The following is a 576,716-nucleotide window of genomic DNA, read 5'->3' as shown; positions in this document are numbered from 1 at the left end:
CCATCTCAACCACAAATCTTATGCATCTGAACTTTATTTTAGCTTTCAAACAAATCTTTTGCATTTGAACTGATTTAGGTTCATAAGGGTCACTGTAGAATTTTCACATGTTCTTATTTACATAAAATCAGCATTTTGTAGCAGCATTTTACAGATTTTTGAAAACAAAAAACTGATTCTTCTTGGGTTTGTCAGTAAACAGGTTTGTATTCTTAATCAGCTGCCTCACAGGGATTTATTATTCTTACAACAGTGACTAATGAGATGTGTTCTGGGCTTTGATGCTAGCCTTAATCATAGTGAGGGACACTATTACTAAGCAACAGAACCATGGGGATGCCTGTTATTATTTTCAAAGGACTGAATAATTCTAGTAAAAAAATAAAGTCTTCATATCATGTCTGCGCTAAAGAAGTAATTCTGGCTTTATCTGTAGGCCAAGCATTAAAACATGAAATTTCGATAACTTGTTGTTTTCTAATAATAACTGAAAATATGAGATAATTTAATTAACTGAAACTGATATTCAACATCTTGGGGTTAGATTGTTTTCTATAATAGAATATTTTAATAGTAGCCTATGAGTAACTTTAGTTTTTCTTATGTATAAAACATGTTTATTGCTTAGAGAGGCCTGTATTGTACTGAGATGTTAACTTAACTCTGTACATGGTTTTCCAAAGTGATTTTCAAGGAAACACAAAATGGTTAATCAGCCAAGGATCTTTATTTAAAGATAGGTATGTGAAGAATTAGTGTCTAAAACAAGTCATATCCATTTTAGACAATTTGAGAAAATGTATTGGAAAAAAACTGTAGACAGACATGAAATGAAAAAAGTAGGTAGATTCTGAGAAAAAGTTACTTTTGTGATGGTTCTTTGTCAAAATGCTATATATCAGTTTTAATTTCTTCATACAATGCACCACATCTACTAATATGGTTGTGAAAACTACCTCAAAATAAGGTGGCTGAATTTAAATGTGAATAATTATTCTGGTCAGGCAAAATATTATTGAAAGCAATAGGATTATCCATTTTGTGTAATGCACGAATGTAATGCATGTCTATTTTCTTCTGGAAAGATGCTGGCCCTATAAAAGAAAACAGAATTAACATAATACATATTGCTACCAAACTCTGGCACAGCAGATTACTGAACTTGGTTCTCAAAACTCAATGCTCATCACTGTGTATATATTTAATGCTAGGGTCACACCTGTGGTGTTGCTAGACCCTATTTAGGGGGGCCTGTATTATCTCTCAGCCCCCCTAAAAATAATACAACAAAAGAATACAAGAATGAAGAAGTAACTCTGCAAAACAGTGTCAGCAACCCCCTGAACCCACCTCGTGGCTCTGACACAGGAAAAAACACCGTCAGCCCCCACCAACCCCCTTCCCCCACCCGGTCTTACACCGGAAATACGACCTGTTATTAGAACGGTGTGCAGCTCACACTTAACGACCTTCTTTCACCAAATGCATGTATTTTGCAGCGTGAAGGAGTGCACACTACATAATAGTTTTAAGTACAGAAGGTCACACACTACACAACTGATCTGTAATCCTTTGTCATGGGATTTCTGACACAGCCTCGAAACTACCCAACTCACAGAAATGTGTGTGATCCATCCACAGAAAAGTAAACAACCAAAAAAAAGTGTTAAGAAAAGAGAATGTGGATGAAGACATGGCTAGGCAGGGCAATAACCTGTATACTCTGCTCTGAGAGCTGGAGGTGATTAACACACAGGCTATATCCATCCCACAATATGATTATTGCATTGTAGGTATCGATATTTTGTGCAGACCTGGGTCAGTTACAGATACTAATTGTTATTTGTATTTGAAAATATAACTTTCCCTGTATTAGCGTATTTTTAAATAACCTGCCACAAAACAATAATTGTTATTTGAAGTATTTTTAAGAAATACTTATGAAAATCAAATAGTCTTGTCAAGTTTATTCTTCCCTTTTCAATCAGCTCAACTCTCATTGGCTGCTGCCGGTCTCCCTGTGATGCTGATCACGTCACCCTACATGACCCATGCTGATCGAGTGGTAAATATTAAACGCTTAACAAAATCATAGGGGCTCCAATTAGCTTACAATTTCTACAGAGGGCAAGCGATTGCATCGCAGACCCTCTCACACTACATGTTCATCGGTAGTGGGAGCGTGCCCTGACCAAGCTGCTCGTCATCATGATCAGTGCAGATTTGTTGGGAGGGCCAGATTGGGCTGGAAATCGTGTAGTTTAACCTTAGCTTTAGCCATCCCAGCACACAGAGACACAGCCTCTTTTGCCTGAGCCTCAGGTTCACAAGCGAACTCGCAGCTCAACCTTGACCTCTTTTTCAGATATCTTTTATCTTTCAAGTTGAGAATAACAGTAAAAGGGGACTATGAGATACTGAGTACCCAAGCTGTCACAAGGGAGGACATCCGAGAGTGCCCAGGGAGACCACATCTGTGGCTTACAACCTATATGGATGTGAGGTCTCTATCAGGGCACAGGGCAAGGAGCCAGCTGAGGTCATGCTCAACTGGGAAAAATACAAAGCAAGAATCTGGGCCTGACCCAAGACAGGAGACAACTGATGGGATTCAGAAATGGGGAAGCCAACATTGGCTCAATGGGAGCAAGTAAATTTGTCCCCGTCAGTTCACCCCACGACAATTTGTCCCTGCGACAATTCGCACCCACAACAATTTTGCATGTAGCAAGGACATTGCTGTTATAATGGGGGATTTCAATTTCCCAAACATAGACTGTGAAAGCCCAGTTGGGACTACAGTTGGTAGATGACTGCTTTCTAACTCAATTTGTCAGGGCACTGTGGAAGAAACTTCAATCAGGTTGGAATGTTCGTTGCAATGCCTTTATTACACGCAGCGTGGAGAACAACAGTGAATCAAGTAGATTCCAGAGTTGCTCTGACTCCATACAAAAAGTCAGAGGCTTTTATACACACATAATTAACAAGCTATAATTAACAAGTCATTACTATGTTATCTTAAAAGGTAACTAAGCAGAATATATATCATTATAGGACAGAGTTCATAGGTCAATACATGGATTAGGGAGCAGACACTTAAATCATACTGTTTGACATTGTCTCCAAGATGCTCATCGTAAATAACAAACAGAGGTCAAACTACCTTCTGGCCTGACCTTTTAGCTTGACCTTATCTTTCTTAAGTATACATGAAGTAAAACTTACAAAAGTATCTTAGAAAATTAACAAGATATGGCAAATATTCCAAATTAGTATTTTACAGAGGTGTTTACAAAAGAAAAACCGATAACATGCCACAGGTTTAGTCAAACTCCTGTCAAACAAAGACAGATCAGGATAAATGAAGAGGAGATGCTAACTACCAGAATTTAAAACAAATAAATCATCTGGGCCAGATGGTATATTTTGAAAAGTATTTAAAGAAATTAGGGAAATTATTAATTGGTCACTAACTAAAATATTCCAATTGACAATTAGAACAGGGGATGTGCCTACTGATTGGAAAACTGCAAACGTCATACCTATCCACAAAGGAACAAAACTGAAACAGGAAATTACAGACCAATCAGTCTCACCTGCATTACTAGTAACATTTTAGAAAAAAAATATTAGACAGAAAATAGAGGAGCATCTTGATGAAAACCATATTCTTGGTGATAATCAATACGGGTTTAGATAATAATGTCTTACTAATTTATTCAAACATTCAGTTGTAGCTGTAGATCACGTGAAAGCATATGATATGATATACTTAGATTACTGTTGTGAGGTTGTTAGTAGGGTTTCACAGTATTGTGCTTTTTCTAATCTATATTCATGATCTCTGGGGTAGAGAGCAAACTTGTCAAATTTGCAGATGATCCTAAAACAGGTGGCTCCGTAGATGCCATCTCGGCAACACAGGTTATTCAAAGGGACTTATATTCAGCTGAGGGCTCACACTTGGCAGATGAAATTCAATGTGGACAAGTGCAAGGTATTACATACAGGTAATAAAAATGTCCAGTATCATTACACTATGGAGGAATAGAACTAGAAGATGTAATGCATGAGAAAGACATAGGAGTTGTGGTCTCATCACTTTCCTGATCCAAACAATGTGAGGAAGCAATAAAAAATGCAAACAAAATGCTATGGTATATTGTCAAAATTGTAGAATTTGTAGAATCTCCTCTATCACAACTAACAGCTTTGAATTCCATGCAGTGGAACTCACCTCTCCCTCTCACCTCTTCCTTCTAGTTCTCTACCGCCCTCCTGGTCCACTCACCTCCTTCCTGGATGAACTTGACTTCCTTCTCTCCTCCCACCCTTCACTGTCCTCACCTACAAACCTCCTGGGAGACTTCAACATCCACCTCTCCAACCCCTCCCACTCTGCTGGATTTCTTCCCCTCCTCCACTCTTAACTTCTCTCTCTTCCCATCTCCCCCCACTCACAGGGCAGGTCGCCAGCTAGATCTCATCTTCTCTAGAGGCTGCTCCCCTCCGTCACTCTTCATGACACCCCTGGACATCTCAGACCACCACTTCATCCCTTTCTACCTTTCTCGAGCTTCCATTTCTTCATTCTCACCTCTTTTGGACTCTGAACTTTCCTCTCTCCTCCTAGGTCACAAACCCACAATGTGTGCACTGGACCCTCTCCCCACTCCTCCAAGTGACTGCTCCTGATCTACTCCCCTTCATCTCTTCCCTGCTCAACTCCTCCCTCCTTTCTGGATGTTTCCCCTCTGCTTTTAAACAAGCTGCTATCATCCCACTCCTCAAGAAACCAACCCTTTGATTTAGACTTAATATCTTGTCTGCACTTATCAGCTTTTTCATTCTAGGATGTAAGACCTTAGATATACAGTAAACAATATCTCATATACACTTGCGTAAATTGTGAATTTGTAAAATGTATTATGCCTTGAATTGCACTGTATTATTGCACTTTGTATTGTATATTTTGTAAGTTGCCCTGGACAAGGGCACTTTCAAATAAATAAATAAATAAATAATAATAGAATTTTGTAGCACTTATGATAAGACTGTACAATGCACTAGTTAGACCTCATCTAGAATACTGTGTACAGTTCTGGGCACCACACTTCAAGAAAGAAATTGCTGCTCTAGAGGCAGTTCCAGGTTTGAAGGGAATAACATACTTGGAGAGACAGAGTGAACTGAACCTTTTCACCCTGGAACAGAGAAGACTACATGGGGACTTGATTCAAGTCATGATAGGCATTGACCACATCAAACCAGAGGAGCTCTTCCAGATCTGCAGGGACACTAGGACCCGGGGACAAGAATGGAAATTGTCATTCAAGACAGAAAACAGGAAACACTTCTTCACACAAAGAGTTGTTACAAACTCCTCAGTGATTTGGTTGAAGCTGACAATTTGGGAACATTTAAAAATAGACAGGATAGGATCCTTGGATCACTTAGTTATTAATGGACACCAAATGAGCACAATGGGTCAAATGGTCTCCTCTCATTTGCAAACATTATTACGTTTCTTACCTGTGCTCGTGGTTTATGTCCTGGTATCCTCATCAGATTTGTGTGGGGAAAGGTGGATTGTAGTTCTCCACTCCTCAATAATATCTGGGGTGGCGAAGTCTGTGATTTGGTCCATGTTACTGACCACCCATGACATGTAGTTACTATTTATGTTGGTATCTTCTAGTAGGGAGGGACTTGTGACTTATATTTAGTCCAGTGTTTGTGTACACATATATAGTCCAATCCATGGCTCCTTAAAAAAAGGGTGCTGTTTGAATCAAGTTAGTGAAGCTGGAGACATTAGAGGGGGCTGGGGCTCTTTACAATAGAGATTGAGATTTCTGTAGCAGTTTCAGAAGATAATTCCATAGAAGATAACGCTGTCACCACCATGGTCGACAGTTGAGATGGTGTTGACTGGGTGATGTGCTGGGTTGGGATTCTGTCAAATATAATTGTTTGAATTTGTCTCATCTGACTTCAAAACCCTCTGAAATGTCTGCAGAATCGTTTTCATGCTTTGTCACAAACCCCATACAAGATTTAAGATGGCCCACTGGCATCCCAAATCAGTTTCCTGCTTGCCCGGCTGCTCAGTTAGAGAGGGCAGCCTTATCAAGGTATTGGCCGAGTGGTATGAAGCACATTCCACTTCTAAATTATGCTCTTCAGTGTATTCAGAGATTTTACATTTTACAGAGACCAAGACTAATTTCATATTTATGCCGTTCAGAATCTTCAAATTTTCTTATTTCTTATTTGCTTTCACATCTGTAATGCTTATAAATGCAGGATTGAGCAGAGGCAAGAAATAACCCACTATAATGTATGGTTATCATTAAGCAGAACCATACATTATAAAATTAATATTTAATATTTTCACCAAAATACTGGAGCTACAGGCAACAATGTAAAATGAGCTGCTTGCGCTTATAGAATGTGAAGCTCTTACCAAAGCTGATATTCACAGTATTTCCGTTCTGACTTTTACATACTGGTAAAGGAGATTATTAAAGTGAACAACGTTATACTAATACGAAAATGCAGCTTAAGTATACGGGTTGGATCCCAAACCAGTGGATTTAGAAAAACATGAAATGACAGGAATGCAAAGGCAGGTCTGACAAACAGCTAACATAATTTGAACAGTAAAGAACCAGGAAGAATATGGGAGTCCTTCAAAATTCCTCATAACTCAAATACAAAATGGCACCCTACTGTTTTCCAAGCAAAAAACATACACCTCCTAGATGCAGTGAGTGTTCTTCCACTTACATTACCTAAAGGTATAATAAAAGGGTAAGAGAACAAAAGTTTATTTTATTACTTAGAAAGCTATAATACAAAGCTACAGTACAGTGGTGATAAGAACATCTGAGCCAGGAAATTACAGACCAATCAGTCTCACTGCATCACTTGTAAAATGCTGGAAAAAATGATTAGACGGAAAATAGAGGAGCATCTTATTGAAAACCATATTCTTGGAGATAGTCAACATGGGTTTAGACGAGGCAGATCATGTCTTACTAATTTATTAGAATTTTTTGAACATGCAACTGCAGTTGTAGATCACGTGAAAGCATATATGATATGATATACTTAGATTTCCAAAAAGCTTTTGATAAGGTTCCACACCAAAGACTGATCCTGAAATTGGAAGCTGTAGGCATTCAGGGTAATGGGTAGGGTTATTGCATGTAAGTAGATGGATTATGAACTGGTTGATGTATAGGAAGTAGAGGGTGTCGATTAGAGGAGTTGCTTCTAACTGGAGTGAGGTTGTTAGTGGAGTTCCACAGGGATCAGTACTAGGGCCTTTGCTTTTTCTAATCTATATTAATGATCTGGACTCTGGGATAGTTAGCAAACTTGTCAAATTTGCAGATGATACTAAATAGGTGGCTCAGCAGATACAATCTTGGCAGCACAGGCTATTCAAAGAGACTTAGATAATATTCAGTTGTGGGCCGACACAAAAATGTCCACTATAATGAAACTATGGGAGGTACAGATCTAGATGAAGTAACGCATGAGAAAGACCTAGGAGTCTGTGGACTCCTCACTTTCTCCATCCAAGCAATGTGGGGAAGCAATAAAAAAGGCAAACAGAATGCTAGGGTATACTGTCAAATGTGTAGAATTTAGAACAAGGGAACTGAACCTTTTCAGCCTGGAACAGAGGAGACTACGTGGGGACTTGATCCAATCATGAAAGGCATCGACCACATCAAACCAGAGGAGCTTTTCCAGATCAGCAGGGACACACGCACCCGGGGACACAAATGGAAATTGGGCTACAAGGCATTCAAAACGGAAAACAGGAGACACTTCTTTACACAGAGAGTAGTCACAATCTGGAATAAAGTTTGAAAGTTTGGGAATATTTAAAAATAGACTGGATAGGATCCTTGGAACACTTAAGATATTAATGGACACCAAACGAGCACGATGGGTCGAATGGCCTCCTCTCGTTTGTAAACTTTCTTATGTTCTTATGTTCTTAAGCATCTGTGGGAAGTGCTGGACAAACAAGTCCGATCCACGGAGGCCCCACCTACCAACTTACAGAACTTAAAGAATCTGCTGCTAACGTCTTGGTGCCAGATACCACAGCACACCTTCAGAGGTCTAGTGGAGTCCATGCCACGATGGGTCAGTGCTGTTTTGGTGGCAAAAGAGGGACCTACACAATATTAGGCAGGTGGTCATAATGTTATGGCTGATCGGTGTAGAATAAAACAAAAATGTAAATTTTACCCAAACACATACATATAAATAGTAAAACCAGAGAAACTGATAATTTTTATTTTTTCCCAGAGCTGTATATTGCTGTATTTTGTTTTCTTAATCTGTTCAGAAGAACCACAATAAAATCTGACTTAAATGACCAGCAATGGATTAAAACACAGCATATCACAAAAGAACAGGAGACAAAAAGGTCAAGCTTAACCCTCAGAGTACTCAGGCTGACAGCGACTGCTCTAGGCGTCAGGACTACAGCGCTCTCACAGAAATTACACCGCTTGGTATAGTGCCGCAAATTACTTCATTTTTCATAAATCTAATGATCATATGAAATCTATACACAAGAAATGTAAGACATTGAAGTTTTTCATTCTTTCTATAATTAATTAGTTTATTTTTTGAGTGAATACAGAAATGTGTATAAGCCAAGAAACCAAAGTTATACAGACACCATTTTTATTCTAAAAACTTTGTTTTCAAAATTAACCCGGCTTTTAAACATTTAAAAATATATACACAAATCCCTAGAATGTTCTTTTTAAAATACAACAAAACACAGTTTTGCAAGGAGCGCACCTGTCTAGAAGGTCGTCAGAACTACATGGCAACACAAAAACAAAACTACTGAAATATAATAGCATTTTCAAATGTGATGGTTATTACTGTAGTTATTACTAACAATAATAATATCAATAATATATGTACATTGCTTATTATGCATGCGGTGCAGATGTGTTCTTTGTTCTTTGCCGAGAAATCAGGTAGTCGGGTTTGCCATTGTTGACTACATCTCGGACTACTACATCTGTGTATTTCTTAATCTGAGCGTTTTTTGTGCGTGTAAATTCTATAATTTGTGTTGAAACTGGGATTCTGTCATTTAGGATGACCAGCTGAAATAAACTAGAAACGTCTTAATCTGTACCTTCAACCCATTTACATTCTTGTGATAAACTTCTGCCTTCTCCAAATCACTGTCATAACTGTCTACAATACTGAGCAATGTGCACAAATAAAAGTATTAATCGGTCTGAGAAGCAGTAAAATGTTCAAAACATTCCTCATTTGAGTTCCTTAAAAGTGCTCTCATTTAGTAAGCACTTTCAGTGTGCCGCCATTTTTCCCATCTCGTCTACAAGACATACAACTAATAATTAACTTAACTAGTTAAAAAAAAAAAAAAAAAGTTTGTTTTAAAAGCTTTTTGATTGGTTAATACTCACAACAAACCTCTCTGCTATTTGTTAAGACAGTTCGTTGCTATGTAGAATTGTCCAATAATAACCTTTTTAAGGCTAAAGTGTGGGCGTAAGAGTTTGGGCTGAAAAATCGGCCCTCTACTCCTCTAGCAACACGATCAGCATGGGACGAAAATTGGCCCTGTAGTCCTCTGAGGGTTAATAAACACCAAAATAAACAAAACCTTTTTGAACACAAGACTTAAAAGTAAAGGAACACCTATGTAAACTATTGTATATAGGTCTATTTATTTAAGTTTTATATTTAGGCTTTACAATTCATCAGTCAGAGAGGTCTTCCTGGATCTCAAGACAAGTTCTTTTACTTCAGGGGTCAGCCTTAGGAGCTCCTTCTGAACAGCCTCTGCTTCATCCTTCTCGGCACCTCCTCCCTCCATGTGGCTAGTCTTCTTACTCTGGCCCACTAGCTGTTTCACAACCAGGCCCTGATATTTGGACAGCAGCTTGTGGTGATCCTAGAGAGCATGAAACAATGACAAAACTATTTCTTATTGGTATCACTTTTTATAGAATTATGAATATGCCTACAACACTCTGGGATCCACAACTTACTCAAACTGTTTATCACAAATTCACTGTCAGCATTTTTAACTGGATAACCTCCACGTAATCAATTACAAAAAGTGTCTGCTAAATAAATTAATCACACTGTATCGTGTGTGGCAATTAATTATTATGGGATTCCTTTAAAAAAAAAAAAAATGAAACTTGTACCGACAGCGCTGTCAATGGATCTGGTAGTGGTTGTATTAACCACACATTTTTCAAGTTAGTGATTTATTTCTGCAGGGTAAATCTAAGAAACATCTGCCTGTCATTTGTCAAATTCACGCTGGTTTCACGGGCAGTTGGATGTCACTGGGCTGGGGCATACAACTCTGATGCATGTGCTCTCAGTGCCTTGTGTTTACATTGTCATCCAGAAAACTGTCTATAGTAGCATTACCGTATTGCATGTAGTATATCTGTCCTACCTCTGGAAAAGCTGACATATGACCTTCATCAGAAATTATAAATATTTTAGTAAATATGGTCTCTGTGGACATATATTGCAAGTATAATTTAATTGTTATGGTTTGTAACGTATAATTGTGTGTATACTTCTACTAATGGTATTCCCCTCACCATATCATATTTGTGTAAACTGGATTAACCCTGCTCTGGTACCATGAAAAAAGTTACATTGACAGTACCATTGGGGTGGGGTCACAGAGACCCCATGGTACCACAGCAGGGTTAAATGGTCTGATTAGGATCCATATTGTATTGTTTATTTCTATGTGGATGATGTGCTGTACCTCAGAGATTTTAGCACTCAGAGCAGCAATAATCTGAGGCACACATCGACCAGGTGCATGAAGCATGCAATGAGTAGATAACTGAAACAGCAAAACACTGGTCAGATGCAAAACCAGGGCAGGATCCTCCGTCACTTTCAGATGTTCTGTGAGAGCCTGTCGGTGCTGGAACACAGCTTGTCTAAACCAAAAAACAAAACAAAAAAAAAAGTTAGTGTATGGTTAAAATAATTATTATCATCATTTAGCCTGAACTGTTATTATGACAGTTCACTATTTGTAATTATAGTGATTCCTATCTGTTCAATAGTAACAATTAGCTTATCTGCATTCCTTAAGGTAAAACAAGTTATTTTATTTTAAATATTGACATGTTACATGTTGTATGATGACTGTGATCATGTTTGCAAATCTGAATGCCTAAAATGCATTTACCCTTAAAGGAGAGTTCAAAAGTCAAGTTCAATGTCATCCATGGACAGAGCCTATATGCCCAGAGTGGCAAGCAGAGCTGTATAGGTTGGTACACCAAGTGAGCAAATATCTGCATCTGCATTGTCTGAATTTATTTACACTTTAGAAAACCTGACAATTTAAAAAGTTCAGAAAGTTGGCAAAAGCAAACTGTAGATTCTGAAAAACAAAGTACAATTGTGCATACTTTTTCACTGTAGTTTGATAACCACTAACTTTTTTCTGAAACATTCAGTGCCACACAATGTATAGTAATATACTACCAGTTTTAGTTATTTTACAAAATATAAAAGCAGTATATATCAAATAATGCATTGGGATTTTAAAAGGATAAAAAAAAAATTAAATGCACTGTAGCAATACTGCATCATTTAAAGGATTTATTCAATGTATGATGCTGCACTTATTCTTTAATGTTGTTACATGATTTGGAAAGGTGTTACACTATATACGATTATGATTGATCTTATTTGAATGAGGATTAAAGATTCTCATTGTCCAAAATAGAAAGGGACATATTCCAAAAATGATTGAGCTAGTGAAGTGCTATTACTATTGCTTTGTTATACATGTAAAATGTACAATAATCTGTGAGCAAAGATGTAACCTGCGTATTTATAAACTTTTTTGGTAAGAATTTTCTTGGTGACTTGCTTCATTCAGCTTTATATTCTGCAGTAGATGTTCCATTAGCAGACTGGAGCTCACATGTTCTCCAGACCACAGAGGGATGGGAGGGGAGGTTCAAGGTGGGGAGAGGTTAGCAGTGGATGCAGGTGGCGGGAGGGTGGCTTTTTAAAATTATTTTGTATTGTGGATTGCGGTTTGTTTTGTCATCATGTTTGCTTATTAACGACCTTTGAGCCTTTGACTTGCCAATCACTGAAAACTTGTACCAATGCTGCCCGAAGGGGCCCTGTCTCTCCTACTCACAATAGCAGCCTGCCATTTCTTCGTCATGAAGGGTAATGGCTATCTTTCTTTTTCAGGGAACCATCCAGTGAGCCAGTCATTGTTTAGTCACTGCCCGTCCTCTGGCAGACAAAAAGTTGGTCGGAGTTGCAAAGCGCGCAGTCCTTTACATAGAACACACCAAGGCCCTGACTGGACAGTGTGTGAAATCTGCGTTTCTCATCTGTATGGAGGGGGGTGGAATGACTCCAGGACGATAGGTTGATTAATGTGAAAAGCTGACAACCTTGGGTTAGAAGGCCAGTTTCATCCTCAGTGTAACCCTGTCATTGCTTCCAGAGAAGTTCAGACAGGCTTTAAATCAACAGACAAGGCATCACAGTTTCTCCTACTGAAGGAAAAGGAAGGAAACCTTAAGTGAGAGAAAGCTTCCTTTCAGGAACTGGGTTGCCAGGAAGTGGGCTCCTGAGGAGACAGTGTCAATCTTATCATGGCATGCTGAGATAGCGGCCAGATAAACCTTGGATGCATGAGTGGATGCATATTTACCTTCCTCCAGCACCTGCTACAGGAAGCACAGTATGGTCGTCATGGGGCATGACACCATATCCACGTTTCAGGCTGGGCACCAGTTCTGGAAGGCTGACCACTTATATTGAGCTCTGGTAGAAGGGGCTCTGGCCAACTGGAGTGTCTCCATAACCCTGCCTGGCAGTCCCATTGACATTAGACGGAGCCTTCAGGGGCCAGACCCACAACTGCAGTTGTGCTGGGTTGGGGTACCACAGGAGTCCATCTGCTCGACTCAGCAAGTCCCTCCTGGGTTGTCCACTGAGCATCTGCGCTAGTGCTGCAAACCATAACTGTCTCGGCCACCAGGGGGTGATCAGGAGGACTTGAACTCCTTCCTGGTGAATCCTTTCCAGTGTCAGTGGAAGAAGTGGTAGTGGGAGGAAAGTGCATAGGAATTCCTGAGGCCATGGGCGAGCAAAGGCATCCATACCCAGGGGACCCCCTCCTGGTTTCAGTGAGAACCACAGGGTGCACTGAATTGTTTACTGATTATCGAAAAGGTCAACCTGAGCTCGTCCCAGTCTTTCCCAGATCTGCTTTTCCATTTAAGGATTCAATCTCCATTCAGAGCTGTCCAGTCCTCCACGAGAGAGGAGGTCCTCCGCTGTGTTGGACATACCTGGGTGGTGTATTGCCCTGATCGATCAGAGATTGTCCCAGGCCCACAGGAGAAGTTTGCATGCCGCAAGATGCAGTCCGGGTGAGCACATGCCCCTTTGGCGATTGATGCAAGCCATCACTGTCATGAACTAAGACATGCTTGTTCAACAGGATGTGCTGGAAGTGGCCCAGTGCCACTGACACTGCTTGCAGCTCTTGTGCATTGATGTGGGCAGTTGCAGAGACCACTCCATGTGCTCTGTACTCCGATCCCATTCCAGACTGCACCCCAGCTGGAGTTGGAGGAGTCTGTAGTGACAACTTCCATTCTGTGAGGGCAGCGGATGAGGTATCCAACGCGTAAATTGCCGTCATTCTGCTACCAATCCAGTGTCCTCCTGCATGCTTGAGTCATGGTCAGTCAGCAGTGCCTGGGTGCAGCACATAGGCATTTTCCCAGTGTTGTAACTAACACATCCTCATGAGTCTGAGGGGAAGGATTTTCGAGGCGAACACCACTGATTGTGTGGGTTCAAGAGAGCTCTGCTCTGTGTGAACTGAAAGACCCAGTATACTCACGTGTTGTATGACATCTGTCATGTGATCCTCCGCAAATTAGCCGATGTCCAGGTAGTTCATATTTCTGATCCCCTTTGACCTGATGGGGGCCATACACTTTGAAAACGTGCGGTGCACCAGCACGAGGCCAAACAGGAGCACACAGAATTCATACATAAGAAACAAAGTTTACAATCAAGAGGAGGCCATTCAACCCATCATGCTCGTTTGGTGATCCAAGGAAACTTTCCAGTCTGATTTAAATGTTCCCAAATTTTCAGCTTCAACCACATCGCTGGACAGTTTGTTCCAGATTGTGACAACTCTGTGTGATACGCTTGGTCCTGGAAGGCAAAGCATAGATATTTCCTGTGCACTGGGAGGATGGGTACGTGGAAGTAGACATCCCTGAGGTCGATCGACGTGAACACGTCACCCGATCAGACGGACTGGAGGATACGCTGTGCAGTCAGCATGCAGCTTAATTTCTTTAGAAACATGTGGAGACTCCTCAGATCGAGTATAGGCCTAAAGGTGAGGAACCTTTTTCCTATCAAGGGCCATTGAAACACAAATGTATTCACGGGCCACAACCTTAATTAATACACCTACATCAAAACATTAATACAGATGAAACTTACATTCTTATGCAAGAACAAATCACTTTTTTCTAAAAGCACACACTGCAGTCAAAACAAATAACTATATAGCCTACAATAAGCAAAAAGCTCAAAAATGGCATACAAAAAGATAATGAAAAAAGTGTAAACGTAAATATTGGAATATGCTCAAAAGCTATATTTTATAGTTAAAAAAGAACTGCATTTATATTGTATTTATCAAATCATAATTGTACACTAAAGTAAACATTTTCAACACGGTGTAAACTCTGTTTTCAACATACAAAGCTACAGGTGAATAAAATCAGTGTATTTCAATAAACTATTTACTATATATTTAGCCTGCATACCGGACAGCTCAGTACAGTCTTACAGTTTTACACAGGACACATTTCTGCACTTTCCCTGCATGAGCTCGTACCTCACACTGCATTTTGACAGCTCTCTCCAGGGGAACTCTTTTACTCCACGAATATATAGCATTGCAAAAAATGCTCCTCCGCTGATAATGTCCGTGAATCATTATTTTGCATGCGATGTTCCTGCGTTATTGCACTCTGTACTATGTGCAGTAGCAATCACGAATTGATCAGTAGAGTAAAAGCACTCGTTGCCATTTGGACCTGGTGTTTCACTCGCAATGTTTTCACAACACTGGCACAAACCCACATATCATCATTGTCATTCCCAGTATCACTGATGACCCTGAATCAGTCATGTTCATATACACGGCATGTCCAAAATGAGATCTCTTCAATCTCCGTTTCCAATCCATGTTTATTTGCGGGGTAATCACTCCACTCAGTTTCCACTCAATCTGACTACAGTTGTAAGAAAACACCTGTACAATGCGTGTGTTTTTCAAGACAGGTAGAGATCGTCACTTGAGCGCCAGACTGACTCTATTGTAAAGGGCAGGCAGGATTATGGTTTATATTTGAGTTATTATGTATTGTAATGACTGGTGAAAATAACCTGATTTTGGCTATTCTAGGTAAATACGTTTATAACTTATTTATTTTCGTGTTTATGCAGTTAAAACGCAGTAGAGATGTTTAATACATAAGCTCGGCGCTTCTAGTGTTAAGTGTATGTCACAGAAATTATTTTTTTCAAATGGACTCTAGGGCCGGAGCAATCAGCCTCAGGTGCCGTATACGGCCCGGATGCTGGACATTCCCCACCCCTGGTCTAAACCCTCCGTCCTTCTTTGGCACTCAGACGTACCCCGAGTACAACATCTACCGGGAGTTCTCTCATTCCACCAGTCGTATAGCTCGTTTTCCCACATTATTGTGATATCCTGAGCCAGAGTTCTTGCACTTTCACTCTTTCTGCCACTGGGCTAGGTGTCCCAGGTACAGTACCAGGATGGACTGGGTGTTTGCCACCTTAACTGTAGAAGTCTCATGACTTTTATGTAGAATAGAGTCGGTAGTGCAGCACTGTTTGTTCGGGCAGGGGGGATCCTTGCCCAGTAGTGTATTGGCCTGAACCAATCTGGCCACTGAGTATCCAATGGGGGAAGGGTACAAGGCCCTCTCTTCTGCGCCTGCTGTAGCGCACATCACTTCTGCCTAAAGAGACGTTGTGTGTCCGGAGGCAGGACTTACCCATGAGGATTGCACCACATCAACAAAGTCCTCAAAAAGTGGCAGGCCTCGGTTGCCTTTGCCGGCCTTTCCCGCATTACCGGGGGACCAGGGAATATTCACTGCCTCCATTGCCCTGTGCATCAGCTTCCCGAATTTGGCGCTGGGACCCAGAAAGGACTCTGCCATGGAACCTACCTCCTCCAAGTCCGCAGCAAACAGAAGGAGCTCCGAAATGTCGAAGTGAGATATAAGAGAGTATCTCCTCCTGTAAGGGCAGTGGCGGGGGGTGCGGTGATGGAGGGACGTCCTGTCGGCCCTGTGTCAATTCACTCTCTGCCCAGATGGTGTCGAGAATTTGGCGCTGGGTGGCCATAGCTACTGCCATCTCTCCCATTTGATGCAGAAGTGTTGTTTTGAACTCATTCTCCTCCTCCCTCGTCTGAGGGGGTTGAGTCTCCTGTCTCCTCCTAGAGGGAGACCGGCGTGGTAGTGTACGCCGTGGGGGGTGGGGGTGCGTAGCGAGGGAAGGCGTGGGGAGTGTGCACTGGAGGGGGGGCATCCTTGTCTTGGCGGTGGAGACACTGGTTTTGCTGGGGGTCGTCGTCTGGCGGAACTGGCAGATGAGTGTACTGACCCTCTGCCTCCGAGGCCGCCTGCTGACACCCTGGAGAAGGCTGGGGAGGAATTCCCCACCCTCCTGCGTCTGGTTGCAGATGTAAAAACAGCGCAGTAGCTGCACCCCCCTTCACCTCTAAGAGCCTGGAGAGCATGGTCACCACCCAGGCACTTATGTCATGCCTGAAGGGAGCTTTGCTTCACTGGGCGTGCAGTGGTGGAAGGGTCCTTTTTGCCTCATTCTGGGATTTAATTCCTAGGAGAAGATTTTCTCCACAGAAGAGCTTAAATCCTGAGGTAGGATTGCTTCTCCCAGCTCCTAACAAAAGACCATGAGAGAGTCTGTGTGCAGGTTCATGTCCACCTCCGGGGGAGGGTTGGACATCGATATTGAAGCATCAACATTGAGGGGATGTAGTGTTTGTCCTGCAACGGGAACTGCTAGGCCAAGAGACACTCTCCCAAGAAATACAGCAGCCGCTGACCTCCAACACACACTCAAATAATCTGAAAAGATGGTACAGAGAGGTTATTTACACAGTAGACCTCTGCAGAGGAGCCAAAACTAGCTCTATGTGCGAGACTACTACTGCACAAAACGTACCTCCGTGGAGAGGAAAGAAAAGGTTTGCCTCAGGCAATAATCCAGCTCTCCTGCAAAGCAGCACAGGTCTGATTCATGGCAGTAAAAGAAATGGCAGGCTGCTACTGTGAGGAGGTGACACTTCACGGGGACGGGACTCCTCCTCCCAGCAGGGTCCCTATTTGGGCAGCTTTGGTACAAGTTTTCAGTGATTGGCAGGTCAGAAAGGCTCTTCCCATTCGTTAATGGCTGGCTTTCGATTTGAAAGGGAACGTAGTTACAACAAAAAATAAATATATATATTCTTTACAAAAAGTGCCTTTTAGCCCCTGTATAAACTTTTACATTTTAAATGAACAAAATATATTGGTTGGGTGACTAAACTACATAATGTGTTATTGTGTGCAATGGGCGAATAGAGTCTGTAGACATGATGCATACAGCAGCAGAAGAACGTGTAGTGTTTTTACAAGAGTAGGCAAGCACAGAGCACAGTAATAGAGAGAACCTGCAACACTAATGACTTGGTTCCACTGGCTTAAGCGTCTGTGCCGTGCCATGCCGTGCCAGACGCTTCTGTCCGTCCTCAGACTTACTTATCAGACGTCCTTAACCAGGGCAAGTTACAGTTGAAAAAAAATAAACAGGTTTCACAATGAATCATCCAGCTACAATATAGCAGGTTTTGAACTAAAGTATGCACGTCTCAGTCATGGCGTTTATGGACGCATTTATTAAACCTGTCCTTAATGTTTTAGAGGGAAACCCACATCTGCTGTATTTATTTATTCATTAATTTAACTTGTAAATGGACACACGTTAACTTCATCGTGTTCGCCTTCATTACGGACTGTCTCTGCGGATTTTCCTGCACAACATTCACAAAACCACAGCCTGAAACACCGTCCAGCTGTTCATACAATATTAATAAAATCGGCTGCTACCGATCTGATTATTATTATCCTTCAGTTTATTTTTAACTAATCACGGCACTGCACTGGTCCTATGAAATCCAAGTTTTTAATACACTCGGATATTAACTATAAGCAATTGTTTCTGTACGTGGATTTCACTCACATGCTGTTAATAAAACTGCAATTTCTTCGTGATCGCACACGGCACTTGAGATTATATCTTCCGACACAATGTATCTGATCTCTTCCCTGTCTGTCTGCAAGTCAAGCGCACACCTCTCTTCTGAAAGCGAATCATGTCCTCAGTGGGTGGGACGGACGCTTACGGACACGTCTAGCACCAGATTGTTAACCGTCCACAAAACACGTATCCAGACGCTTAGCCAGTGGAAACACCTGTTTAAGCGTCCGGGGCCGTCCGCCAGTGGAAACGGGCCATAAGACATTGCACTCGTATAAAACACCAGAACCAGTAACTGTACTGTGAGTCTCTCCAAGTCTGTCCAATCAGAGCTCTCAAGCTGTTGACCAATGACGCTGACCTATAAGGCTAGGACACGCCCCTAGCAGAACCGGGCCGTGGTTTTGGCATAACTACATTAGAAAACAAAGGACGCTCCCGAGTGCTGTCACTGCCTTCCGCTATGTTTTCACACAAAACAAAACCCACGGTGCATGCTGCGCCTGCGTCAGACTTTACTGCGTGGTTTTCAAACCGCAGTAATCAAACACTTTTAATGATAATTAAAATTTGAAATGGTAATACCAACCGTCATGAATTTCACCGTGGTTTATCGTGAGACCAGTCGGTAACCGTTTCATCCCTATGTTACAGGCCATCAATTGTTTTTTTTTGGGGCAATATTCCAAGACACAATTCCGATCAAATAAATGGATAGAATTGTAACTATGGTGCTGACAGTACCCTATCCTTAGTTATTGAAAGAAGAAAAACTGAGAAGCAACAATGCACATTTGGGGACCCCCAGTTTAAATGTAGTAATAAAATAACATTTAAATAGCACTGAAATAATGTAGTTTAATAACAAATGGCAATATTGCCTTTGCTCTTCAAGAAAGGTCACCAAGAAAGGGATACATGACCAATAGTAACCATGGTACTTCTTGCACTCTGTTAGTTATTCTGTAAAAACATTTGGTACATGGAAACATTACAAATTGCTTCATGGATGAACCTATATCTTCCTTGCAGACTGAACAGGGTGCCACTGAAAACTCAGGAGCGAATCAGCGCAATTTGTTTTTACATTTTCAGGAATGGTACCTTAGTAATTTAAGGTAGATTCTTAGAATATAAATGTTATTTATTTTTCTACACATAATTGACTCTTTAACAGAACATGCTGCATCAGATATGAAGCAGCAGTCCAATGTGTGCTCCTTTATAGAGGAAATATGGACATCTGGGAAGGGTGCATCTCTTGCCTAATAAATCAATTTGTTTCTCTCAATAGCATTTTCTGGGCTCAGATCACAGTCTTACTGTAGCAGAACAGAGAACTCATATCACCTTTCCTTCTTCTTATCTCCTTTTTTAAGCATGATTCCACAGACCTCTGCTGCTGACTCCAAGGTAGTTAGAAAATCTTCTATGCTCTATTAAATGGGAAACAAAACAAAATACCATAAGTTTATTTGGCCTTTTTCAAATTAAAACATTTTAAATATTATGATGTACATCTAGCAATGACAGTTGGAACTATTCATGTTACAAATACATAAGTTAATTCAGAAAAGTCATGTTTCATGGATTAATTTAAATGTATTCCTTCACTAATGATTTTGAGCATTCTAGAGCCTTACCTATCTTAACCTATCTGGGCAACATAAAAGAGAAGCCTTATAAAATGTAAGTCTTTACAGAAAATGTAGTGCCAGTTATCTGACCTTCAATATTCATCCTTACTGACCCTTCATTTTGTGAAATTGATCCACCAAAATAGTTTTATTTTCTTATGGTAACTTCTACAATGACATAAAATTGTTGCAAAATTAGACCTAGCTCAATCTCTAATGGAGGGGATTGAATGCAAAAGGGCTCTGCATTTAGCAAATATTTTTTTAACTTTATTTTGGCACCAAGCCGATATAGCCTCCTTAGTAAGCCACACATTGAGCAAACATTTACAAACAAAACTGTGAACAATACTTCAATAATCTTAATTAGTAATGGTATTACAATGAATAAGCATTAGCAAGTTGAACAGCATAATATATATGGATAGCATTAATATAACCATGCTTTTTTATTAATGCATTGTATTCATTGCTATTATACACTTAAACAGTACAAAATATACATACAACGTAAACAAATATTTTCTCGTCTTTACATTTAGAGAACAAAGTTTAAAAGATTGCTTAAGCAACACACAATACTTCATAGTTCTTTAATATGGAGAACATTAGTCGCTTTAAGATCAGCAGAACAAGCAAAAACATTAAGAACCTTACTTTTCCATTCAGAGAATTATGAAGCTTCAATAGAGGACTTTTGGTTTCTTCTGGCAGTCTCCCTAAAATCTTTACTCTGATCTGAAGAAAAACATTCAAATGATTTGAGTTTTGTGTGCCAGAAACTGCAGAAATATTAATGTAGAAAACAACACATTTTTTTTCCTAATAAGAAACTGGATTTTCCAACCTCATTACTTATGGAGCTGTGATTTTCAACAGCCATCATTAAATCTGCTGCCACACAATTAAAGAGTAGGTTGGTCATATCCGTGCACAGAGTCTTCAGCACATGCTTAGCGATATTTGACTGGGTGTCATCTGAAAATAAAATTACAAATTACAGAAATGTAACTTTCAATGTTCTCGATAATGTAATGTATAGAGCACTATGATATTATGGAGACAGAAAAGAAACCTTACGCAGAACAGTAATACAACCAATTGAGTTCACGGTAATTTTGAAATTACCATTTCACTCATTCATATTTTTCACCATATTACATTAAAACAACAAATCATAATGGGTTTTACTGGGTAGTTTTTTCAAGAAATAGTGTTTAACCCTCAGAGCACTAAGCTCACAGTGACCGCACTAGGTGTCCTGACTACAGCACTGTCACACAAATCACAACGCTTGGTATAGCATCACAAATTACTTAACTTTACATAAATAAATATAATGATCCTATGAAACCTATATAAACACAAGAAATGCAAGACATTTAAGCTTTTCATTCTTTCTATTATTTGTTTATTTTTTGAATGAATAGAGAAATGTGCATTAGCAGACAATGTTTTTATCAAAAAAAACTGTTGTTTTCAAAATTAACCAGGATAATAAACACTTAAAATAAGTATATCTATCTATTAATATTGTTGTCATCATTATTAGAAGTAGAATTGAATCATAACAATATACATTGCTTACTTTGCATTTATTGTAATCGTGTTTGTTCTTTCTCCTTTGCAGAGAAATTGGCTGTTCGAATTTACTGTGCTGAATACATCTCAGACTATTATCTATTACTTAATCTTAGAAGTAAATCGGCCCTGTAATCCTGTAGTGACAAGATAGAGGGCTGAAAATCAGCCCTGTTGTCCTCTGAGGGTTAAGAAATTCAACATCTTCTTGTAGGTTGCAAAATACATAACTTTCTTATGTTGATAACACATAATTGAGAAATCAAAATTCACAATCTGCAAAACAGTCAGCAGATTCACAAAAAATAAATAAATAGGGGCTTAGTCTCTCTCCATTTGATACTTTACTTACAAATCGCTGAAAAAACACTTTTAAATCATGCGTTTTAATGTTCCCTCAAAAATTTGATCACAAAACTATAGAAATAATAGTTTACAAAAAGCTATTAAATAGGCTACATTTTTTTCACTAGTTTCTTTAAAATGCCAAATCACACTCAAACCACAAATCTGGTAATACAATTTGCCACCATTACAAGAATTTTGCAACCTGGATGTGGTTTAAACACAAATTCATGGAAATCAGCTGAAAGAAAAACAATAAAATTGAAATAGCCACTAAGACTTAAAATGCTACTGTAGCCTTTCATGCTTTCTTAAGGGAGTAACTGACCTCAGGCAATTTGTTTATAATGTTCAACAAAGCAAAAAAAAAAAAAGTTAAATCATAAACAAGTATTGTTTTATACAGTACATTTTCACTCTCGCACACCTCCAGAGAAAATGTACCCTTAATGAAAAGACTGGTACCTGAGAATAGCTTTGTTCCTTTTTCAAAAAGCCTAATATTGTTGTAGAGGATGTTTATTTCTTCCTGAAGATCCTTTACACTCTGCTTCCTGCTAATTCCAGAGGTTGCACTTGTAGAAGACATGAAAACTGTATGCATTACATCCTGGTACATTTTGGTCAGTGGTCTAGAAAAGTAGGAAATCATATGAATAAACAATTTTTTTGCTTTGTTTATTTCTAATTATATAAGTATATGGTACAACCTATAATGTTTGTGAAAGATAAAGGCCTGAAATTAAAGATGCATGAGTTTATTCAAGAAAAATAAATGAAATTAAGAATTAGCCTGTTTTTCGAGAAATGCATAAGAATGTAACTGAGCAAAGTTGCCACATACCCATGCCGGTTCATGCTTTTTTTTTGTGATGCTCTAACAAGAAATAACAAATCTAAGAATACAGACATTATATATAGTACATCCGGAAAGTATTCATAGCGCTTCACTTTTTCCACATTTTGTTATGTTACAGCCTTATTCCAAAATGGATTAAATTAATTATTTTCCTCAAAATTCTACAAACAACGTGAAAGAAGTTCGTTTGAAATCTTTGCAAATGTATTAAAAAAAAAAAAAAAAAAACACATTTACATACAGTGAGGGGAAAAAGTATTTGATACCCTGCTGATTTTGTACATTTGCCCACTGACAAAGAAATGATCAGTCTATAATTTTAATGGTAGGTGTATTTTAACAGTGAGAGACAGAATAGCAACAAAAAAATCCAGAAAAACGCATTTCAAAAAAGTTATAAATTGATTTGCATGTTAATGAGGGAAATTGGTATTTGATCCCCTATCAATCCGCAAGATTTCTGGCTCCCTTAAAGGGAGTGCTCCTAATCTCAGCTCGTTACCTGTATAAAAGACACCTGTCCACAGAAGCAATCAATCAATCAGATTCCAAACTCTCCACCATGGCCAAGACCAAAGAGCTGTTCAAGGATGTCAGGGACAAGATTGTAGACCTACACAAGGCTGAAATGGGCTACAAGACCATCGCCAAGCAGCTTGGTGAGAAGGTGACAACAGTTGGTGCGATTATTCGCAAATGGAAGAAACACTAAATAACTGTCAGTCTCCCTCAGTCTGGAGCTCAATGCAAGATCTCACCTCGTGGAGTTTCAATGATCATGAGAACGGTGAGGAATCAGCCCAGAACTACACGGGAGGATCTTGTTAATGATCTCAAGGCAGCTGGGACCATAGTCACCAAAAAAACAATTGGTAACACACTACGCCGTGAAGGACTGAAATCCTGCAGCGCCCGCAAGGCCCCCCTGCTCAAGAAAGCACATGTACAGGCCCGTCTGAAGTTTGCCAACATCTGAATGATTCAGAGGAAAACTGGGTGAAAGTGTTGTGGTCAGATGATGCCAAAGAGCTTAATTTTGGTCTCAACTCAACTCGCCGTGTTTGGAGGAGGAGGAATGACCCCAAGAACACCATCCCCACCGTCAAACATGGAGGTGGAAACATTATGCTTTGGGGGTGTTTTTCTGCTAAGGGGACAGGCCAACTGCACCGCATCAAAGGGACCCGAGAACCTCCTTCCCTCAGCCAGGGCACTGAAAATGGGTCGTGGATGGGTATTCCAGCATGACAATGACCCAAAACACACAGCCAAGGCAACAAAGGAGTGGCTCAAGAAGAAGCACATTAAGGTCCTGGAGTGGCCTAGCCAGTCTCCAGACCTTAATCCCATAGAAAATCTGTGGAGGGAGCTGAAGGTTCGAGTTGCCAAACGTCAGCCTCGAAACCTTAATGACTTGGAGAGGATCTGCAAAGAGGAGTGGGACAAAATCCCTCCCGAGATTTGTGCAAACCTGGTGGCCAACTACAAGAAATGTCTGACCTCTGTGATTGCCAACAAGGGTTTTGCCACCAAGTACGTAAGTCGAAAGGGTCAAATACTTATATCACTCATTAACATGCAAATCAATTTATAACTTTTTTGAAATGCGTTTTTCTGGATTTTTTGGTTGTTATTCTGTCTCTCACTGTTAAAATACACCTACCATTAAAATTATAGACTGATCAGTTCTTTGTCAGTGGGCAAATGTACAAAATCAGCAGGGGATCAAATACATTTTTGTGCATATATAATGCTCAGCCTCACAATTTACATGGGAAAAAAAACCTTCAAACCCAAACCAAATCCCAGCAGTGCACAAGGACACTCTACTGCCAATTGGCTCTTTCCAATGTGCTCACTCAGTGACCCGTCCTGCTATAGCTGTAAAGGCTTTTCCGGTAGTAGTAAGCTATTTGGATGCTACCAAGATCTTTTCAATTGAAATATATTTAAAGTTCCTGGAAACTTTACTCTTTTACATTTGTATATTTCATAAGAAGTGCAAAGTTATGTATGAAACAAATGAAGTATTTTTGTATTATACATGTTTTAGGTTCTTGAAAAATGCTCAATACATACTAACCCAAGTAAATGTTCTGAAAGCTCAGAGATCATTTCTTCTGGACAGTCACAGGTATGCTTTTGTAAAACAGCCTCAATTTCTTCTTGAGACATGAATGGCACTTCCTTTTGTTTGTTACAATCTTGAAAAGAAACACAAAACATCCATATTTTATCTTCCAAATATATTGCCATCTGACGTATCAATACACTTTAGTCAACAATTATTCCAATTGTAAGACATTCTCAGTCTGCGTGAGATTTGATGCTTTCTTTCCAAAAGAACAGTGTTAAACAAGACACTGGCTAGCAGTGGCGTATGTTGTTCAACTACAATTGGTAGGAGAAAAACAATTATCTTGATTTTCATCTTCTTCAATTACTGTTGAAAAGTAATGAATGTCATACACACAGAATAATGCACTGCAAAAGCACTGATATGTACATGGTTAAAAATATCTTCAAAATTTCACATAAGCATGCAAGAAAAACTGCTGCGTCAGTACAGATATTAACAAATTCATATTCACATACTGTGAGTTGAAGTCTCCTCATCACTGTCCTCATCCTTCTTGCATTTCTTCTTGGTTTTGCGTATTCTGATCTCTCTTGAATTTCCCCCTCCACCACCTTTGACACTTCCAGAACCCTCTAGTGAAAAACAAGACAATAATCTAACCTCTGGAAACAACACAGGACAGGATAAACAATTATTAAAGAGGATTAAAGAGTAAACAGTTTATTATCCTCAAAGTCAGATTCTGAACAGTTAAGTGGATCACACAACTTGGGATTTTCTAGTCAATTACATACACTTTAAAGAAATATAAGACACTAAAGATGGTAAACTGCATGAAAATAACCAAAAAAAAGTGTTCCTTGAAATCTGCGTTTCCCCTAATTTATGTAATTCGAATAGCAGAAATAGTCAGAAGTCAGAAATATAAATGTAATATACAATTTATCTATATGTATTGATAAATCGTATTTATTTATTTAACAGGAAAAATGCAAGTGTGCAGTTTTTTCCCTCTCAAATGTAAAAATGTAATATTTTAATACTAATACTGCCCTTAGCAACATGTTTTACACAGAATGGCATTTATTCTTACCTGTATCTCCAAATAAAATCCTGAAAAAATAATCCTACATCAACTGTTGTCCAGAAGCTGTGTGAATTGCACACAAGAGGTCACTGAACTCCAGAAGTCAAATTTATTTGCTATTTATTATTGAACATTACAATATTATAATAGTTATTACTATACATATTTAAAAATCTATTACAATTATAACAATAGTAATAATATATTCCTGCCAGGTTTGTTTCAAAAGGCAGGTCCAAAGCAACTGCTGTTAAACCAGACAAAATGTGTCTAACAGCAGTTGCTCTTGACCTGCCTTTTGTACTGCATAGCAGAGGGATATAGCTAGGAAATGTGCCATTGAAACCAACTAAGATGGCAGTTAAAGAAAGTTCAATAAAAACATTATTGTTAAAAGAGTAGTATGTGAGCTTTTCCATACATTACATAACCCTTAGGCTATAATTCTCTCCTCATCAGGAAAGGCATCTCTTCAATTCAATGGTTCAATAAAGGACTCGAAAGGAATGTATTATCATAACTATTATAATTATTCATAATAGTAATATTCAATAATAAAGAGTAAATAAAGTTGTTTGGTCTTAAATAGGATTAATGCACTGTACTGGGTATGTTCTTTATAGGACAGGTGCTACTATTGTTAGAACTACACTGTATATGTAAATCACTGTTTTTAACTTTTCTGTAATATTCAGTGTGGTGATGGCACTGAGCTGTAGAGAGCAGTCAAGTATAAGCCCATAAGAGAAGCTTGTAATTCAGATGATTGAGCGTCAGTGACTGCAACCCTGCTTGCACAGACATACACAGTTGTCACACAGATGGTGTCCATCCAAATAAGAATATCTGTTCTGAAGGACCGGTAAGAAGTGCTGGACCCAGGAACACAATCCTGGCGTTCCAAAGTGTTGATATGAAGACCCCTCTGTGGCTCCATCCACATGCTGCAGACTCCTCTCCCATTCCAGACAACCCCCACACCTTTGTTAGAGCTGTCTATCATGAAAAGCCAAAGGGGGACCAAAATGGCATGCATGCATTTGGAAAAAGTGTGAGGAGCAAGCAACAGGCTGAATGCAAGAACACTTTCCTGTTGTAAGCAAACTGGATATACTTCCTATATGATGGAGTTATCAGGATTTGGAAATAAGCATCCTTCAGATCCATCATTTTGAACCAACTTCCTGGTCTGATAGACTGGACAATGGTGACTTGCTTAAACCTGCTGTTTCCTTATATAAAGAGATCACTGGGGAACCGGGTCCTCAGGACATGTAAGACTGGGGCCTGTCTTCTCTATCCAGACCTTCTATGTCTGATGCCTGCACCAACAGCACATACTCCAACCAGTGGGCAGAGTGCTCACTCTCCTCCAGGGGGAGGTGAGGGGCTGCTGTATGAGGCACAGCCTCCTGCACGGTCATAGACAGGACAACCACAGAGCGCCCTAGTGTCGAGGTGCACTGAGCACCGGAAGTGCATACACCGAATGATGATACCAAGCTTGGTATCAGGGGAGGCCGTAAACACAGGCCTAGCTCAAGGTCTTGATTCTGGAGATGAAAGGATTAGAGCAGAGGAAAAAGAAGGCCAAACAGAGAAATGTATAGGAGCTGTGAGGTTGGGAAGAGCCCTCAACCCGGTGTTGTTATTACTGGAGTCTGGGGATTCGGGCCTAATGGGTGAAAACTTGAGGTGGATCCGTTTAGTTGTGGGCTTGTTTTACATATTCTGATCCTGGTGCCCCTGCTAAGGATCTCAAACTTGGTCGAAAATGGACATTGTAGCATGATAAAACAAGCATCCAAAGATCTAGAAAGAAATGGTTAAGTGAATCAATACCCATGAATGGCCAATCACAATCTCCAGACCGAAATCTGATAGAACATTTGTGGTTTGAAGTCAAAAAGTAATTCACAAGGGAAAACCAAGAAATCTGAGGGAGCTGGATAAAGTTTGCCAATGGTCAAAAATGTCTCCTGAGAAATTAAGTAAAGAAGTGTCTCCTGTTTTCCGTCTTGAATGCCTTGAAGCCCAATTTCCATTTGTGTCCCCGGGTCCGTGTGTCCATGCTGATCTGGAAAACCTCCTCTGGTTCGATGTGGTCGATGCCTTTCATGAATCTTGAATCAAGTCCCCATGTAGTCTCTTCTGTTCCAGGGTGAAAAGGTTCAGTTCCCTCAGTCTCTCCGAGTAGGACACTGCCTTCAAACCTGGAATAAGTCTGGTTGCTCTCCTCTGAACTGCCTCTACAGCAGCGATATCTTTCTTGAAGTGTGGAGCCCAGAACTGTACACAGTAGTCCAGATGAGGTCTAACTAGCACATTGTACAGTCTTAACATTACTTTCCTTGTTTTAAATTCTATACTTTTGACAATATACCCTAACACTCCTAGATCTCTCATGCGTTACTTAATCTAGTTCCATTCCTCCCATAGTGTAATTATAGTGGACATTTTTGTTACCTTCATGTAATACCTTGCACTTGTCCACATTGAATTTCATCTGCCAGGTGTCGGCCCACAATTGAATATTATCCAAGTCCCTTTGAATAGCCTGTGCTGCCGAGATTGTATCTGCTGAGCCACCTATTTTAGTATCATCGGCAAATTTGAAAAGTTTGCTAACTATCCCAGAGTCCAGATCATTAATATAGATTAGAAAAAGCACAGGCCCTAGTACTGATCCCTGTGGAACTCCACTAACAACCTCACTCCAGTTAGAAGCAACTCCTCTAATCGACACCCTCTGTTTCCTATATATCAACCAGTTCATAATCCATCTACTTACATTACCCTGAATGCCTACAGCTTCCAATTTGAGGATCAGTCTTTGGTGTGGAACCTCATCAAAAGCTTTTTGAAAACCTAAGTATATCATATCATATGCTTTCACATGATCTACAGCTGCAGTTACATGTTCAAAAAACTCCAATAAATTAGTAAGAAATGATCTGCCTCATCTAAACCCATGTTGACTATCTTCAAGAATATGGTTTTCATTAAGATGCTCCTCTATTTTCTGTCTAATCATTTTTTCCAATGCAAGTGAGAATAATTGGTCTGTAATTTCCAGGATGCATAAACTACTAATAACAGGGATGTTCCCATCCCCATATTTTTTGCATACTTGCATTTCTTCTGTTGAATCATATTTTTGTTACAATTTATATTAATACATTTGAAGGCCACTGTAAACTTTGGAAAAATTAATGATGTTCTTGTTGTTCAAATTAAGTTTGTGCTATATAGTCATTATTATTGTCAAGTAATTTGTGATAAATGCACTCAAAAACAAAAAAGATAAAATACAAACACCTCCATCTGGTGCCATGTAATAAGGAGATTGTATCTAAAAAATTAAAGAAACGTACCCCTTTTAACTGTGGGAGAGATATTTAGTCAAGTGTGAATTGAGTGTACAATAAAATGCAAGGAAAAAAGGGAACAAAACAAACTATACGATGACGAGTAACACCTGCTGCTTTTTTCTTCCTCTCATCCCTCTTTTCCTTTTTAGAAGAAGCAGAAGCAGCATTTTCAATTACAACAGAGGCTTGCTTTAGGTCATCTTCAGTAATCAGAAAAACAGGATTATTCTTGATTTCCTGGAAAAGAGCAATGTTTAGATTAGTGAACTGAATAAATGTATCCATCAAGCCTTAAACATTTAAAAGGCTTAACACTGACCAACATGAGATTATTTCTATTCCCTGTTGCTTGGAATTAAGAAACCATTAACAGGCAAATAATGATGGATGCCAAAAGTAATTAAATCACAATGGAAAATCTATCAAACTACTAGAGACACATTACTAATGAGGCTACAGTTAAAAGATTAAGAGGGATTATGATTGTCAGCTTCATATAGATGTATTCAGGGAAATTAGACACTCAACTTTTTATGTTTTTACAATGATGCGTCTCTCTCCCTTTAATGAAAGGGAACTTTGTCTCTATTTGATAGATACAACATCTGCATCCAAACATTGTTTAAAAATGCCTCCTTTCTCCATCAAAGGTGTTAAAATAACTTGCATCTCATGTACAATTGATTAGAGTTACAGTGAATGCTTAAAACAGCAGTCTATGACAGATGCAAGAAAGAATTACTGCAGTATTTCTGTAAATATTTACCTGTTCAGCCTTGGTATGCATGGCCTGCTCAAACAGAGCAATGCAGTTACATATGAACTTCTCACTGACTATAATTGTGCTACTGAAGATCCGAGCAGATGACTGCACATTGGTGGTTCTCATGACTTCATTTATCAAAATTCCAATGTCCTCAAAAGACAGACAGCTTGGCAAGATTGGCTGCAGATTAGATCAAACAAAAGCAAAAATACATAAATAAATAAATTATGTCTTCAATTACAAAAAATACAGAATGTACATACAGTTAGGTCCATAAATATTTGGACAGTAACAATTGTCATGCTCTGTACATCACCGCAATGGATTTGAAAGGAAACAATCAAGATGTGCTTTAAGTGAAGACTTTAATCTTTTATTGTATCCAAATTGGGTGAACGGTGTTGGAATTACACCCATTTTTATATGTGGTCCCCCCAATTTTAGGGTCTCAAAAGTAATTGGACAAACTAACGTAATCATGAATTGCATTGTGAGTTTCAATATTTGGTTGCAAATCCTTTGCAGTCAATGACTGCCTGAAGTCTGGAACCCCTAGATATCACCAGATGCTGGGTTTCTTCCCTAGTGATGCTCTGCCAGGCCTGTACTGCAGCTGTCTATAGTTCCTGCTTGTTCGTGGGGCGTTTTGCCTTCAGTTTTGCCTTAGAAATCAAAACAAACCAATCAGTGAAACCTCACTTTCTCCATCCAAACAATGTGGGGAAGCAGTAAAAAAGGCAAACTGAATGTTTGGGTATATTGTCAAAAGTGTAGAATTTAAAACAAGGGAAAAAATGTTAAGACTGTACAATGTGCTAGTTAGACCTCATCTGGAATACTGTGTACAGTTCTGGGCAACACACTTCAAGAAGGATATCGCTGCTGTAGAGGCAGTTCAGAGGAGAGCAACCAGACTTATTCCAGATCTGAAGGGAATGTCCTACTTGGAGAGACTGAGGGAACTGAACCTTTTCACCCTGGAACAGAGGAGACTATGTGGGGACTTGATCCAAGTCTTTGAAATCATGAAAGGCATCGACAAGAGGAGCTTTTCCAGATCAGCAGGGACACATGCACCAGGGGACACAAATGGAAACTGTGCTTCAAGGCATTCAAAACGGAAAACAGGAGACACTTCTTCACACACAGAGAGTAGTCACAATCTGGAACAAACTCCCCAGATAGAAGCTGAAAACTTGGGAACATTTAAAGTCAGACTGGATAGGATCCTTGGATCACTCCATTATTAATGGACAGAAAATGAGCACGATGGGTCGAATGGCCTCCTCTCGTTTGTAAACTTTCTTATGTTCTTATGTTCAGAGAGATGGCAAAAACCTTAGGTGTGGCCAAATTAACTTTTTGGTATATTCTTAAAAAGAACAAACACACTGGTGAGCTCAGAAACACCAAAAGGCTCGGAAGACCACGGAAAACAACTGTGGTGGATGACAGAAGAATTATTTCCCCGAAATGAAGAAAACAGTTGGCCTCCAGGAGGTAGGTGTATCAGTGTCAAAGTCAACAATCAAGAGATTGGTCAAATGGCCTCCTCTCGTTCGTAAACTTTCTTATGTTCTTATGTTCACCAGAGTTTACCACAAGATGTAAACAGGAAGACAAGATTTGAGTTTGCCAAAAAAACAATCAAGAACCCTGTACAGTTCTGGAACAACATCCTGTGGACAGATGAGACAAAGATCATCTTGTACCAGAGTGATGGGAAGTGAAGAGTATGGAGAAGGGAAGGAACTGCTCATGATCCGAAGCATACCACCTCATCTGTGAAGCATGTTATGGCATGGGCATGTATGGCTGCCAAAGGGAACTGGTTCCCTTATTTATTGATGTGACTGCTGACAAAAGTAACAGGATGAATTCTGAAGTGTTTAGGGCTATATTATCTGCTCAGATTCAGCCAAATGCTTCAAAACTCATTGGACGGTGCTTCACAGTGCAGATGGACAATGACTGCGAAAGCAACCCAAGACTTTTTTTAAGGTGAAGAAGTGGAATGTTCTGCAATGGCCAATTAATCACCTGACCTGAATCCAATTGACCATGTATTTCACTTGCTGAAGGCAAAACGCCCCAAGAACAAGCAGGAACTATAGATAGCTGCAGTACAGGCCTGGCAGAGCATCACCAGGGGAGAAACCCAGCATCTGGCGATGGCTATGGGTTCCAGACTTCAAGCAATAATTGACTGCAAAGGACTTGCAAACAAGTACTGAAACTCACAATGTAATTCATGATTATATTAGTTTGTCCAATTACTTTTGAGACCCTAAAAGTGGGGGGACTACATATAAAAATGGTTGTTATTCCTACACCATTCACCCAATCTGGATGCAACTACCCTCAAATAAAAGACGAAAGTCTACAATTAAAGCACATCATGATTGTTTGACAATTTGTATGACAATTGTCACTGTCCAAATATTTATGGACCTAACTGTATATGAAAATATTCAACAATAAATTGTTTGGTTGAAATTACAAATACATCCTTCAATTTGAATGTACTATGTGACAAACAAGTAACATAAGACTATGTAGACTATATGACTATGAATGCATTTACTTGCACATCTGTCCAAGTAGCTGAGTTCACTGCCTCTTCAATAGAAGCCTCTAGTTGATCAATTATACCCTGCCCAACACAGGCAGCCCTCAAGAATAAGAGCTTGCTTGACTTGTATCGCTTTTTTATGTAGTTGATTGGATCAGGAATTCCAAGTCTTGTCAAGGCATCAAATTCTGAAAGAGAAAAATGTATATTTTCACATTTTAGAATGACGGGATTAATGATTGTGTAATAACTCTGCAATAAGAAGTTGGACAATTAATTGTTTGAAGTAGGACCAGACTCTACTTTCCACACAACCTCCCAAGCAACTTCGGCAGACATTTTATTAATATTATTAATTTCTTAGCAGACGTCCTTATCCAGGGTGAAAAATAAAAGCATTATAAAAGTGCAAGAGTCTAGAATTACAGATCAAAACATAGTACAAATGAAGTTCAAAATTCATAAGTGCATAAGAAAATGTACAGTTAATATACAGTCCTACATCCTAGATTTGTGAGCTAACAATTGCAGACAAGATGTGAAGTCATAGTTAATATCTCAGGGGAAGGGGACATAAATATGAGTACTAGCAAAAAAAAAAAAAAAAAAAGCAAGTTGTATGATGAAAATAGATATTAAGTGCAATTTAACAGGAGAGCTGAGCCCCACAGGGGAATAACAGCTAAGTTACAGGTACAGTCTAAATAGGTACGTCTTGAGCAATTGCCGGAAGGTGGTCAGGGCTGTCCTGATTTCATTGGGAAGGTTGTTCCACCACTAAGGGGCCAGAGATGAAAAGGAGCGGCTCTGAAGGAAGGGGAGTGGAGAGGAGGCGGCAAAGCTATTCTTCTGGCACCGAAAGACGAGAGAGAGGTCTGGAGGGGATGTACGGGGAGGTCAGGGTCTGAAGGTAGCTTGGTACAGTCTCGAGAGCCAGTGGAGGGAGCGTAGTGTGTGCGAATCAGGGCAGAGAGACTACCATAAGAAATGAGAGGGGGCCATTTGACCCATCGTGCTCGTTTGGTGTCCATTAATAACTAAGAGATCCAAGGATACTCTCCAGTCTGTTTTAAAGTGCTCCCAAATTTTCAGCTTCAAACACATTGCTGGGTAGTTTGTTCCAGATTGTGACAACTCTCTGTGTGAAGAAGTGTCTCCTGTTTTCCATCTTGAATGCCTTGAATCCCAATTTCCATGTATGTTCTTGGGTCCGTGTGTCCCTGCTGATCTGGAAAAGCTCCTCTGGTTTGATGTGGTCGATGCCTTTCATGATTTTGAAGACTTGAATCAAGTCCACACATAGTCTCCTCTGTTCCAAGATGAATAGGTTAAGTTCCCTCAGTCCCCAGACGAGCAGCAGAGTTGTGGGTGACCTGGAGTGGATTGGTGTGGAGTAGTTGCAGGCAGGACAGCCAGGAGGGAGTTGCAGTAGTCCAGGTAGGACTACTTTTCATTTTGACTGGACAACTTGTATATTTGGTCATGAAGTGATTATTTAAAAAATCTAAAATTAAAGTGGAGAGAGGCTGTCGTCAAGCATTCAGAAGAGTTACAACAGTAGACAGAAGTACTATGGACATTTAGTGACAAATCTTATAAAATCTTTTCAGGAAGTAGCTATACAAGAGATAGAGGAGCAACTAGGGCTCCACTATCTCAATATTTGTATAAGTTTGGACGATGCTTGATCTCTCGATATTTCTTGCTTTTCTCAAAACAAGTTACAAACTAAAACCAAGACATAATTCATAAGTCTTTCTTTAACCATTAACAGACAGGCAGAGATTAGAAAGTTTAACACATGGTTGAAATCTTGGTGTAGGGAAGAGGGTTTTAGATTTATGGAGCATTGGTCTTTCTTCTGGGATAGATGGGATCTGCACAAACTATCTAAACAGAAGGGGGGTTAATGCATTGGGAGAGCGTATGTGCAGAGTAATTGAGAATCTTTTAAACTAGGGACCAGAATGGCAGGGAGTGCTGACAATGGGAGATGTTCCACTAAGGAAAGAAAACAAAGGGAAACTGCTAGTAGGAAAGTCCTGAAATGTCTGTACCTCAGTGCCAGGAGTATAAACAGGGGTGTAAAGTAACGAAGTACAAATACTTAGTTCCTGTACTTAAGTACATTTTTCGAATATTTGTACTTTACATAAGTATTTATTTTTGGTGGCTACTTTTACTCCACTTCATTTATGAACAAAATAATGTACTTTTTACTCCACTACATTTCCCACAGATGACTCCATTACAGTTATTACTCACTTCCAGTAGGTCATTAATTTGAATATTAAACCGGCTATATGATTCAATCTGCAATTCCATAGCACAATTCATACGTCAGTCACACATTTTATCATTTTGGGGAAACAACGTATTTTGATTGGCCTTCACACAGTAGAAAGGCGGGGTCAATTTGACCATTTAGGTTTGCTTTTAAACTAGTATACCCACAATGAAAAAAAAAAAGTTTCACCACACAGCTGCATGAAAAAAAAAATGTAACGTTAATAATGGGTATGCAAAATGAATAGTTTAGCAGTGCTCACAATTGCATGGAAAAACTGTGATGTGCCGGTGAGTTTGACGAGTTATGGGAGAAACAGAAGGACACAGACACCCGCTCAAATACACAGCAGAGAGAAGTGAGTATTGATCTGAAAGCGCATGTGTACCTGCGTCGGAGCTGCAGGGCACCGATAAGTCCTGTAGTGTACAGTATTGTTTGCTTTCCGTGATTGGAAATGCATTGTATTGGATGGGAAGGTGTTACTTTGGTAATTAGCAGCTGTTTTGTGTTGCATTAGATCCATGGGTATTGTGCATGTAGCTGTGTAGCATTGTCATATCATTTTGTTCGAGCCGGTTATGAATTGTCCATGTTGTAAAGCGGTGCAGTAACCTGTATTCTCTTGTCAGGTATAGCTCAAGTCTCACACACTGCCCCTAAAATCTTAAGCATTTGTCCCAAACATTTTTGTGCCCACCCCCCCTCTGGCTCCTGCTTTTGCCAGCAGCATCTGTCAACGCATTTTTTTTATGTGACAAATCTCACGTATTGCTATTTTGAAAACGTTTTGAGAACAGTGAGTTTGCTAAGAAAACTCAAAATAGGCCATTATATATGAATCCCCCAATGTTACCCTTTTGTTAATATTGAATACAAATGAAAGTAATTTCCAGATATGTGCCTAAATAACATTTATTTTTGTTGGATGTAGTTTTCTTCAAGATAAAATTGAGGAACCATAAAAATAAAATACCTTGATAATTTATGGAAAATCACATGTTGGATTAAAACATCAAATTAATCTCTTGTGTACCTTCTTCATAAGGCTCACACACAAACACATGCATTCACTTTATTACTAAAAACTATTTACTTTTACTTTTGGTACTTGAGTAGCTACTTTTTTACTTTTACTCAAGTACTGTTTGAATGGGAGACTTTTACTGGAGTAAGTTTTTCATAGAATATTGTTACTTTTACTCAAGTATGATTTCTGATGTGTTCCAACTACAGAGAGATAACACTCTTCATCCTCCTTCACACTGCCAAATACGCATGACTAAGTATTAGAATATAATAATACAATATTCGATCTTCACTATAAAACTATGCCCACCCCCCCATTAAGATTAATTGCACACGTACGTTGCTCTCAAAGATACAGGTTTAAAAACTGCTCTCAGGTTATTCATTTCAATCCAGGCGTTGTCACATTTATCTAATCAAATTTTGAAGTAAATCAACCAACTACAGTGGAACTCGTTTGCTCTTATTTGCAGTACTGTATTAACATGGCGAACCTGAAGAGCTAAAGACTAAAACAAAATCCTAACCAAGTAATGTAGAACATACAGTCTGCATGGTAAAGTGTACAGTATGGAGTTTATTGCTGTATACATGTATTAAATGTTATTGTTTTGGTGTTTGGGGTTGTTTTGTTTCTATACAGTAATTCATGAATTACAATTACTTTTTTTTATGATTATTGTGCAGTACGAGTGCAGTGCATTGTATTGCTTAGTGCTTGCTCGCATATTGTTTTGCTGAAGTCTGTCAGATTTGCAAATGTGTGTGTGGTACAGTAAGTTTTGAAAATGAACTTGCAAAACATCCAGTAAAGCCGTTTTATGCAAATACTACGATGTGTAAATTAACAATATAGGCTACGTACTATTCAGTACAGGGGCGTTACATTTTCATTCACAGTACTGTATATTACGTTTAATTTATTTAACAAACCGTATTTAATGCTGTACATATAAAATACGGTTTTGTGTAGCACTATAATTGCAATGCAATAAACACTAGCTGGCTGTTATATTCTCATAAAATCCACATAAACAACAGCCTAATAATACTCAGATCACATTATATAAATGAAAGCTTTTATTTTATTTTTGGTAATATTATATGGAAAATGGTCTTAAAGGCATTCAAGACACAAAACAGAAGACACTTCTTCACACAGAGAGGCGTCACAATCTGGAACAAACTCCCCAGTGATGTGGTTGAAGCTGAAAATTTGGGAACATTTAAAAACAGACTGGATAGTATCCTTGGATCACTTAGTTATTAATGGACACCAAACAAACATGATGGGGTGAATGGCCTCCTCTCGATTGCACACTTTCTTATGCTCTTATGATAGTAGAAATCGTATAAGCAATCGCTTTTTTGCATTTGCATACGAAGAAAACCAAACAAGGTTTTTCCAAATTGGCGCATGAACATAGAGGCTGAAAATCACCCGATCAGGTTTCAACTCTGCTCCCCGTCCCCTATGCGATTAAGTATGAATCTATAAAATTTGGAAAAGCTCATATTATTTGGTAATGTGCTTCACATAAAATGACCCCCAGTGTTTCTCAAACACAGTATGTATTTTTCTTAATATTACAAATCTTATCATCCGGGTTTGCATATTTAGAATATATATAGCGAAGTAAAACAGTGAAGTGGTGCCATATAGATTTGGGAATATAATTTAGTGAGGTACAAACTGGGTTTAGTGTATTCATTTATAGGCAAAATTATAATTGTGTATTTTGAAATGCAGATTGAATTTACACAGTGATGTTAAAAACAAAAACCGATACACTTTCAAAAACACTGACAAATTGAAAAGATTGAGATTTGTCTTAAGTGCCATAGCAGGTTCGTGTGGGGAGGCTGCTTTCAATTTGATTAATAATAATAATAATAATAATAATATGCACAAAACATAATAAACCTTTGATTACGCATTGTTGTTGATAATAAAATGTGGTTTTGAAATAAACAAACTTTCCTTACCAGACTTGTGCTTACAAAAACTTTATTTTATATAGCGTATTCTTTATTTTCTCACAGAAGAAGAAATCATTGTATATTATAATACTTTTACAATATTAATTTAAAATGTGCTGCAAACATATTGCAATTCTTCTGGCAATAGATAATCAGTTTTAACAAGACACAAAGATTAAAGTTGATAATAATAAATACATACATGTATATAAGCTTTATTTATTGATTTTCACTGTATTGTATACATCAGTATTTTGTTGCAATACTAACAACACTACGAATCCATTTTAAAGTCCTGTGACATTTGCATGGAGCGGCTGCGTGGAGCTGCGTTTTGGTGTCGTTTCTCGCCAAATGCTGGATTCGCACCATTTGACAATGTTTTGGGGTGTAGTTCACACAAATCGATAATAATGTATCAACTATACGATCCAACCGTGAGACAAGGGTCTTGTACTACGTTATATATGGTGGTTAATTATATTCTTTCTTTTATTAAGTTTTAAAACGTCGTGTTAATGACACTAAGTAAAGAAAATCCAAGATGGTGGCGGGGATGAAAAAAAAGTGACGTATTTGGTGCTTAAAAGGCATTTTAGTGAGGGGTAAAAGCTCAGTTGAATTTTTTGTTTTTTTATGTACATGTCTAAGTTAGTACAAAATCTTACCTGATTTAAAATTTTAAAACGCGTTTGACATCCCTACTTCGGACAAGGCTTGCGATTTACATGTAAATTTACCTTCCCATCCTCACCTATGGTCATGAACGTTGGGTAATGACCGAAAGGACGAGATTTCGGGTGCAATCGGCGGAAATTAGGTTTCTCCGCAGGGTTGCTGGACTCACCCTTTGGGATAGGGTGAGGGTGAGGAGCTCAGTAACCCCGGAGAGCCTCAGAGCAGAGTCGCTACTTCTCCAGATTGAGAGGAGCCAGTTGAGGTGGTTCGGGCACCTGGTAAGGATGCCCCCTGGGAGGCTGCCTGTGAGACCCTGAGGCCGACCCAGGGCATGCTGGAGGGATTATATCTAACGACTGGCTGGGAACGGATAAACACAGTTTAGGAGAGACAGGCAAAAATCGAAGAGTGGATTGGGGTAGCATTATATGTGAAAAATGACATTGAGGCAGAATAACTCATATTAGATCCCAGTAATGGAACAGAATCTTTGTGGGTGAAACTTTTGGACAAGAGATGTGGAGGATTAGTGGTAGGAGTGTGTTACAGACTACCCAACTCAGATATTCAGCAACATGTTGCATTGTACAGTGTAATCAGGACTGCATGTAGCAAGGATGTGGCTGTTATAATGGGGGATTTCAATTTCCCAAACATAAACTGGGAAAGCTCATCTGGGACTACAGCAGCAGAAATAGAAATGGTTGAGATGGTAAATGACTGCTTTCTAACTTATTTGTCAGGGAACCAACCAGGGACTTGATATTTTAAAATGACCAAGATGTCCAAGTATCAGAGGGACACTAGTTAGAGAACCAATGGCAAATTGTGATCACAATATGGTTAGCTTTGAGGCATTCTTTCAAAAAACAAGGACAAGTCTAAAACAATGGCCTACAATTTAAGAAAAGCAAATCTTGAAGGCACTTAGAAGAGGTACTCTGGAGCACACTGGATACAGATTCAGCTGAAAATGGATGGTTATATTTTAAGAATATACCACTTGAGGCTCAGGAGCAATTTGTACCAAAACTTTGCAAATTGAGGACCAAAAAACATTGGCCAAAATGGTTTAATACAGGTATGCAAAAAAATAAAGAGAAAGAAAATGTATAGCACATTAGAGGTCTTCACAGGTCCAAAAATGTGTGCCCGAACCCGAAGAGACCCGTAAATGTGCTATCCGGACCCGACCCAGACCCGTCTATTATGTGAAAGTTTGGACCCGGACCCGTGCAGAACCGAGAAATGCCATAAATGTTCTACCGGAACTGACTCGGACCCGTCTATTATTTGAAATCTGGACCTGGCCGGGACACACAGACTCGATTGAACCTGATTGTGAAAATAAAACTTTGTGTGTCTTACCTAATGTTAGTAGCTTCTCTCCTGTACCTGACTGTGAAGCATACAGTCCATCCTCCGTGCCAAGAAAGTTGCTAAAATAACATCCATGTTGCTCCTCTTGCCGATTGAAAGCGCATGTATAATCCACTCATTATTTCAGCTTCAAAAGTCCACTTGCTGTCACAGATGACAAATGCGACTTTACAGCTTTGCATTTTTTTTTTTGTATCTCGCATAATACGATAACTTCCACCGTTTGCCCTTTTGAAATATAATAACGACTGCTGGTTCAGTGCCAGGCCACTGACGTTGCATTACTAATGTGCTGTCATTGTGCTCTGAGACGCATCTGCCATAGATTTTAGATACAAAGTGAACAAACTCCAACCACGACATCTCAAAAATTGCGCCGACGCCAATAGTGCACGTCGGTTTATGTCACCTGTCAAACACTGATATGGCGGAATAAGTCCCGCCTTCTAAATAAAAGAGCCAATCGTCAATTGGAAAAGTCATCGCGTCACTTGGGTATTACACACAATGTTAAACAGACCCGGGACCCGAAGTACAAGAATGGGACCCGACCCGGACCCGGCTGACCGTTTAAAATATGGACCCGAACCCGTACAGGTCCTGGGTTGGTTCGGGTGGATCCATGAAGACCTCTATAGCACATACAAAAGGGATGGAGACTAAACAAAATACATAGAATATGTTGAGCTGCAAAGAGATCTTAAGAAAGGGATCAGGAAAGCAAAGAGGGAAATAGAAAGAAACATAGCTCTTGGAGCTAAAACTAATGCAAAGAGCTTTTTTCAGTACTACATCAGCAAGAGGTCAATAAAGGAGGAAGTGAAATGGATAAAGGGCAAAAATGGAAGTATCTTGGAAAATGAACAAGATGTGGCAAATGTTATAAATGAGTATTTCACAGAGGTTTTTACAAAAGAAAAAAGGGAAAACATGCCACAGGTTAACAATCAGTCCAGTCACATCCTAAGAGAGATCAGGATAAATGAGGAGGAGGTACTAAAGGGACAAGCAGAATTAAAAACAAACAAATCACCTGGGTCAGATGGTATATTTCCAACAGGAATTTAAGAAATGAGGGACATTATTTATAGGCCGCTAACTCAAATATTCCAAATGACACTTAGAACAGGGGATGACTGGAAGACAGCAAATGTCATACCAATCCACAAGAAAGGGGACAAAACTGAGCAAGGAAATTACAGACCAATTAGTCTCACCTACATGACTTGTAAAATGTTGGAAAAAATGATTAGATAGAAAATAAAGGAGCATCTGAATGAAAACCATATTCTTGGAGATAGTCAACATGGGTTTAGACGAGGCAGATCATGTTTTACTAACCTATTAATAGTTCTTTGAACATGCAACTGCAGCTGTAGATCATGTGAAAGCATATATGATATGATATACTTAGATTTCCAAAAAGCTTTTGATAAGGTTCCACACCAAAGACTGATCCTCAAATTGGAAGCTGTAGGCATTCAGGGTAATGTAAGTAGATGGATTATGAACTGGTTGATGTATAGTAAACAGAGGGTGTCGATTAGAGGAGTTGCTTCTAACTGGAGTGAGGTTGTTAGTGGAGTTCAACAAGGATCAGTACTAGGGCCTTCGCTTTTTCTAATGTATATTAATCTGGACTCAGGGATAGTTAGCAAACTTGTCAAATCTGCAGATTAATTTAGAACAAGGGAAATAATGTTAAGACTGTACAATGCACTCATCTGGAATACTGTGTACAGTTCTGGGCTCCACACTTCAAGAAAGATATCGCTGCTCTAGAGGCAGTTCATATTCCAGGTTTTAAGATGATGTCCTACTCGGAGAGACTGAAAGAACTGAACCTTTTCAGCTTGGAACAAGAGGAGACTACGTGGGAACTTGATCCAAGTCTTCAAAGTCATGAAAGGCATGGACCACATCAAAGAGGAGATTTTCCAGATCAGCAGGGACATACGGACCCGGGGACACAAATGGAAATTAGGCTACAAGGCATTCAAGACGCAAAACAGGAGACACTTCTTCACACAGAGAGTAGTCACAATCTGGAACAAACTCCCCAGCGATGTGATTGAAGCTGAAAATTTGGGAACATTTAAAAATAGACTGGAGAGGATCCTTGGATTACTTAGTTATTATTGGACACCAAAAGAGCACGATGGGTCGAATGGCTTCCTCTCATTTGTAAACTTTCTTATGTTCTTCATCTTCCTTTAAGAGTATCATGGGAAAAGAATAGTAATAATTACATAATTAAATAGTACAAAAATAATGTATTTACCTAAATACCCATTCTGTTTCAAAAAGGCATCGATCCAGTTGTTCTGTGTTTTGGAGTAGATATCAGGAATGTACACAGCCTTGTCCTGCCTTCCACCAACAATTGTCCCTTTCAGCCGCCCACTGCTCACAAGCTCTTCTAAAACAGCTGAAGAGAAAAACAAAATAAGCAGTTTAAAAAAACATACATACATATATATATATATACATACATACATATACATATATATACATACATACATACATATACACATACAGTGAGGGGAAAAAAGTATTTGATCCCCTGCTGATTTTGTACGTTTGCCCACTGACAAAGAAATGATCAGTCTATAATTTTAATGGTAGGTGTATTTTAGCAGTGAGAGACAGAATAAAAACAAAAAAATCCAGAAAAATGCATTTCAAAAAAGTTATAAATTGATTTGCATGTTAATGAGGGAAATAAGTATTTGATCCCCTATCAATCAGCAAGATTTCTGGCTCCCAGGTGTCTTTTATACAGGTAACGAGCTGAGATTAGGAGCACTCTCTTAAAGGGAGTGCTCCTAATCTCAGCTCGTTACCTGTATAAAAGACACTTGTCCACAGAAGCAATCAATCAATCAGATTCCAAACTCTCCACCATGACCAAGACCAAAGAGCTGTCCAAGGATGTCAGGGACAAGATTGTAGACCTACACAAGGCTGGAATGGGCTACAAGACCATCGCCAAGCAGCTTGGTGAGAAGGTGACAACAGTTGGTGCGATTATTCACAAATGGAAGAAACACAAAATAACTGTCAGTCTCCCTCGGTCTGGGGCTCCATGCAAGATCTCACCTCGTGGAGTTTCAATGATCATGAGAACGGTGAGGAATCAGCCCAGAACTACACGGGAGGATCTTGTTAATGATCTCAAGGTAGCTGGGATCATAGTCACCAAGAAAACAATTGGTAACACACTATGCCGTGAAGGACTGAAATCCTGCAGCGCCCGCAAGGTCCCCCTGCTCAAGAAAGCACATGTACAGGCCCGTCTGAAGTTTGCCAATGAACATCTGAATGATTCAGAGGAGAACTGGGTGAAAGTGTTGTGGTCAGATGAGACCAAAATCGAGCTCTTTGACATCAACTCAACTCGCCATGTTTGGAGGAGGAGGAATGACCCCAAGAACACCATCCCCACCGTCAAACATGGAGGTGGAAACATTATGCTTTGGGGGTGTTTTTCTGCTAAGGGGACAGGACAACTGCACCGCATCAAAGGGACGAAGGACGGGGCCATATACCGTCAAATCTTGGGTGAGAACCTCCTTCCCTCAGCCAGGGCATTGAAAATGGGTCGTGGAAGGGGGTTCCAGCATGACAATGACCCAAAACACACAGCCAAGGCAACAAAGGAGTGGCTCAAGAAGAAGCACATTAAGGTCCTGGAGTGGCCTAGCCAGTCTCCAGACCTTAATCCCATAGAAAATCTGTGGAGGAAGCTGAAGGTTCCAGTTGCCAAACGTCAGCCTTGAAACCTTAATGACTTGGAGAGGATCTGCAAAGAGGAGTGGGACATAATCCCTCCTGAGATGTGTGCAAACCTGGTGGCCAACTACAAGAAACGTCTGACCTCTGTGATTGCCAACAAGGGTTTTGCCACCAAGTACTAAGTCGAAGGGGTCAAATACTTATTTCCCTCATTAACATGCAAATCAATTTATAACTTTTTTGAAATGCATTTTTCTGGATTTTTTTTGTTGTTATTCTGTCTCTCACTGCTAAAATACACCTACCATTAAAATTATAGACTGATCATTTCTTTGTCAGTGGGCAAACGTACAAAATCAGCAGGGGATCAAATACTTTTTCCCCCCACTGTACATACATACATACATACATACATATACATATATACACATACATACATATACATACATATATACATATATATATATATACATACATACATACATATATACATATATATAATACACTCACCTAAAGGATTATTAGGAACACCTGATTAATTTCTCATTAATGCAATTATCTAACCAACAAATCACATGGCAGTTGCTTCAATGCATTTAGGGGTGTGGTCCTGGTCAAGACAATCTCCTGAACTCCAAACTGAATGTCTGAATGGGAAAGAAAGGTGATTTAAGCAACCGAGGTATGCAGCAAAGCATTTGTGAAGCCACAACACGTACAACCTTGAGGCGGATGGGCTACAACAGCAGAAGACCCCACCGGGTACCACTCATCTCCACTACAAATAGGAAAAAGAGGCTACAATTTGCATAAGCTCATATATATGTATATGTATATATATATATGTATATATATGTATATGTATGTATATATACACTCCCGAACAGAAATCGAGACTCATCAGACCAGCCAACATTTTTCCAGTCTTCAACTGTCCAATTTTGGTGAGCTTGTGCAAATTGTAGCCTCTTTCTCCTATTTGTAGTGGAGATGAGTGGTACCCGGTGGGGTCTTCTGCTGTTGTAGCCCATCCGCCTCAAGGTTGTAGGTGTTGTGGCTTCACAAATGCTTTGCTGCATACCTCGGTTGTAACGAGTGGTTATTTCAGTCAAAGTTGCTCTTCTATCAGCTTGAATCAGTCGGCCCATTCTCCTCTGACCTCTAGCATCAAGAAGGCATTTTCGCCCACAGGACTGCCGCATACTGGATGTTTTTCCCTTTTCACACCATTCTTTGTAAACCCTAGAAATGGTTGTGCGTGAAAATCCCAGTAACTGAGCAGATTGTGAAATACTCAGACCGGCCCGTCTGGCACCAACAACCATGCCACGCTCAAAATTGCTTAAATCACCTTTCTTTCCCATTCAGACATTCAGTTTGGAGTTCAGGAGATTGTCTTGACCAGGACCACACCCCTAAATGCATTGAAGCAACTGCCATGTGATTGGTTGGTTAGATAATTGCATTAATGAGAAATTGAACAGGTGTTCCTAATAATCCTTTAGGTGAGTGTATGTGTGCGCGTGTAATTAATATATATATAAAAAAAATTCATTCAATAACGATAATTATCACGATATCAATCATATAATGCTTAAAAGGTGGATATCTGCTTCAGACTCAATGCCTGAACAAACCAAAGGCTTTAATATTTCTTATTTATTGTCAGAAGTAGAATTCACAAATAACATTTTAACTCCACTTTTTTTAAAGCTGTAAACCCTTATGAACAAGAAAGTTATGAACAAGAAATAAATATATAAAAATAGTGCAAGTCAATATGTATTATAACTGTTAGCCTAATGGCACATCACAGTTGAAGTTGGGGTAGTTGTTGTCTTACAAGTTACAAGCAAGAAAGACTACAGTCTCTGGCTTTAAAGCTGCCCTATGGCAGGTCACTATGTTGCCATCTGTGCTAAAAACACGCTGTGAGGGGGAGCTGGTCACAGGAATGCACTGGTAGCACTTTGCCAAGTGGCCGACTTTGGGAAAGGTTTTTTGGTGGATCTTCCACCAGTCCAGTGGATTGGTTTCACTGCCAGCATCAGGAGATTGAAGGTAGCAGCTGAGTTCCTTTTCTACCAGCTGGATTTCAGCAAGACCTGTGGTGGTGGAGCTCGGCTTTTTGAAAAAACTGCCCAGTGACTTTCTCTTTTTAGCTGGCAGTTGTGGTGAAACAGCAGCAACGTCTCCCTGTGCTGGGCTTCAGTTATCATGTCCCTCATTGACCATTTCTGATGTTCTTCTTGTCACTGGACAAGACTTGTGAAATGGCTTTCTCCTGCTCCAGTAATCTTTGCACCATCTTTTGACATGATCCCCACCTGGTAGGCAACTCTGTCACCAACTTGTGCTGGGGTAGGTTGTATTCTTTTTGACAGGTCTCTCCTTTTTCCATGAACAGGAAAAGGCACCTACCACTTTCTTATACATTCCAATTGCTCGATCCACTAGTTGGTCTCTACCCACTCTCTAAGAGAAATCAAGAGATTTAAATAAAATGTTAAATGACAATAATCCCTTTAGTCATGCCCAATATGTAATATTTAACTTAATCAGTTGATGTTTCCAGCCAGAGAGCACATACCTGGGGTCAATGAAATTGATAAGCCTCTTGAAACTTTCCTTTTCGACTGTACTAATTGGTAGCATGTCTTTAGCAATGCAATGCATAATAGCATTCGTGATGTCCATGTCTTTTCGATGTTTGCCTGTAGGGCATAAAAGCCGTCAGTGTTGACTGCTTCAGGGCAATATCCGTAGATTGGCTGGTGCTTGACGGGCATTGTTCCAGAGAGCGATTTTGCTTCAGATGGTGAAAAAGGTTTGTCGTATTACCAGACTTGTAGCCACCTGTCTACGGCACAATTTGCACCGAACATTGCTCTGCCCTTTGTCGGACTTCAAAAAGCCAAACCACTTCCAAATAACTGAAACAGTTGAACCCTTTTTTCAATAATTTATTCGTTGAAAGCTGCTCCTTCTCCATGGCTATGTTTTCGCCTACATCACTCATTTTTCGTTCTTATGTTCTTATATCCTACCCGATTGGTGCTTTTGAAGAACCTTATTCCGGATTTGCAGTGAATGTTCCTTTGTCTTCATGATGTAGTTTTTGTTAGGAATTGTACTGACCAACTGTGGGACCTCCCAGAGACAGGTGTATTTAGCCTGAAATCATATGACACCTTAATTGAACAGAGGTGGACTACATTCCAACTAATTACGTGACTTCACCACAGCTCAAATCAGGTGTGTCATGGCAAAGGGGGTGATTACTTATGCATTCAATTATTTTCTGTTTTGTATTTGTAATTAATTTATAAACAATGTGCAGATTATATTTTTCACTTTGACATTATGGACATTTTCTGTGTTGGTCAGTGAAAAAACTCCATTAAATCCATTCCAATTTCATGTTGTAACACAATGAAATGTGGAAAAGTCCAATGGAGTGAATACTATAGAGAGTCACTGTATGTACCCCCAAGGACTTTTGGACATTGTGTAGTGTTACAATCTGGAACTTAAATTGATTGCATTTAAGTTTAACTTTTGTTTCACAATAAACAAAACAAAAATTGTACCTTCAAGGTGTTGTGTATGTGGTGTTAATCAAAGGTAGAAAATAAAAAAAAAATCTATTTTAATTCCAGATTGTAACATAACAATGTGAAAAATGCAATCCACTGTATGCATTGATATTGTATCAGTCAGTGAGATCTTGTCCTCGATTGGTACAACCATCTGGCTCATGGAGTACATATAGCAAAGAACACACCTGTGTGAGAGAACACCATTTCAGATTTAAGTCAAATATGTCACAATTATTAACTATTGTACTAATAAATTAAAATGGAATTAAAAAAAATGTACTCACAGTATACAAGATGTTCCTGAAATCCATATAAGGTAATTAAATTATTCACTGGGGTTGGCCTAAGTAGAATAAAAACAAACAATATAAAGCACATACCAATGATTTGCTCCTCATTGTCCATGCAATGTTCCACATTAAGATGATGCAGGAATAATTTCAGTTTACATTAAACATTTTTTATAAACAAATTATAAAATGGAAGTACCTTATACAAATATGTAGAAAAAAAACATGGAAACATCTAAATATAATTAAGACATAACATACATGTTAGATTGGTTGTCAAAGAAAACAAAAGCAAAGGTTAATTAAACTGACTCAAAAAAGTGATATGATAAAGGTGAAACATATTACTAAAAGAGTCATTTCACCTTGTACGTACCGAGTGATAGCACTGAACAGCCCACATATACGTGCCTTGTGACGAGACACAAATGTCTGAGTATAAATCACACCCCTGTCATACTGATCCATCTGGCCTTTGATGATTCTCCCAATACGCTGAGATAACACCTACAATTGAAATAATCATTGAAAAATTTAAGCAAATGTGTAATGTAAATATTTACAATGTTGTTTAGTAAAGACCTCTAGTTAACTGAATTGTTTTTTAAAATGTTAAAAAATACAGGTAAAAAAAAAAAAAAAAAAAATCTACCAAGTGTAAGTTACAGTTAAACCAGAAAAATGTACCAAGTTAATTGTTGGACAAAAGACAGATCTCAATACAGAAAAGTATGAATTATACATTATATTTTAAAATCTCTACAAAACCTCATGAATTACAACAAAAGGTTTAGAAACCATCACAAGTCCACATCAAGTAGTCTTGAATCCCTTTTAGTCAGCAAACACACTTGAGAATATTATTTACACTGTAATTGTAAATGATTGAAAAAAATACACCATCCACATCATAAACATTTTGCCATTCAGAATATTAAGAATAAAAATGATGATAAATATTCGTGTACTTGACTCAAATTAAAAATGTATTAGCATTTTAACACATGGCTGGTGCACTGATCCATCTGTTTGTAGTAATAATAATAATCAGGGTTCGTAGAGCTTTTCAAAAGTCAAATTCAAGCACATTCAAGGTACAGTCAAAGCTTTTCCAGTACCTCGCAGCTATGGTAGATTACCACAGTAGATTACATGTTTTTGTGCTGTAACACCCAACATGTTTCAGTGCTCCAGACTAACTTTTTTTTACTAGGAGCACTGTAGCCCCTAACTGAAAATTTTAGGGGCACAGGCAGAAAATTTAGGGGCACACACCTTAAATCGACCTGCAACGCAATTTTTCACATTTTCCCCATTTTAACTGTATTACTGATAAATGCGTTGATAATAAATAAAACTACAATGTGCTGTTTTATTTTAGTTCACAGTCACATTTTAATGTGCTTAACAAATGCACATTCAGAAATGTAAACAAAGTATTATTACTTTCATTACAGTGCAAAAACCACTGTAGGATTAACTTTTACGCTGTTCTTTTTCAACAATTCAATGTGACCCTTGAATTTGCTGAATGGTAGTTCCTGCTTAGCTATGAAATAGGCCGTGTTGAATTTCCATACCATTTCAGCCTCATCAGATGACTGACGGGTAGCTTCCTGCCTGCGAAATGCTACTAGAAGTGGCGATGCCGTTTCATTTGTGTATCTGTCTCTGCATATTTTGTTATGTGCTGCTGTTGTGCTTCATTAAGGTGTTGTGTTTAAACTGTGCAGTGCCAGTTGCCTCGGCAAACTTGGTTTTCCCCGCATGTTGTGAACCACATCTAGTGCGGTAGATACAGTAAATGGTGTTGGTATCTTTGCTAAATCAAAGACATGTAAACTCCCATATAGTCATTCCTGTCGGAAACAGTTAGCGCTTTTCCACCAACAGCAGCCGGTGCTCGGCCTGGGAACCAGCTGAGCTTTTTGTGAACCGGCACGCTTTTCCACCGGTTTTGGAACCGAACGCTAATGTCACTGGATGTGGGCGTTCCCAATCACGGCAACCATAATCAGCACCGAGGCAGACTGTCTTTGAAACCCTATTTAACCATCAAAATTAAACTCATTGAGCGTCTACACACAGCACAGATGCATTGTAAAAACTAAACAAAAAACGCAAGATCACATGTAGACCACCAGAAACGAAAATACAACTATACGAATATCCTAAGATAACTCAGCCTTTTATTTGTATTTATTTTTATTGATGCATTAAGGGATTTACTATTTCAGACACAAAAATGAGCTCGGAGACTCGCCATCAATCCTGACATGACATGAGGAGATGGCAGCCAAATAAACTTTAAGCATGGACGGGGACTTGCCCTGGTGCAACAGTTCCTGCAGAAATTGCAGAATGACACATATATGGCAATTAACTGGATCATGAGAATTCTCCCGACACCAATTTTGAAAAGTTCACCAGCGGTAGGAGTACTGTGACCTCGTAGAGGGACCTCTCGGCGACTGAATAGGCCCGTGTTGGGATGCCACAGTGTGCCCTGCACCTGAGACAGCAAGTCCGCCCACAGAGGAAGCTTGCCAAGGCTCTCCTTCCAAGAGGGAGATCAGGTCCGTAAACCACAGTCTGCAGGGCCAGACTGCGCTACCAGCAGAACTGTCACTCGTTCCTGATTGATCGTCTCCAGAACTACTGGAAGAAGAGGGAACAGTGGAAACATGTAGAGGAGACGGCACGGCCATGTGTGGGCTAGCGCGTCGATCCCCAGGGTCCCCGATTGGTCTCTGACGGGGGAACCATAGTGGACAATGTGTGGACTGCGCCGATGAGAAGAGGTCCACCTCTTCCCTGTCGGAGATGTGGGAGGTGGGTTGCTCTATGGACGCAGCCTCACCTGCACTCCATCAGAAGCAGATGATGCACTAGACCAGGGTTGGAGAACCTTTTTGGCTGGAGTGCTCAGTCTGGTTTGTATACTTTGCTAAGTGCCAAAGGGTGCCAATGATAAATTCACTAGCTCGATCATTTTTGGAATATGTGCCTTTTTATTTTTGACAATGAGAATCTTTGATCCTCATTCAAATTAAATCAATCTTAATTGTCTATAGTAGAACACCATGCCAAATCATGTCACAACATTAAAGAATAAAGTGCATCATACAATGAATACATTTAAATTTTGCAGTATTGCTACAGTGCAGTAAAATGCATGAATCACATTTCATCATGCATTAAGTTTGATGATTATAATGCTAAAGTACATTGAAAAACCCCATTCAAATGTTGTGACAATGTAAATTACGTTGCTACCACGTTGCTAACATTTTATGTTAGTTGGGGTGCCTCTCTCAAGCTACACCTGTTTACTTATTATTATACATTTTATTTATAACACGCTCTTATACCCACGTGCTACATTCAAGCAAGAGTCAAACCAGACAGTAAAAAGACACATACAGCAATACAGCAGTACAGTATATACAGACAAAGTCAACAAACAGTCAAGCAAGAAAACAAACAGGATAAAGTGGAGCAAGCAATAAAAAAATAAATAAACAGAGATCATTAAAAAAAAAAAAATATATATATATCTTAACTAAAATTAAGGTGATTTTTAAGAAAGTTCTTTGAACTATCACATGTAGGGGCACTTCTCACAGCCTCTGGAAGTGTTGCACAGACGTGGCACAGTGCTGCAGAAGGCTTGGAGTATATTGTGTTGTTGACTCGTTCTCCCCAGCAGGCGGACGCGTACCTGTGGATGTAACGAACAAGCTCTGCCAAGCTGGTTGTTTACTTTTTTTTTTTTTAACTTTATTTAATTTTATTTTTACTACACCTATATTTGTAAGGGGAGTTACTGTTTGTTAGTTACCGTCTTCGCGCAGTTTGGACTATATAGTGACACAGTTTCTGTAACCAGAAACGTCTGCATTGTATATATACTATTGTAGAGAGAGATTGTACAGTGTTGTTGTGCACTTAGCTTCACCCTTTCTGCAATCAAAACAGGCAGTTACGTAGAGTTTAGCATTCCAGACATTCCAAGCACTTAGTTTGGCCAACACTGTACCAGGGCGTGACTTACAGGCTCTGGACAAAGCAGTGTAATCCAACAAAACTCAGGTGTGCTCTCTCCTAATTAGATATAGGTGGGCTATTTAACAGCCCCCCAGGACCTCCACGCCAGCAGCCTCAGTGTCCCCCTTCTGAAGGGCCACGCTTACAAAGGACAGGGACAGGCTGACTTAATCTCCACCTTTGCCTCCCACCACTCTCTGGATGTCCTTGATCTCACGGAGACATGGATCTCCCCTGAGAACTCAAACACCCCTGCCGCCCTATCTTCTCCGTTTATCTTTTCCCACTCCCCTCGTCTTACCGGGCAGGGAGGAGGAACAGGACTGCTCCTCTCCTCTTCTCTGTCCCCCCCTTTCTCTCCTCTATCACGACTAACAGCTTACTCAAGACATATCTTTTCAGACAATAGTTGTAATATTAGTCTTTTACTCTCCTGTAAGATAGCACTTTACAACATTTGATCATGCTTCTTGCATTACTAGTACTTATATTATTGATTTCCCCTTTGCTTCCTTTCCCGTAGCCCTGGACTGTGACCTAACATCTTGACCGCACTTAGCTTTTACTTTCCAGGCTGTAAGACCTCATTTATTGTATTGTGTAAATTGGAATTTGTACAATGCATTATCCTTTGAATTGCTTTGTATTATGTAAATTTGAATTTGTAATGTTTGATGCCTTGTATCGAAAAGTATTCTTGCACTTTGTATTACGCTTAAGTTTTGTAAGTCATCCTGGATAAGGTAAGGCAAAATATACTTATATATATAATAATAGGTTTTGAATTCCATGCAGTAGAACTCAACTCTGCCTCTCACCTCTTCAGTCTAGTTCTCTACTACTTTCCTGGTTCACTCACCTCCTTTCTGGATGAACTCTACTTCCTTCTCACCTCCCTTCCCTCACTGTCCTCACCTACCATCCTGGGAGACTTCAACATCCACCTCTCCAACCCCTCCCACTCTGCCAGATTTCTGTCCCTCCTCCACTAACTTCTCGCCCTGTCTCCCCCCACTCACAGGGCAGGCCACCAGCTAGATTTCATCTCTAAAGGCGGCTCCCCTACAACGCTCTCCTCGACACTGCCTCCTCCTTCTCCTCCAAGATCACAGGCATCCACAAGCTCTTCAACAGTCCCCCTTCTCCTCTCCCATCCCACCCAGGTCTCCAACCGATCAAGCTTCCTTTTCTTCATTGTCACCTCTTTCAGACTCTGAACTTTCCTCTATCCTCCTAGGTCACAAACCCACAACGTGTGCCCTTGACCCTCTGCCCACTCACCTCCTCCAAGCAACTGCTCCTGATCTACTCCCCTTCATCTCCTCCCTCCTCACTCCTCTCTAGTTGTATTCCCTCTGCTTTTAAACAAACTGCTGTCATCCCACTCCTCAGGAAACCTACCCTTGACACTACCTCTCCTCAGAACTACCGCTGTCTCCCTACTCCCCCTTCCTCTCAAAGACCCTCGAGCGTGCATTTCTTTCTCATCTCTCACTTCTTGATCCTCTGCAATCCGGCTTATGCACAGCTTACTCCACAGAGACTGCTCTCCTGGCAGTCACCGACTCCCTCATCTGTGCTCAGACGGCCTCCCTCGTCAGTCCACATTCTCCTTGATCTCTCTGCAGCATTTGACACTGTCGATCACTCCATCCTCCTCTCCTGCCTCAGTGACCTTGGAATCTCTAGGACTGTTCTCACCTGGTTCTCCTCCTACCTAAACGACCGGACCTACCAAGTCACATGGCAAGGTTCCTAATACACGCCCCCACCTCTCCTCACAGGCGTACCCCAAGGCTCCGTCCTGGGCCCCCTCCTGTTCTCTCTCTCTACACTCACTACCTGGACCCCCTCATCGCATACCATGGTTTCTCCTACCATTTTTAAGCAGATGATGCCAAGGTCCTGTCATTTCCCTCCTCTGACAATCTCATCCACTCTCACACCCCCTTTTGCTTGTCTGCCATCTCTGCCTGGATGCACTCACCACCTCAAGCTCAACCTCTCCAAATCTGATCTCCTCTTCCCCCCCTAGCTCAGTTTTGTCCCCTTTCTTGTGGATTGGTATGACATTTGCGGTCTTCCAGTCAGTTGGCACATCCTCTTTTCTAAGTGTCATTTGGAATATTTGAGTTAGCGGCCTATACATACATTTCCCTCATTTCTTTAAGTACTGTTGGAAATATACCATCTGGCCCAGGTGATGTGTTTGTTTTTAATTCTGGTAGTCACTTTAGTACCTCCTCCTCATTTATCCTGATCTCTCAGGATTTGCCTGGACTGATTGTTAACCTGTGGCATGTCATCTGTCTTTTCTTTTGTAAAAACCTCTGTGAAATACTCATTTAGAACATTTGCTACATCTTGCTCGTTTTCCAAGATACTTCCATTTTTGCCCTTTATCTGTTTCACTTCCTCCCTTATTGTCCTCCTGCGGTTGTAGTATTGAAAAAAGCTCTTTGCATTAGTTTTAACTCCAAGAGCTATGTTTCTTTCTATTTCCCTCTTTGCTTTCCTGATCCCTTTCTTAAGATCTCTTTGCAGCTCAACATATTCTATGTATTTTGTTTAATCTCCGTCCCTTTTGTATGCGCTATACAACATTTTCTTCCTCTTCATATTTTTTTGCATACCTCTATTATACCATTTTGGCCACTGTTTTTTGGTCCTCAATTTGCCAAGTTTTGGTACAAATTTCTCCTGAGCCTCAAGTAGTATATTCTTAAAATATAACCATCCATTTTCAATTGAATCTGTATCCAGTGTGCTCCAGTCTACCTCTTCTAAGTACCGCCTCATACCTTCAAGGTTTGCTTTTCTGAAATTGTAGACCATTGTTTTAGTTTTTAGTTTTTTTGAAAGAATGCCTCAAAGCTAACCATGTTGTGATCACAATTTGCCATTGGTTCACTAACTAGTGTCCCTCTGACACTATCTTGGTCATTTGAAAATATCAAGTCAATGCATGCACTCTCCCTAGTTGGTTCCCTGACAAATTGAGTAAGAAAGCAGTCATTTACCATCTCAACCATTTCTATTTTCTGCTTCTGTAATCCCAACCAGGCTTTCCCAGTCTATGTTTGGGAAATTGAAATCCCCCATTATAACAGCCACATCCTTGTTACATGCAGTCCTGATTACACTGTACAATGCAACATCTTGCTCAATATCTGAGTTGGGTGGTCTGTAACACACTCCTACCACTAATCCTCCATATCTCTTGTCCAAAAGTTTCACCCAACAAAGATTCTGTTCCATTACTGGGATCTAATTTCAGGACTTTCCCACTAGCGGGTTCCCTTTGTTTTCTTTCCTTAGAGGAACATCTCCCATTGTCAGAGATCCCTGCCCCCCTGGTCCCTAGTTTCAATGATTCTCAATTTCTCTGCCCATACACTCTCCCAATGCATTAACCCCCCTTCTGTTTAGATATAGTCTGGTCCGGTCCCATCTATCCCAGAAGAAAGACCAATACTCCAGAAACCTAAACCCCTCTTCCCTACACCAAGATTTCAACCATGTGTTAAACTATCTAATCTCTGCCCGTCTCCCTGGCCTGGCACATGGTTCCTGGAAGTATTTTGGAGAAAAATACTATGGAGGTTCTGCGCTTTAGTTTTGGTTTTAGTTACTGGCTTTGGCCAGTAGCCCGTTTACTAGAATAGGGAGATCTGCAACCTGAGCACCAGGCAGGCAAGATACCATGCAGGTCTCCTTATCACTAGAGCACACTGTGTGATCTACACCTCTAAGAATTGAGTCTCCTACTATAACTACCTCCCTGTTCTGGGGGGGAGTGGGCACCATTGTGCCCAACTGCAATCCCATCACCCTCTGAGCTGTCATTGTCCTACTCGGTGTCCAGAAGTTGGAACCTGTTGGGCAATTCTAGCTCTTGGGGTGTCTCTAGGGGTTGTGCACGCCCTGTTCTGCGGTTACGACCTACTGTAACCCAGCAGTTCTCTACGCTGTCCTGCTCTGAGGTCTCAACTCTCCTAGGTTTTGGCATGCACACCATCTCTCTCATGGGCTGATTCACCAATTCTTCTATATCCCAAATACAGCGCAGATCAACAAGCTGAGCCTCAAGATCACGAACCTTGATCTCTAGGATTTCAACCTGTCGACAACGTTCACAAATGAAACCTTCTTGGATGAGTTCATCCAGGAAGGCAATCATTCTGCAAACCTGACACTGTAGTGGCCACATGCTTTTAAATGTTTGTTTTTAAAAAAGTCCCTTGGTTCCTGTTGCCTAGTCAACTGCTTAACTTTTGTGACTGAGAAACCGCAGCTCTAAGTAGCTTTTGTCTACCTAACCACAATTCAAACCTAACTGGCCACAGCTGGCTCCTCCTGCAACAGAATTCCTGCTAGTCCTAGACAAAATCTCCCTTCTACAACCTGTTTACTTTCACCAACTCAGCAGCTGAACTGAATTTACTTAAATTTAGACAAACTACAGACAATGCTAACTTAAATTTAGGCAAACTTAAAACAAGATTAGCAATGCGAAGACTGGTCTGAAACTAGTCATACAACAAGATGACTGCCTCTCACCTGTACTTTCCTGCGTCTCTCTGTGGATTAATTCTGTTCTTTCCCTTAGCTCTTAACTCTGACTTAACATCTTGTCTGCACTTACCAGCGTTTATAATCTAGGATGCAAGACCTTATATACAGCTCTGGAAAAAATTAAGAGAGCACTGCAAAATTATCAGTTTCTCTGGTTTTACCATTTATAGGTATGTGTTTGGGTAAAATTAACATTTGTTTTATTACATAAACTACTGACAACATTTCTCCAAAATTCGAAATAAAATATTGTAATTTAAAGCATTTATTTGCAGAAAATGACAACTGGTCAAAATGACAAAAAATAAAAGTGTTGTCAGACCTCGAATAATGCAAAGAAGATCAGTTCATATTCATTTTTAAACACAATACTAATGTTTTAACTTAGGAAGAGTTCAGAAGTCAATATTTGGTGGAATAACCCTGATTTCCAATCATGGTGTGATTTAATCTCGCTCCTTCCCTGGGGGGGAGCTAACCATTGTGACGGAGGACTGCCGATCCTACCTTTTGTTTGTCCGGAGCACCCGGTTTGTTTTGGTTTTTGTGAGATACAGTTTTGCCTTAGTTACCCTTTTTGTGTTTTTTTTCCCCTTGAACTGTGAGCTAACCACAATAAAGCCCGGACACCGCCGGATCCCGAGACTCTCTCCCTCCGCTTATTGTGTCCAGCTGTTACACACGGCTTTCATATGCGTCTTGGCATGCTCTCCACCAGTCTTTCACATTGCTGTTGGGTGACTTTATGCCACTCCTGGCGCACAAATTCAAGCAGCTCGGCTTTGTTTAAAGGCTTGCGACCATCCATCTTCCTCTTGATCACATTGCAGAGGTTTTCAATGGGGTTCAGGTCTGGAGATTGGGCTGGCCATGACAGGGTCTTGATCTGGTGGTCCTCCATCCACACTTTGATTGACCTGGCTGTGTGGCATGGAGCATTGACCTGCTGGAAAAAACAATCCTCAGAGTTGGGGAACATTGTCAGAGCAGAAGGAAGCAAGTTTTCTTCAAGGACAACCTTGTATGTGGCTTGATGCATCCTTCACGAAGACAAATCTGCCCGATTCCAGCCTTGCTGAAGCACCCCCATATCATCACTGATCTTCCACCAAATTTCACAGTGGGTGCGAGACACTGTGGCTTGTAGGCCTCTCCATGTCTCCATCTAACCATTAGACAAGCAGGTGTTGGGCAAAGCTGAAAACTGGACTCCTCAGAGAAGATGACCATACTCCAGTCCTCTACGGTCCAATCCTTATGGACTTTTGCAAACCTCAGCCTGGCTCTTCTTTGCTTCTCATTGATGAAAGGCTTTTTTATAGCTTTGCAAGACTTTAGCCCTGTCACTAGGACCCCGTTTCAAACCATCCTCGGCGTGCACTTCACTCCAGCTACCGTTTGCCATTCTTTTTGTAGGTCACTTGATGTCATCCTACGGTTGTTGAGTGACATTCGAATGAGTTGGCGGTCATCCCGGTCAGTGGAGAGTCATTTTCACCCTCTGCCTGTCTGTAGGTTTGTTGTCCCCAATATCTGCTGCTTGACCTTGTTCTTATGAACCACCATCTTTGAAATTTTAAGGATGGAAGCAACCCAACGCTCACTGTATCCCTCTGCCAGTAAAGCCGGAATTTACTACTTATTTTCCTCACTCAAAACTTTTCATTTCAACTATTTTGGCATGATCAATAGTTTTTTTTTTTATTCCAATTAAATTTTAGGTACTACTAGCACTGTTTTTGCCATCTAGCTGGTCCTATTGCAAGAGGATAGGGATGACCACAGCAGTGGGTTTTATACTTTTCCTCATTAAATAAGATTTGGTTCAGGTGATCACCATTCAGTAGAATGAGGTGTGCCTGTCTTGGAATTCTGGATTTTTTTCCAGAGCTGTATTGTTTACAGTATATCTGGTATACACTTGTGTAAATTCTAAATGTGTAAAATGTATTAATCCTTGAACTGCACTGTATTATTGCACTTTGTATTGCTCTTATATTTTGTAAGTTGCCCTGGACAAGGGCGACAACTTTGACAGATGTTTGTACTTGTGTTAATCACTGAAAATGTAAGGGCCGGTTCTGTAGATATTCACTGCTGGATGTGACATGGCATTAAGCTTTGTGGCCACCACACCATGTCATCGTTGGTGACAAAACTGTCATTTATTATTGTACCAAGTTTGGTGAGTTTTTGAAAATGGCTTATTTGTGGGGTCAAATTTCAAGCGTATATAAATAAGTATATTTTGCATAAGTGCACAGTCATTTGCTTGCGGCTGCCATGTTTTTGTACGCAGTCACTTGCCTCTTGCAGATTTGATAGATAGTAGTATCTATGTAAGATATGCAAAGTTTCAGGGCACTGGGCTTTAGAGTTCTGGAGCAGTAGCCGTTTTAATATTCGCACGCAGACACAGGTTAAATCCAACATTGCGGCTTAACCATGTATCACACAAACTTAATTCTCTGGTTGTATGTAAAGGCATAAAGATATATGCAGAGTTTCATGTGTGTATTGTATTGTATTCCAGTGCACCGGAAATGTGTAACATGTCTGGCACATACCTTTTTTTCATTGTTCCACAGTACCCATTTTTACACTGGGGCAACTCGCCTTTAACAACCTTGGTAGTACTTGGTACTAGTGTCATGCATGATAATTTGTGGCACAGTGAGTATTAGCGGTCTGGAGTAGAAGGCACAATAGTTTGGACCTTGGGAACCCCTGGTTTCAAGAAGATTTTCATAAGAATTACAAACTAATATGAAAACACAATATGGCTACTCAACCATGTGACCAACCCATGAAAGATATAAAAGTAGTTTTGGTTCTTAGTTGCAGTTGTTAAAATATCAGATGAAATTTCACGAGTGTAACTTATCGTTCCACTGAACTTTGATTGTCCCACGGCAGCCATGTTTTTAATTGGAGCAAACCATCTTGTAGAAACAATCATGGAAAATGTCAGGACAGACGGCCTTACAGTCCCGAAGAAGTGTCCAGAAGTTTAATCAACTTACACAATATGGCCACCAAACTGTGTGACTGATCAACTTCCCATTAAGAAGCCTTAAAGTAGGTCATAAGGTGATAATATACAATTGAAATGTATAGTGCAAACCATTTAAAGATGTTATCAAAGATTCAACATAAGATGCAACATAGCCACCACACTATGTAACCAAAGCTGAAATTCACCTCATACAAATATATCATGGCCTTTTTCATGTCCCAATTTGATAGTTTTTGAATAACACATTATTTTTGTGTGTGGTGAAATTCCATGCAAAATATGCATATTTCACAGATGTGCAATATCATTGGCTCGTGTTGGCCATGTTTTCCTACACAGATATGATAGCCTTACCAGCATCACATATGCAAAATTTCAACACACTGGAGCCCTAAAGTATTGGAGAAGTTAACAAACTCACATGCAGAAATGCATAATCTAATTTGGTAGCTAAACCACAAACTTCAGCTTCACTTTCTTGGTGCAGGTTCAAGTGGTGGCTTAACTTATTTGTGAAGTTTCATTAGTCTACTGTATTCTAATGTGCAGAAAATGTGTAACGTATGTGACATGGTGCCCTGGACAAGGGCGTCTGCTAAGAAATAAATAATATGCAACAGCCAAATTTGTATTGGAGCAACTCAACTTGAACTAACTAGACAGACCTCCGATTGGTTATGCCAGTAAGCTAGCTCAGGGGTTCCCAAACCAGTCCTGGAGGATCACCTGTCCTGCTGGTTTTTGTTCCAACCAAGCTCTTGATTATATAATTGAGCCTAATATTGCAGTCTTAATTGAGCCTTAATTGTTAGTTCAATTAAGATATCAGTTGGAACAAAAACCAGCAGGACAGGGGGTCCTCCACGAAAGGAGGCACTCTAATCCTACTTCATTCACACAGACCCGTTGCCATTGCTAGCATGGTAGAAAATTCCTGGTGTCAATATGACGGCTTAGCCGTATGTCTGTCACAATCCCACACACCTTGTTAAATTTGTTTTCAAAACTCAGGCATTTCATAACTTCTGATACAGTAGAACAATTCACTGTATAAATATAAGAACATGCATTTGAAAAAAGGTTTTTTGCTGCACTGCCAAGAAACCGCAAGTCTAATGTAATGTGTGAAAACACTAGACTTTAACCAAAAACAATTGTTTTGTAAGAGCCCATACAATTTTAGTGTATTATTCTTTGGGAGGACTTAAGAAAATGTGCAGTTGTTTATCAGAAACACTGAACAGTTGCTTTCACTGTCAGAAGCCAAGTTGACATCTTCAACTTGTGATGTCACGCCCACTTCATGCATTTCAGGAGCATTCTCAATATTTTTCTGAAATACTGATTTTGGGACTCTCAAAAGTGCAAACAGACATACAAAAATTATAAACGTTATTGCTCATTATGAAATTATACTAAGTAAGAGTCCATAGCCAAAAACGTGTTTTCTATGAGGTTACAGTATTTTCCAAATTCCTGAAGCTTTTCTGTGACACACATTTGGGGTAAAGCATGAATGCACAATACAGAATTAGCTTTGTCATCTGTTGACAATGAAATCTATTTTATTTTGTTCACTCAACTCCATCCTATGTACTTCAACCTCCTTTGGCAAGTCATCCTAACAAAGGGCATGAGAAGGAGGCTGCAACTGGATATATAGCAGGAACATTTATTACCTGTGACATGTACAGTGAGGGAAAAAAAGTATTTGATCCCCTGCTGATTTTGCTGATTTGCCTACTGACAAAGAAATGATCAGTCTATAATTTTAATGGTAGGTGTATTTTAACTGTGAGAGACAGAATAACAACAAACAAATCCAGAAAAACGCATTTCAAAAAAGTTATAAATTGATTTGCATGTTAATGAGGGAAATAAGTATTTGACCCCTTCGACTTAGTACTTGGTGGCAAAACCCTTGTTGGCAATCACAGAGGTCAGACGTTTTTGATCCCCTATCAATCAGCAAGATTTCTGGCTCCCAGGTGTCCTTTATACAGGTAACGAGCTGAGATTAGGAGCACTCTCTAGTGCTCCTAATCTCAGCTCGTTACCGGTATAAAAGACACCTGTCCACAGAAGCAATCAATCAAATCAGATTCCAAACTCTCCACCATGGCCAAGACCAAAGAGCTGTCCAAGGATGTCAGGGACAAGATTGTAGACCTACACAAGGCTGGAATGGGCTACAAGACCATTGCCAAGCAGCTTGGTGAGAAGGTGACAACAGTTGGTGCGATTATTCGCAAATGGAAGAAACACAAAATAACTGTCAGTCTCCCTCGGTCTGGGGCTCCATGCAAGATCTCACCTCGTGGAGTTTCAATGATCATGAGAACGGTGAGGAATCAGCCCAGAACTACACAGGAGGATCTTGTTAATGATCTCAAGGCAGCTGGGACCATAGTCACCAAGAAAACAATTGGTAACACACTATGCCGTGAAGGACTGAAATCCTGCAGCGCCCGCAAGGTCCCCCTGCTCAAAAAAGCACATGTACAGGCCCATCTGAAGTTTGCCAATGAACATCTGAATGATTCAGAGGAGAACTGGGTGAAAGTGTTGTGGTCAAATAAGACCAAAATCGAGCTCTTTGGCATCAACTCAACTTGCAGTGTTTGGCGGAGGAGGAATGCTGCCTATGACCCCAAGAACACCATCCCCACCGTCAAACATAGAGGTGGAAACATTAAGCTTTGGGGGGTGTTTTTCTGCTAAGGGGACAGGACAACTGCACCACATCAAAGGGACGATGGATGGGGCCATGTACCATCAAATCTTGGGTGAGAACCTCCTTCCCTCAGATAGGGCATTGAAAATGGGTAGTGGATGGATATTCCAACATGACAATGACCCAAAACACACAGCCAAGGCAACAAAGGAGTGGCTCAAGAAGAAGCACATTAAGGAGTGGCCTAGCCAGTCTCCAGACCTTAATCCCATAGAAAATCTGTGGAGGGAGCTGAAGGTTCGAGTTGCCAAACGTCAGCCTCAAAACCTTAAGGACTTGGAGAGGATCTGCAAAGAGGAGTGGGACAAAATCCCTCCTGAGATGTATGCAAACCTGTTTGGCAACTACAAGAAACGTCTGACCTCTGTGATTGCCAACAAGGGTTTTGCCACCAAGTACTAAGTCGAAGGGGTCAAATACTTATTTCCCTCATTAACATGCAAATCATTTTATAACTTTTTTGAAATGCGTTTTTTTCTGGATTTTTTTGTTGTTATTCTGTCTCTCACTGTTAAAATACACCTACCATTAAAATTATAGACTGAACATTTCTTTGTCAGTAGGCAAACGTACAAATTCAGCAGGGGATCAAATACTTTATTCCCCTCACTGTAGTTAAGCCTCAGCCTGCATTAAGTTTAAGTTAGTTTAAGTTTGTTAATGGGAATTTGTTATGTCCATTATGTCCTAGATTTCGATTTATCAAATAAAAGTACTCCATATAACCTCCAAGAAATCATTGAAAAATATGTTGATATACACTGGTTCATACTAATCATTACTTACCCGATATTTTAAATTTGTCATTCTAAAATATTGCAGAATGCAGTTTGAACCCACAGTCATACACCTACTTTCAACTTGAGTTTAGCAGACTTAGAAAATGTAAATTTGTTTTAGATTTTGTTTCTCAAGTAACATTTATTTTCCACAGTAGAAATAAAGGAATACATAGATTAGAAGTTCTCCTTAAGAAAGATGTCTAAAAGCTTGTCTATGGTGTTCCTTAGGGTGTGGAATTACATATACATCCACTCCATGTGTTATAAAATATCAAATGTTGTCAATGTGTGGTTATATTTCATTAAATAAATAAATATCAACATTTGAAGAATAGATTAATGGATTTTCACTCACCTCTGTTAGGAAATCTGCAGGGAGGTCATAAGCTTTGCACAGTTCTGCAATAGTCACCTGACCAGCCTCCTGTAGTTTGTCATTTACCTCCTCCGCAAGTTGATCCAGATATTTTCTAATTCATTAGATAAGGAAGAAAATTAAACATTAAAACTAATATATTAAACTATAAAATAATTTCAGTGACTTTGTCAGTAGTGTTAGAAAATTGATTATAAAGGAATATATTCCTTGAAAATCAGGAGTACAGACTGCTACTGTAGCTTCATGTGGGCTCATTGGAACAAGTGATATTGGACATGGTTTACTTTGTGCTACAGATACTATTATTTGTATTGGGATTCATAATAATCTTAATAGTGAAAAATACTGACATATTTAAGCTTCCTACAGTATAAATCATAGCCACCTAGCATACTGGTCAATGAGCAACCAGAAGAAGACTGAGTACTCTTTCTTCTGCATGCACTGAACTTGTCAAAAACTATTTCTACACCAGTTCCACTTTGTGTAAATTTAAACTAGCTTCCAGAGGACTGCTTTAATTTTAGGCTATTAAATAATCTATAACTGTGCTTCATACTTTAACTTGCAATTTGTTTTATGAAATGCACACAGTAAAAAACCCTGTATAACTACAAGCCTATTCAATGAGGATTAGAATTGGATTTAATATATATTACGTATCCACAGTGTACTTACTCATCAATTAACTGCCCCAGGACCAGCTGAACACTTTTATCCAACTTAACTATGTCACTGGCTCTGTTCTCAATATGGACCAAATCCACATTTATGATCTAAAAAACATAAAATGGTAAAATGTCAGTATAAATAAATACAAATTGGTTTGCTTATAAAATAACAAATGTCACAGACAATCTGGAGAACCTGAATCCATGAATAACTGGATCTCTACATCTATGTAAATTCCATGTACTAGAAATGCTGGGCAACCATTCACAGAGCTACAGCTAATAGTCAGCAGAAAGAAAGGAGTGATGACTGGTATTTATAACATGTATGAATTAACAGAGAGATCAGTTATCTGTAGAGCTAGTGCAAGAAAATAAATCATTAAGATAACCTCTTCAGCCCCAGATATTCTGAGCAATCTCCCATATAGCAAATGTTTAATACTAGATGAGCCGGTAAATTTGACTGATTTGGTTATTACAATTTGAATCATCTCTGTGTTCTTAAATATACTGCGCATACCCGTTTGTGACTTTTCCTAAATATATGTATTAGACATACCTACAGCGTTTTAGCTGGATAAACTTGAAAATAAATAAGTTATAAACACATTTACCTAGAATAGCCAAAATCGGGTTATTTTGACCGGTCATTTAAATACATAACTCAAATATAACGCATAATTCTGCCTTCCCTTTACAATACAGTCAGTCTGGAGTTCAAGTGGCGATCTCTACCCGTCTACAGTCTTTCATGTGCTTGAAAAACACACGCATTGCACAGAATTACAGGTGTTTTCTTACAGCTGTACTCAAATTGAGTGGATACAGTGATTACCCGCAAATAAACATGGATTGGAAACGGAGATTGAAGAGAGCTCGTTTTGGAAATGCTGTGTATATGAACATGACTGATTCAGGGGCATCAGTGATACTGTGAATGACAGATCATTCGTGGGTTTGTGCCAGAGTTGTGAAAACATTGCGACTGAAATGCCAGGTCCTAATGGCACAGAGTGTTTTTACTCTACTGATCAATACGCGTTTGCTGCATGTAGTACAATAGCACAGGCACATTGCAAGCAAAATAATGATGCATGGACATTATCAGTGGAGGAGCATTTATTGCAATGCTATATATTCGTGGAGTAGAAGTGTTCACCTGGAGAGAACACTTGGAGAAAATGCAGTGTGAGGTACGAGCTCATGCAGGGAAAGTGGAGAAACGTGTCCTGTGTGGACTGTACTGAGCTGTCAGGTATGCAGGCTAAACATATAGTAAATAGTTTATTGAAATACAAAGCTACAGTGAATAAAAGCACTATGTTGAAAACAAAGTTTACACAGTGTTGAAATGGTTTACTTTAGTGTACAATTATGTTTTGATAAATGCAATAGTTATTTGTGAACTATAAAATATAGATTTTGAGCATTATTCCAATATTTACGTTTACAATATTTCATTCTCTTATTGTATGATGTTTTTGAGCTTTTTGCTTAATGTAGGCTATATAGTTATTTATATTCTGATTGCAGTGTGGCGTTTAGAAAAAAAGCGTTTTGATGTTATTTATAACAATAATATTAATGTTTTATGATCATATTTCAATTTAAATACTCCATTTGTTCAATGTAAATGTTGGATTTGATGTTCATGATCAAACGTCTAAGTTGTATACGATCGTTTGCTTTGATTATCATATTGCAGTTGTTAAAGAGCAATCGGTTACAATGACCGGCTTTGGCGCTGTAGGTAGTTTGAAATGTCGGCGCTTCTAGTGTTAACTAGGGGGCCAATTTTCGGCCCAAAATTCCGCCCCCTTTTAAACCTAAAAATGTTTTTTAATTGCACAAATCTGCATATCAACAAATTATTTTAGCCAATAGCAGAGATGTTCATTGAGGAATTAACCATTCAAAAAGCTTTTAAAACAGAGGTTTTGTATTGGTTAAAAAAAAAAAAAAACTCTCTTAGAGAAGATGGGAAAAGATGGCGGCGAGCTGAAAACGCACACTACATGAGATCGCTTTTAAAGGAGTCAAATGGGGGATGTTTTGAACATTATACTACTTCTGAGACAGTTAAAACTAAACAAACTTTTTAGTATTGTAAACTTTTAATTTGGCACATTGATTAGTATTGTACACAGTTTATCATGGGAATAAATGCGAGGCGGTGACAGATTCTAGTTTATTTCTGCTAAATGTCAGAATCAACCTTTTCGAAACAAATAACAGATAAACTGACAAAAGAAAGCTGGTAAGATTAATAAATAATAAGTAGTAATAGTACGAGATGCATTTCCACGCAGCATCCCCGACCAGCCGATTTCTCCGCAAAGGAGAAAGATCACATCTGCCCCGAGGCAAACACACGCGTTTACAATCAATGCAAAGTAAGCCATGTACATTTATTATTATTGTTAGTAGTAATAGTATTGTTACTATTAAATATGACTGGTAGTAAAAACGACAACAAGTAAGAAGTATTGAACAAGTATTTGTAAACATCTGCGTTTTTTTGAATTTAAAAAAGAACATTTTGGCGATTCATATGAATATCATTTTTTAAGTGATATAAACCAGGTTAATTCAGAAAACTGGGTTGTTTGAAAATAAAAATGGCGGCTGTATAAGTTTAGTTTCTTTGCCAATGCACATTTCTGTATTCATTCCAAAAATAAACTAAATTATAGAAGAATGCGTTTCTTGCGATATATAGGTTTCATATTATGATTATATGCATTTATGTAAAATTAAGTAAGTTGTTGCGCTATGTTAAGTGCGTAGAGCACCCCCTGCGGGCCTAGTACTCTGAGGGTTAAACAAACACGAAATGGGTTCTATTAATATATATGTTTTCCAATCTTGAATAACCATATTATTTATTAATATGTTGATATACAGGTAGTGAGGGAACAAAACTGAAACAACAATGTACCACCACGTGTGGCCAGTACAGTGTGTATGCCCCATGGAATTCTGCAGGAGGGATGCACCATTCTTCCACCAGCAAGTCAAACAACTTGAATCTGCTGATGGAGGTGGAAAAATGCAGTCTCAAGCATTGTCCCAGAATATCCCATACATGCTCAATTAGGTTCAGATCTTGTGACTGAAGGAAATAACATATTGATACATTAGTGTCATACAGTATCCCATTAATTTGTCATGCTCTTTTCATCGCGAACATTTCAGCACAAGCTTTTCATCACCAGCGACAATTTGTCACTAGCAATTTATCAACACCAATTTGTCACCACGGACAATAAAGTCAATACCGTATACGGCAATTTTCAAATAACTATGTAGATGGCTGTCCTGAGATCTTATTTCACAGTTGAAATTATTTTTAGGTATGTTGTGAGTATTAACCAATCTAACAGCTTTTAAAACAATTTTTTGTATTGGTTAAAAAAAAAGGTACAGATTAAAACGTTTCTAGTTTATTTCAGATGGTCAACCTAAATGTCAGAATCCCCTTTTCAACCTAAATAACAGAATTGACACAAAAGAAAGCTACTCGTGGACTCGTAGGCCATGGTAATAGCATCCACAATCCAATGCGAGAGGCGCTGCTTTTAAAGCCCCTGTCCCTGTGTCCGAGCTCCACAGGACACAGTTGATCATAATGCAAATAGCACCTGAGGGCGCGCACAGGGCAGAGCAGGTGAAGTCAACTATCCTGCTCTGAAGGGAAGGGAGGAGGATGAAAACCATGAACTCAATAGGCCTGTTGAAATGAAATGGAGACAGCACTTGCAGGAGGAATGCAGGGTTAGGTCGTAACGTGACCCTGGAGCCATCTCCCACAAAATGGACACACAATGGATGTACAGACAGGGCGTGTAACTCGCTCACACATTTTGCAGAGGTGATTGCCAGCAAAAACTGGGTCGTGACCGCCATCTTGGCACCAGGTGCTAAAAGTCCGCCAGCCGTAGAAGTACTGCTCCGACCATCTGCCTTGGACTCCATGTCCGTCCCCCACCTTGCTCGGAGACATCTGTAGTCATCACTCAGACTGGCCCCAAGGGCACACCGTGGGTCAAACTGTAAGGGCTCCGCCACCAATGGAGCACCTTCAAGCACGCCAGAGTTCTACACAGTTCTGTAGATATTTACTGCTGGATGTGACAGGGCCTTAAGCATCGTGGCCACCATGCCGTGTCACCGTTGGTGACAAAACTCGCCACAATCAAGCACAACATTGTCATTAATTATTGTACCAAGTTTGGTGAGTTTTTGAATGTCTTCTGAGATTTGTTTTGGGTTAAATATCATGCTTTTATAAATACACATTTATAAATGATGTTAAATCCATCATTGCGGCTTAACCGTGTACCCCACAAACTTCATTCTCTGGTTTTATGTCATAGGCATAATCATACGTGCAGAGTTTCATGTATTACATTACATTATCGTCATTTAGCAGACACTCTTATTCAGGGCGACTTACATTTGTACCCATTTATACAGCTGGGCATTTTCACTGGAGCAATCTAAGTGAAGTACCTTGCTCAAGGGTACAACAGCATTGCCCCACCTGGGATTTGAATCCACAACCTTCCAATCCAGAGCCATGACCACAAATCCACAGTGCTGCCTATACTATATGTATACACACTATATGTAACGTATATGTGTATATGTGACACCAAAGCCATCACAGTATATTCCTTAAATAATTTATTGAGCAGATTAAAAAAAAATAAAAAAAAATGTCCATTATAATGACTGGCTATTATACGGTTAACACTAGAAGAACTGACATTTCAAACTACCTACAAGAGGCAAAACTAGTATAATAATGATCTAATTAAACTAGCAAATTGAGTAGTGTATTTCAATGGAAATATGAAGATAAAACAAACATGATTGTTATAAATGACATTAAAGTGCTTTTCTCTCTAAGCAGGAACACTGTACAGTCAAAAGACAGATGCAACAAGCGCGATAATCACTCTTAGTGTCCACTCAATCTGACTACAGTTGTAAGAAAACATCTGTAATGCTATACAATGCGTATGTGTTTTTCAAGCACATGACAGACTGTAGACTGTAGGTGAGGTAGAGATTGTGACTTGATTTGAGTTTATGCAGCTAAAACGTCTTAGGCATATTTTATACATATATTTAGGAAAAGTCACGAAAGGGTATGCACAGTGTATTCAGGAACACAGAGTAATTCAAATTAAATTGGTCAGACTGACCAGCCCTGCGCTTCTAGTGTTAAATTATAAAGGCGAATCACACAAGATAGTACAGTATCTGCGCACAAACTGCAGGGTTACAAGCCGCAAATGGGAAAACTAAAATTTAGATTCAAACTCAATTCGTAAGAAAATATTGAAGACAAAGGAAAGATTTTCCATTTAATTTGCATGCAATGTTTTTCTTACAAGGGCAGTGAGAGTAACCCCATGTATAAGATACACGACTATGATTTGAGGAAAACTAAATGGGATGTAAGAAATACGAGACTGAAAGGAAAATGTTTCTTTAATATTTAATGAATGGCTTTTGTCAATTTAACACAGTTTTGTGTGTCTAAAATAAATTCAGGCAAAAGATGGCAATACATCAAATTTGTTTAAACTTCCTTTAATATTTAAATCATAACAATAATATTACTAATAATAAAATGTACATTGCTTAGAGTAAGAGTAATGCATTGATTGTAAATGCATGTATTCATTGTAGATGTGTTCTTACTCCATTGCTGAGAAATCAGATGAACGAGTTTTCCACATTGAATACATTTTGGACTATTACATCTGTGTATATATTTTTTGAATTTTTTTGTGTGTGCAAATTCTGTAATTTGGGTTGAAAAGGGGATTTTGACAATTTAGGTTGACCAGCTGAAATAAACTAGAAATATCTTAATTTCTACCTTCACCCCCTTGCATTTACCTTCTCATGACTTCCGGCTCCATTTTAAATTTTACTCAAGGCCCATTAATATAAAATCGTATTCAATTCCTCCTTTAATATAAATACATAATATAACGTGATCTGATATAATGCGAATTTGGACATAACTCAGTAGAGCAAAAATGGTTTTTAAAAAGTAAAACAAAGCCAAGCACATTTTACATCAGGAAGTTTACATGAACATAAAGTTTACAAAGGAGAGGAGGCCATTCAACCCATCATGCTCGTTTGGTGTCCATTAATAGTGAAGTGATCCAAGGATCCTATCCAGTCTATCATATCATATGCTTTCATGTGATCTACAGCTGCAGTTGCATGTTCAAAAAATTCTAATGAATTAGCAAGACATGATCTGCCTCGTCGGATTGGTATGACATTTGCCATGTTCCAGTCAGTTGGCAAATACCTTGTTCTAAGTGTCTTTTGGAATATCTGAGTTAGCAGCCTATAAATAATTTCCCCTAAGTACTGTTGGACTATTTAACTATGAACTTCATTGCATACAACATATTTTAGCTTTCTGAAAATTTGGGAACATTTAAAGTCAGACTTGATAGAATCCTTGGATCACTCAGTTATTAATGGACAACAAACGAGCACAATGGGTCGAATGGCCTCCTCTCGTTTTTAAACTTTCTCATGTTCTTATGTTCTTAAAACCATGGATACTCAAATGTAGCACAGCTTTCAAAAATACTTTCCATTGGTTTAGAGCAGCATTACCCAAACTTTTTGGCTTGCGCACCCCCTATACATTTGGTTCACAAACCCCCACCCCACCCCCCCTCACACATTAATATTTGTATTAACAAAGATTAATATACATAGGCTACATACTTATTTGCATTTCACTTTTCACACTTATTTGGCCATTTATATTGGTAATACCAGTAACTTTCAAATGTAGGAACCTTAATCTTAAATCGATCTACTAACTCAAATTAATGAGACTGATGAGCCTGAATCAATTTGGTAACAGAAGATACAGTAACGCCCTCTTTCCATTTCATACGATTTTACCAGTTATTTAAAATATTGAGTTTTTGTTATAAGAAATATATAATTTAATAAACTTCTGCAGTTGCCAACTTTTTAAAAATGACAAAATATAAACATGTGACACCCCAGATTACTATCTGCAAGGGAAGTGTAGGGAAGTGTAATTTTATTTTTCATCCCATACCTCTGAACTCCAGATGTTTAGCCATGGACTCTCTGACAGATGTGGTTGATGTCGAACCATGCAGTCATCGATTACATTATTATTTTTTTTAATGCATTCCCAAGCGGCTCGCCTCCGAAATATGGAAAGCCTGCTGGCCTTGTACTTGGCTCAGGTGGCGGAGTCCTCAGAGCAACATGGCGCATCACCAACCCTGCCCCCTATCTCGGAGATAGCGGCGGTGGCAGATCAGCTGGTCACGGTGATGCACCAGGGGGCAAGGTCGACAGGACAACCCTTGGCAGCCATTGTGGCGGCGCACCGCCAGCTTTGGCTGTCCCAGACACAGCGGGGTCCCTGAGACGGACAGGACTCGCCTCATGGACGCCCCTATCTCGCCAGGCTTTACTTTTGGCCCTTCTGTGGAGGGGATGCTATCGCGCACTATTCAGGAGAGGGAGCCGTCCCTGCAGCTGGCTGGAGTGTACCTAGTGGCACCTCAGGTTCAGCAACACAGGCCGTCTGGGGCAGCTCGCCGGCGGGGAGGCCCCCTGACTGTGGCTCCCAGGCCACAGGCCGGACCACAGCCCAGGTCACAGCACCACCCACCTGCCGATTTCCGCCAGCGCCTCACTGGCAGGCAGGCGCCCACCCAGGCTCGCCGCCCTAACCCTCGGTGGCCCATGGCAGCTCGTGGTAGGAGGGGACCCGGCCCGACCCCACCTCCACCACCCGAGCCCCGCACCTGAGGTGTTCCAGCAGCCTCTGGCCCACCCTTACACCCCCCAGTAACTCTCCAATTGGCAACTCTGCCAATTGGCTATATCAGTTGGCTACTCCCTGCAATTTCAGACACGTCCATCCCCTTCCAGGGCATGGTGTGGACGCAAGTGAGGGACTCGTTGCAGTGTGCGGCGCTTGAAATCGCCACTCTCCTGGAGAAGCAAGCAATCCACGAAGTCTCCCCCCCTGGGGCAGCACGAGGGATTTTATTCCCCATACTTCCTTGTGCCCACGAAAGATGGCGGTTTCCGCCCCATCTTGGATCTGAGGCGCCTGAACTGCCACCTCAAGGTGCTGCGCTTCGAAGATGCTCAACCTGCGTACCATGTCCCAGGCCATCAAGCCCGGTGACTGGTTCACCACAGTGAATTTCAAAGATGCTTACATTCACATCCCCATTGCGCAGGCGCACATGAAGTTTCTCCACTTCGCCTTCAAGGGCCGAGCATTCGAGTTTGCTGTTCTCCCCTTCGGCCTGTTGCAAGCGCCATGCACTTTTTCCAAGTGAATGGACGTCGTGTTAGCCCCCAGGTTCGGATACACACGGACCTGATTTTAGGCCGCCTCTCCAAATTGGGCCTTCGGGTCAATCGAGAGAAGAAACGCCTGACACCAACGCAGCAGGCACAGTTCCTCGGACTGCGCCTCGATTCCGTTGCCATGCTCGCCACCCTGGCACCAGAGAGAGTTGCCTCAATACACACGTGTCTCTTCCTCTTCCAACTGAGAGCTCGTGTCAGGGTGTCCCTTTGCCAGAGGCTGCTGGGCCTCCTAGAGGCTGCATCACAGACCCTCCCCCTCGGTCTCCTCCAGTTGAGGCCATTGCAGTGGTGGTTCAGGTCTCTCAGGATGCACCCTCGCCGCAATCGAGCACGCCGAGTCACAGTGCTGGAAGGAGCTCCGTTGGTGGCGGAGCCCCCACAATTTGACCCTCGGTGTGCCCCTGGGGCCAGTTTACCACCGAGCAGTCATGACGACAGACGCCTCCAAGCAGGGTTGGGAAGCAGTCTGCGACAGACGTGGAGTCTGAGGCAGGTGGACAGAGCCAGCACAGGCCCTCCATATCAACACTTGATTGCCCGCGCCAGACATTGTGCAAGTAGATTACAGCTTCGCTCCTAGCTGCACTAATAAAATCAGTCGGCCTTGCTCTTGTAAGCGGAGGGCATAAGAGTTAACCTCTGTAGCCCCGCTTTGTATATGCTGATTGCAGACAGTTCCCAGTAAAGCGTGACTACGGTCTTCGCTCCTGGACGGCTCAGGTGCGGCCCTACGGGGCCCCTTAGGTTACTGTGTGGAAGACTGGGTCAGAGCATTTCCAAAACTGCAGCTCTTGTGGGGTGTTCCCGGTCTGCAGTGGTCAGTACATATCAAAAGTGGTAGGAAGGAAAAGCGGTGAACCGGTGACAAGGTCATGGGTGGCCAAGGCTCACTGATGCACGTGGGGAGCGAAGGCTGGCCCATGTGGTCCGATCCAACAGACAAGCTACTGTAGCTCAAATTGCTGAAAAAGTGAATGCTGGTTCTGATAAAAAGGTGTCAGAACACACAGTGCATCGCAGTTTGTTGCGTATGGGTCTGCGTAGCTGCAGACCAGTCAGGGTACCCATGCTGACCCCTGTCCACTGCCGAAAGTACCTACAATGGGCACATGAGCACCAAAACTGGACCACGAAGCAATGGAAGAAGGTGGCCTGGTCTGATGAATCACGAGTTCAAGGTGTTGACGTGGCCTCCAAATTCCCCAGATCTCAATCCAATTGAGCATCTGTAGGATGTGCTGGATAAACAAGACTGATCCATGGAGGCCCCACCTCCTTACAGGACTTAAAGGATCTGCTGCTAACGTCTTGGTGCCAGATACCACAGCACACCTTCAGAGGTCTAGTGGAGTCCATGCCTCGACGGATCAGGGCTGTTTTGGTGGCAAAAGGGGGACCTACACAGTATTAGGCAGGTGGTCATAATGTTATGGCTGATCGGTGTATCGGTCGGGCCCTAGTTAGTTACAATTAATTTGACTACCCTATCTTTAGGTATTTTCTCTGTGGGATTGTATTGTATTCCAAAAAATAGAAGCTTCCATATCTCATAGATATTCAGCAGGTGGGTTTGGCTTTAGCTTCAAGATGTCATATAAAATTAATATGGACATATGGGTGGGAGAGGTACTCAGGGAGCCTTGTGTTGTAATAGTTGTTTTTAGGTTTTGTTGTTCCATTGTTAGAGTGAATTAAATGAACCCTCCAGTAGAACTGCACTGTATGAATGAATTAAGCGAACTTAAAAGTTGAATATTGCTACAGCTAATGTTTTATATTTTGGATGTTATTATTTTTATTCTAGGTTACCAAGCCAGTTTACTTTATTAGTGAAGTAATGTTTCTCGTTTCATTTTACAGAAAAGTCATCTGCAATATTTAATTAGTTTCACTCAAATTGAGCCCAAAGCATTCACTAAACAGTATTATAACATACAAACTATAGCAACATCTGAAGGCAACTGTGAGTAAACAGTACACTAACCTGTTGTAGATCCACGATGTTAACCCGACCTTTAAAAAAAAAAAAAGACATAATTAACTTAATTCAGAAAAAAAACATTATTCTATCGGTCTTCACATTAGGGCTAGCACCAAAAAGTCACCTAGTCACCTAATTACAGGTGTTGTCGACCTCACAGCTTGTAGTAGATTAGCCGGAAATGTCCATTCACACTATTTGCTAAAGTGGTGGATGTTACCTCAACATCAAAAGAAGCAAAGACTTCCGTAGTTACACGCAATCTACATCGCTGATGTGGCACACATGGCCACCACTGACATCCTGAAAGCAGCTGAAAGGCATACGTCTTTAAAAGGAAACTATATAGTGTACCACACTGCAGTGAGATTACCTATATATTTTTAAAATGCAGTCGTACAGAAGAAAATACAAGTATGCCCGTGTCTTTCTGGGTGCAGAAGGGGGGGTCCCCAGTGGAACACACAGCTGTACATATGCTGCAGACCAGTACAGCTGAGCAAAGAAGGGCATGCCAACATTATTGCTCAAGTGAACTCCATCAGCACACCACAGACTGCACATGACCTGCAGAATTCCAGCGATCCAAAGCGACCCTGATTTAGTCATTTAAAAGAAAAAGTACAATTCACACTTTGTCATAAAGTGGTCAATCAAGGTACACTGTATCCGTGCACACCACAGAGGAAAACATTGCTTTCAACCCGTCAGCTGAAAGTGGTACCGTCCAGTATGTGACACCTAAAAAAGGCAGTCTAAAGGTTTGGATTTTCAAAGTGTCCAATAAATGACATAGGCTACATAAACAGGAAGTTACAGAAAATCAACTAGCATTCGTTGTGAATAACCTAAAACACATGATCTCAGAACATTGGTGACAATGGATGATATATTACTGTAACAATCTGCACGCTTGTCCACCTTATTTACTTTTTACTTACGTTTCACACATTTGCACTTCATTTCACATCTCCTTCTCCAGTCTCCGTGTAGTGGAAAGCAGCTTTAAACTGAATGCAAGACATGCGTTTGTTTAAAATCCTCAAGATCAATATCGGCCGATAATATTGGTGCTCCGAAATATCTGCCAGGCCCTAATAAGAATACATATGAAAATGAGATTTTAACAGATTTTTTGGGGTTAAACTGGCTGCACTAACAACAAGTAATATACATGTGTTTCAAATGTGCAAATCTGTGGAACTGTAATACAGAAACACATAAAATAAATATGTTTTCGTCCCAATGGGGACAGTGGTGAAGCAAAAATGGCAGTGCAGGAAGGCTTTTCCAATTATATGCACCAAGCCCCAGAATCATTAAAAAAATGAATCATCCAGGTTGTAGCATGTGATGTGAAAGACTGGGGATGTCCGGTATCAATTTACATAAGAAACATAAGAAAGTTTACAAATGAGAGTAGGCCATTCTTTGGTGTCCATTAATAAGTGATCCAAGGATCCTATCCAGTATTTTTTTAAATGGTCCCAAACTTTCAGCTTCTACCACATTGCTGGGGAGTTTGTTACAGATTGTGACAACTCTCTGTGTGAAGAAGCGTCTCCTGTTTTCCGTTTTGAATGCCTTGTAACCCAGTTTCCGGGTATCCCTGCTGATCTGGAAAAGCTCCTCTGGTTTGATGTGGTTGATGCCCTTCTTGATTTTGAAGACTTGGATCAAGTCCCCACGTAGTCTACTCTGTTCCAAGGTGAAAAGGTTCAGTTCCCTCAGTCTCTACGAGTAGGACATTCTCTTCAGACCTGGAATAAGTCTGGTTGCTCTCCTCTGAACTGCCTCTAAAGCAGCAATATCCTTCTTGAAGTGTGGAGCCCAGAACTGTACACAGTATTCCAGATGAGGTCTAACTAGTGCATTGTACAGTCTTAACATTACTTCCCTCGTTTTAAATTCTACACTTTTGACAATATACCCTAGTATTCCGTTTGCCTTTTTTATTGCTTCCCCACACTGTTTGGATGGAGAAAGTGAGGAGTCCACATAGACTCCTAGGTCTTTCTCATGTAATACTTCATCTAGTTCTATTCCTCCCATAGTGTAATTATAGTGGACATTTTTGTTACCTGCATGTATTAACTTGCACTTGCCCACATTGAATTTCATCTGCCAGGTGTCGGCCCACAACTGAATGTTATCTAAGTCCCTCTGAATAGCCTGTGCTGCCGAGATTGTATCTGCTGAGCCACCTATTTTTGTATCATCTGAAAATTTGACAAGTTTGCTAACTATCCCACAGCTCAGATCATTAATATAGATTAGAAAAAGCAAAGGCTCTAGTACTGATCACTGTGGAACTCCACTAACAACCTCAATCCAGTTAGAAGCGACTCCTCTAATCGACACCCTCCGTTTCCTATACATCAACCAGTTCATAATCCACATCGCTTTACATTACCCTGAATGCCTACAGCTTCCAAATTGAGGATCAGCCTTTGGTGTGGAACCTTATCAAAAGCTTTCTGAAAATCTAAGTATATCATATCATATACTTTCACATGATCTACAGCTGCAGTTGCATGTTAAAAAAATTCTAATAAATTAGTAAGACATGATCTGCCTCATCTAAGCCCATGTTGACCATCTCCAAGAATATGGTTTTCATTGAGATGCTCCTCTATTTTCTGTCTAATCATTTTTTCCAGCATTTTAAAGGTGATGCAGGTGAGACTGATTGGTCTGTAATTTCCTGGCTCAGTTTTGTCCCCTTTCTTGTGGATTGGTATGACATTTGCTGTCTTCCAGTCAGTTGGCACATCCCCTGTTCTAAGTGTCATTTGGAATATTTGACTTAGCGGCCTATAAATAATTTCCCTCATTTCTTTAAGTACTGTTGGAAATATACCATCTGGCCCAGGTGATTTGTTTGTTTTTAATTCTGTTAGTCCCTTTAGTACCTCCTCCTCATTTATCATTTATCCTGATCTCTCTTAGGATTTGCCTGGACTGATTGTTAACCTGTGGCATGTTATCTGTCTTTTCTTTTGTAAAAACCTCTGTGAAATACTCATTTAGAACATTTGCTATATCTTGTTTGTTTTCCAAGACACTTCCATTTTTGCCCATTATCTGTTTCACTTCCTCCCTTATTGTCCTCTTGCTGTTGTAGTATTGAAAAAAGCTCTTTGCATTAGTTTTAGCTCCAAGAGCTGTTTCTTTCTATTTCCCTCTTTGCTTTCCTGATCCCTTTCTTAAGATCTCTTTGCAGCTCAACATATTCTATGTATTTTGTTTCGTCTCCGTCCCTTTTGTATGCACTATACAACATTTTCTTCCTCTTCATATTTTTTTGCATACCTCTATTAAACCATTTTGGCCACTGTTTCTTGGTAGTTTTGGTACAAATTTCTCCTGAGCCTCAAGTAGTATATTCTTAAAATATAACCATCCATTTTCAACTGAATCTGTATCCAATGTGCTCCAGTCTACCGCTTCTAAGTGCCGCAAAGCTAACCATGTTGTGATCACAATTTGCCATTGGTTCTCTAACTACTGTCCCTCTGACTCGATCTTGGTCATTTGAAAATACCAAGTCAATGCATGCACTCTCCCTGGTTGGGTCCCTGACAAATCGAGTTAGAAAGCAGTCATTTACCATCTCAACCATCTCTATTTCTGCCTCTGTAGTCCCAACCGGGCTTTCCCAGTCTATGGTTTGGGAAATTGAAATCGCCCATTATAACAGCCACATCCTGCAATTTTAGTTCTTCTGCCTCAATGTCATTTTTCACATATAATGCTACCCCACCTCCTCTTTGATTTTGCCTGTCTCTCCTAAACTGTGTGTATCCTTCTAACTTGTATTCATCCCCATCGTTTTCTGTAAATCATGTTTCCGTCACTCCTACAACATCATAGTCACATGCCAACACTGTGGCTTCTAAGTCCAACATCTTGTTCCTTATAGTCCTGGCATTGAGGTACAAACATTTCAGGACTTTCCTAATAGCGGGTTCCCTTTGTTTTATTTCTTTAGAGAAACATCTCCCATTGTCAGAGCTCCCTGCCCCCCTGGTCCCTAGTTTAAAGAGTCTGATACAAGATGTGCGAGTTGACAGGTCTGCTGTTATTATGCCATTTCCATACGTCTTCTAATGTATTTTTACATTGATATTTATTTAACAAAAGTCGTTGTGTTAGATAAATATTCATCAGTTGCATCAATTACAATGTATTAATTTATGGGGAAACAATCTGCCATAGAAACATGCATTTTCTGCTGCATAGCCGAGATTCTGCTGAAGAGAAACATGTCAAATAGCTTGGAATCCCTGCTGTGAGATGTCTGGGGAAGAGGGCCTGTAGGTAATAAAAACTTTTTGAAGTGGACGAGCCGAAATCCCGACACAAAGCTATGAACCCGGGCCAACCGGCATTTCCAAAAGATGGCATGGATTGACATCAGTCATAAATCAAGCCCCCTCCAATAGGACACTGGGGGCTGAAACCGAAATCCAATCTCAAGAACCAATCATCTATTGATCTGACAGGTGTATAAAGGGTAGCACACGGCATCTCTCTCTCTCTCACCCGAACCAGTAACTGCTGCCACAGCTCAAACTACAGCTCTGTTGCCAGAACCGAAACGGAACCAAATAAGTCTTTGCCGGCAACAGAAGAGTTAAACTGGGAGAAGGAGATTGAGCCGTACAAAGAATAATTTTAAAGGACTTTATTAAATAAGGAACTTTACAAACTGCGCATGCCCACCTGTACCCATCTGATCAGTGAAGTTTTACAGCTGGACAATTGACTAAGTCGACTGAATACGAAAGTGTCAGTCATTTAAATAGCTATTGAGTCTTAAGAAACTCGACCCTTGGAACCGAACAGGGCAGTGGACAGTGGAAACCCTGCTTACAAAGATTTTGTGCACACCCTTGGAGCCTTCAAACCAGTGGAAAATCTGTTTGGAAAAGACACTGTTTCGTGAAACCCCAACTTCCAGGTGCATCGACTGAGTGGAAGTTCTTGGACAAAGCCAAACCGGACTGCCTTTGTTCCAAACCACACGGACCTCGTGCCGTGTGCTGTTATCTGAGCCCGAAGCCAGAGAGGCCTCTCTGCGACGAAGTTCAGATAAGTTTAACAGTTTGGAGTTTATCATTCATGACATTTGAGAAATCACCCAACCACAGACCGTGACTCTATGAATATCTATCCATTCCAATTAAATCCTTTTAATGACGTGCAGAAACCCACAGAAGGGAGTAGCACTGAAGAGGAGTATGAAGAGCAATAATGTGTCACTATATAACACCGGTGACGATGTGCGGCATACAGATACAGATCCCCATTAGCTGCCATGTTATTGCATATGTGATTGATTAATTTGAAAAAGATGCCCATGCACACTGTCTCTACTAGCAAGTGTTATAATTCAATAGAATGCTGTGTTTTACTCAAAGACCTTGCAAGTAGAAACAATGTGTGGGAGCATGTTTTTTCTATCCAGATCCTTTTCCCTCATACACACCTGTCTAGTCTATACAGGCGTGCACTTAGCTTTTGTTATGGTGATTGACTAATTACCTGAATAAATGCTACGTTTTAACATGTTCACCACACATTTACGTACCCTTGTGCATTTTTGATGATGTTTACCTTTGACTGGTAAAAATACCAAGTGGCTGGTAAGTTTTTTCCTTCTACCAGACACAGTGGCTAGTGGCCAAAAAAGTTAATTTCATCTCCCAGGCACAGTGCTTACAAGGGTGTACAGGCTTAGGAATGAGATTTAACAGCCCACCAGGACCTCCGCACCAGCAGTCAGCGCCAGCAGCCTCAGTGCCCCCCTTCTGAAGGGCCATGCTTACAAAGGGCAGGGACTCTAGCTGTGGGACTCCAGCGAGGAGAAGACTGCAAGGAGATGCCGCACATCGTCACCAGGCAGCCATGACTATCGCTCCGATTCCAGTCCTGCTCTCTCCTTCCTCTCAGTGTGCACCTACATGCCATTGCCTCCCTAATTCCACTAACCTAATCTCCCTGCCTCTCCCCTCTTCCTCCCTCTCCTCCATTCCACTCTCTGGAGGTCTGTGGAACTGCCACTCAGCTTCCAACAAGGCCGACTTCATCTCCTCTTTTGCATCCCACCACTCTCTGGATTCCCTCGCTCTCACAGAGATATGGATCTCCCCTGAGAACTCAACCACCCCTGCTGCCCTATCCTCTCCGTTTGTCCTGTCCCATTCCCTGCGTCTTACAAGGCAGGGAGGAGGAACAGGGCTCCTGCTCTCCCCTTCTATGTCCCCCCCCTTCTCTACTCTATCACAACTAACAGCTTTGAATTCCACGCAGTGGAACTCACCTATCCCTCTCACCTCTTCCTTCTAGTTCTACCCCCTCCTTCCCCATCCCACATACTTCCGTCTCCCCCTCCACCCTTGCATCTACTGCTCTTACTCTTACCTTCCATTGACTGTTTTTCCCATCCGTCAGTTAACTGTGCTACCTCCTCTTTGTTCTCCTCCCTCACCTCCTCCCTTGATTCTGTCCTCACATCTTGTCCTGTCCATTCCTCCCTTCCTCAGCCTTTGATCTCTTCCATTCTCTGCTCAACCCGATCCAGTCTGTGCACCGCTGAACAGAAGTGAAAGAGGTCCAAACTCCCAGCTGCCCTCGAACTCTACTGCTCTCTACTGTCTACATTCTCCTCCTCACCGGTCAACCATCCCCACAAACTGTACTCCACCTTCACCTCCCCCTTTGCCCCCCTCCCCCTCCTTCCTCTCTCTCTGTTGATGCAGGGCTCACAAAATCGCTAGCCTGACGTCCCGGGGCTATAGTGTTTTCCAGGTGGGCTACCAAAATGCATCACCGGCCTGCCCGACGGGCTGTCTGAAATAGTGTGGGGGGGGTGCTGACAGCGTTTTCTCCGGTACTAGCGGGGGGAGGGGATGGAGCTCTTGTTTTAAGAGAAATACATGAATAAAAAACGAAGACCCACTTTCATGTGAATGCATCATTTTGCGTGTCAGAATGTCTGAATCCATGTGCAACAAACACACTACCATATATTCTGCTATATAAACAGCATAACATAATTAGAGCACCATTTACTTGACACACAAAACTCTGGTATTATTATTATTATATTGAATTTATTGCCACACTTTAATATGTGAATTATTCCATAGGAAAATGAACACATTTAGCATTGTCAGGCTTTTATTTGTGCTTAATGGATAAAACAGCAGAGCTGCGTGCTCGGGTTTATGTCACGACTGAGTGTGGAACGTTCGTTCTCAATGGGAGACCAAAACGAGAGTGCAGCGTTAATATCACTGTCTCTCACGATTATAACTCACTATTAAATCAATCGTACATGACCAACAATCAATTTCCCCAATGTATGTAAAAATACTTCTAGTTAAGACCTCATGTCAAACATTATCTTGTTCTCCCTTGTTTTTATGTCCATTCTACCGGTAACTTAAACACACCATGCTGATGCTCATGTGTCTGGCGTTGTGCTGCAGGAGACATTTGTATTGTATAGGAAACAGAGGGTGTCGATTAGAGGAGTCACTTCTAACTGGAGTGAGGTTGTTTGTGGAGTTCCACAGTGATCAGTACTAGGGCCTTCGCTGTTTCTAATCTATATTAATGATCTGGACTGTGGGATAGTTGGCAAACTTGTCAAATTTGCAGATGATACTAAAATAGGTGGCTCAGCAGATACAATCTTGGCAGCACAGGCTATTCAGAGGGACTTAGATAATATTCAGTTGTGGGCCGACACCTGGCAAATGAAATTCAATGTGGACAAGTGCAAGGTAATACATGCAGGTAACAAAAATGTCCACTATAATTACACTATGGGAGGTACAGATCTAGATGAAGTAATGCATGAGAAAGACCTAGGAGTCTATGTGGACTCCTCACTTTATCCATCCAAGCAATGTGGGGAAGCAATAAAAAAGGCAAACAGAATGCTAGACTTATTCCAGGTCTGAAGGGAATGTCCTACTCGTAGAGACTGAGGGAACTGAACCTTTTCAGCCTGGAACAGAGGAGACTACGTGGGGACTTGATCCAAGTCTTCAAAATCATGAAAGGCATCGACCACATCAAACCAAAGGAGCTTTTCCAGATCATCAGGGACACACGCACCCGGGGACACAAATGGAAATTGGGCTTCAAGGCATTCAAAACGGAAAGCAGGAGACACTTCTTTACACAGAGAGTAGTCACAATCTAGAACAAACTCCCCAGCGATGTGGTAGGAGCTGAAAGTTTGGGAACATTTAAAAATAGACTGGATAGGATCCTTGGATCACTTAGATATTAATGGACACCAAACGAGCACGATGGGTCGAATGGCCTCCTCTCATTTGTTAACTTTCTTATGTTCCGCCAGGCGGCACCGAAAATTTTGGTCGCTCCACTTCTTTAAGGCAAAAGTCTCCGTGAACCACTGTGATTGGACCCATACACTGCCACTTAATTTAACCCATACACTGCCACTTAATTTTTTCATGGTACCATGCACTGGTACCATGAAAAAAGTTACATTGACATTGGGGTGGGGTCACCGAGACCCCATGGTACCACAGCGGGAAAGTAGAGGGTTTCACCAAAATGGGTGTGCTGGTGCTAGATAAATGGTTCAGTAGAAATACAAATAAATCACATTCATTCCCTTTACCTCATGTTTTCAAAAGGTAAATCACTCAGCACCAAGCAGACACTTTCATGATAGATTAATAGACATTTCAGTTCAGTTAGAACCAGATGCACATTTGTATTGATGATTCTAATTTGATTATTTTAAATCTGATTGTTGATATTTGTGTTTTGAAAAAGTTTTTGATTGATGTTTGGACTCCTAACCAATTTTCTACTTTAAAAAATTTAACTTTTTTTTATTTGGGGTAGTAAAATTCATTTCGGGCTACCAAAATCTGAAGAGTGCCTGCCCGAAGGGCTACCAGAGATTTTGAAATTTTGCGAGCCCTGTGATGATATTGCCTCCTTCTTCTCCTCCAAGATCACAGACATTCGCAAGCTCTTCAACAGTCCCGCCTCCTCTCCCATCCCGCCCAAGTCTCTCACCGATCAAGCTTCCCTTTCCTTATTCTCACCTCTTTCAGACTCTGAACTTTCCTCTCTCCTCCTAGGTCACAAACCCACATGTGCCCTGAACCCTCTCCCCACTACTCTCATCTGGTTCACCTCCTAGCTCAATGACCAGACCTACCAAGTCACATGGCGAGATTCCTCATCCACCCCCCAACCTCTCCTCAGAGGAGTAACCCAAGGCTCCATCCTGGGCCCCCTCCTGTTCTCTCTACACTCACTCCCTGGGCCCCCTCATCACATCCCATAGTTTTTCTTACCATTTTTACACCTGATAATCTCATCCCCTCTGACATCTCTTCCTGTTTGTCTGCTATGCACCTGGATGCACTCACAACACCTCAAGCTCAACATCTCCAAATCTGATCTCTTCTTTTCCCTCCTCTTCCTCACCTTCTGCTGACCTCTCAATCCCAATCCCCATGGAAACTACGACACTCTCTCCCTCTTCTTCTGCTTAGAACCTAGGAGTCACCCTCGATCCTGTGCTCTCCTACACTCAACACATCACCATACTGACGCACACCTGCAGATTCTTCCTAAGCAACATATGCCGAATCCGAACCTACCTCTCCAACTACTCGACCAAGCTGCTCATCCAGGCAATGGTCCTTTCCCGCCTGCAACTCCCTCCTGGCCAGCCTGCCTGCAACTACTTCCTACACATTCTAACTCATCCAGAACTCTTTGACTCGCCTGGTATTCTCTCTGATCCGATTTGCACACGCTACTCCACTGCTCCGCTCCCAGGGCTCGAAATTAATGTTGTCCCGTAGTCGATAAAAAATATGTCTAGGACGGTTCAACACAGACTTTGGGACGATTGCGGGACGATAGGCCATAAAAATAAAAATTGCATAAACCAGTGGTACCATTCTAACATGTTTAAACACAAGGCTGATAAAACAGATCATCACATTTAGCTTAAAAGTTCATAAACTATGAACAATTACTTCACATTACAAGCACTGCAATGTGTTTGTGGGGTAGATGGCGGCACATCAGGAGAACACCATTCTCAAATGCGCACAGGATGCGAGCATTTTTTGTAATGTGATGTGAGAGATGGATAGGCCTAGGCTACTGTAGCTAACGGTAAAAACATTTGAAAGAGGAAAGATCTGAAGATACAACTAAAGGATTGTGCCTTACTGCTTCTGGACAGTCCTATAAACGTGTTGTAAACTGAATACGAAATAAATGCAGGTTTCAATGGTAAATCAGGAAGTCTTAAAAATGATCCGCATTTTTTCTATGGTCAGATTTTGGCTATGGGCTATTAAAAGCAAGCTAAGGTACAGTATGCTATGTAACACGTCCAGATTTCAAACAATGATGTCTGGCTAGACATCGTTATGTAATTGTATAATCATTCTAAAAAAAGAAAGTAATTATAATGTTGGACATAGGCATAGAAAGCATATTTCACTCTCTCCCTGCCCGTCTGCAGGCTGAGGTTGCGTTTTCCGGGAGTTGCTGTGGCATTTGAATTGTCTGTATAGTATTAAGAGAATATGGTTGTATGATCTACCTGGCCTGAAAGGAATGCACACTGTAATAAAAATATGCAACGTTAGTTTTTTTTAGTGGCAATACGACAGACAATTTTGACTTCTTCCTCACTGTCCAAATATGTGGATTGCATCATTCAGGCTAGTGGAATCTGGAGCCAGTTATACTAGCAGGATCAGAAAACAGGATCGGATCCGGGCTCACTGGATCCGGATCATGAAAAAGCGTTGTACGAAGCAGATCATGATCCGGCTCTGCTGATCCGAGTGTTTAATCCAATTATTAAGCAGCGCGGGCAGGGGTTTCCTATTGGCGTAAACCAACTCGTCAGTCTCTGGTGCTGCTGTTTGACCTTCTACGGCTCTAATGACTCAACGACAATCGTAAACCTTTCAGAAAACTACACTGTGCTGTATTGCTGAGAAGTTTATTAATTAATATGAAAAGTTGTCTGTCAAGGACATTGCCCATTGGATCCATTAAAGTACAAAACCTTTCCAGTTTCTTGCACTGGTGTGAATCTCACAAGCTACGCAACCGTTTCTTTAACTCCTCAACTACAAAAATAATTTAATATAATTTGCCAATAATCATTTGTACTTATAACGCGCTTTTCTTATACCCAATATCACTACAATGTCAAAACAAACAAGATCAAACAGGCAACACCTCAGTAGCATCTAAGAGTATTTAAAAATGTGAGTTAAGACATTTCTTAAAAAACTATGTAGTTGGTGCTTCTCAAAGCGTTGCATAGCCATGGAGCTGCTATGTTGTCTCTGTCACCTTTCGTCTTCAGTTAGCAATGGGGTGCTGGAGAAATATGAGCTTTTACATTATTTTAAAACATAATGTAAATAAAAACCTAAATTGCACACAAACTACATCTCACCATAAAGACACAACAGTAGAAACTGTATATTGTATGTTGTTTATTTGAAAGTGCAAATCTTTGTAAATAAGTCACATTTTCGTTGTTTATCTGTGCTTAACCAGACTTGTCTACATTGATAATGTTACCTAGTTGCTGAAACCTGCTGGTTGCAAAATATCTCAACGCTAAACGCAGCTTCATACGTTTTGGTAAGGCATGACTTCGCTTTGATGTAGGTGCTTAAACAGGATCATTTATGTCTGTGATGTTAAATATGCTTCATGCTGTTAATCTAAACCCCTTTCAAACGTCTTCCTCCCGAAAAATCTCTAAAGGGTCTTGCCTAAATACCTGCAGTCTGTGTGTTTGACGCCAGCGAACTAGATGAAGTACACCAATCAGCCATAACATTATGACCACTGACAGGTGAAGTGAATAACACTGATAATCTCGTTATCATGGCACCTGTCAGTGGGTGGGATATATTAGGCAGCAAGTGAACATTTTGTCCTCAAAGTTGATGTGTTAAAAGCACGAAAAATGGGCAAGCGTAAGGATCTGAGCGACTTTGATAAGGGACAAATTGTGATGGCAAGATGACTGGCTGGACAGGTCAGAGCATCTCCAAAACTGCAGCTCTTGTGGTGTGTTCCTGGTCTGCAGTGGTCAGTACCTATCAAAAGTGGTCCAAGGAAGGAAAAGCGGTGAACTGGCGTCAGGGTCATGGGCAGCCAAGGCTCACTGATGCACATGGGGAGCGAAGGCTGGCCCGTGTGGTCTGATCCAACAGACGAGCTACTGAAGCTCAAATTGCTGAAAAAGTTCATGCTGGTTCTGATAGAAAGGTGTCAGGGTGCCCATGCTGACCCCTGTCCACTGCCGAAAGCGCCTACAATGGGCACATGAGCATCAGGACTGGACCATGGAGCAATGGAAGAAGATAGCCTGGTCTGATGAATCACAAGTTCAAGGTGTTGACTTGGCCTCCAAATTCCCCACATCTCAATCCAATCGAGCATCTGTGAGATGTGCTGGACAAACAAGTCCGATCCATGGAGGCCCCACCTCGCATCTTACAGGACTTAAAGGATCTGCTGCTAACATCTTGGTGCCAGACACCACAGCACACCTTCAGACGTCTAGTGGAGTCCATGCCTTGATGGGTCAGGGCTGTTTTGGCGGCAAAAGGGGGACCTACACAATATTAGGCAGGTGATCATAATGTTATGGCAGATCGGTGTATACAGAGTTCCTTCATTTGAAAGGGAAAAGTGAAAGGGAACACACTAATAAACATTATTTTTAGTATATTGTTGTGTTATTTAATGGGGCAGAATATCTCCATGGAATATTGTTGTTTAAGTTAGAGTTCAATTAATAAATTAAATTATTAATAATGTAATGGATGTTTGTTTTTATTAAGATGCATAGTCTTTTTCTAAACAAATTTAGTTTATGTAATGTCAGCTGTCTGCGTCAGAATGTCGGCATGTCAAAATGCTAAAAAACTAGCATTTTCATTTTGGGACAGGTCAAGTTCAGTTTGGGACGGTTGAAATTGCACTTCGGGACGGTACCGGGACAGTGAGGAAAAAAAGTTAGTTGCGAGCCCTGTCCGCTCCCTCTACTGGCTCCCGATACCGGCACGCATTCAGTTCAAGACACTGACCCTCACCTACCGCTGTCACGATCAGACTGCACCCAGTTACCTGTCTATACATCCCCTGCAGAGCACTGCAGTCTTCCGGGGCCAGAAGATTAACCTTGCCTCCTCTCCACTCCCCTTCCTCCAGAGCCCGCTCCTTTTCATCCTTGGCCCCTAAGTGGTGGAATGACCTTCCCACTGAAATCAAAACAGTGGAGTCCCTGACCTCTATCCAGCAATTACTCAAGACGCATCTTTTCAGTCTGTATTTGTAATTTACTCATTCATTCTCCTGTAAGATACGTTTCGTCACACTCTTGCCTTTGCATTACTAACACTTGAATTGTTTATTTTGATTTCCCCTCTCCCTTTCCCTTTGCTCTTAACTTTGACTTAACATCTTGTCTGAACTTATCAGCTTTTACAGTCTAGGATGTAAGACCTTATATATTGTTTACTGTATTTGTTTACACTTGTGTAAATTGCAAATTTGTAAAATGATTTATGCCTTGAACTGCACCGTATTATTGCACTTTGTATTGCTCTTATATTTTGAAAGTCTCCCTGGACAATGGTGTCTGCTAAGAAATAAATAATAATACAAATTTGAAGCCTGAGCAAGAAAACAAGTTGGTGCAACTCACCTGTGATAGCACACTGAAAACACGACAAGTAATTAAATTTGTCATCTTTTTGGAAAAGTATTTTAAAAGAATATCCAGTACTAAGTAAGATTAGTGTACTGTTGTTGCTGCCATTCACAACAACCTACATGTGCGAACTGGGATTTTCGACTTTGATAAGGTTCGCATACAAGGTTAAAAACAAAAAGAAAGAAACCGACTCCACAATGCACATGACATGCAAGTAGTGCTTTCATCCTGTCACCCAGATTGGAATGAGATCATGAACAACAGGCAGGCACACCAGTCACATTAAGTACGTGAAACGTACCCCATGGACTTGTTTGTATTATTGATAGTTCATTTTACAAGTAACGTCAAAGTTTAATTTTAATTATTACTTAAAAGTCAAGCTAGTATGCATCTATTGCCCAGGCTTTATTGTGATATTATAAACACTGATCAGAATATATGATTGTTTTGGGTCGCAGGGATATATGTTTTTTTCCTCCACTGGAAATTATGGGATCAATAATCAGGAAGTGGAAGCTGCATCACACCATCCAGGAACTGCCAAGAAAAGGCTGTGCCTAAAAACTCAGCACTCAAACAAGGAGACTCGTGAGACAAGCCACAGAGAGGCTAACAATCACTTTGAAGGATCTACAGATTTCAGTGGCTGGGATTGGATTAATGGTGCACCAGTCTACCATATCAAGAGCTATGCATGACACTGGGCCATCATGCCCTGAATGTAAAAATATAATTCTCCCAAGGCTGCCAATTAAACACTGCTCTGCTCTTTCCAATCGCTGTGCTCTGAATGGCCTCTGAAGCACCAGTCACTGTAGGCACTCTGATATCTCTATTCTGAATGGTCAAAGCAGCAGCTCGAAGTCACTTGAAAAAGTACTTATTTCCACTGTAACCACTCTGACACTGACTCTGACACACACATACACACACAGAGCAAATCTGCCAAGAAGAATGGGCTAAAGTCACTCCGACACTGTGCAAAGCTGGTAAATACCTACCCCAAAAGACTTAGCCTAAAGCCGTTATTGCAGCGAAAGGTGGCTCTACCAAATATTAAATGTTAAATGTTGCTTGCACAAATATTTCCAAACATAAAACCAATGTCACCTTACAATAATTGATTTTGAAATTCAGTGTTTTCAAATGAAACATCACACAGAAGAAAATTTAATTGTACCATTTGCAATTCAGTAATATGACAGAATTGGTCAGAGGTATGAAAAATTTTGCAAGGCACTGTGTATAACATTATTATAGTATAATTCACAGTTTAATTTAAAACGTGTATGTTGTTATCCATTTATGGTCAAGCTCTGGTGACAATGTTACCCCAACACCCAGGATTTGGCTCCCAGTTTTCCTAGTAAAATAATTTATAGGCTATAATAGTAATAACAATATGTAACCAAGTAAATATTTGTGCCTGGATTAGTTCTGATGAATACATTACAGTAATCTAATTGTTTTCAAGGTTCAAGGTTATGTTAACCTTTTTTTTCACATCCCATCGCTGGCATGTAATATTGAAACTTGAACACAGTCATCAAGAAGTATTGCAATGGATTTAAGAACTTACCCCCATGTACATAAAGCTCATCTCGGATCTCCCTGTTGATTTGAGAAGGAGTAATGTACTCTTTACCATCGAGTGTGTGTACCACATCTAACTGCTTGTCTTCTATCAGCTTTGCAACAATCTCAATGCAGTTTCGTTCAGATAACCTGAAAGAAATCAGAAACAATAGTTGACAAACCACTAAAGAATAAATCAACCCCTCATCTGACTTTCAGTACTCTCCCAAGTGGGAAGATTTAAATGTATGCATCACGTTAAGCAAAACAAAAAGGGAATCATAAACAATGAAAAACAAAATGAAAAACATCCCAACAGAATCACAAACAGCACCCTGATATTGTACAATGCCTTGTGTATTTGGTAATTTTACCTCGTACATTAAATAAAGAACATGGACACTAGAGATGCTCCGATCGATCAGCCGCTGATTGGTATCGGCTGATTTCCATTTAAAATGACTCTGCCCTCGATGCTTAGTTAAAAATAGGTAGCACTAACACTATGCATATATAACTGGTTACAAAGGAGCTTAGTGTAAAGACAAATTCGGTGTCGGCCAATTCTAATGACAGGAAATCGGTGATCAGTATTGGCTGTAAAAAGCCTGATCGGAGCATCCCTAATGGACACTTAATTAAATGAATGAATGAATTAAAAGTAATGGAAGGCACTGCTCAATGTTATTAATTTAAATTTATTTTATTTAAAGTTTACTTTTACTCATTTTCATAGTTTTTTTGTATCACACTACAGTTCAAATGTAGGCCCTATTTATGCATCTGAAAGACAACCAAGGAAAAGTACTCTCAGAATTGAATCACTATCATTAGAATTTACAATATACAGTCACATAACTAATTTCTGAGAACTGTACATTTGTAATGTGATTTGAGATTGATGGTGACAGTCTAATTGATTTACTGAGGAAATGTGCCGACACCTGTCCAAAATTATCTTCAGGGCTATTTAGAAATGTGGTGTAAGATGATGGACGGTCACATCAAGTAGCCTACAGCTCATTAATAACACTCCTATCAATAACTTTTATATTTGTTATATGTATTGTGTAAGCAGTAATATAAAATATTATTATAGATTATTAAATTACACCATTATTTTGTATGGTGCGGTGTGTTTCTTTTGTGTATCCCATTTTATATAGGATAAGAAACCAATCAATTTACGAATACCACAAATAAACCAAAATCGTAATTACTTAATTGTCTAATACATTTTTAAAACTGAATTGCTTTTAAAACTTAAATGCTGTCCAATTCGACTAAATATATTACTCAGATAATGGCAATAATGTAACTTTGTCATCGCTGCAACTTGAGTTGTAATGCCGGATTTTATCTTTTGAAATAAAACTAAAGTTACATCAAAATAACAAAACATTCTAAATATACTATTCCGTACTTCTGTTTATTCGGCGTTTATTTGGTCTTCATGTCAAACTAGTTCATGTAATAGAATAGGGATTTTACATAAGATATTACCTTTGAACGGTATCTGCAAACTGTGCTCTCTGAAAATCTGCAGCCAAGCGTCTGATTTCTTCCCAGTCGGCTGCCATGATAGCAGCTTTTCGGTTATTTTGGGTATTTTTTTAATAATAATTTTCAAGTACTTGGTAAAATGTCAACCTTTTTCACTGCAGACGGACAAGAGCTTAAAGCACACGTCAACCTCAGACAACGTAGGATGGAAAGCAGATTAGTTCAAAAAGACCCTACTTTAACGCGTTTGAAAAAGGAGTATGCACTGGCTGAAATGAATTTCGGAGTTACGTAACTTGAGCACACTGTTTTGGAAGACCTGAACTGAACGGCTGAACTGCAGTAATATTAACGTATATGTCTGATGCTTACTGAAATTACTGCCGAGAACCTAACTGATAGGTTTTACTTTAATAATATATGTGTGGCTAATTCTTAGTTATAAATAGCCTAAACATAAAATACAGTTTTACGGATTGGATAATGTGTCCTGCTGAAAAAAAGTCTAAACACATTATACTGCAATCTTATTAGTATTGCACAGAACGAAGTCTAATTTGTTATGAGTAATTAATTTAATTCTAGAACACATGAATATATTTATTATGCTGTTCTTTGTTCATATTTATTCAATAGTAAAATATAAACCTGGAGGGCACTGTAAATTGCTAAAAGATATCCAAAGCTTTAAAATTAACCAATTAATATAATGTTATCACTGTTGAATTATGAGAAAAATAAAATACAGATGATGAACTATAAATAAACCAAAAAGGTTCAGTGAAAAATTATCAATATTGACCAGCTACAGCTTTTTTAAATCAGTAAAGACAAGAGACAAGAACATTAATTCAATATTTAAAATATACACTACGTGTTTGAAACAAGAAAATGTTAAACTGCGGTGAGAATACATCACAATAAAGTAGAATGACATGCTAGACAGGAATATGATTATTGAATTGGAACAGAATTAGATGAAAATGGCAGAAAATAAAGCATAAACAAAGGTGCTGATTTCAACCTTCTCAGAGTAATCTCCAGTTGCTTCTGGACTTTCTATACCTCAGAAGATGCCAAGGTGCAAAGATGTAATATTTTTTTATATTATTGATCACTTTTAAACTTTTATTTTTTAACTTAACATAATACTGATGATCACTTTTGAACAAAATAAATATGTTATTACTTCCTTTGAGTTATTTTCTTCTTCTTTTTTTTATTTCACATTTTAGAAATACTTTGAGGTGGTATGGACGTAGTCTGTGACCTCTGATTGGTTATGTCCAGGGTGGTGTAGTGGAAAGTTCATCGCCCTCATCCGCTTTGTTTTGAGATTTGGTAATTTTGAAAGTAGTTTTTTAAAGAAGGAAGAGTTTCTGATCACTGAATGTCCATTTTTTGCAGCTTTGATACACCTTTCATCTGATACACTGTGGATGAGCACAACCTGACTGTGATGTGTTGCTGTTGTTCTTAGCTGTTGTTTTTCCTGTCTCTGCCTCCAGACCGTGATCAGAACAGCTCAGGGAATCCTTCACTTCTTAGCTCCAGGGCCAGAGCGAGTTCACCAGGGTCTGGGGTAATAACCATGTTTATTTGAGTCAGTCAGTTCCCCTGAAGTAGTCAACTTTAATGTTGCATTATTCAAAGTACAAGGTAACATGTAAAATAAATGAAAAAAAACAGATACAGGTTTCACTACAAAATGGCGACTGCTCTCTTAAAGCGATACCCCCCACCTACTTTCCCAAGACTACCCCCACTCTGGATGGTAAATTAGACCTAACACCACTCCAGCACTCATACAAAGGCACAACACACAACTGGATTAACAGTTACATGGACATTAAACGTTACCCCGTATGTCTCTTAACAGTTACACTTTTTTTCTTTTTCAGTCCATAAAATCCTCCGAGCTTGTCCAGATTTTGATAAGGTTCCACACCAAAGACTGATCCTCAAATTGGAAGCTGTAGGCATTCAGGGTAATGTAAGTAGATGGATTTTGAACTGGCTGATGTATAGGAAACAGAGGGTGTCGATTAGAGGAGTTGCTTCTAACTGGAGTGAGGTTGTTAGTGGAGTTCCACAGGCATCAGTACTAGGGCCTTTGCTGTTTCTAATCTATATTAATGATCTGGACTCTGGGATAGTTAGCAAACTTGTCAAATTTGCAGATGATACTAAAATAGGTGGCTCAGCAGATACAATCTCGGCAGCACAGGCTATTGAAAGGGACTTAGATAATATTCAGTTGTGGGCCGACACCTGGTGGATGAAATTCAATGTGGACATGCAGGTAACAAAAATGTCCACTATAATTACACTATGGGAGGAATAGAACTAGATGAAGTAACGCATGAGTAAGACCTAGGAGTCTACGTGGACTCCTCACTTTCTCCTTCCAAACAATGTGGGGAAAAAATAAAGAAGGTAAACAGAATGTTAGGGTATATTGTCAAAAGTGTAGAATTTAAAACAAGGGAAGTAATGTTAAGACTGTACAATGCTCTAGTTAGTCCTCATCTGGAATACTGTGTACAGTTCTGGGCCCCACACTTCAAGAAAGATATCGCTGCTCTAGAGGAAGTTCAGAGGAGAGCAACCAGACTTATTCAAGGTCTGAAGGGAATGTCCTACTCGGAGAGACTGAGGGAACTAAACATTTTCACCCTGGAACAGAGGAGACTACATGGAGAATTGATTCAAGTCTTCAAAATCATGGAAGGCCTCGACTACATCAAACCATAGGAGCTTTTCCAAATCAGCAAGGACACATGCACCCGGGGACACAAATGGAAATTGGGCTTCAAGGCATTCAAGACAGAAAACAGGAGACATTTTTTCACACAGAGAGTTGTCACAATCTGGAACAAACTCCCCAGCAATGTGGTTGAAGCTGAACATTTGGGAACATTTAAAAATAGACTGGATAGTATCCTTGGATCACTTAGTTATTAATGGACACCAAAGGAGCCCAATGGGTCAAATGGCCTCCTCTCGTTTGTAAACTTTCTTAAGTTCTTATGTTCTAAATGTTACATTTACAGAAATACATGGCTATCTTCCCATAAAAAAAAAACAGTTCTTAAAACATAAATGGCCCATGACTCAATACATATAACATAGCAGTGTTACAAGTTACAGTCATACATACTTCAGGGTATTTTCTTTTAAAACAAGGCTCAGTAACAGTAACAACTGTCCTCCCCCTTTTTTTAACAACAGTTTGTATGCTATAGTTCAATTCAAAGTTCAAGATGCAACCCAATCACCAAACCTGTTGGGTTGTCTTTTGTCCCGTTTTGACCTCCCTGTGGGTGTCAGACCCATAGCACGGCGATTAACAGTCCATGCTTGGCCTTGTCACACTGTGCTACCCCCACTAGACTGAACTCCATCTGATGTCGCAGACCCACTCACAGGAATAGAAGAAGTGGTATCAAACGCAGGCTCTGCATCCTTCTCACTGACACTGTTTATATCATCCATGAACAGATTAGGCAGATCCAGATTGGAGTCGTGGAGGCCTGGACCTCTGCCGGTTGACACTCTTTGACGTGTGTGAACACCCAGTTGTTGTCCAGAGTCATACAAAAGTTATATGGCTTAAGTTTGTCATGGTGAACAACTTTCACCTCAGTTCTCTTACTCATTTGAATCCTGTAGACCAAGTCGTCCGGCTGACCCAGTATGAAATAAGGGCCTTCATTGGACGGCAGGAACTTCCTGACTTCATCACGCACCCACTTTGTTCCTTTAACTAGGTGCCATACGTTATAGTGTGTCCTCATGACATTCTTGTCATACTGCCGTTTGGCATGTTCCACAGACTGAACCAGGGCTTCCCTTGCGATCTGGTGAGCAAGTTCCAACCTGTCTCGTAGCTGTGCAACATACTGTGGAGGGGTTTTTGTGTGCTCATGGTTGGGTGTAAAGCCAGCCACCAGGTCGATGGGCTATGTTAATTCTCTGCCAAAGAGCATCATGTTCAGAGTGAACCACGTTGAGCTGTGTGTTGTTGCTCTATAAGGCCATCACGGTGAATGGAGTCATGAGGTCTGAGTCCCAATGACAACATTCTGCAGTGGTGGCTGGATCTTCTGCAATGTGGCATTGAATCGTTCAACTTGCTTGTCAGATTGTGGTCTGAAAGGGGTTGTGCGAGTCTTATCAATTCCTAATATTTCACACATTCTTTGGAAGACTTCAGACTTGAAGTTGGAGCCTCGATCACTGTGAAGTGTCAGTGGTGCTGCATAGCGACACACCCATTCAGCTGCCAGAACTTCAGCCACTATCATGGCCTGGTCATCGGGCAAAGGATAGGCTGCCACCCACTTTGTGAAGTAATCCTGAACCACCAAACTGTAGCAATTATAGCATTCGGTCTCATTTAAAGGACCCATGAGATCAATGGCAATCCTCTCCATAGGTGCTCCCACGTGAACAGTGCCCATAGGTGCTTGGGGCTTCCTTGAAGGCCTGGATTTAGCGGCACAGCTAGTACATGTACGACACCATAGCATGACATCCTCCCTCATTTAGTACCAAGCATCTGCTTCAAGATGTCCATCCGGAATACATGAGGTAGGAGTATCTGTGGGCAGAACACTGTGCCTTCGGTATAGTAGAAGTGCCATAAGAGAATGCCATCCTTGAGATACAGTCTCCTCCACTGGCTCCAAAAGGTGTTTGTCGCTGGCCCGAAGGGTGACACATCCACCCAGGATGGGCGTTTTCCCCCTTCTTCGAGCCATCTCCTGACAGGGAGATTTAATTCTTCAGTAGTCCATCCATGGAACAGAGCAGTGTCACTTGTGTCGGTGATGCAAATCTTCTCCAGAACCGACGTGTTACCTTCACTGTCCTGATGACCAGACTTCATGTCGAAGGCCGCTCCTGAAGCTCCAGGAAGTGTGGGCTATAGGCTTGTGTGTTCCACAACCCCCACTGAATGGAACGACATAGAAGTAGCCTCCCCAGTGTTATCAGCTATGCTGGGGCCGAGGTCTCACTGCTGAAACAGGCATTTTTCTGGGTAGGGTCTTATATGGTGCAGGGGCAAGTCTGGTGGCAAGACCTCCTGGACAGGACATCAGCATTGTCGTGGTGGCATCCTGGGCGATGAATGACCTTGAAATCATACTCTTCAGGCTTCTCAAGCCATCTCGCCAGCTGACTTTCAGGTTCCTTCATCCTTATGAGCCAGCTGTGATCGGTACGCACGCTGAAGGGTCTTCCCAGCAGATATTGATGGAAGTGTGTAGTGAACTCCACTAAATTCAGAGTGTTGATTTAGAGCCCTGTAGTCCACACACAGATGATATGTCTGGTCCTTTTTGCATACCATGAACAAATCGGTGAAGCGTAGCTGCTGTGGCTTGGAGAGGCTAGTCCAGTTTTAAGGCCTTGCTGGATCTGGTGGTCCGCATTCAGCTGCTTCTTGAATGCCATTTGCCATGGCTGCTGTTTCACAGTTGGCCCAGGCAACATCTGGATGTCATGCTGTACAAGACTACTGCCACCAAGATCAATGGATCCAGTAGAGAAGACATCTCCATAGGCACTAAGGAGTTGAGCCAGCCCACGACATCCATCTGAGCTCTCAGCATACAAGGACTGTAAGTGAGCAGGAACAGCTGGGGAGACAAGATTAATTTGTGGCAACATGGGAGAAATATCAGTAGGCAGAATGACATCTGCTGCCTGGAGGAATCCGGCTATAGCACCCTTCCTTACTTTCACTGGAGCTTTTCCTGGGTTGTAGACCCTGATGGGAATCGGGCTATTGGGCCACAACCAGTAGACGATGCTTCTCAATGAATCCTCTAGTTGGGCTCAGCATGACGTCACCTCTGACAGGCTTGCAGAAGTGTGCACAATGTTCTCTATTCTGATGACATGCACCTTTGGCCTGTTCTTAGGGTTGAAGTAAGGCACCTGTTCACCGAACAACACAATCTTCTGGCTGTCGAAATCAAGTCGTACCCGTGACTGTTCCAGGAAGGGATGACCGAGGATGGCTTTGGTGTTCTTTGCCACGTCTGCAACAACGAAGTTAACACTCACTGTGCAGGTACCAACTTGTATGAGCAGGTGAACTTCTCCAAAGACCTCAACATTTACAGGACCAATGCCCTGCAGAGACTGCACAGTCGATAGCTGCAGTGGAGGTTTAACGTCTGGGTGGATGGTGTCATAGCAATGCCAAGGCAGCACATTCCTCTGTGCCCTGCTGTACATATCTCCATGTCGTACATTTGTAGGTGGATACACATTTCGGGACCTGCACCTTTGACACTGAGAACAGCAGGTGTGTTCTGGCTTTCGGTGGAGTGGGGCGTTTCAGGGCCTGCCTGCAGCTTAACTGGCTACTTTGGTGATGGATAGCTCTGTTTCATGTGCCCAATACCTTGGCAGTTGTGGCATCTGATTTCATCCCAATTTATAATTTTTCACTCACCAGTCTTCGGTTTGTGTGGTCTGAACCTGGATGTTGGACTCTGCTCTACAGGTGCCGTCATCCGAATCTGGCCTTCATCTTCGCTGTGGTCATTGCATTTCTGTACAGTAGCTGCTCTGGCTTTCCACACTGTAGTTCACACACCAGATTGCATTAGCCGATTAACACTGGTAGCTGCTCACCGGGTGGTTTCGTACCTGTGGGTGACCTCATAGGCTTGGGCCAGAGTGCGTGGACACTCCTCCAGTAGCTTCTGCACAATGCCAGTGTCTCCCATGGCATTAGTGAACACCTCTACACCGATGGAGTCCTGCCCTTCCTCAGACTGATCTGCATACACAAGACACTTTCTCATAAATGTCATCTCTCAGTACATGCAGTGAGTCATGTGTCTGATACCAAGAGAAGAGGGAATGTGTATGAAGAGCCGGTATTAATGTTTTGTATAAACTGTATAATGTTTTATATTAATAATATGTCAGCAGAGCCAACTGTATTAATTGTCAAGCAAGCAAATGTTGTTATGTTTTACATATTATTTTTGTTATTTAAATTATGGGAAGGTAAATAGTAAGCGTACCTGAAATGCTACAATACTAAGGAGTGATCAAGACTTCGCAAAGTCTTCTGAGAATTGAGGGTTTAAATAGTGATGGACAGGGGAGAGGTAACCAGGCACAGGTGTGTGGGAAGCTAGGGAAACAAGGATGATCAAAGTGCAGTTGAATGGCAAACCAATGTGCATCTACCTCTAGTGGTGATTCTAGGAAGTTCACAGAGAGAACATCACAATTATTATGAATGTTGTACCGGGATCTATATATGGTGTATTATTTATTACACATGTTGTCCCAGGATTTATGTACAGTGTATTATATATTACACATGTTGTCACAGGATCTATACTCAGCAAAAAAGAAGCATCCCTTTTTCATGACACTGTATTTTAAATATAATTTTGTAAAAATACAAATAACTTTACAGATCTTTATTGTAAAAGGGTTTAAACAATGTTTTCCATGCATGTTCAATGAACTATGACAAATTAATTAACATGCACCTGTGGAACGGTCATTAAGACACTAACAGCTTACAGACAGTAGGCAATTAAGGTCACAGTTATAAAAACTTAGGACACTAAGGAGACTTATCTACTGACTCTGAAAACTGCAAAAGAAAGATGCCCAGGGTCCCTGCTCATCTGCGTGAACATGCCTGGAGACTGGTTTATACTTCTGCGTCTGCATCTCTGCGTACATGCGTGGGCGTCGTATGCAGGCGGTCACACAGCTGTCTGCCAACATACTTTACACGTAAGGTTGACGCGTCCATAGGGGCACATCGAACACATCGAAATCTACAGAAAACGAAACCCGATTTCAATGGTGCACCTACGATTGTATGGATGTAAATTAACACATTAACACTGTTAATGACGTGTTATTTTATTATTATTACAGAAACTACACGCACACACACATACAAATTGCATCCTGTATGTGCAGATCTCTATTGTCTTACTATAGTTGGCTAGACACTAGAACATACATACACACGTATCTGCGTATGTGAATTTCTCCTGCATATCCATTCTTACTGTATGTTACTGTATTTGAATTAGATACATATATGGCGTTTCTGCTGTTAAACTCCTCAAAATGAATGAGCTATACGTTCTTCTCCAACCGCCAGACCCGCAGTTCATTTGATAGGCTATATCCCACTGAATACTTTAATAAATATATTTGACAATATGGGCTTTGTAATCAAATTAGTAATTGTGAAAGATTTATAATCATGTTGATTGGTGAAACACGCTGTTTGCTACACATCATATATTAATAATAAATATTGATTGTATTAGATTTTCACTTGATAAAGCATCTGTCTGATTGCTCAGCGAGTTTCTAACTTTCCTTTGGAATTCAATCCTGATCACTTTGCAAACCCGGGTCTCTGGATCAAAGCCTTGATCAGTCACTGTTTGATCATGAATGCTAATTGTTCATTCCGTCCAGAGAAAGCAAAGTACATTTTACCTTTCGTCCAAAATTGCCAAGCACGAAATACGTGCGCATTTCGCAGTATAAAATGTGAATTATGTTCACGAAATGTTAATTATATTAACGAAATGTGCAGTTCGAGGGACAAAATACTCATCGTGTGGACAAATGTGTTTTGTGGATGCATTTTAAATACTTTCTTATGTCACCACATCCTTTCTCTGTGGCGGCGCCTATACAGAGACACACATCGCACACCGGTCACCCCTGCACTGCGTGATTGGCCACGACTCTTAGAATATTGCTGCTCTGCCAATCAGCGCTGGCCTGACGCAGAGATGCGCTGTTGAGATCTCGGAGGAGTGCGCGTCAGCACATCTGCGTGCCACTGCAGGCTGCGCTTAACCAGAAACCCCTGCTCTGCGTCGCTACGCAGAGACGCATACACGTACCTATGCAGAAGTATAAATCAGCCTTGAGGCATACTGCAAGGAGGCATGAGGACTGTAAATGTGGCCAGGGCAATAAATTGCAATGTCCATACTGTGAGACGCCTAAAACAGCGCTACAGGGAGACAGGAAGGACTGCTGATCATCTCCTTGCAGTGGCAGACCACGTGTAACAACAACTGCACAGGATCGGTATATCTGAATATCACACCTGCAGGACAGGTACAGGATGGCAACAACAACTGCCCGAGTTACACCAGGAATGCACAATCCCTCCATCAGTGCTCAGACTGTCCGCAATATGCTGAGAGAGGCTGGACTGAGGGCTTGTAGGCCTGTTGTAAGGCAGATCCTTACCAGACATCACCGGCAACAATGTCGCCTATGGGCACAAACCCACCTTCGCTGGATGTGATTTCCTGCAAGACAGGAATGTCAGTGTTCTGACATGGCCATCTTGACAGCACTTAGCTTTTACTTTCCAGGATGTATGACCTCACTTATTCTATTTACTTGTGTAAATTGGAATTAGTAAAATGTATTATATTTTGAATTGCTTTGTATAATGCAAATTTGAATTTGTAATGTTTGATGATTTGTACCTAACTGTATTCTTGCACTTTGTATTGCGCTTATGTTGTAAGTCGCCCTGGATAAGGGCGTCTGCCAAGAAATAAAAATAATAATAATATTGGCCAGCGAAGAGCCCGGATCTCATCTGGGACCTGTTGGATCGAAGTGTGAGGGCTAGGGCCATTCCCCCCGGAAATGTCTGGGAACTTGCAAGTGCCTTGGTGGAAGAGTGGGATAACATCTCACAGCAAGAACTGGCAAATCTGGTGCAGTCCATGAGGAGGAGATGCACTGCAGTACTTAATGCAGCTGGTGGCCACACCAGATACTGACTGTTACTTTTGATTTTGACCCCCCCCTTTGTTCAGGGACACATTATTCAATTTCTGTTAGTCACATGTCTGTGAAACTTGTTCAGTTTATGTCTTAGTTGTTGAATCTTTTTATGTTCATACAAATACTTACAAATTTGTTTCTCTTCTGAGCTCGGACTACAGCCTTTTTCTTTATTATTACTGCTTCTCTTCAGAGGTAAGCACACGGTAGGAGTCTCAATCGGAGCCAGTCTCGGTCGCTCCACTGAGAACTGCTGACCTCTGGATGCCTGTGTCGACCTCTCAGACCTCGACTTAAACATCGAGGGGGACAGTATCAGAGCTGAGAAGTTTGGCGAAGTCCATCTGCCACAAGAGCTGTCAATCTACTTAGAGGGTCTGGACGTAGATGGCCAAAAGGGGCTTTCCACAGTTGTTCCGGGTGCCAGGGCGAGCTGCCCTCGGACAATGGACATGACCTATATGTGCGCTGTCTGGGTGAGGAGCATGCCCAGAACGCACTGACGGGAGAAGGGGGCTGTTTTACACTGCTTCAAAGCTTTTCGAAGCTTCGCCCGCTGTTCTTCTGTGGGCTCCGCTCCGCACGGACCCCCGGTGAGTGTCTCTCCAAGAAGGCAACACTTGTCTTCCTCTTGAGCTTCACCAGCTCCTCGTAGGCACTCCCCCTGGAGGAGAGCGCGCTCCCCTAGGAGGTCCCCAAGAGCGAGGCGCTGCCGCTCCAGATCTGCTACATGCTCCGCTCCGTGAACTCCTCCACATCGCAGGAGACAGGATGCGGGAGGGATTGCGACTCTGATTAAGACAGTTGGGGAGCTGTCGCACAGGCTGGACTCCCAGCAACAAATGCTGAACTCTGTGGTGACGCGACTTCTGGTGGAAGAGGACGTTCACCGTCTCCCTCTGCTGCCACCACCGCTACCACCGCCAATGAAAGAAGCGCTGTCCCATGTGGCGTCACGTTCAGACATATCGGATCCTCCATCTTTCACAGAGGAGACCGAGGTTCAGTGTTGGAGCACTTTCAAGGACCGAGCATGGAGTTTAAAGCCCTGATGAGACGTGTGGCTATAGCAGTGGATGTTCCCTGGTGCCCCCAGGAAGAGGTTCCGAAAAAAACGGCTTGTGAGGTAGAAGACTGCTAAGCCTGCGGAAATCCATCCCCTCCTTGATGATTATGTGGACATTGTACAATCCACGTGGAGCCAGCTGGCATCTGCTCCTGTGACATCTAGGCAGGCGGATGCCATGTACGCAATGGTGGGGTGGAAAAGACTGGGATCTCTCCCACCGATAGGGGACTCGGTGTGTAGGCTGGTTCAGGTGAATGCCATAATAGGTAAAGAACCGCTAAACAGTTTAGCTAGCTTGTGGGACCTTGGGAGCTGTAAGTGCTTGTGTCCTTCAGTGACACCTCAATTTCAAGTCCATCGACTACAGACCCCATCATCTCTTGCTGTCTCTCCCTGTAGGGTTTCCTGAGCATTTCCGCTGCATTGCTCTTTGGGAGTTGTAGTTCTTGAAGCTAATACACATAGAAAAATACACACAGTACAAATATTAGGATGGGGGTTAGGCTACATAACTATCTACCTAACATCATCATCATCATCATCATCATAATTGCTGATCGTACTGCATGGCATAATCTCACATTTGAATATGACCCTTATTGCTAGATTGTTGAAGAAATAAGTTATACAACATAGTGGCAAAGTTGAGTGTTAGCTAAGTAGGTAACGTTTTTCCGGCAGACAACAATGTAGTGTGTAAACATGAGCCTGTTGACATTTCTCTCGTGAGGCTGAGTTGAACCAGCCCCCCCTGCACATCCCTGTCTATATATTCTGTAGAAATGTGTATCTATGTAGCCTATATACACTCACCTAAAGGATTATTAGGAACACCTGTTCAATTTCTCATTAATGCAATTATCTAACCAACCAATCACATGACAGTTGCTTCAATGCATTTAGGGGTGTGGTCCTGGTCAAGACAATCTCCTGAACTCCAAACTGAATGTCTGAATGGGAAAGAAAGGTGATTTAAGCAATTTTGAGCGTGGCATGGTTGTTGGTGCCAGACGGGCCGGTCTGAGTATTTCACAATCTGCTCAGTTACTGGGATTTTCACGCACAACCATTTCTAGGGTTTACAAAGAATGGTGTGAAAAGGGAAAAACATCCAGTATGCGGCAGTCCTGTGGGCGAAAATGCCTTGTTGATGCTAGAGGTCAGAGGAGAATGGGCCGACTGATTCAAGCTGATAGAAGAGCAACTTTGACTGAAATAACCACTCGTTACAACCGAGGTATGCAGCAAAGCATTTGTGAAGCCACAACACGTACAACCTTGAGGCGGATGGGCTACAACAGCAGAAGACCCCACCGGGTACCACTCATCTCCACTACAAATAGGAAAAAGAGGCTACAATTTGCACAAGCTCACCAAAATTGGACAGTTGAAGACGGGAAAAATGTTGCCTGGTCTGATGAGTCTCGATTTCTGTTGAGACATTCAGATGGTAGAGTCAGAATTTGGCATAAACAGAATGAGAACATGGATCCATCATGCCTTGTTACCACTGTGCAGGCTGGTGGTGGTGGTGTAATGGTGTGGGGGATGTTTTCTTGGCACACTTTAGGCCCCTTAGCATTGTTTCTGACCATGTCCATCCCTTTATGACCACCCTTTAAGGACGTTGATTTCGGGGTTCATGTGCTCGCCTAGGTAAAAGGCGGAAGTAGAGTTAAAAGGGAAAAGAGAAAGCCCATGTTGTTCTCGTGTTTTGCGAAAAGCTGTAACGATTCCTGATGAAACTCTTATCTGAGGCTAATTATTCCCAGTGTGGTGAGCAATACTTTGTTGTTATAAGTATATCGATGGTTCTAGATGTAAACAATGTAGATCGCAGATTTTAAGCAACCACGAACTTACGCAACATTACACTACTGGAGGCAATGTATTTTTAAGTACAGTCACATTTAGGCTTATTCATCGTGGATGGATCTAATAGTTATTGATAGGAATCTCTCTCATTGCCTAATTTACACATTTGTTTTGACGTTTGTGTTGACATCTTTTGTTTTATTACATGTTGAAATGTTCTTGCAATAGATGTTGCATTTGATTGGTAAACAAAGTTTAAATACGTATTTGTAATACAGAAATCTTATTAATTGATTACATTGTGTAAGATTTAAAGTTTATGAAAGATATATTTGATTATATCTGCTAGGTTAAGTAGTGGAAGACCTAACTATGTGTTATGTGAAACAATTTGGATGTTAATTTGTCCCTGATTGTTTTTTTTTTTTTTTTTACAGTTTGACCACATACACGTACATCACAGATTTTGATTAGATAAACAAGATAAACAAAACAACAAAGACCAAATTAAATTACATTGTGAGTTCTGCACAAGGGAAATAAAGACTCAAAACCGATATCTACTTATTAATGTTATCTTTATTGGTAACATTAAAGTCAAACACGAGGAATTAAGAAGACTAGTGACAACATGGACAAAGATTCAGAGACAAGTACTACTCCTGATCAACAACAACAAGGTCTCAAGCGTCAACGTGGAGGTACAAAGGCTGCAGTGACACGCTTGATGACGCAAATCACAACAGCTATGAACAGTATCCAGCCCAAAGAGGTGGAGATGAAACTTGCTGCTTTGGATGAGGCTGTTATTCAGTTTCATGAGGTTCATGATATGTACCATAAAACATTAGAAGATGATGATGACCTTGATGCTTCTAAGGGCTATCTAACATCAGTCCTGCGTGATGTTCAAGACTTGCAGCACACAGTTTCGAGCTGGCTTGAGGACTTTAAGCCATCAATGGAGGATTCAAACATAGAATCTTCAGATGCACGTAATTTCCAAGAGGAAGAGCCAATGCTTGATGAAGCTCTTAAACCTCCAATATCCTCTCTACACCAACTATCTACCCATCTTCAAGGGCTACACAAGCTCAGACAGGAAGAAAAGCAAGAGTTTAAATTACAACAGTATGCCAAAGTTTAAATGGATAGACTGAAAGGCTTACTGAAACTCAAAGAAGCTGAGTTGGAGGAAAACCGTCGAAAGGCTGAGTTAACAACAATAAATAAAGACTTTTCAACGCCTGTCTCAGGTAACCCATCCTTTAACTTTAACATCCTTTAACTGGGTTATGTTGAAGCCATGGCTATTCTGAAGATACGTTTTGGCAATCCATATGCAATATCACAAGCATGGGTTCAATTACAAAGACATTAAAGACAACAAGCAGTTGCATAGCTTCGCAGACATTCTGTGCAGCTGCTGAGACACTTTAAAGGCAATGAAGTGTGAGGAAGAGCTAAATGGTGGACGCACTTTGCTACAAATTGTGGAGAAGCTACCTGAAGACATAATAAACTATGAGATTGTCAAGTCTGGATGTTTGCCAAAGTTGGATGACATAGTCGGTCTTGTTGAATCAGAAGCTGCTAAGAGGGCAGATCCTATCTTTGGAAATCTTAGTCCTGCCAGTCGAAATTCTCCAGCAAGTTCTAAACCAAGTACTAAGTCGAGTTTCACTAAGAAAAGGCAGACATTTGCAACAGTGTCAACTACTAATGAATCTACCACATCGTCCACACCAAAGATAACATCAAGATTTAATTGTGCACTGATGGACACTTTCTGAACCAGTGTCAAGCCTTTGGGGCTTTGTCTGTACAAGAGCGTTTGACCTTTGCTCAACAAAAGAAACTCTGCCTGAACTGTTTCATGAAAGGTCATCGCAGCACAGACTGTACTCGCAATTGGGTATGCAAGGTGCTTGGATGTGGGAAAAAACACAATAGTTGGCTGCACTCTAACAGCAATGACGATAGCCGATCTACTAACAAAGCTACTGGAGATGAGCCACCTCAAGAAAGAGATGTGCTTTGCTTCCTGTGGTGGGAAGATAGTGACCCTGACAAACCACCTAAACACTACCGCATGACTGCTCACCTTTTTGGAGGTGTTTGGAGTCCAAGTGCTGCCAATTTTGCCTTGCAACGAGTGACAGAAGACAACCATGGAAACTTTTCTGATGGCACTGTGGAAACAGTGAAGCGAAATTTCTACGTCGATGATTGCCTTAAGTTGGTACCAACAGAGGAGGCCGCCATTAAACTTGCTTCCGAACTCCGCGAACTGCTCATCTGTGGAGGCTTCAAATTGACCAAGTGGTTAAGCAATTCTAAGGAAGTGATTAAATCAATACCAGCTGAGGACTGGGCAAAGTCATTGCATGAGGTCAATCTAGATCAAGAGGATTTGCCATATGAACGAACCCTGGGTGTCCTTTGGGATGCGGAAAGAGATTGCTTCACAATCGATGTCAAGGCAGTAGATAAACCTGCAACAAAGAGAAGAGTATTGAGCACTACCAGTTCCATCTATGATCCTTTAGGGTTTGCAAGCCCATTCGTGCTCAAAGCAAAGGCAATCTTTCAAGAGTTGTGCCACATGAAAGTCGACTGGGATGAGGAGGTACCGGTGGTCATAGCAGCACAGTGGTGCAGATGGTTAAGTGACTTACCTTTGCTGTCGGCACTGACAATTCCAAGATGTCTTAGACCAACACCTACTAGTTGCTTGTTAACAATCCAGCTCCACCACTTTTCTGATGCTTCGGAACTGGCTTACGGTGCTGTTTCATACGTCAGGATTAACAACACCTGCAGGCTGGTAATGTCAAAGGCCAGACTTGCACCTATCAGGGCAATTAGCATACCACGACTGGAGCTACTAGCAGCGGTAGTTGCTATGGAGCTCGACCAGCGTATCAAGCACCACTTGGAATTTCCAATCGCTGAGACTTTCTTTTGGACAGACAGTACCATCGTACTTCAGTACATCAGCAACAAGCATTGTCGTTTCCAGACCTCTAACCGCATTGCAAAAATACATGAGCGTTCAGAACTGTGCCAGTGGAGGCACGTTGACTCTGCTTCTAAACCTGCGGATGATGTCTCTCATGAAATGACTGTGGAAGAGATCTTGTCAAGTGAACGATGGGTATCTGGTCCGCGCTTTCTTCAACTTTAAGAGGAGTATTGGCCTGTTCAACCTATCATAAATGATTTGCCAGAGGAAGCAGAGATAAAATGGGCCAAAGAGGTCTATGCAGCTAGCATAAAAACAGACCAAGTGATGAAAAATGCAGTGGACAGCTTACTGGAACAATAGGCATCGGTTAAAAAGGGCTACTGTTATCTTGTTGCGTGTCAAGGCTTTGTTACGCAGGAAAACAAGTGTGCATCTTTCCGACCCCATCACTGTTGGTGAGCTCCAACAAGCAGAGTTAGCCATTTTCAGTTACGTACAAACTGCATCTTTCAAAGCCAAAACCAATTCCCTTCTCAAGCTTAAACCCTTTGAGGATGAAAACAACCAACTCCTTCGTGTAGGAGGCAGACTAACAAATGCCCCAATTCCCTTTGAGGCTAAACACCCAGTGATCCTACCTAATAATCATCACGTCACCTAGCTGATTATCAGTCACTACCATCTACGCTTGGGTCATGCAGGTCCAGAGCGAGTACTCGCAGAAATTCACCAGCGTTTCTGGATCCTGAAAGGACGTGCTGTCATTAACCGAACTCTCAAGTCATGTCTACAGTGTCGCAAGCTAAGAGCTACGCCATAAAACCAGCAAATGGCAGATTCCAGCAAATGGCAGATGCCAGAGTGACGCCAAGTGAGCCTTCATTCACTCGTGTGGGTATAGACTACTTCGGGCCTTCTTGGTTAATAAGGCACGTAATTAGCTCAAGAGGTATGGATGTTTGTTTACATGTCTCACTACAAGAACTATCCATTTGGAAGTTGCACACACACTCGATACTGACTCCTTTATAAATGCCTTACAGCGATTTATCGCTAGGAGAGGCCCACCCACTGAAATACGATCAGATGATGGGACTAATTTCGTGGGTGGATTACGAGAGCTGCAGAAAGTGATTGGAATCAGCGAAAGATTTCTGATTACCTGCTACAGAGCAATGTAGAATGGATCTTCAATCTACCTGCCGCCTCCCATATGGGTGGTGTTTGGGAGCAACAAATTTGCACCATTCGTTCCATACTGAACACTGTCCTGTCACAGCAGGCACCAGATGACGAGGGTTTGGCAACACTGTTTTGCTGCATTGAGTCTATTGTCAATGGTAGACCAATCACTAAAATCTCAGACGATCCATCAGATCCACTACCACTCACACCTAATCATCTGTTGTTACTCCGATCCGGTCCAACTCTACCTCCGGGAGCCTTCGTAAAACAAGACCTTTACCGTCACAGATGGCGCCAGGTACAATATCTGGCAGATATCTTATGGTCTAGATGGCTCAAGGAGTACTTGCCTGCACTGCAACAATGCCAAAAATGGCTGCAACCAAAGAGAAATCTTCAAGAAGGAGATCTTGTGCTTATTCTGCATGAAAACAAACCACGCAATCACTGGCCATTAGGTCTGCTTACTCAAGTCTATCCAGGTGCAGACGGACTCATGCGTACTGTGGAAGTAAAAACACAGGCAGGAGTCTTCAACCGTCCAACGGACAAAATCTGCCTCCTGGAAGCCAGTCTTGTCAGTTGAATTAGTTTTAATTGAGCTTTCCTAAGAGACATCACCCTTACATTTTTTAAATGACCTGTTGGGGTCATTGGGGCCGGGATGTTGGTTGCTGTCCCTTTAAGGACGTTGATTTCGGGGCTCATGTGCTCGCCTAGGTAAAAGGCGGAAGCAGAACTAAAAGGGAAAAGAGAAAGCCCATGCTGATCTCGTGTTTTGCGAAAAGCTGTAACGATTATGATGAAACTCTTATCTGAAGCTAATTATTCCCAGCGTGGTGAGCAATACTTTGTTGTTATAAGTATATCGATGGTTCTAGATGTAAACAATGTAGATCGCAGATTTTAAGTGACCACGAACTTAAGCAACATTACATTACTGGAGGCGATGTATTTTTAGATACAGTCATGTTTAGGCTTATTCATCGTGGACGCATCTAATAGTTATTGATAGGAATCTCTTTCGTTGACTAATTTACACATTTGTTTTGACGTTTGTGTAGACATCTGCTGTTTTATTACATGTTGAAATGTTCTTGCAAAAGATGTTGCATTTGATTGGTAAACAAAGTTTAAATACGTATTTGTAATATGGAAATCTGTATTGATTGATTACATTGTGTAAGATTTAAAGTTTATGAAAGATATATTTGATTATATCTGCTAGGTTTAAGGTGGAAGACCTAACTAAGTGTTATGTGAAACAATTTGGATGTTAATTTGTCCCTTTTGATTGTTTTTGTTTTTTTTACAGTTTGACCACATACACGTACATCACAGATTTTGATTACAATTACAAAGATAAACAAAACAACAAAGACCAACTTAAATTACATTGTGAGTTCTGCACAAGGGAAATAAAGACTCAAAACCGATATCTACTTATTAATGTTATCTTTATTGGTAACATAGACAGGAATCAAGGTCTTTAATACAGGTGTGGGGTTATGGGATCAGGCAAACAGCACAAACTGGGAAATCCAAACTACAGTGGTCAAAGAGAGAAGGCAAAAGGTCAGTAACACAGAGAGCTAAACTATAAAGAAATGCTAACTCACAAGAGAAGGCAAGTGAGGATACTGGGACAAAGGAGGGTTTAAATACCTTTAGTTAATGAGTCAGGAAACAGAAGACAGATGTGGAGGATAATGGGATAATCAGTATCAATTAACCACTAACAGGGGACACTGAAAACAAAGGGCCAGGAGAAAAAGACCAAAAGGGGAAAAAGAGTGACATCTGGCATGAACTTGGGGATGCAGGAGGCATGATAGTTTTTCCTTTGTGTAGAGTGTGTTATACAAGCCGTGTTTAAAATTGTGCTTTTCTTATACCTATAGACGACGTAGTTACAGTATGTAACGTGTATAGTATGTTATATACAACCCGTTTACAATTGTGTGCATCTACCCATAATAAACATATACGTTCCAAGAACCAGAACACGAGAACCAACCAGCGCAAATACGGTTATTATGCTCCAGTAAAACATAAGCTGTTACACAAGCATGTACGTTTAGATCATGCGTTTTCCCCCTCGTGTACAGTATGTTATATACAACCCATGTTTACAATTGTGTGCATCTACCCATAATAAACATATAAGTTCCAAGAACCAGAACACGAGAACCAACCAGTGCAAATACGGTAATTGGGCTCCAGTAAAACATAGGCTGTTCACACAAGAATAGTCATTCAGATGGTGTTTTTCCTTTTTGTAAATTGTGTTTCTATATGAGCCGTGTTTAAAATTGTGTGCATTTATTATTATTATTATTATTATTATTATTATTATTATTATTATTATTATTATTATTATTATTTCTTGGCAGACGCCCTTATCCAGGGCGACTTACAACATAAGTGCAAATATACAGTTAAGTACAAGGCATCAATCATTACAAATTCGATTCAACTAAAACACAGCAATTCAAAATAATACATTTTACAAATTCCAATTTACAATTTACACAATTACAGTAAGTGAGGTCCTACACCCTGGACGGTGAAAGCTAAGTGCTGTCAAGATGTAGGGTCACAGTCAAGGGCTACGGGAAAGGGAGCAAGGAGGAAAACAATCAAGAACGCGAGAAGCATAATAACAGTGAAGTGCTATCTAGAAGGGATAGAGGACTAATATTACAAGTACTGTCGGAAAAGATGAGTCTTGAGTAAGCGCCGGAATGAGGTCAAGGACTCTGCTGTTTTGACTTCGGTGGGCAGGTCGTTCCACCATTTAGGGGCCAGGGATGAGAAGGAGCGGGCTCTGGAGGAAGGAGAGTGGAGAGGAGGTAGAGTCTTCTGGCACTGGAGGAACACAGTGGTCTGGAGGGGATGTATGGAGAGACGAGTGACAGAAGGTAGCTTGGTGCAGTGTGGTTGAGACAGCGGTAGGTGAGGGTCAATGTCTTGAACTGAATGCGTGCCGGTATCGGGAGCCAGTGGAGGGAGCGGAGCAGCGGAGTAGCGTGTGCGAACCGTGGCAGAGAGAATACCAGACGAGCCACAGAGTTCTGGATGAACTGGAGCGGGCGGGTAGTAGATGCAGGCAGGCCGGCCAGGAGGGAGTTGCAGTAGTCCAGGCGGGAGAGGACCAGTGACTGGACGAGTAGCTGAGTCGAGTAGTCAGTGAGGAAGGGACGGATCCGACGTATGTTGCTCAGGAAGAATCTACAGGTGTGTGTCAGTGTGGTGATGTGCTGGATGTAGGAGAGCGCAGGATCGAGGGTGACTCCTAGATTTTTAGCGGAAGAAGGAGAGAGTGTGGTAGATTTCAGGGGAATTGAGATGGAGAGATCAGTAGAAGGTGAGGAGGAGGAGGGAAAGAAGAGGAGTTCAGATTCAGAGTGGATTTAACATACAAAACGGACCAAGTCCCAAAAAACAAGATCCGAGAACCAACCAGCACCAAGATCAGGCTCTAAAACAACTCAATGTCAGAACATGTACATTCAGATAATTGTTTTCCCCCTCGTGTACAGTGGTTAAGGCCCGAGAACCAGGCCTGTGTTATACCTCAATCAATCAGCACAACAATCACCCTGATTACTCACCACGCACCTGCTCCCCATCATCCAGGTCATCTGCTTCCCTATTTAAACCCCTCCCCAGATCTCACCCTTTGTGAAGTTTTGTCAGTACTTTCTACAATGCCAAGCAGTCATCTTGTGCCTTGTTATACCGTTGAATTCTTGACCTCCTGCTTGCATTTCTGATCATCCCCTGATGCCGTTTGCCTGATCGCCCACCCCTTACCTGTGACCATGACCATGTCTTGCCTTGAACCGCAACTGGGTCCCCCTGTTCCCCTGTTCCGTGGGCCATGACATAAATATAACAGGCTTTATAAATCACTTTTAGACAGTTTCTTAGACTTAATATAAACTCAGTTTATCTTATATATGTTGCTCTGTTAAATGGTAGGCTATTGTGGTATTTCTGAAAAAAAAAAAAATATATATATATATATATATATATAATATGTATATATGTATTTAAAAATATTTAATATCTCTAATATTTAATATATTACTTTAGTATTATTCAATGTTTTACTTCACATCATGGGGTTCTTTATTTCTTTATTCTTTGTCTATCTATCATATATACACTCACCTAAAGGATTATTAGGAACACCTGTTCAATTTCTCATTAATGCAATTATCTAACCAACCAATCACATGGCAGTTGCTTCAATGGCATTTAGGGGTGTGGTCCTGGTCAAGACAATCTCCTGAACTCCAAACTGAATGTCTGAATGGGAAAGAAAGGTGATTTAAGCAATTTTGAGCGTGGCATGGTTGTTGGTGCCAGACGGGCCGGTCTGAGTATTTCACAATCTGCTCAGTTACTGGGATTTTCACGCACAACCATTTCTAGGGTTTACAAAGAATGGTGTGAAAAGGGAAAAACATCCAGTATGCGGCAGTCCTGTGGGCGAAAATGCCTTGTTGATGCTAGAGGTCAGAGGAGAATGGGCCGACTGATTCAAGCTGATAGAAGAGCAACTTTGACTGAAATAACCACTCGTTACAACCGAGGTATGCAGCAAAGCATTTGTGAAGCCACAACACGTACAACCTTGAGGCGGATGGGCTACAACAGCAGAAGACCCCACCGGGTACCACTCATCTCCACTACAAATAGGAAAAAGAGGCTACAATTTGCACAAGCTCACCAAAATTGGACAGTTGAAGACTGGAAAAATGTTGCCTGGTCTGATGAGTCTCGATTTCTGTTGAGACATTCAGATGGTAGAGTCAGAATTTGGCGTAAACAGAATGAGAACATGGATCCATCATGCCTTGTTACCACTGTGCAGGCTGGTGGTGGTGGTGGTGTAATGGTGTGGGGGATGTTTTCTTGGCACACTTTAGGCCCCTTAGTGCCAATTGGGCATCGTTTAAATGCCACGGCCTACCTGAGCATTGTTTCTGACCATGTCCATCACTTTATGACCACCATGTACCCATCCTCTGATGGCTACTTCCAGCAGGATAATGCACCATGTCACAAAGGTCGAATCATTTCAAATTGGTTTCTTGAACATGACAATGAGTTCACTGTACTAAACTGGCCCCCACAGTCACCAGATCTCAACCCAATAGAGCATCTTTGGGATGTGGTGGAACGGGAGCTTCGTGCCCTGGATGTGCATCCCACAAATCTCCATCAACTGCAAGATGCTATCCTATCAATACGGGCCAACATTTCTAAAGAATGCTTTCAGCACCTTGTTGAATCAATGCCACGTAGAATTAAGGCAGTTCTGAAGGTGAAAGGGGGTCAAACACAGTATTAGTATGGTGTTCCTAATAATCCTTTAGGTGAGTGTATATATATATATATATATATATATATATATATATATATATAATAGATAAAGAATATGTATAGGCATTACTTGTATCAAGCAAATATATTTATTAACTTGATGTAAATATTGTCTATTTATATAAATACATACCATTTTGTGAAAGTGTAACTAGTTAGCTGAATGACTCAGTCAAGGGGACTACAAACTGGTGGTGAAATCTGGGGTGCTTCCTGTTTCCCTGAAGGAAGTAAACCTTTGGTCCCTAGGAGGTAATATTAGTATTCTGGCGCTAATATTTCCTGCAATATTTTACAAACGAGAGGAGGCCATTCGACCCATCGTGCTCGTTTGGTGTCCATTAATAACTAAGTGTTTCAAGGAGCCTATCCAGTCTATTTTTGAATGTTCCCACATTTTCAGCATCTACCACATTGCTGGAGAGTTTGTTCCAGATTGTGACTACTCTCTGTGTAAAGAAGCATCTCCTGTTTTCCGTTTTGAATGCCTTGTAGCCCAATTTCCATTTGTGTCCCCGGGTGCGTGTGTCCCTGCTGATCTGGAAAAGCTCCTCTGGTTTGATGTGGTCGATGACCTTCATGATTTTGAAGACTTGGATCAAGTCCCCACGTAGTCTCCTCTGTTCCAGGTTGAAAAGGTTCAGTTCCCTCATTCTCTCCGACTTGGACATTCCCTCAGACCTGGAATAAGTCTGGTTGCTCTCTTCTGAACTGCCTCTAGAGCAGCAATATCTTTCTTGTAGTGTGGTGCCCAGAACTGTACACAGTATTCCAGATGAGGTCTAACTAGTGAATTGTACAGTCTTAAAATTACTTCCCTTGTTTTAAATTCTACACTTTTGACAATATACCCTAACATCCTGTTTGCCTTTTTTATTGCTTCCCCACATTGTTTGGCTGGAGAAAGTGTGGAGTCCACATACACTCCTAGGTCTTTCTCATGCGATACTTCATCTAGTTCTGTTCCTCCCGTGGACTTTTTTGTTACCTGCGTGTATTACCTTGCACTTGTCCACACTGTATTTCATCTGCCAGGTGTCGGCCCATAACTGAATGTTATCTAAGTCCCTTTGAATAACCTGTGATACCTAAACTGTGTGTATCCTTCTAACTTGTATTCATCCCCATCGTTTTCTGTAAGCCATGTCACTCCTACAACATCATAGTCACATGCCAGCACTGTGGCTTCTATTCAGATCTAAAGCGGCCATTAATTGTGCTATTAGCAGTCCTGACTGGGAGGGACTTGTGCCATCCTGACAGCTTTGTGTCATTCAACGCAACGCATGTGTGTACCCTCCTAATTAGTTACAGGTGGGCTATTTAACAGCCCCCAGGACCGCTGCGCTAGCAACCTCCAGTACCCCACTTGGGCTACAATTCCAAAGTGCAGGGACTCTAGCTGTGGGACTCCTGTGAGGAGAAGACTGCGAGGAGACGCCGCACACCAATACCAGGCAGCCATGACAATCTCTCTGATTCCAATCCTGCTCTCTCCGCCCTCTCGGCGTGCACCTGCTCACCATTGCCTCCCTAATCCCTCTAACCTCATCTCACTGCTTCTCCCCTCCTCCTCTCTCCCCTCCATTCCACTCTCTGGAGGTCTGTAGAACTGCCACTCAGCTTCCAACAAGGCTGACTTCATCTCCGCTTTTGCCTCCCACCTCTCTCTGAATTTCCTGGCTCTCACTGAGAAATGGATCTCCCCTAAGAACTCAACCACCCCTACTGCGCTATCCTCTCTGTCCCACTCCTGGTACAGTGCTCCTGCTTTCCCCTTCTCTGCTCTTCTCTGTCCCCACCTTTCTCTCTATCACGACTAACAACTTTGAATTCCATGCAGTACTACTCACCTCTCCCTCTCACCTTTTCCTTCAAGTCCTCTACTGCCCTCCTGGTCCACTCACCTCCTTTTTGGATGAATTGGACTTCCTTCTCTCCTCCCTCCCCTCACTGTCCTCATCTACCATCCTCCTGGGAGACTTCAACATCCACCTCTCCAACCCTTCCCACTCAGCCAGATTTCTTCTCCTCCTTAACTCCTTTAACTTCTCTGTCTCTCCATCTCCCCCAACTCACAGGGCAGCTAGACAACCATCTCATCTTCTCTAGAGGATGCTTCCCTTCAACGCTCTCCATGACACCCCTGGACATCTCATAACACCACTTCATCTCCTTTTCCCTTTCTCTCCCCTTCCTCCCCACCCCACTCACTCCTTCTGTCACCTTCCACCGTAATCTCCTCTCTGTCTCCCCCCCCTGGCCTCCACTGCTCTCAGTCTCTTGCCCTCCATGGACTGTTTTTCCCATCTGTCTGTGATCAGTGCTACCTCCTCTTTGTTCTCCTCCCTCCCCTCCTCCCTTGATTCTCTCTGTCCTCTCATGTCTCGTCCTGTCCCTCCCTTCCCTCCACAGCCTTGGATCTCTTGTGTCCTCCGCTCAACCCAATCCACTCTGCGCGTCGCTGAACATAAGTGGAAGAGGTCCAAACTCCCAGCTGCCCTCGACATCTACTGCATTCTACTGTCCACATTCTCATCCTTACTCACCTCAGCCAAGAAGTTTTACTTCCAATCACTCTTTGAATCCTCTGTCAATAACCCCAACAAACTCTACTCCGCCTTCTCCTTCCTCTTCGCCTCCCCCTTCACTCCACAGAGACTGCTCTCCTGGCAGTCACTGACTCCCTCAATTAGAACATAAGAATATAAGAAAGTTTACAAACGAGAAGGGGCCATTTGACCCATCGTGCTCATTTGGTGTTCATTAATATCTAAGTGATCCAAGGATCCTATCCAGACTATTTTTAAATGTTCCCAAACTTTCAGCTTCAACCACATCGCTGGGTTGTTTATTCCAGATTGTGACTACTCTGTGTAAAGAAGTGTCTCCTGTTTTCCGTTTTGAATGCCTTGAAGCCCAATTTCCATTTGTGTCCCCGGGTGCGTGTGTCCCTGCTGATCTGGAAAAGCTCCTCTGGTTTGATGTGGTCGATGCCTTTCATGATTTTGAAGACTTGGATCAAGTCCCCACGTAGTCTCTTCTGTTCCAGGGTGAAAAGGTTCAGTTCCCTCAGTCTCTCCGAGTAGGACATTCCCTTCAGACCTGGAATAAGTCTGGTTGCTCTCCTCTGAACTGCCTCTAAAGCAGCAATATCCTTCTTGAAGTGTGGTGCCCAGAATTGTACACAGTATTCCAGATGAGGTCTAACTAGCGCATTGTACAGTCTTAACATTACTTCCCTTGTTTTAAATTCTACTCTTTTGACAATATACCCTAGCATTCTGTTTGCCTTTTTTATTGCTTCCCCACATTGCTTGGATGGAGAAAGTGAGGAATCCACATAGACTCCTAGGTCTTTCTCATGCGTTACTTCATCTAGATCTGTACCTCCCATAGTGGATATTTTTGTTACCTGCATGTATTACCTTGCACTTGTCCACATTAAATTTAATTTGCCAGGTGTCAGCCCACAACTGAATATTATCCAAGTCCCTCTGAATAGCCTGTGCTGCCAAGATTGTATCTGCTGAGCCACCTATTTTAGTATCATCTGCAAATTTGACAAGTTAGCTAACTATCCTAGAGTCCAGATCATTAATATAGATTAGAAAAAGAAAAGGCCCTAGTACTGATCCCTGTGGAACTCCACTAACAACCTCACTCCAGTTAGAAGTGACTCCTCTAATAGACACCCTCTGTTTCCTATACATCAGCCAGTTCAAAATCCATCTACTTACATTACCCTGAATGCCTACAGCTTCCAATTTGAGGATCAGTCTTTGGTGTGGAACCTTATCAAAAGCTTTTTGGAAATCTAAGTATATCATATCATATGCTTTTACGTGATCTACAGCTGCAGTTGCATGTTCAATTTTTTTAAATAAATTAGTAAGACATGATCTGCCTCGTCTAAACCCATGTTGACTATCTCCAAGAATATGGTTTTCATTGAGATGCTCCTCTATTTTCTGTCTAATCAGTTTTGTCCCCTTTCTTGTGGATTGGTATGACATTTGCTGTCTTCCAGTCAGTTGGCACATTCCCTGTTCTAAGTGTCATTTGGAAAAATCGAGTTAGCGGCCTATACATAATTTCCCTCATTTCTTTAAGTACTGTTGGAAATATCCCATCTGGCCCAGGTGATTTGTTTGTTTTTAATTCTGCTAGTCCCTTTAGTACCTCCTCCTCATTTATCCTGATCTCTCTTAGGGTTTGACTGGACTGATTGTCAACCTGTGGTATGTCATCTGTTTTTTCTTTTGTAAAAACCTCTGTGAAATACTCATTAGAATATTTGCCACATCTTGTTCGTTTTCCAAGATACCTCAATTTTTGCCCTTTATCTGTTTCACCTCCTCCTTTATTGACCGCTTGCTGTTGTAATATTGAAAATAGCGCTTTGCATTGGTTTTAGCTCCAAGAGCTATGTTTCTTTCTATTTCCCTCTTTGCTTTCCTGATCCCTTTCTTAAGATCTCTTTGCAGCTCAACATATTCTATGTATTTTGTTTCGTCACCATCCCTTTTATATGCGCTATACAACATTTTCTTCCTCTTTATAATTTTTTGCATACAGTTGGAACCTGTTGGGCAATTCAAGCTCTTGGGGTGTCTCTAGGGGTTGTGCACGCCCTTTTCTGCGGTTACGACCTACTATAACCCAGCAGTTCTCTACGCTGTCCTGCTCTAAGGTCTCAACTCTCCTAGGTTTTGGCGTGCACACCATCTCTCTCATGGGCTGATTGACCAATTCTGCTATATCCCTAATACAGCGCAGATCGACAAGCTGAGCCTCAAGATCACAAACCTTGATCTCTAGGATTTCAACCTCCCGACAACATTCACAAATGACGCCTTCTTGGATGAGTTCATCCAGGAAGGCAATCATTTTGCAAACCTGACACTGTAGTGGCCACATGCTTCTAAATTTTTTTTTTTTTTGTTTCTTTATACTTCTCTTGGTTCCTGCTGCTAGTCAACTTTTGTCAGCGAGAAACAGCACAGCTCTTTCTCAACAGCTGCTTTAAGTAGCTTTTGTCTACCTACCCCCAATTCACACCTAACTGGCCCCACCTGGCTCCTCCTGCAACAGAATTCCTGCTAGTCCTAGACAGAAACTCCCTTCTACAACCTGTTTACTTTCACCAACTCAGCAGCTGAACTGGATTGACTTCAATTTAGGCAAACTAGAGACAATGCTAATGTCAATTTAAGGCAAACTTAAAACAAAATGAGCAATGCTAAGACTATTCTGAAACTAGTCAAACAACAAGATGGCTACCTCTCACCTGTACTCTCCGGTCTCTCTCTGTGGCAACTTGTAAATACTTCTGTTTTGTGCTCGGGCGGCCTCCCTCTCCTCATCCTCCTTGATCTGTCTGCAGCATTGCTGATCACTCCATCCTCCTCTCCTGCCTCGCTGACCTTGGAATCTCTGGAACTGCTCTAGCCTTGTTCTCCTCCTACCTCAACAACCGGACCTACCAAGTGACATCAACCTCTCCTCACAGGCGTACCCCAAGGCTCTGTCCTGGGCCCCCTCTTGTTCTCTCTACACTCATCACATCCCATGGTTTCTCCTACTGTTTCTATGCTGATGATGCCCAGATCTTCCTGTCTTTTCCCTCCTCTGACACTCTCACCCCCTCTCACATCTCTTCCTGTTTGTCTGCTATCTCTGCTTGGATGCACTCGCACCACCGCAAGCTCAACCTCTCCAAATCAGATCTCTTATTTTCCCCCCACTCCTCCTCATCTTCTGCTGACCTCTCCATGTCAATCCCCTTGGAATCTATGACACACTCTCCCTCTTCCACAAAGAACCTTGGAGTCACCCTCGATCCTATGCTCTCCTAAACTCAGCACATCACCACGCTGACACGCACCTGCAGATTCTTCCTCAGCAACATACGCTGAATCCGACCCTTCCTCACCAACTACTCGACTACTCGTCCAGTCCCTGGTCCTCTCCTGCCTGGACTACTGCAACTCCCTCCTGGCTGGCCTGTCTGCAACTACCACCGCCCGTTCCAGCTCATCCAGAACTCGGTCTGCCTGGTATTCTCTCTGCCCTGATTTGCACACACTGCTCTGCTCCCTCTACTGGCTCCTGATCCCGATCAGTTCAAGACATTGACCCTTACCTACTGCTGTCTGGACCAGACTGCGCCGTGCTTCCTTCAGTGCCTCATCTCTCCGTACATCCCCTCCAGACCGCTGCGGTGGACCAGTGCCAGAAGACTAAACCTGCCTCCTCTCCACTCCCCTTCCGCCAAAGCCCGCTCTTTTTCATCCCTGGCCCCTAAGTGGTGGAACGACCTTCCCATTGAAGTCAAGACAACAGAGTCCCTGACCCCCTTCTGGCGATTACTCAAGACACATCAGTTCAGACTCTACTTGTAATATAGTAGTTTATTATTTTTAAAATTGCACTTATTCAATGTAATGATTTGACATACCCCTTGCTTGCATTACCAGTACTTGTATTGTTTATTTTGATTTCCTCTATGCCTCCTTTCCCTTAGCTCTTAATGTTACCTGCACTTTATTAGCTTTTACTATATAGGATCTAGGACTTGTATTGTTTACTGTATATTTCCTTTACAAGTGTGTAAATTGGAATTTATAAATGACATTATGCTTTGAAGTGTACTGTATTTTTGCACTTTGTACAGCTCTTATGTTTTGGAAGTCGCCCTGAATAAGGGTGTCTGCCAATAAATAAATAAATAAATAAATAAATAAATAAATAGAAATATACAAGATGGTCTCTGGCTACACCAATGTCTGTCTGCAATAATAACCTTTACATTGCAGGAGCTGAGTTGGCGAAAGAAAAATAAAATACTCACCAGTCAAAACATGATCATGGTCTGGATCGAATATAAACACAGAGCAATAATAAATGTTACCATACACTGATCAGCCATGACATTATGACCACTGACAGATGAAGTGAATAACACTGATAATCTCATTATCATGGCACCTGTCAGTGAGTGGGATATATTAGGCAGCAAGTGAATATTTTGTCCTCAAAGTTGATGTGTTAGAAGCAGGAAAAATGGGCAAGCGTAAGGATCTGAGCGACTTTGACGGGCCAAATTGTGATGGTTAGATGACTGGGTCAGAGCATCTCCAAAACTGCAGCTCTTGTGGTGTGTTCCTGGTCTGCCGTGGTCAGTACCTATCAAAAGCGGTCCAAGGAAGGAAAAGTGGTGAACTGGCAACAGGGTCATGGGTGACCAAGGCTCATTGATGCACGTGGTTAGCGAAGGCTGGCCCGTGTGGTCCGATCCAACAGACGAACTACTGTAGCTCAAATTGCTGAAAAAGTTAATGCTGGTTCTGATAGAAAGATGTCAGAACACACAGTGCATCGCAGTTTGTTGCGTATGGGGTTGCGTAGCCGCAGACCAGTCAGGGTGCCCATCCTGACCCCTTTCCACTGTCGAAAGCGCCTACAATGAGCGTCAGAACTGGACCACGGAGCGATGGAAGAAGGTGGCCTGGTCTGATGAATCACGAGTTCAAGGTGTTAATCCAATCGAGCATCTGTGGGATGTGCTGGACAAACAAGTCCGATCCATGGAGGCCCCACCTCGCAACTTACAGGACTTAAAGGATCTGCTGCTAACATCTTGGTGCCAGATACCACAGCACACCTTCAGAGGTCTAGTGGAGTCCATGCCTCGACGGGTCAGGGCTGTTTTGGCGGCAAAAGGGGGACCTACACAATATTAGGCAGGTGGTCATAATGTTATGGCTGATCGGTGTAGAATACACAAAATACTATTATTATTTATGAGGCTGCCCATAGTGTAACCGGATCTTCGTACTGAACTGAATCAGTTATATAAAAAGAACTGTAATTTTCATAACTAGTTAGTGTGGGAACATGGGGGGCGCCGTGATTGGGCGAGCCTGTCATGGGGCCAGAGAACTTAAATAGGGGCGCCCAGTTCCTGTGCGAGTAAGTTTAAGTTCCAGTTCTAGTCTGAGTTAGAGAGAGTGCAGAGTGTGAGAGGAGTGCATGTTGGAGGAGAGTTGCTCCTGCCAGCCAGCCAGCCAGCCAGCCAGCCAGCCAGCCAGTGTACTGTGTTCAATAAAAGCTCCTGTTCAGTTGAACCCTGCATCCCCTCCATTATTTACTGCATCACCGATGAAGCATCTGACTTTGTTACAATATTGTCTTGAGTAAGGTTAAAACACACGTGCAGGATTCACTTCATTCCATTCTGACTTACACATCCAATTTTCAACTTGCTCTGGTTTACTCCTGAAATAGTATGTTATACTCTGGTCTTTCTCAGTCATTCTGATCTCCCTGTAAACCACATAACAAACAGAACTGCATGCTAGAATCATTCTTAAATCAGAGGTGCACTCCCTGAATGCCTGGCTTAATGTACATAATTATTTAATGTGAGTATTCAGAGTGTCAAGACAGTCATTTCGACCATTCTGATTTATATATAATTATTAGTATTTCTTTAGCTAAAACCTTTAATCCAGGGTGACATAGAAGATAACAAACAATGTATCTGGAGGCAGACACACAGATCTGCTGTTATAATTATATATAAATCAGAATGGTCTTTGGTACAGGATTATCACAGTGAATACAGAGGAGATATTTGTATATCTTAATGTAAATTGTGGCTGTGGTATATTCCAAATGAACCATGTTGCTATGATAATATTGTATGCTTGTATGTTAATGTCTCCTTGTATGTTATTTCAATTTTCACAGGGTTAAATCTGGCCATGGAAGACCTCTGGCTGCAGTCCAGAATACAATCGATTGTCTGTTAGGATAACATTTGCAAATTCTGGTATTAAATCATCTGGTAATAATTTGTTAATTTAAAAATAATTCCAGTCCCGCCTTCAAGAAGTAAACAACCCAGTCATAACACGTCATATATGTGTCTCCTAAAGGCAAATAACCAATTAGAAGTATCATCCTGTGGCTTATTATAATATACTTCATATTTGCAAACATAATTAACTTACAGTTAGGTCCATAAATATTTGGACAGTGGCACAATTGTCATAGTTTTGGCTCTGTATGCCACCACAATGGATTTGAAAGGAAACAATAAAGATGTGCTTTATATGTAGACTTTCATCTTTAATTGGAGGGTAGTTACATCCACATTGGGTGAACGGTGTAGGAATTACACCCATTTTTATATGTGATCTCCCCAATTTTAGGGGCTCAAAAGTATTTGGACAATTGGCTGCTCAGCTGTCTCAGCTGTTCCATGGCCAGGTGTGTGTTATTCCCTCATTAGTTCAATTACAGGTAAGCAGATAAAAGGTCTAGATTTGATTTCAAGTGTGGCATTTGCATTTAGAATCTATTGCTGTTAACACTCAATATGAAATCCAAAGAGCTGCAACTGTGAGTGAAGCAAGTCATCATTTGGAATTTGTAAAATGTATTTTGAATTACTATGTTTTAGTTAAATTGAAGTTGTAATTATTGATGCCTTGTACTTAACTGTATTTTTGCACTTTGTTTTGCACTTATGTTGTAAGTCGCCCTGGATAAGGGCGTCTGCCAAGAAATAAAAATAATAGGTAATATTAGGTGTGACCAAATCAACTATTTGGTACATCCTTAAAAAGAAAGAATGCACTGGTGAGCTCAGGAACACCATAAGGCCCAGAAGACCACGGAAGACAACTGTGGTGGATGACAGAAGAATGATTTCCCTGGTGAAGAAAAACCCCTTCACAACAGTTGGCCAGATCAAGAACACCCTCCAGGAAGTAGGCGTATCTGTGTCAAAGTCAAAAATCAAGAGAAGACTTTACCACAAGATGTAAACCATTGGTAAGCCAAAAACAGGAAGACCAGAGTTTGCCAAAAAACATCTAAAGAACGCTGTACAGTTCTGGATCAACATCCTATGGACAGATGAGACAAATATCAACTTGTACCAGAATGATGGGAAGAGAAGAGAATGGAGAAGGCATACCAACTCATCTGTGAAACATGTTATGGCATGGGCATGTATGGCTGCCAAGGGAACTGTTTCCCTTGTATTTATTGATGATGTGACTGCTGACAAAAGCAGCAGGATGAATTCTGTGTTTGGGCTATATTATCTGCTCAGATTCAGCCAAATGCTTCAAAACTCATTGGATGGCGTTTCACAGTGCAGATGGACAATGACCCAAAGCATACTGCAAAAGCAACCCAATACTTTTTTAAGGTGAAGAAGTGGAATGTTCTGCAATGGCCAAGTCAATCTCCTTACCTGAATCCAAGTGTCCAATTGTCCAATTACTTTTGAGCCCCTACAATTGGGGGGACCACATATAAATATGGGTGTAATTCCTACACTGTTCACCCAATTTGGATGTAACTACCTCCGAATTAAAGATGAAAGCCTTAAAGCACATCTTGATTGTTTCCTTTCAAATCCATTTTGACGGCGTACAGAGCCAAAATGATAACAATTGTGTTACTGTCCAAATATTTATGGACCTAACTGTATATTCCTACTTTTGTTTTAAGAACCTTAGAACCACATAACTGTGGAAAGATACATTGCATGCATTGTATTGTAATGATCTGGGATTGTGTGTGTGTAGTGAAAGACCTGAGGTCTTGTCAGACATTTAAATACAATAAAAGACATATCAGCTCTACATAAATATTCAAATGTATATGAATATGTATATATTTATTTGAATGGAATATGTAAAATATTGTGTATTGTATAGATCTGTCTGTCTGTCTCTCCCTCTGTCTGTGTCTCTCTCTCTCCGCCCCCATCCACCCCCCCTGCACAGACACTTTTCTCTCTTTGTCTGGTTCCACATGCAAAAAACATGAGGAAGGGGAAGTAGAGAAGTGAGGGCTGAGCCAATCCACATGCACATCCAGGACACTGCCCTCTGCTGATTGGACATTATTCACCTTTTGTTTAGAACTGTAGTAGTACAGACGTTGAGTGAAGCTTCCCATGTGCACCCGGACTAGCTCTTTGTCTCTATGTCTCTGCAGGTTTGTGAGGATGCTGAGGCAGCGGAGCCTGGAGAACATCCACATATCGCGAGGGTGCTGGCAAGTTGACCACAGCCTGTGGAGAGGGGAGCCAGTACACCAGTGACAGGAGCTGGTCCAGAGTGAAACACCAGCATTGGGAAGCATAGGAAGAACACCTCCATCAGGAGGGCCTCCTCTGCAAGATTGATTTATTAAAGCATTTTTGTTTTTTTATAGAAGAAAAGGGACCAAATAATAATATAATTGTCCCTGTTTTTAAATGGTTTAAAGGCACTTGTAACTTTTTTTTTTTATTTTAATTTGTCTGATGCGTTAACCATTTGGAAAAGTTATAAGAATGCATTAGACTGGTTTGATTTGTTTTGGTTTTGTTAGAGACAAATTTAGTTTTTTATTTTGTTTGATGCATTCACTGTTAATTATAATAATGCATCAGCTTGATTTTTGAATGTTCTGTTGGGAAGTTAATTTGATTGAGTTATATACACTGATTGGTTTAAGTGCACTAGTTCATTTGTTTTGATCTTGATTTATTTGAAGATTTTGAAAATGAATTTTAGAATGAATTTTAAAATTAAAAAAATTATAAATAATAATAATAATAATAATTTTATAAATGAATTTTAAACAATTTTAATCATAAGTATTACAATTTGAATGTCTTTATATCTGTAAATGTAAAATACTCACAATAAAACAGTATTTTGTTTAGAACTGTATGAAATGCAAAACCTGGAAGAGAACTGTAAGAAACCTGTTTGAACATGAGAACATCCACCCGCCGGCCAGCCTAAAGACTTCTTTTCCGTTTGCACCACAACTCCTGCGCTGCCGTTTTCGTCTTTTTAAGAGGGTTTCCTCATGTAGTAACTGCAGTCTGTTTATCTGTTCTATGTGTTAGGGTAGAGGTCATTCATATTGAATGTTATTGATGTTAGTTAGTGGGAAATATGGCAGTTTCCGGGGTCATGAAAAGTGGGGCCGCCGTGATTGGGGAAGCAAAGGCATAGGGCTTCCCTCCAGGGAGAAGTAGTTCAGACGAAGAAAGAGAGTATTAGGAATAGTTTTGCTCTGTTAGCAAGCTCAAGTGCTCTGTTATAAACCTGTTGCATTTACCTTTGACTCCTTCCTATTATTTATTGTTTTGGTGGTGAATCCAAGTAGCATAAAGCTGATATCGCATAGTATACAGAATACATTTGGTTTTGTAATAACACCCATATGAATAAACAAAGCTCCCATTTTGTTCATTCATGTTCAAGAAACCAATCTGAAATGATTGGACATGGTGCATTATCCTGCTGGAAGTAGCCATCAGAGGATGGGTACATGGTGGTCATAAAGGGATGGACATGGTCAGAAACAATGCTCAGGTAGGCCGTGGCATTTAAACGATGCCCAATTGGCACTAAGGGGCCTAAAGTGTGCCAAGAAAACATCCCCCACACCATTACACCACCACCACCAGCCTGCACAGTGGTAACAAGTTCTCATTCTGTTTACGCCAAATTCTGACTCTACCATCTGAATGTCTCAACAGAAATCGAGACTCATCAGACCAGGCAACATTTTTCCAGTCTTCAACTGTCCAATTTTGGTGAGCTTGTGCAAATTGTAGCCTCTTTTTCCTATTTGTAGTGGAGATGAGTGGTACCCGGTGGGGTCTTCTGCTGTTGTAGCCCATCCGCCTCAAGGTTGTACGTGTTGTGGCTTCACAAATGCTTTGCTGCATACCTCGGTTGTAACGAGTGGTTATTTCAGTCAAAGTTGCTCTCCTATCAGCTTGAATCAGTCGGCCCATTCTCCTCTGACCTCTAGCATCAACAAGGCATTTTCACCCACAGGACTGCCGCATACTGGATGTTTTTCCCTTTTCACACCATTCTTTGTAAACCCTAGAAATGGTTGTGCGTGAAAATCCCAGTAACTGAGCAGATTGTGAAATACTCAGACCGGCCCGTCTGGCACCAACAACCATGCCACGCTCAAAATTGCTTAAATCACCTTTCTTTCCTATTCAGACATTCAGTTTGGAGTTCAGGAGATTGTCTTGACCAGGACCACACCCCTAAATGCATTGAAGCAACTGCCATGTGATTGGTTGGTTAGATAATTGCATTAATGAGAAATTGAACAGGTGTTCCTAATAATCCTTTAGGTGAGTGTATATATATATATATATATATATATATATATATATACTGATCAGCCATAACATTATGACCACCTGCCTAATATTGTCTAGGTCCCACTTTTGCCAACAAAACAGCCCTGACCCGTCGATGCATGCACTGTAAGTTGCGAGGTGGGGCCTCCATGGATCGGACTTGTTTGTCCAGCACATCCCACAGATGCTCGATTGGATTGAGATCCGGGGAATTTGTAGGCCAAGTCAACACCTTGAACTCGTGATTCATCAGACCAGGCCACCTTCTTCCATCGCTCCATGGTCCAGTTCTGACGCTCACGTGCCCATTGTAGGCACTTTCGGCAGTGGAAAGGGGTGAGGATGGGCACCCTGACTGGTCTGCGGCTACGCAACCCCATACGCAACAAACTGCGATGCACTGTGTGTTCTGACATCTTTCTATCAGAACCAGCATTAACTTTTTCAGCAATTTGAGCTACAGTAGTTCGTCTGTTGGATCGGACCACACGGGCCAGCCTTCGCTAACCACGTGCATCAATGAGCCTTGGTCACCCATGACCCTGTTGCCAGTTCACCACTTTTCCTTCCTTGGACCGCTTTTGATAGGTACTGACCACTGCAGACCAGGAACACACCACAAGAGCTGCAGTTTTGGAGATGCTCTGACCCAGTCGTCTAGCCATCACAATTTGGCCCTTGTCAAAGTCGCTCAGATCCTTACACTGCCCATTTTTTCTGCTTCTAACACATCAACTTTGAGGACAAAATATTCACTTGCTGCCTAATATATCCCACTCACTGACAGGTGCCATGATAATCAGATTATCAGTGTTATTCACTTCACCTGTCAGTGGTCATAATGTTATGGCTGATCAGTGTATATTGTACAAAAGATGTACTTTTAGTCTTTAAAACTTCAGTTTCAAGTTTAGTAAACATGATGTAAACTAAAGTGGGTCAATGAAGGACAAATAGTACAATGAAGTACATAGAAAATACTTCATAGGCTTAAACTGTAAAGTACCTTACATGATTGTACTTTAAAAGTAAACTTAAATTTTGCTATAGACATACTAAGCTCAATATATACTTAATAAGTAAAATAGTAGTAGTCCCAACAGAATTGCCACGTTTATTAGTAATGCACAAATAGTCAACTTAAAACATTTCAGGAAACTATTACTATATACTCTTTAAGTACACTAAATAAATAAGCATCTCATTATGTATTTTTTGTAAGGGAACATTGTCAAAAAAAGCATAAAATACCATTAAATATTTAAAAAATAAAAAGTGAACTTAATGTATGAATTAAAGTAAACTTAACATACTCCTTAAAAGTAAATAGTCAGTTTTAAAGGTAAACACTTTTGTAAATTGAACTGTTGACAGAACAATAAAAGTACTGAAAGTCTATAATATGAATAATAGTTCTGATTTTACTTACTTTGGCTCTGGACTATAGTCTCTAAATTGTGGGCCAACTGGAACAAGAAACTCTGTCTTAAGTCATTACTTTTTAGAATAATGAAAAATCCCCTATTTCCCAATTTAAATTTCTTGACATGACTCTTGAAACATAGATGACTATTTAACTATAATTAGTTATTGATCTAATTTGCCCTTCTTTTGAATTTCACGTTTTTGTTTAGAATCCACAACCAGTACTCAAATTTAACTCCAGCCACTGACAAAACACTGTTTCAGGTGTCATATGGAAATGCATTAGATACAGAGTGAATTCCTTATCTATAGTGTCATAAACCTTTACACTGCAATGCATTATATGTTTTTAAGAATAGATCAAACAAACAACTAATAACATTTATCTTACAGTTTAATTATTAAAGATGAAAACCTATTTCTTAGGAAGTAAGTTCCTTACTCAGAAACAACATAATAAAAAGAGATCAGTAGAGTATGAAAACCTTTTAGACCTTTTAGAGGAATCCTTTGATCCATACCTTACAAATAATCAATAACCTGGAACAAGGGAGTATGGGCAATGTTCTCTATCTTTTTTTCTTTTTTGCTCTTTCCTTTTTTTAGAAAAACAATGAAAAATAATACTGTGACAGTCTATTACAATATTTGGCAAAATACAAAGATTTGGCAAATACAAAATATATTGTTGATTCTACAACCTCATCTAATAATTTTGATTTCCTATTGCTTGAGTCTCTAAACTCTTTTTTTAATACATGGTGAATTCAGTGCAATTCTGTACATAATAAAAACTTAAAAGTAATTTCATGTTTGAGAAGCTTCCATAATGACAATTCATGAAAACACAGTAACACACTTGCAATCAGTCACCCAAACAGTTACACATTTTGACATTAATGAATTTCTGCTGAAATTCAAAACCAAAGAAACAATTTTAAAAGTGTTAACAGAATTAACGATAATCCACAACCCAGGCTTTATTCTTCTTCAAGAAATTGCCTTCTGAATTAAATTTCCACACAATAACTACGGTTTCCCACACATAGCTCTACACTTAGGCAGTCCCCTCTCTCTCCAGGATTTGCAGTTAACTGCTGCCAAGCTCATATAAACAGATCAGAATGAATGAGTACTGTCCTATTATTTTATAACTTTTAGCATCTATTATATTTATACATAGTTTGACTTATAGGTGCACATAGTCGATAGAATGGTGATGCTTGTAGTAACTGACAAATTCATTACAAACACCCCAATTAAACATTCCAACCCATGAAAGAAATCCAGATGACCATTGTTGCTTTAGTTTTAACCCATAGCCAAATATGCTTTATTTATACTTTTAAACATGAAACACATACAGTACCGGTTAAAAGTTTAAGAACACCGACATTTTTCCAGTTTTTATTGACATTTAAGCAGTTGAAGTCCAGTGAATAACCTGAAATGGTACAAAGGTAAGCCATCAAAAAAAGAAGTTAAAAAAAATAAGTGTAGGTTACCAAAAACTGAAAAATAATGTACATTTCAGAGTTATATACTGTTAATGCTTAAGAGGGTGTAGTATTTGGCAGTATTACATGCAGCTCCTGTGCACAGAAGTTAAACTGTATTCCTACAATGCGCACATGATTTGAAATCTTATTCTCTTGGCTACCAGCATGTTTCATTCTCAAACACATCCAATTTACAGTTTCCATGTCACCTACCGTCATTCAAAGCCCAGGGGGTAAACTGCGTACATTTCAATAAAAACTGGAAAAATTGAGGTGGCGAAAGACCCAGGAGGATTACACTTTTGAAAGAAAAACATAAGAAAGCCAGACTGGAATTTGCTAAAATGCATATTGACAAGCCATAATCCTTCTGGGAGAATGTCCCTTGGACAGATGAGTCAAAACTGGAGCTTTTTGGCAAGTCACATCGGCTCTAGTATGACTCTATGGATTGTGAATTGAAATATAGACTGATATTTATAACATCATTGTCAATTTATGTTTCCAAAATGTCCAAGTTATAAAAAATGCAAAATTGAATGTGAAATAATTGTATATGACAATAAGCATAAACAAATTAAACTGCCCACTACATTTGACAGAAATTTTCAGGTATCTGGCGAGAGCAGGCGCGAGAGCAGGCGCGAGAGCAGGCGCGAGAGCAGGCGCGAGAGCAGGCGCGAGAGCAGGCGCGAGAGCAGGCGCGAGAGCAGGCGCGAGAGCCCACAGTTTGGTGAAGCAGGTAGAGCAAACAACACTTTGGCAAGAGTGAGGGGTTTATAAAGGAGAGCAGAAACTAGGAAGACAAGAGCAGGACCAATGAGAACAAAGGACAGGAGCAGAAGTGCACAAGGGTGAGGAGGAATGTTAATTGATAGAATGAAAAAAGGAAAGCAGTGAAGGGAGCAGGAAAAGGCAAGGGAACATTGGCAGCCTCTAGTGGGAGAAGAGTGTCAGGGCTAGGGAACTGTGACAATAATGAAGTGAATGTGCATCTTTTCTATAAAAGATCCATGCTTTCTGATGCAAGGCCAAAGATGCATTAACACTATTTGCAACAGCCTTTGAGAATCAGATTCATGGTAGTGGCTCAAATGTACTATACTACATTGTAACCTTCAGTGTTATGTGAGTTCTTCAGTGTTGTGTTATTCTTATAAATAATGCATACTAGAAAAAATTACATTTGATCTTAATCATAAATCAACAATTAAGAATATTACTGAACTGAACAACTGATACATATTTTAATAACCAATTAATTACCAAATTATTTCTAAAATTTAATGTTGAACATTGATTGTGCTTTTGACTTTATTAATTAAATATATTATACACTCACCTAAAGGATTATTAGGAACACCTGTTCAATTTCTCTTTAATGCAATTATCTAACCAACCAATCACATGGCAGTTGCTTCAATGCATTTAGGGGTGTGGTCCTGGTCAAGACAATCTCCTGAACTCCAAACTGAATGTCTGAATGGGAAAGAAAGGTGATTTAAGCAATTTTGAGCGTGGCATGGTTGTTGGTGCCAGACGGGCCGGTCTGAGTATTTCACAATCTGCTCAGTTACTGGGATTTTCACGCACAACCATTTCTAGGGTTTACAAAGAATGGTGTGAAAAGGGAAAAACATCCAGTATGCGGCAGTCCTGTGGGCGAAAATGCCTTGTTGATGCTAGAGGTCAGAGGAGAATGGGCCGACTGATTCAAGCTGATAGAAGAGCAACTTTGACTGAAATAACCACTCGTTACAACCGAGGTATGCAGCAAAGCATTTGTGAAGCCACAACACGTACAACCTTGAGGCGGATGGGCTACAACAGCAGAAGACCCCACCGGGTACCACTCATCTCCACTACAAATAGGAAAAAGAGGCTACAGTTTGCACAAGCTCACCAAAATTGGACAGTTGAAGACTGGAAAAATGTTGCCTGGTCTGATGAGTCTCGATTTCTGTTGAGACATTCAGATGGTAGAGTCAGAATTTGGCGTAAACAGAATGAGAACATGGATCCATCATGCCTTGTTACCACTATGCAGGCTGGTGGTGGTGGTGTAATGGTGTGGGGGATGTTTTCTTGGCACACTTTAGGCCCCTTAGTGCCAATTGGGCATCGCTTAAATGCCACGGCCTACCTGAGCATTGTTTCTGACCATGTCCATCCCTTTATGACCACCATGTACCCATCCTCTGATGGCTACTTCCAGCAGGATAATGCACCATGACACAAAGGTCGAATCATTTCAAATTGGTTTCTTGAACATGACAATGAGTTCACTGTACTAAACTGGCCCCCACAGTCACCAGTTCTCAACCCAATAGAGCATCTTTGGGATGTGGTGGAACGGGAGCTTCGTGCCCTGGATGTGCATCCCACAAATCTCCATCAACTGCAAGATGCTATCCTATCAATATGGGCCAACATTTCTAAAGAACGTAGAATTAAGGCAGTTCTGAAGGTGAAAGGGGGTCAAACACAGTATTAGTATGGTGTTCCTAATAATCCTTTAGGTGAGTGTATACATATTCCCATTGCAATTTGTGTTTTAAGTTGCTTGGGTTGTCAAATATTTAAAGATTGAATTTTACAGTAATTTCACACCCTACTTGTTGCATGTCTAGTGTAAGAACGGTGTGATACCGTATTGCTCTTTGTGCTAAGATTCATAATTAGTAATTCCAGTAAAAACAGTTACATTTTATTGCCAAATTAAGGGAAAACTTTCCATTACCAATTCAAAAGAAAAAAAGATCTGCGAAATATCCCGGTATTAAAACAAGCCCCTCTCATGTCAATAATGTTTGGATTGCAGATTTAACCATCATTCTTTGAAATAAAAATCTGTAATGCTTATCAGACTAATTGCATCTGAGAGTTATAACAAGCTGCCACAGGCTCCTGTGAGTGTGCCAGAACATTAGCACCTGCCCCTTCCAGGCTATGCATTTGCTGAAATCTCACAGGATATCCTCTTTTGCTTTACATTTTTTTTTTTAAAGTGACTTCCCTGGTTAGTAGCTATTTTATTCCCTCAGAGAACCATGGTTGCATTCATAGGCCAATGTTCAATTCAACCCAATCTTTCAATTCAAAAATAGCCACCAACATGGGAAATGTACCAAAAGAGACACAAAACAGGAAAAGCATACAATCAATCTTCAGGAGATGGGTCTGGAAGGGTAGTAGCTCACACATCACCAGGAGGCATTATCCCCAAAGTCCATCTCCTGTGGCAGACAGGAAAAGGCATACAGTAGCCCTTTTGGCAAGGCATTGGCCCAAAGAGGGTTGCTGGTGTCCACTACCCTCCCTAATAGATCCCATATGCACTGCAGCAGCAGTGGGTGGAGACACCACTCGGGAGTGATATTTTCTACTTGAGAGAGGAGATTGGTTTGTCAAATAGGGAAGTTGAATTCCCTGGAGTGAGGCTAGGTGAAGGTGAGCCAAGAGCAGGAGCTTCACCATTGTACAGTACATGCCTGGTGACTGGAAGCCTGCCTGGTTATTGATGTATGCCACCACTGTTGTGTTATTGCAATGCACTTTGAGGACAGGAGGAAAGTGATTCAGAGTACTGCCTGAAACTCTAGTTGACTGATATATGGGAGAGATGTTGCGAGGTCGGTCACACATTGCATGTCTCTTTGTCATACTAGACTGCTCCCCTCATGTGTTTGGAGGCATCTGTAATAAACACATTCCTGGAGAAAACTGGCCCATCCTTACACTTGTGCACAGTGCAGACAAGCAAGCTGGAGATATGTATAATATTTTTTCTCTTTCCTGAAGCATGTGTAGTGCAAGGGAATGGAGCCAGGGAGATGAAAGAGACCCACTGAAGGATTGTACCATAGGTAAAAACCCCAGCTGTACTTTAGCCACCTTGGAGCCTTTTAAAAGACTTAAGGAAGCAGTGTAAACGAGAGAGGAAGTTGTGAAAGTTAGAGGTGGGGCTTTTTGAAATGCAAACTGAGCCAGCAGGCAGCAAAGACTTTAAATTGGTATACTGGATCACCGTGGGATGTCGTTATTGTTAACCAGGAAGAAGTGTCACATGAACTGTCGATCGTTTGTCTGATCAGCTTAAGAACTGTGTTTGTATTTGCGGGACTTGCTGCAGGTAGACATTTCATTAAGAGATGTCGGGACGTTACACATTTACCCTTGCAGTTGTCTTTTTGTCTATGTGTGCATGTTATGTCTCTATTTGAAAGTTATAATGAACTGTTGGATCATTTTGCACATTGTTTTACTTAAACATAATTATACATTGTATATTTATTGCTTGCATCCTTTTGCACAATGCGTATTTTGCATATGGTTTATTTATTGCTTGACTCCTTTTGCACAACGTGTATTTTGCACATTAATTGGTGTATGAATTATTGTATGGGGTGTTGAAGTGCAATGCATTGCAGGGTTAATGACTGTGTGCTATAGTAGTTCAAGACAGTTTGTTTCCATGAAACGTAAGAGCAGTTTTATGCTATATTGGTTGAAGTGTTAGTTGCAGCTGTGATTTTAAGAAAGCAAAGGAATATGTTAGTACACCTGTGTTGAGCAAAAGTGTAATACAAGAATGATCAATTATATGCTCTGAGAGGAGGCCTTGCAGCCCCAGTGTCAATACACTCACTTTGTCCTTCAGTTTGAAAAGGAAGAGACATGAAGGAACAGCCTCAAATGTGTGGGGCTAGACAGACTTTCACTAAGACATATTTTAGAAGAAGATCCAGTTATTTGGCCTGCTGGAGTGGTGTCATGCTCTTCTATAGGTTGACCTGCAATGCTAGATTGGAAAGATGAGATGTAACCACCTAGGATTGGGCACTCAACAGCCAAGTAATCCAAGTAACATTGAATTCTAATCCCTTGTAATACAGTCACAGGTGGTACATGACACTGACTCCCCTAAAAAACTCAACTACGCCAACCCTGTTATTAATGAGGAAGGGGAACCTCATCTCTACCCAGTCCCTGCACAAGTTTGGATGGATCTTGGGACACCCAACACAGACAGTGGTTTTATGAAGGGTATTTTATTTTTTTCCACAACCCTGCTCCATGCTCTTGGTAGGTGTTCAAGGGCACTTTGTATGTTGTGCCCCAATATTCTACCTACCTTGCCCTGGGTGAGGAGCAAAGCCTCCTTCCTCCATTGGCAGCCCGTCACTGAATCTTGTGCCGCTTCCAAAACTGTCCAGCCACTTTTTCTGTGCTCTGTCATTCAGTGCTTTTCACCCACATAAATCCCCAATCATCTCTCTAAATTGGGCTGAGGTGCATAAGTAATTCCCCATTGATATACAACACTCCAACCAGGGGTTATGTTCGACCATGCCTGGAGCTCGCTAACAGAAACAAATCATACATAATAACCATATAAGCAAAAATAAGTAAAACATATACAAAAATAAAAATAAAACAATTTAGAAAATAAATAAAATAAAATAAAAGTATTTTAGGGGGACGAGCATAGTGCAAAGGGAGTGGATGTACGGAATAGTTGTTTACACCTGCTAGTATGTGGTGTTTAGTAGCCAATTTTGGTGTTTAAAATGGGCTGACGTATTAGAGGCTGTGATGTATTAGAGGCAGTGCATGGAGCAATGCAAACATAGAATGTTTTTCCATATACCACTGACATGTCAATATTGGTGGCAAGTTTTTGGGGTGCTGGTCACTGAAGAATGCTACTTGGTTGGGAGAGCCACCTGACCTGATCATAGGACAGATTTGGACTGGGAGCTCCAGGATGATAGAGAGGAAGACTGGCTGAAGGTGCATGTCACTTGGAGATGCAAGGTTTGCTCTTGTTAGGTAGAGCACGTGGGACTGAGCACTGTGTACACTGTGTACACATCAATGTGCACTGACCACCGATTGAATTCACTAAGCACCAATGTGCACATAACAACAAGGCACCACCAAACCACAAGGGGGTGGGGAGATGTCTAATGCTGCCGAATAGAGCTGAAGGAGATTATCAACGCAGACACATATTGTACTAACAAACATGGAAGGTCCTCTGGACAATGCATCCACAATTGATGGGGATATCTAACCTAGGCTGGAGAGAGAGTCCTCTACTCCAAGATATATGTGATTCTATTTTTAGAATCAATAATAATAAAACTAATAAAAAATCACCTGAAGACAGACGCTGTAAGCTTGTAAAGGAGGGAAACAGCAGTAAAAGAGAAAGTCAGAACAGAAAAGCAATCCGGTCAGTAGGAGCAAAGGCTAATTTAAATAGACAGCAAATAGATGAAGAATGAAGATAAACAGAGATGCATAATAAGTAGTAAGAATAAATGCAATAAGTGCAAATATAGTATTTTTTCTGATTTGAAAAGCAACATATTCAAATACAGGCCTGCTGCCAGCCCACCAAAAACATATGCAAAATGTATATCAGCCTACTAGTGCAGATTATATTCTTTATGAATATTTCAGAATTACTCTCAATAAAGTGCAGTGTTTAACAGTAAACAGCACCACCACGATTTCTGACTGAAGAGCTGCCACTGTCATCCACACCACGCCCTGAAAATGGGGCAGGCAGAGGCAAAACTGGAAAGAGTATAAAAATAAGTCACCTGCAAATTCCTCCGCACACACTCCCAGGAGACTGGAAGTGTTTTGCGATCTGGTTGCCTGTGCTCCCGCTGTGTATGATTTCTGCAAATGTCCCTCATTCATCCTGCACTGCTTGGTGGAAGACATGAAATCCCACAGAGCCATGGAAAGGTGAGGAGTGGAGACCAAAGCGGCAAGAGCAGGGTCCACCACAAAAGCAGCCAGTCCCCCCTTATTAGTGCCTTGAGAGCTGGCAAAATGTTCAGCCGCCTTTATGGTAGGCAGGGCACATTTGCGCTTCACCAAAGATGCATGCTTCTGGAATATGGAATGCTACATTCAGGGTCCTCTGGCCAAGGCACTTTCAGGTATTGTGCTGCCCGACCCACCCTGGAGAGGAAATCATCCACAGTTGGGGACTCCTCTTTGAAGAGAGAGTCAATGATCGTGGGTGTTGCGGACCCAGGGTCAGGTTTTATGAAGCAGGGAACACGTAGGACCAAATAGACAGTTTTCTGAAATAAAGTAATTTAATTCAGTTTCCTATCTTAAAAAACAAAACAAATAGACAGAATGATTTTAACAAACCTATCCCTTCCCAAGAGAAAACAAAACCCCCTAAAATCAGGAAAACCAGAGCTACCCTGGTTAATTGAGAACAATGAACTCAATGGCAGAGCTCCTATACTGACCACCTACTAACTCCTAGCAGTTCTCACACTCCCTCTTTATACCCCAAGGTCTAGAACCTCCCCCAAGAACAGACCATTGATAAAATAAAAATATATCAATATCTAAAAGTATAAACACAAATACAGTACATTACCCACTCTCATGATATAAACAAATAAATTATATCTAATACCATAAAGAAAAACAAACCAACATTAGTACAATGAAAATAAAGCAAAACATTATTGCACACACCCCTTTCCTACAACCACTTGAACCCTTCCCTCATGGCCAGAGAATAAACAGTGGCTACCTTAATACAATAAATATGTTAATGGTAATATATTGCACTTCTCCATCATGGCCTCTGTAACCACCTTACCCTTCACCAACATGGCTGCCCACACACACCAACTCCCCAAACTCCAGCCCAGCTCCCCCTTTCTCTCCACAACAGGTAAGTTCATAAGTAATTGATTAATACCAACCATGCCTCTTTTTTATATTTTTTTTCCCTTTTTTAATTAATTACTACCATTTGATTACTACTATCAAATTACTACCATTAATAACATTCTTAAAAGGTGTTTTAACTACAAAACACTGCATCACACTAAACCAGCCATGAGTAGTGTGGTTGTATTGGAAATGAGTTCACTCCATCAAAGTGGGGCTAAAGCGAGACAGGTCCTCTGACATGTCTCCCGATCCGTCCCGACTCCCAATCACCCCCTGACACCACACTGGCCAAACTATTATGCTGGATCTTCATAAAGTCCATAAACTCCGCCATCTGGCCTGTTAGGGCCAAAATGGCAGATTCATCCCTGTGGGGATGGCGATGAGAATGAGAGCGGGACAGAGAGGGGACAGTGGCGTCTACAGGCATGCGGAGAGCAGCCACAGGAACATGCTGCACACACACAGAAAGCAGAGACCAGTAGAGCCCTAGCAGAATCTACACACACTCACACTAACCAACTCAAAAACCTGTAATCCATGGACTAGACTTAAGAGTGTTACTATAAGAAATGCGTAGGCCATGGCTGAAGTATAAAAGTGAAAGGGGTTGGCGGAACACTTTTAAGCACTCTGCTTTGACGTCCGGTGGTAGAGGAAGGGTGGTAGAGAAACCAGAGCACTAAATTCACTTCCAGTCCGAAGTCCATGGGATCATGAATGGATTCAAGAGATTTTAGAATAAGGAAGTCACTAAATATATATATATATATATATATATATATATATATATATATATATATATATATATATATATAGTTAATTTAGTACTAAATTAAGACAATTCCTCTCATTACATGACACTAAAATAGTGTCAAGTAGCACAAGCTATGTCTACTCTTCTACTCTATTTCTACTCTTCAATTAGTTCAAAATTCAAGGATCTTAACTAAAACAGATTTCAAAGATTGAATGCTCTATTTTCTCCTATAACCATCTCTCCTCTGTACTTAATGGTTTACTTTATTTTATACATTGTTTATGGTTTATTTATTTATTTTTGTCTATTTATAAATCTGTAAAGTGCTCTGTGGCTACCTTGCAAATGGTGCTATACAAATACAATTTAATTGATTGAAAGACACATTGTATTCAACAGAAGCAGTAGACACGTGTGAGGTGTGTTGAGGTGAGATTGTGTGCATTGAAGCTCCCTTCCTGGACTGCTGTCTGCCACAATTGCAGTTCACGGTAAATGCTATATTCATTGACAAGAAATGTTTGGTAGACTTGCTTAATGTCAGATCATGGAAGACTGGCAATAATCCTCCTGTATTCTTTAGGTGATGTGTCTAATCCTGAGTTATGTGAATGTTGTATTCAGACAAGGTAGCACAAACACTGCTCCAAATCTCATTAATCATTTCAGCATCTCCTTTCTCTTCTAAAATGCTCAGAATATCACCAGCCAGTTCAGATGCCATAACAACATTGCAATTGTGTGCTTTGTAATGCCTGACAGAGGGACAAAGTGTTGTGCAGCAGTCTTTGGATCAGTTTTGCATTCTGTGATTGCCTATTGCTTGTAACTTTCCTGGAGCTATATTGTTACCTCCTCAAGCATGGTGATCACAATTCCAAAACTTTCCAAAAAAGTAATTACACTTTCCAGTCACTGATTCCATCTAGTGGAGCAGAAAGGACACTCGCCACAGTTTTGTTCATACACATGCATAGGTTTGGGGGGGGGTGGGGGGAATGTTTCTTCCCCAATGTTAAGAGTACGTTAATTTGTCTCCACCAATAATGTATGGCTGGCTTCATAGGCATAGAGGACAGGAGGACACACGTCCCTCCCAATATTGAGAGAGTGTCAATAATTTGTCCATAGGTGTCACCCCCCGCTGCAAAGATGCACTAATCCATAGTCATTATTTACTAAATGTATGGCTGAAATCCACCCCCCGCTCAACTTCTCCCATGACTTTCCAAACATTAAAACTGTTCAGCCAGAACAAATCCAATGAAATCCTTTTTAACTGCAAGATCTATAGATGACACATATCATATCACAAGCATAACAATTGATCTGTACAACTAAAAACATCACACATTTAATCAGCAAGAAATGTAAACTGACCTGATTTGTTGCACTGATGAACAATCCATTTCCATTTTCACACAGGGTGATGAACAAATTTTGTACCTGATGACTCGCATACCTTATGTTTTTTTTGTGCACTTTTTTAAAATGTTCTGCTAACAATGTCTGTTTTCCATTCTGTGTTCTGAAAAAATGCTGCAATTCCACCAATCTCCACAAGAGCTAGGTTTTTGTCAGATACACAGCACAATTGTCTTCACTATTGCTTCAAGTGATTTGTAATTATTTTCCACTTCTTTGTATGCTCCAAATGTACCAGCAGGCACCTGACAGCCCCAAGGTGGATTGAACTGAGTTGTAAGCAGTTCTTTCTTCCTGTTGCCATCAAGCTGTTTTTGGTTGACAGCATCTGTTTGGCATAATTTTTCCCCCATTCAACTGATTCACTGTTTAACACAGCGCCAAGCAGGGGCTCAGTTGAATTTGTAGCAGATGGATTTGGTCAATTTAACCAATTCAGTGTGACTGTGGATTAGTTTGCTCTCTCACTGAAAATCATTTTGGCACATACACAACTACATCCTGTTCTTCCACACTATGTATTATGTCACCCCGCCCCCCAACATCTAGAATATGCAGCTTGCATGTTTGTGTATACCTAGCTCACATAACTAAATGCAGTGAAGCAATATACTGTGAATGTGAAACACACATATATAGCATGGAAGGATTCAGAATTAGTGTGTTGAGACACTTGCAGGGGCCTATGGTAGCTTTTAAGTGTCAGTGAGAGGAACTTCCCAGGTTCCCTTACACTGGGAGGAGAGCGGAAGTGGTTTCATATAAATTAGTTTGTCAAAATCTAACAAACAGCAATAAATCCAGTCTTTCTCAAATTCACTTTTTATAGATAATCTCAAAGCTATATCACCAATTGGCGTGCTGCACCAAGCAATAAAAACATAACATTTAGCATTCTGATAGTTGATAAATCCCATAAAACATCTTATGATATTTCCTTAACACCCTATATTGATAAAATAATACAAAACATATAATAAAAAATGCCATTAGTAATAATAATAATATATAATGTAATATTAATTTAATGTTAAAATGTTAAATTCTGATATTTAAGAAAAATAAACAATAGATAGAGTATACTTATAACTGTACATTTGTGTAGATTGAGTAATTAAAAAAATATATTTAAAATAATGTGAAAACCTTATTGGTAGTTTATAAAATATCCTTATGCAAAACAAATTTACATCTGACTGTATGGCAACCTGACCAATAGCAACACAATACAGTGTAATACTATGAAAGTAAAATAATAAAACAATTCATATCATGCTTAAGAACATTCAAAATATGAAGGAGAGGGGTGTTTCCTTGTAAATTATGATAGTTTTGTCATAATGTTTGGAGTGCATATTTTCCTTATGGTTCAAGCAGCAAACAGTTTCCTTCTGGTACAATGTAGATTCAAAGTAATAGTACAATGTTAAAGCATCATATACTACAAGTACAACAACACATACTGGAAAGACAACCATCACAATTTGCAATCTATAATCATTGCTCTAAGAATCTTTGAGCATGTATATATCTGCCTCTGCCTCCTGTCATCTCAGACTACTCTGGCAGTAAGTGCAGTGCACTGGTCTGCCCATATATTCAACCTCATTGCACGTCTGCAGTTAGGGCAGATTTTAAAAAATATAAATAGAGACATTTTTCAATACATTATACCAAATGACAAAAAGAACAATTTTAGTTAAGCTGACTCTAAAAATCTCTATTGTACTGTCAACAAAGAAATACAAATGACACATAGCTGATTCACTATTCACTACAATTCACAAAGAACCCCCCCATGAAAATATGAATGCATGCAGCCTATACATATTGCTAGACAGGAAGAGGAAGAACTTTGTGCTATATACGTTTAACTTAAAAAATATAAACACTTTGGCCAACAACATTTTCACTGTATAATTATATGTACTTTTGATTATTTGTGATATGCTTTCATGTGTACATATGGCTAATTCATAGAAAGTCAAAGCATAGGAAAAAAACATCTAGTTTTAAGCAAGTTTCCATATTATTTTGTACATATACCAAGGGTTGGAGTTTGGGGGGCATGGGGATGCCCAAACTGGATATGTTTATTAACTTATTTTCAGAAGTTTACAATTAAGATTAAGCATAAATTATTACATTTTGTGCACCCGTGATTCCTAATTTGAGGGGCAATGCAAACCAGAACGCAACTGAGCCTCCACCAGGGTTGTCAATATCCCCCCATTTCCAAACATTTCCCTCCATTTTCACAATAACCTTATTAGAGAGGAATTGCATATAGTATTGCCATACTAATGTATATGTGTCATGGTTTTCAGTCATCACCCTCTCTCTCCACTAGAGGCTGCTGTCTCCCCGTCTTTCCTTTCCCCCTCATTGTCCTTTTCTCATCTGTCAATCACCTTATTAACATTCCGGTCTCCCTTGTGCACTTCTTCACTCTTCCTCTGTTTCCATTGGCTCTGCACCTTTCTTCCCAGTTCCTGCTCCCTGTCTTAAACCCCTCACTGCCCTCACTCGGGGTGAAGTCTCGTCAAGCACCGCTCAAGCACCTGTTTCCTCCGAGCCCTGTTTCGTCCGAGCCCTACCAGTGACCTCGACCACGATTTCGCCCAGTCCTTGTTTGCTCTGTTTGCCCGATCCCACGACCCCCGCCTGTGACTTCGACCACGACTCTGCCTCGCCTTTCTTGCCCTGATCTGCCGGTACCCGACCCACGCCTACCCGACGATCCCTCGATCCATCACTGCACCTGGGTCCTCTGTTCCCGAGCCCCCGAGTCACACGTGACAATATGGGCCTTAAATGTCCCATTAATTTATATATATATATATATAATTAAATGTATAAATACATTAAATGTATATATGTTTAATGTTTAAACATTTGAAAAACTATAGTGGGGGGAAGAAAACACAAAAATCCAACAGCTCTCATATTTAAATTGCACATAGATCTTGTGGATTGATTGGAAAGTTGCTATGGATAAAAATAATAGTAAAAATGAAATAGTGATTAGTATTTGGGTGAGTTTTAACTGAAAAGAGGAGTTCACGTCGACTCCACCTTGCAGGCTGATATTGTGATATTGTGCAGGCCTATACACTCCTTTGCTACTAGAGTGAATGCAAAAAATATTTAGTAATTACTGTTTTATTTATTAAATGTCTATTGCCCTATAATTGTATATTTCTTGAATTTATGGTGATTACTATTACATATACATACAGTGGCAGAATTATTTGGTGATTCAAGAGACAAATTCTGAGGTACCTACTGTATGTGTTACAGTAAAGTTGTGCCAACATTGACAAATACTATTTGTTATGGTTAAATAACTGATTTATACAGTGTTTTAAATGAACATGATGAAATACACAAATTTCTTGCCTAGCAACTTGCACAACACACAACTGAAGAGAGCACAGACAGGTGGCTGCTTAACTACAGAACCCAATATTACTGGGACAGTCCATCATCACTGTTCGAGGGAAGGCTTAATATTTTAAAACATCATGAGAGCACTATGGGAAAATTATAAAATAAGGAAAAGAACCCTCCCCCGCCATTTTTTGCTTTAGCCCCCTGTTTGATATCCTTTCCCCTCCATGTTACCCCCCATGCACTATTTCCCCCCCAATCTGGCAACCCTGGCTTCTGCTCACCAGTCCCAACAGGTTTCATTGTAATTTCATATAGCCTAGTGATGTAACATTATGTGACATTCCTGTTTTGGATGCCGTACTTTTCAAAATCGATTGTAATACACGAGAATGAACATTAATATAAAAGTGAACTATTATGATATAAAAGTTTTAAGTTTGAGTTATACATTTGCTGGATACATCTAAAGACTTGCAAATATATATATATATATATATATATATATATTAGATGTTTGGCAATGTTCGGCATCTATCAATCTATTGGATTAATTCCTCCCCCCGAGAATTAGGAACTTGCATTAAATTTGCTTTCACATTGTTTAGATTGATTCCATATTTATATTTAGATATTTTACTTTAAAATGCTAGGTAGCAGGTAATTTAACAAACTAAGCAGGGAGAAATGTCTAAAATAATTAAACTACAAATGAAAAATGCAGAAATTGGACATTAAACAGAAATAATATGCACATTACATAAACTACTAGTAATCATCATCATCATCATCATCATCATCATCATCATCATTTTAAACAGTTAAGGTCAAATCACATTGTATTGAAGTTGAACTTGGTCCTTTCATGTTCACTGAGGATCTTACAGTTTTTCCTATGTAGAAAATACTTTAGTACAGTATGTACGAAACATTTTCATAAGGGAATGTGTCACCCCAAAAATAAATATAATTCTCTCAGCTGGGGGACGACTGAGGTTAAATATGAAAAAAACTAAACAAAAAACATACATAATCATAATCTTCATTACAAAACTGAATCTTTTTTAACAGCTCTAAACAATAAGGTATACATTCAACTTAATTTTCATTTAGTTTTTTCTAAATTAAGCAATGCACTTTTAACCACATAGTTCTGAAATAGAAAGTAGTTCATCACCATTCACATAACAATGTGGTGAGCATTAAATGGGCACAGATACTGAACTTTCAATTTATTCCATACCTTAGATGTGCCTCGAGTGCAAGGATGATATATAGAAGCAGAAACACATTTGTAAAAGGTAACGCTTTTCATGATTCTGCAGTACCTATTCTTTACAGAACTTTAGCTGTCAGTGATTTGTATACAGTAACTTTCTTCAACTAACAAATACTATTAATATTCTGTTTAAGATAGATAAATGAATACATACAAAATTAAATAAACAACTTTTTCAAGACTTTAGGTCCTGGAGTAATTCATCCACCTTGGGTTCAATACAAATCACCCAAATCTAAACTTAGGGATTGTTTTCATGAAAATGGATTCTGCAAATTCAAAAAGATTTCTAATTTTGAATTTGCGTTTTTGATGGTCTTGTTAATTTTAATATATTTTAGGAACATTTGGGCACAATAGTTGAGATAGTATACAAGCATGCCAATACTAATAAAATACAATAAAATAAATTATATAATTAAAAGACTGACATCATTGCTGTAATACAGACTAAAGGCAAGACCAGTTGACACTAGCAGATCCACTTAATTCAGTTATTGTTATGTAATGGCATGAGAATAAAAACATGCTTTATGATTATAATACTCTCTCTCACACACACACACACACACACACAAACAACTACACTATTATTAAAACTATTGTGGTAAGGTTTTATCTAACCTCATACTTACAGTGTCTCATTAAGTATAATCTTAAAAGTTCAGCTTGGTTTTTCATTGTGGTTTAAAATATTTTGTTCTCATTATTAAAACAAATATATTTAAATGATGAATTTTAGTTGGAAGTTTCTTTGACAGTTTTAAGGTCCCAGAGGAGGGTTGAAGAGAGAGAGATACTATGCAAATATTTTCATACCAAAGGTCAGACAATGTACAGTAGCATCTAAATTGCATGTTTTTAACAATTGTGTGTTATAAATTGTAGGCATTAAAATGTATAGCAACAAATACATTTGCTTTACATGCCTTCTTTTCTTTCATAGCCTTTCTCAGTGAATATCTACAGTGAGGGAAAAAGGTATTTGATCCCCTGCTGATTTTGTACGTTTGCCCACTGACAAAGAAATGATCAGTCTATAATTTTAATGGTAGGTGTATTTTAACAGTGAGAGACAGAATAACAACAAAAAAATCCAGAAAAACGCATTTCAAAAAAGTTATAAATTGATTTGCATGTTAAGGGGGAAAATAAGTATTTGACCCCTTCGACTTAGTACTTGGTGGCAAAAAACTTGTTGGCAATCACAGAGGTCAGACGTTTCTTCTAGTTGGCCACCAGGTTTGCACACATCTCAGGAGGAATGTTGTTCTACTACTCTTTGCAGATCCTCTCCAATTCATTAAGGTTTCGAGGCTGACGTTTGGCAACTCGAACCTTCAGCTCCCTCCACAGATTTTCTATGGGATTAAGGTTTGGAGACTGGCTAGGCCACTCCAGGACCTTAATGTGCTTCTTCTTGAGCCACTCCTTTGTTGCCTTGGCTGTGTGTTTGGGGTCATTGTCATGCTGGAATACCCATCCACGACCCATTTTCAATGCCCTGCCTGAGGGAAGGAGGTACTCACCCAAGATTTGACAGTACATGGCCCCGTCCATCGTCCCTTTGATGCGGTGCAGTTGTCCTGTCCCCTTAGCAGAAAAACACCTGCAAAGCATAATGTTTCCACCTCCATGTTTGACGGTGGGGATGGTGTTCTTGGGGTCATTCCTCCTCCTCCAAACACGGCGAGTTGCGTTGATGCCAAAGAGCTCGATTTTGGTCTCATCTGACCACAACACTTTCACCCAGTTCTCCTCTGAATCATTCAGATGTTGGCAAACTTCAGACGTGCCTGTACATGTGCTTTCTTGAGCAGGGGGACTTGATTTCAGTCCTTCACGGCGTAGCATGTTACCAATTGTTTTCTTGGTGACTATGGTCCCAGCTGCCTTGAGATCATTAACAAGATCCTCCCGTGTAGTACTGGGCCGTTCTCATGATCATTAAAACTCCACAAGGTGAGATCCTGCATGGAGCCCCAGACCGAGGGAGATTGACTGTTATTTTGTGTTTCTTCCATTTGTGAATAATCGCACCAACTGTTGTCACCTTCTCACCAAGCTGCTTGGCGATGGTCTTGTAGCCCATTCCAGCCTTGTGTAGGTCTACAATCTTGTCCCTGACATCCTTGGACAGCTCTTTGGTCTTGGCCATGGTGGAGAGTTTGGAATCTGATTGATTGATTGCTTCTGTGGACAGGTGTCTTTTATACAGGTAACGAGCTGAGATTAGGAGCACTCCCTTTAAGAGACACCTGGGAGCCAGAAATCTTGCTGATTGATAGGGGATCAAATACTTATTTCACTCATTAACATGCAAATCATTTTATAACTTTTTTGATATGCGTTTTTCTGGATTTTTTTGTTGTTATTCTGTCTCTCACTGTTAAAATGCACCTACCATTAAAATTATAGACTGATCATTTCTTTGTCAGTGGGCAAACGTACAAAATCAGCAGGGGATCAAATACTTTTTTCCCTCACTGTATCTGCAAATGTAGAGATAGCATATTGTAACTCATCACATGAACTAGAATATAATTACAATGTAACAGTGTACTGTGCTATTGAATTCTGAATTGCATGCTAGATGTTTTGGATTACAAACCCCCATTACAATTTACCCTGGACTGGCTGGTGAAATGCCCCCCATGTAACTAAACATTTTCTATACGTTGACAGCGTTTTTTCTCCTTTGGGTATGGTTTACACTGGACAACAGCTTAGCTGTCCCGTTTTAGACAGGAAACTTAAAAGAAAAGCTAGAACTCAAGGAAGAGTTGATAACTAGCATTGATAGGTTTTTGTCAAGGTAACACAGCTATTTGTTTGGTTAGGATTAAGTTAACATAGGAATATATTTCACAGGAGTGGTATTTTTTGCCTGCTATATATCAGTGGATATATACTTTTGAGCTTGGTTTTCTGAACCTTTTTAAGGATTCATATGTAGCAGTACACATAGTCTGAGTTCATGACAGTGACATATTCCCTTTCCTTACATAATAGAATGTACAAATTCCCTGTGTCAGGGGAATGAGCAGGGGCTCTAACCATACACTCTACACATATTTTACAAAAAGGATAGAGTTTCCAAATTAATAATGTCTAATTCTTAGATCTTAGATTTATTTCTTGGCAGACAAGAAGATACAAAGAGGCAGTCAATGGCTAACACGTTTGGCAACTATTCTTGTGTATGCTGTTGTGAGACATATTTGAGTGGAGATTAAGCTATTTGGCAATGTAACTCTTATAAGAAGTTAAGATCACAAGAAATTAGGAAGATTGTAGGGGGACTGGAGTTAGGGTTTAAAGGTAGTGAAAGTAAATATAGCAGGACAAAAACACCTTTCTCCAGTAATTTGCACTTCTAATTTAAATTCATACAGAGCAATGCATCATAGGATGTTCTTTAATTACATAGGCTACCGCTTCCATCAGAAAAGTAATAAACTGGGGACACAGAACCATTTGCTAATCTTCATTTACATACTTCTGTACAAATAGTGAGCTCCACATAATCTTCACTCATTCAAATTCTGGTAAATAAATAAATACACATCCCTGTTTTTAACAGACAATTTTTTTTTTACGGTATCCTCTTAAGATGAATAACTGGATTTAGTAGTACCAGTACATTTATTAACACGATTCAGTAAGGAATCTTTAAAACTTTATAAAGTTTTAGTATTGCATGGTCTTCTCATCTCACATACACATTAAAGTCTGTGAATCGTGGAAAAGACCTATACATTCAGCCTTTCTACAACAGTAAAATAAAACAAGGATTTTGTTAAAATATTATGTTAATGTACATAGTGAATACAATATCACATATCTTCTCAGAAAGATGCTTAATAGAAAGCTTAATTCTATAGTGTCATATTCAACCTCACATTTTGTCATCTTCCCAACTATCTGATGATTCGAAGACAGACAGGATAGAGGATAGGAATTGTGTCATATAAATTATTTCAGGCAAATCATATATTTTCAAATTTTCAGTCTATTTTCTGCAATGCAATACTTAAAAAAAAAGAATTGAATTAATATTGACATACAGAACCCCATGGGGGTATGCAAAGAGCAAGAATCAATGCTATATACATTGTGATTCGCATGTACCACCCCATGATATCATTTATATCATATTTTGAGTGTTCTGAACACTTTTTTTCCTTTCTTGTTGAACTTTGAAAAACTAAAATGAAACCGTAATACAATTCACATACTTCGATCTTTGAATGTATAAATGAAAGGTTGATTTCTTATGTTTATACATTAAAAAAAAGTACAAGCAACAACAACAAAAATACAACTTATTTTATGAAATGTATACACCACATTGCAAAAAAGCCTGTTTGTTATTAATTCAAAAAGGAGACATCCCTCATTAGAATGAATATGAACAATGTATTTACTGACAGTCTACATATAACAAATATTTGGATTGGTGGTTGCAATCTGGCCTATCGCCTTATTCGCTGTAGCCAAAAACAGGTGCTGTGCTGTCCTAGAAAAAAGCCAGGTGACATCTGAGGCCACCATCCCCACACTGTAAAAAGTGAGGGAACACAAAGAAATGACAAAATTGATTGAGATATGGGGTGCTATACTGGCAATTAAAAGATGGATTATCTTCACATTTAATGTGCACAAAACTCTAGTGCATTTTCCCTCTCCCATCTTAAATACAGTTGATGCAATGATATCAACTTCACAGTAATATCCAGAAACTTTAAATTAAATTTGCAATTGAATAACAAATATTAAACATTAGGCTTTTTGGATATTAAAACACTTAAATGTTTTAGTTGTTGCTTAATTAAACATGCATTTTTATGTCACTGATGGTGATGTTATTTGCAAAGCAGGCTTTTTCTTCTGCCAGGTGCTAAACAATATGGAGAACTTGACATTATTTTGTGGGGGTAATGGGAGGAAAATTGACAAACAGGTTCACAATGTTAATTCCAAAACCATTTCTCAAGGTTAGGAACAGTCTTGTACTCTTTGTGTCTTTTAATGTAATCACAAGCAAGACAAGCATGTTCCTCCCAAAAGTATGACTTCTTCACTGTAAAGTGCTTATGCCAGGCAAGATACTGAAGGTACATGTCCTCATTTTTGTCTAACAGCAGAAGATAATCAGCCAGCTCTTTTGGTGAGAGGAAATCATCCACATGAATAAAAGCATCTCCAGGGACGTAGTTTTCATAGTTCTCTCTTGATGGTCCAAGGACAATTGGCACTGAACCAACTGATAGTGCATTGTACAACTTTTCTGTTATATAGTCTTTGTGGATGGAGTTTTCAAATGATAGATAAAATTTACAGCTAGCAATAGTAGGAAGAAAGGTCTTATCACTTATGTATTCCCCAAAAGCCTGACCATAGGTGTGTATTTCAATATGTTTGTATAACTCATTGTAGTACTTCACTCTAGCATGTTCAGGGTTCCAGTTGCTCACAATCCAGCAGACCAATTTATTCTTGCTTGGCAGTACAAAGTCTTCAGGTAACTGGCTTGAAATAAGGGACCCATAAGGCACTTCAATGTCAGAGTCCCGTCTGTAACTTAAAGTCACATTAAAGAGGTTTTCAATACCAGGTGTTTTTGGTGAATGGGTTGGTGACTCCAGGTTCATCCACACCCATTTTTGGAATGGGGGTCGATACACTGGTGGCATGTTGACTAAATCTCTGTTGATGTCTCTATGGTGGATAAGAACTGCTTCTGATTTATTATATAAATTCCTATCCACAGTTAAATGACATCCATTGATGCTGAACAAAGAGCTACATGAATTTAGCTCAAAGGTCTGACCAAATGGCCAAAGCCAAATAAGAACAATAGTGTGATTTACATCATTCTTAGAAGAGAAGAAGTTTTTCACTTTCAGAACTGATGTTGCTGACTCAATGGGACCTGATATCCAACTACTTGTTGGCTTGACATACATAATTATAAAAGTCACAAAACAACCCAGGAAAAGGGTAGCAATTAAAAGAGGACGTAGAATTCCGTTGACAGATGCAGATGACATAATTTGTCCTATCAAAGAAACAGACACACAAATAAAATGATTTTACTGAATTCTCACTTGTTATAATACATATTTGTTGATCTAATTCAATATAAACATTTTAATGTATTAAATTATAAAAATGAAAACATCTGTAACATTTGATCATTAGCCCTAATTACATTATAATTACATATTTATTCGGCCTTTTTACTGCCACTTTGAGAAGTGTAAAGAAGGACAATAACTTTAATAATGGGTGTGGATTAGGAGCCAAACACAATTACAATTTTCTAGTGAAATAACATTGCTTTTAAAAGGCATATTAAAAATTTCAAAATGTGATTATATAAAAAGACAGTTCATGGTTACTAACTCTGAGTAGCAACAACAGGTTTTACCTGCTGTAGCACACGATTTGGGGATAACACAAAAATTGCCCCCCAGTTACCAGACTGCCTTTGAAAAGTACATATCACATTTAGATTACTAAATGTATACATTTTTTTAATGTGACATCTGATTCTCATTTAAAATAAATAAATCTACCTCCATGTGATGAAAGCAGAATTAATGGCAGTCTCCTTGTATATCTACTTACACTAACCATGTGCTCATTAGCAAGGATTCATGTAAATAAAACTCCAGAACATGATCAATCAAACTAACTGTACATACATCCATCATATCTTAAAAACTAATAACGACATAGGCCCCGATATTCAAAAGTCATGCAATTCCGGGACCCGGGAGTGGATGTGGGTGGCTGTGACCAGCACTGTCAGTGCAGTTGGGGGACATAACAGGTTGGTCACAGAGGTGAAGAATAATTGGCCTCCTGCCCTGGAATAGCAAGGCACTGGGACAGGACCCCGAGGAGCAGGCAATGGCTGCCTCTTTTGGGCCCCTCTCCATCCATATGGTGGAGGTTGGGATGGAATCAGGCAGCCAAGACCTAGGAGTGTATACATGCATTGTTGACATTCTGTATTGTACAGTATTCACCTCCCTTGGACTTTTCCACATTTAACTGTTACAACATGAAATCAGAATGGATTTAATCAGGAGTTTTTGCCACTGATCAACACTGTGTCAAATTGTTCTAAATTAATTACAAATACAAAGCAGAAAATACTTGAATGCATAAGTAATCACCCCTTCAGTCAATGTTTGGTAGAGGCACCATGGCAGCAATTACAAGCACGAGGCTATGTGGATAAGTCTCTACCAGCTTTGCATATCTGGACACAGCAATTTTTGCCCATTCTTCTGTGTAAAATTGCTCAAGCTCCATCAAGTTTGTACAACATCGCCCTTTGTACCAAAACTTAGCAAATTGAGGACCAAAAAACATTTGTACCAAAACGTAGCAAATTGAGGACCAAAAAACACTGGCCAAAATGGTTTAATAGAGGTATGCAAAAAAATATAAAGAGGAAGAAAATGTTCTATAGCGCATACAAAAGGGATGGAGACGAAACAAAATACATAGAATATGTTGAGCTGCAAAGAGATCTTAAGAAAGGGATCAGGAAAGCAAAGAGGGAAATAGAAAGAAACATAGCTCTTGGAGCTAAAACCAATGCAAAGAGCTTTTTTCAATATTACAACAGCAAGCGGTCAATAAAGGAGGAAGTGAAACAGATAAAGGGCAAAAATGGAGGTATCTTGGAAAACGAACAAGATGTGGCAAATGTTCTAAATGAGTATTTCACAGAGAAAAGAAAAGACAGATAACATGCCACAGGTTAACAATCAGTCCAGTCAAACCCTAAGAGAGATCAGGATAAATGAGGAGGAAGTACTAAAGGGACTAGCAGAATTAAAAATCAACAAATCACCTGGGCCAGATGGTATATTTCCAACAGTACTTAAAGAAATGAGGGAAATTATGTATAGGCCGCTAACTCAAATATTCCAAATGACACTTAGAACAGGGGATGTGCCAACTGACTGGAAGACAGCAAATGTCATGCCAATCCACAAGAAAGGGGACAAAACTGAGCCAGGAAATTACAGACCAATCAGTCTCACCTGCATCACTTGTAAAATGTTGGAAAAAATGATTAGACAGAAAATAGAGGAGCATCTTAATGAAAACCATATTCTTAGAGATAGTCAACATGGGTTTAGATGAGGCAGATCATGTCTTACTAATATATTAAAAAAAATTGAACATGCAACTGCAGCTGTAGATCACGTGAAAGCATATGATATGATATACTTAGATTTCCAAAAAGCTTTTGATAAGGTTCCACAACAAAGACTGATCCTCAAATTGGAAGCTGTAGGCATTCAGGGTAATGTAAGTAGATGGATTATGAACTGGTTGATGTATAGGAAACAGAGGGTGTCGATTATAGGGGGGAGCTTCTAACTGGAGTGAGGTTGTTAGTGGAGTTCCACAGGGATAGGTATTAGGGCCTTTGCTGTTTCTAATCTATATTAATGATCTGGACTCTGGGATAGTTAGCAAACTTGGCAAATTTGCAGGTGATACTAAAATAGGTGGCTCAGCAGATACAATCTTGGCAGCACTGGCTATTCAAAGGGACTTAGATAATATTCAGCTGTGGTTCGACACCTGGCAAATGAAATGCAATGTGGACAAGTGCAAGGTAATACATGCAGGTAACAAAAATGTCCACTATAATTACACTATGGGAGGTACAGATCTAGATGAAGTAACGCATGAGAAAGACCTAGGAGTCCTAGGCAAACAGAATGTTAGTGTATATTGTCAAAAGTGTAGAATTTAAAACAAGGGAAGTAATGTTAAGACTGTACAATGCGCTAGCTAGACCTCATTTGGAATACTGTGTACAGTTCTGGGCACCACACTTCAAGAAGGATATTGCTGCTCTAGGTCTGAAGGGAAAGTCCTACTCGGAGAGACTGAGGGAACTGAACGTTTTCACCCTGGAACAGAGGAGACTATGTGGGCACTTGTCCAAGTCTTCAAAATCATGAAAGGCATCGACCACATCAAACCAGAGGAGCTTTTCCAGATCAGCAGGAACACACGCACCCGGGGACACAAATGGAAATTGGGCTACAAGGCATTCAAAATGGAAAACAGGAGACACTTCTTTACACAGAGAGTAGTCACAATCAGGAATAAACTACCCAACGATGTGGTAGAAGCTGAAAGTTTGGGAACATATAGGATAGGATCCTTGGATCACTTAGATATTAATGGACACCAAATGAGCACGATGGGTCGAATGTCCTCCTCTCGTTTGTAAACTTTCTTATGTTCTTATGTTCTTAAGTTGGACAGGGACCTTTGGTGAAGAGCAATTTTCAACTCTTTCCACATATTCTCAATTGGATTGAGGTCCGGGCTTTGACTGGGCTACTCCAGGATATTGACCTTTTAGTTTTAAAGCCACTCCAGTGTGGCTTTGGCTGTATGTTTGGGGTCCTGCTGGAAGATTAATCTTCTCCCAAGTCCCAGGTCTCTTGCAGACCTCAGCAGGTTTTCTTCCAGGATTTCTCTGTATTTTGCTGATTACATTTTGCCTTCTATCTTTACAAGGTTTCCAGACTCTGACACAGAGAAGCATCCCCATAGCATGATGCTGCCACCAACCATGCTTCACGGGATATTCAATGCCTTGGAAATGTTCTTATATCCTACCCCTGATTGGTGCTTTTGAAGAACCTTATTCCAGATTTGCATTGAATGTTCTTTCATCTTCATGATGTAGTTTTTGTTAGGAATTGTACTAACCAACTGTGGGACCTCCCAGAGACAGGTGTATTTAATCTGAAATCATGTGACACACCTTAATTGAGGTGGACTCCATTCAACTAATTACGTGACTTCTAAAGACATAGTGAGTCATAGCAAACAGGATGAGCATTCAATTATTTTCTGTTTTGTATTTGTAATTAATTTAGAACAATTTGCACATTACATTTTTCACTTTGACATTATGGCCATTTTCTGTGTTGATCAGTGCCAAAAACTCCTGATTAAATCCATTCTGATTTCATGTTGTAACAGAATGAAATGTGGAAATGTCCAAGGGGTGTGAATACTTTTGAGAGACACTGTATAATATACTCTCACACAACCCACTGCAGTAGCACCACTAGACACATTAATGTTGGACACACAGCAGTAGTAATGTACATTATGTTTGATTCTGTGTATACATATTATCATGCATGTTATATGAAAAGCACTCAGTTGTATACAATGGCACGTACTAATGCATACTGATCCATATATTCCTAATGTAACAATGACTGCTGAGATGGCCTACAAACATACAGACAATTATGGGTATTGGTTAATATTTATTATTACTACATCCACAATATTGTGTTTGTACTGCAATACTACTTGTATCAGCCTCACTGTATGTGCTCTCTGCAGTAGACACAGAGAGTATTGGTGTGATAAGCCATGGTCCTAAGACCATGCACATCTCCTGTATGGAAAGAGCGCTGCCGAGTATCTGTTGTGTCTGTTCAGGACAATGGCATAGATGTGTCCAGTTGTATGCATCATAACCTCCCCCAGTACTTTGCCAGAACATGGATGATCTTGTATATTGAAGGAGTAACCCTTTCGTTTAACAAAGGCAGCTGCTATCTAGTGAGGTCATTTTGCAGCATATGACATAGATAAGTTAGCATGTCTTGGCTGAGACAATACCTGGACACATATGTATGATGAGGCCAGTACACCGGTTCAGCAAATCGGAGTTGCTGTTTCCTGGTATACAGTGCATCATTACTGTCCAAATGTTGACCACCTATCCCATTTTTATGTATGTATGTATTTATTTATTTATTTGTCATTCAGTCATATAAATACTTTTAGGATTTTTTTCTGGTGCAGCATACATAAAAACATATATAAAAACAGAGACAGTTCCATTGTTGACTGTGTGCTGGAAAGGGTTGCTGTGCATGACACATACCATCGAATAAAGCAGGAACATGCATATTGTCAGTCACTCCCCCCATATTGCACCATGCATACAATTTGTGCAGAATGGATTGTGCTACGCAAAACAAGGTTTTAAATATGGCAAATAATGCACATTGATACGTGATAGTCATTTGCAATGCACATACCCCTCTGCGTGGTGTGCAAACATTTTGAATATCTGGGCCAACTGTGGACAACATCAAGAAGCATGGGAAGATGTATGCTTGAAACAAGAAAAATAGAAAAATAAATGAATGGATGAGAACAAACCAAAATATGTGACATCAGTGATAGAGTGAATATATATATATATATATATATATATATATATATATATATATATATATATAGTGAAGTTACTTACGTGACACACTGAACTGTGTTTGAATCCAGGGGCCAAGTAAATTTGGATACTTAATTAGGAAGTACAGTAAAACACAGGATTAACCCCATGATTTAAAATGAGGATTTGGTAATAAAGAATGGCGGAAACAATAAAAAGTCTTCCATCAAATCATAATCTACTCATGTACAATAGTGATGAGCAAATACAAATATATGCCCAGAATGTTTTTTTTTTTTTGCAAATTATGGTTTTCTCACACTTTTTCCAGCATAATTGCCAATCCATTTTCATCCCCTGTAAAAGAAAACAAAACAAAACAAAAATAAGAGAGAGTAGTCACTAAATGGCCCTGGTATTTAAAATGTTAAACATTTCCATGTTTGACATGTGTATAAGGATATCTATTAAAGATCACAATGCAGCCATATTTCTTAAGGTTTTCTTCTTGTATTAAATAAAGAATACATTACACATAAAACAAATATTTCTACATTCCTGCTGTAATGGTATTTAATCAATATTTATAATAAGACTATGTTCCAAACACTTTTATAATGCCACAATGCCAAATGTACCAAATGTGTCCGTCTCCTAAGAGTCTTAGATGTTTGCGAGCACAGACTGATGTTTAATGACATTTCCATATTGAAATCTTTCTACTTCAGGAAGGCCAAGTGCTCTGGTAGCAATCGCTAAAAATAAAGACTTAATTTTTTCTTTGATGGACCTGCCTCATTCATGATTGCTGAAATGGGCAGTTTTAATTATTGATAATTATGCAGCTAGCTAGCTAACAGTATTTTGCATGGAAATTCTCATGTCACAATATCATTATGATATTGCCCAACTTGTAACTGGAATGTAATTGAAAAATATTGTGTTGCATTTGTATTGTAACCAATCATAGAAGAGGTGAAATGTAATATTTTATCATTTGTAATTATTTATGTATAAGTATGCTCAGATCAGGCTTTGTGGACCACAATAACATGAAGTGGAGTCCAGAGAAAAACTTGCAAGTTTTCAGCAGGTAGGCATACATCTGCATAATATCAAGACACCTTTCTTCCTGACCTAACACCCTGGCCTACTAAGAGCAAATTTGTCAGACAGGCAAGCCACTAAAGCCAGGTCATCTGCATATTTAATCTGGGTCAAACAATCAATGTTAGTCAATATTTAATTGTATATATAGAAAAGGACACAGGAGATAAAACAACCTTGGGGTATGCCCCTATTTTAAATCAATTCATTTGTTGTTGACCCGTTGACTTTAACACATTGTGGACATACACTTAGAAATTCCTTTATCTTAGAAATATCCGAGTGTATGAAAAGAACTTAGGTTCTGGTATACCCCGCTATGCATATGCTATAGAACAAATTTAACAAATTAAAACCATTCAAATATAGAATATTATCAATACTGAAATGTAACTGTGTACTTGCATAGATTGCATAGGTTTTTAAAAAGAAAATTCTTATGTTCTTATGTTCTAGTTATGATCCAAATTATTTAAATGTATATTTGGCTCTGTTTAATACAAATTTAGTTTTGAACTAATTGTACATGTATATGTAATAAAACACACACACACACACACACACGTCCTCCATAGTAAAATGTGTATTTCATATAGACCTAAGCACTCACAATTATATATTGTAAAATAGTATGGCCAATTACTAGATTTATGGATCATTAAAAATAGCAATCATAAAACTTTTCATAAATCACAGAAGAGTCTACATGATTTCCATTGCTTAGGTTTTTAAATCAGCTATCCAGTGAAAAAATATTAGATATTAAAGACAACAAATATGTGAAAGGAAGAGCTGACAAAGACAAAAAATATAGGCAATTGTAAAGTTAGACTGCCACTGGGCTCTTACGTCACCCATTTTCTGACCCGGATTTACAGCATACACTCCTTAACTGCAGAATGATTGCCTTCCTGGATGAACTCATCCAAAAAGATTTAATTTGTGATCAAAGTCCGTGATCTTGAGGCACCATGGTGCCAACTCTCCTCCCCAGAACAGGGAGGTAGTTATAGTAGGAATCTCAATTCTTAGAGATGTAGATCACACAGTATGTTCTAGTGATAAGGAGACCCGCATGGTATCTTGCCAGCCTGGTGCTCTCCCTAAACTAGTAAACGGGCTACTGGCCAAAGCCAGGGGGAAGGTCATGGCCATGGTCCACATTGGAACCAATGACATAGGAAAAGGTAGGACAGAGATTCTGCAAGACAAATTTAAAGAGTTAGAAAACATCCCCCACACCATTACACCACCACCACCAGCCTGCACAGTGGTAACAAGGCATGATGGATCCATGTTCTCATTCTGTTTACGCCAAATTCTGACTCTACCATCTGAATGTCTCAACAGAAATCGAGACTCATCAGACCAGGCAACATTTTTCCAGTCTTCAACTGTCCAATTTTGGTGAGCTTGTGAAAATTGTAGCCTCTTTTTCCTATTTGTAGTGGAGATGAGTGGTACCCGGTGGGGTCTTCTGCTGTTGTAGCCCATCCGCCTCAAGGTTGTATGTGTTGTGGCTTCACAAATGCTTTGCTGCATACCTCGGTTGTAACGAGTGGTTATTTCAGTCAAAGTTGCTCTTCTATCAGCTTGAATCAGTCGGCCCATTCTCCTCTGACCTCTAGCATCAACAAGGCATTTTCACCCACAGGACTGCCGCATACTGGATGTTTTTCCCTTTTCACACCATTATTTGTAAACCCTAGAAATGGTTGTGCGTGAAAATCCCAGTAACTGAGCAGATGTTGAAATACTCAGACCGGCCCGTCTGGCACCAACAACCATGCCACGCTCAAAATTGCTTAAATCACCTTTCTTTCCCATTCAGACATTCAGTTTGGAGTTCAGGAGATTGTCTTGACCAGGACCACACCCCTAAATGCATTGAAGCAACTGCCATGTGATTGGTTGGTTAGATAATTGCATTAATGAGAAATTGAACAGGTGTTCCTAATAATCCTTTAGGTGAGTGTATGTGGACTCCTCACTTTCTCCATCCAAACTGTGGGGAAGCAATAAAAAAGGCAAGCAGGATGTTAGGGTATATTGTCAAAAGTGTAGAATTTAAAACAAGGGAAGTAATGTTAAGACTGTACAATGCACTAGTTAGACCTCATCTGGAATACTGTGTACAGTTCTGGGCTTCACACTTCAAGAAAGATATCGCTGCTCCAGAGGCAGTTCAGAGGAGAGCAACCAGACCAGGTCTGAAGGGAATGTCCTACTCGGAGAGACTGAGGGAATTGAACCTTTTTACCCTGGAACTGAGAAGACTACGTGGGGACTTGATCCAAGTCTTCAAAATCATGAAAGACATCAACCACATCAAACCAGAGGAGCTTTTTGAGATCAACAGGGACACACGCACCTGGGGACACAAATGGAAATTGGGCTACCAAGCATTCAAGATGGAAAACAGGAGACACTTCTTCACACTGATAGTAGTCACATCTGGAACTAACTCCCCAGCAATGTGGTAGAAGATGAAAATTTGGGAACATTTAAAGTCAGACTGGATAGGATCCTTGGATCACTCAGTTATTAATGGACACCAAACGAACACGATGGGTCGAATGGCCTCCTCTCGTTTGTACATTTTCTTATGTTCTTATGTTCTAAGGAAGAACATGTTAGACCTAGAAGCCACAGTGCTGGTGTGTGGCTATGATGTTGTAGGAGTGACAGAAACACGGTTTACAGAATATGATGGAGATTAATACAAATTGAAAGGATACACAGTTTAGGAGAGACAGGCAAAATTGAAGAGGTGGTGGGGTAGCATTATATGTCAGAAATGACATTGTGGCAGAAGAACTCAAATTAGATCCCAGTAACGAAACAGAATCTTTGTGAGTTAAACTTTTGAATAAAAGAGGATTAGTGGTAGGAGTGTGTTACAGACCACCCAACCCAGATATTCAGAAATATGTTGCATTGTACTGCATGTAGCAATGATGTGGCTGTTATAATGGGGGACTTCAATTTCCCAAACATAGACTGAGAAAACCCAGTTGGGACTACAGAAGCAGAAATAGAAATGGTTGAGATGGTAAATGACTGCTTTCTAACTCAATTTGTCAGGGAACTAACCAGACAGAGTGCATGCATTGATTTGATGTTTTCAAATGACCAAGATCGAGTCAGAGGGACACTAGTTAGAGAACCAATGGCAAACTGCATACTTTCAAAAAACAAGGTCTACAATTTTAGAAAAGCAAACCTTGAAGGTATGAGGCAGCACTTAGAAGAGTTATACTGGAGCACACTGGATACGGATTCAGTTGAAAATGGATGGTTATATTTTAAGAATATACTACTAGAGGACCAGGAGAATTTTGTACCAAAACTTAGCAAATGGAGGACCAAAAACATGGCCAAAATAGTTGAATGGAAGTATGCAAAAAAATATCAAGAGAAAGAAAATGTTCTATAGCGCATACAAAAGGGACAAAATACAAAGAATATGTTGAGCTGCAAAGAAATCTTAAGAAAGGGATCAGGAAAGCAAAGAGGGAAATAGAAAGAAACATAGCTCTTGGAGCTAAAACTAATACAAAGAGCTTTTTTCAATACTACAACAGCAAGAGGTCAATAAAGGAAGAAGTGAAACATATAAAGGGCAAAAATGGAAGTATCTTGGAAAACTAACAAGATGTAGCAAATGTTCTAAATGAGTATTTCACAGAGGTTTTTACAAAAGAAAAATGGATAACATGCCACAGGTTAACAATCAGTCCAGTCAAATCCTAAGAGAGATCAGGATAAATGAGGAGGAGGTACTAAAGAGATTAGCAGAATTAAAAACAAACAAATCACCTGGGCCAGATGGTGTATTTCCAACAGTACTTAAAGAAAGTAGGGAAATTATTTATAAGCCGCTATCTAAAATATTCAATTTGACACTTAGAAAAGGGGATGTGCCAACTGATTGGAAACCTGCAAATGTCATACCAATCCACAAGAAAGGCCACAAAACTGAGCCAGGGAATTACAGACCAATCAGTCTCACCTGCATTAATTGTAAAATGTTGGGAAACATGATTAGACAGAAAATAGAGGAGGATCTTAATGAAAACCATATTATTGGTGATAGTCAATAGTGTGTAGATGAGGAAGATCATGTCTTACTAATTTATTAGAGTTTTATGAACATGCAACTGTAGTTGTAGATCACATGAAAGCATATTATATGATATTATTAGATTTTCAGAAAGCTTTTGACAAGGTTCCACCAAAGACTGATACTAAAATTGGAAGCTGTAGGTAGGGTAGATGGATTATGGACTGGTTTATGTATAGGAAACAGAGGGTGTCGATAACAGGAGTTGCTTCTAACTGGAATGAGGTTATTAGTGTAGTTCCACAGGGATCAGTATTAGGGTATGTGCTTTTTGTAATCTATATTAATGATCTGGACTGTGGGATAGTTAGCAAACTTTTACACGTGCACCCAGAGGCGTTGCTAGGATTTCAATACATTTGGCGCTTAGCCCAGAGTCCAAACCCAAAGTAGGGGGGTCCGGGGTAGAACAAAATTTATTTGGAATCAATGTATTAATCTGGTGCACTTTTTAATGGGTATTAATAAAAAAGGATTAACTACGATTCTGGACAAAAAAGGAAAGAAAAAGTGATCTGAATAAAATCTCCAGCCAGCAGTAACATTAGCAAGCTAGCTAGCTAGTCTTATACATTGTCAATCAGACATCAACTCTTTACTTCTAGATGAGGCAGTGGCACTATCACATCCTGACTCATCTGCTGCTACAGCTACAGGAGATAACTCGTCTTCGTCCTCCACCTCCTCTAGCCTCCTTGCCTTCATGATCCTTTTTCTTTTTGATAAAGTTTCTTATATCTGTAGCCACCCTTCAACTCAAGTCTTGCCTTATTGAATTAGCTACCACCAGATGCATGCTGCGTGCACCATTGAAAGCATTCTTTCAGGAAGTATTACTGCCTGGTATGGGAACAGCACCACACAGGACCGCAAGGCCCTACAGAGAGTGGTACGGTCTGCTGAGCACTTCCCAACCTGCAGGACATCTACACCAGGAGGTGCAGGACTAAGACTAGGAACATCATTAAAGATCCCAGCAACCTCAACAATGGCCTCTTTTCACTGTGCAGTCAGGAAAATAGTACCACAGCATCAGGCAAACACAGTTACTATCCCCAAGCCATCTGGATCCTTAATGAGGAAGCTGTCAAGGGCCCGCACCCAGCACGCTGACCACAATACACCTACAATAACACTAACAGCAATAACCCATGGACACCTTCATCAGTGTATATGTATATAGATAGTATATTATTATTATTCACTTTCTCATTTGCACATTTGTGTATTTGCACTATCCACTTGCATTACTCTATATTTATATACATGCTTGATTTTAGATTTGATTTATTATACTTTTGATCTTGTTTGTGTCTCCTTCCTTTTATATATTGTGATGGGCCCTGAACTGCCCTGGGCCCTGGACTGCCCTGGACTTCCCCAGACCCCAGGGGAGGGAAGGACCACAAGAACAGCTGACCTGCTGTTCCCTCCGCTACTAGCTCCCATCCTCCATAAAGCCAGGCAGCGTGCAACCTCCTGGCTTGGGAAGGCAAGCCTGGAGGTGGGTGTGTCGGAAAGTGCTGGAACATAAGAAAATAAGAACATAAAAAGTTTACAAACAAGAGAAGGCCATTCGACCCTTTGTGCCCATTTGGTGTCCATTAATAACTAAGTGATCCAAGGATACTATCCACTCTATTTTTAAATGTTCCCAAATGTTAAGCTTCAACCACATCACTGGGGAGTTTGTTCCAGATTGTGACAACAGTCTGTGTGAAGAAGTGGCTCCTGTTTTCCATCTTGAATGACTTGAAACCCAATTTCCATTTGTGTCCCCGGGTCCGTGTGTCGCTGCAGATCTGGAAAAGCTCCTCTGGATTGATGTGGTCAATGCACTTCATGATTCTGAGGACTTAAATCAAATCCCCCCATAGTCTTCTCTCCCAGATAGCACAGCAGCGTTGGGCCGGACGGATCATGAGTGGTCGGACTGATTTTGGAAGACGATGTTGGGCCGTCGTCTTTTTGGACCAACATCATCGTGTCTAACGTTGGCCCGATGTTCAAAACGACGACGGTCCAACGTCGGTCCAACATCAGTTGGTCCATCCGTGTTTTGACCTGCAAATGTTAATTTCCCAAAAGTATTCTTTGCTCTTATCCTGTATCCAGTGTTGCTTGTTGCTTCGCTGTCCTCGTCCTGTAGCCCTCAGTGTTTTCAGAGCCCGTTCTTGATCTTGTAGAAATATATTGCAGAAGAGAAGAACTACAATCACACTGTCAGTGCTTCGTTTTCTCTCTCCCTGAAGTATGAATGTGGGAAGCTTGACCGAGTATTTCTAAAATTACATTATCCAATACACACAGTTATTTAAAAAGCTGACATCTTATACAGGCTCAACAGAACCAAGCCTAATTAAATAATGAATTTAATATTAAATAAGAATTACAGATCCCCAGATCAAAACACAACAGTAAGACATGTAAGACATCATAAGAACATAAGAACATAAGAAAGTTTACAAATGAGAGGGGGCCATTCGACCCATCGTGCTCGTTTGGTGTTCATTAATATCTAAATGATCCAAGGATCCTATCCAGACTATTTTTAAATGTTCCCAAACTTTCAGCTTCAAACCACATCGCTGGGTAGTTTATTCCATATTGTGACTACTATCAGTGTCCCCGGGTGCGTGTGTCCCTGCTGATCTGGAAAAGCTCCTCTGGTTTGATGTGGTCGATGCCTTTCATGATTTTGAAGACTTGGATCAAGTCCCCACGTAGTCTCCTCTGTTCCAGTGTGAAAAGGTTCAGTTCCCTCAGTCTCTCTGAGTAGGACTTTCCCTTCAGACCTGGAATAAGTCTGGTTGCTCTCCTCTGAACTGCCTTTAAAGCAGCAATATCCTTCTTAAAGTGTGGTGCCCAGAACTGTACACAGTATTCCAGATGAGGTCTAAATAGTGCATTGTACAGTCTTAACATTACTTCCCTTGTTTTAAATTCTACACTTTTGACAATATACCCTAGCATTCTGTTTGCCTTTTTTATTGCTTCCCCACATTGCTTGGATGGAGAAAGTGAGGAGTCCACATAGACTCCTAGGTCTTTCTCATGCGTTACTTCATCTAGATCTGTACCTCCCATAGTGTAATTATAGTGGACATTTTTGTTACCTGCATGTATTACCTTGCACTTGTCCACATTGAATTTCATTTGCCAGGTGTCAGCCCACAACTGAATATTATCTAAGTCCCTCTGAATAGCTTGTGCTGCCAAGATTGTATCTGCTGAGCCACCTATTTTAATATCATCTGCAAATTTGATAAGTTTGCTAACTATCCCAGAGTCAAGATCATTAATATAGATTAGAAAAAGCAAAGGCCCTAGTACTGATCCCTGTGGAACTCCACTAACAACCTCAATCCAGTTAGAAGTGACTCCTCTAATCGACACCCTCTGTTTCCTATACATCAACCAGTTCATAATCCATCTACTTGCATTACCCTGAATGCCTACAGCTTCCAATTTGAGGATCAGTCTTTGGTGTGGAACCTTATCAAAAGCTTTTTGGAAATCTAAGTATATCATAACATATGCTTTCACGTGATCAACAGCTGCAGTTGCAAGTTCAAAAAATTCTAATAAATTAGTAAGACATGATCTGCCTCGTCTAAACCCATGTTTACTATCTCCAAGAATATGGTTTTCATTGAGATGCTCCTCTATTTTCTGTCTAATAATTTTTTCCAACATTTTACAGGTGATGCAGGTGAGACTGATTGGTCTGTAATTTCCTGGCTCAGTTTTGTCCCCTTTCTTGTGAATTGGTATGATATTTGTCTTCCAGTCAGTTGGCACATCCCCTGTTCTAAGTGTCATTTGGAATAATCGAGTTAGTGTCCTATAAATAATTTCCCTCATTTCTTTAAGTACTGTTGGAAATATCCCATCTGGCCCAGGTGATTTGTTTGTTTTTAATTCTGCTAGTCCATTTAGTACCTTCTCCTCATTTATCCTGATCTCTCTTAGGATTTGACTGGACTGATTGTCAACCTGTGGTATGTCATCTGTTTTTTCTTTTGTAAAAACCTCTGTGAAATACTCATTTAGAATATTTGCCACATCTTGTTCGTTTTCCAAGATACCTCCATTATTGCCCTTTATCTGTTTCACCTCCTCCTTTATTGACCGCTTGCTGTTGTAATATTGAAAAAAGCTCTTTGCATTGGTTTTTGCTCCAAGAGCTATGTTTCTTTCTATTTCCCTCTTTGCTTTCCTGATCCCTTTCTTAAGATCTCATTGCAGCTCAACGTATTCTATGTATTTTGTTTCGTCACCATCCCTTTTGTATTAAACCATTTTGACCAGTGTTTTTTGCTAAGTTTTGGTACAAATTGCTCCTGAGCCTCAAGTAGTATATTCTTAAAATATACCCATCCATTTTCAACTAACTCTGTATCCAGTGTGCTCCAGTCTCATACCTTCAAGGTTTGCTTTTCTAAAATTGTAGACCATTGTTTTAGACTTGGACCTTGTTTTTTTTAAAGAATGCCTCAAAGCTAACCATATTGTGATCACAATTTGCCATTGGTTCTCTAACTACTGTCCCCCTGACTCTATCTTGGTCATTTGAAAAGATCAAGTCAATACATGCGCTCTCTCTGGTTGGTTCCCTGACAAATTGAGTTAGAAAGCAGTCATTTACCATCTCAACCATTTCTATTTCTGCTTCTGTAGTCCCCACTGGGCTTTCCCAGTCTAAGTTTGGGAAATTGAAATCCCCTATTATAACAGCCACATCCTTGCTACGTGCAGTCCTGATTACACTGTACAATGCAGCATCTTTCTGAATATCTGAGTTTGGTGGCCTGTAACACACTCCTACCGCTAATCCTCCAGATCTCTTTTTCAAAAGTTTCACCCACAAAGATTGTCCAACCATGCCAACCATATGCCGACGTCGGTCATCCTCCACCCCCCAGACCATATTGCTGTCCGACCATGCCAACCATAATCCGATGTCGGCTATACGTCGCCCCCCCGACCATACTGCTATCCGACCATGCCAACCACATGCCGACATCAGCTATACGTCACCCCCCCAACCGCGACTGTTGTCCAACCATGCCAACCACATGCCGATGTCGGAACAATGTCCTGTACTATCTGGGCTGTTCCAGGGTGGAAAGGTTCAGTTCCCTCAGTCTCTCCGAGTAGGGCATTCCCTTCAAACCTGGAATAAGTCTGGTTGCTTTCCTCTGAACTGCCTCTAGAGCAGTGATATATTTCTTGAAGTGTAATGCCCAAAACTGTACACAGTATTCCAGATTAAGTCTAACCTACTGTATTGTACAGTCTTAACATTACTTCCCCACATTCCACATTGTTTGGATGGGGAAAGTGAGGAGTCCCATAAACTCCTAGGTCTTTCTCATGCGTGGCTTCTTCCAGTTCTATTCCTCCCATAGTGTAATTATAGTGGACATTTGTATTACCTGCATGTAATACCTTGCACTTGAATTTAATTTGCCAGATGTCAGCCCACAACTGAATATTATCTAAGTCCTTTTGAATAACCTGTGAGGCTGAGATTGATCCTTCCAATTTTATGATCAGTCTTTGGTGTGGAACCTTATCAATAGCTTTCTGAAAATCTAAGTATATCATATCAGGTGCAAATAGCTAATATATTAATGATGTGTAGAAAGTCACTATTCAACACAATTATAACTCATTGACAATGACTAATGGTACTATATTATATTCAGTATAGCCTATCGCATAAACGGCGGGTCTGGGCTGGAGGAGAAAGTATTTATAAATTATACATTTTGAGGAGTTTACAGATGTAACTCCCTATATGTATTTAATTCAAATGTTTATTGACATATAGGCCTAAGAATGTGTATGCGAGAGAAATTCACATATGCAGACATACAGTGCATCCGGAAAGTATTCACAGCGCTTCACTTTTTCCACATTTTGTTATGTTACAGCCTTATTCCGAAATTGATTAAATTCATTATTTTCCTCAAAATTCTACAAACAATACCCCATTATGACAATGTGAAAGAAGTTTGTTTGAAATCTTTGCAAATTTATTAAAAATAAATACTTTGTTGAAGCACCTTTGGCAACAATTACTGCCTCAAGTCTTTTCGAGTATGATGCTACAAGCTTGGCACACCTATTTTTGGGCAGTTTCTCCCATTCTTCTTTGCAGGACCTCTCAAGCTCCATCAGGTTGGATGGGGGGCGTTGGTGCATGGCCATTTTCAGATCTCTCCAGAGATGTTCAATTTGGTTCAAGTCTGGGCTCTGGCTGGGCCACTCTAGGACATTCACAGAGTTGTCCTGTAGCTGCTCCTTTGCTATCTTGGATGTGTGCTTAGGGTCGTTGTCCTGTTGGATGATGAACCTTCGCCCCAGTCTGAGGTCCAGAGCACTCTGGAGCAGGTTTTAATCAAGGATGTCTCTGTACATTGCTGCATTCATCTTTCCCTCCATCCTGACTAGTCTCCCAGTTCCTGCCACTGAAAAACATCCCCACAGCATGATGCTGCCACCACCACCATGCTTCACTGTAGGGATGGTATTGGCCAGGTGATGAGCAGTGCCTGGTTTCCTCCAGACATGACACTTGCCATTCAGGCCAAAGAGTTCAATCTTTGTTTCATCAAACCAGAGAATTTTGTTTCTCATGGTCTGAGAGTCCTTCAGGTGCCTTTTGGCAAACTCCAGGCGGGCTGTCATGTGCCTTTTACTCAGGAGTGGCTTCCATCTGGCCACTCTACCATACAGGCCTGATTGGTGGAGTGCTACAGAGATGGTTGTTCTTCTGGAAGGTTCTCCTCTCTCCACAGAGACACGCTGGAGGTCAGAGTGACCATCGGGTTCTTGGTCACCTCCCTGACTAAGGCCCTTCTCCCCCGATCGTTCAGTTTGGCCGGGCGGCCAGCTCTAGGAAGAGTCCTGGTGGTTCCAAACTTCTTCCATTTACGGATGATGGAGGCCACTGTGCTCATTGGGACCTTCAATGCTGCAGATTTTTTTCTGTACCCTTCCCCAGATCTGTGCCTCAATACAATCCTGTCTCAGAGGTCTACAGACATTTTCTTGGACTTCATGACTTGGTTTGTGCTCTGACATGCACTGTTAACTGTGGAACGTTATATAGACAGGTGTGTGCCTTTCCAAATCATGTCCAATCAACTGAATTCACCACAGGTGGACTCCAATCAAGTTGTAGAAACATCTCAAGGATGATCAGTGGAAACAGGATACACCTGAGCTCAATTTTGAGTGTCATGGCAAAGGTTGTGAATACTTATGTACATGTGCTTTTTTTGTTTTTTATTTTTTAATAAATTTGCAAAGATTTCAAACAAACTTCTTTCACGTTGTCATTATGGGGTATTGTTTGTAGAATTTTGAGGAAAATAATTAATTGAATCCATTTTGGAATAAGGCTGTAACTGTGGAAAAAGTGAAGCGCTGTGAATACTTTCCGGATGCACTGTTTTTACTTTTAAATTGCAAAAAAGTGGCTACGGTGGCTCTAGTGTTAAACTGTTTTTAATGTAATTGTCTGCTGCTTTTATCTGACCTACTTATTAATTGTATTCTGTTGTGTGAATAAACTGCTCTTTGGGGCGTCTTTTGTAATTACACGTCAATATTCTTCCTTTAACCGCAGGGGACCTGTGTGGGGTGGTTTCAGTATTTGTTAAATACTCTTTCCCTTATATACAACATCGTTGTGCCAAAATTAAAAAACAAAAACAATAAAAAATGAAATACATAAATAGAATATGATTCAAATAAATACTCAGATGAATAAAAAAGGAAATAAATCACAATATATATACATTTATTTATTTTGGCACGAATTACCCTCCATATTTATTTACTGAATTGAATATGTACCGACTAACTGCTGGTCTAAAAGTCTGTGTGTAATTTGTGACTGAATATGCAATTTGCTGATCAATATGCAATTGGTGATGACGCTGGTGATTAAATGTTTCTGATGAACAGTCACCAGTGATGAAAAGTGCATGACGAAAAGACGGGATCAGGGAATAAAATTACCAGCCACCCGCCAAATGCGGGTATTTAGAAAGTGGTGGGTAAATCTTTCATTCTTACCAGCCACTTTGGTCGGTAGCCAACAAGTGTACAGGAACTCAACTTGTTTTAATTTCTCATAATGTATTGGTCGATATGTTTCAAAAAGTGTTTTCGAATTATAATAGTTGCGTTAACAAAGTTCATATTCGCACAATCGGTGGAATTCTGTAGGTCTGCGCATATCTGCCGAAATCTGTGCTACAACGCGCCCCATGGCTTCCTTACAGAGAAGCACATGAGTGTATAATAATGTGCAGTGCAATTAAACTACCACGAATCAAAAGCCAAACAACATTCTGCGAAACTAGCAATGACAGAAAAGGAAAGAGGAGCAACAAACACATTATACACACACAGCCAGCTATTGCTCTTTATTCTGTATTCGCTGGAACTCGAACACACAGGTGTGTTTCCGAACGCAGTGCGGCAGTCTGAGTGTGATGTGTAGAGGAAAAGCCAATCGTTTAGTCAAGTAGACTGTATAAATTAGCTAGATAGGTCTTATACATTTTTTATTTCGCTGTTGTGACCGGAAAACATTGCCACAAGGATGGTAATGTTAAGGCATTCTCGTTGCAGCTCACATTGCTAAACTGGCAAATGAATGAACATGTATAAAAATTGAAAAAGAAAAAACATTGGTCGGTCAGTTACAGATGTAATAGCAAAATATTCCTTTATAAACAAATAGTCACAACCTTTATGGTTAATTTGAAATTGTGACAATACAATGTTGTGATAATGTCGGCAATAATAATAATACGAGAGTTGACAGGTCTGCTTTTGTTATGCCATTTCCATAATTTCCATGCATGTACAAAGATATTTATTTAACAAAGTTGTTGTGTCAGATATGCATTCATCAATTGCAACGTATTAATTTATGGGGAAACGATTTGCGATAGAGACATGCATTTTCTGCTGCATAGCGGAGATTCTGCTGAAGAGAAACGTGCGGTTTGTTTGCATCGCTTCTTTGCTGGCGTGCATGGTATTGACCAATGGAAAGGACGTTACTGTCTGTCATCATCCCTATAGATTATATTTTTTACCCAATCCACAGGACCTCGCTCAGCCCTTGCCCTCTCAGCAGATAAGGCAGGTGTCAGGTTACGCGCAGTGCAGTGGTCAGAGTGCAGATGAGAGAGAGAAATAAACTTTTACATTGTAGCTTATAAACAATGACTTTTAATGACAACATTAATTTTAATGACTTTTAAGGGCCTTAAGAAAATACTTTGAAATGTAATTACTTTTAATGACCGTGCAGAAACCAAGAGAAGGGAGTAGCAGTGAAGAGGAGTATGAAGAGCGACAGTGTGTCACCATATAACACCCCTTCTCATGTGTTAGTTTAGTGTGTTAACACTTGCAAGTAGAAATTGTGTGGGAGCATGTTTTGTCTATCCAGATCCTTTCCCCTCATACGCACCTGTCTAAGAGTCTATACAGGTGTGGGATTAGCTTTTGTTATTGTGATTGATTAATTACCTGAATAAATGTCATGTTTTAACATGTTCACCACACATTTATACACCCTCATGTATTTCTGGTGATATTTGCCTTTGGCTGGTAAAAATACCAAGTGGCTGGTAAGTTTTTTCCTTCTACCAGACACAGTGGCTAGTGGCCAAAAAAGTTAATTTTATCCCCTGGACCGGATCCCGTACTAGCTCACCTAACAGAACATTTCGCACTGTAAATGTCATTCTCTACAAGCCACATATGAAGCTGTGTTCGTGTTTATTAGTTCTGGATGTCATCTCCATCTTCATCCATAATGTAAGTAAAATAAGTGTGTTATTCAAATTGCTATAATCTTTGCTGTTAACCACTATGAAAAATTCCAGAGCAGTTGTGTCTGAAGTAGGGCTCTCAAAATTAACGCGTTAATAACTAATTAACGCAAATTCATTTTAATGGCACTAATTTTATTATTAATGCAGCGCGCATTTTGACCCGTAGCCTAGCCCGTAGTTGGAGAAATGCAGATGCAGCCATAGCGAGCTATAAGACAGGAAAGGATGCAGCAGCAAAAACAAATGGAGAAAGAAAAAGGTCTTCTGAACGGAAAATTCATATACAAAACGATGTCTGAAGTTGTCTGCATTGATTGTCGATGTGAATTAAGTTATCACCGCAGCACGTCGAGTTTAAAATATCAATTGATGGCGAAGCATACAACTGATGCAGAGAGCTCTCCTGCCCCTCGCCAAAGGCAGACCAAACTAGATCATTTGCAGCGGAGACGGATGAACAACTCCACAAGCAATAGACTCACCACAGCGATAACTAAATGGGTGGCTAAATAACTAAATGTTAACAGGCTTGTGTAAGTAAATTGCTCATTGCAAAGAAAGAGAAGTAATGGGAACCTGGTATTTCTATGTTATTTTTTTCATGTGTCTAATAGACGTGAACAAGTTCTTTGAAAAACATCTATGACCTTTGAAACATGTCTAGTCTTCATGCTCTATGTTGAGTATGGTTTCACTAATAATAACATAGATTTGCATAAAGCATCCATATTTGTCCATGCCCATGTTGATTAGAGTATTAAAAACTTGAAAAGTATTAATTTAAGGTACATTTAGAACAGATAAAAATGTGCGATTAAATTGCAATTAATCACGAGTTAACTCATGACAATCATGCGATTAATATTAAATATATTACATAAAATAATTAAATATATTAATCGATTGACAGCCCTAGTCTGAAGTAACTGAAAGACAGAGACTTTTATCGATACTTGTTTGCATAGATACAGTACACAGATCCAGTTCTGATTTGACATTATTTTAGGCAAAAGTTACAAAAGCTATACAGATTGAAGTAAAGGTGATATATTCAAGGAATCTGAGGAGTTCCATTAATTGCTTTGTGCCAGGCAGAGCTAGTTAGGTGTCGGTTGGTTGCAAAGGGGACAAAAGCTGCTGTAGAGAAACAGAAGTAGTTAGAAGTTGCCGAAGCCAGCCACAGGACAGGTGAGAGAGAGCTATCTTGTGTTTCTACTTTCAGACAGTTTTAGCATTCCTAATCTTGTTTCTAGTTTGCCTCAATTTATGTTAATTTAGTAAAGCTGCTGTGGTTTTTATAGTAAATAGGTTATTGTCCTGCTGAAATGCGATACAAAAAAAAAAAGATTTGTAGCTGACTCAAGCAGGTTCTCCTCATGGTTTTAAATCTACTTTGCACCATCCATTTCCCCCTCAATTCTGACAAGCTATCCAGAAGCATCCCTATAACATGCCACCACCAGTGGTGCTGACAGTTGTGATGGTGCTGACTGGGTGTTAGGCTTGTGCCAGATGTAATGCTTTGAATTTAGACCAAAAGTTACATTTTTGTCTCATCTGACAACAAAACCTTCTTCCTCATGTTTGCAGTTTAATTGCATTTAATTGCAAACATCACTGTAAAGTGGTGTGTGGATAGGTGGTGGACAATAGATATGTGATCTTAAAACAGTAGAGGGAACTGTTTCTAGAAAGCTGCTCATTTCTAGCCAGTTCTCTCTAGTGCCTGATTAGCTCATTTAAGACAGCTGGGCCTCATAGCAAAGATAAATTAAAAAAGATAAATAACTGTCTTTATTATTGTTTTGTTTGTTGTACAAGCGGCTTAGCCATCCCAATTTTAGCTAAGGAGAACGTGGATGTAGACAGTGCTCGTTACAAAGATAGGTTTTTATTTAAGGACATAAGAAAGTTTACAAACGAGAGGGGGCCATTCGACCCATCATGCTCGTTTGGTGTTTTTTAATATCTAAGTGATCCAAGGATCCTATCCAGACTATTTTTAAATGTTCCCAAACTTTCAGCTTCAACCACATCGCTGGGTAGTTTATTCCAGATTGTGACTACTTTCTGTGTAAAGAAGTGTCTCCTGTTTTCCGTTTTGAATGCCTTGAAGCCCAATTTCCATTTGTGTCCCCGGGTGCGTGTGTCCTTGCTGATCTGGAAAAGCTCCTCTGGTTTGATGTGGTCGATGCCTTTCATGATTTTGAAGACTTGGACAAGTGCCCACATAGTCTCCTCTGTTCCAGGGTGAAATGGTTCAGTTCCCTCAGTCTCTCCGAGTAGGACTTTCCCTTCAGACCTGGAATAAGTCTGGTTGCTCTCCTCTGAACTGCCTCTAAAGCAGCAATATCCTTCTTAAAGTGTGGTGCCCAGAACTGTACACAGTATTCCAGATGAGGTCTAACTAGTGCATTGTACAGTCTTAACATTATTTCCCTTGTTTTAAATTCTACACTTTTGACAATATACCCTAGCATTCTGTTTGCCTTTTTTATTGCTTCCCCACATTGCTTGGATGGAGAAAGTGAAGAGTCCACATAGACTCCTAGGTCTTTCTCATGCGTTACTTCATCTAGATCTGTACCTCCCATAGTGTAATTATAGTGGACATTTTTGTTACCTGCATGTATTACCTTGCACTTGTCCACATTGAATTTCATTTGCCAGGTGTCAGCCCACAACTGAATATTATCTAAGTCCCTCTGAATAGCTTGTGCTGCCAAGATTGTATCTGCTGAGCCACCTATTTTAATATCATCTGCAAATTTGATAAGTTTGCTAACTATCCCAGAGTCAAGATCATTAATATAGATTAGAAAAAGCAAAGGCCCTAGTACTGATCCCTGTGGAACTCCACTAACAACCTCAATCCAGTTAGAAGCAACTCCTCTAATCGACACCCTCTGTTTCCTATACATCAACCAGTTCATAATCCATCTACTTGCATTACCCTGAATGCCTACAGCTTCCAATTTGAGGATCAGTCTTTGGTGTGGAACCTTATCAAAAGCTTTTTGGAAATCTAAGTATATCATAACATATGCTTTCACGTGATCAACAGCTGCAGTTGCAAGTTCAAAAAATTCTAATAAATTAGTAAGACATGATCTGCCTCGTCTAAACCCATGTTTACTATCTCCAAGAATATGGTTTTCATTGAGATGCTCCTCTATTTTCTGTCTAATAATTTTTTCCAACATTTTACAGGTGATGCAGGTGAGACTGATTGGTCTGTAATTTCCTGGCTCAGTTTTGTCCCCTTTCTTGTGAATTGGTATGATATTTGTCTTCCAGTCAGTTGGCACATCCCCTGTTCTAAGTGTCATTTGGAATAATCGAGTTAGTGTCCTATAAATAATTTCCCTCATTTCTTTAAGTACTGTTGGAAATATCCCATCTGGCCCAGGTGATTTGTTTGTTTTTAATTCTGCTAGTCCATTTAGTACCTTCTCCTCATTTATCCTGATCTCTCTTAGGATTTGACTGGACTGATTGTCAACCTGTGGTATGTCATCTGTTTTTTCTTTTGTAAAAACCTCTGTGAAATACTCATTTAGAATATTTGCCACATCTTGTTCGTTTTCCAAGATACCTCCATTATTGCCCTTTATCTGTTTCACCTCCTCCTTTATTGACCGCTTGCTGTTGTAATATTGAAAAAAGCTCTTTGCATTGGTTTTTGCTCCAAGAGCTATGTTTCTTTCTATTTCCCTCTTTGCTTTCCTGAACCCTTTCTTAAGATCTCATTGCAGCTCAACGTATTCTATGTATTTTGTTTCGTCACCATCCCTTTTGTATGCGCTATACAACATTTTCTTCCTCTTTATATTTTTTTGCATACCTCTATTAAACCATTTTGACCAGTGTTTTTTGCTAAGTTTTGGTACAAATTGCTCCTGAGCCTCAAGTAGTATATTCTTAAAATATACCCATCCATTTTCAACTAACTCTGTATCCAGTGTGCTCCAATCTCATACCTTCAAGGTTTGCTTTTCTAAAATTGTAGACCATTGTTTTAGACTTGGACCTTGTTTTTTTGAAAGAATGCCTCAAAGCTAACCATATTGTGATCACAATTTGCCATTGGTTCTCTAACTACTGTCCCCCTGACTCTATCTTGGTCATTTGAAAAGATCAAGTCAATACATGTGCTCTCTCTGGTTGGTTCCCTGACAAATTGAGTTAGAAAGCAGTCATTTACCATCTCAACCATTTCTATTTCTGCTTCTGTAGTCCCCACTGGGCTTTCCCAGTCTAAGTTTGGGAAATTGAAATCCCCCATTATAACAGCCACATCCTTGCTACGTGCAGTCCTGATTACACTGTACAATGCAGCATCTTTCTGAATATCTGAGTTTGGTGGCCTGTAACACACTCCTACCGCTAATCCTCCAGATCTCTTTTTCAAAAGTTTCACCCACAAAGATTCTGTTCCGTTACTGGGATCTAATACAAGTTCTTCTGCCTCAATGTCATTTTTCACATATAATGCTACCCCACCCCCTCTTTGATTTCTCCTAAACTGTGTGTATCCTTCCAACTTGTATTCATCCCCATCATTTTCTGTAAGCCATGTTTCTGTCACTCCTACAACATCATAGTCACACGCCAGCACTTGTGGCTTCCAAGTCTAACATCTTGTTCCTTATACTCCTGGCATTGAGGTACAAACATTTCAGGACTTTCCTACTGGCAGTTTCCCTTGGTTTGCTTTCCTTAGTGGAACATCTCCCATTGTCAGAAGTTCCTGCCCCCCTGGTTCCTAGTTTAAATGATTCTCAATTTCACTGCACATACGCTCTCCCAATGCATTAGCCCCCCTTCTGTTTAGATGTAGACCGTCCGGTTTGTACAGGTCCTATCTATCCCAGAAGAAAGACCAATGCTCCATAAACCTAAACCCCTCTTCCCTACACCAAGCTTTCAACCACATGTTAAACTTTCTAATCTCTGCCCGTCTCCCTGGCCTGGCACGTGGTACCGGAAGTATTTCAGAGAAAACTACCGTGGAGGTTCTGCTCTTTAGTTTTGTTCCTAACTCTTTAAATTTGTCTTGCAGAACCTCTGTCCTACCTTTTCCTATGTCATTGGTTCCAATGTGGACCATGACCAGTGGATTCCCCCCGGCTTTGGCCAGTAGCCCATCTACTAGTTTAGGGAGATCTGCAACCTGAGCACCAGGCAGGCAAGATACCATGCGGGTCTCCTTGTCACTAGAACACACTGTGTGATCTACACCTCTAAGAATTGAGTCTCCTACTATAACTACCTCCTTCTTCTGGGGGGGAGTGGGCACCATGGTGCTCTGGTGCTCAACTGCGCCCCCATCACCCTCTGAGCTGTCACTGTCCAACTCGGTGTCCAGCAGTTGGAACCTGTTGGGCAATTCAAGCTCTTGGGGTGTCTCTAGGGGTTGTGCACGCCCTTTTTTGCGGTTACAACCTACTGTAACCCAGCAGTTCTCTACGCTGTCCTGCTCTAATGTCTCAACTCTCCTCTCCTCAACTCTCCTAGGTCCTATATCCCTAATACAACGCAGATTGACAAGCTGAGCCTCTGTGCACACCATCTCTCTCATGGGCTGATTGACCAATTCTTCTATATCCCTAATACAGCGCAGATCGACAAGCTGAGCCTCAAGATCACAAACCTTGATCTCTAGGATTTCAACCTGCCGACAACGTTCACAAATGAAGCCTTCTTGGATGAGTTCATCCAGGAAGGCAATCATTCTGCAAACCTGACACTGTAGTGGCTTCTAAACATGCTTCTAACATGCTTCTAAATGTTACTTTTTTTTTTTTCCTTTATACTTCTCTTGGTTCCTGCTGCTAGTCAACTGCCTAACTTTTGTCAGCAAGAAACAGCACAGCTCTTTCTCAACAGCTGCTTTAAGTAGCTTTTGTCTACCTACCCCCAATTCACACCTAACTGGCCCCACCTGGCTCCTCCTGCAACAGAATTCCTGCTAGTCCTAGACAGAAACTCCCTTCTACAACACGTTTACTTTCACCAACTCAGCAGCTGAACTGGATTGACTTCAATTTAGGCAAACTACAGACAATGCTAACGTCAATTTAAGGCAAACTTAAAACAAAATGAGCAATGCTAAGACTATTCTGAAACTAGTCAAACAACAAGATGGCTACCTCTCACCTGTACTCTCCTGTCTCTCTCTGTGGCAACTTGTAAATACTTCTATTTTTGTTTATTTTATTTTCATGCCTGTAAAGTCCTGAATTTTGTTTGCTTAAAACCTGGACAAATAAAAAAACTGCAAGTCTTGGTGGTGAATCATATTTAATCATATGTATTCCAGTTACATTTTCAACAAAATCCTTTAAGGGTCTTTTATAAACTCTGGTTTGAAAACTATTAATATGAAGAACAAAGTGCAGCATTTCGCTTCATTTTGCATGCACAGATTCATGCAATGATGACTAACTAGTAGGCTACACTAGGCAAGTAGCTAGAGTTGGTAGTGTGCACATCTGGCATGTGGAACCTGAGCTGAAAATGTTTTGTCACCTGACCAGTCCATTTTGCATATCAGCCCCTCACTTTCAGCTTGCTTAGTTATTAAATGCCACACATGATTTTCTTATTTCTTGAAAATATGATTTAGCATTCAGGTACCTTTTTCTATAAATGTATTTAATATTGTAAATGTATTATTTATTTATTGTGAATTTTAAACGTTAAAACACTGCTCATTTTATAGTGGGCATACAGGAAATCCTTGTGGGCATAGGGTATATGCCTGTGTATCACATAGACTGCACCACTGCATTCCACTGCTTACCATTCACCATATTCAGTTACTGAAATGTTCTGGTAACCTTCTCCTGATCTGTGCTTCTCCACCACTTTTTCCCTGACTTGTTTAGAAAACTCATTGATCTTAATGGTTGGTTTGTCATATCAATATGTGAATTGTGGGTTGAAATTAAGTATTTAACTAAGGACACTTACAGAAACATTGAAGTCAAATTACACCACTATGATTACACAGAAACATAGACCATAACACAAATTTTGTAACCTTTCAACTAAATCTTTGGCATCTGAGCTGATGTAGGGTTGCTGTAGTTAAGGAGTTAAATACTTATGTAACTGAGAATCTTCTAATTTGTTTGTCGCAACAGCATTAAAGCACCCTGCTACTACTGATCAGTGTCTCCAAAGAAATTTATACTTAAGTATCTATAAAATGTGTATTGCATATTTTTGACAAGGCATTGTTTTCCTGTTCCACATTTTCATTTTTTTACATGGCTGTTGTCAGACACACGTGTCCATTAGTATAACATATTAACAGATAAATGTATACCTAGGTTGTTTTTTATTGTGTGCTTTTTCTGTTTGTGTGTCTACCAAAAATAATTATGTAAGTTCAGTTTGAATTAAACTTGATAAACAATAATATAATAATACATGCAATAATACAAGCAATTATGAATGTGGTGGTAATACAATTTATTATTATTACTTGTAGGTGGTGCAGTCACCTTAAGCTGAAGTGTTAATGCAAAAGAAAAATCAAAATACTAAATTTAATAACTATTTACCTTGAGAACACACACAAACACTGTAACATACAATACTGTGCATTAGCCAATTCAAGGCTATCAAAGGCTATCGCTGAAGATTGACATATATACAGTTGGATCCATAAATATTTGAACAGTGACACAATTGTCACCATTTTGGCTCTGGACGCCACCACAATGGATTTGTGTAGGTCTACAATCTTGTCCCTGACATCCTTGGACAGCTCTTTGGTCTTGGCCATGGTGGAGAGTTTGGAATCTGATTGATTGATTGCTTCTGTGGACAGGTGTCTTTTATACAGGTAACGATCTGAGATTAGGAGCACTCCCTTTAAGAGAGTGCTCCTAATCTCAGCTCGTTACCTGTATAAAAGACACCTGGGAGCCAGAAATCTTGCTGATTGATAGGGGATCAAATACTTATTTCCCTCATTAACATGCAAATCAATTTATAACTTTTTTGAAATTTGTTTTTCTGGATTTTTTTGTTGTTATTCTGTCTCTCACTGTTAAAATACACCTACCATTAAAATTACAGACTGATAATTTCTTTGTCAGTGGGCAAACGTACAAAATCAGCAGGGGATCAAATACTTTTTTCCCTCACTGTATACTAAATGTGTGTGGTTAAAACCCAAAGGCAGGGTTTCTTTTCATAAGCTTTCTCCCACTAGCAAGCAATGAATGGGAAAGAAAGGTGATTTAAGCAATTTTGAGCGTGGCATGGTTGTTGGTGCCAGACGGGCCGGTCTGAGTATTTCACAATCTGCTCAGTTACTGGGATTTTCACGCACAACCATTTCTAGGGTTTACAAAGAATGGTGTGAAAAGGGAAAAACATCCAGTATGTGGCAGTCCTGTGGGCGAAAATGCCTTGTTGATGCTAGAGGTCAGAGGAGAATGGGCCGACTGATTCAAGCTGATAGAAGAGCAACTTTGACTGAAATAACCACTCGTTACAACCGAGGTATGCAGCAAAGCATTTGTGAAGCCACAACACGTACAACCTTGAGGCGGATGGGCTACAACAGCAGAAGACCCCACCGGGTACCACTCATCTCCACTACAAATAGGAAAAAGAGGCTACAATTTGCACAAGCTCACCAAAATTGGACAGTTGAAGACTGGAAAAATGTTGCCTGGTCTGATGAGTCTCGATTTCTGTTGAGACATTCAGATGGTAGAGTCAGAATTTGGCGTAAACAGAATGAGAACATGGATCCATCATGCCTTGTTACCACTGTGCAGGCTGGTGGTGGTGGTGTAATGGTGTGGGGGATGTTTTCTTGGCACACTTTAGGCCCCTTAGTGCCAATTGGGCATCGTTTAAATGCCACGGCCTACCTGAGCATTGTTTCTGACCACGTCCATCCCTTTATGACCACCATGTACCCATCCTCTGATGGCTACTTCCAGCAGGATAATGCACCATGTCACAAAGGTCGAATCATTTCAAATTGGTTTCTTGAACATGACAATGAGTTCACTGTACTAAACTGGCCCCCACAGTCACCAGATCTCAACCCAATAGAGCATCTTTGGGATGTGGTGGAACGGGAGCTTCGTGCCCTGGATGTGCATCCCACAAATCTACATCAACTGCAAGATGCTATCCCATCAATGCCACGTAGAATTAAGGCAGTTCTGAAGGCGAAAGGGGGTCAAACACAGTATTAGTATGGTGTTCCTAATAATCCTTTAGGTGAGTATATATATATATATATATATATATATATATATATATATATATATATATAGATATAGATAGATAGATAGATATCGATATATATATATATATATATATATATATATATATATATATATATAGAGAGAGAGAGAGAGAGAGAGAGAGAGAGAGAGGCATTTCCTTTACAAAGGATACTATCCTCTCAAGAGTGTATCTATAATAATAATTATAAAAACTGAAATATATATATAATCATATGTGTGTGAGAGAGAGAGAGATTAAATGTATTTTGTGTTTTAAAAATTACAAAATTCTAAATCTGAATTCCTATAATTCGTTATAAGCTTCGTTGCAAAGCAATATTATCGAGGGCGGCATTGTGCTTTGGCAACATTTAACTTGTGTTTAACTTGTGCGGTGTTGATCTGTCAATCAAATGGGGTATACATGATTTCAGTGTGTGTATCAGTACTTTTTGAACATTTCCAGCACTCGAAATATATATATAATATATATATATATATATATATATATATATATATATATATATATATATATATATATATATACTGTATATATATATATATATAGAGAGAGAGAGAGAGAGAGAGTTATATATATATATATATATATATATATATATATATATATATATATATATATATATATAGAGAGAGAGAGAGAGAGTTATTTCTCATTGTGCACTAAGCAAGGAATGTGTAACCAACATGGGACATACAGTCTTCAGTTTTATAACTCAACAAGTTGAGAGACAATTTGGTTTTTATGGGCAGGTCGATTGTGACGCGATCATCAGTCAGTGCTGCTTTCAGCTCGTTGCCATTGTTGACCCATATGGACTGAACACAATTTACATTTTGAAAACATAAACACTCCCAGATCGGATGCCCGCCGCAAACGCCGAGCTAAAACACAATACCTGCGTTTTAATCAGACAATGTCTAATATTTACATATGTCTGTCTGTGTCTGAGCTTATAAGGACAGGAAAGCTTATATGATGTTCAAACACTGAAGATCCATCAGCAATAACTGTACGAGATGTAAGATTTATAAAGCGCACTAACTGTTTATATGAAGGACCTCGAAACACACACAAATTAACAGCGTTTTTAAATAAGGGATAGCGGCTGAAGTGCATTCATCACATCTGACAAGCACAGAGCACAGTAATGTAGGGAGCCCGCAACACTCAGTGGCTGCGCTCGCGTAAAATACCAGAACCAGTGACTACTGTGAGTCTCAGGCTGAGTCTCTCCGAGTCTGTCCAATCAGAGCTCTCAAGCTGTTGACCAATGATGCGGACCCATAAGGTTAGACCACGCCCCTAGCACAAACGGGGCGTGGTTTTGGCAATGACGCTCCCGAGCGCTGTCACCCTATGGAAAGTTTTCACACAAAACAAATCCCATGGTGCATGCTGCGCCTGCGTCAGACTGTTGGTAACTTTGGTTGACGCTGGACAGTATTTACCATGTGTTTTTCAAACCGCGGTGATCAAACACGGTTTTAATGATAATTAAAATTTGAAATGGTAATACTAACCGTCTGGAATTTCACAGTGGTTTATCGTGAAACCGGTAACCGTTTTCATCCCTAGTACATGTCAATGTAAACATGAGGTATAGTATAAGGGAACCATAAGGCATGGAGAAAACAAAAATTCCCAAGGGAAACAAGAACGCTTCCAGGTGAACAGAGTCAGGATTGTGTAAATGTTAAGAATAGGCTGGCTATATTTACTATGCTACAGAAAAATGTAGGTAAACCATCTAGAGCAGGGGTGGGGAACCTTTTTCCTATCAAGGGCCATTCGAGTGTTCACAAATGTATTCACGGGCCGCAACCTTAATTAATACACCTACATCAAAACATGAATACAGATTAAACTTACATTCTAATGCAAGAACAAATCACTTTTTTCTAAACACACACACTGCAGTCAAAAAAAATAACTATATAGCCTACAATAAACAAAAAGCTCAAAAATGGCATACAATAAGATCATGAAAAAAGTGTAAATGTAAATATTGGAATAATGCTCAAAATCAATATTTTATAGTTCAAAATTAACTGCATTTATATTGCATTTATCAAAACATAATTGTACACTAAACATTTTCAACACTGTGTAAACTTTGTATTCAACAAAGCTACAGTGAATAAAATCAGTGTATTTAATAAACTATTTACTATATATTTAGCTTGCATACCTGACGGCTCAGTACAGTCCACACAGGACACGTTTCTGCACTTTCCCTGCATGAGCTCGTACCTCACACTGCATTATGACAGCCCTCTCCAGGTGAACACTTTTACTCCACGAATATATAGCATTATAATGTCCGTGAATCATTATTTTGAATGCGATGTGCCTGTGTTATTGCACTCTGTACTATGTGCAATAGCAATCGCGTATTGACCAGTAGAGTAAAAGCACTCAGTGCCATTTGGACCTGGCGTTTCACTCGCAATGTTTTCACAACACTGGCACAAACCCACGAATGATCTGTCATTCGCAGTATCACTGATGCCCCTGAATCAGTCATGTTCATATACACAGCATGTCCAAAATGAGCTCTCTTCAATCTCCGTTTCCAATCCATGTTTATTTGCGGGGTAATCACTCCACTCAGTTTCCACTCAATCTGACTACAGCTGTAAGAAAACACGTGTAATGCGATACAATGCGTGTGTTTTTCAAGCACATGTAGCGTTATGTTGGGTGTATTTGGATAAGAGCATTTGGGCTCTGAGCTGAAGCACTGATCTAAAGAAGACCTCTCCCCCCCCAAAGTTATCCGATTTCCTTAGCTCATCAGCTTGGAACTGGTTTGCATCAAAGTGACAGTTTTGGGGAGGATGGCACCGAGAAGAGGCCAAATAGTTTGGAATTCTGCTATGAGATGTCTGGAGAAAGGGGCCTGTAGGTGATAAAAACTCTTTGAAGTGGATGAGAGCCGAAATCCCGACATAGAGCTACGAACCTAGGCCAACCGGCATTTCCAAAAGATGGCATGGATTGACATCAGTCATAAATCAAGCCCCCCTCCAATAGGACACTGGGGGCTGAAACCGAAATCCAATCTCAAGAACTCAGGGACCAATCACCTGTTGATCTGACAGACTATAAGGAACAGCGGACAGTCTTTCTCTCTCTCTCTCTCACCTGAACCAGAAACTCGCTGCCACAGCTCAACCTGTAGCTCTGTTGCCAGAACCGGAACCAGAAACCAACCAAGTCTTTGCTGGCAACAGAAGAGTTAAACTGGGAGAAGGAGATTGAGCCGTACGAAGAATTCTTTTAAAGGACTTTATTAAATAAAGAACTTTACAGACTGCGCTGCCCGCCTGTGCCCACCTGATCAGTGGAGTTTTACAGCTGGACAATTGACTAAGTCGACTGTATACGAAAGTGTCAGTCATTTAAATAGCTATTTGAGTCTTAAGAAACTTGACCCTTGGAACGAACAGGGCCCTGCTTTCCTCAAAGACTTTTGTCTTCAAATAAGTACGGTGAGAGACCCTGCTTGCCAAGAAGATTTTGTGCACAACCTTGGAGCCTTCAAACCAGTGGAAAATCTGTTTGAAAACGACTCTACTTTCGCGAAACCCCAACTTCCAGGTGCATCGACTGAGTGGAAGTTCTTGGACAAAGCCGAACCGGCCTGCCTTTGTTCCAAACCACACAGACCTCGTGCCGTGTGCTGTTATCTGAGCCCGAAGCCAGAGAGGCCTCTCTGCGACGAAGTTCAGATAAGTTTAACAGTTTGGAGTTCATGATTCATGACATTTGAGAAATCAATTAGAAATGTTAATCTGTGATTCATAACTCTAGAATGTGTAATATCATTTCGTTTTCTTAAATATAAATGTGTTGCATTAAACTGTTTTGTTGATAATTTTAGAAATAAAATCTGTCAACACCGAGAAATATCTTCTCATTCCTGTTTAACTGTTTAGTCTGAAATTGACACAAGTTAATAGACATTAGATTATTGGTGGCCCTGCCTATCCTTAATCATTGAATAATAATCAGTTAAGGGAAATTGTGGTAACAAGTAATGATAGGATCTTTCTCGGCACCTAAACGTAAATGAGACTGATATATATATAACAAGAAGTTACCTGACATAAATACTAACCTGCGTAGTTATTTAATGTCTGACTAATATTACTAACGAGAGACTCACCTTCGTCTTACTAACCGGTATTGTAGTCAATGTGTTTATAACTTTTTCTGTTTAACGATTTGTGTTATCATATGCGATCCCATGGTCTTTGATTTGGTCACGGAAGTGATTTGTCTTTGATTTGTTGATCTAGAGTTGAATTTTAATTAGTTTTTCCCTTTTGTATAATTAGTGTAGTGCTACATTTAGTCTTTGTTTTGAATAAATTTGACAATTTATATCTTTGGAATTGGTGTCTGCGTCCAATTATTACAGAAATTGAGTTCTACAAGATTCCAGGATTCGTGATAAGGTGATACTATAAATTCACTTCTTTAATTGAAATTTATAAGTGTACCTTACACACATGAAAAACTGTAGACAGGTAGAGATCGCCACTTGAGCGCCAGACTGACTCTATTGTAAAGGGCAGGTAGGATTATGGGTTATATTTGAGTCATTATGTATTTTAATGACGGGTGAAAATAACCTGATTTTGGATATTCTAGGTAAATATGTTTATAACTTATTTATTTTTCGTGTTTATGCAGTTAAAACGCAGTAGAGATGTTTAGCTCGGTGCTTCTAGTGTTAACACTTCTAGTGTATGTCACAGAAATTATTTTTTTCAAATGGACTCTAGGGCCGGAGCAAACGTATACGGGCCAGAGGCCAGACGTTCCCCACCCCTGATCTAGAGCCTAGGGGGCATATTCACAAAGCTCTTAAATGACAAGTAATATAGGGTAGTTTTAATTAAATACAAAAGATACCAAACGGTACATATTTATATTACAGTTACAATAATCTTGTTTAAAAACAGAAGAACACTACTGATTGATGACACCAGGAATGATTTGCTCCAATTTGAACAATACACATTTATCTTCCACAGTACAAAAACTGTTTCCTGAAAAGGTAGCAGCAATTTGAACAAGTGCAATAAGAATTGGAAAACCAAATACGCCAATACCTTAATATATAATTTGAGCATTAATTGTATGCCACTCTTCCATACAGAACAGATCATAATAAATGTAAAATAGATTACAAAAGAACAAGCTGTCAACAATGTAGATATACTTGCCACTTATTAGTCTCACAACTGTAACATTACTTGGATCTCTAAAGACAAACAGGTTATCATAACTACTGAAAACAACAATTTCAATAACTAACTGCATATTTTACCTATGCACTTCTGTAATTTAGAAACTGTAATTTGTATTATGTCTGATTTGTATTTTTGTAAATTGCCCTGGATTAGAGCATCTGCAAATAAATAAATAAATAAATACTCTGTGCTTTTTAGGGAGGTCCTCCTCCAGTACACGGATCATCTTACATTACTATGCTTCCATCGTTTCTCCCCATCCTTTGCAGACCACATACAAAGCGGGCTAACACTTATTTTATCCCATGCCTTTTCGCTTTTTGAGTGCAATAGTGCAAGTGTTAGAAAATGTCATCCAAATTATATGTTTCTGCATTACTAGCATAGATTTACAGTTAACTGGGATTATCGCGGTTTGAGAGAAGCGTCCGCCATGTTTTTCTTCAAGTGTCGTAAATTTCCCATAATGCGTTGCGTGATTGACTAAGTAAAAAGTTGACGAAAAGTCGCAGGGGGGAATCTCACAGTGCAGCTTCTCACTGAATTACATCTACAATACCAGGACCTGCAAAGGGGAGGAGACATATTTTGCTGCCGTGGTTTCCGAAATGGGCAGTCAATGCTAGAGGCAGTGCGAACCAATCACAATGTTTGCTGCGTGCTGTAAATCAAATGCACTAATCTACACGCTGATGGAAAACTACAAACCTGCACTTCGTAGCAGTTACACATATGACTAGTAGAAAAATAAAAAATAAAACAAAGTCGCCATTGATGACAGCTGTGTAGTTGTTATTTATTTATGTATGTATGTATGTATGTATGTATGCATGTATGTATGTATGTATGTATGTATGTATGTATGTATGTATGTATGTATGTATGTATGTATGTATGTATGTATTTATTTACTGGCAGATGCCCTTATTCAGGCATTATCTTTTAGCGAGTGGATCAATGATGATGTTTTCGCTCATATATTAATAACATATCAATGTAAATCTTTTATTCACCGTCCACTTATGTGTAGCGATGCAGATGAAATACAAGCTGTGATGCACCGGCTACAAAACTTTACATCATAGTGGTTACATTTATGATTAGAAGAAACTAGCAACTAAAAAATAAGCAACCTTGTGTATTAGGCAACCATATATGCCTGTAACAATATTCCATAAATATCATCCGGATGTCTCCATATGCTTTACCTATTCATACAAATATTCATAATGGCAATTATACTGTATGTTTATGACAGCAGTGTCATTCAATGCAGTGTTCGTTTCTTAAAAGTCGCCTTCACTCCCATATATAGCCTATATCTAGAAAGAGAGATGGAAGAATTATTGAAAATCTGTGCTGACATACACTCACCTAAAGGATTATTAGGAACACCATACTAATACTGTGTTTGACCCCCTTTCGCCTTCAGACCTGCCTTAATTCTACGTGGCATTGATTCAACAAGGTGCTGAAAGCATTCTTTACAAATGTTGGCCCATATTGATAGGATAGCATCTTGCAGTTGATGGAGATTTGTGGGATGCACATCCAGGGCACGAAGCTCCCATTCCACCACATCCCAAAGATGCTCTATTGGGTTGAGTTCGGTTGACTGTGGGGGCCAGTTTAGTACAGTGAACTCATTGTCATGTTCAAGAAACCAATTTGAAATGATTCGACCTTTGTGACATGGTGCATTATCCTGCTGGAAGTAGCCATCAGAGGATGGGTACATGGTGGTCATAAAGGGATGGACGTGGTCAGAAACAATGCTCAGGTAGGCCGTGGCAATTAAACGATGCCCAATTGGCACTAAGGGGCCTAAAGTGTGCCAAGAAAACATCCCCCACACCATTACACCACCACCACCAGCCTGCACAGTGGTAACAAGGCATGATGGATCCATGTTCTCATTCTGTTTACGCCAAATTCTGACTCTACCATCTGAATGTCTCAACAGAAATCGAGACTCATCAGACCAGGCAACATTTTTCCAGTCTTCAACTGTCCAATTTTGGTGAGCTTGTGCAAATTGTAGCCTCTTTTTCCTATTTGTAGTGGAGATGAGTGGTACCCGGTGGGGTCTTCTGCTGTTGTAGCCCATCCGCCTCAAGGTTGTACGTGTTGTGGCTTCACAAATGCTTTGCTGCATACCTCGGTTGTAACGAGTGGTTATTTCAGTCAAAGTTGCTCTTCTATCAGCTTGAATCAGTCGGCCCATTCTCCTCTGACCTCTAGCATCAACAAGGCATTTTCGCCCACAGGACTGCCACATACTGGATGTTTTTCCCTTTTCACACCATTCTTTGTAAACCCTAGAAATGGTTGTGCGTGAAAATCCCAGTAACTGAGCAGATTGTGAAATACTCAGACCGGCCCGTCTGGCACCAACAACCATGCCACGCTCAAAATTGCTTAAATCATCTTTCTTTCCCATTCAGACATTCAGTTTGGAGTTCAGGAGATTGTCTTGACCAGGACCACACCCCTAAATGCATTGAAGCAACTGCCATGTGATTGGTTGGTTAGATAATTGCATTAATGAGAAATTGAACAGGTGTTCCTAATAATCCTTTAGGTTAGTGTATATGTCCGAACTTCGGTTATAAAATGTATACATTAGAATACACATTAAATCTGCAGTGAGTGGATTACTGTACGTGGTCTACGGTACATACACTGTAAGAAAGTATGCTTACACATATTTCTAGGTGATATCTGGATGTGACAACTGTGAATATTTACTTCATACTACTTCTACTCCCACAGAAGATCTGTTAAGAAGGAAGATCTGTTAAGAAGAAAACCATGTTCATGACATAAAGAGTTTTGAGAACAAACGAATGCAAGAACAGAATAAACGAATTAGTGAATTAAATAAGTAATTAACAAATAAGTAAAAACATAACCGAAATGAACACTGACACGTTGCTGAAAAAAACAATATAAAATGACATTCAATATCAACATTATTTCTCTCTAGGCAACATTTCGTTTGTATGGATTTTGGGCGCAACATCTAATTTGTTACGTGCAGTGTACACCTTTATTGCGGTTAAGCAATATGCAATTTACACTGTATACAGACAGCCGCGGAGGCATGTGAAGAAAACCTTGGACCACCACCTATGCAAACCTATGGCAAATGGTCTTTCTTTAGATTTTGTCATAACCGCAAGAGGCTTTTAGACAACTGTTGCGAGCTGTAAGAGCATTTTCAGGTTGTTTTCTTGCAGGTATTTTGTTGATTTAATATTTAAAATGAGACCACTCCCACTGTATTTTTGGGCGGGATGAAATACAACTTTATCAAGCGGCTGATAGCAAACTACAAAACTGTACATCATGGTGGTTACATAAAACATTTGAACAAAGTAACATCTAACTAGAAATTAAACTGCGACAGTACACTTTTTTAAGTAGCGGGGTGGGTCAAAGTTCTGTTTTATTCCCTCGTGCTGTGTGAGAAAAGAGCTGTGAGAAGGTCGGTTTACGGCACAAATTGTGTTTAATTTTAAACCACAAAAGTTTAGCAGCACGATATCCATTTGCAGATATGCTGCTAATTCTTCGGCGAGCAACTCGCAGTGCAAACATTTTTATTTAATCCTGACCTTAGTCTATGTTTATGCAACCAGCCCCAGATCATACATAGCCCCTAAACTACAGTGGGGTTAATCCATACAGTGGTGGGGCTCAAATCAACGTCTGAATTTCAATGTGAATACATACACAATAGAATAGCACCCTTCCCAGTAGCTAGAAATACCACGCATTTGGCTGCTATGGACTCATTTTTTCACACGCAAAATTACATCGAGAGCAACAGACGTGGACATTCACTACTACTGAGTTTAGGCAATGCTATTCATGCTGTTTCAACCCGTTCACATTGTCTGGCAAACCCAACGCATTGTACATCACGTGTCACACACACACAGTAAAGGTGCGTTCACACTGCCCGCTCGATAGCGCGACAGAGCGACTCGCTGCCATTCATTTCCAATGGACTCCCGGCGACAGGGGGCGGGGCTCTGCTCGGAGTGAAAATCTCCCTGCGACAGCGACAGTGCAGAGTTGAGCAAAATTCAACCTTATGCAAATTAGCAGCAAGCGCGCAGTGACGGAATTCGGCGACAACCAATGGGAGGCAGATGTGCTCTGCATATTGAAGTGCCTTCTGTTTTCTACTGGCTAGTGTAAAGAGCGCGCCAGCGACGAATCGACTTGCGAGTTGAACGAGCGGGCAGTGTGCACGTAGAGTAAGAGTACGGTGGCCCTCAAGTGCAAAACACAATTGAATTGCAAAATGAAACACGTAATTGCAAAAAGAAAAACACAAAAAACAAAAAGAAAAACGCAATTGCAAAACGAGAAACGCAAATGCAAAAGGAAGAACAGAAAAACAAAAAGCAGAACGCAATTACAAAAAGAAAAACACAAATGCAAACAGAGAAACACAAAAACAAAAAGCACCACACAAATGCAAAAGGAAGAACAGAAATGCAAAAAGAGAAACACAAAAACAAAAAGCACCACGCAAACGCAAAACGAGAAACACAAAAACAAAAAGATTTAGATTGCGTCATCTAGAGTCCTACCAATAGACAACATGTCCCGCCTCTTCATCACAAACCGCTGTTCTGGGCAGCGACACGCCCACAGGACTGACGCGCTGCTGTTGGTCGCGTCTCTGCTCGCTGCTCTGCGCTGGAGAAGAGCTCGGTTTCAAGTATAAGTGTTGATGCAGAACCGGAAATCAGATGCTCATGAAATTACAATTATTTTGAATGTCACTCTCGCTTCATTTATTAAAAACACAAAATACAAATAATGACTCTATTGACTGTAAACTCTTTACAGGGAAGTATAATTAGAAGTGGAGGTGCACTGTATAGAGCAACAAATGTAGTCCTGTAGGCTAATTTCATATGTCGATCAAGAGCTATATTTGTTAATACAGAATTGAAAAATACCAGCTTTGGGACCAAATCACTTTTAATATCAGAAATAAACAGTGTGTAAACAGAGAGCTTAACTCACATCCATTGCACCAATTATGTGTGTGTTCCCTGCAGTGTTTACAGTGAACACTGTCCTCATATGTATTAAATGTACACTTAAAGGAGGATAACATCACTTTCTAAGCTATGTAATATAACCTGCATCAACACTGCAAATCGAGCTCAGAGAGCAGCGAGCAGAGACACGACCAATAGCAGCGCGTCAGTCCTGTGGGCTCGTCGCTGCCCAGAACAGCGGTTTGGGATGAAGAGGCGGGACATGTTTTCTATTGGTAGGACTCTAGATGACGCAATCTAAATATTTTTGTTTTTGTGTTTCTCGTTTTGCGTTTGCGTTTTTCGTTCTGCATTTGTGTTCTTGCGTTTGCTTTTGCGTTCTGCTTTTTGTTTTTGTGTGTCTCTTTCTGCATTTGCGTGGTGCTTTATGTTTTTGTGTTTTTCATTTTGCATTTCTGTTCTTCCTTTTGCATTTGTGTGCTGCTTTTGTTTTTGGGTTTCTCTTCTTGCATTTCTGTTCTCTCCTTTTGCATTTGTGTGGTGCTTTTTGTTTTTGTGTTTCTCTGTTTGCATGTGTTTTTCTTTTTGTAATTGCGTTCTGCTTTTTGTTTTTCTGTTCTTCCTTTTGCATATGCGTTCTGCTTTTTGTTTTTGTGTTTCTCTTTTTGTAATTGCGTTTTTCTTTTTCTTTTTGTGTTTTTCTTTTTGCAATTGCGTGTTTCTTTTTGCAATTGCGTGTTTCATTTTGCAATTGTGTTTTGAACTTCAGGGCCACCGTATAAAAGAGAGACACAGACAGAGCGAGAGAGAGCTACAGTAGATAACGGAGCACAACAGGTGGCCGCTGAGGACACACAAAACGCGACAAAGTCAACAGTTTCCAAATCTACCCTATTATTTAAAATATATTCAAACTCACTTTTTACGTTTTCAGAGCACAATCCAACGATTGTTGTTGTTGCATCGATCCATAATTTTATCAATGTTACAATTTCCCAAATTACTTAACTAGCTAGCGTTACTAACGTTAACTAATTTGACTCAGATCAGTGTAATGTGTGATGCGCTGCATCACTACACTGCATGCTAACGCCCACAGTTTCACGCAGCAGTGACGCAGATGGAACTGGCTGGGGCTTATTCTGCTCGGTGATATTCATGCAGAATTGTTTTGTAAATGTTGTGATCGATGTATATTAATGTATGTGATGTCTGTAAACTTGTGTATATTGTATGTATACAATATTATTGCCCACTGCACTGTTCTATGTTTTGCAGTGGAGCCCCCTGTACTTGCTTTGGCAAAACGGGTGTAACCTTGTCATGCCAATAAAGCTCTTTTTGAATTTGAATTTGATATTCTTGGTTGTTGCATGGTGGGGCGAAGGTGGGGCTGTAGCCCAACCAAGCCATACCGCGCCGCCGCCTGTGTTAACAACACATATCCCCATACACCCATGTTGCACAATCACATGGTTTTACATTGCTCGACAGATAATACTTATTTAAAGATGATACAAATTAAGAAAATTGTTCTACATTTATGATGACGTTGACATTTGATTGATTGTGAATATAGGACATTTCATCTAGTATGGTACACTTCAATTATTTAGAAAATATTACTTTAACTTTTAAAAACAAACAAAACAGAAAACCTGAAGCAATTTGACACTTAGGTTTTATTCTCGCTAACTGATACAAAATATGTCAGTGATAAACATCAATTTCTTAACATTAGAAGAAAAAGTCTGAGCAATTACATTATTTTTTTAAATGCCCATTTCCACAGTAGAAATATCTCAGTGGTATTAGATATACTATGTGTTCTGATTTTTCAAATTATAATTGAAGAATCCATCTTCTTTCGGTAAAAACAGGCATTCCAGACTAATGCTAGGGTCACACTACACGATTTCTACGATCCGACACGATTTTGAAAATGGTGGGCAGCTCATACTTAACGACCGTTTTTCACAGAATGTATGTATTTTGCGTTGTGAAGGATTTACACACTACACGATCACTTAAGCACAGGGGGTCACACACTTTTTTGTGGGGAACTCCATCACAGATTAAAAACTCCGCAAATCTCGCAGAAACATGCGTAATCCATCCAGAGAAAACATGGACCTGGATTTATACAGGTCCGCAATTCTGCGCAGACCAATGGGATCGGCTGATTTCTGCAGATCTGTGAAGAACTGCGGAAATCTGAGCAATGATAACACGACCACAAACTCACCACTGTTGTTGTTTGCGTTCGTCTGTGCGGACTAACACAAAAGCGTAGCGAGAATAGGATATGGGTGAAGACATGGCTGGAGAGGTCAGTGCAATTGCCTGTATACTCTGCTGTGTGAACTGCAGGTGAGCAAAAGTGACAGGCTATATCCATCCCACAGTATGATCACCGCATTGTAGGTATCGATATTTTGCGCAGAGCAGGATCAATTACAGATACTAATTAGTATTTCTATTTGAAAATACAAATTTCCCTGTATTACAGTATTTTTAAATAACCTCCCCCCCCCAAAAAAAAAAAAACTAATTAATAAATACTTATGAAGATCAAATACTCGTCATATTTATTGTTTCTTTTTTCTTCTTCAATCAGCCCAACTCTCATTGGCTGCTGCAGGTCTCCATGTGACGTTGATCACGTCACCCTACACCAATCGTGCCGATTGAGTCATAAATATTAAACATGTTTAATAAAATCGTAGAGGCTCCGACTAGCTTACAATTCGATCGGAGTGCAAGTGATTCCATCGTGCACCTTCTCACACTACACGTTCATCGGTAGCAGGCACGTTTGAGTTTGAGTACCAACACAAGTTAATGTTTTCATTTCAGTTTGGACAAAACTCGATAAGCAATAATATATACAAGCAATAAATATGATCATGGTCATACAAAATGCTTCTTTTCTTTGTAGGTGGTGCAGTCAACTCTGGAGTGTTGGGACAGTTTTTATTCAAAATTATTATTATTACAAAAGACAACAATTACTTTGTGTAGATTATAAGAATGTTACTATTTAACATATATTACTGTGCTTTACATTGGTCAATTTATACAAACTAGTGTAGAAGAGTGGCATGATCAAGTCATATAAATGTTGGAATGCATTGCGATCAATGTGATCACTGCAGATTTATATTTTTCCTTTTTTGAATGTGGGATTGTTTACTTGCACAATCAATCTCTACTGCAGAATAATCTCCTCCGTTTTTGGAAATTCTTCACTGTTTTCCCACAGTCTTGGACACAGTGACATTTCATGTTGTCTATGGAAACTACTATCAGGGAATATGACCACGAAATGCTACTACTCAGTTGATTTGGTAATAATCACCAGTCAAATCCAGTCCGTTTGTAGATTTTCAGCTATCCAGGAAGTTGACACATCCCGATAAATCGAAGGAGCATACATGCTGGGTTTTGATATTGCCCATTTTTTGGTAAGTTTAAAACAAATATTAAATTAAAAAATGCTTATATGATAGAGTCAAGGTGGAAGAGTGGTATGTATCTTACTTATACACTATAACACATAAAGATGCATACAATTGTTTGGGAATTGCACTAGTAACAGTTTAAGACTCTGTCAAAAAAGAGTTGGCTAAACAAACTCAATTCTGTTTTTTTCCTAAACTGTGAGCTTTGTGAATACAGCCTCAAGAAAACAAGTCGAGCATCACGGACCTTAATCAAGAGAAAGAATCCACTGTCACAGGTCCATTGGTAGAATGGGCACACTGTCTTAGATCCACCATCCCAAGTCACCGTTGCTGTCCACCATCTTGTCTGCAGGAGGGTTGCTCAGCACCAGCAGGGGTGCAAAGCTGGGGGAATAAGGAGGATAGAGAGTGAGAAGTGTTATAGTGTAAAAAAAAAAAATCTTATGCAATAAGCGACACCCTTCACACAACCTATTCATTTATAACAGAGGTAAGGCTTGAAATGTAGACAGTTAATATCCATTGCAGAGTATGTCCTTGGAACATCAGTCATGATAGAAAGCATAGTTAATCAGCCACAACAAAGGATTAAGTCAGTGGTTCCCAAACCGGTCCTGGGGGACCCCCTACCCTGCTGGTTTTTGTTCCAACCGAGCTCTCAATGACTTAATTGAACCTTAGTTGAAGAAACAATCTGCTTAGATTTTACTTTTTAAATTGTGTAAGAAAATAGTTGTTTCTTCAATACGTTTTTTAATATAATTCTATACTTAACTTAAAACCCCTACTGTTTAAAATAATTAAATCTCTGATTTAGGAAATTATTAGTTCAATTAAGGGTTCAATTAAGTAATTGAGAGCTCGGTTGGAACAAAAACCAGCAGGGTAGGGGGTCCCCCAGGACCGGTTTGGGAACCACTGGATTAAGTGCTACTTGGACATAAAGTTTGAGACTAATGGGGCATCCTTTACATGAGTTGTTAGTTCATTCCAGTTTATGGGAACTTCTTTTACCAATCTTATGTGTTCTGTGTTTAGGGACTATAAAGAAGCCAGCATTCAATTGTGTGTATGTGTTTGTGTTAGTTTGTTTTAGTTGTTAGTTTATTAGTCTTGCAGCAGCATTTTAAACTGAAACAGAGTACAGATAGGGCTAATCTAACCTTGATGAGTTGATGAAGGCAAGTATTAATTTAAGACATATGTCAAAACTGATAGATCCTTCTGTGAATAGATGGAGAAAGCCTGCCCCTTTCCTGCTTTTTCTCAGAACCCCACAGAAGTAACTTCCTCTTTTTCTCCTTGAAGCTATATGGTTTACCAAAGCAATACCAAAGTCTAATGATTGCTTTTCATTTTCAGAGAACCAGTCTAACATTTTCTTTCAATTCTAAACACAATCATCAGTGGGAATGGTGTACCCCAGCTGTCGTGAGGTAGGGATGTATGGAGGCCAAGAAGGTGCTCACTCAATTGAGGGGGATTATGTATGACTTCAGGGAGTGCTAATATTAGTGCTAAAATGCAGGTGTGCAATATTAATATTATGCTAATGTTAATACTAACAAGACTGAACAGAGCAAGATCATGTTTTACAACTAAAGGGAGGTTTCTGATCACAATTGGAGGCCACTGTATTACAGATATAACCATCAATGGTCTAAGAAAAAGGAAAACACATACAATTATTGTAATTATTACTATAGCCCAGTAATAAGCAAACTCATTTGCTTGTATTGTATTGCTGGTATTGGCAGAACTGAGGAGTCTCATGATGTCAAGCTTCTAGAATCATGTGAAGATGTCTGACCTAGCACAGTTAGCCACAGCACAGATGTCAGACAGTGGTACCCCCCTGAAAAGTGGAGACCACTACAGCACAAAGGTGTTCCTGCTCAGAGGCTAAACCCACAGCTGGAGTAGCTTGGGGATTGGAAACCACAACTCACCTGAGACAGGAGCAAGCTCTTGACACCATGTTAGTGTTTGTGGTGTCAGTCTCTTTGAGGATGGAGCAGGCCCAGGGGAATCATCTGGGTGCCGCTGACAACAAGGCCAGCAACCAAAGACATTGTAAAACACTCTCAACCTGAATACGGAGAAGCATTTGTTGAGCAATGACTGTCTGATGTGAGGAATGCTGCAATGCATGTGAAATCCAGTTGCAGGTATAGTATGGGGTGGAAGCCACTGTCCTTCTTTGGCACCAAGTACTATGAATAGCGGCTCTCTTGGAGTGAGGCTGGGTCCATTGTGCAAATGGTACACTTCTGCAGGAGATCCAGATTGAAGGCCAGGTTTTGTAAACAGACCTTCACTATGTTTGCTACCCCACCCCTGAATCTGGGTGGGCACAGTTGAAACTGTAGGTCATAGCTATCATTAAGTGAATTGTCAATTTCCTGGCCTCTCTGTCTTGCTGCAAGCACTTATCACTGTTGGGTTGAACATGTGGCATGGAGAGATGGAGCATCTAAAAGTGCATCTTTCTCAGTCTCTGAATCCCTAGTCTAAGACAGACAGAGCTATCTACATGCAGCCATCAGGGCAGATACATTATTATCTGGGCCAGAATTGGGTCAGAGCATTCAGCTGAGAGATTTGTACTACGGTGTCAGCAAGGTAGAGCTTCTGGGTGACGTGCTCTGAAGCTCAAGCAACATGGTGATCCATAAGCACCTTCTGGTAGACACACAAAGACGGGCAATGTTGGATATCCCAGTTGCCTGGGTCATTGGTGCAGGCCTTCTGGAGATGGGCCTCAATAGTCCTGTATTGCCTATTAGAAGAGGCTTTCTGGATGGTAGCAAAGCACTGTACTTGTCAAAAATTGCTAACTGCCGGTTGGGATGTCAGAGCAGAAAGGGGGAATGGAATCTGAAAATGGGCCCCTGAATGCCAGAATTGCTTTGCCCATTGCATAAGCACTGCCTAAGGGACATCTCTTGAATGTCTGCACACAAAGCACAAGAGCTGCATCCTTGCAGATTGGCCCTTGCATGGTTAGGCCCAAGGCAAGGTTTGCAATGCTCATGGGGGTCCTCTGGGAGAAGCCTGTGGTTGCATGTGAGGTAATGGTGGAAAGGCATCTCCAAGTACTGGACAATGCCAGTATGACAGAACCTGGGTAGAAGAACCTGGGTAGAAGAACACCTAGGGAAGTGTATAAGAATATATGGACCTAACTGTATGTTGCTGTTGTATATACATGAGATAAAGCATGCTGAACAGCCTTTTCTCTGTAGTTGTGAGTCTGACGGATACTTAATTTGCTAACCTGCTCCTGCCTGAGCTTTCAGTCTTACAGCAGGCTTTCCTGCACTTACAAGCACTTACATTTTCTTTATTTTTATTTTTGAATTGAACCCTTTTTATATATATACAGAGAAAAGGCTGTTCAGCATGCTTTATGTCAATACTTCTAACTAACTAGGTGTTTCTTCCTTTTTTTGTTGTTGTTTGACTATCTTTCTGAAACAGAATATAAATGTGAAACACAACAGCAACATACAGTTAGGTCCATAAATATTTGGACAGTGACATAATTGTCATCATTTTGGCTCTGTACGCCACCACAATGGATTGGAAACAATCAAGATGTGCTTGAAATATAGACTTTCATCTTTAATTTGAGGGTAGTTACATCCAAATTGGGTGAACAGTATAGGAATTATACCCATTTTATATGTGGACCCCCAATTTTAGGGGCTCAAAAGTATTTGGACAAACTAATAAAATCATGAATTAAATTGTGAGTTTCAATACTTCAAGATTGCCTGAAGTCTAGAACCCATAGACATCACCAGATGCTGGGTTTCTTCCCAGGCCTGTACTGAATGCATGCTCAATTGGATTGAGGACAGGTGATTGACTTGGCCATTGCAGAACATTCCACTTCTTCGCTTTAAACAAGTCTTGGGTTGCTTTGGCATTATGGTTCAGGTCATTGTCCATCTGCACTGTGAAGCACCATCCTTTTTTAAGCATTTGTCTGAATCTGAGCAGATAATATAGCCCTAAACACTTCAGAATTCATCCTGCTGCTTTTGTCAGCAGTCACATCATAAATAAATACAAGGGAACCAGTTCCATTGGCAGCCATACATGCCCATGCCATAACATGCTTCACAGTTGAGGTGGTATGCTTCGGATCATGAGCAGTTCCTTCCCTTCTCCATATTCTTCTCTTCCCATCATTCTGGTACCCATCAAGTTGATCTTTGTTTCATCTGTCCATAGGATGTTGTTCCAGAACTGTACAGCGTTCTTTAGATGTTGTTTTGGCAAACTCTAATCTGGTCTTCCTGTTTTTGGGGCTTACCAATGGTTTACATCTTGTGGTAAACCATCTGTATTTACTCTGGTGAAATCTTCTCTTGATTGTTGACTTTGACACAGATATGTCTACCTCCTGGATGGTGTTCTTGATTTGGCCAACTGTTGTGAAGGGGTTTTTCTTCACCAGGGAAAAAAGTCATCCACCACAGTTATTGTCCGTGGTCTTCCGGGACATTTGGTGTTCCTGAGCTCACCAGTGCGTTCTTTCTTTTAAGAATGTACCAAATAGTTGATTTGGCCACACCTAATATTTTTGCTATCTCTCTGATTGGTTTGTTTTGATGTCTAAGGCAAAACTGAAGTCAAAACACCGCAAGAACAAGCAGGAACTAAAGACAGCTGCAGTACAGGCCTGGCAGAGCATCACCAGGAAAGAAACCCAGCATCTGGTGATGTCTATGGGTTCCAGACTTCAGGCAGTCATTGACTGCAAAGGATTTGCAACCAAGTATTAAAACTCACAATTTAATTTATGATTATGTTAGTTTGTCCAAATACTTTTGAGCCCCTAAAATTGGGGGGACCACATATAAAAATGGGTGTAATTCCTACACCGGTCACCCAATTTGGATGTAATAAAAGATGAAAGTCTACACTTAAAGCACATCTTGATTGTTTCCTTTCAAATCTACTGTGGTGGCGTACAGAGCCAAAATGATGACAATTGTGTCCAAATATTTATGGACCTAACTGTATGTGAAAACAATATGTAGCTTGCAACACAAGCTTAATAGTAATTATAAAACATAATATACTGTACCAGGGTTTCCCGGAGAAATTTGCATAGGGAAGGCAGTCTGTTACTGAATTGTCAAGCAGGGGTGGTGAGCGGATTGTAGAGCATGGGGGAATGTGCAAATAATGGATTGTCAAGCGAGAGGGTTGCAAGCAGATTGTGAAGCTGGGGAGGGGTTAGCCATAGTGAACGAAAGCAAGGGCGGAGCATCACTTTGCTTTAAATCTTATTTTTTGCCGTTCACACATTTCTTTGGCCAAGCAAGCACTGTGGGAAACCCTGTGTATAAAGACAGGTAGTAATTGTAATAAATGAAATAATTTTATACACATATATGAATATATATTATAATAATAATATGATGAACGTATCACTTATTATGCTTTCAGCCAAAAGTGAAACATACCCAGAAGTAGTAATAATGGTGGACTGAACTGCAGCCAGAGCACCGGAGCGAGTTCAAAATCTGCAAAAACACACTATATAACAAAGTATCAGGATTACTTCAGGAAGGGGCAAAAACCATCTGCCACTGCAGCATTAGTATAGGAGGTATTGGCTTATTGGCAGTATAGACTTACTGAAGATACATATACGCTCTTATGTCGCAGATCATACTCACGCAAACTTCTTCCATGAAGCTGAGAAGCACAAAGTTGCTTCTGTGGGGCTCGGAGAAGAAGAGGGTGGACTTTCTCCATCACCACACTGAAGGGGCTATTGGCCCCTATGAAATACATCTCAGGAATCCTCCCACATGTGTGACAGTTCCCACAGATGATTGCTTTTCAAATTTAAAGATAAGAACATAAGAACATAAGAAAGTTTGCAAACGAGAGGACGCCATTCGACCCATGGTGCTCGTTTGGTGTCCATTAATAACTAAGTGGTCCAAGGATCCTCAGAGGCGTCGCAAGGGGGTAGGCATCCCAGGCAATTGCCTGGGGCCCTGAGCTGGGGGGGGGGGCCCAAAGGGAAAACTCCATCAGCCCCTCCCGCTCTCACCGGCGAAAGCTCCGACCGCCACGCTCTCACTGGAGGAAATTTCATCCACACCCCCACCCCCCCGCTCTCACCGGAGAAAACACCGCCAGGAATTATTTTGCCTAGGGCCCCCACAAACTCTAGAATTCCCACTGATGATCCTATCCAGTCTACTTTTCAATGTTTCCAAATTTTCACCTTCAACCACATCACTGGGGAGTTTGTTCCAGATTGTGACAACTCTTTGATACAAGGATCAATGTGGACAAGCGCAATACCTACTTTCTGTCTAATAATTTTTTCCAACATTTTACAAGTAATGCAGGTGAGACTGATTGGTCTGTAATTTTCTGGCTCAGTTTTGTCCCCTTTCTTGTGAATTGGTATGACATTTGCCATCTTCCAGTCAGCTGGCACATCCCCTGTTCTAAGGAATATTTGAGTTAGCGGCTTATAAACAATGTCCCTCATTTCTTTAAGTACTGTAGGAAATATACCATCTGACCCAGGTGATTTGTTTGATTTTCATTCTGCTAGTCCCTTTTGTACCTCCTCCTCATTTATCCTGATCTCTCTTAGGGCTTGACTGGACTGATTGTTAACCTGTGGCATGTTATCTGTTTTTTATTTTATAAAAACCTCTGTGAAATACTAATTTAGAACATTTGCCACAACGTTCATTTTCTAAGATACTTCAATTTTTGCCCTTTATCTGTTTCACTTCTTCCTTTATTGACCTCTTGCTGTTGTAGTATTGAAAAAACCTCTTAGTTTTAGCTCCAAGAGCTATGTTTCTTTCTATTTCCCTCTTTGCTTTCCTGATCCCTTTCTTAACATCTCTTTGGAGTTCAACATATTCTGTGTATTTTGTTTCGTCTCTATCCCTTTTGCAGGCGGTAAACAACATTTTCTTTCTCTTGATATTAAACCATTTGTGCCAATGTTTTTTTGGTACAAATTTCTATGTAGAATATTCTTAAAATATAACCATCAATTTTCAACTGAATCTGTATCCAGTGTGCTCCAGTATAAGTCTTCTAAGTGCCGCCACATACCGTCAAGGTTTGCTTTTCTAAAATTCTAGACCATTGTTTTTGACTGACTTTTTTGTTTTTTGAAAATTTGCCTCAAAGCTAATTTGCCATTGGTTCTCTAACTCGTATTCCTCTGAATCAATCTTTGAAAAGTCAATGCATGCGCTCTCTCTGGTTGGTTCCATGACAAATTGCGTTAGAAAGCATTCATTTACCATCTCAACCATTTCTATTTCTGCTTCTATAGTCCCACACACAGGGCTTTCCCAGTCTGTTTGGGAAATTGAAATCCCCCATTATAACAGCCACATCCTTGCTACATGCAGTTATGATTATTCAAAAGCTTATCTGTTTTACCAATAATGGCATGTTTAAAAAAAAAAAAAAAAAAAAAACATCTGCCAGCATCTGAAAATTAAAATCCTGCATCAACATTCTGTTTTCTGTAGTGGCGGTAGACTTGAAGACTTGAATCAAGTCCCCACGTAGTCTCCTCTGTTCCAGGGTGAAAAGGTTCAGTTCCCTCAGTCTCTCCGAGTAGGACATTCCCTTCAAACCTGGAATAAATCTGATTGCTCTCCTCTGAACTCTAGAGCAGCGATATCTTTCTTGAAGTGTGGAGCCCAGAACTGCACACAGTATTCCAGATGAGCTCTAAAGAGTGCATTGTACAGTCTTAACATTACTTACCTTGTTCTAATTTCTACACTTTCGACTATACCCATAACAACTCCACTAACAACCTCACTCCAATTAGAAGCAACTCCTCCTCTGTTTCCTATACATCAACCAGTTCATAATCCATCTACTTACATTACCCTGAATGCCTACAGCTTCCAATTTGAGGATCAAGATATCATGCAGGTCTCCTTATCGCTAGAACACACTGTGTGATCTACACCTCTAAGAACCGAGTCTGCTACTATAACTACCTCGATGTTCTGGGTGGGCACCATGGTGCTCTGGTGCTCAACTGCCCTCCCATCACCCTTGGAGCCATCACTGTCCAACTCGGTGTCCAGCAGTTGGAACCTGATGGGCATTTCTAGCTCTTGGGATGTCTCTAAGGGTTGTGCAATATCTAATGTATTAAAAACATAATGGCAACATTAGGAACATGTCCTTACCTTGTTAAATTCATTTTTATTGCAAAAATATCTTCACTCTCCATCGAATTGCTAACCATCATGACTTACAGTGGGGTATTGCTGTACAATGATAGGTGTTTCAGTGCTATTGCCAGGATGCAAACAATTTAAACCATTTGTAGACATTAAATATGTCTAGAAAAGAATGCAACTGAGTAGCTACTGATTCCTCCAAGATCTTAGAAAGAAGGGAAAGGTTTAAAATTGAGCTAAAGGATAGTAGAGGCTTTACTAAAGCAATCTTAAATCAACTAGGAACAAAATATGATGACAGTAATATAATAATTATATTTAGAATGGGATAATGGACTGTAGATATACACTGCTCAAAAAAATTAAGGGAACACTTAAATCACACATCAGATCTCGATTAATGAAATATTTACTGTACATTGTGTAATTCATTGAGAACAAAATGACGTAATAACAGGCCAATGGAAACCAAAATCACCAACCGATTGAGGTCTGGATTCAAACTCACACCGAAAATCAAAGTAAACAATTTAAATCACAGGCTGTTCCAACTTGCATGAATTTCATCACGGCAACTCATAATGTGACTAGTAGTGTGTATGGCCCCCACGTGCCTGTATGCACTCCCGACAATGTCTGGGCATGCTCCTGGCAGATGGTGTCCTGGGGGATTTCCTCCCACACCTGGATCAGGGCATCAGTGAGCTCCTGGACAGTCTGTGGCGCTACTTGGCGGTGTCGGATGCACCGATACATAACGTCCCAAAGGTTCTCAATTGGATTCAGGTCTAGGAAATGTGAGGGCCAGTCAATGGCATCGATGTCTTTGTCATCCAGGAACTGCCTTCAAACTCTGGTCACATGAGCCCGGGCATTGTCCTGCACCAGGAGGAACCCAGGGCCTACTGCATCAGCGTAAGGTCTGACAATTTCACCCCGGTACCTAACGGCAGTCAGAGTACCGTTGGTTAGCACGTGGAGGTCTGTGCGACCCTCCAAGGATATGTTTCCCCAGACCATCACTGACCCACCGCCAAACCAGTAATGCTGGATGATGTTGCAGACAGCATAATGTTCACCATGGCATCTCCAGATTCTTTCACGTCTGTCACATGTGCTCAGTGTGAACCTGCTCTCATCTGTGAAGAGAACGTGGTGCCAGTGGCAGACCTGCCAATTCTGGTGTTCTCTGGCAAATGCCAATCGAGCTGCACGATGCTGGGCTGTGAGCACAGGTCCCACTAGAGGACGTCGGGCCCTCATGCCACCCTCATGGAGTCTGTTTTTGACAGCTGGTCAGAAACATGCACACCAGTAGCCCGCTGGAGGTCATTCTGTCGGGCTCTGGCAATGCTCCTCCTGTTCCTCCTCGCACAAAGGAGCAGATACCGGTCCTGCTGCTGGGTTGATGCCCTTATACGGCCCTGTCCAGCTCTCCTCGTGTAATGGCCAATCTCTTGGTATCTCCTCCATGCTCTTGAGACTGTACTGGGAGACACAGCAAACCTTCTTGTGATGGCACTTATGAATGTGCCATCCTGGAGGAGCTGGACTACCTGTACAACCTGAATTTGCTGAATGAGGTAATGCCTCATGCTACCAGTAGTGACAAGGACACTAGCAAAATGCAAAACTAGAGAAGAATCAGTCAGGAAGGATAAGGAGAGAGCACTTGTCTGTGGCTACCACCTGCAAAACCATTCCCTTTTTGGGGGTTGTCTTGCTGTTGCCTCTCCAATGCACCTGTTGTCACTTTCATTTGCACCAAAACAGGTGACATTGAATCACAATCGCTTAGGCTTCTTAACTGGACAGACTGATATCCTTGAAGTTTAATTGACTTGGTGTTGTACTGTGATGATTACGTGTTCCCTTACTTTTTTTGAGCAGTGTAGTATTGATAGAATGGGGTCTAATGCACAGGTAGTTGCTTTTTGTTTTAGTAATCTATTTATTTTTCAAGTCAACTAAAACAAAATGGCAAAATGGGCCATAAAGAAAAGGTAGTGTTAGCTGATTTAGATTATATTTATCAATATTTATCTGATTTAAAAAATAATTACTAGTAAATCTAGAAAGGATGTACATAGATGGTTCTAATTGTTGGTTAATAAGTCTAGCTACAGTATTGAAAATTTAGGGGAGTTATTATTGTGTGAATGAACTAGTTAAGTAATTCATCAGAGGATATGCCAATGCTTGCATGGGATGGTACAGCGCTATAATTTTATCCAATGGGAAAAACTTGTTATTAATTGCTCTCCAGCCACATTCTAGTTTGCAGCATTCTAATATAAGTTGTTGACTTCAGTCATTAAACCATGGGAAGATTTTGTATTTTGTTTGCTTTTGATGTTTTTAAAGGTGTGACTGTCTAGGGTCTAACTAAGGGTTGAATTATAAATATTTAACAATATATCCACAGAGCCAGGTTCAGCGAAGTCTGAAGTGGCAATGGCATAATAAAATTTAAGACAACTGTGGAGTTAAGACTTTGAATTGTAATATCTTCCTTGAATGCTAGCTGACCTAGTAGTTCGAAGAAATTCAATAGTTGTCTAAAATGTTAGGAGTTAAAGGTTATATGGTTAAGTGCTGAATGTTATATGATTATATGGTTAAGTGCTGAATGCCCCCGTAATAACTATGTCAAGTGTGTGACTGGAAATGAGTAGGACCTCTCTGAGGTGTATTTTAGTTGATAAGGTCTATTTAGGTAGGCTTCAACGAATTGTATGGTGTCCTCTGGTCTTATCCAGGTTTTGGTTAATGTGAGACCGTTGATTTTAAAGTCAACAATGAGATCACGTATAAAAACAACTTTACTAGTTGAAGAACAAACATTTAAATCTCAAGCTTGATAGGGTATGGCGCAATATTGGAAATGTTAATTTTAATCAAATTACTGGTTTTGGGACCCTACTGAACAATGTAAGTTACAATGGGCAACAGTTACTGCCTCAAAAGGATAGGTAGCTTTTTGGTCTACTGTGGTATTTACATTGTAACATCTATTATTTTTATGGTATGACCCTGTACAGTGAGCTTGGCTTGGTGTGGAGTTGTACAGACTGCAGTATAGAACTGTAGGGCTGCAGCCTTGTTGGTGCTAGGAGGAGTCATGTATTTAGACACCTATCTAGATTTCCTAATCCTCCAGTTAGGGTGGAGACCATATGTTTGAAAGAACAAGTAAATAATAATACAATTAAAAAAACAGGCATTTCCCAAAAGTTATACCAATTCATTAAAGTATTTTTCAGGTTTTTGGAGGCACACCAGTTTATCAGCCAAATATTTAGAGCAGGTAGCCACATTTTTTTGGACAAGGGCCAAGATATTTTTAGGCTTTGAGGGCTGTAGGGGTTGTGGTAAAATTAAGATCACTAATTTATTTCTCAAAAGAGCACATATTGAAATATATAAGATTTTTAAGCATTAGTGAGAAGCATGAAACTGTTGCTTTTCTGACAAAATTACACTTAGTTGAGGTTCAAAGTTAGTGTTTCCTATGATCAAAAGTGATTGCAAATGCTCATCAGATAAGGCTGTTCTGTAACTAGATTTCACATACTTCATCTTTGAAAATGTATTTTCACACAAATAGGTAGTGCCAAAGACTGAATTGAATCCACAAGCAAAGTTTTTTAAATTAACATATTGATCACTTGGAAGGCATTTATAGAACTCTATCAGTTCCCTTTCTTTGTATTTGTCCTTCAACACGTTGTTGAATTGCAGATCAATCACTTCCATTTGAAATTCAGGTGGCACATCATCAATAACACAATCAAATGGATTTTGGAAGATCCTTATTTCTGATCAAGATCAGAAAAACACTCCCTGAACTGTAGTTTCAGGTCATAAAGGATATCTTGTGCAAACCTGCATGGGAATGGGGACCCTGTTTCATGCTTGAATATTTCACAATATGGAAAGTGTGTGAAGCAACTCTTCATCATTTGGGACTCAAAAATAATTAGTTTTTGACTAAATGCTGTTACCTCGGTGCATATGTCGCAGATAAGTGCAGTTTCACCTTATAATCTAAGATTTAATTAATATAGGTGCATGGTCATGTCCACAGAAAAAGCTAATTTCCAAAGCCATTCACTGTGAGTAACGGTTGAGTACGGTTCTTTTCATTTAAGAACATTTCAATCTCAGTTCTAAGCTCAAAAACTTTCCCACAGCTAAGCCATCAAACTGTGGTGTGGTAGGGCAAGTCGGAATATTCTGTTACTATAGCCATCAGAAATTCACGGAATTGATGATGATTGAGTCCACGAGAGAGAATGAAGTTCACTGTTGAAACTACAGATTCCACGACACATGACAGATCCAGATATTTTCCACACAGTGCCTCCTGAAGAATAATACAGTGAAGAACCATAGGCTTGGAACAGCCCATGCTTTCAACAGCTTTGTAAATTTGCCCAAATAAACCTTTTCCTGTACCACACATATTTATACCATTTGTTGTAATGCACTTCAGCACTGATTTTTCAACCTCTTCAAAAAGTTCTTCAGTCACTGCAAAAGTAATATTGACTCTGAAAATAAACAACAGCAACTATGAAGTGTCGGACTCTTTGACCTTGTCTTTCAGCTGAGACACATTATTGCTTCCAATGTCCTCGACTCTATGAGCAACTGTGTTTAATAATCTTAAATAAGTCAACTTTTTCTAGGCATATCACTTACTGTACTTACCTGTGTAAATTGGAAGTTGTAAAATGTATTATATTTTGAATTGCTATGTTTAATATACATTTGAATTTGTAATGTCTGATGCCTTGTACTTAACTGTATTCTTGAACTTTGTATTGCACTTATGTTGTAAGTCTTGGCATCTGCCAAGAAATAATTTTTTTTAAATAATAATAATAATACAAAATAAAATAATAATAATAATAATAATAATAATAATATTTATTCGTCTGCTTCAATCATACATCATTTAATTAGCTCACTATTGGTATATGGTTTTCCTGGCTTGGGTAACAGGTGTGACACTCAAACTTGTTCTTGTTGCAGCTTCAGTCTCTGCTTTCTTTTTCCTAAATACAAACTGCTGTGACGATAAGTTACGTTTCAAGGTTTCAAATTTGTCTGAACATAGCTTTCCCATGAACTGAGAATAGTTTGATGAGTGCTTGGTTTTGTAATGTCTACGAAAGTTGTATTCTTTTAGCACTGCGAAATTCTTGTTGCATATTAAGCACAATGCTTTATTACCTGATTCAATTAAGAAGTATTCCAAATTCTACTGTTCTTTAAAAACATGACATTCAGTGTCCACTTTCTTCTTCTTCCCTTGGCCTGAAATACTAATTAGTAATAGCATTTAACTCAAATATAAAATAAACAGCAGCATTCACTGACTCACACACACAGAGGTACACGGGGCAGGTGTGTGAAGAAACACGCTGCTTCAGGGCACTGGGAATGATAAGGATCCTTGGATCACTTAGTTATTAATGGACACCAAACGAGCACAATGGGTCGACTGGCCTCCTCTCATTTGTAAACTTTCTTATGTTCTTATGTTCTTATGATAAGTGAGATCCCAAGGAGCAATACAGGAAGCAGTAAAACATGCTTGTCTTCAACGTATTCCATCAACTAGAAAAGTGTATCACACTTTTGCTCAATTACGTTTTATTTTTCATTTTTATATTATTAAAAATAATAGAATTATTATTACTTTATATCTCTGAGTTCTGCACTATTCAAATCCTCCCAGGGGTGGGACAAGTGTTCTATGTGAGATTACTCTTAACTCTCATAGGCTCTAAAGCTGTCACTCTTGAAAAGAAATGCCATCTTTTTTTTGGTGACGCACCAGAGGGGGGCCACATTGCATGCTCTGTTACGCGAGCACTGTCTCTCACTGGTGACTCTTGTAAAGGGCAGGCCTGCAGCTTTCGAATGATACCAAATATGGGCATTTCCATGAAAGCTAGACTGCTAATGAGTGGTGCTTTTGATTCGCCATATTGAAATGAATACATTTGTTTGGGTGGTTTGGAATGTCTTATTATTTTTATAATAACAAAAATGATTAATTATCAGACCTGCACCACCCTGGACTCTCTTCCCGCCACCCCAGGGTGGGTACCCCTGTTTAAGAAATGCTGTTTTAAAAAAAAAATCTTGCAATCCCAGAAAGGGCATTGCGCACCCTTGGTTAAGAATCCCTGGTTTAACATCTCACTAGGAAAATAATAAAGAGACAGAACTAACTTTCCTTAGGGATCCATAGTTATCCAATATGTTAAATGGTGAATGGGGGTGATTGGCGATACCATCACAATGGTAAGAAATTTAACTTACTTTAACTCCTGCCAATAATGTGAACTTTATGAGTGTTACAGAGATGGTCAAATCTGTTTGATTTCCGAATAGGGCACTGGTGTGCTATTGATTTTAGCCTGATGTTAATAGCAGCTAACTTGATACAGGAATTCTGAAGGAAATTAAGCAGGAAGCAGAACTAGTAGGATCTAAAAGGAACAAGTCTAGTCAATATTGAGTCTCTGTAATTTCTTTAAATATACAAATTCGATGCATATATTTTCTCTGCCATCTCTTTTAGCCATATAACTAAAAATGCTGCAATGCTAAACAATATTGCTGTATCAGAAAATGTAGAAATCTTATAAGCCATACATACCGATTATGTGAAGCTGTTCTCTATCTGCATTGCTCTGCTGTGCTCTGCTCTGGAGACAGTTGCATAAACATAGACTACAGATTTGTCTTACTCTATTTATAACTTAAACTAGCGATAGGCACTTGGTTTAAATTGTTGCATAAAACAGTCTTACTTAGTAAATTCTGTAATGTAATCTGGCCAATGCTTTCTTGAAGCAGTGATGTTCACATTTTACAAGAATATAATGGTGAAAAGTTAATACTTCTGGGGATATTTATTTTAACTTGCACTAAAACACTTAAAAATATGGCATAGAATAAAATAAAAAGTGAATAGCATCAACCCAGTGCATGTATCATCTGTTTAAATCTTTGGGGAGGAGTTTTTCAGATAACTGACTGAGGGAAGCAGCATTGCTGTGGAGACTATCAGTGAATGTGTAATTTTATTACAGGGACGGCAACAACCAAAACTGTCACATGAAATCAGGCAATTAGTAAAAGCTAATGCTACCAAGGTTATTCTAAGACCTAGACACCAATGTAAACTTTGAATCAACGCAAATGGCACATTACAATCCGTAACTATGGTAATTATTTTCCTTTGGATACAATTTCTTCTGCCCAGAAATAATTACTATGTGATTTAATTTGCAGTGAGCAGGAGTGGAAAGTTTTCATTTAGTCTTCTAGTTCTAAGTTAACGTCAAATTATACTATTTTATTTTATTTTATTTTGGGAGTTATTGAAAATAATTTTGGTGGCACAGTGGTTAGCTCCTTGTTTTAATTTTTGTAATAAATGGAAGTCAAAACCAACTGGCCTGGATACCAAACTGTAATAGTGAAGCTGCAAAGATCTAAATTAAAAAGTATTCTCAGATTAAATGCAACAAATCATATGAAAGCCCATGACGATTTAATTTAATTTCTATTTGTTATAGTATTGTACAGGTGGGCTTGTACAGGCTTGTACAGTATTGTACAGGCAGATAATATGATTATATATATACAGTACTGTGCAAACATTTTAGGCAGGTGTGAAAAAATGCTGTTAAAGTAAGAATGCTTTCAAAAATAGACATGTGATAGATTATATTTATCAATTAACAAAATGCAAAGTAAGTTAACAGAAGAAAAATCTACATCAAATCAATATTTTGTGTGACCACCCTTTGCCTTCAAAACAGCATCAATTCTTCTAGGTACACTTGCACAAAGCCAGGGATTTTGTAGGCATATAGTCAGGTGTATGATTAAACAATTATACCAAACAGATGCTAATGCTCATCGATTCAATCTGTAGGTTGAAACACAATCATTAATTGATACAGAAACAGCTGTGTAGGAGGAATAAAACTGGATGAGGAACAGCCAAACTTGCTGTCCAAGCTGTCCAAGCTGTCCAAGCTCTTTTGAAGAAGCACAAAGAAACGGGCAACGTTGAGGACTGTAGACGCAGTGGTCGGCCAGCAAAACTTACTGCAGCAGATGAAAGACGCATCATGCTTACATCCCTTCGCAATCAGAAGATGTCCAGCAGTGCCATCAGCTCAGAATTGGCAGAAAACAGTGGGATCCTGGTACACCCATCTACTGTCCGGAGAAGTATGGTCAGAAGTGGCCTTCATGGAATACTTGCGGCCAAAAAGCCATACCTCCGACGTGGCAACAAGGCCAAGTGACTTAACTATGCATGAAAACACAGGAACTGGGGTGCAGAAAAATGGCAGCAGGTGTTCCGGACTGATGAGTCAAAATTTGAAGTATTTGGCTGTAGCAGAATTCAGTTTGTTCGCCGAAGGGCTGGAGAGCGGTACATGAATGAGTGTCTGCAGGCAACAGTGAAGCATTGTGGAGGTTCCTTGCAAGTTTGGGGCTGCATTTCTGCAAATGGAGTTGGGGATTTGGTCCGAATTAATGGTCTCCTCAATGCTGAGAAGTACAGGCAGATACTTATCCATCATGCAATACCATCAGGGAGGCATCTGACTGGCCAAATGTATTCTGCAGAACGACAATGACCCCAAACATACAGCGAAAGGCATTAAGAACTATCTTCAGTGTAAGGAAGAAGAACAAGGAGTCCTGGAAGTGATGGTATGGCCCCCACAGAGCCCTGATCTCAACATCATTGAAGAGAGAGAAGCAATTGAGGCTGCCTAAATCAACAGAAGAACTGTGGTTAGTTCTCCAAGATGTTTGGGCCAACCTACCTGCCAAGTTCCTTCAAAAACTGTGTGCAAGTGTACCTAGAAGAATTGAAGCTGTTTTGAAGGCAAAGGGTGGTCACACCAAATATTGATTTGATGTAGATTTTTCTTCTGTTCACTCACTTTGCATTTAGTTAATTGATAAATATAATCTATTAACATGTCTATTTTTAAAAGCATTCTTACTTTACAGCATTTTTTCACACCTGCCTAAAACTTTTGCACAATACTGTATATATACACAGATCAGCCATAACATTATGACCACCTGCCTAATATTGTGTAGGTCCCCCTTTTGCCGCCAAAACAGCCCTGACCCATCGAGGCATGAACTCCACTAGACCTCTGAAGGTGTGCTGTGGTATCTGGCACCAAGATGTTAGAAGCAGATCCTTTAAGTCCTGTAAGTTGCGAGGTGGGGCCTCCATGGATTGCACTTGTTTGTCCAGCACATCCCACAGATGCTTGATTGGATTGAGATGTGGGGAATTTGGAGGCCAAGTCAATTCCTTGAACTCGTGATTCATCAGACTAGGCCACCTTCCTCCATTGCTCCGTGGTCCAGTTCTGATACTCACGTGCCCATTGTAGGTGCTTTCGGCAGTGGACAGGGGTCAGCATGGGTACCCTGACTGATCTGCGGCTACGCAGCCCAATACGCAACAAACTGCAATGCACTGTGTGTTCTGACACCTTTCTATCAGAACCAGCATTAACTTTTTTAGCAATTTGAGCTACAGTAGCTCATCTGTTGCTTCGGACGACACAGCCAGCCTTCACTCCCCACGTGCATCAATGAGCCTTGGCCGCCCATGACCCTGTCGCCGTTTCACCACTTTTCCTTCCTTGGACCACTTTTGATAGGTACTGACCACTGCAGACCAGGAACAACCCACAAGAGATGCAGTTTTGGAGATGCTCTGACCCAGTCGTCTAGCCATCACAATTTGGCCCCTTGTGAAAGTCGCTCAGATCCTTACGCTTGCCCATTTTTCCTGCTTCTAACACATCAACTTTGAGGACAAAATGTTCACTTGCTGCCTAATATATCCCACCCAATGACAGGTGCCATGATAACAAGATCACGGTTGATTTTGATGTTGAAGGCCTACCAGCACAGACGTTAAACTGGGATGATCAACAAGGAAGTCGCTGGACATTTGGTGTACTTGTGGGGAATGTGTACAGCAAAAAACTGACCAAGAACGCATTTGCTGCAAAGAGCATGAACTTATGTGCAAGGATATTCAGTCACTAGGCATAACGGGTGTTACGAACAAGCATGAGCTGGACAGTTACAAAGCTCTAAGACATCCCTAAGAGATGGAGTTCACAACATTTTCAGGGACCTGCACCAGTGGAAGAACGATCAAATCGGTAAAGTTCCACGCAGTAAACAGATGATTATTAGATTAACAACTTAGTTTAGAAATATCCAATATGGCAAATTATATTAGTAGGCTTTAACACATTCTGAATTGTGCATTCAAATGTGAATGGGAAACTAACCATAATATCGCTCAGAGTAACCTATCTGCATGGCGTTGTACTTAACCCTCAGAGGACATATTGGGTGGATCCACCCAAAATTGGGGAATCAATTACAAAATATTAATTCACAGGGAAACTATCTGTGATTGAGACATGCAGGTTTTTTATCTGCATAGCTGAGTTACTTAAAAGAAATGTGTGCAGTTTTGTTCACATCGCGTACTTCCTGGCTTTAGAAATCTAATGCGAAACTTCAGAACATGGGCATGGCCAATGGAAAGGACATTACTATGGTCTGTCATCAGCCTAAAGATTTTTTACCCAATCACAGAACGTGACTTTACGGATATCTCGGACAGCTATCCCGGCATGCATATCGTTTCCTGAAGATTCTGCCTGAGGGATGTCATGTCAATACATCATATTGACCTTTGAACTGGGTAAATAAATGGCAACATGGCAGCACACTTGAGTGTTACTTGACCTGAAAAGTTGACAAAGAAACTTATGCGTTTTGTTGTTTTTGACTACAGGTACCCTTTAAGTTGATTACATTATTTTTAATATAACATTATGACTCCTATAATTATTTGTACTATAATTACACAACCAAGGGACAGAAATAGTTAGGGTAACCAGGAGTCAAAAATGCAAGACCCAAACACAAAGAGCTTGACCAAGAATTTGAATTAAATAGATTTTTAATGAATTCCAAATTAAAATGTATTTCTCTTATGGTCTTGTCAGAAATGTATAACTAAAAATTAACATAATTTGAGCATCCCAGAGCATTCAAGAAAGTTCCGAAGCATCACCATATGTGATCTTATGTATCTTATGTTTGGTCTCCACCCAAGCTGTGCAGACCGCAAATGCAGTAATGCATAGCTTGGGTTTCTGGGTAGGAAGTGGGCTCACTTGCCCAGCCATTCCAATCAGTTTTGCCTTTGAGGGCAACATTAGGAGTGGATGAGAAGACTGATGATCAAACAAATAGAAAATTAAGAAAATTAAGGACAAAGACCTGACACAGATCAAAAGGATTAAAAAAAATGTATGAAATATCTGTAATATTACTATAAATTATTACATATACTGTATGCTAAATTTAATAAATATTACCCTAAAAGTAGTAGTCAGTAAATTAACAATAAAATTGCCAAACATGGCAAGAAGGAGCAGCAGCAGTGTTGGGTAAAATAGAGTCAAAATACAATAATACAGGCAGATTAAATCAATGAAAAGAACAGTGTTTGTGAAATGTGAAAATAAAGACAGACAAAGACAGACTGATAAAAATGATTGAGGTTGATTTCCCATGGACCAGTGATGCCCACTAAGCCCAGAACCCATTGTACACTCATATTAAAAATTAATTAATTAATTAATTAATATTACTTTAGAATACATCCTTTTCATTCATGAACTTAACTACTTACCTTATTTTAATTAAGGGGACAAAATAGGTAGGCAGAGAAAAAATTATAGGGACTGCAATAACATGATGGAAGCTTGCTGTGAATTCCGTGTGGATCACGGATGGACAGAGAAGAATAATTTTCAAGAGAATTTTGAAAAGCTCTTTTTGCCAAAGATCTCTGACATGGGACTGCCAAGAGTTTACATTTTTGACGGTCATGCCTCATATATTTCCCTGGCACTTGCGACCGAAGCCAGAGAAAATGGGGTTGTGCTTCTCCACCTCCCATTTCACCTCTCACCCACATCCTCCTGCCACTGGACAAGACAGTGTTTGGTGAAGTCAGCACTGTGGAGTAGTGGTTAGGGCTCTAGACTCATAACTCTAGACAAATCTCGGGTGGGGCAGTGCTGTTGTACCCTTGAGCAAGGTACTTCACTTAGATTGCTCCAGTAAAATACCCAGCTGTACAAATGGGTACAAATGTAAGTTGCTCTGGATAAGAGCATCTGCTAAATGACAAGTAATGTAATGTAATGGATTCACCGATATGAAAATTCTGGGCTGATACCAAAGCCGATATTCATATAACAAGATCATCCGATACCGATATTTTTGTATTATTTACCGACCTATAGAACGAGAGCAGGTCGGGGGGGGACTGCACTGCAGTTCATGTATGTCATTCATATTTTGTTAAAGGTACACGAATAGAACAAATCAGATGCTTAGTTAGATGCAATAAAAGCATTTCAGACAGAAATATCGGCCATTTTAAAGCAATCGGCCAATTGCCAATATAGTAATTTTTTGCAATATCGGCCTAATACTGATCGGTGGCCGATCGATCGGTGCATCCCTATTCAAAAGGTAATGGAGAAAAGAACAGTGCTGTCATTCCCGTGTTAGCAGGGACAAAATCTGAATGGAGGAATTCCCTGTGAAACTCCCATGTGCTTTCCACGGCTCTCAAGCCAGAAGACATCGTCGGTGGCTTTGAGAGCACTGGAATATTCCCTGTAAGCCAAAGCCAGGTGGACAGACAAGTGTCCAAAAATGATGCTCCTTTTTCTGTAGCAGACTTCTGTACAGACTTCCACAGCCCCAACAGCCCCGGCCCCAACCCCAACAACCAGCAAAACTGCCTCTACAAGTGCAACAATTCCATGTGATGGAAATTAGTCTATAAAAATACAATTTTAATTGGTTAGGTTAGTTATTTGAGGTCTGAATTAAATAATCTATAAAATATTAAGTGCTTAATCAATACAATGTGAAGTATTTACTGTTAAAACTTTTGTGGGCTTATCTGTGACACATAAAGGGTACATATGTACCTTGTAAGCCCACTCCAGACTTTTCACTTTTGCAATTAAATACATTAATTTAATTTAGTCAATTTATGACAAAATCTACCACAAGTGTTTAGATGAGAGATTAATCTTTGATTTCATACCCACTTTATTGGGAAGCAATTCACATATCTATAAGAAAACATGTAAAACTAAGATTTTGGTGGGCTTAATTAGGTCACTTTGAGGGTGGGCAAACACTTCCTGCTATTTTGCTCATTACATTTAATAACCCTCTAGTTACTGTGACAGTTTCTTCAAACCTACCTAGAGCAACAAACCTCACTTTGCTCCCATCATCTGATATAATAGTTGAAACACTTTTTATATTAAAAATATAAATACATCACATAATATATGTATTTTGTCGGAGTGGTGTTTAATACAATTACAAATTTTAAGGTAGGCCTATTTGTATAGTTACAATCATGAAAACATATTGCTTATTTTACAGCTGTTTTACTGACTACATAACAAAAAGTTATCTGGACACCAAGGCGAAGATTACATAGGGTAAATGGACCTTCACAAAATAATGTTGGGAACCCCTGTTATAAATGAATGTGGTGGCTGAGAAGGAAGGCTAGCCTTATAAGTTAAAAAGCAGTGAAACATTTTTTATGCAACTTATTAGTATTGGAGTGTATTTATGGAAGTGTATTAGTGCCACAGGGGGGAAGGAATTATGGCAAATATTTCCCTTACATTGAACTCTTATTGTTGTTTAATGTTACTAGTTTCATGGTACAGATATGTAGCCTAGAGTTGTATTTGTATTTGCAAGATAATGACAAATCTTTAATCTGAAAACCTGCAATCTTTCATTATTCTTTCAAAACAGAATGGGACAGTACTATTTGCCATTTAACAAAAGATAGGCAACTATCTGCAACTATAACAATAATAAATGATAAATAAGGCAATGTTATCTCATAGTAACGCAACACTTTATCAACATGTTACCTTATATCAACACAATATTTTATTTTCTCTATGGTGCTAATACACTTTTGTAGACTTGCAGACATCATTGTGTCAGGCATATTGTTTACATCATCTTTATTTACATTTTCTTCAAAACAGGGTACAGGTGCTTGAAAACCTGTTTGTGACCCAACATAACACGACCTATCCCACTCCCCACCCGCCCTGTTTCATGAACTATTTCACTCATTGGGTGAACTACTGCCCTGTTCACACCCAATTATCAATCATATACATTACAACAATTTACAAATGACTAATAATTGAATTATTTATACTAAATTCAAAATACAGAAGTATAAGTTAAACAAAACATACTATTATAAATGTATATGAAAACATAAATTGGCTCCTACAAACATGAATATTTGAAGATCAGGAATTTGTATGTGATCCCGGGTCCAAATTAAATCAAAACTTTGACCAACCTGCAAATTACAATTGCAAACTACAAACCTGTACATGATTGTGGTTACATTTATGATTAGAAGAAAGTGGCATCTAACTAAAAATTAAACTGTAACTGAGTACAGTTTTGTAGTTTTCCATTAGTGGGTGGGTCAAATTTTGATTTAATCAAGCCCCTGGACAAACACAGCATGTCGATCCTGGAAAAACATTAATAAATACTCAATATGAATTATCCTGAACAAATGCACAGTATTTAGCCTAGATCCTCTGACTATCGTTTCAGCCTGGTTGCAAACATAAACGCACTATATGACTTCCTAAGCTTGTTTGTAACATTCACACATTATTAATTATTGTCTTGAGTAAAACACACACACAAACACACCAAACATGCCTATGCACATGCTGATCTTAATATTTGTATTTTCTGAATATATGACCTACATTCTTTCAAATGTTGAGTATATTCAGTATTTCACCACAGTGAAATTGCAGTTTATGGGATTTATTTAGTTTATAGGACAGCTTTGTAGAATAGCTTAAGTTTAAATCTCAAACTTTGCACAACAAACCTTGAATATAATGTGTTGCTTAATTTCAGATTAATATTGTACTTATTTTGCAAATTACTTTATCTCCTTTGCAGGACTGCCGCATCTTTTGAAAAACTGCTGCTTCATTTTTTTAAATGAGGAGTAGTCTCTGATATGTGACATCACAACTGCAAGGTTTTAGAACATAAGAACATAAGAAAGTTTACAAACGAGAGGAGGCCATTCGACCCATCGTGCTCGTTTGGTGTCCATTAATAACTGATCCAGCCTATTTTCAAATGTTCCCACATTTTCAGCATCTACCACATTGTTGGGGAGTTTGTTCCAGATTGTGACTACTCTCTGTGTAAAGAAGTGTCTCCTGTTTTCTGTTTTGAATGCCTTGAAGCCCAATTTCCATTTGTGCCCCCGGGTGCGTGTGTCCCTGCTGATCTGGATCCTCTGGTTTCATGTGGTCGATGCCTTTCATGATTTTAAAGACTTGAATCATGTCCCCACGTAGTCTCCTCTGTTCCAGGGTGAAAAGGTTCAGTTCCCTCAGTCTCTCCGAGTAGGACATTCCCTTCACACCTGGAATAAGTCTGGTTGCTCTCCTCTGAACTGCCACTAGAGCAGCAATATCCTTCTTGAAGTGTGGTGCCCAGAACTGTACACAGTATTCCAGATGAGGTCTAACTAGCGCATTGTTTGCCTTTTTTATTACTTCCCCACACTGTTTGGGTGGAGAAAGTGAGGAGTCCACATATATTCTTAGGTCTTTCTCATGCGATACTTCATCTAGTTGTTACCTGCATGTATTACCTTGCACTTGTCCACATTGAATTTCATCTGCCAGGTGTCGGCCCACAACTGAATATTATCTAAGTCCCTTTGAATAGCCTGTGCTGCCGGGATTGTATCTGCTGAGCCACCTATTTTAGTATCATCTGCAAAGTTTGCTAACTATCCCAGAGTCCAGATCATTAATATAGAATAGAAAAAGCAAAGGCCCTAGTACTGATCCCTGTGGAACTCCACTAACAACCTCACTCCTGTTAGAAGCAACTCCTCCAATCGACACATACATCAACCAGTTCATAATCCATCTACTTACGTTACCCTGAATGCCTACAGCTTCCAATTTGAGGATCAGTCTTTGGTATGGAACCTTATCAAAAGCTTTCTGAAAATCTAAGTATATCATATCATATGCTTTCACTTGATCTACAGCTGCAGTTGCAAGCCTGCAAAAGTGTTGTGAATGTAGGGTATATTACCAAATTAAAACCTGTCTATCTGTTTATACTAATCTAATGCAGTTTCATGCAACGGGCTCATGCTCACCCTTTTAGGCAACAACACTGAGATTCCGTTTAAGTTATTTTACAGCTAGTAAACCAACTGCAACTGATGGTGAAATAAACACAATATCACCCAGAACTGCTTTTGCTACTGATGGTAGTGCTTAGTGCTGCTTGGAATTCAATTAGTTTAGGCCACTGCAAGCTTACTGCTGCATTATGTTTACACTAGTTCGCAATGGTTTCCTGTTTACCCTCGCCAATTTATTCAAAATTCGAATTAAACAGCTTCAATGTCAGCTTCCACAATGCTAGTGTGCACTGCACTCTAGTGGTCATAATAAACCCTGATACACAAAATCAAACATTACTTATTAGGTCTCTGGGGCCTCATTTCTACTACCATCCGGGACTGTTTTGCAAACCAGAGCAAGTTCTCTGTGTGCTGTAGGATTAGGGAATCCAATCCCGGGATCCTGGACTATTTTCAAGTCCCAAAAACGTGAAATACCTGGGGATTACAGGACTGGGGTTAATGACAAATTTGACAGCACAGGAATTCTTTGACTCCATGCTGTAAGCTATTTATCAGAAAACAAATACAAAAATGTATATAGAGGCTTGTCATCTGCTCAAAATCTGAATCTGAAGTACAACCACCCATAGATTCCAGCCCAGGTTCATCTGATCAGCAGAAGGCAGCCACTGCTACAGTGCATCCGGAAAGTATTGACAGCGCTTCACTTTTTCCACATTTTGTTATGTTACAGCCTTATTCCAAAATGGATTAAATTCATTATTTTCCTCAAAATTCTACAAACAATACCCCATAATGACAACGTGAAAGAAGGTTGTTTGAAATCTTTGAAAATTTATTAAAATTAAAAAACAAAAAAAAGCACATGTACATAAATATTCACAGCCTTTGCAATGACACTCAAAATTGGGCTCAGTTGCATCCTGTTTCCGCTGATCATCCTTGAGATGTTTCTACAACTTGATTGTGGTGAATTCAGTTGATTGGACGTGATTTGGAAAGGCACACACCTGTCTATATAAGTTCCCACAGTTAACAGTGCATGTCAGAGCACAAACCAAGCCATGAAGTGCAAGGAATTGTCTGTAGACCTCCGAAACAGGATTGTATAGAGGCACAGATCTGGGGAAGGGTACAGAAAAATGTCTGCAGCATGGAAGGTCCCAATGAGCACAGTGGCCTCCATCATCCGTAAATGGAAGAAGTTTGGAACCACCAGGACTCTTCCTAGAGCTGGCCACCCAGCCAAACTGAGCGATCGGGGGAGAAGGGCCTTAGTCAGGGAGGTGACCAAGAACCGAATGGTCACTCTGACAGAGCTCCAGCGTGTCTCTGTGGAGAGAGGAGAACCTTCCAGAAGAACAACCATCTAATCAGCACTCCACCAATCAGGCCTGTATGGTAGAGTGGCCAGACGGAAGCCACTCCTCAGTAAAAGGCACATGACAGCCCGTCTGGAGTTTGCCAAAAGGCACCTGAAGGACTCTCAGACCATGGGAAACAAAATTCTCTGGTCTGATGAAACAAAGATTGAACTCATGTTTGGAGGAAATCAGACACCACTCATCACCTGGACAATACCATCCCTACAGTGAAGCATGGTGGTGGCAGCATCATGCTGTGGGGATGTTTTTCAGTGGCAGGAGCTGGGAGACTAGTCAGGATTGAGGGAAAGATGAATGCAGCAATGTACAGAGACATCCTTGATGAAAACCTGCTCCAGAGTGCTCTGGACCTCAGACTGGGGCGAAGGTTCATCTTCCAACAGGACAACAACCCTAAGCACACAGCCAAGATAACAAACGAGTGGCTACAGGACAACTCTGTGAATGCCCTTGAGTGGCCCAGCCAGAGCCCAGACTGTAATTGGCTGTAATTGGTGACAAAGGTGCTTCAACAAAGTATTGAGCAAAGGCTGTGAATACTTATGTACATGTGTTTTTTTTGTTTTTTATTTTTAATACATTTGCAAAGATTTCAAACAAACTTTTTTCACGTTGTCTTATGGGGTATTGTTTGTAAAATTTTGAGGAAAATAATTAATTTAATCCATTTTGGAATAAGGCTATAACATAACAAAATGTGGAAAAAGTGAAGCGCTGTGAATACTTACCGGATGCACTGTAAGAGTGAAATTTTGCTGCTTCTTAACTTTAAAGGAGCAGCTAAATTAACCTGGAAAGCATGAGTGACATAGCAGCAGCTACTACAACAGCAGCATCGACAAACGTTGGCCACAGGTGTTCTGTGCACAAAGCTATGCACTCATCTAAAAATGAGACAACTGACACAATTGAGCTTTCTTCATTTTTATTTTTGTCTTAATTGCTATAAGAAACAAACAAAAAAAAAAGACCTATTGTATGTGATTAACTGCTGAATGTATGTTTTGTAAGTTCCATTTGCTGATTGGCAGGAGCTTACTATTACATGCAGATTCCTCAACACAGTCTCACTAGGGAAACGTCAACATTTTAAGCATTGATATTTTATGCTGGAAAAATGCTACCTGGACAACATTTTCACTTTCAACCACAATGCCTTGCGGCTTCTCCTACCACTGAGTACTAAGAGATGGAATCAGTTATTTCCTAAGACCTATGTATTTTTAAATAATCATATTAAAATGCAAGATTATGCCATCCGTGTACGATCAGAAAATATATATTATTGATGTTATATAGGTAAGCATGTAGCCTAATATTAGCGCATATACACCTGATCATGTTTTATGTCTTAAAATGTATATTAAACAAAGAAAACACAATGGACATGCAATGCAGTTGTTAATTCCAGTATTTAATGCAACACAAATCAAACGGTATATTTTACTTATATTCCACGGTTTCACGATGAAGATCTTACAGATTGCCTCTTGCATAACATTTGCAAATTACGGTATAATCCTTTCCTGGTTTCTTGTTTAAAATAATGCTAACAAGATCTATGACATCTGATTCATTACTTGTCTTTAGGAGGCAGGACATATATAATGCGCCTTTAGTCAGAATTCCAGGGCTGCGTCCTAAATCCCTTGTCCCCTCGTCCGCTGAAAGGAGCCTAATCGAGCTTTTTGTGCCCTTCAGTGTTCCCTTCGACAGAGTGTACAAAAGAGTACATTATGCGGAAGTGTTTTAGCGCTGAAGTCCCAGAACTGTGCGTTAAAGGCGGAGACAAGTCAATTGGGAAAATATGGCAGTGGCTGGTGCGTATAAATGTCATGTAATGCTAGCTAGACAGTTGTAGATATTGTTAAATTATGTATCAAAGTATTTATAATGCATAGATAGATAATATAAAATGATTCTATAATCATGATTTAAATATATGATTAGAAAGTTCAGCCAAAAAACGTTTCGGCACCTATCAATTAAAGGTAGGGTATGCAATCTTTTCCAGATTTTTTTTTGTTATACTGGTTGAAAGTCTCTTCACATCCTGATAGCAATCAATAATCTAAGTGGTCTAAATGTAATCTTCTGTGGAAGGGACAGGACTAAAAAAGGATCGACCAATCATTGCATTCGGTCCAAATGTAATGATAGGATGTCGTTCCTCTCTGTCAATCTATATTTGCATACAGCCCCGCAACTTGTTCGCGCAATCACACGTCATCAGCGCGGGAACCTTGACGCTGTGCAGAGCTAGCGCGAGAATGGAAGGCGAGCCGCAGCTACTATTTTTAAAAACATAATAACCGTAAATAAGTTGTTTACGTTCGTTATTATTGTAATGTCTAACCTGTGAATGAGACATGAGGTAATTTGAAAGCGTTGCGATCGATTCCAAGAACACATCTCTCCTCCTGGCGCTGACACTGCTCTGTGTGTGTGTGTTCATGTGTGATAGAGGGGCGTGGCTTTGGAGACGCCTCTGAAGCGAGGGCGGGCTCTATGCTTTCAAAACATGCTTGCTAACTGCTGGCCTCTCAGGATTGCATACCCTAGCTTCAATTAATTACTGAAGTAGTAGCCTATAAAACTAGGAGGTGATATTAGCGAACAATATATTTCCAAATTATTAGTATTATATATTTTAATTAAATACAGAGACAGATGACTTGAAAAGACTGCATAGGTACTTTTTCGTTCAAAGGCAAATGAGCTGAATGCTGATAATGAGTGTATCCCATTGAGCGCTTTAGTTTTAGCTTCACCCTACACCTTCGCTCACTCAAGTGCACACTGTGACATCAGCACAACGTCACGCGAAGTGTACACTTGTCGAAGGGTGTAAGGAGGAAGTGTGCGATTTGCGAGGCAGCCTAGTTCTCTAGGCTGTCACTGTGCTTAGTCCTCCCTTCAAGAAGTAAAATACCAAATAATAATAGATAATATTTTGAACTTGGGGGAATTTAGGGGTTTGGCACAGTTGATTTCGCGGGCCATTTATAAATTAAATATCTGGCCCGCTACTAATAGTTTGGACACCCCTGGCCTACATTATAGTTAATAATACGTTTCTCTCATCTCACAGTGTAAATGTTCAGTGTTCATAAAGTACTTAATAGTTCAATCTGTTCAACATTCATTGCGACCCCTGATGTGATACTGTAATGGACTTTGAATCCCTTAAGTGCCTGATTAACATTAGGACAGCTGGACACAATTACTGATGTGCACTTTAAAAGGACGGGCAACCTGACAGGAGGACCGTGGCCCTCACTTTGAGACATTGACAAAGGGATTGACAGAGGGGTAGATGCTAGGGAAGCGTTTTCCTTTTAAAGTTATTAAAGAGTAACCAGAACATTTTATATTCTTAATTGTTCATTTGTTCATTGTCTATTTTAAAGCTTCTACTATTTCTAGTGTATCGAGGAAGGAGCAGACACATCTTGACTGTGGTGGGGTTTGTTTATTTTATATTATTTTGCTGTGGCTTTCTATTTGATTTATCTTGCTTGGTTTGTGTGCATATTGGTTGTTTATATGGGTGATTATTGTATTTGTTTTAATATGCATCTGTTGGATGACATTTAATACGTTTTCTTGGTTTGGGAATGTACTTGGGTGATTGTGTTTGCTCCTTCCTGAAATCGTGATCTTTGCATTAGTCCGAATGCTTGGCTTGGATTTTATATGACTTCTCAAGATAAATACTTAATACGACTTGATGCTCCTGGTGTCTTTTGTGGTGTGAAACTCCCCTCCTGTCCTTCAACTATTAATTTATTCTGGGTGGTGGCAGTGGAACGCTATTTATAGTATTAATTTGTAGCCCCCTGTAACAAAGGTCTGTTACAATACTTAGGCCTAAATAACGTTAATATGTTAAAGAAAAAAGTATTAATGTTTTTATTGTTGTTATTGGTTGTATTATAATTATTACTACACATTTGAATTTGAGCTCTTTTAATCCCATGTTCCCAGGATTTTTTTACCATACTGTTCATACAATCTTCTTTCGTCATCCCACAATCCTGACATTCTATCTTTTGACATAGCTTTTTTTTTTATTTATAGTCTCCTACAATTTCAAAGACAAATTCTTTGTGCTCAGGTTGGCTGCTTCTGGTAGCAAATAGCAAAGCGAGACAAATTACTGTGGCAAGCCGGTCAGTGGAAACGTCCAATTTTACGGTAAAATGCGTCCATATGGAAATGGAGCATAATTGTTTCAACCTCCAAATGAGTTCAATGTATAATAAGAATATGATACTGTTTATATTTATTTTGTTTAATCAACAAAGATAATAAAAAGTGAAGACATAATTAAGTATTTCGTATTAGTATATGCACTGCTAACTGTTTAAATTATACAAAATGTTATATTTGCCTATTAAATCTATTGATTTATTTTTGGTTATCTTTACATAGTTGAATTTAAATAAATCATATAGGATTTATTACTTGTAAAGTCCTGTTTCAATTCACAGGCGTACATATTTAGCAAACGTCCTTTGCTGTGGCTCATTTATTTGTCTTGGGAAAAGGTATCGTGCACGATTATAATTATCTAAATGAAAAGTAATTCCATGAGAGCGCTATTAATGTTATTTTAAAATAACAAATAAAGGCTAATAAGAATAAATAATCACCATTTGAACACCTTCAAACAACACAAGTAAAACACTAACAAACCCCACCATACATCATATACCAAATACATTCGGTTTAAAACAAAGAAAAAACATCTAACATCAAAAATAACCTACAAATAGGCATACTTCGATGATTTTGAAACAATTTGTTTGCAGTTTTAGACTAGATATTACCAACACCATGAATGCTGTACCTGATTTTATAACACATTTGACATCACAGTGACAAGAACCTCTTTGGCTTAAAACCAACAACCTGTCCATTCATTCCTGTATGTTGTAGACAATGAGCAAATATTGAGCATAGCGTATTTATATTTAAATTCATCACAAAGACGAAAAAATAAATGTCATTTTCCATAGCCTGTTACAAATGTGCACGCGTTTTTTTTATGTATAAATATATAAAATAACGTCATGAACTATATATAAACATGTATAATATGTATATTCCTGATTGACATTTTATTGTCGATACCACGTCAACGGTATTGTATTTGGCACGATATGTTTTGGTATTCTCATTATCATCATCATCGTCATTATCTGGATAGTATCTTTAAGAACAATAATAATAATAATAATAATAATAATAATAATAATAATAATAATAAAGCTGTGTACGTGTCTGGTTCTCCAACTATCGCATTCCATTAATAAATAAGGCAGAGGAAGAACAAAGGACATCTTCATGCAAGATGAAGCCTAGCTTGCTATATTTACAATACAGAGGGTATACAATGCACGTTTGATTAAAAAAGGAAAACGTCTTCATTTAGAAATTCAAGAACACTGCAGTGCGATTGTGCTCTGTACTGTAGTGACATTAATTGATTTGTACGGTTACTCACCTTCCTGTTGTAGCACTGACCTCAATGAAAATATACCCACGTCTTGCAGTTAGGTTGAGGGAAAGCGTTTTAATAATGCAGACACAGACATCCATTCCGCATCTCGTACTGTTCTGTGTTGTTTGAATTTTTTTTTCGTTGATGGTAATATTTTCTTTCTGTAGCTGTTTGTAAAGGAGATTCGGTTGTTCCCGAACCCATAGTACTGCTGCAATGTGTTCGTCGAGCAAGAAGTGTCTTGACGATTTATCTTAAATTGCATTGAAATAGACTTTGCGCAATCCTCAGCGACCAACTGGCGTGTGGTTAATGTATTGTAAAAAACTTTGAAAAGGGATACAAATACATCCTGTTAAAAAACATAGTACCAAGATATAATCCTCTGAAATAGACCAAGATGTCCAACACTACCTCAGTTGTGTGCAATGATAAGGTATGCACCCGCTATGGGGGGCGTATCAAGTCGCGGCAACGTCAGTGTTAGAAAGACCTGCGGCGGTACCTTTAAAATGTAATGTGCAGAGCTGTCTTTAAAATAATTGTATTGTGTCCAATATTTAATAATCACTGTAACATACAGCTTATAGTAAAATTCTATTGTAGACAAATGCAAGAATGCAATAAATAAAATACAGCAAGCAAATAAGTATAAAAACCCAAACAAATTACACTCTGGTTCTCAGCATGTTTATGTATTTATTTTTATCATTGCTATCGGTTGAGTATCCTGTTAAGTTAAACATGGATATATTTGAGCTTTGTATAGAGTATACACGTCCAGCTTGCAAACATAGAATACAATATGCAGCAGTACAAATCTTACACGAAAACATACAAAGGAAAACTAAACACTAGCTAATGTAAACGTATTTTATTGATATCAAAAGGAAATGTATCTGTCGATATGTTTGACTTGTTTTCTGTCTCTGTTTTTCAATAATTAATTGAAGGCAAAGACTCAACCGGTCTAGACGGTAACACATCAGACCCGATGTGGAAACAATCTGAAAGAGTAGAAACAGTACCTGCAATTCCTGTTGAACAGACTATATCTCTAGATGGCTTCCATTAAGTAATATCTTACTTCTTTGATGCATTCTTGTTGATTAGCTTTTAAAAGTATTAGGTGATACTGTTTTTGTTGCTGTTTTCTCAATGTATGCAGACGTATTTAATCAGTTAAGCTATTTACGTGTTTTGGGGGGAATTCCAATATTTAATCAATCCCATGGGCCATTTTTTCAAATCCGATGAAAAAATGATTGTGACTGACTGACTATGTTGCATGCATACATATATAACTACATGAAGGCATTTTGTGGTAAAGTCTATTATACATAGTGTTGCAAGTGCATTGTGTCATAACAAATTATTCGACACATACAGCCATATTGTATTATGGAGAAATCAGGCATTATGATAAAGATCTCTTTTGTCAGATATAAAAATACTCAGGTTTCAGCAATGTCATTGATGCTCCTGAATCTTCACAAATAACATGCAAATATTCAGCTATTAAAAATAAATTTTGCTGGCCCTGGTTAGACAAATACATTTAAGTTGGATCAAGTTGCAAGGCAACTCACATTAAAATTGGTGTAGCATCAGCCAATAGTTTCATACAATTGTGTTATGAATGAGCAAAAATTTATGGATGGATTTTAAGACAAATAAGCATCTGTTTTTGCATTTTCCTTAGAACCATCCTGCTAAAAGGTGGCTAAAATGTTTTGTTATCATTAAGTATCAGCTAATGTTAAAGAGGTGAGAGTCTGTGGAAGACACAATACAGACTTCTCAGCATTGAGGAGACCATTAATTCGGACCAAATCCCCAACTTCATTTGCAGAAATGTCTGTGAGTCTGTGGAAGACACAATACAGACACAATACAGACCAGGACACTCAGCAGGAGTGCCTTCCAAGTGGTTTGGTAATGAGTGGGGGTGAGAGGTTGTAAATCTGAAAACATATAGATCAGTTATAACTCAGCAGGACATCAGTCTTTTCAGACCTGTGCCAGCACCCTGTTTGTGTAGGTGCTGCTAAAAAAGAGCACTATTGACTTTGTTGGACTGTGGATAAAGACTACAGTACCCATGATGCTTATTTTCCACCTAGCAATAGATGTGAACATGTCCCTGATAGGTCAATAAAAATACTATGGGCCCGAGTAAATAAAAAACATTCACAAGATGTGAATGCAAAACATTGCGTGAGATTGCAGGAGGAATTCTCACAGCGCAGCTTCTCCCAGAATTAAATCTAAAATATCAGGACCCATGAACAAGGAGGAGACTCGTGTTGCTGGTGTGGTTTCTGAAATGGGCAGGCAGTGCAGGAGACACCACAAGCCAATCAGAGTGTTTGTTATTCAAGAGAAAACCAAGGGTGGAAGAACAAGAGCTCCCTGCGAGAGGCAGTGATGGCTCATGAAAGCATAGAAACGCAGCAAGCTGGTGCTCCGTGCTTTAAATCAAAAGCATTAATCTGCCTGTGCTGATACAAAACTACAAGCCTGTACGTCATAGCGGTTACAAATATGAGTAGAAAAAACAAAACAAAAACAACAACAATGCCGCCATTTAGGGCTGTCACGATTCATTGAGTTACTTGAGTAATTTGATTACAAAAAATCCTTGATTACAATTTACTGCATCAAAGCTGACAGCGACCGCTCTATGTGCCAGGACTTCAGCGCTTTCACACACATCACAGCGCTTGGTATACTGCTGCAAATTACTTAATTTTACATTAAAATACAATACATTTACAATATTATACTAATCATATGAAACCTGTATATCACAAGAAACACAAGACAATGTTTTCAGTCTTTCTATAATTAGTTTATTTTTGGAATGAATACAGAAATGTGCATTAACAAAGAAACCCGTTATACAGACATCATTTATATACTAAAAATAATATTGTTTTCAAAATTAACCCAGTGTATAAACACTTAATATATAATATATATATATATATATATATATATATATATATATATATATATATATATATATATATATATATACAGTACTGTGCAAAGGTTTTAGGCAGGTGTGAATGCTGTAAAGTAAGAATGCTTTCAAAAATAGACATGTCAATAGATTATATTTATTAATTAACTAAATGCAAAGTTAGTGAATAGAAGAGAAATCTACATCAAATCCATATTTGGTGTGACCACCCTTTGCCTTCAAAACAGCATCAATGCTTCTAGGTACACTTGCACAAAGTTTTTGAAGGAACTCGGCAGGTAGGTTCTTGGAGAACTAACCACAGTTCTTCTGTGGATTTAGGCAGCCTCAGTTGCTTCTCTCTCTTCATGTAATCCCAGACAGACTCAATGATGGTGAGATCAGGGCTCTGTGGGGGCCATACCATCACTTCCAGGACTCCTTGTTCTTCTTTACACTGAAGATAATTCTTAATGACTTTCGCTGTATGTTTGGGGTCATTGTCATGCTGCAGAATACATTTCAGCCAATCAGATCCCTCCCTGATGGTATTGCATGATGGATAAGTATCTGCCTGTACTTCTCAGCATTGAGGAGACCATTAATTCGGACCAAATCCCCAACTTCATTTGCAGAAATGCAGCCCCAAACTTGCAAGGAACCTCCACAATGCTTCACTGTTGCCTCCAGACACTCATTCATGTACCGCTCTCCAGCCCTTCGGTGAACAAACTGCCTTCTGCTACTGCCAAAATTTTTACAGATCAGTCCAGAGCACCTGCTGCCATTTTTCTGCACCCCAGTTCCTGTGTTTTCATGCATAATTGAGTTGCTTGGCCTTGTTTCCACATCGGAAGTCTTCCATGAAGGCCACTTCTGACCACATTTCTCCAGACAGTAGATGGGTGTACCAGGCTCCCACTGTTTTCTGCCAATTTTGAGCTGATGGCACTGCTGGACATCTTCCAATTGTGAAGGGAAGTAAGCATGTCTTTCATCTGCCGCAGTAAGTTTCGTTGGCTGACCACTGCGTCTACGGTCCTCAATGTTGCCCGTTTCTTTGTGCTTGGACAGCACATCTGGAAACCCCTGTCTGCCTTGAAATGTCTGCCTGGGAGAGACCTTGCTGATGCAGTATAACTACCTTGTCTTGTTTCTGTGCTCAGTCTTGCCATGGTGTATGACTTTTGACAGTAAACTGTCTTTAGCAACCTCACCTTGTTAGCTGAGCTTGGCTGTTCCTCACCCAGTTTTATTCCTCCTACACAGCTGTTTCTGTTTCACTTAATGATTGTTTCAACTTACATATTGAATTGATGATCATTAGCACCTGTTTGGTATAATTATTTAATCATACACCTGACTATATGCCTACAAAATCCCTGCAAGTGTACCAAGGCAAAGGGTGGTCACACCAAATATGGATTTGATTTAGATTTTTCTTCTATTCACTCACTTTGCATTTAGTTAATTGATACATACACCGATCAGCCATAACATTATGACCACTGACAGGTGAAGTGAATAACACTGATAATCTTGTTATCATGGCACCTGTCAGTGGGTGGGATATATTAGGCAGCAAGTGAACATTTTGTCCTCAAAGTTGATGTGTTAGAAGCAGGAAAAATGGGCAAGTGTAAGGATCTGAGCAACTTTGACAAGGGCCAAATTGTGATGGCTAGATGACTGGGTCAGAGCATCTCCAAAACTGCACCTCTTGTGGGATGTTCCTGGTCTACAGAGGTCAGTACCTATCAAAAGTGGTCCAAGGATTGAAAAGCGGTGAACCGGTGACAGGGTCATGGGCGGCCAAGGCTCATTGATGCACGTGGGGCGCGAAGGCTGGCCCGTGTGGTCCGATCCAACAGACGAGCTACTGAAGCTCAAATTGCTGAAAAAGTTAATGCTGGTTCTGATAGAAAGGTATCAGAACACACAGTGCATCGCAGTTTGTTGCGTATGGGGCTGATGGGCTGCAGACCAGTCAGGGTGCCCATGCTGACCCCTGTCCACTGCCAAAAGTGCCTACAATGGGCACGTGAGCATCAGAACTGGACCATGGAGCAATGGAGGAAGGTGGCCTGGTCTGATGAATCACGAGTTCAAGGTGTTGACTTGGCCTCCAGATTCCCCAGATCTCAATCCAATCAAGCATCTGTGGGGTGTGCTGGACAAACAAGTCTGATCCATGGAGAACCCACCTCGCAACTTATAGGACTCAAAGGATCTACTGCTAACGTCTTGGTGCCAGATACCACAGCACACCTTCAGAGGTCTAGTGGAGTCCATGCTTTGACGGGTCAAGGCTGTTTTGGTGGCAAAAGGGGGACCTACACAATATTAGGCAGGTGGTCATAATGTTATGGCTGATCGGTGTATAATCTAATAACATGTCTATTTTTGAAAGCATTCTTACTTCACAGCATTTTTTCACACCTGCCTCAAAAAATTAAGGGAACACTTAAATCACACATCGGATCTATTAAAGATCAAAATCTTTACTGTTACATTGTATAATTCGTTGAGAACAAAATGACGTAACAACAGGCCAATGGAAACCAAAATCTCCAACCGATTGAGGGCTGGAATCAAACTCACACCGAAAATCAAAGTAAACAATTGAAATCACAGGCTGTTCCAACTTTCATCATGGCAACTCATAATGTGACTCAGTAATATGCCTATATGCACTCCCGACAATGTCTGGGCATGCTCCTGATGAGACGGCGGATGGTGTCCTGGGGGATCTCCTCCCAGACCTGGATCAGGGCATCAGTGAGCTCCTGGACAGTCTGTGGAGCTACTTGGCGTCGTCGGATGCACCGATACATAACGTCCCAAAGGTTCTCAGTTGGATTCAGGTCTGGGGAACGTGAGGGCCAGTCAATGGCATCAATGTCTTTGTCATCCAGGAACTGCTTACACACTCTGGCCACATGAGCCCAGGCATTGTCCTGCACCAGGAGGAACCCAGGGCCCACTGCACCAGCGTAAGGTCTGATGATGGGTCTGAGGATTTCATCCCGGTACCTAACGGCAGTCAAGGTACCGTTGGCTAGCACGTGGAGGTCTGTGCGACCCTCCAAGGATATGTTTCCCCAAACCATCACTGACCCACCGCCAAACCGGTCATGCTGGATGATGTTGCAGGCAGCATAATGTTCACCACGGCGTCTCCAGACTCTTTCACGTCTGTCACATGTGCTCAGTGTGAACCTGTTCTCATCTGTGAAGAGAACGCGGCGCCAATGGCAGACCTGCCAATTCTGGTGTTCTCGGGCAAATGCCAATTGAGCTGCACGGTGCTGGGCTGTGAGCACAGGTCCCACTAGAGGACGTTGGCCCTCATGCCACCCTCATGGAGTCTGTTTCTGACAGTTTGGTCAGAAACATGCACACCAGTAGCCCGCTGGAGGTCATTCTGTAGGGCTCTGGCAGTGCTCCTCCTGTTCCTCCTCGCACAAAGGAGCAGATACCGGTCCTGCTGCTGGGTTGATGCCCTTCTACGGCACTGTCCAGCTCTCCTCGTGTAACAGCCCATCTCTTGGTATCTCCTTCATGCTCTTGAGACTGTACTGGGAGACACAGCAAACCTTCTTGAGATGGCACATATGGATGTGCTATCCTGGAGGAGCTGGACTGCCTGTGCAACCTGAATGGGCTGCAGGTACCGCCTCCCGCTACCAGTAGTGACAAGGACACTAGCAAAATGGAAAACTAAGGAAGAATCAGTCAGGAAGAATAAGGAGAGAGCAATTGTCTGTGGCCACCACCTACAAAACCATTCCCTTTTTGGGGGTTGTCTTGCTGTTGCCTCTCCAGTGCACCTGTTTTCAATTTCATTTGCACCATAACAGGTGACATTGATTCACAATCGCTTCGTTTGGAAGGAGCACACCTCTCTAGAAGTTTTACACCTGCCAGCCACAGTTCCTCTGTTCACCACCAGAGGTCATCATCACCTGAGTACTAACCCTGCAATCTTCCTATTAACATTCCTACCGTCCATGTGCACTTGTCCTACTAACCCTCTTCTCTCATTGGTTCCCCCTCTCTCCACCAGCTCCACGGACTCCACTCTGCCCTGCACTTAAACCCTGTTTGCCCTTCAACTCTCTGCTAAGTCTTGTCTCATCCATTTTTGCATTTCTAAGCATTCCCTGTGGCTTTTGACTTTCCTGTGTTCCTGACCTTTTGACCACCCCTTTGGATTACCTGTTTGCCCGACCTATTGACCCCTGGAATGTCTTAAAACCTCGACTTTTGGATATCCCCTTTGCTTTGTCAGCCGTGCCTCCTCTGTATAAGAGCTTGCACTTGGGTCCACCTCAGCTGTCCTCAACATTACAAGAAGCCACGCAAAACTACACGGCAAAACAACGAAAACAAAACAAATCAGCCAGTCGGGTTGCTATATCTTCAAATGTATGTATTATTATTATTGTTGTTTTCACTATTACTACAAGTAATATTTAATCATAACAATAATAATAATAAATGGACATTGCTTACTTTGCATTGATTGTAAAGGTGTGTGTCCAACTTGGTGTAGATGTGTTCTTTCTCCTTTACTGAGAAATCGGCCAGACTATTACTTCTGTGTATTTCTTAATCTTAGTGATTTTCTTTTGTGTCAGTTCTGTAATTTGGGTTGAAAGAGGGATTCTGACATATAGGTTGACCAGCTGAAATAAACTAGAAATGTCTTGGTACATTCTGTCTCCCCCCTCTCCGAAATCGCTCTCATAACTGTCTGAGGGTCTGTATATGTGCTCTGCTGACAGGAGGAGTCTCGCCACCGGCGTCTGTGAAAAGTCTCCTCCTGACAGCTGCTGCCTGACATTTCACTGCCTAGTGATAGTACTTTAATTTTGCTTGCATACTAAAGCCTGGAGAAGCATGCTCCCCTTTTTTTCGGAGATTGGATAAATTCTTGCTGTGTCTTCAGAATGATAAACAAATGTTGGCACTCTTTGCAAATGATGCGGCTTTGGTCTGCTTTCCAGAGCATTTCTTTTCTATGGAGGTAAGTGGTGCAGTAGTCTAGTCCAGAGACAGCTTAGGCCCCTCTTTAGAGATCTGTCATACAAAAAGTTTTTCTTACCATCCTTAAGGAATTCTACAGTGACTGAGGGGAGAGAGAGAGCTGCAGTGTGCTTCTTCTTCTGACACCGGCTCTCATCCCCCATCCGCGCTACTGTCGGTCTGGAAGTTGTCTCTTGAGCAGCCACAGGATTCTCTCGAGGTCAAGAGAAACTCCCTTGAGGTCGAAAGAGTCCCTCAAGGTCGACGAGACTCTGTCAATGTCGACAGATCTTCCCTTGAGGTCGACATAAGCTCCCTTGAGGTCGATGAGATTTCGATGTTGACAAGGATTCCCTCGATGTCGACAGACTATCCTTTGAGGTCAATGCTTTCTCCTTCCACAGAGCTTGCCATCTTTTGTAGACGGCCTGTTAGAGGAAGATATACACACCACCTTTATCTTCCCCATAATTAACCCAAGGGCTGTACACAATGCCAACTGAAGCTGTTGTCCGACAATGGGCAGCACGACTTACAGTGCATCCGGAAAGTATTGACAGCGCTTCACTTTTTCCACATTTTGTTATGTTACAGCCTTATTCCAAAATGGATTAAATTCATTATTTTCCTCAAAATTCTACAAACAATACCCCATAATGACAACGTGAAAGAAGTTTGTTTGAAATCTTTGCAAATGTATTAAAAATAAAAAACAAAAAAAGCACATGTACATAAGTATTCACAGCTTTTGCCATGACACTCAAAATTGAGTTCAGGTGCATCCTGTTTCCACTGATCATCCTTGAGATGTTTCTACAACTTGATTGGAGTCCACCTGTGGTAAATTCAGTTGATTGGACATGATTTGGAAAGGCACACAGCTGTCTATATAAGGTCCCACAGTTACCAGTGCATGTAGAGCACAAACCAAGCCATGAAGTCGAAGGAATTGTCTGTAGACCGCCGAGACAGGATTGTATCGAGGCACAGATCTGGGGAAGGGTACAGAAAAATTTCTGCAGCATGGAAGGTCCCAATGAGCACAGTGGCCTCCATCATCCGTAAATGGAAGAAGATTGAACTCATGTCTGGAGGAAACCAGGCACTGCTCATCACCTGGCCAATACCATCCCTACAGTGAAGCATGGTGGTGGCAGCATCATGCTGTGGGGATGTTTTTCGGCGGCAGGAACTGGGAGACTAGTCAGGATTGAGGGAAAGATGAATGCAGCAATGTACAGAGACATCCTTGATGAAAACCTGCTCCAGAGTGCTCTGGACCTCAGACTGGGGCGACGTTTCATCTTCCAACAGGACAACGACCCTAAGCACACAGCCAAGATAACAAAGGAGTGGCTATAGGACAACTCTGTGAATGCCCTTAAGTGGCCCAGCCAGAGCCCAGACTTGAACCCGATTGAACATCTCTGGAGAGATCTGAAAATGGCTGTGCACTGACGCAGGAGCAGAGGATCTGCTTGCTATTCCACAGGCTTCACTGGACACCGACCCATCCCTCAAGTGTCTCCACCACGACAGCCAGCATCCAGGGCGTCCTCTTCTTCCTCTTCCTCCAGCGCGAGGACCACACAACTGAGAGAGTGGTCTGCTTCGCCCTCACCTCCCCCCCACAGGCACTCCCAGGAGAAGGTCACCAGAAAGCAGATGCTCACGCTCCCCCTGCTGCACCCCCACCATGGCACACACCAACAGTGGTCCCCAACCAGCAGGAGTAGGGGGGCGTCTTTCCCCTGGAGGGCAGAAGAGGAGGGGTTCAAACAATTGCTCCTCCAGCAGATGGGATCACAGACCCAACAGGAGGCTCCACCATCGCCCCCCACCTGCCACCACTACTTGCTGTCATCTGCTTCAGGAGAGGCAGGGGGCCTTTTTCCCTGTCTCCTCCAGCGCCGAGCTCTTGCAGCCATAGAGGTGGCGGCTAGGGTTTCCAAAACTGGGAGAAAAATTCCAGGCCTGGGTTTTTGGAGTTTAAACTGGGACACCTGGGCTTGAAGCCAAATTATTTCATGCATAAATGGAAAAAATCATCAACATGGAAACAAAATTAAATAAATTAAACACACTAAGCTCACTCTAAACTTTTCTGATGGCACCTCTCTCTCTCTCTCTCTCTCTCTCTCAAACGCAATTATACAACGCTTTCAGCAGTGTCCTTGCAGGTGTACGCCTCACCCTATCACACATCAAATAGACACATCAAACGTATGTCTGAACTCCTCAAATCTTAGTTTTCCCCCCTTATTTTATTAATTAACCTAGAACCCCTGGCCATATCAACAAGGTAATACTAAATAAGTAAAATAATAAATGCCATTATGTGGAGCTGAAATTAAACACAAACTGAGTTATACTGCATTATTATTATTATTTATTAATTCACATAGTTTTTATGTACTGATCATTTGTATAAACTGAAGCGACCTTGTAGAGCCCCCAGCTGTTTTCAATACCTTGTTTGCACCATTTTTTGCATTTGGCTGACTGGCCGTGTACTTTTTGTAGGAAGTAGATCCAAACCGAGCTTGTATTGGAAAAAATATTTTGCTTGAACTCCTTGTATTTTGCAACAGTGCTCAATTATATTGTAGGTTTTGTTACTGAATGAACATCTTCTCACCGAATGAAAAAATACATGAAAGTATACAAGAGTTCGCTGTTGCGCTGTGCACGCAAGTATGTTTTTTATTTTTTCCTGTCAACCCCGGTTTGATACCTATGCCAAATCCGGGCTTGCGGGGTTGAGAAATCGCCTGGGTTTTTGGTGACATGGGCAATTAAGTCAAGGCAGTAAAATTGCTGGGGCCATGCAGAACCCATATAACTTAACACAGGAGGGGAAACCCAAATAGAAAACAGACATGTAGAACAGGGGGGAAATAACAACTGAAGTACAGATCAGTACTGCATGTAATTAACATATTTAAATCAACTTATACAGTCATAGTTCACCTCCCAGCGACCCTAGCAGAGATGTCCGCATATTAATTAAGCAGGGCGCCGATGCCTTTCCATCTCCGTTACAATATCAAACAGAATTAAATTTGTATGTACCATTTGTAAATAGTAAATGAAAATAGTGCCTGGCTCCATGCACAAATTGTCAAGGGAGAGCTGAACATTAAAAGGGTGGCTGTACTATATAAAAAAATAAGAATCAACTTTCAGTATTATTATTTTTTATTTTGTGATTTGACATTTTGTCATTTTTGTCTTTTGTCTCTTAATCTACTATGTAGCACTAGATGTGTTAGAATTATTAAATGTATTTTGATTAGACTTTGATACACTTTTCTCCTGAGCTAGGTGAAACAGATGTTACCTGATGGTAAAGAAAGCAAAATTAATATCTGAAATCCTAGACATATCTGAAATCCTTAGCCTCGTTTCCACTGGCTAAGGGGCTGTCTACTGTCCTCGTCTGGCCCGCTTAGCTATCTGCTACCAGACGGGACCGAAAGTGTCCGTCACTCCCTGTAAAAGGATCCCTCTACTATTTGCTGTGTGAGATGTATTTTTTCCACAAGAACCAGACAGGTGGATGGACAACAGTGATGGAGCTCAGCTGGAACATAGGTGGCTGGAGTATGTTGGCTCCCTTTGGTGGTGTTTGCCAGGAACGCAGGTGGGTGGAGGATGGTGTGTGTGTGCATGTGTGTTCGTGCATGTGTGTGTGTCTCTGTCAGCACACAACCCATACTTCTTGTATGAACTATATAGAGCAGTGGCTAGATAATGAGCTAAATGTAATACACTATGCATGTGAAAAGCATTCATGGATGGGACGTCATATATATCATGTAAGTAGCATTGTAAAAAAACAGTAACTACACTAACAAAATACACATTTGTTATACTTCCAACAATCAAACTGAGAAAGATTATAGCAGAGATATGAATATTGTGTCATAAGCCTTCAGCATGTTTGCTAGGTTACATTGCTGACCTCGGAGGTCAGTAAAGTGGGTTAAAGCTTACCACTACACAGGCGTAGCAACAATCAAGGAACACAAAATAAAGAGCTAGCAAATACATAAAGCTGGTTACTTTGCAATAGAAAAATGATAATAGAAAAGTAGCAGTGCAGAGCAATATGCTCTTTTTTGCATTTTCATCTCAGAACACCTGCTACTCTCTCTCTCCTCCCTAGCGATGGAGACTGTTAAGGTACAAAATAAGTATATTACACTGAAACTCAATCTAAGTATTGTAACTGCTGCTAGGCTCCTTATATCAGCATACACAAGTATTTTTGATGGTTATTAAATATTGTAGTAAACCGCACTGCCCAATAGTTATTCTAACAAAAGAGCAGTCAGTACGGCCCTACCCGAGTGTTCAATGAATCACAGTACCATTTGTTCTCAACCCTGCTGTTTTTTGTTCCAACCGACTTTTCAGTTACTTAATTGAACCTCTAATTGAAGTAATAATTTGCTTACAGTTGACTTTTTAAACTGTAACTTATACAAAGTTGGTTCCTTTATAACATAAGTTCCTTATTCAATTTGATACTTAACTTAAAACCCCTACTGTTAAAAATTAATTTAAGGAAAATAATTCAGTTAAGTTCAATATACTTTTAGGTGGAATCACAATTTGAACTATTATTTAAAACAATTTGGGTGACCCACAGATAATTAATTTTAAAATGTAATATTCTGGTATTTTACAATATACATACGTAAATACAATAAGAAACAAACAGAATGAAAACAAACAGAAATGTATATAGGTTATTGGCACTTCATAAGACCATGATGTCTCTATCGTTATATACATAGCAACAAATCTAAACAAAAACACACTTACTACAGTATATTATATAAGGAGTGCAAGCATCTACGTAATGCATAATTAAAAGCATTTTGTCGTATCTCTAAAAATATAATTAATAATATGTTCGAGGCGGTGCCCAACGTCATAGGAAAAGGTTGGTGTGTGGTGCTTACCTGGACAGTGAGAGCGCATTGCGCACGCAATGTTGGAAAAATACGATTACTCCTCCCATCATGTGCTTCAATGGTAATGAGGCTCAGTGCTTGCTTGCTGTCAGCCATGTTGTTGGTGTGACACTGCACTGGTTTCAGCAACAGGTACTATACAGCTGCGCATTTTCTTTATACAATTGAGCTAATACATTCATTATTATTATTTTCCTTCAGCGGCTTTCTTGTCTAATGTTTTTGTTTGTCCTCTTTAGCTGGGTTTTATAACTGCAAAATGATCGTGTTCTGGCTGTATCATACCGTGCAAAGTAAGTAAATGTTTACATTGTAAATCCATTATATTAATTTAAAATCCAGTTCTAATAATGACATGAACCTATGAAAACTTAGCTTAAGCCTTTAGTTTATTAAGGCTGTTACATAAAACAAAAACAAGTGGTTGGGTAAATAATAACGAGGACAAAATTGTCGCTTTACAATATGATTATACTGGATATTATTTTGAATCATCCAAGGAGGATATATATATATATATATATATATATATATCTTGTTGTAGATTGATCTTATGAATGCGTTTTGAGGTTAAATATATTCGGTAACATTCTGTAACAAAAACTTGTTTAGCAGGAAACTGGAGACTTGTGTCCAACAAGCTAGGGAATTAGGCAACGTAACTTCCTAAACACATGCTTCACTGACCACGTTATTTTTAAATGTTCATTGTAATTAGTTCAGTTTTAAAATATGATGTTCCTATTTTATAGCATCTTTCAGACAATCTAGAATCGTGTACATATATTTAAATTATACTGCAACAATCCTTTTAGCATTTTATGTTAGAAAAACATATGTTAATGTATCTGCATAGGTAATAGTCTAAATTAGAGCTAATGGAACAAACTGTTCTGACTGAATTGTTTAGTAGTATTAGTAAATTATGAGAGAACAAAAACATAAGGAACCCTCTGTCATAAGTGTGCTCTATGCAGGTGCTAAAATGAAACCGGCAACTTGGAACGTATTACATTTTGTTTTATAAATTAAGAGCAAGTCATTCCATTTATATTTTTCCTGAAGGGTAAGTCTATGATGCTGCTTGTTTTCAAAAAAATAACTTTGACGATTTATTTGTTCGCTATTCCCAACCCCAATTATCATATAAACTAACAAGGTCATATATCACAACTTTATCTGAAGAATTCAAGGTCTCTGCAGCATTAATATTGCTTTGGAATAATGTACCTTTTGGTTCTTGATGACATTTTAACCTTTAATATGCCATATATACAAGTAAAGCTTCTCAAAACATTGTTTAAATGTATAGTACAATCAAATACTACCTCTAGATCTAGAGCAGTAGTTTTAAAGTAGCAGCTGCCTTGCTGTTATTTTGCCTACCGAAAAAGAATAACACATCTTTTCATATATATATGCTGCTATTTTTACAGTAACTTTCAAAGACTGATGAAAGCTAAATTGTATGAAGGTATTGAACATCCAGAAGAAATGTAATGGACCTTTTTTTGGTTGTAGATTTGTAAGTAACTTTAACAGTAGTAGTAGTATTAATTATGACAGCATTGTGAAGTAGTGGTTATGGATTCCAAAGTAGAGTAGAGTTTTACTGTTGTCTTACCCTTAAGCAAGGTACTTTATCTAGATTGCTGTAGTAAAAACCAAGCTGTATAAATGGGTAATTCTAAGTTAAATGTAATATTGTAACAATTGTGAGTCCCCTGGATAAGGGCATCTGCTAAGCAATCTGATAATATTAGTAATAATAAAAATTGTAGATTAGCACAACTAAAAATCTGAAATCAAGTAATAGTCCAATTAAGGAAATCATTTAAGGAAAATCGATCAATTACACTTAATGAAAACAATATGTAAATCCAGTTATCATGTTGTATATTGCTGGTAGATTTCAGTGATTACTCATATAGGCTTTCAGTCTATACCATCTATTCCAAAAGGCACAGTGAAAACAAAACACAGACAACCCTACCAAGGTACAGAGATACAGCCATCTAAATTGGAAATGTCAAACCAACAGGCCAAGCTTTTAGAAACTATTGGGGTAAGCTTTGCCAGCATGGAGATATTAAAGCTATTTGTAAAGTTACAGGAAAAAACTGAGGTAAACTTAGCCAGCATAATTTAATCATTTTGATTTTGCTTGATGCTGGCCAAGTTTGTACCAATTGCAAGGCTCCAGTGACCTGGGAACACAAATGGAACGGCAGTATTTTTCAAACACTGAAATGTAAAAGATAAATACAAACATTTAACAAGGAAAAACACACTGCTCAGACTTCATCTGAGCATCGTAATGCAAAGATAACGTGTGTGTGGACCAGTCTTGAGACTGGATTTGTCTGGACTTGGTCTTGGTATTGGACTCGCTACCTATGGAGCATTATAAGAGTCAAAATTAAATTGTCAATTCATAAATTAATTAATAAATTAGTCATTTCGTAAATTAGTCAATTCATAAATTAATTTGTCAGTTTGTAAATTAGTCAATTCGTCAATCAATTAATTAATTTATTGCGCTGTTTGCCATGTCATCTTTCAATTTCATTTGCCAATTGATCTTTCAATTTCATTTGGCAAATTTACTTATTTTTAATGGTTGTCAATCACCCAAGGGGGTGGTTTTTGACATTCATGAGGCACCAATCACACGCAGGAGGGCGGGTCCGATCGATGGTGCTGTAATTGTGTAGTGGGGCCGCTGTGCTGGTTGGGGAGGGACGACTAATCCGTTTTGATCCGTGATAAGTACTTAAAAGTCTCGTAAGTGCTGTATTATGAATGCCCAAAAAGAATATGTAACAGAGTGCTGTAACCCCATACACACATATTTTTCTCAATTTCTACATTAATTTTAAATGAATTCCAATAATTCAGGCATATAGACTACACCTAATTAGGATAGTGGACTGTGTTTGTAGGGCACTTTAGTGTCTGTGTGCTGGTGTAGTGGTTTAGAAACACTGCTATGAACTTTGGGTTGTGGGTTTGATTCCATGTAGTGGAGGTATTATTACGTATGATTTTTTTAAATACAGTTAATTGTTTACATATGCAATAATTTAATAAGGCTCGAACACAGCATAATAATAATGATACTAATGTATTGTCATTGCTTTCTAACATTTGATCCACTCTAACTTGTGATATAATGCAAGTTATTTTACATTTCCTACCAGTGGCGAAGGCAGGAATTTGCGCAGGGGACATGGCGGCGGTCTCCCCAATAACAGTGTGAAAATTAAAGACCTGCAATGTGCGATTCATTTTGAAGTCGATCAACTTAGCTCAAAATTTGCATGAAATACATGAAATTAGGCAGATTTTGACTCAAATATATCTTTGCTTCACAACCAAATATCACTATGGGACACATCAGGCGAATAAATTTTGCATCAACCGACATTATGCAGGGAAACTAGACACGGTTTCTGTTGCTTGTCAATCACAAGACCTATTTTGGTGGAGGTGTGTAATTCAAACGGATGAGGATGCACTACTTTCGATGTGTGCGCTGCTAGAAAATCAGCTTTTTCCGCCGCTGATGTAGGAGTTTCTTTGTCAATGCAAGTCTCTGTGGTGATGCCTGAATTAATCAGTTACATCAACACACATTAGTTTGAGGTCCTTATGTACGGGTAAACGAGTCCATAAAGTTTTTCTTCTGTCATAGTGGAGTGAACATTTTAGCCACTGAATGATCGCTCCCCTGATCACGGTTGTGACTGGTATAGTATATGAGCACGTTACATGTGAGATAACTCGTGGACAGAATCAGTAGTGCAGAGCAGCGCCTGAGTCGCGCTTCGAATCCCGGGCGGAGCTCCGACCTACAGAAACATTAATTTTTTTTTCCAAATTGTCATGGCCCCGATGGCATCCCCCTAAATGCGCCACTGTTTGCTGTTATACACGTTGCCTGAAGCGTTGTTCTTATTGAAATGAAATTCTAATTAAGAGAAGCTATGTAAAAGCCTTATTAATCGCCTTATAATTGTTTGTTCTATTTAACTCCAGGAATTAAAAAAAAAAGGTAGGTGTATTTTAACAGTGAGAGACAGAATAACAACAACAAAATCCAGAAAAAAACGCATTTCAAAAAAGTTATAAATTGATTTGCATGTTAATGAGGGAAAAAAGTATTTGACCCCTTCGACTTAGTACTTGGTGGCAAAACCCGTGTTGGCCATCACAGAGGTCAGACGTTTCTTGTAGTTAGCCACCAGGTTTGCACACATCTCAGGATGGATTTTGTCCCACTCCTCTTTGCAGATCCTCTCCAAGTCATTAAGGTTTCAAGGCTGACGTTTGGCAACTCGAACATTCAGCTCCCTCCACAGATTTTCTATGGGATTAAGCTCTGGAGACTGGCTAGGCCACTCCAGGACCTTAATGTGCTTCTTCTTGAGCCACTCCTTTGTTGCCTTGGCTGTGTGTTTTGGGTCATTGGAATACCCATCCACGACCCATTTTCAATGCCCTGGCTGAGGGAAGGAGGTTCTCACCCAAGATTTGACGGTACATGGCCCCGTCCATCGTCCCTTTGATGCGGTGCAGTTGTCCTGTCCCCTTAGCAGAAAAACACCCCCAAAGCATAATGTTTCCACCTCCATGTTTGACGGTGGGGATGGTGTTCTTGGGGTCATTCCTCCTCCTCCAAACACGGCGAGTTGAGTTGATGCCAAAGAGCTTGATTTTGGTCTCATCTGACCACAACACTTTCACCCAGTTCTCCTCTGAATCATTCAGATGTTCATTGGCAAACTTCAGACAGGCCTGTACATGTGCTTTCTTGAGCAGGGGGACCTTGCGGGCGCTGCAGGATTTCAGTCCTTCACGGCGTAGTGTGTTACCAATTGTTTTCTTGGTGACTATGGTCCCAGCTGCCTTAACAAGATCCTCCCATGTAGTTCTGGGCTGATTCCTCACCGTTCTCATGATCATTGAAACTCCACGAGGTGAGATCTTGCATGGAGCCTCAGACCGAGGGAGACTGACAGTTATTTTGTGTTTCTTCCATTTGCGAATAATCGCACCAACTGTTGTTCACCTTCTCACCAAGCTACAATCCATCACATACCAGGGTGCACACTATAAAACAGAGGTGTCAACAAACATTATTTTGCAGGTCCAAGTAAGTCCCAAGTCTTTTTGCTTCAAGTCCAAGTAAGTCCCAAGTCAGTATTAAGCAAGTCTCAAAGTCATTGAGCTACAAGTCAAGTCTCAAGTCTTCAATTTTGAGTCTTCAAGTCTCTTTCATAATGAATTACCACTTACAATCTTCTTTATACTTAATACAATACATAACAGCAGATTATAAAAAAAATATATATTGTCCATATATTACCAAAATAATGTCCGATAGTATAAAAAAATAATATAGTTTAATTATGGGACAAAATCCAAGGAAAAAACATGAATATGGGTTTTCTTTTTGGTCCAAAGCAGAAAATGCAGAAGCTGCTGGTACAACTAATGCACTCACTGCCAAACTAAAGAGTGATCCTGTTCATAGCCCAGAACAGGAGGCTGTTTTGTCCTTCACACATTGTGAGGTACTGGCTGAGCTGAGACGCAGGGGATACATTTTGATACATATTTTAAGCAACTTTAGCACTTTATGACTCCGTTTAAAGATAACTGGCTAGCTAACTACTAAAATAAACACTACCCGATTGTGTTAGAATGTAGAAAGTTGCTGCTTAGCTAGCTAGGTGATCGTGCTTGGGGCAGCAAGGACGCATTATCTAGTGGAGGAGACGACACAGGCATGCGCCTGTGCTGTAGTCCCGTTCTAAAAGTTAACATTTTGTTAGATTTTCCTTGCTGTTGGTAAGTTTGTGCTTCAAGACCTATAATGCCCCAATGTATTGAAAAACTGTAACTTCCACAACAAAACATATAAGATGGCCTAAGCCTGTGTTGAACGTAGACCTTATTTGAGCGATTTTTCTGAATCTCTATGGGGAAAAATGAATGGGATTTTTGCATTAGGAACTGGAAGTTAATTTACATACGCTAGTGCCTACAAAGTGACGACACCACTTCGGCTCTCTATTGTCTGTGCCCAAGGACACATGGTATGACAGGCCCTGACACAATTCGCTCCATATTCATCCGCGGACTGCCATGCATCCATTTGAATGTAACAAAAAATTTACAATAACAAACAACATAAAAATGAGAAAAGTGAGCTTCGTTTTTCAAGTCATGCCAAGTAAAACACCCATAAGTCAGTGATTGCCAAGTCTAAGTCATTTCAGCTTTTTTCAAGTCAAGTCCCAAGTCTCATAAATTTTGACTTGAGTCAACTCGAGTCCCAAGTCACTTGACTCAAGTCTACACCTCTGCTATGAAATGGACCATTTTACCCTATTAAATGGGTATGCTTTCTTGTTTTTTTTAGTTTTTTATAACATGTAGTTCAGTCTATTTGAAAAATAATTTGAAGAAAAAAGATGAATCGAGGATTAATCTGTTATTTGTTTGTTTTGTTCATCTCATCTGCATAGTCTATTTCTTTTACTGGCATTTTTGCTCAAAAATTGTCCTTTTTCTGCAAAGAGCATGTGGATCCACAAAATACAGTGCTTACAGTCCATCTGACAAAGCTAATGGATATTTTTTGTTTTACTTATTTCTTATTAAATTCAGTGCATATGTGGATACCCTATTATTATTATTATTATTATTATTATTATTATTATTATTATTATTATTGATTTTATGCAGTTTGCCTTAATTTGATTGATTGCTTTCCAGTTTGAGTGGATCATTATTTAATTAACCTGGCTTTGTCTTACATTTGTTACTAGTTCACATTCCCTGAAAACAGTATTTATTATATTGTATTGTTGCTGTTATTTTAACCATAAGCTGAACGTAGTCCTTCAGGAAAAATGGTGAATCAATTCAAATGTATTAAGTAAATGTCTCCCCCATGCCAACAGCCTGAAAACCTCCCCAATGTGAAATCTGCAGGAACATTAATTTCACACATCCTGTGCCTAAAGCTATACAAAACACTTACATATATGTTTATGCTGATTATAGGCAAAGACCAGCAGGAGACTTGTTTGGTGTATTTTATATGTAGCATAAATTGTAAACAATCCTGGGGTAAAATCAGGCAGACACACATGCCAATGGGACCAGAGAAAAAATGTCAATGAAACATGCAATGCTGAAAATAATTGTTGTTAAAGGAGCAGTTTGTGACATATAGGTGTGGCTATATATATATTATAGATTGATGAGGATTTAAAAGCTCTCTGAAACAACCTAATATATGCCTTAGAACAGTGCTTATTAGGCTGTTTCAGAGAGCTTTTGGATCCTCAGCAATCCGGGGACCTGCACAGTGGTGGTGACTATTTTACTTATGTTTCCTTTTTGTTGTCAGTGTCTCAGTTTCAGACTTTTCCCAATTATCAAATGCAATACACACAACAGTGATACTTCCTGGTTTTCTGGAGTATACCTCTACCCCGATATAATGTGTTGGTCAGGAGCCAAAAAAAAAATCTTACCGCTTTATAGGTGAAACTACATTCTATTGAACTTGCTTTGGCCTCAAGCATTTCTGGTATTAATAGCCAGCAAATAATTTGTTATAACTAACAGTGTTTGCTGTAAATAAATCTGCTGTACATCTCCTTTCTTTTAATTACAAAACTTTTTTTTAGCTTAGTTTAAGGGTTACCCCACTCAGCTAGTGCTAGGCAAGCCATAGGTAATTTCTCTTCCGTATTATTGGGGGGGGGGGGATATATAGAGATTCTGCAGCGGTTTTGAGGAGTTGGCACCCCTGAGAGAGGAGCAACCCCATTGCTGTTTCCCTCTGACTGTGATATGCTGCAGGCCGTAAGTAAACCCCTGCTGACTTTGTGAAGTGCCAGAATCCTTATTTAGGGCACATTACAGTACAGTGATTTAATCATACATCGACGGATTCTTTGGTTATACTTTGGAAAATGACAAATTCACATACAATATCAGAAAACACTAAATTACACATTCTTACATCCTAACTATTGTAAAAAAATGTTTATGCATTTTAGCAAATAGGAGCATGAGCCACTCTTAGCCACCAACTGTTTTGGAGATGGGAGGTGTTTTCTTTGTGTTGAAGACGCATTATATCCGAATTCCCATTATATCAAGGTAGAGGTGTGTAACTTTTAATGGTAATAATACTTCTATTGATAGGTTCCATTTGGGTTTTTTAGACCCTTGTCCTTTCTGAACAAGATTATGGCCTAGATTTACTCTAGGAAGCAGGTGGCCCGTTTGGGACGCAGCCTTAGAGTAGTGTAATTATTGAACAGTATGCATGATTTTATGCCTTGTAGTGGCATTTTGCATCAATTTATTTGTTCCATCAGACCAATATTTTTGTTAGTTGTGTCCTGTTTCCCTTTTCATCTGTCAATTTAATTTTACTTGGGATAGGTAGCACTTGGTAACTTGTACTTACAAACTCAAGGAAGAGCTTTGCAAGAAGTGGTAGAACTCCTTTTAATTGCATTCCCAGTGTTCATTAGTAGGGTGCTGTAAAAGTTATGTGTGAAGGAACAACCTGACTGTCCTGTATTTCAGTTAGAAACCTTGTGTTGCTGAACAAGCCTGACTGCATTTCAGTGAAGTGCAGCTGGGCTTTTCAACTGCATATTATTAATCTAAAAGCAAGCACTTTTCTCAGATGTGAACCCGCACGTTCAAGTCTATAGGGGAAGCTGCCTGGCGACTAGTGAGTTAGCCTAAATCAAGTGTACTATACCAATAGAAAACAAACTCTTTACTATACATTCTTGTTTCACTGAGTAAATAGTTCCACCCATGGGAGTAGCCATGGTCACAAACCTATAAAAGCTGCTCATTGTTTTGAGAGAGAGATGTGTGTGTTGAATAGCAGTTTATAACCGGTCAATTTATAACCATGCAGTGATATTTTGAATGATTATTGCTCCTGTATTTTGCATTTCCTGTTTATTTGATTTGAATGACGTGGTTTATTTTTCTCAAGAAAACGCAACATTATTAGGCTACGTTGTCATTATTTTATTTGACAAATTTGCAGATGGTAGTGCAAGGTATTACGTGCAGATAAAAAAAATGTCCACTATAAATTACACTATAGGAGGTATAGAGGGTGATCAGTGCCAAAATTAAGATGAACGTGATTATGAACATGAAGATGATTATTAACATGATTATGAAGATGTACATGAAGAGGATTATGAATGTGAACATGAAGATGATTATGAAGAGGATTACGAAGATGATACACAGCCCCATACGCAACAAACTGCAATGCACTGTGTGTTCTGACACCTTTCTATCAGAACCAGCATTAACTTTTTCAGCAATTTGAGCTTCAGTAGCTCGTCTGTTGGATCGCACCACACGGACCAGCCTTCACTCCCCACGTGCATCAGTGAGCCTTGGCAGCCCATGACCCTGTCGCCGTTTAGCCACTTTTCCTTCCTTGGACCACTTTTGATAGGTACTGACCACTGCAGACCGGAAACACCTCACAAGAGCTGCAGTTTTGGAGATGCTCTGACCCAGTCGTCTAGCCATCACAATTTGGCCCTTGTCAAAGTCACTCAGATCCTTACGCTTGCCCATTTTTCCTGCTTCTAACACATCAACTTTGAGGACAAAATGTTCACTTGCTGCCTAATATATCCCACCCACTGACAGGTGCCGTGATAACAAGATTATCAGTGTTATTCACTTCACCTGTCAGTGGTCATAATGTTATGGCTGATCGGTGTATATCACAATCAATCTCACAAATTTAGGCTTTTCTATTGACATTGGCACATTTTTTGAATTTAGTCACCCAAAACATAATAATAATAATAATGAAAAATGCTGGGAAATGTCTGAAAATACTATCTAGTAAAAATTATATGATTATTGTTTCTTTTTAACTCAAGGACACTGATTTATGTATTTTTACAAGAATAATCTGTGTTGTTCTACCTGAGTGATATTGTTACTAGGGGCAGGATTAAATAAAAAATGTTTGCGCTGTGAGTCGCTCGCAGAAGCATTAGCGGCATGTCTGAGAATGGAAATCGCGCTGCTAAACTGTCGTGTTATTAAATCTGACCCGATTTGCGCTGCAAAACGACCTTCTCGTAGCTCCTTTCTTGCGCAACCCGATAGAATAAAACACAACACAGCAGCTACTAGAAAACTACACAACTGTACTCAGATGCGCTTTCATGTTTAGTTAGATGCTACTCTCTTCTAATTTTGAAAGTAAACCCTGTGATGTACAGTTGTGTAGTTTGCTATTAGCAGTTGGTTATAGCTGTAGTTAATCCTGCCCAACAATACAGTGGGAGTGGTTAAGTTTTCACTGTTTTAAATCAAGAAAATATCTGCGAGAAAACAACCTGAAAATGCTCTCGCAGGATAACTTTGGAGTTGTCTAAAGCCTCTCACGGTGAAGGCAAAGTGGAAAGAAAGCCTGTCTGGCACAGGTTGGCACAGGTTTGCACAGGCGCTGCTCTGGGTTTATTCACAGCCTCCGTGGCTCTGTGTATTCAGTGGAAATAACGGATTATTGCTACAGTAACTACAATACAGGTGTACAGAGCGGGTAACAAATTACTTTGTGTGGATGTTGGGCGCAACATGTAAATGTTGCCTATTGTTCGTGCACAGAGAGAAAATATGTTGTTATTGAATGTCATTTTATATTTTGTTCAGCAATGTGTCAGTGTTTAGATTTGTTTTTTATGTATTTTTTCATTACTTGTTTAATTCACTCTTTTCTTCATTCTGCTGTTGCTTTGTTCGTTGTTCTGAAAACTATTTGATGTCTTAAAAATGGTTTCCTTCTTTACACATCTTTCGTGGGAGTAGTGCCTACTATTGATTAAATATTAATCCTCACTCGCACAATGAAAATACAATGTTACATACAATGTTATGTATATGCAGTCTGTATCATATAGGGGGTGTTTCCATGCATGATACATTTGGCATTATTTTTAAGTTTTACACGTAACAGAAAGATGCCCTGTGTTCCTTTCAATTTTAAAATTAGAGCTTTTTCCAGATGGGTATATCCAACAGAACGGCAAAGATAATGCCGTCCAGTATCTGTTTATATTAGATTGGCATTAGGTTTATATTAGGTTTATTGTTAAAATATATCAGCCAGCTGTTCACGAGTTAAGCATTCAGTGTCGCTCACACCCAGATACCGCCTAGAAACCCATGTAAGTATCCTTTCTTACAGTGTATTTATACCCTAGAAACCCGTGCAGTAATGCACTCATTGCAGATTGAATGTGTTTCTAATGTAAGCATTTTATAATCGAAGTTCAGACATATCAGGTTTTCAAAAATTAATGCATCTCTCTCTATATGGACGAACACTGCATTGAGTGACACTGCTGTCAAAGCAGCTGTAGTGTAAACATACAGTATAATTGCAGTTATTAATATTTACACGAACAGGTAAAGCATGGAGACATCTGGATGATATTTATGGAATATGTACAGGCATATATGGTTGCGTATCTTGCAAGCCAGTATATGAGGTTTGTGCACTGCACTGGTTGGATGAAATAAATAAATAATCTGTTAAAGGCAAACTTGCACAATGTAGTGGATACATTTAGGATTGGAAACAAATATAATCTTAGAAAAATAATCGGAACAGATTAAATTTTGCATTTATCCCAGGCATATTATACGAAGTGGAAGTGGTAACAATACGTTACATTCACACACACGCACACACACACACACACACAGTACACAAAGCAGGTTTGTGTGGTCAGATCACACACACGCGCGCACACACACACACACACACACAGACGGACATATTACAAATGTGTACTGTAAAGAGTATGTATGGAAATGCAATTGAGACAATGGTACAATATGTGTAAATATATCTGTGTAACACGATCATATATTTAACATGTATGTGTAAACATTGAACACTGGTTTACTGGTTTCTTCATTACATATTGTCATATTTGTCAGTGTGGCCACAGTGCACACAATCTTTGGAGAGATATGGTTAGTGTGCAGGTGCGCTGCACCGCAGGGTCTACTGTCAGTACTGCACCTTGAGACACCGAGGATCAATTTTGTACTTATTGCTTTTTACAGTAGATGGCATCGAATTATATTAAAATGATGTACTTTGTACTGATGTACACATCACTGTTCATTTTCAAGTGATGATAATAAAAATTGTAATAGGCGTTTATATCACAACATTACATGACCAGCAGTGGCGTATTTAGGGGGGAGGCATGGTGCCATGGCACTTTTGAAAACAATAAACGCAGACAGAGCTCCCCACGTGGGACTCGAACCTGCAGCTCCGGCACATGGAACTCCGATACTGTGTCACACCCGCTAGCCCAATCAGGCAGATATGTTAAAGTGGGCGGCTTAACACTGTACTTATTAATTCGGAAGGTTATGTCACATGTAATGTGCTATGTTCAGTGAGCTAAAACTACTTAAAACATGTTTGCGCTCCACTATGACAGAAGAAAGTCTTTATGGGTAGCACACCATGTCTGTTGATGTTATTGATGAATTCGGGTGTCACAACAGGAGACTTGCATTCACATAGAAACTCCAACATAGCAGTGGAAACAGCTGATTTCCAATGAACAGTTACAGCTTATTTTTAGTTGCTAGTTGCTTCCAATGATAAATGTAACCACTATGAGTTTTTTAGCCAGTGCGTCACAGTTTGTTTTTAATCTGCACCGCTACACATAACCCAGCTAACGCACAATGTTGCCACAACATTGTAGCAACGTAATTCAACATTGACCCACCCGCTAATAGATAACGCCTAGGTAAGGATGTCTGCCAATAATAATAATAATAATAATAATAATAATAATAATAATAACTAGAAGTTGCATGCAACTTTTAAGGCTTCCATGCTGTATCAGTAGGTTTCAGATTTCAGCAGGCATTTGTAGTTTAAATGCATGTGTTATTAAATGTGTTATTTTCAATTTCAATCCAATGTTGTATAGATTTAAGGTTTCCAATCTTTTGTCACTTGAAGTGTGTATTTCAATGTCAGTGAAGTATAATATTAATTTATTGATTGCATGTATCAATTATGTAAGGTACCATTGTATTTTCCACTTAATTCTAGCATATATGTGAAGTTTTCATTGTGCCGTTCAAGATGCAGAATGCAATTACCACATTTGGCCACATGATGGAGGTAGAGGTCTACATAAGGAATGTCATGATGTGGCTGACATGTGAAGCTGTCATTTTTGTTGGTGTACAGCAGCCATGTTCTGTGTCCTGTCAACTTGGCTTCATCAACTTTGACAGATCTTTGTACTAATTTAATCACTGACAATTTAAGTACATTAGGCTATAGTTCTGAAGATATTTGCTGTCATAAGTGACATAATTTAACACAATTTGGTGAGTTTTTGAATTTTGCTTATTTTTGTGGGGTCAATTTCATGCTTTAATAAATAAGCGTATTTTGCATTGTTTTTGAATGCAGTCACTTGCAGACGTGATAGATAGCAATATCTATGTAAGACATGCAAAGTTTCAGGTCACTGGGCTTTACAGTTCCGGAATAGTAGCTGTTTTCATTTTTGCACGCGGACACATGTTAAATCCAACATTGCGGCTTAACCGAGTACCCCACAAATTGAATTACTTGGTTTTATGTTCAAAGCATAGCCATAAACATATGTGCAGAGTTTCATGTGTGTACTGTATTCCAATGTGCAGGAAATGTGTAATGTATCTAAAGCGGTACGTAATTCTCTTTTCATTGGCCAAAGGCACCCATTTTTTTCACTGGGGCAACCTTGGTAGTACTCTGTACTAGTGTCATGCATACCAATTTGTGCCACAGTGGGTATAAGTGTCATGGAGTAGAAGGCACCAAAGCTTGAATCAGAAAACGCAGCCTGGCGGACAAAACGTGAGACCAAGCAACTTCTGATGAACAAGCGTAACAGTAGGGCATAAGGTATGCATGTGTATGAAGTGGCATATGCATGTGTCCGTTGGTTTTGGAGAAGAAGATTTTTGTAGCATTTCACAATTTCGATACTCATCGCAACATGGCGGCGGCACCATGTGACCGACACGTGTAGTTTTCACTGCATTTGTAGGTATAAGATGTGTCTACAACACTTGCGAGTTTCTTGAGTTTTCATGCATGTATGAGTGTTTTAGGGGCATTAGACGTTTTGGTGGAAGGAGGGAAAAAAACAAAAAAACAAATTATACATACATGCATACATATATATATAGTAGGGGACCAAGCATATGTAGACAGATGAGGCATATGTAGCAGACTTTAGGGTTTCAGGCATGATGAGATTCAAACCCAGGTCTCATACACCACAGTGCAGTGTTCTAAGGCCAAATGGCCCAAGCTTTCATAACATGTCATCAGAACTGCTACAATATGATAATGCTAGTACATGAATATTGAAACTATTAAAGCTATAAGCAGCCAAACACATCTGTAGAAATATATCATGTTTAACATATTTTTCTGTTCTGGCCACGGTGGACTTGAACTTGAACCCAGGTCTTCTATGCCATAGTGCAGTGACCTTACTGTCTGAGCCATATCCAACTTTAAACAAAATATCACAAAACTATCCTATGTCTGTGAGAAGGGAGTATTTAGATCATGACATTATCGTTTGTAATATGAGTGTGACATAATATGTGAGTGTGATATAATATGTGTACTATTGTGGTGGAATTGTGTGTAATATGAATATTTATGAGTGGTATATGTTATTCATATATATTACAAGATATATTTTGTGCAATATACTACATTAAAGTTTTTTATTCTTACAACAAATACATGGACAATATAAAAATGTTAATTATTTCAATATTTGTAAAGATTACTATTAGTTAAATTTGTATTGGTAGTACAGCTCCCTCTCTTTTTCAGGTCCACATGAATGTATAACATGTATCGCTTCATAAATGTACTCTATTATAAATCCAAGCCTTAATAGCAAGCTCCCAGTGGTGCAGTGGGTAAAGGCACAAAATGCAAAACTAAGAGATGTTCTCGTATCTTGTATATGTCAACACCTGCATGTGTCTGAGTACCTATGATCAAATCCTGCTGAAAGCTTAAGTTGATGGTTGGGTTTCAGAGTATGTGGTCTCTACTGGAAGTCCCTACAAGTGGTGTCATTGTCTGTGATTGAGAGATGTGCTATTTAAGTGGATTAGATGAAGTTTGTGAAAGTACAGACAAATTTAGTTTTATAAATCTTTTTTTATGAACTTACATTTACAAATCTGAATATAGGTCATAACACGAAGTCATGCACCAAGTTTCAAATCTGTCCCATTAGCGGTTTTGGAGAAGAAGATAATTGAATATTGTCTAATAATTGTCATTAATCCAATATTGGCACCAAACGATAAGGCGTATGACCTGCAGCATACCAAATTTGGTGAGATTCTGTCCAGTAGTTTTCATTTTATGGTCATTTGAAATATATGGCGGAATAATAATAATAATCCTACCAATTACAAAAGGTTGTCAAGCAACTTCATTGCTTGGCCCCCTAATAAAAATCCTAACAGAAACAATAGGCTTCCAGCACTTTGTGCATGGAAGCCTAATAACAAAAACATTTAATAACTATACAATGGATTATAATTTTGGTGGAATTCACATTCAATTCAATTAGGTCATTTTTACCTCTGTTACATATGCACTGAATTACTATGATTTCTTGGTGATACTTATTTTGAGAAAATATCTGTGTTCAGGCAAAGAGTACCCAGAGCCTTGGCCTGTGAAACTGTGCCCTATTGCATTTTCAGGATGTGCCAATGGGCTCTGGTAGCACTATTTAGCCACTGAGGGCTTTTTGTATTTATGAGTGTGACTTGGACTTCTTCAGGCCTGAGACGATACATTGTTTGCTGTCTGAAGTATGTGGTGGCTGTGAGGTTAGGGCAGTCAGGGTGGTGGGTGGGTTTGTATTTGTGGAGGTGGGGGATGGAAGGGGTAATATTCCCCCAGTTCAGCAGGGAGATGCCATGCTCTGCCCTCCATACATTATTAATGTGTGAATTTGTGTGTGTGTTGCAGATGACTGAGAGCTAACCAGGCAAATTCAGAATCAGGATTACTCTTTTCCACAGCCATGAATGGTAAGTAGAATATTTATGCTTGTCTGTAGGTGATTGTGTGTATTGATGAGATACCTGAGAAAGTGGTTGTTTATGCTGCTGTGTTTTGGAATACTGCCATGCCTACAAGACAAAAATATCTCAGACAGTACTGAATTGATCCATACCTAGCACATGTATGCACTGCAGCATGACTATTTCCTTTTAATATAAACATTGACTTTTCCCTTACTGATGAGGACAAGTTGTATTGTTATGGTATAATGAATAAATAGACTAATGTATTATATAATTTTTTCTCTCCTGTATTTGTTTTCTTTTTACAATAATACGCTTGTGTACTGGTTAACTGATTAACTGACTTCGGAATTACTTGTGACTTGCTTAATACTGACTTGGGACTTACTTGGACTTGAAGCAAAAAGACTTGGGACTTACTTGGACCTGCAAAATAATGTTTGTTGACACCTCTGTTTTATAGTGTGCACCCTGGTATGTGATGGATTGTATACATTATTATACAAGATTTTAAAAGAACACTTAAAAGCATGTGTATTTGTTTTTTCTTATATTTTTGTTTCATTCCTTTACAAAATATAAAAACAGAAACATTAATTCAAATACATAACGTTTATTATTTCATGTTATTTTCAGAATTCATCCAGTTTGCAAGGTTGATAAAACCTGCGAGACACTTTTGCTTCTGAAAGATCAGAGAAATTATCAGACCTACTACAGTGAGGGAAAAAAGTATTTGATCCCCTGCTGATTTTGTACGTTTGCCCACTGACAAAGAAATGATCAGTCTATAATTTAATGGTAGGTGTATTTTAACAGTGAGAGACAGATTAATAACAAAAAAATCCAGAAAAACGCATTTCAAAAAAGTTATAAATTGATTTGCATGTTAATGAGGGCAATAAGTATTTGATCCCCTATCAATCAGCAAGATTTCTGGCTCCCAGGTGTCTTTTATACAGGTAACGAGCTGAGATTAGGAGCACTCTCTTAAAGGAGTGCTCCTAATCTCAGCTCGTTACCTGTATAAAAGACACCTGTCCACAGAAGCAATCAATCAATCAGATTCCAAACTCTCCACCATGGCCAAGACCAAAGAGCTGTCCAAGGATGTCAGGGACAAGATTGTAGACCTACACAAGGCTGGAACCTACACAAGCAGCTTGGTGAGAAGGTGAACAACAGTTGGTGCGATTATTCGCAAATGGAAGAAACACAAAATAACTGTCAGTCTCCCTCGGTCTGAGGCTCCATGCAAGATCTCACCTCGTGGAGTTTCAATGATCATGAGAACGGTGAGGAATCAGCCCAGAACTACATGGGAGGATCTTGTTAAGGCAGCTGGGACCATAGTCACCAAGAAAACAATTGGTAACACACTACGCCGTGAAGGACTGAAATCCTGCAGTGCCCGCAAGGTCCCCCTGCTCAAGAAAGCACATGTACAGGTCTGTCTGAAGTTTGCCTATGAACATCTGAATGATTCAGAGGAGAACTGGTTGAAAGTGTTGTGGTCAGATGAGACCAAAATCGAGCTCTTTGGCATCAACTCAACTCGCCGTGTTTGGAGGAGGAGGAATGACCCCAAGAACACCATCCCCACCGTCAAACATGGAGGTGGAAACATTATGCTTTGGGGGTGTTTTTCTGCTAAGGGGACAGGACAACTGCACCGCATCAAAGGGACGATGGACAGGGCCATGTACCATCAAATCTTGGGTGAGAACCTCCTTCCCTCAGCCAGGGCATTGAAAATGGGTCGTGGATGGGTATTCCAATGACCCAAAACACACAGCCAAGGCAACAAAGGATTGGCTCAAGAAGAAGCACATTAAGGTCCTGGAGTGGCCTAGCCAGTCTCCAGACCTTAATCCCATAGAAAATCTGTGGAGGGAGCTGAAGGTTCGAGTTGCCAAATGTCAGCCTTGAAACCTTAATGACTTGGAGAGGACCTGCAAAGAGGAGTGGGACAAAATCCCTCCTGAGATGTGTGCAAACCTGGTGGCCAACTACAAGAAACGTCTGACCTGTGATTGCCAACAAGGCTTTTGCCACCAAGTACTATAGTTGAAGGGGTCAAATACTTATTTCCCTCATTAACATGCAAATCAATTTATAACTTTTTTGAAATGTGTTTTTCTGGATTTTTTTGTTGTTACTCTGTCTCTCACTGTTAAAATACACTTACCATTAAAATTATAGACTGATCATTTCTTTGTCAGTGGGCAAACGTACAAAATCAGCAGGGGATCAAATACTTTTTTCCCTCACTGTAGGTAGAAGAATTTCCCAATGAAAAGACTTTAAAAGGACTGAAAAAGTGTAAATGTTGACTTATCTTCCTCCAGGGAGTGCAATGAAGCAATAATACAAAACAAAAATCAAAATGTTAGGATAGACTGAAAAAACAGTATTAGCTTATATTGTAACCCTTACCAAAATATGAAAATTGGTACACATTTATTGTATTGTGGAATCCACCTTTATCTGTGTATGGATTTTTCTAATAAGTCAGACTGATGAACCAGAAGTATGTGAAGATAGAATTTTATTGCATACAAGCAGCTTGGAAGAATGGCAATCACAGAGGCGGTCTCTATGACAGCAGATTCTTAAAGGCACTTTACACACACACATATGTTTATATGATATAGTACATGCCGCAACGGACTTTCTGCCAATCTCTTCAGACATGTCAGTCTCTTTAGGACCTATTACAGATCTTGTTGCTTGGCAGACATGGAATTTGTCCGTTATTATAACTCGTAACACAGAGAGCAGTCTGAGGATATTTTTGACAGTTTCTCTTGAGAACCACAGAGAAAAACAACTCCTTGTATGATACAGACAGTCTGGATACTTTCATCCTAGTTTTATATAAAGAACGTCAAATACAGACAACATTAAGTATAGACGAGGACAGAGTTAGGTCATAGTTATTCACACAGCACTCCACATCTTTAATTCCTCAAACAGGTTTTTTAGAGCTTGAAACTAGTTAACCCTTTTAGCCCCAGCCTCTTCAGTATTACAGTACTGCACTAGTACTTGGTACTCAACCATGACATTGCTCTTACTGAAAGTAATGTGTCATAGGATGTGATCTTGTTGTGACCTATAGCTGAGATATGACATAATGGTTTAAGATTAGAATATCCTTGTTCAAATCTCTTTCAGCTTCAATAGTGATACTAAAAATAATATTCATAGTCATAATAATTCACAATGCACATTTTCCTAAAGAGCCGTTTAATATCAAAAAGTCTGTGTCTGTGCTAGTTACAAGGTTATGTAGCTTTCATATGTTCAGGAAGAGCAGAAATTTTTAAATGTACCCCTGCGTGTATATTTTTTCACTTGTAATTAATTTCTTAATGTACAGGCTTTCTCTAGCAATTATAGATCATCAAAAATACTTAATACATGTCAAACTTATTTTAAGCACTACTTTTATTTTCAATAGTGCCAAAAGCAGGGATGTGACTTTTTTTTGGGGGGGGCAAAATATCATGTGACAATCACATGCTTTTTTTTTTGTTAATACAGATTGACACTGTTTGTATATTGTAGCGTGCCACTGCACCCAATAAAGACTTATTATGGTAAAGACAGTGTGGTGGGGAGGAGCATAGGGACAGGGGAAAAAAGTGGGGAAGGGAGGCGGAAGAACGAGTCAATGTGTTCAGTCTCTGATACCTGTGTGTACTGCACTAATAATAAATATATCAATTTGTTGTTGCACACGCAGTGATGAGGTGGTTCTACTTGTTCTACTAGTTGTATTCTGCCCATTACTTAAATAAAAGTTGTTTTGTATTGGAGGCATTGGACCAGATTACATTTAAAAAATGCAATTTGAAAATATATGATTACACTGATAGTATATATTTTTTTCTTCTGAAAGAGAAGTATTCCCCATTTGCCAGCATGCCTGTGTTATATCTGTTTTATTGTTTCTTTGTCTGCCATCTTTACAGCAAAGTATTGTGCAATATAATGGAAACGTAAAACAAAACAAATATTTAGAAAAACATGTGCTGTTTGGAATGTTTTGCTAAATGCACAGAACCCCCCCAAAAGCTTGGGGTTGTTTTTTTTATGTTACTGAACACCAGGGTATATTCATCAAGGGGTTTACACAGATTCACTATTTCCAACACTTTTTATGTAGTAAATAAAATACAAATTAAAGTTAACATGCATACATCACCGCACATACAGTTTAGTTGAGTAAGGTGCTTTTACTGGAAGGTTAACATGTTTAAGAACTTTAGAACATAAGAAAGTTTAAAAATGAGAGGAGGACTTTCGACCCGTCATGCTCGTTTGGTGTCCATTAATAACTTAGTGATCCAAGGATCCTATCCAGTATATTTTTGAATGTTCCCAACTGTCAGCTTCAACCACATCTCTGGGGAGTCACACACTGTTTGGATGGGGAAAGTGAGGAGTCCACATAAACTCCTAGGTCTTTCTCATGTGTGACTTCTTCCAGTTCTATTCCTCCCATAGTATAATTATAGTGGACATTTGTATTACCTGCTTGTAATACCATGCACTTGTCCGCATTGAATTTCATCTGCCAGGTGTCAGCCCACACCTGAATATTATCTCAGTCCCTTTGAATAACCTGTGCTGCCGAGCAGGGTTGTCATGATACTAGAATTTTGAACTTCGATACGATACCAGTTAAATTTCACGATACTCGATAACAATTTGATACCACGCCAAAAAAGAAAAAAAGTCTACACACAACATACATTAGCATTTCATAAAGATACACAATCTTTACTCCAGATCAAATGGGCCGGAGCAGTAAACACAAGTATAATAGTATTAAGAAATTTTTTTGGGAATTCAGTAATCATTCAGACATTTTTTTCAGAACAAGAGTGCAGGTAGCTAATAACACTAATGTATAATTTGGTAATTTCTTTGGCCAACATAACACAGAGCATTCCGTGACTGGTTTAATCTGGCTTGTTGTAGTAACGGTCAATAGGCACATTCATGTTTTACGTTTTACTGCATTGCTATTGCATAGATTCATAATATATTGAAAATGTGTTCCATATGGGAATTTAATGTCCTTTTATTTGATATACAGAACATGCATGTAACACACATCAGTCATTATACAGACCAGAAAATAATACAGTAAATAACAGGCAAATATATCTACACAGTCTTGAGCCATAGTTGATTCTGTTAAACAATATTAATACTGGGTATAGTAAAGTTAACTCATTTATACTGTGTAACATTTTATTAGATAAAGCCATGTCGGTTAAGATTCTTAAAGGCAGAAAATAAAAAACGAAATCGAGCAGCATTACCTAGGCCTATATTATGAATATGGCTTTAGATATAGCTGAATCAATCATATTTGTCCTATATCTGTCCTTCTATTTTACAAAAAAATTGAATTAAATACCTATACGGTGTTTGCTGTAAATTCGTTGAATGTAATAAGTTATAAATTACTGTGGTTGATCGATTTAAAAAAAATAAAAAAATAAAATAAAAATAATTAAAGCTGTTATACACTTAAATGGTTAGATTATGCCTTAACTTAGATATGTGCAATACCAAAAAAATGAAATTGTGACTTTAACCCTATTAAATATGTCTTTTTTTTTTTTTCAAATCCGCCATCTTGGATTTTCTGTACCTATCGTCATTAAACAGATGTTTTAAAACGTAATAAAAGTAAAAATATTAATAACGACCACATTTATCATAGTACAAGACCCTTGTCTAACGTTTGGATGTGATAGTTGATACATTTTTATCGATTTGTGTGAACTACACCACTTAACATTGTCAAATGGTGCGAGTCCACCGTTTGGCCAGAAATGGCAGCTGCGCGGACCGGCACCGAATATTCAGAGTGGAATGTTGCAGCAGAGCGGAGACACTATGGAATGCCGTTTGAGTCAATAAATAAATATGGCTATCAAATAAATAAATAAGGCAATAAATATATAAATAAATATATAAATGGGTCAATATATAAATAAATAGTATTTTTTTTTTATTATGTTTTTCATAATGCCACATGTCAGTATTTCATGGCACTATTTCATAATGCCACATTTCAGAATTTCATGGCACTATTTCATAAAGCCACATGTCAGTATTTCATGGCACTATTTCATAATGCCACATTTCAGAATTTCATGGCACTATTTCATAATGACACATTTCAGTATTTCATGGCAGTATTTCATAATGACACATTTCCATTTGGTATATTCAAATGAATGGGGCGTTGTTTCTCACAGATTCAGACCAAAGCAACAGCAATTGAGTCTGTATGCGCTGCTGTGCGCACAATACGGAGGACAGCAGAGGAGTTTATCGGCGGATACTATTTTGGCCCGTATTGAAGGCTTTTTTGAAATACTCGGGCGGATAAGTGCTCTGGTGGCAATAACACTTATAATACAGGTAGACGCCTAAGACGTGAGGGCCAGTAAACACAATTTAACATGACTGACATTAAACAATCATGCAATCTGGTGTAGCAATATGATATACAAAGAGATGGGAGAAACGGAGCATGAGTGGCATATTTTCCACCAGAAAATCGATACGACAGGAGACAGGTGGATAGCAAAGTTGTTCGTCAGCAGTTAAAGTAGCTAAAACGTTAATGTCAAAGTCTTTACACATAAACTTGATCAGTCCACAATACATAGTATATACTACTCCCTTGATAACATCCATCTAATTATGTTTTCTTCAGTTATTATTTTCATAAATGTATGTTTCAGTAGTTTCACAACACCGATTAGCGTTGAGGAATGCGATTTTATTTTATTTTGGCTGATTCTCTTGGCTCCGGGAGTGACGGTGTGGAGGCAGTGCGCAGGCGCGAGGCAGGATCCCTGTGTGACGTGAGCAGCAGCTGCTGGCAACACAACGCAACTTGCGCTTTGGGAGTCGAAGAGGGATGAACGACGGTCGAACGTGCATTAAAATAAAAGTATAAGGATTAAGTTGCTTTTTAACCATAATTTGCGGTGCTCTGTACATATCTACTTATTTATTTATTAATATTTCATTATATATGTAATATATAAATATAGGGGAAAATACACGTTTTCACTGCTGGCTGGTGTAAATAAATAAATGCCGTGCAATTAAATAAATTTCTCCACAGTACTGGAGAGAAGAATAAACAAAAAACAAAGGTAACTGCTGACACTTATACATCTTCATTACCTAATGCATATTATGGTCCATGACTTTTGGAGAAATTGTTTGGTTACTTTCTTCCTGTTATTCTGATTTGATCTGATTTAAGGTAAATACTTTTTAAACAAGAAGATTCATCACCCTGAGTTTAACAGCGAGCATGATCCTACTGATTTAATTTTACATTTAAAAAAATGGGTAAATACTACTGACTTCTGTACACAGGTACAAGTAAGACACGTCAGTACTCGTGGCAAGTGTGGTAATACAGTAGTGACTTCTAACAATGAGTTCACCTCTATAATACATACAAGGTTAACAGATGTACCAACTACTGTTGAAAAAGTATTCAATGCTGAATTAATAGAAGAAGCCCCACAAAAGTGTGTGTGATGGGGTGGCCGGGAATTGAGGCTCAAAGACAGAACCACAGGTAACAAAAACTACATTTTTATGAAGGAACACAAAGTAAACTGGCATGAAGGCCAAAACAAAAGTGAACAAAACAAACTACACACAGGATGGAAACAGTCTTCATTGTGTTATAACAAAACAACACAAACACCTTGCTTGCAATCCAAACTCTCTAACCCCTGATGCTTTGCACACACAAGTATGGTCGTCACCTAATGAATTGTCCAGTCCACCCCAGTCATTGTGAAATAAGTAGTACCGTGTTGAGAGCTGAAACACATAAATGTCTACATATATATTCATATATTATTATAATTATTTTATTAGCAGATGATACAAAATATACACAATTAAAGAATCACGCCTGATCTAGCTCTCATCTGCCTGTCCTCTCATCGGCTCTGCAAGTTCCTAACTTTCCGTTGGATTTCACTCTTGATCTCGTTGCAGACCAAGGTCTCCGGATCAATGCCTTGATCAGTCACTGTCTGATCATGTACTAATTATTTTGTGTCGGGTGCAGGGATGGCGATAGGCTGACTGCTGTTGGCACTATAATTCAGTATCTACAGGACTGAAGATGCCCCTCACCCAGCGCTGCATTGAATAAAGACACTGCCAGGTTGCTAAATGCAACATAAACAGACCTGTCGTTGTTTCACACTGTTGAAATGCAGTCTGTGGTAAATGCACTGCAGTGTTGAAAAGCGCATTCCTGCATTGATGTATGCAGTTGTACACACAGTCAAACCCATTTCAAAGTGCTTTCACATTATTATTTATTTATTAGCATTGCGTGTTAAATTTTAATGTTATGCTATTTTTATAACTGGTTGTTTGTTTTTTAATTGTGTTTGCTAGCATATGTGCATACCGATTTATACACCAGTTTACACAGTTTGTTGGTTTATGTTTATGTAGCCTATATGTGCTTGTTTTGAAAAAATAAAAATACATACTGAATGCAGTGTTGCTGCCGTGCAAATGTTGTGTGATATTCATATGTAAAAATATGAAGTTCAATCCAACTGTTTATTTTTCGTTTTCGTCACACAGTTGTTTTATTATTATTTTTGTCATTTAGCTGATGCTCTTATCCAGGGTGACTTACATTTTTCCCCATTTATACAGCTGGGTATTTTACTGGAGCAATCTAAGTAAAGTACCTTGCTTAGGGGTACAACAGCACTGCCCCACCCACTACTCCACAGTGCTGCCTTTGTTTTATGAAGGAGACACATTTTGCAGGTGCGGTGGTTGTATTTAATCCGAAATCTCAGCAGTGCCACCCCAAGATTTACAATGGCCCATCTGGCCACCCCTATGAAAAATGTATGGGGGCGCCACTACACCTGAGGTGTATGGTGTCACTGCATGGACAGAGAGCCTTTTTTTTTTTGTTAAATGAAATACGCAATCCCACAATTTTCATAATACAAGTACAGTGCTCCGATACTTCAATATTACCGAATGCATAACTTGGAAACGTTTCTGAAATTTGGTATCGTGGTTGTATCAAAGTATCTGTATTTTTGCCAACCCTACTGCCAAGATTGTATCTGCTGTGCCAACTTTTTTAGTATCATCTGCAAATATGTGGAACTCCACTAACAATCTCACTCTAGAAGCAACTCCTCTTATTGACACCCTCTGTTTCCTATACATCAACCAGGTCATAATCCATTTACTTTACCCTACATACCTACAGCTTCCAATTTTACGATCAATCTTTGGTACGGAACCTTGTCAAAAGCTTTCTGAAAATCTAAGTACATGATATCATTTGCTTTCATGTGATCATGTGATCTACAGCTGCTGTTGCATGTAAAAAAAAAAAACTCGTTAATAGATTAGTAAGACATGATCTGCCTCGTCTAAACCCATGCTCACCATCTCCAAGGATATGTTTTTTATTAAGATGCTCCTCTATTTTCTGTCTAATTTTTTCCACAATTTTACAAGTAATACAGGTGAGACCTGATTGTTCTGTAATTTCCTGGCTCAGTTTTCTCCCCTTTCTTGTGGATAAGTATACCATTTGTAGTTTTCCAATCAGTTGGCACATCCCCTGTTCTAAATGTAATTTCGATTTTTTGTTGGTGGTAATATATATTTATAATATATTTATAATTTATTGAATTTCTTTAAGTACTGTTGGAAATATACCATCTGGCCCAGGTGATGAAGAAATTACAGTTTTATTAGCAGCATGGAGTGAAATCCACGTACAGAAACAATGACTGCTTACAGTTAATATCCGAGTGTATTAAAAACTTGGATTTCACAGGACACCGGTGCAGTGCCGTGACTAGTTAAAAATAAACTGAAGGATAATAATTGGAACGGTAGCAGACGATTTTATAATTTTTTTATGAATAACTGGACGGTGTTTCAGTCTGTCGATTTGTGAATGGCGTGCAGTGACAATCCGCAGAGACAATCAGTAGGAAGGCGATCACAATTAAGTTAACGTCATCGAAGCCCTGGAGGAAGCTGGGGAGTGGCCAGCTCTCCTACGCCTGGTGGTCATAGACAGCACTGTGGAGTAGTGGTTAGGGCTCTGGACTCATGATTTGAAGCTTGTGGGTTCAAATCCCAGGTGGGGCAGTGCTGTTGTACCCTTGAGCAAGGTACTTCACTTAGATTGCTCCAGTAAAATGCCCAGCTGTATAAATGGGTACAAATGTAAGTCGTCCTGGATAAGAGCGTCTGCTAAATGACAAATAATGTAATTTAATGGTATTCACACAATGGGTGCAGCCTCCCTCTCCCCTGAGTGCCTGAAGTGTGGTCAGCAACACACTCTCATTTGTTTTTTAGTAATCTGCAGAGGTACAAGAAAAGGGTAATCAGGCGCACATTTCCAGATTTCCACGTTTTTTTTTTTTTTTCTGGATGAAATATAACATTATTATTATTATTTTTATTTCTTGGCAGGCGCCCTTATCCAGGGCGACTTACAACATAAGTGCAAAACAAAGTGCAAAAATATAGTTAAGTAAAAGGCATCAATCATTACAAATTCAATTTAACTAAAACATAGAGATTCAAAATAAAATACATTTTACAAATTCCAATTTACAATTTACACAGGCAAGTACAGTAAGTGAGGTCCTACATCCTGGACGGTAAAAGCTAAGTGCTGTCAAGATGTAGGGTCACAGTCAAGGGCTACAGGAAAGGGAGCAAGGAGGAAAACAAAATCGAAGACACAAGAAGCATAATAAAAGGACTAATATTACAAGTACTGTCGGAAAAGATGCGTCTTGAGTAAGTGCCGGAATGAGGTCAAGGACTCTGCAGTTTTGACTTCGGTGGGCAGGTCGTTCCACCATTTAGGGGCCAGGGATGAGAAGGAGCGGGCTCTGGAGGAAGGAGAGTGGAGAGGAGGTAGAGTTAGTCTTCTGGCGCTGGACATGACAATCACAGATTTTTTTCTCTTGTTAATAGACATTGACAATGTTTGAATAATGTAGCGTGTAACCACACCCAGTAAAGGGTTATTGTGATAATGGCGGGTGTAGTGGGGAGGAGCATAGGGAGAGGCCATAAAAAGTGAAGGGAGGTGGAAGAACGATTAAATTTGAATTACTCTGTGTTCCTAAGTACACTTTCCATACCCATTCGTGACTTTTCCTAAATATATGTACTAAACATGTCTACAACATTTTAACTGCATAAACATGAAAATAAATAAGTTATTAACACATTTACCTAGAATAGCCAAAATTGGGTTATTTTGACCAGTCATTTAAATACATAATAACTCACATATAAATCATAAATCCTGCTTTCCATTTACAATACAGTCAGTGGCAATCTCTACCTGTCTGCAGTCTTTCATGTCCTTAAAAAACACACGCATTGTACAGCATTACAGGTGTTTTCTTAAAACTGTAGTCAGATTGAGTTGATACAGTAATTACCCCACGAATAAACATGGATTCGAAATGGAGAGCTGTGTATATGAACATGAGTGATTCAGGGGGCATAAGTGATACTGGGAATGACAGTGATGATTCGTTGGTTTGTGCCAGTGTTGTGAAAACATTGCAAGTGAAGCGCCAGGTCCATATGGCACTGAGTGCTTTTACACTACTGATCAATATGCGATTGCTACTGCACGTAGTATAGAGTACACTAACGCAGGCACATTGCACTCAAAATAATGGTTCATGGACATTATCAGCGGAGGAGCATTTATTGCAATGCTATATTTTCGTGGACCTGTAGAGGGCTGCCAAAATGCAGTATGAGGTATGAGTTCATGCAGGGAAAGTGGAGAAATGTGTCCTGTGTGGACTGTCCTGAGCTGTCAGGTATGCAGGCTAAATATATAGTAAATAGTTTATTGAAATACAAAGCTACAGTGAATCAAAGCAGTGTATGTTGAAAACAATGTTACCACGATGTTGAAAATGTTTACTTTAGTGTACAGTTATGTTTTTATAAATACAATACTTTGAACTATAAAATATTGCTTTTGAGCATTTTTCCAATATTTATGTTTACACTTGTTTCATTCTCTTATTATATGCCGTTTTTGAGCTTTTTGCTTATTGTAAGCTATATAAGTTATTCATGTTTTGACTGCAGTGTGCGCGTTTAGAAAAAGTGTGTTGTTATTTATAGCAATAACATTAATGTTTTATGATCATATTTCAATTTAAGTACTACATTTGTGCTATGTAAATGTTGGATTTGATGTTCATGAATAAAACTGAGTTTTACACAATGGTTTGCCTTTGATTGTCATATCACAGCTGTTAAAGAGCTATCGGTTACAATGATCGTTTTTTTTTTTTTTATGTTACTGAACATTCATCAAGGTTTATTCATCAAGGGGGTTTTACACCGATTCGCCATTTCTGACACTTTTTCTGTATAGAATAAAATACAAATTAAAGTTAACATGCACACGTCACCGCACATACAGTTTATTATGAGTAAGGTACTTTTACTGGAAGGTTAACATGTTTCATGAAAGTAAAATCATGACCTAGGGCCTATACATAAACCATGTGCTTGTAAAAATAAATAAAGACATGTTTACTGTTCAAGATAACTTATTTTAAACTACAATGGGATGTTTTATTTTGTTTATATGGATTACCTGTTTGGAGAAAAAGAAAGTGTCATTCAAATATTAGAATTTGATAAATTTGTTAAATTATGCAAATTAGCATCAGCTTCTTTTTCAAAACACCATTTTCAGTGTATAGAATATACCACTTCATCGTCTTAAAAAAGTTTTGGGTTGCTTTCACAGTATGCTTTGGGTCATTGTCCATCTGCACTGTGAAGCACCGTCCAATAGGTTTTGAAGCATTTGTCTGAATCTGAGCAGATAATATAGCCCTAAACACTTCAGAATTCATCCTGCTGCTTTTGTCAGCAGTCACATCATCAATAAATACAAGGGAACCAGTTCCATTGGTAGCCATACATGCCCATGCCATAACACTATAAACTGTAATCTGGTCTTCCTGTTTTTGGGGCTTACCAATGGTTTACATCTTGTGGTAAACCGTCTGTATTTACTCTGGTGAAGTCTAGTCTTGATTGTTGACTTTGACACAGATACGCCTACCTCCTGGAGGGTGTTCTTGATCTGGTCAACTACTGTGAAGGGGTTTTTCTTCACCAGGGAAAGAATTCTTCTGTCATCCACCACAGTTGTTTTCCGTGGTCTTCCAGGCCTTTTGGTGTTCCTGAGCTCACCAGTGTGCTCTTTCTTTTTAATAATGTACCAAATAGTTGATTTGGCCACACCTAATATTTTTGCTATCTCTCTGATTGGTTTGTTTTGATTTCCCAGCCTAATGATGGCTTCCTTCACTTGCAGTGGCAGCTCTTTGGATTTCATATTGAGGGTTAACAGCAACAGATTCCAAATGCAAATACCACACTTGAAATCAAATCTAGACTTTTTATCTGCTTACCTGTAATTGAACTAATGAGGGAATATCACACACCTGGCCATGGAACAGCTGAGACAGCTGAGCAGCCAATTGTCCAATTACTTTTGAGCTCCTAAAATTGGGGAGATCACATATAGAAATTAGTGTATTTTCTACACTGTTCACCCAATTTGGATGCGACAACCCTCAAATTAAAGATGAAAGTCTACACTTAAAGCACATCTTGATTGTTTCCTTTGAAATCCATTGTGGTGGCATACAGAGCCAAAATGATGACAGTTGTGTCAACTGTATATGCAGAAATAGAATCTATGGTTTACTGTTACTGTTCAATTGTAAGTTTGGTGCTAAAAAGTAACCAATCAGTAGTTATTTGCTATCAAAAGTTGGGGTCCTTGGTCACCCCAAGATAAACTTGGCCACCATTCAGCACCAAAAACAATAGCATACATTTTCAGATGTAGTACAAACAGTGTATAAAGTGTCAGCTTGATGACTGAAAAACTGTAGGAGGAGATGTGTTTACAGAAAGTGGTCGGAAATGAGAATAATAAGCTGAAGAAGAAGAGGGAAAAATAATAACGAAACCGAGAAAGAAACAAATCTGCAGAAGAAAGATAAAAAATAAAAACTAGATTTAGAAGTTTCTAGAAACTTCATCTGCGTTGTAAAACGGCAGTTTTAAGACCATTTAAAAGAGTATCTGATGAATACGAGAATACAAGCCTAACCCTGTTATACATGTGATTAACATAAGAACTCAGATGAATTGCATGACATATTCATGTGTTTATCCTGTGGTATTCATATATTAATTAATGAGAAATCACAGTACCTTATTGTAAAGTGTGACCAATACTTTTAAGTATTGAGGGACCTTTAAGGGGATGTCAAAGGTCAAGATTAAGGGTGCTTGGACTATTTTCGCAGTAAACTTATGATGTTCCTTACAAATATAAAATCATATAGCAGCTTTGTGCCTTGCTTCTCTGAGAATTAAAATTCACTAAATTCACATCAAATTAGTGAATTTGACTTCAAATGAAAGGTCAAAGGTCAAATCCAGGATCATCTCCTCTCCGTGAGGCATTATAGAGGTGAAAGTGGTAAAATGTTGAAATGTTGAAGGTCAAAGATCAAAATCAAGGACATTTTCAAATAGACCACTTATGGTTTTCTATACATTCTGAATAGCAATCTGAAAGCAGTTATTAGGCAAAACAACATATAATTGACCTTTGAACCCTAAAGGAAGGGTCATGGTTCAAACATTTTTTTCAGAGGAACACATTTGGCCCCTTATGATATGACGTATGTTGATTGTGATGGCTTTTGAAAACTGTAGCCCAAAAATGCTAAAGAAAATCACATTTGACCTGGAAGGAGAGGTCAGAGGTCAAGTTGAATGTCATGCATGGATAGAGCACATGTTCTTTAGTGACTAACATTTTATGTGCCACCTGTAAGGTGCTGACAAAAACAAAAATGGGCAATATCCCATGATCCTTAGCTCAGATTGAAAAACAGTTAGCATTTTTGGAAACTTCATACACACTTTCTTATCTATGTTCCATTGTAAGCATTTTACAATGCAGATAATTACATCTGGTATCTGTCCAGACTGTGCAGTGCATTTGAGTGCATGCCAAATGCATTCCTCCTCGTTAATATAGTGTACACCTCTATGCTATTGACCTTACAGGGACCATGAGGCTCATACATAAACACAATATTGTGGAAGTAGTAGTAATAAATATTACTCAATACCCATATGTAAGTCGTCACAGACTTGGATACATACAGACAATTATGGGTATTGAGTAATATTTATTACTACTAATTCCACAAGTAGTAACCACAAGTTGGAACCACAGGTTGGAACCAATGACATAGGAAAAGGTAGGGCAGAGGTTCTACAAGACAAATTTAAAAGAAAGAAACTAAAGAGCAGAACCTCCACGGTAGTTTTCTCCGAAATACTTCTGGTACCACGTGCATGGCAACATGTGGTTGAAATCTTGGTTTAGGAAAGAGGGTTTTAGATTTATGGAGCATTGGTCTTTCTTCTGGGATAGATGGGACCTGTACAAACTGGATGGTCTACATCTAAACAGAAGGGGGGGCTAAAGCATTGGTAGAGTGTATGTGCAGAGTAGTTGAGAATCTTTTAAACTAGGGACCAGTGGGGCAGGGAGCTCTGAAAATGGGAGATGTTCCACTAAAGAAAGATAACAAATGGAAATTGCTAGTAGAAAAGTCCTGAAAGGTTTGTACCTCAATGCCAGGAGTATAAGGAACAAGATGTTAGATCTAGAAATCACAGTGCTGGCGCGTGACTATGATGTTGTAGCAGTGACGGAAGCATGGCTTATAGAAAATGATGGGGATGAATACAAGTTGAAAGGATACACACAGGTTAGGAGGGACAGGCAATATCAAAGAGGTGGTGGGGTAGCTTTATATGTCCGAAATGACTTTTTAGGCAGAAGAACTCAAATTAGATCCTAGTAACAAAACAGAATCTTTGTGGGTTAATCTTTTGAATAAAAGATCTGGAGGATTAATGGTAGGAGTGTGTTACAGACCACCCAACTCAGATATTCAGAAAGATGTTGCATTGCACAATGTTATCAGGACTGCATGTAGTAAGGAGATGTGGCTGTTATAATGGGGGATTTCAATTTCCCAAACTTAGACTGGGAAAGCCTGGTTGGGACTAAAGAAGCAGAAATAGAAATGGTTGAAATGGTAAATGACTGCTTTCTAACTCAATTTGTCAGGGAACCAACCAGGGAGAGTGCATGCATTGACTTGATCTTTTCAAATGACCAAGATAGAGTCAGAGGCACACTAGTTAGAGAACCAATAGCAAACTGTGATCACAACATGGTTAGCTTTGAGACATACTTTCAAAAAACAAGGACAAGTCTAAAACAATGATCTACAGTTTTAGAAAAGCAAACCTTGAAGGCATGAGGCGGCACAGAAGAGTTAGACTGGAGCACACTGGATACAGATTAAGTTGAAAATTGATGGTTATATTTTAAGAATGTACTACTCGAGGCTCAGGAGAAATCTGTACCAAAACTTAGCAAACTGAGGACCAAAAAACATTTGCCAAAATGGTTTAATAGAAGTATGCAAAACAATATCAAGAGAAGGAAAATGTTCTATAGCGCATACAAAAGGGACAGAGACTAAACAAAATACAAAGACTATCTTAAAAAAAGGGATCAGGAAAGCAAATAGGGAAATAGAAAGAAACATAGCTCTTGGAACTAAAACTAATGCAAAGTATTTTTTCCATACTATAACAGCAAGAGGTCAATAAAGGAGGAAGTGAAACGGATAAAGAGCAAAAATTTAAGTATCTTGGAAAATGAAGAAGATGTGGCAAATTATATAAATGAGTATTTCACAGAGGTTTTTTATAAAAGAAAAAATTGATAACATGCCACAGGTTAACAAACAGTCCAGTCAAACCCTAAGAGAGATCAGGATACTAGCAGACTAGCAGAATTAAAACAAACAAATCACCTGGGCCACATGGTATATTTCCAACAGCACTTAAGGAAATTAGGGAAATTATTTATAGGCAGCTAAGTAAAATATTCCAAATGACACTTAGAACAGGGGATGTGCCAACTGACTGGAAAACAGCAAATGTCATACCAATCCACAAGAAAGGGGACAAAACTGAACCAGGAAATTACAGACCAATCAGTCTCACAAAATGTAAAATGTTGGAAAAAATGATTAAACAGAATATAGAGGAACATCTTAAACCATATTCTTTGAGATAGTGGGTTTAGAAAAGGCAGATAATTTCTTACTAATCTATTATGATTATTACTCAATTTTGTAGCAGACACCCTTATCTAGGGTGGCTTACAATTGTTACAATATATCACATGAAGAAACCCTCTTAAATTGACGAAAACCGCAGCGCAGGAGTTGTGTTGCAAATGGTAAAGAAGTCTTTTAATCAGGCCGGCCCGGAAGAAAACCAGAGTGAACTCGTGTTCAAACGGCTTTCTTACAGATCTCTTCCGGGTTTGCATTTTTATACAGTTCTAAACAAAAGGTGAATAATGTCCAATCAGCATAGGGCAGTGTCCCGGATGTGCATGTGGATTGGCTCGGCCCTCGCTTCTCTACTTCCTCTGGAGTGTAGGGGTACCAAATACCAGGGGTGACATCACCGTTTCCTCTGCAAAGCATTCTGGGATGCACAGAGGACTGTGGGGGAAGAGAGTGGTTCGACGTGTTTTGCACGTGGAACCACAAAAGTGGGTGTGCAGGTGGAGAGAGACAGATAGAACTATACAATAACATTTTATATATTCCATTCAAGGAAATATATATACATATTCATATATGCCGATATGTCATTTATTGTATTTAAATTTGACAAGACCTCAGATCTTTCAGTCCCTCCTGTTGGTCCTCCGAGAGCAAGCGGTAGAGGAACCGCAGAAAAGGGAAAAGGAAAATATGACCCTATGCAAGAAGTTAGAATGTAATTTGTGCGGACGGCTGTATGTGTGCATTCATCCCCTGCGTGGACACCACCTTATGCTCTGAGGCAGAGTGATATTGTACTCAGTGTTGTCATTCCATTGATGACTCACGATGCGCTGTGGCATCCCACTGCTATTGATGGTGCAGTGCCACGAGGGGAATATTTTGTGTTGTTAGTATAATGTTAAAGGCAGTCTATGCCCTCCTCATGCAGACTTCTCGACTTGAGGGGGACAGACTGGCAGGCAGAGACTGTGGAGGTAGACTGGGAAGTGAGGGACTTCGTAGCACAAATTATTACGCATTTCAGGCATATCAGCAAAGCATAGATTATTAAAATTGACAAAATCCCTTGAAACAACATATATCCCCGATGTCCCTTTTAACCACCCAAACATCCCCCAACTCTCAGCAATGTGAGGAGAAGGAATCTCATGATGGTTTAAATCTGGGGAGACAAAAAGGTGTTATTTGATATACTTCAGGTCTGTGACGGTAGCTTCCTGTGAGAGACAGAAGATGTTATTTTCAGAATCATTTTTTTAGTTTTTCAAAAATGTTTTGACATGAGACCAGTGCTTCCATCTGGATCCCCCCCTCCTGTCCATTGATACAAACAGACAAGTCTGTTGTGAGGAGGACTGTGTGTGGGCCAGACCATTTGGGTCTGAGGCCTGGTCTATCAGGAATTATTTTGACCATTACATTGGAGCCTATAGGAGGAAGCTCAGGTGGTTCCGAGGTGTGTGACTTGAGATCGCACATGTTTTGGAGCTCCTGTGCATGGAAGCACATGGACTGTAGCCATGTACAGAGGTGCCGTACATATTGTTTCAGATCATCTGTAAATGGAGCACTAGAGTCAATAGATCCCCAGAGGTCAGATGGGAGATGCGATGCGTTGCCCTGCCCTGTCATGAGCTCTTAAGGGGAAAGTTGGGTGCCCTTATTTACAGGGGCTCTGAGTTTAAAAAGAATGGCATGGAGGGACACAGTCCAGCCCTTACCTGTTGTGAGCAGAGCCTTTGCTAAGCTTTCTTTTATAGTGCGATTTGTTCTTTCCACCAGGCCAGAGCTCTGAGGGTGGTAGGGGATGTGAAACCTCTGTTTCACACCAAGGAGCTGACAGGCCTGTTTCATAATCTTACCCATGAAATGTGTGCCCTGGTCAGAGTCCATCTGTTGGGGGACACCCCAGCGTGGAATCGCCTCGGCTGCGAGAATGTGGGCAGCAGTAGTTGCAGAGCAATCCCGGCTGCAGTGTTAATTATTATTATTATTAAAAAAAAAAAAAAAAAAAAAAATTGGAAGCTCTTTTGGATTTGGTTTTAGTATTACTCCTTTGACTAAAATGTTTGTCAGTTTTAGTCATATTTTAGTAATTTAATCTATTAGTTTTAATTAATATTAGTCAATGAAAACTCCTGTCATTATAGTCCACACACACTTTTTTTTTTTTTAGGTTTATTATTATTACCACCATTATGCATTATGTCTGATGCCAAATGTTTACATCACTTAGTGGACAGTTGTAAAACAAACACTGACTTAATTTGAAATTGGTTTGAAATCAAGTCACAAATATTGTAAACCTCATGGTCACAAATTACTGTAATTCACATTTTCATTTTGAAGTCTCTTGAGAATGTGTGAAATGAGAATAGAGTTACAAGAACAGTATAGAAGCATATAGTGGACTTTATCCAATTGTAAAATATAATCCCACAGTTGCATTTTTATTTATGCACGCGTTATTTAAGTCAAAATGCAAATACAATCATCCCATTTATATTTTTATATTCCAGTGTGCACATTCGTTGACAATATTAACATTTCCAATGGCTTTTGTGTTAACATATAATTTTCAAACACGTCCCCTGGGGTATGGGCTGGAGGTGTTTCAGGATTTTAATTGGTTTACCTGGGTGCAGGCGAGACATTGTTGGCACCATTTTGCGACATCGCGGCCCATACCAGTCCACCACCAGTGCATATGCATGTGTTGTAACACGGGTTTTTGACGGGTCAACCCAGAGCCGTCTTTTGTTGATAGCTCTGCCTTTGACCCGCGCCGATCCCCTCCTGTCTGCAGTCTCTGTGATGGACAGACATCTGCGAGAGAGGGGTTATGGGACTGCAGTGGAGACAGAGGACAGCGGTGGCAGCGGCTTTTGCAGCATGACTGCCAGCGTCCTGGTGCGCCTTCACTTTGATTACAGCTGCCTTTAGGGGCAGAGAAGCGGCGACTGGTCTCTTTCTCTGATTCTGTTTATTATCTACTTCAGTAGCCCACTGGTATAGATCGCAATAGTTTTGATTAGTTTTTTTTTTCAAAGTTTAATACAATAACATTCTTCTGGGTCGTTTATCATAGAAGATGTTTACCAAACTTATTATATATTTTTTACATTAAAGTTTATTATTATTATTATTATTATTATTATTATTATTATTATTATTATTAAGTTGCGCATGATTCTTACAAAAGATGTCTTTTGTTAAAACAAGCGCTATAGTTTTCTTTCAGGCAGCCCCCATTGGCTCAATGGGAAGAGGCAGCACCGGAGGGGCGTTTCTGTATGTCACGCCCCTTATGCCAGCGCAGCTGGTCACATTAATTTTGCATGTGTGTGTGCAGATCTGCGCTATAATAACTGGACCACTTTGCTCCCAAGGTTTTGAGTTATATTTAAGTAACACATTATACATTTATACTATACACTCACCTAAAGGATTATTAGGAACACCTGTTCAATTTCTCATTAATGCAATTATCTAACCAACCAATCACATGGCAGTTGCTTCAATGCATTTAGGAGTGTGGTCCTGGTCAAGACAATCTCCTGAACTCCAAACTGAATGTCTGAATGGGAAAGAAAGGTGATTTAAGCAATTTTGAGCGTGGCATGGTTGTTGGTGCCAGATGGGCCGGTCTGAGTATTTCACAATCTGCTCAGTTACTGGGATTTTCACGCACAAGCATTTCTAGGGTTTACAAAGAATGGTGTGAAAAGGGAAAAACATCCAGTATGCGGCAGTCCTGTGTGCGAAAATGCCTTGTTGATGCTAGAGGTCAGAGGAGAATGGGCCGACTGATTCAAGCTGATAGAAGAGCAACTTTGACTGAAATAACCACTCGTTACAACCGAGGTATGCAGCAAAGCATTTGTGAAGCCACAACACGTACAACCTTGAGGCGGATGGGCTACAACAGCAGAAGACCCCACCGGGTACCACTCATCTCCACTACAAATAGGAAAAAGAGGCTACAATTTGCACAAGCTCACCAAAATTGGACAGTTGAAGACTGGAAAAATGTTGCCTGGTCTGATGAGTCTCGATTTCTGTTGAGACCTTCAGATGGTAGAGTCAGAATTTGGCGTAAACAGAATGAGAACATGGATCCATCATGCCTTGTTACCACTGTGCAGGCTGGTGGTGGTGGTGTAATGGTGTGGGGGATGTTTTCTTGGCACACTTTAGGCCCCTTAGTGCCAATTGGGCATCGTTTAAATGCCACGGCCTACCTGAGCATTGTTTCTGACCATGTCCATCCCTTTATGACCACCATGTACCCATCCTCTGATGGCTACTTCCAGCAGGATAATGCACCATGTCACAAAGGTCGAATCATTTCAAATTGGTTTCTTGAACATGACAATGAGTTCACTGTACTAAACTGGCCCCCACAGTCACCAGATCTCAACCCAATAGAGCATCTTTGGGATGTGGTGGAACGGGAGCTTCGTGCCCTGGATGTGCATCCCACAAATCTCCATCAACTGCAAGATGCGATCCTATCAATATGGGCCAACATTTCTAAAGAATGCTTTCAGCACCTTGTTGAATCAATGCCACGTAGAATTAAGGCAGTTCTGAAGGCGAAAGGGGGTCAAACACAGTATTAGTATGGTGTTCCTAATAATCATTTAGGTGAGTGTATATATATATATATATATATATAAAGCAATACACAAACATGTATCAGCACTTAATCAGCTTTGTATTTTAGTTTTATTTCATTTTATCGTGTGGAATTGACGTTGTAATTAACGTTTTGGCATAATCTGAATTATTTGTTTGTTTGTTTGTTTGTTTATTCTCAGATTGGAATACATTTTTCAATGATTGTATTGAACACCTATGCGTGTTTTGGATAAAACCGCAGTATATTAAATGCAACTTGTTTCAATTCAGACTATTGTACCTTTAATTTTGCCCGGCCGCAGTGCTGTGTGGGTGAAGACTCTTAAGATACTAAGAAAATTGAGGGCGCGCCTCTCATTTTCACGCTTTTAGCAGAAGTATCTCCCTGGTTTGGCTAAAAACAACTGTAAATATGTAATGTAGACAAACACAAAAATCTACCATGAAAATGTTGGTTCGAAGCCGATTGATTTACCTTTTGAAAACATGGCAGAATCACATTTAAACAAGGGAATACATGTGCTTCTTATATATTCTGTTGCACGATTCCTCATGCACCGATACAGCCTTTAAGTTGAAACGCAGTTTATTTGTCAGATCATACTTCTAGTTTGTCTCGGAAATCTAGGTTACCCTGGAAGTTTTCCTTTGCCTGGGTTGTAAGGCGATGCTGCAGCGCTGAATCCACATCCACCGTAATGATCGCGTTCATATTCCCAGGCTCTGCGGTTTAAATCGTTGCGATCTAGTCACGCACCCAGCTGGCACACTTTATAGCTGCGTTTCTCATTTTATTTATTTCGTTTTCTTTCTGTTTATCTTTCTCTTCTTTGAACTCGGTCTCGGGTTGTTAAATTTTATCGCGCAGTCCTTCTATGTTTCGTGTGTGTTGACCTCTCTGTTAATACGCTTTTGTTCGAGTGCGCAGCTGTACAGACTATTAATTTATTACAATCGCTTTCTCGGATTCATTATTTTTCTTCTTTGTTCCACCATGTGCGGTGGTTTCGGGATGATCCTTCGGGATCCCACCCCTTTTTCCTGTGTCTTTGCAAACGCCATTTTTTTGTTTGTTTGTTTGTTTCGCTCAAGTGGGGTCAAAGCTTGAGTCTTAAACTTCCCCTCAGGAGATCGCTATACAATCCCTGTCCTTGCTTGAGTGGCCAAAGCTCAAGTCTTCAACAACTTCGCTTCAGAGATCCTATAATCACAGTTATGGATTCCCTGTCCGTGCTCGAATGGGGTCAAAGCTCGAGTCTTAAACAACTTCCCCTCAGATCTGTCTAGACTTCTTTAACACGCACACAACTCTGTCCGCTTCTTGTCGGGTTCACAAGTTTTAGATTCGATACCTCTCCTTACACAAACATTTCACTGCACAGTCCCTAAATATTAGGTGGTAAATAAATATACTCACCTTTGGACTAGAGATGTTTTGTGTATTGAGATGGATCCTGCCGACTACGCCATCTGAAGAAACCCTCTTAAACTGATGAAAACTGCAGCGCAGGAGTTGTGTTGCAAATGGTAAAGAAGTCTTTTAATCAGGCTGGCCCGGAAGAAAACCAGAGTGAACTCGTGTTCAAACAGCTTTCTTACGGATCTCTTCTGGGTTTGCATTTTTATACAGTTCTAAACAAAAGGTGAATAATGTCCAATCAGCAGAGGGCAGTGTCCCGGATGTGCATGTGGATTGGCTCGGTCCTCGCTTCTCTACTTCCTCTGGAGTGTAGGGTTACCAAACACCGGGGGTGACGTCACCGTTTCCTCTGCAAAGCATTCTGGGATGCAAAGAGGACTGTGGGGGAGAGAGTGGTTCAACGTGTTTTGCACATGGAACCAGACAAAGAGAAAAGTTGCTGTGCAGGGGAGGGAAGAGTTGTTCCATGTGTTTTACATATATATTTTTTATATATTCCATTCAAGGAAATATATATACATAATCATATACATTTGAATATTTATGCAGAGCTGATATGTCATTTATTGTATTTAAATTTGACAAGACCTCAAATCTTTCATCACATTATTACATTTTATCCATTTATACAGCTCAGCATTTAATGGAGCAATCTAGGTAAATCCTCCACCTGGGATTGAACCCATGACCCTCCACACCAGAGTCCAGAGCCCTAACCACTACTCCACAAAAAGAACTTGATAAGGTTCCACACCAAAGACTGATCCTCAAATTGGAAGCTGTGTGTGATGTATAGGAAATAGAGGGTGTCGATAAGAGGAGTTGCTTCTAATTGGACTGAGGTTGTTAGTGGAGTTCCACAGGGATCAGAATTAGGGCCTTTGCTTTTTCTACTATACAGTGAATCCGGAAAGTATTCACAGCGCTTCACTTTTTCCAAATTTTTTTATGTTACAGCCTTATTCCAAAATGGATTAAATTCATTATTTTCCTCAAAATTCTGCAAACAATACCCCATAATGACAACGTGAAAGAAGTTTGTTTGAAATCTTTGCAAATGTATTAAAAATAAAGAACAAAAAAGCACATGTACATAAGTATTCACAGCCTTTGCCATATGACACTCAAAATGGAGCTCAGGTGCATCCTGTTTCCACTGATCATCCTTGAGATGTTTCTACAACTTGATTGTAGTCCACCTGTGGTAAATTCAGATTGGACATGGTTTGGAAAGGCACACACCTGTCTATATAAGGTCCCACAGTTAACAGTGCATGTCAGAGCACAAACCAAGCCATGAAGTCCAAGGAATTGTCTGTAGACCTCCGAGACAGGATTGTATCGAGGCACAGATCTGGGGAAGGGTACAGAAAAATGTCTGCAGCATGGAAGGTCGCAATGAGCACAGTGTTCTGCATCATTCATAAATGGAAGAAGTTTGGAACCACCAGGACTCTTCCTAGAGCTGGCCGCCCGGCCAAACTGAGCGATCGGGGGAGAAGGGCCTTAGTCAGGGAGGTGACCAAGAACCCGTTGGTCACTCTGACAGAGATCCAGCGTGTCTCTGTGGAGAGAGGAGAACCTTCCAGAAGAACAACCATCTCTGCAGCACTCCACCAATCAGGCCTGTATGGTAGAGTGGCCAGACGGAAGCCACTCCTCAGTAAAAGGCACATGACAGCCCGCCTGGAGTTTGCCAAAAGGCACCTGAAGGACTCTCAGACCGTGAGAAACAAAATTCTCTGGTCTGATGAAACAAAGATTGAACTCATGTCTGGAGGAAATCAGGCACCACTCATCACCTGGCCAATACCATCCCTACAGTGAAGCATGGTGGTGGCAGCATCATGCTGTGGGGATGTTCTTCAGAAACTGGGAGACTAGGGAAAGGTGAATGCAGCAATGTACAGAGACATCTTTGATGAAAACCTGCTCCAGAGCATTCTGGACCTCAGACTGCGGCGAGGGTTCATCTTCATCTAAAGAAAATGGCTGTGCACCGACGCTCCCCATCCAACCTGATGGAGCTTGAGAGGTCCTGCAAAAAAGAATGGGAGAAACTGCCCAAAAATAGGTGTACCAAGCTTGTACCATCATACTCAAAAAGAGGCTGTAATTGGTGCCAAAGGTGCTACAACAAAGTATTGAGCAAAGGCTGTGAATACTTGTGTACATGTGCTTTTTTTGTTTTTTATTTTTTTAATAAATTTGCAAAGATTTCAAACAAACTTCCTTCACGTTGTCATTATGGGGTATTGTTTGTAGAATTTTGAGGAAAATAATGAATTTAATCCATTTTGGAATAAGGCTGTAACATAACAAAATGTGGAAAAAGTGAAGCGCTTTGAAAACATTCCGGATGCACTGTATGATAATGATCTGAGATAGCTGGCAAACTTGTCAAATTTGCAGATGATACTAAAATAGGTGGCTCATTAGATAGAATCTCGGCAGCACTCGTTATTCAAAGGGACTTAGATAATATTCAGTTGTGGCACCTGGCAGATGAAATTCAATGTGGACACGTGCAAGGTATTACATGCAGGTATCAAAAATGTCCACTATAATTACACTTTGGGAGGAATGGAATAATTAAAAAGGCAAACGGAATATTAGGTTATATTGTGAAAAGTTTTGAATGTAAAACGAGGGCAGTAATGTTAAGACTGTACAATGCACTAGTTAGAGCTCATGTGGAATACTGTGTACAGTTCTGGGCTCCACATTTCAAGAAAAATATCGCTGCTCTAGAGGCAGTTCAGAGGAGAGCAACCAGACTTATTCCAGGTCTGAAGGGAATGTCCTACTTGGAGAGACTGAGGGAGCTGAACCTTTTCACCCTGGAACAGAGGAGACTATGTGGGTACTTCATTCAAGTCTTCAAAATCATGAAGGGCATGAAATTTGCTATCTGTAGGTAGGTTAAAGATTTTTTAGGAATTATGTATTTTGTTTATTTCGGCAGTAATTTCTTATTTATTCTTTACACAGTGCTTTTTGATTTACATTTAGGTATATATTTAATAAACCTCAATAAAGCAAGAGGGTATTAAGCAATGTATAGAGGTGTACTGCTCTTATGAAATCGTAAACCTATTCATAACAAAATTATCGAGAGCAGTGCATAATACATAAAGAAAAGAACCATTTATAAAAATATGTCTGTGGGTGGGAGAAGTCTAGACTTAAACAGAAAGCATAATAAATATATATTACTTTACAATAGTGGGCATACATTTTGGTTGTAACATCAACAGCCCTCGGGTGGTGATGACATATCAGTCCTTTAGTTGTGGGTGCACTTTTAGCCCATGGTCAGGTAACTGATCAGCCCTCTGGGGTGGGTTGTGCCTCGTCGGGCTTCCGGAGTGGTGGTTGGTCAAGGTGCTTGTCAGACCCTCAGATGGGGCTATTGCTGGAAGACAAAAAAGAAGGTGTTGATCAAAAAATACAGGACAATATAATTGTTAATATCATGTCCATGGCACACCGGTGGCACTATGGGTTATAATGGCCAGAACAACAGAAGGCTAAGACAGAGGGGGCATCTCTTTTATAGGCTGGAAGGTCCTTCCACAGTTTCAGGGCCCTATAACAAAATGCTCTGCAACCTGCGATTTTCCTGCTTATTTTAAGGATGTCTAAATAACCAGCTTCCTGGGATCTCAATGGCCGACTGGATTGTATTCGACAAGAAAATATTTTAAGTAGGGAGGTGCCAATCCCTTTAGTGCTTTAACCTCTTAAGCATACAGAATGGGAATTTCATCCTATAAGGACTGGCCAAATTTCAAAAGCCCATAACTCATAAATATTTGCATCGCATGCATATGGATGGTATTATTTGAAAGGAAATGTATGCATAGCTTGGAGTAACACAATACACATAAGACAAGATAAAGTGCAGAAAAAGTAAACTTTTATTGTTTTAATTTTCAAATTAATATATCACCTAAATCACCTAAAAAAGGCACCTCTATGTATAGCTCTCTGAATCTTCTCATATCCCGTCAATGGCATCTCGCTTACAACTGTACGAATTTTTGTGTTGATAGGACAAACAGAACCCACTGTATGAGGGCTTTTGTGAGAGTTGTCTAGGTTGTGTCCAAATACATACCCAAGTGGCCAATCAAAACTGTAGCTGAAATAATACAAATAAGCACATAATAATACTTACAGATCCACCTGAGTATTCTGTCTTTCTAAAAAACACACTCTGATGCTGCCTTGCAGATTGCGTCACCAGCCGGTCTATAACTGGAGCTGCGTGTAAAGACACTGTAACCCACTGTAACCTATGGTAACGCATTCGTCCTTGTCTATCCGCCGAAACCACATATCGTTTGAAAGCTGAGTTTATTGGCTTACACACCTGTGTCAATCTCACAGACACCACAGACAGCCTTTTGGTGTCACATATCAACCTCTGTGAAGTATGTACCCCATGTGTTCAGAATATAAATATAAATGTCCAATCGTTTGTGCTGTGTTCGTGCTGGGTTGTGCTGTGGTGTCATGCTCCACCTCAGTTACTGTTATTTATATCCTAGTTGATTGTTTTTTGTCCGTGTGTCCCTACTGATCTGGAAAAGCTCCTCTGGTTTGATGTGGTCGATGCCTTTCATGATTTTGAAGATTTGAATCAAGTCCCCACGTAGTCTCCTCTGTTCCAGGGTGAAAATGTTCAGTTCCTTCAGTCTCTCAGTAGGACATTCCCTTCAAACCTGGAATACGTCAGATTACTGGAATAAGTCAATTTACTCAACTGAGTTTTGTGTTTTTCTGTAGAGAGTTGTTTACTATTTTGCAAAAATGTGCTTAGCTTTTGCATTGTGAGAGAAAGCAATGAAAAATGACTTACTTTATATGTGCATTCCTAACTTTATGGTAACTTTGTGTAAATGTGAACCCTTGTATTCACTTTGTAGAGGGCTGCTCACTGTATTAATTTCAATTACTTAACTTAACTTAACTTGACTCTACATTGTCGCTAATGCCGTAATAATAATACAAAAAAATCTGAAACAGCTGTAGTAATGCATGCTGTGGCATAGCTTATAATATTGTATTATAATCATATGTCATTTGATTGATTTACTTACTGAATCAGCTTATTTCACTATCACATCTATGTGTTATGCTGCCCACTGTTTTATTAGGATACATGGCTCAATGTTTTATTAAATAAAGAACAAGTTTTTAAAGCAATAATTATGAAATCACTTAAAATGCATGAACAGGATTGACTGTCTAGTAAGACGTTGCCCTGGGTAACTGGTGTCTGGTGCAAAAAAAATAGCTTTTCCATTTTAATTGGTTCAGATGAGGGGTAGCCTACTTCCGTGTACCCAAAATGCAGTGGTCAACCTGTTGATAACATGTAACAATTTCTGAACTGAAAAGGTATTCATGTTGTCATGGTTTCCGGTATGTGTTTGCAGTTTTGTAGTCGGGGTTTAGGCTTAAGGCAATAAAATGAGACATGGAAAAGTGAATGCATTGATTTGATGACTTGTTTAATTAATATTAAACCAAAACATTGCTTGGTGGTCCTGCTTTTCTGTCGGCAGCTAACTAAAGAACCCTGTTGTGGAATTGCAGTGCACTGTACAGGCAGAATTCTTTAGATGAAGAATATGCCTTTGAAGCCCCATATGGCCAAAATAGCCTATGCATTTTACAGCACAAATCAGCACAAACATAGCATAAAGGATAGAGACCACTTCTACGTGATTAAAATATTATGTTTAATATCTCAAGATCCATGCCGGCACAAACAATGATTTTTGCGTTACAAACCATCATAAATGAAGCACAAACAAATTACACCACTTTGAATCGATTTGTAGTTTGATGGGGTGCTACAGTGAGGGAAAAAAGTATTTGATCCCCTGCTGATTTTGTACGTTTGCCCACTGACAAAGAAATGATCAGTCTATAATTTTAATGGTAGGTGTATTTTAACAGTGAGAGACAGAATAACAACAACAAAATCCAGAAAAACACATTTCAAAAAAGTTATAAATTGATTTGCATGTTAATGAGGGAAATAAGTATTTGATCCCCTATCAATCAGCAAGATTTCTGGCTCCCAGGTGTCTTTTATACAGGTAACGAGCTGAGACTCTCTTAAAGGGAGTGCTCCTAATCTCAGCTCGTTACCTGTATAAAAGACACCTGTCCACAGAAGCAATCAATCAATCAGATTCCAAACTCTCCACCATGACCAAGACCAAAGAGCTATCCAAGGATGTCAGGGACAAGATTGTAGACCTTCACAAGGCTTTAATGGGCTACAAGACCATCGCCAAGCAGCTCGGTTAGAAGGTGACAACAGTTGGTGCGATTATTCACAAATGGAAGAAACACAAAATAACTGTCAGTCTCCCTCGGTCTGGGGCTCCATGCAAGATCTCACCTCGTGGAGTTTCAATGATCATGAGAACGGTGAGGAATCGGCCCAGAACTACACGGGAGGATCTTGTTAATGATCTCAAGGCAGCTGGGACCATAGTCACCAAGAAAACAATTGGTAACACACTACGCCGTAAAGGACTGAAATCCTGCAGCGCCCGCAAGGTCCCCCTGCTCAAGAAAGCACATGTACAGGCCTGTCTGAAGTTTGCCAATGAACATCTGAATGATTCAGAGGAGAACTGGGTGAAAGTGTTGTGGTCAGATGAGACCAAAATCGAGCTCTTTGGCATCTACTCAACTCGCCGTGTTTGGAGGAGGAGGAATGACTCCAAGAACACCATCCCCACCGTCAAACATGGAGGTGGAAACATTATGCTTTGGGGGTGTTTTTCTGCTAAGGGGACAGGACAACTGCACCGCATCAAAGGGACGATGGATGGGGCCATGTACCGTCAAATCTTGGGTGAGAACCTCCTTCCCTCAGCCAGGGCATTGGAAATGGGTCGTGGATGGGTATTCCAGCATGACAATGACCCAAAACACACAGCCAAGGCAACAAAGGATTGGCTCAAGAAGAAGCACATTAAGGTCCTGGAGTGGCCTAGCCAGTCTCCAGACCTTAATCCCATAGAAAATCTGTGGAGGGAGTTGAAGGTTCGAGTTGCCAAACGTCGGCCTCGAAACCTTAATAACTTGGGGATGGTTTTGCAAAGTGGAGTGGGACAAAATCCCTCCTGAGATGTGTGCAAACCTGGTGGCCAACTACAAGAAACGTCTGACCTCTGTGATTGCCAACAAGGGTTTTGCCACCAAGTACTAAGTCGAAGGGGTCAAATACTTATTTCCCTCATTAACATGCAAATCAATTTATAACTTTTTTGAAATGCGTTTTTCTGGATTTTTTTGTTGTTATTCTGTCTCTCACTGTTAAAATACACCTACCATTAAAATTGTAGACTGATCATTTCTTTGTCAGTGGGCAAACGTACAAAATCAGCAGGGGATCAAATACTTTTTTCCCTCACTGTAGGTGACGGCATCGCTGATAATTAAAAAATGAATTTCAAATAAACTAATTGCACTGATTAAAAGAAATACAGCACAAACCAGCACAAAAGAAAGACTATTTTTGTTTGTTTTGGAAATTGATGGGGTGCTGAGTGATGTCACTCATTGAAAAAGTATCGCTTAATAACTTGAGAAATAATTTATTTTATTTAGTGATATGTTCATGTTTTTTTCATTTAGTTAAGTTAAAATTACCTTTGGAGATTACAGTATACTAAGCTAATGATGATCATGATTTTGATAGTAATATTTATATAATTAGAATAGTTAGTATTAATAATAAAATTCAGACTTCTATTAATATAATTTGGTGGGGGCAAAGAGTGAATCGAATAGGGGTCAGGGGATGTGACAACGAACAAGAGCAGGGTAGTCGTGAACGAGAGTGGGGGGTGTACTTTAAAAGTATTTTTTGGTGTTTGATTTTTTTTTTTTTTTTTACGTGCTCAGCCCCCAGTATAATGGTAGGGGAAACGCTGTCTTCACTGTAGCTGTGTTTTTGCACACTAGAGTACATCATACAGATGTATCTGAGGTGCACTAGAGAAATAAAATAAATTACATATAATTGTAATTCAGAATTTGTTATTATTAGATTAATTTCAGAGCTGGGTACAAAGCATTCCTCTTAATATAACTGGGGAAAGCCACCCCTAGGGTCACTTGTTGTACATTAGTCTATTCCAAAGTAGCAGAAAGTGAGTGCAATAATCAAGGAGAAGAATAACACTGTGGGAAACATACCCCACTAAAAGTACTGACCTCAACTGTTTATCTTTATTTAAAAGGTGATGCAGTGAAAACAGGAAAGCTGCACCCAAAATATAAATACTGTTCAAGTTGTTAAAAATAATAATGTATACACACACACACACATGCACACAGTGGATTGCCAGCGTATTCACCCCCCCCCCCCCCCAAGGACTTTTGGACATTTTGTAATGTTACAATTTGGATCAAAACCGTGTTTATTTGGGATTTTGTGTCACTGATCGACATAATGTTGATGTTGGGGATTTATTTGTTTTTAATCTATGATCTTTTTCTAATAAACTACAAATAAAAAAACTGAAAAGTATTGGTTGCATATTGATATGACTAAATATTTTAATGAAATGCATTAATTCAAATATTTATTCTTTCAAATATTCAGTAGTTTCAGCTGTAAACTCCTCAAAATTAATATGTTATTAATACTTCTCCAACTGCCGCAGTTTATGCAGTAGGCTATACTGAATATTATATAACCGACAATCTGGGTTTTGTAATAACTTTAGTCATTGTGAAAGAGTTATATTCATGTTGATTGCTGAAACACGTGATTTTCTACATCATATATTCCTATATTATTATTATTATTATTATTATATATTTGAATAACCTGTGCTGCCGAGATTGTATCTGCCGAGCCACCTATTTTAGTGGCTCTGCAGATACAATCTTGGCAGCACAGGTTATTCAAAGTGTTGGGGTAAAATTGCCCCCTATGTATTGTACATACCCACTGTAAACTGTTAGAAAATATAAGAAACTTTCCAGTAAGTTATTAGTTAAGACTTGTTCTTATTAGGATTTCTCTGCTCTTATTATGATTTCTCTGCTCAGACTTTAATTAACTAACCGAAACTATATAACACGTTATTATCAGTATAGTGTGTGTTGTGTCTTTGGTACCAGCGCTTCCATGTCTGGATGAAATATTGTTTCCCTAATTATAAAGAATACCTTATGAATTATTGCTTCCCGTGTCTCGGAACTGTCCCGGGACATTTGTCAAGAAAATATCATCTAGGTTCGTGACGGCCCTGAAACTGAAACTGAAACTAAATGAAGATAAACGAACAGACTTCGGTGTCTGTGACTTTACTTCCCGGGCCTGTCTCCTGTTGAAAAGTCTCCTCTGTTACTGGAAGTGCTGGTTACAAAGCATTCTGAAGCTTGGATAATATTCAGTTGTGGGCTGACACCTGGCAGATGAAATTCAATGTGGACAAGTGCAAGGTATTACATGCAGGTAACTAGAATAGAACTAGATGAAGTAATGCATGAGCAAGACCTAGGAGTCTATGTGGGCTCCTCACTTTCTCGGTCCAAACAATGTGGGGAAGCAATAAAAAAGGCAAACAGAATGTTAGGGTATATTGTCAAAAGTGTAGAATTTAATAATAATAATTTAGAACAAGGACAGTAATGTTAAGACTGTACAATGCACTAGTGATACCTCATCTGGAATACTGCTGCTCCAGCTCCAGCTGCTTTTAACCAGCTCCAGCTCTAGAGCCACTGAAAACAGTGCAAACTATGATGCGATCATTATTTATATTGTTTCCTTTTTTACTTGTTATATGTAAATAACTGTTTAACAAAACCAAAATATGAATAACAAACATCTGTTTAACCATTCAAACATGAAAAAGTAGAAAATTGTAAAGATGTCTGTGGCAATTAGGGTTGCCAGCCGGACAGTATTTTAGTGGATTGTCTGGTATTTGTACACTACATGACCAACAGTACGTGGACACCTCTTCTAATTAGTGTATTTGGCATATGGGAGACACTGAGACCAAGTAGAGGAAGATTCTATGGTCTGATGAGACTAACCTAGAGCTTTTTGGCCTCAACGCTAAGTGCTACATTGGTGCAAGCCTAACAACGCACATCATCCTGAGAACACCATCCCTACCTTGAAGCATTGTGAAAATGGATGCAGCAAATTACAAAGAAATCCTGTAAGAAAACCTGCTGAAGTCTGCAAGAGACCTGCGACTTGGGAGAAGATTAATCTTCCAGCAGGGCAATGACCCCAAACATACAGCCAAAGCCACACTGGAGTGGCTTAAAAATAAAAAGGTTAATGTCCTGGAGTGGCCCAGTCAAGTCCAGACCTCAATCCGATTGAGAATATGTGGAAAGAGTTCAACATTGCTGTTCACCAAAGGGCTTGATGGAGCTTGAGCAATTGTGCAAAGAATGGCAAACATTGCTGTGTCTAGATGTGCAAGACTTATACACATAAACTCATGGCTGTAAGGTGCCTCTACCAAATATTGACTGAAGGGGTGATTACTTATGCATTCAATTATTTTCTATTTTGTATTTGTAATTTATTTAGAAAACATTTTTCACTTTGACATTATTGACATTTTCGGTGTTGATCAGTGGCAAAAACTCATCATGTTGTAACACAATGACATGTGGAAAAGTCCAAGAGGGGTGAATACTTTTGAGAATCACTGTAAAATCAAGCCACACAGCAAACTCCTTAGACAAGCATTGGCAGTAGAATTAACTTTACTGAGAGCTCAATGACTTTCAACATGGCACCATCATAGTATGCTACCTTTCCAACAAGTCAGTTTGTCAAATTTCTGCCCTGCTAGAGCTGCCCTGGTGAGCTGTAAGTGCTGTTATTGTTAAGAGGAAACATCTAGGAGCAGCAACATCTCAGCTGCGAAGTGGTCGGCCACACAAGCTCACAGAATGTGACTGTTGAGTGCTGAAGTATGTAGTCTTTGGTTGGTTGCAACAATCACTTCCAAGTGCCAAACTGCTTCTGGAAGCAACACCAGCAGAAGAACTGTTTGTCGGGAGCTTCATGAAATTGGTTTCCATGGCCGAGCAGCCGCACAAGCCTAAGATCTCCATGCGCAATGCCAAGTGTCGACTGGAGTGGAGTAAAGCTTGTCACCATTTGACCTGGGAGCAGTGGAAATACGATCTCTGGAGTGATGAATCACGCTTCACCAACTGGCAGTCCAATGGAGGAATCTGGCTTTGGCAGATGCCATGAGAATGCTACCTGCACGAATGCATAGACCAACTGTAAAGTTTGGAGGAGGAATAATGGTCCCCGGGCTCGGCCCCTTTGTACCACTGAAGGGAAATCTTAACGCTACAGACTACAATCACATTCTAGATGATTTTGCAGTTCCACATTTGTGGCAACAGTTTGGGGAAGGTCCTTTCCTGTTTCAGCATGACAACCCGTGCACAAAGTTAGGTCCATACAGAAATAGTTTGTTGAGATTGGTGTGGAAGAACTTGACTGGCCTGCACAGAGCCCTGACCTCAACCCCATCTCCCAGATGTCCAGTTATTTTAAGTACTGTAATCTATTGAATATGTCAATAATTTTTTTATCATTGTACAATTTGCCCTCAACCCCCCCTCATCGTCTAATTGCCAACACCCCCTCTAGGTTGACATTTAGCAGTCCCCCCCACCAGGGGTCTGGTATTTTCATATCTTAAAAGTGGCAAACAAGGTGCAGGGGGCATGACTCCTGTATGTGACCTTAACTGCCTGGCAAACAACTTTTGAACATGGATATTTCATGGATATCTCAGGATATTTCAGATAACAGATGGCTGTAAAATTAGGACTATACTTCTTTTGCAAGTGGTTCATGAGAGATGTGCCCTGAGATTATACAATCACTTCTTCAATAGAATGAGAAAGTGAAGGTGTCATACAATTACTATTAATACAAAATAATGTAATATGTACTAATAGCTGGATTGAGAATTAATTGTATTTTAAACCCCAAACAATAGCTATGAAGTTATAGATTTTTTGTAATTTAAGGAAACTTATAATATCTGGGAGAGTTTAATCGAAGGGGGAGAGAGTGGAGCAGCTCCATGACCTCAGTTCTGGCTTCAGGCTCCAGAACGCTCTGATGTGCCTGAGTCCAGCTCTGCTCCGGCTCCGGGTCCTGGTGCATGGCCAACCCAAGAGGAGACTACGTGGGGACTTGATTCAAGTCTTCAAAATCATGAAAGGCCTCGACCACATCAAACCAGAGGAGCTTTTCCAGATCAGCAGGGACACACGGACCCGGGGACACAATGGAAATTGGGCTTCAAGGCATTCAAGATGGAAAACGGGAGAGACTTCTTCACACAGAGTTGTCACAATCTTGGAACAAACTCCCCAGCGATGTGGTTGAAGCTGAAAATTTGGGAACATTTTAAAATAGACTGGATAGGATCCTTGGATCACTTAGTTATTAATGGACACCAAACGAGCACAATGGGTTGAATGGCCTCCTCTCATTTGTAAACTCTCTTATGTTCTTATTATTTATTTTATTAGCAGATTTGCACCTTATATAGAGCTTGTCTGCCTGTCCTGATCAGCTCAGCAAGTTTCTAACTTTCCTTGGAATTCAGTCTTGCAAAGCAAGGTATTTGGGTCAATGCATTGATCAGTCACCTGTTTGATCATGTATGCTAATTATTTTTGTATTAGGTGTAAGGCTGGTGACATGTTGACTGGTGATTGCTATTAGTCTTGGAGTGCTCTGCAGAGATAGTGTAGAAGGGGGAACTGTCCCATTTGGATATGTTATTTTCTGAAAATTGAGAGTGCACTATTATTTGTAGGTATTATTCATTGACTATGCTGCTGTTCACTTATTCATTAATTAATTATTAACTTACCTTTTTGTATTGAGAGCTAAAGTAAACCGCAATGAGTTACATATATTTATATTTTTAGGTAGCTACAGAGGCTCTGTTTTTAATTATTAATAATTTACTTGCACTTCATATTGAGAAAAAGTCTATCAGGGAGCACTATCCCGATACCAGGACACCAGGCTAATGTAAAAACAAAGTAATAAACTAGTTATTATCCGAAGTATATGCATACTGTTTTGTTTTATGACAGGTTGAGGTGTGTGCAACAGTTTTGGGTGTCTTTATCTTACACTGCTGATGTTGTATTCTCTAAGAAAATTACCTTGTGTTGGAATCTTTCTAGGGAAAGAGTGCAATTGAACTCAACTAGATTAATTGAACAGTAATTTGGGAAAAGCTTTAAAACAAAAAATATGAGGCAGATACATAACAATAATGATTAAAATCCTCCTCTCTTTTACTAGGTGGACGCAGCATTTGGGCCATCACTCCAGAGGAGAGGGAAAAACATGATCAACAGTTTGACAGTCTCCAGCCGACCATGGGATATGTCTCAGGTAAGAGTAGGGCTGTAATTTTATGTTTAATCAAAAAAAAGTATGTTTATTTTTTAACTCATAACATGTTTCTGGAATGTAGGAGAAAGTTCCAGCTTGTGGTGGTGGTGCCATTGGGGGCAATGCATTTTGAAGGGTATACAGTGCATCTGGAAAGTATTCAAAGCGCTTCACGCTTTCCACATTTTGTAATGTTAAAGCCTTATTCCATATTGGATTAATTTCATTATTTTCCTCAAAATTCTACAAACAATACCTCATAATGACAACGTGAAAGAAGTTTGTTTGAAATCTTTGCAAATGTATTAAAAATAAAAAAATAAAAAAGCACATGTACATAAGTATTCACAGCCTTTGCCATGACACTCAAAATTGAGCTCAGGTGCATCCTGTTTCCACTGATCATCCTTGAAATGTTTCTACAACTTGATTGGAGTCCACCTGTGGTAAATTCAGTTGATTGGACATGATTTGGAAAGGCACACACCTGTCTATATAAGGTCCCACAGTTACCAGTGCATGTCAGAGCACAAACCAAGCCATGAAGTCCAAGGAATTTTCTGTAGACCTCCGAGACAGGATTGTATCGAGGCACAGATCTGGGGAAGGGTACAGAAAAATGTCTGCAGCATGGAAGGTCCCAATGAGCACAGTGGCCTCCATCATCCGTAAATGGAAGAAGTTTGGAACCACCAGGACTCTTCCTAGAGCTGGCCGCCTGGCTAAACTGAGTGATTGAGGGAAAAGGGCCTTAGTCAGGGAGGTGACCAAGAACCCGATGGTCACTCTGACAGAGATCCAGCTTGTCTCTGTGGAGAGAGGAGAACCTTCCAGAAGAACAACCATCTCTGCAGCACTCCACCAATCAGGCCTGTATGGTAGAGTGGCCAGACGGAAGCCACTCCTCAGTAAAAGGCACATGACAGCCTGCCTGGAGTTTGCCAAAAGGCACCTGAAGGACATAATTCTCTGGTCTGATGAAACAAAGATTGAACTCATGTCTGGAGGAAATCAGGCACCACTCATCACCTGGACAATACCATCCCTACAGTGAAGCATGGTGGTGGCAGCATCATGCTGTGGGGATGTTTTCCTGCGGCAGGAACTGGGAGACTAGTCAGGATCGAGGGAAAGATGAATGCAGCAATGTACAGAAAACCAGAGCGCTCTGGACCTCAGACTGGGGCGAAGGCTCATCTTCCAACAGGACAACAACCCTAAGCACACAGCCAAGATAACAAAGGAGTGGCTATAGGACAACTCTGTGAATGTCCTTGAGTGGCCCAGCCAGAGCCCAGACTTGAACCCGATTGAATATCTCTGGAGATATCTGAAAATGGCTGTGCACCGACGCTCCCCATCCAACCTGATGGAGCTTGAGAGGTCCTGCAAAGAAGAATGGGAGAAACTGCCCAAAAATAGGTGTGCCAAGCTTGTAGCATCATACTCAAAAAGACTTAAGGCTGTAATTGGTGCCAACGGTGCTTCAACAAAGTATTGAGCAAAAGCTGTGAATACTTATGTACATTTTTTTTTTTTTAATACATTTGCAAAGATTTCAAACAAACTTCTTTCACGTTGTCATTATGGGGTATTGTTTGTAGAATTTTGAGGGAAATTATTAATTTAATCCAATTTGGAATAAGGCTGTAACATAACAAAATGTGGAAAAAGTAAAGCGCTGTGAATACTTTCCAGATGCACTGTAGGACTCAATGCAAGAAATAGGTGCTCAGATTTTTGCACATAAAATTATGCTTAACTTAAAATAAAATAAGTACTTTTATGACTAAAATGTTACTAAAACATGTGGTCATTTTCATAGACTAAAATACATTTGTATATACATATTGTAAATATCATATTCAAATATCATTCATACATACATATGTACACTACTGGTCAAACTCCTCCATTTGTCCAATTTAATCTGAAATTAAAGCATAGAACAAATAAACAATTGGAGTTAAAAAATAATAATAATGGAATAGTTTTGTTTAACAAAATTTAATCCCTGACAAACCCCTCTGGTACCCTTAAAAGGGCACCAAATCCATGTGCTTCTCTTTATGATGTGAAACATTGTCTGATGTGATTTTTTTTTTATATACCCCCTCCGCATTCTGAAATGGGGGGGTGGGGGGATAATTGGTCTGTGTAGGAATACAAAATCGCAGAAAATATTGTCAATTATGACATATTCTGGAACCAGACAGTCTACTGATCAAAACAAGACCATCCACATTTTGGTAGAAGCAACACACGTCCATAGAGAGCTCAAAATGTCAAGATGGAAAACTTTGTTTACAGTGTACTAATCACAATGATTTTACATAATTGGATCTGAACTTCTCTATGTTTGATAGAACTTAAAATAATACTTCTATGCACAGGAGCTGTGCGTAACACTGCCAAATAATGCTTAAGAGGGTGTAGTAAGTTACAAAGTATATAACTCTGAAATGTACATTATTTTTCAGTTTTTGGTAACCTAAACTTTTTTTTTAACCTCTGGCAGTTTACTGCTTACTTTTGTACATTTCAGGTTATTCACTGGACTTGAACTGCTTAAATATCAATAAAAACTGGAAAAATGGGGGTGTCACTGGTAGTGTACAGTACTGTGCCAAACTTTTAGGCAGGTGTGAAAAAATGCTGTAAAGTAAGAATGCTTTCAAAAATAGACGTTAATAGATTATATTTATGAATTAATGAAATGCAAAGTGAGTGAACAGAAGAAAAATCTACATCAAATTAATATTTGGTGTGACCACCCTTTGCCTTCAAAACAGCATCAATTCTTCTAAGTACACTTGCACAAAGTCAGGGATTTTGTAGGCATATAGTCAGGTGTATGATTAAACAATTATACCAAATGGGTGCTAATGATCATCAATTCAATATGGAATAAATTGGGTGAGGAACAGCCAAACTCTAACAAGGTGAGGTTGCTGAAATCCGTTTCCTTTCAAAAGTCATACACCATGGCAAGACTGAGCACAGCAACAAGTCACAAGGTAGTTATACTGCAATCAGCAAGGTCTCTCCCAGGCAGACATTTCAAGGCAGACAGGGGTTTCCAGATGTGCTGTCCAAGCTCTTTTGAAGAAGCACAAAGAAACGGGCAACGTTGAGGACCGTAGACGCAGTGGTCGGCCATGGAAACTTACTGCAGCAGATGAAAGACGCATCATGCTTACTTCCCTTCGTAATCGGAAGATGTCCAGCAGTGCCATCAGCTCAGAATTGGCAGAAAACAGTGGGACCTTGGTACACCCATCTACTGTCCGTAGAAGTGTGGTCAGAACAGCCTTCATGGAAGACTTGCGGCCAAAAAGCCATACCTCCGACTTGGAAACAAGGCCAAGCAACTCAACTATGCATGAAAACACAGGAACTGGGGTGCAGAAAAAATATTTGGCAGTTTGTTCGCCGAAGGGCTGGAGAGTGGTACACGAGTGAGTGTCTGCAGGCAACAGTGAAGCATGGTGGAGGTTCCTTGCAAGTTTGGGGCTGCATTTCTGAAAATGGAGTTGGGGATTTGGTCCAAATTAATGGTCCCTCAATGCTGAGAAGTACAGGTAGATACTTATCAATTATGCAATACCATCAGGGAGGCATCTGATTGGCCCCAAGTGTATTCTGCAGCATGACAACAACCCCAAACATACAGCGAAAGTCATCTTCACTGTAAAGAAGAACAAGCAGAACAAGCCCCCACAGAGCCCTGATCTCGGTATCATCGAGTCTGTCTGGGATTACATGAAGAGAGGGAAGCAACTGAGGCTGCCTAAATCCACAGAACTGTTGTTAGTTTTCCAAGAATTTACCTGCCGAGTTCCTTCAAAAACTGTGTACAAGTGTACCTAGAAGAATTGATGCTGTTTTGAAGGCAAAGGGTGGTCACACCAAATATGGATTTCATGTAGATTTTTCTTCTGTTCACTCACTTTGCATTTTGTTAATTGATAAATATAATCTAGGGAGCGACTCAGAAGTGACTGCTCAGAAGTGACTTTTTAGTTTTGTTTGATTTATATAAATTATGTTCAAATCACGTAAATTGTTTGTTGTAAAGATGCTTCTGACTGTTTTATTAATAGTATTATGTCATTGAAATGAGCATTGTGGCAAGCCTCTGCTTAAAGTATTTACAAACTGGTATCACTGACAGTCATTGCTTTTAATATCAAAAAGAGAGCGTACATTTTCAATACTGTGGGGGCAGAGGAGAAATTAAAATAAACAGTATGAGTGCTAGTGATGCAAAGTAAGAAATATGACAAAACATTGTATAAGTGCAATCTTACAGGAGAGTAAATTACTAAATTACAAGTACTGTGAAATGATGTCTTGAGTAATCGCTGGAAGGAGGTCAGGGACTCGACTTTTTTGATTTAGATTTAATACTTCTTGATGTCCTACGATTCTAAAACAGACTTGTATTAAATCCTACAGTTACCCATGGCAGTTGTTGTTGGTTTTTAAACTCTTTAATGTCACCCCTTTTTATTGATAACTCTAATGCATCACTCTGTTGTCTTGTTTACATGGTGTGTGTTCACATCACACAGACTTTCCTCATTCTGCACAGAATATGACCATTTATTCAATTAAGTTAATAAATATTATTTTATTAAACAAAAAATTTGAAATACATATTTTATTTTTTAAAGAACACAAGTGCTGGTATGAAAATAACAAAGTCTGAGAAACTTAGAAACACAAGGTTAATAAATCAATGTAAGAGCTACTAATATCCTAATGAACTCTTTAATAATCACAAGCAATATGTGATATAAAACAAAAATACATAATCTATATTTTCCTTTGTTACATTTTGTATTACTTTTTTAAACATAAAAAGCAAATGGCACAAGTGGAAATCAAAACAATAAGCAATCCCACCCAGACTCTGGATTTGTAAGTGAATATGCAAATTGATGATGAATTGACAGGGATGAAATGTCTGTGATGAAATGTTGTAGACCCCCACCCCCCTAGTGTACATGAAAATGTATACTGAATGAAACCTATACTGGATAGTGGGTACTCTTGCCACAGCAGTTAAGCGGTATTTGACAGGGAAATTTAAAGCAAAGTCAAAGTAGGTTTAGCTTTGTCGTCTGTCCTATGCAGTGATGTGGCTTATTGTTTTATTGAAATGTTCCCTGTTGCAATATGGTAGCTCTCTGAGTTGAATCTGGAAGTACAGAGTTTCACTGTCCAACCCCTCCCCCCCCGGTACCTACAGGAGATCAAGCTTGCAAATTCTTCCTGAAGTCTGGCCTCCCTGCTTCAGTCCTAGCTGAGATATGGTGAGTCTTTCTTTCTTTTTTGTCTTTCCCCAAAGGAGGTATCACTTTCCATAATATATCCTGCACTTATTGTTGTAATGGCAAACAGCAATTATAAACATTTTGTTTAATCTTAAATGTAATATTGATAAGTAAATATAATTAAAAAGTGCAAGGTATTCCATGCAGGTAACATAACTTTCCACTATAATTACACTATGGGAGGAACAGAACCTAAAGAAGTTCCCCACTATGTGGAGAAGCAATCAAAAAGGCAAAAAAATGCTAGGGTATATTGTCAAAAGTGTAGAATTTAAAACAAGGGAAGTAATGTTAAGACTGTACAATGCACTAGTGATACCTCATCTGGAATACTGTGTACAGTTCAGGAGGAAGTGTGATGGTCTGGGGCTCTTTTGCTGGATCCAGAGTCGGCAACTTGCGAAGAGTGAGTGGCACCCTGAACCAAAACGCATCGCGCTGCAAAATGCTGTAGTAGTCAATACCCTCTGGTATATGCCTAGTTGGTCAGGGGTTCATCCTACAGCAAGATACTGACCCAAAACATACCTCCAGGCTATGTCAGAACTACCTTAGAAGAAAAGAACAAGATGGTAGGCTTCAAATCATGGAATGGCCAGCACAGTCTCCAGACTTAAACCCCATTTGTGGGAACTTGTGCAACAGTGTTGTGATGAACTTTCTGAACAATATTTGGTTTCCATTGTAGAAAGAATGCCATGAGTGTGTTTGGCTATTATATCTGCAAAAGGTGGCTACTTTGAGTACAAAATTTAGATAAAATTTTGTTAAACAAAACGATTCCATAATTTATTTTTAATTTCCAGTTGTTTGTGTTCTATGCTCTAATTTCAGAGTACATTGAGACATTAAACTGCGTAAAATTTCAATAAAAACCCCACAAATGGAGGTGTTCTAAAACTTTAGACCAGTAGTCTACTTCCAGTAATATTCAAATCATAAACAATGAGTACATTTACAGGGTTTTAATTTTTCTTGGAACTTACCTGGGGTGGCAAGTTGGATGGCACAGATAATTTCAAGAGTGGAAGCTGCCACCCCATGCCAACCAATTGGCCATACTCCTGTATACCATGGAACACTAATAAGGATTTATTCAGGTTTTTGGATGTTATTATTATTATTATTGTTAATTGTTGTTGTTGCACCCTTTCTTTTGCTCCATTTCCTGTTAGATGTGTCGATCGCAAACAAAACAAAAATGCTGATACGATCAAAACATGCGAGGGTGTTGTTCTCTGTAACATGCATAATAACCTCCCAATATCTTGCATGCTTTTATTAAATTTTTCAGCTATGGGAACATGAAATAAGCGAAGTGCTGTCTATGCGTTTTGAAAAAAGTTGAACATTTGCATTTTAGAGCTTGGTTACAGTGGTCACACAGGAACGATGATTAATCAAATGAAACGAAAGCATCTTTTGCATACAGTGTCTGTTAATAAGACTAGGACAGGATCTAACATGGGCAATATGGGGCTCAGACAAACAACTATGCAAGCATATGCTTGTTGTAAATTTGGCAAAACTCACCCTGAAAACATTATCTAGTTGATTGTTGAGATTGATCACAATGGATTTGCACCTGATTTTCAATATATTATAATATAATGTAATATATTACATTAATTTGTTATTAGGTACAGGTATTGCTCAATAAGTATATCATGTTGATTAGTAATTAGGCCTAGGTACAGCTGTATCATTAATTGCAGTTATTTGTGAAGCAGTGTTGTTGTGGTGTTATCATGAGAGCTATCTTTCTGTTGTACACACAGGGCCCTAGCAGACATGAACAAGGATGGAAAAATGGACCGTCTAGAGTTTTCCATTGCCATGAAATTGATTAAGCTCAAGCTCCAAGATCAGTTTCTCCCCTCAGCCCTCCCCATCATCATGAAGCAGTCACCCATGCAATCAACTATGATGACATCACGCTTTGGTAAGGCCTTCACTAAATGCTGCACACAGCATTGTTATTCAGAGGTCAGGATGAAATGACAGTTGTTTTTCAACTTAAATAGATATATTATATTATATTATATTATGTTATATTTTAACTGAAATAGAAAAAATGGCTTGTCCGACTATATTCCTGTGGATGTTTTTATAATTTACATAGAAGGAAATCTAAAAAGCTCTATACCTGAAACTGTAATTGTGGAACTGACCTGTTTTTTTCTCAAATTAATTTTAATTCCAAATGTACAATTCAGCAGCTCCAAAAACTTCATACTGTACTATAATTTAGGCTATACTTACCTCCTCAGTAAAGCCACCTATTGAGCATTTAATTTAATTTTTATAATTTTAATTAGTACGCTACTGCAAAAAGTGGTTTAGGACAATGATTAATATTAATTGTGGGGAATGTGGGGAAGCAATAAAAAAGGCAAACAGAATGCTAGGGCAGGATAGAGTTTGATTTGAAGAATTCGTATATTTGGGGGCGGAGTTGACGGGGTACTGAAGACAGGGGGGGTCTGTTTACAATTTGAGAACGGGCTCTGTTTACATTTGAGGTGATGTGACTGGGCCCCTTTATAGCGGAATGTGATGAGTGATAGCGTTCTATAGAAGCGGTGGGGGCTGTGGGTAGTTTAAGAGGCACAAGTCATTCACCCCAAACAGCTTGTATTAGGAGCATCTTGTTAAAATAATGTTAAAATAATAAGAAATAACAACATATATAAAGAATGAAAAATAAACCAGGGTCCTTAGGGAGACAAAATGAATAAATAGATAAATAAATAAATAAAAGAAAGAAAGAAAAATAAATAAAAGAGAAACTATTAAACAAGTAATTTCTTCACACGGAGCAACTTAGTAATAATGAGAAATGTCTAGAGATCTCAACTGTTTTAGAAGAGGCCTTCTCACCAAGAGGCGGTGTAAAACATATGTGCCCAGATACCCTGAACATAGATGAAATTAAAAGAAATGGAAAGAGAAATAAACAATATAATCAATATAATCTACTACTACACAATACATTTCCAGAGTTACAGACAATATCAAACGCATTATTTAAAGAAAAAGTGAATGTAAAGCTTGAATAAATACAATGATCAAGTATGTGTGTTCGTCCGTGCGTGTGTGTGTGTGTGTTTACATATATACTGAGTGCAGGCTGGAGATCACTGCCCTCTGAACACTGAGTTTCAGCCCTTCCTATACTTTGCTCGATGCGGCGGGGTGTCTGTGTGCGTGTGCGTGTGTGTGTGCGTGTGTGTGTGTGTTTACATATATACTGAGTGCAGGCTGGAGATCACTCCCCCAGGTTTCTTTTCTTTTAACTTTTTCAGATTCTAATAAGTTTCAGCCCTGCCTCCACTTTGTACAAATTTGTAACAGATTGCAACTTTTACTTACAGAGCTAAAGAATGATAAGTCGGGCTAAATGGTCTAAACTTTAGAAAATCCTGAATATGCACAAAAGTAAAAGAAATGTAATACAGAAAATGTAATTGGAACTTTCAGTAATCAACATAATATCAGTAAATACCACTCCTACCCAAGACCTATAATTCCCTGCATTGTAGAATATATCAAACGTATTATTTAAAGAAAAGGTAAATGTAAAGATTGAATAAATACAAATATTATGTTTTAAGTGTGTGTGTGTGTGTGTGTGTGTGTATTCACAACACCATGTAATGTAAATGAAAGTTTTGTACAAAAATATGTTCTTACCGGCTTGTTTCTCTCTGCTATATCTGACTTCACTTTACTATGCAACCCATACCCCAAATAACATTCAAAATAAGTAAAGTAGTTACTAAGTTAACTTAAATCCTTAGAAGAAGAACCATAGAATATGTATGTAATATAAGCATAGAATATATATGTAGAAACTGTGAAATTTCTATAAAACTCAATAAAAGCAGCATTTGTAATAATATTAGTAACAAAACATCAAATTATTTTAGATGAATATCTAATGTAATCCATTCATGCAATAAGATTAAGTAAATACACAATATGATTTAAGCAAAAACCTACATGTGTATGTATATTTATGTAATTTACACATTACAATAGCTTGGGGGTGCAGTCTGAAGACCTTAATGGTCTTGGTTGTATTGACAGTAAGACATTTGAACAGCCTTCAGTACAACTAACTAGTAACATTCTTACAGACATAAAGAACAAAAACACAATTTTAATAACGACGGTAAGTAAATGAAACTAAACCACACTTATTTAAGAAATACAGTATATAACTGACATTTAACTGAGCACAGCTCTCTTTGTTAGTTAGATAACTCTCCAAGGTCAAAGCCTTATAGTAGTAACTTTCTTACAGAAATAAAGAATGCACCCCATGATGTTAAGAAAAAAATAAATTAAAAAACACTAAAGTAACTTTAGACATATTGAATATGTATCATTCATTAAGTATGTGTCTATTAAAAAAGTAGATTTATACTTTTTCTAGAAAAATAATGTCCAGTCTCAGCATCTCAGGGAGTGAGACCTACGTAGCAGCACATAAACAGAATACAGACAGAGGCAAGAAGGAGCAGCAACCTTAGAGACAACAGCGAAAGATAAGCGCAAAGGGAGACACAGTTACACCGGATCATGCGTAAATCAAGCAGGTCTTTAGTGAGATAGGGTTAACACAAAACAATCAGGCACAGAAAAAGAGAGATTGGCTAGAAATAGAGAAAACCGATAAATAAATACATAAATAAATAAATAACCATAATAACAGGGTGAGTTATAAAGACCAAACCGACACAGTCAAATATTTGAAAGTTTTATTAAGAATTTGCTTCACCAAAACAGTTTACACAGTCATTCCACAAGACAAGAGTCATGAGGCCCTGACACGATCACACTGCAGTGGAGGGGCTTCAGAAGTAGTACGTCCTGCTCTCAGCACCGCGGTGGGGGTTTGCAGAGAGCTGTACGGTTCTATCAAGCAACACAAAACTAGCCCCCCTAATGACTGAGAATTTATCACCAGAAATCCTGTACAAATCCAGCGGTCAGGCACTTCTACCCTGTCTGAGTAACGTCATTCAGTAACATCTCTACATTATATTCTGTATAAATTCTATGAAGTTCTTATCTGGGTGTCTTCCTTTTTATGGTTTTACACCATTTTTGCAAATAAGTGACTCTTGTAGTACAAGTGTGAGAAACACTTCTGATTTTCCAGTTCTTCAAGAAACCCTTTTTGAACCTTCAAATAAAGAGTTCAAAATGTCTTTATTAATCATGCACAGTAAACAGAAACGGGTGATATTGTACAGATATGTGAGACACCAGATGTATTTCACTTCAAATGTTTTGTTTTGCAAACTGCTTTATGAAACTCATTGTCTGTATCTAAGTAATGTACAATTGTGTTGAAACATGCACAGTGCACTGAAATACATGACATACTGATGTGATAGATTTGACTATTTCACTACAAATGTTGACATTTGGGAAATGCTTTATTATTATTATTATTATTATTATTATTATTATTATTATTATTATTATTATTTCTTGGCATAAGTGTAACATCAGAATATACTACTTGAGGCTCAGGAGAAATTTGTACCAAAACTTAGCAAATTGAGGACCAAAAAACAGTGGCTAAAATGGTTTAATAGAGGTATGCAAAAAAATATTAAGAGGAAGAAAATGTTGTATAGTGCATACAAAAGGGACAGAGATGAAACAGAATACATAGAATATGTTGAGCTGCATAGAGATCTTAAGAAAGGGATCAGGAAAGCAAAAAGGGAAATAGAAAGAAACAGCTCTTGGAGCTAAAACTAATGCAAAGAGCTTTTTTTCAATACTACAACAGCAAGAGGACAATAAGGGAGGAAGTGAAACAGATAAAGGGCAAAAATTGAAATCTTGGAAAACTAACAAGATGTGGCAAAAATCTAAATTAGTATTTCACAGAGGTTTTTACAAAAGAAAAAAACAGATAACATGCCACAGGTTAACAATCAGTCCAGGCAAATCCTAAGAAAGATCAGGATAAATGAGGAGGAGGAGGTACTAAAGGGACTAGCAGAATTACAAACAAACAAATCATCTGGGCCAGATGGTATATTTCCAACAGTAATTTAAGAAATGAGGGACATTATTTATATGCCGCTAAGTCAAATACTCCAAATGACACTTAGAACAGGGGATATGTCAACTGACTGGAAGACAGCAAATGTCATACCAATCCACAAAACTGAACCAGGAAATTACAGACCAATCAGTCTCACCTGCATCACCTGTAAAATGTTGGAAAAAATTATTAGACAGAAAATAGAGGAGCATCTTAATGAAAACCATATTCTTGGAGATAGTCAACATGGGTTTAGATGAGGCAGATCATGTCTTACTAATTTATTATAATTTTTTGAACACGCAACTGCAGCTGTAGATCATGTGAAAGCATATGATATAATATACTTAGATTTTCAGAAAGCTTTTGATAAGGTTCCAACCAAAGACTGATCCTCAAATTGGAAGCTGTAGGCATTCAGGGTAATGTAAGTAGATGGATTATGAACTGGTTGGTACAGCAGATACAATCTCGGCAGCATAGGCTATTCAAGGTACTAAGTCAAGTACTGGCTAAGTACAAGGTAATACATGCAGGTAACAAAAATGTCCACTATAATTACACTATGGGAGGAATAGAACTAGATGAAGTATCGCATGAGAAAGACCTAGGAGTCTATGTGGACTCCTCACTTTCTCCATCCAAACAGTGTGGGGAAGCAATAAAAAAGGCAAACAGAATGCTAGGGTATATTGTCAAAAGTGTAGAATTTAAAACAAGGGAAGTAATGTTAAGAATGTACAATACAATTAGACCTTATCTGGAATACTGTGTACAATTCTGGGCACCACACTTCAAGATGGATATTGCTGCTCTAGAGGCAGTTCAGAGGAGAGTAACCCGACTTATTCCAGGTCTGAAGGGAATGTCCTACTCGTAGAGACTGAGGGAACTGAACCTTTTCACCCTGGAACAGAGGAGACTACATGGGGACTCGATCCAAGTCTTCAAAATCATGAAGGGCATCGACCACATCAAACCAGAGGAGCTTTTCCAGATCAGCAGGGACACACACACCCGGGGACACAAATGGAAATTGGGCCGCAAGGCATTCAAAACGGAAAACAGGAAACATTTCTTTACACAGAGAGTAGTCACTATCTGGAACAAACTCCCCAGCAATGTGGTAGATGCTGAAAATTTGGGAACATTTAAAAATAGACTGGATAGGATCCTTGGATCACTTAGTTATTAATGTTATTAATAGTGCAATATAAAATGTATTTTCTATATCCAAGTCAATTCTGGTTGTAACAAAGCATACATAGCAAACAGAAATAGTGTATACCTTATATTCAAAATACTTCCTGGGCTTATTGCATATATCGATTTTATTATTTTTATTACACATAGGTCTCCTCAAGAGGAGTTAATTGGCTCTGTATGGGTTGGGTTTGGGGTCTGAGTTCATGCATATCCAGAAGCCTCTTAATGCCCTGCTCTGTTTCAAGAGCCAAGTTTAGCCATTTGGCATTCCTTTTAACTGTATGTAGTCTGTTGATAACATAAAGCTGTTTTTTATTTTTACATATAGTGACAGACTGACAGACAGACACAGCATCACACAGTGCTGACAGACACAGCATCACCCTGAACAAATCTGTCAAATCAACAGCTAGGACCTAACAGCGTATATCGGGTTTTAGTAATCTAGGGTTTAAAACTGCATCGCAGATTCTCATTCACCCTTTTGATAGTTTATTGATTATCTTTGAAACGTGAGCAGAAGCAGGACCATCGCAGTTCAGATTAATTTTCTATACAGTGGGCTGATGTAGCATTATTTCCATCCTTCCCAACTTGTGTATGTTATTAACAATAAAGAAGCATTTAATAAAATAGATACATCTCTGATTCTTATTTTGTACAAAAATATGTTCTTACCGGCTTGTCTCTCTCTGCAATATCTGACTTCACTTTACTATGCAACCCATACCCCAAATAACATTCAAAATAAGTAAAGTAGTTAAAAAGACAAAAGTTATGCACATCAACCTGTTCGATGTGTCTGATCTGATCGCGCTGGGGAGAATTCGGTGGGGGAAGAGAGTCCAGCTGAAAAAAAAAAAAAAAGCTCCGGCCTCTGTGGAGACCAGCCTGAAAAGCTGCGAGGAATGCGGCCCCGTACATTCACAGCCGCTCTCTTAGCTTTACGCCATGACACAGATCTTCCAGAGTAGACTGAACAGTACAATGTAACATTAAAACAGTAGAAATGCAGGGTGTCTGTCTAGTTAGTTAGATAGTTATATTAATTATCAGCATTGAAACTGTTATGGCTGTACAGAAACACGTGAGAACTGTAAGGTCTTGATGTTTATATTTTTCCTTACTATGGTATTATCATTTCCAGACAGGATCAGTAAACTGTGTAAACTGTTTTGGTGAAGCAAATTCTTAATAAAACTTTCAAATATTTGACTGTGTCGGTTTGGTCTTTATAACTCACCCTGTTATTATGGTTATTTATTTATTTATGTATTTATTTATCGGTTTTCTCTATTTCTAGCCAATCTCTCTTTTTCTGTGCCTGATTGTTTTGTGTTAACCCTATCTCACTAAAGACCTGCTTGATTTACGTAGGTTTAGTTTCATTTACTTACCGTCGTTATTAAATTGTGTTTTTGTTCTTTATGTCTGTAAGAATGTTACTAGTTAGTTGTACTGAAGGCTGTTCAAATGTCTTACTGTCAATACAACCAAGACCATTAAGGTCTTCAGACTGCACCCCCAAGCTATTGTAATGTGTAAATTACATAAATATACATACACATGTAGGTTTTTGCTTAAATCATATTGTGTATTTACTTAATCTTATTGTATGAATGGATTACATTAGATATTTATCTAAAATAATCTGATGTTTTGTTACTAATATTATTACAAATGCTGCTTTTATTGAGTTTTATTGAAATTTCACAGTTTCTACATATATATTCTATGGTTCTTCTAAGGATTTCTTAAGTTAACTTAGATACATTTCATTTACATCACATGGTACACATATATACACACACTTAAAACATAATATTTGTATTTATTCAACCTTTACATGTACCTTTTCTTTAAATAATACGTTTGATATATTCTACAATGCAGGAAAATATAGGTCTTGGGTAGGAGTGGTATTTACTGATTTTATGTTGATTACTGAAAGTTCCAATTACATTTTCTGTACTACATTTCTTTTACTTTTGTGCATATTCAGGATTTTCTAAAGTTTAGACCATTTAGCCCGACTTATCATTCTTTAGCTCTGTAAGTAAAAGTTGCAATCTGTTACAAGTCTGTGCAAAGTGGAGGCAGGGCTGAAACTTATTAGGATCTGAAAAAGAAAAAGAAAAGAAACCTGGGGCAGTGATCTCCAGCTTGCACTCAGTATGTATGTAAACACACACACACACACGCACGGACGCACACACATACTTGATCATTGTATTTATTCAAGCTTTACATTCACTTTTTCTTTAAATAATGCGTTTGATATTGTCTGTAACTCTGGAAATGTACTGTATTGTGTAGTAGTAGATTATATTGATTATATTGTTTATTTCTCTTTCCATTTCTTTTAATTTCATCTATGTTCTCGGTATCTGGGCACATATGTTTTACACCGCCTCTTGGTGAGAAGGCCTCTTCTAAAACAGTCGAGATCTCTAGATATTGCTCATTATTACTAAGTTGCTCCGTGTGAAGAAATTACTTGTTTAATAGTTTCTCTTTTATTTATTTTTTTCTTTCTTTCTTTCTTTTTCTTTCTCTTTCTTTTTATTTATTTCTTTATTCATTTTTCTCCCTAAGGACCCTGATTTATTTTTCATTCTTTATATATGTTGTTATTTCTTATTATTTTAACATTATTTTAACAAGATGCTCCTAATACAAGCTGTTTGGGGTGAATGACTTGTGCCTCTTAAACTACCCACAGCCCCCACCACTTCAACAGAACGCTATCTCTCATCACATTCCGCTAGAAAGGGGCCCAGTCACATCACCTCAAATGTAAACGGAGCCCGTTCTCAAATTGTAAACAGACGCCCCCTGTCTTCAGTACCCCGTCAACTCCGCCCCCAAATAGACGAATTCTTCAAACCAAACTCTAACCTGATACGCTATTTCTTCTTCTGCCCTGTCAACTCCGCCCCCAAATACACTAATTCTTCACCGATCCGAGGTAGACATCTCCTCGCCACCCCCTCTAGTTCAAAAAGCTCCAGACCATTTGAAAGAGGTAACCCCTTTGGTTACTAGTATAGGGAAAAGGAGCTATTTTACTACTACTATTTAAATACAACTCTTTTTGAGGGTTTGAAAAACAGTTGAAGACCCCCCACCACCCAATACATTCGGTGCCCTGTCAACTCTGCCCCCGAATATTATAATTTCAGTGCCCTATCAACGCTGCCCACAAATATGCTATTTATTCAGTGACGGTACACGCCCCCTAGGAAGGGGCCCTCGAGTTCAACTTAAGTTCAAGGTCAAAAGGTCAAATCCCCCGCAACCCCCCTTAAGAGTACCCTATATAACTACTAACAGTATTGTGTTCTCTCTCTTTTTGTTATGTAGAGCTTTGTGGAGGGTTTGGTAATGAACTTTATTATATTTCTGATCAAGCAGTTGAGTGTATATATAAATGATTTACATTAGTGATCTTTGAACATCGTGTTCAGATTGTTGCCTCATTATGGCATAACTTTAAAATGGAATATTAAATATTGTGTAAATGTATGTAAATATTGGTATCACAAAATACAGCACCATGAACCACGTGATGTTGTGAAGTCTTGGTGAAAATGTACTTAAAAGCTCTGGTATTACTTAAATAATTACTTATATATTTGATAGGAAATGTACCAATGTAATGAAATTGTGAGAGTTTGTAGGAGTCAACTATGGGGTCAGCTATGTTGCAACACTATGTATTTATATGCAGCCTATCTAAAGTTGGAGCATGTAATTAAGTAAAAAGATGAAACTGTAGACTGCCATGAATTGGAAGAATAGAGGATTTTTTATTATTTGTAAAGAATAAGGGAAATCATAATTCCATTATTGGCACTTTTATTTCAGATAAGAAGTTATTTTTAAATGTAAGCTACAAAATAAGAGCAATGCTTCATGCGTTTTGTTTATGTAAGTTAAAACAAAAAATATATATTAATATTAATTATTGTCTTCAATATTACACAATCTGTACTCAAATTCTGAAACTTTATTTAATTGTTTTAAACAGGAATGGGAAGTATGCCAAATTTGTCCATCGTTCCTGCCATGCCTATGCTTGCCCCCTTGGCACTAGTCCCTTCTGTTACGCCCATGACTGCCTTGGGACTTGTGAGACCCCTTGTGCCTTCCATCAGCCCTTCAACATTGCCAAATGGGACCTCTGGCATTCTTCAGCCTACTCTTCCCTCCGTCACTGCAAGTAAGTCACAGTTGCACTATCCTCACATTGATACATTTAATAAGTACCTATTGTCACAATTTTGTTGTACCTTTTGATGCGCTATGCAGGCACTAAACTACTTTTTGTAATGCTGTAAATATATTTAATTGTTTTGGGTTGACTGGTTTGTGGAACACTTAATTCCACTAAGGGGTCTCACCATAATAGTTTAAGGTTTAACACAGCTCTAAGCCATCTTTATTGAAAAGAAATTGTTTTATGATAGTTTTCAGCTTTTTCAGTTTTCAGTTTTCAGGAATATTTGTTTAGGCTCTCAGTCAAAAATAACAAACTAAAAAGAAAATTAAGCACTACAATGGAGACAGCAAGCAGAGAGGGTTTGAGGGTCTGCAATGAGAACAAAAGGTTAAATAAGAGTGAACTGCAGTAAGGAGCACTGGTTGCTGTTGTGGTCTTTGCTGAAAGCGAAAACAATAATTAAGTAAATACCTGTTACCTGTGACTTTGTAATCTCTGATTTAAATTAAAATGCTCCACAGAGATATTCATGTGTGTAGTGTTTGTGACCACTAAGTAGCGACAAACAATTAGCAAATGATGGATTTAGCCCAAAACGATGGTTACAGTTCTGCTTAGATTAGGAAGTCATTGGCAATCTTGCTAATTTATGTAAGAAATGGTATTGTGTTTTTGGAATTGGAAGTGCTATCACTTTGGATATAGACAGGGTCTATACACAGTTTACTATTAACTCATTACATTTAGATTCACAATCGCTAACAGTGGACTAGTGAATATCTTTAAGTGTACATTGATAATTAATAAAAATTACCCAAATTAAGATTTACGATACGTGGCAGTGTGGGGGGGTAGAACCCACAATGCCAGGGCTCTGAAAGGCTAGGCTCAGGAATCAACAAGCATGTATTTTTAGTGCAAAGCGGTGATTTATTTACAAGACACAGTGTGTGGGTGCTGTAAATGAAAAGATGTACAGAAAACAAAATTAACATCTAGCTCTTTTTTGAGCCTACTTAAACAAATGACCATATTTTATCAAGAAGAAGACATTTCACATTGATGTATTTTTTGCAATGATTGATACATTGAACATGGAGTTAAAACACAGACATGATGTATACAAAGATATGAGTGCACATTTTGGTTTCTTAATTAATCTAATGTCCATGTCTGATGGTGAGCTATAATCTGCAAAGAATTCCAGAGAGAGATGCACCTCCAATCCAAATCACAAGCAGCTGCACGGAAAAGGTTCAAGAGGACGATCTTAGAGAAGTTACAAAGTACAGGCAATCTTTCAGGAGAGAAAGATAACGGGGCTCACATGTCTGTCCTGTGATGAGTGGAAGCTCAACGTCTACCTGACAAACTGCTCAGGAAGACCCATATATGGCTAAAATTATGGCATATGTAATATAAAGGGGGTTTGTACAATGTATCAAGCCAAATTGCTGGTGAAAACTGGTTCTTTTCAAACCCTGTTCTTCTAGGTATCAGGGTTGAATTATAGCACAGTACCGTGAGCACAGTATGACTGTGAGACCATGACTTTGTTTACAAAGACACACAGGGAAAGAAATGCAGTTCTTCAGCTGGTATAGGTGCAAGCTAACCTGAGCTATGTGTGATTAACGTTCCCTAGCAATTGACTTTAGAGTTGCTATGCTTTGTTGCATTGTCGAATGTTCGCTATCAACTGATTGCATTTTTTCACAGTGGGCCCCGGAAATTGCTGTAGCCCAGGGCCCCCAAATCTGTAAATACAGCCCTGATAACAGTTCCATTACTACACATAACTAGTAATAAATATGACACTCAAACGGAACCAACAGCAATGAAGTCCAATTCACAATCCAATCTGTAATTCCAAAGTTCAGTCCAAGTTCATTATCGCAAAACAAAGTCAAGTACCATTAATCAATCCTCTCTTTGCCCTTACGCTGTCTTTTCATCACACAATAGACTCTTGGACTCCCAGGCTTGCTTTCTGCCTTCTCAACCACAGGAAGTGTATTGCTGGTGGAGAGTCAGTCATGGAGGGAACAGTGGGTTCAGTAGCGTAGCTTAATCATGACGGGCCCAAGTGCCAAAAAAACTTACGGGCTCCTATCAACACCCATATTTCCCTTAAAATTGTAATACATTTTGTTGGTAAGACTGTGTGTTAATATTACTAAGCATTGTAACAGCAGAGCAGAACCTAGTCTAAGGGCACATTTGAAACTGTTATCAGAGAACTGCAATATAGCCGATACATTCAGCACCATGGACGGCGGGCAGAAATTAACCTGTAAGTCAGTCAGAACCACGGAAAACACAAAGCAGTCAAAAAAACACCGTATTTTATCTGCAAATAATAGGCAATAGCCGGAGCATATCTGCCTTGCAGGGCCTCTGATAGCAAAAAACCTTCTCAAGGCGTTGATAAAACTGCTGGGACTCAATGCCTCTACAACTTCAATATGTACTGCTCTCGAGCACATACATGAGAACATCACAGCCCACCTTTTACTGTTAGAGTGTCCTCCTCTATTACGATGTGAGGCCACTTCACATGGACCGAAGACATCCACACCCACGTAAGTAAAAGGTGGTGCAGCCTGTAGTCGCTCGGCTGGCTGGTCTGCCATCTGTTGTTGTTCTGACGTCCTGCACAGCTTCCTGCAGGTTACACACTTAAAGAGCAAGCTGCTGATACATCTTTTAGCTCCAACCAACCAGAATCCAGCTGCTCGGATGGCACCCTCCGTGAAATGCCTTCCATGGTGTTGCACGGCTTTATGATGGTGATGGACGAGCAAAGTTGCTAAGTGGTGTCTACCTGGGATGATGATGGGGTTGGTTTCGTCTGTTCCTAGCTTAGACTGCGTTATCCGCCCTCCAACTCTGAGCAGTCCATCATCATCAAGGATAGGCCCCAGTTTCTGTAAACTGCTTGTATGGGGAATGTCGGACTCTGAGTTTATGCACCTTAATTCTTCTGAGTAACACTCATGCTGGACACTCTTCACCACACAGACCTTGGCTTTCCCCAGCTTTTCTTCTGTGAGACCCCTATGACAGATGTGCCATCCGTGGCAGCCTTCCTGTTGAGTAGAGTGGGAGAAGGTGCGAGCTATGTGGAGCAAGCGTGCTACCACTGTAATGAGAGTGCTGTACTTGGAGAAACGCTCAAAGCGTTTTGTGCTTAACACATCCCTAGAGACACGCGTGAAGTTGGCTATTACCTGAGGGCGTAACTCGGAGTCCGAAAGAGGATCAACAAGGTCAAACAAGACCTGGACCCATGGTCGGCCGCATTAAGGTCCGTGGGTACATACCGCCACTGGTCAGGGCTTGTGGATTGCCAGATACGTCGAACCCGGTTGTTCACGTAGACATACAGTGAGGGAAAAATGTATTTGATCCCCTGCTGATTTTGTACGTTTGACAACTGATAAAGAAATGATCAGTCTATAATTTTAATGGTAGGTGTATTTTAACAGTGAGAGACAGAATAACAACAAAAAAATCCAGAAAAACGCATTTCAAAAAAGTTATAAATTGATTTGCATGTTAATGAGGGAAATAAGTATTTGATCCCCTATCAATCAGCAAGATTTCTGGCTCCCAGGTGTCTTTCATACAGGTAACGAGCTGAGATTAGGAGCACTCTCTTAAAGGGAGTGCTCCTAATCTCAGCTCTTTACCTGTATAAAAGACACCTGTCCACAGAAGCAATCAATCAATCAGATTCCAAACTGTCCACCATGGCCAAGACCAAAGAGCTGTCCAAGGATGTCAGGGACAAGATTGTAGACCTACACAAGGCTGGAATGGGCTACAAGACCATCGCCAAGCAGCTTGGTGAGAAGGTGACATCAGTTGGTGCGATTATTCGCAAATGGAAGAAACACAAAATAACTGTCAGTCTCCCTCGGTCTGGGGCTCCATGCAAGATCTCACCTCGTGGAGTTTCAATGATCATGAGAACGGTGAGGAATCAGCCCAGAACTACACGGGAGGATCTTGTTAATGATCTCAAGGCAGCTGGGACCATAGTCACCAAGAAAACAATTGGTAACACACTACGCCATGAAGGACTGAAATCCTGCAGCGCCCGCAAGGTCCCCCTGCTCAAGAAAGCACATGTACAGGCCCGTCTGAAGTTTGCCAATGAACATCTGAATGATTCAGAGGAGAACTGGGTGAAACTGTTGGGGTCAGATGAGACCAAAATCGAGCTCTTTGGCATCAACTCAACTCGCCGTGTTTGGAGGAGGAGGAACACCATCCCCACCGTAAACATGGAGGTGGAAACATTATGCTTTGGGGGTGTTTTTCTGCTAAGGGGACAGGACAACTGCACTGCATCAAAGGGACGATGGACGGGGCCATGTACCGTCAAAACTTGTGTGAGAACCTCCTCCCCTCAGCCAGGGCATTGAAAATGGGTCGTGGATGAGTATTCCAGCATGACAATGACCCAAAACACACAGCCAAGGCAACAAAGGATTGGCTCAAGAAGAAGCACATTAAGGTCTTGGAGTGGCCTAGCCAGTCTCCCGACCTTATTCCCATAGAAAATCTGTGGAGGGAGCTGAAGGTTCGAGTTGCCAAACGTCAGCCTCGAAACCTTAATGACTTGGAGAGGATCTGCAAAGAGGATTTTTTTGTTGTTATTCTGTCTCTCACTGTTAAAATACACCTACTATTAAAATTATAGACTGATCATTCCTTTGTCAGTGGGCAAACGTACAAAATCAGCAGGGGATCAAATACTTTTTTCCCTCACTGTAAAAACGCCTTTGTTTGATTGTGGATATACCCCAGCACCACCTTGCTGTCCGTGTAGTATGTGGTGCTGTCGAACTCCAGATCCATCTCTGCTACTATGAACTCTGCAATTTCAACTGCAAGTACTGCTGCGCACAGTTCCAGTCTGGGGATCGTGAGGTCTGGCTGTGGCACCAACTTGGACTTCCCAAAGATAAAGCCAGCTTCAACTTGTCCTTCTTGACTCGTAACTTTCAGGTATGCCACGGTTGCAACGGCTTTCACTGATGCGTCTGCAAAGACACAGAGCTCCCTGCTTCGAGCATCTGTGGGGGAAAAGAAGGTGTAGGCACGTGGTATTTGGAGTTCTTGTAAATCCTGAAGTGAGTCCCTCCACTTAGTCCACTCGGCCTCCATATCTTCTGGGAGTGGTGTATCCCAGTCCTCAGCCCACATAAGAGAGTTCTCTGAGAAGCAACCTGCCTTGTATGGTGACAGGGGCAAGGAAGCCAAGAGGGTCATATAAGCTGTTCACTGTTGACAGAACTCCTCTGCGAGTGAAAGGCTTCCCATTGTCTATGGCTTGGAATGTGAGAGTATCCGTGGCTATGTTCCAGGACACTCCAAGGCTGTGCTGTATGGGTGCGTCATCAGAAAAGAGGTTCAAATCTTTGATGTCCTTGGCCCGGTCTTCAGGGGGAAATGCCTCGATGACTGCTGGTTGGTTAGAAGCTATTTTGTGCAGCCTGAGGTTGGACACTGCAAGCATTTGCTGAGCTCTCCCAAGGACACTGATGGCCTCTGCCTCGGTATGGAAAGATTTCAGCACATCATCGACATAGAACTCTCGTTCGATTAGCCTCCTTGCGTCGTTGCCAAAGTCATCTTGTCCTTCCTTGGCTGCCCTCCTCAAACCATAGATGGCAACAGCAGGTGATAGGCTATCGCCAAAGACATGGACGCACATTCTGTAGTCCACAATGTCACTATCGAGATGGTTGTTCCTATACCACAGGAAGCATTGGAAATCTCTGTGCTCTTCTTTCACCATAAAACAGTGGAACATGTGCTGGATATCAGCAGTGATGGCCACACATTCTTTCCTGAACCTCAAGAGCACCCCTAATAGGCTGTTATTAAGGTCTGGACCAGTGAGCAGGACATCATTGAGAGACACTCCCTCATACGGTGCACTGGAATCGAAGACCACACGAATCTTGTCTGGCTTTTTGGGATGACAAACTCCAAATAAGGGGATATACCAGCACTCCTGGCCTTCCTGGAGTAGGGGAGCGATCTCTGCATGTTTATTGATGAGCATGTCTCCATGAATTCCACAAAGTGTGCTTTCATCTGTGGTCGCTTGTCCAGTGTGCGTCGGAGTGAAGTGAGACGATTTTTGGCGTACTGCCTGTTGTTAGGTAACCATTGCTTGGGTACCCGAAAGGGCAATGGTGCAACCCAACTGTTGGAATTGTCTTGGTGGAACTCGCTGTCCATAATCCGAAAGAATCTCACATTGTCAAAAGACGGTGCAAGCTTGTGATCGTTGGTAGTACAGGTGAAGATCGACTGGCCCAGGTTGTCTCCGTCAAGCGGTGAGCTGTATGAGAAGTTTAGCACTGGGCAATGTTGATGCAGTGGTCCTTGACTAAACCTCTCTTTTACTTGTAAGTAACAGCCGCATTGGCTGAGGTAGCTTGGTCGACCATCCTCCAGGATGGAGATCTTGTAGGTATCCACCTGTGATGGTCTGTGGGCTCCTTCAAGACACACATCACCCACGACGACCCACCCCAAATCCAGCTTTTGGGCGAATGGGGCGTTGTGTGGACCGTTGATCTGTTTCCGGACCTTATGCACTCTTAGGATGTCTCTGCCCAATAAGAGAAGTATGTCAGCATCCAGGTCCAGAGGTGGGATCTTGTCTGCGATGTGCTTCAGATGACTGTGGTGGCGGGCCGCATCTGGGATAGGTATCTCTGAGCGTTTATTAGGGATTTGGTTGCATTCGAGGAGTGTAGGAAGGCGGAGACTTATCTTCATGTCTGCTGACTCCACGACATAACCACAGGCCCTTCTTCTGGCTGTCTCCATCAGCCCGGCGCACGTCTTTAGTGTGTATGGAAATGAGCTTCCTTTGATCTTGAAGACATCAAAGAACTCGGACCTCGCGAGGGAGCAATTGCTCATCCAATATGGCGTACATTCTTCTGGACTCTTCTCTGTGTCCATCCGGGTACACGTTGACTAGACATCTTTTGGAGCACGCCCTTGCGCTTACTCCCTTGCCGCACACCTGTGCACCTTGAAGTAACCTCCTGACCTCTCACTTTGTCATCCTTCCCGCCATGCTGTGAAGTGGGAGGAGACAATTAGGACTACCAAGGAGCTGGTCCCGGGTGGAGTGCAGACACGTGGTATTCACTCTCACACTCTTTGCATTTGACTTCAACCGTATAGTTCCTGGCAAGATGGTCTGAGGAGGAGCAGCACCGGAAGCATATGGAGTTCTTTCTCTGAGTCTTCAAGACTCTTCTCTCTAAATCCTCTGCACTTCATCAGTGGATGGGGCTTGTTATGAATAGGGCAATGTTTGCTCAGGCTCACTGATTACTTCTCATCCCCTGACCTAGGTTTCTCGAATGAAGTCACCTGCATTTTGTGGACTGATATAGGTGTTTTCATGCGTCTCTCTGGTCTGTCTTTTCTCTCAGGTGACGTGGGGAAGAAGAGGTTGAAGCTGGGGTCTGTACGAGCCTTAGCCTCTGTACGGACAAAGTTCGTGAACACAGAGAAGGGAGGAAAGGTGACGTGATGTTCCTGCTTGTATCTTGACCCAAATGAAATCCACTTTTACTGTATGTTGTGTGGAAGCTTCTCAATGATGGGACTTACCCCTCTGGATGTGTCCAAGTATGACAGGCCCGGCAAATATCCATCCAGCTTGGCTGCTTTCAGCTCCAACAGCAGATCTCAAAGGTCACGGAGCTTCTGTGGATCTTTGCTTGTCACCTTGGGGAAGGTTTCCAGCTTAATGAAGAGAGCTTGCTCAATGGCTTCAGGCGAGCCATAGATTTCTTCCAGCCTCTCCCAGGCCATCATCAGTCTGGCTAGTAGGTGTCTGATATTGACTGCCTTTTTCCTGCGTGCTTGTTCAGAGGACTCTTTGCCAAGATACTTGATGAGCAGATCAAGTTCTTCTCCAGCAGACAGGTCTAAGTCTGCAATGGCACTTTGGAAGGATGATTTCCAAACCCAATAGTTAATTGGTTTGTCATCAAAAGGGGTCAGCCCTGAGGTCACTAGCTGGCTACGTGCCAAAAATGTGGCGAGGTCATTGGTGGCAGGTGCATGGTCGCGATTGGCTTGTGTTTTCATTTCTCTCTCTGATGGGTGGCAGACCAGAACTGATGCTGGCTTGCTCTTGTACATAGTCTGCAGTGCGTTAGAATTGTTTCTCTGATGGGACAGGGATAGAGACCTTACCAGATGACTCAGGGTCCAAATCTGTCAAGCCAGCCACCAATGCTTCTGCCTCAGCTACTGCTGCATCCTTTTCTTTCTCTTCATGCAATGCATCAAGAGTAGCTTGGAGGTGAGCCTGTTCAACCTTTATCTCTATCTCTCGCGTGGCATATGCTGCTCTGGCTTGAGCTGCTTCGGCTTTGGCTCTCGCTTTGGCGATGGCTATACTAGCCCTAGAACTGGTAGACAATGATGACCTTGATGCTCGAGAACTTACAGAGCGAACATCTTAATTTTTTATCTTGTTGCTTTCAGCCATGACAATATGAAGCGAGGTGTATCAGAAAAATTAAGATAGGTTGATGGATGTCTATGCCTGTATAATAGCCACTTAGCTCTCAATGCTGTGCAGCTCTACGTGGAGTTTCTCCTTTCCTCTCAGCTTGGCGTGATGCCGTCTTTTCACTGTAATGGTCTCACTGGGTGTAGTGTATCCAGTTATCCAAAATAGCTAAACACTCATCCAATAACTCCACGACGCGTTAATATGATTCATGAAGTTTAGTGAATAAAGTGTGAACCTGCAACAGCACAGAAAGGAAATGACTCAGTTTACAATGTTAATCATCTACAATTATACAGATTGTCCCACATACTAATCTGCAGTAAATGTAACAAAATACATACATATACCACTGCGTGTGCTAGATAAACACATATGATTTCCCATATAAACAATAAGCTACAGAAAACAAGATGAGTAAATCGCTCTAGTAAGTAGATTGATTGTCACTGTTAAGCTAGCATGTAGTAACACATTTTAACACAATCTCAAAAATAACGTCAGTAACATTAATGGATGCTTACAAACAATGTTTACAGACGTTGCTTCTAAAAAAGCGAAAGAAGATGGATATTAATGGAGCTGCCACACGTTCCATATAAACACTTCCTTGAACTCTATTTCTTCCTGATTCTGACAGGAAGTGAACTTCACTTATGCTTAATGCAATATTGTCACACTACTTCAAGCTACCAGAAGGTGGAGCCAAAACTTAAAACTAATGACATTGTGAATTATGTCCAAAACAAGCCTAGTTATTATTATTATTATTTTTATTTCTTGGCAGACACCCTTATCCAGGGCGACTTACAACATAAGTGAAAACAAAGTGCAGAAATACAGTGAAGTACAAGGCATCAATCATTACAAATTCAATTTAACTAAAACAGCAATTCAAAATACGTTTTACAAATTCCAATTTACAATTTACACAAGTACAGTAAGTGACTTCCTACATCCTGGACGGTGAAAGCTAAGTGCTGTCAAGGTGTAGGGTCATAGTCAAGGGCTACGGGAAAGGGAGCAAGGAGGAAAACAACCAAGAACGCGAGAAGCAATAATAAAATCTGTGAAGTGCTATCTAGCAGGGATAGAGGACTAATATTACATTAGTTAAACATATAGGCTATGATGACAATGAAATGGCTCAGCGGCCGTGCACCTAAACATGGTTTCCAAAGACAAATCGAGCATAGTCGTAGATTGACAAGCAATGTACATTAATCTCAATAAAGCTTGATTTATAAAGGCTGTCTGGGTAACCTGCCCTGTAAAAATATAAGCTTACTCACTCATTTGATTGGCATTCGACGGGCCTTGCACTCTGCAAAGTTGTTGACTATAGCATTCATATCCATGGTCCTGGCCCTGGTGTTTTCAATGGACAGAATGGCCAACCCACTCATAAGAACATAAGAAAGTTTACAAATGAGAGGAGGCCATTCGACCCATCATGCTAGTTTGGTGTCCATTAATAACTAAGTGATCCAAGGATCCTATTCAGTCTATTTTTAAATGTTCCCAAATTTTCAGCTTCAACCATATGGGGAGTTTGTTCCAGATTGTGACAACTCTCTCCGTGCTTTTCCACCGCAAAAGAACTGGCTCCCAGCCGGCACGGAGACGCTTTTTCGGGCACCAAAAACTTCCTGGTCTGTGAAGAAACCCTCTTAAATTGACGAAAATGGCAGCACAGGAATTGTGTTGCAAATGGTAAAGAAGTCTTTTAATCAGGCCGGCCCGGAAGAAAACCAGAATGAACTCGTGTTCAAACAGCTTTCTTACAGATCTCTTCCTGGTTTTACATTTTATACAGTAGTAAACAAAAGGTGAATAATGTCCAATCAGCAGAGGGCAGTGTCCTGGATGTGCATGTGGATTGGCTCAGCCCTCGCTTCTCTACTTCCTCTTCCTCCTTTGGAGTGTAGGGTTACCAGTCACCTGGGGGGATTTCACCATTTCCTCCGCAAAATATTCTGGGATACGCAAAGGACTGTGGGGGAGAGAGTGGTTCGACATGTTTTGCACGTGGAACCAGACAAAGAGAAAAGTGGCTGTGCAGGGGGAGGGAAGAGTTGTTCCACGTGTTTTACACATGGAACCAGAAAAGTGGGTGTGCAGGGGGAGAGACAGACAGACAGAACTATACAACAACATTTTACATATTCCATTCAAAGAAATATATATACATATTCATATACATTTTAATATTTATGCAGAGCTGATATGTCCTTTATTGTATTTAAATTTGACAAGACCTCAGGTCTTTCAGTCTGGAACCAAGGAACCGTGACGTCGGGGGCTGGGGGGCAGGGTAAAGTCGTCTCCACCAAAAGTTATTTGCTGGAGTTCAGCCACCATTGTTAAAATGCCAGCAGAGACACGAGCAGTGAGAAGAGTTTTGATTAAAAATGAGCAAAATCAGCAGCAAACAGCGGTCTGTCGAGGAGAGACACTTTAGTAACAATATGGTCGGACGAGGTCCACTAACTAGTTAGGAGTTGTGAAATGGCAGCAATGAGAGATGACTCAGCTCACCTTCCATGACAGGAAAGACGTGTTACAGCAGTATTATGATGATGGATAGTTAATGCGATGATAAAGATTGGATAGAAATGTTGTTTGTTAATTAACTGGTCATTAACTGGTCCTTACGGGCAGTTTCTTCTGCAACTGGCAGAAATGTGGTGTTACGCCGAATTCAGTGCCCCACGAATCATTTGTCCCTGGTTGGTTTGCGCAAGGTTAACAATTTATGAATAAATAAATGTTCTTAGCACAGGGTGAATTACACAAAACATACATATTTTACAGTAAGTGAAGATCAGATACACTATAATTGCTGTTACAGTGATGCGCTTCGCGAGCGATAACACGCCAGCAGAGTGCTGACAATGTATTATTATTATTATTATTATTATTATGTATTTGTTTGCAGATGCCCTTATCCAGGGCGACTTTCAAAACATAAGAGCATTGCTGCGGTGTCTGGCAACAGGGACAATGTAACAATGATTTGGGACCATCATCACAGAATTCATCAATAAGCAGAATTTCCCATCAAACCATTAACATCACCTGAGAATACAAGTAAAAATACGCCACAAAATGAATGAAAATGTATCCACTCATAATGAACTGTATGCATGGTGACGAATGCATGTTAACTCTATCTTGTATTTTTTTCAATACAGTAAAAGTGTCTGAAATAGCGAATCGGTGTGAATCCCTTAATGCATAAATAAAAATAAATAAAAATAAACGGCTGAGTTATCTTTGCATATTCGTATAGCTGTATTTTCGTTTCTGCTTGTCTACATGTGATCTCACGTTTTTTTGTTTTTGTTTTTTACAATGTATCTGTGCTGTGTGTAGACGCTGAGTGAGTTTAATTTTGATGGTTAAATAGGGTTTCAAAGACAGCAGTAAAGCTTGCAAATTAAGGATGCAGTCCGCCTTGGTGCTGATTATTATTCCATGTGTTTCTCGACTTCTACTCCGTGCTTGGGAATGCCCACATCCAGTGACATCAGCGTTCGGTTCCCAGGCCGGTGAAAAAGCAGGCCGGTCCGCAAAAGGTTCAGCTGGTTCCCAGGCCGAGCACCAGCTTTGGCACCAGCACTGGCACCATGTTGGTGGAAAAGCGCTAACAGTGTGAAGAAGTCTCCTGTTTTCCATTTTGAATGCCTTGAAGCCCAATTTCCATTTGTGTCCCTGGGTGTGTTTGTCCCTGCTGATCTGGAAAAGCTCCTCTGGTTTGATGTGGTCGATGCCCTTCATCATTTTGAAGACTTTAATCAAGCCCCCACATAGTCTCCTCTGTTCCAGGGTGAAAAGGTTCAGTTCCCTCAGTCTCTCTGAGTAGGACATTCCCTTCAGACCTGGAATAAGACCTCTTTTGGGCTCCACTTTTTAAATCCGTAATTTTCTATTCTCGACTTTGTCTCTTTTTTTTTTTCGGCCGTTGTCTCTTGATAGCTAGCTCAACTGTTGCTTAAAATGATGACAGAAACAACATCGCTTTGGAGAGTATTTGCACAATGAATTCCAGAAAGCATTTCATTATCTTTACATGGTATTGAAACTATTGAATAATATGATTAATTTATCATATAGCCTACATTAAAGAAAGATCTTCTCATCATATAGTAGATGTGATGGACCCGCGTCAACAATGAATACTTGGGCATGGTGGGGCGGTATTCAAATTACATAGGGGTCCCGCAGCTCTGCAGATCCAGGCCCGTCACCAGGCCATGTACGTCACGGGCCCTGGTGCGACCGCACTGGCTGCACCGGCTGAAGCTGCGCTACTGAGTGGCAATGTTGTTTGTAAGCATTTACAGTTTCATGAATGAAAATGTCCTATTAAATTTCAGCATCATCAGTTGGTTAAACTTGCCGTTGTTCTGTAAAGTGACAATCAGAAGAAACACTTTCAGCATCTATAGAATTGACAAATATATTTTAGCGTTTCATGTTAAATTGGGAAATAATTATTTAGCTTTAGCTTTGCACTTTTTGCAATTCTTTAACACTACAGTGTTTGGTGAAATGTGCATTTTTTTCCCACAAATCCTGCGTAAGCAATCATGTAGTTGGAATTAACAGGGGTGTAAAGTAATGAAGTACAAATACTTTGTTCCTGTAATTAAGTAGGTTTTTTTTGGTATTTGTACTTTAAGTATTTGTTATTTGTGGCTACTGTTACTTTTACTCCACTATATTTATGAACAAAATAATGTACTTTTCACTCTACTACATTTCCCACAGATGTCTCCGTTACTGTCACTTACTTCGGGTACATCATGAATATTAAACTGGCTATATGCTTCATTCTGCAATTCCATTGCACCATTCATATGTCGGTCACACACATTTTACCATTTGGCAATAAAACTTATTTTGATTGGTCTTCACACAGAAAGGCAGGGTCAATATTACCATTTAGGTTTGCTTTCAAAGTAGTATGCCCACAACGAAAAAAATAATAATAAACAAATTCACCGCGCAGCTGCATGAAAAAAATAAATATATAACGTTAATAATGGGTATGCAAATGAATAGTTTAACACTAGTGCTCACAATTGCATGGAAAAACTGCGACGTGCTGGTGAGTTTGTCGAGTTATGGGAGAAACAAAAGGACACGGACACCCCGCTCCAAGCACACGGCAAAGAGAAGTGAGTATTGATCTGAATGCGCATGTGTACCTGTGTCCGAGCTGCAGGGCACCGATAAGTCGTGGTAGTGCAGTGCACAGTATTGTTAGCTTTCCGCTATTGGAAATGCATTGGTATGGGGAAGTGTTATTTTGGTAATTAATAGCAGCTGTTTTGTGTTGCATTAGATCAATGGGCATTGTGCATGTAGCTGTGTAGCGTTGACATATCGTTTTTTTCGAGATGGTTATGAATTGTCCATGTTAGTAAAGCGGTGTAGTAACCTGTATTCTTGTTGCAGGTATAGCTCTCAAATCTCACGCATTGCCCTTAAAATCTTAGGCATTTGTCTCCAAAAAATGTTTAAAAGAAAAAGAAAAGAAAAAAAAAAGGCTTCTGCTTTTGCCGGCGGCGACAGTATCTGTAATTTTTTTGTGACAAATCTCATGCATTGTCGTTTTGAAAACTTGAGACCTATGCAACGCAACTGGAAATAATCTGACCAATCAGAAGTGATGTAAACCCACGTGGAAACACGCATAGTACATGCACGTGCCCCATAACAAACGTGGTCGACGAGAAGTTCAACCTACTGATTGGCCCTTTAAGACAGGGAGCTTAAAAGAGGAAGTAGGAACCCGGAAGGAGAGGCTTTTTTTCATTCTGTAGTTAGGGTGTTCCAGGCGGGGTGGGTCTTTTTAGCCTAAGCCGTGGTTGTTTTTTTTGTTTTCATAGTTTTGTAATTTTATTAGTTAGGTAAATTATGGATTTATTCTTTCATAACCACACGTAAATGGAGGTACATTGCAATTAAGGACCCACGATGTATTTATCGAGCTGTTAACAAGCGACCCGGCCAACCGAGAAGACTGCGAGCTTGTGGAGCCGTCAGAGAAGCCAGATATTGTACAGATGAGTAAAAGAGTGCTTTTCCATTTTCCTGCTCTTCGGACTGACTAAACTGATGCCCTGAACTATACCGTTTGTAAAGAAGACAACAAAGGAGTGTGGAAGGGAGGACTGTCCTGAGGAGTCGTTACTGAACAACCCATGTACTGGTTTGCAGTAGCTTGTTATTGCGATGTTAATATGTTATGTGAGTCATCGTGATGGTATACAGCGTGTGGACTTATTTTTGTGTGGTTTGTTCTTTGTGGTATTTATCGTTTGTTTTGGTGTTTTATTTAGTTACATGTGTTATGTGTAAGACTTGCGTTTGTTGTTGTTATTTCTAGATGGCGTGATTTATTAAGGTGTGCTTTTTCCAGGCTTGTAGTGATGTTTGATAGTGAATACCTTGTTGGCATCGTGTTTGTGGCTGAAGTTGGTCTGGTATCTGAATATTTGCCTGTTATAGACATCTGTATGACTCTTTCTTAATTTGTGAGCACTTAAATACAGAATTGGCTATTAAAGCTTAGGCCTCAGGTTCAAAAAATCTATCTAGGACTGTATGACTATATACAACTTGTAAAAGTGTGGATAAGTACTGTCAACCATATAATCTGTTTAAAAGAATGTTACTTGTCTATTTTGTTTATTCCTTATTTTTCTTATAAATTATACTTAGCTGCTCTGGTTTGATCCCTAATACACACCATTTTTATTTATGGAAACGGTTTGTTTGTCTTTCTTGGAGAGGAGGAACACCTCTTGTAAGAGAGGGCAGGGACGTTGTTAGGCTAGGCTAGCTCGTTTGTTTAAACAGATGACCAAGGATAGGAGTCACGATCAGATGACTGGAGGCGAGAGACAGAGGAATTCCAGAAGGGGTGAAATTAATCAGGTTCAGCCAGTAGATAATCCAAATAATAATAGTAATGTATCGATAGCAGCCCGAGAGTGTTTAAATAATAGTATTTATATCCTTTTTAATGTAAGGTTGATTTTATCTGTGTTTATCCGTGGTCTGTAAATAAACAAAGAAATAACAATTCTTTTAAGCTTACTGTGCTGATCACAAGAACTTAAATAAACAAACAGAATATGACGATTGGACTGTAAGGTTACTTTGCTATGTTTACAATATTCAACATAAACATTACTAATTTAGCTTAAACATAAAACAAGTTATTCATAATTATAACTTACGTTTCTGCACTGACGCACAGTATGTTGAAGGAAAGAAATACACAGCATCTTCGCTCTCGGCTGACTGGGCTAATGCAAAGGAACGTCTAACTATGATGAGTCATAAGGAAAGCATCTCACCGAGATGACCTGTATAAACCGAACAGTAACGAATTCTGAACAAAGGGCGACTTAGGCGGATCCGCCCAAAATTTGGGCATCAATTACAAAGTATTAATTATCTGAGAAATGATCTGAGATAAAGACTTGCGGTGTTTTTAGTGCTGTAGCTGAGATTCTGCTGAAAACAGCCATGTGCGGTTTGTTTACATCGTGTACTTTCTGGTTTTAGAAATTCAATTTGCAAGTCAGCACATGGGGCTGGAATTGCCCAATGGAGAGGATGTTACTGTGTGTGTCATGTGCCATGGAGATCTGCCTTTAATAGCCAATCCAAAAAACCCCGTCTCAGGCAGCTGATCAGTGTCGGGTTACAGACAGGTGTGGTATCTATGGATTCAGAACAGCTTCAGCTATGCATGTATTATGTACTTATAATACAGTATATATTATATTATTATATTACATATAAGTGGACAATGTGCAATAAAGTAAAAAAGAAACAGAATTAGATTTTTTTTTTTCCAGCAATGGAAAACAGAAGCCGATCAAGATTGTGAGGTCAGCAGAATATATAACAGGACTCCCTTGCATGCCAGAAGCCCCTCTGCCACTTCCTGGAGAGGCCCATCTTTGCTCAGTGGCATGTCTGAGGGACCTGAATAACTCAGGGAAAATAGGATCTCAATGTTCTCCTGGGTCAGTTTGCAAAAAAGGTGCATTATTTCAGTGTTATGTATATAGTTTATTGAAATACAATGTATATTTCAATACCTAAGGCTTTGTTCTAAGTGTCAAAACTGTTCACTATTACTGTGTGGGGTGTCAAATCAATAATAATAATATAAAAATGAATAGTTTTTTTTATTGCACATTGTTCACTCAAATACTTATAAGTATGTCTTATAAGTACATTATACATGAAAAATGCATTTAGCAGAGGTTGTTCTGAAAAAATAGATATAAAACACTTTGTGGTTTATAAGCAAATGCATATTGTTTATCAGCTAGAATGTAAAAGTGTTAAAAACAGGAAAAATTTGCTCAGTCTTCTGAGGGTTAACTTAGTATTAGACAATGAGAGACTCCGCCATTAATACGTTTTATGTTACGTTAGCTAGCTACAGACGTTGACGTCTGGCTGCGTGTCATCTTTTCGTTGTTGAGACATTTTTTGGGTCTTAAATTATATTTGTTGAGGTCTTAAAAAGGTCTTAAAAAGCATGGAATTTGACTTTAAAAATGGTGCAAGAACCCTGATAATTAAATATGATTTTTATTACTGTATTATTCACATTTTAAATGTTCCCAAATTTCCAGCGTCAACCACATCGCTGGGTAGTTTGTTCCAGTTTTTATGATGGCATGTGTAAGGACAACATCACATTTTATAATTATATATATGTATATATATGTATATGTATATGTATATATATATGTAGAACCTGCCTCTGAAATAACTGGAAAAGTCATTGAGATAAAGCAAATAGAACTTCAATAATCAAGCTGGCTTGGAAGCACCACGTCGGGGAATTCCTTCAGTGAGAACTTAATGTTTACACACATGAGTGAAGCTTTATAGGAAAATGATGTAGAATCTTGTGGCCGTTCATCCAATCAAAGGCTTCAAAAGATGCAAGCTCCGGAAAGTTTGTAGGCTGCCCTTCCCAAGGGGGACGTTCATCATAGAGGCAGATGTCTGGTCCTGTTACAGCATACAAACGGTACGATCTTGTGGTTTTCTTAACAACGAGGTAACATCTTTAGCTTTGAGAGGAGAAACAGGAAATCCACATACAGACAAACCCAAGGGTGGATACATTCGGGAAAACCCATTTCTCTTATCATACAAAAACAGAAGAAGAAGCATAGATAATAATTTCAATAGTATGTATTTTTAACAACCATTTTGTTTTGCTAGGCTAGATAAAGCTAATTTGCTCAGTCTGTATACAAGCCATTTCTAATGCTAACATCAATATAAAACATTATATAATTATCACAAAACACTTTCTTCAACTTTCCTATACATAGTCTTCAATATACACTCACCTAAAGGATTATTAGGAACACCTGTTCAATTTCTCATTAATGCAATTATCTAACCAACCAATCACATGGCAGTTGCTTCAATGCATTTAGGGGTGTGGTCCTGGTCAAGACAATCTCCTGAACTCCAAACTGAATGTCTGAATGGGAAAGAAAGGTGATTTAAGCAATTTTGAGCGTGGCAGGGTTGTTGGTGCCAGACGGGCCGGTCTGAGTATTTCACAATCTGCTCAGTTACTGGGATTTTCACGCACAACCATTTCTAGGGTTTACAAAGAATGGTGTGAAAAGGAAAAAACATCCAGTATGCGGCAGTCCTGTGGACGAAAATGCCTTGTTGATGCTAGAGGTCAGAGGAGAATGGGCCGACTGATTCAAGCTGATAGAAGAGCAACTTTGACTGAAATAACCACTCGTTACAACCAAGGTATGCAGCAAAGCATTTGTGAAGCCACAACACGTACAACCTTGAGGCGGATGGGCTACAACAGCAGAAGACCCCACCGGGTACCACTCATCTCCACTACAAATAGGAAAAAGAGGCTACAATTTGCACAAGCTCACCAAAATTGGACAGTTGAACACTGGAAAAATGTTGCCTGGTCTGATGAGTCTCGATTTCTGTTGAGACATTCAGATGGTAGAGTCAGAATTTGGCGTAAACAGAATGAGAACATGGATCCATCATGCCTTGTTACCACTGTGCAGGCTGGTGGTGGTGGTGTAATGGTGTGGGGGATGTTTTCTTGGCACACTAGGCCCCTTAGTGCCAATTGGGCATCGTTTAAATGCCACGGCCTACCTGAGCATTGTTTCTGACCATGTCCATCCCTTTATGACCACCATGTACCCATCCTCTGATGGCTACTTCCAGCAGGATAATGCACCATGTCACAAAGGTCGAATCATTTCAAATTGGTTTCTTGAACATGACAATGAGTTCACTGTACTAAACTGGCCCCCACAGTCACCAGATCTCAACCCAATAGAGCATCTTTGGGATGTGGTGGAACGGGAGCTTCGTGCCCTGGATGTGCATCCCACAAATCTCCATCAACTACAAGATGCTATCCTATCAATATGGGCCAACATTTCTAAAGAATGCTTTCAGCACCTTTCAGAATCAATGCCACGTAGAATTAAGGCAGTTCTGAAGGCGAAAGGGGGTCAAACACAGTATTAGTATGGTGTTCCTAATAATCCTTTAGGTGAGTGTGTATATATATATATATAATATATATATTATAATTATACAATTTGATGTTGTAGCCACACTCTCACTTGTTAGGTAGTTATAGCCCAGATGAAGACACAGTAGTGTTGAAAGGCATTGTTATTCAATACAATGAAACTTTTGTAATACAAGAGTCCAGTCTAAATACCTAATAAGTGAGAGTCCTTCCTTGGACCACTTTTGATACTTACTAACCACTGCAGACCGGGAACACCCCATAAGAGCTGCAGTTTTGGAGATGCTCTGTCGTCTAACCATCACAATTTGGCCCTTGTCAAAGTTGCTCACATCCTTATGCTTGCCCATTTTTCCTGCTTGTAACACATCAACTTTGAGGACAAAATTGAGGAACCATAAAAATACAATACCTTGATAATTTATGGAAAATAAAATGTTGGATTAAAACACCGAATGAATCTCTTGCGTGCCCGCTTTATAAGGCTCACACACAAAGACATTGCAATTTCACTTTATTACTAAAAACACAATTTACTTTTAAGTAGCTACTTTTTTACTTTTACTCAAGTACTGTTTGAATGGGAGACTACTTTTACTGGAGTAAGTTTTTGATTACAATATTTTTACTTTTACTCAAGTATGACTTTCCGACTACCTTTTACATCTCTGGGAATGATACTAAAATAGGTGGCTCAGCAGATACAATCTTGGCAGCAGAGGCTGTTCAAAGGGACTTGGATATTATTCAGTTGTGGGCCGACACCTGGCAGATGAAATTCAATGTGGACGGTATTACGGAAGGTATTACGTGCAAGTAACAAAAATATCCACAATAACTACACTATGGGAGGAATAGAACAAAATGAAGTAATGCAAGAGAAAGACCTAGGAGTCTATTTGGACTCCTCACTTTCTCCATCCAAACAATGTGGGGAAGCAATAAAAAAGGCAAATAGAATGTTAGGGTATATTGTCAAAAGTGTAGAATGCAAAACAAGGGAAGTAATGTTAAGACTGTACAATGCACTAGTTAGACCTCATCTAGAATACTGTGTACAGTTCTGGGAACCACATTTCAAGAAAGTTAGGATCCTTGGATCACTTAGTTATTAATGGACACCAAAAAAGTACGATGGGTCGAATGGCCACCTCTTGTTTGTAAATGTTCTTATGTTATGCATAGCTCAGGTAGAACCTTTATTAAGATCTAACAAGAAATGGGCTACTGTAAAACTAAATTCCTGTGTCAGCTAATTATTATTATTTTTTTCTCAGCATTGCCTCAAACTTCCTCTTCAGTGGTGTTTGGAGGAACGGGAATGACAAAGACACAATCCTTATTGGACATGGGATCGAGCAGGTAAGTCTGACTTCTACCAGAACTGACAAGTTTAATGTATGATTACCTCATACGGTACCAAATTGTACTGCTTAAAATGTTAAAATGGTGTAAACAATTACACAGTGAGCCCTCTAGAAATGTTTGCTGGAAACGTTCTAAATCTGTTGTCTGCCTCTATCAAGCTTATGGTACTGCAATGAGTTTAAATAGAATACTTAACTGTTGTTCACAAAACCACTCAAGAAAATACATTATTTGACAAAGAACAAGGGGACATTTACTGATGGTAGGATTGTCAAGGGTGCAATGTAGGGTTGGCAATGCTCCGGGTTTGCTGGCTCCAGCTCTGGAGTGGCTCCAGCAGCCCTAGCTCCAGTTCCGGACCGGCTCCGGTGCAGCTTCACACTGCTGCTCTGGCTCCGGCTGCTTTTAACCAGCTCCAGCTCCAGAGCCACATAAACCAGTTCCAACTAGGATGTGATCATTATTGATAATGTTTCCTTTTTTACTTATTTTATGTAAATAACTGTTTAACAAAACCAAAATATCAATAATAAACATCTGTTTAACCATTTAAACATGAAAATGTAGAAAATTGTAAAGATGTCTGTGCCAATTAGGGTTGCCGACAGTCCAGTATTTTACTGGACTGTCCGGTATTTTTAAACTACATGGCCAACAGTATGTGGACACCCATTCAAATTAGTGGATTTGGCTATTTCAGCCACACCCATTGCTGACAGTCATATACAGTGGTTCTCAAAAGTATTCACCCCCCTTAGACTTTCCACATATCATTGTTTTACAACATGAAATCAGAATGGATTTAATCAGGAGTTTTTGCCACTAATCAACACAGAAAATGTCCATAATGTCAAAGTAAAAAATATGATCTGTAAATTGTCTAAATTAATTACAAATACTAAACGGAAAATAATTGAATGCATAAGTAATCACCCCCTTCAGTCAATATTTGGCCAAACTGCCTCTGGAAGCAATGTCAGCACAAGAACTGTTCGTTGGGAGCTTCATGAAATGGGTTTCCATGGCTGGGCAGCCACACGAGACTAAAATCACCATGCACAATGCCAGGCATTGACTAGAGTGGTGTAAAGATCACTGCCATTGGACTCTGGAGCAGTAGAAACGCAATCTCTGGAGTGATGAATCACGCTTCACCATCTGGCAGTCTGATGGACAGATCTGGGTTTGGCGGATGCCAGGAGAATGCTACCTACCCGAATGCATAGTACTAACTGTAAAGTTTGGAGAAGGAATAATGGTATAGGGCTGTTTTTCATGGTTCGGGGCCTTTAGTTCCACTGAAGGGAAATCTTTAAGCTACAGAATACAATGACATTCTACTTTTGAGCAACAGTTTGGGGAAGGCCCTTTCCTCTTTCCTTTGCAATGCCCCCGTGGACAAACCGAGGTCCATAAAGAAATAGTTTGTCGAGTCCGGTCTGCACAGAGCCCAGACCTCAACTCCATCGAACACCTTTGGGATTAATTGGAACACCGACTATGAGCCAAGCCTAATCACCCAACATCAGTGCCCGACCTCACTAATGCTCTTCTGGCTGAATGGAAGCAAATCCCTGCAGCAATGTTCCAACATCTAGTGGAAAGAGAGGAGGCTGTTATTACATCAAAGGGGGGACCAACTCCATTTTAATGTCCATGATTTTGGAATGAGATGTTCGACAAGCAGATGTCCACATACTTTTGGCCATGTAGTGTATTTACTTTGACCCCCTGTCCAGTATTTTTGGCAGATGGCAGATATTTTAAGTACAGTAATCTATTGGATATGTCATTAAAAATGTTATCAGTGTACAATTTGCACTCAACTCAAATCGCCAGCACCCCCCTCTTGGTTGACATTAATTTAGGCAGATGAAGAACTTGGTCTGGAGATTCGACTTTCCTTCTTTTGGAAGTGGTTCATACGAGATGTACTCTTAGATTATAGAATCGCTTCTTGAACAATAGTGAGAAACTGAAGGTGTCATATAATTACACACCGATCAGCCATAACATTATGACCACTGACAGGTGAAGTGAATAACACTGATAATCTCGTTATCATGGCACCTGTCAGTGGGTGTGATATATTAGGCAGCAAGTGAACATTTTGTCCTCAAAGCAGGAAAATGGGCAAGCGTAAGGATCTGAGCAACTTTGAAAAGGGCCAGATTGTGATGGCTAGACGACTGGTCAGAGCATCTCTAAAACTGCAGCTCTTGTGGGGTGTTCCTGGTCTGCAGTGGTCAGTACCTATCAAAAGTGCTCCAAGGAAGGAAAAGCGGTGAACCGGCAACAGGGTCATGGGCGGCCAAGGCTCATTGATGCACGTGGGGAGCGAAGGCTGGCCCGTGTGATCCGATCCAACAGACGAACTACTGTAGCTCAAATTGCTGAAAAAGTTAATGCTGGTTCTGATAGAAAGGTGTCAGAACACACAGTGCATCGCAGTTTGTTGCGTATGGGGCTGCGTAGATGCAGACCAGTCAGGGTGCCCATGCTGACCCCTGTCCACTGCCAAAAGTGCCTACAATGGGCACGTGAGCATCAGAACTGGAACACGGAGCAATGGAAGAAGGTGGCCTGGTCTGATGAATCACGAGTTCAAGGTGTTGACTTGGCCTCCAATTGTCCTCAATCCAATCGAGCCTTTGTGGGGTGTGCTGGTCAAACAAGTCCGATCCATGGAGGCCCCACCTCGCAACTTACAGGACTTAAAGGATCTGCTGCTAACTTCTTGGTGCCAGATACCACAGCACACCTTCAGAGGTCTAGTGGAGTCCATGCCTCGATGGGTCAGCGCTGTTTTGGCAGCAAAAGGGGGACCTACACAATATTAGGCAGGTGGTCATAATGTTATGCCTGATCGGTGTATGTAGTATCTATGGATTCAGAACAGCTTCAGCTATGCACGTATTATGTACTTATAATACAGTATATATAATATTATTATATATAAAATGCTCTGAATCTCGATTCGCTGTGCATAATCCTACACTACCGCTTGTCACTGCTTGTTACGCCTACTGTCGAACCAGGGAGTCCTAGCCACATTGTGAAGGGTGAAATTACCTCATTACGATATCACAGAGGTGAAATTACGGATTCGAAAAAGTCCTTCGCTGTTTGACGGTAGGAAGACAATGGTTTTGATATTGAGTCGGCATTTTTGCTTTTTTTAAATTGTTTATTAGAAATCATTTTTGATTACATGACGTGCAGTTGCAGTACCATGTTCCGCCTGCGGGACAAGGGGGTGTAAGGTTAAAGCAAGGTAAAGTCATAGAAAACATGCTATATTATAGGGAATAAACTGAGATATGTAGGCTTTTTCCTAACCAAGTCTAAGAGCGCAGTTGTGACAGGACTGAATAATATGGAATAATAACATTACAAATAATCCGTATTAAAGCCCTGTATACACATTTAATGTAGTATAATTATTAGTAGTGGCACTGGTATAAGTATTATAACTATACAGTATTTAATATAGAAATCAATTAATACATGCTGTAAGGACCACAGTGGGAAATCACAGTTGCAAGGCGCAGTGTATAGCAGAGACAGGGAGGAGGAATTGAACGATGGGAATTGTGACCGTTGATTGGCTACTGACTGGGCTGTAATTTGCATAAACAACACTGATTGGCTACTGGCCGTTCAGTTGGCCTGTCTGTGCGCGAGAATCCGTTCCACCATTCAAGTCAGTGGGAAATTTGGGTTTTTCAATCGATCTTAACTCAGTAAATATCGATCCTAGCTGTACAAAAAGCACAAGCACCACACATGGTATCATAATGATATTTCACTGTGTGAAGTTTTGTGTATGTACGTCAAGAATTGTAGGAGGAGATAGTGTTTGTCCGAACGGAATAATAATAATAATAACTAAAATGGAAGTTCCTGATGAAACTTCGTCTGCGTTGTTTAAGGATAGTTTTTCCACTGTGTTAAGCAATAGCTGTTGAATTCAGACAGTATAATCGAATAGAATGCCAATACAGTTTAAAAGCTTAAATAGCTTAAAAAATGCACTAAATGCTGCAATCAGATGTTAAGTGTAGTTGCATTATATCATTAGTAGTTTTCACAATAATTCTACCATATATGTGTATCTCTGCTAGTGTCTGTTATTCAAGATTCTTAATGCAATTTCAAAACTTGTCCACAAGATGGCATCAGTGGTCTACATAAGGAATGTCACTTAATGACTCAAATGAAGAGCTGTTATTGTGATTGGTGAACAATAGCAGTGTGATGCAGCACATACAGTATTTTGAATTGGGTCATGACAACCATGTTCTTATGTGTAGCAGCTTGGATTGATTCACATTGGTAGTACTCTACTAGTGTCATGTTTGCAAGTTTCTGGGTCTTTTGATGTTAACATAATTTGTTAAATGACATTCATGCAGAACACAAAGGTGATAGTCAATGTCTTAACTAAATCAATGATTCTCTTTTAGAATCTGAAGTCAGATTGGGAATGTGAACATTCCTACTTGGTGAAATTATAACTTCACTGACTTTGAATATGAGTTTGACTTTGAAAGAAAGGTGAAAGGTAACAACAAAGGAATTTTTTTTAGATGGTGCATAAATGACTTCATATACATGTTCCATATTGACCAAAGGCCTATCTCCTCTTTGTAAGGTGGTATGAAGCTAAAATCACTCCAGATGAGCATTTGACCTCAAATTAAAGGTCAAAACTAAGGACATTTTTGCACTGCCCATTTATGGTGACTTTACATGTCCAAGAATAATAGTGACTGTATCTCTATTCTGTAAGCAGTTAAAATGCACCAAATGTCAAATGAAAACCCTCACACAGTACCATGCTGTATGTGCGTACAGAGAGTTTCTTATTCTATTCTATTAGAGGCTTCTCAGTCCAGCATTTCAGGTCTTGTTCCTAAAGGCGGTGCTGCTACGATAGTGTGTGTCGAAAGCTGGGGAAGGTGATCATGCAACGTTTTTATACAATCACATGTTGATTAGGGCTTCCACTGTAGCTGTGCGCATCTGGATGTTGCAAGTATATTGCGATAATCCATTCACCTTTTAACCCTCAGAGGACCGAGCCAATGTTTCTAACTGTTAAACAATATACATTTGCTTATAAACCAAAATGTGTGTTATATCTATGGTTTCGGAACATCATGTATAATGTACTTATAACACAGTATTTGAGTGGACAATGTGCAATAAAGTAAAAAAAGTTGAATGAAACTGAATGTATTGGGCCTCTCCAGGAAGTTGCAGAGGGTCTCGTGTTATCTATTTTTCTGACCTTAATGTGCTCACAGTTCCTGCTCAGAGCAGCAGAGAAATATATAGAGAGTTTGCTGTGTCCAGAGGGGCAATTGGTAAAGCTGTGTGCTTGTTCTGCCTGTGATTCAGTGCACTGTGAGTCTTTGTTTTGTCCAGTTGCACCCCAGGGGGGGCTGGCAGGGGTACATCTGGGCAGAGTGGATGCCCAAACTGGATCAGCTTCTGTTTTCCTTTATGGAAAAAAAAATCGAATTGTTTATTTTTTTACTTTATTGCACATTTTCCATAAAATAATATATACTGTATTATAAGTACATAATACATGCATACATGCATAGCTGAAGCTGTTCTGAATCCATAGATTCCACATATATGAGTCTAAGATGAAAATGGGTTTTCAAGCATCAAAAAAATAAAAGTGTAATACAATCTTAAAGTTTTAGTTTTTTCTGTACATTAGAATGAGTCCTGTTTAATTATTATTTTTTTTGAGCAAAAAATTATGGCTATCATACATTTTTACCATGATTTATAGTGGACGCCCACAAAAATATAATTCAGTGTAACAATAGTTTATATACAATAAAATCTTGTCAGGCATATTTATAACAACAATCATTTGATGACATATTAAAAGACTCTATTTAAGGATCACAGTGCAGCCCCCAAATACTAATTAGTTGTAATATTAAATCTTTATACTTTGCCAATATCTTTCAAACCACTAGGGTTTACCCTTTTCTTAGCAAGTAGTTTTTATAAGGAAGTGAAATTCATTTAAAATATAATAAAATTTAGTATGATCACATATTCCTTTTATATATTTTAATTAGTACAGGTCAGAATAAGTTTTGACGTTTTTGGTTTTACTTTTACCTAAATATATCTGTTATGCCGAATGACCATGGTTTGTTATTCTGAATGACGTTTTGTCAAAAAGCAAGAGAGTGTATTGGTATTGTAATTTGTTCCCATTATTGCAATGTTTTGAGTATTAGTCTGTATCATTAAATTAGTTTTAATAATATTCTTGAGTAAATTACAGAATAAGCAGATGATGAAAAAGAATAAGCATTTTATACTATGAGGCATGTGAATAATGGTGCAACCTAAACAACACGCATAACAAAGCCAATTTGCAAGCATAGTTTTCTGAAAAGTCCATGTGGAGTACAGCCTCTTCCTCAGATAGGGTCTCCTTTAGATGTTGACACTATTCTGCTTGGTGGAGCCAGTTATACTGGTGTCTTGCTAGAGAGTCAAGCTTACTATTGAAAACCTTCAAAAGATCATTCCAGGTCCCAGTTTTTGTCTTGTTCACAATGTTGGTGAATGGCCTTTCCCCTTCTACAGTCTTCTCTCTTTCCCGCTGTTGCCACATAATCTTTACAGGTTCTTCAGGCACTTCAACCTCAATCTCATCATAGCAGCACTTGGCACACACACGGTACATGCAGTTTTTTTTCTTTGGGTCACAGACGATTGCTGCTATTAGTTCAGAAATGCTTGATGTTTTAAGCATCCATTTTTGCTTGAGTTTCTCAACCAGAAGTTTAACATTCTCATGATCTATACAAGCACATGTGTTCCGATCACTTGCTTTTGGCTCAGTGACATGAAATGGCCTTAAGCATAAGAAATATCTGTAGGATATGGAGTCCTCACCGTCCACCTCCGAGTTTATACTCTCCATGGAGTTCCTTCAGTGTCTTGGTGAGGATGCGTTTCTGAAGTTTAGTTTAGTTTTTTGTTACAGTATCTTTCTTACCAGACAGCTGTCGGCTGTTCATGTCTCTACTTAGAGAATAACATTTTTCTCGACGTGATGCCTTTTCCTTCAAACACCTTTTCCTCTTGCTCCCCATTTTTGGTCTGCTCTTTTACTTTGACCTTTGTAACTCTTCCCTTATCTTTTCATAGTTTTTTTGTGCTTGGGCTAGTTGTTTTTTCAGTTGGAAGAGCAGTTTCCTCAATTTCAAATTTTGCTTCTTCAGTCTTTTGCAACTCTTACCCACCAGTTTCTGTTCTGGGGTGGAGGAGGCCAATGGTTCATCTGCTATTGGAGCCTGAGGCTGTGGAGTGGGTTCTGCAGGAGACAGTCTTTCAATAACTTCCTCAGGAGGCTCCACAAAGGAATCTGGTGTAAGATCCAGAACTGCCCTAATACGTTTTGCTTCTGCCCTGTGTTTTCTTTGATTTTCTGGCCATTGCTTTCGCCTCTTCTTAGCTGCAGCATCTGATAAATTCCTGATTGCGGGGTGATCAGGATTTCCACCCAAGTCTGCTTGCTTTCTTCTCTGATCGTTGAAATGCAGATTTCATGCAATTATTGACATGAACATAAAATTACTGACATGGATATAAACTCAGTGTTATTAATTATGAATACTTTCTGTTTGCCAACATAAATGACATGTTATCAGGATGGGTATTTTGGGTGGGGAATCCCTTCAGTGACCTCTCTTGAACTTGACATAGGGAGGGGGAACTCTCTGTCCAGAAATAGTGGTAAGCTATTATTCTGACAATTGCAATCCTCCATACCTTTCTCATCTCCTTGCTTTAGCAAGCTCAGCTCAGCTCATATCAGCTATGTATAGCAGTAGCATCTATAATAGCTGAGATATGAGCTGAATTATATAAGCCCCTCTCTCTCTCTCACTCTGCCGACTCTCCCCCTCCGCTCCCCTCTCTGGCGCTGCTTGGTCTCTAACCCGACACTTGTCAGCTGATCTGTTCCCCTGCCTGAGACAGGGTTTTTTAGATTTGCTAGTAAAAAAAAAAAAAAAACAGATCTCCATGGCACATGACACACACAGTAACATCCTCGCCATTGGGCAATTCCAGACCCATGTGATGCATTGCTCATTGAATTTCTAAAACCAGGAAGTATGCGATGTAAACAAGCCGCACATGGTTCTTTTCATCAGAATCTCATCTACGCACACCGCATGTCTTTATCTTAAATCGTTTCTCAGAGGACTGATTATTCTATGGGCAAAATATTTAGTTCTGTGCAGAATTAATCTCAATACCAAAGTGGCAAGAAGAAAACCAAACAAGCCGATCAATATCATGAACCTCACAAATCTTCAATCTTCAACTGTTTATTTGTATGTATGTAAGTGTATAATAACATTATTTTTACTTTTTTTGCCAAAACATCCTGCACAATTTCAACAAGTTATGATTTAAATAATTATTCTAATAACATTGATTTATGAAATGACTACTAACCACTCAAATCCAATTATTTCTGGAAAACCTGCATAATACTACTAACTATAATAATAGCATTATAACTACTAGTTATTATCACTAATTACTATTAAATTTACTTGAATGACATGACTGCAATTGATAACTTATGATTTGATATTTAAAAAGGATATTTAAAAATGTTCTAATACAGGGAAAATAATCTTTTAAAATACAAATACCAATTAGTATCATTAATTTACCCAGGTCTGCACAAAATATCAATACTGTGGGATGGATATAGCCTGTGACTGTTGCTCACCACTAGCTCTCTCACAGTATACAGGCTATTGCTCTCGCCTCCCCAGCCATCTCTTCACACACACTCTTATTTTCTCTCCGCTTTTTGTGTTTGTCTGCACAGACGAACACAAACCGCAACAGCGGCTTGTAGTTGCATTCTTGTTGCGCAGATTTCCGCAGTTCTGCACAGATCTGCAGGAATCCACTGATCCCATTGGTGGAGCAGCGCAGATCTGCGATACATGATCGCGACCTGTAAATGTCCAGGTCCATGTTTGTTCACCTTTTCTCTGGGTGGATTATGTGCGTTTCTGCGAGATGTCGCAGATCCCCACAACACAGGATTTCAGATCAGTCATGAAGTGTGTGTTCCCCTGTACTTAAGCAATCAAGTAGTGTGCACTCCTTCACGACACAAAATACATAAATTCGGTGCACAATAGTCACACAGAAGACAATCTGGACTACATTATTGGGATTTCTGAAAAGGCTGCAATTCTGCATTGTGTGTGGCCAAAGGAAAATTATCCAAAGGCCCAATACCCAATATACCTGAATTATAAACAATACAGTAAACTGTCTAGTACTATGTATAAAGTTAGTGTTTTCAAGTTTGCACTTTTAACTGTTACATCATTTGAGAAATCTGCAGTTTTATTCTGTGCATTATTTATTTTGTATGGTTGTGTGCTTAATCATTTGTATTTGCTGTTCTAATGATTTGGTTTTATGTTAAACTGCTGTTTGTATTTTTTTTTATCTGATATCTGATACAAATGTCTGAACAGTCCATGGCAGCATATAATCAGGGTTAACCTGTGTGGAATTAGGCATTAGCATTTAGCATCAGTGAGCACTGAACATTTTAATTTTATTTTCCTGTGCACCATCTGCGAACATTTCTCCTTGCAAAAAGGTGGAAAATGGGAAGGTTCGTAAAAGTTTGTCACACAAAAAGATTTACGTAGAAGGTAGTTCTGCCCTTTTGTGCAGGGGTATCATATCATTGTTCTGAATCTCTTCAAAGAAAGAAAACAATGTGATTCCTGAACTGAAACTTAACTTCTGTAATCACTGAAATTTAAGTATTTAGGAAAATGAAAATGACACAGACCAGAAGTACATAGGTCTGATGTGTTACTCAACACATTTGTAGAACACAAGTATATTGGGATTCATTCTTCCCATATCTTCAAACACAATGGACAATGTCTATTACATTGCCATTCAGATGGTGTTTAGGTTCTGTTTACTTAACTTTTTCCTATTATTCAGCAATTGCTCTTATCAATCATGTAGAGTAACTCATTAGTCTCTCCACTTTACACCAGGTAAACTTTATGTATGTATGTATTTATTTATTGAGCATATAAATAATAAAAATGTATCATTATTCCTTTTCTTCTAGCTCAAATTCATCCTCCACCACCTCTCTGACAAGCAACTCTCCTAAGACTGGCTCCATAGACTGGGGGGTACCTCAGTCCTCACGGCTGAAATACAGACAGGTTTTCAACAGCATTGATAAAGTCATGAGTGGCTACCTCTCAGGTGAATGTTTAAAATGTGTTGCAAAAATAAGGACTTGTAAAAAATAGTTCTGATCGGTTAGTCCTACATTTTCTCCATTACTCCTTTATTTTAGTGAACTTATATCTACATGTCTTCTAGTAAAACTTTGTTATTGACAGGGTCAAAATTATACAGAGTGACAACCAATGAAGTAGTTCTGTAGTGGGATGTTATTTGTGGGACACATGTTAGATTGGTTTGTTTTTGCTGAATAAGCCTTCCTTTATTATACTTTTTTCACTATACCATTGCTATTTCAGTGTGTAGCAGTATAGCAACTATTATGTTCATGAGACCACATACATTACTTTTTGAGACTCTTGGGGACCACAGCAACTTCACACATTTCTCCCAATCCAGCTTTCAATGAGGGGAAAAGTGATTCCTCAGAGAAGATAATAGCTTTGTGATTATGCTACTAAACCTTTTAAAGATTTGTACATTTAAAGTAGACCTCTGTAACATTTGTGTTATCCCAAATTAACCTATATAATTTAAACTAATATTTCAGTAAATCACAAAACAAAACAAATCTGACCATCTTTATGTAATCTGCTTGGCTCCATGGATTCCTGCGAACGTAAGAAAGTTTACAAATGAGAGGAGGCCATTTGCCCATCGTGCTTAGGTCTAGGATCTTTTGATAGTGTAGTTAAAGCATTAAATGATGATAATCTGCATTACCCAATATCAGGATCAGTAGCCAAGTAGATGATCGTGTTTTCAAGTCCTTGTACTGACTCTCAGTCATTTATCGAATTGAGTATAAGATTCTTAAGTCTTTACATGGTTTGAATGTGCAGTATTTAGCTGATCTCTTATCTGTATATTTTCCGTCACGGACCTTCTGCTCTTCTGAATGTGGTCTTTTGTGGGTCCCGCCACTTTGGAGACAGCCTTCTGTTCTTATGCCCCAAAGCTCTGGAAAGCAGTTCCCAATTAAATCAGGAAAGGCATATCTTTGATGTTATTGCCCATTTTTCCCTTGCTGTAAGCATATTTTAAATGCTTTACCAGTTGTTTTATCACCATTTCTTGTTTTATCACCATTATTATTAGTATCACAGCAAAATAAATGTGTTGGTAATAGTTCCAATAATGCAATTTATTAATGTAAATGGAAAACCCTGCTATTTGAAATGCAGCTAAAATTCATACTTCTTATGTCACCATTCAATCTCTTGTATCAGTCATTATTTTTTCTTTTAGTATTGTCTAATGTGTACAAACACATTTTCAACTGTGGCCTCCTCGTTTATAAACTTTCTTATGTTATATATATATAAATATATATATATATATATATATATATATATATATATATATATATATATATATATATATATATATATATTTTTTTTTTTTTTTTTTAATTCAAGGTCCTCAAGTAAGGAATGCTCTTACTGCATCAAATCTCACCCAGACTCAATTAGCAACAATCTGGTAAGTTATTGATTATATTTATCTAGTTATCTAGTAACATGTTGCTAGGAGAAAAAAAAAAAGAATTAAGAAGTGCTTTTGAAACTTTTATTTTATCTGAGAACAGAAGGCACTACTTTGCACAGAGGATTATGGGAGTCTGGAACAAGTTACTCAGTCATTTAACTAAATATCTCGGAGCCTTTAAGAAATCTTTGGATAATTTTGTGTTACATTTAATCATACAAATTAGCTAAATTTCACTAAAGGGTCTCCTCTGATATGTAATATTTCTTATTGTTGTGAAATTACATGTATAAAATGATATATTTTAGGAAGGGAGTTTGAAATTGAATGATCCAAATTGCACAGTTGTACTACTATGGGTTATATAAAAAATTCATTTGCAAGCTGTGGACTAGGTTTGAAAACTACTGTATGTGAATGGGGTGGCCCCTGAATGGTCCGTCAAAACTTATAGTTCTATAAAAAGATGGTGTCTCCTTTCTGTCAGTGGCAATTCTTATACACATGATGTATAATAATAATTAAAATAATTTCCAAAATAGAAATAGAGTATTAGTCAAAAATGGCAGACATCAACCAGTTAAAATTTGTAATTTTAAAATGCAGGCATATGAGTTAACAAAGTGTCCTTACATATGTTAATGGCTGCCTAATAATGTCTTGAGAAATTGCTTTCAGATTCAAAACACCAATAGGTTGTGCTAGATAGGTGGTACCACGAACAAATATATCACTTTATATGCAAAACTTGCAGATACAACTCTGAAGCCGCACCATTACATCTAGACGAATCAAATTTCAGCTTTGCTCTTTTTGCATATATTTATCTATTTTTCAGTGCAATACTCTCATCAAACTTGACATACAGTGAGGGAAAAAAGTATTTGATACCCTGCTGATTTTGTACGTTTGCCCACTGACAAAGAAATGATCACAGAAGTATTTACAAGTTGCCACAGAGAGAGACAGGAGAGTACAGGTGAGAGGTAGCCATCTTGTTGTTTGACTAGTTTCAGAATAGTCTTAGCATTGCTCATTTTGTTTTAAGTTTGCCTTAAATTGACGTTAGCATTGTCTGTAGTTTGCCTAAATTGAAGTCAATCCAGTTCAGCTGCTGAGTTGGTGAAAGTAAACGTGTTGTAGAAGGGAGTTTCTGTCTAGGACTAGCAGGAATTCTGTTGCAGGAGGAGCCAGGTGGGGCCAGTTAGGTGTGAATTGGGGGTAGGTAGACAAAAGCTACTTAAAGCAGCTGTTGAGAAAGAGCTGTGCTGTTTCTCACTGACAAAAGTTAAGCAGTTGACTAGCAGCAGGAACCAAGAGAAGTATAAAGAGACAATAAAAAAAAGTAACATCTAGAAGCATGTGGCCACTACAGTGTCAGGTTTGCAGAATGATTGCCTTCCTGGATGAACTCATCCAAGAAGGCTTCATTTGTGAACGTTGTCGGCAGGTTGAAATCCTAGAGATCAAGGTTCGTGATCTTGAGGCTCACCTTGTCGATCTGCGCTGTATTAGGGATATAGAAGAATTGGTCAATCAGCCCATGAGAGAAATGGTGTGCACGCCATTGTCTTGCAGAAGCTCTGCTCTACATTTTCCTATGTCATTGGTTCCAGTGTGAACCATGACCAGTGGATTTTCCCCAGCATTGGCCAGTAGCCCGTCTACTAGAATAGGGAGATCTGCAACCTGAGCACCAGGCAGGCAAGATATTATGCAGGTCTCCTTATCACTAGAACACACTGTGTGATCTACACATCTAAGAATTGAGTCTCCTACTATAACTACCTCCCTGTTCTGGGTGGGAGTGGGCACCATGGTGCTCTGGTGCTCAACTGCCATCCCAATTGGAACCTTTTATGCATTTCTAGCTCTTGGGATGTCTCTAAGGCAGTGGTTTTCAAACCGGTCCTGGTGTACCCTGCCCTGCTGGTTTTTGTTCCAACTGAGGTCTTAATTGCTTAATTGAATCTGTAATTGAACAAAGCGATATACTGTTAAATTAAGTAATTAAACCTCGGTTGGAACAAAAATCAGCAGGGCAGGGGGTACTCCAGGACCGGTTTGAAAACCACTGCTCTAAGGGATGTGCATGCCCTTTTCTGCGATTACGACCTATTGTAACCCAGAAGTTCTCTACACTTTACTGCTCTAAGGTCTCAACTCTCCTAGGTTTTGGCGTGCACACCATCTCTGTCATGGGCGTATTGACTAATTTCTCCATATCACTAATACAGTGCAGTTCAGCAAGCTGAGCCTCAAGATCCCCTGACTTTGATCTCTAGCACTTCATCATGCTGACAATGTTCACAAATTAAATATTTTATGAGTTCATCCAGGAAGGCAATCATTCTGCAAGTAATTTTTTTGTAAGTTGTTGGTCCCCTAATTTAAGTGCCTTGCTTAAGCACAGCTGTTTCCCAGGATTAGCTTAAATACCTTTGTGATGAGCTTCTTGCCACCAATTGACACCTCTCTGACTCACTCACTCCACCTCCACTTTCCTAAACTAGGTCACCTTTCCTTTAATCCTTTTACTCTAACTAACACAGCAGCTGGACTGAATTAACTACAATTAGGCCAACACTAAAAACAAGATTAGTAATGCTAAGACTGTCTCACAGTAGAAATCCCAACAGAAAAGCTTTCTCTCTCTCACCTGTCCTGTGTCTAACTTGGGTAACTCCTAAACAGGTCTATGTTACGCATCATGATTGGCTGGGATGCATAACATCCCTCTTTTCTCCCTAAATCCCAACAATTACTTATTTATTACATGCCCCAAAACTATTTTAACTGTACTGCTTAGTGTCATTCATTCATTTCATAATTTATATTAAAAATATATTGCTTTTATTTAATTTTGCATGGGAAGGGGAGGTGCTGTGCACCACCCACCTGCCACCAGGGGGTGCTGCATAACCCTCAACACCCCCTTTCCTGCACCTATGCTAATATCTTGTTAAGTAATCCCAATTAAATAATTCTACTTTCATATTGCATCACATGTAGCTGCTCACACATGCATTTTGGTCGTGTTTCATGTGGCTGGGTTGAAGATCTCACTTCATATTAGAGGTTGACGACAACATCTTTTTGAAACTGCAAAAATGAACGCCGATAATGGCCGATAGTTTTTTGGGGTTGTACACATTAATATCCTTGTTGTAGGGGATACACACAGCATCTAGTGGTGAAATGAAAACCATCACTGACTTCCTCATGGAGTTTATTGTGACGTGACTAGGCTCGGCGCGCAGACACTGCTTGGCTGGAAATTCAAATGGATGCTCGCTTAACAAATTTGGTTGAAAGAAGAGTTGTCAATCATTGAAAACACAAAATGAAATGGAAGGTACTTTGTTTACGTCTGTGGCAGTATTATAAATAGCTAATTAGCACTTATATTCTGCGGATATTATAGAGCTTTCAGAGAGCAAAATTTACCCACTGGATTATTTTTTCTACCGATTAAATACACCGTTTCCACCGCGATTATATAATTTATTTGATCAGGAAGTACAATAAATATTATTTATGTCCCCTAAGTTGTTTAGTAGTGAAGAGTAACAATTGTTGCATTTAAAAAATATTGCTTATGACTTTATTGTACACTCGGAGCGGCGTGGGCATTTAAATCAGGGCATTACATTTTATTTTACTTTTTTATCTTTTCTAATTTCTACCGAGCTGTTTGTACAAGTCTTTTATTTGTAGATTTGTGTTTCTGTATATGAACCTGTTCGTTTCTATAATTTATTTTGAATCGTATTTATTTGTGTAAATCAAGTGCGTGGATTACAAACATTGATTGTTTTCTAATGTTTCCTTGCTAATCCGGTTGTAAAATAACAGCAGCCACCTCTATTACTTGTAAATGAGACATGGAAATCTATAAATAAAAGTACTACAATGCGTAGTGCAGTCTCGTGTTTATGTTTCCATCTACATGCGTTTATTTGAGAAATATGAAAGCACTTCTACTAAAAAAAAAAAAATCTACAAATGGAAAGCGAGTCTTGTGTCTCTTTTTTAGCAGAGCCAGTGCATGCACCATGACTGAGCCTGTGTGAGCAGCAGGTCAGTCAGGTGAGCAGGCAGCTCTGCCCTCAAGCCTCTCAGGCACACGCAGATTTATTTACATATTTACACATTCTACAGGTAGCAGTTATATCTGAAAATAAGTAAAGTACCCAAAGTTTGCTATTACTGTCATTTCATTATTTGTAGTTTATTTTCAGCAATTATCTAAAAAGAGTAATGTTGAATTAATGCTGCAGTTCTTTCAAAACCTTTCATAACTCCCCAATTTTTAATCCAATTTTCACAATTTTCCAGAATTTGGACTTTTATTATTTTTTCATTCATTTTTAATTGATCTATTTTATTTGTTATTTATTATATTTATTTTATATTTATTTTTAGTTCATACTGTAATTTCTTTTGATAATAAAGTTCAAAGTGTCGACCTCTACTTCATATTTTTAATATTGATATCAAATTTCAGACAGATACCATTTTCTACATTTCCATCACACTTCATTTTCCAGAATTTTTTTAATCAATTTAAAATGCTATATTTTGTTGATGTAAACCCACATACATATTTATGCTGTCATAGGATAGCAGATCCTCTGGGGAATTGCTATTTTTTTATTAAATTGTTTTATTTCTTTGTTAATTCATATTATTAAAATAAACCTGTTATTGAAATTGCTTAGTTTAATTTTACATATTGGTTAGTGCTGCTCCATGATCTGGACAAAGGCAGCTTACAGGCTGTATTTACCGTTGTAAAAAGAGGAATAAGAATCTGAATGGACTATATGAAAAAATATATTGGTGTTGGTGGTTAAGTGTGGTTGCTCAAATGATATAATTAGTAGAGGTAGTTGCCTTAAAAGCTTGACAGGGGAAATGCTTTTTTGCATGTTTTTATTGTTTTGTTTATTAATATTTTGCCTTTCATTCACTTTTGACCTACAGTCACTCAATATTTATATTTCTATTTTGAAGTCTGGATTGAATTACCCATTCAGTGAGTGTTAACTATGCATTCATAATTGATGTAGTAACACTGATACATGAGCATGATGGGTTGAATGGCCTCCTCTAGACTAACTTTGTTTCTGATGTTTCTAATGTGTGGATGTGCAATATTAACATGCCTTGTCCCTTATTACTGTCTTCAGGAACCTTTCAGATGTTGATAAGGATGGGAAGCTCAAAGCAGAGGAGTTCATTTTGGCAATGCATCTTGTTGACATTGCAAAAAGTGGACAGCCTCTGCCTCTCACCCTGCCTACAGATTTAATACCTCCTTTGCTCAGGTACATAATCATTGCCAAACATTGCTAGGATTGAAGGATTTCATTAACTTGAAGGAATAGTTCTGCTTTCTACTTAAATCAGCATACATTCTGTGATACAGGTGTGATAATGATGACTTAACCATGTTACATATATGGTGGTTATTGTTATGTGACAATGGCACCACAATAAATAATAGTAATTATATAGATGAGGAAAATCAGCCAGTATCAGCCAGCCACGACTTCTTAACGACAGTGAGGATATTCAACCCACAACAAGTGTGTGCGTTTTGGATATGGAAACTATCCTATTAGATATTGATTTTAGTGTTTGATGCTAACTGTATATCAGAAATGGACAATACCAACTATGCAAAAAAGGAAACCACAGATAAATGTCTTTACATTAATTTTGCATGAAAGCTGAAAAATTTGCTTAATTATATTAAAATTAATAATATAATTATTATATAATAAAAGGCTAAAATGAGATTTGTAAGTTGTTATCAATTCCATTATTTCATATGGGCACATTTTCACAGAACAATGTCAACCAATAAAAGATTACCAGTTTCACAAACTGACAATTACTTAAATTCAAAATGTAACGCACTTCATCTTTCTTTTCTTGATACTACTGTGTTCCTTGTGAACAACCTTTCATTACCTCACATACATTGCATTCGATCTGAAATATATTACTGCATACATTTTCAGATCATTCATTTTAATCTTTTAACACTAGAAGCGCCGACATCTCAAACTACCTACAGCCGCCAAAGCCGGTCATTGTAACCGCTGCAATATGACCATCGTATAAATCTCAGAAGTTTTATTCATGAACTTCAAATCCATCATTTACATAGCACAAATGTAGTATTTAAATTGAAATATGATCATAAAACATTAATGTTATTGCTGTAAATAACAATGCACTTTTTTGTAAACACACACACTGCAGTCAAAACATGAATAACTATATAGCCTACAATAAAAAGCTCAAAAACGGCATACAATAAGGGAATGAAAAAAGTGCAAAAGTAATATTGGAATAATGCTCAAAAGCAATATTTTCTAGTTCAAAAATAATTATTGCATTTATCAAAACAATTGTATACTAAAGTAGACATTTTCAACATCGTGTAAACTTTGTTTTCAACATACACTGCTTTTATTCACTGTAGTTTTGTATTTCAATAAACTATTTGCTATTTATATTTAGCCTGCATACCTGACAACTCGGGACAATCCACACAGGACACGTTTCTCCACTTTCCCTGCAGGAGCTCGTACCTCACACTGCATTTTGACAGCCCTCTCCAGGTGAACAATCTCCATTTCGAATCCATGTTTATTTGCGGGTAATCACTGTATCCACTCAATCTGAATACAGTTGTAATAAAACACCTGTAAATGCTTTACAATGCGTGTGCTTTTCAAGCACATGAAAGAAAAGTAGAAATCGCCAGACTGACTGTATTGTAAAGGGAAGGCAGGATTATGCATTATATTTGATTTATTATGTATTTAAATGACCGGTCAAAATAACCCGATTTTGTGTTTATAACTTATTTTCGCCTTTATGCAGATAAAATGCTGTAGGCATGTTTAAAACATATATTTAGGAAAAGTCACAAACGGTTATGCGCAGTGTATTTAGGAACACAGAGTAATTCAAATTGTAATAACCAAATAGGTCAAACTGACCGGCTCAGCGCTTCTAGTGTTAAAAAAAATAAAAAGAAACTCCTCTCTTGACAAATTATGTACATTATTTTGGTGAACATATAAATGTACTGATGCAATGTCTGTAATAATACAGAATGCAATGGATGCTTACATTATTATATAAGTATCATTAGCAATGTATTTTAGATTATTCTTTAAACCAGTGGTTTTCAAACCGGTCCTGGAGTACCCCCTGCCCTGCTGGTTGTAGTTCCAACCGAGGTCTTACTTAATAACAGTATATCGCTTTGTTAGTTCAATTAAGGATTCAATGAAGCAATTAAGACCTCAGTTGAAACAACAACCAGCAGGGCAGGGGGTACTCCAGGACCGAGTTGAAAACCACTACTTTAAACCTTTGGATTATTAACCAGATTGATTTAGCCAGGGAGGATTTTTTATACCCAAGTCCTTTACACATTGAAAATTTCTTCCCAGGTCACACCCTGGTCTTGCTACCTGGATTGAAAATGCCAGTATCACAGATGTTCTATATATTGTAACCAATACTCATACTTACAAATTGTCATGCACACTTGAAGCAACTTTTGAATGATTATATTAACTCTGTATGTATATAAATATCAATATGATTATACACACACTGACACACACATCTATCCATCCATCTATCTATATATACATATATACACCGATCAGCTATAACATTATGACCACTGACAGGTGAAGTGAATAACACTGATAATCTCGTTATCATGGCACCTGTCAGTGGGTGGGATATATTAGGCAGCAAGCGAACATTTTGTCCTCAAAGTTGATGTGTTACAAGCAGGAAAAATGGGCAAGCGTAAGGATCTGAGCGACTTTGACAAGGGCCAGATTGTGATGGCTAGATGACAGGGTCAGAGCATCTCCAAAACTGCAGCTCTTGTGGGGTGTTCCCGGTCTGCAGTGGTCAGTACCTATCAAAAGTGGTCCAAGGAAGGAAAAGCGGTGAACCGGCAACAGGGTCATGGGCGGCCAAGGCTCATTGATGCACGTGGGGAGCGAAGGCTGGCCCGTGTGGTCCGATCCAACAGACGAGCTACTGTAGCTCAAATTGCTGAAAAAGTGAATGCTGGTTCTGATAGAAAGGTGTCAGAACACACAGTGCATCGCAGTTTGTTGCGTATGGGGCTGCGTAGCCACAGACCAGTCAGGGTGCCCATGCTGACATTCCCCAGATCTCAATCCAATCGAGCCTCTGTGGAATGTGCTGGACAAACAAGTCTGATCCATGGAGGCCCCACCTCGCAACTTACAGGACTTAAAGGATCTGCTGCTAACGTCTTGGTGCCAGATACCACAGCACACCTTCAGAGGTCTAGTGGAGTCCATGCTTCGACGGGTCAGGCTGTTTTGGTGGCAAAAGGGGGACCTACACACAGGTGGTCATAATGTTATGGCTGATCAGTGTACACTACTGTTTAGAAGTTTGGGGTCACTTGGAAATGTTCTTGTTTACCATGAAAACATATATGAAATTAGTTTGAATCGGAAATATAGCAAAATGAATAGGAAATATTCCTGACAAGGTTAGAAATAATGATTTTTAATTGAAATAATAATTGTGTCCTTCAAACTTTGCTTTTGTCAAAGAATCTTTCATTTGCAGCAATTACAGCCTTGCAGACCTTTGGCATTGTAGTTGTCAATTTGTTGAGGTAATCTGAAGAAATTTCACCCCATGCTTCTGAAGCACCTCCCACAAGTTGGATTGGCTTGATGGGCACTTCTTACATACCATAAAGTCAAGCTGCTCCCACAACAGCTCAATAGGGTTGAGATCCGGTGACTGTGCTGGCCACTCCATTATAGACAGAGTACCAGCTGACTGCTTCTTCCTTAAATAGTTATTTCATAGTTTGGAGCTGTGCTTTGGGTCATTGTCCTTTTGTAGGAGGAAATTGGCTCTTATCAAGCGCCCTGTCCACAGGGTATGGCATGGCGTTGCAAAATGGAGTGATAGAATTCCTTCTTCAAGATCCCTTTTATCCTGTACAAATCTCCTACTTTACCACCACCAAAGCACCCCCAGACCATCACATTGCTTCCACCATGCTTGACAGATGGCGTCAAGCACTCCTCCAGCATCTTTTCATTTGCTATGCGTCTCTCACAGATGGGTGACAAATTAAAGGAAAAACCAACATAAATTGTCTAAGGTGTTGGGCCACCATGAGCCACCAGAACAGCTTAAATGCACTTTGGCATATACTCTGTGAGACTCTGGAACTGTACTGGAGGGAGGGAACACCATTCTTCCAAAAGATATTCCCTCATTTGGTGTTTTGATGATGGTGGTAGAGAACGCTGTCTAACACGTTGGTCCGAAATCTCCCATAGGTGTTCAATTGGATTGAGATCTGGTGACTGTGAAGGCCATAGCATATGATTCCCATTATTTTCATACTCCTCAAACCATTCAGTGACCCCTCATTCCCTGTGGATGGGGGCATTGTCATCCTAGAAGAGACCACTCCCATCAGGCTATAACTGTTTCACCATAGGATAAAGGTGATCACTCAGAATAACTTTGTAATGATTTGCAGTGACCCTTCCCTCTAAGGGAACAAACCATGCCAGGAAAATGCCCCCCACAGCATAACAGAGCCTCTGTACCCTCTCCGGATGTCCTCACTGTAGGGGTCAAGCAGTCAGGCCTGTACCGTTCTCTTGGTGTCTCCAAACATGCACTTGCCCACTTGTCCTGAACACTGGCTAGTGAGCAGTCTTTGTGACTGAAGCTCCTGCCATTCATTCCCCAATTATGACCCCTCTTTCAAAGTCATACATGCCACAGAGCATGATAGGATGTTAATTGCTTAATTGTATCATGCAGTACACCACTTTGGATGCATCTGCATTTGTTATGTTCATCCACTCATTTATTCATGTTTTTCATTTAATTTGTCACCTGTCTGTGTGTGTGTGTGTGTGTGTGTGTGTGTGGGATGGTTTATGTGGTTTACGAGGACTTTTTTAGGTTACAAACTGGTAATTACAAGGTTATTATGCACAAACGGTGGCACAAAACGCTTAAAAAACATACTAAATGATGTTATTTTGAAAATGTAAAAATGCCGAATTTTTTTATGGGGGTTAGGTTTTAATGTTAGGGTTAGGGGATAGAATCTATAGTTTGTACAGTATAAAAGTAATTATGTCTATGGAGAGTCCTCATAATGATAGCAGCACCAACGTGTGTGTGTGTGTGTGTGTGTGTGTGTGTATATATATATATATATGTGTGTATATAATATATATATATTTTTTATCATTTTACTATTTAGAAGTGGAAAAACTATGGACTCAGTAAATGGAACCATAGACGTGTATACAGGACTATTAGAGGAAGACATTGAGCCTCCACAGAAGAAGAATCAAGGTATTGAAAGATTATTGTGTATTTTTTGCTGCACCCAAAGGATTCATACATCTTTTATCACTGTCTTGCATACAAATACAAGAAACATAAGTATTTTGATCAAGTCTTTGTTGGTAAACGGTTATTACAATATTGTGAGCAGATTTTTTTTTTCTATAATAGTCTGAAAACACTACTGGCTTTTTTTATTTTTTTATCTTCTAGATCTCACATTTCAATTAATTAATTAATGATGTTATGTTGTATAGGATAAACATGTACATTTTCTCCATAAGTGCATAATCTTTCCAAATACATTAATTGAGTTTATCTTAAGGATACATTTGTACTGCATAGCTATTGTATGTCCTTAAAGGACAATTTGAAGGTCACCTATCACAGTTTCTAAACTGTGTTCAGTGTCTTCAGATGAGTTTATAAGAAAAAAATCAGTTTTTTCCTGTTCAGTTCTATCATGGTAACAACTTTTAATATTTAAAAGGAAACCGCCATGGTTTTTGGAACTATAGTTTTATGTGTCTTTGTGTTGATATAGTGTAAAAGTAAGATGTATCACACTCTTTCAGATTGATCCTATTAGACAGACAACTTTAAACATTTACAAATGTAAAACTTACCAAATAATGGCAAGATGTCCAAAGCCAGCATCTATTGTCTTTCAGGTTTTCAGGACATGTCATAGCTTCTTGGATAGCAGAAACATTAAAAATTCACCAGATTTATCTTCCCATGAATCCAAGTCTAAAGGAGTGATGTTTCTTCATTTCAGAATGTGATATTTTATAAATTCTTGTTATTGTTTTGTAATTTATGTTAGGTGGTCCTTATTATAAACATCAATGATTATAATGATACTATTTAATAATAATTATACGATTATTATTATTAATAATAATAATAATTGTAATATAATTAGTAATAGCTGCCAGCAGTAATGACTGGTGCCCAAGCACATTATTTAAAATTCTAAAATCAAGCATTTACATGGGTTTATATTTATCTGCATTCTCAATGTGCTTATTACTCTGTTAGGAGAGGTCAACATTCACAGACCTAATCATTGTAAGACAGTATATATATATATATATTTTTTTTTTGGGGGGTGGGTTTGTATCCACATTCTATAATAACCATGCCATATCTGCACATTCCGAGGTGTCAGATCTACATTTGACCTTGAAATTAAGAAGTCCAGAGATGACGGACACTGATTTTTAGACATATATAGAACATATGTTATTCTATCTGTGTTCTATGGGAACCATGAACATATCTGCACACTTTTAAGAGTTATAAGTTATTTTACCTTACCGCATGCCGTGCCTGGGCAGTCGCCTAACTGTAATAATAAGCGACTTTTATTATATTGCAATTTATATATTTATAAATAATTTTTAATTATATTTATAGAGCAATTTTATGATGTAAAAATATGAGAGTTATAATATTTTAATGACAAATGGCAGGGAAAGTGAATTTGAGAGACTTTGAATGAAATTTGGCAGGGAATGTGAATTTGAGAGAGTTCCAACTTTAATTGGGATAGCGACAGTGATGATAGATTTTCTGCTTAAGATCATGTGGTACTAGGAGATGTAAATCAGTATATAGAAATGGAATGATCAGAGTCAGAAGATGGAGTGACAGAGAAGGAGGAGACAGGCAGACTGACACAGACAGAGGAGGCAGGTCAGGGGGAGTGATAGGCAGGCATATTTAAGTACGTCACGATCAGGGCCAATGAGTATTGACCCATATAATTATTTCATGTGTATGTTTACACCAGATGCAATTGAATTAATTGTTATAGAAACAAATGGGCATGCCAAGCTAAATTCTAAATTCAATTATTTTGCACGATTTGTATTATTTTGCACTGATTTGTATTATTATAATTATTATTATTATTATTATTAAACTGCCGACATCCCCTGCAGTTGTATTGCTAGTGGAAATCAATAATATGTATACAATCCTATTGAAACCTGCTTAAACATAAAGGTTTAAAACCCAGCATCAACAAGCTGGCATGAGACCCAGCTCTCCTGACGTAGCAGTAGTGCTTGGAGTCCTGAAGCTGATTAATCAGCAGCTTTGTGTAGTTATGTATTTATTTAAAGATTATATTTGGGAGCTTTTTCTATGCATCTATGGATTATGTTAATATTTTTCTGTGAGTTATCTGTGGTGATAGTAATGTTAGTAATAATATATATATATTATTACAAAATATCCAAACTCAATAAAATGCACATATTTTAAACCTATTATAAGGTATAAATCCTCCATGTAGCTCAGTGGTTCACTGTCCTGCTGGGTTTTGATCCAACTGCACACAAGTTAATTAATTGAAACCTTAATTGAGCTTATAATTTGTCCCCAGGATCAGAGTTGGCAAGCACTCCTCCTCTGTAGTAATACAGGTTGCATTCATATTATTTTTGGGAGGTCGTGTTACAGGTTTCAGATCCTTCGGGTCCTGCAACTTAATTGTAATAAACAGAGGAGAAATAATTTTTCAATGTTCTTCTTTCTGGCATCCAGTTTGTTGTGCACATACACACCATTTCACATTACTGTTGTTTCAAAACAAGTGTTTTCATAAGTCTGTATGTTTAATTTGAATCTGAATACTAAAGCAACAACATTACTATCACCACACTTTCACAGTAATTCACAATAATTTGACAATCACAGTTTCAGTTAATAAACATAAATCAACTGTTTTTGCACAACCAAAAGAAAAACCCCTACGCATTGAGATAGATGTCTGCCATTTCGCGGTCTTTTTTAACACTAATGAACGTGTATGAATAAAAACCTACAGTTCTACACCGCACCAGTTAGCAGACAAACACCTCCATAATCAAGAAATTGTTATATTTCAAAAATATAAACACATATTTTCTGTTTACAGTTAGTATTTTTTTTACTTTTCTTTAAGTATTTCCCATAAAACACATTGTTTGAAAATGTTCTCTTTACTGACCATGTTTCTCTATAGAACACTCGTACATAGTTAAAACAATTCGGTAAATTAAACCCAAAATATCGATTTGTACCGCCAGACTTCAAATAATAAACATAACATCTCAGTCTTCAACAATTTATAATTACATAAATCGAGTTTTTAAAGAAACAAATAAGGTATTACCGACCTTGATTGTAATAAACAGAGGAGAAATAATTTTTCAATGTTCTTCTTTCTGGCATCCAGTTTATTGTGCCAGAAAGAAGAACTTTCCTCTGTTTTCCTAGCTGCTGCACCCTCTACTGAACACTCCAAAGAACAACAATGAAAGACCATTGCTTTGCATTTATAAAAAAAACAATACGACAGAACAGCAGCAAATAATTAAAAATAAATAATTAAGGGGTGGCTTGTTTATGTGAAACTTTTAACTGTAATGCATGCTATTTCTAAGCCGCTTCAGTCGCAGTGTGCTATATGTCATATTTATGTTATTGGTGAGAGTGATACAGCTTGTAAGAATCACCTTGTCTGAAGTTGTTGGTCAAATTTAATTTTAAAAATGTCAGTAAGAAGTAACCGTTCTTCTCAAAGAAGAGGAAGGCATAGGCTAAATCTAGGTTCAAACTCTGAGAATAATGTTTATAGATGTAAATATGCAAATACACCAATCAGCCGTAACATTATGACCACTGATAATCTCGTTATCATGGCACCTGTCAGTGGGTGGGATATATTAGGCAGGAAATTGTTGTGTTGGAAGCAGGAAAAATGGGCAAGCATAAAGATCTGAGCGACTTTGACAAGGGCTTAATTGTGATGGCTAGACGACTGGGTCAGAACATCTCCAAAACTGCAGCTCTTGTGGGGTGTTCCCGGTCTGCAGTGGTCAGTACCTAGCAAAAGTGGTCCAAGGAAGGAAAAGCGATGAACCGGCGACAGGGTCATGGGTGGCCAAGGCTCATTGATGCATGTGGGGAGCGAAGGCTGGCCCGTGTGGTCCGATCCAACAGACGAGCTACTGTAGCTCAAATTGCTGAAAAAGTTAATGCTGGTTCTTATACAAAGGTGTTGGAACACACAGTGCATCGCAGTTTGTTGCGTATGGGGCTGCGTAGCCACAGACAAGTCAGGGTACCCATGCTGACCCCTGTCCACTGCCGAAAGTGCCTACAATGGGCACGTGGTGCCAGATACCACAGCATACCTTCAGAGGTCTAGTGGAGTCCATGCCTCGATGGTTCAGGGCTGTTTTGGCGGCAAAAGGGGGACCTACACAATATTAGGCAGGTGGTCATAATGTTATGGCTGATCTTTGTAGTACATCACTGTTGCGCAGAATGGCCTCTCATTATTATTATTATTATTAGGCTTCCATGCACAAAGTCCTTGAAGCCTATTGTTTTTGTTAGGATTATTATTATTATTTTTATTTTATTTTTTTTTCCGCCAGAAATTTAAAATGCTCATACATGCCTGAAAACTCATGAAACTCGCAAGTTTTGTAGACACCACTAATTCCTGCAAATGCTGTGAAAACTGCATGTGCTGGTCACATGGTTCTGCCGCTGTAGTGCGTATTGTGAAAAAAATTGAAATCCTATGAAAATCTTCTTCTCCAAAACCAAATCACATGTGCATATGCCACTTCATACTTGCATACCTTATGCCCCACTATTACGCTTGTTCATCAGAAGTTCCTTGAGCGCATGCTTTGTCTGCCATGTAGCATTCTCTGATTCAACCTCTTTTGCCTTCTACTCCAAAACTGCAATTCCCACTTTGCTACAAAGTGGTACACATGACAGTAGTACAAAGTACTACCAAGGTTGTTAAAGGCGAGTTGCCCCAGTGAAAAACATGGGTGCCATGGGCCATTGAAGAAAAATGTATGTGCCAAGGCAAGTGGCTGCGCGCTAAAACATGGCCGCCGCAAGGCAATGTATGTTAAATATGCGTATTTTCAAACATATGACATTTGACCCCACAGAAAATACATAAGCCAAATTCAAAAACTCAGTCATAACTAAGAAACTATTTGATCTATAAGAAGTGTCTTTTCAACCAAATCAGTGTTGCCTCATTGATTGAAGGGTTTTTGAGGTTAGTTGGTGTATAGGTTACCAAAAATCCAAGATGGCAGCCCATAGCAACAAGGTGAAATTTTCCAATAGTCATAACTTTAAAACTATTTGACCTAGACAAATATATGAAATGTCTTTCCCCAATAATTTGAAATACTATTCAATAAATGTGATTTGATATTGTCTTGAGTCAAAATCAAAATAAATGAATGTATATGATAGGTAAACACCGGCAGTGTTTCTCGCCAAACGCTGGACTCGCACCATTTGACAATTTGATCACGTCCAGTTTATGTTCCCAAATTTTCTGCTTCAACCACATCTCTGGGGAGTTTGGTCCAGCTTGTGACAACTCTCTGTGTGAGGAAGTGTCTCTGGGCTCTTTGCTGGCCATGGCAGAACACTGACATTCCTGTCTTGCAGGGAATCACATCCAGCAAAGGTGGGTTTGTACCCATAGGCGACGTTGTTGCCGGTGATGTCTGGTAAGGACTGGTGACAGTCTGAGCACTGAAGGAGGGATTGTGCGTTCCTGGTGTAACTCGGGCAGTTGTTGTTGCCATCCTGTATCTGTCCTGCAGGTGTGATATTCAGATTTACCGATCCTGTGCAGGTGTTGTTACATGTGGTCTGCCACTGCGAGGACGATCAGCTGTCTTCCTGTCTCCCTGTAGCGCTGTCTTAGGTGTCTCACAGTATGGACATTGCAATTTATTGCCCTGGCCACATCTGCAGTCCTCATGCCTCCTTTCAGCATGCCTAAGGCACGTTCACGCAGATGAGCAGGGACCCTGGGCATCTTTCTTTTGGTGTTTTTCAGAGTCAGTAGAAAGGTCTCTTTAGTGTCCTAAGTTTTTATAACTGTGACCTTTATTGGCTACCGTCTGTAAGCTGTTAGTGTCTTAATGACCGTTCCACAGGTGCATGCTCATTAATTGTTTATGGTTAATTGAACAAGCATGGAAAACATTGTTAAACCCTTTTCAATAAAGATCTGTAAAGTTATTTGGATTTTTACAAAATTATCTTTAAAATACAGTGTCCTGAAAAAGGGATGTTTCTTTTTTTGCTGAGTATATAAGCGCAATACAAAGTGCTAAAATACAGTGCAGTACAAGGTATAACATATTACAAATTCCAATTCACATAATATGTTGCTTGAGCCACAACCAGAAGCCATCCTACATCAAGGAATTGATGACATGGGAAACAACTAAAATGCCTTGGAATGATCTGACATAATTGAGTCAGCCTGCCAAACAGCTCTGTCTCAATAAGGCCATCTTCAATACCAGACTCTTACAGATATCGTCCAGCACACTCGAGTTATACTTTTATCCAGTGGAACATCCCCATCATGCCATGTATGTCCACAAATGTAACTGGCTAACCCAACATTAATCAGGGTTACAAAAGCAGTAGATATCAGAGCATGAGAACCACTCTATGTAGACAGTGTACCAGACTCAGTGTCATATTTGGGTAGTCCACACCTGATGAAAGAGATAATTACTCACAGTTGTTAGCTTTATTGAGAGCAGAAACAGGGTCAATAATGTCAGTGATTAGTTCTACAACTTTGAAGTTTGGTGGAAGAACTGGTCTTATTGTTGGTTCGGGGTGATGAGGCACCTCTTGACGGGAGTTTCTCTGGAAGTTATGACAGTCTGAAAATGTCATCTGCTTGCTATGGGCAGCCACCTTGAATTTATGGTGAACTAGACCCAAACTAACCTCAAAAACCCTAAAATCAGGGGTTAAATTGGGATTTGTTATGTGGGGGGGCTCTGTGGTTTCAGGCTTTCGAAGGGTGCACATGTGTATGCAAAGCCTACAAAATCTTATCAATTGACAAACTGTAAAATATAACAAGTTGAGAGAGCCCTCTGCTATGAACACTAAAATGCTGATCAAAATCAGTCTAGATGCTGGCAGTGTGCAAAGCTACATCTGATGACAATAAAATCTTTCTATAGGCCTGTGCCCTCTCCTTTGTGACAGTATCAAATATAGGAATGATGTAACCATTAAAGGAAATAATATAAATACAACATATTAAGAGTAGAACAGTCTTTTTATTAGGAAAATTAAACTGTAATTGAGTTATATCCTACAGCATTACAATACCCAAGTTTTACACAGTTCCATCAAAGGAGCCCAACAAATTCCATAACTTCAAAATGTGCTCAACAAACCAGAATTAGCTCGTTTATTCAGTTTGGCACTTTTATATAAAGAAATACAATTTTATCGGATAAGAAAGGTTGGCATTTGTCCGTCAAAAAATTATTAAATCTTTTGAATACACCAGGGGTCAATTATTTTGTTTCAGGGTCCAAATTTCTTGGTTAAGCTATAGTCAAGGTCCAGACATGGGGGGGGTGTCACAACTTCATATGACCCTTTCCAACACACACAATTCTGTGAATTAGTAATATACCCCATTGCTTATATTTAGTACATTCATTTGACAAAGTACAAAACAAATGTTTAAATACTTGTATATATTAGTATTAAAACGGTTTCAGACCACTTAAATTTTAATTTGTTAAAGATTATTGTAGTCATATAGATAAACATAATAGAAACTGCTGTGCACTGCACAAAATTTGTGTTGGAAAAATGAGGGCAGGGTGTATTGAGTAATTCAGGGTCGGGGGTCTGTGGGTGCTCCCCCATAAGATTTTGACAATTGGAGATCTGAAATGCGTAATTCTGAGTCATTTCGAAGTCAAGAAACATAGCTCAAAATCTCAATGAAATCAGGCAGATTTGGACTCAAACATCTTTACTTCACAACCACATATCACCAACGAAGAACACATATCAACCAACATTATTTTGCAAACTAGACACGGTTTCTGGTGCTTGTCAATCACATATCTGTTTCGGTGGGTCTCTGTAATTGAAATGGGTGAGGATGCACAATTCTCGATTTGTGCGCCTGCTAGAAATATGCGTCTGTATTGGAAATCAGCTGTTTCCACCACTGACGTAGGAGTTTCTAGGTGAATACAAGCTATGACACCGTGCACCCCCCGGTCGTGTGTATGCACTTTTATATTTTAGAGACAAGATTGACATATGTCCACACGACAAACGATGTGCATTTTAGCTGCTTATTTATAGAAATCAGGAAAACTGAATACCTGTTCTTGTTTTGTTTTTTTGAGGAGTACAAAGTGCTGCTCTTGCCCCAGTCCAGAGTGTGCACAGAGACCCCGAACCAGGAATCTGCGCGCAATGAACTCACTGACTAAAGGCCGATTTATAATTCTGTGTGGGTACGCGTATGCGTCTCTGCGTAGCGACGCAGAGCAGGGGTTTCTGGATAAGCGCAGCCCGCAGACGCGCCAACGCGCACTCCTCCCAAGATCTCAACAGCACGTCTCTGCGTCCTGTGCGTCAGGCCAGCACTGATTGGCTGAGCAGCGATATTCTGAGAGCCGTGGCCAATCGCTCAGTGCTGGGGCGACTGGTGTGCGATAGGTGTCTGTGTGTAGGAGCCGCTGCAGAGAAATGATGTGGTGACATACGAAAGTATTTTAAATGCATCCACAAAACGCATTTGTCCACATAATGAGTATTTTGTCACTCAAACTGGCCATGTCGTTAATATAATTCACATTTCGTGAACATAATTCGCATTTTATCCCACGAAATTCCCACGTATTTCGTGCTTGGCAATTTTGGACGAAAGGTAAAATGTACTTTGCTTTCCGTGGACGGAATGAACAATTAGCATTCATGATCAAACAGTGACTGATCAAGGCATTGATCCAGAGACCCGGGTTTGCAACATGATCAGGATTGAAGTAAAGTTAAAAACTTGCTGAGCCGATCAGATGAGCGCTATATCAAGTGCAAATCTAATAAAATAAATAATGATAATTAATATATGATGTGTAGCAAATAGCGTTTCACCAACCAACATGATTATAAATCTTTCACAATTACTAATTTGATTACAAAGCCCATATTGTCGCTATATTTATTATATTATTCAGTGGGCTATAGCCTATAAAATTAACTGCGGGTCTGGTGGTTGGAGAAGAACGTATTTATAGCTCATTAATGTTCAGAAGTTTAACAGCAGAAACGCCATATAGGCATCTAATTCAAATATATAGTAACATATAAGAACGGATATGCAGGAGAAATTCACATACGCAGAGACGTGTGTATGTATGTTCTAGTGTTAAGTGTCTAGCCAACTATAGCAAGACAATAGAGATCTGCACATACAGGATGCAATTTATATGTGTGTGTGTAGTTTCTGTAATAATAATAAAATAACGTAATTAACAGTATGTGTTAATTTACATCCACATAATCGTAGGTGCACAATAGAAATCGGATTTTGTTTTCTGTAGATTGCGATGTGTTAACTGCCCCCTGTGGACGCGTCACTCTTACGTGCAAGTATGTTGGCAGACAGCTGTGCGACGCCCGCAGATGTACGCAGAGACGCAGATGCAGAAGTATAAACCAGCCTTAACTGAACACTACTAGCTCTATATAGTACATCCCATATTAATACATCACATCGTATTGGCTAATAGCCAGGAATTGCCGCGACTAGGTTCCACACTATATATATATATATATATATATGATAAAACGTTATTTAAAATTATTCTCGCAGTCCAGTCAAAAGCGTCTGGCAGTCCGGATTTGGCCCGAGGGCTGCCTATTGACTACCCCTGGTCTATGATATGAAACAGACTTGAACAGCAGGCGTTTAGGCGCTAGAACATGCTAGTAAGCTGGCGTACTTGAGAACAAATGAAAAGTGTTCAGAAGACCTAGGGGTCCAGTTCCAAATTTCGTGACTTATTTTCATGAATAAAAACGTTTCAAAAGCATAGGCTTTTGCTTCACAAATCTCTCCCTGTGGCAACAAACAGGTAGCCTACTGTACATGTTAATTAGTGACTCAATGGTGACTAACGCAGACCTAGCCTACCTTTTGCAAAAAAACATAAATTAAAAGAAACCTTACTACACTTCACGCCAAAGTGGCAGGTGCATAAACCATCACTCCGATTTTCCCCGTGACTGGCGCTGTCAAAGATTTTTTGAAACTCTGACGTAATCTTGTAAACTTTAGGGACGGACCTTATTATGTGTTACAAAGGCAATGCTTTTGAATCATTGCTTGAATTAGTAAGAACGAGAGGTGTAAAAAAAAAAAAAAATTATATATATATAGCCTATATTGTTGAAAATGTACGAGGAAAGTCGTAAGCCTATGTGCCCTGGACGGCCCCGGCCCAATTTAACCCCTGCCTACAATCAATGAGGCAACCTTGTAGCAGATGTATAGAAGTCTGTAGCGCAGGCTCTGGACTAATACAGCTAGCTAGCGAATATAATACATCTTTGCGCGATACTAACGTTACCTAGCTCATTCACTAGCTAGTTTTAAATTAAATTAACTGCTACTGATGAAGTGCTTCATAATGCATGAACGTTGAGATGCTTTTTTTCATGTGTAATGAATATTCATTCAGCTTGACTTGCATCCATACCTCTGCATTGGGGTACCCTCGTATTGAAACTGACATGAGAGCTTTGTGCATAGTGTAGCCTTTTTTGTGTGAGCAACAGAGTGAGGGAAAGGAGGCAGGATCTTGCCTACCAGTCTGGGAAAGTGACGTTATGATAGTCAATCTTCCATATTTTGAGCCCGGATGGTCTCTGCTCCATGGTTAATAAGTGCAAGTTTGCAGAACTTCATGTCTATTTTTCAGTATTTTGCGTACCAGCGTACTTTGATGTCAAAATGCGTAAATGGTATTCAACATTTTTACAGGTTGCCAGGTCTGGAATGTGTTTATTTTGTTATAAACATTTACCTTATCTAGATTTTTTTCAAACTATGATCTAAAATCTGTTCTGTATTCATGAGAAGAAATAATGATTGAATGTTTGCTTTTATGCATATCCATATGAGCAGTGACATTTGAGGACAAAAGAAAGGAGAACTTCGATCGGGGATATGCAGAGCTGGAGAAGCGCCGGCAGGCTCTACAAGAGCAACAAAGAAAGGAAGAGGAGCGCCTTGCACAGAAGGCATTGGAGGAGAGGGAGAGGCGGGAGAGGGAGATAAAGGAACAGGAGATGAAGCGGCTGCTTGAACAGGAGTGCCGTCTGGAAAAACAGCGTGAAATTGAAAGACAGAAAGAAGAGGAAATGCTCAGGGACTTGGAACGCAAAGAGGCAAGTATATTTTAGGAAATTTTAATTGCAGATATAACAAATTACCATATCTGCCTAGTTAAACTAGTTATATGATTTTAAAAGTATGGTAATATATGGGAGGGAAAATTTAAATGTCGTGACTGCCAATTATATTTACTAATAGGATATAATAGGATTGTGAGTAGAGCCCAACCGATACAGGTTTTTTGGGTCCGATACGAATACCGATAATTGGAGAGCAAAATTTCCTGATTATTATTATTTACTTTTTTTGTTAGCATCCAATACAGACATTTCCTCAAATCTCTCCCTGTCAGAGAGAAATTGTCAAATATGCACTGAAGGCAGGATTTTTACATTTAACATAATACACATTAACATTAATTTTCATCATAAATAACAACCACAAATTAAACATTGTAAAAATAAATAAATAAAATTAGAATGAGGTAGGATAAAGGAAAAATATAAAAATATGCATGTTCTATAAATTACAGCAAATAATATGATAGTGTTAAGTGCTGGTCTAGCTTATATTTTGATTTTACACACGTCAGGTTCTGCTCAGTCCTGCTCAGTCCTGCTCAGTGCTCAATACTGCCAATCGCACAGGGACAGGTTATAGCGCAGGCAGCACAGCACAACTGCATTTGTTTTAAAAAAAATATATATAAAAATGTCCTCGAAAGTGTAAGTTATTTAATATATATGTTAAATGTATTGCAATATGAATCATAGCCAAAACATGATGTAGGATTTGAAATAGTTTCATAAATATAATTTGTTTTATCCAACATTGTCTGGAAGGTGCATTTTTCACTAATTTTCTTCAGATGTTTTACTGTGATCTAAGCTTGCTTGTCATTTAGAGACAGTTTTTGTTTGCTGATATCTAGTCAACATCTTCAGGGAATATTTACTGTTTTCTTTATTTAATTGCTATTGTGAATTTTGAAAAATGATACATTTTTCAGTACAAATGCGCATCTATCCTATAGTATATGGTAATCTTCGGTCATGACGAAAGTAAACAATAATCAAACCCATGGATACTCAAATGCAGCGTTCAAAAACACTTTCTATTGGTTATGAGTGTTTTAGTAAAACACGTTTATTGATACGCCCTGTGTTTCTCAATTGGTGTGTTTTTGTTTCACCTTGGCTCTCAGTAGTGTGCGAACTGCGCCATTGCACATGTGAATCACTGTGTAGTCGGAAGCTTCCAGCGAAAACTAAAGCATCATAACTATGTTAGAAAAGAATGGCAAATAATTATAATAACGACTGTAACACCAAATAAACATGTATTTATTTTTTGTCTGAAGTCTGCCAAAAGGATTTTATGTTCATTTGAAAAAGATTTAGCCAATAGTTTGAGAAAATATATCGGTGCATTATCAGTGGAATATGTGCCGATATAGACATTTCTGTAAAAGACCAATATCGTCCGATATTGGTGCTCCGATATACCTGTTGGGCCCTAATTGTGAGTAAAGCTTCATGTGTTAACTCATAATTTTATGAAAGTCAGTCATGTAGTCAGTCAAATACATTTATTTATATAGCTCTAGAATAGGTAGGGAAAGTAAGGGGTGTAATCATGTTTGTTTTATGCCTAAATAAGAATCTCTATGCTTACTTTCTCTATGGCATCAGTTATGAGGTTTTTGATGGGATGTACCATATTCCTTTTTACTATTTTATGCCATCTTTTGGAATTATATAACTGTATGACTAGTTAGCTTCTGAACTATACCAGGAGTCAGTATGGTTTAAGACTATACCTATAAAAAAGTTAGAACATTTTCTTTATTATATTTTTAATAAGCAAACAATACAAAGTCCGTAATCAAAGTTCTAAAGTCCAGAATCAATCCTTCTTCTCTACAAACACACAGTAAGACACATAAGAAACATAAGAAAGTTTACAAACGATAGGAGACCTATTAATAACCCATTAATAACTAAGTGATCCAAGGATCCTATCCGGTCTGATTTTAAATGTTCCCAAATTTTCAGTTTCAACCACATTGCTTTTAGAGTTTGTTCCAGATTGTGACAACTCTCTGTGTGAAGAAGTGTCTCCTGTTTTCTGTCTTGAATGCCTTGAAGCCCAATTTCCATTTGTGTCCCCGGGTGCGTGTGTCCCTGCTGATCTGGAAAAGCTTGATGTGGTTGATGCCTTTCATGATTTTGAAGACTTTAATCAAGTCCCCACGTATTCTCCTCTGTTCCAGGGTGAAAAGGTTCAGTTCCCTCAGTCTCTCCGAGTAGGACATTCCCTTCAGACCTGGAATAAGTCTAGTTGCTCTCCTCTGAACTGCCTCTAGAGCAGCGATATCTTTCTTGAAGTATGGAGCCCAGAACTGTACACAGTATTCCAGATGAGGTCTAACTAGTGCATTGTAAAGTCTTAACATTACTTCCACCTCATACCTTCAAGGTTTGCTTTTCTAAAATTGTAGACCATTGTTTTAGACTTGGCCCTTGTTTTTTGAAAGAATGCCTCAACTAACCATATTGTGATCACAGTTTGCCATTGGTTCTCTAACTAGTGTCCCTCTGAATCATTCTTGGTCATTTGAAAATATCAAGCCAATGCATGCACTCTCTCTAGTTGGTTCCCTGACAAATTGAGTTAGAAAGCAGTCATTTACCATCTCAACCGTTTCTATTTCTGCTTCTGTAGTCCTGACTGGGCTATGTCTATGTTTGGGAAATTGAAATCCCCCATTATAACACCCACATCCTTGTTACGTGCAGTCCTGATTACATTGTAAATGCAATATCTAGCTGAATATATAAGTTGGGTGGCCTGTAACACACTCCTATTACTAATCCTCCGGATCATTTATTCGAAAGTTTGAGCCACAAAGATTCTGTTCTGTTACTGGGATCTAATTTGAGTTCTTCTGCCTCAGTGTCATGTTTCACATATAATGCTACTCCACCCCCTCTTCGACTTTGCCTTTCTTTCCTAAACTGTGTGTATCCTTTCAAATTGTATTCATCCCCATAATTTTCTGTAAGCCATGTTTCCGTCACTCCTACAACATCATAGTCACATGCCAGCACTGTGGCTTCTAAGTCTAACATCTTTGTTATACTCCTGCCATTGAGGTACAAACATTTCAGGACTTTCCTACTAGCAGTTTCCCTTTGTTTTCTTTCCTTCCATTATCAGAGCTCCCTGCCCCCCTGGTCTTTAGTTTAAAAGATTCTCAATTACTCTGCACATACGCTCTCCCAGTGCATTAGTCCCCCTTCTGTTTAGATGTAGACCTGTCTCTGTCTGTGGCAACTTGTAAATACTTCTGTTTTTTTTTTTATGTGTTGTTCTGAAACCATGTTAAATGAAAAAATGTTAAGCATGACCTCTCTGTACCTTTATCATGAAGAAGCACAAAACGAAACTATGTCAACCTCTAGTGATAATATTGTACAATGTTGTACTGGATTGCTGGAATATGTTATTAAAACAAGATTTGATTGAAGGATTTCCTTGGGATTATTTTACACCCATTCTGCTAGAATTACACTCATATATATAATGTTATGTTATTTTAATGTGATTAAATATGCAATGAATGGAAATGAATTACTGAAAATTTGAGATTAATCGCAATTAAAAAATATTCATTTGACAGCCCTAAAAATGATGTCTTAAAATTACAATCGTTATATCACATTATTTTACATACAGTTACCCTTTGATATTACTAGAGCTAGTAAAGTCTAGTAAATCTAGTAAATGACCTTGCTTAAGGGTACAACAGCAGAAATAACAATATGCTTTAATCTATGTTTACCTCACTATAGTAGCTGCATGTACACAAAAAAACACCAAATTACAGACTTAAATAGCTGGCATTGCCATGAAAGTTGAATATTGCTTTCCCCCCTTCCCTTACAGGCAGCTAAGCAGGAGATGGATCATCAGCGAAAGCTAGAGTGGGAGAGAACCCGGAGGCAGGAGCTGCTGTCTCAGAGAAACAAAGAGCAGGAAGATATTGCCAGGCTAAAGGCTAAGAAGAGGAGCCTGGAGATGGAGCTGGAGACTGTGGTCAGTGGGACGATCTGGCTATATTCTGGATGATACATTATTATTATTATTATTATTATTATTATTATTATTATTATTATTACTACACTATGTAACTTAATTTTTGTTCCTGGGTAGTAAGTGTTATTTCATAATTGCTTATGCCTCAAAAGTATAGAAAATGGCTATTTTTCCCACAAACTTTGCTTTTGTGACCAGGACAGTGATTTTTTGAAATTTAACTATTTCCAATGAGAAAATGGGTGAATTTGTGTCTTTTCGTTTACATAGTGAAAGTCAGAAAAAACAACATATGAATCCAAATTAACATGTATTTATACTAAAGTAATACAAAAATGACTACAAAAGATTTAGAAGTGAGTCTTTTTTTTTTTTTTTTTTGACCCCTTATAGATAAATTATTTATTTCCATTCTAATTCCCATTGTAATTCCCCAGTTATTTTGTGGGATAAGTCTTCCTGTTTAAACAGTCCATACTAAACAGGTTAGGGAGTAATAAAAGTCCATGGCCATGTAATGTCTACTCATCACATACACAATCAAACTGAGTTCAAAATCTAATGTTGGTTGTATAAGCATTGTAGTAATCCAGAGTGTATTATCATATACAGTGCCTTGCAAGAGTATCCAGACCCCTGACTAATTCTCTTGTATTACGGAATTACAAGTGGTATATTGAAATTTCATTCCATTTGATTTTAATTTTTTTTAAAACACTGATACTCAAATCAATTGCAAGTTGACATTGGTCATGACATCTTGGGAAATGTTAGTAATTTCCTGCAGGACAGAATACAGTTGTGCATAGCATGTTCAGGGCACACCGGCGGCACTATGGGTTATAGTGGCTAGAAAACGACTAAAAAGATGAGTTTTCAGCCTTGACAGCTAAGATGGAGGTTGGATCTGTCTGGCTGGATATGCAAGATCTCTTACTTAGGCTGGAAGATGATTCCAAATTTTCAGGGGCCTTTAACTAAATGCTTTGCCACCTTTGGTTTTCTTGTGTATTTCAGGGACCACTAAATAACCGGTTTCTTGGAATGTCAATGGCCAAACTGTAGTGTATTTGATAATATATTTTTTGTAGGGAGGTGCCAGTCCCTTTAGTGCTTTAAATGCTAATAAGAGAACTTTGAAATATATCCTGTAACGCACTGGGAGCCAGTGAAGAGAAGCTAATATTAGAGTCATATTTTCATGTTTTTTTGTTTGTTTTAGTTAAGATCCTTGCAGCAGAATTTTGAAGTGCAGAAATAGCTCTGTTTGTGCTACCTGATAGAATGGCATGGATGAAGGAAGATCTCAACACATTCTGAATGTGTGATTCAAATGGACAGATTAGATGGTTGCCAGTGACACCCAGGTTTTGCACTGGTGAAATTAAAATTATAATTCGTTTTTGGTGCAAATGTGAAAAAGCCAACTGGCCAGGTAATTAGTTTGTTTTGTACTCCTTTAAGTATTTCATCCTCATTTACACTGATCAGTTATTTTGGAGACATAATTGCATGAGGAAAATAGAAAATGTATCTTAACATTTTTTGTTTTGTTTGTTTCCAGGGTGATAAACAGAAACAGATTTCTGATAGGCTTTGTGATGTTCAGAGTAAGAGGAAGTTTCAGAAGAGTGAGCTGGACCTCATCAATCAGAAACGTGACTGTCGAATCATGGAGATCAATAACCTGCAGCAACAATTTGAGGTTTTGCAGTACATCTTATTTTTTTATAATGACAGAGGTTTAGAAAGCTGTTGTTGGATATATTTATAAAGATGCTAGAATAAAGGTCACACTGCACACAGGATCTGATGCTACATCTAAATAATATTAATTATTGTCATACAGTAGTGCTGCAACGATTATTTAAAGACTATTTGACGTATTCAAATAATCGAGTAATAAAATTGATAGTCGGGTATTTGCCAGATTTTCTAAGTGGCAGAAGGAGAACAAGTTCCTCGGCAGGAAACAGTATTCTGCAATTACTTAAAAATGCCATTCAACACCATAGTCTCTTGTTTACTTTTTAAGAAAGAGCAGTCTTTTCCCAATAGTACAAGTTCAGTGTTGGAGCAATTAAAACGAAAACAGACGTGTGTCTTCATCGACAAAAGTGATTCGAAACTGAACCTTTACCCCTGACCAAGATGTTTTTTAAGCATTACTTAAATACAAATACATTACTTTTTTCATTCCCCCGGCTTCTTGGATTTTCTTAACCCAAGGTTTAAAGGTGTGTCATATGATTTCAGGTTACACCTGTCTCTGGGAGGTCCCACAGTTGGTTAGTACAGTTCCTAACAAACTACATCATGAAGACGAAGTAATATTCAATGCAAATCCGGAATAAATTTCTTCAAAAGCACCAATCAGGGGTAGGATATAAGAAGGGACACAAATGGAAATAAGACATAAGGAATTGAATATGCCCCATAGCATAATAGTAAGTCCATTATTAAGAATTGGAGAGAATATGGCACAACTGTGAATATACAGGTGAGAAGGGCAGTAGTCAGGGAGGCCACCAGAGGCCTATGACAACTCTAAAGGAGTTACAGTCTTCCACGGCTGAGCTGGGAGACACTGTGCATACTGCAATAATAGCCCAGGTGCTTCACAAAAGTGGCCTTTATGGGAGAAAACGAAAGCCATTTTTGAAAAAACTCACATCAAATCTTGGCTAGAGTTTACCAGAAGGCATGTGGGAGACTGAGACCAAGTGGAGAAAAAAGATTCTATGGTCTGATGAGGCCAAAATAGAGCTTTTTGGCCTCAATACTAAGTGCTATGTTTGACACAAGCCTAGCAACGCACATCATCCTGAGAACACCATCCCAACCATGAAGCCTCTTGCAGGGGCTATTTGTGGCATCCGCCCTCCTGTTTCTCTTCAGTTTCAGACACTGTGATTGGCTTGTGGTGCCTCTCATGCTGCCTCCCGATTCTGGAAGCCACGCCAGCGAAACATGTCCCCTCCCCGTTTGCAGCTCCTGGTATTTTAGATGTAATTCAGAGAGAAGCTGAACTGAAAGATTCCCTCCTGCGAGTCCAAAAACAGAGGAGCATCTTAATGAAAACAATATCCTAGGTGATAGTCAACATGGGTTTAGACGAGGCAGATCATGTCATACTAATTTATTCGAGTTTTTTGAACATGCAACTGTAGCAGTAGATCACGTGAAAGCATATGATATGAATTCAGATTTAGATTTTCAGAAAGCTTTTGACAAAATTCCACACCAAAGACTGATCTTAAAATTGGAAGCTGTAGGCATTCAGGGTAACATATGTAGATGATGTATAGGAAAAGGAGGGTGTCGATAAGAGGAGTTGCTTGTAACTGGAGTGAGGTTGTTAATGGAGTTCCACAAGGATCAGTATTAGGGCCTGTGCCTTTTCTAATCTATATTAATGATCTGGAGTCTGGGATAGTTAGCAAACTTGTCAAATTTGCAGATGATGAAAATATAGGTGGCTCAACAGTTGAGTTGCCTCAGCAGCACAGGTTATTCAGGTGTGGGCTGACACCTGGCAGGTGAAATTCAATGTGGACAAATGCAAGGTATTACATTTAGGTAATAAAAATACAAATATTAGGGTATATTGTCAAAAGTGTAAAATTTAAAACCAGGGAAGTAATGTTAAGACTGTACAATGCAGTACTTAGACCTCATCTGGAATACTGTTTACAATTCTGGGCACCACACTTCATGAAAGATATATCGTGGCTCTAGAGGCAGTTCTTTTATATGTTCTTCTTATGTTCTTAAATTATATATTTTTCTAGATTTTTTGTTTGTTTTGTTTTGCTAAAGAAGTTGCATTCAAGATTTCGACTATGATTTCATCATCTTCAGATCTTTACCAGTTTTTCATTTTCTTTGTCATAGTAAGCCATAACTACTTTTCTTATTTCATGTTCTTTGTGACATTGACATCTTCATATACACTCACCTAAAGGATTATTAGGAACACCTGTTCAATTTCTCATTAATGCAATTATCTAACCAACCAATCACATGGCAGTTGCTTCAATGCATTTAGGGGTGTGGTCCTGGTCAAGACAATCTCCTGAACTCCAAACTGAATGTCTGAATGGGAAAGAAAGGTGATTTAAGCAATTTTGAGCGTGGCATGGTTGTTGGTGCCAGACGGGCCGGTCTGAGTATTTCACAATCTGCTCAGTTACTGGGATTTTCACACACAACCATTTCTAGGGTTTACAAAGAATGGTGTGAAAAGGGAAAAACATCCAGTATGCGGCAGTCCTGTGGGCGAAAATGCCTTGTTGATGCTAGAGGTCAGAGGAGAATGGGCCGACTGATTCAAGCTGATAGAAGAGCAACTTTGACTGAAATAACCACTCGTTACAACCGAGGTATGCAGCAAAGCATTTGTGAAGCCACAACACGTACAACCTTGAGGCGGATGGGCTACAACAGCAGAAGACCCCACCGGGTACCACTCATCTCCACTACAAATAGGAAAAAGAGGCTACAATTTGCACAAGCTCACCAAAATTGGACAGTTGAAGACTGGAAAAATGTTGCCTGGTCTGATGAGTCTCGATTTCTGTTGAGACATTCAGATGGTAGAGTCAGAATTTGGCGTAAACAGAATGAGAACATGGATCCATCATGCCTTGTTACCACTGTGCAGGCTGGTGGTGGTGGTGTAATGGTGTGGGGGATGTTTTCTTGGCACACTTTAGGCCCCTTAGTGCCAATTGGGCATCGTTTAAATGCCACGGCCTACCTGAGCATTGTTTCTGACCATGTCCATCCCTTTATGACCACCATGTACCCATCCTCTGATGGCTACTTCCAGCAGGATAATGCACCATGTCACAAAGGTCGAATCATTTCAAAATGGTTTCTTGAACATGACAATGTGTTCACTGTACTAGACTGGCCCCCACAGTCACCAGATCTCAACCCAATAGAGCATCTTTGGGATGTGGTGGAACGGGAGCTTCGTGCCCTGGATGTGCATCCCACAAATCTCCATCAACTGCAAGATGCTCTCCTATCAATATGGGCCAACATTTCTAAAGAATGCTTTCAGTACCTTGTTGAATCAATGCCACGTAGAATTAAGGCAGTTCTGAAGGCGAAAGGGGGTCAAACACAGTATTAGTATGGTGTTCCTAATAATCCTTTAGGTGAGTGTATATGAATGTGCAGTAATAATGCCATTACAGTTTGCTTTTGAGTGCTTCTGTTCATTCAACATGACTACAACTAATGTAATGTGATTCCACCTAATATGTTTTTGTTACACTGCTAATGGAAGTCGATTACATTCATAAAACATTAACTATTTTATTAGCTTAAGATGTCTTGTTACAGAACTTTTATTTTTGTTCTTTAGGATTACACAAAGCAACTCACTCAATTGGCCCCAGAGCAGAAACGACTGAATGAAAGACTACTGAATGTGAAAGCGAACAAGATGCCAAGTAAGTATAATGTATTTTGAGGGTTCTTGTAGATTTTGGTATGGACAGTAGTGTAACCGTTGTTTTCAAAATATGAATGTGGCAGAAACATTCCAAAGTGTTGTTTTGTGCAGAATCTTACTAATATGGCTAATGATCTCAGACGCTCACAGATCCAATCAAATTCAATTGGATTTTTGTTTTGTTCAGAACACCCTTATGATTAATTGAGTAATCCAGTAATATAAAATAGTTTTGTATTGGTACACTGTACAGAGAGTGTTTAGTTCCTGAAATTTTGAGCACTACTTGGGTGTAGTGGCCATGACAAGCACTCAAACCCCGATCTCTCGCTCCACATTGCAACGATCTTCCCACATCACTAAAAGGCCCTGGCCACTTAGCGAGGCTCGAGATCGCTACACTACCCTCTGACACGCTACAGTATGTATGTATGTATGTCCAGTGGTTCCCATTAATTAACTTAACTGTGGCGGCGCGTTTAACTTCTCCTGCCACAGTTTCAGAATGCAGCCAAACATTTTTTTTGTTTACTCTCATTATTAAACATAAAAGATCGGTATGTGCTTTGCACAGTCGATTCAGCACCTCTCGTTCACGGCCAGTCAGCCTCTCCTCTCCTCTAAGAGCGGGGCTTTGGCAGAAAATGTGACGCTTGAGTCCTGCATCTCAACACCCGCAATTTGATTAATCGCCCCCCACCCATTCAAAATGTGACATACATTAAATGTGAAATAATGTGACAATTTTTGCAGTAGCAAAAAGTTCTGAACTTGATTTTAAAATACTTATCTAACACAACATTTTTTTTATTAGCATTAGGCTATGTGAAAATACCTTCCTTGCATAATAACAGCAGCAATAAGCAGACCTGTCAACTCTCACGCATCTTGTGTCACTCTCGTATTATTAGGCTATAGTGTGCAGTTGACGTGTGACGTTTGTTTGCTCCCACGGTATGTCAGCTATACAGAGCAAGCAAATAAAGCCACTGAAACAACTGTAATAGGCTAGTCTACGGGAATTGCAAGAAATTTTGCTTGCCATTTTATAAAATGAACAGTGCACATTAAGAAGGCTATAACGGTTAACGAGAAGGCACTGAGAGCATATTATGAGGTGAGCTATCATGTGGAAATGGCAATGAAACACATCATTGCTGAGACTTTGATATTACCAGCAGCGATTGACATGTTTAAAACAAGGTACGGCGTGGCAGAGGGAGTGGAGAGATTGCTTCACAAAAGCAAACGTTTGCACTGATCTGTGCCCAACTACGGTTATGATCATCTTCTACACTGGAGGAGCATTTTACTGATTATGAATTAATTTTTCAGGCTTGGAACTATGATTGGGTGTGGGACCCGTTCCACTGTGATACTTGCATAGTTCTCAAGTTTTCTAAACATCGGTATGTGAGATTTGTCACATTAAAAAATGTGTTGACAAATACCGCTCCCGCCGGAAGAACCAGCAGCCTGAGGGGTGTGCACACAGAATAGTTTTGGGCAAATGCGTGCGAGTGTGAGAAGAAGCCTCAATGCGTTTTTTCCACCACATCTCCTGACTTACGTTGGATGTGTGAGCCCACCCCTCACATTGAATATGATGATGGTCAGTGCTATGGCTTCAACTGTAGGCTGTGTTTTAACCAGTTTCTCATAGATAATATTCAGTTGTGTGTGTGTGTATATATATATATATATATATATATATATATATAACTGAATATTATCTAAGTCCCTTTGAATAGCCTGTGCTGCCGAGTCCAGATCATTAATATAGATTAGAAAAAGCAAAGGCCCTAGTACTGATTCCTGTGGAACTCCACTAACAACCTCACTCCAGTTAGAAGTGACTTCTCTAATCGACACCCTCTGTTTCCTATACATCAACCAGTTCATAATCTATCTACTTACATTACCCTGAATGCCTACAGCTTCCAATTTGAGGATCAGTCTTTGATGTGGAACCGTATCAAAAGATTTCTGAAAATCCAAGTATATCATATCATATGCTTTCACATGATCTACAGCTGCAGTTGCACGTTCAAAAAATTCTAATAAATTAGTAAGACATGATCTGCCTCGTCTAAACCCACGTTGACTATCTCCAAGAATATGGTTTTAATTTTATTTTCTGTCTAATAATTTTCTCCAACATTTTACAAGTGATGCAGGTGAAACTGATTGGTCTGAAATTTCCTGGCTCAGTTTTGTCCCCTTTTTTGTTGATTGGTATGACATTTGCCATCTTCCAGTCAGTTGGCACATCCCCTGTTTTTTGGAATATTTGAGTTAGCTGCCTAAAAATAATGTCCCTCGTTTCTTTAAGTACTGTTGGAAATATACCATCTGGCCCAGGTGATTTGTTTGTTTTTAATTCTGCTAATCCCTTTAGTACCTCCTCCTCATTTATCCTGATCTCTCTTAGGATTTGTCTGAACTGGTTGTTAACCATTGGCATGTTATCTGTTTTTTCTTTTGTAAAAACCTATGTGAAATGCTCATTTAGAACATTTGCCACATCTTGTTCATTTTCCAAGATACTTCAATTTTTGCCCTTTATCTGTTTCACTTCCTCCTTTATTGACCTCTTGCTGTTGTAGTATTGAAAAAAGCTCTTTGCATTAGTTTTAGCTCCAAGAGCTATGTTTCTTTCTATTTCCCTCTTTGCTTTCCTCATCCCTCTCTTAAGATCTCTTTGCAGAACATATTCTTTGTATTTTCTTTTGTCTCCATCCCTTTTGTATGTGCTATACAACATTTTCTTTCTCTTGATATTTTTCTGTTAAACCATTTTGGCCAATGTTTTTTGGTCCGGGTACAAATTTCTCCTGAGCCTCAAGTAGTATATTCTTAAAATATAACCATCCATTTTCAACTGAATCTATCCAGTGTGCTCCAGTCTTCTAAGTGCTGCCTCATACCTTCAAGGTTTGCTTCTCTAAAATTGTAGACCATTGTTTTAAACTTGGTCCTTGTTTTTTGAAAGAAATCCTCAAAGCTAACCATATTGTGATCAGTTTGCCATTGGTTCTCTAACTAGTGTCCCTCTGATCTTGGTCATTTGAAAAGATCAAGTCAATGCATGCGCGCTCTCTGGCTGGTTCCATGACAAATTGAGTTAGAAAGCAGTCATTTACCATCTCAACCGTTTCTATTTCTGCTTCTGTAGTCCCAACTGGGCTTTCCCAGTCTGTGTTTGGGAAATTGAAATCCCCCATTATAACAGCCACATTCTTGAGGTTTTTACAAAAGAAAAAACAGATGACATGCCACAGGTTGACAATCAGTCCAGTCAAACCCTAAGAGAGATCAGGATAAATGAGGAGGAGGTACTAAAGGGACTAGCAGAATTAAAAACAAACAAATCACCTGGCCAGATGGGATATTTCCAACAGTACTTAAAGAAATGAGGGAAATTATTTATAGGCCGCTAACTCGATTATTCCAAATGACACTTAGAACAGGGGATGTGCCCACTGGCTGGAAGACGGCAAATGTCATACCAATCCACAAGAAAGGGGACAAAACTGAGCCAGGAAATTACAGACCAATCAGTCTCACCTGCATCACCTGTAAAATGTTGGAAAAAATGATTAGACAGAAAATAGAGGAGCATCTCAATGAAAACCATATTCTTGGAGATAGTCAACATGGGTTTAGAGGAGGCAGATCATGTCTTACTGACTTACTACATTTTTTTGAACATGCAACTGCAGCTGTAGATCACGTGAAAGCATATGATATGATATACTCAGATTTCAAAAAAGCTTTTGATAAGGTTCCACACCAAAGACTGATCCTCAAATTGGAAGCTGTAGGCATTCAGGGTAATGTAAGTAGATGGATTATGAACTGGTTGATGTATAGGAAACAGAGGGTGTTGATGAGAGGAGTCACTTCTAACTGGAGTGAGGTTGTTAGTGGAGTTCCACAGGGATCAGTACTAGGGCCTTTGCTTTTTCTAATCTATATTAATGATCTGGACTCTGGGATAGTTAGCAAACTTGTCAAATTTGCAGATAATACTAAAATAGGTGGCTCAGCAGATACAATCTTGGCAGCACAGGCTATTCAGAGGGACTTAGATAATATTCAGTTGTGGGCTGACACCTGGCAAATGAAATTCAATGTGGACAAGTGCAAGGTAATACATGCAGGTAACAAAAATGTCCACTATAATTACACTATGGGAGGTACAGATCTAGATGAAGTAACGCATGAGAAAGACCTAGGAGTCTATGTGGACTCCTCACTTTCTCCATCCAAGCAATGTGGGGAAGCAATAAAAAAGGAAAACAAAATTCTAGGGTATATTGTCAAAAGTGTCAAATTTAAAACAAGGGAAGTAATGTTAAGACTGTACAATGCACTAGTTAGACCTCATCTGGAATACTGTGTACAGTTCTGGGCACCACACTTCAAGAAAGAAATCGCTGCTCTAGAGGCAGTTCAGAGGAGAGCAATCAGACTTATTCCAGGTTTGAAGGGAACATCCTACTTGGAGAGACAGAGGGAACTGAACCTTTTCACCCTGGAACAGAGAGGACTTCGTGGGGACTTGTTAAAAGTCTTCAAAATCATGAAACGCTTTGACCACATCAAACCAGAGGAGCTTTTCCACATCAGCAGGGACGCACTGACCTGGGGACACAAATGTAAATTGGGCTTCTAAGCATTCAAGATGGAAAACAGGAGACACTTCTTCACACAGAGAGTTGTTACAATCTGGAACAAACTCCCCAGCAATGTGGTTGAAGCTGAAAATTTGGGAACATTCACAAATAGACTGGATAGGATTTGGATCACTTAGTTTAGTATTAATGGACACCAAACGAGCATGATGGGTTGAATGGCCTCCACTTGTTTCAAACTTTCACTCCAACTTTCACTCCATCACTCCAGAGAACGTGTTTCCACTGCTCCAGAATCCAGTGGCAACAAGCTTTACACCACCCCAGCCAACACTTGGCATTGCGCATGGTGATCTTAGGTTTGTGTGTGGCTGCTCGGCCATGGAAACCCATTTCATCAAGCTGCTGATGAACAGTTATTGTGCTGACGTTACTTCCAGAGGCAGTTTGGAACTCATTAACGATTGCTGCAAGGACAGGCGATTTTTACGCTTACGCCCTTCTGCAATCAGCAGTCCTGTTCTATGAGCTTGCATAGCCTTTCACTTCGCAGCTGAGCTGTTGTTGTTCTGAGAGGTTTCAACTTCACAATAACAGCACTTACAGTTGACCAGGGAAGCTGTATCAGGGCAGAAATTTTGCAAACTGACTTTGGCAAAGTGAGCTTTTCAGTATGGCACATTCTACTGCTATTTTTTGTCTATGGAGATTGTATGGCTGTGTGCTTGATTGTATACACCTTTCAGCAATGGGTGTGGCTGAAATTGCCAAATCCACTAATTAGAAGGGGTGTCCATATACTTTTGGCCATGTAATGTAATGTTGTACTTGATGGCCAGTATTTTTCCGCAGAGTGTCTCCCCCCTCTGGACCTAAAAAGCCGTAAACAAATCAAGTGCAAAAAGTATCCCTCGCTCTCTACTCTGTCAGCTTAGACACCATTAACACACACACCTGCTGGGAATGACAGGAACTGGGAATGCAACGGTTACCCAATTGGTTCCTGAACTCAGTGTTAAATAATAGCAGATGACTTATCCTTACATAAGAAACCTTTCATGATTAAAGCCCTTAGTTTTTCAACAAGGTATAAATCTTTATGCAGCTAGCTGTTCAAATTAATGTATTGCATTTATCATTATTTGCTAGAAGTATGTTTCTTTGTTGAATCTAACTGGCTTTTGTATTCCCAAACTCAGAGAGAAATTAACACATATTTGCATCTCTTTTTATTCTTTAGCTACAACACTGTTTAATTTAACAAGAGGTGCAATAGAAAAGGATGCAATGTGTCACAAACTGAAGAAACAACTAGATGCATTGGAGATCGAAACATCAGCTAAGCTCACTGAGTTGAATCTGTTAAATAAGGAGCTCAAGGTAAGGTCAACTTTCCAGTCCTTTCTTCAGTGTTCGTCAGCACATCAATGTGTCTCTGTTCCAGTTTACTTTTATTATTCAGGTTCGGATTAGGAATTTATATTCTGTATATTTCTGGAAAGGTATTGTTGTTTTACTTTAGCTCTAACCATTAGACATACCTGTAGTTCTATTGAGTAGGCCAGTGCCCAAAACTGTTTGTTTTTCTTTATGGTGGTGTGAGTCATTATTTCATAACCCAAATGGAAAAAACAGAATGAGTTTTGATTTGTTGAGTGTCAAATCTGACTAGCACAACACAGAACTCAAAAGTTCTTGTATCTACACTTCAGGATTCCACATTGAAGTCCATAATACAAAATATATATTTTTCAGAATATAATATTAGTCACAATATTAAACATTTGAATTGTAGGGTATTGAAGGGGTCTGTCACTTTTTTCCCTTGACTATTCTCAATAAATATTTCAACCTCATGTATATACGTACTTTAGAATAACATAAATTTAACATATATTAAATGCATTTGTATGCATATAAAGTCCTGGGAAATACAAACACTTAAACAAACAAAAAAAACAAAAATCTTATTTTCATTAGACTTCTTTTGATATCCCATATAATCACAATATATGTATTTTGATTCATTTTATTAATAAATACTGCTAGACAAGTCAATTTGAACATTTCTGGTTAATATTTGTTGAGAGTTCGAGGAATGTACATTTGTGATTTTTCCTTGAAATAAGTGTTTTTAAGACATTTTCATTTATTTTGCAGTCTACCTTAAACCAGTCAAATTGATGAATATTAGTAAATCTGTTAGTGTATTAGACATTTATTTAAGGAGACAATCATCCCTTTATTACTATTTCATCTTTTTCAATAGTATTTCTTAGAATGTATAAATAAACACACAATTTGTCAACAAAAGAGTAAATGGAAAACAGCACTGATTCCCAGAACAATTTATTTACAATACAGAAATCATAACATCAATGCGGTAACATATATATTACAAAGATTACATAATCGTAATAATGCATGGTTTGCAAGCAGCACATTAAGTGTCACTACATATTTAATACAAAAACAATGTCCACTGCATTTTGATATTAAATGTAAGCATCTTATTTCTGTAAAATCTTCTTTCAGCATCTGCAGAATTGGTAACGACATAAATTTAGCCTTAAGCTTTTAATTGGGAAATAATGTATCCCCTTCAACTCAAAATTCATTCAACATAATTGTACTGAAGTATGTTTTTGCATATGGTAAGTATATTTAGAGATATGTCTAAATCATTTTGAGATATCTTCAAATTACTTCCTGTTCATTCAGATATATCTGCAAATCATTTCAAGATATCTTCAAGTGACTTCCTGTATTTTGGCTGAGATATCACTTCCTGTTTCCTCATTCAGATACATACAAATTAATTAACAGGAAGTGATAATATTGGGCTACATACAAAAAGTACTTCCTGTATGTAGCCCAAGATTATCACTTAAATTATCACTTTAAATGATTTAGAGATCTCTAAATATTTGAAGATATCTCAAAATAATTTAAAGATATCTAACTCAAAAGTACATTTAGATATGCCTCTAAATGATTTGCAGATATCTACAAATATTTCGAGATATCTCTAAATCATTTAAAGATATCTTTAAATGAATTAAAGATATCTCTAAATGATTATTTGGCTTGCCATAGCTAAGCAACTCTTGTAACCATATAGCATTACAAAGAAGCTAGGTACGTTCAGAACAGATTCGCAAGGTAATTTTTTTGCGTTCTGGTACTAATTTTTTTTTGTACAAGTTTATTTAAAATGAGTTGTCATCCTATGAAATGTTTTGTTAACACTATTGTGAATAGAAAATATAGTTTTGCACTCTTTATTAGTTGATGGTAGCTTGTTTTATTAAAGTGGGTGGATTGGATGGCTATAAGCGGAGGAGGTGGCCATCATTACAAAAGCTGATTATGTGTTTCTTTCCTATTGTGTTTATCAATATCCTCATTATTTTCTGTGTACATTTCCAACTTTCCAACAGTTTTGTTGTAAACAAATAAATCATTTTGTCATGGAAAATTGGAAAATGATCATAGATCATGCGTGGGAACCCTGTGAATTTAATAGATTTTTTTAAATATTTGATTTAATATTCAAACAAATCAGGGTAAAGAAATGGAAAAGCAGGAGAAGTCGCATACACTAGCAAAGAGGATGGCAAGTTGGGAAGTAAAGTGACAGGCAGGGAGAGAGACAGCACCTCTGATTTCAGTTGGTCACGATCAGGACCAACAAGATTGTGGAGTAATGCTGATCCATATGATTATTTTATTTGTGCATTTACCCCAGATTTGATTGAGTTAATGGTTACAGAATGCCAAGCAGGTTCATTCTCATAGTAATTTTGACCCCCATTTTGGTTTGATAACTGGAAACCTACTAATTGCCAGAAAATGTAAAAATTCAATTCAAATTTCAATGGGTCTGGTGCTAAACCACAGTTGCTTAGAGTAGTAATGCACAATCAATAACCTGGATCCATAATTTCTGTAAAGTAATTCGCAGATTCAAAATCCACCCCTGCTAAATAGTCACACAAAACTTTCAGAGAGAATATTATCCCTACTATGAACTCTCCCTAGAGGAGTCAGGGATATCTTTCCATGGAGGTATTGTTTTGGCAGTTTAGTCCCAGCAAGTCACTTTTTTGGAATATTTTGTTTTGTCCAAACTGATGCCCCCCCACACAACACATATAACTGGGATGGCATACTTGTATGACAAAGATGTCAAAATCAATCATAAAGGCAGTTTAAAGTGTTGAAAATGAAGCTGGGAGATCAGCATCTTTCTTCAGAAATGTCCCCTTTTAGCAACGCATTTCAAAGATGCAGGCACATTTACTTTGTTTTCCACTGTGCCTGACATCCAAGTTATTTCAAAAACAGCCAGAAGGGTATCAACTAGTCCAACCAAAGTCGGTAGAGGATTTTAATCAATACATGGGAGGATTAAACAGAGCTGACCAACTGTGCACATACTATAATGTTCCTCACCACTCCGTGAAATTATATCATCATATTTTCCACCACACTAGAGAGGTAGCTCTTGTAAAAACTTGTATCATCTTAAAAATAAAAAAGGACCAAGGCAAATAAGATAGCTGAGGAGATCAGAGTAAAGGTAGTACAATGACACAACTAACAATGCAATGCCAGTTGTAGCCATGGGATTGAAGGAATGCTAGAGAGACAGATAGGGAGACCTGGTGAGGCACCGTGTGGGATTGGATGTGTTGCCGGGGTCGATCAGGTGGGGTTTAGGAAATGCAAGGCAAGGTTATGGTGCAAGGAAGTGATTTATTATTTGCAAGTGATTCATGCATGAAATAAATAGACATGCAAAAAAGAATAAACTAAACATAACAGGTCCCTCTCAATACAGATAACTAATACACAATGGACAAGACAAACAGCAACCAAGCCAAGTCTGTAATCCAATGCAAAGTCCAAGTTCAAATCCTAAATTAGATACTGTAATCTCCCTAATCAATTTCTGTCTTTGCTCTGTACTCCCTCTCCACACTACTCCCTGTTGTGTCTGCAAATGTCAGTGAAATAGTGATTTTATCACAGGTTGCTATTCTAATTTGCAACTCTGAATTGGTGCGACCAAAATAAACCCTCTCTGTCCTATAAAGTTGTGAAGAAACGTACAGTCAAAGGAGGCAAGACAGAAGGAAGCTGGAATTTTGTACTTTTTTAAGGGGGCAGAAACCAACAGGAAATCTAGAGAACCAGAAAGATTGTATGTATGTATTTATGTATGTATGTATGTATGTATTTATTTATGTGTTATTTATCCAGGGTGACTTACAAAACATAAGAGTAATACAAAGTGCAAAAATACAGTACAGTTCAAAGCATAATGCAATTTACAAATTCCAATTTACACACATGTATAGGAAATATACAGTAAACAATAGAAGTCCTAGATCCTACATAGTAAAAGCTAGTAAGTGCAGGCATCATTAAGTGCTAAGGGAAAGTAGGCATACGGGAAATCAAAATAAACAATATGAGTACTAGTTATGCAATATAAGGGGTAAAGCAAGATATACAAAATACTTTCTGATTTGAAGCATTCTCTGCATTCCACCTCTAATTATTTAATTCCTCATATCCCCTGTAGTCCTGTTGCTACTATAAATAAGTAAAATGTACAAAATTTGTATTGAAAACTTAAAATTTAAATAATGGTGTAATAAGATGCTGGAGCTACAATCCAACTAAAGAGCCAACCCTCTTTGTCTAGTGGAAGTGTGTGTATCTCAGGCTGTGTTAAATTCCACAACCTCTTTCCCTATGCTCTTCTCCCTTTCAAATTATCACTTCCAGGAGTGAGCACTTCAAGTAGTATTCATTATAAAGCACCAATAATTGGTTGCCATTTTATATGGTATGTGTGTCAAAACAAAAGATCAGGAGTGGAGAAACAATGGAGACATTTTACTGTAGCCACAATGGCCCTCTTTATATCAGGGCTCTTCAACTAGAAATGTATTAATTGCTAATTGCTAATCCATGAAAGAAAACTAGTTTAACCAACTGATGATGCTTAAATTCAGTACCAAAATATAATGCACTCTTCTCTCTTTCGTGAAACTAAGGGCCTGTTCACACTAGTTTTCTTTTCTGTACTCGAAACTTCAGTTCGATCGTTTCCTGTTTGCAAAAGAACCAAGTTTTTCAAGCGAGCTGAACTTATTTTGCCAAATGGACCAAGACCACCTCATTCAGTGGTCTCAATTCAGTTAGTTTGCCAATCGAAACTTGTTGTTTACACTCTTCTCCAAACATACCAAACAAAACCATATCATACTGAGTAAGAAAAAACTTCTAGTGTGAACAGACCCTTTCCAAAATGAACTCAACACGTTTGTACACACGGCAAGTATGAACAGCTTGCACACTGACACATTGTTTCAAAGCAAACTAACTAAACTGAGTTAGTTTGAAACTAACCCAGTGTGAATACCCCCTGAGCGACACTTATGTGCTCCCTGAGAAAAATTGTATATATTTTTTTAACTTAAATTGTTCCTATATTGATTTTCTGATTTCAGAATGTCCCATCTAAAATAGCAAAATAGCTGAAAGTACAGTCTACATCTTTGTATTATGAGTCTTTATAAATGCTAATTAACAAAACAATCAGTTAACATCATTAGTTGTCATTCCATTGTAAACAATGTATGTCACTAATCTGTATTTCTGCTGGTATCTGTATTTTTTTTAATTACTGCTAGTGTGCTTTAATCTCTCCCTCTCCTTCTGTCTGTTTCTACAGTTTGAGGATATGGACGACTGTGTCCTTCATTGTCTTCTTTCTTTACTGAGCTGTCTGAGCAGTCTGTTCCTCTTAATTAAGGTTATTTTACTTATTTGTGTTATTTTATGTTTGAGTAGAATGTAATGTGCATGATATATTTTATATGACCATTATTATGATGTTGTCGTTAAAAATATTTCCCTTTTTTTTCCCTTCATTGCTTCTATCCTGTTTTCTCACTAATTAATATCCTGAGGGTCTTTGGCATGTAATCACTATAAAATATGATGATGATGTATTACTATTAAGTGTACTAATACTATTTATGTAACTCTTTTTAAATGCTTTTGCATATGGAACATGTTTTCCAAGGTTTTCATGTATATAGCTGAATTATACATATTCATGTGTTTGTATCTATATGGGGTGCTGAACACAAAAGTATTTATCTGGGTGTGTGTGTATATGTGTGTAAGTATGTATGTACAGTGGGGGAAAAAAGTATTTGATCCCCTGCTGATTTTGTACGTTTGCCCACTGACAAAGAAATGATCAGTCTATAATTTTAATGGTAGGTGTATTTTAACAGTGAGAGACAGAATAACAACAAAAAAATCAAGAAAAACGCATTTCAAAAAAGTTATAAATTGATTTGCATGTTAATGAGGGAAATAAGTATTTGACCCCTTCGACTTAGTACTTGGTGGCAAAACCCTTGTTGGCAATCACAGAGGTCAGACGTTTCTTGTAGTTGGCCACCAGGATTGCACACATCTCAGGAGGGATTTTGTCCCACTCCTCTTTGCATATCCTCTCCAAGTCATTAAGGTTTCAAGGCTGACGTTTGGCAACTCGAACCTTCAGCTCCCTCCACAGATTTTCTATGAGATTAAGGTCTGGAGACTGGCTAGGCCACTCCAGGACCTTAATGTGCTTCTTCTTGAGCCACTCCTTTGTTGCCTTGGCTGTGTGTTTTGGGTCATTGTCATGCTGGAATACCCATCCATGACCCATTTTCAATGCCCTGGCTGAGGGAAGGAGGTTCTCACCCAAGATTTGACGGTACATGGCCCCGTCCATCGTCCCTTTGATGCGGTGCAGTTGTCCTGTCCCCTTAGCAGAAAAACACCTGCAAAGCATAATGTTTCCACCTCCATGTTTGACGGTGGGGATGGTGTTCTTGGGGTCATTCCTCCTCCTCCAAACACAGCGAGTTGAGTTGATGCCAAAGAGCTCGATTTTGGTCTTATCTGACCACAACACTTTCACCCAGTTTTCCTCTGAATCATTCAGATGTTCATTGGCAAACTTCAGACGGGCCTGTACATGTGCTTTCTTGAGCAGGGGGACCTTGCGGGCGCTGCAGGATTTCAGTCCTTCACGGCGTAGTGTGTTACCAATTGTTTTCTTGGTAACTATGGTCCCAGCTGCCTTGAGATCATTAACAAGATCCTTCCGTGTAGTTCTGGGCTGATTCCTCACCGTTCTCATGATCATTGAAACTCCACGAGGTGAGATCTTGCATGGAGCCCCAGACCGAGGGAGACTGACAGTTATTTTGTGTTTCTTCCATTTGCGAATAATTGCACCAACTGTTGTCACCTTCTCACCAAGCACAATCTTGTCCCTGACATCCTTGGACAGCTCTTTGGTCTTGGCCATGGTGGAGAGTTTGGAATCTGATTGATTGATTGCTTCTGTGGACAGGTGTCTTTTATACAGGTAACGAGCTGAGATTAGGGGCACTCCCTTTAAGAGAGTGCTCCTAATCTCAGCTCGTTACCTGTATAAAAGACACCTGGGAGCCAGAAATCTTGCAGATTGATAGGGGATCAAATACGTATTTCCCTCATTAACATGCAAATCAATTTATAACTTTTTTGAAATAGATTTTTTTGTTGTTATTCTGTCTCTCACTGTTAAAATACACCTACCATTAAAATTATAGACTGATAATTTCTTTGTCAGTGGGCAAACGTACAAAATCAGCAGGGGATCAAATACTTTTTTCCCCTCACTGTATGTATGTTTATACGTACGCTGACGAGGATATTAACGATCACTGCATCGAATGACACTGCTGTCAAAGCGGCTGTAGTGTAAACATACAGTATAATTGCTATTATGAATATTTACACCGAATAAGTATGGAGACATAAGAAACATAAGAAAGTTTACAAACGAATGGAGGCCATTCGACCCATCGTGCTTGTTTGGTGTCCATTAATAGCATAGTGATCCAAGGATCCTATCCAGTCTGATTTAAATGTTTCAGCTTCAACCACATTGCTGGGGAGTTTATTCTAGATTGTGACTACTCTCTGTGTAAAGACGTGTCTCCTGTTTTCCGTTTTGAATGCCTTGTAGCAATTTCCATTTGTGTCCCCGGATGCATGTGTCCCTGCTGATCTGGATAAGCTCCTTTGGTTTGATGTGGTCAATGCCCTTCATGATTTTAAAGACTTGGATCAAGTCCCCACGTAGTTTCCTCTGTTCCAGGGTGAAAAGGTTCTGTTCCCTCAGTGTCTCTGAGTAGGACATTCCCTTCAGACCTGGAATAAGTCTGGTTGCTCTCCTCTGAACTGCCTCTAGAGCAGCAATATCCTTCTTGAAGTGTGGTGCCCAGAACTGTACACAGTATTCCAGATAAGATCTAACTAGTGCATTGTCTTAACATTACTTCCCTTGTTTTAAATTCTACACTTTTGACAATATACCCTAGCATTCTGTTTGCCTTTTTTATTGCTTCCCCACACTGCTTGGATGGAGAAAGTGAGGAGTCCACATAGACTCCTAGGTCTTTCTCATGCGATACTTCTTCTAGTTCTATTCCTCCCATAGTGTAATTATAGTGGACATTTTTGTTACCTGCATGTATTACCTTGCACTTGTCCACATTGAATTTCATCTGCAAGGTGTCGGCCCACAACTGAATGTTATCCAAGTCCCTTTGAATAGCCTGTGCTGCCGAGATTGTATCTGCTGAGCCACCTTTTTTAGTATAATCGGCAAATTTGACAAGTTTGCTAACTATCCCAGAGTCCAGATCATTAATATAGATTAGAAAAAGCACAGGCCCTAGTACTGATCCCTGTGGAACTCCACTAACAACCTCACTCCAGTTAGAAGTGACTCCTCTAATTGACACCCTCTGTTTCCTATACATCAACCAGTTTATAATCCATCTTCTTACATTATCCTGAATGCCTACAGCTTCCAATTTGAGGATCAGTCTTTGGTGTGGAACCTTATCTAAAGCTTTCTGAAAATCTAAGTATATCATATCATATGCTTTCACATGATCTGCAGCTGCAGTTGCATGTTCAAAAAATTCTAATAAATTAGTAAGACATGATCTGCCTTGTCTAAACCCTTGACTATCTCCAAGAATATGGTTTTCATTAAGATGCTCCTCTATTTTCTGACTAATCATTTATGTGATGCAGGTGAGACTGATTGGTCTGTAATTTCCTGGCTCAGTTTTGTCTCCTTTCTTGTGGATTGGTATGACTGTCTTCCAGTCATCCCCTGTTCTAAGTGTCTTTTGGAATATTTGAGTTAGCGGCCTATAAATAATTTCCCTCATTTCTAAGTACTGTTGGAAATATACCATCTGGCCCAGGTGATTTGTTAGTTTTTAATTCTGCTAATCCTTTTAGTACCTCCTCCTCATTTATCCTGATCTCTCTTAGGATTTGCCTGGACTGATTGTTAACCTGTGGCATGTTATCTGTTTTTTTCTTTTGTAAAAACCTCTGTGAAATACTCATTTAGATTTTTGCCACATCTTGTTAGTTTTCCAAGATTTCACTTTTTGCCCTTGAGTTAGAAAGTTAGAAAGCAGTCATCTCAAACATTTCTATTTGTGCTTCTGTAAATTGAAATCCCCCATTATAACTGCCACATCCTTGCTACATGCAGTCCTGATTACATTGTACAATGTATTAAAAATAAAAAACAAAAAAAAGCACATGTACATAAGTATTCACAGCCTTTGTTCAATACTTTGTTGAAGCACCTTTGGCACCAATTACAGCCTCAAGTCTTTTTGAGTATGATGCTACAAGCTTGGCACACCTATTTTTGGGCAGTTTCTCCCATTCTTCTTTGCAGGACCTCTCAAGCTCCATCAGGTTGCATGGGGAGCGTCAGTACACAGCCATTTTCAGATCTCTCCAGAGATGTTCAATCAGGTTCAAGTCTGGGCTTTGGCTGGGCCACTCAAGGACATTCACAGAGTTGTCCTGTAGCCACTCCTTTGTTATCTTGGCTGTGTGCTTAGGGTCGTTGTCCTGTTGGAAGTTGAACCTTCGCCCCAGTCTGAGGTCCAGAGCGCTCTGGAGCAGGTTTTCATCAAGGATGTCTCTGTACATTGCAGCATTCATCTTTCCGTTGATCCTGACTAGTCTCCCAGTTCCTGCCACTGAAAAACATCCCCACAGCATGATGCTGTCACCACCATGCTTCACTGTAGGGATGGTATTGGCCAGTGGTGCCTGGTTTCCTCCAGACATGACGCTTGCCATTCAGGCCAAAGAGTTCAATCTTTGTTTCTCATGGTCTGAGAGTCCTATATATATAATTCCTGAAGTTAAACGAGAACGAAGAAGTATAATATATACAGTGGGGGAAAAAAGTATTTGATCCCCTGCTGATTTTGTACGTTTGCCCACTGACAAAGAAATGATCAGTCTATAATTTTAATGGTAGGTGTATTTTAACAGTGAGAGACAGAGTAACAACAAAAAAATCCAGAAAAACAAAGTTATAAATTGATTTGCATGTTAATGAGGGAAATAAGTATTTGATCCCCTATCAATCAGCAAGATTTCTGGCTCCCAGGTGTCTTTTATACAGGTAACGAGCTGAGATTAGGAGCACTCTCTTAAAGGGAGTGTTCCTAATCTCTGCTTGTTACCTGTATAAAAGACACCTGTCCACAGAATCAATCAATCAATCAGATTCCAAACTCTCCACCATGGCCAAGACCAAAGAGCTGTCCAAGGATGTCAGGGACAAGATTGTAGACCTACACAAGGCTGGAATGGGCTACAAGACCATCGCCAAGCAGCTTGGTGAGAAGGTGACAACAGTTGGTGCGATTATTCGCAAATGGAAGAAACACAAAATAACTGTCAGTCTCCCTCGGTCTGGGGCTCCATGCAAGATCTCACCTCGTGGAGTTTCAATGATCATGAGAATGGTGAGGAATCAGCCCAGAACTACACGGAAGGATCTTGTTAATGATCTCAAGGCAGCTGGGACCATAGTCACCAAGAAAACAATTGGTAACACACTACGCCGTGAAGGACTGAAATCCTGCAGCGCCCGCAAGGTCCCCCTGCTCAAGAAAGCACATGTACAGGCCCATCTGAAGTTTGCCAATGAACATCTGAATGATTCAGAGGAAAACTGGGTGAAAGTGTTGTGGTCAGATGAGACCAAAATCGAGCTCTTTGGCATCAACTCAACTCGCTGTGTTTGGAGGAGGAGGAATGACCCCAAGAACACCATCCCCACCGTCAAACATGGAGGTGGAAACATTATGCTTTGCAGGTGTTTTTCTGCTAAGGGGACAGGACAACTGCACCGCATCAAAGGGACGATGGACGGGGCCATGTACCGTCAAATCTTGGGTGAGAACCTCCTTCCCTCAGCCAGGGCATTGAAAATGGGTCATGGATGGGTATTCCAGCATGACAATGACCCAAAACACACAGCCAAGGCAACAAAGGAGTGGCTCAAGAAGAAGCACATTAAGGTCCTGGAGTGGCCTAGCCAGTCTCCAGACCTTAATCCCATAGAAAATCTGTGCAGGGAGCTGAAGGTTCCAGTTGCCAAACGTCAGCCTTGAAACCTTAATGACTTGGAGAGGATCTTCAAAGAGGAGTGGGACAAAATCCCTCCTGAGATGTGTGCAAACCTGGTGGCCAACTACAAGAAACGTCTGACCTCTGTGATTGCCAACAAGGGTTTTGCCACCAAGTACTAAGTCGAAGGGGTCAAATACTTATTTCCCTCATTAACATGCAAATGAATTTATAACTTTTTTGAAATGCGTTTTTCTGGATTTTTTTGCTGTTATTCTGTCTCTCACTGTTAAAATACACCTACCATTAAAATTATAGACTGATCATTTCTTTGTCAGTGGGCAAACGTACAAAATCAGCAGGGGAAAAAATACTTTTTTCCCTCACTGTAAGTACTATTACATACTGGATAATGTAACATACAATTATAACATAATGAAAAGTATTTTTTTTTATTATTTCCTCATCGCACATTTAGGGGCCATGATTTACAAAAATGTTACTTTAAAATCACAATTACATTAAGTTAACATGGAGCAACTGCATATGCACACTACTATGACTAGTCATGAGACAAAGCAAGAGGTGCTGGTGAGATGGGAACGTGTAAGAAAATGCAGGTGTGTCATATTTTTCCATGCAAAACCACATATACACATCTATATGAAGCATTTGACAAATTTGTATACAAAATGAAAATAAGGTATGCATGAATTCCGCAGTTGGAAAATACAAATTTAGCGAGGAATTACTATTACTTTGATTTTCCAGTTCTTATTTTGATTGTTCATAGTGTTACCACTTATCACCACCTCTATACTTTATACTGCGTGAAGAAAAATATATGACAACAGGAATTATTTTGTTTCTCTCCAGATTGGTAGTGTTCTTCTGTTTGTAAACAAGAATATTATAACTTGTCTCAATATGTTATGGTTGGTATGTTTTAATTATATTGGTATTAACTACCCATTTCAGTAAAGTTCAGCTAATCTCCAATGTTTACACTGATTTGTGAGGGCATGCTAAATCACATATGTAGGTATAGTCTGCCCAAATGTGCATCCAAAATCTGTGTCCTTTATGGTCTGAATTATTGATTTGGAATTGTATTAAGGGTTGCTGCTAGATAGGGCCCTAGAGCTCCAATTTTGCTGTACTTTTGATTATTACTGATATCTCTAATTACACTATAACAATTCTGAAATATTTAGTGTAAGTCATGATAAACACTGTCAACTACTACAGAATAAATGATAACCTGAGACAAAAATGTAATTTACTGTTGCTTAAATGTTGGTCAGTCTTTTTGTTTGTTTTTGTTTTGTGTTTTGTAATTTACTTCCAAAGTGTTTTTAGTTAATTTATAAGGGTTTGGGTTTTGCAGGAGCTACGAGAGAGTCAAAACAAACAGAAGTCTACCCTTGATAAGCTATGCAAAATAAAAGAAGACAAAATTCGAGAATTACAGAGACTGAGAGATCAGGAACTGAAGAGGAAACGAGTAGAAGAAGAAGCAGCCATCAGGTGATCAGTGTCACTCTCTCCTTTCCATTAAATTAAATGTCTGTAATTATTATGAAAATTTAATTTAAAAGTAATAATGATCTACCAGATACCTTTAACACCTTTCATGGTCATGGTTTTTGAAGTCTCAGTAAATCTTTTCAGATTTTAATCTTTTAATTACTTATTTCCTGAAAAGACAGAAAGACATTAATATTACTCTAAAAATGTTAAATAGTTTTCAAAAGTCATGTGTAACATCTAAATCTTTCAGCAGCAAAACATTGCCATTTGGTGCAAGATTTGTTTTTCATGAAAAAAGTACTTATTTGCTCTGGTGTCTTTTTTTTTTTATCACCACAGAAAAGCCAAGCTGGAGAAGGAGAAGCTGTGGATGATTAAGGTGAAGCATGATGAGGAGGAGCGGCAGAGGAGACTTGAGGAGGAGAGGCTACAGAAACTGCGGGTGGAAGAGCAGCTTGAGGCCCAGGCTCGACTTAGGCAGGCAGAGGAGGAGGCAGAACAGGAACAGAGGGCAGCTGAGGAAAAGCAGATGCTTCAAAGACAGGAGGAGCAGCGCAAGAAGGCTGAGGAAGAGAGACAAAGGGAGATGCAGAGAAGGAGAGAGGAAGAGAAGAGGAAGGAGGAAATGAGGAGGCAGGAGGAGGAGAAGATGCGTGAGGAAGAGTGTATGCTAGAAGAGCAGCGGAACAGAGAAGAGGACGAGAAGAGGCGCCAGAGAGCAGAGGAGGCAGCAAAAAGAGATGCTGAAGAAAAAAAGAGAAGGCAGCAGGAGGAAATTTTCAGACAGCAGCAACTGCAACAGACCTCAGAATCATTTACCAACACAACAGTTGACATTCACGAGAAACTCTCTGCCCTTCTGAAGGGGATTGACGATAAACATACCTCTAGGAAAGGTGAGGAGGAATGCATAATATTGGCAGTACTATAGCCTTCTTAAATATCATTATACACTACCGGTCAAAAGTTTTAGAACACCTCAATTTTTCCAGTTTTTATTGAAATGTACGCAGTTTAATGTCTCAGATTACACTGAAATTTAAACATAGAACAAATAAACAATTGGAGATAATAAAGAAATCATGGAATCATTTTGTTTAACAAAATTAAACTCCTTAAGCTGACAAACCCCTCTGGTACCCTTAAAAGGGAACCAATGTGCTTGTCTTTAATCCCATGTGTACTCTTCACTATTGTGTTTGCCAAGTGTTTGGTATCCCATGAAAGCTCTCAGCTTTCTAACGATGAGAAGCATTCTCTTATGTGAAAAATGTGTTTTTTATACCCCCCACCCCCCGCATTCTGAATTGAGTGGGTGGGGGCATACTTGTTCTGAGTAGGAACACAAAATCTCAGAAAATATTGCCAATTATGACACAGTCTGGAACCAGACTGTCTACTGATCAAAACAAGAGCATCCACGTTTTGGTAGAAGCAACACACACCTGTAGAAAGCTCAAAATGTCAAGATGGAAAACTCTGTGTACAAATACACAATGATTTCACATAACTGGATCTGAACTTCTCTGTGTTTGATAGAACAGGTCTGAACAACACAAGCCTATTTGCAAAGAAATACTATCAAAACGGAGTGATCTGTGACCGTCTGAATGAGACTTCTCTGCCTCTCATCATCAGGAAGCTAGGCACTTCCTGTTTTATTGAGGGGAGAGCTAGTCACAGGGGGAACAGCAGTCATGTGTTTCCCTCCGGTAATTTTCCTTCCCCGGGGTCCAGGGAAGTACAGGGCAGTTTGGAGCGGTCCAACACTATTCTGATTAAATGAGTGCAAAAGAAAAAAAAACATCATATCTCCATTTATAAATAAACACATGGTTTTATAACTCACTTTTAATAAATGTAACAAACATAAAGTTTGCAGATTAACTTTATTTGTGTTAGTTTTTCTTGGGTAGCCAGTGCTTACCTTAACAGCACATCCACAATGTGACTCATCATGCATGTTTGGTAGTAGTGAGTAATCTAAGAATAACATTGTCTATTTTTCAGGTATCCCAAGCAATTTCATTAAATGTCTATAGAGTTTGTTCTAGATGACTTGTGTTTACAGCTGCAGTTGCATATTCAAAGAACTCTAATAGATTAGTAAGACATGATCTGCCTCATCTAAACCCATGTTGACTATCTCCAAGAATATGGTTTTCATTAAGATGCTTCTCTATTTTCTATCTGATTTTTTCTGATTTTTAGTTAGAAGCCTATAAATAATGTACCTAATTTCTTTACGTACTGTTGGAAATATATCATCTGGCCCAGGTGATTTGTTTGATTTTAGTTCTGCTAGTCCCTTTAGTACCTCCTCCTCATTTATCCTGTTCTCCCTTAGGGTTTGACTGGACTGATTGTTAACCTGTGATGTTATCCGTTTGTTCTTTTGTAAAAACCTCTGTGAAATACTAATTTAGAACATTTGTTCATTTTCCAAGATACTTCCATTTTTGCCCTTTATATGTTCACTTCCTTCTTTATTGACCTCTTGCTGTTGTAAGTATTGAAAAAAGCTCTTTGGATTAGTTTTAGCTGCAAGAGCTATGTTTCTTTCTATTTCCCTCTTTGCTTTCCTGATCCCTTTCTTAAGATCTCTTAACACAGTTCAACATATTCTTTGTATTTTGTTTAGTCTCTATCCCTTTTGTATGCGCTATGCATTTTCTTTCTCTTGATATTTATTTGCATACTTCTATTAAACCATTTTGTCCAATGTTTTTTGGTCCTCAATTTGCTAAGTTTTGGTACAAATTTCTCCTGAGCTTCAAGTAGTATATTCTTAAAATATAACCATCCAATTTTAACTGAATCTGTATCCAGTTTGCTCCAGTCTAACTGAAGTACCTTGCTCAAGGGTACAACAGCACTGCCCCACCCAGGATTTGAACCCACAACCTTCCGGTCATGACTCTCCACTACTCCACAGCTAACCGTATTGTGATCACAGTTTGCCATTAGTTCTCTAACTAGTGCCCCTCTGACTCTATCTTGGTCATTTGAAAAGATCAAATCAAGGTATGCACTCTCTCTGGTTGGTTCCCTGACAAATTGAGTTAGAAAGCTGTCATTTACCATCTGAACCATTTCTATTTCTGCTTCTGTAGTCCTGACTGGGCTTTCCCAGTCTATGTTTGGGAAATTGAAATCCCCCATGATAACAGCCACATCCTTGCTACATGCAATCCTGATTACATTGTACAATGCAACATCTTGCTGAATATCTGAGTTGGGTGGTCTGTAACACACTACCACTAATCCTCCAGATCTCTTGTTCAAGAGTTTGACCCACAAAGATTGTTTTGTTACTGGGATGTAATTTGAGTTCTTCTGCCTCAATGTCATTTTTCACATATAATGCTACCCCACCACCTCTTTGATTTTGCCTGTCTTTCCTAAACTGTGTGTATCCTTTCAACTTGTATTCATCCACATAATTTTCTGTAAGTCATGTTTCTTTCACTCCTACAACATCATAGTCACCTGCCATCACTGTGGCTTCTAGGTCTAACATCTTGTTCCTTACACTCCTGACATTGAGGTACAAGCATTTCAGGACTTTCCTACTAGCAGTTTCCCTTTGTTTTCTTTCTTTAGTGTAACATCTCCCATTTTCAGCACTCCCTGCCCCCTAGGTCCCTAGTTTAAATGATTCTCAATAACTCTGCACATACGCTCTACCAATGCATTAGCCCCCCTTCTGTTTAGATGTAGACCGTCCGGTTTTGTACAGGTCCCATCTATCCCAGAAGAAAGACCAATGCTCCATGAATCTAAAACCCTCTTCCCTACACCAAGATTTCAACCACATGTTAAACTTTCTAATCTGAGCTCCTCAGTCTCCCTGGCCACACACGTGGTACAGGAAGTATTTAGGAGAAAACTACCGTGGAGGTTCTGCTCTTTAGTTTCTTTCCTAACTCTTTACATTTGTCTTGCAGAACCTCTGTCCTACCTTTTCCTATGTCATTGGTTCCAATGTATACCATGACCAGTAGAGTCCCCCTGTTTAGGGAGATCTGCAACCTGAGCACCAGGCAGGCAAGATACCATGTAGGTCTCCTTATTATTAGAACACATTGTGTGATTTATGCCTCTAAGAATTGAGTCTCCTACTATTACTACCTCCCTCTTCTGTGGAGGAGTGGGCACCATGGTGCTCTGGTGCTCAACTGCCCTCCCATTACCCTCTGAGCTGTCACTGTCTAACTCGGTGTCCAGCAGTTGGAACCTGTTGGGCATTTCTAGCTCTTGGGATGTCTCTATGGGTTGTGCGTGCCCTTTTCTGCGGTTACGACCTACTGTAACCCAGCACTTCAATACTCTGTCCTGCTCTAAGGTCTCAACTCTCCTAGGTTTTGGCATGCACACCATCTCTCTCATGGGCTGATTGACTAATTCTTCCATATCACTAATACAGCACAGATCAACAAGCTGAGCCTCAAGATCATGGACCTTGATCTCTAGGAGTTCAACATTCTGACAACGTTCACAAATGAAATCTTCTTGGATGAGTTAATCCAGGAAAGCAATCATTCTGCAAACTTATTATTATTATTATCAGTTACTTAGCAGATGCCCTTATCCAGAGCGAACCTGACACTGTAGTGGCCACATGCTTCTAAATGTTAGTTTTTTTCAGTCTCTTGGTTCCTGTTCCCTAGTCAACTGCTTAACTCGTTGTCACTGAGAAACAGCGCATCTCTTTCTCAACAGCTGCTTTAAGTAGCTTTTGTCTACCTGCCACCAATTCACACCTAACTGGCTCCACCTGGAACAGAATTCCTTCTAGTCCTTGACTAAATCACCTTTCTTCAACCTATTTCCTTTCACCAATTCAGCAGCTGTACTGAATTGACTTCAGGAAAACTACAGACAAGATTAACTTAAATTAAGGCAAAGTTAAAACAAAATGAGGAATGCTAAGACTGGTCTGAAACTAGGAACACAGCAAGATGGCTGCCTCTCACCTGTACTGTCCTGGGTCTGTCTGTGGCAATTTGTATTTAGTAGTGAACACCTCTATCCCATTTTCCTGACAGGGACTAAGCTCATACGCGTAGTATTGCAGTATAAACACAATATCGTGGACATAGTAGTAATAAATATTACCCAATACCCATAATTGTGTGTATGTATGGAGGTCGTCAGAGACTCAAACATAATCTTATGTACATTAATGCTGATGTGTGTCCAAAACAGGTGTGTAGCACCTAGTGCTGTGTAGCCGCCATATCATATTTCTTTTACTTATGCGTTATTAAATTCAAATGCATATTTGGATGTCCTATTATTATTATTATTATTATTATTATTATTAGATTTTTTACATTTAGTTTGGCTGAATTTGATTAATGAGTGTATTTTTGCACTTTGTAATGCTCTTACGTTTTGTTTTCCTTGCATTATCATATATTTTCTAGGAGTTAATGTTCCCTGAACCATGTTATTGAAATGCAATTCTAATTAAGAGAAACTGTGTAAAAGCCTTAGTTAATCACCTTATACTTTTTTAATATTGTTTAATTTCATGAAAAAAAATATATATATAATTTAAAAAGTATCAAATAAATCATAGCCCACTTCAGGATTCAGACCCAGAACACCTGGTTCATAGCGCTGTTCCTTAACCACTGTGCCAATGGATATTAGTATTGGACTGTGAAATCTGCTTTAAGTAACCTACAGCCACAACAAATAACTGTCTTAATTAGTTAGTCACAAATAAATTAGCTTGTGTGGAGAACGTATCGGTGGGTGAACTGTATCTGTGTGAGCCCAGTCACCCTGCAGCATGTCGGGGTTGATGTTGCCGGGTGTACAGTCAGGTTCTACAGGTTGTACGTGGCGGGCCCGGTCCTTTCCATTGGGAACCCAATGTTGGCTTCAATCGAGCCCCAGCAGCCTACGGGTTCTGGCTCCTGATTTTCTCTTCCCAGTCTGCCCTTGTTAGTGCATCCTGGATGGAGCTATACAGAACCATGTTTTCCCTTCCTACTGGACTATGCCTCCCAGTTTATTACCCATGCAAGCTGCTCCTGAATTTGCTGACAGCCCTGCAGATGTGTTCCCAGGGTCTGTCATGCGGCCTCCAGGTACGTTGCTTTACGAGGCCTCCCTGTATATAGTTTGTTTGTTATTGCATTGTGTTGCATCTGTCTGACCTGTACCCCGCTATGTGTATATACTATGTGTTAACAGCAGGACTGTGGCTCCGTCCTAGCTAGCTAGTAGAGTGGAGCATCACTGATGCTGTTTCCAGCTGCCTCACTGTGTATATAGTTCATTGGTCAGCAGGTCTGTGGCTGCTCTGGCTGTACACCATGGAGCAGGGGACCGCTGCTGCTGTCCTCAGCGGAGGGCACTCAAGCTGACTCTATTGCCCCTCTGTGTACATAGTTCATTTGTTAACACGGTAAGAGCTGTTGTTGCCCTGCATTAGCTGCACTAATCAGCAGGTGTAAGCTGTTCCTGTGTTCTGCATGTGGCTCATGAGCTGGCTCTGGCATCCTGCGGTGTATATAGTTCTTTTGTATGACATTGTAAATTTAACAGCACAGGGGAACTGTCCACTCTGTACTGTTCAGTTGAGTGAGGATGCACTTGTGCTGCGAGTTGTCTGGAGTTGTTGCTGAGGCCCCCTAGCGGTATGCCTAGGGGCAGGCTCCCTTTTCAGCTCGCTGCCTCCTTGCTTGTGACAGTTTTATTATACAGTAACCCCTCCCCCTTGGGCAGTGCTTCCGACTTGAAAGATAATGATAGGTAGCGAATGCAACCCTGGTTATCTGAAAAAGGAAGTACTGCCCAAGGGTTGCAAGGTTGGGCGGGAGTCTTAGCTCCTGGCAAAAGAGGAAGATCCTGTGCAGACATCACCTTTTATACAAACAGGAAGTGGGAAGGGACCTTTGGGCAGTGCTTCCTTTTTCAGATAACTGGGGTTGCATTCGCAACTTATTGTTTTACATCTTCTGGTGAAAGATGGATTCAAGCATGTACCAGGACATTTTGGACAAATACCTCATTCCCTCTACTCCATCATGATAAAGATCAAAAGCCTGTATTCAAGTATATGAAGAAAACGTTAAATTAATACTATCAGCATTCTTGAATGGCCATCACAATCTCCTTAATCCGATACATTTGTTGTTTGAACTCAGAATTTAATCTGAGGGATCTGAAGAAATTCTGCCAGGAGAAGTGGTTCTAAATCCACAAGATTTGCAAGAACCTTATTAAAGACTACACCAAGCATCTTTTCAGTGTCATCAAAGTCAAAGAAGAATGCACAAAATACTTATTTGAAGCAAAGTGAATGAGTGTGATTTCTTAAAAAAAAAAAAGAAAAGAAAAGCCATTTGTTAAACATATTGTTCCTCTGTGCAGTGTTGTTAGCATGAACATTTTACATTTATTTGATCAAAAACATATTTGTACACTTCCATTTCTTAACTTAAATAATGTTTTTGTTACAATATATTGTAGTGTAATAGAAGGAGAGGAGATTTGGGTTAAATGCAACAGTTAATTTAAAAACAACAGCTATGGGTCTGTTATGGAGCACCCACAGAACTTAGTCTTAAGTATTTTTCTACTACTTCTGACTGGCTCGCATGAACCCTATTTATGCCCTTGCACCCTGTGACAAGCTCCAGGGCGTCAAGATATCTTCAAATGACTTCCTGTATTTTGGCTGAGGTCACTGCCTGTTTTCTCATTCAGTTAACAGGAAGTTATAATCTTGGGCTACATACAAGAAGTCATTTGCAGATATCTCTAAATAATTTAATGTTATCTGCAAATCATTTAGAGATATCTTGAAATATTTGCAGATAGCTTGAAATATTTGAAGATATCTGTAAAAGCTGGACACAAACGACGGGAGATAGAGAGAGTCACGGGTTCCGGTGGTGTCCGGACTTTATTGGGGGGTTCACACTGGTTCAAAACAAACAAAAAAAACAAGACAAAACCAGTACACACGAATGTCCACAAAACTGGTTGCTCCGGACAGTCCAATGTGAGGATGTCACTTCTCTCTGTGGTTAGCTCTTCCCCCCAGGGAGGGAGTGAGATTACATAGACGGAGCACAGCTGCTGCAGACATCACAGTCGCCACGGCGCTCATTGCCCGCAGCCATGGGTCTGCCTGTTTGCGAGGGAGCGGACAACATGGCTGCAGCACATGAGCACCTTATCAGCGAGCGCCAGCAGCAGCCGTGCTGTGACAGACAGCGTCCTGTCACAATATCTTTATCATTTCGAAATATCTTTAATTAATTTAATTTGGCTTGCCATAGGTCAGGGTCTGAAGGTAGCTCAGTGCAGTCTGGTCGAGGCAGCGGTAAGTGAGGGTCAGTGTCTTGAATTGGATGCGTGCCGGGATTGGTAGCCAGTGGAGGGAGCGGAGCAGTGGAGTAGCATGTGCGAATCGGGGGAGAGAGAATACCACATGAGCATCAGAGTTCTGGATGAGCTGGAGTGGGCGGGTAGTAGTTGCAGGGAGACCAGCTAGGAGGGAGTTGCATTAGTCCAGGCGGGAGAGGACCAGGACAAGCAACTGAGTCGAATTGTTGATGAGGAATGGTCGGATTCAGCGTATGTTGCTCAGCAAGAATCAGCAGGTGCGTGTCAGCATGGTGATATGCTAAGTGTAGGAGAGCATGGGATCGAGGGTGACTACTAGAGGTATGCCTGTGAGGAGAGGGTGGGGGGTGGATGAGGAACCTCGCCAGGTCACTTGGTATGTCCAGTCATTTAGGTAGGAGGAAAACCAGGTGAGAGCAGTTCCAGAGATTCCAAGATCAGCGAGGCAGGAGAGGAGGATGTAGTGATCGACTGTGTCAAACGCTGCAGAGAGATCAAAGAGGATAAGGACTGAAGAGAGGGAGGCCGAGCACATCTGAGGGAGTCAGTGACTGCCAGGAGAGCAGCCTCTGTGGCGTGAGCTGTGCAGAAGCCGAATTGCAGAGGATCAGTCTAGTGCTTCAGATTTCCTTCCCAAAGGCAGTGCTGAAACTGTAAAATGTGTGTTGAAAGTCGTGGGGGGGGCGATCAGGTGACATTTTTTTATACAATCGCATGTCATTTAAGCTTCCATTATACCTGTGTGCATCTAGAAGTCTTATGTCTATTTCGGCAATGTATTCACTTTTACAAGTATATAAATATAGTTTTATATTATTATTGCTAGTTATATTGTTAGTTGTACTTGTTTAGTTGTAATTCTAACAAAAACTATGTAGTGGTATGACAAAATACGTTCAGAAAACAGTGCTGAATACAAAGCTATGAAGCAGCGTCTGCAGCAGCTGGATCCATCACAATACTGTGCAAAGCCCTGTAGTATATTACTAGCAAATCCTTCCAAGCTTACTGTATTGAACATTTTAATAAATGGCACAGAGCAAGCCGGTGATGGCACAGGTTTTGATAGTGATTGAGTTTTAGTTGATGATTACTGTTAATTGTTTATTATTATAGCATTCTATTGTTTATGATTTTCATATGAGTTCCAGTGTATATTATTTGTATTTGTGTTTCAGTGTTTTATTATGTTTATTTGCATTTTTGTGTACCGTTTGTTTTTATTATTACAAAAGTTCATTATTATAAAGTATAATATGTAAACTAAAAAGTTATTTACATTGCATTTGCATTGTTTTCTTTGTTCAAACAAAAACATGTTTTTTATCTATTGAACATGGATGTGTAGTACACGGGAATGTAAATAATGAAAACACATTTTGGTTATTTTTTTGTATTTCATTCATCATATATTTGCATTTTAAAGCAATTTCAGGCGTTAAAACATTATTTCTAAAATCTGGTACCTGGGAAGGGTTTTCATTTTTTCATCTGGAGTTGAAATGTTGAAGAATCAATTAAATATTATGAATTTGTTAAATATTCAAGATTTCTAAAAGCAGGAAAGTTCATAGTATTTTGAGCAACAATGGTAATTAATTCAAAGTAAACATACTTTGTATTTACAACAATACTCATTACTGTCAACACAGAAAATAAAGATTTCTAGATTTCATCACTCATTAATTGAATTTCATTAAGGTTATGCTTATTTCGTTAATAATTATCAAACTAAAACTTTTCATTTTATTTATCAAGTTTCATGATGGCCAGGAAGATGTATTTAGAATTATTTCTAGAAATCTGTTTGCACAGAAAGGAGATACTCCAGAAGTCTGTCCCAGAGTCTACTCCTCTAACATCAGTGAAAGAGTTCAACATTTATAGGGTTTAATTTTCTTAAATATTCAATTCAATTTGACAAAAGTGTTCAAATTGGTGGATATCCATTTATCAGACATGCTAGCTTCAGAATAATGTTCAAACAGCCACACAGGGTAAATCAATTATTTTGCTAGTTTCCAGCAACACTACAGAACCCTTGTTTATGTTTCTTATTCTTTATAAACTGAGCTCCATTATGTAATAAAACAAACACCCACTGCTAATACTAACAAGGGAATGAAGGGGTTAACATTGATGTCTTAGTTGTCAGGAGTCCATTAATGGTGTTTCCCAAACTTACAGTACCTTGCTAGTATAATGAGTGAGACTGAGATTGAAGTGAAAACGGGGTGGTTGGCAAAAACAAATTTAACAGAAAACAGTTAATCTGTTAAAATAACTGATACTTTTTGATTATAGTTACAAGGCCTGTAACCATTGGATACCGGAAGTCAGCAACTCCTGTGACCTACAGAGCTCTCTACCCATTTGCAGCAAGAAATATTGATGAGCTCACGTTTGAGGCTAATGACCTGATTGAGGTATCCGTACCACCTTTGTTTCTTAAATGTTCTTGATGTAGTGTGTTAGTCAAATGTACCTGAGAGTGGAGGATTCTTGAATGCTGCATTTTTCTGGACTGGCTGTGTTCTATAAATTTTCAAATTCAGCTTAAGCCCCATGCCCCATGATCCCCATGGGAGGTCCCAGGATGCAGTGCAGAGTTTGTAGTAGCTGGCTGGGACAAAATTAAGTTCTATGCTCATGAGTCATTCCAGTGGCTTTTCAGGTGCCTGCAGATTCAGCAGTTCAATCTGCATCAAATTCTCATATTGATGTGATAGATGGATGTTTTGGGCTTGCAGATTGAAAAGTAATAGATGTTTGACAACCTCAGGGTGAATAATCATTTGAAAAAAAAAAAAAAGAGAGATATGGTCATAATATGTCTTTGCCTAAAATGCAAAGTATTAGGTCAGTTGGATGGACAGGATTACAGTTTATGCTTCGCACAGAATGTGTCTATGGGAGTCCCAGGATGGATGCTGGATGTCTGTTCAAAAGAATACATGTTTTTTTTCAAAAAGGTATTTTTTGAATCATCAAACATTTGCTCTGCATATTGACAACTTTAGCCATACTAAATTAATCTTAATCTTAATAACATTTTCAGAAAACAAATACTCCATGTCCACTACCAGACACGCTTTGTTATACAAAAAAGAGGTGTACAGATCACTTAAAGTGTTTTGTATCTGTAAAATCAGTACTTTGCAAATTGTGAAAAATGAACATGCTACTTATGTATTTTTGTGTTTGTGTCCTCAACATTCTTAGTATATCAATCTCAACACTGATAATCCTACAGGTTGATGAAAGAGCTGAGGGGGAACCAGGCTGGCTCTATGGCAGCCACCAGGGACGTACAGGATGGTTTCCAGAAAGCTATGTGGAGAAAAATGCAACATCTGAGGCACCCTCTATATCAAAACTGGACTTACTGCCTCAGAACACAGACATTTCTTCTACCTCATGCTCTCATGGGTAAGTGTAGTAACCTCCATAGATTCACAAAATATGGACATCTAATGAACATATGAACAATGAATGCCATTAATCTGCAGTCAGTTATGGTTAATGTTTAGTTAATGGTTAGTTTTACATGCAGTGAATCAGAAAATATTTAAAATCTCTCCTAGCTGACTTAATTTGTGTTTCTGTAATCATTTATTCCCTTTCAATTGCAAGATGTTCCATTACGCAGTATGGGTAAAACGGCTTCACATCTTGTATACTCATGAAAAGGTATTTGCAGAGCTACAATTCAGAAAGAGCATGAGAGCGGTAGAACACAGTGGCAAATCTGCAATGTAATACCCATTGTTATTGTTTTTTAATGTTTGAGAATATTCAGATGGTGATGTGAAATTACAAAAAAAGCAATACAGATTAAGAAGAAAGTATCAAACGGAGGATAGACTTATTTTTTTTAATGTTGGGTAATGCATAACTCTCCTCGCAACCACATCCTCACTTCATTAGAAACATCTTTATTCAAGTCTTGTGAGAAAAATAATAAGCAACAAGTTTACACTTTGTCACCTGCAGTTTATTTGAAGAGTTCCAATTGCATCAATTGTAAGAACTCTCAATGAATAAATGTATATATCTAAAAGCGCAAAGCAGACAGCGAAAACAGACTGAACACATAATTTTTACTTTGTTCTGCTCAGAAATGATAATGCAAAACCAATGTGTGTGTTGTGTACACAATCTGATACTAAGCATTGCATCTTTAACAAAACTTCTCTCCTAAGTCAAACGCACACAAAGATACAATAGAAAGCTTAATTTCTTTATGCCACAACTGTGTCCTGGTGATTCATAAAACCAGATCTATCCAGGAACATGCAACAGCAGCATCCTTTTGTGTCTTGCAAAACGCAAAAAGCCTTTCTCTGAAACTGAGCTTTTAAAATTGTGTGCTATACTAGATATGCTAAATCATGATGGAAGAAACTAAAAATAATATCTACCATAGAGCTGGTCAAACTAATTCCATTGAGAAAAGTGCTTTTGGATGGTAAGTTTAATTGAGAGGAGCTGTTATGTCTGATTCCTATGCATGGGCTACTGGTGAAGTTTTTGAAATACTAAGCAAATTATATTTAAAAGAACAATTTGGATCTTCGCAGTATTAGCCATCTCTACTCGTCTCTCGGAGCGGCTCAGTTAACTGGCTAGGAACCATGAATACAGTGGCTTAGTGCGGGCACAGTACTGGAGAGTTTGTGAACTGCAGAACGAGATCCATGTCTTTATAGAAAGCCTTTGTTGAGTTAGTAAATGACAGCGCAAATGCAAATTTGTATTTTTATGCTACATTTAAAAACAGAAATGCTCAGTCATCTCGAGAAACATGTATTGTGTGTGTGTGTGTGTATGTGTGGAGGGGGGGTTGCAAAACAAATACATAACGGTGTCCCCTTCAGGCTTCAGGCAAGTTTGGGGTCACATGAACACATACTTGAAATGAGTTTGAAAGAATGCTCCATTAGCAGCAATTACAGCTTTGCAGACCTTTGGCATTCAGATTCTAATCTGAAGAGATTTCACCCCGTGCTTCCTGAAGCACCTCCCACAAGTTGGATTGGCTTGATGGGCACTTCTTACGTACCATGCGGTCAAGCTGCTCCCACAACAGCTCAATAGGGTTGAGATCCGGTGACTGTGCTGGCCACTCCATTATAGACAGAATACCAGCTGACTGCTTCTTCCCTAAATAGTTCTTTCATAGTTTGGAGCTGTGCTTTAGGTCATTGTCCTGTTGTAGGAGGAAATTGGCTCCAATCAAGCGCCGTCCACAGGGTGTGGCATGGTGTTGCAAAAATGGAGTGATAGCCTTCCTTCTTCAACATCCCTTTTGTACAAATCTCCCACTTTACCACCACCAAAGCACCCCCAGACCATCACATTGCCTCCACCATGCTTGACAGATGGCGTCAAGCACTCCTCCAGCATTTTTTAATTTGGTCTGTATCTCACAAATGTTCTTTGTGATCCGAACACCTCAAACTTAGATTAGTCTGTCCATAACACTTTTTTCAAGTCTTCCTCTGTACAGTGTCTGTGTTCTTTTGCCCATCTTAATCTTTTCTTTGTATTGTCCAGTCTGAGATACGCCTTTTTCTTTGCAACTCTGCCTAAAAGGCCAGCATCCTGGAGTCGCCTCTTCACTGTTGACGTTGAGACTGGTGTTTTGCGGGTACTATTTAATGAAGCTGACAGTTGAGGACCTGTGAGGCGTCTGTTTCTCAAACTAGACACTCTAATGTATTTGTCCTCTTGCTCAGTTGTGCACCGGGGCCTCCCACTCCTCTTTCTATTCTGGTTAGAGCCAGTTTGTGCTGTTCTGTGAAGGGAGTAGTACACAGCGTTGTATGAGATCTTCAGTTTCATGGCAATTTCTCGCATGGAATAGCTTTCATTTCTCAGAACAAGAATAGACTGACGAGTTTCAGAAGAAGTTCTTTGTTTTTGGCCATTTGGAGCCTGTAATTGAACCCACAATTGTTGATGCTCCAGATACTCAATTAGTCTAAAGAAGGCCAGTTTTATTGCTTATTTAATCAGCACAACAGTTTTCAGCTGTTTTTGCAAAATGGTTTTCTAATGATCAATTAGTCTTTTAAAATTATAAACTTTGATCAGCAAACACAACATGCCATTGGAACATAGGACTGATGGTTGCTGATTATTATTACCCAATTTCTTAGTAGACACCCTTACGGAGGGTGACTTATAATTGTTTCAACATATCACATTATTTTTACATTTGTACTCATTTATACAGTTGGGCATTTACTGGATTAATCTAGGTAAAGTACCTTGGTCAAGGGTACAACAGCAGTACCCCCTCACCTGGGGATTGAACCCACAGCCCTCCACTCCAGAGTTCAGAGCCCTAACCACTACTCCACCCTGCCACTGATAATGAGCCTCTGTATGCCTATGTAGATATTACAAATCAGCCATTTCCAGCTACAATAGTCATTCACAACATTAACAATTTCTCCACTGTATTTCTGATCAATTTGATGTTATTATAATGGACAAAAAAGATGCTTTTCTTTTTGAGAACAAGGAAACAGTAGTGTATGTAAGGAGAAACTTACAAACGAGAGTTTGAAGCCATGTAGATTAAAAAGGCATTTAGATGCACATCACAGGAAAGCCATTGGACTTTTTTTTTTTAAAGGAAAGCACAAGAGTTTAAATTAGCAGCTCAGACTCTTCATGAGAGTCATCAATGTCTTCTATGTGACATTGAATGACAAATCACAGTTAGCCTCTTATATGGTTTCATACCGTGTAGCTAAAGAGAAAATGTCAGTGACAATACGATTTCTCGTAGAATTATTGACACTTCTGGAAATCTCGAGGAGCATCTTATTTCCAGATTAAAGCCAGGGATATTTCAGACTGTGCAGCTTTGTTAGTTTATGTGAGATATGTCTGGGAAAATTAATTTGAGGAAGGATTTGCTGTGCTGCTTTACTCTACCTACCAGTACAACAGGTGAACAAATATTTAATAACTACGTGGTTGTTAAGTGTGGACTGGCCTGGACACAATGCAAGGGAATAATGAGTGATGGGGCCGTGAACATGACGGGGAAAAACAGTGGAGTTGTGAAAAGGATCACGGAGGCAGCTGGCCAGGACATCATGTGGAATCATTGCTTTATTTATCGTGAGGCATTGGCAGCCAAAGGTATACCTCCTGATCTTGAAAAAGTACTTAAAGAAGTTGAGATAGTTGTAAACTTTATTAAAGGCAGCACTCTGAACAACCGGCTTTTTGCTGTTCTGTGCGCTGACATGGGGGCGGAAGACTGCCACTTACTGTTTCATACAGATGTGCGCTGGCTATCAAAAGGCAGAGCGCTTACCAGGGTTTATGACTCCTTGAGAAATAGTCCCTTCTGGCTGATTTGTTTAATCCTATCAATCTTGTGGATATTTGTCATCCCTCAATGAACTGAATTTGAGATTGCAAGGACAGAATAATTATGTTTTCCACACCTGGGAACAAGTGCTTGCTTTCCAAAAGTCACTGGAACTGTGGTTTATGCGACTCAAAAGGCCCAGCTAAGCTTAGCTAAGAGTAATAATGGTGTTTAATTATCATGCATGGCAAACAATTTTATAATTAAAATAATAATGAATACAAAGTATTACCTTTAATGTATTTAATTATTAATCATAATAATAATAGTAATAGTAATATGTAAATAGTTTAATTAAAAGAAAGGATGCTGATTTGATATAGGCAGAATGTTGCAATGGACAAATTGTTTTCAATTTATCCTTACTGTTATTGTTTTATTAGCAAGTATTTTAAATTGCCACTACAGTGTCAGGTTTGCAGAATGATTGCCTTCCTGGATGAACTCATCCAAGAAGGTTTCATTTGTGAACTTTTTCGACAGGTTGAAATTCTAGAGATCAAGGTTCGTGATCTTGAGGCTTAGCTTGTTGATCTGCGCTGTATTAGGGATATAGAAGAATTGGTGAATCAGCCCATGAGAGAGATGGTGTGCACACCAAAACCTAGGAGAGTTGAGACCTCCGAGCAGGACAGCGTAGAGAACTGCTGGGTTACAGTAGGTCGTAACTGCAGAACAGGGCGTGCACAACCCCTAGAGACACCCCAAGAGCTAGAATTGCCCAACAGGTTCCAACTGCTGGACACCGAGTTGGACAATGACAGCTCAGAGGGTGATGGGGGAGCAGTTGAGCACCAGTCCACCATGGTACCCACTCCCCCCTAGAAGAGGGAAGTAGTTATAGTAGGAGACTCAATTCTTAGAGGTGTAGATCACACAGTGTGTTCTAGTGATAAGGAGACCCACATGGTATCTTACCTGCCTGGTACTCGGGTTGCAGATCTCCTTAAACTAGTAGACAGGCTACGGGCCAAAGCCGGGTGGAATCCACTGGTCATGGTCCACATTGGAACCAATGACATAGGGAAAGGTAGGACAGAGTTTCTGCAAGACAAATTTAAAGAGTTAACCAGAGAAATTGAGAATCATTTAAACTAGGGACCATGAGGGCAGGGAGCTCTGACAATGGGAGATGTTCCTCTAAGGAAAGAAAACAAAGGGAACCCGCTAGTAGCAAAGTCCTGAAATGTTTGTACCTCAATGCCAGGAGTATAAGGAACAAGATGTTGGACTTAGAAGCCACAGTGCTGGCATGTGACTATGATGTTGTAGGAGTGATAGAAACATGGCTTATAGAAAACGATGGGGATGAATACAAGTTAGAAGGATACACACAGTTTAGGAGAGACAGGCAAAATCGAAGAGGAGGTGGGGTAGCATTATATGTGAAAAATGACATTGAGGCAGAAGAACTCAAATTAGATCCCAGTAACGAAACAATCTTTGAACGAGATCTGGATGATTAGTGGTAGAAGTGTGTTACAGACCACCCAAATCAGATATTCAGCAAGATGTTGCATTGTACAGTGTAATCAGGACTGCATGTAGCAAGGATGTGGCTGTTATAATGGGGGATTTCAATTTCCCAAACATAGACTGGGAAAGCCCAGTGGGGACTACAGAAGCAGAAATAGAGATGGTTGAGATGGTAAATGACTGCTTTCTAACTCGATTTGTCAGGGAACCAACCAGGGAGAGTGCATGCATTGACTTGATATTTTCAAATGACCAAGATAGAGTCAGAGGGACACTAGTTAGAGAACCAATGGCAAATTTTAATCACAACATGGTTAGCTTTGAGGCATACTTTCAAAATAACAAGGACCAAGTCTAAAACAATGGTCTACAATTTCAGAAAAGCAAACCTTGAAGGTATGATGCGGTACTTAGAAGAGGTAAACTGGAGCACACTAGATACAGATTCAGTTGAAATTGGATGGTTATATTTTAAGAATATACTACTTGAGGCTCAGGAGAAATTTGTACCAAAACTTAGCAAATTGAGGACCAAAAAACAGTGGCCAAAATGGTTTAATAGAGGTATGCAAAAAAATATAAAGAGGAAGAAAATGTTGTATAGCGCATACAAAAGGGACGGAGATGAAACAAAATACATAGAATATGAGCTGCAAAGAGATCTTAAGAAAGGGATCAGGAAAGCAAAGAGGGAAATAGAAAGAAACATAGCTCTTGGAGCTAAAACTAATGCAAAGAGCTTTTTTCAATACTACAACAGCAAGAGGACAATAAGGGAGGAAGTGAAACAGATAAAGGGCAAAAATTGAAGTATCTTGGAAAACGAACAAGATGTAGCAAATGTTCTAAATGAGTATTTCACAGAGGTTTTTACAAAAGGAAAGACAGATGACATGCCACAGGTTAACAACCAGTCCAGGCAAATCCTAAGAGAGATCAGGATAAATGAGGAGGAGGAGGTACTAAAGGCACTAGCAGAATTAAAAACAAACAAATTACCTGGGCCAGATGGTATATTTCCAACAGTATTTAAAGAAATGAGGGAAATTATTTATAAGTCAAATATTCCAAATGACACTTAGAACAGGGGATGTGTCAACTGACTGGAAGACAGCAAATGTCACACCAATCCACAAGAAAGGGGACAAAACTGAGCCAGGAAATTACAGACCAATCAGTCTCACCTGCATCACCTGTAAAATGCTTAGACAGAAAATAGAGGAGCATCTTAATGAAAACCATATTCGAGGCAGATCATGTCTGACTAATGTATTAGAATTTTTTTAACACGCAACGGCAGCTTTAGATCATGTGAAAGCATATGATATGATATACTTAGATTTTCAGAAAGCTGTTGATAAGGTTCCACACCAAAGACTGATCCTCAAATTGGAAGCTGTAGGCATTCAGGATAATGTAAGTAGATGGATTATGAACTGGTTGAAGTATAGGAAACAGAGGGTGTCGATTAGAGGAGTCGCTTCTAACTGGAGTGAGGTTGTTAGTGGAGTTCCACAGGGATCAGTACTAGGGCCTTTGCTTTTTCTAATCTATATTAATGATCTGGACTCTGGGATAAAATAGGTGGCTCAGCAGATACAATCTCGGCAGCACAGGCTATTCGAAGGGACTCGGATAACATTCAGTTGTGGGCTGACACCTGGCAGATGAAATTCAATGTGTACAAGTGCAAGGTAATACACGCAGGTAACAAAAATGTCCACTATAAATACACTATGGGAGGAATAGAACTAGATGAAGTATCGCATGAGAAAGACCTAGGAGTCTATGTGGACTCCTCACTTTCTCCATCCAAACAGTGTGGGGAAGCAATAAAAAAGGCAAACAGAATGCTAGGGTATATTGTCAAAAGTGTAGAATTTAAAACAAGGGAAGTAATGTTAAGACTGTACAATGCACTAGTTAGACCTCATCTGGAATACTGTGTACAGTTCTGGGCACCACACTTCAAGAAAGATATTGCTGCTCTAGAGGCAGTTCAGAGGAGAGCAACCAGACTTATTCCAGGTCTGAAGGGAATTTCCTTCAGAGACTGAGGGAACTGAACCTTTTCACCCTGGAACAGAGGAAACTACGTGGGGACTTGATCCAAGTCTTCAAAATCATGAAGGGCATCGACCACATCAAACCAGAGGAGCTTTTCCAGATGAGCAGGAACACACGCACCCGGGGACACAAATGGAAATTGGGCCGCAAGGCATTCAAAATGGAAAGCAGGAGATGCTTCTTTGTTCCAGATAGTGACTACTCTCTGTGTAAACTCCCCAGCAATGTGGTAGATGCTGAAAATTTGTGAACATTTAAAAATAGACTGGATAGGATCCTTGGATCACTTAGTTATTAATGGACAGCAAACGAGCACGATGGGGCTGGTGCAGCTTTTTGACCCGGCCTAAATCTTTTGAGGTGGCCGAAAGGCAACCTAAATGTGAATATTAACACGGCGGCCTTGGCCATGCCCCCAGAGACTTGCGTGTCTGATTAAAAGAAATGCAAAGATCAAACTTTAAAAATGACGACAAACGTGGTGGAGTCCAGAGAAAAGTTTGCAAGTTTTTCCAAGGAACTCTGAGAAGAAATAATGAGCAGCAGCTTGGATTGCATGGGGCACAGCACATTTTTAACTTATATTAGAAAGCTTTGGCTGCAAAGGTTTAAGATTACTTTCAAAGAAAATATAGAACCGATCAATAGCCTATATATATATATCAGTATTAATAAGTAGTGATTATAAATAAATTGCATACACCTGTCAGCATACCTAATGTCATGCGTAACTGGTTTGTTTGAGCAGATTTGTTTAATTCCCACCATGCATTTCGTTTCGGCCTTCTTTTCGCCCGCATATGTGAACGCACTTAGGCCTCCTAAAACCGCAAGTGTGAACGGGGTCAGAGTGAGAGGAGATCTATCCAATAATCAAGTTTTGACTCAAGGCACAAAACACGTAAACTAAATAAGTATTATGATTACTCTGCCCGTTCCTACAATTTTTATCTCATACACAACTAGGTTTAATATAATTGTGATTTAGTACACAAAATATATTACCTGTGTGGTTTACTGAGATTCAGTTATGCAGATGTTCGATTGCAGGGAGGGCTGGCAGACTGCGTCGACTTGAGGACGGTTGCAAAGCTTTCAGGTTTTTGGTGGAGAAGTTCTGGTTCTGGTTCCGTTCAGTCTTCCTGGATTTCATCTCCTTGGTTTCTTCTCCCAGGTTGTTCCACTCCACTCCAAATTGTACCACTCCCAATTGTGCCACTCCGAATTGTTAGTTTTAACTTTTGGTTTTCAGTCTTTGCCATTCCTCTCCCTTGATTCCTACAGAATGCGTATTGGGGGTGTGTTGGCTTTTGAAGAATGTGAAAATGGTTAAAATGTTACCTAGAGTTTCTAACTCTCTATATTGTAAAGTTTTAGTTCTATCAAATACATTTTCAAGTCCCTCAAAGCATGACCTTACAGTTGATACCAAACAAGCCAGGTGTTCTTTCTCAGTAATGTTACATTTGAGTTTTCTTGGAATTCCAGGGGGGGCCTGGTCTGATGTCCATGTCAGTGGAGGATCAATTAGGATGTGTGAATAATTCTCTTACCAAATGTTAATGTTGCATGGTATGTGAAATATAAATGGTCCAATGGTTGTTTTAGCTAGTGCTCTTTCTTTTAAGACCAAACATGGCTTGAGCATGTTTTGGTGCTGAGGTAGACTTACTTAAGTGTCATTACATTAGCTTTAAGTCACCTTTTATTGTTTTTATCATACTGAGGAAGAAACTGGGTAACACTTCTGTTACCAGCATGTCGTTTGTATTTGGGTTTGTTGCTCTGGTTTATGGAATATATAAAGTACCTTGAATGTCTGTGTTTCACAAAATAAATCTTCAATTGGAATTTGGTGCTAGTCTCTGTGGAGATGGGGCATTTGTCAGTTGGGGCGGTCTTCCAGCATGGATGTCTTATCTGTCCTATTTTGGTGAGCACAGGCCTATATCATAAAACACAGAACTTTAAAGCTGTCTCCTTAAGTCCTTTAACAGAAGAATACATTTCTCAGTTAGGAAGGTATATGAATTTGTGTATATATTTGCCAAAATAAGGTCGTATGATTTACAAATACTAATATTTCATGTATTTATTTGCAGACACTAACACAGTCTAATACTAATAGACTTTTGGTTTGTTAAGATTAAATTGCCATAACGTGTATATATTCTCCCAATCAGTAACATTGCTCAGTTTTTTGGAGGCAGGACGTTGAACTGATCACAATGACTTGTCTGTTGAGCACAGCAATTCAGCAATATGATTCATTTTAGCAAATGGGCAGAAATATTTAACACGTGAATTTATTTAAATTTAGCAGCAATTTTAAAATCCTGTTCTGTTTAAAAGTGTCTGGGATTGTGGGGCCAGGTAGCAACCCTCCTTAATGAGAGAAAATGAATAGTCTGGTAATATAATAACAATATTATACATAATGAGAAATTGAGGCATATAGAATTTGTCTGATTTCATGTTCAGTGCTTTTTTGTGTAGTCATTGTTAGTTGGGTCGCGAAGGTTTGTCATTCAAAAAATGGGGGTCACCGGAAAAAAAGTTTGAAAACCACTGGTCTGAAGGACACCTACTTCCACATTCTTCCACATTCCCACCAGACTTGCTCAATTTAATTTCCTTTCCTTCAAGACCATTTAGCTGTTGGCCATCACATTGGTTAGGAGGTAAAGAAACCAGTGTAATGATTAATATTAACTGAAATTATTTTTCTTAACATATTAAGGGTCAAACAAACAAATGCTAGCAAGGCTGTTTTTACGAGGGCTTATCCTCCAGAAGTTCCTCTTGCAGCATCCTTTGTGGACTTCCTGTTTCTTCACTCAAGGCTGAAGATATCACATCGTATTCCATTGTTACATTGTTAAAAACCATGAGATTGGACATTTTTAATGCAATAACAGGTAGACACCCGTTTCCATAATGAGGAGGAAACACCCATGGATGTACAGCCCACACTTTTATTTTTGTAATTTTGTAATTGGATACCTGTTGTAGTACCATACATCATTTGAATCTATAATCCATCTATAAAAGCTGTAATTGTTTTGATAAAAACTTTAAATCTCACTGCAAGATTGCCCCCACATGTGATTCTTCTGAGCTCTTAATAACGGTTCTATTTTCTGTACTTCAAAGCCTTTCACTTCTCTAAAAGGTTTTTCAGTAGGATTTCTGAATTACAGACCCTGTGGGAATATGTTTTTTTTTTTTTTTTTTTTTCTCAGAGAGCAGGACTAAGGTTATTCTGTGCTCTAACTACAAAAATTCAGGTCCAGGCCAAACTATGCTGTTCTGCCTTATAGTGGATAATGCAACATCTCTATTTCAGGGTACCACAAGTTATTTTTGTGACATAAGACATAGCAACCAACACATTTGAAACTATTTAAATAAATACAATGCCTTTATTGCATATTATGTAAAATCACAAATATTTTCTGTGTGTCCTCTAAGTAAACCTGAGCAGGAGTCCAGTTTCCAGCAGACTCAGAATTTTGTGCCTAGCATGGCAGGACAGAACTCAGCTTTCACTCCGACACATCCCTTAGGATCAGTGTCAGCTGACCCAGGACAGGTAGGTGTTCCAAATAACAAGCAGCATTTATATTACACATTTTTAATTATGGTGATTCAATGTTTTACTGAAATCTTTAGATTTTATCTTCAAGTTTTCTGTTTATTATTTTTCAAACTTGCTGTTGCTTGTTATACTTTTCCTTTTCCTGCAAATTGGCTATCTTTATTTCTTAATATCTAATAAGATATTGATCTCCAAACATCATTATTCGTTTATGAATACATCCTTGGGAATCAGCCCCTAAAGGGAAGCCAATTAAGTTTCCCTACAACTTGATGTGGTTTAGGACTGCCTTGGATATGTGTTAGTCTTCCATGATTTGTAGCATATTTTCTCAAAAATCCATATTTGTTTTGAAGATTTATTTGGAGAATTATAAATTAAATGTAAATTACAGTGGCTCTCAAAAGTATTCACCACAATGAATTGTGGAAAAGTCCAGGAGAGGTGAATACTTTTGAGAGCCATTGTACATGTAATTCACTGTAATAATGTAAATCACCATCTCTGTTGTGTTCTAGATTGAAAAATCTTGTATTTGTTTCTGACTAAGTAGGCTCTGTTCTCATAAGCCTGGGCTCTACAGATATCCCTTGCTGGAAAATAGATCCCAGCTCTCAAAGAATCAATAGTTTTTTTCCCAGTCCCAATGCAATTTCCATGTTTCCTCTTTGAATCAGCATTGAGTGTTTGATTGAAAATCTTCTGTTATTGTTGTTTATGCTTCAGTACATTATTCTTTGTTGTTGTTCCCCCCCACCCCTCTCCTGTACAGGGATCTAGTAACCTTCAGGCACAAGCTCTCTGTTCTTGGACTGCAAAAACTGATAATCACTTGAACTTCTCTAAGGATGATCTCATCACAGTGCTGGAACAGCAGGAGAACTGGTGGCTTGGCGAGCTTAATGGAGAACAAGGATGGTTCCCAAAGACTTATGTTAAACTGACAAGTAGTACTCATACACAAAATGAGTAAGCTGTTTCTCACATTATACTTTTGACAAGTGTAGTCTTTGAAGGACACTATCTTTGAAAAATATAACTTAATCTAGTTTTTGATACATAAAAGCATTAGGTCTCTTGAGGTTATATACTTAATAAACTGCAGGACATTTCTCCTAACACTTTTTTTTTTTTTAATCAGACCAATGTATGCAACTGTGGACAGTTTCGATACATCAGACCTTTCTGAACGAGAAGGTAAAGACATTCAGATTCTTTTGAAAAACATATGTAATTTATATAATGTTTTACTTTTTATGAATGGATATGAATCTTCTAATGCTGATTAAAATGCTGCAGAAATTGCCATGTTATCAAAGCCAAAGTGGATTCACAAACTACTTATTCTAGGGGTCTGAATACATTTGAACATCGTTTATTCATGTGCTGTTGATGCATATATATAGATATAGATGTAGATATATGCAATATTCATACAATTGATGAAGAAAATGCAAAATTCTAATAAAAAAAGTAAACAATTACTGCATACATATGAAGGCTACTATGTATATCTATATATATTTACACAAACAGTGCCTTTGAAAAGTATTCAGACCCCTGACCAATTGCCTCATATTACTGAATTACAAATGGTACATTTCAATTTTGTTCGGTTTGATTATTTATTAAAAAATTAAACACTGAAACTCAAAATCAATGTATTGTAAGGTGACATTGGTTTTAAGCTTTAAGTCTTTTGAGGTAGGTATGTACCAGTTTTGCACACAGTGTTGGAGGAATTTTAGCCAATTTTCTTGTCAGATTTGCTCCAGGTTGTTCAGGTTGATTGGACGTTTGTGAACCGTAATTTTCAAATACTGCCACAGATTCTCAGTAGGATTGAGATTAGGTTTTCACATTGAATTTTGGCCAAAAAGCTATATCTTGGTCTCATCTGACCACAAAACATTTTCCCACATTGCAGCTGGGTCACTCTCATGCTTACTGGGAAACTCCAGACGTGATTTCAGATGGTACAGGCTTCTTTCTTGCCACCGTCCTATACAGGCCAGTGTTATGCAGAGCTCTTGATATGGTTGACTGGTGCACCATTACTCCACTCCCACCCACCGGATTTTGTGACTTCTTCAAAGTGATTTGTTGGCCTCTCTGTGGCTTCTCTCACAAGTCTACTTCTTGTCTGAGCGTCAAGTTTTGAGGGACAGCCTCTTCTTGGCAGTGTCTGGGTGGTGTGATGCAGCTTCCACTGATTATTGATCCAACTGTGCTCACTATTATGTTGTACCCTTTTCTTAATCTATGCTTTTGTATTACTTTAACTTCTGTAGAATGCTCTTTGGTCTTAATTTTCCTTCAGATTCAAAGCCTGACCAATGATTCTACAACAGTATATGTATTTGTATTTCTGTATTTTTAATCAAATACAGATTTTATGACGATTACTAATTGACTATATTTGATAATAAAATATTGATATGTATTTGAAAATACTTCCATTATGTATTTTCACCAGTATTTGATATTCTCAATTTTCCATAATTTGTATGTGAATCAAAGGTTTGTATTTGAAAATATAACCTTATTTGTGCATCACAATAACATAAACATAGCACAACATTAACAACACAAGCCGCCAGCACATCTTCAATGTGCCTTGCACTGCAACCCTACTATAATATCCCTCTCTGTGTAGTTCTCGACAGATTGTTCGTGTTCTCAGTTACCTGGGAAAGAGCTCTGTTTTTCCTTACATATCACAGTAATGCATGAGCATCACGTTCATCGAATATGCGCTTTCGACCACAATTTCCAACCCTATTTAAGTGCAGATGTAACTTTAGTCAGTGTTCCTATTGAAACACTAGCCAGTTGAGCAGTCTTTGTGACTGAAGCTCCTGCCATTCGTGCCCCAATAATGACCCCTCTTTCAAAATCACTTAAATCCTTTCCTCTTGTCATCTTGATCCAAAATCATGGTCAACTGGGCCTGCTCAGCAGTTTTATACATGCCACAGAGCATGATAGCATGTTAATTGCTTAATTGTATCATGTAGTAAACCTGTTTGGAGGCATCTGCATTTGTTATATTCCTCCACTCATTTATTCAGGTTTTTCCTTTAATTTGACACCTGTCTGTATATACACACACAAAATATATATCCATGGGAGACTAACATGATGAGTCTCCAGCCGTGATTTAAAGACTCAAGACAGAGGGGGCATCTCTTACATGGGCTTGAATATCATTCCATAATTTTGGGGTCCTATAACTAAATGCTCTGCCACCTGCGGTTTCCTTGGATCTCAATGGCTGGAGTGTATTCAATAAGATTTTTGAAGTAGGGAGGTGTCAGTCCCTTTAAGGCTTTAAATGCTAATATGAGAACTTTAAAATCTATCTGTCTATCACTGGGAGCAGATAAAGATAAGCTAATACTGGAGTGATATGATCATATTTTTTGTTTTAGTTAGGATTTTTGTAGCAGCATTTTGAACTAACTGTGCAGAAATAGTGCTACCTGATAGAATGGCATTACAGTAATCTAATCTAGAGGTAACAAATGGGTGTAGGAATTGTCTTAATTTAACAATGTTTCTAATATGGAGAAAGGAAGATCTCGACACATTCTGAATGTGTAATTCAAATGGATAGATTAGGGTTGCAGATGACACCCAGGTTATGCCCTGTCTCTTTAGTGATGAAATTAAAGTTATTATTACACAGTTTTTTCAGTGCATTTTTTTTTCCCTATAATTAAAGCTTCAGAATTTTTCAGAATTAAGCATGAGGAAATGACTTGTCATCCAAGTTTTAAATCTCGGACAGACAGCAGATTAGTGTTTGTATGGCTATTGTATTATATATGTTGTATTATATTTGTCAGTAAAATATGTTATGTTTACTGACAAATATAATTGTGTCATCTCCATAGCCGTGAAAGTTAAAATGATGTTGTCAAATAATATAATCTAAAGGGAGCATGTATAATGAAAAAACTATACGTCTGAGGACTCATCCCTGTGGTACTCCGTACTTAACCTCAGTTACATTTGAGCAGTTTTCATTAATATGTACATATTGGAGTCTGTTTAGATATGATTTAAAACAGGAGAGAACATGGAAAATAGACCCAGCGGTTTCTAAGCGGTGTATCAAGATTCGGTGGTCAGTTGTGTCAAAAGCTGCACTTAAGTCGAGTAAAATAATAACAGTGACATGCCCTAAATCAGAAAACTGAAACAGGTTGTTTAATACTTTTAATAGGGCTGTTTCAGTACTATGGCCAGAGAGGAAGCCTAATTGAACATTTTCATAAATATTATTAGTAGTTCAAAAAGTTTACATTTGGTTTGCAACTACTTTCACTAGAACCTTAGAAAGTAAGGGAGGATTTTACATAGTCGGTAGTGTTTAAGTGAATTAGGGTCATCATTAGTTTTTTTATTAATTGGTTTAATTACAGCTGTTTTAAACAATTCAGGAACAGATCCTGAGGATAAAGAAGCATTCATAATATTGTGTATTAGGTGAATAAGTAGTGGCAGATATTTCTTGAACAGTTTAATGGGTATAAGGTCTAGTGCGCAGGTTGTGGATTTACTGTGTTAATCAAGTCCAAGGTAGGCAGTGACAGAAGGACTGCACACATTGGCTATAGTTTTTGTGTATGTTTCCTATTCTGTATTCTAATGTCGTTGACTTTGCAATTTAAATTATCCATAAAGTCACTGCAGGTGATAGTGAGAGTGATGACCTGTGAAGGATCTACTTGCTGATTAGTAAGTGTCACAAAAAGAAAGCATAGGTTATTCTCATGTGTCTATTAAATTCGTGTAGTAGGTAGACTTAGCAGAGGATAGGGCCTACTTAAATCTTATTATACTGTTATTTCATGCCATGTGGATGACCTCTAGTTTTATGGTTATCCATTTAAGATCATATATACATCATGCTGTTTTAACAGAAGGATTTACAAGTTGCCATAGACAGACACAGGACAGTACAAGTGAGAGGCAGCCATCTTGTTGTGTTCCTAGTTTCAGACAGTCTTAGCATTTCTAATTTTGTTTTAACTTTGCCTTAATTGAAGTTAATCTTGTCTGTAGTTTGCCTTAATTTAAGTCAATTCAGTACAGCTGCTAAGTTGGTGAAAGTAAATAGGTTGAAGAAAGGTGATTTAGTCAAGGACTAGCTGGAATTCTGTTCCAGGTGGAGCCAGTTAGGTGTGAATTGGGGGCAGGTAGACAAAAGGGTACATAAAGCAGCTGTTGAGAAAGAGCTGTGCTGTTTTTCGGTAAAAAAAAAAAAAAGTAGTTGACAAGGGGACAGAAACCACGAGATCAAAAGAAGAAAAAAAAAGATAGAACTTGCAAAATTCAGAAGCATGTGGCAACTACAGTGTCAGGTTTGCAGAATGATTGCCTTCCTGGATGAACTCATCCAAGAAGATTTAATTTTTGAATGTTGTCAGCATGTCCTAGAAATCAAGGTCCGTCATCTTGAGGCTCAGTTTGTTGCTGTGTTAGTGATCTGTAAGAATTGGCCAATCAGCCCATTAGAGAGATGTGTGCATTCCAAAACATAGGAGAGCTGAGACCTTAGAGCAGGAAATTGTAGACAACTGCTGGGTTACAGTAGGTTGTATCTGCAGAAAAGGGTGAGCACAACCCCTAGAGACTCCCAAGAACTTGAAATGCCCAACAGGTTCCAACTGCTGGACACCGAGTTGGACAGTGACAGCTCAGAGGGTGATGGGAGGGCACCAGAGCACCACGGTGCAGATCACACAGTGTGTTCTAGTGATAAGGAGACCCACATGGTATCTTGCCTGCCTGGTGCTCAGGTTGCAGATCTCCTTAAACTAGTAGACGGGCTACTGGCCAAAGCCGGGGGGAATCCACTGGTCATGGTCCACATTGGAACCAATGACATAGGAAAAGGTAGGACAGAGTTTCTGCAAGACAAATTCAAAGAGTTAAGCAGAGAAATTGAGAATTATTTAAACTAGGTACCATGAGGGCAGGGAGCTCTGACAATGGGAGATGCTCCACTAAGGAAAGAAAACAAAAGACAAACTGCTAGTAGGAATGTCCTGAGATGTTTGTACCTCAATGCCAGGAGTATAAGGAAGGAGATGTTAGACCTAGAAGCTACAGTACTGGCAGTCCAACATCTTATTCCTTATACTCCTGGCATTGACGTACAAACATTTCAGGACTTTCCTACTAGCAGGTTCCGTTTGTGTTCTTTCCTTAGAGGAACATCTCCCATTGTCAGAGCTCCCTGCCCCCCTGGTACCTAGTTTAAATGATTCTCAATTTCTCTGCCTATACACTATCCCAATGCATTAGCCCCCCTTCTGTTTAGATGTAGACCGTCCAGTTTGTACAGGTCCCATCTATCCCAGAAGAAAGACCAATGCTCCATAAACCTATACCCCTCTTCCCTACACCAAGATTTCAACCATGTGTTAAACTTTCTAATCTCTGCCTGTCTCCCTGGCCTGGCATGTGGTACTGGAAGTATTTCAGAGAAAACTATCGTGGAGGTTCTGCTCTTTAGTTTTGTTCCTAACTCTTTAAATTTGTCTTGCAGAACCTCTATCCTGCCTTTTCCTATGTCATTGGTTTCAATGTGGACCATGACCAGTGGATTCCCCGCGGCTTTAACCAGTAGCCCATCTACTAGTTTAGGGAGATCTGCAACCTGAGCACCAGGCCAACTGGCTGTCCAGCAGTTGGAACCTGTTGGGCAATTCTAGCTCTTAGGGTGTCTCTAGGGGTTGTGCATGCCCTTTTCTGCAGTTACGACCTACTGTAACCCAGCAGTTCTTTACGCTGTCCTGCTCTGAGGTCTCAATTCATCTAGGTTTTGGTGTGCACACCATCTCTCTCATGGGCTGATTGACCAATTCTTCTATATCCCTAATACAGTGCAGATGTACCCTTTTGTCTACCTACCCCCAATTCACACCTAACTGCCCACACCTGGCTCCTGCAACAGAATTCCTGATAGGTTGTAGAAGGGAGATTTTGTCTAGGACTGTTTACTTTCACCAACACAGCAGCTGAACTGAATTGAATTAAATTTAGGCAAACTACATACAAAATGAGCAATGCTAAGACTGGTCTGAAACTAGTCAAACAACAAGATGGCTGCCTCCCACCTGTACTTTCCTGTGTCTCTCTGTGGCAACTTGTAAATACATCTGTTTACCTCTTGGTCTCAACAGCTGCTTTAACTAGCTTTTGTCTACCTACCCCCAATTAATGTATTTGTGTCCCCGGGTCTATAGTTAGCAAACTTGTCAAATTTGCAGATGATATCAAAATAGGTGGCTCAGCAGATACAGTCTCGGCAGGTCAGGTTATTCAATGGGACTTAGATAATATTCAGGTGTGGGCTGACACCTGGCAGATGAAATTCAATGTGCACAATTGCAAGGTATTACATGCAAGTAATAAGAATGTCCACTATAATTACACTATGGGAGGAATAGGACTAGATGAAGTAACGCATGAGAAAGACCTAGGAGTTTATGTGGACTCCTCACTCTCCCCATCCAAACAATGTGGGGAAGCAATAAAAAAGGCAAACAAAATGCTAGCGTATATTGTAAAAAGTGTAGAATTTAGAACAAGGGAAGTTAAGACTGTACAATGCAATAGTCAGTCCTCATCTGGAATACTGTGTACAGTTCTGGGCTCCACACTTCAAGAAACCAGACCTATTCCAGGTTTGAAGAGAATGTCCTATTCGGAGAGACTGAGGGAACTGAACCTTTTCACCCTGGAACAGAGGAGACTATGTGGGGACTTGATTTATGTCTTCAAGCTCATGAAAGGCATGGACCACATCAAACCAGATCAGGTTTTCCAGATCAGCAGGGACACACAGACCCGGGGACACAAATAGGAATTGGGCTTCAAAGCATTCAAGATGGAAAACAGGAGACACTTCTTCACACAGAGTTGTTACAATCTGGAACAAACTATCCAGCAATATGGTTGAAGCTGAAAAGTAGACTAGATAGGATCCTTGGATCAGCCATAACATTATGACCAGTCACAGGTGAAGTGAATAACACTGATAATCTTGTTATCATGGTACCTGTCAGTGTGTGGGATATATTTTGCAGCAAGTGAACATTTTGTCCTCAAAGTTGATGTGTTAGAAGCAGGAAAAATGGGCAAGCATAAGGATCTGAGCGACTTTGACAAGGGCCAAATTGTGATGGCTAGACGACTGGGTCAGAGCATCTCCAAAACTGCAGCTCTTGTGCAGTGTTCCCAGTCTGCAGTGGTCAGTACCTTTGAAAAGTGGTCCAAGGAAGGAAAAGCAGTGAACCAGTGACAGGGTCATGGGTGGCCAAGGCTCATTGATGCATGTGAGGAGTGAAGGCTGGCCCGTGTGATCCGATCCAACAGACGAGCTACTATAGCTCAAGTTGCTGAAAAGTTAATGCTGGTTCTGATAGAAAGGTGTCAGAACACACAGTGCATCGCAGTTTGTTGTGTATGGGGCTATGTAGCCGTAGCCGTAGACGTAGCCTGTCTCAATCCAAACGAGCATTTGTGAGCTGTGCTGCACAAACAAGTCCGATCCATGGAGGCCCCACCTCGCAACTTACAGGACATAAAGGATCTGCTGCTAACGTCTTGGTGCCAGATACCACAGCATACCTTCAGAGGTCTAGTGGAGTCCATGCCTCAACGGGTCAGGGCTGTTTTGGAGGCAAAAAAGGGGAACCAACACAATATTAGGCAGGTGGTCATAATGTTATGGCTGATTGGTGTATGTACTAATGGACACCAAACGAGCATGATGCGTCGAATGGCCTCCTCTCATTTGTAAACTTTCTTATGTTCTTAAGTGAGCGATTGAGCTCGTTTAATCATGGTGAGCGTTTCTTTGGTTTAATTTCTCTGGTGCTTGATGGAGATTGTATCTAAAGCAGGGCTTAGTTTATTATTGAAATTATTTAATATTCTACAGTTCCTGTGTTGATAAAGCTAGCAGTAGTTAACAAAGTACATTTAGTAATATCATTAGGATTAAGGTTGAAGAGATTTTATGTTCCTCACCTGTGTGTCCATCGTTACTCCAAGCAGCTGTAACTAATTTAATGAACGGATGCTGATCTGATAAGACACAGCCAAAATGTTGAAATGGACAAATTGTTTTAATTTATCATTACAGTTATTGTTTTATTAGTAAGTACTTTCAATTGTCTGAGGAGTTTAAACTACGGTTTTCGTTTTATCTGGTATCAATATCAGAAGAAATAATAATTGCTGAATAAGGTCCTGTTATCTAGTGACCCCCATACATATAACCCACATCGGTCAAGTCCTCTGAAAACAAGACCAGGTTGATACGCAAGTTACTACAATATTTTTACTAATATGAATTCAGATTAGTGGTGAGGTTGATCTGCATGAATTGACCTTGAGGCTGTTTTGTTCAAATAGGATATATGTTTATTAATAAAATGTAAATGGACAATACATAATTGCAAAGATAGTATGGAAAAGCAGGGTGCATAGGATTAAGAGAGAGAGAGAGAGAGAGAGAGAGAGAGAGAGAAAGATACAGTTAGGCCCATAACTATTTGGACAGTGACACAATTTTCAACATTTTGGCTCTGTATGCCACCACAATGGATTTTAAAGGAAAAAATCAAGATGTGCCTTAAGTGTAGACTGTCATATTTAATGTGAGGGTAGTTACATCCAAATTGGGTGAATGGTGTAGGAATTACACCCATTTTTACATGTGGTCCCCCCAATTTTAGGGTCTCAGAAGTATTTGGACAAACCAACATAATCATTAATTAAATTGTGACTTTCAATACTTGTTTACAAATCCTTTGCCGTCAATTAATGCCTGAAGTCCTGGAGCCCATTGACATCACCAGGTGCTGGGTTTCTTCCCTGGAAATGCTCTGCCAGACCTGTACTGCAGCTGTCTTTAGTTCCTGCTTGTTCTTGGGGTGTTTTGACTTCAGGTCAGATGATTGACTTGGCCATTGCAGAACATTCCACTTCTTCACCTTACAAAAGTCTTGGGTTGCTTTCACAGTATGCTTCACTAGACTAATGAAACCTCACATAGAAGTACAGAGGTAATTGCTTGGACATGGAACAAGAGATTGATGCTGATGTGAAGTGCATGGTTTGGTTTGGCGCCTAGAGTGCTCTCAAAAAAATCACAGCGCTTAACATAGTGCAGCAAATTACTTAATTTTACATAAATACATAAAAGCATAATATGAAACCTATATATCACAAGAGACATAAGACACTGACATTTTTCATTCTTCTATAATTCGTTTATTTTTGGAATGATTACAGAAATGTGCATTGACAAAGAAATGAAACTTTATACAGACGCCATTTTTATTTTCAAAACAACCCAGTTTTCAGAATTAACCTGGCTTATAAACACTTACAAAATCATATTAATATGAATCATCAGAATGTTCTTTTTAAAATACAAATAACGCAGATGTTTACAAATTCTTGTTCAAGAGATATAATACGTTTTGCAAGTAGTGCACCTGTCTAGAAACTACTCAGAATTACACCGCAAAACAACAAAACTGAAACTAATTGGACGGTCAGCTTGTGCTGTGTGTTGAATAAATATAAAAACATCTTCAAAATGTACAGATTATTGTTGTTGTTGTCGTTATTACTACCAGTAATATTTAATAATAATAATCATCATAACAATACTACTACTACTAATGATAATAAATGTACATTGCTTGCTTTGCATTGATTGCAAAGGAGAAAGAACACATCTGCCCCGAGCCGAACACATGCTTTTACAGAGAAATCATCTGGTCTGGGTTGCCGTGTGGAAATACATCTCGGACTATTACTACTTATTTATTATTTATTAATCTTACCAGCTTTCTTTTTTGTCAATGTATACGTTATCTATTATTTATGTCGAAAAGGTGATTCTGACATATAGTTTAACCAGCAAAAATAAACTAGAAACGTTTAATCTGCACCGTGACCGCCTCGCATTTACATTCCTGTGATAAACTTCTGCCTCCTCCTCTTCCAAATCGCTGTCATAACTGTGCACAATGCTAATCAATGTGCCAAATTAAAAGTTTACAATACTAACACGTTTGTTTAATTTACTTTTACCGGTCTCAGAAGTAGTAAAATGTTCAAAACATCCCCCATTTGACTCCTTTAAAAGCGTCTCGTCTAGTGTGCATTTTCAGCGCGCTGCCATATTTTCCCATCTTCTCTAAGAGACGGGTATTTTTTTTTAACTAATACAAAACCTTTGTTTGTTTTAAGTTTTTTAAATGGTTCATTCCCTCAATGAACATCTCTGCTATTGGTTAAAGCAATTTGTTGCTATATGCAGATTTGTCCAATAAAAAACATTATTTTATAACACACTAAAATCTCTGAATTTATGTTTTATTTATTGGCAAATGTCATAGTTCCATAACACTTACCACTACTGGAGCTGTTCAGCTGTATATATAACAAAAGAAAATGCTCATAGCAATAGTGTAGATGAGGTGCAGGTCAGCACGAAAAAGTCACAGCACACTCAATTTGCAATGAATGTCACCATAACAAGATCATGTACACAAATTGTAGGTTGTATAGTCCTTACTTAGGGACGTGTAAATGCTACAGTCTTACATAAATTGGCCTGCTTATATTATATGTGTAAATAATAAAAACAAATCCAGGCAAACTAATCTGTACATTATGTATTTTATGTATCTATGAATCCATAAAATAATGCTTTCTAACCACCTTCAAAATTATAATTAGAAAACGTAACGATTTGTTATTTTATGTTCGATATTGTATTACACAATAGTATTTGTTTTAAAGGACTGCAAACCTGTACCCGAGGGAAACTTATTTTAATAAATACATTGTTTCACTTACAAACACTTTAAGCAGGTGTTTGTGAACAATCTCTAAACAAGGGAGGTGTGTATTTGTGTCCATACATTTCATTCTCACTATATACATTTATTAAACTCCTTATAACTGCCTTAAACATTATGTTTTGAAAGCATTGTTTAGACCACCATGCAGACCTGCCTTGTTTTTTATTCATATTTGTCTACCCTTTTCATTTTTTTGTTTACCACTTTAGTAGATCAATAACTGAAATCTGAGTCTCAGTGTGTTGCTTAATTTCTCCTCTGTTAACTATTGCTTGTAATTAATTAACCACTACAAAGCGATTACAAATGTTGACAATTTTACACCAGTTTAATTCATGATTAAGGTAATATTAATATGATGAAGTAATGTCAAATTAAAAACATGGTATCTGTAAAGTATTTGTAAAGGTCAAATTGATTAATATATTTTGTTTTCCATACAGAATATGTGGCACTTTATACCTATGAGAGCCCAGAACTTGGAGACTTGACCTTCAGTGAAGGAGACACAATTCTGGTGACAGAGAAAGAGGGTGATTGGTGGAAAGGATGCATAGGGGACAGAAGTGGAGTTTTCCCTTCAAACTACGTCAAGCCAAAGGAGATGGATGTAATAATGATCATTATTAATATCTTTGTTCACATGCACACACCAATCAGCCTTAACATTATGACCACTGTTAATATCGATATCAGTGGGTGGGTGGGTCAGAGCATCTCCAAAACTGCAGCTCTTGTGCAGTGTTCCCGGTCTGCAGTTGTCAGTACCTATCAAAAGTGGTCCAAGGAAGGAAAAAACGATGAACCGACGACAGGGTCATGGGGGGCCAAGGCTCATTGATGTAATTGGGGAGCAAAGGCTGGCCCGCGTGGTCCGATCCAACGGAAGAGCTACTGTAGTTCAAATTGCTGAAAAAGTTAATGTTGGTTCTGATAGAAAGGTGTCAGAACACACAGTGCAGTTTGTTGCGTATGGGGCATGCTGACCCCTGTCCACTGCCGAAAGCACCTACAATGGGCACATGAGCATCAGAACTGGACCACAGAGCAATGGAAGAAGGTGGCCTGGTTTGATGAATCATGAGTTCAAGGTGTTGACTTGGCCTCCAAATTCCACAGATTTCAATCCAATCGAGCATCTGTGAGATGTGCTGGACAAACAAGTCTGATCCATGGAGGCCCCACCTCGCAACTTACAGGACTTAAAGGATCTGCTGCTAACATCTTGGTGCCAGATACCACAGCACACCTTCAGAGGTCTAGTGGAGTCCATGCCTCGACGGGTCAGGCTGTTTTGGCGGCAAAAGGGGGACCTACAGAATATTAGGCAGGTGGTCATAATGTTATGGCTGATCGCTGTATAGCTATGCAATAACAGTTGTCAATTGTGTATATTTATATATCTATTAGGATTAATATCTCCATGACCACAAAATATAGGATTTTAAATCAGATTTATTCCAATGAATGTATTTTGCATGAAGTAGTCAGGTTTCCATCAAGCCTTTTTTGCGATAAAAGTCCTGTCCAATAAAAAAACTTTACAACAGGTTTGATGGAAACCGCAAATGTTGTTTGAATTTCATAAAACTTCGACCAAACTTTTTTACGTTCGACAGAGGTGGATTTTTCATACGTTGATATTGACGGTTTTATGACAAAAGAGGCTGAGGCACAAGGCTTGCTCTGGTATTGTGGTGTGCGATCTGCGTTTCTACTACCCCAGACAGTTTGATGTAGCTGCGCATCATCCTCTCCCATTTGGCAGTGCACACAGCATATACACAACGATGAATGGTGATCTTGCTGACTGGACGATGGTGACTTAGCATTCTCTGTCCAATCACTCAGCACAAACTTTCCAAGGTTAGCTTGGACATTCTGAAATGTCTGAAACAAATGCCTCTCCACTACAACCTCCCAGAACTGTCTCATGCATTGTTTCCCAAGGATTTGGTGCACTATGCCGTGGTCGGGACAGAGGGCCATTGCCTGCATCATGATCATATGGAAAAGTACTTAGTTCCTTTATAAGATGAACCACAAATCAGGTTGTGACGCATCATAATTACCCAATATTAATACATTCTTGATGAATTCTCTCCATTTTGTGGGACTTGGGCTAGCTGGCCAGCCATCAAGAGAAGGCTATAGGTTGGAGTTTGTCAACAATATTTCTATGCGCAAATAAACTTTTAGGTAAAATCAATGATGGAAACACTCAACATTTCCAAAATTGTATTACACAGCACAGAATGCATGCGACTAAGGCCTTTTGCAGGAAATTGTCAACATTTTAACATATTTTGTTTGCTAGTCAAAGTCAGTTGGAAACGCACCTTGGCTTGGAAATTGCGCATATACTTTTTATGCGAATGTAAGATTCTTCACACAAAACATGGATGGAAACGTAGTTCGTGAAAGAGCTGTCATTGGCAGGAAACTTTATTTCACTGTTAATCTGGTCCAAAATAAGGCATGAAAATTAATTTAAGGGACCCATTTTTTTAAAGTTGTATCCCTAGAAAGTATTTTAAAAGTATACACAAGCTAAGCATGACATTTGGGAACCAACAATTTAGTATCTTCATTTAAATATTTCAGTGACCAATCTCTTATCCTCAAAACTCATTAAATCCAAGCTGCAAGAGAAAATGATAGGTTGCGAACCCCGGTTAACTGAAAAAGGAAGCACTGCCCAAGGGGGAGGGGTTTCTGTGCATTTCCATAGGAAACCAATCGAAACGTTACCCTATCAAAGCTGCCATTAGCCCCTGTGCCTGTCACTCAAATAGGTCCCTTCCCAATTCCTGTTTCTATAAAAGGTGACATCTACACAGGATCTTCCTCTTTTGCCAGGAGCTAGGACTCGCACTGCCCAAGGGTTGCAAGGTGGCATGATTCCTTTTTCAGATAACCGGGGTTGCATTCGCAAACTATTGTTATCTTTCTTGGGGCCACACCTGGGCTGCCCAGGAGCAAGGACCGCAGTCACACTCTTACTGGCAACAGTCTACAACCAGCATATACGAAGTGGGGCTACAGAGGTCAACTCTTATGCCCTCCGTTTACACAATAGCAAGCCACAATGTACTCTACACAATATACAGCGCGGGGCAATAAAGCAACTCTTGCACCCTCCGTGTGACAACATGGCAGTGGACCCCTGCTCCCGTAGGTGCTGTTACACTTAACAATGTTGTACAAATGAACTACAGTGAGGGAAAAAAGTATTTGATCCCCTGCTGATTTTGTACGTTTGCCCACTGACAAAGACTGAAATCCTGCAGTGCCCGCAAGGTCCCCCTGCTCAAGAAAGCACATGTACAGGCCCGTCTGAAGTTTGAATGAACAGCTGAATGATTCAGAGGAGAACTGGGTGAAATTGTTGTGGTCAGATAAGACCAAAATCGAGCTCTTTGGCATCAACTCAGCTCGCCGTGTTTGGAGGAGGAGGAATGACCCCAAGAACACCATCCCCACCGTCAAACATGGAGGTGGAAACATTATGCTTTGGGGGTGTTTTTCTGCTAAGGGGACAGTACAACTGCACCGCATCAAAGGGACGATGGACGAGGCCATGTACCGTCAAATCTTGGGTGAGAACCTCCTTCCCTCAGCCAGGGCATTGAAAATGGGTCGTGGATGGGTATTCCAGCATGACAATGACCACAGCCAAGGCAACAAAGGAGTGGCTCAAGAAGAAGCACATTAAGGTCCTGGAGTGGCCTAGCCAGTCTCCAGACCTTAATCCCATAGAAAATCTGTGGAGGGAGCTGAAGGTTCGAGTTGCCAAACGTCAGCCTTGAAACCTTAATGACTTGGAGAGGATATGCAAAGAGGAGTGGGACAAAATCCCTCCTGAGATGTGTGCAAACCTGGTGGCCAACTACAAGAAACGTCTGACCTGTGATTGCCAACAAGGCTTTTGCCACCAAGTACTAAGTTGAAGGGGTCAAATACTTATTTCACTCATTAACATGCAAATCAATGTATAACTTTTTTTAAATGCGTTTTTCTGGATTTTTTTGTTGATATTCTGTCTCTCACTGTTAAAATACACCTACCATTAAAATTATAGATTGATCATTTCTTTGTCAGTAGGCAAACGTACAAAATCAGCAGGGGATCAAATACTTTTTTCCCTTACTGTATATACACCATGGGATTCAGGAGCCAGATCATCCACCTCTCGAATAACACAGGAGCAGTTGACGCCTGTCGATTAGCATAGCTAACACAGGGCAACAGCAGCTCTACCATGTTAAACAAATGAACTATGTATACAGCGGGGCACTTGAGCCAGCTTGAGTGGCCTCCACTGAGAACAGCAACATTGGTCCCCTGCTCCATGGTGCACTGCCAGGGCGGGCCACAGACCTGCTGACCAAGGATCTATATACACAGTGAGGCAGCGAGAGCAGCTTGGGTGCCATCAGCTGGGAACAGCGGCAGTGGCTCTCCAGTCTACTAGCAGCGCTAGGACAGGCCACAGTCCTGCTGTCTACATATAGTATATACATATAGTCGGTACAGGCAGGTTGTACCACCACCACCAACACAATGCAATAATAAACAAGCTATATTACCTGAAGGCCAACAGACCCTGGGAACACATCAACAGGACAGTCATCAAGTCCAGGAGCAGCTTGCATGGGTGCTCAACTAGAAGGCAAAGTCCAAGTATGAAGGGAAACATGGTTCTAAAATATATATATAAAAATATAGAACCGGATAAATGTAAGCAGCGATGCCCAAGCTGCAGCCGCACAAATGTCTGCCAAGGGGGCGCCTACTGAATAGTGGCTACTATCACGTTTGACAGACAGAGTAAGATCTCCTACAGCTGCCGCCACAGGATGAAGTGTGTGCACAAGCCGGTGGAGGGGCCCCTTATGCGGGCTAAATCTCTTACGACAGACCGAGGCTTAGGCCAGTCGTCCGGGCCTTGGATTCTACTACCGCTGCTGAAGCTCCCGCTGTGGAGGTAAAAGCACTTGTGGACAAAACCAACATAGCGACTAGACAAATGAATATGTATAAGGCATATACACTCACCTAAAGGATTATTAGGAACACCATACTAATACTGTGTTTGACCCCCTTTCGCCTTCAGAACTGCCTTAATTCTACGTGGCATTGATTCAACAAGGTGCTGAAAGCATTCTTTAGAAATGTTGGCCCATATTGATAGGATAGCATCTTGCAGTTGATGGAGATTTGTGGGATGCACATCCAGGGCATGAAGCTCCCGTTCCACCACATCCCAAAGATGCTCTATTGGGTTGAGATCTGGTGACTGTGGGGGCCAGTTTAGTACAGTGAACTCATTGTCATGTTCAAGAAACCAATTTGAAATGATTCGACCTTTGTGACATGGTGCATTATCCTGCTGGAAGTAGCCATCAGAGGATGGGTACATGGTGGTCATAAAGGGATGGACATGGTCAGAAACAATGCTCAGGTAGGCCGTGGCATTTAAACGATGCCCAATTGGCACTAAGGGGCCTAAAGTGTGCCAAGAAAACATCCCCCACACCATTACACCACCACCACCAGCCTGCACAGTGGTAACAAGGCATGATGGATCCATGTTCTCATTCTGTTTACGCCAAATTCTGACTCTACCATCTGAATGTCTCAACAGAAATCGAGACTCATCAGACCAGGCAACATTTTTCCAGTGTTCAACTGTCCAATTTTGGTGAGCTTGTGCAAATTGTAGCCTCTTTTTCCTATTTGTAGTGGAGATGAGTGGTACCCGGTGGGGTTTTCTGCTGTTGTAGCCCATCCGCCTCAAGGTTGTACGTGTTGTGGCTTCACAGATGCTTTGCTGCATACCTCGGTTGTAACGAGTGGTTATTTCAGTCAAAGTTGCTCTTCTATCAGCTTGAATCAGTCGGCCCATTCTCCTCTGACCTCTAGCATCAACAAGGCATTTTCGCCCACAGGACTGCCGCATACTGGATGTTTTTCCCTTTTCACACCATTCTTTGTAAACCCTAGAAATGGTTGTGCGTGAAAATCCCAGTAACTGAGCAAATTGTGAAATACTCAGACCGGCCCGTCTGGCACCAACAACTATGCCACGCTCAAAATTGCTTAAATCACCTTTCTTTCCCATTCAGACATTCAGTTTGGAGTTCAGGAGATTGTCTTGACCAGGACCACACCCCTAAATTCATTGAAGCAACTGCCATGTGATTGGTTGGTTAGATAATTGCATTAATGAGAAATTGAACAGGTGTTCCTAATAATCCTTTAGGTGAGTGTATTACACTATATTAAAGGCACTATATTAAAACGGCTAGATTTAATGTTCTGTGAGTGGACTGAAACTGAAACCAAAAGCGCAGCCGGACTTCCAGAGCGCGGACTTCCAGAGCGCGGACTGCACAGAACGGTAGTGTTAATACTAATATTAACAACACACACACACACACACACACACAAACAAGGGTTGGTGGTGGATAATACTATTAAAAGTGAAACCAGTTACCGAGTCACAGACACAGTCTTATGTCTCAGGCAAAAGAGGAAGATCCTGTGGTAACGTCACCTTTTATACATCAAAGTAAGTGAGAAGGGACCTGTTTGAGTGACAGCACAGGGGCCAATGGCAGCTTTGACAGAGTTCAGTCGGGTTCCTAAAGAAGTGCACAGAAGCCCCTCCCCCTTTGGGCAGTGCTTCCGACTTGAAAGATAATAAGTATGTGATGGTTGAATGTTTCACAATTAATAAAGATTTCATAGTATTTCATGTGATTCAGTGTATACACTATATATATATATATATATATATATATATATATATATATATACACACACACACACACAATTCAAGTCCTAATTGAAGTAAGATAAACTAAGATATTATCAACAATATATAGGAGAAATGTGGTACTGTTAGTACTGTTAGTTAGTACTGCTTGGATTGGTATCAAAACATGTATAATTCCTAATAATAGAAAAGCAGTTATAATGTATGATTGTTAAAGTACTAGAATAAGTACAGATAATAACTACTGCTGCTTATTTTCAGGCTTCAAATAATGCTAGCCGAACTGGAGCATCAGGCAAAAAGCCAGGTATGGGTTCAGTTTTCAAACATGTTAATTTCTAATAGAGAGATCTTAGATATATCAAATAATTCATACTTTTTAACTTTTTTTGATTTTATTTTATTTTGTATTTCATATTTAAATAACCTATATGTAAATACTTTATACATGTTTATTGTTACATGTTATTATTTATTTGTTAATTAATAGATTGTGTATTAAACATATTGAACAGTATTTTAACAAACAATAATAAATCAATATTTTTAAATGCAGAATATTGGTGTGTATCTATATTATATTTAATTACTCCTTAATTTATATACTGGGATACTCAAAATGTCAGGAGATATTGTACATTTTCTGATATACATTTTTTTAGCCCATTTTATTATTTTTTAACAAGCATTATTAATTATGTAATAGGTGTGCATCATCAACCTTTTCTCCAATGTTAAGCACAATATACATAAATATGTACCTTCTTTTTCATGACAATGGAAAAATCAAGGTACTCTGAGGTTCAGACCCTTCCCTACCTCATCTCTTACTTTAATCTCATTACTGATTTGCTTGTTAAAATATCTTGGTCTTTACACCTCTACAATGTAATGTATATTTAATGTCACTGATAGCATCATTGGGTAAGGTTTGTTGTTGGGTACATACAGATCCGAAGCTTCACCATTTTACAGGACAAGTTTTGTGTTTATGTTTTACCAGAAATTGCCCAGGTGACCTCAGTATACACAGCCACAGGAACAGAGCAGCTCAGTCTTGCATCTGGCCAGCTCATCCTCATCTTAAACAAAAACCCTTCTGGATGGTGGCTTGGGGAGCTACAGGTTAGTTTTAAAAACATTTGTCCTTGTTTTATGATTTTGTCACACCCTAAAACAGCTGATATTGTCAGTCATTTGCTGTCATCAGCTAGTAGCTGCTTGAAATAATAGGATCATTCAGACAGACATCTGTGGGATGAAATTGTTTTACTGTTATATTGAAAATCAATTTCTCTGATATTTTGAATATCAGCTTAGTACAGTGCAAAAACATGAAGATGATTGTCTTTATTGAATTCCAATGGCTAGTCAGTTGTAATAAATGTATATTTCAGTGCCTTCCATTCATGTTTTCAGATTATTTCCACAAAGGAGAAATGTATTTGAGAAGTAGTTTAACATTCACTTTCCTGCATTTATTTATACTTTTCAGGCAAGAGGGAAAAAACGTCAAAAGGGATGGTTTCCTGCAACTCATGTAAAACTTTTGGGCCCAAACAGTGGAAAAACTACCCCAGCCCTGGCTCCAAGTAAGAGCTGCTTTAGCTTGTCTTTAAATACAAACATTGTATATTTTGACCAAACTTACTTTTGGACCCACTCAATTCATATGCAAGTCTTTATTAAGAAAATAATTTTGCATATCAATCTTTTGGAAATTAAAATTGGCAAAGATTTATAATTTAATCAGTTCAAAATAAGTACTGAGGGCTTGTCTTAATTCAAAAAGGCCTGATTAAATAAAAAATGTTTGTCCTGCAAATCGCTTGCAGAAGCATTAGTGGTGTGGAATGATTAATGAACATTAAGAAATGAGAAACCAAAGCTAGCTATCTTAAAACATTTGTTAGAGAAAAGAAAGAAAAGAAAAAAGGCATAATTCAATCTAGCTTAAGCTGAATGCCCTGAAGACAAATGAAAACAACAAAAAATATTATTTTTTCAGTATAAATGACAGTCCTCAAGATACTGAAGGAAAATTACTAGATAAGTAATAAATAAGGGTAGTTTGAGACACTGCAGGTCAATATAACATGCCAACCAAAACCATGGTATCCGAATTTACTTTGGATATAAATTCATATGTGTCTCTTTGTATGTTTGTACGTTTACAGTTTGCGCAAGGTAAATGTCGGTATTTTGTCTTTTTCATTTACTGTATAGTCCAGAATATGACTAAGAGAGTCATAAGTCACAAATAGTTACAGAATGATATCTAAAAAATGCCAGTTAAATATGTTGTAATAACAGAGTGTAACACGGCTGGGGGTTGGGACGTGTTGACACGGGGTCAAGGTTAGTGCACAGGGAGACAGACAAACCAGGAAGCCACAGATGGGTTGAAAACGGAGCATTCCGTTATTTTATTAATGGCAGTTGGTTTGCGAGACGGGGTCTTGTAAAGAATTTAAAAAAAAGAAAAAAAAAAAAAAAGAAACCTATACTCCGTGCTCGGGTCTGGCTAACCTCTTGCTGGGCGTCGGCCTTAACTAGCTCCGGACCTCCGAGAGGCTTACCGGTTTAGGAAACAAAAGAAACAAAACAAATAGGAAGAAGGAAGGCTCTTGGTCTTTGGCCCGTTCAGGTTCCTTATTTCCAACTCCCTCTTTTCCTCCCTGTTGTACTCCCTGTCAAACAAAGGAAACCCATCCCCTTATGTAGGAAGTTGAGTCAGGTTAACGAGCACCAGGTGTGGTGGACTTGAATCACCTGCACCTGCTGTGGGGCTGGGATCTTCTCCATGTAGGAACGCAGTACATCAAACTGCCGGTAGATGGTGCCATTTCCACATATAGTACCTCCCATCCAAGATCATTCCCCTTACAGCCTTACACACCCTCCCTTCCAGCTCTGAGGTGGGGTCGGGAGCGATGGAAGCCCAGAGAGTGTGGACCCTCGATAGGTGTCTGCATTCCCGTGTCTGGAACCAGACCTGTGGATGACAGTAAACTTAAAAGGCTGTAAGCTCAGGAACCATCTCGTCACTCGGGCATTTTTCTCCTTATTTTGTGCCATCCATGTAAGTGGAGCATGGTCAGTAACCAAGGTGAGCTGGCGGCCCAGGAGGTAATACTTCAGGGTCTCTAGTGCCCATTTAATAGCCAGGCACTCCTCTTCTGCTCTCTGGGTAGGAGTTTCCTGATAAGGTAGAGAACCGGGTGTTCCTCACCTTCCGTGGCTTGTGAAAGGACGGCGCCCAAACCCGTTTCGGGGGCGTCCGTGTGTACGAGCATGGGTGCGTTGAAGTCAGGGGTCACCAGGATCGGTTGGGAACACAGCGCTTTCTTCAGTTCCTTGAAAGCCCCGTCGGCAGCCGTGGTCCACTGCACCATCTGCGGTTGTTTGTTCCTTGTCATTTCTGTGAGGGGAGTCGCTATCGTAGCGAAATTGGGTATAAAATGGCGATAGTAACTGACTAACCCCAGAAATGCTCTCACCTGTTTCTTATTCACAGGTCTGGGCCAGTCTTTAATTGCTGCCACTTTCTTCTCCTGAGGCTTAATCAGGCCCCGACCGATTGTGAACCCCAGATAGTCTGCCTCGTTGAATGCCAATTTGCATTTGGCTGGGTTGGCCGTCAGTCCGGCTCTCCTAAGGGAATTAAGCACAACTTGTACCTTTGGCAAGTGCGTTTCCCAATCCTCACTGTGGATGACAACGTCGTCGAGGTAGGCGGCGGCATACTGATGGTGGTCCCTCAGAACTCGGTCCATTAAACGCTGGAACGTTGCAGGTGCGCCATGAAGTCCGAAGGGCAGCATGCGGTACTGGAAGAGACCGTCCGTGGTTGAGAAAGCAGTCTTCTCTCTGGCAGCGGGAGTGAGTGGGACTTGCCAATACCCCTTGGTCAAGTCCAGGGTGGTGATGAACCGTGCCTGGACCATTTGGCCTCTGATTCTGACAGAACATTCTGGTGGGGGTTCCACTCTGGTTTCCAGGAAGGTGGTCAAGAGATTACAGCCCTTACTTTCCAAGTGTCTGGAAGAAGATTCAGTTGGCATGGGGACATCATTCAGGTGGTATTGCCATGCGATATGTCCGGTCTCCCCACAGCGGTGGCACGTCCAAACATCTCGGTCAACTAGGCCCCTCGACCCCTTTCCTTCGAGGTCTCTTTTCCTTGCCTCTTTCGTAGTGGAGGTTCTGCTCTTTAGTTTTGTTCCTAACTCTTTAAATTTGTCTTGCAGAACCTCTTCCATACTTTTTCCTATGTCATTGGTTCCAATGTGGACCATGACCAGTGGATTCCCCCTGGCTTTGGCCAGTAGCCTGTCTACTAGTTTAGGGAGATCTGCAACCTGAGCACCAGGCAGGCAAGATACCATGTGGGTCTCCTTATCACTAGAACACACTGTGTGATCTACACCTCTAAGAATTGAGTCTCCTACTATTACTACCTCCCTCTTCTGTGGAGGAGTGGGCACCATGGTGCTCTGGTGCTCAACTGCCCTCCCATTACCCTCTGAGCTGTCACTGTCTAACTCGGTGTCCAGTTCAGTAAGATGAGCCTCAAGATCAAAACAAGACCATCCACATTTTAGTATAACACACACCCGTAGAGAGCTCAAAATGTTAAGATGGAAAACTCTGGATTTTGGACTATGGATTTTACATAATTGGATCTGAACTTTGTTTGATAATACAGCTGTGAACTGCTCTGATACAAGAGTCCTCCTTTCCTGTTGAGGCAACCACCACTGTGTTGTCCATCCGAACAAGCACGTCTGTCCCATAAGACTGGCAGAAAGTAACACAGTCCGAGGAGCAATGCTTGTAACTCCAGGACATTGTATTATTGATTGATTTCCCCCTTGCTCCCTTTCCCGTAGTTCTTGACTGTGACCTAACATCTTGATAGCACTTAGCTTTTACTTTCCAGGATGTATGACCTCACTTACTGTACTTACCTGTGTAAATTGGAAGTTCAAGAATGTTTTATACTTTGAATTGCTTTGTATAATGTAAATTTGAATTTGTAATGTTTGATGCCTTGTACTTAACTGTATTCTTGCACTTTGTATTGCACTTATGTTGTAAGTCACCCTGGATAAGGGCATCTGCCAAGAAATAAAAATAATAATAATAATAATAATAATAATGGTTGTGGAGGGCTTGTGCAGGGACCGTCCATCTGCCTCAGACTCCTCGTCCACTGCACAGACTGCTCCCCAACCTTGTTTGGAGGTGTGTGTCATCATCACCACTTGGTGGCAAACTGGCCCTAAGGGCACACTGAGGGTTAATTTGCGAGGGCTCTGCTGCCAACAGAGCACCTTCCAGCATGCCAAAGTGACTGGGACTTGGCATGCACGATCGCGATGAGGATACATCCATAGAGACCTGAACCACCACTGCAGCAGCCTCAATTGGAGAAGGCTGAGGGGGAGGGTCTGTAATGATCCGCTAGGAAGTCCAGCAGCCTCTGGCAAAGGGACACACTGACACGGGCTCTCAACTGGAAGAGGGGAGAGACATGCACTTATGGAGGCAACTGTCTCTGGCGCCAGCATGGCAACAAAATCAAGGCGAAGTCTGAGGAAATGCCCCTGCTGATTGACTAGAAGGCCCAATTGGAGAGGTGACCAAGAATCAGGTTCGTGTGGCTGTGAACCTGCTGCTGTGGAGTGAGAACAGACCAGCCAATCATCTAGATAATTGAGAATGCGGACCCCCTGACAATGCCAGGGGGCTAACACGACGTCCATGCGAGGGGCTAGCAACAGGCCGAAGGGGAGAATAGCAAACTTGAACACTCGGCCCTTGAAGGTGAAGGGCAGGAACTTCCTGTGTGCCTGTGCAATGAGGATGTGAAAGTAGGCATCTTTCAGACCTACTGTGGTGAACCAATCACTGAGTTTGATGACCTGGGACATGTTGCGCAGGTTGAGCATCTTGAAGCACAACACCTTGAGGTGGTGGTTCATGCTCCTCAGATCCAAGATGGGGTGGAAAATACCATCTTTCTTGGGCACTAGGAAGTATGGAGAATAGAAACCCTCATGCTGCCCCGGAGGGGGCACTTTGCCGAATGCTTGCCAGGAGAAACTGCAGGGAGTAGCCAACTGTTATAATTTGTAGCACATAATAAGACTCACAATAGAACAGTAAAAGCATCACATCCAAAGGACAGGGGCAAGTTATAGAACTGGCATAAAGTACTGTTACAGTAAGGAATGGAGCTCAGAATATCCAGCCTGGAAAAATGCATAAATGTGTGTGGCGTAGACCAGCTCTCCGCAGCACAAACCTCAGATACGGAAACGCACAAAAAGAGTGGCCAAGAAGTAGCCACATCCCGCATGGAATGCACTATGAGCCACTCTGGCAAGGGGAGGCTAGCAGAGGAAATGTCATCCACAATCCAGTGTCACAGGCATTCCTTAGATGAAGCCTGTCCCAAAGATCAATCTTGTCAAATACAAAGTCAACCAATACTTGAGATTTAAAAGTCACAGGCGCAGCTCGCATAGTGTTGGCGCCAGCCATGTTTTGGAACCATGATTACTGTCTTAAAACAAATACACTGTCAAAGTCTGCGTTCATTACGTTAAAAAGAACAGTGTGCCATGTTTAACCATGCCATGTGATTCTTGTTTTACTCAAGCAGATTTTCCTGTAGGATTTGGTTAAATACTTTGTTAGGTCAAACCCCAAAACCTTCTGTCACATGTCAGCAGTATAATTTACATACTGTGGTGCAAACCCCATACAAGCTTTAAGATTGGTATTTTTCAGTGATAGCTGCTTTATTGCCACCTGCTAATACAGGCCAGCTTTGTATATCAAGGTGGATATTGTTGATGTATTAACACTGACTGCCATCTCACACATAGAATTTTGTAAACCTTTCAAAGTCACCGTTGGCTTCCCTAAACAATGTCCTGCTTGCCCAGCTGCTCAGCTTCGAATGGCATTTCAATCTGGTTAATGACTGGGTGGTATGAAGCGCATTACACTTTTGAATTGTATTTAGTCATTGTATTTATTGACTTTCTTGTAACCTTCTCCTGATTTTTTTCTTCTTTACCACTTCCCCCTAACTTGTTTTGAAAGCTCATTGATCTTCATGCTTAGTTTGTCATATCACTATATTATATGAGCTATGGCTTGAGATTCCTTATCTAAGTATGGAACCTTAAAGATACAGATGCAGATGCTGAAGTCAAGATTAAATACTTTGGTTACACACAGACAGAGATCATGACACAATTTTTGTGACCTTTAAAACTAAACATTTGTACCTGAACTGATTTAGGGTTCCCATGGCAAAGGGTTGGAATACTTATGCAACTGAGAATCAGCACATTTTCTTTGTTTCATGACTGCAAATGCAGACGGCAACAAAATGTGGAAACTTTGCAGGGGGATGAATACTTTTGCAAGGCACTTATTATTGTCATACGTTAATTATTATAATTTACATATTTAATATTTTTGTCTTTATTCCTTTTGAATGTATTCCTTGTCTAATGTGTATTTTATTACAAATTGCCTTTCTTTTAATACTGCCTTTTTTCCCCTATGTAATTGTCCAGTTTGTCAGGTCATTGCCATGTACGATTACAAAGCAGCAAATGAGGATGAACTCAGCTTCTCCAAAGGGCAGTTACTCAATGTCTTTGACACAAATGATGCTGATTGGTGGAAAGGAGAACTGAACGGTGACATGGGGTTGTTCCCAACCAATTATGTGAAGATGACAACAGAATCAGATCCGAGTCAGCAATGTAAGTGTAAAACCTTTATATATATTTTGTTTTTGTTTGTTTGTTTTTTGTATATATACACACATATATATGTGTATATATATATATATATACACACACACACATATATATGTATGTACAGTGAGGGAAAAAAGTATTTGATCCCCTGCTGATTTTGTACATTGTATTTGTATTTGTACAATACCCATCCACGACCCATTTTCAATGCCCTGGCTGAGGGAAGGAGGTTCTCACCCAAGATTTGATGGTACATGGCCCCGTCCATCGTCCCTTTGATGCGGTGCAGTTGTCCTGTCCCCTTAGCAGAAAAACCCCCCCAAAGCATAATGTTTCCACCTCCATGTTTGACGGTGGGGATGGTGTTCTTGGGGTCTTTCCTCCTCCTCCAAACACGGAGTTGAGTTGATGCCAAAGAGCTCGATTTTGGTCTCATCTGACCCCAACAGTTTCACCCAGTTCTCCTCTGAATCATTCAGATGTTCATTGGCAAACTTCAGATGGGTCTGTACATTGTACATGTGCTTTCTTGAGCAGGGGGACCTTGCGGGCGCTGCAGGATTTCAGTCCTTCACGGCGTAGTGTGTTACCAATTGTTCTCTTGGTGATTATGGTCCCAGCTGCCTTGAGATCATTAACAAGATCCTCCCGTGTAGTTCTGGGCTGAGAGTTTGGAATCTGATTGATTGATTGCTTCTGTGGACAGGTGTCTTTTATACAGGTAACGAGCTGAGATTAGGAGCACTCCCTTTAAGAGAGTGCTCCTAATCTCAGCTCGTTACCTGTATAAAAGACACCTGGGAGCCAGAAATCTTGCAGATTGATAGGGGATCAAATACTTATTTCCCTCATTAACATGCAAATCAATTTATAACTTTTTTGAAATGTGTTTTTCTGGATTTTGTTGTTGTTATTCTGTCTCTCACTGTTAAAATACACCTACCATTAAATTTATAGACTGATCATTTCTTTGTCAGTGGGCAAACGTACAAAATCAGCAGGGGATCAAATACTTTTTTCCCTCACTGTATATTATATGTATATATTGTGTGTGTGTATATATATATATTTCATATCTAAAACATTCAAATGTGTTTACTTCTCTACTCCTTCAACACAGTTTTAAGATATTTCAGTAAAATTAAACATTGTTTAAAGCTTAATGATATTTAAATAAATACAATTTGAACAATTAAAAATACATGAGACTTCATCAGACAATTCACTACCTATGGAGGAACCAATTCAATTCTTACATTAAGAAAGGGAAGTACTCAAAATACAATATTCACCTAAGGTTCATGTTAGGATTCATTAAACATTTGAATTAATAGCACTGTGCAGAATGTTTCAGTTTAGTTATACAGTACTATAAGGAAGTTGAGCAAACCCTCTGTGGTCATGAAACATCTTCCTTGATATGTTTGGTATTAAAAGCATCTGCCTCAGTTGTGCAATCATATATTCCAATCTTTTAATCTTCATTTAAAATCTTCATGTGGATATTTATACTTATCTATCTATATATCTATCTATCTATTAATCTCTATATATACAGTTAGATCTAAAAATATTTGGACAGTGACACAATTGTCATCATTTTGGCTCTGTACGCCACCACAATACATTTGAAAGGAAACAAGATGTGCCTTAAGTGTAGACTTTCATCTTTAATTTGAGGGTAGTTACAAGTTGGGTGAACGGTTTAGGAATTACACCCATTTTGATATGTGGTCTCCCCAATTTTAGGGTCTCAAAAGTATTTGGACAAACTAACATAATCATTAATTAAATTGTGAGTTTCAATACTTTACATTACATTATTTGTCATTTAGCAGACGCTCTTATCCAGGGCGACTTACATTCGTATTCATTTATACAGCTGGGCATTTTACTGGAGCAATCTAAGTGAAGTACCTTGCTCAAGGGTACAACTGCACTGCCCCACCCGGGATTTAAACCCACAAGTCTGGAACCCATAGACATCACCAGATGCTGGGTTTCTTCCCTGGTGATGCTCTGCCAGGCTTGTACTGCAGCTGTCTTTAGATCCTGCTTGTTCTTTGGTGTCCAGAACAGTTTGGTGATTCTCACGATTATGCAGTCATTTCCCCCTAAAAAGCAAAATAAAAATGAAGGAAAACAGGCTTGATCTCACCCACTGCACAGTCCAATTGGGGTAGAGATCCTGTTGGGGTAATACTTTAATAGTAAATCCAATGTCGAATGCATTCACAATACTCTGTTATGTCATCCTTTAACAAAGATTCTTCTTCTTTAACATTCTTCTTTAACAAAGATTGCCACTTCTTTAAAATAGCAAAAATAAAATAAAATAAAGAGAAGACCAAGGATGAGTGATCAAGTGATCCAAGGATCCTATCCAGTCTATTTTTGAATTTTCCCAAATTCTCAGCTTCAACCACATCGCTAGGGAGTTTGTTCCAGATTGTAACAACTCTCTGTGTGAAGAAATGTCTCCTGTTTTCTGTCTTGAATGCCTTGAAGCCCAATTTCCATTTGTGTACGTGGTTCGTGTGTCCCTGCTGATCAGGAAAAGCTCCACTGGTTTGATGTGATCGATGCACTTCATGATTTTGAAGACTTGAATCAAGTCCCCACGTAGTCTTCTCTGATCTAGGGTGAAAAGGTTCAGTTTCCTCAGTCTCTTCGAGTAGGACATTCCCTTAAAACCTGGAATAAGTCTGGTTGCTCTCCTCTGAACTGTCTCTAGAGCAGAGATATCCTTCTTGAAGTGTGGTGCCCAGAACTGTACACAGTATTCCAGATGAGGTCTAACTAGCACATTGTACAGTCTTAACATTACTTCCCTTGTTTTAAATTCTACACTTTTCACAATAGCATTTTGTTTGCCTTTTCTATCGCTTCCCCAAATTGTTTGGATGGGGAAAGTGAGGAGTCCACGTAGACTTTCTCATGCATTACTTCATCTAGTTCTATTCCTCCCATAGTATAATTATAGTGGACATTTTTGTAACCTGCATGTAATATCTTGCACTTGTCCACATTGAATTTCAATCTCTGAGAATATGTTTTTTTATTAAGATGCTCCTCAATTTTCTGTCTAATCATTTTTTACAAGTAATGAAGGTGAGATTGATTGTTCTCTAATTTCCTGGCTGAGTTTTGTCCTGTTTCTTGTGGATTGGTATGACATTTGCCATCTTCCAGTCAGTTGGCACATCCCCTGTTCTAAGTGTCTTCGGAATATTTGAGTTAGTGGCCTATAAATAATTTCCCTAATTTCTTTAAGTACTGTAGGAAATATACCACCTGGCCCAGGTGATTTGTTTGTTTTTAATTCTGCTAGTCCCTTTAGTACCTCCTCCTCATTCATCCTGATCTCTCTTAGGGTTTGACTGGACTGATTGTTAACCTGTGGCATATTATCTGTTTTTTATTTTGTAAAAACCTCTGTGAAATACTCATTTGTTTTCCAAGATACTTCAATTTTGCAATTTAGCTGTTCACTTCCTCCTTTATTGACCTCTTGCTGTTGTAGTATTGAAAAAAGCTCTTTGCATTAGTTTTAGCTCCAAGAGCTATGTTTCGTTCTATTTCCCTCTTTGCTTTCCTGATCCCTTTCTTAAGATCTCTTTGCAGTTCAACATATTCCTTGTATTTTGTTTAATCTCTATCCCTTTTGTATGTGCTATACAACATTTTCTTCCTTTTGATATTTTTTTGCATACCTCTATTAAACCATTTTGGCCAATGTTTTGGTCCTCAATTTGCTAAGTTTTGGTACAAATTTCTCCTGAGCCTCAAGTAGTATATTCTTAAAATATAACCATCCATTTTCAACTGAATCTGTATCCAATGTGCTCCAGTCTAACTCTTCTAAGTGCCGCCTCATACCTTCAAGGTTTGCTTTTCTAAAAGGGTAAAGGTGATCACTCAGAATAACTTTGTAATGATTTGCAGTGACTCTTCCCTATAAGGGGACAAGTGGACCCAAACCATGCCAGGAATCCCCCCACAGCATAACAGAGCCTCCGGATGTCCTCACTGTAGGGGTCAAGCAGTCAGGCCTATACCGTTCTCGTACCGTGTACACCACACATGCACTTGCCCACTTGTCGAGAACTCTAGCCAGTTGAGCAGTCTTTGTGACTGAAGCTCCTGCCATTTGTGCCCCAATAATGACCCCTTTTTTCAAAGTCATTTAGATCCTTTCCTCTTGCCATCTAGATCCAAAATTGAGGTCATCTGGACCTGCCCAGCATTTTTATACATGCCACAGAGCATGATAGGATGTTAATTGCTTAATTGTATCATGCAGTACACCTCTTTGGAGGCATGTGCATTCATTATGTTCCTCCACCTATTTATTCAGGTTTTTTCATTAATTTGTCACCCATTTGTATATATAAAATTATACAATATTAAAACTATATAACTGATTGTAACTAACTGGCAGAACTTATTCTTGAGAACAACTAATACTTTTATAAATATGCCAATAACACCTGTGGGATCCATAAATTACTCAAACAATTTTTCACAAATTCAGTGTTTTACCTGGATAACCTCCACACAAGCTTAATCAATTACAATAAGTGTTGCTAAATAAATTAATCACATATCTAGTATAAAATTGTGTGTGACATCCACATTTATTTAGTTTTTTGTATGGGATTATTTACCTTGACCTGACACCAGTGGATCAGGTAGTGGTTGAATGAATTGCTACTTTTTCAAGAATACTTGAACATCTGCCTGTCATTTTTCACATTGGTTTCACAGGCAACTAGAAATCTCAGGAGGCACACAATACTAGCATTACCATATTTCAAATAGTTACTGGTATTTAGGGTTCACCAATATAATGAAAATGTTTGCAGCTTTATGCGATTGATCACATAAAATATTATGTTATGCATATTATGCCTATACAAAAGTGTAGTTGCCTACTTGCCTGCCCAGCAATCGATCTCAGATGCATTTTTCTGCACAGAAAAATGACAAAAATAAATTAAGCTACTCACATGTTTTTAATTGCTGCTTCCAGATGCCCTTTTCTGCTTCCAGATGCCCTCTCTTGGCACTAACCAATGTGTCAACATCAGGGACTACATTTGTTGTAGTGGTAATTTTCATGATGTTGTTCAGATGTCTATGTGTGAGCCGAGAGTACAGTTTGTTCTTGTTGAGGTTAATTGTGGAGAATGCCTGCTCACAAACATATGTATTCCCAAACATGCAAAGGATCTTTGAGGACAACATCTTCAAGTTCATGTTGGCTAGCTATGGTGACATAATCATGATCGAGATCGTTCTTGTCTAATGCAACAGCACACACTCACATCAGCCTAAATGTGGACACAATAGGAACTACAGGCACCGTCTTCATTATTGTACTTTTACTTTTTGGTTTTCTCACATCACCCTTTGGGCTGGACTGAACCCCCCTCAACTGTATCCGGCCCGCAGGCCGTATGTTTGACACCCCTGCATTAAGCAAATCCCACAACAACCAGTCACACCCTGAAGAGGATCTACCAACAAGTTTGCCTTGACTTTAGCCTCCTACCCAAGATGGAGTGCATCTTACTCAACCCCTGGGGTCTTAGAGCCTCCCTATTCACATCTGGGAATGTACATTCAATCACAATATATGCTGCCATGATGTACAAGTTTAAACCACCTCCATGTCAGGTTAAAAAATAATCCTTATTTCTCATTTAAACCTCAGTTAGAAATAGTGGTGCAATGCATTCATGTTTTATGTGATGTGGTTGAAGCCAACAATTTGGGAATATTCAAAAATAGACTGGACTTGATCCCAGGATCACTTTATTAATGGACACCAAACAACCACGATGGGTCGAATGGCCTCCTCTGGTTTGTAAGCATTGTTATGTTCTTATGTTTTAATATTTGTTTAAGAAAGATGTAATCTTAATTTTAAACTTAAATATAACATCTGGTTTTGTGCATCCAGATAACAGTATAATCCTTGATTTAATCTATGTTATTTACTTTCAGATACTTTCAGGTATTATAATTAAGTCTGCTGGCGGTCTGTCAAAAAACATATCTTTGTTAGCAGCCAAAAATGCAAGTACAGCTTTTCATCTTAAATATGACAGTGTAAACTAAATTGACATTTAGTACTATTTAGTACTGGTACTATTTATAATGCTCAATTATTGCCATGCCCCCAAATTATCTTGCCATATGTAAGGTTCACATATCAACATACAAAGTGACCCATTATTGAACAACTACTGACTTTTAAACGTAATTATGATAAATTAAGAATAGCTTCCAAAGCCATGGGCATAAACCTGATGAACCTTACAAAAATAGGAAGACACATTTGAAAAAAATACGAAAACAATAGCTTAGGCTTAAAAGAAAAATATGAAAATTGTCTTTAATATTTTACTTAAATGAGTCCACTTCAATAAAATATACTCCTCTGTTACCTCAGCTGTTGTGTTATCTTAATAGTTAACTGCAGTGAAACATAACATGTATACATACCAATGTTATGGGTGTGTGAAGTAAACCATTTTTTTATTACTTATTTCAAGACTAATTATCAAAAAAATCAGAACCAATATCAATAAAACACAAACCATCATCTAGAACAGCAATACTTGTAGTGTCTTGAAATAGCAGGATTTCAATTAATTCATAATTGTAGACTTAAAAATACTCTGACACACCTTAGTCACATGATAATTGGTTGATGGCTGTGTGTACTAACAGTTCCATTGGATGTAAATCTTGTGTGGCCTACCATACATACCATGTGCAAAAATGATATTCTAGTCCTGGCTTGGGCCATAAAAGCATAACTAGCACACTCGCCAAAATGATTGGTTGATGTGTTAGTAGGAGTGCATGAGTAAAGTATCTGTGGTTTTCTGTTCTATTGCATAATTTTAGTAACTTAAAATGTAAAATAATCACTTTCAGCAGAATCATGGCCACAGTAAATATCTCATAGACAAGCTCTTCTGTGATTCAGGATGAAATGTTTCAGGCATTATTTGCATAGTTGAGAAAAATGGCTCCTGTTGCATTGTAATAACTACATGGAATAAAGGCTCATATTGCATTTGTATTTGTCCTTTTTATTTGTTTACCATTATTAATATGAAAGTCGCTGTTTATCTCCTGTAAATTATTAATAAATTGTAATTATAAACGCTAGATAAAATATTGATAATTATGCCTGTTTATATTATCTAAGCTGTATATTGCTGTAGATTGTATTTAGCATTTATTCAAATTCATTGTATTATGTACATCTTTTGCAACTGTAAGTCACCCTGGGTAATCTGCTAAATTCATAAATGAAGGCCAAGGCTCTCCTGTTCAAATCAGTAGCATTGCAAATAATGGCTTATCATTGTCGGCTGAACTCGGCAATGCAACAAAACTCTAAAATTAACATCCTCCCAAGACTTCTATATACCTTACCCCTGCTATGCCTGACAAAAAAGTTGTGGTGGACTTTAGACACCTCTCAAAATGTATTTGGCACAGAAAGAAACCCAGACATAAAATCCAAAAGCTACAACTACCAACTGAGAGAGGTGGCTTGACTTTTTAGCAAATCTAACTTTTTATATCTGGGCCTGCCATGCCCACATTATTTTTCAGTGGATTCATAATGATCCAAAGTCCATGTGGGTTGACAATGGATTCATGGTGTTTTTCACCATTTTCCTTGTGTAGTATATAAAATCACTTCTGAACTAAAGACAAGTCCACTAATAAACACTGTCAGGGTATGGAGAGACATCACAAAATGTTTGCGAAGAAGGGGATTTTCTTCAGCTTTGGTGCCTCTAATTAAAAATAAGTTCCCTCCTGGGGCCAGTTGCATAAAACTATATTAGACTGGTCTAAACAATTAGACTGGTCTTAATTTGACAGTTAGACTAGTCTATGCAAGTTCGTCAGTTGCATAAAAATTAAGACTGACTAAGACTTAGCCTGAAAAATTAGCCTCCTCACTCCCACCCTAACTTGGAACTGAAGTCTATCTTTCCATTGAAAATGCTGGCCCAAATCTACTGCGATACTGACAGGCGGAGCCTCCCGCCGGCTCTCACCCACCCCCTGTCCCGCCCACTGCAGTCCCCACAAACATCGAGACCCCTACTGACACACTGCAATAACCAACTGTATATTTTACCTGCACTTCTGTAATTTTGAAACTTTAATTTGTATTATGACCAATTAGTAATCATGTGCTGTATTTAGCACTTTTGTTTTGCTATTTGCTATCCTAATTCGCCCTGGATATGGGCGTATGGCAAAGGAATACATAATAAATAATAATAATAATAAACTCTGCGCTGCTTTGCGTTTAGTATGCGGATGCTTCCTCTTAAATTAGCATATTATTTAATAGTTTCTCCCGTCTTTACAGACCTCACAGCGCATACACAGCGGTTTGACGGTTAACTTTTTCTTCATTTAATCCCATGCCTTTGAATATTTGAATGCATTAGTGAAAGTTTACGGAAATGGCGCCCAATTGATACATTTCTCTACATTATATTTCAATAACTACCATAGATTATCTAGAAAATAATGTCTTTCACCATTGGCAGTGCAGAGGTGTCAGATTTATTACTCACCTGTATGATACTGACACTTTATTCTCTTTTGATCAGATTAGAATACATTTTAACATCCCTTCTGGGTTCTTACACTTTTTTTTTTTGTTTGTTTTACAAATTCGAGGACTTTTAAGCACCCATAAAGCACTGGCCTCCACCCAGTATATTCAAGTCAAATCTTCACTTTTTCTAATCCTTCTTTTGCTTTAGGTTTAATTCAGAATTCATTCAAAGCACATTTTGCACATGTTAGGTATTAGTCAATTTCTGATTTACAGTCTGCATCAAACCCTGGAAACAAACAGGTGGGTTTATCAGATACAACTACAAACTTGTTATGGGGAGCTGGCTAAATTAAATATGTGCACCTAACTTGGGGAGATTTTATAATTTATTTATATATAGACGGATCGTAAAACAAAATTTTGAATTGCATAGACAAATATCTGCTACTCTCCCATGACCACAACTGCATGCGAGAATGTTCCCGCTGTAGCGTAAGGTACACTTATAAATTTCAATTTAAGAAGTGAATTTATAGTATCACCTTATCACAAATCCTGGAATCTTGTAGAACTCAATTTCTGTAATAATTGGACACAGACACCAATTCCAAAGATATAAATTGTCAAATGTATTCAAAAACAAAGACTAAATGTAGCACTACACTAATTATACAAAAGGGAAAAACTAATTAAAATTCAACTCTAGATCAACAAATCAAAGACAAATCACTTCCGTGACCAAATCAAAGACCATGGGATCGCATATGATAACACACAAATCGTTAAACAAAAAAGGTTATAAACACATTGACTACAATACCGGTTAGTAAGACGAAGGTGAGTCTCTCGTTAGTATTGTTAGTCAGACATTAAATAACTACGCAGGTTAGTATTTATGTCAGGTAACTTCTCGTTATTATATATATATATATATATATCAGTCTCATTTACGTTTAGGTGCCGAGAAAGATCCTATCATTATTTGTTACCACAATTTCCCTTAACTGATTATTATTCAATGATTAAGGATAGGCAGGGCCACCAATAATCTAATGTCTATTAACTTGTGTCAATTTCAGACTAAACAGTTAAACAGGAATGAGAAGATATTTCTTGTCGTTGACAGATTTTATTTCTAAAATTATCAACAACACAGTTTAATGCAACACACATTTATATTTAAGAAAACTAAATGATATTACACATTCTAGAGTTATGAATCACAGATTAACATTTCTAATTGATTTCTCAAATGTCATGAATCATGAACTCCAAACTGTTAAACTTATCTGAACTTCGTTGCAGAGAGGCCTCTCTGTCTTTGGGCTCAGATAACAGCACACGGCACGAGGTCCGTGTGGTTTGGAACAAAGGCAGTCCGGTTCGGCTTTGTCCAAGAACTTCCACTCAGTCGATGCACCTGGAAGTTGGGGTTTCGCGAATGTAGACTCTTTTCCAAACAGATTTTCCACTGGTTTGAAGGCTCCAAGGTTGTGCACAAAATCTTCTTTGTAAGCAGGGTTCCACCGTAGTTACTTGAAGACGAAGTCTTTGAGGAAAGCAGGGCCCTGTTTGTTCCAAGGGTCAAGTTTCTTAAGAATCAAATAGCTATTTAAATGACTGAACACTTGCGTATACAGTCCAGCTGTAAAACTCCACTGATCAGGTGGGCACAGGTGGGCAGCGCAGTCTGTAAAGTTCTTTATTTAATTAAGTCCTTTAAAATAATTCTTCGTACGGCTCAATCTCCTTCTCCCAGTTTAACTCTTCTGTTGCAAAGACTTGGTTGGTTTCTGGTTCCGGTTCGGGCAACAGAGCTACAAGTTGAGCTGTGGCAGCGAGTTACTGGTTCAGGTGAGAGAGAGAGAGAAAGAGACTGTGCGCTGGCCTTTATAGTCTGTCAGATCAATAGGTGATTGGTTCTTGAATTTTTAAGATTGGATTTCGGTTTCAGCCCCCAGTGTCCTATTGGAGGGGGGCTTGATTTATGACTGATGTCAATCCATGCCATCTTTTGGAAATGCCGTTTGGCCTGGGTTCGTAGCTCTATGTCAGGATTTCGGTTCTCGTCCACTTCAAAGAGTTTTTATTACCTACAGGCCCCTTTCTCTAGACATCTCATAGCAGGATTCCAAACCATTTGGCCTACTCTCGGCGCCATCCTCCCCAAAACTGTTACCCCGATGCAAACCAGCTCCAAGCTGATGAGCTAAGGAAATCTGATAACTTTGGGGGGGAGAGGTCTTCTTTAGATCAGTGCTTCAGCTCAGAGCCAAAATGCTCTTATCAAAATACACCCAACATAACGCTACACCGCTAATTGAAAGTACAATATATATGTTGGCATGCCAAGTGGGTGGGTATTGCGTTTTTTTGCCAACCCGACCCTCAGTTATCTGAGCTGATTGGCACTTTAGTAAACCAGTCAGTTTGTTTTGCAAGGATGCCCCTGCCCTCCAAGTAATTGATCAGCGCTCACATTACTATCTGAATATTCATATTTTAATGTTACAATGGCTGTTTTATGCTGCTGTTCTGCACTCTGGAACCAGGAAGAAGCTGACAAAAAAACAGTAAGTTTGTCCCAGTGTGATTGAGGTCAGCAAAGGTCGTATCTGTTGGACACATAGACACCGTTATCTCCTATATTAAATGGAGAAATGGCCACAATCATTCATACTTAACACTGTGACACAATTTAAAATTGTAAGTTCTCAAAAAATAAGTAAATAATGCCTTAATAATTATTAATAATAATATAATTATATATTACTAGTTTAATAATTTAATGTTAGTTTGACACCACCAATTTTTATATCTTTCTTCCTGAAAAAGGCAGTGCCACACAAAGTATTTTAATCTACTACCAGTTTTAGTAATTATACAACATATAAAAGCAGTAGATATTTTAAGTAAATATCAGTTGGAAAAAAAATAGTTACATTGGTAATGGTTGATGCAGCCAAATGAACAATCTTCTAAATATTGTATTGTAACGACAGGGCAGTCAGCGATTCTGTGGGACTTTGTGTTGAGGAAAGGAGTCAGACTCCAATCAGGCCGCTGTCTGTGGTATGTGGTAGAAAGTAAATGAGGAATGTACTATTTTTATTTATTTATTTATTTATTTATTTATTTATTAGCAGACACCATTATCCAGGGCGACTTACGAAATATAAGAGCATATGTGTGTGATGTCCCCTCCAATTAGTCTCTCTGATTCAATATGAGACAATGTGATTTATTTTAACACTAGAACCACCGAGATTTTGTACTACATAGAACCGGCCACAATATAAAAAAAAACTCGGCTGTGACGTAAATGAAAAAAAAACTTAATAGTTTTACATATGAACATCACACAGAACATTTTCAGGTCAGAAACACTGCATTTACATTAGAAAAATACATCAGTTTTTTCAGAACATGCATATTTACATAAACATGAAAAAATAATAATAAAATAAACTTTAGGCAATAAATTGTGTAAACTGGTATAGAAATCAGTATGCACATTTCTTAGCAGACTTATACAATTATAAAACATAAATAACCAGTTATAAAATTAGCATACAGTGAGGGAAAAAGTATTTGATCCCATGCTGATTTTGTACGTTTGCCCACTGAAAAACGCATTTAAAAAAAGTTATAAATTGATTTGCATGTCAATGAGTGAAATAAGTATTTGACCCCTTTGACTTAGTACTTGGTGGCAAAAGCCTTGTTGGCAATCACAGGTCAGACGTTTCTTGTAGTTGGCCACCAGGTTTGCATCTCAGGAGGGATTTTGTCCCACTCCTCTTGGCAGATCCTCTCCAAGTCATTAAGGTTTCGAGGCTGACGTTTGGCAACTCGAACCTTCAGCTCCCTCCACAGATTTTCTATGGGATTAAGGTCTGGTGAATGGCTAGGCCACTCCAGGACCTTAATGTGCTTCTTCTTGAGCCACTCCTTTGTTGCCTTGGCTGTGTGTTTTGGGTCATTGTCATGCTGGAATACCCATCCACGACCCATTTTCAATGCCCTGGCTGAGGGAAGGAGGTTCTCACCCAAGATTTGACGGTACATGGCCCCGTCCATCGTCCCTTTGATGCGGTGCAGTTGTCCTGTCCCCTTAGCAGTAAAACACCCCCAAAGCATAATGTTTCCACCTCCATGTTTGACGGTGGGGATGGTGTTCTTGGGGTCATTCCTCCTCCTCCAAACACGGAGAGTTGAGTTGATGCCAAAGAGCTCGATTTTGGTCTCATCTGACCACAACACTTTCACACAGTTCTCCTCTGAATCATTCAGATGTTCATTGGCAAACATCAGACGAGCCTGTACATGTGCTTTCTTGAGCAGGGGGGCCTTGCGGGCGCTGCAGGATTTCAGTCCTTCACGGCGTAGTGTGTTACCAATTGTTTTCTTGGTGACTATGGTCCCAGTTGCCTTGAGATCCTCCCATGTAGTTCTGGGCTGATTCCTCACCGTTCTAATGATCATTGAAACTCCACGAGGTGAGATCTTGCATGGAGCCCCAGACCGAGGGAGGCTGACAGTTATTCTGTGTTTCTTCCATTTGCGAATAATCGCACCAACTGTTCTCACCTTCTCACCAAGCACAATCTTGTCCCTGACATCCTTGGACAGCTCTTTGGTCTTGGCCATGGTGGAGAGTTTCGAATCTGATTGATTGATTGCTTCTGTGGACAGGTGTCTTTTATACAGGTAACGAGCTGAGATTAGGATCACTCCCTTTAAGAGAGTGCTCCTAATCTCAGCTCATTACCTGTATAAAAGACACCTGGGAGCCAGAAATCTTGCTGATTGATAGGGGATCACATACTTATTTCCCTCATTAACATGCAAATCAATTTTTAACTTTTTTGAAATGCATTTTTCTGGATTTTTTTGTTGTTATTCTGTCTCTCACTGTTAAAATACACCTACCATTAAAATTATTGACTGATAATTTCTTTGTCAGTGGGCAAACGTACAAAATCAGCAGGGGATCAAATACTTTTTTCCCTCACTGTACAACTAAAATATAACATGTAATGCAACATGAAAGTGCACTTTACTACACTGCAATGCCTTTGCAACAGGGCTTTTTGTGTTGCATTTAGCCACCTGGCATTGTCTTTATTCCGTGTGCCAGTGGGCAGAGCTGACTGAAGTGTGAGGGGAATCTTCTCAGTCCTGTATACATACTGAATTTGTGTGTCAACACCAGTAAACACTACCCAGCCTTTCATCAGCCATTTACCTAATCCAAAATAATTAGCATACATGATCAAACAGGTAACCGATCAAGGCATTGATCCAAAGACCTGGGTTTGCAACATGATCAAGATTGAATTCCAAATGTAAGTTATAAGCTTGTTGAGACGATCAGAGGACTGGCAGACGAGAGCTATATCAGGTGCGATTCTTCAATTGTGTATATTTTGTGATATCTGATAATAACATAAATAATGATAATATATTATGATTTTTTTAAATTAACGTGTTTCAGCACTCAACACTATTATAATTATTTCACAATGACTGATTTGATAACTAAGCCTAGATTGTATAGACTGGGAAAGCCAAATTCGGACTACAGAAGCAGAAATAGAAATGGTTGAGATGTTAAATGACTGCTTTCTAACTCAATTTGTCAGGGAACCAACCAGAGAGAGAGCATGCATTGATCTTTTCAAATGACAAAGATAGAGTCAGAGGGACACTAGTTATGGCAAACTGTGATCACAATATGGGTAGCTTTGAGGCACACTTTCAAAAACAAGGACCAAGTCTAAAACCATGGTCTATAATTTTAGAAAAGCAAACCTTGGAGGTATGAGGCATCAGATAGAAGAGAGAGACTGGAACACACTAGATACAGATTCAGTCGAAAATGGATGGTTATATTTTAAGAATATGCTACTTGAGGCTCAGGAGAATTTTGTACCAAAACTTAGCAAATTGAGGACCAAAAAACACTGGCCAAAATGGTTTAATAGAAGTATGCAAAAAAATATCAAGAGAAAGAAAATGTCGTAAAGTCCGTACAAGAGGGATAGAGATTAAACAAAATACAAAGAATATGTTGAACTGCAAAGAGACCTTAAGAAAGGGATCAGGAAAGCAAAGAGGGAAATAGAAAGGAACATAGATCTAAAACTAATGCAAAGAGCTTTTTTCAATACTACAACAGCAAGAGGTCAATAAAGGAGCAAAAATGATAAACAGATAAAGGGCAAAAATGGAAGTATCTTGGAAAACGAACAAGATGTGGCAAATGTTCTAAATGAGTATTTCACAGAGATTTTTACAAAAGAAAAAACAGATAACATGCCACAGGTTAACAATCAGTCCAGTGAAACCCTAAGAGAGATCAGGATAAATGAGGAGGAGGTACTAAACGGACTAGCAGAATTAAAAACAATGTTTATTGTTAATTATGTTATTACAATATTTAATATCTAATAATATTGACTTTTTAATGATAACTGAATCTTGGGTGAAACATGATTAAAACTTGCCCTCCTGACTACAATCATATTAATAAGCCCAGGGAATGTAATCAGGGTGGAATACTAGCTGTAATTTATAGAGCATAAATACCCTTTTTGATAAAATCTAGTCTGATTTTTGTTCTATGCACAGCACTGAAACTGTACTTCTTACTGTAACCAACAACCTTCTTATGAATGCAAACGCTGGCGAGTGCTAGTCCCATTAGACTTTCATGCTGTTAACCATACCATTTTATTTGACTGCCTTAGAAACTGGGTAGTTGTTTCTGACACTGCTCTGAATTGGTTTATATATAATCTCTCCGACAGAGAGTTTTCAGTTTCTAATCCAATTAATTGTGGGTCCCTCAAGGGTCAATTTTGCGGCCAGTTTTGTTTTCTATATGCTTCCTCTTGGTCATATCATACATAACCATAATATCTCTTTTCACTTTTATACGCTTTTTGATACGCAGCTTTACCTGTCAATAAAACATATTGAGTTGAGTAGGTTACATCTTCTGCATGACTGTCTAAATTAAATAATTTGTTGGATGGCCCCAACATTTTCTACAGTTAAATAAGGATAAATCAGAAGTTTGAATTATTGCTCCAAAATGGTTAATTGAGCAAATGTATGCTAATCTGTGTCCCATAACCTTCAATATAAAACCTTCTTCCAGGAACCAGAGTGTAATTCTTGACATTAGTTTGGATTTTGAGCTACAAACTAAAGGAATAATTCACTACTACTACTACTACCAGCTATCTAGTTAATATCATTTTTGTCTTTAGGTCATACTGAGAAGTTATATCATGCTTTTATTTCTTCGCGGCTGTAATTCACTTTACACCTGTCTAAGTTGCCAAGACCCCTCATGTCTGCAGTTAGATCAAAATTCAGCTGTGAGGCTTCTCATGAAGAATAGCAGGAGAGACCGCATTTCCCAATCCTTGCATCTCTGCACTAGCTTCAAATTTGCTTTTAAAGTTGATTTTAATATTTGATTAATTACCATTCAGGGAAGACTTTGTATAGCCCCCGATTACTTTACTGAGCTTTTAACATTACATTACTGGCTACTGACAAAGCCCTTCTGTCTGTTCCAGCTTCCAAGCTAAAATCCAAAGGAGACTGTGCATTTTAAGTTAAGGCCTTCCCGAAGTACGGTGGCTCATTGAGGACATGGAAAAAAAAAAAAACTCTGGTTATCTCATGATCACGACATAACAAGTTATTATTATAAGAACTAGCAACTGAAAAGATGCCCCTTACCCTTAATTCTGTGCTGCCCATGGGACACAAACAGCCCTGTTGCAAAGGCAGTGTAGTGTTGAAACATGTGTTTTCTGCATAGCTGTAATAGACATTTCAAAGCACTTTCAGATTGTATGAGATCTTATATTTGAATTAACTGTTATTTTTGATTTATTATTGGATGTCTACTAACATATTCATGAGTTTTCTTCAATCATTGCAGGTTTTATAAACATTAGAAATTTTGACACAGTAATTAATTGAGTCTTAAACAGCAATTATGTGTGGCCTAGGAAGCATGGCATAATAGTATACAATACTAATACAATACTGGTTTCAAAATTATATTGCATTGTTGATATACAATAGAGCAATAAATGCAAATGGCATTTGGAAATAGTCTTAGACTCTTGCACTCACCTAGTGGGAACAGGTTTGAATGGGTTTGGAGCCAGAGACAAAATGGCTGTTACCACCAGGTTTCTGCTAGTTCCCAAAAATATTGTTATCCTTTAGGAATATTAACACAGAGAGCCAAGCTGAAGGCAGCATTTTTTTATATATTACAACAATGTGATATGAATAATGTTAAGAGATAGCATGATCCAGTTGAATCATGTAAAGTCATGAATTGGTCAAAGAAACGCAGAGAATGACCAAATAACTAGCATTGATCAAATCTAATAGTATATTATAAGATAACACTATATACTACATTTCTCATCCATACTGCAAGTGGTCTGAGAGAAAATTATATGGTGATTAGGCCACCTAATTAAGAAATGAATAATCTCAACAAAAACAATAGGTGTTCAGCACTTTCAGTATTTGACAACCTAAAAATCCTATCAAAAACAATAGATGTGCAGCATTCCATGCACTGCCATTTAATTATACTAATATAAGAACAATAGGTTTCCAGCAAGTTGGCTTGGAAGCCTCAATTTCAAAGCATCATATACCAATTTTTGATAAACAATAAACAGAACCTTAGACAAAGCTGGGTCATAAAAATCATGGGCATTAGGATTCAGCTGAGCTTTATGGTTGAACTGACATTTTTTTTTTCATTTGTGGTAATGTCTTCATGAGACATGAGTTCATTCAGGGTTCTTTGTTGATATTAGCCTCTGCAGTATTAAATACACTAACTGTGTCTCTAATAGAGATTAAAACTCCTCCCTCTCCAAACAGGGTGTGCTGACCTCATGAGCCTTGATACGATGTCTCCCATGGAAAGAAAAAGACAAGGTTATATTCATGAACTGATTGAGACTGAGGAGCGATATATGGGTGATCTGCAGCTTGTTTTGGAGGTACACAACTACTGTCTTAAATTGTATACCGGGTATCATGATTCCACACAGGTAATTTCAATAGAGCTAGTATGAACTTTTCTGATCTGAACTGGAGAAGGATAATCATATAGTGGCCATCCAAGATTAGCCCCAAAGGTGGAATTTCTGGGTCAAATCTTGTTTCTTGGAGGCATTCAGGGTTGGCCCACACCCCCCTAGCGTCTGGGTGAATTGCAGCACAGAATCACTTTACCTTGTCACAGACCCAGATTCCTTCTTTTATTTGTACCAGATATAATTTTGACATAGTTTCTGCAATTCTGTCATTTTCACAACTTTCTTTTGTTTTCTATGTTTAGGTTTTTCATAAGCCCATGATGGAGTCTGGTCACCTTACAGAGACAGAGATATCATTAATCTTTGTGAACTGGAAGGAACTCATAACATCGAATACTAAGCTCCTAAAGTGAGTATTATAATAAGTATAAATATTTTGTATTATAAAAAGTTGATATTGATCTAAAGTTTTAAGATTTAAAAAAATCTGTGAAGTATATCAATAAAAATATAGGAGGAAGAAAACAGTGTGCATCTACATCTACAAGTCTTCAGTACTGCTAGATTAAGATAAATGTGTGTGAGTTATAAGGTTGGTGGCGCTACAACGGTCCCAGGGAGTATGTAGGATGTCTCCCATCGATGCTCTGAGGAAGACCAAAAAGTCAAAACGCAAAAATCATCAAATTGTTCGCTATTTCTGTAATATTTCATAAATGAAGAATATTTTTAAAACATCACGATTGTGGACTGTTTATAGACGGGAGCTGCTGTCCATCTCTTCCTTTGATTGCCTCTCTCATTAGAGGATAATCCATTTCATAAATGTATGTGTTTTAGGGCAATGCGAGTGCGCAAGAAGACAGGTGGGGAGAAAATGCCGGTTCAAATGATAGGAGACATCCTGGCATCTGAGTTGTCCCACATGCAGGCTTACATCCGGTTTTGCAGTTGCCAGCTTAATGGAGCATCTCTTCTCCTGCAGAAGACTGACCAGGAGCCTGAAGTCAAGGAATTTCTCAAGGTATTTAATTAATTAATTATTATTTAAGAAAAGAAAATAACTAGTTCTACTCCCCTATTTATTTATTTTCATTCTTGTCGCACCTATAAGAGCATCTACTCAAAATGATCAAGTTGTACACATCAGTATAGAAAATACTTCATACATGTGGGAGGTTCTGAGACTTAATGTCAAAAGTTGTTGATATTCCCTTCTGTGAGGTCACAGAGGAGCTTGTCCACTGTCTCTGCATGTAAGTTGTATGACTTATTTTTGCAGATGTGTATATATATATATATATATATATATATATATATATATATATATATATATATATATATATATGTATATATATATATATATATATATATATATGTATAGAAATTCCTGAAAGAGAAATGTAGGTATGTGTTAAACAAGGTATCTGTCATATCCCCTGTCTGACTGGTCCCATTATCACCAGCAGAGGTCGCCCTTGTCCCAGTTGTCAACTCTTCCCAAGCTCTACACTTCCATTAACCTCATTATTGAATTTTCAGTCTCTCGGTTCTCACCACACCTGCTACGTGTCCCCTACTCATTTGCCCCTTATATATAGCCCTTTCTTTCCAGCCTTCAGTGCCAAGGTCTTGTTGCCTCTCCTATTGAGAGTCTGAGCCTTTATTCATTGTGTTAGCCTTCCTGGATTTACACCTTTGCCCCAAGTTCCTTACCTGGCTCCTTTTCTCCGCACCTGGGACCTCTGGCTACTCCTGTTAGACAACCCTGACACTATGTTGAATCTTTGTTTTAAAATACAGGCCTGTGATACAGACCAGACCAAGAGATAATACTTCCATGTTGGTCTTCCACTGACATATGGGCACACAGCAGGAATAAGTTAGATGGCTACAATGCCCAGTCTCCTCATAGACTCCATTACTGAATTTCAATTGAAGTAACAACAGCACGAGTGTTCGAAGTAAAGTTCTTCAAAATACATTCTATTATCCATAAACTAGGGAAATAAACCCAAATGCAAATTACAAACTGCTAACAGAATCTATAGCTAGCTTCTTCCTTACTTTGATAACAAACAAGAATGGGTGACTGAAAACTTAATTAAAGCTCAAATGTATTGTAGCGTAAGGTACACTTATACATTTCAATTAAAGAATTGAATTTATAGTATCACCTTATCACGAATCCTGGAATCTTGTAGAACTCAATTTCTGTAATAATTGGACGTAGACAACAATTCCAAAGATATAAATTGTCACATTTATTCAAAAACAAAGACTAAATGTAGCACTACACTAATTATACAAAAGGGAAAAACTAATTAAAATTCAACTCTAGATCAACAAATCAAAGACAAATCACTTCCGTGACCAAATCAAAGACCATGGGATCACATATGATAACACACAAATCGTTAAACAAAAAAGGTTATAAACACATTGACTACAATACCGGTTAGTAAGACGAAGGTGAGTCTCTCATTAGTATTGTTAGTCAGGCATTCAGTAACTATGCAGGTTAGTATTTATGTCAGGTAACTTCTAGTTATATATATATCAGTCTCATTTACGTTTAGGTGCCGAGAAAGATCCTATCATTACTTGTTACCACAATCTCCCTTAACTGATTATTATTCAATGATTAAGGATAGGCAGGGCCACCTATAATCTGGTGTCTATTAACTTGTGTCAATTTCAGACTAAACAGTTAAACAGGAATGAGAAGATATTTCTCGGAGTTGACAGATTTTATTTCTAAAATTATCAACAAAACAGGTTAATGCAACACACATTTATATTTAAGAAAACTAAATGATATTACACATTCTAGAGTTATGAATCACAGATTAACATTTCTTATTGATTTCTCAAATGTCCCAAACTGTTAAACTTATCTGAACTTCTTCGCAGAGAGGCCTCTCTGGCTTCGGGCTCAGATAACAGCACACGGCACAAGGTCCATGTGGTTGGAACAAAGGCAGTCCGGTTCGGCTTTGTCCAAGAACTTCCACTCAGTCGATGCACCTGGAAGTTGGGGTTTTGCGAATGTAGAGTCTTTTCCAAACAGATTTTCCACTGGTTTGAAGGCTCCAAGGTTGTGCACAAAATCTTCTTGGCAAGCAGGGTCTCTCACCATACTTATTTGAAGGCAAAGTCTTTGAGGAAAGCAGGGCCCTGTTTGGTTCCAATGGTCGAGTTTCTTAAGACTCAAATAGCTATTTAAATGACTGACACTTTCGTATACAGTCGACTTAGTCAATTGTCCAGCTGTAAAACTCCACTGATCAGGTGGGCACAGGCGGGCATGCGCAGTCTGTAAAGTTCTTTATTTAATAAAGTCCTTTAGAAGAATTCTTCTTACGGCTCAATCTCCTTCTCCCAGTTTAACTCTTTTGTTGCCGGCAAAGACTTGGTTGGTTTCTGGTTCCGGTTCGGGCAACAGAGCTACAGGTTGAGCTGTGGCAGCGAGTTTCTGGTTCAGGTGAGAGAGAGAGAGAGAGACCGTGCGCTGTTCTTTATACGCCTGTCAGATCAATAGGTGATTGGTTCTTGAGTTTGTGAGATTTGATTTCGGTTTCAGACCCCAGTGTCCTATTGGAGGGGGGCTTGATTTATGACTGATGTCAATCCATGCCATCTTTTGGAAATGCCGGTTGGCCCGGGTTCGTAGCTCTGTGTCTGGATTTCGGCTCTCGTCCATTTCAAAGAGTTTTTATTACCTACAGGCCCCCTTCCCCAGACATTTCACAGCAGGATTCCAAACTATTTGGCCTATTCTCGGTGCCATCCTCCCAAAACTGTCACTTTGATGTAAACCAGTTACACACTTTAAGGAAATCTGATAACTTTGGGGGGAGAGGTCTTCTTTAGATCAGTGCTTCAGCTCAGAGCTAAAATGCTCTTCAAAATACACCCAACATAATGCTACAGTATTAATTAAAAATACAATACAACTAATCGCCAAATTGTTAATAAACAGGAACTATTTATATATGTAAGTTAATAGGTCATTTAAGAGTTCATGGCAATTAGTCCCCGCTTCAATTCGCCCCTATGAAAATGTGTCCCCGATGACAATTAAACCCCACGTCAATTCGCCCGCATCATATGTTCTACACTTGAGCATTTGTAACCATGAATACATTCACTTATTGTAGAGCCATAGAACACATACAGGTAGACTATATAAATATATACACACACATTTTAAATTATTTATTTTAATGTATAATGTATACTAATCAGGACAGTTGGTTGTGGCAACTAGAGGCTACTTAAAACAGATTTCAAATAAAGGTTTGCATCTCCATTGGTACAGTGGTTAAGGAACAGTGCTATAACCCTGGTGTTTTGGGTTCGATTCCCAATGATCATGTGTTTCCCCCCTACTCTCCCATCACACCCAAACCTCCCACCGACCAAGCTTCCTTTTCTCCATTCTCATCTCTCTCGGACTCTAGAGTTTCCTCTCTCCTCCTACGTCACAAACCTACAACATGCACCCTGGACCCTCTCCCCACTCGCCTCCTCCAAGCGACTGCTCCTGATCTACTCCCCTTCATCTCCTCCCTCCTCAACTCCTCACTCCTCTCTGGCTGTTTCCTCTCTGCATTTAAACAAGCTGCTGTCATCCCACACCTCAAGAAACCAACCCTTGACCCCACCTCTCCTCAGAACTACCACCCTGTCTCCCTGCTCCCCTTTCTTTCAAAGTCTCTCAAGCGGGCGGTCCACCGTCAGCTCTCAGCCTTTCTGTCCCATCACTCACTCCTTGATCCTCTACAATCCGGATTGCGCATTGCTCACTCCACTGAGACTGCTCTCCTGGCAGTCACTGACTCCCTCAGCTGTGCTCGAGCGGCCTCCCTCTCCTCAGACATCAACCGAACCTACCAAGTGACATGGCGAGGTTCCTCATCCACCCCCCAGCCTCTCCTCATAGGCATACCCCAAGGCTCCGTCCTGGGTCCCCTCCTGTTCTCTCTCTACACTCGCTCCCTGGGCCCCCTCATCACATCCCATGGTTTCTCCTACCACTGGACTACTACAACTCCCTCCTGGCCGACCTGCCTGCGACTACTACCCACCCGCTCCAGCTCATCCAGAACTCTGCAGCTCTTCTGGTATTCTCTCTCCCCCAATTCGCACACGCTACTCCAATGCTCCACTCCCTCCACTGGCTCCCAATACCGGCATGCATTCGGTTCAAGACATTGACCCTAACCTACCGCTGTCTCAACCACACTGCACCAAGCTACCTTCAGTCCCTCGTCTCCTTATACATCCTCTCCAGACCACTGCGGTCTTCAGGTGCCAGAAGACTAACTCCTCCTCTCCACTCTCCTTCCTCCATTGCCTGCTCCTTCTCATCCCTGGTCTCTAAATTGTGGAACGACCTTCCCACCAAAGTCAAAATAGCAGAGTCCTTGACCTCCTTCTGGCACTTACTCAAGACACATCTTTTCAGACAGTACTTAGTCCTTTTACTCTCCTGTAAGATAGCACTTCACAACATTTTACCATGCTTCTTGCATTACTAATATTTGTATTATTGATTTCCCCCTTCCTCGCTTTGACTGTGACCTAACATCTTGATAGCACTTAGCTTTTACTTTCCAGGATGTATGACCTCACTTATTGTACTTACCTGTGTAAATTGGAAGTTGTAAAATGTATTTTACTTTGAATTGCTTTGTATAGTGTTAATTTGAACTTGTACTTAACTGTATTCTTGCACTTTGTATTGCGCTTATGTTGTAAGTCTCCCTAGCTAAGGGCGTCTGCCAAGAAATACAAATAATAATTATGTATAGATTTTAGTTAGTTCACTAAAGTAAACATTTTCAATTCCGTGTAAACTTTTTTCCCCAGCATACAAAGCGTGTTTTTACTGTAGCTTTGTATTTCAATAAACTATTTACTATGTACTTAACCTTCATAGCTGGCAGCTTTCTATTTGGTACAGTCTACACAGACCACGTTTCTCCACTTTTCCTACATGAGCATATACCTCACACTGCATTTTGACAGCCCTCTCCAGGTGAACAGTTTAGCGCAATTAATTGCATTGCAATAACTGCTCCTCCACCGATAATGTACATAAATTATTATTTTGCGTTCGATGTGTCTGCTCTATTGAGCATTGTACTATGAGCAGTAGCAATTGCATATTGATCAGTAGAGTAAAAGCATTCAGTACGGTGCCATTTGGACCTGGTGGACCCAGTTCATATATATGGCATTTCCAAAATGTGCTCTCTCTTCAATCTCGGTCTCCGATTCATGTTTATTTGCGGCGTAATGACTCAGTGTCCTCTCAGTCTGAGAACAGTTGTAAAGACACCTGTAAGGCTATACAATGGGTGTGTTTCTCAAGCACATGAAAGACTTTAGTCAGGTAGAGATCGCCACTTGAGTGTGAGACTGACTGTATTGTAAAAGGTATGCAGGATTATGCGTTTTATTTGATTGATTATGTATTTAAATGACCGGTCAAAATAACCAGTTCTAGGCTATTCTAACTAAACATGTTTATATAACTTATTAATTTTTGCATTTATGCGTCTAAAATGCCGTAGGCATATTTAATACATATATCATTGAAGCAATATGGGGAAGCTATTAAAAAAAAGGCAAACAAAATGCCCTCCACATCAAACCAGAGGTGCTTTTCCAGATAATTTTCATGGGCACACGGACGCGAGGACACAAATGGAAATTGGGCTTAAAGGCATTCAAGACGGAAAACAGGAGACACTTCACACAGAGAGTTGTTACAATCTGGAACAAACTCCCCAGCGATGTGGATGAAACTGACAATTTGGGAACATTCAAAAATAGACTGGACGTGATCCTTGGATCATTTAGTTATTAATGGGCACCAAACAAGCATGATGGGTCGTATGGCCTCATCTCGTTTGTAAACATTCTTATCTTTCTTATGTTTCTTCATATGTCTGGCCACTGTCTGACGTGTTCTGTCTCTAAATGAACTATGCTGCACATTTGTATACGGTTTTGGGACATTCAGATGTGTGCAGTGCAGACACACCCCTGGAGGGGTCCATCAACTCTTTAATGCTGAATCTCCTTCAGTCTGTAGACTGTGGTATTTAAATACCAATCCCAAAGTGATATCCTGTTACTGTGCCAGTAACCCTTATAAAAGTATTTGTTTATTTGTTACTCCCTCACAACAGCTTGGGTTCCCATATTGATTAATGTTATGAAGCAAAAGAGGTAGTGTCACAAAAGAATCTGAAACAGGGTGGAGGGGCCCCTCTGTCATCCCACAGAAGGGCCTATTGGTAGCTTTGACATGAAGTTAATGAATAGTGCATCTTTAATACTCATCTTTCTTCTGCTGTGTAGAAAATTGCCACTGACCATCGGTGTAAAGGCATGCCTCTCTCCAGTTATCTGCTGAAGCCCATGCAGCGAATCACCCGCTATCCACTAATTATTAAAAATGTAAGTATTTAAAAACCCAAATTTATCAACTAATAATGAATTCTTTACTTTTCTCTTTGACACGAGTGGACATCCTCATCCACTTCCACATCAGTGACATTCACTATTTGAGTGGTGTGCGGCCTGACCCCAAAGGGGTGTGCAAGAAATAAAATGCAATGGCGGATGTAAGCGATCAGTAATTTTGCCCAACCCGCTCTCGCAAGTTTTTCCAGTCTGCTCCCCCCCGCTCTTCCACTATTTTGCTGTGAGCAACACCCCCCCCTCATGCTACCTTGCTGCGGGCACCCCCCCTGCTCTCACGCTGTTTTGCCGAGAGCCCCACCCCCCCAACCCCCCCGCCCCCACTCTCATGCTATTTTGCTGTGTGCACCCCCGCTGCTTTCATGCTATTTTCGGTGCCAAATTCAGGGCGGCAAAGGTGTACTTGGGTCAAAAAGTTTGTGAACCCCCGGTGTATGCAGTCAGATTGTTTGCTTCATGTTTTTGCATGTACAGATTTTGGAGAGTACTCCAGAAACTAACCCAGACTATAGCCACCTGCGGGAGGCCTTGGAGAAGGCAGAGGAACTGTGCTCTCAGGTCAATGAAGGTGTTCGAGAGAAGGAGAATTCGGACCGCCTCGAGTGGATACAGGCGCATGTGCAGTGTGAGGGGGTGACTGAGGTGAGAAGGTAGTGGCAAGTCTGAGGCTATCATGGCGAACGCAGTTCTCGAGCTGACTCGCACAATTTCCATTTAAAAAACATAACGATCACGTAAAAGCTATCTATCACAAGACACATTAAATTGAAGTTTTCCATTACTTCAATTATCTTTTTTTTTTTTTATTAATATAGAAATCAAGAAAACTTGGAGAAATCATCCATACAAATCCCTAATATGTTATTTTTGTAAAAATTATACAGAAACACATTTTACAAAAACATTCAAAAGATATCAAGCAGTGAATCTACCTCAAATTGTTGCAATCTTTCACCTTATTTTAACATACATTGATACAGCTTTGATACAGCTTTTACCAAAACAAAAAGCTATTAATTTTAAAACAATGTTTAATGGGTAATATTAACACCATACCTCTCTGCTGTTGATTAAAACCAGTTGTTGCTATGTAAAATTGTCCTTTTGTAAAATAAAACATGATCTGTGGCTCATCATCTACCAGCTAGTCCCCATTCAGCACACCTACATGAGCCTATTAGTACTATGAGGGTTAAATATTTTACAAAAATAACATGCTAGGGATTTGTATGCATGATTTCTCCAAGTTTTCTTGATTTCTATATTAATAAGAAAAAAAAAAAGGATAATTGAAGTAATGTAAAAATGTTTTGTTGCATAATCACGTAACCTGTCACTTAAACTAAAAGTTTTAAGTTAAAATACAGCTAGGCTTCAGGATGGTATGAGTAACATGGTTTATTACTTTTGTATTTGTCGAAGCAATATCACTGTGATTCAGCCTATTGAGATTTCCTCTTAGATGGAACTACTTCCATTTATTGGTATGAGCCAGGGGGGGAATTATTCAGTTTTAAAACATTTTGGTACATTGAAAGATGATCATATTTAATGTTACATTGTTCATGTTGCATTTTCCTTTGGTATCTGATTCATTCAGCATTTGATTTTCAACTCCCTTACAAACTGCCTGGGGCCTCGCAAGCTTCTTTACAGTGGGAAGGTATACAAAACAAAGAGTAACAAGGAGCTCTACGGATTCCTCTTCAGTGATTTCCTTCTCCTCACCTACATGGTCAAACAGTTTGCATCATCTGGGTCAGACAAACTTTTCAATCCAAAATCCAACACACAGTTTAAAATGTATAAAACAGTAAGTTGATTATTTTTTAAAATCATGTTTTATATTGCAGAAGTAATAAGGTATTTTTTAAAAGGATATGTTTGTTAACATTTTTTGTATATAAAGATGGGTTCTGATTTTTGGAGATGCATTGTTGATATTGAACTTTAAAACATAGTATATTAGGGAAATGCTTTTTTTTTCTTAGTCCCCCCAACCCCCAAATATGTGATGCAAAAATGTGAATATATTTAAATAAATGATATTAGTACTACATTGTGTTTAGGCCAGTTTTGCTCTTTGCTGAATTAAGTTTGGTATATATATATATATATATATATATATATATATACCAAACTTATATATATATATGTGTGTTGCTTTTCAAGTACGTTTTCAGTTTATTACAGTGTGGCTCAAATATTTATTGTTTTTTTTCATTAGCCAGTGTTTCTAAATGAAGTGCTTGTGAAGCTTCCTTCTGATCCCTCCAGTGATGAACCGGTGTTTCATATATCTCACATTGATAGAGTTTACAATCTGAGGACTGAGAACATCAATGAAAGGTGAATACCAAGCAATTGTACAAGCTTAATGCATAATGTAGTCCACATCAGACTGTCAAAGTTAAGTACAGAGAGCCAATTAATAATGGATTTAAAATATATACACTACCGACCGGTCAAAAGTTTTAGAACACCCCTAATTTTCCAGTTTTTATTGAAATTTAAGCAGTTGGAGTGCAGTGAATAACCTGAAATGGTACAAAGGTAAGCAGTAAACTGCCAGAGGTTAAAAAAAAGTTTAGGTTACTAAAAACTGAGAAATATTCTACATTTCAGAGTTATATACTGTTACTACACCCTCTTAAGCATTATTTGTCTTCCTACAATGCTCACATCATTTGAAAGCTTATTCTCTTGGCTACCAGCGCATTTCATTCTCAAACATATCCTTTACAATTTCTGTGTTGCCCGCCGTCATTCAGAGCCCGGGTGGTAAATGCGCTGTCTGCTCCGGGTGGTATCGGTTTGGGTAATCTGTGACCGTCTCATTCAAATGGTCACAGATCACTCAGTTTCGATCAGATTTCTTTGCACATAGGCTTGTTTTGTTCAGAACAACTTAACAATTAATCCAGCATATTTTTTGATATTCTATAAAACAAAGATAAGTGCAGATCGAATTATGTAAAATCAACGTGTATTAGTACACTGTACACAGAGTTTTCCATCTTGACAGTTTGAGCCCTCTTCGGGTGTGTGTTGCTTCTACCAAAATGTGGTTCCAGAATGTCATCATTGTCAATATTTTCTAAGATGATGTATTCCTACTCAGACCAAGTATCCCCCCACTCACCGCCCAATTTCAGAATGCGGAGAGGGGGGGTATAAAAACTACATCAGAATCTCAGCTTTCATGGGATACCAAACACTTGGCAAACGACACTACAGTGAACAGTACACATGGGATTAAAGAGAAGCACATGGATTTGGTACCCTTTTAAAGTTTATCAGTTTAAGGGATTATATTTTGTTAAACAAAACAATTCCATGATTTCTTTTTTATCTCCAATTGTTTATTTGTTCTATGCTTTAATTTCAGAGTACATTGAGACATTAAACTGCGTAAATGTCAATACAAACTGGAAAAATTGAGGTGTTCTTAAACGTTTGACCGGTAGTGTATATATTAAACAAGATGCATGAAAAAATATTAAAACAAAATCTGGGTAATAATAGGGTAATCAACACATCATCTTATTATAATATGTACTAATAACAGGGTTCACATATGGTAATTTTAAATTAGTATTTGATCCCCTATCAATCAGCAAGATTTCTGGCTCGCAGGTGTCTTTTATACAGGTAACGAGCTGAGATTAGGAGCACTCTCTTAAAGCTCGTTACCTGTATAAAAGACACCTGTCCACAGAAGCAATCAGTCAATCAGATTCCAAACTCTCCACCATGGCCAAGACCAAAGAGCTGTCCAAGGATGTCAGGGACTTGATTGTAGACCTACACAAGGCTGGAATGGGCTACAAGACCATCGCCAAGCAGCTTGGTGAGAAGGTGACAACAGTTGATGTGATTATTCATAAATGGAAGAAACACAAAATAACTGTCAGTCTCCCTCGGTCTGGGGCTCCATGCAAGATCTCACCTCGTGGAGTTTCAATGATCATGAGAACGGTGAGGAATCAGCCCAGAACTACATGGGAGGATCTTGTTAATGGAGGAGGAATGACCCCAAGAACACCATCCCCACCGTCAAACATGGAGGTGGAAACATTATGCTTTGGGGGTGTTTTACTGCTAAGGGGACAGGACAACTGCACCGCATCAAAGGGACGATGGACGGGGCCATGTACCGCCAAATCTTGGGTGAGAACCTCCTTCCCTCAGCCAGGGCATTGAAAATGGGTCGTGGATGGGTATTCCAGCATGACAATGACCCAAAACACACAGCCAAGGCAACAAAGGAGTGGCTCAAGAAGAAGCACATTAAGGTCCTGGAGTGGCCTAGCCAGTCTCCAGACCTTAATCCCATAGAAAATCTGTGGAGGGAGCTGAAGGTTCGAGTTGCCAAACGTCAGCCTTGAAACCTTAATGACTTGGAGAGGATATGCAAAGAGGAGTGGGACAAAATCCCTCCTGAGATGTGTGCAAACCTGGTGGCCAACTACAAGAAATGTCTGACCTCTGTGATTGCCAACAAGGGTTTTGCCACCAAGTACTAAGTCGAAGGGGTCAAATACTTATTTCCCTCATTAACATGCAAATCAATTTATAAATTTTTTGTAATGCGTTTTTCTTGATTTTTTTGTTGTTATTCTGTCTCTCACTGTTAAAATACACCTACCATTAAAATTATAGACTGATCATTTCTTTGTCAGTGGGCAAACGTACAAAATCAGCAGGGGATCGAATACTTTTTTTCCCTCACTGTATAAATATATGAAAAGCTAAAGCAACCTGCTGATACAGAAAATGTAAAATAATTCCTCAAATAGTTTGGAAACTGACAATTATATTCTTTACTAATATGTACTTAAAAGATAAAGACATTTTAGTATCTGATATGTGTGTAGGGAATTTATTAATATACTAATAATATTCTATATTTTGGCATGGCTACTACTTTAATGTGTGTATTATAGCTGTATCAAAATATTGTAAATCATCCTAACATGGCAATTTTAAGTTAACTATATGTGCCATGGAAAAATCCACCTCAAAACCATTTAAACCTATTTAAGAAGGAACTCACTTAATATACTAAACGTTATGGTTTACTCATGTAATTGGTTGTATTTCTCAGTTTGTTTGTTGTTGTTATTTGTTTTCATAAATAAATTAGCTAAAGCTCATCATTACATTTGGGTTTTGTGCAGATTGTGTGGCTTGATTTGATATTGTGACATTTCTGATTGAGTTGGGTGTTTTCTAATCACTTAATCCACTAATTACATATTTGATCATTATTGACATAAATAGTTGCAGTGGGATGCTTTTTTGATGGCTTGTTTCCTGGTTTACAGTCTATATCAATGTATTGGGGCTAAGACAAAATTACAGGTACAACTAAATATTAAGCACTTTTAAAACACTTTTTTTTTTTTTTCCTCCTTAGGACGGCCTGGGTCCAGAAAATTAAAGCAGCATCAGAACATTTCATTGAAACAGAAAAGAAGAAACGGGAGAAAGCTTATCAAGGTAGAAATGCAATGTGTTGTCATTTTCAGAGCTGACATGTAATACTAGAATCCAATTCAACTTTTTTGAATAGACAGTTTAGAAGCATGCATAGATATTTGTTATAGGGCAAATCAGAACTACATAATTGAAAACTGTAACATGTTTCTATGCTGATCTGATTGGATCTAATCATTTTATTATAATAATTATATGCTCCAAAACGGCCAAAATGTCAGTATGCCAAATCATTTTTGCCAGTGCAGTCTACAAAAATGTAATATTCAATGAAAGCAGCGAGTTTGTTTTGTATTATTATTGTTTTGTCATGACTTGCCTTTTAAGAGATTATGTTATATACAATTTGCAAGAAAGCAGTCAAGATGCATCAGGGGCATGGAGATAACACCTGCTTAAGCTTGAAACAGTAAACATTTTGTAGCTTTTTACATTACAATTAAAAAGTGACTACTTTTTGATATCTCGTAATTGTTTTGGAGAGCGTTTTCATTTTCACAATTAAAAGTATGACTTCTGATAAGAGCTTTACACTAAGTTCTCGGCTTGACACTATGCAAGGACAAATATAATTTTGCTTTCCATTTGTTATAGCACGCTCTCTTAAAGCCAGTGGCATAGGCAGATTGCTGGTAACCATCCTTGAAGCCACCGAGTTGAAATCATCCAAGTCAAATGGTGAGAACTCTCAGCCAATTGTTTACTGCTATAAAATATGTCTGTACTTCACTTTCACTTTAGAAATCTGCAGCATGTTTTTTTCCTGTTTCCTGCTTTGTAACAGTATATGTGACAGATCATCTGTTGAGAGTGTATCACTACATGGCTTGCTAATGCCCTACAGAGTTTATGCAAATTAATTTAAAACTTGATTTGGTATATTTTGGTAATTTGATCCTTTGAAAAAGTTTAAATAGTGGATTTTCTTTTTTTTTTTCACTATTTTTCAGGAAAGAGTAATCCATACTGTGAAGTGACAATGGGGCCACAGTGTTTTAATACAAGGACATTAAATGACACATCAAATCCTAAATGGAACTTTAACTGCAATTTTTTTATAAAGGACATTTATCAGGATGTGCTATGCATAACTGTCTATGAAAGAGACCAGTTTTCTCCAGATGGTAAGGATTATTCTCATTGTTGTATTATGTATTTTCCTTGACCAAGTGTATTCTTATTTATGTTCATATTTAGATTGTGTTAGTGTATGCATGTATACTTTTTTGGTTTACTGTCTATTTAACAACTTTCTTCTTATATGATTTTTTTAGACCATTCTTAATCATTTCCGACTACAAAAGTTGGAATGTTGGTCTGGTCTAATTTGTACTTTGCCATTAGCGGTCATGGTGTTATTTAGTTTATTATAAGGTTAACTATTTGTTAGTGAATGTTTAAAAATGGGACGATTTACTCTGAGGTACTGAATGTCCAGTAACATGAGTTCATACACATTGTGATAGGTTCACTTTTGAAAGGAAAACAAATAAAACCAAGGGTACAGAAGAAAAGGTGCCTTCTAGTTGCAATAGATGCCAGGATTGCTTTTCCTACTGCAAACAGAAGAAAGATCTACATAAGGGGATAATTGTCATCTATTTAATCTATATCCTACATAGATCTAGCAAACGCTGCTCTAGAGGCAGTTCAGAGGCAAGCAACCAGATTTAGGGTTTGAAGGGAATGTCATACTTGGAGAGACTGAGGGAATTGAATCTTTTCACCCTGGAAAAGAGAAGACTACCTGGGTACTTGATTCAGGTCTTCAAAATCATGAAAGGCATTGACCACATCAAACCAGAGGAGCTTTCCCAGATCTGCAGGGACACATGAACCCAGGGACACAAATGGAAAGTGGACTTCAAGACAGAAAACAGGAGACACTTCTTCACACAGAGAATTGTTACAACCTGGAATAAACTCCCGAGCGTTGTGGTTGAAGCTGACACTTTGAATACATTCAAAAATAGAATAGAAATGATCCTTGGATCACTTAGTTATTAATAGACACCAATCGAGCACGATGGGTCAAATGGACTCCTCTAAGGACTCCTCTAATTTGTAAACTTTCTTATGTTCTAAAAGAGGGTAGGAAACTCGGTAGCATGTAGGTAAACCAGTTCGTAACGTAAAAATAAAAAGATGCCCAAAGATAGGACTGTGAGTACAGGACTGTACGTGAGAAACAATATTCCACAACTGGATATTTATTACTTACCTGTGCTAATTACACTTATTAATTGCCATTATTAATTGTCCATGGTCTGGAAATAAACAGACTGATTGAAGCCATGTAGCCTTCACTCAAAAAACAGCTTGCTGACTAGTAATAGACCTTCAAATTCAACCCACCGAGTGCCCCTTAAGGCCGGATTTATGTTCGTCCATACTGATTTGTCTCACGAGAACAAGCAGGAACTAAAGACAGCTGCAGTACAGGCCTGGCAGAGCATCACCAGGGAAGAAACCCAGCATCTGGTGATGTCTATGGGTTCCAGACTTCAGACAGTCATTGACTGCAAAGGATTTGAAACGAAGTATTGAAACTCACAATTGAATTCATGATTATGTTAGTTTGTCCAAATACTTTTGAGCCCCTAAAACTGGGGGGACCACATATAAAAATGTTTCCTTACAAATCCATTGTGGTGGCGTACAGAGCCAAAATGATGACAATTGTGTCACTGTGCAAATATGTATGGACCTAACTGTATGTTTGTGTAAAATATATATTATTATTACTAGTAGTAGTATTAGTAGTAGTACCAGTAGTAGTATAAACAATATTATATTAATATCTACTTCTAAGTAGAACCCTATCTGTATTCTATAAGGATTTATGTGTCAGGTTTGTGTTTGACCTTAACAGAATTGACGTGAGTTTGTATTGTTTTTTTACTTGTAACTATGTTGTCTTAAAAGATTTCTTGGGACGCACTGAGGTTCCGGTTGCCACAATCAAAAAAGAGCTGGAAAACAAGGGAGCAGCAACCAGGCGTCTTCTGTTGCACGAGGTGCCAACAGGCGAAGTGTGGATCCGCTTAGACTTGCAACTCTATGACCAGAAAACCTGAGATTTGGTCAGAGGACATCTCTTTCTCTGTTAGGTTGCAGCTCCCTAAAACTGTCTGAGTGGATGTACAAAATCATTTAAAATGCTTCCAGAACTTTTTAAATTTTACTGTGTAGCATATATTCTACTGCTGTACAGTTGAATTGCTAACTAACTATGCAATTGAATGAGACAGAATTTGTGCAAAAGAAAGGGCTATACCCTCCGTTTTCTTCATCTTTTTCTTATTTTGAATCCATTAATTGTTACTTTACTGCTCTAAGACGGCAATTAAAATAATATATTTTATGACTTTTATGTTAGGTCTTTTCACAATTTTCTTTACTTTTCTGAAAAGTAATACAAAATATGTATTTTTTTCTTGTTAGCCAAAACATGTTTACTACTGAATTAGGAATCAAAAACTGTAATTCCTGGATTGTAATAAGAATCAGCTCTGTAATTCAAAAATAAAACAAAATATGAATAGTAATAATGCTTCTGTCAATATTCAACTGATTTTAAATATTTTTGTATTATAAAGCAACATTATTAAACTTTTTTTTTATGACTTAATTATATTTCACACATATATAGAGAGATTTATTTCCCAAAAATATTTACATCATTCTTAAGATTGTCTTTCCAGAAGGTTTTGTACATACATTGGGTGTAGAAAGTCGACCCCTCTTGGCCTTCTGCCACATTTTGTTGCATTACAATCTAAAATTGTAACACATTTGAACAGGTTTTTTTGTACAATCAACAATTTAGTACTTAAAATTTTGATGGAGCATAATAACTTTTATTGTGAAAGAAAATGTTATGAAAAACAGAAGTATTCACCCCCTTGAGTTATTTAGCATTTAATATTTAGATTTTGTGGTATGTTCAAACCAGCTTTTAATATTCACCCACTCTTCCTTGCTAAATTGAATTAAATGCTGAATGTTACTTGGAGGCTGGCGATGTACACAGAGCTCGCAACTAACTTTTATCCTTACTGTCCCGGTACCATCCTGAAGTGCAATTTAAACCATTCCAAAATTAAAATACTTGTTTTTTTGCATATTGACATGCTGACATGGGTCTAGGTTATTTGCAAAACTATTTAAGTAATTTGTGTATTTCTGACACAGACAGGTGACATTATATGAACTAAATGTGTTTAGAAAAAGACAATGCATCTTAATAAAAACAAACATCCATTACATTATTAATAATTTAATTTATTAATCTAACTTAAACAACAATATTGCATGGAGATATTCTGCACAACAATATACTAAAAATAATGTGTTTCAGTGTGTTCCCTTTCACTTTCTCTGCTTCACCCTCCCTCTTCAGTCATTGAAGAATGGTCGCCTTGACCTTTTAGAGCTCCACCACTTGCTAACGGCCCTCTCTACCTTAAAGTCCTCAGTCTCTGGGCCATGTACAGAGATCAGCAACAGACTGTTCATCATGCTGGTGGACAAGTAAGATCTCCAGTCTGACTTGATGCGCTTCATGGCCGATAACCCTCGCTCACAACAGGATGAGCTCATCGGAAAGACCAGCATGATCTCTACCAGTACCACAATCTGGGAGAACTGGTCTGGCCTCCCAACAGTCCCTTGAAGCAGGCACTGCAACAACAGCTGTTGCAGAAGGTGTTGGAAGTGGCAGTGGACAATTTACCTTTCAGCTCCAGCCACTCACGTGTTGTAATCGTGAAGTCCTTGTATGCCTCCAGGATGTAGCTAAAGTGGTCTGTGAACAACTTCAGCTCCTCCAGGCCAAATGTAGCAAGTGCATCAATGTAATCTGGCCAGCTGGAGTGGTCAAAGAGAGTGGAGGCAGCTTTCAAGATTCCTGTTTCCAGGTTTCCAAAATTCTGAGACACAAAAGACAGAAGTCATCCATAAGTTTCTCTCTTACTTCTCTGAAGGTAGCATCATCATTTCTGAAGAACGTCTTCTCTGGTCCAACATTCTCAAGGAACTGTTGGAGTCTTGGTCCTGGAGATGTCTAAAACACAATGGAAATAAGTTACTTTTGAGTAAAAATATTACCACCAGTACACACAGACACACACAAAACAGTGTAGCGTTATGTTGGGTGTATTTTGATAAGAGCATTTGGGCTCTGAGCTGAAGCACTGATCTAAAGAAGACCTCTCCCCCCCCAAAGTTATCAGATTTCCTTAGCTCATCAGTTGGAACTGGTTTGCATCAAAGTGACAGTTTTGGGGAGGATGGCACCGAGAAGAGGCCAAATAGGTTGGAATCCTGCTATGAAATGTCTGGAGAAAGGGGCCTGTAGGTGATAAAAACTCTTTGAAGTGGACGAGAGCCGAAATCCCGACATAGAGCTACGAACCCGGGCCAACCGGCAATTCCAAAAGAAGGCATGGATTGACATCAGTCATAAATCAAGCCCCCCTCCAATAGGACACTGGGGGCTGAAACCGAAATCCAATCTCAAGAACTCAGGAACCAATCACCTATTGATCTGATAGACTATAAGGAACAGCGCACAGTCTTTCTATCTCTGACTCTCTCTCACCTGAACCAGAAACTCGCTGCCACAGCTCAACCTGTAGCTCTGTTGCCAGAACCGGAACCAGAAACCAACTAAGTCTTTGCCGGCAACAGAAGAGTTAAACTGGGAGAAGGAGATTGAGCCGTACGAAGAATTCTTTTAAAGGACTTTATTAAATAAAGAACTTTACAGACTGCGCATGCCCGTCTGTGCCCACCTGATCAGTGGAGTTTTACAGCTGGACAAAAGTGTCAGTCATTTAAATAGCTATTGAGTCTTAAGAAACTTGACCCTTGGAACAAACAGGGCCCTGCTTTCCTCAAAGACTTTGTCTTCAAGTAACTACGGTGGAACCCTGCTTACAAAGAAGATTTTGTGCACAACCTTGGAGCCTTCAAACCAGTGGAAAATCTGTTTGGAAAAGACTCTACATTCGCGAAACCCCAACTTCCAGGTGCATCAACTGAGTGGAAGTTCTTGGACAAAGCCGAACCGGACTGCCTTTGTTCCAAACCACATGGACCTCGTGCCGTGTGCTGTTATCTGAGCCCGAAGCCAGAGAGGCCTCTCTGCGACGAAGTTCAGATAAGTTTAACAGTTTGGAGTTCATGATTCATGACATTTGAGAAATCAATTAGAAATGTTAATCTGTGATTCATAACTCTAGAATGTGTAATATCATTTAGTTTTCTTAAATATAAATGTGTGTTGCATTAAACTGTTTTGTTGATAATTTTAGAAATAAAATCTGTCAACGCCAAGAAATATCTTCTCATTCCTGTTTAACTGTTTAGTCTGAAATTGACACAAGTTAATAGACATTAGATTATTGGTGGCCCTGCCTATCCTTAATCATTGAATAATAATCAGTTTAGGGAAATTGTGGTAACAAGTAATGATAGGATCTTTCTCGGCACCTAAACGTAAATGAGACTGATATATATATATATATATATAATAACGAGAAGTTACCTGACATAAATACTAACCTGCGTAGTTATTTAATGTCTGACTAACAATACTAACGAGAGACTCACCTTTGTCTTACTAACCGGTATTGTAGTCAATGTGTTTATAACCTTTTTTGTTTAACGATTTGTGTGTTATCATATGCGATCCCATGGTCTTTGATTTGGTCACGGAAGTGATTTGTTTTTGATTTGTTGATCTAGAGTTGAATTTTAATTAGTTTTTCCCTTTTGTATAATTAGTGTAGTGCTACATTTAGTCTTGTTTTTGAATACATTTGACAATTTATATCTTTGGAATTGGTGTCTGCGTCCAATTATTACAGAAATTGAGTTCTACAAGATTCCAGGATTCGTGATAAGGTGATAATATAAATTCACTTCTTTAATTGAAATGTATAAGTGTACCTTCCGCTACAACAGAAACACAGAACACAGTATGTCTTCAAGTTTTTAGTCTGATGGGCAAATAAATGGGCAAGTATTGAAACTCATCAAGAGCCAGCGTGGTTGTCTGCAGTCCATCACACACCATCACCATCACACAGTGAGGCCATCACGCTGGAACAGCAGACTGAGCTCCTTCAGCTCCTGGAGGACATCCAGCATCAAATGGATGAAGAGCAGCATCTTGTATTGTTTCAAAGCATGCTGAATGCTTTTGGCCCTCCCCTTCATGAGCAGTAAAATGCCCAGCTGTATAAATGGGTACAAATGGGTAAAAAAGTTGCCCTGGATAAGAATGTCTGCTAAATGACAAATAATGTAATGTAATGCATTTGGCTGCATCAGTAACTGTTCCATATTGTTTTGGGTTTTGTTTGCACTTGCACTCAATCATTACCAATGCACTTTAAATTTTGTAAAATAACTAAAATTGGTAGAATAATATACATTGTGTTGCACTTATGTTTAAAGAAAAAAAATAATGCAATGTACCATGAGTATGAGTATGCACACATGTACTCTACAAAACAAAGGCATAACTTATAACAGGAGTCATAACAGGAGATAACGGTAAACCAAATGCTTTCCTCCCCGTGTGTTCAACAAACACGTCCATTGCTGACCACAATGAATCACAAAAGGACAGACTTACAAGTTTTGTCATCTTCCTCCTGCTCCCTGAGTGCAGCACCGCAGCTTAATCATAACATTAACATCTTGTTCGTACAGATTGTCGCAGTACTGCGCTGATATGCGCAGCTCCACCAATGCGAGTGGAGGATTCTGCAGTTCTGTGCATAACTGCAAAATTCTGCACACAAGAACCTGATCTAATGCATGAATATTCAAAAAATGACATGAGCGCTGCTCAATTACTTGGGGGCAGTGCCGCCACTACCAAATATACTGACTGGTTTTCTAAAGTGCCAATCAGTTTAGACAACTGAGGGGTGGGCTGGCCAAAAACATACCAAAAAAAAACACATACTCACTCTCCTACGTGCCACAGGTTCACCATCCCTACACTAGATGCTTAGAAGGCTTTCAAAGGTTTAGAATGGGAGTATCTTTGGTTGACATTGGATTACATGGGTTTGGGGGTCACACTTTATTAATATGATTAAGGTTTTATATGCCAACCCTTCTGAAATGTTTTTCCCAATTTTCTGTTTCCAGATGTATCCATCAGGCTGCCTGCTATCCCCTTTATTATTTGCTATATCACTTGACCTGCTTGCCCATGCTGTCAGTTTGTTATAAGGTTCCTTACGAGTTAACTGGGCTAAGTCTATATAATTATAGAGTCTGCTCTACTGCCCCTGAACTCCACAATGGGCAAAATCAACTTGACCCTGAACATTCCATTGGTCAAACATTTTAATTATCTCAGTGTTGAGATTTATCCTTTCTTACATTCCAACACAGGCAGACTTAAATAAATGGACGCACCTTCCTGCGAGCCTGATTATACTGCGACAGTATAGATGACGTTTTGGTCCCATTATTACACATTTAATTACAGTCTGGTGCTCAGTGGATGTGAAAAGCTGCCTCTCCTATTGAGTGACAGGGAGCAGCGCCTCTAAGGGCGCAGCGGCACCAAGATTTTCAGTCCCTCCCCTTCTCTAAAAGCTCAAGCCCAAATGATGGTTTCACGCACACCCCTAATGAAGGTGTCATTTGATAGGTTACATCCCCACCAATAGTATATTAGGAGCCTTTTTGTACCCTAAGTCATGAAGTTAGAAAAAAATAGGTTGGTTTACTTTAACACGTGTGCTGCTAACATAAAAAGCTTTTGTCGCCACTCATATGGGAGGTGGTCATACCTCTCTACTTTCAGTTTTTGTACAGACCTAAGCCTAACTTTTTGGGCTCTGTTGTATTTAAAACCTTGCAAATTACATACGCCGTATATATTTCTGTGGAAAAAAGAAATTCGAACACGAACCGCCATTTTCCCTCAGCAGCGGGAGCACACATGTACTCCAGCATTTTTTGTTGTTGTTGCATATGACTGTAGGAGTCATTTGAAGTGTACATTTTTATTATTGCCCATATTATGATGAAAAATGCATTAATGTATATTACAGACAGGAAACTAGTAAACTGAATCCTAGTTGAGGATTTGTTTTTCTTTTATTTCATATCTGCAATAGTGCAGGTGTATAACTGATATGGGTGGTTGCTGTGAGCTTATTAAAGTATGTTCAGTAGAAGAGCAGAATTAGAGATGGCAGGATTCACACTGCCGTTTGCAAGAATCGTGCATGACTCGGGACATGGCTAGGCTTCAGATGTGGTTGCAGGAAGCCTGGAGAGCCATTTGCTTAATTTGCAAAATGTGGATTCTGTAGTTGACGGGATACGAAAAGAGATTAGGAAAGTGAATGACTTGACCTCAGAATGTAAAGCTCTGGCAGATGAAAGAGACCTAATAGAGACAGAGAGGAAAGAGAGGGGGGTACAAGTTGTATGAGGTGAGGCTGAGGTGAAGAAAGTTAAATTAAAAAATAATTGAGAACCATTTCAGACAAATTAGTCCAGACAAGTGTTATAAATGTCAATAAAATGATTAGACATAGAGATGACAAAAATCAAGAAATGCAGAGAGAGGCACTTTCGGCTAGGGAAGAAAAAGATCAGCTTGCATTGGCTAATGCTAAGTTTGAGCAGAGCATTGAGGTGCTAAAGGAAGATATGCAGAAGCAGATGCGTAGTAAAAGAAAAGAGACCATGAAACTTATTTACTATAAAAGAAAATCTGCAGTGGGTGGTGAACAGAGCTTAAGTGTGGCAGACAAGGTTAGAGAGTTAAATGAAGAGATGCTGTTCTAGCAGGGTGAGTATGAAGAAGTGAAGGGAGAGTTGGACAAGCTCTTAGAGAACAAGACCGAAACATATGTGGAAAATAGATACATGGGTGAAGTGCATAAGGACTTAGTTGCTAATATGGGAGTTAGCACACATAAGGCATCTGAGGTTGTTACAGTAGTTTGTAAAAAAAACTGGGTGGTACACAGAAAAACTCCAGAGTAGAATTCTTACAGAAAATGATTGCACTATGCACAGATGGGATTTAGGACAGGCATCAGGCTCTTTTCAGTGTACATTTGCTACTGTCAGAGAAATGGTTCAGGACATATTCAGAAGTGGGGGGGTGTGACTTGAATGTACATTTTTGTGAGTGAAATTATCACAACAATTACAAATCTTGTGGGGGACAGAGCTGCAACTGAGAAAAAAATCTATGACATTTTGTCTCAGTACAGATCAGATATTCTTCCAGAGATCATGCAAGACTTTCAGCACAGTGAGGCTGATAAGGCTAAACTTAAGACTTGTAAATTAGCTTTTCTGTGGATTGTATTTAGTTTATGGTTTGGCCTACCAGGCTGATGTAATACTTCTATCTGAGAGAGATGAATTTTTGGTGGAAACAAAGTAGTTAATTTGTGCTTACATTGGGTACACAAAACAGTAAGAGAAAGCAGGACGATCAGAACTGTACGCAAGGCAGTGCAGGAAATGGTAGGTAAAAAAAGTGGAAAACCAGTACAATACAAGACATTTCTGTTAGGCAAGGATACATCTGAATTTGTGCCACTGGTACCATTCAAAGGTAACAGAATCAACCTTACATTTTTCAATACGTTTTTTACGTGTGCTCTGATTTGCTGGAATTCAGTAGAGAAATTCAGCATAAAAAAAAATTGGTGGAAGGTGTTTTTGCTGATCTAAATGTTAGACAGTACTTGGCAGGATGTAGGGCACTTGGATTAATTTGTAAAATTGTGACAAGAGCCTCTTTTGAGAGTTTTGTCAAGGAAAGGAGCATGTTCTTGAGATGAATGACAGGTATCAATCAGGAACTTGTCCGCAAACCGAAGGCATGGCAGTCAGACGGCCAGAGTTTTGTTAGAGGAGATGGTCAATTGTTTGATAATGTAGAAGTGAGTGTGGAGCCTGTCCTGTTCAGAATCTTACAGAGCAGACAACTGCAGATTTTGACAGCATGACTGTGCAGGTAGTGGAGTTAATTCTAGCTAATCTTGTTAAAGTGTGCTGCAGGATGTTAGCTGATGACACAGAGCAGGAGTTCCCAAAGTACGGCCCTCAAGGATGTTTGGTGCGGCCCCCCCAAAGCAACCCTTCAAACTCCCCCTTTTCTGAACCTTTACTATATTTTTACACTTTCAGAACATTTTCTGTTACAAAATGCACATGCAATTTGGAGGAAAATAATAAAACAACAATTACAATTGAATAAATGTTCCCTAACATAATGTATAGCAAATAAAAAGGTATGATTTGCAACATATTTAGTTTTCATTGGTGGTTCATTTTCTACTGTGGCCCCTATGGGCTCAAATTAGCACCATAAGAAATGAATTCAAAAGAAAAAATATTGTAAACAAATAAAAATGTTCAGAAAAACTGATGTTGAGATCAAAAAGAAAACAATCGAAAGCAAAATGTATAGAATTGTAAAAAAACATCAAAAGCAAAAAAACAACAACTTTAGAGCAAATAATGTTAAATCGAGAGCAAAACTCGATTTGATTGTGTCCATTTCACTGACACGCTCGCCTGGAGTCCCTATCTTTGGTTGTGATGCTGCAATCTTTGGGTTTTCCGCCAGTTTCTTTGCTTTCCATTTTTTTTTTTTTTCCGTTTACGAGTTTTGGCACTGTTTTGCCGTGAGGGCGGGATTTACAGGGAGGCATGGATAATGGGTCTCCATTGGTTCAGTAGGTTTGAGTGATGGTTCTTCCTAACCCAATCAGTGATCAGGGTGGGCTGGTCGGTGTTGGAATTCACAGTTCTGGTCTGACAGTCACCACTCTGCAACAAATCTTTGACTTCACTGCTGATTGTACCCATAGACTGAGTGGGTGCAACTACATGGCTTCGGAATTTAATTATTAACAAAGCATGTTTTTAATAAAAGTTGTGCACAATCGCTTTCTATATATTATGCGTTTATTTTTTACAGCCTTTATTCTCATCTTTATCAATGGCGCCAGTAATTTTGTAGGTGACTGTCCATATGTATGTGTGTGTGTGTGTTTCTTACCTAAACATAAACTGGGGCATCACATGCTCTGATGGTGAGCTCCATCAGTCTGGCACTGTGTTATCTGAGGAGCTGAATTAAAGTGCTTGTGCAGGTTACATTAATATGAACATGATATTAAACATTTTACTCTGCACATAGCAGGTTTTGACTGCAGGTCTATGCACACACACAGGATGTTTAAGCTGCTGTTGAAACTGAGACAGTCAATTCCCATCCCACACAGAGATCACCCACCCGCCCGCCCGCCCTGATCACTGATTGCATTAGGAAGAACTGTCACTCAAACCTACTGGACCAATGGAGACCCATGATCCATGCTTCCCTGTAAATCCTGCCCTCATGACAAAACAGTGCCAAAACTCGTAAACGAAAAAAAAAAATCAAAAAGGCAGCAAAGAAACTGGCGGCACCATCGCAACCAAAGACAGGGACTCCAGGTGAGCGCGTCAGTGAAATGGAGTCAATCAGTTTGAGGTTTGCTCTCGATTTAACATTATTTACTTTCAAGTTTGTTTTATTTGCTTTTGATATTTTTTGTTTTGTTTACAATTCAATACAATTTTGCTTTCGATTGTTTTATTTTTGATCTCAACTTCATTTTTTTTTTTTTTGGTTACAATATTTTTTATTTTGAATTAGTTACTTATGGTGGTAATTTTAGCCCATAAGGCCCCACCCATCTCATGCAACCTCTGGAAATTGGCCCTCCATCCCCAGACATTGGGAACCCCTGACCTAGAGCATGGGCGGTATGCTGAGGTATCAGCAGAGCTGCACAGTAAGCTGCAGTCCACTCCAAAAACCAATGCCAGTTGTGAGAGGGATTTTGAGATTTTTGACTGGTTGATGAGAGAGAAAATGAGAGCAAAATCCTATTCCTTATTTTGTAATTTACCAAAAAGTGGTCAAATTACATGAAGGTAGAGCTACATTAACTTTAACAAATGTTATGTTTGTTATTCTTCTTTCAGAAAACATGAAATAAAGTGTTGATTAAATGAAAAGTTTCCATGGCTGATTTTTATTTTCTGGGAAGAATTCCCTGGTGTTTTGAATGTATGTATTTGTGTTTAATATTATTTTCTGATCTGTCTGCAATTACATTGTAAGCTATTTACAATCAATGTGGTATTTATAAAACACTGATATAATTGTTTTGTTATTGGTATATGAAAACAGCCTTTCATTGTGCCTGCAGTTATTCTTCTTGGTACTTGATCATGTTACAGTAATGTACTGCAAACATATTGCAATTCTCCTGGCAATAAATACGCAGTTTTAACAGGACACGATGATGACCAATAGTAAACCGATTTATTGATCAGTTCAAAACATGAACTTGCGTTGCAGTTCACACTACTTCACTGAAAATAAATATGCACTGAATATAATATTACATATTATATTTTACTTTCTCGTCTAATTTAATTACTATACTGTCGGAATGTTTTATTGTATTGTATAAATCAGTATTTGTGTTGCAATACTAATAACACTGGGATTCAATGTTAAAGTCCCAGTGCGGTATGGTGCCGATGGGCACACATCGCACAGCCACAGCTCAGCGCTGCTCAGTGGCAGCTCTGACAGTGGAATGCAGGGGGATCAGTGTGTCCGTGATCAATGATCAGTGATCAGTCTGCCTCTACATTTCAATCTGAACACTCGGAGCAGCTGCACGGAGTTGCATTTCGGTGCCGTTTCTCGCCAAATGCTGGACTCGGACCATTTGACAATGTTTTGGGGTGTAGTTCACACAAATCGATAAAAATGTATCAACTATCACATTCAAACGTTAGACAAGGGTCTTGTACTATGATAAATGTGGTGGTTATTAATATTTATACTTTTATTAAGTTTTAAAACATCGTTTTAATGACACTAGGTAAAGAAAATCCAAGATGGCGGATTTGATAAAAAAAAAAAAACGTTTTTGGTTCGTAAAAATACATATTTATTAGGGTTGAAGTCACAATTTAAGTATATGTTAAGTATAAGTATAAATTTAAGTATTATGTTCTTATGTTCTTATATAACAGCTTTAATTATTTATTTATTTTTAATTGATCGACCACCCTACCTATTATAATTTGGAATAGGGACATACATTTATTGGGAAAGTGAATCCAAATCATCAGATTATTCATTTTAATATCTCCCACAAAACATATTTAACACCTCGAAAATACCACTTAATGAAACTTACTCCCAGTCCTCTATGTACATTATGTCCTCAGGGGGCCATGGGCACCTTTTTACATATGTTTTGGGATTGTCCGGATGTGGTTGTATTTTTGAATATGGATATTCTGTGCTCTCCTCTTATGCTTTTGAATGATGATTCATCCCTTAATCTATTACTTCAGCAAAAGTGAATTTGGTTGGCTGGCTTAACGGCAGCTATGAAAATGTTGGCACTGCGCTGGCAGCCCCTGTACTCTCTTTCCTGGCAGCAGTGGATCCTTTCTTTTCTGGACATAATTTACATGGATCTTTCCACAGCTTGGATCCATGAGGCTAGAGAGATGACGGTGAAAATCTGGGTCGGTACCCACAATTGGGTGAGGAAGGGGGAGGTGGGTACGGGTGGCATTTTGTGTATTCAAAAATAGTTACATTTTGTATTGAAATGTCTTGTCATTAATAACATTTGATCACCAAAAAATTATATTAGCCCCACCTCCAGCATACTCTCAACTGCACGAGTATTATAATGGATGAAATCATGTGTAACTATAAACTATTTTGTCCATAACCAAAATACCTTACAGTAAAAGTACAATATCTCAACTAATACAGGCATGTAATGTACCTTAATAACTGTTCCTAATCCCTTCCCACCCACTACCCTAGGAAGATCCATGGAAAGTATTTACGTCTGCCATGTCCACACTTACGCGCGCTCTGGGGAATTCTGCCACACTACATAATCAACTTACACAAAGGGATCCCTAAAAACAATCACATAACATTTAACAAAATATAACACACTCGTCAAAACAAACAAACAACCTGCACATATTCTCTGCCAGGAATAGTTCCTGACAACAGATTTATAACAGGACTGTGAAAGCATTGCAGAGAACAGAATTGCCTAAATAATACCCCACAGCATAGAGCACAAGACCTCACACATACAGTTAAGTGAGTTCTGAAAAGACTGCAAACTGACTATAATGTCATTTAAAGACATATCCAAGGCAGTTGAGGCCCTCTGACTTTTTAGAGTTAAGATATTGCAAAACACATGAAATAAAAAAAGTTTCAGCCTGAAAGTCTTTCACAGTGAGTTTAATGGGAATGTAAATCATATTTGATGGCCTTACCAATCTATCTCCTAAAACCAATGCAATTTAGTCCATGTCATGAAGAAAGAAAAAAGTCAGTTCTGACATGAAACGACTGCACATGGTTTAGAATTGTGTTTGGAGGCAAATATTTGAGCCCATCTGACTTTTTAGAGTGAAGATATTGCAAAACTCATTAAATCAATCTTTCAGCCTGAAAGTTGTGCACACACACACACACACACACACACACACACATACACACACACACAGACATGCACACACACACTGTCTGTCTCTGTGTGTATGTGTGTGTCTGTCATTTTTGGGAGGGCAGAGCCTCCCAAAAATGGTACAAACTCATCCACTTTCCCCTCCACGGAAAGCTTTAGTAAAATACTGTTTTATTTGGTATAGTATTTTACATTACAAATAAGAAAACATTAACAAAATTTATACTTATGATTATATATTTTTTAAATCCAATCCTAAAATTAATTTAAAATTAATTTCTAAAATTCCATTTAAAATCAAATTGATTTCAGAAGAACTAAAGACAAGAACAAAACCAAAACAAGTGAATAAGTGTCTTCAAAACAATCAGTGAATATAGCTCAAATCAAATAATTTCTAAAACTATCTGATGCATTGTAATAAACGGTGAATGCACTAGACAAATCAAAACTAAAACATGTTTCAAAAGAACAAAAGAAAACAACAATCTAACGCCTTCTTTTTTCTTTTAAAAGATGGTCAATGCATCAGATAACTCATAAAAATAACAAACTTTAAACAAATGAATACCCAGTGCTTTAAAAACATTTAAAAACCATAACTATAGTAAAATTCTGCTTTTCAATAAAATAAAAGCAAATACTTCGACAATCAATCCTGCAGAGGAGGCCCTCAAGGTCCTGATAGAGATGTTCCTCCTACTGCTCCTACTGTTCGACTGCTTCCCAGTGCTGGTGCTTCACTCCGGACTGGCCCTGTCTCTGGTATACTAACTTCCCCCTCCACAGGCCGTGGTTGCCTCGCCAGCGCCCTCACAGTGTGTGGATGTTGTCTAGGCGCTGGCGCCTTGGCTCCTCACAGACCTGCAGAGAGAGAGAGAGACACACAGAGCCAGTCCGGTGCACATGGGAAGCTTCACTCACGTCTGTATTACTGAGACCAGTGTGTCAGGTCGGGCTCTGCTCCTCAGGAGACGAGGAGCGGCCCTGAGGTGGGGGCCTAAGGACCCCCGAACCAGACGTATTAGGAGGAGGAGCTCCCCCCCTCCCCACATATTGATGTTAACAAGAGGGAGGGGGGGGAGTAGGGTTATCTCTTCCTCTCCTTTTGCCATCTGCCCAACTCCTCCTCCGTCGCGGAGGCCCTGGCTTTCAACATCTCCTGGAGGGTGAGACCGTGGGCCGGCTGCTCCTCTGTCCCCCTTTCCTCCACCACTGGCTGAAGCCGCCGCGACACCCCCGAGGTGGCTGGAGGAGCCACCCTTCTGTGCTGGTGGTTTCGCAATGCTCCCCCTGCTGGAAACCTGTGCAGCGCCAATGTTCCTTGCCTTTGCTTTTCTTTCTATTCGAGCCAGCACCTGATCTAATTCACCCTCCAGCTGCAACGGTTCCAGGACTTTCTTTCTTACCACCGGCCTGTCGCAGCCAGAGGGAGGGCTGGCTCTCTCCTGTAAGACGGTCTCAGCTACACTATCCTCTAAACCGGCTCCCGAGGCTCAGCGCTCCACTCTCGCGGGTGCTGGCACGGCAAGTCTGTTTTTCTTTTCAGGGGGGCGATCCACCACGGCGGGGCCCGATGTTCCGGATCAAGTTTCTTTCAGACTGATATGCTCTCACATTATACTTAAGGGCATTCTCTATCATAGGTGAAGACCTTACATGTGTATTTGCAAGAGTACTTTAACCTGATGGAAACAGCCGGAAAGCGCCTCAAAGACAAGCCTCTGGTAGTGGACCGTAAGGAGTTTGCCAGAGGTTACACACTGTTTGCACTCCCAATGCTCCTTTTTTACCTAAATGCCTTGTTAACCATGTATAACAGTAACCAGTTGCAAGATACTTTGTCCACAACATGTGGAAACCATTGTGTGTATTTTTTACAACAGCATTGTAAAGGTTTAGCTTATAATCAGATATTGGATTTGTATTCTGAAGATTTAATTAGTAATGACAACATGGTAATGCAGTTTGTTAAAAGTTATAACAGGAGAACGAGACCTATGTATTTGTTTAAGCTTCATGTAAATGAGAATTGTCAGATGTGTAACCGAATGTATGATTTTAGGATCTGTCATAATTGCTAAACCAGTCATGTACAGAAATGAGCAATGTTAGAACCATGTATGAATAACGCTATATATGTATAGTGCCTGTTAATGAAATTTGTAATTCTCATATATGTAATGCCTGTTAACCAGATAATAAAATATTATATGCACAATAAGTATGGTTTTACCTAGTTAATAAATTCACACATACAAACACCATTGTTTATCACACGTTACATTTTTATTCATCTCTATTATCACAAAAAAATATAAAAAACAACAATTAAACACCACTGACAATTGTTATTTGGTATACAAACACAATAATAATAATAATAATAATAATAATAATAATAATAATAATAATAATAATAATAATATTTTTTTTTAATTATCAGAATCACACAAGAATTAAACATTTTATGGATAACAACAACTTATGTATTTCTATAACCTATATATAAGCAAACACCCCACCAAAATAATAATAAAAAAACGTATTATTTTTTACAGAGATAACCATGGTAATTTCCCAAATAGTCTGGGTCTTTTTGCGGGGTGGTCTCTCGGTAGAGTTTCGGGTGGGGCGACAGCCCCCTCCAGTGAGATAAACTCTGGATCAGGAGAAATAGGATATCTATCTCTAGTAGGAGCCATTTTTAGTTTCTCCAATAACTCCCGGTTAACTCTGTTGGACAAAACAGAACCAGGGATATTAATCTCGGCCATAGCGGTCATAAAACTCCCCCAACCTTTCGGTGTCCTGCCTGAGGCCAGTGTGTGCTGCTGTGTGACAGCCCTAACCAGATCTATCTCATGAGACCCGCGGATAGGAGCCCCCTTGTACACAAATTCCCCATTCTCGTTCCATGAAGTTACAGCAGCATTGTTGGATACCATTCTCTTAAGTAATATTTCGGCATTTTTCTTTTGCCTCTGTGGTATAGCCTCTAAAATATCATCAAAAACAGGCTCTGTATGTGTTATTTCACCTGGGGTGTCCGTATCAGGCATCTGCAAAGTTAACACAGCCTTTTCTGATTCCGCCTGACGCGTCAGGGTCAAGTACCTCTTCAACACTTGTGCATAGCATTTAGCTTTTTCATATTCACCCAAATGAGAGCTTTGCAGAATATCTTTCATTTCCCCATCCAATTTATACGTGGCTATTTTTCGGATGTCGTGCTCAACTGGAAAGTCCTCTTTAATTCTGTCCATCTGTTTCTGCGGAACTAAATACATTTTTTCTGTAAACTGTATTATTTTATTTTTTTACTTGGCCAGTAAGCTGGTGATGAGGGGGAGGGCGATACTTAGCAAATTACCGATAAACCCCCCAGACTGGTTCAATAGATTTCTCTTTCTCTTAACAGACACGGTCTTTTTTAAGAGTTTTTATAATGCCCCCACTTTTCTTGAGTTTCCGAAATTGTTTAGCGCTCAAGCGGATGTTTCCTTTCAGTGTATTTAGTGCGATTTCTAACACGGCCTGCACCAGGTCGCTCCCCGCAGCGCACAGAATGGCCTTCCTGTGTTGCGGGGTGGCTTTAAGCAGTAGCTGCAGGACAACCAGGTTTCTCTTCATGCGTGGTGACATACTGACAGCCAGAGTCACAGACCGCAAATGCGCTCAAAGCTGGAAAACCAGTGTCTTTTACTTTCTTTGTTTTTTATACACATAAACCACCGGGGTGTCAGGGGGGGAAAGACCCGTCCTTAAACGGTATTCATCAGGGGTCTTTGACATGAGATCGACAAATAAGTATCCAAAAGACTTCTTGGTGGCATCTTCAAAAGCTTCCAAAAAATATTGAGATTTGCCTGGATACATCTGTCGCACTAATGTGGTGATCTGTAATTTATCTCTCGGGTTTTTGAAAAGAACCATATATTTGGTGTTTAAAGTAATAGTTCTACTTTTACGTCCCTTACAAAAAAACATTCTGTACAATATATAAAGTACTGAGGTTTCTGTGGTGCACGTATTTAGTGAAGGCTTTTTCAATCTCATCGCTTTCACAGGCCCTTTCCATAAGATCATCAATGATCAACATGTTTACTTTATTACAGGGCAGTAATTCATCGTCATTAAATGTTTCAGGCAACCCCTCTATAAATTTAATAAAAGGGTATTTTAACTTCAGTTCTTTATAGAGCGGCTGCATGCAACTATAACACCAAACAATATTATCAGGCATGCATGATAATATATGGCTAGCATTGTCTAATAACTGTCTTATGAAAAAACTCTTGCCGCAGTTTGAGGGCCCTGTCAGAATACATGAAAACGGGTGCTGCAGTCTAAAATCCATTGTTCAATACCCGTAGGGCAAGGATGTAAGGTCTGGTCCCATGACACGTTTATCATACACGACTTTCAGGGTCTTTTGTAGTGTTCTCGTCTCTAAGTGCCAGTCTCGCTTAACACGTACTATCCTCGGTTGCCGCAGTGTAATGTATTTTATTTCACCATTTGCACCAGCCTCCTTAAACGTATAGTCGAGTATCAAATCTTTTAGGCTATCGAAATACATTTTCTTACTATTAGCCGTGTTTAATGTGATACCCTTTACCTTGATACAAGCTTTCCCTCCTGAGAGCTTATATCCATAGGATTTAGGTCCTGTAGCAACAAACTCTGTAATGTGCTGGTCTGGAGGCAGCTCACTTGTCAATTGACCCAGATAATCTCCTAACTCGGGGTCCCACTGGCCTGGCCTGCTTACATAAATGATTGAATCAGTGTTATAATACAAACAGCGATCTTGTAATGCATCCAGAAGAGAGTACAGTTCTAACCTTGCATAGGCAGTGGTGAAACTGGCGATAAAATATTTACATTTGAAAGCTGTGTGTAGTGCTCTTTTGCCCGTTTCCAGGTGACACAGGCACAGTCATCATCAATAAAATCACAAGACGAGACCTTGTGGTATGGGGCAAACACGTATTTAAATAATTCGTTGGGGTCTCGCACAATACTGGTGCTTTGTAAATCGGTTCGTTGTCCAAATTTTCCCCATAAAGAATTCAAAAGTTTTGAAATCTGTCTTTTGGCCGGATTCTTAGTGATGTTGAAATAATCTAAGTGTACCTCCTCTCTGTCATAATACTCTCTGATGTAGCGTTCATGGTCTGTGTCATTTTTGCACCACTCTGGATAGCCTGAGGCCTCTTGTTTGCCTTTTAAATGCGTTTTAATATAGTCACTAAACAACGTGTTGGATGAGTGCTTAAAATGCCAGATCTCGTATATTTCAGCTATTCTGTAGCGCTTATCTACAGCAGCCAGCAGCTCGGGCATGCACCAGACACCAGTAAGTGCTCTCTGCTCCTCGCTGTGTGTGCAAGGGGGGCCCTGCTGGGTGTCCGAACACGTCGGACAGAGTGTAAAGAACAGTTTTTTACCAACTCTGGTCGGTAACACTGGGAAAAACAACCTTCTAGGAGGGTAAACTTTGACTTTTGCGAGCCCAAAGTAATTTTGTAAATCTTCAAAGCCCTCACATATTATATCTGGGTGACCAACAGGGTACAATTTGGTTTTATTCACGAAAGGGTAGAGACTGGTAAAATCATAGTATCAGACCTCCTCGCCAGGCTTTGGTTGATAATACAGGGTTACGGCATTAGTCCTACCACCGAACAGAGACTCTCTGGGGTCTAAAGGTGCCGGTAACCGGGTATCAGAAATAAAAGCGCTAATATCCAGATTTTCATTCTGCATTGCCAACCAATCGTGTTCCCACATCACTTTGACATCAAACCTGTGTAATTTTAAGAATTCGGTTTTATACATTGTCTTTTGATATAACCAACCAAATGTTGTGTGTGTGACGCTGTTAAAGTCATTTTCACTATAACATCTATCACAACCGTGAAAAAAACAACCGTGGTACTCAAATGCCGCGTTCACTCTATTTATTACTGCGAAACCGTCTAGATAGTATGGGCCATATTTACGCTCACCAGCTGGCTGTTGTATACTGATGTTGTCTGTGTGTTCAGTATACATGAGCCACTGAATAGCGGGGGTCGAGAACCGCTTTTTCTGGCGGTGATAATTCTCATGCAGGACTAATGCTGTGGTCTGCGGTCTGAGAAACATGTACCGGTACATTGTCATACACACTGAAGCGATGGTGATGTACTGAAATGGGTCAAGACTAACTTTAATCAGGTCTGAATCAGGGTCTGCTGGACACTTCGGACGAATCTGTTCAGTCACACTTAAGATCTCATCCCTAAATATCGTGCAAGCTTGTCTACAGTAGCGTTTCAATTCATCTTGGAAATTAAATTCAGAGTGTTTGTGCCCGTCATACCATTCCTGAAACTCTGCTTTATCAGCACCCATCATGTAGTCTACCCCGTAAAATTGTTCAGCAGGTAAGGGTCCTACATAATTTTGGTTTGCAACAGTATTAAAAAAGTGTGGGAAATGTTCTTTCGCACCCTCAAACCCCATTGCTTTTTGCATATTGCTCAGTTTCATAGGCAGGAAATTTAATGAATCAATGAACCTAATGTTCAGAGCGGTCACTGTCATACACATAATTTTACCACCTTGTGTGATTAAGTTTATATCTATCTTTTCACGTATGAGCTCTCTAATGACCAAGTAGTTATCATAGCCTTTACCATTGTGTGAAATAAAAGTGTAGTTTTTAAAACGTGTGTCGATGAAACATTTCACAAAGTCAGATAAGCAAGAATCCCCATAAAACTCCCATGTGCGTTCGTTGTTTATGTTTGAGGCATAAACATAATTTGTGATGTGTGTCCCTGTTTCTTGCATGCATTCAAAATCAAAGAAAATGTATTTGTAATTGATTGTTTGGGGATGTTTATTACATTCATATAGCATAAATGAATGTCCGGTGTCTGGATAACAGTTTTACAGCGCGGACACAGCTTTTCTTCACAAGTATGTGTTATTGGGAGAAAAGTCCGGCACTCTGTACAGTAAAAGTGTTGAACACAAGTGATCTCTTTGGTCGCTTTGGTAGTCTCGGGAGGCGACGCCAAGGAAGGTGGCTCCACTGGAGGCAGAGCCGAAGGAGTTGCAGTCTCAGGGGACGGCAACAAGGAAGGCGGAACCACAAGAGGTGGCGCCAAGGGAGGCAGAGTAGTAGAAGCCTCATAAGGCAGAGTCGAGGGAGGCGCAGTCTCATGAGGCGATACGGTTGATACCTCGGGAGGTATGAAAGCCTCAGTAGGCGGAGCCATATAAGATGGGGTTGTAAATGTACCTGGGGGCGGAGCCTGGGAAGGTGGAACCGAACAGGAGGCAGAATTGCAGGAACTGTGGACAACACAATTGCAGGAACTGTGAAAGCCACAGAAGGCAGTGCCGTGGAAGCCAGGGGAGTCTTGACGGGTGAAGCCGTGGAACCCATAGAAGGTGGAGTCATAAATTCCTCTGTGGGCGGAGCCAGGGCAGGTCGGGACCTCTGGTTTGGCAGCGGACGCGGCCAAGGTCGGGACCTCTGGTTCGGCAGCAGACGCGGCCGGGACTGGAGCAGGTACCTTTTTCTTTTTTCTTTTCCCTTTCTTTGGGACCTCTGGCTCAGCGGCGGCGCCCAGGTTCGGGACCGGGATCTGGACCTCTGGCTCGGCGGCGGCGCCCGGGTTCGGGACCAGGATCGGGACCTCTGGCTCGGAGGCGGCGGCCGGGTTTGGGACCGGGTTCGGGACCTCTGGCTCGGGGGCGGTGGCCGGGTTTGGGACCGGGATCGGGACCTCTGGCTCAGCGGCAGACACGGCCAAGGTCGGGACCTCTGGTTCGGCAGCGGACGTGGCTGGGACTGGAGCAGGTACGTTTTTCTTTTTTCTTTTCCCTTTCTTTGGGACCTCTGGTTCGGCAGCAGGAGCGGCCGGGGTCGGGACCTCTGTTTCGGCAGCGGACGTGGCCAAGGTCGGGACCTGTGGTTCGGCAGCGGACGTGGCCGGGACTGGAGCAGGTACCTTTTTCTTTTCCCTTTCTTTGGGACCTCTGGTTCGGCATTGGGAGCGGCCGGGATTGGAACCTCTGATTCGGCGACGGACGCAACCCAGGTCGGGTCATTCAACAAAAGTACAGAAGTAATAAATGTAACCAGGGACCAGTCACGTCTACCATAAGGGATCTGGTAGGATATAGACTTGTTGAGTCCAAAACTAAAAATGTCCTTTAGAGAGACCTCGTCAAAAATTGTGTCTGGTAGGCTAAAACGCAGAATTCCTTAACATATTCTACTAAGGGACGGTCTCCCTGGCGTAACTCAAAGAGGAGATCTACTGGGTCCATGATTAGGCAAAGTGTTCTGTCACGGTTACCTCGTGAGAGGACCGTTAAGCTGATAGATAAAGGACCCAAGTGCAGAGCCACTACACTGAGCAGACAGAAACCAAGGAGAATCCAATAGCGAGGTCGAGGTCACAGGCAAAAGGTCGAAGTCCAGGAGGTCAATAGAAACAGGTACAGGACAAGGAGCTAAGGAGGACAAGGAGCTAAGGAGAACAAGGAGCTAAGGAGAACAAGGAGCTAAGGAGAACAAGGAGCTAAGGAGAACAAGGCTAGGTGAAGCAGGTAGAGCTGACAACACTTTTCCCAGAGTGAGGGCAGTGAGGGGTTTATAAAGGAGAGCAGAAACTTAGAAGACAAGAGCAGGACCAATGAGAACAAAGGACAGAAGCAGAAGTGCACAAGGGTGAGGAGGAATGTTAATTAATAGAATGAAAAAAAGGAAAGCAGTGAAGAGAGCAGGAAAAGGCAAGAGAACATTGGCGGCCTCTAGTGGAGGAAGAGGGTCAGGGCTAGGGAACTGTGACAATAACATACCAGGAAACCGCCACAAATGTTGTTCTCATTACAGAATTCAGTTGGGGGCCGTATATATTGGGGGGTGTCTATTTCACTCCGATAAAGTTTATCTCCTGCAGACATCTATCAGCAGTATCTATGCGTGCTATGGTCATGGTCTCACATTCAAAACAAAGTGTACACACTGGGTGAGGTGACCATTTGGAGAGATAAATTGTTATCACATATTTGTTCTGGACACGAGCCTAATGGGTACAAATGCTGACTGTACCCACGTGGCCCCATACACGCACCCAACTCCGCCCACACCCCTCCTCCTCTGTAGAGCCACTGCCCCCATTTACCCACGTGTCCCCATACACACACCCTAACTCCGCCCACAGCCCGCCTCCTCTGTAGAGCCACTGCCCACCATTTACAGTATAAAGAGCACGCTGGTAAACACAGAAAACATGTCACCCATTCGGGACAGAACAGGTCTGCGGTAACCGATGGAAACCCCCATAGCGCTACACCAGCTAAGAAGACACCCCCTAGCGACCACGCTGCTGATGAAGGTGCGGGGGCACCTAACACAAAATGAAGACGGATGGAAGACATGGACCCAAAAGAGGTAACACTTTACTTTACTTAAAAAATGTGTTTAGAATATTATTATTAATTTTAAACTTATGCCGGTGTTTACATGCTGTTAGGGTGTATGTCTGTATATATGAATTTCAATGAAAAGTTAATTTAAATGCATGTTTTCTTCTTTGTATGTTTATCAACAGACATGTGTAGGAATACCTCCCCTGAGTCCTGGTGAAGCTGCCCAGATGTCTGATGAAGATGAAGGAGTTAGCACTGTTGATGAAAATGCAGGGGCGTCTAACACAAAATCAAGACGGTCGGAAGACAGGGACCCAAAAGAGGTAACACTTTATTTTACTTTAAAAACGTGTTTAGAATATTATTATTAATTTTAAACGTATGCCGGTGTTTACATGCTGTTAGGCCGTATGTGTGTATATATGAATTTCAATGACAAGTGAATTTAAATGCATGTTTTCTTCTTTATGTGTTTATCAAAAGAGTGGTGTCAGCGCTCCTCCTCCGAGCCCCAGGTATGCTCTCCTAATGTCTGATGAAGACGAAGGTGTCAACACTGGTGATGAGTCTGAAGATGATGACAAGGACCATGAACATGGCAGTGAGGATAAAACCTCAGACACTGATGGTGGAGTTGAACCATCAACGGAAAGAGAGGTAAATATAGAGGTCCTACAACTGTGTATAGTCGTGTACTTCTTTACTTACCAACACTCATTACAGTTTTAAGTGTTATTTTCTTTTCTCTTCATTAGAATAATGGAGTACCTGACACCAGCGATATTGATTCCTCTGTCAACTCTTTAAGACCCCGAACAAGATTGAACATTGCATGCTTCTGTTCTTGCCTTGCTAGAGCCCACAAGAGTTTTGATTCAGACAGGGAAGTTGCGAGATATAATTGTAAAAACTATGATGATCATGTAACACTAGTGATGACACACACTATAAAGGGCAGTATTGCGCTAGTGTTACAACATTGTATAAGCCGTGAATTAGTTGATAAGTGTGAGGCCTGTCTGATAGGTGACCCCAGCCAAGCACAGCATCTCTGTCTAACTTTAGATCACGAGCAAGGGAGTGTCTGGAGTAGTGTCGCTCTTATATGTGACAAAATAAGTGTCACCCGCTTGCTAAATGTTGTGTTATGTGTTGCACGTGCCCTATGTGGGCTATGCATCACCAGACAGACTGAGAAAGAAGTGAAATCTCTTTTGCATAGCTTATAAACATGCACTCTACCTTCGAGATGGTTTAGTGACTTGTTGGAAAGTGTAGATGAGCAAGTGATACAATTAGTTGAGAAGGTTATAAATAACAAGCCTTATAAGATGTTTTACAAACATGAATAAAATACTGTGTGTGTATGCTGTACATTTTTTGTGCAATAAGACATTATATTTTTTTTTTCAGAGAAAGAAAACTCCTGCTGCCGTGGGTTTACGTATACGTATGTTTGAGGAATCTTTGCTTGAAGATGCCATCCTCACTCTAATAGCTCACAAGTTTGGTGATTTGTATGATACTGGTAATCCTAATGTGACATTGCTAGTTGAGTATATTGTGAAAACAGTGGATGCTTTCCCCAACATGCTCAAGAGAATGCTGTACAAAGATCCACGGCCTGGTGTACCTGCTTTTACAGCTGTTCAAAAAGTTCCCCAGAGTTCTTTTGTAAACACCATCCCTATCATGACCAAGTACAATTTCTACACTGTGCTAGACAAAATACCAATGATCTGTGTTGCTGCAAATAAGTAGGTTGAGGGTGTTGCTTGTGCAGTACAGTTCAGCTGTTTCTTCCAGTCTGCTGTAGGAGTTGGGCATGGGAGATCACTGGTCACCTGTGTCAGTATCTAAGCTCACTGTCTACTTCTGACCTGATACCATGTTGTCATGTTTAGATTGGTCACAATTAAAAAGACTGTCATGGACACATATTTTACTGAGTCTTGTTTTTTTGTTTTTTTTACTTTTTTACACAGTTTCATAAAACATTATAACCTAATATATATGTGTGTATTTAAAACTTGTATTTTTTAATTTACTAAAACAGTATCATACAACAATAGAACCTAAAAAAATACAGTTTATGCTTTTAAACATTACACCTACACACCAGCAGGGTGAGGTACCCTCGGACCCTCACCATGATGGATGTCACCCTAGCAAAATGGCTACCATCTTACCAGATGACCTATGACCTTACAAATGGATGACATCCAAGATGGCTACCATCTTACCAGATGACCTATGACCTTACAAATGGCTGACATCCAAGATGGCTACCGTCTTACCAGATGACCTATGACCTGACAAATGGCTGCCATCTTACCAGATGACCTATGACCTTACAAATGGCTGCCATCCAAGATGGCCAATATCAACCAAGATGGCTGATATCCAATATGGCCCATATCATCCAAGATGGCTGACAAGGGAGGGTCAAAGGGTAACCCTGGGGGTGATGGGAAGGAGAGAGAAGTTCCGGTTCAAAAGTGGGGGGTAACCGGAAGGTGAGGTGGGCCTTCCGGTCTATGGTACGTAGGGAGGGCGGGACTTCCGGCTGTCAAAATAAGTGATGCCGCCATCTAGACTACTCTCCCACACTATACTTAAGGGCATTCTCTGTCATAGGTGAAGACCTTACATGTGTATTTGCAAGAAAACATTACAATTCATCAAACTCTTGAAACCAAGTCAGTTCAGACCTGAAACAACATGAAAAGTTGTAAAATTGTGTTTGTATGCATATGTAATGCAGTTGAGCACATCTAACTTTACAGAATGAAGATATTGCAAAACCATCCAAATCAAGCGTCTCTCAGCATGATATGCTCTCACACTATACTTAAGGGCATTTTCTGTCATAGGTGAAGACCTTACATGTGTATTGTAATGTTTTCTTGCAAATATTCTTGGGAGGCTCTGCCTTGTTGGGGCGGAGCTGTGATCCAGGTGAACAGCAGATCGGGCATAGGTGGGCATGTGGGCGGAGGAGGAGTAAGGCCGGTCAAGCAAATAAGCTTGCTAAGGTACGCAGCAGCAGCAAGCAGCCCCCCCATCCAGCCAGCCAGCCAGTCTGACTGGCAGTGACTGAGTGCTTGACAGACGGCAAACAATGGAATGTACATGCTCTGTGATGTCATAGCAGTCAGCTCAGAGAGAGGTTCGTGATGTCATCGCTGAGGTGGCTGGCTCTGTGTGTCTTGCTGGTTGAGTGTGTGTGTGTGTGTGTGTGTGTGTGTGTGTGTGAGTGGATGGGTGGGTGGCTGTGTTAGTGTCTGTCTGTCTGTCTGTCTGTCTGTCACTCTCTCTCTGTAGATGCATCATAGGGAACATATGTAACAATCTCTCTTTTTGTTTACCAAAAATGTGAATGAACGTATTTCAAGTGGGTTTTGCCTTGGTTGGAAACATTTTAAGATTATATATGAAGTGTAATGTGGATTTGTCTCAATTCTCCATAGTTTTCAATATATGTGCCATTCAGTAGCGTTCATGTTGCAGATGTGCCCTATGCAGTGGTAGGGTCAATAAAATGTCAGTAAAACTTTACTTTAGTAATTATGGAGGGGAAGAAATGCAAATAGAGGGTCCCCAGTAATTATCTAATTTAACAACAACGTTTAAAATTAGGTCTTGCGAAGCTGCCAATAAATGCCGTATAATTGTATGTGTGTTCATACACCGGCTGCTAAAGTCTGATAGCTTTGATTATATATTTTTCTTTCTCGTGAACCACAAATGCTATTTGCTTGATTTTTACAGAGTATGTTATAAATACCATTGTTATGAAGGCTAACAAATTGTATGCTGTAATATTGAATATTTTCAAAGTTACATCATTTGTTTATTTTTCCTATCATGTTACAAATGTTCCCTATGTGAAAGATGCATTATATATTAAAAGCAATTAAAGATATATGGATTATTATTTTCGATAAAGTTATAACACAATGCTATTAACAATGTGTGTCAGTAAATGTTTAAGAAATCCTAACAGTTCTTTATTGATCCTGCAAAATAAGTGTTTAAGGTACATTTGTAACTTAAAGTTAGGGTTAGGGTTATGAATATAAATGATATATAGAATTGTTAAGAAGTGTAAATGTTTACATTCCATTCCTCATGGATGGTCTGAAAGTTTCAGTTCTAAATTCGGTTTGGAAAGCGCTTTTTTCTATGTGTGTATATGAAAGATACCAGTCTATACAACATCTTCACTATTAAAGATAAAACGCATTATTATTTTCGGCATTGTTAAAGCACATTGGTATTACCTGTCTGTATCTTTCAAAGTTTAAAATTCCTAGAGGTTTTTTATTGATCTTGCAAAATAAGTGTTTAGGGAACATTTGTAACATAGAGTTAGGGTTAGCCACTGGGTAAAGGCTTACATCTGCAAGAGTAAGTTTATTCATGTTAATTATTCTCATCAATGTTAAAGAACAATAAGTTCAATTATGTGTGTCGATAAAATGCTGATTTTCCATAACGCTTGTGTGTGCTGCAAAACACATATTTAGGAAAAATTGGTAACATTAGGGTTTGCCATAGACGCGGAATTAGTTTGATTGTGATGTTAAATAGGGTTTAAAGACGCAGTTGCCTCGGTGCTGATTATTATTGCTGTGTTTCTCCACTTCTACTCCACGTTTGGGAACGCCCACATCCAGTGAAGTCAGCGTTCGGTTCCAAAACCGGTGGAAAAGCGGGCCGGTTCACAAAAAGATCAGCTGGATCCCAGGCCGAGCAGCGGCTCCGGCTCCAGCACTGGCACCATGTCGGTGGAAAGGGCTAAGTGAGCTCACAGTGAGCTCAGTGTAATGTCTGCTCTGGTGAGCTCACAGTGTGACCTAGTCGTGAGTTCACGTCTTCACTGGGTAGTCCTTGACAACCTAATTGACTCAATTATTGGGCTTAATTGGTCAAAATAACCATTGGTTGAAGATACGCAGGGATTAATGTGTACAGAGACTTATTAAACCTGCAGGATTGTGAGTACAATGGGGGGCGCCATAGGCGTTTCTAGATATTTTATGGCATGTTACGTCACTTGTTTATTATACCTACGTCATATCCGGACGGAAGTGTACACCCATAGCGCCCTAACCCCCCACTATCACCCCGATGACCCCGATGACCTCCCTTATCCTACTGTCCTTCTCACGCCCCTAGCCCCCCTCCCTCCACCCACACTGCTTAGTTCTGCAGGCCTTTGATCTTGCCGGAGAGTGTGAATGTTCAGAGTGTGAATGTTTCAGGTCCTGGGGGGTTGTAACCCCCCCTATTAAGTTAGAATAGTTCCATTGTTTCAGTAATAGTTATCTATCTCTCTCTCTCTCTATTTATCTTGTAGTGAATTCATTCTTTTTTAGTTAAATAGAAGGCCTTTACTAGAAGGTGTTTAACTAAAAAAGAATGAATTCACTACAAGATAAATTCTTAAAAGTTCATAAGATTTAAACTTAAGATATTGTTCAATTTCTTAACAGTCCCTTATCCTGGATTACAAATGTTACGATATACCACATTATTTTCTTACATTCTTAATCTTTAGAACTCCTTAAATTACTCTAGCCCTCTAAGTAAAGTGCTTAGGGGGAAAGATTTAAAAAAAATATTTTAGCTCTCTCTCGCTCTCCCTCGCTCTCCCTCTCTCTCTCTCACAAAACGCATAACGTGAAATCTGAGATTAAAATGAATGCTCGGGGTTTTGGTGGTGGGTCCGGAGCCGCAGGGGCCACTCTCTTCTAAGAGGTCGGGTTATCGTGATGTAGTGAAGAGACAGTATAAAAAGCGCATCACCCCCCGATCAATGTTTAAAGAGAATGTCTTACCCAAAAGCTATGGATGTCGACAGGCTCTACACCCCTCTCCAATCCCGGGATCTACCTGGGTTCTATTCACCCAATTTTGTATACATGCCTGAAACCTCTGACTGCGGCCAACCTCTGGGACCTCAACCCCCGATTCCGCAAGATGAAACAGGATGCTTTGCGATGGATGTCGAAGCTAGTCTCTTGGATGAACAGGCTCAGGAGATCCTGAACGGTTCTGCGTTTGTTGCAATGTCTATCGTGGACTCGTCTCAGGAAGGGGGCGTTCCAGCGGCTGCAGAAACAACCCACAGCCAACCGAGCGATGAGCGATGAGCAGCGAACCACCCCAGGGGCGTGATGAAGATGATGGCTTTATGCCCGGCGTGCGGGTCGATGTAAGCAGAGTTGTTAAAAGTGCCCTGGTGTATAGTCTCATCGACCGAACCCTGAAATCACTCTGTCAAGTGAATCACCCCAGCCAGTTGAGGCACAGCTGTCTGTTTGACCCAGATGCCTATTATTTCCGATACTATTTCGATGTGATTTACAGAAGACTGAACAAACCGTGGCTGAAACCGGCGCTAATCAAGGTGCTATCTTACTCCCACCTGCGGGCCACCCCCGGGCAAGTCCAGAAAATCATAGATGAGATTTTGCTGGAGTTGAAAAATGAGCCGTATATAAATGAGAAACTTGATCAGCTGTTCAATGACCTGGATGAGCCGAGTAGAAAAACCGCCGGGAAGCTAAAAGAGTATTTCTTCCGTAAAGAAGTTAAAGCTGAGACCTGCAAAGAATTTGATCTCTACGCCACCTATTCGGACTCTGACTGAACTGAGGGACCTGGAAGATGGGAAATGTTCTGGACTGCTTCTGCAACTGGATCTGCCATCAACACTCGGTGGATAGCCTGAGAGCTCTATTACACCATGTGCTTGACAAAAAAGTAGCCAATGCGAGCCTTTTCTGTACAGATTTAACCGTAGATGATGACCAACTTTCAAACCTGGAAAAGTTAATGGCCGCCATAACAGAAAACTGGAGTGAGATGGTCGAGGGCGCCCAGAAGGATGTTAGTCCTTTTCATCATCATCTGTATGAACTTTTACTGATCATGTTTAACAAACCTTTGTTTACTTTTAAAATAGCCCATATTGTTGTTTTATTTGTGTATGTAACCGATGTGTGTGCCTACAAGATAAAAAACCATGTCGTTGTCGATATAGAACAAGTAACCAATCATCTGATTTCATTTTGTTTGGACCGTAGAAAAAATTGTTGTGTATGTTATACTTTTCTCAATTGTCTAAAAAGAGTTGTTTGTTCGCCTGAAATGGAATAAAAAAAACATGTATAAAAAACTTTGCTCATTGTGTCTTATGATCTGACAGAATGACTACAGATGAAGGATCTGTACTAAAACCTGGCCAAGGCCGGTGGTTTGGCTGGTAAGAAAGGTTTTCAAAGAGGACTAACTGAAGCCGTGGTTAAGGCTAAGGATGAGGTTGTTTCAGAATGGCTAAGGGCACAAGACGCCTATACCCTACATAAACCGCTCAGAATTAACTTTAAAAGAAATCGCGTCTATGTGACTGACATAGACTCACAATGGCAGATGGATCTAGTCGATATGTCAAATTTATCAAAACATAACAATGGTCACAAATTTATGTTGATGTGCATCGATGTGTTATCGAAATACGCATGGGTCCGCATTCTGTGCAATAAAACAGGTAATGTGGTGACTAGGGTCTTTGAGGATATATTGTCCCAGGGTCGGTGTCCTAAAAAACTGCAGACTGATAAAGGAAAAGAGTTTCTCAACAGAGAATTTCAGAATCTGTTGAAGAGACACAATATACATCATTTCACCACCGGTAATGAGCTTAAGGCATCGGTTATGGAGAGGTTTAACCGCACCATAAAGACAAAAATGTGGAGATATTTTACAGCTGTCAACACTTTCAAGTATGTTGATAAAGTTCAGGATTTTATCGAAGCTTACAACCGAGGATATACACCAGTATTAAAATGAAGCCTATAGATGTTAACAAGAGTAATTCTTTTAAGTTATATAAAAATGTATACGGTCCCTTTATTAAGATAGAAAAAACTACTTATAAGTTCAATGTCGGGGATGTGGTGAGAGTTTCAAAGCTGCACAACCCTTTTGCCAAAGGTTATGAACAAACATTTTCCGATGAATATTTTACTTACCGAACAGTTGGCTAGAGACCCCCACGTGTACCGGTTAATAGACTATGATGGGGAAGAAATTAGTTACAAAGTTACAAAAAATTATTGTGGGTAAAGATAGAGTATTCAGAGTTGAAAAGATTATATTGGAAATACCCAAGACCGGAAAAAATATGTGTTAGTGCAATGGAGAGGTTGGCCTGAAAAGTTCAATAGTTGGGTCCCGGAGCAACAGGTTTGTGATATTCAAGCCTTATAACAAGATGTCCGCGGGTGTGGTGGGGTGCATTACTTTAGTTTCTCAAGATGGAATCAGGCGGCTTCTACGTGACTCTACCCAGTAACTCCTCTCTCAATATATATCCTAAAAATGAAATATCCAGTTACACAGTGCAATTTGGAAAATCTATAGATCTAATGGGTTTTGGCGGAAATACAGTATCCTTACACTTGGTCTATTTTACAAGATAAGGATGCCAACTTCTCAGTTTTTGATCATGTTAAAAAGAGTCAATGGTCATTCACGATCCAAAGGGGTTATTACGACAGCGTGGATAAAATATTAGATGAAATGAATAAGCAGTTCTCAGACGGGAACCCCTCCCTCAAGTTATATTACAATCCTATTAAAAACGGAGTGTACATTGTGTCAAAACCTGGCCTTAGTATTCAAACCAGCGGGGCCCTGGGACGTATATTAGGCTTCTATACCGAAACAGATAACTCATTCTCAGACGTGGTGGCCCCCTTCCCGGTCGATATCAGGGGTGGTTTTTACACTCTTTACATCTATTTGGACATCATTTCCCACCAGAGGGTCGGTGATAGTTACGTGCCTTTTTTGAGAAATGTACTTATTAAAGGTAAAAGCAATGACATGATCACAATTACTTATGACAAGCCACACTACGTACCAGTCTCAAAGACACACTTTGACAACATCACAATCGAAGTAAAATCAGATCAGAATATCCATCCAGAACGTACCATTCCGTTTCGGTAAAGTTATAGTTAAACTACATTTTCGGCCTGTGAAACAGTGTGTACATTATTAAAATCTCGAGGGGTTATGTCGATCCTCAGGCCTATGTTGATTATTACAAAATGCAAGCCGGGAATGGCTTGCCCGGGTTTGTAGGAGCCCCCACTATGTATGGGGCCGGGCTAGGTGGACTCTTTCGTGGTCTTTTTAGAATGGCTGTACCCCTGCTCAAGAGAGGCTTTGCTATAGCCAGAACCCACTTGAAATCAGCGGCTAAAAACATTGTTAGTGACGTGTTCGCCAATGTTATGAACCGCTCGGCTAGCCATGAGCATCAGGAGGGTTCGGGACTCATGGTGATGTTGAGGGGTGGGGGTAAAAGAAGAAGCAGCAGACGCCCACCAGGGCAGCGAAGACCCCCGGGTAACAAAAAATGAAGACTCACTCATTCTCCAACACACCACAGAAACCCTTGGAGAAGGAAGCAACAGAAGAGAAAACCTGCAAAAAGAAATTCTCAAAGAAAGCCCAATATAGAGCCTCAGGTTACATCTTTTAAACATGTCTTTTGTCCATAGCCTATCGGAAGAACGCGTTAAATCAGAACTGGCCCTGTTTACAGTCCTTTACATCCAAATGAGTATAGATAAAAGCATCTATGTAGAGATACCGCCTCTTTCTGCAATTTCAGAAACGGCCTCTCTGGAGTTTTTCATAGCGGGAAATGGGGAAGATTATATTGATTTGAACAACACTGTCATTTTAATCAACTGCAGAGTGGATGAGGAGGATGGGGATGCAACAGTGAAGGCAGCCAACGTTGGTGTCATCAATTACCCTGTGGCCACCATGTTTTCGCAAGTGGACGTGACCCTGGGTGATTGACTCATTAGTCAAAGCAGCAATACCTACCCCTATAGAGCCATGATGGAGTGTATCCTTAATTATAGTGAGGAGACTCTAAGCAAGCAGTTCAGTCCTGGCCTGTTCTTCAAAGACACCCCAGAAGCTATGGATGACAGACCTTTGAGCTAATGGGGCATTTCCATGCGGACATATTTTTTCAAGAAAAACTCACGCTCAACAGGGTAGACATTAAATTTAAAATGATCCGGAGAAAAATGCTTTCTGTCTGATGACTCCCAATACTGAAAAATATAAACTTAATATATTATCGGCCTTGTTGTTTGTGAAAAAAGTGTCCATATCCCCAGTGGTTAAACTAGGACACGCCCAGGCGTTAATGACGGCAAATGCCAAGTACCCGATAGAAAGAGTCTATATGAAAGTCCACAGTATCCCTGCGGGGACACGTGTGATGAACCAAGAAAATATTTTTCTAGGGCAGCTCCCAAAACAGGTTATTATAGGTCTAGTGGATAATGATGCCTTTACCTGGGTTTACAACAAGAACCCCTTTAACTTTAAACATTATAACGCAGAATTTATAGCGTTGTATGTTGACGGAGTGCAGGTGCCGTCCAAGCCTTTTCAACCGGACTTTGAAAACAGCAATGCTGTTCGGGAATATTACAGTCTAGTATTGGCTACGGGTCGTCATCTCAAGGATCAAACTCTGATGATCAATCGCTAGGAATACTGCAGCAGCTACACGCTGTACGGATTCAACCTGACCCCCGACGAAAAGTGTGGACAACATTTTTCACTGGTGAAAACGGGTAACATGTGTCTGGAGATGCGTTTTAAGCAGCCTCTATCCCGCACTGTAAATATGATCGTGTACACTGTGTTTGATAACATTATTGAGGTGAAACAGAGAAGAAACGTTCTGTATGATTATTATTAAAATTAATACCATAGAGCTCAACAACATCATGATGGCTACATCATGTACCCGCAAACTGTTTCAAGGGGTCTATGCTTGTGACCAGCTGCCTAAATTTAAGATCAAGATTTTACCGGCGATGTACATAATCAATACTCACCCTAAAAATATGCCTTGAGAACACTGGTTGTCTATTTATCTAAGGGAGGATCAACGTGGTGAATTTTTTTATTCCTACGGTCACCCCCCAGATTTCAGACCTTTCCCCCGGAGTATCCATAACTTTTTGCTCAACAACTGTGAGCTAGCAGGCTCTTATTAGTGCTAGTGACACTCTTCAACAGATCAAACATATGTGATCCTTTGATCAATTGTCCTTTAAAAACAAATTCACCCTGTTCATTCCAAGCCGTTACCCACGGTTTCTGAACCATTTTGTGCAGGATATACTCAGCATTTCTTTTGCTTCTGGAAGGCATGTTTCTCAAAACATCAGTTACAACATCGACCTCTGGCAAGGAGGAAAAACCCTCAACAGGCTCGGTATCCACTGAGCATCAAAACCCTTATCAGTCACAGTCCCCTCATCTGCAACCCCGTTTTCTTGAGAGGCCATGTTTAAAGTTAAAGTGTTGTAATCTTTTCCCCCTGCCGAACCAGCCAGAGATATCATTGTAACGTGGCACTGTACAATTGGGCTTTGGAATGCTGATTTAAATCAACCCCGGAGGGTTTCTGGACCGGCAACATTTTTCCTCAGTTTTTCAAGCTGATCCTGAGGGACCAAAAACATTTTCCGAGCATGTTCCATTATTAAACTGAGCTTGAAGCCAGAAGACTGGTAAGTAAAGGCATAGCTATGCTCAAGAGCGGTCCATTAAAACCCCCGGTTTGATTAATCTTCTTTTTTTTTCTTTTAATAGAATACTTCTTATTAGCGATGATCTTGATAACAGCTTTTTGTTTTTTGAGTTTAGAATGTTGAGAAGGGGTTAGGGGGATGTTTCCACGCAAGATGTTTAAAGCTATTTCGCACAGGGACTCTATCAAATCCGAAGGGGCCGCGGCCAGCACAGCTTTCCTCTGGCGCGGGTTCCCCTCAAATAACATCTGCAAAAGCGGTAGATTTCTTTTAATCTGAACAGACATGTTTATTTATTTCCTTTTCTTTAGCACATACACGGCCGGCCAATCTGGAGGGCACAAACCTGATCTGAGACAAAAGTCTTCCGGGGTTTGTGCTTTTAAGTCGGCGAGCAAGTTACCCATAGGGTTTTTTGGTAGTGTCCTCAAAAGCCTCCAAAAAGAACTTTGTCTGTTTGGGGTACATTTGACGAGCCAAGACGGTGTAGCGTAAGGTACACTTATACATTTCAATTAAAGAAGTGAATTTATAGTATCACCTTATCACGAATCCTGGAATCTTGTAGAACTCAATTTCTGTAATAATTGGACGCAGACACCAATTCCAAAGATATAAATTGTCAAATTTTTTCAAAAACAAAGACTAAATGTAGCACTACACTAATTATACAAAAGGGAAAAACTAATTAAAATTCAACTCTAGATCAACAAATCAAAGACAAATCACTTCCGTGACCAAATCAAAGACCATGGAATCGCATATGATAACACACAAATCGTTAAACAAAAAAGGTTATAAACACATTGACTACAATACCGGTTAGTAAGATGAAGGTGAGTCTCTCATTAGTATTGTTAGTCAGACATTAAATAACTACGCAGGTTAGTATTTATGTCAGGTAACTTCTCGTTATATATATATCAGTCTCATTTACATTTAGGTGCCGAGAAAGATCCTATCATTACTTGTTACCACAATTTCCCTAAACTGATTATTATTCAATGATTAAGGATAGGCAGGGCCACCAATAATCTAATGTCTATTAACTTGTGTCAATTTCAGACTAAACAGTTAAACAAGAATGAGAAGATATTTCTCGGCGTTGACAGATTTTATTTCTAAAATTATCAACAACACAGTTTAATGCAACACACATTTATATTTAAGAAAACTAAATGATATTACACATTCTAGAGTTATGAATCACAAATTAGCATTTCTAATTGATTTCTCTAATGTCATGAATCATGAACTCCAAACTGTTAAACTTATCTGAACTTCATCGCAGAGAGGCCTCTCTGTCTTCGGGCTCAGATAACAGCACACGGCATGAGGTCCGTGTGGTTGGGAACAAAGGCAGTCTGGTTCGGCTTTGTCCAAGAACTTCCACTCAGTCGATGCACCTGGAAGTTGGGGTTTCGCGAATGTAGAGTCTTTTCCAAACAGATTTTCCACTGGTTTGAAGGCTCCAAGGTTGTGCACAAAATCTTCTTTGTAAGCAGGGTTCCACCGTAGTTACTTGAAGACAAAGTCTTTGAAGAAAGCAGGGCCCTGTTTGTTCCAAGGGTCAAGTTTCTTAAGACTCAAATAGCTATTTAAATGACTGAACACTTTCGTATACAGTCGACTTTGTCCAGCTGTAAAACTCCACTGATCAGGTGGGCACAGGCGGGCATGCGCAGTCTGTACAGTTCTTTATTTAAGTCCTTTAAAAGAATTCTTCGTACGGCTCAATCTCCTTCTCCCAGTTTAACTCTTCTGTTGCCGGCAAAGACTTGGTTGGTTTCTGGTTCCGGTTCTGGCAACAGAGCTACAGGTTGAGCTGTGGCAGCGCGTTTCTGGTTCAGGTGAGAGAGAGAGAGAGAGAGAGAGAGAGAGACTGTGCGCTGTTCTTTATAGTCTGTCAGATCAATAGGTGATTGGTTCCTGAGTTCTTGAGATTGGATTTCGGTTTCAGCCCCCAGTGTCCTATTGGAGGGGGGCTTGATTTATGACTGATGTCAATCCATGCCATCTTTTGGAAATGGGTTCGTAGCTCTATGTCGGGATTTCGGCTCTCGTCCACTTCAAAGAGTTTTTATTACCCACAGGCCCCTTTCTCCAGACATCTCATAGCAGGATTCCAAACCATTTGGCCTACTCTCGGCGCCATCCTCCCCAAAACTGTCACCCCGATGCAAACCAGCTCCAAGCTGATGAGCTAAGGAAATCTGATAACTTTGGGGGGCAGAGGTCTTCTTTAGATCAGTGCTTCAGCTCAAAATGCTCTAATCAAAATACACCCAACATAACGCTACAACGGTAACCTGTAGTTTATCTCTGGGATTTTTAAAAATAATTGTTCGGAATTTAAGCATTATTTATTTAGTTGAAAATTTATTTTTTCAAGGTAAAAAAAGTCGCACTATTAATTTAATAATTAATAATTAATATGTATTTTAATAATGCTTAAATTCCGATGATGAGTGTATTTTATTAAGGCTTTTTCCACCTCGCTATTGTCACTGGCCAGTTCCATCAGGTCGTCAAGGACTACTAGATTAGTTTGACTTGGGGGCACAACTCATCGTCACACAGCGAGTCGGGGGCTCCCTGTACAAATTTCAGATTTTTTATTTTCGCCGCCAAAGCATCGTAGAGCGGCTGCCAGCAAGAGTAGCACCACACTATGTTGTCGAGATTTTGTGACACGGTCGCTTCCGCATTTTCTATGACGTTCTTTATAAGATAGCTCTTACCCGAGTTGGAGGGACTGGATATAATACATGAAGAAGGATGTTGAAGTCTGTTATCAAAATCACCGCTAAAATATCCATAAGGTAGAGTGTTATAGTCGGGCATCAACACTCCTTTATTGTACACCAGCCTGAACCGTTTGTTTAGTGATCTATTTTCCAACATGTAACCCTTTTTATTCTGATAGATTCGGTTTCCGGAAGTAATAATCTCACGAGGAGGCGGACCAGGGTCATCAGAGACTTAATGTTAATGATTTTGTTGTTACAATGGTTCAAAGTGATCCCCTTAACTTTCATACACGTCTTACCAGCAGCTGTTCTGTATGCGTAAGTCTTTGGCCCCCCTGAAAAAACTCCACTATGTGGTCCTGAGGATCTAGCTCGCTCGTTAACTCCCCAAGGTAGTCCCCGAGGGGCGGGACCCAATCCCCCGGCCTGGTGACAAAGATCACAGTCAGTATCGTGATAGAGCGTGCGCTCCTGTAGTTGGTCCATTAAGTTGTACAGTTCAAGCTGGGCGTAAGCCGTGGTAAAGATCGCAATAAACACATTAACATTACCCTGGCGGGTGGGGAAATCTTTTGGGGTCCGCCATTGCACCTGGGCCACTCGGTCATTTATGAATTGAAAGTGGGCTACATCGTGTTCTTTGGAAAACATGAATTCTATAAACTGTTCGGGGTTTTTAATCAAGGTGGTATTTAGACGGTTATTTCTCTCCCCAAACTTACCCCACAGACTGTTCAATATCAGTTTGGACATCTGTCTTTTAGTTGGGTTTACCGTTATGTTACACGGATCCAGCCGAATCCCTTCATTTTCATAATATTGCTGAACGGATCGCTCTTTGTCCGCGTTGTCATCACACCATGAGGGGTAGCCGGAGGCCTCCTGCTTCTCTTTCAGGTGGGTCATAATATAATCGGCAAAAAGAGTATCAGATTTTTCATAAAAATGCCAAACCTCATACACCTTACCGACTCTGTAACCTTTTTCCACCGCCTTGTCAAGCTCAACACTACACCAGACCCCTGTCAGAGCCCTCTCTTCAATGCTGTGTGGACAAGAGGGCATCTGATTTTCAGTTTCCACACATGTTCTACAACAGAGGGAACATCAATTTTCCCGAGCACCTGTAAGGCAACATGGGCAAGAATAGACCTCGGGGTGGGTATACAGTCGATTTGATCAAGCCAAAGTAATGACTGATATCAAGAAAGTTGTGATAAATAATGTTTGGATGTCCCGAGGGATACATTTTAGTTTTGTTGACAAACGGGTACAAGCTAGTGAAGTCATAGTAATCTACTCTCTCCCCCGACTTTACCTCATAATGTAAACAGATGGCGTTGGTCCGACCCCCGGGGTTTGAGACATTCTGGAAAGTCAAAGGTTTCCATGAAGACCCGCACCCTCTCATCCTGCTGCTTCAGGGTGGTCCACTTGTGTTCCCAAATCACCACCACGTTCAAACCATAGGTGTTTTTTAAAGTTTCAATTCGTTCCTGACAATCATAGTGCATATCACCACAGAGTTTTTGAGTTACAGGATTAAAGGTGTTTGGATCGAAACATTGCGGACACCTGTGGACAATACAACCGGCAAACTCGTAAGCGGTATGCACCCCAGCCACCTCGCTAAAACCATCTAAGTGGTAGGGACCCATTTTGACCTGCCCGTGGTTTAAAGCATGACTGATCATGATGTCATCCCGGGCAGTCAGGTATTCCAACCACTGTATGGAGACAGTCGAAACGTTTTTTTGTCTAGTCCAATAGTTGTCTGAAGTGGTGACAGCTATATTATTTTTCTGCAAGAAATTGGCTCGATACATTTTCATACAGAGAGATGCTATAGTCACACATTGTAAAGAGTCGAGCCCAGAGGTCTTGATAATCTAGGCTCGAAAACGTACACATTCTTCTTTAAGGATCACCACATCATTTTTGCAATAGGCAGCCATCTCCTCTCTGAAGTCAAAAACACCCCCCTTAACAGCATTGTACCATTTCAAGAAAACTACCCATTCATGAGACATCATAGTGTCAACCCCATAATAATAGGCGGGCGGATAGGGTCCCCGATAATTTTGAGTGGCCTGAGTGTTGAAAAAATGACAGAACCAACCTTTCTTCTGAGACGCAAAACCCAGAGATTTAGGCAAAGCGCTCAATTTCATGGGTAGGAAATTCAGCGAATCTATGTACCTTTGATTGAAAGTTTCATCGGTGAAACACATTATCTTGCTCCCCTGAGCAATCATTTTAGGGGTCACCCTGTTCTCCACCAGATAATTAATCAAAAGGTAAGAATCATAACCCTTAGCATTGTGTGCAATAAACATGTAATTGAGGTATTTCGGACATTCGAACATTGGTGTTCGGCCTCTAGGGTTAGGTCTGCCTTACAGAGCGGACACCGCTGTTTTGAACATTTATGGGTCTTGCCCTTATGAAACCGGTATTGGAAACAACATTTGGGGCAATATTTTGTTTGATCACAGGCGCTCAGTTCAACACCCTCGCTGTTAACCCTCAGCACCTTATGCTCAGAAAAACAGAACGCTGAGAGACAAATCCTTAAACAATCTTTACAGCGGATGGTGGGGGCCAGCCCCTTACGACACTGGGGGCTGAAACAAACATTGCAGTAACTGGTGCATCAGTGTTTAAGCTTATCGTTGAACGCCGCATAACAGAAGGGGCAAATGTACGAACAACCCAAAAAAGCCGTCAAACTCTTTATTCCAAAGTAATTACTATCATTAAGGAAGAGAAACAGCGTCTGCTTGTGGGGGTCAGAATGCGTCTGAAATTTCACAAACATGTCTGTTGCAGAGCTTGGGGTTCTGGGGTGTCGGGCTTGAGCAGTTTTATTAAACTACGCAAAACAGATCATGAGCTCTTTTACCATGTCCAGACATTTTTGTTTATTCATTCATTTATTTATTTTACACAACACCACATCCCACACTTTCGAGTAATTTGACCGCTCATAAAATATTAATTTCAATCTATGGCATTATTAACTGTATTAATAATAATGTTTTGACCCTCTATAGCCAGGTTTTGTGCATGTATAATCATTTTTTGATTTTCTAGGATATCCAATGACAACTCACGCGCCACTTGTGGGATTATATCCAGGCATTTGTCTATTGATGCAGGTCTATAGGGTTGATGGTTCAGTAGATCTCCACCCATTGGTGGATACCGTCCGGGATTTGAAGGGGTCGAACGTAGACTTGGGAGCGGTGACCCAAAAGAACTTGGGGGTAATCTGGCATAGGCGGGGGTACTGCTCCCGTATCTTGGATACAGGATCGAGGGCGGGTTGAGTGATGATGAAATTGGACTGGTGTTGGGTGGTGTAGCAGCTCCGACTCGCGGTGATCCAAACGGGTGTTGAGGACTCTCCAGGACCGGCCTTGGGGTACCTCTCGGTGCTCGGTAACGGGGTGGACTGAACACTGTTGAATCCTGCCTGGCGTTGCGGGGTGAATCAGCCTCGGTTAGCGGTGATCCACGCTGGTGGGGAGGTGTCTCCAGGTTTATCGGCGGATGCGGTAATCTACGCTGGTGGGGAGGTGTCTCCGGATGTATCGGTGGGGTTACTCTCAGCGATCTAGTCGGCGTCGGGGTTTGCCCCCAGTTAGACAGAGTAATCGCACCCAAAAGATCATCGATGGAATGACTGTCCCACGAGTCTTGGGAGGGGAGAAAAAAAAAAGTATCACATATAGATCTTTAAACAGCAAAACTCTTAATTTTAAATCAAATGATTTAAATGCTATGCTAGGGTCATTTTAGACCTTTGAAAATTAGCCTTAGGAACAAACAAAACACATTGATGCTATTAATTACAAACAATAGACATACAAACACTTAATAAAATACAGCTCGCTATAAAACGTATGAACCATGTAAAAACTGCATAAAATACAAACCGTAAATAAAGTCAAAATAAATGATTCTTTAAAACGGTAATATTAATATTATCATAACACAGGTTTATAGACCACTAACAACATTTAGCTTTTAAACGAACCTTCCAAGTTTAAACATCGTCTGACCCCAGAGATTCCTGGTTCGGGAGCGTTTTCACCATCTAAAAAAATAATAATAACACATATAAAAAAAAGAAAAAAATGAACACATGTAGTCATTTACAATCAACCCAAACACTTTAAAATACAATAACATCTCTATACATCTTAAACTATCAAAATAACGGTAGATATTACAAACAACTCATTAAAACATCTGTGACAGTAAGCTTAACTTCACAACCAACTGAGTGTTCAAACAAACATTTCTAAACAATGCCATGCTACATGCCCCAGCATGTCATCTACAAGACTCTCCCCCAACTTATCCACGAAACAGACTAACACACCCTCTGTTAAGGTACAACCACTTCACCAGAAGTAAACCCTGGACTAGGATAACCCCTGGACTAGGATAACCCCAGGACTAGGATAACCCAGCACCGTCAGTGCAGGATGGTGGATCCTCCGCAGGAGACGAGCTCGGGAAGAAAAAAGTCACCGACACAATGCCAGATCTTTTGTCTTCAGTTTATTTCTGCCACAGCACACAGTTTTATACATGTCAGAAGTCCATTTCGGGGCAGGGCATATTACAGATTTAGTTGCTAGGCAGACATGGAATGTGTCCTATATCATAACTCCTAACACACTCGAGAGTTTCGGTTGACAAGTCTGCACGGTTTGCCTTAGCAGTAGATGACATGGGACTCTATCTTATTTCTGCTTTGTCTGAAGAGCAGCATGTACAGTGAGGGAAAAAAGTATTTGATCCCCTGCTGATTTTGTACGTTTGCCCACTGACAAAGAAATGATCAGTCTATAATTTTAATGGTAGGTGTATTTTAACAGTGGGAGACAGAATAACAACAAAAAAATCCAGAAAAACGCATTTCAAAAAAGTTATAAAATGATTTGCATGTTAATGAGGGAAATAAGTATTTGATCCCCTATCAATCAGCAAGATTTCTGGCTCCCAGGTGTCTTTCATACAGGTAACGAGCTGAGATTAGGAGCACTCTCTTAAAGGGAGTGCTCCTAATCTCAGCTCGTTACCTGTATAAAAGACACCTGTCCACAGAAGCAATCAATCAATCAGATTCCAAACTCTCCACCATGGCCAAGACCAAAGAGCTGTCCAAGGATGTCAGGGACAAGATTGTAGACCTACACAAGGCTGGAATGGGCTACAAGACCATCGCCAAGCAGCTTGGTGAGAAGGTGACAACAGTTGGTGCGATTATTGGCAAATGGAAGAAACACAAAATAACTGTCAGTCTCCCTCGGTCTGGGGCTCCATGCAAGATCTCACCTCGTGGAGTTTCAATGATCATGAGAACGGTGAGGAATCAGCCCAGAACTACATGGGAGGATCTTGTTAATGATCTCAAGGCAGCTGGGACCATAGTCACCAAGAAAACAATTGGTAACACACTACGCCGTGAAGGACTGAAATCCTGCAGCGCCCGCAAGGTCCCCCTGCTCAAGAAAGCACATGTACAGGCCCGTCTGAAGTTTGCCAATGAACATCTGAATGAGTCAGAGGAGAACTGGGTGAAAGTGTTGTGGTCAGATGAGACCAAAATCGAGCTCTTTGGCATCAACTCAACTCGCCGTGTTTGGAGGAGGAGGAATGACCCCAAGAACACCATCCCCACCGTCAGACATGGAGGTGGAAACATTATGCTTTGGGGATGTTTTTCTGCTAAGGGGACAGGACAACTGCACCGCATCAAAGGGACGATGGACGGGGCCATGTACCGTCAAATCTTGGGTGAGAACCTCCTTCCCTCAGCCAGGGCATTGAAAATGGGTCGTGGATGGGTATTCCAGCATGACAATGACCCAAAACACACAGCCAAGGCAACAAAGGAGTGGCTCAAGAAGAAGCACATTAAGGTCCGGTAGAGGCTAGCCATTCTCCAGACCTTAATCCCATAGAAAATCTGTGGAGGGAGCTGAAGGTTCGAGTTGCCAAACGTCAGCCTCGCAACCTTAATGACTTGGAGAGGATCTGCAAAGAGGAGTGGGACAAAATCCCTCCTGAGATGTGTGCAAACCTGGTGGCCAACTACAAGAAACGTCTGACAGTAGTAATATAGGGCACTTTTTCGAAAGGCAGGGGATTTGACCTTTGACCTGAACTTGAGTTGAACTCGGGGGGGGGGCTTCCTACGGGGGTTAAGGGGGATTTGACCTTTGACCTTGAACTTGAGTTGAACTCGGGGGGGTCCCTTCCTAGGGGGTGGGGGGGCCTTCCTAGGGGGTGGGGAGCCTTCCTAGGGGGTGCGGGGTGCTTGTACCGCGTCACAGAATAATTACCATAGTGATGGGTTTCGAAGGAATGTGCAGGGTGGTGGGGGTCTTCAACTGTTTTTCAAACCCTCCAAAAGATTTGTCTTTAAGCCAGACTGATTCTTTAGTAAAATAGCTATTTTTCTCTATACGTGTGAAGCTCCAAAAGAGCGCTATGTATACCCTTCAGATTCTTTAGAAAACATAGATATTTTTCCCTACGCTAGTGAAGCTCCAAAAGAGTTGGATTTAAGTCCTCCCAATTTATTTAGTAGAATAGCTATTTTTCCCTACGCGAGTGAAGCTCCAAAAGAGTTCTATTAAAGCCCTCCCGATTCTTTAGTAACATAGATACTTCTACAATCTCTTCAACAGGGCCAAAGCTGTTACCTCTTTCAAATGGATAAGGGTTATGTCAGTCTGGAGCTTTTTGAGCAAGTGGGGGTGGCGAGGAGATGTCTACGTCTTTAGTAACCTCGGATCGGTGAAGATTTAGTATATTTGGGGGTGGAGTTGACAGGGCACTGAAGAAATAGCCTATCACGTTAGAGTTTGGTTTGAATAATTTAAATATTTGCGGGCGGAGCTAACAGGGCACTGGTGACAGGTGGGGTCTGTTTTCAATTTAAGAAGCGGCTCTGTTTACATTTGAGGCGATGGGCCCCCCTAGCCCCGGATACTGGAATGTGTTGAGAGATAGCGATCTGTAGAAGCGGTGGGGCTGTGGGCAGCTTGAGAGACACAAGATGGACTGAACTAGAAAATCCTGAATATGAGCAAAATGAAAAGAAATGTAATACAGAAAATGTAAATTAAAACTTTCAGTATTCGGTATAATCTCAGTAAATACTACACCAACCCAAGACCAATATTTTCTTGCATTTCAGAATATATATCAAACGTATTATTTAAAGAACAGATACAATGTAAAGACTGAATAAATAAAATTATGAAGTTTTAAAGGTGTGTGTGTGTGTAGCAATGTAACGTTACTAAATTAAGAAATCCTTAAATATAGAAGAGTTATAGACTATATATGTAGAAATATATGTAGCAGCATTTGTAATAATATTAGTAATCAAACATCAAATTATTATGTAATATAAACCATTCACGCGTTAAGATTAAGTAAATACACTCAATACGATCTCAGCACATCCTCTGTGTGTGTGTGTATACACATATACCGAGTGCAGGCTGGAACGCTTATCTCAAGGGCTCAGATTCTGGTGAGAACGAGCTGTTATCTAGCCGCTTGTATTTAAAAAAAAAAAAAAAAAAAAAAGTTTAACTTAACACAATAATGTGATAAAGAATCCTACCCGAAACGATGTTGGAAACCTGTAACTATAAGGATATCAAAATTTAAGAGTTATTCTTAACCATTAGGCTGTATGAAGATATAAAAACATGATAACGATTTAATTAACGAATGATGGTTACCACAAAACATTTAGGAATCTGGTGGTACATACAGCCGCTATGTGTTAAAAGATAATACGTGTGGTAGTGGTGGGGGATGTTGTAACATCAATCATGCCTAGAGAGAGAGAGAGAGAGAGCACTTAATAAGTCCCCTTGTCTAAAGAGGTATTTTGGTTCTAAAATGTAATAAAATATAATAAGAGATGTATACAAACCTAGAAAAGACAACTTTATTTATTTTATTTTAAACGTGTGTATTTAATGTTGATGTCACAATGTTTAGGATCGACTGTTTATATAAATATATTCTTTACACAGTTTTAAACACGTAGGGATATATATTATATATCAAAATAAATGGAAAGACCTACAGAAAACTTTATTAGACATATGTCAACAACAAGCGTTGTACATGATGTACAACATACGATAGATACGTGTAATTTACAGAACATTTAAAGATATTAAGGTTAAATAAATTTAATAAGCCCGATATTTTCATGAACAAACTTAGATTACTTATTCTCGAGCGCCACCTTACGGATTGTCAAAGACATTTTTTCAAGCGCGTGAACGGAAAGTTTGCGGGGATTGCGGTGGTCATCAGCACGTTCACGCGCACAGCGCGGTGTTTAAATGCGGGTCGCGGCGGAGATTCAGTCCATTTGATCAACACGCTGCCTGCACGGACCAGAACACACAAAGAGAAATCAGGATGCCCGGCCACGACCATGCGGAGCGGACACTAAACTTCTCAAACTTTGATGGTAAGTATAATTAAATTAATCAAGAAATATAATTGCGAAGTGTTTAGATATCCGTACACTAGTTCAGAAAGATTAAAAATGTGCTACATTTACATACGTATTTAAGAAATCTAATATTTGAAATGTTTTAAATATATATTTGAATTGTGTTTAAACGTTTAAATTCTGTTTATAGGAAAAGCTGATTTTCAAACGTCTCAAGAGCCTTTTACACTAGGTATTATGTATTGATATATTTTTTTTAATATTTATAAATAATAGGCACAGCGCGATGTTTCTAACAAGCACCCGTGTATCTGCAGGATTACCGAGCGCCCCATACAATGTGCTCGATTTCTACACAAGCGAATCAATGAACACGGGTAAGACTCATTTAATAATGTATCGACCGTATTAATTATACGCGTTATGAACGTATGTACATTTTATTTTCATATAACCATATTTACTTTCAGATTTGTTCCCGACATTAGATGACGAGCGACCCAGCACGTCAAATGCTGAGCCGCGTAAGTTATACTTTCCATTTTATACATGTAATAAATATCGCCAGGATGTGTGATGTTAAATTATGGATCTATACGGGGCGGATTTTTATATTATTTTGTGTTTTTATCAGAGGATCTATCCAGAACGACCTGTATTTACGGAAAAGAACGCATTCCAAGGGTGAGTGAGACCTTTATTTCATTACTCCAAGAGATGGAGCCGTGCTCATATTGTACACAGTGTGCACAATGGCTCTATTGTCTTGCGCTGTCCAGGCGTGCTGTGCTGAGGGCCTGCGCCGAGCCATCTGAGCAGAATGATGCGCACGCAGTCTGACCCCCGAGTCATGCTGGGATCTGTAGTGTTTAAAGGATTGTAGTAGTCTACGTTTGAAAGTGAAAGTAACCTGGCTGCGGCGCCCAGACTAACCTAGGGTATTAACTTATGTTTATACATGTCTCCGTTTAAGACACCGAAAGTGATGATGATGATTTTTGATTCAGGAACGCCGGATCTAAGAAGACGTCTGCATTTAAACTGTCTGTTTGCATCGTTTATACGTTTTTACAACCGAGTATTTAAAACTATTATTTATGAAATGATAATATTGTCCGGGTTCTTGTCATTTTACAATGTACTTACTTAGACCGTTATTATTAATGTTTTCGTAGCACACGCTTTATTGAGACAATTATTAACGTTGTCTATTATTGTAATACAACATTCTAGATGTAGTTATTCTTTTAAACATTTTTATATATATTTTTATTATGAATGGTCTATAATAATCTGAGCACTATTGTATTAATAAGAGTAAGAATAGTTAATTTAAAAGCTATAGGTTTACATAAATCGAATTATGATAATAATGTATTGTTTGTTTAAGGATGTTATTTATGTTATTATTATTATTGTTATGTATTATTATTATTATTATTTTTTATTATTATAATTTTTTTAATTTTTATTATTATTTATTTATTTATTTATTTAGTGTTACCGTCTGTGATTAAACGTATCCGTTCTCATGTGTTTCAGGTTCATCGGAGTCTATTTCAGACAGTTCATTACTGCGGCTGATTACGCAGCAAGGTAGTCCCAGTTATTCACCAACAACACCCTGAGAAACCGCCCGGGTGTCTCCGCAAGTTAGGAGCCAGGACTCCCTGCCGCATATCCAAACACCTCCTGGACCGCCTGCATCACCAGTCAGCGTCGTATCGAGTGAAGAAGAAGAAGATCTAACTACAACCTTGCGGGAGACTATCAATCTACAGGTTGAGTTGGCATCTACGGACCTGCGTGAGTTGCTACATATAGTGTTGAATAACCAAAGACAGGTAATTGATGGTCAAACAATCTTAATTAATGCCTTAGCAAGCTATATAAACAGGATCGGGGATTGAACATGTCTGAAAGTAATAAAAGGACCAATGATGCAGACATTCACGAGCAGGAGTCCAAAAGATCTAGAGAGAATGATCCTTTCCAGTGGTTAGTTCTGAATGTCCTTTGTGCATCCCAGAATGCTTTGCAGAGGAAATGGTGATGTCACCCCCGGTGTTTGGTAACCCTACACTCCAGAGGAAGTAGAGAAGCGAGGACCGAGCCAATTGACATACACATCTGGGACACTGCCCTCTGCTGATTGGACATTAGTCACCTTTTGTTTAGAACTGTGTAAAAATGCAAACCTGGAAGAGATCTGTAAGAAAAGCTGTTTGAACCCGAGACCACCTTGTGTTCGCTCTGTTTTCCTTCCGGGCCGGCCTGATTAAAGACTTCCTTACCATTTGCAACACAACTCCTGCGCTGCCGTTTTCGTCAATTCAAGAGGGTTTCTTCACATGCATACATACATAGATACATACATACATATTTATGGAAAAGAAACAATACAATTATAAATCACAATAAGATGTAATAAAGTACAGAAAAACAAAATGTAATAAAATGTAATCTTTAATACACACAAATATATATGGGTGGTCAGAAGCGTCTTGGACTCGGGTTCCTCTTCATTACGTATAACGCTTTTGCCTTTTGCTAAAGCTTTCCGTGGAGGGGAACATGGATGAGTTTGTACCATTTTTGGGAGGCTCTGCCTTGTTGGGGCACAGCTGTGATCCAGGTGAACAGCAGATCGGGCATGTGGGCGGAGGAAGAGGAAGGCCGGTCAAGCAAATAAGCTTGCTAAGGTACGCAGCAGCAGCAAGCAGCAGCCCCATCCAGCCAGTGACTCAGTGACTGAGTGGTTGACAGACGGCAAGCAACGGAATGTATGTGCTCTGTGATGTCATATCAGTCAGCTCAGAGAGAGGTTCGTGATGTCATCGCTGACCTGGCTGGCTCTGTGTGTCTTGCTGGCTGTGTGTGTGTGTGTGTGTGTGTGTGTGTGTGTGTGTGTGTGAGTGAAAGAGAGAGAGAGAGAGAGAGTCTGTGTGTGTGTGTGTGAGTGGATGGGTGGGTGGCTGTGTTAGTGTCTGTCTGTCTGTCTTTCTCTCTGTAGATGCATCATAGGGAACATGTGTAACAATCTCTCTTTTTGTTTACCAAAAATGTGAATTAACGTATTTCAAGTGGGTTTTGGCTTGGTTGGATACGTTTTAAGATTATTTATGAAGTGGATTTGTTTCAATTCTCCGTAGTTTCCAATGTATGTGCCATTCAGTAGCGTTCATGTTACAGATGTGCCCTATGCAGTGGTAGGGTTAATAAAATGTCAGTGAAACTTTATTTTAGCAATTATGGAGGGGAAAAAATGCAAATAGAGGGTCCCCAGTAATTATCTAATTTACCAACAACGCTTAAAATTAGGTCTTGCGAAGCTGCCAAAAATGCAGTATAATCTTATGTGTGTTCACACACCGGCTACTAAAGTGTGATAGCTTTGATTATATATTTTTCTGTCTCGTGAACCACAAATACTATTTGCTTGATGTTTACAGAGTATGTTATAAATACCATTCTTATGAAGACTGACAGATTGTATGCTGTAATATTGAATATTTTGAATATCATTTGTTTGTTTTTCCTATCATGTTACAAATGTTCCCTATGTGAAAAATGGATTATATATTAATAACGTCTAAACCAATAAAGATATGCGGATTATTATTTTCGGTAAAGTTATAACACATTGCTATTAACTTTGTGTTTAAAAATTCCTAACAGTTCTTTATTGATCCTGCAAAATAACTGTTTAAGGTACATTTGTAACTTAAAGTTAGGGTTAGGGTTATGAATTTAAATGATATATAGAATTGGTAACAAGTGTAAATGTTTACATTCCATTCCTTATGGATGGTCTGAAAGTTTCAGTTCTATATTCGGTTTGGAAACCGCTTTTATCGCTTAACCGCTTTTTATAGTGTAAATGTTTATATTCTATTCCTCATGGATGGTCTGAAAGTTTCAGTTCTATATTCGGTTTGGAAACCGCTTTTATCTATGTGTGTATATGGAAGATATACATCTATTTAACATCTTCACTATTACAGATAAACGCATTATTATTTTCGGTATTCTTAAAGCACATTGGTATTGATCTTGCAAAATAAGTGTTTAGAGGAACATTTGTAACATAGAGTTAGGATTAGCCACTGGTTAAGGGTTACATCTTCAACAGTAAGTTTATTCATGTTACTTATTCTCATCAATCTTAAAGAACAATAAGTTCAATTATGTGTGTCGATAAAATGCTGATATTCCATAACGTTTGCTTGTGTGTTCTGCAAAACACATATTTAGGGAACATTTGTATCATTAGGGTTACGATTTGCCATAGACGCCAAAGGAGTTTGATTGTGTTGTTAAATAGGGTTTTCTCTTTACTCTTCTTTGTTTCTCTGTGTTTTCTTGTGTCTTTCCTGCACTTTTCTATTTCTATATTGGTGAATTTACAGATGGGAGTTTTTACAAGAAACGCACAGTGATGACGCAAACAGCATCGACTGGAATAAGGAATGGCGGGGCCATGTGGTTTTAAGTCACGGGTCATCTCTGAGCACAGGGGTTGCTGTTTTATTTTCAGAGAGTTTTAAACCTCTTTCCTGCACCGTCCACGAGGTTATTAAAGGCAGGCTGCTCGTGGTGCGTGCTGTCATTGAGAATAAGACGATCGTTTTTATTAACATCTACGCGCCCACCGACGGTAGGGATAGAGTCTCCTTTTTAAATATTTTAGAGAGCACACTGGCGAAATACCAATCAGACGAACATCTTGTATTGGGAGGAGAGTTTAATTGCACGGACAATGCTGCAGTTGACAGAAATCACACAGAGCCACACGCACCATCTGCCCGGGGGGTTGTACAGGATTATACAGAAGTGTGAGCTAGAGGATGTTTGGAGGAATTTTAATCAGAATAAAAGACAGTACACCTGGGTCAAGGTACGGGACAGCTCTCTCTCCTTGGCCAGGTTAGATAGGTTTTATTGTTTTAAACATCATCTTAGCACTTTTAAGTCCTGTTTTATCACTCCTACTGGTTTGTCTGATCACTGTATTGTCATCTGTACTGTTTTATTCCCCTCAGTTAAGACCCGTGGTGCTTACTGGCATTTTACTTCTTTAGTTTGGAGAAAAAGAACGGCCAGAGCAAACTGGTCCACTGTCTCCGCACGACGACCGGGCACGAGCTGCGCGAGCCAGGGGAGATCCAAGGGAGGGCAGTGCAGTTCTATATGCAGCTCTTCTCCAGTGAGACAGGAGGTGAAAACGCGGCTCACTCAAGCAGGTTCCACCGAGGTCTTCCACAGGTCCCCAAAGAGAGGAAAAGGGGATTGGAGGGGGAGCTCACATTGGAGGAGCTCTCCATTGCCCTCAGTGGACTACACAATGCTAAGTCCCCTGGCATAGACGGTCTCCCCACAGAGTTTTACCGTGCCTTTTGGCCACAGCTGGGGGCGGACTTGCTGGCCATGTACAGGGAGAGTCTGGCTCAGGGTGAGCTGCCGCTCAGCTGCAGGAGGGCAGTGGTCATGCTTCTGCCCAAGAAAGGGGATCTGTGTGACATAAAGAACTGGAGACCTGTCGCCTTGCTGTGTGTGGACTATAAGCTGCTCTCCAAAGCTCTGGCCAACAGACTGAGGGAGGTCATGGGGTATGTAGTACACTCTGACCAGACGTACTGTGTACCTGGCAGGTCAATTTTTCTGATCAGGGATGTTTTGGCAGTCTCCAAGTTATTGGGTTTGAATACTGGGCTTTTTTCTTTAGACCAGGAAAAGACGTTTGACCGGGTTGAACACCAGTATTTGTGGGGGACCATGCAATCCTTCGGGTTCAGCCCGGCTCTACAGGGACATTTACAGTGTACTGAAGATCAATGGGGGGCTGAGTGCTCCCTTTCCTGTGAAGAGGGGTGTCAGGCAGGGCTGTGCTCTCTCAGGCATGCTCTATTCTTTGGCCATCGAACCCCTGCTCCATGAACTGCGCAACGTCATCAGCGGACTGTCCCTGCCACACTGCTCCACCCCCCCATCCGCGTGTCGGCCTATGCTGACGACCTGGTGGTTATGGTGGGGGGGAATCGGACATCAGGGCATTGTACACCACCCTCACAGATTTTCAGACACTGTCTTCAGCCAAGGTGAACTGGGCTAAGAGCTGTGCACTGTTGCTGGGGCAGTGGGAAGGCTGTGGCCCCCCAGCATTGTCGGACAGGCTCATTTGGAGCAGGGGAGGTTTTAAGTACCTGGGGGTGCACATGGGGGACGAGGCCAATGAAAGAAGGAACTGGGAGGGGGTGCTGGAGGAGGTGCGAGGGCGTCTGGGTCGCTGGCGCTGGTTGCTCCCCCAGCTCTCCTACAGAGGCAGGACACTGATCGTCAATAACCTGGTGGCCTCCACACTGTGGCACCGTTTAGTGTGTGTTGAGCCACCGCCCGGGCTGCTGGGTGAGCTGCAGAGAGCCGTCCTGGATTTCTTCTGGGACGGTTTGCACTGGCTGAGGAGAGGAGTTGCTGTACCTGCCCCAAGAAGAGGGGGGGCAGGGCCTGATCGATATCACCAGCAGGGTGTCTTCCTTTCAGTTGCAGTCAGTACAGTGGCTGCTGTACGGCCCCCCTTCTTTGCCCTGGAGGGCGCTGGCCTGCACCCTGCTTCGCCAGGTGGGGGCGCTCCAGCTGGATACAGCTCTGTTTCTGATGGACTGTAGCAGACTGGACCTGTTGGCACTTCCCAGATTCCACCGTAGCCTGCTGAAGGCCTGGTGCCAGCTGAGGGCTGAGAGAGAGGAGGGGTCCTTCATGCTGGAGGGGCTCCTGGAGGAGCCGATCCTGTACAACCCCTGGCTGGACACGCCTTGCACCCGCTCTCCCGCCTTCATCCGCCTGCTGGTTGGCGCCCGGCTCACCAAGCTGGGCTCAATGATCATGAGAACGGTAAGGAATCAGCCCAGAACTACACGGGAGGATCTTGTTAATGATCTCAAGGCAGCTGGGAGCATAAGTCACCAAAAAAACAATTGGTAACACGCTACGCCGTGAACGACTGAAATCCTGCAGCGCCTGCAAGGTCCCCCTGCTCAAGAAAGCACATGTACAGGCCTGTCTGAAGTTTGCCATTGAACATCTGAATGATTCAGAGGAAAACTGGGTGAAAGTGTTGTGGTCAGATGAGACCAAAATCGAGCTCTTTGGCATCAACTCAACTCGTGTTTGGAGGAGGAGGAATGCTGCCTATGACCCCAAGAACACCATCCCAACCATCAAACATGGAGGTGGAAACATTATGCTTTGGGGGTGTTTTTCTGCTAAGGGGACAGGACAACTGCACCGCATCAAAGGGACGAAGGACGGGGCCATGTACCGTCAAATCTTGGGTGAGAACCTCCTTCCCTCAGCCAGAAAATGGGTCGTGGATGGGTATGCCAGCATGACAATGACCCAAAACACACAGCCAAGGCAACAAAGGAGTGGCTCAAGAAGAAGCACATTAAGGTCCTGGAGTGGCCTAGCCAGTCTCCAGACTTTAATCCCATAGAAAATCTGTGGAAGGAGCTGAAGGTTCGAGTTGCCAAACGTCAGCCTCGAAACCTTAATGACTTGGAGAGGATCTACAAGGAGGAGTGGGACAAAATCCCTCCTGAGATGTGTGCAAACCTGGTGGCCAACTACAAGAAATGTCTGACAATGTGACCTGGTCGTGAGTTCACGTCTTCACTGGGTAGTCCTTGACAACTTAATTGACTAAATTCTTGGGCTTAATTGGTCAAAATGACCATTGGTTTAAGATACTCAGGGACTGATGTGTACAGAGACTTATTAAACCTGAGGATTGTGGTTTTCCCAGAACAGAATTAACCAGCTCACCACAAGGGAACATTATAGGTGCTATTGCAACATGGATTAAAGAAATACATTGAAATCCAAGTTTGCAGTGGTCCTTGGGCCATTGTGTGGTGATCCAGTGGTGATCCAGATCACTTCAGCAGGAATTTTGCAGTGGTCTGGACTACAACTCCAGGGACTACTGTGCAGTGGTCCGGACCTTAGAAACTGTATGCATATGAACACTGAAGTAGGCATCATAACTGTAGCCAATACTTTGTGGTTAAAATACTTAATTTAATTATTGTATTGAAGGGAATAATAATAACAACTTTAAAACATAAGAGAAGGGCCTAATAATAAATACAATACACAATAGACTAGAACCCATAGAATATAATAATATAAACATCTTCATGATTAGTATGATTGTAGTTTGGAAAATATATTAATAATAACATATTTGATAACATATTTTACAGAAAATGGGTTTTAGGAATTGTGTCAAAAAAAACCATAAAAGAATTGCTTTAGGGACCACTGCTCCTTTTTTTCCAGACCAATGTAAAGCCCACTTTTTTAAAATTATCTTTAAAACTAAATTGAAGAAGCAGTGGTTAGTTCTGAATCAAACATATTGACCCCCTCACTCAATCTGTAAGTCCTGCAGCAAACATTGGAATATGCATAGATATTTGCAGACTGGTATAAATTTCCCTTATAACTAACTAAATACCATTTTTGTTGTTTCAAAAGTGTCATGCATCTTACCAGTATGTCCTTTTAGTATGTCACAAAGGTTCCCTAATTCATTTTACAAATGTTCCTTGTATGTTACGAATGTTCCCTAAGCATGTTATGAATGTTCCCTAATTTGTGTTACAAATGTGCCCTAGCACCTCTCTCTTTCTCCATCTCTCTCTCTCTCTCTCTCTCTCTCTCTCTCTCTCTCAATTCAGTACACTTGTATTGTCAAAGCAATTGGACATGCATACATACATAGATACAAACATACATATGTATGGAAAAGAAACAATACAATTATAAATCACAATAAGATGTAATAAAGTACAGAAAAACAAAATGTAATAAAATGTGATCTTTAATACACACAAATATATATGGCTGGTTGGAAGCGTCATGGACTCGGGTTCCTCTTCATTACATATAACACTTTTGCCTTTTGCTAAAGCTTTCCATGGAGGGGAACGTGGATGAGTTTGTACCATTCTTGGGAGGCTCTGCCTTATTGGGGCGGAGCTGTGATACAGGTGAACAACAGATCGGGCATAGGTGGGCATGTGGGCGGAGGAGGAGGAAGGCCTGTCAAGCAAATAAGTTTGCTAAGGTACACAGCAGCAGCAAGCAGCCCCCCATCCAGCCAATGACTGGCAATGACTGAGTGGTTGACAGACGGCAAGCGGAATGTATGTGCTCTGTGATGTCATAGCATCACATAGCTCAGAGAGAGGTTTGTGAGCTAGCTGGCTCTGTGTGTCTTGCTGGCTGTGTGTGTGTGTGTGTGTGTGTGTGAGAGAGAGAGAGTGAGAGAGAGAGAGTGAGTGGATGGGTGGGTGACTGTGTTAGTGTCTGTCTGTCTGTCTGTCTGTCTCTCTCTCTCTGTAGATGCATCATAGGGAACATATGTAACAATCTCTCTTTTTGTTTACCAAAAATGTTAATGAACGTATATTAAAAGTGGGTTTTGCTTTGGTTTGGAAACATTTTAAGATTGTTTATGAAGTGTAAAGTGGATTTTTCTCAATTCTTCGTAGTTTTCAATGTATGTGCCATTCAGTAGCGTTCATGTTACAGATGTGACCTATGCAGTGGTAGGGTCAATAAAATGTCAGTAAAACTTTATTTTAGCAATTATGGAGGGGAAGAAATGCATATAGAGGGTCCCCAGTAATTATCTAATTTACCAACAACGTTTAAATTAGGTCTTGCAAAGCTGCCAAAAAATGCAGTATAATCGTATGTGTTATCATACACCGGCACCACCAATGTACCCTGGCATGTCTGTGACAAAATTCAGACCCCTGTCTTCAATGGGGCAGGATTTATGATGTTTTGAAAGTGATCTGAGATATGGCATCCATACTCACATATAATCGTATGAGTTGTTACATCCATTCATGTGTTAAAAATTCCTAACTCCGAACATGATGTCCAAACTAACAGGCTTCCCTTTCTCCTTTCCACTCCAAATTTTAGTTGGGCACCACCAATGTACCCTGGTATGTCCAAGCCAAATTTCAGACCCCTGAATTAAAAGGGGCAGGTTTTAGGAAGTTTTGAAAGTGATCTGTGGCATCCATACTCACATATAAACGAATGGGTTGTTACATCCAATCATATGATATAAATCCCTAACTCCGAAACATGATGTCCAAACTAACGGGCTTCCCGTCGTTCCATTGACTCAAAAATTTAGGTGGGCTCCTCCAATTATCCCTGGTATGTCCATGCCAAATTTCAGAACCCTATATTAAAAGGAGCATGTGTTAGGAAGTTTTGAAAGTGATCTGTGGCATCCATACTCGCCTATAAACGTATGGGTTGTTACATCCAATCGTGATATAAAACCCTAACTCCGAAACATGATGTCCAAACAAACAGGCTTCCCATTATCCTATCCACTCCACATTTTAGGTGGGCTCCCCCAATTATCTGTGGCCTGTCCATGCCAATTTTCACATCCCTTTATGAAAAGGGGCAGGTTTTATGAAGTTTTGAAAGTGATCTCAGTGTATGGCATCCATACTCGCCTACAAACGCATGGTTTGTTACATCCAATCATGTGATATAAATCCCTATCTCCGAAACATGATGTCCAAACAAACAGGCTTCCCATTATCCTATCCACTCCAAATTTTAATTGGGCTATTCGAAAGTTCCATGGCATGTCTGTGCCAAAATTCAGACCCCTATGTTCAATGGGGCAGGTTTTAGGAACATTTGAAAGTGAGTTGAGTATATGGCATCCATACTCGCATACAAATGTATGGGTTGTAACATTCAATCCTTTAATATAAATCCCTATCTCCGAAACATGATGTTCAAACCAACAAGCTTCCCTTTGTCCTATCCACTCCAAATTTTAATTGGGCTCTTCTAATGTTCCATGGCATGTCTGTGCCAAATTTCAGATGCTTGTCTTCAAAGGGCAGGTGTTAGGAAGTTTTGAAAGTGATCTGTGGCTTCCATACTCGCATAAAAACGTATTGGTTGTTACATCTAAACGTGATATAAATCCCTAACTCCGAAACATGACGTCCAAACAAACAGGCTTACCTTTGTCCTATCCACTCCAAATTTTAGGTGGGCTCCCCCAATTATCCCTGGCCAGTCCATGCCAAATTTTACATCCGTATATAAAAAGGGGCAGGTGTTTGGACGTTTTGAAAGTGATCTGAGTGTATGGCATCCATACTCGCATAAAAACGTATGGGTTGTAACATCCAATCATATGATATTAATCCCTAACTCCGAAACATGATGTCCAAACTAACAGGCTTCCCGTTGTCCTATCGACTCAACAATTTAGGTGGGCTCCCCCAAGTATCCCTGGTATGTCCAAACCAAATTTCAGACCCCTATATTAAAAAGGGCAGGTTTTAGGAAGTTTTGAAAGTGATCTGAGTGTATGGCATTCATGAAAACGTATGGGTTGTAACATCCAATCATGTGATATAAATCCCTATCTCTGAAACATGATGTCCAAACAAACAGGCTTCCCATTATCCTATCCACTCCAAATTTTAGGTGGGCTCCCCCAATTATCCCTGGTCTGTCCATACCAAATTTCACATCCCTATATCAAAAGGGGCAGGTTTTAGGAAGTTCTGAAAGTGATCTAAGTGTATGGCATCCATACTCGCATACAAATGTATGGGTTGTAACAATCAATCCTTTGATATAAATCCCTATCTCCGAAACATGATGTCCAAACTAACAAGCATCCCTTTGTCCTATCCACTCAAAATTTTAATTGAGCTCTTCTAATGTTCCATGGCATGTCTGTGGCAAATTTCAGACGCTTGTCTTCAAAGGGGCAGGTTTTACGAAGTTTTGAAAGTGATCTGAATGTATGGCATCCATACTCGCATATAAATGTATGGGGTTGTTACATCCAATCATGTGATATAAATCCCTAAATCTGAAACTTGATGTCGAAACAAACAGGTGTCCAATCCACTCCAAATTTTAGTTGGGCACCCCCAATTTACCCTGTCATGTCTGTGCCAAATTTCAGACCCCTGTATTCAAAGGGTAGGTTGTAGGCAGTCTTGAAAGTGATCTGAGTATATGGCATCCGTACTCGCATATAAACGTATGGGCTGTTACATCCAATCATGTGATATAAATTCCTAACTCCAAACATGATTTCCAAAATAACAGGCCTCCCTTTGTCATATTCTCTCCAAATTTTAGGTGGGAACCTCCAATGTATGCCGGCATGTCTGTGCCAAATCTCACACCCCTGTATTCAAAGGGAAAGGCTTTAGGAAGTTTTGAAAGTGATCTGAGTGAATGGCATCCATACTCACATATAAACGCATGGGCTGTTACATTCAATCATGTCATATAAATCCCTAATTCCGAAACATGATGTCCAAACTAACAGGCTTCACTTTTTCCAATCCATTCCAAATTTAACTTGGGCACCCCCAATGTGCCCTGTCATGTTTGTGCCAAACTTCAAACCCCTGTCTTCAAAGGGAAAGGTTATTGGAAGATTTGAAAGTGATCAGAGTGTATGGCATCCAAACTCGCATATTAACGTATGGGTTGTTACATCCAATCATGTGATATAAATCCCTAACTCTGAAACTTGATGACCAAACTAACAGGTGTCCTGTCCACTACAAATTTTAGTTGGGCACCCCCAATGTGCCCTGTCATGTTTGTGCCAAACTTCAGACCCCTGTTTTCAAAGGGGCAGATTTTAGGAAGTTTTGAAAGTAATCTGATTGTATGGCATCCAAACTCGCATATAAATGTATGGGTTGTTACATCCAATCATGTGATATAAATCCCCAACTGTGAAAATTGATGTCGAATCTAACAGGTGTCCTATCCACTCCTAATTTTAGTTGGGCACCCCGTCATGTCTGTGCCAAATTTCAGACCCCTGTATTCAAAGGGGCAGGTTTTACGGAATTTTGAAAGTGATCTGAGTGTATGGCATCCGTACTCGCATATAAACGTATTGGCTGTTACATCCAATCATGTGATATAAAACCCTAACTCCAAACATGATGTTCAAAATAACAGGCCTCCCTTTGTCATATTCTCTCCAAATTTTAGGTGGGAACCTCCAATGTATGCCGGCATGTCTGTGCCAAATCTCACACCCCTGTATTAAAATGGAAAGGCTTTTGGAAGTCTTGAAAGTGATCTGAGTGAATGCCATCCATACTCGCATATAAACGTATGGGCTGTTATATTCAATCATGTCATATAAATCCCTAACCCGGATACATGATGTCCAAACTAACAGGCTTCCCTTTATCCAATCCGCTCCAAATTTAACTTGGGAACAACCAATGAACCCTGGCATGTTTGTGCCAAAATTCAGACTCCTGTCTTTAAAGGGAAAGGTTATACGAAGTTTTGAAAGTGATCAGAGTGTATGGCATCCAAACTCGCATATAAACGTATGGGTTGTTACATCCAATCATGTGATATAAATCCCTAACTCCGAAACATGATGTCCAAACTATTAGGTGTCCTATCCATTCCAAATTTTGGTTGGGCACCCCCAATTTACCCTGTCATGTCAGTGCCAAATTTCAGACCCCTGTATTCAAAGGGGCAGGTTGTAGCAAGGTTTGAAAGTTATCTGAGTTTTTGGCATCCATACTCGCATATAAACGTATGGGTTGTTACATCCAATCATGTGATATGAATCCCTAACTCTGAAATATGATGTCTAAACTAACAGGCTTCCCTTTCTCCTATCCTTTCCAAATTCTAGGTGGGCACCCCCAATGTACCCTGGCATGTCTGTGCCAAACTTCAGACCCCTGTCTTCAAAGGGGCTGGTTTCAGGATGTTTTAAAATGATCTGAGTGTTTTGGCGTCCATACTCGCATATAAATGTATGGGTTGTTACATCCAATCATGTGATATAAATCCCTAACTCTAAAACTTAATGTCGAAACAAACAGGTGTCCTATCCACTCTAAATTTTAGTTGGGAACCCCTTCATGTCTGTGCCAAATTTCAGACCCCTGTATTCAAAGGGTAGGTTGTAGGAAGTTTTGAAAGTGATCTGAGTGTATGACATCCATACTCGCATATACACATATGGGTTGTTACATCCAATCATGTGATATAAATCCCTAACTCTGAAACTTGATGTCCAAACTAACAAAGTGTCCTGTCCACTCCAAATTGTATTTGGGCATCACCAATGTGCCCTGTCACGTTTGTGCCAAACTTCAGACCCCTGTCTTCAAAGGGGCAGAATTTAGGAAGTTTTGAAAGTGATCTGAGTGTATGGCATCCATATTCGCATATAAATGTATGGGTTATTACATCCAATCATGTGATATAAATCCCTAACTCTGAAACTTGATGTCGAATCCAACAGGTGTCCTATCCACTCCAAATTTTAGTTGGGCAACCCCAATGTACCCTGTCATGTCTGTGCCAAATTTCAGAACCCTGTATACAAAGGGGCAGGTTTCAGGAAGTTTTAAAAATGATCTGAGTGTTTGACATCCATACTCGCATATAAATGTATGGGTTGTGACATCCAATCATGTGATATAAATCCCTAACTCTGAAATATGATGTCCAAAATAACAGGTTCCCTTTGTGATATTCACTCCAAATTTTAGGTGTGAACCTGCAATGTACGCCGTCATGTCTATGCCAAATCTCACACCACCGTATTCAATGGGGCAGGTTTCTGGAAGTATTGAAAGTGATGTGAGTGAATGTCATCCATACTCGTATATAAATCTGATTGGTTGTTTCATCCAATCATGTGATATAAATCCCTAACTTTGAAACTTGATGTCCAAACTAACAAGTGTCCTGTATACTACAAATTTTTGTTGGGCACCCCCAATGTACACTGTCATGTCTGTGCCAAATTTCGGACCCCTGTATTCAAAGGGGTAGGTTTCAGGAAGTTTTGAAAGTGATCTGAGTGTATGGCATCCATACTCGCATATATATGTATGGGTTATTACATCCAATCATGCGATATAAATCCCTAACTCTGAAACTTGACGTTGAGTCCAACAGGTGTCCTTTCCACTCCAAATTTTAGTTGGGCACCCGTCATGTCTGTGCCAAATTTCGGACCCCTGTATTCAAAGGGGTAGGTTTCAGGAAGTTTTGAAAGTGATCTGTGTATGGCATCCATACTCGCATATATATGTATGGGTTGTAACATCCAATCATGTGATATAAATCCCTTACTCCGAAACATGATTTCCAAACTATCAGGTGTCCTATCCACTCCAAATTTTAGTTGGTCAACCCCAATGTACCCTGTCATGTCTGTCCAAAATTTCAGAACCCTGTATTCAAAGGGGCAGGTTTCAGGTAGTTTTAAAAGTGATCTGAGTGTTTGGCATCCATTCTTGCATACAAAATGTATGGGTTGGTACATCCAATTTATGTGATATAAATCCCTAACTCTGAAACTTGATGTCGAAACAAACAGGTGTCCTATCCACTCCAAATTTTGGTTGGGCACCCCCAATTTTCCCTGTCATGTCAGTTCCAAATTTCAGAACCCTGTATTCAAAGGGCAGGTTGTAGGAAGTTTTGAAAGTGATCTGAGTGTATGGCATCCATACTCGCATATAAACTTATGGGTTGTTCCATCCAATCATGTGATATGAATCCCTAACTCTGAAATATGATGTCCAAAATAACAGGCCTCCCTTTGTGATCTTCACTCCAAATTTAAGGTGGGAACCTGCAATGTACGACGGCATGTCTGTGCCAAATCTCACACCCCTGTATTCAATGGGGCAGGTTTCAGGAAATATTGAAAGTGAAGTGAGTAAATGTCATCCATACTCGTATATAAATGTTATGGGTTGTTACATCCAATCATGTGATATAAATCCCTATCTCTGAAATATGATGTCTAAACTAACAGGCTTCCCTTTTTCCTATCCTCTCCAAATTCTAGGTGGGCACCCCCAATGTACCCTGGCATGTCTGTGCCAAATTTCACACCCCTGGATTCAATGGGGAAGATTTTAGGAAGTTTTGAAAGTGATCAGAGTGTATGGCATCCATACTCGCATACAAACGTATGGGGTGTTATATTCAATCATATCATATAAATCCCTAACTCCGAAACATGATGTCCTAACTAACAGGCGTCCCTTTATCCAATCCACTCCAAATTTAACTTGGGCACACCCAATGAACCCTGGCATGTTTCTGCTAAACTTCAGACCCCTGTCTGAGAGAAGCTTGTATTGTATGGTTCTGCAATATCTTCATTCTGTAAAGTTAGATGAACTGAATTGCATTGCATATGCTTACAAATACAATTTGACAACATTTCATGTTGTTTCAGGTGAGAACTAACTTGGTATCAAGAGTTTAATGAATGGTGATCTTGTCTTGCAAATACACATGTAAGGTCTTCACCTATGAAAGAGATTGCCCTTAAGTATAGTGTGGGAGCAAATCAGGCTGAGAGAAGGTTGTTTTGCATGGTTTTGCAATATCTTTATTCTGAAAAGTTAGATATGCTCAACTGCATTACATATGCTTTCAAATACAATTTAACAACATTTCATGTTGTTTCAGGTAAGATCTGAATGTTGTGTATGGTTTTGCAACATCTTCATTCTGTAAAGTCAGATATGCTCATCTGCATTACATATGCTTTCAAATAAAATTGTACAACATTTCATGTTGTTTCAGGTCAGAACTGACTTGGTTTCAAGAGTTTGATGAATTGTAATGTAAACTTGCAAATACACATGTAAACTCTTCACCTATGATAGAGAATGCCCTTATGTACAGTGTGGAAGCATATCAAGCAGAGAGAAGCTTGATTTGGATGGTTTTGCAATATCTTCATTCTGTAAAGTTAGATGTGCTCAACTGCATTACATATGCTTACAAATGCAATTTTACAACATTTCATGTTGTTTCAGGTCAGAACTGACTTGGTTTCAAGAGTTTGATGAATTGTAATGTAAACTTGCAAATACACATGTAAACTCTTCACCTATGATAGAGAAAGCCCTTATGTACAGTGTGGAAGCATATCAAGCAGAGAGAAGCATGATTTGGATGGTATTGCAATATCTTCATTCTGTAAAGTTAGATGTGCTCAACTGCATTACATATGCTTACAAATGCAATTTTACAACATTTCATGTTTTTTCAGGTCAGAACTGACTTGGTTTCAAGAGTTTGATGAAATGTAATGTAAACTTGCAAATACACATGTAAACTCTTCACCTATGATAGAGAATGCCCTTATGTACAGTGTGGAAGCATATCAAGCAGAGAGAAGCTTGATTTGGATGGTTTTGCAATATCTTAATTCTGTAAAGTTGGATGTGCTCAACTGCATTACATATGCTCACAAATGCAATTTTACAACATTTCATGTTGTTTCAGGTCAGAACTGACTTGGTTTCAAGAGTTTGATTAATTGTAATGTAAACTTGCAAATACACATGTAAACTCTTCACCTATGATAGAGAATGCCCTTATGTACAGTGTGGAAGTATATCAAGCAGAGAGAAGCTTGATTTGGATGGTTTTGCAATATCTTCATTCTGTAAAGTTGGATGTGCTCAAACTGCATTACATATGCTCACAAATGCAATTTTACAACATTTCATGTTGTTTCAGGTCAGAACTGACTTGGTTTCAAGAGTTTGATGAATTGTAATGTAAACTTGCAAATACACATGTAAACTCTTCACCTATGATAGAGAATGCTCTTATGTACAGTGTGGAAGCATATCAAGCAGAGAGAAGCATGATTTGGATGGTATTGCAATATCTTCATTCTGTAAAGTTAGATGTGCTCAACTGCATTACATATGCTTACAAATGCAATTTTACAACATTTCATGTTTTTTCAGGTCTGAACTGACTTGGTTTCAAGAGTTTGATGAAATGTAATGTAAACTTGCAAATACACATGTAAACTCTTCACCTATGATAGAGAATGCCCTTATGTACAGTGTGGAAGCATAACAAGCTGAGAGAAGCTTGATTTGGATGGTTTTGCAATATCTTCATTCTGTAAAGTTGGATGTGCTCAACTGCATTACATATGCTCACAAATGCAATTTTACTACATTTCATGTTGTTTCAGGTCAGAACTGACTTGGTTTCAAGAGTTTGATGAATTGTAATGTAAACTTGCAAATACACATGTAATCTCTTCACCTATGATAGAGAATGCCCTTATGTACAGTGTGGAAGCATATCAAGCAGAGAGAAGCTTGATTTGGATGGTTTTGCAATATCTTCATTCTGTAAAGTTGGATGTGCTCAACTTCATTACATATGCTTACAAATGCAATTTTACAACATTTCATGTTGTTTCAGGTCAGAACTGACTTGGTTTCAAGAGTTTGATGAAATGTAATGTAAACTTGCAAATACACATGTAAACTCTTCACCTATGATAGAGAATGCCCTTATGTACAGTGTGGAAGCATATCAAGCTGAGAGAAGCTTGATTTGGATGGTTTTGCAATATCTTCATTCTGTAAAGTTAGATGTGCCCAACTTCATTACATATGCTTACAAATGCAATTTTACAACATTTCATGATGTTTCAGGTCAGAACTGACTTGGTTTCAAGAGTTTGATGAATTGTAATGTAAACTTGCAAATACACATGTAAACTCTTCACCTATGATAGAGAATGCCCTTATGTACAGTGTGGAAGAATATCAAGCAGAGAGAAGCTTGATTTGGATGGTTTTGCAATATCTTCATTCTGTAAAGTTAGATGTGCTCAACTTCATTACATATGCTTACAAATGCAATTTTACAACATTTCATGTTGTTTCAGGTCAGAACTGACTTGGTTTCAAGAGTTTGATGAATTGTAACGTAAACTTGCAAATACACATGTAAACTCTTCACCTATGATAGAGAATGCCCTTATGTACAGTGTGGAAGCATATCAAGCTGAGAGAAGCTTGATTTGGATGGTTTTGCAATATCTTCATTCTGTAAAGTTAGATGTGCTCAACTGCATTACATATGCTCAAAATTGCAATTGTACAACATTTCATGTTGTTTCATTTCAAAACTGACTTGGTTTCAAGAGTTTGATGAATTGTAATGTAAACTTGCAAATACACATGTAAACTCTTCACCTATGATAGAGAATGCCCTTATGTACAGTGTGGAAGCATATCAAGCTGAGAGAAGCTTGATTTGGATGGTTTTGCAATATCTTCATTCTGTAAAGTTAGATGTGCTCAACTTTATTACATATGCTTACAAATGCAATTTTACAACATTTCATGTTGTTTCAGGTCAGAACTGACTTGGTTTCAAGAGTTTGATGAATTGTAATGTAAACTTGCAAATACACATGTAAACTCTTCACCTATGATAGAGAATGCCCTTATGTACAGTGTGGAAGAATATCAAGCAGAGAGAAGCTTGATTTGGATGGTTTTGCAATATCTTCATTCTGTAAAGTTAGATGTGCTCAACTTCATTACATATGCTTACAAATGCAATTTTACAACATTTCATGTTGTTTCAGGTCAGAACTGACTTGGTTTCAAGAGTTTGATGAATTGTAACGTAAACTTGCAAATACACATGTAAACTCTTCACCTATGATAGAGAATGCCCTTATGTACAGTGTGGAAGCATATCAAGCAGAGAGAAGCATGATTTGGATGGTATTGCAATATCTTCATTCTGTAAAGTTAGATGTGCTCAACTGCATTACATATGCTTACAAATGCAATTTTACAACATTTCATGTTTTTTCAGGTCTGAACTGACTTGGTTTCAAGAGTTTGATGAAATGTAATGTAAACTTGCAAATACACATGTAAACTCTTCACCTATGATAGAGAATGCCCTTATGTACAGTGTGGAAGCATAACAAGCTGAGAGAAGCTTGATTTGGATGGTTTTGCAATATCTTCATTCTGTAAAGTTGGATGTGCTCAACTGCATTACATATGCTCACAAATGCAATTTTACAACATTTCATGTTGTTTCAGGTCAGAACTGACTTGGTTTCAAGAGTTTGATGAATTGTAATGTAAACTTGCAAATACACATGTAAACTCTTCACCTATGATAGAGAATGCCCTTATGTACAGTGTGGAAGCATATCAAGCAGAGAGAAGCTTGATTTGGATGGTTTTGCAATGTCTTAATTCTGTAAAGTTGGATGTGCTCAACTGCATTACATATGCTCACAAATGCAATTTTACAACATTTCATGTTTTTTCATTTCAAAACTGACTTGGTTTCAAGAGTTTGATGAATTGTAATGTAAACTTGCAAATACACATGTAAACTCTTCACCTATGATAGAGAATGCCCTTATGTACAGTGTGGAAGCATATCAAGCTGAGAGAAGCTTGATTTGGATGGTTTTGCAATATCTTCATTCTGTAAAGTTAGATGTGCTCAACTTTATTACATATGCTTACAAATGCAATTTTACAACATTTCATGTTGTTTCAGGTCAGAACTGACTTGGTTTCAAGAGTTTGATGAATTGTAATGTAAACTTGCAAATACACATGTAAACTCTTCACCTATGATAGAGAATGCCCTTATGTACAGTGTGGAAGCATATCAAGCAGAGAGAAGCATGATTTGGATGGTATTGCAATATCTTCATTCTGTAAAGTTAGATGTGCTCAACTGCATTACATATGCTTACAAATGCAATTTTACAACATTTCATGTTTTTTCAGGTCAGAACTGACTTGGTTTTCAAGAGTTTGATGAAATGTAATGTAAACTTGCAAATACACATGTAAACTCTTCACCTATGATAGAGAATGCCCTTATGTACAGTGTGGAAGCATATCAAGCAGAGAGAAGCTTGATTTGGATGGTTTTGCAATATCTTAATTCTGTAAAGTTGGATGTGCTCAACTTCATTACATATGCTTACAAATGCAATTTTACAACATTTCATGTTGTTTCAGGTCAGAACTGACTTGGTTTCAAGAGTTTGATGAATTGTAACGTAAACTTGCAAATACACATGTAAACTCTTCACCTATGATAGAGAATGCCCTTATGTACAGTGTGGAAGCATATCAAGCAGAGAGAAGCTTGATTTGGATGGTTTTGCAATATCTTAATTCTGTAAAGTTGGATGTGCTCAACTGCATTACATATGCTCACAAATGCAATTTTACAACATTTCATGTTGTTTCAGGTCAGAACTGACTTGATTTCAAGAGTTTGATTAATTGTAATGTAAACTTGCAAATACACATGTAAACTCTTCACCTATGATAGAGAATGGCCTTATGTACAGTGTGGAAGTATATCAAGCAGAGAGAAGCTTGATTTGGATGGTTTTGCAATATCTTCATTCTGTAAAGTTGGATGTGCTCAACTGCATTACATATGCTCACAAATGCAATTTTACAACATTTCATGTTGTTTCAGGTCAGAACTGACTTGGTTTCAAGAGTTTGATGAATTGTAATGTAAACTTGCAAATACACATGTAAACTCTTCACCTATGATAGAGAATGCCCTTATGTACAGTGTGGAAGCATATCAAGCAGAGAGAAGCTTGATTTGGATGGTTTTGCAATATCTTAATTCTGTAAAGTTGGATGTGCTCAACTGCATTACATATGCTTACAAATGCAATTTTTTGCAACATTTCATGTTGTTTCAGGTCAGAACTGACTTGGTTTCAAGAGTTTGATGAATTGTAATGTAAACTTGCAAATACACATGTAAACTCTTCACCTATGATAGAGAATGCCCTTATGTACAGTGTGGAAGAATATCAAGCAGAGAGAAGCTTGATTTGGATGGTTTTGCAATATCTTAATTCTGTAAAGTTGGATGTGCTCAACTTCATTACATATGCTTACAAATGCAATTTTACAACATTTCATGTTGTTTCAGGTCAGAACTGACTTGGTTTCAAGAGTTTGATGAATTGTAATGTAAACTTGCAAATACACATGTAAACTCTTCACCTATGATAGAGAATGCCCTTATGTACAGTGTGGAAGCATATCAAGCTGAGAGAAGCTTGATTTGGATGGTTTTGCAATATCTTCATTCTGTAAAGTTAGATGTGCTCAAGTGCATTACATATGCTCAAAATTGCAATTGTACAACATTTCATGTTGTTTCATTTCAAAACTGACTTGGTTTCAAGAGTTTGATGAATTGTAATGTAAACTTGCAAATACACATGTAAACTCTTCACCTATGATAGAGAATGCCCTTATGTACAGTGTGGAAGCATATCAAGCAGAGAGAAGCTTGATTTGGATGGTTTTGCAATATCTTCATTCTGTAAAGTTAGATGTGCTCAACTTCATTACATATGCTTACAAATGCAATTTTACAACATTTCATGTTGTTTCAGGTCAGAACTGACTTGGTTTCAAGAGTTTGATGAAATGTAATGTAAACTTGCAAATACACATGTAAACTCTTCACCTATGATAGAGAATGCCCTTATGTACAGTGTGGAAGCATATCAAGCAGAGAGAAGCTTGATTTGGATGGTATTGCAATATCTTCATTCTGTAAAGTTGGATGTGCTCAACTTCATTACATATGCTTACAAATGCAATTTTACAACATTTCATGTTGTTTCAGGTCAGAACTGACTTGGTTTCAAGAGTTTGATGAAATGTAATGTAAATTTTGCAAATACACATGTAAACTCTTCACCTATGATAGAGAATGCCCTTATGTACAGTGTGGAAGAATTTCAAGCAGAGAGAAGCTTGATTTGGATGGTTTTGCAATATCTTCATTCTGTAAAGTTAGATGTGCTCAACTTCATTACATATGCTTACAAATGCAATTTTACAACATTTCATGTTGTTTCAGGTCAGAACTGACTTGGTTTCTAGAGTTTGATGAAATGTAATGTAAACTTGCAAATACACATGAAAACTCTTCACCTATGATAGAGAATGCCCTTATGTACAGTGTGGAAGCATATCAAGCAGAGAGAAGCTTGATTTGGATGGTTTTGCAATATCTTCATTCTGTAAGGTTAGATGTGCTCAACTGCATTACATATGCTTACAAATTCAATTTTACAACATTTCATGTTGTTTCAGGTCAGAACTGACTTGGTTTCAAAAGTTTGATGAAATGTAATGTAAACTTGCAAATACACATGTAAACTCTTCACCTATGACAGAGAATGCCCTTATGTACAGTGTGGAAGAATATCAAGCAGAGAGAAGCTTGATTTGGATGGTTTTGCAATATCTTCATTCTGTAAAGTTGGATGTGCTCAACTTCATTACATATGCTTACAAATGCAATTTTACAACATTTCATGTTGTTTCAGGTCAGAACTGACTTGGTTTCAAGAGTTTGATGAAATGTAATGTAAACTTGCAAATACACATGTAAACTCTTCACCTATGATAGAGAATGCCCTTATGTACAGTGTGGAAGAATATCAAGCAGAGAGAAGCTTGATTTGGATGGTTTTGCAATATCTTCATTCTGTAAAGTTGGATGTGCTCAACTTCATTACATATGCTTACAAATGCAATTTTACAACATTTCATGTTGTTTCTGGTCAGAACTGACTTGGTTTCTAGAGTTTGATGAAATGTAATGTAAACTTGCAAATACACATGAAAACTCTTCACCTATGATAGAGAATGCCCTTATGTACAGTGTGGAAGCATATCAAGCAGAGAGAAGCTTGATTTGGATGGTTTTGCAATATCTTCATTCTGTAAGGTTAGATGTGCTCAACTGCATTACATATGCTTACAAATTCAATTTTACAACATTTCATGTTGTTTCAGGTCAGAACTGACTTGGTTTCAAAAGTTTGATGAAATGTAATGTAAACTTGCAAATACACATGTAAACTCTTCACCTATGACAGAGAATGCCCTTATGTACAGTGTGGAAGCATATCAAGCTGAGAGAAGCTTGATTTGGATGGTTTTGCAATATCTTCATTCTGTAAAGTTAGATGTGCTCAACTTCATTACATATGCTTACAAATTCAATTATACAACATTTCATGTTGTTTCAGGTCAGAACTGACTTGGTTTCAAGAGTTTGATGAATTGTAATGTAAACTTGCAAATACACATGTAAACTCTTCACCTATGATAGAGAATGCCCTTATGTACAGTGTGGAAGAATATCAAGCAGAGAGAAGCTTGATTTGGATGGTTTTGCAATATCTTCATTCTGTAAAGTTGGATGTGCTCAACTTCATTACATATGCTTACAAATGCAATTTTACAACATTTCATGTTGTTTCAGGTCAGAACTGACTTGGTTTCTAGAGTTTGATGAAATGTAATGTAAACTTGCAAATACACATGAAAACTCTTCACCTATGATAGAGAATGCCCTTATGTACAGTGTGGAAGCATATCAAGCAGAGAGAAGCTTGATTTGGATGGTTTTGCAATATCTTCATTCTGTAAAGTTGGATGTGCTCAACTTCATTACATATGCTTACAAATGCAATTTTACAACATTTCATGTTGTTTCAGGTCAGAACTGACTTGGTTTCAAGAGTTTGATGAAATGTAATGTAAACTTGCAAATACACATGTAAACTCTTCACCTATGATAGAGAATGCCCTTATGTACAGTGTGGAAGAATATCAAGCAGAGAGAAGCTTGATTTGGATGGTTTTGCAATATCTTCATTCTGTAAAGTTAGATGTGCTCAACTTCATTACATATGCTTACAAATGCAATTTTACAACATTTCATGTTGTTTCAGGTCAGAACTGACTTGGTTTCAAGAGTTTGATGAAATGTAATGTAAACTTCAAAATACACATGTAAACTCTTCACCTATGATAGAGAATGCCCTTATGTACAGTGTGGAAGAATATCAAGCAGAGAGAAGCTTGATTTGGATGGTTTTGCAATATCTTCATTCTGTAAAGTTGGATGTGCTCAACTTCATTACATATGCTTACAAATGCAATTTTACAACATTTCATGTTGTTTCAGGTCAGAACTGACTTGGTTTCAAGAGTTTGATGAAATGTAATGTAAACTTGCAAGTACACATGTAAACTCTTCACCTATGATAGAGAATGCCCTTATGTACAGTGTGGAAGAATATCAAGCAGAGAGAAGCTTGATTTGGATGGTTTTGCAATATCTTCATTCTGTAAAGTTGGATGTGCTCATCTTCATTACATATGCTTACAAATGCAATTTTACAACATTTCATGTTGTTTCAGGTCAGAACTGACTTGGTTTCTAGAGTTTGATGAAATGTAATGTAAACTTGCAAATACACATGAAAACTCTTCACCTATGATAGAGAATGCCCTTATGTACAGTGTGGAAGCATATCAAGCAGAGAGAAGCTTGATTTGGATGGTTTTGCAATATCTTCATTCTGTAAAGTTAGATGTGCTCAACTTCATTACATATGCTTACAAATGCAATTTTACAACATTTCATGTTGTTTCAGGTCAGAACTGACTTGGTTTCAAGAGTTTGATGAAATGTAATGTAAACTTCCAAATACACATGTAAACTCTTCACCTATGATAGAGAATGCCCTTATGTACAGTGTGGAAGCATATCAAGCAGAGAGAAGCTTGATTTGGATGGTTTTGCAATATCTTAATTCTGTAAAGTTGGATGTGCTCAACTTCATTACATATGCTTACAAATGCAATTTTACAACATTTCATGTTGTTTCAGGTCAGAACTGACTTGGTTTCAAGAGTTTGATGAAATGTAATGTAAACTTGCAAATACACATGTAAACTATTCACCTATGATAGAGAATGCCCTTATGTACAGTGTGGAAGCATATCAAGCAGAGAGAAGCTTGATTTGGATGGTTTTGCAATATCTTCATTCTGTAAGGTTAGATGTGCTCAACTGCATTACATATGCTTACAAATTCAATTTTACAACATTTCATGTTGTTTCAGGTCAGAACTGACTTGGTTTCAAAAGTTTGATGAAATGTAATGTAAACTTGCAAATACACATGTAAACTCTTCACCTATGATAGAGAATGCCCTTATGTACAGTGTGGAAGCATATCAAGCTGAGAGAAGCTTGATTTGGATGGTTTTGCAATATCTTCATTCTGTAAAGTTAGATGTGCTCAACTTCATTACATATGCTTACAAATGCAATTTTACAACATTTCATGTTGTTTCAGGTCAGAACTGACTTGGTTTCAAGAGTTTGATGAATTGTAATGTAAACTTGCAAATACACATGTAAACTCTTCACCTATGATAGAGAATGCCCTTATGTACAGTGTGGAAGAATATCAAGCAGAGAGAAGCTTGATTTGGATGGTTTTGCAATATCTTCATTCTGTAAAGTTGGATGTGCTCAACTTCATTACATATGCTTACAAATGCAATTTTACAACATTTCATGTTGTTTCAGGTCATAACTGACTTGGTTTCAAGAGTTTGATGAAATGTAATGTAAACTTGCAAATACACATGTAAACTCTTCACCTATGATAGAGAATGCCCTTATGTACAGTGTGGAAGAATATCAAGCAGAGAGAAGCTTGATTTGGATGGTTTTGCAGTATCTTAATTCTGTAAAGTTGGATGTGCTCAACTTCATTACATATGCTTACAAATGCAATTTTACAACATTTCATGTTGTTTCAGGTCAGAACTGACTTGGTTTCAAGAGTTTGATGAATTGTAATGTAAACTTGCAAATACACATGTAAACTCTTCACCTATGATAGAGAATGCCCTTATGTACAGTGTGGAAGCATATCAAGCAGAGAGAAGCTTGATTTGGATGGTTTTGCAATATCTTCATTCTGTAAGGTTAGATGTGCTCAACTGCATTACATATGCTTACAAATTCAATTTTACAACATTTCATGTTGTTTCAGGTCAGAACTGACTTGGTTTCAAAAGTTTGATGAAATGTAATGTAAACTTGCAAATACACATGTAAACTCTTCACCTATGGTAGAGAATGCCCTTATGTACAGTGTGGAAGCATATCAAGCTGAGAGAAGCTTGATTTGGATGGTTTTGCAATATCTTCATTCTGTAAAGTTAGATGTGCTCAACTTCATTACATATGCTTACAAATGCAATTTTACAACATTTCATGTTGTTTCAGGTCAGAACTGACTTGGTTTCAAGAGTTTGATGAATTGTAATGTAAACTTCCAAATACACATGTAAACTCTTCACCTATGATAGAGAATGCCCTTATGTACAGTGTGGAAGAATATCAAGCAGAGAGAAGCTTGATTTGGATGGTTTTGCAATATCTTCATTCTGTAAAGTTGGATGTGCTCAACTTCATTACATATGCTTACAAATGCAATTTTACAACATTTCATGTTGTTTCAGGTCAGAACTGACTTGGTTTCAAGAGTTTGATGAAATGTAATGTAAACTTGCAAATACACATGTAAACTCTTCACCTATGATAGAGAATGCCCTTATGTACAGTGTGGAAGAATATCAAGCAGAGAGAAGCTTGATTTGGATGGTTTTGCAATATCTTCATTCTGTAAAGTTGGATGTGCTCAACTTCATTACATATGCTTACAAATGCAATTTTAAAACATTTCATGTTGTTTCAGGTCAGAACTGACTTGGTTTCAAGAGTTTGATGAAATGTAATGTAAACTTCCAAATACACATGTAAACTCTTCACCTATGATAGAGAATGCCCTTATGTACAGTGTGGAAGCATATCAAGCAGAGAGAAGCTTGATTTGGATGGTTTTGCAATATCTTAATTCTGTAAAGTTGGATGTGCTCAACTTCATTACATATGCTTACAAATGCAATTTTACAACATTTCATGTTGTTTCAGGTCAGAACTGACTTGGTTTCAAGAGTTTGATGAATTGTAATGTAAACTTGCAAATACACATGTAAACTCTTCACCTATGATAGAGAATGCCCTTATGTACAGTGTGGAAGCATATCAAGCTGAGAGAAGCTTGATTTGGATGGTTTTGCAATATCTTCATTCTGTAAAGTTAGATGTGCTCAACTTCATTACATATGCTTACAAATGCAATTTTACAACATTTCATGTTGTTTCAGGTCAGAACTGACTTGGTTTCAAGAGTTTGATGAAATGTAATGTAAACTTGCAAATACACATGTAAACTCTTCACCTATGATAGAGAATGCCCTTATGTACAGTGTGGAAGAATATCAAGCAGAGAGAAGCTTGATTTGGATGGTTTTGCAATATCTTCATTCTGTAAAGTTGGATGTGCTCAACTTCATTACATATGCTTACAAATGCAATTTTACAACATTTCATGTTGTTTCAGGTCAGAACTGACTTGGTTTCTAGAGTTTGATGAAATGTAATGTAAACTTGCAAATACACATGAAAACTCTTCACCTATGATAGAGAATGCCCTTATGTACAGTGTGGAAGCATATCAAGCAGAGACAAGCTTGATTTGGATGGTTTTGCAATATCTTCATTCTGTAAAGTTAGATGTGCTCAACTTCATTACATAAGCTTACAAATGCAATTTTACAACATTTCATGTTGTTTCAGGTCAGAACTGACTTGGTTTCAAGAGTTTGTTGAAATGTAATGTAAACTTCCAAATACACATGTAAACTCTTCACCTATGATAGAGAATGCCCTTATGTACAGTGTGGAAGCATATCAAGCAGAGAGAAGCTTGATTTGGATGGTTTTGCAATATCTTAATTCTGTAAAGTTGGATGTGCTCAACTTCATTACATATGCTTACAAATGCAATTTTACAACATTTCATGTTGTTTCAGGTCAGAACTGACTTGGTTTCAAGAGTTTGATGAAATGTAATGTAAACTTGCAAATACACATGTAAACTCTTCACCTATGATAGAGAATGCCCTTATGTACAGTGTGGAAGCATATCAAGCAGAGAGAAGCTTGATTTGGATGGTTTTGCAATATCTTCATTCTGTAAGTTTAGATGTGCTCAACTGCATTACATATGCTTACAAATTCAATTTTACAACATTTCATGTTGTTTCAGGTCAGAACTGACTTGGTTTCAAAAGTTTGATGAAATGTAAAGTAAACTTGCAAATACACATGTAAACTCTTCACCTATGATAGAGAATGCCCGTATGTACTGTGTGGAAGCATATCAAGCTGAGAGAAGCTTGATTTGGATGGTTTTGCAATATCTTCATTCTGTAAAGTTAGATGTGCTCAACTTCATTACATATGCTTACAAATGCAATTTTACAACATTTCATGTTGTTTCAGGTCAGAACTGACTTGGTTTCAAGAGTTTGATGAATTGTAATGTAAACTTGCAAATACACATGTAAACTCTTCACCTATGATAGAGAATGCCCTTATGTACAGTGTGGAAGAATATCAAGCAGAGAGAAGCTTGATTTGTATGGTTTTGCAATATCTTCATTCTGTAAAGTTGGATGTGCTCAACTTCATTACATATGCTTACAAATGCAATTTTACAACATTTCATGTTGTTTCAGGTCAGAACTGACTTGGTTTCAAGAGTTTGATGAAATGTAATGTAAACTTGCAAATACACATGTAAACTCTTCACCTATGATAGAGAATGCCCTTATGTACAGTGTGGAAGAATATCAAGCAGAGAGAAGCTTGATTTGGATGGTTTTGCAATATCTTCATTCTGTAAAGTTGGATGTGCTCAACTTCATTACATATGCTTACAAATGCAATTTTACAACATTTCATGTTGTTTCAGGTCAGAACTGACTTGGTTTCTAGAGTTTGATGAAATGTAATGTAAACTTGCAAATACACATGAAAACTCTTCACCTATGATAGAGAATGCCCTTATGTACAGTGTGGAAGCATATCAAGCAGAGACAAGCTTGATTTGGATGGTTTTGCAATATCTTCATTCTGTAAAGTTAGATGTGCTCAACTTCATTACATATGCTTACAAATGCAATTTTACAACATTTCATGTTGTTTCAGGTCAGAACTGACTTGGTTTCAAGAGTTTGTTGAAATGTAATGTAAACTTCCAAATACACATGTAAACTCTTCACCTATGATAGAGAATGCCCTTATGCACAGTGTGGAAGCATATCAAGCAGAGAGAAGCTTGATTTGGATGGTTTTGCAATATCTTAATTCTGTAAAGTTGGATGTGCTCAACTTCATTACATATGCTTACAAATGCAATTTTACAACATTTCATGTTGTTTCAGGTCAGAACTGACTTGGTTTCAAGAGTTTGATGAAATGTAAAGTAAACTTGCAAATACACATGTAAACTCTTCACCTATGATAGAGAATGCCCTTATGTACAGTGTGGAAGCATATCAAGCAGAGAGAAGCTTGATTTGGATGGTTTTGCAATATCTTCATTCTGTAAGTTTAGATGTTCTCAACTGCATTACATATGCTTACAAATTCAATTTTACAACATTTCATGTTGTTTCAGGTCAGAACTGACTTGGTTTCAAAAGTTTGATGAAATGTAAAGTAAACTTGCTAATACACATGTAAACTCTTCACCTATGATAGAGAATGCCCGTATGTACAGTGTGGAAGCATATCAAGCTGAGAGAATTTTGATTTGGATGGTTTTGCAATATCTTCATTCTGTAAAGTTGGATGTGCTCAACTTCATTACATATGCTTACAAATGCAATTTTACAACATTTCATGTTGTTTCAGGTCAGAACTGACTTGGTTTCAAGAGTTTGATGAATTTAAATGTAAACTTGCAAATACACATGTAAACTCTTCACCTATGATAGAGAATGCCCTTATGTACAGTGTGGAAGCATATCAAGCTGAGAGAAGCTTGATTTGGATGGTTTTGCAATATCTTCATTCTGTAAAGTTAGATGTGCTCAACTTCATTACATATGCTTACAAATGCAATTTTACAACATTTCATGTTGTTTCAGGTCAGAACTGACTTGGTTTCAAGAGTTTGATGAAATGTAATGTAAACTTGCAAATACACATGTAAACTCTTCACCTATGATAGAGAATGCCCTTATGTACAGTGTGGAAGAATATCAAGCAGAGAGAAGCTTGATTTGGATGGTTTTGCAATATCTTCATTCTGTAAAGTTGGATGTGCTCAACTTCATTACATATGCTTACAAATGCAATTTTACAACATTTCATGTTGTTTCAGGTCAGAACTGACTTGGTTTCTAGAGTTTGATGAAATGTAATGTAAACTTGCAAATACACATGAAAACTCTTCACCTATGATAGAGAATGCCCTTATGTACAGTGTGGAAGCATATCAAGCAGAGAGAAGCTTGATTTGGATGGTTTTGCAATATCTTCATTCTGTAAAGTTAGATGTGCTCAACTTCATTACATATGCTTACAAATGCAATTTTACAACATTTCATGTTGTTTCAGGTCAGAACTGACTTGGTTTCAAGAGTTTGATTAAATGTAATGTAAACTTGCAAATACACATGTAAACTCTTCACCTATGATAGAGAATGCCCTTATGTACAGTGTGGAAGCATATCAAGCAGAGAGAAGCTTGATTTGGATGGTTTTGCAATATCTTCATTCTGTAAAGTTAGATGAGCTCAACTTCATTACATATGCTTTCAAATGCAATTTTACAACATTTCATGTTGTTTCAGGTCAGAACTGACTTGGTTTCAAGAGTTTGATGAAATGTAATGTAAACTTCCAAATACACATGTAAACTCTTCACCTATGATAGAGAATGCCCTTATGTACAGTGTGGAAGAATATCAAGCAGAGAGAAGCTTGATTTGGATGGTTTTGCAATATCTTCATTCTATAAAGTTAGATGTGCTCAACTGCATTACATATGCTCACAAATACAATTGTACAACATTTCATGTTGTTTCAGGTCAGAACTGACTTGGTTTCAAGAGTTTGGTGAATTGTAAACTTGCAAATACACATGTAATCTCTTCACCTATGATAGAGAATGCCCTTATGTACAGTGTGGAAGAATATCAAGCAGAGAGAAGCTTGATTTGGATGGTTTTGCAATATCTTCATTCTGTAAAGTTGGATGTGCTCAACTTCATTACATATGCTTACAAATGCAATTTTACAACATTTCATGTTGTTTCAGGTCAGAACTGACTTGGTTTCAAGAGTTTGATGAAATGTAATGTAAACTTGCAAATACACATGTAAACTCTTCACCTATGATAGAGAATGCCCTTATGTACAGTGTGGAAGAATATCAAGCAGAGAGAAGCTTGATTTGGATGGTTTTGCAATATCTTCATTCTATAAAGTTAGATGTGCTCAACTGCATTACATATGCTTACAAATTCAATTTTACAACACTTCATGTTGTTTCAGGTCAGAACTGACTTGGTTTCAAAAGTTTGATGAAATGTAATGTAAACTTGCAAATACACATGTAAACTCTTCACCTATGATAGAGAATGCCCTTATGTACAGTGTGGAAGAATATCAAGCAGAGAGAAGATTGATTTGGATGGTTTTGCAATATCTTCATTCTGTAAAGTTGGATGTGCTCAACTTCATTACATATGCTTACAAATGCAATTTTACAACATTTCATGTTGTTTCAGGTCAGAACTGACTTGGTTTCAAGAGTTTGATGAAATGTAATGTAAACTTGCAAATACACATGTAAACTCTTCACCTATGATAGAGAATGCCCTTATGTACAGTGTGGAAGAATATCAAGCAGAGAGAAGCTTGATTTGGATGGTTTTGCAATATCTTCATTCTGTAAAGTTGGATGTGCTCAACTTCATTACATATGCTTACAAATGCAATTTTACAACATTTCATGTTGTTTCAGGTCAGAACTAACTTGGTTTCAAGAGTTTGATGAAATGTAATGTAAACTTGCAAATACACATGTAAACTCTTCACCTATGATAGAGAATGCCCTTATGTACAGTGTGGAAGCATATCAAGCAGAGAGAAGCTTGATTTGGATGGTTTTGCAATATCTTCATTCTGTAAAGTTAGATGTGCTCAACTGCATTACATATGCTCACAAATGCAATTTTACAACATTTCATGTTGTTTCAGGTCAGAACTGACTTGGTTTCAAAAGTTTGATGAAATGTAATGTAAACTTGCAAATACACATGTAAACTCTTCACCTATGATAGAGAATGCCCTTATGTACAGTGTGGAAGAATATCAAGCAGAGAGAAGCTTGATTTGGATGGTTTTGCAATATCTTCATTCTGTAAGGTTGGATGTGCTCAACTTCATTACATATGCTTACAAATGCAATTTTACAACATTTCATGTTGTTTCAGGTCAGAACTGACTTGGTTTCAAGAGTTTGATGAAATGTAATGTAAACTTGCAAATACACATGTAAACTCTTCACCTATGATAGAGAATGCCCTTATGTACAGTGTGGAAGAATATCAAGCAGAGAGAAGCTTGATTTGGATGGTTTTGCAATATCTTCATTCTGTAAAGTTGGATGTGCTCAACTGCATTACATATGCTTACAAATTCAATTTTACAACATTTCATGTTGTTTCAGGTCAGAACTGACTTGGTTTCAAAAGTTTGATGAAATGTAATGTAAACTTGCAAATACACATGTAAACTCTTCACCTATGATAGAGAATGCCCTTATGTACAGTGTGGAAGAATATCAAGCAGAGAGAAGCTTGATTTGGATGGTTTTGCAATATCTTCATTCTGTAAAGTTGGATGTGCTCAACTTCATTACATATGCTTACAAATGCAATTTTACAACATTTCATGTTGTTTCAGGTCAGAACTGACTTGGTTTCAAGAGTTTGATGAAATGTAATGTAAACTTGCAAATACACATGTAAACTCTTCACCTATGATAGAGAATGCCCTTATGTACAGTGTGGAAGCATATCAAGCAGAGAGAAGCTTGATTTGGATGGTTTTGCAATATCTTAATTCTGTAAAGTTGGATGTGCTCAACTTCATTACATATGCTTACAAATGCAATTTTACAACATTTCATGTTGTTTCAGGTCAGAACTGACTTGGTTTCAAGAGTTTGATGAAATGTAATGTAAACTTGCAAATACACATGTAAACTCTTCACCTATGATAGAGAATGCCCTTATGTACAGTGTGGAAGAATATCAAGCAGAGAGAAGATTGATTTGGATGGTTTTGCAATATCTTCATTCTGTAAAGTTGGATGTGCTCAACTTCATTACATATGCTTACAAATGCAATTTTACAACATTTCATGTTGTTTCAGGTCAGAACTGACTTGGTTTCAAGAGTTTGATGAAATGTAATGTAAACTTGCAAATACACATGTAAACTCTTCACCTATGATAGAGAATGCCCTTATGTACAGTGTGGAAGAATATCAAGCAGAGAGAAGCTTGATTTGGATGGTTTTGCAATATCTTCATTCTGTAAAGTTGGATGTGCTCAACTTCATTACATATGCTTACAAAGGCAATTTTACAACATTTCATGTTGTTTCAGGTCAGAACTGACTTGCTTTCAAGAGTTTGATGAATTGTAACGTAAACTTGCAAATACACATGTAAACTCTTCACCTATGATAGAGAATGCCCTTATGTACAGTGTGGAAGCATATCAAGCAGAGAGAAGCATGATTTGGATGGTATTGCAATATCTTCATTCTGTAAAGTTAGATGTGCTCAACTGCATTACATATGCTTACAAATGCAATTTTACAACATTTCATGTTTTTTCAGGTCTGAACTGACTTGGTTTCAAGAGTTTGATGAAATGTAATGTAAACTTGCAAATACACATGTAAACTCTTCACCTATGATAGAGAATGCCCTTATGTACAGTGTGGAAGCATAACAAGCTGAGAGAAGCTTGATTTGGATGGTTTTGCAATATCTTCATTCTGTAAAGTTGGATGTGCTCAACTGCATTACATATGCTCACAAATGCAATTTTACAACATTTCATGTTGTTTCAGGTCAGAACTGACTTGGTTTCAAGAGTTTGATGAATTGTAATGTAAACTTGCAAATACACATGTAAACTCTTCACCTATGATAGAGAATGCCCTTATGTACAGTGTGGAAGCATATCAAGCAGAGAGAAGCTTGATTTGGATGGTTTTGCAATGTCTTAATTCTGTAAAGTTGGATGTGCTCAACTGCATTACATATGCTCACAAATGCAATTTTACAACATTTCATGTTTTTTCATTTCAAAACTGACTTGGTTTCAAGAGTTTGATGAATTGTAATGTAAACTTGCAAATACACATGTAAACTCTTCACCTATGATAGAGAATGCCCTTATGTACAGTGTGGAAGCATATCAAGCTGAGAGAAGCTTGATTTGGATGGTTTTGCAATATCTTCATTCTGTAAAGTTAGATGTGCTCAACTTTATTACATATGCTTACAAATGCAATTTTACAACATTTCATGTTGTTTCAGGTCAGAACTGACTTGGTTTCAAGAGTTTGATGAATTGTAATGTAAACTTGCAAATACACATGTAAACTCTTCACCTATGATAGAGAATGCCCTTATGTACAGTGTGGAAGCATATCAAGCAGAGAGAAGCATGATTTGGATGGTATTGCAATATCTTCATTCTGTAAAGTTAGATGTGCTCAACTGCATTACATATGCTTACAAATGCAATTTTACAACATTTCATGTTTTTTCAGGTCAGAACTGACTTGGTTTTCAAGAGTTTGATGAAATGTAATGTAAACTTGCAAATACACATGTAAACTCTTCACCTATGATAGAGAATGCCCTTATGTACAGTGTGGAAGCATATCAAGCAGAGAGAAGCTTGATTTGGATGGTTTTGCAATATCTTAATTCTGTAAAGTTGGATGTGCTCAACTTCATTACATATGCTTACAAATGCAATTTTACAACATTTCATGTTGTTTCAGGTCAGAACTGACTTGGTTTCAAGAGTTTGATGAATTGTAACGTAAACTTGCAAATACACATGTAAACTCTTCACCTATGATAGAGAATGCCCTTATGTACAGTGTGGAAGCATATCAAGCAGAGAGAAGCTTGATTTGGATGGTTTTGCAATATCTTAATTCTGTAAAGTTGGATGTGCTCAACTGCATTACATATGCTCACAAATGCAATTTTACAACATTTCATGTTGTTTCAGGTCAGAACTGACTTGATTTCAAGAGTTTGATTAATTGTAATGTAAACTTGCAAATACACATGTAAACTCTTCACCTATGATAGAGAATGGCCTTATGTACAGTGTGGAAGTATATCAAGCAGAGAGAAGCTTGATTTGGATGGTTTTGCAATATCTTCATTCTGTAAAGTTGGATGTGCTCAACTGCATTACATATGCTCACAAATGCAATTTTACAACATTTCATGTTGTTTCAGGTCAGAACTGACTTGGTTTCAAGAGTTTGATGAATTGTAATGTAAACTTGCAAATACACATGTAAACTCTTCACCTATGATAGAGAATGCCCTTATGTACAGTGTGGAAGCATATCAAGCAGAGAGAAGCTTGATTTGGATGGTTTTGCAATATCTTAATTCTGTAAAGTTGGATGTGCTCAACTGCATTACATATGCTTACAAATGCAATTTTTTGCAACATTTCATGTTGTTTCAGGTCAGAACTGACTTGGTTTCAAGAGTTTGATGAATTGTAATGTAAACTTGCAAATACACATGTAAACTCTTCACCTATGATAGAGAATGCCCTTATGTACAGTGTGGAAGAATATCAAGCAGAGAGAAGCTTGATTTGGATGGTTTTGCAATATCTTAATTCTGTAAAGTTGGATGTGCTCAACTTCATTACATATGCTTACAAATGCAATTTTACAACATTTCATGTTGTTTCAGGTCAGAACTGACTTGGTTTCAAGAGTTTGATGAATTGTAATGTAAACTTGCAAATACACATGTAAACTCTTCACCTATGATAGAGAATGCCCTTATGTACAGTGTGGAAGCATATCAAGCTGAGAGAAGCTTGATTTGGATGGTTTTGCAATATCTTCATTCTGTAAAGTTAGATGTGCTCAAGTGCATTACATATGCTCAAAATTGCAATTGTACAACATTTCATGTTGTTTCATTTCAAAACTGACTTGGTTTCAAGAGTTTGATGAATTGTAATGTAAACTTGCAAATACACATGTAAACTCTTCACCTATGATAGAGAATGCCCTTATGTACAGTGTGGAAGCATATCAAGCAGAGAGAAGCTTGATTTGGATGGTTTTGCAATATCTTCATTCTGTAAAGTTAGATGTGCTCAACTTCATTACATATGCTTACAAATGCAATTTTACAACATTTCATGTTGTTTCAGGTCAGAACTGACTTGGTTTCAAGAGTTTGATGAAATGTAATGTAAACTTGCAAATACACATGTAAACTCTTCACCTATGATAGAGAATGCCCTTATGTACAGTGTGGAAGCATATCAAGCAGAGAGAAGCTTGATTTGGATGGTATTGCAATATCTTCATTCTGTAAAGTTGGATGTGCTCAACTTCATTACATATGCTTACAAATGCAATTTTACAACATTTCATGTTGTTTCAGGTCAGAACTGACTTGGTTTCAAGAGTTTGATGAAATGTAATGTAAATTTTGCAAATACACATGTAAACTCTTCACCTATGATAGAGAATGCCCTTATGTACAGTGTGGAAGAATTTCAAGCAGAGAGAAGCTTGATTTGGATGGTTTTGCAATATCTTCATTCTGTAAAGTTAGATGTGCTCAACTTCATTACATATGCTTACAAATGCAATTTTACAACATTTCATGTTGTTTCAGGTCAGAACTGACTTGGTTTCTAGAGTTTGATGAAATGTAATGTAAACTTGCAAATACACATGAAAACTCTTCACCTATGATAGAGAATGCCCTTATGTACAGTGTGGAAGCATATCAAGCAGAGAGAAGCTTGATTTGGATGGTTTTGCAATATCTTCATTCTGTAAGGTTAGATGTGCTCAACTGCATTACATATGCTTACAAATTCAATTTTACAACATTTCATGTTGTTTCAGGTCAGAACTGACTTGGTTTCAAAAGTTTGATGAAATGTAATGTAAACTTGCAAATACACATGTAAACTCTTCACCTATGACAGAGAATGCCCTTATGTACAGTGTGGAAGAATATCAAGCAGAGAGAAGCTTGATTTGGATGGTTTTGCAATATCTTCATTCTGTAAAGTTGGATGTGCTCAACTTCATTACATATGCTTACAAATGCAATTTTACAACATTTCATGTTGTTTCAGGTCAGAACTGACTTGGTTTCAAGAGTTTGATGAAATGTAATGTAAACTTGCAAATACACATGTAAACTCTTCACCTATGATAGAGAATGCCCTTATGTACAGTGTGGAAGAATATCAAGCAGAGAGAAGCTTGATTTGGATGGTTTTGCAATATCTTCATTCTGTAAAGTTGGATGTGCTCAACTTCATTACATATGCTTACAAATGCAATTTTACAACATTTCATGTTGTTTCTGGTCAGAACTGACTTGGTTTCTAGAGTTTGATGAAATGTAATGTAAACTTGCAAATACACATGAAAACTCTTCACCTATGATAGAGAATGCCCTTATGTACAGTGTGGAAGCATATCAAGCAGAGAGAAGCTTGATTTGGATGGTTTTGCAATATCTTCATTCTGTAAGGTTAGATGTGCTCAACTGCATTACATATGCTTACAAATTCAATTTTACAACATTTCATGTTGTTTCAGGTCAGAACTGACTTGGTTTCAAAAGTTTGATGAAATGTAATGTAAACTTGCAAATACACATGTAAACTCTTCACCTATGACAGAGAATGCCCTTATGTACAGTGTGGAAGCATATCAAGCTGAGAGAAGCTTGATTTGGATGGTTTTGCAATATCTTCATTCTGTAAAGTTAGATGTGCTCAACTTCATTACATATGCTTACAAATTCAATTATACAACATTTCATGTTGTTTCAGGTCAGAACTGACTTGGTTTCAAGAGTTTGATGAATTGTAATGTAAACTTGCAAATACACATGTAAACTCTTCACCTATGATAGAGAATGCCCTTATGTACAGTGTGGAAGAATATCAAGCAGAGAGAAGCTTGATTTGGATGGTTTTGCAATATCTTCATTCTGTAAAGTTGGATGTGCTCAACTTCATTACATATGCTTACAAATGCAATTTTACAACATTTCATGTTGTTTCAGGTCAGAACTGACTTGGTTTCTAGAGTTTGATGAAATGTAATGTAAACTTGCAAATACACATGAAAACTCTTCACCTATGATAGAGAATGCCCTTATGTACAGTGTGGAAGCATATCAAGCAGAGAGAAGCTTGATTTGGATGGTTTTGCAATATCTTCATTCTGTAAAGTTGGATGTGCTCAACTTCATTACATATGCTTACAAATGCAATTTTACAACATTTCATGTTGTTTCAGGTCAGAACTGACTTGGTTTCAAGAGTTTGATGAAATGTAATGTAAACTTGCAAATACACATGTAAACTCTTCACCTATGATAGAGAATGCCCTTATGTACAGTGTGGAAGAATATCAAGCAGAGAGAAGCTTGATTTGGATGGTTTTGCAATATCTTCATTCTGTAAAGTTAGATGTGCTCAACTTCATTACATATGCTTACAAATGCAATTTTACAACATTTCATGTTGTTTCAGGTCAGAACTGACTTGGTTTCAAGAGTTTGATGAAATGTAATGTAAACTTCAAAATACACATGTAAACTCTTCACCTATGATAGAGAATGCCCTTATGTACAGTGTGGAAGAATATCAAGCAGAGAGAAGCTTGATTTGGATGGTTTTGCAATATCTTCATTCTGTAAAGTTGGATGTGCTCAACTTCATTACATATGCTTACAAATGCAATTTTACAACATTTCATGTTGTTTCAGGTCAGAACTGACTTGGTTTCAAGAGTTTGATGAAATGTAATGTAAACTTGCAAGTACACATGTAAACTCTTCACCTATGATAGAGAATGCCCTTATGTACAGTGTGGAAGAATATCAAGCAGAGAGAAGCTTGATTTGGATGGTTTTGCAATATCTTCATTCTGTAAAGTTGGATGTGCTCATCTTCATTACATATGCTTACAAATGCAATTTTACAACATTTCATGTTGTTTCAGGTCAGAACTGACTTGGTTTCTAGAGTTTGATGAAATGTAATGTAAACTTGCAAATACACATGAAAACTCTTCACCTATGATAGAGAATGCCCTTATGTACAGTGTGGAAGCATATCAAGCAGAGAGAAGCTTGATTTGGATGGTTTTGCAATATCTTCATTCTGTAAAGTTAGATGTGCTCAACTTCATTACATATGCTTACAAATGCAATTTTACAACATTTCATGTTGTTTCAGGTCAGAACTGACTTGGTTTCAAGAGTTTGATGAAATGTAATGTAAACTTCCAAATACACATGTAAACTCTTCACCTATGATAGAGAATGCCCTTATGTACAGTGTGGAAGCATATCAAGCAGAGAGAAGCTTGATTTGGATGGTTTTGCAATATCTTAATTCTGTAAAGTTGGATGTGCTCAACTTCATTACATATGCTTACAAATGCAATTTTACAACATTTCATGTTGTTTCAGGTCAGAACTGACTTGGTTTCAAGAGTTTGATGAAATGTAATGTAAACTTGCAAATACACATGTAAACTATTCACCTATGATAGAGAATGCCCTTATGTACAGTGTGGAAGCATATCAAGCAGAGAGAAGCTTGATTTGGATGGTTTTGCAATATCTTCATTCTGTAAGGTTAGATGTGCTCAACTGCATTACATATGCTTACAAATTCAATTTTACAACATTTCATGTTGTTTCAGGTCAGAACTGACTTGGTTTCAAAAGTTTGATGAAATGTAATGTAAACTTGCAAATACACATGTAAACTCTTCACCTATGATAGAGAATGCCCTTATGTACAGTGTGGAAGCATATCAAGCTGAGAGAAGCTTGATTTGGATGGTTTTGCAATATCTTCATTCTGTAAAGTTAGATGTGCTCAACTTCATTACATATGCTTACAAATGCAATTTTACAACATTTCATGTTGTTTCAGGTCAGAACTGACTTGGTTTCAAGAGTTTGATGAATTGTAATGTAAACTTGCAAATACACATGTAAACTCTTCACCTATGATAGAGAATGCCCTTATGTACAGTGTGGAAGAATATCAAGCAGAGAGAAGCTTGATTTGGATGGTTTTGCAATATCTTCATTCTGTAAAGTTGGATGTGCTCAACTTCATTACATATGCTTACAAATGCAATTTTACAACATTTCATGTTGTTTCAGGTCATAACTGACTTGGTTTCAAGAGTTTGATGAAATGTAATGTAAACTTGCAAATACACATGTAAACTCTTCACCTATGATAGAGAATGCCCTTATGTACAGTGTGGAAGAATATCAAGCAGAGAGAAGCTTGATTTGGATGGTTTTGCAGTATCTTAATTCTGTAAAGTTGGATGTGCTCAACTTCATTACATATGCTTACAAATGCAATTTTACAACATTTCATGTTGTTTCAGGTCAGAACTGACTTGGTTTCAAGAGTTTGATGAATTGTAATGTAAACTTGCAAATACACATGTAAACTCTTCACCTATGATAGAGAATGCCCTTATGTACAGTGTGGAAGCATATCAAGCAGAGAGAAGCTTGATTTGGATGGTTTTGCAATATCTTCATTCTGTAAGGTTAGATGTGCTCAACTGCATTACATATGCTTACAAATTCAATTTTACAACATTTCATGTTGTTTCAGGTCAGAACTGACTTGGTTTCAAAAGTTTGATGAAATGTAATGTAAACTTGCAAATACACATGTAAACTCTTCACCTATGGTAGAGAATGCCCTTATGTACAGTGTGGAAGCATATCAAGCTGAGAGAAGCTTGATTTGGATGGTTTTGCAATATCTTCATTCTGTAAAGTTAGATGTGCTCAACTTCATTACATATGCTTACAAATGCAATTTTACAACATTTCATGTTGTTTCAGGTCAGAACTGACTTGGTTTCAAGAGTTTGATGAATTGTAATGTAAACTTCCAAATACACATGTAAACTCTTCACCTATGATAGAGAATGCCCTTATGTACAGTGTGGAAGAATATCAAGCAGAGAGAAGCTTGATTTGGATGGTTTTGCAATATCTTCATTCTGTAAAGTTGGATGTGCTCAACTTCATTACATATGCTTACAAATGCAATTTTACAACATTTCATGTTGTTTCAGGTCAGAACTGACTTGGTTTCAAGAGTTTGATGAAATGTAATGTAAACTTGCAAATACACATGTAAACTCTTCACCTATGATAGAGAATGCCCTTATGTACAGTGTGGAAGAATATCAAGCAGAGAGAAGCTTGATTTGGATGGTTTTGCAATATCTTCATTCTGTAAAGTTGGATGTGCTCAACTTCATTACATATGCTTACAAATGCAATTTTAAAACATTTCATGTTGTTTCAGGTCAGAACTGACTTGGTTTCAAGAGTTTGATGAAATGTAATGTAAACTTCCAAATACACATGTAAACTCTTCACCTATGATAGAGAATGCCCTTATGTACAGTGTGGAAGCATATCAAGCAGAGAGAAGCTTGATTTGGATGGTTTTGCAATATCTTAATTCTGTAAAGTTGGATGTGCTCAACTTCATTACATATGCTTACAAATGCAATTTTACAACATTTCATGTTGTTTCAGGTCAGAACTGACTTGGTTTCAAGAGTTTGATGAATTGTAATGTAAACTTGCAAATACACATGTAAACTCTTCACCTATGATAGAGAATGCCCTTATGTACAGTGTGGAAGCATATCAAGCTGAGAGAAGCTTGATTTGGATGGTTTTGCAATATCTTCATTCTGTAAAGTTAGATGTGCTCAACTTCATTACATATGCTTACAAATGCAATTTTACAACATTTCATGTTGTTTCAGGTCAGAACTGACTTGGTTTCAAGAGTTTGATGAAATGTAATGTAAACTTGCAAATACACATGTAAACTCTTCACCTATGATAGAGAATGCCCTTATGTACAGTGTGGAAGAATATCAAGCAGAGAGAAGCTTGATTTGGATGGTTTTGCAATATCTTCATTCTGTAAAGTTGGATGTGCTCAACTTCATTACATATGCTTACAAATGCAATTTTACAACATTTCATGTTGTTTCAGGTCAGAACTGACTTGGTTTCTAGAGTTTGATGAAATGTAATGTAAACTTGCAAATACACATGAAAACTCTTCACCTATGATAGAGAATGCCCTTATGTACAGTGTGGAAGCATATCAAGCAGAGACAAGCTTGATTTGGATGGTTTTGCAATATCTTCATTCTGTAAAGTTAGATGTGCTCAACTTCATTACATAAGCTTACAAATGCAATTTTACAACATTTCATGTTGTTTCAGGTCAGAACTGACTTGGTTTCAAGAGTTTGTTGAAATGTAATGTAAACTTCCAAATACACATGTAAACTCTTCACCTATGATAGAGAATGCCCTTATGTACAGTGTGGAAGCATATCAAGCAGAGAGAAGCTTGATTTGGATGGTTTTGCAATATCTTAATTCTGTAAAGTTGGATGTGCTCAACTTCATTACATATGCTTACAAATGCAATTTTACAACATTTCATGTTGTTTCAGGTCAGAACTGACTTGGTTTCAAGAGTTTGATGAAATGTAATGTAAACTTGCAAATACACATGTAAACTCTTCACCTATGATAGAGAATGCCCTTATGTACAGTGTGGAAGCATATCAAGCAGAGAGAAGCTTGATTTGGATGGTTTTGCAATATCTTCATTCTGTAAGTTTAGATGTGCTCAACTGCATTACATATGCTTACAAATTCAATTTTACAACATTTCATGTTGTTTCAGGTCAGAACTGACTTGGTTTCAAAAGTTTGATGAAATGTAAAGTAAACTTGCAAATACACATGTAAACTCTTCACCTATGATAGAGAATGCCCGTATGTACTGTGTGGAAGCATATCAAGCTGAGAGAAGCTTGATTTGGATGGTTTTGCAATATCTTCATTCTGTAAAGTTAGATGTGCTCAACTTCATTACATATGCTTACAAATGCAATTTTACAACATTTCATGTTGTTTCAGGTCAGAACTGACTTGGTTTCAAGAGTTTGATGAATTGTAATGTAAACTTGCAAATACACATGTAAACTCTTCACCTATGATAGAGAATGCCCTTATGTACAGTGTGGAAGAATATCAAGCAGAGAGAAGCTTGATTTGTATGGTTTTGCAATATCTTCATTCTGTAAAGTTGGATGTGCTCAACTTCATTACATATGCTTACAAATGCAATTTTACAACATTTCATGTTGTTTCAGGTCAGAACTGACTTGGTTTCAAGAGTTTGATGAAATGTAATGTAAACTTGCAAATACACATGTAAACTCTTCACCTATGATAGAGAATGCCCTTATGTACAGTGTGGAAGAATATCAAGCAGAGAGAAGCTTGATTTGGATGGTTTTGCAATATCTTCATTCTGTAAAGTTGGATGTGCTCAACTTCATTACATATGCTTACAAATGCAATTTTACAACATTTCATGTTGTTTCAGGTCAGAACTGACTTGGTTTCTAGAGTTTGATGAAATGTAATGTAAACTTGCAAATACACATGAAAACTCTTCACCTATGATAGAGAATGCCCTTATGTACAGTGTGGAAGCATATCAAGCAGAGACAAGCTTGATTTGGATGGTTTTGCAATATCTTCATTCTGTAAAGTTAGATGTGCTCAACTTCATTACATATGCTTACAAATGCAATTTTACAACATTTCATGTTGTTTCAGGTCAGAACTGACTTGGTTTCAAGAGTTTGTTGAAATGTAATGTAAACTTCCAAATACACATGTAAACTCTTCACCTATGATAGAGAATGCCCTTATGCACAGTGTGGAAGCATATCAAGCAGAGAGAAGCTTGATTTGGATGGTTTTGCAATATCTTAATTCTGTAAAGTTGGATGTGCTCAACTTCATTACATATGCTTACAAATGCAATTTTACAACATTTCATGTTGTTTCAGGTCAGAACTGACTTGGTTTCAAGAGTTTGATGAAATGTAAAGTAAACTTGCAAATACACATGTAAACTCTTCACCTATGATAGAGAATGCCCTTATGTACAGTGTGGAAGCATATCAAGCAGAGAGAAGCTTGATTTGGATGGTTTTGCAATATCTTCATTCTGTAAGTTTAGATGTTCTCAACTGCATTACATATGCTTACAAATTCAATTTTACAACATTTCATGTTGTTTCAGGTCAGAACTGACTTGGTTTCAAAAGTTTGATGAAATGTAAAGTAAACTTGCTAATACACATGTAAACTCTTCACCTATGATAGAGAATGCCCGTATGTACAGTGTGGAAGCATATCAAGCTGAGAGAATTTTGATTTGGATGGTTTTGCAATATCTTCATTCTGTAAAGTTGGATGTGCTCAACTTCATTACATATGCTTACAAATGCAATTTTACAACATTTCATGTTGTTTCAGGTCAGAACTGACTTGGTTTCAAGAGTTTGATGAATTTAAATGTAAACTTGCAAATACACATGTAAACTCTTCACCTATGATAGAGAATGCCCTTATGTACAGTGTGGAAGCATATCAAGCTGAGAGAAGCTTGATTTGGATGGTTTTGCAATATCTTCATTCTGTAAAGTTAGATGTGCTCAACTTCATTACATATGCTTACAAATGCAATTTTACAACATTTCATGTTGTTTCAGGTCAGAACTGACTTGGTTTCAAGAGTTTGATGAAATGTAATGTAAACTTGCAAATACACATGTAAACTCTTCACCTATGATAGAGAATGCCCTTATGTACAGTGTGGAAGAATATCAAGCAGAGAGAAGCTTGATTTGGATGGTTTTGCAATATCTTCATTCTGTAAAGTTGGATGTGCTCAACTTCATTACATATGCTTACAAATGCAATTTTACAACATTTCATGTTGTTTCAGGTCAGAACTGACTTGGTTTCTAGAGTTTGATGAAATGTAATGTAAACTTGCAAATACACATGAAAACTCTTCACCTATGATAGAGAATGCCCTTATGTACAGTGTGGAAGCATATCAAGCAGAGAGAAGCTTGATTTGGATGGTTTTGCAATATCTTCATTCTGTAAAGTTAGATGTGCTCAACTTCATTACATATGCTTACAAATGCAATTTTACAACATTTCATGTTGTTTCAGGTCAGAACTGACTTGGTTTCAAGAGTTTGATTAAATGTAATGTAAACTTGCAAATACACATGTAAACTCTTCACCTATGATAGAGAATGCCCTTATGTACAGTGTGGAAGCATATCAAGCAGAGAGAAGCTTGATTTGGATGGTTTTGCAATATCTTCATTCTGTAAAGTTAGATGAGCTCAACTTCATTACATATGCTTTCAAATGCAATTTTACAACATTTCATGTTGTTTCAGGTCAGAACTGACTTGGTTTCAAGAGTTTGATGAAATGTAATGTAAACTTCCAAATACACATGTAAACTCTTCACCTATGATAGAGAATGCCCTTATGTACAGTGTGGAAGAATATCAAGCAGAGAGAAGCTTGATTTGGATGGTTTTGCAATATCTTCATTCTATAAAGTTAGATGTGCTCAACTGCATTACATATGCTCACAAATACAATTGTACAACATTTCATGTTGTTTCAGGTCAGAACTGACTTGGTTTCAAGAGTTTGGTGAATTGTAAACTTGCAAATACACATGTAATCTCTTCACCTATGATAGAGAATGCCCTTATGTACAGTGTGGAAGAATATCAAGCAGAGAGAAGCTTGATTTGGATGGTTTTGCAATATCTTCATTCTGTAAAGTTGGATGTGCTCAACTTCATTACATATGCTTACAAATGCAATTTTACAACATTTCATGTTGTTTCAGGTCAGAACTGACTTGGTTTCAAGAGTTTGATGAAATGTAATGTAAACTTGCAAATACACATGTAAACTCTTCACCTATGATAGAGAATGCCCTTATGTACAGTGTGGAAGAATATCAAGCAGAGAGAAGCTTGATTTGGATGGTTTTGCAATATCTTCATTCTATAAAGTTAGATGTGCTCAACTGCATTACATATGCTTACAAATTCAATTTTACAACACTTCATGTTGTTTCAGGTCAGAACTGACTTGGTTTCAAAAGTTTGATGAAATGTAATGTAAACTTGCAAATACACATGTAAACTCTTCACCTATGATAGAGAATGCCCTTATGTACAGTGTGGAAGAATATCAAGCAGAGAGAAGATTGATTTGGATGGTTTTGCAATATCTTCATTCTGTAAAGTTGGATGTGCTCAACTTCATTACATATGCTTACAAATGCAATTTTACAACATTTCATGTTGTTTCAGGTCAGAACTGACTTGGTTTCAAGAGTTTGATGAAATGTAATGTAAACTTGCAAATACACATGTAAACTCTTCACCTATGATAGAGAATGCCCTTATGTACAGTGTGGAAGAATATCAAGCAGAGAGAAGCTTGATTTGGATGGTTTTGCAATATCTTCATTCTGTAAAGTTGGATGTGCTCAACTTCATTACATATGCTTACAAATGCAATTTTACAACATTTCATGTTGTTTCAGGTCAGAACTAACTTGGTTTCAAGAGTTTGATGAAATGTAATGTAAACTTGCAAATACACATGTAAACTCTTCACCTATGATAGAGAATGCCCTTATGTACAGTGTGGAAGCATATCAAGCAGAGAGAAGCTTGATTTGGATGGTTTTGCAATATCTTCATTCTGTAAAGTTAGATGTGCTCAACTGCATTACATATGCTCACAAATGCAATTTTACAACATTTCATGTTGTTTCAGGTCAGAACTGACTTGGTTTCAAAAGTTTGATGAAATGTAATGTAAACTTGCAAATACACATGTAAACTCTTCACCTATGATAGAGAATGCCCTTATGTACAGTGTGGAAGAATATCAAGCAGAGAGAAGCTTGATTTGGATGGTTTTGCAATATCTTCATTCTGTAAGGTTGGATGTGCTCAACTTCATTACATATGCTTACAAATGCAATTTTACAACATTTCATGTTGTTTCAGGTCAGAACTGACTTGGTTTCAAGAGTTTGATGAAATGTAATGTAAACTTGCAAATACACATGTAAACTCTTCACCTATGATAGAGAATGCCCTTATGTACAGTGTGGAAGAATATCAAGCAGAGAGAAGCTTGATTTGGATGGTTTTGCAATATCTTCATTCTGTAAAGTTGGATGTGCTCAACTGCATTACATATGCTTACAAATTCAATTTTACAACATTTCATGTTGTTTCAGGTCAGAACTGACTTGGTTTCAAAAGTTTGATGAAATGTAATGTAAACTTGCAAATACACATGTAAACTCTTCACCTATGATAGAGAATGCCCTTATGTACAGTGTGGAAGAATATCAAGCAGAGAGAAGCTTGATTTGGATGGTTTTGCAATATCTTCATTCTGTAAAGTTGGATGTGCTCAACTTCATTACATATGCTTACAAATGCAATTTTACAACATTTCATGTTGTTTCAGGTCAGAACTGACTTGGTTTCAAGAGTTTGATGAAATGTAATGTAAACTTGCAAATACACATGTAAACTCTTCACCTATGATAGAGAATGCCCTTATGTACAGTGTGGAAGCATATCAAGCAGAGAGAAGCTTGATTTGGATGGTTTTGCAATATCTTAATTCTGTAAAGTTGGATGTGCTCAACTTCATTACATATGCTTACAAATGCAATTTTACAACATTTCATGTTGTTTCAGGTCAGAACTGACTTGGTTTCAAGAGTTTGATGAAATGTAATGTAAACTTGCAAATACACATGTAAACTCTTCACCTATGATAGAGAATGCCCTTATGTACAGTGTGGAAGAATATCAAGCAGAGAGAAGATTGATTTGGATGGTTTTGCAATATCTTCATTCTGTAAAGTTGGATGTGCTCAACTTCATTACATATGCTTACAAATGCAATTTTACAACATTTCATGTTGTTTCAGGTCAGAACTGACTTGGTTTCAAGAGTTTGATGAAATGTAATGTAAACTTGCAAATACACATGTAAACTCTTCACCTATGATAGAGAATGCCCTTATGTACAGTGTGGAAGAATATCAAGCAGAGAGAAGCTTGATTTGGATGGTTTTGCAATATCTTCATTCTGTAAAGTTGGATGTGCTCAACTTCATTACATATGCTTACAAAGGCAATTTTACAACATTTCATGTTGTTTCAGGTCAGAACTGACTTGCTTTCAAGAGTTTGATGAAATGTAATGTAAACTTGCAAATACACATGTGAACTCTTCACCTATGATAGAGAATGCCCTTATGTACAGTGTGGAAGCATATCAAGCAGAGAGAAGCTTGATTTGGATGGTTTTGCAATATCTTCATTCTGTAAAGTTAGATGTGCTCAACTGCATTACATATGCTCACAAATGCAATTTTACAACATTTCATGTTGTTTCAGGTCAGAACTGACTTGGTTTCAAAAGTTTGATGAAATGTAATGTAAACTTGCAAATACACATGTAAACTCTTCACCTATGATAGAGAATGCCCTTATGTACAGTGTGGAAGAATATCAAGCAGAGAGAAGCTTGATTTGGATGGTTTTGCAATATCTTCATTCTGTAAGGTTGGATGTGCTCAACTTCATTACATATGCTTACAAATGCAATTTTACAACATTTCATGTTGTTTCAGGTCAGAACTGACTTGGTTTCAAGAGTTTGATGAAATGTAATGTAAACTTGCAAATACACATGTAAACTCTTCACCTATGATAGAGAATGCCCTTATGTACAGTGTGGAAGAATATCAAGCAGAGAGAAGCTTGATTTGGATGGTTTTGCAATATCTTCATTCTGTAAAGTTGGATGTGCTCAACTGCATTACATATGCTTACAAATTCAATTTTACAACATTTCATGTTGTTTCAGGTCAGAACTGACTTGGTTTCAAAAGTTTGATGAAATGTAATGTAAACTTGCAAATACACATGTAAACTCTTCACCTATGATAGAGAATGCCCTTATGTACAGTGTGGAAGAATATCAAGCAGAGAGAAGCTTGATTTGGATGGTTTTGCAATATCTTCATTCTGTAAAGTTGGATGTGCTCAACTTCATTACATATGCTCACAAATGCAATTTTACAACATTTCATGTTGTTTCAGGTCAGAACTGACTTGGTTTCAAAAGTTTGATGAAATGTAATGTAAACTTGCAAATACACATGTAAACTCTTCACCTATGATAGAGAATGCCCTTATGTACAGTGTGGAAGAATATCAAGCAGAGAGAAGCTTGATTTGGATGGTTTTGCAATATCTTCATTCTGTAAGGTTGGATGTGCTCAACTTCATTACATATGCTTACAAATGCAATTTTACAACATTTCATGTTGTTTCAGGTCAGAACTGACTTGGTTTCAAGAGTTTGATGAAATGTAATGTAAACTTGCAAATACACATGTAAACTCTTCACCTATGATAGAGAATGCCCTTATGTACAGTGTGGAAGAATATCAAGCAGAGAGAAGCTTGATTTGGATGGTTTTGCAATATCTTCATTCTGTAAAGTTGGATGTGCTCAACTTCATTACATATGCTTACAAATGCAATTTTACAACATTTCATGTTGTTTCAGGTCAGAACTGACTTGGTTTCAAGAGTTTGATGAAATGTAATGTAAACTTGCAAATACACATGTAAACTCTTCACCTATGATAGAGAATGCCCTTATGTACAGTGTGGAAGCATATCAAGCAGAGAGAAGCTTGATTTGGATGGTTTTGCAATATCTTAATTCTGTAAAGTTGGATGTGCTCAACTTCATTACATATGCTTACAAATGCAATTTTACAACATTTCATGTTGTTTCAGGTCAGAACTGACTTTGTTTCAAGAGTCTGATGAAATGTAATGTAAACTTGCAAATACACATGTAAACTCTTCACCTATGATAGAGAATGCCCTTATGTACAGTGTGGAAGCATATCAAGCAGAGAGAAGCTTGATTTGGATGGTTTTGCAATATCTTCATTCTGTAAAGTTAGATGAGCTCAACTGCATTACATATGCTTACAAATTCAATTTTACAACATTTCATGTTGTTTCAGGTCAGAACTGACTTGGTTTCAAAAGTTTGATGAAATGTAATGTAAACTTGCAAATACACATGTAAACTCTTCACCTATGATAGAGAATGCCCTTATGTACAGTGTGGAAGAATATCAAGCAGAGAGAAGCTTGATTTGGATGGTTTTGCAATATCTTCATTCTGTAAAGTTGGATGTGCTCAACTTCATTACATATGCTTACAAATGCAATTTTACAACATTTCATGTTGTTTCAGGTCAGAACTGACTTGGTTTCAAGAGTCTGATGAAATGTAATGTAAACTTGCAAATACACATGTAAACTCTTCACCTATGATAGAGAATGCCCTTATGTACAGTGTGGAAGAATATCAAGCAGAGAGAAGCTTGATTTGGATGGTTCTGCAATATCTTCATTCTGTAAAGTTGGATGTGCTCAACTTCATTACATATGCTTACAAATGCAATTTTACAACATTTCATGTTGTTTCAGGTCAGAACTGACTTGGTTTCAAGAGTTTGATGAAATGTAATGTAAACTTGCAAATACACATGTAAACTCTTCACCTATGATAGAGAATGCCCTTATGTACAGTGTGGAAGCATATCAAGCAGAGAGAAGCTTGATTTGGATGGTTTTGCAATATCTTCATTCTGTAAAGTTAGATGTGCTCAACTGCATTACATATGCTTACAAATTCAATTTTACAACATTTCATGTTGTTTCAGGTCAGAACTGACTTGGTTTCAAAAGTTTGATGAAATGTAATGTAAACTTGCAAATACACATGTAAACTCTTCACCTATGATAGAGAATGCCCTTATGTACAGTGTGGAAGAATATCAAGCAGAGAGAAGCTTGATTTGGATGGTTTTGCAATATCTTCATTCTGTAAAGTTGGATGTGCTCAACTTCATTACATATGCTTACAAATGCAATTTTACAACATTTCATGTTGTTTCAGGTCAGAACTGACTTGGTTTCAAGAGTCTGATGAAATGTAATGTAAACTTGCAAATACACATGTAAACTCTTCACCTATGATAGAGAATGCCCTTATGTACAGTGTGGAAGAATATCAAGCAGAGAGAAGCTTGATTTGGATGGTTCTGCAATATCTTCATTCTGTAAAGTTGGATGTGCTCAACTTCATTACATATGCTTACAAATGCAATTTTACAACATTTCATGTTGTTTCAGGTCAGAACTGACTTGGTTTCAAGAGTTTGATGAAATGTAATGTAAACTTGCAAATACACATGTAAACTCTTCACCTATGATAGAGAATGCCCTTATGTACAGTGTGGAAGCATATCAAGCAGAGAGAAGCTTGATTTGGATGGTATTGCAATATCTTCATTCTGTAAAGTTGGATGTGCTAAACTGCATTACATATGCTCACAAATGCAATTTTACAACATTTCATGTTGTTTCAGGTCAGAACTGACTTGGTTTCAAGAGTTTGATGAATTGTAATGTAAACTTGCAAATACACATGTAAACTCTTCACCTATGATAGAGAATGCCCTTATGTACAGTGTGGAAGCATATCAAGCTGAGAGATGCTTGATTTGGATGGTTTTGCAATATCTTCATTCTGTAAAGTTAGATGTGCTCAACTTCATTACATACGCTTACCAATGCAATTTTACAACATTTCATGTTGTTTCAGGTCAGAACTGACTTGGTTTCAAGAGTTTGATGAAATGTAATGTAAACTTGCAAATACACATGTGAACTCTTCACCTATGATAGAGAATGCCCTTATGTACAGTGTGGAAGCATATCAAGCAGAGAGAAGCTTGATTTGGAAGGTTTTGCAATATCTTCATTCTGTAAAGTTAGATGTGCTCAACTGCATTACATATGCTTACAAATTCAATTTTACAACATTTCATGTTGTTTCAGGTCAGAACTGACTTGGTTTCAAAAGTTTGATGAAATGTAATGTAAACTTGCAAATACACATGTAAACTCTTCACCTATGATAGAGAATGCCCTTATGTACAGTGTGGAAGAATATCAAGCAGAGAGAAGCTTGATTTGGATGGTTTTGCAATATCTTCATTCTGTAAAGTTGGATGTGCTCAACTTCATTACATATGCTTACAAATGCAATTTTACAACATTTCATGTAGTTTCAGGTCAGAACTGACTTGGTTTCAAGAGTTTGATGAAATGTAATGTAAACTTGCAAATACACATGTAAACTCTTCACCTATGATAGAGAATGCCCTTATGTACAGTGTGGAAGAATATCAAGCAGAGAGAAGCTTGATTTGGATGGTTTTGCAATATCTTCATTCTATAAAGTTAGATGTGCTCAACTTCATTACATATGCTCACAAATACAATTGTACAACATTTCATGTTGTTTCAGGTCAGAACTGACTTGGTTTCAAGAGTTTGATGAATTGTAAACTTGCAAATACACATGTAATCTCTTCACCTATGATAGAGAATGCCCTTATGTACAGTGTGGAAGCATATCAAGCAGAGAGAAGCTTGATTTGGATGGTTTTGCAATATCTTCATTCTGTAAAGTTGGATGTGCTCAACTGCATTACATACGCTTACAAATGCAATTTTACAACATTTCATGTTGTTTCAGGTCAGAACTGACTTGGATTCAAGAGTTTGATGAAATGTAATGTAAACTTGCAAATACACATGTGAACTCTTCACCTATGATAGATAATGCCTTTATGTACAGTGTGGAAGCATATCAAGCAGAGAGAAGCTTGATTTGGATGGTTTTGCAATATCTTCATTCTGTAAAGTTAGATGTGCTCAACTGCATTACATATGCTTACAAATTCAATTTTACAACATTTCATGTTGTTTCAGGTCAGAACTGACTTGGTTTCAAAAGTTTGATGAAATGTAATGTAAACTTGCAAATACACATGTAAACTCTTCACCTATGATAGAGAATGCCCTTATGTACAGTGTGGAAGAATATCAAGCAGAGAGAAGCTTGATTTGGATGGTTTTGCAATATCTTCATTCTATAAAGTTAGATGTGCTCAACTGCATTACATATGCTCACAAATGCAATTTTACAACATTTCATGTTGTTTCAGGTCAGAACTGACTTGGTTTCAAGAGTTTGATGAAATGTAATGTAAACTTGCAAATACACATGTAAACTCTTCACCTATGATAGAGAATGCCCATATGTACAGTGTGGAAGCATATCAAGCAGAGAGAAGCTTGATTTGGATGGTTTTGCAATATCTTCATTCTGTAAAGTTGGATGTGCTCAACTGCATTACATATGCTCACAAATGCAATTTTACAACATTTAATGTTGTTTCAGGTCAGAACTGACTTGGTTTCAAGAGTTTGATGAATTGTAATGTAAACTTGCAAATACACATGTAAACTCTTCACCTATGATAGAGAATGCCCTTATGTACAGTGTGGAAGCATATCAAGCAGAGAGAAGCTTGATTTGGATGGTTTTGCAATATCTTCATTCTGTAAAGTTGGATGTGCTCAACTGCATTACATATGCTCACAAATGCAATTTTACAACATTTCATGTTGTTTCAGGTCAGAACTGACTTGGTTTCAAGAGTTTGATGAATTGTAATGTAAACTTGCAAATACACATGTAAACTCTTCACCTATGATAGAGAATGCCCTTATGTACAGTGTGGAAGCATATCAAGCAGAGAGAAGCTTGATTTGGATGGTTTTGCAATATCTTCATTCTGTAAAGTTGGATGTGCTCAACTGCATTACATATGCTCACAAATGCAATTTTACAACATTTCATGTTGTTTCAGGTCAGAACTGACTTGGTTTCAAGAGTTTGATGAATTGTAATGTAAACTTGCAAATAAACATGTAAACTCTTCACCTATGATAGAGAATACCCTTAAGTACAGTGTGGAAGCATATCAAGCAGAAAGAAGCTTGATTTGGATGGTTTTGCAATATCTTCATTCTGTAAAGTTAGATGTGCTCAACTGCATTACATATTCTTACAAATGCAATTTTACAACATTTCATGTTGTTTCAGGTCAGAACTGACTTGGTTTCAAGAGTTTGATGAAATGTAATGTAAACTTGCAAATACACATGTAAACTCTTCACCTATGATAGAGAATGCCCATATGTACAGTGTGGAAGCATATCAAGCAGAGAGAAGCTTGATTTGGATGGTTTTGCAATATCTTAATTCTGTAAAGTTGGATGTGCTCAACTGCATTACATATGCTCACAAATGCAATTTTACAACATTTCATGTTGTTTCAGGTCAGAACTGACTTGGTTTCAAGAGTTTGATGAAATGTAATGTAAACTTGCAAATACACATGTAAACTCTTCACCTATGATAGAGAATGCCCTTATGTACAGTGTGGAAGCATATCAAGCAGAGAGAAGCTTGATTTGGATGGTTTTGCAATATCTTAATTCTGTAAAGTTGGATGTGCTCAACTGCATTACATATGCTCACAAATGCAATTTTACAACATTTCATGTTGTTTCAGGTCAGAACTGAATTGGTTTCAAGAGTTTGATGAATTGTAATGTAAACTTGCAAATACACATGTAAACTCTTCACCTATGATAGAGAATGCCCTTATGTACAGTGTGGAAGCATATCAAGCAGAGAGAAGCTTGATTTGGATGGTTTTGCAATATCTTCATTCTGTAAAGTTGGATGTGCTCAACTGCATTACATATGCTCACAAATGCAATTTTACAACATTTCATGTTGTTTCAGGTCAGAACTGACTTGGTTTCAAGAGTTTGATGAATTGTAATGTAAACTTGCAAATACACATGTAAACTCTTCACCTATGATAGAGAATGCCCTTATGTACAGTGTGGAAGCATATCAAGCAGAGAGAAGCTTGATTTGGATGGTTTTGCAATATCTTCATTCTGTAAAGTTAGATGTGCTCAACTTCATTACATATGCTTACAAATGCAATTTTACAACATTTCATGTTGTTTCAGGTCAGAACTGACTTGGTTTCAAGAGTTTGATGAATTGTGATGTAAACTTGCAAATACACATGTAAACTCTTCACCTATGATAGAGAATGCCCTTATGTACAGTGTGGAAGCATATCAAGCAGAGAGAAGCTTGATTTGGATGGTTTTGCAATATCTTAATTCTGTAAAGTTGGATGTGCTCAACTTCATTACATATGCTTACAAATGCAATTTTACAACATTTCATGTTGTTTCAGGTCAGAACTGACTTGGTTTCAAGAGTTTGATGAAATGTAATGTAAACTTGCAAATACACATGTAAACTCTTCACCTATGATAGAGAATGCCCATATGTACAGTGTGGAAGCATATCAAGCAGAGAGAAGCTTGATTTGGATGGTTTTGCAATATCTTCATTCTGTAAAGTTGGATGTGCTCAACTGCATTACATATGCTCACAAATGCAATTTTACAACATTTCATGTTGTTTCAGGTCAGAACTGACTTGTTTTCAAGAGTTTGATGAAATGTAATGTAAACTTGCAAATACACATGTAAACTCTTCACCTATGATAGAGAATGCCCATATGTACAGTGTGGAAGCATATCAAGCTGAGAGAAGCTTGATTTGGATGGTTTTGCAATATCTTCATTCTGTAAAGTTGGATGTGCTCAACTTCATTACATATGCTCACAAATGCAATTTTACAACATTTCATGTTGTTTCAGGTCAGAACTCACTTGGTTTCAAGAGTTTGATGAAATGTAATGTAAACTTGCAAATACACATGTAAACTCTTCACCTATGATAGAGAATGCCCTTATGTACAGTGTGGAAGCATATCAAGCAGAGAGAAGCTTGATTTGGATGGTTTTGCAATATCTTCATTCTGTAAAGTTGGATGTGCTCAACTGCATTACATATGCTCACAAATGCAATTTTACAACATTTCATGTTGTTTCAGGTCAGAACTGACTTGGTTTCAAGAGTTTGATGAATTGTAATGTAAACTTGCAAAAACACATGTAAACTCTTCACCTATGATAGAGAATGCCCTTATGTACAGTGTGGAAGCATATCAAGCAGAGAGAAGCTTGATTTGGATGGTTTTGCAATATCTTCATTCTGTAAAGTTGGATGTGCTCAACTGCATTACATATGCTCACAAATGCAATTTTACAACATTTCATGTTGTTTCAGGTCAGAACTGACTTGGTTTCAAGAGTTTGATGAATTGTAATGTAAACTTGCAAATACACATGTAAACTCTTCACCTATGATAGAGAATGCCCTTATGTACAGTGTGGAAGCATATCAAGCAGAGAGAAGCTTGATTTGGATGGTTTTGCAATATCTTCATTCTGTAAAGTTGGATGTGCTCAACTGCATTACATATGCTCACAAATGCAAGTTTACAACATTTCATGTTGTTTCAGGTCAGAACTGACTTGGTTTCAAGAGTTTGATGAATTGTAATGTAAACTTGCAAATACACATGTAAACTCTTCACCTATGATAGAGAATGCCCTTATGTACAGTGTGGAAGCATATCAAGCTGAGAGAAGCTTGATTTGGATGGTTTTGCAATATCTTCATTCTGTAAAGTTAGATGTGCTCAACTTCATTACATATGCTTACAAATGCAATTTTACAACATTTCATGTTGTTTCAGGTCAGAACTGACTTGGTTTCAAGAGTTTGATGAATTGTAATGTAAACTTGCAAATACACATGTAAACTCTTCACCTATGATAGAGTATGCCCTTATGTACAGTGTGGAAGCATATCAAGCAGAGAGAAGCTTGATTTGGATGGTTTTGCAATATCTTCATTCTGTAAAGTTAGATGTGCTCAACTTCATTACATATGCTTACAAATGCAATTTTACAACATTTCATGTTGTTTCAGGTCAGAACTGACTTTGTTTCAAGAGTTTGATGACATGTAATGTAAACTTGCAAATACACATGTAAACTCTTCACCTATGATAGAGAATGCCCTTATGTACAGTGTGGAAGCATATCAAGCTGAGAGAAGCTTGATTTGGATGGTTTTGCAATATCTTCATTCTGTAAAGTTAGATGTGCTCAACTTCATTACATATGCTTACAAATGCAATTTTACAACATTTCATGTTGTTTCAGGTCAGAACTGACTTGGTTTCAAGAGTTTGATGAATTGTAATGTAAACTTGCAAATACACATGTAAACTCTTCACCTATGATAGAGAATGCCCTTATGTACAGTGTGGAAGCATATCAAGCAGAGAGAAGCTTGATTTGGATGGTTTTGCAATATCTTAATTCTGTAAAGTTGGATGTGCTCAACTGCATTACATATGCTCACAAATGCAATTTTACAACATTTCATGTTGTTTCAGGTCAGAACTGAATTGGTTTCAAGAGTTTGATGAATTGTAATGTAAACTTGCAAATACACA

The 576,716-nt window shown here is 39.3% G+C and overlaps 3 protein-coding genes and 2 non-coding genes across 11 annotated transcripts; 3 read left to right on the top strand and 2 right to left on the bottom strand.

The window, feature by feature from the left end:
- Window positions 1–8,306: 8,306 nt before the first annotated feature.
- On the bottom strand, window positions 8,307–91,396 carry ufl1 (UFM1-specific ligase 1). 2 transcript variants are annotated; one of them, XM_066698983.1, is made up of 19 exons: window positions 91,191–91,396; window positions 89,692–89,837; window positions 74,333–74,361; window positions 63,932–64,029; window positions 63,230–63,344; window positions 48,097–48,227; window positions 47,715–47,773; window positions 42,378–42,524; window positions 32,755–32,930; window positions 30,171–30,350; window positions 29,512–29,641; window positions 25,462–25,578; window positions 24,950–25,070; window positions 22,473–22,639; window positions 20,929–21,059; window positions 20,739–20,819; window positions 19,795–19,880; window positions 10,820–11,000; window positions 8,307–9,976 (listed from the first exon to the last, which is right to left on the bottom strand). In XM_066698983.1, the coding sequence occupies exons 1-19, from the start codon at window positions 91,265–91,267 to the stop codon at window positions 9,773–9,775; spliced, it is 2,376 nt and encodes a 791-aa protein (XP_066555080.1). In that variant the 5' UTR covers window positions 91,268–91,396; the 3' UTR covers window positions 8,307–9,772. The 2 variants fall into 2 exon arrangements, with proteins under 2 accessions (XP_066555080.1, XP_066555162.1); XM_066699065.1 differs by having other exon boundaries at window positions 22,473–22,582.
- A 55,194-nt stretch (window positions 91,397–146,590) lies between these two features.
- Window positions 146,591–225,456, bottom strand: LOC136745289 (4-galactosyl-N-acetylglucosaminide 3-alpha-L-fucosyltransferase 9-like). The gene is made up of 4 exons (XM_066698865.1): window positions 225,047–225,456; window positions 193,785–193,924; window positions 155,486–155,761; window positions 146,591–150,205 (listed from the first exon to the last, which is right to left on the bottom strand). Exon 4 carries the CDS (start codon window positions 150,195–150,197, stop codon window positions 149,118–149,120), a length of 1,080 nt encoding a protein of 359 aa, XP_066554962.1. The 5' UTR covers window positions 150,198–150,205; window positions 155,486–155,761; window positions 193,785–193,924; window positions 225,047–225,456; the 3' UTR covers window positions 146,591–149,117.
- Window positions 225,457–238,025: 12,569 nt separating this feature from the next.
- LOC136738487 (intersectin-2) lies at window positions 238,026–473,805 on the top strand. 6 transcript variants are annotated; one of them, XM_066698407.1, is made up of 41 exons: window positions 238,026–238,150; window positions 238,258–238,311; window positions 254,169–254,230; window positions 291,003–291,095; window positions 296,350–296,413; window positions 298,213–298,376; window positions 307,741–307,932; window positions 328,370–328,454; window positions 338,644–338,786; window positions 340,187–340,250; window positions 345,449–345,586; window positions 350,590–350,684; window positions 361,699–361,965; window positions 365,861–366,006; window positions 367,571–367,711; window positions 371,381–371,468; window positions 377,348–377,487; window positions 382,856–382,936; window positions 390,035–390,174; window positions 390,517–391,073; window positions 400,852–400,973; window positions 401,801–401,976; window positions 412,955–413,075; window positions 413,854–414,050; window positions 414,223–414,278; window positions 425,428–425,594; window positions 432,027–432,072; window positions 432,769–432,890; window positions 433,261–433,357; window positions 439,364–439,555; window positions 457,098–457,219; window positions 457,561–457,667; window positions 458,099–458,282; window positions 464,633–464,731; window positions 465,230–465,397; window positions 466,356–466,568; window positions 466,983–467,104; window positions 470,175–470,257; window positions 470,849–470,932; window positions 471,205–471,378; window positions 473,180–473,805. In XM_066698407.1, exons 3-41 carry the CDS (start codon window positions 254,224–254,226, stop codon window positions 473,329–473,331), a joined length of 5,409 nt encoding a protein of 1,802 aa, XP_066554504.1. In that variant the 5' UTR covers window positions 238,026–238,150; window positions 238,258–238,311; window positions 254,169–254,223; the 3' UTR covers window positions 473,332–473,805. The 6 variants fall into 6 exon arrangements, with proteins under 6 accessions (XP_066554504.1, XP_066554421.1, XP_066554665.1 ...); XM_066698324.1 differs by having other exon boundaries at window positions 361,696–361,965; XM_066698568.1 differs by lacking the exon at window positions 382,856–382,936.
- Window positions 473,806–520,704: 46,899 nt separating this feature from the next.
- Window positions 520,705–520,820, top strand: LOC136760104 (U5 spliceosomal RNA). The gene has a single exon (XR_010820151.1). It is a non-coding gene; the product is annotated as a U5 spliceosomal RNA (small nuclear RNA).
- Window positions 520,821–527,119: 6,299 nt separating this feature from the next.
- LOC136760109 (U5 spliceosomal RNA) lies at window positions 527,120–527,234 on the top strand. The gene has a single exon (XR_010820152.1). It is a non-coding gene; the product is annotated as a U5 spliceosomal RNA (small nuclear RNA).
- The last annotated feature ends 49,482 nt before the right edge of the window (window positions 527,235–576,716 follow it).

This window comes from Amia ocellicauda, chromosome 1 (assembly GCF_036373705.1).
Source record: "Amia ocellicauda isolate fAmiCal2 chromosome 1, fAmiCal2.hap1, whole genome shotgun sequence".
Classification (NCBI taxonomy): Eukaryota; Metazoa; Chordata; class Actinopteri; order Amiiformes; family Amiidae; genus Amia; species Amia ocellicauda.
This window is presented reverse-complemented; position numbering and strand designations above follow the sequence as displayed.

Bases quoted from the DNA above. Each gene is read 5' to 3' on its own strand.
- LOC136738487 (XM_066698324.1), top strand. The intron at 413,076-413,853 runs GTAGGTGTTCCA...TCTCCTGTACAG, and splicing joins TGTCAGCTGACCCAGGACAG to GGATCTAGTAACCTTCAGGC. The intron at 465,398-466,355 runs GTGAGAAGGTAG...TGATTCATTCAG, and splicing joins AGTGTGAGGGGGTGACTGAG to CATTTGATTTTCAACTCCCT.
- LOC136745289 (XM_066698865.1), bottom strand. From the start codon at position 150,197: ATGTCATCTGCATCTGTCAACGGAATTCTACGTCCTCTTTTAATTGCT.
- ufl1 (XM_066698983.1), bottom strand. From the start codon at position 91,267: ATGGCAGCCGACTGGGAAGAAATCAGACGCTTGGCTGCAGATTTTCAG. The intron at 48,228-63,229 runs GTGAGTGAAAAT...TTTCAATTGTAG, and splicing joins CTGCAGATTTCCTAACAGAG to GTGTTATCTCAGCGTATTGG. The intron at 25,071-25,461 runs GTATGTGAATAT...TTTCTTTTCAAG, and splicing joins TGAGGAGACTTCAACTCACA to ATTGTAACAAACAAAAGGAA.